General features: G+C 43.9%; 6 protein-coding genes and 4 long non-coding RNA genes across 20 annotated transcripts; 5 read left to right on the forward strand and 5 right to left on the reverse strand.

Annotated features, from left to right (window-relative positions):
* The first annotated feature begins 2,894 nt into the window (after window positions 1-2,894).
* On the forward strand, window positions 2,895-119,437 carry ARID5B (AT-rich interaction domain 5B). 3 transcript variants are annotated; one of them, XM_083843938.1, is made up of 10 exons: window positions 2,895-3,017; window positions 3,267-3,530; window positions 14,257-14,482; window positions 47,041-47,271; window positions 81,189-81,301; window positions 87,772-87,976; window positions 90,270-90,322; window positions 97,968-98,065; window positions 109,663-109,861; window positions 113,628-119,437. In XM_083843938.1, exons 1-10 carry the CDS (start codon window positions 2,997-2,999, stop codon window positions 115,776-115,778), a joined length of 3,561 nt encoding a protein of 1,186 aa, XP_083700064.1. In that variant the 5' UTR covers window positions 2,895-2,996; the 3' UTR covers window positions 115,779-119,437. The 3 variants fall into 3 exon arrangements, with proteins under 3 accessions (XP_083700064.1, XP_083700065.1, XP_083700063.1); XM_083843939.1 differs by lacking the exon at window positions 3,267-3,530 and having other exon boundaries at window positions 2,916-3,017; XM_083843937.1 differs by lacking the exon at window positions 2,895-3,017 and having other exon boundaries at window positions 3,176-3,530.
* An 18,735-nt stretch (window positions 119,438-138,172) lies between these two features.
* On the reverse strand, window positions 138,173-273,965 carry RTKN2 (rhotekin 2). Of its 8 annotated transcripts, XM_083843941.1 has the most exons (15): window positions 273,733-273,965; window positions 272,792-272,986; window positions 268,518-268,677; window positions 189,529-190,407; window positions 172,135-172,334; window positions 168,509-168,567; window positions 164,314-164,367; window positions 163,287-163,404; window positions 161,459-161,659; window positions 156,573-156,667; window positions 154,903-155,009; window positions 153,776-153,907; window positions 147,176-147,341; window positions 145,040-145,147; window positions 138,173-143,524 (listed from the first exon to the last, which is right to left on the reverse strand). In XM_083843941.1, exons 3-15 carry the CDS (start codon window positions 268,614-268,616, stop codon window positions 142,974-142,976), a joined length of 2,769 nt encoding a protein of 922 aa, XP_083700067.1. In that variant the 5' UTR covers window positions 268,617-268,677; window positions 272,792-272,986; window positions 273,733-273,965; the 3' UTR covers window positions 138,173-142,973. The 8 variants fall into 8 exon arrangements, with proteins under 8 accessions (XP_083700067.1, XP_083700068.1, XP_083700066.1 ...); XM_083843942.1 differs by lacking the exons at window positions 272,792-272,986; window positions 273,733-273,965 and adding an exon at window positions 269,820-270,154; XM_083843940.1 differs by lacking the exons at window positions 272,792-272,986; window positions 273,733-273,965 and adding an exon at window positions 269,423-270,154.
* LOC310902435 lies at window positions 214,710-219,352 on the forward strand. The gene is made up of 2 exons (XR_014586723.1): window positions 214,710-214,809; window positions 216,040-219,352. It is a non-coding gene; the product is annotated as an uncharacterized lncRNA (long non-coding RNA).
* A 31-nt stretch (window positions 273,966-273,996) lies between the features above and the next one.
* Window positions 273,997-338,079, reverse strand: LOC310902434. 2 transcript variants are annotated; one of them, XR_014586721.1, is made up of 14 exons: window positions 336,414-338,079; window positions 335,501-335,658; window positions 335,134-335,244; window positions 330,857-330,998; window positions 319,846-320,215; window positions 319,135-319,275; window positions 318,126-318,309; window positions 316,808-317,047; window positions 308,852-308,968; window positions 307,364-307,495; window positions 306,444-306,608; window positions 304,018-304,129; window positions 303,665-303,781; window positions 273,997-281,135 (listed from the first exon to the last, which is right to left on the reverse strand). It is a non-coding gene; the product is annotated as an uncharacterized lncRNA (long non-coding RNA). The 2 variants fall into 2 exon arrangements; XR_014586722.1 differs by lacking the exon at window positions 273,997-281,135 and adding an exon at window positions 284,743-299,273.
* Window positions 338,080-338,327: 248 nt separating this feature from the next.
* On the forward strand, window positions 338,328-341,607 carry ADO (2-aminoethanethiol dioxygenase). Its single transcript, XM_083843955.1, has one exon. The coding sequence runs from the start codon at window positions 338,437-338,439 to the stop codon at window positions 339,175-339,177; it is 741 nt and encodes a 246-aa protein (XP_083700081.1). The 5' UTR covers window positions 338,328-338,436; the 3' UTR covers window positions 339,178-341,607.
* Window positions 341,608-343,347: 1,740 nt separating this feature from the next.
* On the reverse strand, window positions 343,348-345,590 carry EGR2 (early growth response 2). Its single transcript, XM_083843948.1, is given in 5 exon segments — window positions 343,348-344,741; window positions 345,052-345,237; window positions 345,240-345,296; window positions 345,299-345,365; window positions 345,368-345,590. Coding segments are annotated over 5 exon segments (1,716 nt in total). The 5' UTR covers window positions 345,515-345,590; the 3' UTR covers window positions 343,348-343,482.
* LOC310902436 lies at window positions 343,665-349,044 on the forward strand. Its single transcript, XR_014586724.1, has 2 exons — window positions 343,665-343,801; window positions 346,470-349,044. It is a non-coding gene; the product is annotated as an uncharacterized lncRNA (long non-coding RNA).
* On the reverse strand, window positions 346,748-419,024 carry LOC310902433 (uncharacterized protein). Its single transcript, XM_083843957.1, has 8 exons — window positions 418,716-419,024; window positions 416,110-416,224; window positions 403,685-403,782; window positions 363,782-363,951; window positions 354,167-363,698; window positions 350,321-350,469; window positions 349,802-350,025; window positions 346,748-346,880 (listed from the first exon to the last, which is right to left on the reverse strand). Exons 5-8 carry the CDS (start codon window positions 354,262-354,264, stop codon window positions 346,848-346,850), a joined length of 504 nt encoding a protein of 167 aa, XP_083700083.1. The 5' UTR covers window positions 354,265-363,698; window positions 363,782-363,951; window positions 403,685-403,782; window positions 416,110-416,224; window positions 418,716-419,024; the 3' UTR covers window positions 346,748-346,847.
* Window positions 419,025-419,099: 75 nt separating this feature from the next.
* NRBF2 (nuclear receptor binding factor 2) lies at window positions 419,100-434,040 on the forward strand. The gene is made up of 4 exons (XM_083843952.1): window positions 419,100-419,266; window positions 430,077-430,161; window positions 431,749-431,789; window positions 432,502-434,040. Exons 1-4 carry the CDS (start codon window positions 419,213-419,215, stop codon window positions 433,216-433,218), a joined length of 897 nt encoding a protein of 298 aa, XP_083700078.1. The 5' UTR covers window positions 419,100-419,212; the 3' UTR covers window positions 433,219-434,040.
* LOC310902438 lies at window positions 419,273-434,709 on the reverse strand. The gene is made up of 3 exons (XR_014586726.1): window positions 434,101-434,709; window positions 431,347-431,476; window positions 419,273-429,286 (listed from the first exon to the last, which is right to left on the reverse strand). It is a non-coding gene; the product is annotated as an uncharacterized lncRNA (long non-coding RNA).
* Window positions 434,710-437,919: the final 3,210 nt, after the last annotated feature.

The raw sequence follows: 437,919 nt of genomic DNA on the forward strand, positions 1-437,919 counted from the left end.
GGCGAAGCTGGGCCACTGGCTCATGTTGGACACCAACCTGCCAGGTGATCTGTTAGGTGAGAAGAACCCAACCTGCTTAGGGACCTTTCTGACATTGCCCAGCTGGCTCTTGAAGCAAGCATCAGACGGTGCCACCATCTGAATTTCGGCTTTCAATGTAACCCCTTGAGGAGATAAACACGAGCACGGACTTTGGAGCTGAGCTGCCCCAGACCGCGGAGGTGCCATGGAGCCCTGCAGGAGCTGAGTGCACCGCGTGGTGGCTCAGCTCATCACGTGCCAAGCCCTGCCTGCTGGTGTGCTGCATGAACAAGGAGTCTCTGCTGAGGACCAAAACCATGCGTCCTTGCACCCGTGCACCCTACCTGGTCCTGTGCTCCCCAGCCTCGCCTTCGTGTGCCGTGCCGTGCTGCGGAGGGATGGATGCTCGCTTCCCGAGGCGCGAGGTCATGGCTGGCAGGAAAGATGGGGCAACCGGAGCTGGGGAGGATGCTTCCGTGCAGCGGGGGCAGCACCGAGGCTGCCAGGGCAGAAGCAGAGGAATTTGGGTGCGAAAGGAAACGGGAAGTTCTCTTTGCCACCTGAATATATGTTGTGGGAAAGGAGCAGCCCTACCTGCCTGAGATCAAGCAAATGAATAAACAAATAAAAACCTGTTTGTGCCCAATATATTGTAACAATCGTTTGAGGACGGCTTTATCTGCGTGAGAGTATAACCCTGATTAAACATGCCAAGGTCAGTGAAAACAAAGGTGAATTGCTGAAGAAATGCAAGTTATTCTGGCTGGGGGTGACAAGAAGCGGCGCTCCCGGTTCTGTGGGGATTTTTCAATGTGCAGGTCTCCTTGTGTCACCTCCCCATCCCCTTCCAAATACCCTTCCCCTGGCTAACTGAGCTCCCAGGCACAAAGCACTGGATTTTAGTGGCCAGAACAGCTCTCAGTGGCTCTCCTGAGCTGTGCGGCTTGTTTTGCCGACCCAGGCTGTGCAGGACCCTCAGCGTTGCCACTTGCTGGCTTCCCGCCGTCCCCGTGCCAGCCTCCCGCCTGCCCCAGTGCAGCGCCCACAGCTCAGGGGCTCACTCCCACAGGCGTAAGCCCGGGAAGGCACCACAGGGACCCCAACTGCCTCCACCTCTGGCATGGAAGCAAATTCCCCATCCCTTGTGCTGAAGATGATTTTCTTCCGTCCCGCTGTGTACAAGCCAAGAGGCTGTAGGGCCACGGACCAGATGGATGCTAGGGCACCACCGTAAAGGACCACAGGGCACAGAGGAGCAAGCCTTTTGCACGCTGGAACGAAAAGTTTGATTTTCCCTCCAGAGGAACCAGGAGAATCACAGCCGCCCCCAGGGAAGCACCGCCAACATTGCCAGCCAGCAAAACCCCGCTCACAAGGGCTCCCGGCAGCCCAGGCGGTGGCTTCACCCCACTAGCAGCCGGGGGGACCCCGCGGCCGCCCCACTCAGCACCGGGGTGCCCGGCTGTGCCCGCAGCGCTCACGCAGCCATGGCAGCGGGCACCGTGAGCTCCGTGTTACCCAAGCCGGCTCGGACACGTGCGCAGCACATGGATCTCCTTCGGGGCCCGGGGAAGCGCCCTCCTACACCCAGCGCAGCCGCGGAGGGCCCCCGGGGGCCGCCGCCCGGAGCCCCCCGGCCTTGGGGAGCCGCGGGGGGAGCCGTGCCCGGGCCCGGCCCCGCGGGGCAGCCCCGCACCGGGGGGGGCTCCGCCGCCGCTCCCGGGGCCGGGGGGGCCGGGCCGGGCGCCAGGGGTCGCCCCGGGAGCGGCGCCGCCGCCGCCCGCACTTGTTGCTGCCCCCCGCGCTGTGTCGTGGGGCACGCAGCGCTGACGTCACCGCTGGCGTCATTAGTGCGGACGTTATTTATTTATTTCCCCATTCATTTATTCATTTATTTATTCCCCCCCCGTCCCTCTGAGCCCCCCGCTGTCTCGCTGCGGGGGGGCCGGGGCTGCCTCGCTGGGGGCGGCTCCGCACCCCCCCCCCCCCCACATCCCCGGTCCCGGGGTGCGCGCACGGGGCGGCCGCGGGGCTGCGCGGGCGCGGAGCGGCAGCGCCCTGGGGGGGGGGGCGGGTGGGCAGCAGCGGAGCCCCCCCATGCCCCCCCCGGGCTCCGCGGGCGCGGAGGCGCCGCGGCGGAAACTTTCCCGGCCCCTGCGCGTGTGCGCAGCCCGTGACCCCCCCGGGGAGAGGGGGGAGCGTGGAGGCTCCGCGGGATGCGCAGAGCCCCCCCCCCCCCCCCCCCCCGGTGTTTCTTGTCTTCGCGCTTGTCCCTGGCGCACACGCGCATTAATATTGATACGTTTATATAATCGATAACCCACTTTCCTCCTTCCCCGGGAAAAACGAAAAAAAAAAGAGAAAAAAGGCACCGAGCCCCCCCGCGGCTGTCCCGGTCCGGGGGGGGGGGGGGGGTCCCGGCCCCGCTCCGCCCGGCGCCGCGCAGGGGGGGCTCTCCCGGCCGTGCGGTGCGGAGCGGTGCGGAGCGGGCGCGGTGCGGGGCCGAGCAGCGCCCCTCGCGCCGCAGGAAATGGGCTTTATATTAGACATATACACGCAGGTCCTGTCAGATCCGCAGCGCGCCCGCGCGCCCTTTCGGCCCCCCAAAAATCGCGGGGCGCCCCGCCGGGCCCCGCCGCCCCCCCGCCGGCCCCGCGCCGCCCCCCCGCGCCCCGCCGGCGCCCCCGGGCATTTTTGCGGGGCCGGGGCGGGCGTCGCGGGGCGTCGCGGCGCGCGGCGGCGGCGGCGGCGGGGCGCGGCGGGGCGGCGCGGGGGCGGCGGGGCGGGGGTCGCGCGGCGGGGGGGCGGCGGGGCCCGGCGGGGCGGGGGGCGGCGGCGGCGGCGGGGCGGCGCGGGGGCGGCGGCGGCGGGGGGCGGCGGGCGGCGGGGCCGGCTTCGCCCTGCCAGGACCTGCCGGGCTCCATTCACGCCAACAAGTTTGGGAGAATGTTGAGTTCAATCACGCCGGAGCCGCGATGGAGCGCAGCGCACTGCAGGTACCGCGCGGCCCCGCCGCCGCGCAGCGCCGCGCAGCCCCGCGCCCCCTCCCCTCCCTCGCTGCCTCCCTCCCTCCCTCCCCTCCCGCCGCCCTCCCTCTCCCCCCGCCGCCCTCCATCCCTCCCTCGCTCCCTCCCTCCCTCGCTCCCTCCCTCCCTCCCTCCGCCGCCCCCCCCGCCCTGCCCTGCGCGGCGCTGCGCGGCGCGGAGCCGGCGCTGATGCCGCCGCCGTGTTGTTGTTCCCCGCAGTGGGTCGGCGCCCCGTGCGGCTCGCACGGCCCCTACGTCTTCTACCGGGCGTTCCGCTTCCAGCGCCGCGGCGGCGGCGGCCGGGCGCGGGTCCTCTCCCTCGGCGACTTCTTCTTCGTGCGGTGCCGCGCGGAGGAGCCCGCCTGCATCGCGGAGCTGCAGCTGCTCTGGGAGGAGCGCACCAGCCGGCAACTTCTCTCCAGCGCCAAACTTTATTTTCTCCCCGAGGACACCCCCCAGGGCAGGACCAGTGACCATGGCGAGGTGGTAAACGCAGCTCCGGCCCCCCCCCCCCCCCCCCGCGCCCCCCCCCCCCGGTCCCCATCCCGTCCCCACCTGCATGCCTGGGCTCGGCCCCCCCCGTGTCCCCCCGGTGCCCGCGGAGGGGCCGCGCCGTCGGGGCGCTCCGGTGCGCGCTGCCCGGGAACTCGGGCGGGCGGGCGGGGGGCGGGCGCGGCGCCCCCGGCCCGGCAGCGGGGCACGAGTGCGGGGCTCGCCCCGACCCCCCGCTACGCCGCCGGGGCCCGGCCGGGCCGGGGACGCCGGGAGGGGCAGAGGAGAGGAGGGGGCGCGGGGGGGGCGCGCGGGCAGCGCTCGGGGCCGGTTCGGCGGCAGCCGGTGCGCCGGGGAGGGCGGAAATTACGAAATGGAGGCCGAGGGAGATCAAAAGGCACCGGGCTGGCGGGGACGCGCCGGGCGAGGTGAGCGGTGACAGGTAGGGGCGCGGGGGGCTCCGCGCCGCCTGCCGGAGCCGCCGGCTCGGCCGCGCAGCCCGGGCAGGGGCCGCGCAGGTTGCGCCCCCCCGCGCCCCGGCCCCGCTCCTCCCGCGCCCGGCCCCGGGGTCCCGCGTGGGAACTGGCGGGGGGGCCCCGCGGGCGCCGCCGGGGCGAGGAGGGAGCTCGCCGGGAGCCGCCGGGGTGACAGCGAGCGAGGGATGCTCGGGACCTGCCCGTGGCGGCTCTTTGAAACTGTGCCTGCGTGCGGCTCGTCCGGGGCGCCGTGTGTGCGTGCGCGTGTATCGCCGGCGATATTGGGAAGGGGGGTGGGGAAAGGGACACAAATCATTTTAATACGCCGTAATGATCGGCTCATGTTACTGTGGTAGGAACATCAGAGAAAATTAATCCTGCCATTACGAGCAGAACGCTGCTCCGGTACGAGAGTTCTCAGCTGCGTGCACCTTCCTAATAATATGCTCGATTTTATTTATTTTTACATGCAAACACCGCTAGTAATTAGCCGCGTGATTATCCTTGTGCGTTTCACCGGGGCTTTAACTGATGTCATTCCGCATTATTCAACCATATGAAAACAATTTTCAATTAAGATAATGGCACGCCTCGAAATTATGCAAATGCTCGTCGTATTGTGTAGAATAATTATGACAAATGTAAAGCAGGTAAAAAGTTTCCTAATGCAGTTGTGTTTTACACCCCGGTGATGTCATTTCCCCTCTGGCCTAAGTTAGTCATTCATTAGCAGAGTAGCAGCAGCAGCAGCAGCAGCAACAGCAACAGCTCTGAGTGATACTTCTCTGGCAGGGAGCCTACAGAAACCGGCACTGAGAGCCAGGGCCTAGAGAGGGCAACATAACACTCCCATTAAGACATGTACTTTGTTTTCACTTACTCCATTAACTTGTTTATAGACACCGGAACGATTTTTAGCATTGATTTTTAATAGTTCTCAAGGATGCGACTCCTGCTCAGCGGCGCGCAGCCGGCAGACAAAGGCCGGTGCTGGCTGGCGCCGTGCGGGAGGCGGACGGGGGGTCTCCGGCTCCCCCAGTGTTGTAGGTGGGCCACAGCCCCCCGTGTGGGTGACGTCCCCGGGCTCCGCGGCTCCCCACACGGCTCCCGCATGAGGGGACACACGCTGCTCCCAGCTGAGGGGAGAGGCAATTCGTGGGTGTCGGACACCTTCGCTTGGCGAAGGAGCGACGGTGGGCCGAAACGCCTGGTGCTGTACGTAGTAGGGCTGTGGGTGAGGCGAGCCAGCGCTGCGGCGTGTGCTGTCCGGAGGCTCCCACCAGTGTCAAAGGGCAGCGGAGGCGCTCACTGTGAATAAAAGCATCCGTCGGGGAGCGGCTGGTCGAATGGCAGGCCTGGGTCGAGCCCGCCAGAGGTTTAGGCACGGTGGCTGGCAGCTCTCTGCGCTAGCATCGTGGTTAATAGAGGCAGCTCGCCGCCGGCTTTTTTCTAACAGCAGCATTGACACTATGACGATACTCGGCTAGTGGCTGTGAGGAGAGAGAGTGAGCAAGGAGGTATGTAACGCTTCTGTTACTCAGAAATCTCTGATGGCGTATTTTATCTGATTGCCAAATGTTTGAGCTAATCAGCGATAAGTGTAAATACAAGTCTTTTTATAGCCAACTGAATTCATCACCCAGACTTAAATATAACCCTCAGCGCCGCTGAAGCCGGACGTCGCCGTGTGCCCAGGGCCAGGCCGCTGAGGGGCCGGAGCTGAGGCGCGTGCCCCCCGCTGCCGCCGCGGCTGGGCTCCAGCACCCCCGGCCTGGCAGGGAGACGCTGCTGCAGGCCACGAAGCCCACGGCCTCCCAGCACGAGGAGCCTGGCGAGCAGGGATGGCGCTGGGCTCAGGACGGGGGTCTTGCTGTGTGAGGGACAGCGACGCTGCCCTGGGGGACAGCGTTGGGTGCACCAGAAGAGTTCTGCTCTGCCCTGCTGAAAACTTTGCCGCTGCTTTTGAAGCACCGGGGCCCAGGAGCTGCAGCAGGTGTGGCGCTGAGGGGGATGAAGCGAGAAGGCCCAGCGGGGATGAAGAGCTCACCCCCTGCTCCCAGGAGGGCCTCAGTGAGACCTGCGCTGACGAAGGCACCGGCTGCGCATGGGGTCACCTCGTGCAGGAGGGGCGAGCGCCTCCTGTGGGCTCAGAGGAGGACATTTGGGGGCTGCTGGGCCCCGAGGGGGTGGCTGTGCAGTTGTGCTGCTGATGAAAGCCCCTGCCCAGCCCCTTGCCCGGTGCTTGGGACCTGCCGTGCTGGGGGCAGGGGCTGGCTGCGGCCTCCCAGCCCTGGGCAAGACCTCCTCAGGCTCAGACCCTCCTCTGTTCTGAGGGGTAGTGCAGGGCTGTGAAGGGGCTGACCCTGGCAGAAGCTGTTCCAGAGCAATGTGCTTATTAGTGCCTTGTATTTTCATGTTTTTAAAGGTGTTGGCATTAATTAGGCTGGGCTTAAAAATAGATATCAAAGCCGGTGCTCATTAAATCCAGGGACGGTTTGTGATGCGGTGTGTACAATTCCTAAAAAGCCTCAAACAAGCGACTGATTTATTTCACGTGGTATGACATTCTGTGCATCGCCCCGCATCATCATAAATGTTGTTTCTGCTTAGGCTGGACCGTCAGTAGGAATCTGCTTTTGGTTGATTCATCAGGATCTAAGTTTACTACGAACTCATGTTGATTTCATCTGCTCTCCCAAACTGGGGATCTGATGCAATGCTTTTCGCCTTGCAAATAATCCTTACTCATGCAAGTAATTTACATGAGTAAGCATTGCTCATACAGAGGAGAGGAGAGAGCTAGTTTCCTGTAATTATTTCCCTAGCAGTATTTTGCATTTTCAGACTAATTGAAAAAAAAAAAAAAAGTCATCACTCTATAAATGTATGTCATTTATAATTGCAGAGATTCTTCCAGAAAGCTAAGGCGTGCAGCGGGCTCGTTCTCTGACGCTTTGGGGACAGATGCCAGCAGCGTCCCTTGAGGGGCCTGGCTGGCGGCCGGGGGCTCGCTGGGCGGCCAGGTCCTGTCTGCGTGCGCGAGGACCGCGGCTCGTTGCCACCCCCCGGGCACGTGCTGCTCCCTCCGCACGGCTATGGGTTTCTGCCACGCGCAGGATCCTGTACGCTCTCACTTGAAACGCGAACGGCCCCGTTTTGGTCTCCGTGGTGCATGCCTTATGCTTGTATCTGTCAACACGGGTAATGGCAACACGTTTCGAACATGCAGATTACGATTATTAAAGGGTGCTTCAAAAATCATGCTAATAGCATCAATCTCCACCGTACACTTGCTCAGAGTAATTCAGCTTTGGAAATCGGGCGCACTGTAATAGCAGTGTTAGAGAAATGGCATTTGTCATAAAATATCATGGTTTTGGTAATTGCGTATCCACTCTGTATATTTTTATCTCTCTCGCCACCAGTAGCATATGCTGGCAAAGGAAGAAGAGGGCAGGGATATTACTCAGAGAAGCCACATGTTGCTAGCCATTAGCCAGCAATCTGGCGCGTCTGGTCACTCAAGGCAGATCCCTTTTTCTTTCACATTTTTGCATTTCTCCTTTTTCCCTCCCTTTCCCAGTGCATTCAGACTGTGAAAATACACCCACTGCTCTCCGGAGTTGCTGTTCCCAGTCTGATCAGTGGCACTAAACATTAAACTCTTGTCTTTGGAGAATAATAGGCTTCACATGGTACACCCTCAAGCATGTTGAGATACTGTGCAGGCTGGAAAATAAAAAAGTTCTAATTGTGTCTTTTAAATAAGCATAGGAGTGAATTAATTAGACTATATTTTGTCTTTAGTTGCTTAGTTACACAATAGTATTCCTAAGCACAAGTAAGATAAATTGGCTCTTTTTGTGCTGCTTGTCCCTTAATCATAATTACTGTATTGCTCAGGAGAGTAACACATACATAGATTTTGCATTTTTAATAATATTCAAACAATATGCGTGTGATATAGAAAGTATCTTCTGATTCACGCTCCTATATGCTTTTATTCAGGAAGAAGTTCTACTGTTATGGGAGCAATATTTGCATTAGTTGCTCAGAGATGTAGTTCTGGGAAATACATAATTGAAATATTCTTGCAATGCTTGTTCTGGCCCTTTCATTCGCATTCAAAATAACAATGCCTTAAGTCTCAGAACAGTCATCCACTCTTGATTTAAGAGCTTTTTTCCTTTGTGTGTATGTGTGTGTGTGTGTGCAGTGTGGGTTCACGCCCAGATTTAACCCTGCAGAGGCCAGACGCTTGCGTGATTCGTAGTGTCATATCAAGTTGAGCTTTTTATTTTGTAGCGAAAAAGCAGTCAGAAGGTCAGATGAACATCGGCATTTTATGGCATGAATCCAATGACCTTAGTGCTTGGCAGGCATCCATGTTTCTACGTGAAGGTGCCAGGGTAATATAGATAATAAAATAGTTTGTTTTCATTTTCTAGATATTTTAATCTTCCTTCGCAAACTGCGGCCTCGGTTTCGGGGGGGGGCTGGGGGTGCTCCTGGGGGCCGAAACTTTGATTTCTTTCTGGGTTGTTAGATGTTAGCTGCTAATGATGGGCAGATTGATACAGATACTGAACAATGGAAGATTCTGGCAAGAAACCCACTAGACATGCTCAGTGGATGTATGTGAAAATTGGCTCCATTGTTCTGCTGTATGAAAAGCAAGTAAATTATTTACAGATATTTGCTAATTAAAGCACATATTGTTTTACTAGCACAATAGAACACAATATAACAAAAGACAAAAGAATAAGCTTGCATAATTTAAACCTGCTAATGCAATGTACTCCTTGTTAAGAAAAATATAATTATGTAATCTACAAGGAAAGCTCTTCGTACTGTAACTGTAGTAGGCAAAATTAGGAATTAATTGCTTGTGAACTTGCCTAAACTAAAACAACTCTTCGAGATCTGTGAACAATCTGATGGGAAAACACTTTGACTGAAGCTTATTCTCGCTTTGGTCAGAACTTCTATCTGCAGTGACAGATAGAAATTCAGTTTGAACCTGTGCTCGGGGGCCAGAGGAAGAAAAGAAAAGAAAAGAAATGGAGAAAGAGGCTGGCAGTAGAAATGTCAGATCTGGCTGCTTGCAGCCGTCCCTCTGAGGGCTCCATCTCCATCCGTTTCTGGCCCAGATGGACCAGTATCCCACAAAGTACCCTACAACAGCGCGGTGCTGCCCTGCCCCGGGACGCACTGCATGTCTCGCTTTGGAAATACTGAGTTACGTAGAAATAGTTGTGTACAAACACAAAGGGAATTGCGACCTCAGGGGCTTCACCTGCGTCCTTAATTTTGCTGTCTTCTATTTGGTCTCAGATGCTGGTGGATGGGGAGAACTTGTTGGGATTCAGTGTTCACCATCAGCATGAGTTTAAGCCAGCCACGTAGGGCCTAGCACAGTCTGGGGAAATAGTGCAGGAGGCTGGGGAAATACCTGTCACCTGAATTTAACGAGATCATTATAGCCCTTTAAAGTAATTAGGGAAGGATTAACAGATGAAAGTTTCTGCCTTGGCCTCTTTAAAATTCTCCCATGTGCCCGGTGAATTCTTGGGCTGTGCACGTTTCCCTTTTCAAGGCTTTCCTTGGGGTTCATGGGTGCAGAGCGGTGGTCACCCTGGGTCCCTTCACACTGGTACCTTCTAGGCTGCCAGCCCCACTCCCCACATCCTGCAGGATGCCTCCGTCCATCCTGGGCAAGGGCCGTGCATGGATACACATCACCGTGTGAGGCATCCAAAGCAGGGAAAGGAGAAAGAAAGTTTCACCTGCCCGTGCCACATGTGGGAGCCTCCCGTGAGGCTTGCTGTGACTCTGTGATCCCTTCTGTAGAATGGGAGCAGCGGTTCCTGCCTGGCAGAGAACAGAGTGCCCGGTTCCTGGGGTGAGAGCAGCATTGTTGTGCAAATTATGCGAAGGGCATTTTCACCTAAATTGTGGAAAACTAAAAAAACCATGGGATATATTAAAAAAAAAAAAAAAGCCCTGAATAACAGGGGACTTTATGTCCCAGTGAAATATGCAGTTCTATTATCTGTGGTGAATACAGTGCGTAAGAGTCACAATGTATTTTTTGCTCCTGTGGATGAATGTGTTTTCATCGGCAGTGTACTGGGTTGTAAAATATGCATCTTCAGCTATCTGCTGTCCTAAAGGTTTCAGTAAAAAGGCTGAAGGTGTTTTCTAATGCAAGTCGGACTGATCAGATAAATGACACGAGGTGTCTCCTATAATTATTGGCAAGAGTTTTTACAGTGCGTCTCCCCTTTCTCTCCAGGCCACATATTTGATGTTAGGAGACAGCCAAGCAGGTGTTTGGATCGCTCTTGCCCTCCAGAATTCCTTAAGTGACCTCTGGAAGCGCTGGAGTGAAAACAGTCTCAGCACGTCAAAATTTTGAGATATCTCAGTTGCCGTAATTCTTTTAAAGCTGCCTTGGCGTCTCTAAAATATAAATCTTTCCTAGTTATTGGCAATGAGTGAGAAGTTGTGATGTAGCATACGCGGGTGTGGAGTCGAGATGTACGACCTCCCTGTGGTGCCCTGTGACTCCCTGCCTTGTAAGAGTTAATATTTCTTCTAAAAAATAATTATCCGCTTTAAACTATTCTAACTACCTGACCTCTTTCCTTGAATGTAAGTATTCCAGCCATCTGCTGAGTCAGGCAATACAGTGGTCTGTGCTTGCAGGAGGCCGTGATGGTTGCTTAGACAACAGTGACATAATATTTAAGCATAACGGCTCTCGAGAAGATACTGTCCCTTTCTCCCTGGATTTCTTCTCCAAAAATGCCAATCTGATTATGCTGTTCAGAAACAAGCGAGGGATGAGGACAGTTTGTATCATCGCCGTTTCTTAACCGTCTCCCCTTTTTCCACTCAATAGATGAAAGTATTCTGCTTCGTGCAGGAGTCTTTTAAGATGTGCTGAAATTACAGGCTGACTAGATACCCACTTTTATAGAAACAGAAGAAAAAGTGCCTCTTTATATAGTCAGTATCTATTTCAAGAATAAGACAACTATGTGGCTGGGAAAAATGTTCCCATTGGCCACCAGCATCCATAAAGGAGCACCTGAGATAAATCCCGCTCCTGAGCAGAGCTGAAATCGGCACTCACTGTTTCCTCCTGTAAATCTAGTTTTGGTGTAGCAGGAAAAAACCTGCAATTAAAGACTTACCAGGCAATGGAGACCTCATAAACGTATCACTTCAGAGCATAGCTAATACACTACAAGTTGATTTTTGTTTATATATATATATGTACTCTATGCGACGTGGGTGGTTTTCATGTTTACACAGAGATATAATTATGAATGACATGAAGGCTATACAGCAGATTTCTTTAATCTTCTAAAGGTTTGTTAGTCATGTGTCACTGCGTACCTGGTTTTTATTTATTCAACATCTGTATTCCTTTGTCATCTCGTTGAAAGGGTTCCTCTAGAAGGGCTGCAGAAGTGGGTGTGCAGTGGTTCATGTCAAATGGGGAAGGGGGCTGCCCTGGACATGTCGGGTGACCTCCGGTACCACTCCCAGTTCGGGTCTGACCACAATGCATGGGGAGGTTGCTTGAGGGTGTGTAAAAGGGTGGCAAGATACGTAGATAAGCAAAGGTGATGGAGCAGCTAGGTGACCACAGTTTGGGTGCCATGGGAGAAGATGACCTCTTGTGTTAGCAAAGGGCCAAGATCTGGGGAAAATGGCCTCCTCTGGAGCTGCCTGGGCTTCATGTGAGCTGGAGGACTACAACAGTGTCTCTTCAGCATCAGGAACAGCTCGGTTTTGGGGGTGCTGATGGTGGGGGAGCCACAGCTTTAAGAGGGTGCAGGGTAGGCCCTGATAGGCCGACAGGCATGAGGTGAGGGCCGCCATTACGCGGCAGCGCCTCCCTGGAGCCTGAGGCCCGGCCCAGCTGCCATGAGCATGAGGCCTGCAGTCAGCCACCCTCCTTGGGCGTCCCTGCCCGTTTTGTGCCCTTGGGGATGTGGCTGCCACAGGGTGACGGGGACCTGTCACCTCTGGGGACGTGGCTGCAGCAGGGTGACAGAGACAGCCACTCTGTGCTGCCTTCCTGGGCACCCCTCTGTGCCACTGCGGCTGTGCTCAGACACCCAGCGCCATTTTGTGAAGGCAGCTGCGCTGGCACCCATTCACTGTTGTTACAGTAGGGCTTCTTTTTTTTCCTCCTATGTACACATTGTGTGTGTGTGTGTGTGTGTGTGTGTGTGTGAAGGTTGTATTCTGGAAAACAAGTTTATTCATTGATGATGTAATAGTGATTGTACTTTTCGTTTGGTTAATAAATTGTCTGCTCAGCTTACTTTGTATGCCAGCCAAAATTAGTCATACCAGTTCTTGGAAAGGATATGAAGAAACTAGTAATTGAAATCATAATCATTTGATCATGAGAGCTATTTGGAAAATAATATTTCAACCAAAAACATGTCTGATCTCCAAGTCAGGTTTTTATTAAAGTGCTCTAGTGTTTAATATTAGAAATAGTACAGGGGTTGGTGATTGTGTGCAACATCCTGAAAGAAAACTTCATCCACAAACTGCTGATATATATATATTTTTTTTTTCATCTGACATTTATTAATCACCACATAATAGCTATGAAATAGATAGCAACTACAGCTTTTTTTTTATTATTATTTCAAGTGGATGGTGTAATGAAATTGGGTGAAACCATCCATTGAAATTGTACTTTGTAGTATGCAACACTTGTTTACAAAGTATTGACGTTTGTCATAAACAGAGGTTTAAAACATCACCGCTATTGTTTGTTGTTCGGTGGAAGCTCTTATGCTGTGCAATGATAAAAGGAAAAGATTTTATTACAAGCTTGCTTAGCATGCCTTTCATTTCTGACCAAATACATGTTACTGCACTAAATGTAATGAAGGTGCCTGCTTATGAAGCGATTTTTTATTATATGAGGGAGAGTGGAATATCAGATCTGCTTTTTTACCAGATATCCTTCAGGTTTTGTGTTGTGTGTAACTTATCACAATAGAGCTTTTTTTTTTTATTATTTTTTTCCTATTGAGCAGTATTTTATTTCCTGAGGAATGTGTTCAGTGGAAAAAAAAAAACACACAGAGAGAATCAATCATGCTTTTCTCTTTGTTTAATAACTCAAAGAATTTCTTTCCCTTTTGCAAATAGTTGTGTTTATTTGGAAGGAAAATTGGATTCTGGTTTATTTATTTCAAGAACCTGTAACCTTATTTAGTGCTAGAAATGTGCAGAGTGCAAGGTGTGGTGGGCAGCCAGCTCTCATTACAACATAAATTATTTCTGCTAAACATAAATTATTTCTGCTATTTTAACTAAAAAATCTGGAGTGTATCTTCCTGGATATTTATGTATGTTTGTATGTTTATTTTTTGAGGCTTTCTTGAGCCCTTGCTTACTACAGTCAGCTATAAAACATTCTGCTTATTCATCATGACTGAGAGGAGTTGATTGTTTCCTGGAAGGATAAAATTCAGCAATTAGAGCTGTTTAATTCAAGTATATGTTCTGGAGGCTAAACTAGGTTTAAGTGCTTTTCTTAGAATGTATGTTTAAGAAGGGAAAAAAATTACAGTTCTCTTCTGATCTTGAAAAGGGTTTTCAGAAACATGAGAATGTGCAAGTTTCTTTTGGTGGGAAGCACATAACATTTATGTAGTATTTCTTTTGGGATTACATCACAGTTTTATTTAATTTTTAGGACAAAAGTTAAATTCAATATTTGTGTATAAGCCAAGGGAAAATGTACCATAAACACAGGAATTTTCTGGTGAGTCAGAGTTCCAAGAATCTGAGATTTACTTAGTCCATTTATTTCAGGACTAGCTATAACCATTAGTCATCCAGCCATGAATTTTTACATTTGCAGCTAATTGCACCTAAAAAACAAACTTTCCCTCAAGGCTTTCGGTTATACAGAATGTGATTTGGCAACCTGTATTTCAAATGCCTTTTAGGATCATTGCCCTGGTCTTAGAAATTGTCTTTAGATTATGTGTAGTTGCTTCAAGTAAACAACTAATATTTCCACTTAGGTGGCAGGAGGAATAAATGAAGTATTAGGTATTCTGTATCACAGGAAAATTAATCTGCCAACAAGACAGGCTTTTCCAACTGCCTTTTGGGGGGTGGCGTTAAGAGTTTATCAGCCATTGTGGAGCCCTGCATGACATTTTGCATTCTCATCTGACTGTTCCTTGCAGGATGAAGTTATTGCTGTTTCAGAGAAAGTCACTGTGAAGCTTGAAGACTTGGCAAAATGGGCCCAGTCCGATTTCTCCAAGTGGAAGTGTGGTTTCCGGGCTGAGCCGGTTAAGCCAATGGATGTGGGGAAGAATGGACAGAAGGAAGCCTTGATGAGATATAGACAATCCACGCTCAACAGCGGCTTGAACTTCAAAGACATCCTAAAGGAGAAGGCTGACCTTGGTAAGTGTCCCTTGCTTTCTCCTGTGGGGAGCAGCTTGTGTTCAGCTGTGTTTTAGAGGCGGATGAGCCCAATCCTGCCAAACCGTTGCCGATTCCCAGGGTATATCTGTGCTTCGGGCAGAGGTGTGGTGATGAGATACTTGAGTGGGATGGGTGTTGGTGGTGAGCTCATTGCAGGCTTGCTTGCCCTGCATCTTGACTCCTTGGAGATTAATGTGGGGCAACTCTGTACTACCTGTCTACTCTGTAGAGGTATCACTGAGTTCTAAGGCTCAAATCTCAAATATGGGAACACAGTGAATTGTCAAGGGTTTTCCCTGGGATTGTGCAGGCCTTGGGGTCAGGTCAAAGCAGTGCAGCATGGCGAAAGAAATATGACACATCTCCTCTAGGCTTCCTACACAAGGAAGGAGAGACTGAAGGCCTTTCACTTCTTAAATCCCATCTTTTTGGAAGTGCAGGGTTGTTTCCACTTTTTAGTGTTTGTCCTGGCTCTGTACGATCAGCTTTGTGTTTTATTCAGTAGGGAGATGTCCACTATTTCCTCAGAGACTGCTCTGTAGCTCATGTGTTTTCTTGTGAGCCTGGTGTGTTTTCTTCTAATATTTATGTTATTACACAGCTTAGGCCTTCTGCGCGTGCTCCGCTGTTCTCTGGCTGTGGTTTGTACTCGACAGACGCGCTTTTTTTCCTGGCTGTTTTTAGGGAGGGATACGGTAGCTCTGCTACTTTGGATGGTTGCAAACAGGCTTGCAGCTCTGTGACTGCTTTCACACCTCTAAGACACTCAGATCTCTGAAATTGTGGTGGGTGGCCTCTCCAAGGGAGATGGGTCTCCTGCTGGTAAACATGCCTATTTGTGGTATTAGGACCTTGGATGCCTGATAGCTGTTATCCCAGGCACGTTTCTCTGTTGAACCAAACTTTTAACAAACGTTCTGAGTTTAAAGACAAATTTAAGACGTAAATGGTTGAAAGGTAAGAAAATAAAAGTTAAGGCCAATGCATGTGAACAAATGCTTTTGTACCTACGTGAGCAGGAGATACAGGGCCAAGTTTGGTTTCATAATGGCACAACTGTGTTGGCGTCGAAGCCAATTTACACTGTGCTGAAGATCTGTCTTAGAGGATTTATCTTCTGCATCTCGTTTTTCTGATCTTACCAAATGGTAAAGTGATTTTGTCAATCTTGCATTTCACCATTAGATATGTAGGTTGGAAGATTAAAGTACAATTGAAAGTTGATCTTATTTTTCATTACCTCTCCAGGAAAAAAAAAAAAAAAGACCCATGCAATTCTCTCTCTTTTCCTTTGCTTTTCCGTGTGGTTTCTTCTGGTTCATAATTACATGCAGTGATTTTCTCTGATATTGCCCTGGCATCTTCTTTGCATACTACATTTATTTGTGTTTGTTTCTTATGTCAAAAGAATCTTAATGTTTTTCAGATAGAACTTTGTGTGTTAATGTTTTCTTGGTTTTGTTTTTAACAAACAAGAAGGCCCTTGTGGTGAGTTATGAAATTGCTGTTACCTACCCTAGGAGCCAAAGAAAATAATGTTTAAGCCTAAAGCTTATATTTGCATGTTAAGCCCTTTGAAAGTAAGGGTTATACTGAAAATGCTTATGGAATTCAAACTATATGTTATAATTTTGATAACCCACATTCCAACGTTGCTTATTTTCTGTCAGTGGCTCTGGCTTTATGCTTGGTGTTTTTGTTTTGTTTTGTTTTGTTTTGTTTCAGTAGAAAAGGGTGTTTTGACTAATGTTTGATTACGATTGCTGTTTCTTCTTCATGACTGGTTGGTGGGAGTAAAACCAAGGGTTCAAGAAGACCTGCAGCTGACAGGCAAGAAGGTCTGAAGGGAACAAATCCCTTCTTGTGCTAGTCTGGCAGGCCATGCACAAGTCTGCTAGTGAGGCTCATATGTAACCCTGACTGTAGACGAGGAAGTTGCTGGAACGTGTGTTGAAAAGGCCTACATAAGCAAGGTGATCTCGTGGACCCCTTTTTTCCTATGAAATGGCATGTTTCCATTACAGAAAAACCCCATAAAAGTGATTAGAGTTTGAAATTTTTCCTACTAGGTGTTTTTGTACCAAGCTGCAGAAAGTAATAGGAAATTATATCCCTACTAAAGCCCTCAAAAAACTACAGAAGAAACAAAATCAGTTTTCACAAACTATCCAGAAGTGGTGGAGGGTGAAAGAACCCCGATGAAATGAAAACATGGCTGATACAGAACCACAGAAGTGGCACTGTGTGAATATACTTAATTAAACGTGTTATGTTGGGAGCAGGGTGGCTTTAAACAATAACCAGGCAAAGCGGGGCCTTGGTATATGAGCAGCTTACACGTTGTAGCATATGCTCTGTGGCATTTGCTTAGACAAAAATAAGGCCTGGTTAATGCACAACCCAGAGAAACTATGCACCTAGAATTGAAAGTTGACCCTAATTCAAATTATGTAGTTCTGTCTTCTTTTTGTTCTCCTTTTCTTTTTTCTTTCTTCTCTAGTCTTTTTTTTTCACGTCTTTTTCTCTTCTTTCTTTTCTCTTTTCCTTCATTGTTTTTTGCAGATTTTCTTTTTCTGTAAAATGGCATTGTTCTCATCACTAGTGAATTATGCAGAACTTTTCCTTAGGACTGTATTAAATAAAAGATCTAGCAATGGCTTTTTTTCTTTTTTTTTTTTCTTTTTTTTTTTGTGAGCTTCAAGATTTCAGCCTGAGAAATTATTTTTAAGAATTATTTCTTTCTGCATTTTGAGGTATTTATGTTATACATTCTGTCCCTTTCTACAAATATGTCAATATTGAATGCTAGCAGTTTATATCTTAAGACTATTCATAGCTTTCTGAATATTTCTTTCAAATGTTGAGAAAAACAAAGAATAACAACAATGCAGCATATAAAAATAGAGTTGCTCAGGAATGTATTATTCATAATGAACATGAGAACCTGTTTTTCCAGAAGAATTGGTCTGATTAAATCATTCACTACTAAGGCCGCTAGTTATTTATTTTTGTCTTTAGAATTATTTAGGGGATTTTTCTTTGTAATAAATGGACTTGTATACCCATATTTGGTAAACCAGTGGGAAGTCACCAAATGAGAAATTATTTCATTTTACAAAATTTTTAGCAACTAAGCAATGTAAACACTATCAGTTAAATATGGCAAAGTTGCATATTTGTATTCCTTGGGCTATAGTTCGACAAAAATTCAAATTATTTTATATAACACTGCTTCTTACAGACTTCCTTTAAGTGAAGTATGAAAGCTGCAGTGTAAGCTTTATTGGCCTATAAATATGTCATTATAGTTGGACTACATTTATATGCTTTGGATTGTTGTTTAAGCCAAGAAAATATGTCTCTACAGGTTGACTTTTTATTGAAACCCTTTGAGGCATACAACAGAATGTATTTTAGGCCAAGGTTATTAAAACAGCATTTTCATTTTTGCAGCAGACTCATTGTCAATTATGCTGCCACAAACTGTCTGTGGATAGGCAGTTATGAATGGTTTCATCTCTAAATGTGTCTTTAGAAAAAGAAATAAAAGATAGAGGAGTCAGAGCTGAAATTGAGAGAAGAGACGGAGGGGAAAATGACTGAATTCAGCACTCACAGGCTCTGCAGGTTTGGGTTCAGCTGGGCTGAGGTGCTGTCTGGGTGTAGCCGAGGAGCCAGCGCCCCGTGCCAGGCTCAGCGAGGTGGCAGAAGGCTGATCGTGGCGAGCCAGCAGTCGGCACCCCTGCAGCACACGAGGCCGTCATGACGATGCTCCGGGTTGGGTCCCCAGGCTGTCATCACCGCTCTTTTTATCCATCTTTCGTGAAGCATTATGATGCCAAAATGCGTGGTTGAAGTTGCCACACTGTGGGCTCTCCTGTTCCCATGCTGGTGGCATTACTGATGGATGACCCCATTTTGGGGCTTGCTAAAGGCTTTGCTGCGGTTTTTGCACCTTAGTTTGGATCCACTGAGGAAGAACTTGAAGAAAATTTAGAAATTATCCCTGTCCTGTCTTTCATTACCCACAGTCGTGTGTTTGGGGGTAGAATTAGGATCTTCTCAGTGAAATCCAGGAAAATCTAGTGCTACTTCATGGCTTACTGCCATGGTTTGGCAGTTGCCCTTCCCCAGTCCATAGTTGGTTTTCCAGTGGTTATTTCTGCTTCACTCTTTTGAACTTTGCTCTTTTGAACAGTAGAGCTTGCCGGGCAGGGGCAGTGCCACAGGACTGGCTCACCCTCTCAGCTCCTTCTCTTTACCAGTCTCATCGTTGGCACATCAGGGAGATCCTGGGTCCCCATTAGGAGATTATGTTTCCGTGTAAATTGGGTGATCCAGGGCAGATGGCAGTGAGTTTGGAAGGAGGAGCGGAGCAGGGCTGCTGCCCGGCCCCAGCAGGCACTGAGCTCACTTCTCAGGCAGGGGCGTTGCAGCAGGCATGACTTCTCCAGGTGAAGATTATCAGCTCATAACGTGTCAAACTGTAATACTATCAAAACTGATCATCTGCAGCTGTACTGCGTTCAGACACTTGTGGGGACTTCTGAACTGACGCCGACTCTCCTTTTTCATTGTTTGTCATGTGCTGCTGAATTCAGGCTCGCCTGGATTAGCCTGATGCAGTAATTTTCTGACCAGCTAATTGTTAGCCATTCAGAGTACAGCTACTTTGGATATTTTGTGCCCCATGCCTCTAACTCTCTTCCTTCTTCTGTCTGCACTTTGTGCCTCCTCTTTGTGCCTTCCTGTCCCCGTTGTCCTAACTGAATGCCATTTTGATCTTGATAAAACTCCTGTGAGTGTCCCATTATCCCATTTTCCCCTCTCTGCCCTTGTGCACTGTATGTTGTTTTTTTGTCTCGTGGGTCAGAGTGACCTCTCCAACTCATTTTAGCCAGCCCAATTGATAGAGCTCTTTTGCCGTAGATGAGGCTATTACATGGCTTGTCTGTTGTGCCCCACGGAGCCTGAAGGGAGGAGGACGGCTCCCTTGGGGAAGGGACTGTGGTGCTTTCTTCTGTGCCTGTGCAGCGCCCGGCACATGCTGGCAGCGCTGCAGCGGAGCGAGAGCACCTGTGGGCTGTGGGGCAGTGCTGGGACTGCTCTGCCGAGTGCTGCCGAGCAGGAAGGCTTCCTTTGGTCCTACATCCTTTGGTTTGTCTTTGGTGTTAACATGTTTGGTATCGGAGATAACCTGAAGTGCTGAGCAGACAGGCAACTTTGGCCTTGCATGAACAGGGCAAGGTAAATGGTCATTTTTTTGTTTGTTAACCAGTTGGTTTAAGGTAACTAGTAGTTGTTGGCTTCAATTGCTGGCTGCATTTTGAATGCTGAAGGGTGGTGCTGTTGTTAGGTGCAATGTAGCCCCGGTAATCCTGTGCTAACAGCTTACTTTCTCCTGGGGGTGACCCTGCACCCAGTAGCATCTTTGGGCTCCCCCTCCTCACTTGCCCCTCTCCCTTCAGCCCTGGCTGTTCCCCTCTGCACCCCCTCAGCCTCCCTCGGAGGAGGCTGGTGGGGTCCTCAGGGGTTGTCTGTAGCCACCTGGACCTTCCTGAGGCCACGTGTTTACCCAAACAATGCTGGGATGATTTAAGTGCTGTTAATTTCTTCCTTTCTCTGGTGACATCCTGCTTCATTACCGAGGAAGCGTATGGGGGTGACAAAAACGTTTTAATACGCAGCACTGGCTGTGGAAGCTTTTCTTTCACCACTGGATTGTGTTGAGCCTCATCTATTTGTGGCTCTTGAAAGGAGTTTTAACACCACACGTCTCGAACTTCAAGCGTGCCTTATCAAAGAGATAAAATTGGGATTTCTTTTCAAACTTTGACATGCCGTAAAGCCCTTATAGAAGGGGGTGGTGGTGTTGCCCCTGGGAATTGAGGAGGTGGGTATTTTGGTCTTTGAAACGCTGAAGTTCTGCCAAGAAATGCAAACAGGATCCCACAGAACTTCTCTTAGGGTAGCCCCTAAATCGCAGTGCCTTTCCCCGCCCCCCCTCTTCCTGCGGCAGGAGCAAGCTAACATGATTATCAGAACGGCGCTGATAGCAGTTGTCACTGTGTCAGCGTTTTCAATTATGTATTGGTATGACAGGGCACTTTGTCGGTGCCGTGGAGCACAGCCATTTGCAGTTGCGGTCCTGGTCTGCTCCAAAACATCAGGGGAGAAATCAGGGCTGCGGGGCAGGAGAGGGGGAAGAGTTAAATTTTAGTGCCTCGAGAAGCTGGAGGGAGCTGCCCCTCTTCTGCAGCTGAAGTTACCGCAGCTTGCACCATTAATAAGAGTTTTGTTGCAGCCTCTGGTTGGAGCAGGAGCAGCCTGCGTAATTGCAAAATAAGTAGATAAAAAATAACGACCATTCGCAGAGCGTGCAAGAGCGGCCAGTGTGGGACAGTGTCCCTTTAAAAATGTTTGACGGCTTTTTTTATTTTTGTCTGTTTTTAGCACCGAGATTGACCTTGCCAGGCTGTGTAATAACCCACATGTGTCTGCTCTCCAGGATTTTTTCCCTTCTAGTCACTGTTGGATCTTACATTTAATTCTTACTGACCATGAGGTTTTGTTCCAGTAACTGAAAACGTGTGCCTCCTGGTGCAGCGCTGCTGTGCTTTAAATCTGACTTTATCTCAATGTCTGCCTTTTTTTCCTTTTTATTTTTTTTTATTTTTCCACTTTTGATTTTAGAGGGTGCTGTTTTCCTCCCCAGCCTTCCCTCTCATTTCCGTCCCTGCCCATATTGTTTCTGGATCCCAGGGGACCCAGTTTGGGACTTGTTTTGTGCCCCTGAGCGTGCCTTGCCCAGCGCCACGATGGAGGCGATCAGTGTTGTCCTTCATGTGCCATGGCTGCTGGTCAGAGCTGCTGGTCCCCCACAGACCACCAGCGCCTTTTCCCTGTGTTGTATCCTTCCCACGCACCCAGCCCAACCCGGCTGAGCATGGAGATCCGTAAGCCGAGCACCTACATGACGCTGCGGTACGGCTGGGTGGGCCCCGAGGACGTCCTCTTTCTCCTGCCTGGCTCTTTTCCTGGGCTGTAATTCTGCGCTGCCAGAGCCCGGGACTGGGAGCCTTGCGGTCGCCTTTGACTTCGAGCGCTCCGTTAATCAAGTGGGAGCTGTCTTCATACAGCTCGTGAATCACCCCGCCTGCGACCTGCGTGGCCACGCTGGGATGCTCTGGCTCTTCTTGTGCCACGGCCGGTCCTGGGAGCCAGTTCCCTTGCTGGGGGGCGCAGGGGGGCCAGACCCAGCTTCCTCAGCACCTTCCTTCCACGGTGCTCTTCAGAGGTGCCTGCCCGTTGCTCCCATGCCCAGAAACACAGCTTGTCTGTTGTTTACAGCCTGCAACGTGCCCAGCCTGTCTGTCTTCCTAGGTACCTTAGTGTGGTTCTGACCACTCTGTTTCAGAAGGGCTGGTGCTTGTTCTACAAGATACACTATTCTTACAGCTGGCCCATCTCATGCCACAGGGGTTTATCAGGGAAAGTATCCTTTGTGCATCTGAAACTGAAGGAGACTTGCTTTTTCTCCCTGTTCTCCTCTTTTCGCAAAATCCTACTGCCTTGGACCTGCCCGGCACTGTGTGCTGCCCTTGTGAGCACCCATCTCTGTGGGCACAAAGGGGAAGGGGGGGTCTGGCATCCTTGCTCTTCTTAAACCAAGTTTTAAGGCTCTCAGTATTGATATTGTGGCTGCTTAATTTGGCTCGTGCTTGTCTTTGCAGGCTTGTGCTTGTCTTTGCAGGCTTGGTGATCCATGCAGGATGAGGCCATTGATAGATGAGGGTGTTGGGGAAGGGAGGGGTTAAACCTAGTAGGTGTATAAATTGGAGTGCAGTTTGTGGGTGACAGAGAAAGTGAATATTAAAAAAATGTAACAGCGTGACTTGTAACTGGATAGATTTTGTACAGGAGAGTGCTGTGGCATCACCTTTATTTACTTCATTTAGTGAAACCTGTACCATGTAAAATAAGTTCCTCCTTAATTTTATTGCTAATAATAATTTGCTTGTAAAAATGAATCCTTGGCGCTGTAAAGCTTGAGCTTGGTTCTCTCTTGCTCTCTTACATTATGAAGGACAAATACTTAACACCGTAAAGAAGCTTCTGCTAGTGATAGATAATATGTATTATTTTAGCAGGTTGTGAAAAATCAAGGTGGATTTTTACATCTGCACACTGCTGCATAATTGATAGATGTAGATGCTGAAATTCAAAATAAGCTTCTAGCAGAGCACACATTTGATTTTCCTAAACATTTAAATGTATGTATCACACCCTCATTTTAAGATGCTGGTTAATGACTTTATGAGCATGTTGGCAGCCAGAGCATTACATGTGGTTTGAGAAATGTGTCTGGATATGCTTGGTAAGCACTATTGTTCTGACAGTGTACTAAAGGCCATCTTCAATTTGACTGTGCTCTACTTTGTTATGCTGTGAAAGAAAAAGATAATTCAGCAGAGCATTGTGCTGTCGGCTGGAGACGCCACACTTCAGAATACAAATATTACTAAGGATAAATGAATCATTAAAAGAACAGTAGCATAAAATATCTGATGAATGAACTCCAGGAGTCTCTGCTGGAATAAATTTAGCATTCACGGACAGTACCATAATATGTGAAATAATAGTATCAGTTCTACATTCAGATGCCAAAAACATTTATGGACCCAGAATAATTGTGAATTACAAGGCTATAAATACATGGAGGGGATTTGGTGATATCATAATAAACCATGAGAAAGATGCTAGGCTGGTTTCTAATGTTACCAGAACCTCGAGATATATTTACAACCTCGTTCACACTCCTGCAGTTTTAGGGGGCAATTCTCCTCTCGCAACATGTTCGCCATTCCCGTTAGTGCCGGGGGGAGTTAGGCATGTGTGTCAGGAGTGGAATAGATCCCCATGTGTTGTACAATTCAAGGATCCTATAACAAATTGGAAATACAATTTAAAAAAAAAAGAGGGAAACATTCCCTCTTGGCCTCCTCCAGGTTCCCTCATGTCCTGTTCTGCTCCTGCGAATGAGGCTAGTGAGAGGAAAACAGGTAAAGTACGACAAGGTAGCTGGTGTGTTTCTGAACGTTTTGTCCACAGCTGCATCGTTCTTTCACTTTTTATTACTGAAGAAACAAAACAACCAAGGCCCAGATGTCTGGTCCCAGGTTTCTTGAAAGTGCAGGCTAATGCATTTTAAAAGCGAGCTGCAAATACCCAGGGAAGGTTGGGATTGTCAGCCTGTCTACCGAAAGGAGTCTTCGCTGTTGTGATACCAGATCTGTGCCTGATAAGAACAGTTAATTAGGAACTGGGGCCTGACCCTGACGCGATATTCAAGAGCATGTTCAGCTTTCAGCACGTCCCATGTCACCTGTTTGTAATTAAGCCTGGTGTCCCCTGCCTTCCTGGATCGGGGCGGTGGCAGTGTCTCCACAGGTACTTAGTGTCGGCTCACACATCCCGATATTAGACGGGCTGCAGCAGGACCCCTTCCCCTCCCACCGTCTTCCCCCAGACAGCTGTGCTGCGTTACTGGCCTCATCCTTCTTGTAAGTCATCGGCAAAATATGCATGTTCAACGCGGTGCAAAGCAAGTCTGCGCAGTAATTCCACATTCCTTAGTGTTGCAGGAGGTCTCCTGACTGACCAAGCTGCAGCCTTTCTGCTCATCCTTCTCACAGACTGACGTTCCTGGCTTTATGTCTGGACCTTCCTAGATGCTTTCCCAGGGCATTTGTGGTATTTGCAGTGGGAAGGGGCTCTGGCTTCATTGACATCCCTCCATGCAGTTCTTGTGTTACTTTCTGTGTCCTGGTGGACAAATCCCCCTGACAGTAAGAGGTGGATCAGGACCTTGAGATACGTCCTGGACTTTCTACCCTTGCCAGCTGATGAAGCGAAGAGAAGATAATTACAGGACCAAAAAAACAACAGTGAAGGGGTCAACAGCAAGAGGGGGTCCTTGTCAGCCTCGTGGGTGACTTGAAGGCTGTGGCATGTGTCAGCCATAGGTCCTCACCCAGCTAGTCTCTGAGCCTGCATTTGCTTCGATCTCCCCCAGTTTATTTCATTGTCTGGATTCATGCATGTTCTTGCTGTGGCAGGGTCATGGGATTATTGATTATTTGTTTTTTAGTTAATTACTGATGACTTTGACATGATATTATTAGCAGCGTCTGTGTGAGTTCTCTTGGCAAACCCAAGTACTGTTTGACTGTGCGTAATGCCATCTTAGTGCATGTTTTTCTCTTCAATTATTTTAAAACCACAGTTTCCACTTTTCTTTCACACCGAGTATTTCCAGATTAAAAGCTTTGTGGGATGAAAATTAAATGATAAGGTACTATAAAAATCTATTTCAAGAATCTCAGATGTTTCAGCTCCATCTTTATTTTTATTTTTCTTACTCCCTGAATGACCCTTACTTGTATGTCAGTATACACTCCTAGTTTTGTTGCACAGAGAAAATAGCTGAAAAAGTCCTTTTATGCCTGTGTTGTTAATCCTCTGTTCAGAAACTTACAAATGTGGCCCCATAAGTTCTGTGGTATCGTATAAAAAAACACAAAACACAACCAAATAATTTTGGCAGTTCAAATGCAGAAACTAAAAATAATTTAATCTGCAGTGTGAACATAGTTTCATATTTATACTAGCATCTGGCCTCAGGAATTGAATACTCCATTCTTTAAATAGCTTCACTCTGGCTCTTGAATGCTTTGTGACTAGAACATTACCCTACAGCCATACACCTTGTTTACATATTTCTGTTAAAAGGCAAAAGAACTTACAGTACTTCAAAACATCGGTACAAGCTTTCCCTTCCCCTCTCACCCTGGAAAAGTTTAAAAAAAAATAATGGAAGAGTGGTCTGAGAGTACATTTTAAATTTAGTTCTCTCAATTTGCTGCTGGGTACATCGTTTACAGTCATTTGTATCAAAAACTGGAAGAAATTTTTTGCAAAGAAAATGAATGCCATTCTAGCTGCCCAACAGTAGTCCAACACAAATTTCTGTACACTTTGTTTGTTTGTGTGCTCGGTTTTCATCCAGCAAATATCTTTGTCTTTAAAAACATTTTGCCGAGAGGCAGTGGATCCTTTTTTTTTTAACCCATATAGTAGAAATGAGGGGTAGGCTGCTACGAAGGAAACATTAAAATAATGTGACAAACAGGTAAACACTGTAAATGAGTGGCTAATGATTAGCTTCTCTCAGTCCACAGGGACAAAGTATCTTTTTATAGTTTTATGGTCCTTGCCCAGCCTGACTTTAGGAGGAATTGTATTTTCAGAATTACATATTTGAAACTTCAGCTAAGCTTTACAAATTTAGTAGATCCCTATTTAGTGTCTGCTGGTGAGTGTAAGTCCAACCTAATATTCTTGCTGCTATTTTTTCATTCACATGTCTTGAGGTGAACCTAGAAGCAGAAGAGAAAATATCCCGTTTTTAAACCTTAATCCAGAATCCATTCGTGTGAGTCACTAAAACAAAATCATAGTGGTTTGGCTAAAAAAGGCTTCATTTCCAAAGGGAGCGTTCCTTAAAACACTGGCGCCTTTCCCACCGTGTTTCTTGAATGTGTTTTGTTTGTTGTCTTTGTGCTATTTATTGTAAAACATCAAAGCTTGGGTCCGTAGCCTGTGCAGGGGGAGGCTCATGGCGCGTCGGGGGCCGGTCAGCTTGGCGGGGCTGGGGGCTCGCTCCCTTGGGCATTGCTGTGCCGCTGGAGCCCTGCCATCAGCTGCCAGGGCAGCCGTCCAGCTCAGGTAGGGAGGACGTGTGGGAGCATTTCTTGTCAATATTCAGGGCCAGACCTTGGGTTGAGGCTTGCTGCTGTGATGCTTGGTAGCAAACCTTTTAGCACTGTGCGTGGCAGGACAGTGTGAGCCCTCCTGAACATTGCTGAGAGAGGGAGGGATGCCTTGATTTTCCTACCCAGCTATTATACTCCTCAACAGGAAAAGAGCCCCTGGGACAACCGTCCCACTCAGTTTTGGAGTGGTCAGTGCCATTTTTCTTACTTTTCAGGCTGGCCTGGGACATGCGAGAGGCGCTGTACCCCACAAGGAGCTTCAGCTCTGCGCCACGTGGGGAGCAGGAGGGTGGCATGGCGCTGTGCTGGGAGCAGGGACGGGCGCTGCCTGGGCAGCACGGTGGGCGCCCCTCTGCCTTGCCACAGGGACACGGGTGGCTGTGAGCCTTCCCTGCAGGGAAGGTTTGGGGCTCATTTTTCACCTCACATTTTTAGACCTGGGCCCTCTGACTCGCACATAGCAGATGTGAATGGCCCAGGATTTTGCCTTCGGTGATTTCAGATACCACGCGATTCCAAGGCACAAAACATCTGATTTATTGGGCAAAGCCTATTTAATATCTTAAAAGCATAGGGTAGGAGATCAGACGGGGGCATAACAGCCTTAAAATATATTCCCTGACAACATACTTAAGAACATTTGGGTCTAAATGAAATTTACAGGAAATGAGGCCAATTTTGTCCCTGCTATTTTGATGGCAGGGTGCGCAGGAGGGAAGGAGAGAGTGTGGACAGGAATTTGTGTGTTTGATAACATGGGCCCAGCGTATTTGCACAAATGGAATAGGAACATTTTTCACCCTCTACAGCAGAAACTCTAGCGCTAGTTTCTCTGCCTTGTTGAGAGACTTTTAAGTGATCAGACGAATGGGCAAATCCACATAAATTAGTATGAAAAGCTGTTCCCCCGTTTCTGGCCAGTCGTGCAGGTTGTTTGTACAGCACAGTACCTCTTTGCTGCCTCTGTTGGCTTGGGGAAGCACAGGGAGCGGCTTCGTAACGGGAAGAGATGAAGAAAGGCTGCTCTTCTCTGTTAGACTCCTTTTCCCCTTGTCACCTTGCAGACAAAGTCAGCCCAACGGTAACAAATGTTTTACATCGCTTTTACCTGGAGAATACTTGTTGAGCATTGTCTCTAAAATAAGAGACCCTCACAAACGGTGAAGCAGAACAGCAGTTGCCAGAAGGGTCTGTAATGATTTCTAATCAAGCTAATGACTAACCATTGTCTTCTGCTGCACAAATGAAATTTTCTTTTTTCCCCAAGAATGTCAGACTGCTTAGTGTATGGCTGTTTTTCCTAAATAAGCAATTCACTTTCTACTTTTTAGGAAAACAATGCAATTAATTTTCTTATTTGAAGAGGAAGATAGTGACAATAGTGCTTAGAAATTATATTGTCCGGGCTCTGAAAACGGTTTGAGTACGTTTTTATAAAAGCGTCATTCATATGTTGCTGGGTAGATGGCAAATTTCTCACTTAAAATCATGAAGCATTTCTTGGGAAGCAGTTATTTCTAGTTGGGAAGGTAACAAAGGTTTTGCAGAGGTTTAGTTGGGCAAGTAGAAATTTTGGAAAATAAGCAAAATAAGCTGTGGTTTAGTCTTCTCTTGTTTTTACAGTGGTTTTGTCACTTGTGCTTTTTATGGTCATCGTATTTACAGCTGGAGCACAAGCTCACAAGAAACAAAAGTCCTTGGGCCCACGACGTACTGAGTGTCACAGGTAGTGTAAGGAAAGCTCCGAGCTCAACCCAGCTCACAGGGCACGCTGGCTGGAAGAGAAGAGCTTCAGCTACCTGTACCTGTATCTGAACTCATCTATACAGCTTTTGGTAAAAACTTGGTGGTGTTGAAACTTCACTCAAAATCTGTCTTCAGAATAGCTTCAGGCTTTTCTTTTAAAACAATCGTTTTACCTACCATCCTTTGGAAGGCACAGCTGCCATCAGGAGGCATGTAGCTAATTGCCAGAACCCTTTCCAGGATCAAAAAACTGAGATGACAGTCACTGCTAGGCAACCCAAATCTCACACCATCCTGCCACAGGACGTCTGTCAATGTATGTCCTGGTGTATCTTCAGGTGTTGCTGGCTAAATGTTGTATAATTCCCATGAGGCTTGGAGACCTGCCGTGGCAGAGGTGGGGTGATGTGCTCTTCCAGAATCGGGACTCCTCAGAGCAGCATGGAGGAGCAGCTTCTCTGCGATACCGTTCTGTGGACTTGGCTGCCAGGTCGGGTGGCAAGTCCAGGAGAGTGTTTTTGCAATCGCTGTTTAACTGGCAGAGATAAAGCTTCTCTGTCCTATCAAGTGGAAAGGTGTGGCACAGCGAGGTCCCTGCCGTGACACACTCTGGCTTGAGTGAGTCAAGAACGGTTATTTGCCCTTGCCCTACTAATGGTGACTTCTGCAGGCTTTACACTCTGACACCGTCCCTTTCTGTGTTTCAAAGCTCTCTCCTATTTCAGCCTTGAATTGCAGAGGAGCTGTAGTGTCCCCAGGCTGGTCCCAGTGCTGGAGCAGGAAAAGGCAGCATGTGGGCCAGCAACAAAATGCTTTGCCTAACCACAGAGATCCCATTCTCATCTCAATCTGGCATAAATGCACTCTGCAGTTCATTGAGCTGGTCATCGTGAGCGCAGTGGTCACTGGGTGACAAAGAACTACTCCCTGGCATGTTCTCGTCTTCCTGGGCGCTGTAGGAATTCCTGCTTAGGTTGTGTACTGACAAGAATGACTAGGGTAGAGTAAAATGTTGCGGGTCATTGAACAAACAAACAACCCCACCTTCATTTTATTGAAGCTACATACAAATCTCATCAGTTTTCTTCTTCACAGCTAGTTGACCTGAGGATCCGTGTGAAAGATCGGGTTGCCAGCCCAGGAAAGTTAGATTGCTTTAAGCAGCTGTGGGCTGGTTTTCTAACACTGCCAGCCTGTTTCGCTCCCAGAAAGTGAAAGTTTGAAGTAGGTCCTGAATCTGGTTTCTCACGTGCGAGGTCATTGTGCTACCCATGACCTAGAAACCAACAATGAATGTATAAATTGCAGGCAAGAAGAAAATTCTGAATTGACTGTAAGGTGAATGGAAGTTGAATAATTCCCTGAACTTCAACTGGGAAAAGGAGAAAAAGATCACTGAATTCTAAAACAGACTTCAATATAGAGAAAGAAAATGTTATTTTAGTATAGATTAAACTTATGACTAAGATATAGAGAGATTATTGTGTCTGTTTCAGATGTAATTTCATGCCTGAGAGTTTACATTGAAGGAAAACTGGTCTGGATCACATTAGCAAGGGCCCTGTTTTGCTGTCAGTTTAATTAAATGGAAACTGCTGGCAAGGAGACTGGAGTGGGTTTATAGAAGCAATACTATTTTGTATGTTGGAACAGGAAACTGTTAGGTCTTCCAGTTTGAAAGGGACACAAAAATGAAACCTGTGATTCATTCTTGTTTACAAACTCCCAGCTAGTGTACAATAACCTTAGTGATAAATTAACTGCAATTACACATTATATGTAGTGGGCTTTACAATAGCTGCAGACTTCATAGTTAAGAAAACCGTGACCTTTGACAGAGAGGTTAGAACATGAAGTTTTTCCAAACAGTGCACAGATCTTCAAAAGTATTCACTTTTCCTTTCCTATTTCATGTGAGTAGATTGACAAGATGTGTAGTGGGTGTTCTGTTTGCTCGCTGCAAGATTGTTGTCAGGCAGAAACCCCCCAAAACAAAAAAGCCCGCCCTTCGGGAACATTGATTTATCTGTTAACTGTGTCTGGCATGCTGCCTTTTGGCTTTGATTTCAGAGAGAACATATTTGGTTACTTTAATAGGCAAAAGCACTGAACCTGACTTGTAGGGGAAAAAATTGTTTTCTTTCCCTTTTTCAGCTCTGTTTATTGTATTCTGACATTCTGTATTGTAACTGTACAGCAATTCCAAGTTGGAGTAAAGAAAAGTAGAACGGGATCTCAGACTCCATCAGCCTCATTATTTGAGAGCCAGCTTTTCTGGGTGACTCAGTGGGACTGAAAGTGAATGTTTATGCCGTTTAATAGCCACTCTGTGACACCAGCTCTGATGATACCAAATGCTTTTTTGTTCTCGCAAAATGTTCACATCACTTATTTATCTCTCTTCTTTTTTAGTAACTTTTGCTGAGCTTATGAGTTGACTTACTTTCTCCCCCTGCCCCCAAATCTGTTTTTCCCCTTTTTTTTGCTTCTTTTAGATGCATTTAAAGAGAAAGGTTTTTTTCTTCCTCTTATTCTTTGACTGAGGAAATTCAAGTCTCACCTATTTTCAGCTGCTTCTCCAATTTATGATGTCCCAGTACACGAGAATGAAAGTTGACTGTTTGAGAAAGTAAGGTTTTTTATCACATTACAGTAACTGTATTGTGTTTATTGTGTATGTATATACGTGTAGTTATCTATGATGAAACTGTATGTGTGCATATGCACAAAACTGCATGTTGCTGAGCTCTAATAGCCATAAAGCACTTGGCCAAGAGAGTATATTTGTGAAAGACTTAACATTCTCCGCATAGGTATCAAAAGTAATAAGATGCATTGTTTGAGACCTTCAAAGATCAAAAGAGAAAGAAGGGGGGAAAAAAGAAGAAGAAAAAGAAAAAAAGAAAAAGAAAAACAAAAAAATGTGACAGCAGCAAGAAAAACAGAACAAGAAGGTTCTTGGAGATGTCCGTCCCTGCAAATTCAATGTTTTTTTTTCAGTGAAGCTGTAGGAGGAATCCATGTTTTAATATTAACTTCAGTCGTGCTGTAACCCAGTGCCTCCAGTGAGCATGAAATTCTGCATGGCTGGAAGGTAGGTGGAGATGAGATTTGGAGACCCGTTGCGTAATGGTAGGTAAGGGGAGGGAAGAAATGCTGAAGCCAGGTTCAGTGCTTTTGCCTCTTAAAGCGACAAGCTGTGCTCTGTCTGGAAGCACCCCAGGGTGTCAGTACATCGGGGAGTCTCCGCAGGACTCGTGCTCACCTTTGCTGGGCCCACTGCCTGAGCTGGCTGGGGTCTCCCCAGGGCCAGCTTCCACTGCCAGTTACTTGGCAGTAAGGAAAAAGAAACCAAACGGCAACAAACTTTCTTCAAAGCCAGGGGCTGTCCATCAAGGCGGTCCCTCTTGCTCTCATTTGTAAGTTCTGGGGATAAAAAAAAAATAAAAGCCAGAAGTGGTTGGTTAGTTGGTGTCACCGCAGCGAGGTGAGAAGTGCAGAGAGGTCAGGGAGGAGTTAGCAAATTATTTTGTGCAGGTGAGTAGCAAAATATTTCATGAGCTGGGAGAGGGAAGGCTCAGCTGCCTGTGCTCCCACCGCAAGGAGGGCCCTCAGCTGTCTCTCTGCGGGTCTTCCTGTGTGACCCATGGTGCTGCAGCGATGTATGGGGCAGGACCCAGGGCCCCCAGGCACCGGGCTGGCTGCGGGGAGTGGGATCCCTTATCTCCCCCTGCCTGGCTCCCCGTGCCCCTGCTCACTGGCTGCCGGGAGCCACGTCTGTCATGCCGCGGTGCTGCAGGGCTCCTCCACTGGCGTGTTGGAAAACTGTACAAAAGCGAGCATTCTGGAGGAGGTGCCTTTCGAGGCAACCTAGAAAGGAGAAAGACTTCCCCAGTTGCAGCAGTGGTGAGACTTAAAGCCAGTAAAAACTTTCAGTCTCTAGAAAGTAAAATGAGATTCTCTACCAGCTAGTTTATTTTAATTTTTCTTTTCCTGCTCTGCTTCATGACAGTGCTTCAAATAATTATGTTGATTTATGATTACAGGTATTTTAAAGCTGTAGTATGCTGTAACAAAGCAATGCCAGCTTATTGTTTCTGGCCCTATCCAATTATACAATTGAGTTTAGGCATGTAATAATGTTATAACTGAAATATCCATCATGATGGATTGAATTTCATGAAGTACAATGCAAGAATATTTATAGCTCCATTCTTAAAGCCATTTTGGGGTCAGAATATGCCTCCTTGGTACGGTCTTTAAAAACAGGAGAAAACCTGAAACTTTTCTCAGGCCAGCCCCAAAGCTACCACAACCCAGTGCCTACAAGGGGGGAGTGCGTGTGTAGGTTGATAGTAAACAGAATATGATAGAATAGAGTAATTATTTCCGCTAGAAAATGAGGATCCGGCATTATTTGTACAGTAACACAAAGTCATTATTTGGCTATGCCACTGTAATGAAACAATAAAGATCATGCTTAATGTAAGTATCGTTGTCTCCCAAGAGACTTCTTGTTCTCTTTCTAGCATTTTGGCTATTAAAACACATTTAAATTGCTGGTCTAGTATCCCACTGCTTTTCAGAAAGCGGAGTGGGCAAAGCCTCCCCTCCTCCCGGCCCTGTTTGAATGTAGACCTTTGGCATTCCAGAAATCTGACCTTGTTTGTAGGGAATGGCTCATTTTTCTATAATGTAATATGAAGCACTCTTGTGTTTTGATTCCATGAAGTAGAGAGTTTAATGTTCCAGCTTGCCATGATAAGGATATGATCTGACCAAGATAGAAACACTAAAGGAAATTAGCTATTGTACTATTCTTTAACATATTGTTTGTTTAGCAGTTTCATTTAGAATAATTTTGAATAATCTTGGAGTACCTTTTAAAAAGAGGGTTTTTTTTATTTCTTTTTTGGCCCGGATAAAAAGTGCGGCTTTAAGATATTTCTCCTAAAATAAATTTCAGGCCGCCTCATTTATAGTCAGCATGCCTTGATTACTTGCAGACATACTGGAAATTTACATGCGCTTTTCTCCATTATAAAACACTGATCTGTTCAGATCATTAGCTCCCTCATGACTAGCGCTTGGCAGCAAGCCAAGGCAGGCTAAATCTGGAGCTGTAAATCGTGAGTTGAAATAGCAGAAAGTGGATTTGTAACTTAAAAAGTGTAAACAGTTTGGAAAATGAAGTAATTTTAGAGTATGATTGATTGCCTTAAGATTGCACTTTAAATTAGCCTAGGGTCTCCAATGCAGATATATGCACTAACTGCTTATTATATATTTTCACTTTTCTTTGGAACAATAGCATTGTTGGTAGGCTTCTAAACAATGTATGCTTCTCCTAGAGTGACCTTTGAGGAAATGAATAGTTTTATTGTGTGTCCATTACTTTGCCTGAAACAACATTTTTGAGTTATTAATTTGCCGTGGTCTATAAATAAAGGAATCAAAATGCAAAGCAGCTGCATTACACTGCATATACTTCATCAGACTTGTACTTAAACATCACCATTTAAGATTGATAATGCACCGCATAAATAATTTTTTCCCCTCTGATAAATTAATAATGTTTTGCGTAGCTGATAGCTGCTGGAGATTGGTCCTCGAACACTGTAGAAGCAAAAATTAAGATTTTTTTAAGCACAAGCAGTGAGTGAGTGCTCTCAGCATCTGTCATGCTGCGTTCACTTTCCCAAGGACCCCAGTTCACTGAATTTGCGCGGATGGGAGCTTGGAGGTGGGTGCCTGCCGTAGGGAGCGAGGGACTCCTGCAGCCAGCACCTCGCTCCATGCAGCCCCGTGAGCTCTGCGTGGGGCCTCGGTGCTGATGCTCCCGGCACTCCTGGGGCAGGGGCAGGAGGTGTGAGATGATCCCGCTGCCTTGTGCAGATGAGATGAAGCTCCAGAGCCTGGGACCAGCAGTAGAACATCCCCGGTTGCTCCCAGGAGAACGAGCACCAAGTGCTGGTGGTGCAGGGGGGCACAGGAATGCCATGGGGCCATGGGCACGTTTTTGGGAGTCTGGCACATCCATACAGTGGGATGGGGCTGCGGGCTGAAAAGGAACGTGTCACTGGGAGGCACATCCAGTGACATGGGGACATATGTACTGTAGTGATCTCCAGCGTGGAACACAAGCTCAGCGTAACCCTGTGGGTGCGTGCCTGTAATTACAGGTAGGCACCGAGCGTGTGTGACAGGGCTGCTGTCTGCTGCCCAGGCACGGGCTCCAGCGCTCACGGCCATGCTGGAAGTTAAGAATCAAAAACTGTTTAACAGCCATTAATGGTGGTGACAAATCACAGTAAATAGCTGTGAGTGAATAGTGTATGTACCAAAAACTCCTACAGTTTTGTATCAGAGTATGTTTTTCATCTGTCCTTGCCCTAGATTTCATCTCTAGCGCTTGGCAGATACAAGGCTCTGTTTTGTCATCCTTCTGGAAGCTCCTTTCCCAGAGAGTATTTTTTCCCAGCGTTATCACCCCTCCTTGATCTTCCTTACTCTCTCACTCCATGTTTGAAGTGAAGATTTTGCACTTGCGTTGGTGAAAGAGGTATTGCTGAAGGTCTAGGCACAGGTCTGGGAGCCAGGACCTGCTGAGAGCAAAGCTCAGTGACTCATTCAGTGGCCTTAAGCAAGTCAGAACATCTCTGAGGAGGTTATTTCATATGTAAAACGGGAAATAATACTTATCTATCTACCTCCCTCATAGGAATGCCCTCAGGACTAATTAGCGTCCTTTAAGTGCTTTGAAATAGACAGTGCTATCTATTATTAGAGCATGCTCCAGACTGGTAGATAGTATGTTAGGATTGTTTTCTGCTCGGGAGCCTTCCTCTGCTGGAGGTCGGGCCCAGGCCCATCGGGAGCGGGGCTCAAGCCACTGTTCCCAGGCGCGTTGGCAGCCCTTCGCCGGGCCCTTCCTGGGCAGACTCGCTGGAGACTTATGCTCTCGCTGAAAACTTGGAAAGAGTCTGCCTAGAGAAAGGAGTGGGAGGATACTCGCTTGTTCTCCTCAGCTCATAGGCATAACTTGTCCTGAAATCCTTTCTCACCCTGCCTCCACCTGAGGCCTTTTCAGACAATTCAGGTGGCGCGGCTTCTCTTCTCCAGGAACCGCTTCCTGGTCCTGCAGGAGGGGAGAGAAATACCATTGTGGTTCTCAGGAGGAGCGTGGGGACGGCTGGCAGGTTCCCATCACAGGGAGCCCTTGCTTATTCAAAGGCTGTTCCTCTTTCTTGGAGAGCAAATGCTTCTGTTCCTTCCCTCCACCACTGCCTAACAGATTCCCCTGCAAAGTCCTCAGAAGGCAAAATCTGCTTTGAGGGGTAGGGTAGTAAACTGTGCAGGCATGTGTCTGCTGAAGTCTGGGAGTCTTTTCATCACTGTAACAAGGAGGGTTGTTGTCTGACCGGCAGCTCCTTTTGTTCCCTGGTGCGTCTTCTCTGACCAGAAACTTTTGTACCTCTCTTACAGGTGCCGCAATAACCTAGTTCAAAGGACCCAGCCCTGTTCTCACTGAAGCCCACAAGCCTGGTCGTTCTTCCAGTGAGACTAGGGCTTGGTCCAAGCTGACTCGAGAGAAGCTTTATTTCTGTCCGTTTGCTTCTCACACATCTCTCAGGCCATGAGTAATGTGCAATGAGACGGGAAAACCTGTGTGAAATTTTCCAAGGGAATTTTCTGTGTTTTAATAACATTAATGAAATTGCTTAACACTTCATCAGATTTTTCAGCTTAAGGTGTTGAGATTTTGATGCCTCCCTGTTTGGGTGCTCTGACTTCTCTTCAGCACCAGAAGGTGCTTCCCTTAGAAATGGGACTGGGAGCTCTGATGAGCATTTGGTCCAGTGATCGCAGCCTACCCTTGCAGAGACCTTTTTAGCACAAGTATCAGTAGACGCCATTCCTAGGCAGCTCTCTGTATGCTCTCTTTTGCCTGTGAGATAGGGACTGACCAGCCCACGAGCTCTTGCACACCTGTGACTGATTCCTTTTCTACTGAAATGCGGCTGTACCACAAAAAAAAGGTAGTACTACAAGCCTGGTCACACTGGCAGGCTCTGGCATTGCTCAACCTCAGCACAGTTGGTTTGTTCATCTTCTTCTACGTATCATTCATTTTTTTTTTTGTCCTCTTTGCCTAGGAGAGGGCACACGTTAGTTCCCGATTCCTTTACACCTTCTTCTTTATGCTCCTCTTCAGCCTGAGTCAGCCTTGTTGGGATGCAGGTTGGGATTAAATGAGCAACCACAGGCTCACTCGTGTACCCTTACCAGCCACTGCAGCTGCCTTTGGGTTGTTTTTCAGAGCAACAGTTTGTGGGCAATTGGATGTAATGCAAGACGTTCAGTTAGGAGGGGAGACGCCCCAAGATGCTGGGGGAGTGTGGTGCAGAGATGTTGGGTACCCGGTGGCCGGGAGTTTGGCGGTGCCCAGCTGCCCTTTCCTGGTGCTGTTCCTCCTGCTCATTTTCACCCGGTCGTAGGGAAGGAGGGGAGCTGGAGTAGGGTTGTCCTTGGGAGCACATACATCCTGTGCTGGGATGAGATAAAGGACAGTAAATTCTTGGAGAAAATACATTTTTGTAACTGCAGTTCTGTGTTGTTTTTTTTAAGAAACAGCATCATGCTAATTCTAATTCTGTGCCACTCCTGGATTTAAGCGTCATTACGCTGCAGATGATAACTCAAGTTTATCTGTAAAATTGTTTAACTGTGGTTTTTTGTTTCCCAGCTTGACTTCTTTTGCTCTTCCCGCCTTTGATTGGCTTCCAAAAAAGTTATTAACATGTTGCAAAACAAATACAAGGGGCTGCTGAAGCTTATTAAAAATGGTTTCTTTTGTTCATATCTGGCAGTTGACAAATTGTCTTGTGCTCTATCTTACCTGCTCCAGTGTGAAAGGTTACATGAGAAAATGGCTGCAAATAAATTGCCACTGAATGTTGTTGAAGACTAAGCATACTGCTTCTCTATTAAGGACCTCTTTTAAAGCTCTCTATTCAGGCTCCCCCCTGCATGTCTCTCTAACACTTGTCTGTTATATTATGTTTGGCACAGAAGGAAACATTAAATAGAAAAGAAACGTCTGACTGTGGTGTTTCTAGACCCTATTATCCCTCTGTCAAATGTCCACATGAGAAGGGTACAATTTTTGTCCACATTGATGATGATTTCTGAAGGTTTTACTAACCATCTTCAGTGAATTGCTAGAAACAAATGAAATTGAAAAGCATATTTTTGCAGCTTTGGAAATCTTACTTAAATCAGTGTAATGAGACGCACTCAGTAAAATGTAATTATTCTCACTTCTCCATGTGTCAAAGAAATCAGCAGTATGGTTAGGGAGCGGAGGGTTACAGTGAGCTTGTTATTTTTATACGGAGCCAGATACTGCTTGTGTGTAGTAAATGGTAAATAGTAGATAATGCAGTTTTTATGTGTACTAAATACCCGGCAAGAATTAACAGGGTTGTTACTTCATTAAGGGTTTCAAAGAGGGCATAAATGTCAAAAGCAGAGCTGAACTGTTTAAATCATCGGATCATTTCCACCCTCCACCCCTTGTGTCATGGCTCTGGGACCGGCAGCTTCTGCCGTTGCTATTTTGAGGAGGGCCAAGTTCCTCCGAATTTTCAGAATGATAGTGAAAGGCCCTGCGTGAAGCACGGAGATAAGGCTTTTGACTCATGCGTCTGGGGGTAATGGGAAATGAAGGCGACTGATTCTGCCATATGGCAGTGGTGGTGTAACAGTCCCTTATGAGTAAGGCTGCGTCGTACACTTCTCTCATTTGTGTGCGAATGGTGTGTGGACGAAAAGAGGAAAGAGATGACAGGAGACCCCGTTATGCTGATATTAAGCCCAGTAACTTAGTTTAACTCGCAGTGGCTTTCCATTGTTTCCAATTTTTCATTCCTTAACATTTTCCGAAGCAAGTATAGATCTGCCATGGTGCTCTTCACCTCTTCAGCACAGAAGGCAAGTAACAGAGCCCAAGTTTAAAAATGGTGGGACTGCAGAATATCTTCAAAGAGATTCAGTCTTCAGCACTGGGTTGGGGAACCTGCTACTGCCTTTGCTTCCTTGTTCTAGTGGTTAATTGTCATCCCCTTGAGTAAGTATGTGCCTCTCTTGCCAGTGGTTCCAGCTGCCTCTTTCTCTGCAAGAGTTTTCCACTCTCCATTATTTTATCTGCGCAGTGCTACACTTCAGAAGAAAGGAGCCTAAGACACATAATCATAGGAATAATAATAAAGATGAAGAGAAGGTGTTATAGGAAAAGTTACTGGATGTGACCCCACTCGTGGAAACTCTTTAGGGAGTGCATAGCGTCAGCCGTAGCAGCAATACCAGTACTTGTGTTTGTAGCGTTACTCCCGTGCTCAAGTATTTGCAGGATCAGGCTTTACATGTAAGTACTGAAGCGTAGTTCAGTGGTATGTTGGATGGTGTTCAGAGACTGCTGAAAATGGTGCATTAAATAGCACTTTGAATTGCAAAGTGCTGGTTCAGTTTTGTCTATGAGAATGATAACACTTATTATCTGATTGTTCCCTGTGCAAATCTCACCTCAGGAAAAATTAAATTATGTTTGAATTCAGCTAAAGCAAAGTATATCATTATTTCCTTTCGTTATTAAAAGGGTTTTTTACTGTTTGTTTGTTAAAACTGAAGCAGCTGCCATGTTTGAGCCTTACATGATTTAAAAGCAAATACAGAGGCAGAGCCATTTACAGTACAATTGGCTTGTTTAATGTGATTTAATTCTTCTTCTTGGCTTCGTCATATTACCAAATTATGTTTTCAGCCCCCCCTCCCCTTTTTAATTCTTTCTTCTTTTTGTTATCAGCAGAATTGAAGCTGCTTATCAGTAACCACGACAACCAGGATAAATACTTGTTTTAAAGCTGATGCACATTCAACCTGAATGGTCCGCATGACCCAGAACATTCAAGAGGATAGGCAGCATGTGCTCCCTTCTATAATCAATCTCCCCCTTCCCCCTGTCTCCATCTGCTTTAGAAAGCTAAGAGGGCAGTTTAAAAACCTTCTCTCTCAGAGCGGTTTTCTGTAGCGATCTGTGGCTGTTTGGCCATGGGCTAGCCCACTCCTGTGCCCTAAGGGATTAAATAGAAAAGGAAATTAGGGGAAGGAGAGGGGCAGGGAGAGGGTTTCACAGCCTGGCCCCAAACTTGGCCGCATCCGTGGCATCGGCTCACTTTTCTTGTGCTCCTGCAGCTGCTGCAGCGGCACTCACCTGCAGTAAGGCTTCCTGAGCCCCACGGAGGGGCCAGGCAGTCCCAGCCTGGCAGCGGAGGATGCTCGGTGGCATGAAGGAGTGTGGCTGGGATCGGGCAGGGCAGGGAAGGTGGCAGCGGTGGCAGAGAGACCTCAACACAGAGCCCTCGCCCCATCCTGGGGAGGCCTTTTGAGTTTCCCTTTTGTGGAAACCTAGGAAAACTGTGACTTACCCAGAAATCCCCACCAATGAGGATTTCTGGGCTGTTTGCTGTCTCCATTGCTCTCCAAGTTGCTTGATGTTGTGGAGTAAATCCTTTAAGCGCTCTCTGTCTCAGTTTCTCTCTCCGTGTAATGGGGATAATAATTTTTACTCATCTCCATAAAGCAGTCTGAGGGCTGTGGATGGAAGGGTTATATAAAAGCTGGAAATGGCGATTGTCAGTCACTCTTCTTTGGAGCCTGGAAACACCTCATAAACCTGCTTCCTATGGCACAGGAGGGTCCGGGGAGCACAGAGCAGGAGCTGCAGTTATGAGGAGCTGAGTATTGAATCAGGGTATGAAAAAGGATGTTGAATGTCTGTCTGGAAACTTTTTAGGCATTAAATTTCTTTTGTCTTCTTCAAAAAGCGAACTTAGGGTTTAAATTCAGCGATTTGATGGGGTAAATATTATGGTAGATTTGATTATATGGACCTGCTGCTTCAGCCATCGATGAACATAGTCGGTTTCATCCCCATTAAGTAGGACTAGAACAAATCCAATCCAACTCACTGACTGTAAAATGTTCTTCAACCGTGCGCGTTAAGTACGCATGAGAAGGTGCTGTCTTTTTTTTTTAATGACTATATTGCTGTTGGGTGGAACAGTAGTTTCAATCTCCAGTAGATTTTTAAGTCCTCTCTTTCTTTCAGATGTTACACTAATCTTAGGAATTCTCTGAACGACTGATGCTCTTCTGGCTCTGTGACAGAAAATGGAGAGCTGGGGAAGTGGCACAAAATTCTGAGAATTAGCTCTGACTCCTCCTTACAAGGGAAGAAATATCTGATACAGGCAGAAAGGCTGCACATGGTATTTTGTGTATTGGCAAAATAGCTTTTGCCTTTTGATCAATTTAAAAGCAAAATCAGGCAGGCAAACGTCCACATAAGAATTACAGGCAACTTGTTAACATCATCATTATCTGGAAAACATAAATGTAATCACTGTGTTCCATATCCTGCAACACGTTGCCTTTGTTCTTGATTGCATTAGCATTCAAATAGAGGGGGGTTCTCAAAGCGGGCGGGAGTAGTGTGGGTCCTGCCAACAAAGCAGTATCCCTGTTGTGTCAATAATTTACCCAAATTGTTTTAAACCCAAAAACCACAGATTTCCAGTCCCATGTCGCAGGGTTAAATCATTATTGTATTTGCATTTATCTGTGAGAGAAATATGATTCTTAGATTAATATTTTTAGATCCTGTAACTAATTAGCCAGCCAGGGCATACCAAGTGGCATTACTAGCATGAACAGAGACAGGGGAATGACAAGGCACGGGGGCCTGGAAGAGCTGCATTTGGTACATCTGACCTAATCCCTGGAGTGAGAGCGGCTTGGTGTGCTAGAGCATGCAGCAGTACTTTCATACCAGTGGTGCCCAAGCTCCTCAGCTGTTGATCCTAGGTCATGGCAGCCTGGTGCAAAGGGAGGTGGATTCCTGCCGGAGCTCTTAGCCTTGTGTGATGAGATGTGTGGGGTGGTCAAGCAAGGAGCCTGCCATAATTCTCCCTTGACGGCTGTTTCTGGGAGAACTGTCCTTTCTGTCATGGGAGTACCCGGAGGAGGAGGTGAGGGCTGGCGTTGCTTCTCGGCCAGCTGCAGCTACCTGGGTGATGAACTGGGAGTATATGGCAGGCTGTGACTGGGGGGCGATACGGGAAGGTGTTCTCATTTCAAGATTCCTCTTAAAGGTTTTTAGGTCATAAAGACCGAGTTTCTTCTTCCTCCTTCTAGTTACTTTTTCATTGTTCTGCTGTTTCTGTTGCTCTTGGAATTTTTGAGGTGGTCAGGTTTTTTAGGCAGTAGTGCCCTAAGTTCGTTCTGCCTGCTGGCAGGCTGTGCTGTGCCCCCGTGGGGTGTTACTGGACCAGGCAGGTTTTAGATGCGCCCGTCTGGCCTGCGGTTTTTGGCTTGGAGGGGTCAGCTGTGTGCATCTTCATCTCGTCTCCCCTTGTTCCCGTGCTGCGGAAAGTCCTGGCCAAAGGTGCAGAACGGGAAGGAAGGAGAATCGGGTCCTGTCTGAACAGCTGGAAGAGCCAAAGTCTGTTAACGCAGATGAGGGCAACCTTTTCATATCTTGATGGCGAGTGTATCTGCTGCGAGGCGATGATCTAGCATGGGTTTGGACCATTGCTTTGGCACAGGACAGACTGCGTTGGCACATCGTCGTAATTCATGTCACTCATTAGATCTGCAGGTTAAGCCCCGAAACTGAGCTAGTTGTCACTGGAGATGAGGCAGTAGCAACTCCAGAGAGTGAAGTGATCCACACCTTACAGAACAGCAGGTTGTAAGGAGATCTGTCTGACTAGAGAGGGATCTGCACATCTGTCGTCAACTAGAGCTGTGTTAGGAAATGAAACGAGTCCCATCGTGGGTGCACCACTGGGTTGCTGAGGCCCTGGCCTCTTTCCAGGTCTGGGGGAGCAACAGGACCTGACCACTGCTCTGCAATGGTCAAGGCACCCTCCTGGCCTGGGGGTCCTGCCTGTGCTCATGCATCTCCGCTACCCCTCGCCATCCCAGTCCCTCCGGACATCCAGATGCACCGTCCCTTCCCTCTGTGCCGGCTGCATATTGATGGTATGGCCAACGCCACGCATGCAGGCAGTGATAAACTAATTATGATCTGTGCATCCTCTGGGACGCCCCCTTAGTAACTGAGCGTAATGGAAGAAGGCAGAGCAGCTCCTACTGCGAGCAGGAGGGAAGCCTGATGGACACAGCACTGCTGCTTCCTTCATTTTTGCTATATATTCCAAATAACTCCCTTGCTCAATTTGCTACCCACACACCAAAGCATTGTCCCATTTTATCCGGTTCCCCTGATACTTCCATTGCTTATCTTATGAAGATCTGTGTTAACATTTATCAAAACAAATGGCAAGCCTGGGACCTTTTAAGTAGTTTTTTTAGTTAATAAAACCAATCTTCTACTTCTGTTATGTTAAAAGTACATTATCTTTTTATTACAAACTCTCTACAGCTCTGTCTGTTTTCCTTCTTGGCAATTTCATGACTGCTCCAGTTGATTGCTGTATGGAGAATTACAAAATCATTAAGGGTGGGGTTTTACCAGCTGACTTACAGTACAAGCCATTTCTCAAAATAACCACAACAGTGCAATACTGATGTGTAATTTACGTCACAGTATGTTTTTATGAAATAGTTTGTGGCTTATTCATTTAGATTTAGAACTGAATATCTCTTCTCTCGCTTTTTAATCAACCTTTCTTCTTTTTTTTTTCTTTTTTTACTTTTAATATTTTCCACTCCTAGGCTTGGCTTGCCTCCAACTTAACAACTACAGTGAGTAGAGAAAAAAAGAAAGATACATACATTTTCTCTTTCGCCTGCAGTTTAACTGCAAGTGTGTTTTCGTCTTTGATGTATACATTTGTGTTAACTGCCTTGGAAGAGATGGTAGATCTGTGGCAGAATATATTGCAGCAAGGTAGAATGGAGAATTGATGAAATAGATGCAAAAGTTTGGAATTTCAAACCACAGCAAGCAAATGACGCTATTTAGTCTCCTGTTCTAGTACATTTCCTTTTTAAAAATGACTTTCTGTATAATGTCTTGTAATTAGAACAGGAAATCATTGAGTAACTGGAAGAAGAATAAGAGCACTTAAACTGAAAAGAAAATTACCTTCCGAGAAATTATATTCACAATTTTTTTCCCTCTAAATTTTTTTTTCTTCACATTGCAGTGTTGGTAATGATAGTAACAGATGTACGTCCTCTTATCTGCATCATTGTTCTGCTTATGTTTTCTGGGGAAAAAAAATCATTTTCAGTAACACAAAAAATGAATGGACAGAAAATGGGAAATGCCTAATTACAAAAAATATTCTGTGTCACAACAGAGTAGCAATTAAATTGAAACTTCAATATAATTATCAATAACAGGCGAGCCTGGAGCTGTGCCAAGTGCGTAAAGTTGCTGCTCAGCCTTTATGTGGTTGCTAGGAGCACAGCGAAAAGTATAAAGCTTCGAGAAAGGAATGTCTAATGTAATAAAGTAACAGAAGGTAGCATAAATCATTGTGAGAGCAGTTCATATTGACATTATTTTACTTAAATTGGGTTGAAACTAGACATTTAGTCTTACAAGAGGCTCAAATTCATATTTCTTCTGAAGAAATAACTCTCTGCTTTCTGGGAAGAAGTGGAGCGTCTGCTTTTCTAGCACGAGCCGAATGCATATTTGGAGTCTTTTAAGCAAAAATCTCTAAATGTTTGTTTCTGTTGGCACCCAAATGCATTTGCACTAATACGATTAAAAGAACTAAAGGGCAAAATACTTGGCAGATTTTGCAGTTGAGGTAATTAGGTACAGGAAGGAACATGCATAGTTTTTCCATCAAGCTCTATAAAATCCTGGTGTGAAGGTCTTTTTAAAGAAAAAAATGCTTACTGATGTTGAGAGTAGATTATGGCGGTTAGCAATAACATTGTAGTCTGATGTTTCCGAAACAAGCAAACAAAAAGCTGAGTTACATTTTTGTATTTCTCTGTTCTCTCTGTAAATAGTTCTGGCTCTAGATGGATTTGTTAGGAATTCGTGCTTTTAGCAGGCTTTTCTTCTTTTGGGGCTTTTAATTGTCTTGCATTACATATTAAAAATGGTTGTGCTGATTTGAAAAGTCAGTTCTTGCATAGATTCATTGTGTTTGGCATTTCATGCATCTCTTACTTACAAAGACAACTTGAAGAACATGTAATCCAACATAAATGCCAGGCTGTGCCAAATCCCAGCTCTCTTTACCCCTCACAAAGGAAACTGTTGGATTACATCTGTGCATATATAGGCAATGTTCGTAACGCAGGGGCGGAACCTCGCATTGTAATTACAGCTACTCTGTTTTCAGCTCCGAAACATACAAGTAAATGAAAAATTGACATCGGAGGGGGTTATTAAAACAAGTAATTATGGTATAAGCATGGGATTAGAGTAATTTCAGTGGAATCTTACAAGCAGCATACTGTAGGTATTATCTTTTACCTTGTTCTCTCTACTGATGCTAGAATGAGATTCAGAAATACAGCATCATGGTTTTCTAAGACCTCAGTTAAGTGTTTTGAAAAATTACATTGCTTTTCTGGATTTTAATGGAATGCGATCGATGTTCAATCTCTCCTCCTCCTAAGAGTAAACTCCTTCTGATCACATGTATCAAAAATATTCAGCAGTATACACTAAGCCCACCATTAAATGACGTGTTAGATTTTGCTAGAAGAAAAATACTTCTTCTTTGGGCTTGCATTTTATTAGGGATTGGTCTACTTTGATTTTTCTTGTGTGGGTGTGGTTGAGAAAAAAAGTCTTTGTTCCAGGAACACTGTTTGTCTTTCACTAAGCAAATCTTAAGTTTATTCAGCCTTTATTCATTCTTAGAGATTTCTGTTGAACCTGGAGTGAATAAGGGAAGTAAAAAATTCATCATAAAGTACTCATTGGAGTTGCACAAGCATGTGTAAGAGTGATCCTGTAAAAAATGATGTGATTTTAATTTATGCCGTGGGTTTGAGTTAAGATGTTAGTTGTCAGGGATAGGAAGTTTGTATAATTCTGTGCAGGGACTTACAGCACATTTGTCTAGAAACTAATGGTTTACTACAAAGGCACGTGGGACGTGCATTTATATACACCCTGTTTAAAAAGCTGACCACATCCTGGCATGAGAGAAGTGCTGTCAGATCAACAGATTCAGCTCACCACTATCTACACGAAGGTATAAAGTAGTAATAACTGTCAGGCAGGCGTGTATGAAACTCTCAAAGGAGCTAAAGGATGGATCATGTGCTTGTTAATTCCTAGAACAGTTTTCCTGATCTGATTTTAGAGTTCCCTAATAAAGAAGAGACTGTCTTAATCCCAGGAGCAGTTCCTTCGGTCATGCTGCTTTGTAGGCTCATGGGATACTTGCTGAAAACAAAGCGTGGCCACAGCCTTATTGACCAAAAGGAGCATGGGAGCCGTCAATTTTATTTTCTCAGAAAAGTAATGTAGATGCTGTTTACCAAGCCGCGTTACTTTTACTTTTTTACACAAGTTGTTTGATCTCCCCACCTACCGCCGGGTGGTGGGCAAAGTTCTGAATTTTTAAAAGCGATGGCTTTCGGGAGCTGTGCTTGTGCAAGCAGGGCTTCCCGAGTCCCTCTGCTGTGCTGAATGCACTGCAGTCTGCGGCGGTGACATTCTAGGCGATCTATCTGCTTCCAGAGACTTCTGAAAATTCAGCCTTTTATGTGTCAACATTTCCATCGCCTCACACAAATCAAGATGCGCTGTGCCATCGTATTTAGCTGGGGAGAACTGATCTGACATTTCTTTCAATATCTGAAGAGATTTTTACTTTAAGGGGAAGAAGGATGATTTCAGTATTAGTAATGGGATTAAATATTAGACCTTTTGTCTCTGACAGAAGAAATAGCTGAGTTATTCAGTAATCAGAGTAGAGCAGAAAACATAAGCTGCATACTCTTGCTTTGTCTTCATTGGCATGCAGGGAAAGGCATGTTCAGTTACCCCACCTGAGGAGATAAATGAGCATAAAAAGAAGTGCTGTTAAGTACTGGCTGCATACCTGCAAATGAATAATTTCTCATGTTTGCATCTCTGTTTTTTTGCTGTTAGGTTTCCTGCTGGTTATCATATGATGAAACTTGATTGTGATAGTTCAGAATCTGCCACCTTTATGCCTAATATCATTTAAAACTCAGGGGAATGGAAAGGAGTGAGCTCGGGATTGCTTTGCATTTTGAGCCTACCTTTCAACAGTCTGAGCTGCTTGGAAATTCCTTTTGCTCATTGAGCTCCGTAGGTGTTTTATTGAGCCTTAACTGCATTTGCAATTAACGTGAGGAAAGTTACTTCCACCTGTTGGGGCAGCTTCGCATCACTGCCCAGGTCAGATCAGCCCACCTCCCCGGCCCGGGGCCCGCCATGGTTGCCAGTACCAGGCACTTCAAAGGAGCATTAGCAGCTGTGCTCTCTGGGGCTTGTTTGTTATTATTTTTAAAAGGTGCTAGGTGGTATAAACATGAGTTCAGTGGTGTTGTATAGAGACCTGAGTAAGAATGACAGATAATATTTCTATCAAAGCAGCCAAGTTGGCAAAGTATGGCGATTGCTTTGATCCCGGCCATTGGCCAGCTTGTGCAGAGTGGTGCTCCCTTACTTGATCAGGTAGAGTCCTGGTGGGTAAGCGTGGCAGAACTGGACAGAAAGCTAGAGAAGAAACTGTTTCAATAAACTTATTCTAAAATTTCTATTTTTAACCTTTGTTTTTTTTTAAATCACCGTGCTATGAAACACAGGTCTTGAGAAAAGAATGAATTAATGGGCCATGGGTTTTCTGAGCTGCTTGAGTAACAACCTTCTTTTGTATTTTTCTGACATAGTATTTTTTTTCCTTTTTCGTCTTCCAGGTGAAGATGATGAAGATTCAAACCTGCTAATTCTCAGCTACCCACAGTACTGTCGATATCGTTCCATGCTAAAGCGCATTCAGGACAAGCCTTCTTCAATACTAACAGATGAGTTTGTTCTAGCCCTGGGTGGCATTGCAGTAACAAGCAAGAACCCCCAAATCTTCTACTGTCGGGATACATTTGATCATCCAACTCTTATAGAAAATGAAAGCATATGTGATGAGTTTGGTAAGTCACTTTACATATATTTTCTTTTTCTCAGAAGTGAAGACGTTTTTCTTCTTAAGTGTCCACTGATTTCCAAGGGGAAAATGTGATTCCTTTAAAGTGAACCAGTGCTATTTATGTTTGAAATGTTAAGTCTAAATGTGCTCTTTCCTCTGAGACTGAAGGCTTCTAACTGCTAGTGATCTCAGTATTGCAACTTTAGTTTATCACAATCAAAGATAATGTTACAAGGGTAGAGCACAGTTACTCAGTGTAAGTGAAAGGATCCATTGTCTGGATTTGAAATCCATCTACCTTAACCATTAGCCTATAGCCTGTGTCTTTGCAAAAACTTTACAACGTGTATTGTTTTTTTAAAGTCATTGTTGGTGCAGTATGCTAACAAATGCAAAACAGGAGAGACTCCCTGCGTGTCCCACTGCTGCTGCACAGCGCTCATCAACTGCGCGTATGCTCCCAGGGCCCTGAGCAAATGTCAGCTATAGATTGTGTGTTTCTGGCCTTCCTGGAAGACGGGCTTTTTCAGTAGGGGTTTTGCCAGTGTTAGGAGCTTGATTTTCCGAGTGCAGAGGCACTTCTGGGAGGTGACCTCTTAATTCAAAGGGTGCAGAGAATAGTCTGCCGCTCCAGAGGAGTACACAGCCCCGCACAGCTGGGAGAGAGGGCTGCAAGATGTGCCTCCGATAGCTGCCAGGTGATTTAACACTTTTGTTTTGCTTTGTTAAGTCAACCCAAGTGCAGAGGGTGTGCTGCTGAGCATGTGGCAGAGTGCATATTCTGCACACACACAGGGCAGCTCCAGTAATGGGCTGGTGTAATTTCTTCAGCTATGTAGCTATGCTGTAAGAATCAAGTTTTATTACCAGTATCACCAGATGGATGAGCGCTGCAGCTAATGCTAGCAGCCTGCATGCGTGGCGGTGGGCTATGTCTTTGCTGTGTGAGATCCGTACATCTCCACAAGGAAGCTCTTGGGGGGCTTCCCGAGAGACCATTTTGGTTTATGCATTTAACATACGATAACATGAGTGAGAGGGAAGGGACTCAACAATGCCTGTGATGGGACAGTAATCTCCCCATCTTCCTGACCTTAGCAAGGTGGCTGCTAATTTATGCCCAGTCCGGGCCTTTGGTGTGTGTGCCAGAGAGAAACACCAGCCCAACAGGTGGAACTGAGGCATCTTCTGGGGCGGTGTGGGACTGATCTTCTGCTGCACCGTGCACTGATAAGCCTCCAGAAGGCAGGAGATCTGCCCTCCCGCAGTGTTGGTGCTGGAGCACATTGCTACTGTTAATAGTTTTAATTTTGTGGTGTCAAGCTTTTGCAGAATTGGGCCCAAATTGTCAAGTCCACTTACACAAAACATTACAGGCTTTGAATGAACTATGAATAAAAGTGTTGGTTCCTCTTAGGAGTGGGTGTGGTGGAAAAAAATGAATGAAGTGTCCTGGAAGTTTGGTCCAATAACACAATAGTATCGTGTTGATTTTTATTTACTCTGAGCTTCAGCACAGAATATAAAGTTCAGTTTTAATTGACTATCCTTCTCATATAGGAAAGGTTATTTTAGGCTTGAAGGCGTTTGATGAGCGTACCATCTGTTTTCCGCAGAGTATTTTATTCAGGGTCATTCCTTGATTACAGGTTTGTTGAAATAGTTGGATCCATAATGTAAGTGTATCATGGAATATTAGTAATAGATGAATCAAAGAGATGTGGAGTGATACAGAAACTACGCTTAGTGAACCATAGCAAGTGCTTTGTTCAGTCTCTGAAAGCTAACTATGCCATTCTGTTGACCTTTGCAAGGCAATTATCTCATTATCAAACCAGAGCCACAGAAATCTTTGCCATAGAAATTAATAATGTGTATTTAAAATTTAGTTTGGTTTAAGAAGCAGATTTTTTTCAATGCCTATAAAAACAAAAATGTACTACTCTTTAAAAGTATTTTTTATGAAAATAATGATGTGGTAAAATTTGCAAGCCCTGCTGTGCTAGGAAGGAAAAAACTGGCCAATGTATGGTTCTGCTTCTATATTGCAGAATGTATGGTGTCAATTATACTACCTTTGTTGAAGGCAACAGGCAAAGTGCTATTTTATCCTTTTCTTCGCTGGCAGGACAATAAAATGTACAACACTTCGTTATACAAACAGTTTACATTGATATCATGTAGATTGATGTCACGTGTAGGAAGTGATGACTGCTAGATCTAAACAGAGGCAGGGTGGTACAGTAGATAAATGGATTACTCTGAGGCACTGGTATTTATCAGTCAAATCTGAGGGGGAGACCAGATTACAGAAATGTGACTAAAATTCTTAAAAGGTGCTTATAAAGAGATCCAGACACATTTAATTTGCGGGGCTTGGCTATTTCTTACCTCGCAAATGAAAGAAGCGTGCAGAAGGAAAAAGATCTGACCACGTGTATTTCCCCATCACCTGAAATTCTCCAAACTCTAAAGCAAGAACAAAATTTGGGACAGTATGGCTTATGAAAGTCTTTGTGAGAACCTAAGACATCTGCTGTGGTTGCAGGGTTTCTCCAGGAGCGTTTCTGTATGGTAAGGTGCTGCACCTTCTCTGAGCATTGGCACACCATGCAGTAGATACAGCATGTAACAAGGGAGACGCCAGAAATACCTTTACAAAGAGCCCCATTCACCACAGCGTGTAAGCTGTTGTTCTTGTTAGGCAGTTCTAATAGAGAGAAATGTTTTTCCAGGAAGTATTATCCCCACTTTTATTATACCTTTATAACAAAAACATTTTGTTCTGCTCTGACTCCTTCTCGCTCCCCCCCCCTTTTTTTTCCCCATTCTGTGGAGGTTAACAAAAAACAAATAAAGCAGGAAATGAGGAATGAAAATCAAATTTTGTTGACAGTAGTTAAGGTGAAAAGTTCTGGGTTTTTGCTGTGGGAGTTTTCTCTTTTTTAAGTAGTGAAGATATGAAGAAGCTGCCTGTCAGCTCCCGCAGACATGGCTGGAAGAGATCTGTGAGCCACTTCAGGCCTTGATGCTTTGTGCAGTCCCATGTGGATGGCCTCTTTATTTCCACAGAGCTCCTTCCAAGGGTTAGGGCTGCAGGAAGCTTCACCTCTGGCTTCAGCACTGCCAAGGGTGCGGGAAACTTGGAGCATCTACCTGTGTCTGCATGTCTCCCGTGTGTCTGCTGCTGTATGGCATGTGCCTTAGTGGTTTGGACAGGAGTATTCGTGTCTGAGTTTCTCGTGTGTCCTTCTCTGCTTCTCCCGTGGCTTGGTTTCCAGCTGGATAACAAAACGCTGGTGTTGCAGGCTGGGAACAAGAGCTCTGATGTTCTGAACCCGCACAGAAGGTGGGAGCCAAGCTGTCCACAGTCAACAGGCGCAGGAAGGCTCGAGCCCTGGCTGGCAGTGCCACCAGTACGCGGTGGGCTGTGGGGAGCCCTGGCGCTCCATCCGGCGGTGACCAAACAGTGTCGGTGCTCTTGGTGGCCTCGTTTTATTTCCCTGTGCAGACTAGACTTCGTGTTCCTTTACCTAACTGCTCGTATTAATTGACATGTGAAAAAAATCAAACACTATTTCCTCATTCCCCTGCTCCCTTAAAATACCAAGAATATATAGCAGCTGAACAATTAGTTTCTCTTCAACTTGAGATCATCGTTAAAGACGTTTTTCAAAGTTCATTTGATTTATCAGCCACTGGGGTTACTGTTGTGGCATAACTTCTGTAAATGCATATAATTTACCAGCATTTGCCGTGTGGTCATACATGCTGCAAGAGCGAAGGAATGAAAAAATCGGGGTTCTAATAGTTTTGTTATAGTCCAAAGAGATGTAGCCGAAGGCAAAGCTGCCTGTATGGTGTCCAGAAGATGTACTTGAGGGCTCCTGGCCAGAAATCAGTGCGCAAAGTTGTTGCTAGAGCAGCACACGTCCTCTCTGTGTTTGTCTGTCCAAAAAAGGTGACTTGGCCTTCTGCCAGCCTTGTACCTGCACTGCTGCAGGGACTGACTTCCAGGGCACATCAGTGAGCGCGGCTTCTTCCACCCAGCTGTGGGCTGCGCCACCAAGTGTACCCCTGCAGCCAGTGAGCACACAGATTCGTCTGTCGGCAGGACTTCCACTTGCCCCCAGCCTGGGGGATGCATGGTCCTGCGAAAACAGACGTGCACCTTGGAAGCAGGATGGTCGTATGCTCAGGTGGTGGTGGATTTCTGCAGTTTCATCAGCCTCACCAGCTGAAAACCCAGCACAGAAAGATTTGTCATGGTGTTTTGCTGGATAAATATTATAAATCCTGCCTGCTAAAGATGAACCAGAAGCCTGTCTTTGGTTCTGTGAGCATGGGGTTGCGTGTTGTATAAACAGGGGTGTGAGGGAAAACTGAATACTTTATTTCTTCTCTTTTTTTTAAATATATTTGGTAATTTTTAAATCATCCTGGATTACTTTTATAGCAAGCTGGGTCCAATATGCCGTTAAAAAAGCTGTTTGGTCCCTGGGGTGCTGTAAACACTTGTTCACCCCCAAAAGAAGGTTAAAAGTTTTATTTTTGCCTATAAAGGCCAGTTTTTTTATAAAATATTTCATACCAAAAAGCGAGAGAACTGCAGCCTGCTGTGGTATTAATATCATTTTTTCCTCTGAAAAATGAAACTTCTTCATTTTGCCATAAGAAGAGCAATACAGAGAGAAACTTCTCATTGTGTTAATGATGTGTAAAGGCACAGCAGTTCCCACTTGCCTTCTCTCCCCCTTCCCCCTAGAAAAAAAAACGAACAGTATATTGCTTACATTGGGAAAAATCATCTCAATTTAAAAAATAAAAACAAACAAAAAATGCCACCACCACCTCAACAAAAACAGAACAAAACCTTCACCAGCTTGGATCTCTCTACAGAACAGTGCAGAAAACAGATTCTCTCACTGCCCAGGTGGGCAGGGAATGATTAGGAGTGAGCCATGATGTACCCAGCCTTTGGGGTTTCGGGGCTGATGATTTCAGGAATTACCTTCTTTCTTATCATTGACCAGGGAAACCATGGCAGGACAGGGCTACAAAGAAGAGGGGACTTTTTAGGGATAAGTGATGTGCCCCCCTCCCCCCAACTACTACATATAGAGTGGTACCCTTATTCTTGGTGTAGATGAAATTTTGTCTTTGCTCTCATTATACATCTTAGCTTACAGAATTTTGTGACTCCTAGATAAGATAAGCTGTTTAGGGGAAAAAACATAACAAAACAAAACCCTGGCAGGGTATGAAAGTTAAAAACAAAAAACAAAAAGGGGGGGGAGGAGGGGAGTGGAATGTTTCTAGTCTAATGAAATACAGTTTTCCTGTTGGTGACATTCTTTATTTGTGTGAGTCAAAGTTGGCGTTTGCTTTTAAACCAGCTCTAGTATAAAAATCATGCTTAAGACTGAAGGGCTGTTTTTTTATTTAATGTTTTTCAGCTGAGGTAAAGTGTCAGCATTTTCGCTATTGATTATTTTGGCTACCTGCAGGATAATTTATACCAATGAAATTCAGCAAAGCCAACAAGAGCTTCCTCTGATTCCAGGTTTTCTAATCTCAGGTCTTCTAATCTTCTCCTATCATGTTAGGTGATCACTTGTCCAGAAGGTTGGCATGGCAATATTCCTTCCTTTCAGGATTTCCTTAGTTTGTATCCATCTGCTGCCTCAAATCTCTGTCGGTGTTTTCATCAATGTAGCTCATGACTACGTTTTAATGATCAAGAATAGGTCACAAGTTAATTTAGCCAGAATTGGTATCAGTTTCACATGGCCAGCTTTCATTCTTTGGAAGAACAGAGCAGCTATACTGAGTCCAGCAAGCTCAACATTTAGTCTCCAAAAGTGGCTAGAAGATAATGTTTTATCACTTAAGTTTATGGTAATTTTTCAGGTCATGGGAATGTTTAATCAGCTAGCATTAGCTGTGATTAACTAGATTCCCATCAATGTGCCATGAGTCCTTCACCTTTTACCTTTTGAGATCAGCATCCAGCATGAGGTAACTCAACAGTGGAAGAGGTTTGTGTTTGTTTGTTAATGTGTTTCTAGGAACAAATCTTTGATAATGTACAAAACTGGGTGCATACTGGGAGAGGAGATATTCATGTTTCCGTGTTCATCAAAGGCTTGGGAAGAACGCCATGAGCTGGACACTGCTCTGAATCATGTCCTCTTTATGTTGCTGTGTGCTCATTCACAGGCAGCACCAGAGGTCTGGGTCTGGTGCGTTCACCTAAGAGCATGTTGCAGAAGTCTGTGTTTAATGTGGACAATAGATCTTGGCATGACTAGTACCAGTTCAGGGGTACGGTTCTGATGTCCCACACTTTCTTGCACCTTTGACCAGGACTGCGTGGGCAGGGCCCCCGTAGTGCTGTCCACAGGCTGGGGGCTTGGGCAGTGGACTCCTCATGCACGGGGGCCTCAGGGCCTCCTGCACCACACGTCTCCTGCACAGGGATGGGCACCTGGGGACAGCCGGGACGAGTTGCAGGGTTGGGCTGGTCTAACACCACGCCCGGCTAGATCTCGCCTTCCACGGCATCTACACTGACATAGCGGAGGTGGAAGCTTGCTTTTTCTCCAGGAAGAGGAAAAGGTATCCTGTAGACCTTTAAAACACACTCAGAAGCTGTGAACCCCCCTTTTTACCTCTACCCTTTCCTCAGTACCATTTTTTAAAGTTTCCAGAGAGATGCTTTCAGGGTACCTTAACAAAAATGTGATATTAGAGTGGGATTGCTGTTACTGCTCCTCTGCTAATACTAGAACATTTAAGCATTTAAAAATGTGATTGGAAGAGCATGGAGGCTTTTTATTAGTGTGGGTACTTGGGACCTCCTTAGATGGGTCTTTACGGTGGCATCTCCAACAGTCTGAAAAATATGCAAATCTTTTCCTAGGTCCTGGGTAGAGTGGCTTAGCTAAATATTTCAGATTTTAACTCTCAAAACAAAAACAGGACATAGCTGGAGGGGAAGTAATGATTAATGCATAATGGTGCTATATACAATGTAGATAGATAAACGTACATTTCCTCCTCCCTCACACCCCACCTCTGCAAACATAAGCTTTTAGCTTGAAAAAGAAAATCTGGAAATGTTCTGGATTCCAGTCAGATCTCTTTCTTATTTTGTTAATTCAACTGTAGAGTAAGATATTAATGATCCCCAGATGTTGTTTATAATGATTGATTTTTCGGTTGTGAAAAAATACTTGCAGTTTTTTTAAACAATTGATATTTTCTAGTGTGCTCTGCAGCATTTGAATAAAATGTCTGAAGGCAGAGCTGTTTATATGCCCAACATAATTGCTTCTGTTAAGTGATTTCTTCATTCTTAACATTTTTAGCTCTAATTGCTTTTTCCCCATACATCTAAAAATAAATATTTGCAAGTTTTGCATTCTGTCACTCATTGAAATGCATAAAATATTTGTATACTCAAAGCAAAAAGGCACTGATAAGGGGTCACATTCTGTCTCACTTACAGTGGCGTAAATCCAAAATAACTCTATGCGCTCCAGTGGCTGTTACTCAGGTTTTTCACCAGTTAACCCAGGGCAGAATCTCACCCAGCATTAACAGCAAGCTGCTAAGTGAACATAAGTAATGTGTGGTAAAATAAGATAAAATACCTTCCTGTCTGTAAGAACTTCAGTAGAAACAAATGCTGTTTTCTTTACGTTTTCACTAGCAACCGCAGCTGTAACCAGGGTAAATATTAAGATAGATTATTTCTCCCTCCATAAAACCCGCGTCAGAACTCCTTCACGGAGAGCATCGATACCACGGCTGGCCGTCCTCAGCGCTGTGTGCTCTTGTGGGGCAGGGGCTGGCAGCGAGGAGGCGGCCGCCCCTCGCTCCTGCCCTGCTCCTCAGCACTCGGCCGGGCCTGGGGCCTGGGGCCTGGGGCCTGGGGCCTGGGGCCGCGGGCTGGGCCAGGCAGGGCGGGAGGCTAGGCACACAGCTGGGCACCCGGCCCTGTGGCAGGCCTCGGGGCCGGAGATGGGGCCTCTGTGGCACAGCCATGCCAGCCCGGCACTTGTAACTGGAAGGCTCTTCTCCTCTTGTAAGTCTGGCCTGTGTGCTGGACATGGGGCTCGCGTGGTTCATTGGGCAGCGTTTGATGCCGGATCAGTGCGTTGCTCCAGCAGAAACGGGGTCAGCGAGCGTGCCGTTCCTCTGCACGTGATAGGTGCACCTTATGGCAGGGGCCTTGTCACCTATTACACGTGTGCCTTTCTCACTGGTGTCCAGCCGCTAACTGGTCCTGGAGGCGAATGACTAATTCCTCCTGTCAGATTTCCACTCTGTGGCCAGTTTTATGTTTCAGGCATCAAAATTGTTTTCTGCCATTTGGCGAAATGCAAGCCAAGCTGCTCTCATCACAGATGTGAGAGTGATGTCAGGGGTCCATGACGCCATTGCTGGAGCCACCGTTTCTCCATTATTACTGTCCTGACGAAGTGCTCCTCACGGTGTCCTGGCTGGAGCCTTCCCCTGCCCGCCAGCCCTGCCCGGGGCGAGCTGTGCAGGCAGGGCCAGCCCGCCTTCCAGCGCCCCTGCGATGGAAAAGAGAAGTGGTTTGTGTCAGAATACGGTCACATTCTTCTGATTAAACCCACTCAAAAAAGACAACATTGTAATATTTTCCAATGACTGTTTATCATGAATTACGTCAGCCTTGGTTTAAATTGCTATTATTTCTCCTTAATGCTTCTTGGTGCCTGCATAATTTACAGCATTGGCAGCTGCGGGACTATGAAATAACCTTTCACAACCACCATACAATAGTAAAGAACATGAAGTTTTTGTTGTTAATTATTATGGGACTCCTTTAACTTTTTTACAAAGTGACATAAAATATTGTTGAGGTATTTATGGTTAAAGCTACTTTTACATGGATCTATTTTGCTTCTGGCTAGTTCTTAACTAAAGCAGTCATTTGTGGTTATTATGCCTTGGGAGATATTATGTCAGAACTGGTTTAGGAGTATTATTATGTATCACATGTCATATATTACATGTCAGCACTTGAGGCTGTCTTTCAATAAAAACAAATGTAATTTTAGTTAATGGTCTTTTAGGTATAGGCCATTTGTAAACTTACCTGAGTTCATTTGAACATATACTAAAAAGCTTTGTTCTCGTGGAGTGCGCTTGAGTAATTTCATTTCGGCTTTGGATGGAATTTCCAAAATATTTGTCATTATTTCAATCAGAGGGTACTGCCTCTAAAAAGCAAATAGTTTCCCAATACCGAGGTTAATGTACACATTTTAAGGAGCTGTAACTGTTACTCATTACTTTGTTTACTTTCTTCCCCCTTTTGAGCTCCTGCTTCCCAGGTTCCCCACTGGCCCTGCTGATAGTAGTATCCCAGGCAACTAAACCACCTAATGATGATACTTCACTGTGTTGCTTAAATGAATAGCTTATATGTTCGAGATAATCCGTGGGTGAAGGGTGGTATAAATTAAAGCTTGTAGGCGAGTTTTAAGTTTCCTTGAAGTTGCATTTCAAATCTGGAAAATGCAAACTTACACAAAGCAAACTTTGAATTAATATGTCATTCCCCTTGGTTCCAAATACTATGCATATTTTCCAGTACTTATTTAAAGCAAGAAATGAAGCATATAGGGTGTGCCAGAAAGTTTACAAAGAATGAAAACACATGAATGACTCGTGAACTTTTTCTGATTTTTTTTCTTTAACATATATTTAGTTAATTACTGCTAGGCCAAAAAAAAACACACAAAAACAAAAACAAAAACAAAACAAAAAAAAAAAAAAAGACATGATTTCTCTCCCCCCAATCTATATTTGAGCACCATAAAAATGATCAAAGCCTCTATTTGTCTCCAGTTGCATTTTACTCCATGGGACTACTGGTTTTGGTGACTCCATTGTTGGGAATGGAAACCCTGCTGGGCAAAAAATCGGTCTCTATCCCTGCACAAATGGCCAGGCTGATGGTATGAGGATGCCAACCTGAAATAAAAAAAAAGAAAGAAAAGAACAGGCTGAGCGTTTCATGTGTTACTAAGTTGGATTTTAATAAGAGAAGCATAAAATGGAGAAGAATTTGCCTCGATACTGCAAGATTTTTTAATATTAGCCACCATGCTCGATTTCCCTGGAAATGAGTGAGCAATCTGAATTTAGAGTTGTTTGGCGGGGGGAGGGCGCATTTCTTTCTCTTTTTTAATCAAAGGCATTTCACAAGCTGATCGCAAGTGAAAAGGGGATCTATCATTACGTAAGAATGTAGCAAACTTGTCTGTTTAATGAATGAATATTAGGTATTTCTGAGGCAGATAAAAGATGGTAAAAGAGGGAGACAGAGCTGACGTCTTAGAGATTTTAATAAAGATTGAAGTTAGTAGTGAAAAGGTCAAAGTGCCATTTGTTGAGCCCCTGCTTCTGGCATGGTTTCAAAGCTTGCAATACTGACTGTGGGGCTGTGATGTGCGTTAATGAACAGTTGTGGCACTTAACTGAGATCATGGGTTGGTCACATGAATATATATAAAAGATATGAGCGAAGATTTTTCTCCCCCCTTTTTGCTGCAGTTTGGCTGCTGGAAGGACTAAACAATTAAAAGAAATGTTTAAAATGTTTGAACACCACATTAAGTCCCCTAGTCTGTAAGGAAAATGAGCTAGGAATAATAGAATACTGCTATAGTTAAATATAGTTATTCAAAATTGTTTTTAGCTACAGATGTTATGCCATTTTAGAAACTTAGACTAAATAATGTCAGATCTTGTTTGCTTTTTTAGTATGTTATTCATTTATTGGGAAATTCAAAATTTAAAACAGCTGGGAAAGGGTTTGGTGTTCACTAAGTAATCTTTAAAATGTGTACATTTCAGAGTTACTCTTATAGAGCTGTTTAGAAATGACTGAATTGTATATTATAGTTATAAAGTTCTGTAAACATGCTCTACCATGTAGATGACAGGGAAACATGAAATGGGAAAATGAGATAATTCTGGAGCCAAATTTTATGTATTACAGACTTGATAAAACAGCAAATGGGTTTCTCAATTTAAATAATTTGTAACTTTCCAGGAACATGCATGGATGTTATGAACATTATGTATAAAATAGCAGCAGAAAATAATGTTCATTCTCCTTTAATTCTGCCTTTGATGTTTATGTCAAAACGAAGGAGTTAATTTATCTAGGAGTTTCGCTGCATGAGTTGGACTGTACAAAACCAATCATGTAGAAATAATAGACTACCATTGGAAGTGCTGTACTATTGCAGTTTTAATAGCTCTTCAGTACTGCTCAACAATTAGTCCATACATTTTATAGCTGTGTCTTTAAGAAACTGGCACACTCAGCAAAATCACAGTAATTGGGAGATGATGCAATGTGGAGAGAAATCAGAGGAAGAAAATTAATTGAAAAATAGTGTTTTGTTTGGGTTTTGGTTTGTTTTCTTTTGAAATTTTAAACACTGCAGTAGTAATTACTGGTGGGTGAGATTTCTGCAGAATTTAAATTCCCCATGGCTGCAGTTTTGTGAATTTAGTTTTGTTTGTTTTCAAATTAAACCACAAAAGAGGCGAGATAGGGCATTAATAAAATTTTGCTATGGTTTTCTCTCTCTGAAATTGAGTGAGGGTGTTAAGGGTAATCTAGAGCATTTTTTGTTTTTTTTCCTCTACTGACTCTCATGCTTTTTGAGGAAGTTCTCATTACCTGTCAGCATCCTTGTATACCTGATTAGACAGATCATGGAGAATATGTGAATTAGTTTATCATTTACAGAATTACAGAGCTGAAGAGACCTCTGCAATCCCTCTGTGCTCATGTCCACTAGAAGAAGGTACTGATGTTGTCTAAAAGGGGTGTGAGCATCCATCTTCACAGTCATAGCCAATGGGTGCTGACAGACCTTGGGTTTATGCATAAATACTGAATAAGGAGGCAACTAAAAAAAAAAAAACAACCAGTATCTAGCTCAAAAACAAAAAGTGTTGATTATTTGTAGGTTTATCATCAGCAATTAGGACTTTGTAATGTTTTTTAATAGATTTATTGTCCATTACGGGCCAAAGGCCTGTGAGGCAGTAAGAGTCTACATTTCAACTGAAGTTTGGGCCTGCATATTATATATAGCTGTGTCTTGGTCTTTTAGTGATCAGACAAGCATTTCCTTGTGCGTCAGGGCTGCTGTGTTGGTCTTAATGCCATAAATTACTTGAGGATAATGACAGATAACCAATTGACTAGAGTAGGAGAGCAAACCTGATTCTTAGATGAATAGTGAGAAGAAATAGAGAGGTGTTGCTACTGCTGCATATAACACTAGAGGAAATCATTATCAAAACCCCTAAGAGCTAACATTTTGGTAAGTCAGTCAAATGATGATGGCTTTCTGTAAAAAAGGTGATACAATTTCATGGGATAACTGCACTGCTAATACTCAGGTGCATTATTCTGAACTACGGGCTGCAGAGGAACATGAAAGAGCAGAAAGAGTTTATTAGAGAGATTTTTCCTACCTTCAGCTTTGTGCCAGATTCTGATGGCCATGTTTTGCACGTTGTATTGAAGTACTGGCTAGGGTTAATGGAAGACTCAGAGAACAGCTCATGGCATGGGAACACCTTCAAGTGAAAGACCAGAGGATGGTGAGCCTTTTAGTGCATGGACGGGAAGGCTGTGAAGGGCCTGAGAGTTCCTCCATGAGCAGAAGACCCATGACTGCAGAGGCCTCTCTCATTTGGCAAATAGGCACATAGCAGGACCCAGTGCTTCAAAGTGGAAGCAGGTAAATTAGTGCTGAAACTAAGGCACAATTATCTAGCAGCGAAGGGTAATTAACCAGGGGAATAATTCAGCTAGAAGTAACATGGATTCTTTATTACTTGAACCTTTGAAATCAAGACTGCTTTCAAAAAGACATGATCCTTACTCAAACAAGAGATACAGTCTTCAGCCAGTAGTCACTCTGAAATTGTACAGACAGTGTGTGCAGAAAGTAAACAAGGCAATAATATCCTACTATTTTCTTCTGGCTTTAAAAACCATTACTGTATTAATGTCAAATCATTTGTAGCATCTGTGTCAGTAAAGGCTAGGTTGTGCTGGATCATTACACATTCATTATTACACAATAAAACAAACCTTCCTAAAATTTGCTCTTTGTTCTCCTCACCAGTCTGCATCCACCGTGAGCAGTGGCCGGTGTCAGAGCCTGACCTGGCAGAGTGCTCCTCTGCTGTGGTCTGCGTGGGCTCTGCCTGTTCTTTGGTGGGCAGCTCAGCTCAGGGAGGATGGGAACTGGTCCATTTTAGGCTACTTCAGTAATTTCTACAAAGGACTAGCTCCTCAGCTGAAATATAGCTGGAAATGTAACCCAATAGCATCCATTTAAAGAAGCTGTTAAACACTGCAAGATCATGTGCAGACTTAAGGTACCAACTTCATGAGCCTTCCTTGTTGGGTCCTTCAGATATCTCGTCACCTTTTTGTGCAATAGCCTTAAAGAGTGCGTTAATTAAAAAGCAGGTGTTAGCAACAAGTGAGTAATAGAAAAAGAGGAATTTAGTTGAAATCAGCAGTTTCAGTCCCCAGAAAGGGTAGGAGAATTTGTGAAAAGGCTAATAGTGACCATCCTGCTAACATGGGTGACATTCACAGAACTGCTGCTGCTTCAACAGAAAGGTACTGTGCATCCTTCTAGCTCTGTCATCACCCTCCTGTGCTTCATTTGGGATTTGCAACTGTAGTAAAAGAAGTTAACCTCCCAGTGAAAACAGTTCTTTGCCATGGGGTGGCATGTTTACTTTAAGTAGGTGTTGATGATTCTACTTCTCACTTCGTTGATTAAATAAGTCACTTCGTTTTCATCTTTCAAGCCTTTCTAACCTCAGCTGAATTTCAGGCGAGCCTGTGTCTCTTGACATACTTGCACAGAAGTAGAGCACAAGTTTGAAAAACAAAATATTATTCCCAGGGTATTTAGCACCTATTCATTCAGAATACCATGTTCAAAATCAGCAGTACAGTTGCCCTTATTCCTTTATACATCCTGATTTTGCGATGAACCACAGTCGTTTGACTGATTTGCCAAAAAAAAAAAAAGGATGGATCTTTAGGGTTTTTGGTGTTGGCCGTTTTGAAAGTCACCCTGTAATTAAGCTGGATATACGTACATTGTGAATGTTTAGTTATGATAGAGATGGGTTTGTTATTAAAAAAAAAAAAAAAAAAGGAAAAATTACCTAGCTGCAAATCCTTGCAATTGTTTAGTTTAGAAGTTTAAGTCAATTTATGGAAGTCTGTGTTTACTGTCTTCAGAGCTTGATCATGACATTGGAATGTATTTTGGAAAAAAAGACCCTATAAAATGAAATCCACATTTACGGGTAGGGAGCACAGAGCACTTAGGATCAGCAGTGAGACTGGAGTATCTCTTTGAAGTGTAGCAAAGAGGAAAACTTGCCAGTGCCATTTTGGGTTTGGAAGGTAGTGAATTGATACACTCAGTAAGTTCTAACACTGGAACAGCCAATAGACCCAACGCCGTTAATTTCATGGTGAAAACGTGGACCACGATATCCCAAGGACAGCAGTTGGAAGATAAAACTAGATCTGAAGCACGTCATTTAAAATAAAACTTTATTATAAAGTCAGGTCTCCTAAGATACTTCTTTTGTGCTGCGCTGTGAGTAATCGCCATGACTCATCTAGCCTCTGACATACTGCAGCCATCAACATTCCCAGCCACGAGTGTTGCCCTTTATAAAGGAAATATCCTATTTTTGGTATGGCAATGTCCTCAGTTTTAAAGAATTTTCCTCTTTTAAAGTGCTCAGACAATTAATGCCTCATGCATGTATTCAACAATAGTTGCCTAGCAACCATCAGAAATATTCGGGAGAGCAAAGGGAGCCGAGATGAATGAGCAGCCACGTCGGCGCCCATGTCAGGTGAGCTGGGAAGGTGCTAGGGTTGCGCTGCCTGCTGGGGTCTAAGCCTGAACGCCCGTGAGTGGGGGCAGCCCCAGTGCCACGCACACCAGCTCCAGCCCGCCCCTGAGGCAGGAGCAGAGGGGAGCTAAGGGGGGCAGTCCCGCGGCCAGATGCAGTTACGGGAGGGCTTCCACAGTTCCACAAGCCTAAACCAAAACAATACGGAGAAAGCAGCTAAAATAAATTATAGAAAATAAACAAACCCTGCTTAATTGCTGGGGAAATTTTGCCACCTTGTGTTCCATCCCACCTGCAACTAAAGGTCCCATTTTGCTGAGCGGAGATTTTCAGGCCCAGGTCTAACCACAACACGCCCAGCGTGACAGACTTGACACTGGCCCTTCTCTTGCACCACCGCCCGATTCCCAGTTTTTCTAGCATTTGAGTTGTGGCATAACTTACCTCACATGAGATTTTTCTCACTCTTCCAAGGCAGGTCCATTTCTTTGGACTGGAAGATGCCATTTGAATAAAATGGAAATCTTTCCCCCAGTAGCTCCCCACAGCCACTATGTTTCTGTTTTGGTTTTGGTCTTTTTTTGGTCTTTTTTATTTCTTTTTCTTTTTTCTTGTCCATCAAAACAGTTGAAGTGAAATCTTTGACGTAGGGCTGGAATGACTGAACCTATCAGGCCGAGCTGAAAGCCTCCTCTGGGGACCACTGGGCAGCAGGGTTTCAGGCGAGCACCGCAGCGATGCTGGCGTGCTGGTCCCTTCTGGCTGTGTGGCAGCAGCGGGGTGCTCAGCACATGGGGCGAGGCAAGCTGGGGTGCGGTTCAGAGGGATACAGGGTAATGTCAGAACGCTCCGAGACAAAGGTTTGATTTGTTGAGGTATTTTCAGTTGGTTTCATTCCATCAGGAATGTTAAAGCTGAGGAGCCTGATAGTTGCCTGTTAGTGTTGCTCAGAGCTCTTTTGACTGCCTGTCCCAATTAGGACAAAATGATCAAATTCTGGCATTTTCCTGTTGGATAGAAAATCGTATTTTTGACCATCTCAACTTCAAAGGTAAAGGTTAAGAGAAAGACTGTGATCTCCATTCCACTCATGTAAATCTGCAGGAGGCAATTATTCGGGATTGACAGTGATGTGATTTAGATCAGAATCTGTCGTTGAAGCTTTTGGGGGTTTGCTGCTACACCCCTTGACTTCTGTGCCACTTGGCTGCCGACTCTTTGCTTCTGGTATGTATTGTTGTTATTTGCATGTGGAAGTGCCTCAGGGGCCCCACATAAAACATTGGTTCACTAGCTTTAGTGTTTTTTTTAGATTAGACGTTAAAATGTTGAAATCAAAATATGTAGGGGGTGGTAGGGAAGTAGCAGATACACAATGGTAATCTGAATAATGTGATTTTTGAGGTTGATATCTTGTGACTTATAGCTGAAAAATATCACTTATGTATCTTGGAGGTCTGAGGCTTTTGCTCTTTGTGATAATAAAAGGCATTTATTTCTGGCCTTGATGGTGGATGAGATATCAAACTTAAAATATGCCATGATCCTATAGTCTGGTAGTTCTTTCTGGCACTGGTCAGTGACTAAATATAGCCAGTTTTGAACTGCTGTGATAAACCTGGAAATAATGTTCAGCAGAAAATTCTCAGACAATTCCATAGACAAATGCGGAATATGAAATGACTTTTCTGGATCGCATCTGGTTTGTACTGTGTATGCTTTTGTGCCCTCTCATGCCCATGTTTTCCAACTGCTATCTTACAAAATGTTCCGTGGTACAGCTAAACGTTAACTGAAGCATCTCAGTGGTTCATGTTCGTTCATGCTAAAGCAACGAGTAACATAAAGGGTTTTTAAACCCCAGCTATTTCACACATTCCTTCTGGCTTTGTAAACCCTTTTTGCCTTGTTTTTACAAAAAGAAGGTGCATTTAACACACACACACACACACACACACACACACACGTGTGTGTTTCCAAAATCACTGATTGTCTTCAAACAAACATAGTCCAGGAACATGCAGATTCTTGCATTGTATTATGGGATTAGTGGTATTCATCTGTCATGCATAATGTGAAGGTGATACTCAGACAGGGAAAAGAATCTAACATCTCCTTTTTGAAATGATTTTTTTTTCTTGAGATAGTCCCTTTCTTTTCTTTTTTTAATCTTATACGTACTTCTAACAGGCAATGTTTAATTTCAAGATGGTGTCTTTGCTAGAAAGATAATCAAATGTAATGTCTTCCACAACCTCTTCATATGCATGACTGCATAAAGCTTGTGTAACAGTTTATTATTATAAAATTAGTATAGCATAGCATAGAGCAAACCGGGCCCCTGGCCAGATGAACTAGACAATGAATAGTTATATAAGGTTTTGAAGCACATGTATTAGAACACAAGCGCCCTGTATTTTCTTCTCAATTGTCTGCTGTTTGTTAATGTTTCCCTTTCAACGTGATTGCATCTCAATTTAATAGCACTTGCCATTTCAGGGTTTACTGTGCCAGCACTCACATGGTTACATCCCCTCTGTGCTACAAAGCCTGCATGTGTATTAAAACTGAACTAGGCAAGGTTAGCTAATGGGTACTTCGAGGGATATGCACTTACAGAATTAAGTGATGTATGTAATTGTTAATTTTGTGTTAACAAGTTTGAAAAATGTGTTTCACCAATAATTGTAATGCTCCGTTCTGTGCAAAGTGTGACATTTTAATTCTTGTTGAACAGTTTCCTACCTCTACTCTGTGTTTTCATGGCAGGGTATTATTTTGCAATCAAGATAAAAGCATTATTTATTAAAGTTCAAAAATATTACATTACTGGAAATTTTAAGCTGCAGATCAATCTCCTGTTTCATAAAAGCATTTCATTGATTTTTTTTTTAATTGCTCTTTGAATTAAACTTAAGTTCCACATTATGGATTGCATATGATTCCAGAAGCAGAGGGATTTTTTTAGTGGAGACGTGATACTGTTTTTAAGGAAATAATGTACCTGTCACAGAGCTGTGGGAAAAGCTTGCATTTGGCATATGCATCGTTGGTACTGTCAGATCCCAGCCTGCTGCATTTTTGGCACAGGGAGACCATTGACTTGGGCTGTGGGAAACCTACATTCAGCACTATCAGTCCTTGTGTCTTTTTCTGTGCGTCCAAAAACTTGTTAGAGAGTTTGCATCCTTGGGAGTCGAGTAACAACAGCTCGGTGCTTTCAGGGGTGCAGGACAGCCTGTCCCAGCAAGAGGGTGCTTGTTGGCTCTGCTTGCAGCCGCTCAGGAGTCACCACCTGGGAGAGCTGCCACACGCACCTGGGCTGGCAGTGCTGCTTTTCGTGGCTTTCTGCGCATAGTCCAAGGAGCCCAAAAGCCTGGCTTCCCCTCTCCCCACTACTTCTGTCCTCCCGAGTCTCCCTTCCTCATTTCACCTCTTTCTCCCCATCGCCACCCGTCCTGTGTGTGCCACCGGCATAACTCCACTCCCTCTTGACAGCCGTTAGTGGTTCATCCACGACATTGCAGATGGGATGCCCACCTAATATTCCCTCTGGCAGAGATTAAATTAATTCCTTCATCCCTTGTAGGCCTAACTACAAAACTGCAGAAAGCAAGGCTCGTGCTTTCCACCCATCCAGCCCTTCTGGCTCGTCCCAGCAGCGGAGCTGGGCCCCGCGCACTTTCTGGTCGCCAAACAGCGAGGGAAGGCAGCTGAGGAGGGGAGACCGCAGCCGTCCCCCACCGAGCGAGGGGCGGCTGCGGCTGCCATTTGGCTCCCAGGAATAAAATTGTCTCATTTGCCAGTAAAGATAAAGAAAGGGCAGGGAGGGAGGAGCGTAATAGGCTCAAAACACAATAAAAATAGCAAAGGAAACAAACAGTTTCTGCCTAATTCGAAACCAACCGATCTCCATGGTGATTGCAACAAATGTGTGCTGTGTTTGGCTTTTAGTGGAGACAAAGGTTAGAAATAGGAGTTCACACACTGTGTTACGAGATTTGGTTGAACGGAGAAGTAAAAGGGTTGGTACCTTCACGGCCATTGGAGTGGCCATGTGAAGGTGCCCAGGGGAAACCGGGGAATAACCTCCTTGAAAATCCAATGGATTTGGGTGTCCTCTTTCCTCATGCATCTCCAGAAAAATTGGGCTTTATAAATTACCTTGAATTTTTGCTTTCAACAATTCTGTTCTGTGGAAAGAAGAGTCTGTCAGGCTGTGGCTTCAGACAAAAATAGCACGGTGGAAGAGCTTCAGAAAAGAGGCAGTAAATGTGAAACCTTAGATAAATAATAGGACTAATATACTTGCCACAGTAAATAATAGGACTGTAACTCCCCAAAGGTCTTGATTGACATTGTCTCAAAGTAACTCCTTATGTGAAATAGAAGCCTGAGATAAAATTTCAGCCTTAATTTACAGATATTTGAGACAGAGGGAGAAGGGAGTGCATTAATCCTTACCAAAGAAGAAATTCCTGTTCATGGTAGCCTGAAATACTGTCATGTGATGAGTCAGAAAATTTTTATTGTTCACGTCTTCAGAGGTCAGGGATACTGAGCTCTGGCATGCAGACTGGTCAGATAGCATTTGCAAACAGACACTTCTGCTTTTGCTGAGGCTGTGGGCACGGAAAGCTTCCTGTTTGCAATAGGTCTGCATCAGTTTTTCTTTTTAAAACAAGGATTTTAAAGGGAAAAAGATTGCACTTTTGAAATCCTCAGTCATAATGAAAAGATCTCCAGAGGCAGCTGATGAAGACATTCAGAGTGAGTGTTACGCAGCACCAAGATTTAGAGTTTCTTGAGTAAATATTGACCAGTTTGACCTTTGCTTCTCCTCAGTCAATATTTATCTCTTGGGACAATGAATCTTCATATTCACCTTAGCTGAAGTCCAGATCTACATAATAGTGTACTTGGAAATCTAGGAGAGGTGCTGGTTTGTCTTGGAGCTACTTTTATCTGTTTAAAATTAGATATACAGAAGCTTTGGCCATTCATGTCACTTTGTCAGGTTTCCTAAACAAAGCTAAATCGGGTCACGTCTGGTCGGGAGGCTTCTAGGAAAAACCTAGATCCTGCAGCAGTCGGCACAGGCGTATCTGGGAGCGGAGCAGTCCTTTTATTGGAAGTGAGATGAGGATTCCCATGCAGTGTGAAAGCCCTTCCAGATGCTATCAGGAGGAGGGGACTGACCAAGATTAGTCAATAAAATTCTTGCTGTGTATTTCATGAGGCAGAGAAAAGAAGTTTTCTGAACCTCCCACAGTCTTCCAGCAGCCTAATCCCACAAAACCCATCACGTATTGTGCGGAAAGGAAGAGAAGGCTCAGCCCAAGAGACCGGTGTGCAGGCAAGGTGGGTCCCACTGGTCCCCCAAGATGTGGCTCTTGCAGACAGGGCAATTGCTGGGCTCCTGGGCTGCGCCCTTGGGAGCAGGCAGGTGGAGGTGGCCTTCGGCCGGCACAGACAGGCAGCATGTTACACATACCTGGGTATGCACACCAAATGGTTTGTCTTCTCGAACGTTCTTTTTTTTTTTCCCCCGGTTATGCTTTTTGAATTGCCATATGCAGTTCTTGTGATATTTCAGTCTTGTCAAATTAGGCAGAGAAAACCTGACAATTAACTCAGGATACATAACAAATAAAGTAATGTTTGGCATTTTTACTGTGCAATCAGTCAGTAATATTACAGGTGGCCTGTAAGTTACAAAAAAAAACTAGCTTGTTTTTGTAATCCTCTAACTATCAGAGGTATTTGTTTGGGGAAAAGGCATTGAGAAAGAAAAGAATTTTAAAATTGCACAATTGCAGCTGAAAACAACAGAGCAGGCAACGTCACGCGTTTCTGAAGAGCACGCCGCTTAGTTTTATAGTAACAGTATTTTAAGAATGCTGACGGTACACAGGAAAGAAGTGAATAATTCCTATTGCAAAACCCTGGTGGTTTGGTATATTCAAACTGCTAAGGCTTAATCAGCCCTGGATTTCTGTTAGGAAAAACAGGACATTATAAAAAAAAAAAAAAAAAGCTTGCTGAAGCAGTAGTGATTTATCAAAGCAGCATTCAAATAAAATACAGGTTTGGCATCCTCACTTAGGATAGGCTGGAAAATGCATTTATGTTTTCAGGTACCTTTTTTTCCTGATTGACTTGTTTTAATACCGGTGTTATTTACATTTCAGGGATGGGCCTGTATTATGCAGGAAATTGTCCAAACCCCTACAGCTGTATTTTAAATTGAAATGATTTTTTTTTTTATGAAGTGATTGTGCAGACTTAATTTAGTAATCTATTATTAAATTTATAGTTCCAGGCTGCACAAAGCCTTTATATAGCACAAAAGCGGGCCCACGCGAAGACCTGCGCTATATATACACCTGGTTCCGAGCGGCAAATCCCCCACATGTGTTGCCCATTTCCAGAAACAAATAAACTGCCGCTTTGGAAAACTCGCCTTCTCTTCCTTATTAGGGAATCGTGCGGGGCTCGGTGCGAGCGCAGCCCGCTCCCCCGGCTCTCGCCCCCTATTTTTAGCCGTGAGGGGCTCGCCGGGGCCGGGCCCGGGGCCGCTGACGGGGCCGCGGCGGTGGCGGGCGGGCGGCGCCAGGGGGCGGCTGCGAGCCCCTCAGCGCGGCCCCCTCGGCCCGGGCCCACCGGCGGCAGGGAGCGGGCCCGGCGAAGCTGTGAGGGAAAAGGCTGGCCCGCGGGCGGCTTTTGCCCAAATAAGGATTTTTTTTGTAGGCCCGTCCGTTAGATGCTGATCGACTGGCAGTCGGTCATGAGTTAACGGCGCCGGGTGTGCCTGCCGGGCGGCACCACGCAGCTCGGCCGGAGAGGCGAGGCGGCTGTAATCAGCCACATGGAACACGGGGACGTGTGTAAAGTGTGCAGTGGGCCCTCCGCCGGGCTCACGCCGGTGGGTTCCTAAGAACCGGCACTGGCTACGAGGGAGCGTTGCACAACCGTCGTCGTGCTCCGTTCAAACCCTGCCCTGCTCCGATGGATTAACGAGCGCAGCCCCACTTCATTTGGGCTGCCCTGAGCGCTAAGGGCTGCGGCGGGGGCGTGGAGCGGAGATGGGCTCGCTCCGGGCTGTGTTCACATCTGGGACCGTTGCACCGAGTCCCCTGGGTTTGCGCACATTGAACCCTGGCCAGATGATGTTACCGGCAGGACCTTAAAACCACCGTCCTCCAGGTGTTTTGATGGACACAGAAATTCCCCTTTTACTAGTGCAAATTTTTGGAGTTACCACCGCTGCATTTTACTGGTGAAAAGCGCAGATTCCCTCCTGCTCAGCGTCCTGTCCCATCCCATCCCGTCCTGTCCCATCCCACCCCAGCGCTCTTCAGGTGGGTGTAGGACCCAGAGCACGCGGTGCAGAGCGACGGCTTTGTCTCAAGCTCCGTGTGGGAGCAGCGTTGCTTCTCATCCTCCTTCCCACTGCCCGCACTATGACAGGGTGTCCTCACAGGCAGCAGCTTTTGGACATTGCCAAACTGCTGCTGTTGGAGCTGGTGGCAACACGGAGATGTGAACGGGAGCAGGGCTTAGGCTATTGCTCCTGTTCTGCCTCCACCTGACTCCGTGTGTAGTCTCCACTGCAGTGGATGTTTCATGTAGGCATCAAGGAGGGAGCTGGCACAGATCCTGTGCGTCACTTTGCTTATATCTTCATGCGGGTTGGTTGCACCTAACAAGGAATGATTGCAGTACGGTACAATGATAAGGTGGGAAGAAAAGAGAAAAAAAATATAGAATACTTACACTAAGAAAAAAATTATATTGGTTTCTTACATAATCCACTACAAATCAGAAGTGCAAGAGATTTAAATAATGTATTTGCCATTTTAATGTTTTGTGCGTTTGGATGATCATAGCCTCCTACCTGCTGTTGTCATTCCCCAAAGCAAGATCTCAGGAAAGCATCCATTTTATGCGTTTCGTATGAATTTCTGCCTGTTTACGCAGTGTCCATCCTTTACCAGTCAATTAGACCATCTAATCTGACTATCTGCGCGGATAGCATCAGCTACATAGCTATTGTATTTCCGAGGTATGTAGGTCACGTCTCCATTGGGCACTGCTGACTCTGCTAGACAGCAATTTAACAAACACTCGCTTTTGCAGGAGAGAAAAGGAAATATTGCTAGGAAAGACGTCTTAACATTTGCTGTGTGCTCTTATTTGCCTTGTATTTTCGAACGTAGTCTAATGGGGAGTCTACCTTGTGTGTTCTGCAGAGTTGCGATGAGGTTGGCTGACTTGCATGGGTTTGCTGTGCGTTCTCCCTTGCTGCTGTGTTTGTACTGCTTTTGTCTTGGCTATTATATAATCTGTTTGTACCTGCTCGTTCTTCCTTCACTTTACTTTTTTTTTTTTTAACCCAGACTATCCTGGGAAATGAGACATGTGCTACTTGCGTGCTGCTGTTACCCTCCTGCAGAAACCAAGCCCCCTGTCTGCAGCCTCCCAGGGGTGGCCTCTGGGTGCGGAGGCCATGAAGGCTGGAGGCTGGCTGCAGGTTTCTGAGGGAAAGTGAAACCGGAGGAAACCGTGGCCAGTCCTGTGATGCTGCCCAAACGCGGTGTGTTTCATGATGAGATAGGACAATTTCTTTGTTCAGGGCTTGAATGCTCCTTCCCCTTAGTCACAAACAGAATCATGCTGGCTCGGTTCAGTTCGACACTTAACACTGGCTCAGCCTCAAAGATATGAATGGCCCCAGAAGTCATCAGAGGTCTGGGCATGCTCCAGGTCTTTACAAGTTAGACATGTACTTTGCTGAATCAAGACTGTGGCTCTTCAAGCTCCTTGTCCTGAATAGCACAGTACTTTACTGTATTTGTTCGTATAATCTTGGAGTTTCTCACCAAACAAACCCCTGAGTCATCCAGTCTGGTATGAACCAAGTAGTGGCTCATCAGCCAAAATTACCAGCAAGTGCTTTCATCCAGTTCACCACCTTTTTTCCGAAGGAGAAGGGAGACAGCTGTTTGAGCAAGGAGCAGGGCCAGACAGCTGGATGCCTGCCGAGGCTGTCCTGCAGCAGCCAGGATCTGGCCCTCGGCCTGCCTGAGGCAGGACACCCAGCTCTGGCCGGGTGTCTGTCAGAGACCCTCCAAGTGCGCGCATTTCTCCTGCGTGGTGCCCCCAGCATGCAGCTGGCTCAGGCTTTTCCTGGAAGGTCTTCCAGAAGCTGATGGTGCACGTGCCCCAGCATACTGGCATCAGCTCTCGTGCGTCGACTCCAGTGCCTCGGTGTGTGTCACTACACCTCCTGCTTTCTGAGTACCAGCTTTTTCTCCTCTTCAGGGCTCTCACATTACCTCACAAAGTCATTTCTCAGTCATTTTTGCTGAAACCCAGCACAGGTTGAGCTTTTTGGGTGTCCCCCCAGGGTGGCAGGCCCTTGTGCCACAGCATCTTCCCACCACAGTACATTGGGCTTCCAGTTTGAGGCAGCCCGTGAAATGCCACCCTTGGGTCTGTCAGTGTCACCTGGGGTCCTTGCTCACGGGTTTATGCTGGAGCAGTACTGGGGAGAGTTGGTTTTCTTTAGCCTCAGTGTCAGCATTGTGCCAGTCCTGGTGTCACGGAGAACATTACTGTCTGGGACCTTGTATTTATTTCACTGAAGAAAATGCTGAATATCATCAAGTCTAACAGCAACCCCTGCGGAATCCTACCAGAAATATTTTCATTTGATAGAAATTCCCTGCTGATGCCTGTGTTTAGATCTATCATTTAACCAGTTACTAATCTTTTTAATGTATGCTAGAGTAAAATTATGTGGTGTTATTTTTTAATCAAAGTGTTATCTAGTGTTAAATCAATTGCCTTGCCAAAATGCAGGTAAGTTCCCCGCGTGCTGCTAGCTTCTCTAATCAAGCTTGCAGTTTCAAAGTATAAAATAAGGTGCTTTGTTTGTTTTCTTTTTTTGTTGTTTTAAGATCTGGTTTATGTAAAACCAAGTCAATTGACTGACTTTAATTATATTCTTTTGCAAGCATATCATCTGGCTTCTTTGCAAATATGGAACAAATATTTACCAAACACCTCTGCCTCTTTTTGAATCATTAATAACAATTCTGTCATCTGTAGCCAGTAATAGGCGTACTCTGGATTATTTTTTTTTAATTATTATTATTTAGATTTGCTACGAGGACTACTTGAATGTCACATGTTTGTCAGGCATAGATTTTTTCTCTGAAGTCTTCATCTTCCCTTTTCATTTTGCCATACTTCACAATATTGAACATCTGCATAGATTTGTCAAAAAAAAAACAACACCCTTTTCCCTTTTTTTTTTTTTAACCCAAATTAGTCAGCAGGATGAAACAAAGCCCTTACAGCAGAAGTCTTAATTAACTTCCAGCCATGCTGAAATGAAGAAAATGAGACTCCAAGCCTTGTCCTGAATCTCGTCACAGTCTTCCATGGAAACTAAAAACATTCCGGTTTGGGCATAATTAGCCAACCTGGTATTTGCAATGCCTCTAACTTTACTGTTAAAAACAATACCGGTCTGACCCATAATCCATGAAAAATACCACCTTTTTGCTTTTTTCAGAGATTGTCTGGTCAGGAGGGGGGTCAAAACAACAGTCTGCAGCAAGTCATATGTCTCCACATTAATCCACACAAGGAAGTGTCTGTTTCAGTTATTTCCAAATGAGGAATGTTTTCTTTAGAGAGGTAGCAAATTGATTTTCCCCACATGGAGCATGGGATATCTCATTTCCAAAACAAAACTTTGAGAAATGGCTACACAAGTCCTCTTTCTCCACACGGGTTAGAGAGCGGTGTGGATCCTTAGCGTTGTGTTGTTTGTGACCGCACGGTACTCCAGGTCAGTTCTGACATGTTCAGTTATACATCCACGGAGCAGAGGAGTTGCAGAAAGGAATAAACAAGTGTTTGGATTTAGAAAAAAGTCTAGTAAAAACAGCTTTAATATTCAAATTGTTTTATGTGCAGCTTGTGTAGGCAAGAGGTGTGTGTTTGTGGAGGGGGTGGGTGACCTCCAGAGGTCAAGAACATTAATTCTTGGTAGGTGTTCATCTCTCACTACCGTGGGTGTTCTTGGGAGCCTGTAGAGAGTATCCCCCAACTCAGTCAATAGTTTTGTTCCCTAAACAAAGGGCTGGGGTATTTTAGCCTAGTCCGATCCTTTCCTTTATTTTCTAGCTACGTTAAAATTCTGACTCTTTGATGCAACACTACATTGGTTGCAACGTGCTTGTCCCCACCAGTGCTGCTCTGTGTGCCAGGGCTATGCATGCCCCAGGCCTTATGCACCGAATGCTGTTTCCAGGAGGCAGCAGCTTTTAAATAAACTTTAGGGGGTGAAAAGAAAACAAATGAAATAAAAGATCCTGAACTTGGGATTCAGAAAGGAGAATGAGGTGAAGGAAACAAAGAGGCAGAGGAGACGAGGAAATTAAGGAAGCAGCTGAGACTCCAGAACAGTATGCAAGATTAGCTAACCTTTGGACAGTTATTGAGACTGTACTTAAGTCTAGCAATATGCTTTTCTGAACTTTCAGATATTGCAGAATGCCAGAAGCCCCCTAGAGGGGTAAGTGTTAAAACCATTAAAACTGTTAACTTTCTATTCATTACATTTTAAAAGGTGCAACATGTAAGCATGTTTTTCAGCCAAGAGCTAACTTTTGCCAGGCTGTTCTAGGGATGTCCTCAGCAACCAGCTATTTGCCACCTGCCAGCAGGGATGGTTGGTTCATGGATGAGCTGGAGATCTGGGACTGTGCTTCTCACTGTGGCTTTGATGGCCAGGCACCTCCTATGCCACCTCCAGCTTTTGTTTGGCACCCAACTTATGAATAACTCTGTGATCTGACACGTCCTGCTGTTTCCACCTGCCTAAGCGGGAAAGTCTCCTAGTCTGCTCTGTGTCTGCAGCTGAGGGCCAAGCCTACTGGTATTGCAGTTTGTGTGTGTGTGCGTGTGTTTGTGTGAGGGAGAGAGAGAGAAAGCTGAAAAATATAAGAACTGGCACAGTGCAAAAGGATTCTGCAAGGAGATGTTCTGTGGGGTGCCTGACACCTCACAGAAGGAGAGGGGAGACTGTTGATGCACTTAGCAGGTGTGCTACAGCTTGTCTCATGGGAGCACAATTCTCTTGTGTAACCAGCACCCCAGTGCATCTCTGTTTATTAACTTCTCCTTGCACCCTCCAGTGCTCCACCCTAATTCCAGCATTGTGATTATCTCCCTCATGCTTAGGGCTGACCTGGCTGTATAGGCCCACCGTAGGTGTAGACCCGTATCTTCCCCTGGACCTTCTATACTGATGACCCTGGACAGTTTTACAAGCTTGAGCTTTTTTTGGTTTGTCATACTCTTGTAGTTGGCAAAAGTACTTTTACTCCTTCTCTTCATCTTTCCACGGGAGAGAAAAATGGTCACAAAACCACACTGCCAAGCAGATTCTGGCTGCAGTTAAGTTGTACGGCCATTAGCAATGCTGAGCAGCTATCCTGGTAAACGCCTCAGCAAAATACCATGGTGGCCTAGCTCACCTACTCCTTTCTCTTTTTCTCCTGCTTTTGGAATGTTTCTGAGAAATTGGAGTACCAGCAAACAAGAATCAGAAGTTGTATCTGGAAATACTTATGCAGGTCAGAGAGGCCTGGAAAAGGTGAGAACTTTGATCCTAGATGTTATGGTTGCTTAGATGTTCTCTGGAGTAAGTAATGCGGAATGAGCAAGGAAAAGGTACATGTTTTAGGCATGAGTACAGGGCTGTTTACTTACATTTGCTGAGCAGCCAACAAGGTCCAAGGTTATTTTGGACTCGGCATGAGTAAGTGATCCAGGTATGACAAATGAGGTAATGCATTCCAGGCTCATTAAAACCTCTTGGCTACACCACTGATTTTGACAAAGTGCCAACATAGCTTGACCTCAGCTGTGTGAAGGCCACTGTTTTTTTTAACACCCTCCCTATAACAACACATCTCTAGCATCAAAGCATGTGCATCTAGAGAACAATGTTATGAGAACAACTGAACTTCCAATGATAATCAGACTCCCTAAAAATAAACATATATACAGTTCCATTGTAACTAACCTGCCAGGTTACCCCAAAGCCATGGTCATTATTACTTGACTTGCTTGTGTACCCCAGGGTGCCTATGCATACATAACACTTTGCATTCTCAGGATGGACATGGCTCAAGTAAGACTGGCTAAATAACAGGGAAGATGATATCTCCACCTCTCTTATCTGCTTCCTGGGGATGCAGGTATTAAAAAAGGCTAATGGATTTACTGTCTTCTGATGGTGCTCTACACTCTTCCACCATATGTGGTGTTTAATCATGGCTGACGTGGGCATCTCCCATGGATCTCATTCTTTGCCTGCCCAGAACTTGGCATCTCCATGTTTAACCCAGAGCTGGGAGTTGCACTAGTCAGGGAGGCTTGGAAATGCTCCTGTTTCCCCCGTCCTACTGAGCAGACAGGATATCTAAAGGCTGGGGAGCTGAAGGCCTTGTGGCAGAAGAGCAGTGGCCACAACATTGCAGTTTTTCGGAGTGGGGCAGCGTTGGAGCTGTCTCCCTGTACTCACCTTCTGGCCCTCTCCCAGTCACCTACTGAATCCTGGTGCAGACACAGGCTGGTGAGAGTGCTCGAGGGGAGGATGTAATTTTTGAGCAGTGATGCTCTACGACGGCTTCATGAGCACAGAGAACCTCCAGCTTCTAGGAAACACATAGCAGGCCTGAGCAGCGTTAATCATGAGCTCCTGTCTTTCCCCTGTGGGTCTCTTGGTTTGTGCCTTCTACTGAGTTTATCTCCAACACTCAGACTTGACTTCTCTCCTGGGGGTGGCCCTGGGCTGCCTGTGTTTGGTTCTGGTGCTCTGCAGGCAGCTCACAAGAACAAGCTTTGGGCTTCTAGATTGCTGGGTCAGCATCTTCCTGGGGTAAATTTAGGTCAGCAAAGGTTTGCCAGTCTCCATCTACAGGTAATTTAATTCTCTGTGCTGTGCATAACATGGGGTTTGCATTTAACCTATCAGGTGTGTCAGTTTGTAATAAAAACGTGTGGGACGTGGCTGGTGTTTTGGTACTGCAGAGTTTAATCACAGTTTGGGGAGGAGGAGGCAAGGAACTACTACAGTTACATTATATCAGGTACAAAACTTTTTTTTCTTTTAAAGGCAGGCATATGCGTGAGAGTGAGGATTTGGCACGGAGGAGAAGGTGGCAGCTTACGAACCTCAGCTTTCCTTTCACTCCTGCCCTGTGAAGAGCAGGGCTGTGTGCTCTTACTTTTGCTCATGTGTGGGTAGAAAAGGAGTTTCTAGTCAGTCTCAAGGGGCATTTGGAAGGAGTTCAGCACAGCTGTAGCCCGAAAAAGTTGTTTCCCTTACTCTTGGCTTTTTCTATCTGGCTATTAGTCCTCCTCATCCTCTCGCTCCAGGGAGACCATGTGTAGGGGAATAAACGATACAATACAGGTAGGAGGGTTTGGCTGCCTCCTCCTGCAGCTTACCTGGGTACCTGGGAGGCTCGCCGCACATGGATGTGGCTGGATGTCACCCAGGTGGGCACAGGAGGAGAGTGATTTGAACCCAGAGCCTCCAGCCACGCAGTAAAGAGGAGCTGGCTGGTGGCACAGCTCCAGCATCGTCCCCTTCTCTCCCTCTCCTCTGGCACAGCCATAAGCTCTTCCCTCTTCTCTCTTTGCCTGTCCAGCCTCTGCATCCCACTCAGTCACAAGTTAACCTGACTGCAAGCAGCAGTTTGGGTGACTTGCGGTGGCTACCTGTTTCCAGACAACATCCAGGGACCGTTTCAGACATGCAAGAGGAAACAACATTACTGTCTCTGGGCAGGGCCCATTAAATAATTTTCATTTCCCTGGGAATTCACAGCTGATATGGCAATAAGACGTATTCCAGAATGGGAAGAGTTGTCAAGATATGGTTGTCATCGTGGCTTGTGTAAGTGTTGATATTCATGACATACACGTTTCACACACTTTCACTTAATCAGAAGCACAAGACTTTTACCGAGTAGTGGTTAGCTGAAAAACAAAGTCCACACCACAAGCATCCTACTTAATAATCAACCCTTTTGTTCTTTACTGTTAGAAACACTTGCGGTTGAATTAGGTCTTCATTCACCTTGAATTCTTATTTGATTCCATGTAAAAACCCGTGGCACGGCCCCAGCTTCCTCTGCAAGAAGTAGGCAGTGCTGCAGGTGGTGGTGGTTTCATTGTGGGGCCAGCCGGGTGATGGGCTCCGAGGAGCAGGTTTAAGTGGCACCAGCCTGATCCACTGTGCAGGGAAACAAAGCAGCAGTGCTGATACGAAACTGGCAGCAGGGGAGAGCTGAAGCAGTCCCTCAGAGCTCCTTGTGGCGGGTAAAGGTGGCTGGCTCACCAGTGACGTGTGTGAAGCTCACCAGCTCTTATGCTCCTCCGCCTCGCTCCTGTGCAGCACACGGAGCGCTCCTTCTAACGCTGGGCGTTTTGTGGCTGGGTGTGTTTCACCTGGTCATACCTGGAGGGTTTGCCAGGACTCAGCAGCTGAAGTCACTTTCCATGCTGTGCTCTTGATTGCTGTTGCATCAACAGATTTTGTAAGGAAGATAATTTCATGTGCATTGCCGTTTTCTGAGTGAACCTGCCTTCTGGGTTGACTGGCAACCTGGGAAGAAGGTCCTTGAGTCAGCAAGGATCCTTTGAATCATGCACTAAGTAGAGGCAAAAAAATTTCCCAGCAGCACAAGGGTCCTGGTGGACATTTCAGTAACCCAGTTTTCCCCTCTTTGAGAAACATCAGGAAGCACAAAGAAAGGAAAAAAGACACGAATTTGCAAAAGTGACCGTCAAACGTACAGGAAGAGAAGTCTGTTACTTGCACTGGTAGTGTATCATCCCTCTTGTGCTCCTGTTCAAGGCATTTTGCCTGAAGAGGTGGCAAATAAATGCAAATGTTTTTCTGCACTTATTTATTCAATTTTTTTACTTTAATTCACTTTGCTTTAATTCTCACCTTCTGGGAACATACGAGCTACCAGTTCTCACTGGCACAAATGCTTTCAGGAAATGAATTTGAAAGCCATATGCGCAAACATGTAAAAAAATTGAATTGTTTCAGATATTCTCAGGTATTGATGCCATAAGTCCCTCTCCAAACAGAAAGCAGAAAAAAACAAAGGATATTCCCTTTACTATCCAGTCCGTATTCAACATCCAATGTTATCAGGAAAGCTGACAGAGATTAAGCCACAACATGTTCATAAAATTGCTTTAAAATAATTATGAATAAGAAATTCAAGAAATCTGCAGTGTGCTCATGAATATGTCATAAATGAAACAAAAAAAAATAAAAAAAAATTAAAACGTGCCTTGTTGTAAATTATTTGTTCAGTCCTTGTCATGTTTTCTTGCTCAAGAGAACAAAATGGATCTAGCTGAAATATAAATAATCTTCGAATAATGCATTTATTTATAATGATTTAGGGAGCAAATGTTAATGGATTTGTTTCAAGTGCGACTGGAGCTATTTCAAATGTTTTCTTTTATGGAGTAGATATTAGAGGCAAGGGCCTTCTCTTTTGGTATTAACTCCAATGGCTGCTTTTTCGTTAATTGTGTGCCTGATGTGGAGCAGCCCAAAGCGACGCGCGGTGCTCCAAGCACTCCCTGCCGCAGTGCCTCGGCAACTGGGGGAGCACAAAAACCCGCCGTGGTAATGGTCTCGTGCCAGTTTGGCCGTCGAGGGCTCCAACGCAAACAGTGTTTGTATGCAAGCTCGATATACCTGGAATTTAGTAACAAATGCCTTTTTGCTTTTAAGGCTTTTAGCAAAACATTAGGAGTGCTTTATAGTGCGATACAAAGTACAGTGCCAAAACTCAGGATAACAAGTATGTTTGGAAAACATTGAGCCTTGAACTACTTTCTTTACTTAAAAAAAAAATAAAAATAAAGAAGAAAGTAATTCATGTTTGGTCCACATTGAACCACTCTCCCACTGCCGGTTGGGCTGTGTCAGGGACCCGTTCGAAGGCTGGGCGACATTTCCACACGTGCGCCAGGGTGCAGCACATGGAGGAACCATTGCTATCATTCGAGTGCCCTTCCAAGCAAGGTATGAGCGCTGCGACCGGCCGTCGGCAAGGCCGCACAGCTCATGTGTGGGCCATGTGCGAGCAGCCAGCCCCAGCATGGTGTCAGTGGCGGGGACAGCAACCTGGGCCCCGAGCCCTCAGTGCCTGCCCCGGCCCCAGAGCCGCTCGCCCGCTGGTGGGAGCGATGGAGCGGCCGGGGGCAAGCAGGGCGAGTGGCGGCGGTGCGCGGCCGGTGTCAGAGCAACACCCACGGCGCGCCGAGGCTCCCCGTGGCGGGGGGTGCAGTCGCATGCTGTAGCATTCATGAGTACAGATAGGAATCAGGCAGATGTTTGTCAGCTGGAATGGGTAATAATTTCTTTATCTCTTTGTTTGATTTTGCATGCTAGCCTCACATGACAATTTCAAAATTGCTTTCTGCAGTACTTTTCAATAAGCAGAATGAGCTTGGCTGGAGATAGATGGAGATGTTTCTGTTGGGAGATAAACATATTTTTATACATACACAAATAGGGACTCGCAGACGTACACGTACATATATTTACTCTGTGTCAGTGCTAGGGGAAGAAAGGATGAGTCTTCTGGACTTTTTGGTTTTAAACCCATGACTTTTATTTTTCTCAGAGCAGACCACATATGACACTGTTATTCAAACTATAAAATCAAATTAGCACCCTTTATTGTGTTGGCAAACTAATTAAAATGTAAAATGTCCTGAAACCACTGGCTTACTGTGTGACAAATGTAAGATTAGAAACAATTAGAAGGCACTCAAGAGGTTTGTGGTGTTCAGATTTCTGACATTGTTCTAATCATCCCTTTAAGTAATGAAAACAATGGTTACCTAGAAATTAAAGGTTTAAAGGAAATTATCTTCTTCAGTACAGTCATTAGTTAATGATTGTTTATCACTTTAAATGTTGCCATAGTAGTTGGAGGCTGATTTTTAAATTTGAAAGCAGGCAGGACACTTAATAATGAACAAACATCTGCTTCATCTCTTATTTCTATATGTGGTCATAATTTATATTGTAATATCATGATTGAAAGATGAATCTGATATTTTTTTATGATGATCCATATCCCATTCTTAGTGTGGCTCAGCATGGCCAGGATTTAGTCACTGTGTTATTTCAGAGCTGTTTTATCTTAAAAATTGGACAAAACTGAAAGTGATTCATGTTAATTTATACGTGTGGTATGTAACCCTTATGAAACAATCAATCACTTATTTCAGTACTTGTCAACTTCTAGAGCTAGTTGTTACGTTTTTTGATCCATTTCAGGACTCAGGGGTAATTTAAAAAAAAAAAAAAACTTTTTTAGAAGAACTTTGACAAGAATGACAGGGTATATAAACATTTCTTGGAGCTGTAAGGAATTTCAATATTTCAGAACATTTCCAAAAACAGATGTTTCCCAAAGTTGGAAATAGTAGTTAGTCCTCTTACTTAAAGATTGAAAATATTAAATGGAGCAGGCTGATTAATGCAAAGTTACCTATTAATATTCTATTTTCTTCTTTTTTGTACCATGGAGAAATATTCGTGCTTTCTCTCCCAGTCCCTCAGAGACCAGTGTTTGACTTTGTATTAATTAGTTACGTGAAAGTAGAATAGATTAGCCTTGGAGAATATGATATAGAAACGTATAGTGTGTCAAGATGTAACCCATGGAGGACGGGAATCTCGTAGTAAGCATTTACTGTAGACAGATGTGTACGTTTCTGTGACTGATTGTAGTGGAATTATTTATTATGCTTTCAGCTGTTAAGAATCCAGTATAAGACAATGTACTCAAATTGTTCTCCATTAATTTTCAGCGCCAAATCTTAAAGGCAGACCGCGCAAAAAGAAGCCTTGCCCACAAAGAAGAGATTCATTAAATGGCATTAAGGATTCCAACAATAATTCTGAAAGCAAAGCTGTTGCCAAGGTAAATCACTTAATAATATTCTTTTCAGTACATTCTCCTTTTTTTAGGTACAGCCTTGCCTTTGTTTCCCAGCACGCTGTTTTGAATTTAGAATGTAACTTATTTTCTTGGGGAGATAAATGTAATTTTTTTTCAACAGTTTTATTCTTCACGTTAAATCATGTCTGTGTTCAAAGTTACCAGTAACTATAATCGCCTAACAACCTAATGCTATCAGCGTGTTGGTAACTGGTAGTGCTTAAGCTTTCTTGGCATCCACTGTTAGTTTTCACATTCTGTGACACACAAACATAGTTTGTGACAGTATCTTCAAATTAAAAATAAACCAGGGAGCAGCTCACCCTGTTACAATGCACTTCTAAATATAAGTTTGAAGATAAACAGAGTATGAAACAAGAGCTGCTTAAATAATGGTTTCTAAGAAGCACATACAAATGAGATTACCCTGATGTTATGATCTTGACTTTTAAAAAAAAGGGGGGGGGGGGGGGCAGTACAAACGTTTAACAAAAGAAAAAAAGACTGTTTCTTTAATACTTGGTGCTGAGCTGCGTATTCATTCCAAGGTTCAGTGTACGGAGCCTTCTGTATTTACTGCAGTGCTTAGCCTATACTGCTGGTAAAAAATTGGATCGTTGGTTTGTGTTTATAGGCTTATCTCTTAGGTATTTGGGGGTTTGTGTCTTTTCCTTAAAGCTACTTTAAAAATTGAGCTTCTATAGTGTAATACACATCCTATTTTCTCTGTTGTTTGTGTGGTTTTAAATAAGAATTTGATTTTCTCTTAAAAAAAAGTAGCAAAAATGTCTTCTTTCAAGATGATTTAATTTGAAACTGGAAGATGCAAAGATGGAAAATTACTTAGAGCAATACTTTTAGATTTTTATCTATGACAGAACTTTGTCACTGTGATACTTTTGAGCCCTTGCTAAACATGTTTGCATAGACTGAATGTTTAGGCCAACTCCTCCTAAGTCCATTGTTTCACTAAATTAGATGGATGTGTATCTGGAAAATGCTTCCATTGTTGTGACCATCTCCGTAGGAAATACAGTGAATCTATAGATCCATTTACGTTCGTATTGTTATAGTCTGTGAATGTCCTGGGAGATTAGGAGGTTAAAGAGGTCAAGTGGAAGTGTTCTGCTCTGGGTTTCTCATAGGAAGGCAAATTAAATTCCACCTCCTCCTCCTCCCTAGGAGTTCAGTTAAAATTGTGCCTTCTGTTGATGACGATAAAAGAGGCTGAAGTTCATGATGAAGCTCTGCCCTTAAGTCACTGTTTCTCTTCTCTTTGTGCCCTATTGTGCTCAGTTGGAGGCTGTACTATCGTATTAGACAGGCGTGGTAAAAGGCGATGGAGCCTGGTGTGTTGAGTTGCAGGGTCCTGCCAGATACTATAGAGTTTGCCTGAATGTTTTTGCTCAGTGGAGGAATGTGCAAAAGCTGCAGTGTGAAAATGTCTCAATTTGCCTCAATTCCCCTGCCCCCCAGACATTTTTAATGTTAAAATATTACTAGGAAAATCCAGCATGAGCTGTGTTGCCAAAGCACCCTGGCCTGTGGCATGAGTTGTTCTGCCTCTTTAGCACCTGACGTATAGGTGTTAGATAATTAAAAACAACAGTAACACTTCATACCAAATTGTTTATCCTCTCTGTTTATATTTGGGTTCACCCTACTAGTCAAATGGGAGGATATTTCAGATAAGAAGTAATTCTGCCTATTTATCTAGTCATACTGTGCTCATCATTGTGCAGATATTAATAGCATTAATTATCTTGGCCAGCTTAATTTCATTATAAATAATAGACGTGCTCATGATATAATGTCCTTGCATGTAGTCAGACTGACTTCACTGTGGCTCTTTGCACCAATCTGTGTCTCAGAGCTACGGATATACTTTAATAAGAGGGGGGTAGTGAATCAGAGACCTTCCAAAGCAGATGGATTGCACTTTATGGAGGCCCTGCTAGTAGGTTTCAGGGGGAGCAGGGGAAGTGTGTTTGGGTGGTGGGGTGGAGACCCACCTACCGTCTTCTCATTTTGGGGAATAGCTGAGGTGTTGTCATCAGCTTAGGCTTCGTGTTGGGCTTCACCACCAGTTTTTCTCCTCTGTCCTTGCTCTACCTCTGACGAATGCTGGTAATGGGTTCGTGAAAAGCAGAGCTGAAAACTGCTAGATTAAATGGGACAAATCCACTTGTGTCAGATGCTGAAAAGTTTTGGCAATGGTCTTGGCCGTATTCCTGTTCCAGCTAAAATCCCTTTCAACCAGAAATTGTGCTGCTTTCATCCTCAGCTCATGGCACCCAGTGTCTGACAGCAGCCTAATTTCTAGGGTGGTGGGGAGAAGGCTCTGATGGAGACGCAGTGGCTGTAGGTTTTGGGTAGGGAAATGGCAGAAGTGGCATTCTGAAGACTGCGGTTTTGAGCCTGTCAAGACGAACACAAACCACATGGTTATAATGACTTGCTGCATTTTGTGTTCTCAGCTGCCAATGACTAGAAAGCTTTGTACATTCTTACAATTTAGTTTTCGTTAGGCATGTTTACCTTGAGCCACGAGCAGATCGTTTCGTAGGCTTTTACTGTTACTTGAAGCAGAAGAGCCTTTGGTTCGGTAGGAGGAGTTCTGAGCAGAGTCCAACATGTGTGGCTTGTTAGAGTAGAGCCGTAGCGGGACAGACAGTGCGGTCCTGGGCCTGCGGCTGCTGCCAGGGGAAGTGGCTCATGCGTGTACCACTTCTTGCTTTTGGTCTCTTTGCTGGTTGCTGTCTCCTTTTTTTACCTCCCTGGGAAGATCCCGGGGGAGATCCCTCCCAGGCTGGGCCATCAGCCCAGGCAGGATCAGCTCTGCTGGCGAGGCATATGTCGAACTCTTCTCTCTGGCATTCCTAGGAACCTGGAGCCTTTCATATCTCACATGTCAGCACCACTGGACAGGCTTCTGTGGCTTGCAAGCTCCAGCATAACCCTCGGTGTACCTGCAAACTCTTCTCACTTCATGCGCCCAAAGAGCGTTCCCATTCAAAGCGTGTAAAAGAGCACTGTAAGGCTTTTTACAACTGGCTGATATGACCATTTCGAAGAGCTGAAAGGATTAACTTGTTAAACATGGAGATTGTCCCCAAATGAATCTACTCATTACATCTCCTAGTGTAAATGCTAAAGTAAATCTCTCACTTCATTTATTTGGCAAGATCTGGGAAATTAGTTTAAAAGTTGCCAGGATTTGCTTTTTCTGTGGCCACAGGTGGCCTGGCACGCTCTCAGACCTGAAGATTTATTCTGAGAGCCTCAGAGATTATCTGATTGAAACTCTAAAATACATCTCTGTAGCGGTCTGCTGTGTGTGTGACCTCTGGCAGGAGAAAACAAACACACGGGTGTAGCCGTGATGCTCACCGAGCGTTTGACCACGGATCATGCACTCCTGATGGAACAAGCAGAAAGATGTGCTCAGATGTTTCCAGAGCCCGTCTCAGCACACACCCAGCCTCTCCACACTGCAGCTCTGGATTGCCTGTTGGGGCATTAGCCCTCGGTTTCATTTTGGATGTGTTACTTGCACCAAAGCTACAGCACAAGAGCTCTAGCTCCAGTGGAAATTGAGCTCTCCCTTTATAACGGAGTCGTTTCTGCTTTCTGAGCAGACCAGAGAAGAGAGCAGAGCCAAGCAAAACTCTGTGTTTGGGGCCTTCGTCCAGGTCTTTGCCTTCTAGGAAGACTCGAAACTGTGCTTTGAGAGAGAAGGTCGGTCTCTGTTCCCTGGTGCAAATCTGGCATAGCTCTAACTGACTTCAGTGCATTTATGCTGGATTTACACTGGTGTTATCCAGAATGGCATTTGGCCCTTTGGGTTGTCATTAATCACTGGTCACGGCATTCATTCATGTCTCCTGTCGCATGCAGGGGAAGTTCCAGAAACGAGGCGTGTGCCTCGAACATTTGTGGATGAAGCATTGCAGCCTTCATCAAAGCTTCATTGAACCTGACACTACTTGGAGGCCTTTCCTTGCATTTTGGCACCTTTGAGATCCACAGGCGCTTTGACCTCTCTTCTCTGTATGCTGTAGAGAAGGACATTATGTGTAACACGGGGATTTCTCACTCCCAGTGGCTTTTTTTATACATTACTTTCTTTGTTTCCTTTTGTCTCCTTAGGAGTAACATCCCTTACCATTAGTTTGCTTTCAGAGAAGTGAGCTTTGATTTGATTTAGCGTTTGTGCCCAGGCTGCCTTTGCGAGCATAGTTGAATTGCCCAGTTCAAAAAAAAGAAAAAAAAGAAAACACTAAAAAGGTGGAGATAGATAAATAGATATAGATTGGGTCTGCCAAGCAAGTGGGCTTCAAAACTAAAAAAATTGTTCCCAGGTCCAGTAAATTGATTCCAAATTTTACCTTGCAACACATTTGCAGCTCAAATTTAAAATCCTATATTTAATGAAATTATGGGTTTATATTGGGAGTGCTAACCCAGTCTTTAGTAATGCACTGAAAATTATGACAATATAATCTAAACTTTACAAGTGGAAGCTGTTAAACAATTTTGCAAGGAGCCAAAGTAAAAAAGTCAAGGGATTAAGTTCTGAACTGAAAAGTGGAGTGAGGAAATCCAAAGTTCATTTACTAGGAAAAGATTCCTATTAACTTCATCGAGTTTTGGATGAAACCCAGGATCTTTACAGAAGTTCAATCAGCGAGTGTGTCTATTACCAAAAGGCAAAGCATGGTGTCTTGTGCCATAGGAAGACAATATCTCTTTGTAACATGCAAGCAGAGAATATTGAGCAATACAGGAAGCATTCTTCAGGAGTAAGTGACCAAGAAAAACCCTGCAGGAAGTCCATTTTCCAGTCCCTACTGCATTTCCTGGGAGGACCAAGCCTGTACCCTGCGGTGTCCAACAGGGAGTTTTTAAGCAGCATCAAGTATCTTGGAAAATTGTGGCCACATCTCCCCTCCAGCATTGCCTCGTCCAATGCCTATGGAAAACTGTGGAGACAGCTAACCCTAAATCAGTGCTTTTTGCAAAATTAACACATTGGGGGAGTATAAAAGATTTTGCTTGCCCTGAGCCTGAGCACAGGGTAGCTTTATTGAGGTAAGCATACCAAAGACTTTCCAGTGGTATGTTTGCTGTTTGTTTACAGCATTTACATAATGCTCTTCATAGCACTTACCTCAAGAAAAGTCAGGAAGTACCCCCGAAGCACCTGGTATAGAAGAAGGGAGGACGAAGGGGAGTCAGTGGTTTACTTGACCAAGAGCCCCTGTCTTCCTATTCAGCGAGACACACTGCTGCCCTCCCAGGATGCCAAGTACTGCTCTTACGGTCTCCCTGCCCGCTCCCAGAGCCCCAAGGACAGCTCTAGGTTTGGATGTGGAGCTGCCATAAGGCTCCTCACAGCACTTGCAAGCACTGAAGGGAAAGTGCAAATCCAAAACACAGCCTGTAACCATCTCCGCTACCTGTCGGTAGATGACTTCCAGTATTTCACTGGAAATGCATTGATCCCATCTTGGATGTGGAGAGCTTGTAAACATCAGTTTGCAAGGTTCTGCTGTTTTGTTTTCGGTACACACAAATTATGGGAATGCTCAAACTGTAACTCACTTGATTCAATTGAGAGGATTATCTTCAGGAGGACTGCAGGATTAAGCCAGTCTCGCTGGATGTTTGTTCCCGTGTTTGAATACTGATGAGAAGTAAAGTGGTTCCAATTTGTTGGCTTCCTGACTGGCACACGTCAGCCGGGGAGGCCAGTGGGAGATGCAGAGCTTTGTGACTCACGTGCATTGGGGCTGCTGGTGCCTACCAGGAAAGGCTCCTGTTACCAGCCTCTTCCGTCTGCTAAATACCTAGGGCTGTGCTTAACTTCAAGCAGATGCTCAAACCCAGTAGGCTTTAGTCTGTGCTACGGCAGAACCTCCACTTGTGTGTGCCGAGGGGTCTGCCTAGCTAAGGCTTGCCAAGGTCTGCATCTATTTTGGTGGGCCAAAGGAGAGAAAAATGTGTCTTTCCTGAGCTGGCTGCTGAGCATTCCTGGAAGGGGCTGAGCACCCTCAGCTCCAAGGGTTGTCTACGAGAGTTGACAATGCTCAGTGTCAGTCCTGGAACGAAGGTTATTATTAGACTTGCTAATGGCAAGTGTATGTGAGAGATGGGAGCTGTCTGTGACATAGCAATGTATAGTCATAAAAATGCAGATCTGGAGAGCATTACCAATGGGTTATAATGATTTAAAGATGTGGCTATTTAAAAATGTTGTGACTAAGATTCAGAACAAGACATTTAGCTCTATAAATAGCTTCCTTTGTTTCCTCTCAAACACAGTTGCATGGTTTGGCCTTCGTTTTTTCAACAATCCATTCTGCTAGGAGAGGGTATTTATTCCTTAAGTGAAAATTAAAGGTTACCCAGATCTGATATGACATCTTTTTCTTTTTTTTTTTTTTTCCCAGGTAAAATGTGAGGCTAAGTCAGCTTTGCCCAAACCCAAGAGTAACAACAGCAACTGTAAAAAAGGCTCAAGTGAGGATAAATCAAAGATTGCCGTAGGTGAAGAATGCAGAGCTGATGAGCAGGCTTTCCTTGTGGCACTTTATAAATATATGAAAGAAAGGAAAACACCAATTGAACGAATACCCTATTTAGGTTTTAAGCAGAGTAAGTATCCTTTTTCTCAATTTCTTGTTGACATTTTAGAATGGTTTGGCTTCTCTGGAGAAAGCATTTGCACACGGAGCCTATTTTAAATCCTTACTGATAGGAGGACCATGTTTATATCTACACATTTTTCAGTCCAGGCATTTTACTGTCTTATGCCCAGATTTGCATCTCTTCCTTCTGGGGTAGTTGCTGCTGGATATTTATAGGTTTAAATCCGCTGATTATGACTAGAAATAGGCATGTTGAAAACTCTGTAGTTTTCTGTTTTGTAAATCTGCAGCGTCTGTAATGCCTTTCTTCTGAGTTAATAATATGACGTATGTTTATTGTGCCCAGATGTTCTTTATGAAAGGACAAATATTAAAGGAAGACATTTAAAGGTGGTCAAGAAAGGCACAAAAGGGATCAGATTTTTAAGCCCAAAAATGTGTTTATAGTTAATAAATTACTGACTTTGGAGAATATAAAACCAGACTGTATCTGTTTAATACAGAATACAATGTTTAAAATTGCTTTGGCATGTACAGTTTGTAGTGCCACAATCTGTAAAGCAATTGTAGGTGGAGAAGATACAGTTGTAACTAAATTTCACATAAATATTGCAGTGCAATGTAGATCTTTCAGAGTTTCCAACAAAAGCTGTAAATGGGGGTATTTTTTCTCCTTATCTATAGGTTGAATGATACTTTCTTTCCTTAAAGGGAGGACTTCATGGACTGAAATATTATTTACTCTAATTTATCTCCCAGATTAAAACCATGTGTTATTTTGATGAAGAATGTCAAACCTGTATGTTTTACATAACAATTTACATACCTAATAGCAATTGGCACTGATTGCAACAGGCCTCCAGCAGCCATTATAAACTTATATAACTCCGAATGATTACAGTGTTTGTCTGAAAACTGGCTGCTTGAAATGGAAGTAAAATTAATGTACTATGAACGGCTTCGTTGCATTATGCATTGATTCAGATTAAATCAAGGCCTAGGCAAAGCTCTTGATAGCTTTGAAGCAGTACAAGGTTCAATGAGGCTTTCAGAACGTTCTGTGTTGAGGAAAGAATTCACCTTCCCCCCCCCATCTTATTTTGCACTCCATCAAGCATGGGGATAGGGAGGCATGAAAGACGAGCTTAAGTATTATTTCTAAAATTCCCCATCTAAGGTAGGGCTCTCTGCTAACATTTAGATGAAATATGCTGAAAGTTGCCTGTCATTCATTAGAAATTAGGGGCCAGATCCAGCAAATACTTAAATGCCAAGAGTAAGTATGCTGAGAAGAGCAGAAATGTTTGCAGGACAGGGCTCTGTATTTGTCCACCAAGACCTGTGCAAACACTGCCAGTATAAATAGGTTAGTGGGAAGAAGCAGTATGTACACTGCAAACGAGCATGCTCCCCGTGGAGGAAGAGATCCTGTCTGCTGTACTGTGCAGCGTACTGCTGAGTCTGGCCTGCAGTGCTTGCAGTGTGTCTGTTGGGAGCCACTGCTTGTTGGTGGAACAGTGCGTAGACTTTTCATAAAGCTGAGACATCAAATTTTCTTCTATCAAAATAAAATAAAAAATAAAAACCAGCATGAAAAGCATGAGAGAGGGGAGGAATTATGCAGGAAGCAACAAGCATCTTCCAACATGCCTTTTGAAGGAGTTGCCTCTGTTCCTTCCACCCCACAGCCATGGGCACGGCACGACCACCCATACCATAATTATTATGGTAATTTGCATTTGGGCTCCCCCAGGTTCATTTACACAAGATCCATTTGAACACAGCTTACTGCTTATTGATTATGGAGGCCATTACCTGAGCTGCAGTAAATATTGGATATTGTTGTTTAATCAATAGGCTTTCTCTGGGAGCCAGTGTGTGGCTCATGCTTGCTTGCTAATGAAATCAGTATTAAACAAATAATTAAAAGCAACATTCTTCCCAATGAGTAATTTTTGTTATCAAAATTATGGAAATATGCTATAGTCTCATTATACTGTGCTTCTTATCAGCAAAGTCAAATGAGCCCAATACCTTTGTCTCAGTGTGTTTTTCCAGTCCTGTTAAGGAATCTAAGTGTGTTCTCTTATATGTAATTAAAAAAATATACATAGTATGGGCTAATATTTACTTTTCAGATTATGTAAATATCTCTTTGGAAAATGTTTCACAGGAGCTTTTTCAGGGGCTGTGAGCTTTCTTTTTTTCTGCTTTTTTAAAAAGAACTGTTTAATTTACATTTCTTTGAAATATGTTGGTTAATGCAATGCTTATCTAAATACTTATTGTCCCTCTAACAGTTAACCTTTGGACTATGTTTCAAGCTGCTCAAAAACTGGGAGGATATGAAACAGTAAGTGTTTAAGTAACTTAAATGAAATAATTGTGCAATCTGACTTTTCCCTGTTAGAAAAAAAAAAAAAAAAGTTAAAGCAAACAATCATTTGCTGCATTTTAGGCTAGCTGTACACATTGTGGGTTTATTGGACCATTTTTGGAAACAGTCCCAATTAGTTCCAGGTTTGGCAAAATTGTAAACTTGTCGTAAAAGCTACAAGTGGAAAACATATGTAACTCTTCCCTGTCAAGGAAATTAGTTGGGTCTGTAATTTTTTCCCATGTTGAGAAAGGGCTATTATTGTACAACAAGCCAAGATTGCATAAAAGAAATTTCACTTGGCAACATCCCTGACATCTGTTCATGTCTAATATGGGAAATGTATTAAAGGCTTTCAAAAGTAATCAGCATTGTCCATTAAGGAATAGTATGCTGCAGTATCTTCTCTTATTCCAAGTGTAAAAGATCTTTATTAGACAAGGGTCAGTACCACATAAACAGGAAGTTATCAAAGTAATTCAGAAAAGTCTCTGACACTTTTTATCAGCTAACCATATCTGACAAGAGCAGTTTATTTTTAGCTCACAGGAAAATTTGAAGGCCATGGATTTTACAGCATGTATTTTGAACCAATAAAATATTAGAGCAACAAACTTAGATTAAAATCTTGAAATGAGAAGAAAGAGCTGCATTAATATGGCACATAGAGATGACATCTGTAATAAAAACCAATTGACATAGGAAGATGTCGTCATTGGAAATATTTTCTTTGCACACAATGATCAGATTAAGTTGTTCAGTTCCTGCCGCAGTTGGATGAAAGAAATTATTTTTGCTTTGTTTACGAAGTAATCTGGGACATATCTGTGCTGTAGAGAACTGACAAGAAGAAATGCACTATCAAGAGACTGAAAGTTACTTGAACCAAAATACAAAACTCACCATTTTCGTACCATACAATAAAGCATATTGTTCTACAAATTAACAGCCCGGGTTTATTAGCATGGGTGTGGTTGGGATTTTGTGAAACACGGAATCTGACATTCTCAACAAAAATCTATGCTTGATTTGGCTTCTGTTATTTCTATATCTTTCATTAATCAGCACATACCATGCTTATGTACAGGAGTGTGTGTAGGTGTGCTCAGGGGTATATATGCATGCATAGCTAGCATAGATATATTGTTACAGAAACTATGAGCCAACAATAATTGCTGTGAGTGGCAAAGTACAGTGAAAATGAGGGCTAAATCTTGATCTTGATCCAGAGCACAAAGAGAAGGCCAGGAAGAAAGTTGAGAGGAGAGCGAGGTGTTCAGAGTGCTCAGGGAGGCAGCAATGTTTCAGACCTACTTGAAGGGACTGCAGCTAGAAGCAGGGGTGCCAAAATGGTGGCTTGCTGGAGAGAGCTGAGCTTTAGTGCCAGAATGAGAGAGCGCAGGAGGATTTAGAGATGGTGAAGAAGGTGAACCCCTGTGCCTGGAGGAGCAGGAATAGGAGGGTGAGTTTGTGAACAAGAGACTGGAGAGCCAGGACTACCAAGAGCAGCAGACGCTGTGAGAGGCAACGTGAGGATCAGAGGGAAAGGAGCACACACGTGAGAGTGTCATACAGAGTAGCATCGGTCCTTCCTTGTGTCAGAGCTCCTGTCCTTTTCTCAGTGACAGGTGTTCTTTGTTGGTTAGGGACACTTGCCTCATTTGATGAAAATGGCAATAATAGTTCAAGCTGTCTGACGTACCTGGGAGCCCACCTTTGATTTGGGAATGTCTCTGGCTGAAGTGATGGGCCTGATCCTGTTTTTTGGATGTGAGTGGCTTATGTGCTCTCTCCACAGAAGAGCTGAAGTAGGGAGGAGCACGTTGATGTGATTTGGGTTGTACATGGAATGTGAGGCTGCCTGACCTCATCCTCTGCTTTGAGCAGCCTCATCCTCAGTATAGATCTGCCTTTGCCTTATATTCCCTGAATGTTAAACCAATAGCTGTTGCAATACTTTGACCTGTGCACAGCCACTTTTTAAAATTATTTTATAACCTGTTTATATCGGTTAAGTTTGCCTAACTGTGTTTGTCTGTACATATTTCATTATGGTGAGCATTGGTGAGAGGCTTTTGTGTTTGATTTGGGTTTCATTTTTCAGCAAGGCATCAGATGACTGAGATGACGTGGACCTCAGTCTTAATTCCAGAATCTTAGAGAGGTCTGCTTAGTCCTGTATTTAAATTTCAAGTGAGTGCTGTAATTCAGCAGTGATTAAATTGCACCACTCACACGCACAATTGTGACTGTGACTCTTACGCACTGTTGTTGATGAGAAGTCGTGCAGAGCAAAGGCTTTCCCCAGTTTTAGGGTGGCAGGAGCCACCCTGATTAGCATACATTCATCTGTTTGGACCCTGTCATCAGGCTTGGATGAGCCATTAGTCTTTATAAGGGCTTCATCGTCTTTAACTTGTTTTTAAAATTTCACTCTTCTAGTTTATACATTGAGATAGAAGCAGGCCTTTTCTCTTGGAAGTACTGTGAAGAAAATAATACTTATATTTAATATGAATACTTAATATTTGGCTTCAGCATGTGACAGCCATTTTCTGAACAGGCAGCAAATTAAAGATTGGTTAAAATCACATTGTAATTTAGAGTGGTCAGGTGACAAATTTTTATAGGCAAGTGTAGAAACTTCCCCAGTTAAGGCTGTTGCAGTCTTTACATCCTTGTGTTTGACAAAACAATGATATTTGGCCAATTTTCAGTTGCAGCCCCTGCCCTGTCCACCTTGTACATGTACAGAAGCCTTTATAGGACTTTAAAAATGAGAAACAAGCAAAGATTATGTACAGTGTTTTTCAGCTTCTGCTCAAATTCACAGAACAGTGCATGTCCTCTGAGTCCAGTCCTATTTAAGAATCTAAATGTGAATGAAAACTGCCAGGGACTGGATTTGAAGGGCAGAGAACAACTTTCTTAACCATCTGTCTGTCTTTCCTTAATTGTCATGTACCAAGTACTGGAATGCATCCAGTGAGGTTTGGCAGAGACTATTACCTATACAGAACAGGATATTTAGTAGTGTCAAGTCATCATTGTGTGTCATGTTTTTACTTAAGGGCTCTCCAGTTACACTGCTTGTGAGAGTCATTTCTCATCTCTTATCTGTTTGATTACTAATTCTTAGTTGTTATCCGTAACTGTGTAATACCACACTCCCATGTAGTTCTTGTTGGACGTAATACAGTCTTAATAAAAATAGGAACCCATACAAATTGGTTTAACTCCTTAACAGATGAAGCTGTCTGTTTTGAATTGGTGGGATCACATTTCTCTTAAATGAAGATAGATGAAATAAGCATCTTTACTGCTAGTAATAAGAGAGTGCATTGGAAAGCACTCTGTATAGCAGACCTTCACAGTATGAATGATTTAAAATGTCCCCAAATCCTTGGATGAAATGTCACATTCCAGGGGGCTCAGCTGCAGTGACATTTAACAACCGTGGCCTGAAATTTTGTCAGTCACCTTAAGTCAAGTGAGTAAAAGATGCAGATGTTCATAGATGGGAAACTTCCAGGAATTATTTAAGAGCTGTCTTTGGCAAATCATGAAGTGGCATCTTTCCCTCTGAGCCAACACAGGAGGAATGCCTTGGCATAATTGTAGAAGACTGTGTGGTGCTGAATGGACTCTACCTGCAGATGTCTTACAAAGATAAAGGGTAAAAAGAAAAACAGGTGGGGCTTAACCTTCACTGTGCAGCAGCTTAAGTTTCGCTGAAGGTCAGTAGGATCCCATTTAGCTGCTGCCTCCTGGAAGCAACAATAAAGTGCTTTAGTTTTTAGAAATTAATGATTGATGCATACAAAAGTTCTGTGTCTGGGCAGGCCTGCAGGAACTGGTATCTCAGTGGAATGCAAAACTACCTGTGTTTGTTTCATAGAGAGCTAGTAGCCAGAGCTCTGTTTTGAAGAGCCTTATGTACATCACATACCATGACCAGAAAATCCCCCTTAGATTTACAGCAGGAAATAAGCAAGAAGCCTTTTCATGAGGAAGAGAGCTGGGCGCTGGGATTGGCAGTGCAGAAGACCTTAAATTTCACAAAGCAGAAGATCCATTAAAAGCATTTGTATAAACAGTCCTCTACTTTAATAGATAACATCATTGTTTTCATTTGGTTGCTTTTGAGTACCCGTTACTGCCTAATACTATGCTTATAGGAACGAGATCAGAATCTGCTGTCAGGTCCCTGGGCAGAGCAGTCTCTCATTTAACTCTAAATTCTCCTGATGGGAAAACATGGCATGGAGATTTTCAATGCTCCTGGCTCCCAGTGGGCCCAGGTCTAGGATTGTGGACCTGTAGGCTGGAGCAAATTGTGGGAGAGGTCTGCAAAACAGAAGACCACTTTAAATCTAAAGCCAGCATCAGAATGGAAAGCTCTCAGAGATGAGACTGGCCTTTGCAATTGTCTTGATTAATAGGTGAGCCTGGAGCATCCTATACCTGTAGAAATGTACAAGACACATGAGGGATGGTGGGTGTAGAGAAAAACAAATTGGAGAATTAAAGCAGCTAAGGAACTTGGTCCTCTGTATGTTGTCTACTGCAGCAGGCCAACTGAAGTCAGGAAACTGAAGCTGAATTTACCAAAAGTGTGCAGTGAAAGTGCTTAGGAAGTACTTGTTACAGCTTTTGCAGTGTCTTAGTTGTCTTACTCCACTGTAGCTCTATGCCCTTAAAAAAAAATGACACCTCTGAATGCTTATAGGAAATTCCCTGCTCAGCCAACTAAAACATTTGAACATTTTTGCACCTTCTGTTACCTGCCGTTCTGTTTTTCATGTGCCCCAGCCATGGGCATGTTACTTACCAGGATCACATATGAGCCCATTCCGAGTAGAAGACCCCTGTGCACCAAGCACAAAGCAACCAAGGCAGGCATTTTGGTACAAACAATAACCATAAGCAAAGCATTGCCAAGCAGTGCCCTTTTCTGGCTCCTCAAGAAGTTCATGGTCGCTGAAGGTGGCTGGGAGTGACTTCAATGAGGAAAGAAAGCAGTCCTTAATTTGAACATTGCCAGCATGAGCATCCAGCTTGAACAGTGCTGCCCTACATGACAATTGTGAGGTTTCCACAGTGCAGTGTTTTGCTCAGATTGTTTAAGGATGTAATTTATCACTTACTTTAGTCCTTTGAAGTTTATTAAGCATAAAACCTAAACTTTCCAGAGCAGGGGAAAACTCAACCCTAGGCTTTGTTAGAATAACAATTGTTTAAGGGAATGTCGAATTGAAACGTGGGAGGGCAGAACTGCTAATTGCCAAGGAGTTCTGATCCACTGCAGAGGCAGAATTGGATAAAGCTGGGCAAATATTTATGTAAATACTATTATTCCAAACAGCCTAGAGGAGATAGGCACAGAAAAATGTCCAGTGATTTCAGAGGGATTCCCCTTTCACCTTAAAGATGGATGTGTTTAGTGTTGTTCCAGCTGGAGTGTTGACTCTGGATTCAGCTCACAGTTGATGAGACTTGGGCTCTAAGGTTACCATGCTCCTTTTGAAAATGTCTGCTGTGCTTCTTAGTAACATGGGTGCATTTAAAAAAGGGGCTCGCAGTAGTCCTCATGTGGACGAATCCTTTGCTTTAATTTATATCTTCTGCACAGCATCACTGTACTCAGCCAAAGATGAGTCCTGGACAAAGCTTTGCCAGCCAGCCGGGCTGTGCTTACTATGGGTCAGAGCACAGTCCCCAGATTGGCTTTGAGCATCTTTGTCCCCTTAGCCTGTGAGGCTGCCAGATTGTATTTAATAGAAAGCTCCTTGCAACAGTCCACAGAGGATCCATGATTTTGAGGAACTAAGAAAAGGTAAGGGCTTCCTGGCCATGCCTTGTCCCTCTGCCTGTCCCAAGGACCTGTGACAAAGGTGTGGGAGGCAGGAGCAGATCTAGCTTTCCATCCAGACATTCCTCCACAGCAGGGGGCTTGGTCCAATGCTTTTTTGACCTTTCAGGTTGCAGAAGGAGCATACGTTCATATTCCTGGGAGGCAATGTTCTTTATGGCTCATTAGGACTTCAGTTCTTCAATCCCTTTAGTAAAAGTAATAGACCAAAGTGTGGGTAGCCTGGGGAAGTGACAGTGTAAGAACTTAAGTGAGAGAACTAAGACTTAAAGTGAGCCTTTTCCTCAGATGAATGTTTAGCTTTTATTTAAATAATTAATTTGTGGAGAATTTAGCCTTGAATCGCAGTCTTTCGCTTCCACCCATGTACTTTGGGTTTGTTACAGAAGACAGAAAATGAAACAGTTGAATACAGTCAGCCCGTTTTGCCTTGAATGAGCTTTAAGATAAAATACTCCCTTTTTTCCAAGTATTCAGAAGTCCAAAAAAAGGTACTAGTAGTGAGTTGGAGGAGGTGCTGATGTTTTCTGAGGAAATCTGTGCAAACAATGAACTTGGAATTGTAACATTATCAAGTGCTAAGTCTCCAGCCATCCTTTTGGCTTCAGAGAACGATTTCTGCAAAGCAAGGATGTTCCTTTTATATAGAGCAAAACAGAAATACCTCTTGCCCAGTAATATTTAACAACGGTAGCTATCTCCCCTTGTTTAGATTAAAATTACAGGCCTCAGATTGCAAGTTGTAATATTTGTTTTCTTCTGATTGCTGCCTTTAGCTCCTCTGTAAACGCCATTGACTGCTCTGTGGGTAACTCCAAAGAAGCCTCCGGGGCTGAATATATTAAAATCCACAGCATTCCACAGAAAATTACAAAATTCTCCCCAAATTGCCCCCACAATTTTCCACTGGCCTTCTTTATGAGCTGCAGGCAAAGGAGGGTGATCTGTTGTGCTTGTCCTATTCCTGTTTTTCTTCCTGTTTTAAATATAGCGGAATATATAAAATAATGAAGTGGTATTCAGAAACAATTCTTTTGCCAGGTCTTCCATCTGTTATTCTGTATAATCCTAATTTCTGTACAAAAAAACAGAGCCATGGTATGCAACTCAATATGTTACAAGATGTTTATTTTCATCAGCGTGGTCCAATAAAGTACATAGCTCAAATATTAACATTGGAGTATGTTAAGATTTCATTACTATTTGATCTATATATTTTACTGACATAAATGGATAAAAATAAACAGCTTGTAACATATAGAGTTACAGACTATGCTTTTATGGATTTATAGAATTCTGTGGTGGATTTGGGTTTTGCAGCAGATTTATTTTCTCTAATTTAGTTAAAATAACTATGTAATCATTATTTGTGCTGAGTATGGTTCTAGCTTCAGTTTCATAATTCACCGTGGGATTTGTCTGCAAAACTTCTGATGGTTAATGACCCTGTATTGATTGAGATTCTCTTTTGTGAGACCGGATTGCTTGTGACTTGATAATGAATCAGTCAGATCACTCCATTTTAGAGAGAGAGAAAATAGGCATAGTGTTAACTTACAAAAAAAAAAAAAAAAAAGGGAAAAAACGACACCCAAAGCTCTGCGCGCTCTATATATTCTGTAGGGGCTTTTATAGTGCTTGTAGTACATGCTGTTCTGAAAGTGTCACACATGCATTTGTTGTTGTGAACTCAAACGCTGTAGAATCTGTAAAGATGCAAGATTAAATTTTCCATTGCCATTTTTACAGATAACAGCCCGTCGACAATGGAAACATATTTATGATGAATTAGGTGGTAACCCTGGAAGCACAAGTGCTGCTACATGTACTCGCAGACATTATGAAAGGTAAGATAACAAATCTGAAATGCTTGTTTAATAATGAAAAAATTAATTTGGAGAGCCTTCAAAGCGTTTTATAAAGAATTAGAGAAAGAGAGAGAGAGAGAGGATTCTTAAAGATATAGTAAATATTCCCCCAACAGTTTAGTCAGATAATCCATTGTAATTTAAACCAGAGTGTGTGTCTTCAGTGACTAAACAAATAAAACAAGAATCTGATTTTTCTTTGGTACATATCTTAATTTTTACAACAGTTTTCTGAATAAAGAAGCCAAAAAATAGAGCAAAGCATACTCAAGGAAAAATGAGGAATGACAGCTAATTGATGCAAACACTTGTCTTTTGTCGTTTTTTAGGAATACCAATTAAGCAAATTGTGGTTGTGATCAAAATAACGGGGCAGCCCACAATGCAGGGTGCTGTTAATGTTGTAGGTCATGCAGAGCGTTGCATTCCTCTTCTTCACTGCATTCCTTCCCTCCTCCCTGCCTGCAAGCTGCTGCCAAGCACTCTTTCTCTGCAGCCATTGTTGCTGGTCAGAACTGTTGATTTCTTATTCTTCACATGTAGATAATAACTTCCAGGGCTTGTGAAGCCAACACGCATTGAATAAAATACTGGAGCTGGAATGTTGTTTTGGTTTGCTTTGGTTTTTAGAAACAACTCTTTTTTTTTTTCTTTTTTTTAAGACAAGCAAATGTTAATAAAAGCTCTGCAATTTCAGGCTCAGATAAGGAAAGTCCAATCTCTTGTTTCTGGGCATAAGAAAGTTACTGTACTGAGCTCAGGAAGAGGTTGTACTTGCCTGTGCAGAAGGTGGCACAGCAGAGCTGTGCGCATTGGGCAGTTTTTCACCCTCTTTTTGTGCCTTACATGTTGGCCACTCCGAGGGAGACCCTGCCCTCGTCGTGGAGGGGAGGTTCACAACCCTCATTTACAGGAGACATCTCCACCACAAGGGCTTGGGTGAACAAAGAAATTGCATCTAATGCACCATAACAGTTAGAGTTAGAAGCTTTTCAGAGATCAAGCCAAGCAGCAGAGCAAATTGTGCACGTTGCTGTACACGTCAGACGGGGTTTTCCCTGCCGTTGCATTGCTGACAAATGCTACAGATTGCTGTAATTGACTCATCAGATTGTGGGTATTCGGCTCTTCCCCTCCATTATTACAGCCCCGGTAGGCTCAAGGCTTCCTCTTGCACCCAAGCCAGCTGATTGGTTTGAAGCTGGTAGTCTGGGTCTTCCCTCGCCAGATGCGCTGTGCAAAATCCTGTTTACTTCTCAGAGGAGACCCAGGCACACGCGAGAGTTAGGGCTCTGCGGGTTTGGGTCACAACTGTTGCTGGGCTCTGTGATGAAATCCGAGATTCACTGAGAGAGCAACTCTCTTGTAGCGGTGGAAAAATAAATGAGCCATTCACAAATACTCCATGAACCCTTCTCTCTTTCTTCTGCTTTCATGCTAGTGGTTTATTATTTTACATGCAAAACCCTGGAATTGCACTCTTCTTTGATGCACACACTCCTCCATGTGACTTCGTTACTTAGGGATGTACTACAAAGTCCATTACACTCACTAGAAAAACTGAGCAGACTCACCATGCCTTGAGAATTCAACAGCCTTTCCCAGCTACCCAAAACCAATTCTGCTTGCCCCAAGCCAGTCTGAGGGAGGACACAACTATAGTCGACGGTTAGGATGGGTCTTAAGACACCAAAGAGCTCAAATGTGAGCCATTGGGTTCCAGAGCCACTGTGTAATTCTGGGTTCGGTCTGATACAAGGCAGGACCTATTTTTCAGTGCTTTGTGGCAGGCTGTCAGAAGATGGCATTTGGAGAAAAAGTGTTGTAGAATTTTTAGATCAGCCCTGAGGTAACCTAAAATATGCTTTACCAAATCTGGTCTGAAAAACGAAAACACGTATAGAAAGAAAAAACTCAGTGACTGGTCCAATCTCTAGATTTCTAGCGTTAGACACTTTTTTCCACCATGGGAAAGTTGTATTAAGCCTCAGACTTGGAAAAAAGTAAATTAAATTGTCATGGTTTGTTTCAGCTGGTAATTCTAACTACAGCACCTGTAAATGTAATGTTCATTTATAGCCGAAGTGCTCAGATGACATTTAATCTAAAACTAGAACTGCAGCACAGGAATACACATTCATGATTCAGGACACACGTACATTTTCTAACTTGAAGGTGAGCTGTAAAGCTAAACTGGAAATTGAATTAAGCTGGGAAGTAAATGCTGAATAAACCTCATGATTTTTCCTTTCTGAATCCCACGGGTCTTTCCTTGCTTACTGGAGGCAGAACACAAGGTTCCCTGGCGTCACTGGTACCGCTGCTGTTTGGCTTAGCCTTGCCATTTGTCTCTACAACTAGATGTCAGGGGCAGCCGTGTTGAGATAACTATCTTCTTTCCAACATGATGGAGAAGCTACCAGCTGTTTACACTGGCTTGAGCATACCATGGCTGCTTAGATGGCGCGACCTTTCAATGACATCGTTAGGATGCTGCGGAGCGAAATGGCACATGCCCTCCGCTGCTTATAACTTCTAAAAAGGCAGGATATGGCTGCAACCACCCCTTACCAAGGTGGCAAACACTAAAGCAGAGCCAAAAGCAGAGGAGTCACGGCATGGCCAAATCTATAGCGACTGCTCTGCTCCCCCTCCAGCACCCAGGCGGGGAGGAGAGGCTGGGTGCTGCAGGTGGGCAGAGCGCCTGGGTCAGCGAGGCGATGGCTTTGTTTCTCTCCTAAAGGGGAAAGATTTTGTGTGCAATGTCAGCTGATTCATTTCATGAAGTACAGTTTGGGTTTCCAGTAAGTGGTTTCATTTTAAAACAAGGCGAGGTTGCCAGTTTTTCAGTAAGCGTTGTTTGTATATTAGTTAGACAACTTTTGTTTTATTAATGAGTATAATAACGAAAGTGCAGGTTGCTGAGTGGAAGCAATGGGTGTTTTTATTTAAAGCATAGCAGGAATCACATAATGCCAATGAATGCGTTATTGTCACTGTAGGCATGGCTGGTCTGAACCTGCCTCCGATTGGGTTATTTCACATAGGCCAAGGCACTTCATAAAAATGTCTTTGTCAGCCTAGTTTCCCTTCCAAACCTATTCATCTCTGTCAGTTTTTAATATTAGTACCAGGCTCTTGGCTATAGTCCATTAGTACTGTACTTAATTGCTCATGTTACAGATGATTACCAATATAAAAAGCATTAATGTTTTCCCATCGTGGGGCTGTTGCTCTCTACATGATTCAGACCGTACGGAGCTTGTGAGTTGTTGTTGTTTTGGTCATTAACTTTCTTTGTTTGTGCTCCTCTCCGTGCAGTCACCTTGCCCAGTCGTGCAGCGTAGGGGCGTGAGTGGCTGGTGTTGGCTGGTTCAGGCCGAGCCTTTCCTGGGAAACGGAGAGCTCCTTGTTGGTGCCCCGCATCTCTCGGTTGTCAGGAAACCCTCAGAAACGGCTACTTTTCTGCGAAGCACCCTTCTCCCCGCTGCCTTCCCCTAATAATGCAGATGTGGTTTTCACATGCAGGGGCTGATGTTTCTTTCGCTTTTACACAAAGCACATGATCAGCAGCTTTACTTATCCTGTGTAAACGATAGGCTGTGTTTCTGCAATGCTGGTGACGTTGTCGTTAGGGATTTTTTATAAATATAACACCTCCACCCCCTAAAAAAAAAACAAGAAGAATCCACCACCGACTTGCTATTTCGCAAGGTATAAGAAGTTCCAAATAAAGCTCACTGAACAAAACAGAAATGTGAGCAGTGGCCTGTTGGGGCCTTTTTTGCCTCAAAGCCTGGCCGCCTTTCATCTTTGCTTCCTCCGAAGCAAGCCCCGCTCGCTCGGCAGCCCCAGGCAACCCGGCCGGGGCTGTGGATGCGGGGTGTGCCGCGGCGTGCGGTACTGCCCCGCAGCCACCCGGCGGGCAGTCGTGTCGCGTTGGAAGGGGCCACGCGCTCCCAGGATTTGGAAACGAGGAGGTATGGTCTCTTGTGCAGCTCAGAGCCCCTTCTGCCATTTTTCTGTCGTAACCGCTCACATAAATATTACACATTATCAGAAACACAAGGCAGGTCAAAGTCAGTCCCTTACATGGTTTCCTTGTAACAACCGTAAAAGTTTCTCTACCCTAAGGATATTGTGAAGTAATTCAATATGCAAGAGAGTCCTGCGTTCCACACAAATGCTGCTTGGTTTTGTTAAAGTGTTTGGATAATTTTGGTGGAGTGTAAGCATTTTGGTGGAGTTTTGTAGGAAATAGCAGCCAGTCTTTTAGAGGGGAGAAAAAATTAGATTCTGTTATAACGTATACATGGAAATGCTTACGGTTGTCTTTTAATACACATAATTAATAGAAGGTTTTGGTTTATAATGTTAAGTGTGAAAACATCCTCAGGCAAAAATTAATCAAGTGTTATGTCATCCTGTAAACTACAGCTAGCTCTTTGTTTGACCCAAAAAATTTTGCCAAGCAGTAGTTTTTTCATGTCATACTAACCTGATTGTTTTATTTTTGTCTTCACCCCACTTTCCTGCCCCCCTCCCACTTCAGCTAGTCACAGACTCCCAGAAAACTTTGCAAGTTTCAAATTGTCTCAATAGTTTTCCATCAAGCATGAATTTAAGCCTGAAGATAGATGAGGTGTCTGTCCTCTTTTCCTTCTTTTTCTTTTCCTGTTTTTTTTTTTTTGATAAATAACAAGAGGTTTTTACTTATGATTTTCTGCCCTCAGGGCTTTATCATTAAGATTAAATAACTGTACTCTCAAGCATACCACTGAACAAACATCTTTTCAATTATGTGAGTAACAGATGCTGTAACAAAGGAACTATTGAAAATTCAGAAAGCTTCCCCCCTCCCCAAAATTTAAAAAGTATCAGATGACAGAGGAATGTAATTGTTTACCATTAAAACAGATCCTTAACTGTCCATTCAAAACATCTGAGAACATGCTGTTTTTTCAGAATTTCATCAGGACTGGGTTTACAACCCAGGAGACTTACTGGCCAGCACTGGAGTCGTTGGGTGAGTGTGCTGGGCGACCAGGCGCTCCCTTCCAGTGACTGCACAGCAATGGTCTCTCTCCCTTGTCAAAATTGTTTCACAGCCTTCTTTCCACCCAGGATTTTGTCCAAGCAGGACTGGGGCATGCAGTGTGCTACCCAGGGCCCCGGGGTGGGTGTCAGCCAGGCAGAGAAGAGCTTCCTGTCTGTGCACCCCCTGCACTGGTGTGAATCGGCTCTCAGCAGGTGCTGTGGCTGTGCACATGCGGGGTCCCGGCACTCCTAGCATCTGAGCTGGGTGTGCATCTTTGGTCAGCATCAGGCCAAGCGTGTTGGTCCCTCTTGGTGACTCCACTTCGTGACATCCAGGAGTAGGGACAGGCTGTGCCCCCGGGGACACGGCCCGTTTCCTTGCTGGGAGCTGAGCTGTCCCAGGAGGGTGCTGCGCAATGGGAGATGTGCCACTCTCTTTTGCAGGAGCAGCACCAGGGCTGGGGAGTAAGTTGTTCCCTCTCACATGCCCCAAGTCTGCTGGGAATCTCCACCTTGTGTTTTGCTGCAGGGCTTTGCTAACATGGCAGGGGCTGCCTGTGGTTAGCCCAGCTTTATGCAGTGGAGATGTGGCTCCAAGCTCCCAGGCCGGGTCAGCAGGATTTCCCTCTAGGAGACCTGCACCCTGCCAGCAGTGCAAAATGACGTCTGTAAGTTTGTATTGAGCACAGGGGCTGGGCATTGCACAGTCTGTGCAGACCGTTTTGCACTATTGGGCAAAATGTATGACTGCCTGTAGATGGAAAATGGTGACTGTGGCTAAAACAGAGGCTTGTAGTGATTTTGGTAGGTGACTTGGGGAAGCATCACGGTCCCCATCACCCTTCCTTTGAATCTTTCCCATGCAGTAAATCTGGGATGGTTGTTCATTTCCCCCTGCTGAGCCATAGGTTGGAGAGTGTCTGAGCTTCCATCACCTGGCTGTGCAGCTAAATCAACAGCTGTGTTTGTAATGTCACTAATTTCCAGTTTACTTAAAACAAAGTGTCTTTGAATTCTCTTACAGCAATGCAGTTCCCACCTTTCAGCAGCGAGCCATTCTCATTACCCACCAGCACTCCCAGTGGGCTGTGAGGAAAGTTGTTGATGAAAGGATGAAAGAGCTATTTCTTTAAGGAAGGAAAGTTCTTCGGGAACAAAATTGAACTCAGACATATTTTGCCTTTGCTGATAAAATACATGCCAGTTTTGTACTTCAGACAAATGCAAATAATCCTATTGCTATTATATTCTGCACAAAAGCATGCAAGGCTTGCTTTCGTAACCCTGGATTGTACAATTCAGCACGGGGAAATCAGGCTGGAGGAACACACTGCTTGATTTCCTCATTGTGTTTTATATTCCCATTTCAGAAAATAGGCTGAGATCTTAGAGCTTGGGTTATTCCTCCCCCCTCTTCTCTGCGGCGGAATTGGTCGCTGGTGCCCAGGAGAGCTGCCTGACGCTCCTGTCCATCCCCACCAGCTGATTGCTGTTGAAGGTGACTTGTTTCCTATGCTTGCACCGACAGCATTGCCCCAAGATTTGTCCCTTTTAAAGAGCATCACTGTAAAAAAGATAAGCCTTCTCTCGGGATCAGAGCTAGGGCATTTCTGCTGGTCCCTTAAAACAACTGAATATTTTGCCACCGAGTTTCCAGGGAAAGAGAATGGGGCTTCTGTGACTTAGGTTATCAATCGGGGGCCCTCTACTCCGGGGGCAGCATGGGGCTGTCCCTGGAGCCGCCCCATCTCGGTGGCTGCTCATCCTGGTCTGTGCTCAGACCCACGGCTGCAGGCAGCTCTGCCCCGCTGCTCTCGAGGACCTAACAGACAGTTCCCGATCAAACTGGGCTGGCTCCAGCAATGCATTCAGAGGAAGGAAGGAGCAAGACACACAGTGGCATAACGTGCCCAGGAGGGAGGTGTTTTCTGAACTCCTACCAGTAAGGTGATTTGTTGCCTGTCCCTTCTGAGTGTTCCTGAAACTCTAAGCATTTAGTGTTCTCATGATTTACATTAGCATCTAATCCTTGCATAATCTCGCTAATCCCTTGGCCCCGAGGTACCCACTGGCAGTGAGTTCCACGGGTTAACTGGTGGCTGTATTCATTTGGTGGAGCAGATTTAAGTCTTTTTCCATTCCCATGGCAAACAGCTTCCTTAACCTTCTTGCCAAGAATGGAAACGGGGCAGCGTCTCCCGAGTAATGGGCTTTGGTATTTTACGTCCTTCCAAGATTATTCTTGTGGCTGAGAGGCTCCCTTGCGCACTGTTTTGTGTTGGGCTTGGAGCCCTTGAGAAAGCAAGATGATGTCAATGGGAGACATGCCGGAATATTTTATTCTGCCAGAAAGCAAACAAAAATAACCACTGAAACAAATAGTATAAAAATACTGTAGGGGTTGTGCTGAACAGCCTCCTGCCCTCCTTCCCCCTGTGCAGCCCATGGAGAGAGCGCTGTGTCCTGGGCATATGGTTCCTCCCTGGCCCGAGCGCCCCGCAATATCCACACACAGTGGGGAGAATTAGAGAGGAAACTGGCAGCCTTAACATTTAATTTCCTTCCTCTTTCTGGGTTGGTCAGATCCTTTGCATTATTGTAACTACTTTTTTTATCATGTCTATAAATAGAAGTGCTCTCATGTGTCCTGTGAAGCAGAGTTGGGCCAAAAAAGTCATTTGTTCTGCATAATCAATACATGAAGATGTAGTGGTTACTGGCTCAGATTAGACTTTGTATTGTTATTTCTATAGCTGGGAAAAAAATGTTGACTAATAAGGATTAAGGGCTTTTTTTTTTTCTTTTTATGAAATGCTAATGATGAAGACATGTTTGATATACTGTGAAATACATTTCTCTAATGTGAAGTTTCTGCTTTTTGTTGGGAAAGAGATTCAGTCCCTGGAGGATTTTAGAATTTGTAAATATAAAATTATCTGCTTCAGTGTTTTTTAAAAAAAGGTTGGCAGAAAGCCAGATTACTTACATTACTGTAATAGATTTGCTGACCTCTGACATCTGCTGCAGAGAAGTACATTGAATTTTTCATAATATCAGATGATGCAGATCTAAAAACTGAGTACACTCTGCACCATTATTTAATTCAGGACTTAGTAAAGCAAAATCTTTTTTTGAGTAGCAGTTTATACGTGATTAAACTTAATATTGCCGATTGTAATAAATCAGGATTAGTATAGTAGTGATTTGTTAATCTAACTTGTATTGATTTTAAGTTGTCTTTATTTAAAAAAAAAAAAAAAAAGGGACTCGCTTTTCACAGTGACTGAATTTAATAAGAAGCTCTGTGATAGCAAAGACTCCCCTACTGTTTCTGCTCTTGGCTGGAAAATGTTATTCTTGTATTATTCCAGGAAAAAAAAAAAAAAAACTCATGCTGCTAAAAATCTGCTGCCTGTGGAAAGATTTTTTAATACACTAGTGCTTACATATTCTATTTATGTTAATTGACTTATAAATAATACATTTTATTAATCTTAATATTGGAATCATGATCATGATAAAGACCCTTTTATTTGGTCTCCTCGCAGGCTTTACAAGTAAATATTCTTCAGCCCACAGAATACTCCCCCCCTTTTCCTTCTTTATGGGCACTTTGATGCCCCCCCGCAGGAGGCGGCTGTGGCTGAGGGTGGCGCGGGCATTGTGCCAAGCGGGGCACGTCCGAGGCGCTGGGGCACACGTTTGTGAGCGCCGTCTCTGCCCTTCCTTGCGCAAAGATTGATTAAATCTTACCTGTGCTGCACATATTTGACAAAACCCTTGTGTTCGTTTCAGACATGTCACATTCTGCTAAACTATTTGGATAATAGCGAATCGCATTCTTCCTGCGTTGGGCAATATTGACCTTAACTTGGCTGCGCAGCGAGCGGTAATGGCATGTGAGCTGGGGCTTTAACTGTTCCGAGAGCTGCGTTAGCTTTATTACCCTTGTGCTATAAAAACTTCTAATAATCAAATGATAAGATCATATCCTGTGGGTAATTGTGTTGTACCGTGACAGGATAACCGAAAAAACATTCAGTGAAAATTGTAACCAGCGGAAGTCTCGACGCGAAGCAGCAGTTGCTCGTGTGGTTGGCCTTCATGCGCACCTTCTCGCCGGGATTCCCCCGCCGCCCCCAGCAGCCCCCCAAAACGGTCTCTGCGGCGCGCGGGGCTCGCTGGAAGCGAGGAGGGAGAGCTCCTAGAACAAGCCATCCTTGTGTTTTGATTCAGTTTTACCTTAGTCATGCCTCCTTCCAGATACAAGAAACATTTAATTCCAGATTTCCTGCTGCTGGCTCCAGGCCTTTGACCGGCGATGTGAAATGTATTTTTACTGCTGTCGTACTGCCAACTGCTGAGCTCAGTGAAAAATAGCTAAAATGAAAATGTTGTACTCCCACGTGAACTCTTCGGATCAGAAAAGGAAATTTAAGGCACCGTCGCTAATTAGCGCCGAAGCTAATGAGTCCTGGTGAGGTGCACCACAAGGAGGAGGAGCCGCCGTGCCGCGGCACCCGATGAGGCTGGGCGGGAGGCCCGCCAGCCGCCTGCCGCCCATCGTCACGGCCGCGGGGCTCAGCACGCGGCCTCCTCACGGCGAGGGCCACCAGTGGGCCGTGGGCCGTGGGCCGGGGCGGCCTCCTCGCCTGCTGACGGGACGCGGGCGTTCGTAACGGGCGGCGCGTTCCCATGGAAACAAAACAGAGTCAAACAGTCCCCTCGTAGCGCTCGCAGTGATTGTCGTAAAACGTGCTTTTATTAAAAGAGGTTTTAAATATTTAACACGTGGCAAGGCGACATCGATGTAGCCCGGTGTGAAACCCGGCCTCGCCTCCAGTGAAGTCCGGAGCGCTCTGTGCAGCACGGGGAGGTATCCGGTGCTTTTACGAATATTTGTGCTTTGAGAGTGAAATTTAGCAGCCTCAAGTATGAACAAGATTACTTTTTTCTGATTCTGCTTAGTTATGCTTTTTATTATATAAACATTAACTGTAATATTACAGTGGGAAGCAGGTATTTGGCAACTACATATTATTTTGCTAAGTTTGCATAGAGGGAGCAGTTTCCAGTTTTAGCAGCTGTAACATGTTTAAACTCAGTTTGTAATGGGATCTGAAGATGAATATTCCCTGTGGGCTCTGCTTAGCTTCATTACTGGAGCCCTGCCAAATTCAGGGCTAGAAAGTATTATTCACGCCTCTTTGCACATACCATGTCAGAGCATGCTCAGTTAATGAATTTTGTTTCTAATATAGCATAAATTAGGTTTATATTTTAACATAATTTATGTTGTATTTTATTAAAATGTAAAATATTATGATCACGAGCAATCTAATTTCTGCTCTCTTAAGCCCAAACTGTGTTTGAACATCTAAGTATGTAAATCAAAATTGCATGCTTAGGAACTGATTCTAGGATAACAAACGAATATCTGAACCAAAGAGGTTTCTGCCTTGGAGTCTTAGATTAAAGATAATTACGGATTCCTGGTATTTGAACAGATTTATGTTGTTTATAAGCAAAGTACATTTTCTTCATAGAGTCAACTTGTCTTTTTTTTTTTAAACAAATTATGTTTGCTGTATTAAAGTTCATATTTTTAAAGTCTCAGTCTTGTATTAATCCCACAGTGAGTCATTAATCATACCAAATGCATTATAAAAACTTTAATCACTGAAGTTGAAACTGAGATTGTAATGCAATCCATCCCTTTTAATTATATCAGTTATTTTTCCTTTCAGATCAAGAATTGCAAAGGGAAAACAGATAGATTAAAACTCAAAGTGTTTGATGCTTTTGGGGGAGGATATTTTTTCTGTTTGTGTTTCTTTTTTAAAGCGATTTGGTATGCTTTGTGGAGGCAAGTTCCACGGCTCAAAATTCCTTCACTTTTAACTCTTTTTCTCCACCTTTCTTTCCTGTAAAAGACAAGACTCATTTGATAAGGCAGGGACCATGGTGACTCTCACTTTGCAGGTGTGTTTGGAAGGCTCCGGGTGGGCTGGTGCTGCACCACGCTGCGTGCTGTGCCTGCCATTGCAGGTTCTGCACTCTGATGTCTTCTACCCAGTTTCTGGCATTTACCCTTGCACTCAGGGGAACCTCCAGCCTGGGAACTGTGTAGCTGTTATCAGGTTGGCTGTGGCTTTGGAGGTGTTTTCCTGGGGTTTGCTGCATGCTTTTGAGGGTAGGGAAGGGAAATAAAAGTAAATGGTTGCTTTTTTTTTCTTTTTTTAAATCAGTCTAAAACATAGTTGCTCATATCCTCATCTTTACAAATTGGTGTAGCCGCATAAACCACTGCAGCCTTACTGACAACTGAGACATACCAACTCCATTGAATTTACGCCACATGATAATCTTGCCAAATAAATTGATTTATCATACTTGGATTTGTAGATGTAGAGTTTACAGTGTTGCTTTTATGCCATGGAAGAAAATAGATTTATTAAGTAAACTGCTCATAGTAGATCCATTTTGTTCTTTGCTAGAATGGCAAAACCTGGTCAATTATTTGTTCCTTAATCCCCTAGATTAATCCTGCCGTATGAAAGATTTATTAAAGGAGAGGAAGATAAGCCACTGCCTCCAGTGAAACCTCGAAAACAGGATAACAGTTCCCAGGAGGGTGAAGTGAAAACAAAAGTGTCTGGAACAAAACGCATCAAAAATGAAAACCAAAAGAGCAAGAAGGAAAAAGATAATGCACAGAAACCCCAAGATGCATCTGAGGTTGGTTGCTTTCCTGCTTTTCAACTTTTCAATTAAAAATGTGCAGCTTTAATCACTCAAAATACAGTGATAAAATAGGTAATTTAAACTGGAGGATTCCAACCAGCTGGCCTTTGAGTTTGTTCAGCAATGGAAATTCATTTATTGTGGTACTGTTTGTGTTGTGATTTCGCTGGGCTACAAACAGCCACCAGTTAGTTTCTTATTGCCTAAGAGTGATGGCAGAAGACCAAGCTCTGGATGTAACAAGTATCATTTCTGCTCATTGTATTATACAGTGGTCACCACGAAAAGATCAGCAGCTGCCAAAAGGAAACCACACAACTACCACAGTTATTTCCTAATCTAAGTATAGGGTACAGGAACCCTAATACTGCTGATAATGCTGTGGTAACTGTTGGATACAGCTGGTTTTTCTAGTGGTAACTCCTGGATCAGCGTTTCCATGCTTACAGATGTATGTACATGTCCACCAAAAGGATATCACTCCCCAGGATTTTTATCGTGTTATACTGAATCTCGCTTTAGACTCAAAGGTTGGATTTTGAGGGAAGCCTTAACTGAGACCGATGTCTCTCTCACATACCACAGCTGGTTTTCAGCTGAGATAGGTTCCTATGCTGTCACCTGCTTCACATGGGCAGGCCCTGGTTTCCAGATAGAGCCACATTGTGTGCACCCATAGGACAGCTCTCATAAAATAGTATTTGTGTTCACAGCCCATGATTAGATAGACCAGTGGGATTCATATTTGTCTGCAGGTAAGGGCAAGTTTCATATTTTGTTCAGTGATATAAAACCAGTGGGATTTTTGCTGCCATGTTTCTTAAGCACTTCTTTTGCCCATCCGAGCCACTTTGTCCTGTGCCCTCCATGCACCCATGTGTGAGTGAGGCAGTGAAGCTCCTTGCACACAACCCATGTGCAAGATTCTGCTTTCCCTGTCTCAGTCTGCCAGGTCACAGCAGCCTTCAAGGCGTTGCAGTGGAAGTATTTAAAGAATGTCTAGACACATGGTGTGCCCAGCAGACTACAGCTGCTCCTTTGCCTTCATTGTCATCTGGCAGGTACATAAGTCCTGTTTCTAAACCAGTTTGGAAATAAGTATTGAGTCAGCTACCAACAACCATCCTCCTTGTTGTTTAAAAAAAATCACAGAACCAGTAAACACAAATGCATCTGAGATTTGTGTTTCAAGAACAAAAAATTTTGATTTGCATGTCCCACTACCGCTTTAAGTTGTGCTTACGATGACAAATATCATCTCCTGTCCAAACCAGAATTTGTTTTAAATTGTCTTGATCAACAGCAGCTTTAATACTGAATATAAGAGCACTCCCCAGAGAGGGGTTTTTTTTGGTTTACTCTTGCACCGTAATTGTACATGAAGGAAACCTGTTGGGGTAGAACCCCTCAGCTCCTGATTGAAAATAACCTAGAGAGGAGAGTGCACACAAGCCTCTTTAAGTCACTGGAAGGTCGCAATACAAATCGCCCAAAGCAAGGAAATGTGGAATTAAGGCTTGTGCTCCCTTCCCCTGTCACTCCTTTGTGTCTGGTTGTTTACTGTGGCGTCTTGGATCAGCAAGATACCTCACGTACTGTTGGTACTGCCACAGCTAAGCACAGCGTAACAAGCCAGCAACAGAGCGTCAGACTTAACTTTGAATTTCCTTGCTTTTGTTGTTCCCTATCTCAAACTTCCTGCTGCTTAAACTGCAGTTATTTTCGTATGTGGATCGCAGGAAGAGTTCTTAAGCTGCGCTTATCGGAAGCATAAGGAGCCTAGGCGAGACAATGAAAATGTGCAATTGTGGCAGTTTCCCATTGTAAATTGGTACCTTCTACAGCAGAATTAATGTCTTCTCTCTGACTGAGATGAAAGATGCCGTCCTGCCCCCAGTTTAATCAGGGTGGGCAATTAAGGACCTCATCCTTCAATCAGGTCACAGTATGGGTGGTTACACAGAGACTGAGCAGGGAAGGGGCCCGCAGGAGTCGGCGCACCCCCCTGGGGTGGGAACAGAGCTGCAGCGCCCATTGGTGCTGCTCCACAGGAAGGCCTCCGTGCCCAGGGCCTCGCGTCCAGCCCCGCTGCCTGGAGCGAACTCCCGTGTAGGTGTGTAGGCATCGCCCCAGCCAAGGCACTGCTTAAACTGTTCCTGCACGTGGCCTCGGAGCTGGCTGTAGCAGTGGGCTGCAAAAGCATACCACGCTACAGATGTGCGGTCCTCTCCATTGCATGTTCAACTCATGCAGCATATGAAGTATGCGGGGAGATACTATAACTTTAATTTATTAGGGTTGCATTTGCTTTTGTGCTCTTCTCTGTTTTCCTGCCATCACAATGACATTGTCAGTGTAACAAGATACCAGACAAAATGCTATTAGCCTTAGACTGCACATTTCCTCACAATAGCTGAGACTTCAATCAAAATGTTGCTTAACAGAAACAAAGAGCAGAATGTACAGTTATTAAATATGATTTCTCTCTTTTTTTTCCGCCTTGCTTTGCTCATCTGTCTGGTATTTTCCTGTAATTTTATAAGCTCAAGAGACTAGTGATATTACTTTGTAAAGGACCTAATGATGGTATTTGGACTGCAAAAGGCTGCTATTAGTTTAAAAAGAAGAAGTTACGATGACTAACAGACACTGTAACTAATAGGCCAACCAAACACACAGGAATATTTAAAAGCAGCTGCAAAGAAATAAATCTCTGAGATGGTTAGATTTGTTAGGACCTTCTCCAGACCCTCGCTCCTATGACAGATCATGGAGCAGCATTTAGATAATAACTTTCTCGATGCATCTTATCTTTACAACTAAGAAAGAAAGAAAACAATAATAATAAAGGGCTCGCACAATGCTGCTGTTTTATGATTGTCTTATACCACGACATGTCAGAGGAGAATGACAGCAGTTTTGAAAAGGGCTGTCAGTCAGCTGGATTGCAGATGGGACGCTCTGATGACCTCTACGGGTCACAGTTCAGCCAGCGACATAATGGGATGAATAGTGTGAATTGTGCACACAATCTGTATTAATGGGGGAGCAGAAAGAGCTGCAGTCCCATTGACGATAACGTATAAAAGCTGTGTTTGTAATAGCGTGCACACACACTTACTGAATGTTGACAACTTCATTTTAATCCGTTAATAAAAAAATGTGTGTCCTAGTTAAGCTGCGGCAGTGATTTGCTGCCTACAATAGGGATTCCTAGTATGCCATTTCTATCATTTTCACACTTTAATGCAGAACTGGGTGTGAATGATCTCCTCTGTGATCACTGAATTTTAAGATAGCCTTTCTGGAGAGACTGCATTTTCATCTTTATGTAAGAAAAAACATAGGATCTTTGTGCAGTTTTCATAGGTGAAGTTGGCTAGCAAGAGAAACTTCTATAGCCTTATTGTTTGTGGTATGAAATCTGCTCTTCTGCATTTGCCTAATTAATTTCAAAAGAATATAACCTCAGTGTTTAGCTATCTCGTGAAGCCACTGGTGCCTCTAGTCAGGTTACAAACATCTGCTGTTTTGAAATGCCTTATTATGACATTGGCAGGGATGTTGTATTTCTTAATATTTCCAGGAGGTATGTTTCTTTGTTTGACTCTGATACCTGGTATTAGAGCTCTCACATTCCAACAAGGTGATTGACAAGTACATCTCTAGGAGTAGCAAATAGTGTACTGTGTATGATCTTATTAACAGCCTGCCAAAATGCACAGCATTCTTATTACTGTCTATTGTATCATTTTATTAGGTTTCATCAGAACAAGAGAAAGATCAAGAATCAGCAGACCAGAAAAATTTCCCGGAACATCCTACAGCAGGAGAGATGAAACAGCCCACGCAAGGCCCTCCATCTCTTTTACCAGAGGCAGCTCGGCCTCTACCTCTGGAAAAGACAGATTTGACAGAAAACAGCTCGAACAGTGAGAAAGCCAAGGAGGATGTTCCTCACTCGTCCTCTTTCTCAAGTATATCTGTGCCCCCAGAAGAAGATACTATGCTGGATGCCACTGTCACGAAACGAATGCACCCCTCAGCAGATGCCCTGGAAGACCCAAAGCTGGAACAAAGAATACACAAAGCTTTTAATGAGAGCTTAGAAAGCGAACCTTCAGAAATGCCCTTCACAGCTTTTCCAGTCCAGCTGCCCACTCAAAGTGACATGGAAGATGACAAATTGCCAGAGATGGCTGATTACATTGCAAACTGCACGGTGAAAGTGGATCAGCTGGGAAATGAAGATATCCACAACGCACTGAAGCAAACGCCCAAAGTACTGGTGGTCCAGAACTTCGACATGTTCAAAGAAAAGGAGCTGCCTGGGTCCATGAATGAAGACTCCACTTTTGGTTACACACCACTGCTCTACTCAAAGGGTAATCCAGGCATCATGTCACCCCTAGCAAAGAAAAAGCTGCTGTCACAGGTCAGTGGGGCAGCCTTGTCATGTAGTTATCCTTATGGTTCTCCTCCACCTTTGATTAGCAAAAAGAAATTGAGCAGCAGAGATGAACTGTCCTCAAGCATATCACAAGGTCCCCACATCCCGAATTCTGATCCCATAGCAATTAATAGGCCATCAGTCATACAACATGTACAGAGTTTTAAAACCAAGGAAGAAAGGAAATCAATTAATGACGTTTTTAAACATGACATGCTAAGTAAACCGGATCCTCAGCGCTGTGATTTTTCAAAACATCACCTCAGTTCTCTTGCTGAGTCGTACGTACCGAAGACAGATATCCAGGACTGCAAAGATAAAATGAGTGAGAAAAGGGCACTGCAGCACTCCCATGTGCCCACTTTCTTGGCAGATTTTTATTCATCACCTCATCTGCACAGCCTTTATAGGCACACAGAACACCACCTTAATAATGAACAGACATCAAAGTACCTCCCCCGGGACATGTTCAGAGAGTCTGAAAATATTTCTACTTTTACTCAACACAAACACCAAGAAAAACTAAATTTAAATTATCACCCATCTTTGCATCAGCAAGAAAAAAAGGCGTCAGTGGAAGCCTCTTCAGATGATCAGCCAACAGATTTGAGTCTTCCAAAGAGCATACACAAACAGACTGCAAAGGCTCCCGGCTCTGGCCTCTCTCATTCATCTATGGCCCAGCAAGAAGGCAAAGGTATCTCCCCGTTCCAGGCTGCAAGCAGCCAGGCAGTGAGCCTAGACTGTAACCCCAAAGCTTGCCGTGTGTCCCCCATGGCCATGACAGCCCCTAAAAAACACAGTGAGTTGCTCCACAGGTCTGGGAAGCAGCAGGCACAGAGACTGGAGAATCTGAGGAAGATGGAGGGGATGGTGCATCCTATCATCAGCCGCAGAACGAGCCCTCAAACCATAGGGGCTGCCCGGCCTTTGAAGCGGAGCCTGGAGGACTTGGACAAAGTCATTTCTGAAAAAAAAATCCGAGCTGTCTCTCCTCTACACTTACCAAAGGAGACCTCGGCGAAAGAAAAGGTTCCCGATGCAGAGGGGGAAGGCAGCAAGCCGCTGCACGGCCTGCATTCAGGCAGCGTGCTGGAGAGCCACAAATTTCCCCTCTCGGCCCCGATCTTCCCAGGCTTGTATCCAGGAACCCTGTGCACAGGGCTGAACAATCGCCTCCCGCCTGGGTATTCCCATCCTTTACAGTACTTGAAAAATCAGACCGTGCTCTCCCCACTAATGCAGCCTTTGGCTCTTCATTCCTTCATGGTGCAGAGACAGTTCCTCACGTCCCCTACAAATTCTCAGCAACTGTATAGACACTTAGCCGCAGCAACACCTGTAGGAAGTTCGTACGGTGACCTTTTGCATAACAGCATTTATCCTTTAGCTGCTATAAACCCTCAAGCTGCATTTCCACCTTCCCAGCTGTCCTCTGTACATCCCAGCACAAAACTGTAAACCCCCTCACTTGAAAAAAAAGTTTGAGAAAACAAGTTCAGTTAGCGACATTCCTTCCCCTGTGACGATGTCTTGCAGATTTAGCAATCTGTATTTTTGTCAACCAGGATGCAGTCGTATCCCACATAGCGGAAAGCTTCAGAGTGTGATCAAGACAGGACTGCTTCTTTAATTCTGGCTCCACGTCAGCCCCCTCTCCCCTCACCCCTGCCCTGGCAAAACAACAACACACAAACACACAAAAAAAGTCTTTGGATTTTGCATATGTGTTTTCAAAGGACTTGTGTATGGTAAGAGCAAATGTTCAAAGGGAGCCGTGGAAATGCAGGCCCAGTCCTGAGCTCATTGAAATGAGAGGTGACATTTACATTTGCTTTTCATTGAGCCAGGGACCAGAGGCTGAGCGTTGTTGCAAATGAGTCAAGGACTCGAGATGAACCTGGCAAGGAGAAGAGGGCCGAGAATCCACACAATCATTGGATGTGCTTTTTTGGGTAACTTTTCCTGACTTTTAAAGATTCAATCAATGCAATGTATAGTAAAACGGCAATAGATTTTTCATTTTAACACTATTAGAACAGAAGGGTAAACACTGTTTAATTTGACTGTACATATCCACTTCGTAAACTACCAGTGTCACATTTGGTCACAATAATTTATATAGTTTTGTTTGTCCAGTATATTCTGTGCTCTTTATGTTCATTTCTTGTTTTTGTTTTTCTTTTTTTTTAAATTAAACAGTATCATTTTATCTGCAACTTTTTTTAAAGGCTGTGGCTGTCCTAATTTTTTTTATGTGTTTGTAATTTTTCCAGTTTCTTCATACTTGGAGCAGCATTTTTGTTTTATTTTTGTGGTAACGTTTACTGTTTACAAACTGAAGCAACTGGTTCAGATTCATTTTAACGGATATAAACATACTGTAGGTAATATTATGGTGCAAGGACGCAAGCAAGGTTCCTTTCCCTATGGTCCAGTCCTGCAGGGTGCTGAGCACCTCCCGCTCTCCTCGTACTGTTGCGGTGGCTCACGCGCTGCTTTCCCCCTCCCACCGAGCTTTGCTTTCCCGTATCGTGGTCCGTGAATTTGTCAAGAGTCGCACTTACCTTACCTAGGCTGTGAAACCCTCCTGTGTACCAGATCTAGAAAACAAAACCTCACTGACACGAGCTGCTGGATGGCAGAGGGGTCCAGAAAACGGATTTGTGGTTTGCAAGAATGTCAAGAATTTCAGAAATTAGGACAGGAGCCCGTGCTGGTTTGAACCAGAGGTGGCCGGGTCCCGTGCCATGGGCCAAGCTCGGTGGGATGGGTTGGGGTTGTGTGCAGTGGTTGCCCCACCAGCCCCAGCCTCCCCACTGATGAGCGCAGCCAGCGCCCGCGGGCTGGGTCTCTGCTGGTGGCATCCAGCCCCTGAGGTGGCAACGGAGCTGGCGCCTGCTGGGACAGTCCTTCCACACCCCACGGGCACCGCAGCCCTCCTCGGGCATCCTCCGCAGAGCGGAAGCCAGGAGCAGAGGGGCTGGGTTTTGATAACGAAAGAGCTTTCCTGTGGATGCATGTTCACATTGAAGGACGTCACCACCATGCAGCTGAGCGTAGACATCGATAAAGAGAAGTGTGGCTTGGAGGCTTTTTACAATGTGAAAATTGGTTGTGATTCAAACCATCTCAGTTATTGTTCAAAGACAGCATAATCAATACGAAAACAAAAATGGAAACTACTAAGAAACACTTTGCATGCTAGGCATGTCATTAAATTTTCCCATGATATGAAGCCAAATACAATATATAATGTATCATAGTTAATATCCAAAGGTGGAAACCAGAATAATATACTCATCTACTGTTAAAGATCCAGCTTCTTCAATTAAATACTTTATATTCCTGTGGTAAAACTATATTTAATTGATCGATAAACAGACTAGTAGAACTTAGAACATGGATGTGCCAATGCAGAGCATCCTGCTGCTCCACAGATCATACAGGAACAAAACCGCAGGCTCAGCTGGGCAGAGGCCATAATGTTGAGGACATCTCTAGTAAAGTTGCACTAGATCTGAATCGTGAGAATCAGGGGTTTGGGGATGGGTGGGGGGAAGGAGGGTGGGGGGACAGAGAATATGAGAATCTACAGCAAACACAACTAGGAGCTTGTGTGTTTGGCAAAGCAAGCGTTTCTTGTTTAGGTTAAAACGTGTGTCCTGGATTTGTGCATTTGTTTACGCAAAGTGTCCGCTTTCCCTTTTGATTGTGTCGCGTTGGAGTTTGATCATAGCCTTTGTGAAGCAGAGTTAACACCATGCGGGGCAGGGGGAAGGTGAGCGGGGAGGGAGGCTCCTCACTTGCCCTAGGAGGACACTGGCCCCTTCAGTCTGGGGAGGCTCATCATATGATGGGCAAAACCTCAGGACAAATAAAAAGAAATGGTAGTGTAAACCCCCAACAGAAGTGGTGTGTTATTTGTTTAAAAACTCTTAAGAGAAATCTTGGAAATCTTTTGAAAGGCTATTGAATTCTCCATGGGCTGAAAAGTCTTTTTTTTTTTAATGTCTTAAATAGGGCATTGTTTGCATTGTTTGAGTTCAAGGGGCCTTATTATTGAATGAAATTGCACAAGCCTGTCTTTGTGCAATCAAACCATTGTTATTGCTAGGTTTGTAAAGGAAACTGTGGAATCTAATTGGCAATAGAGTCATAAATCTATTTACCAAGAGCCAGTTCCAAGAAATGTTGCAAGCTGAACACACTATGTCCAGGATTCAATAGGGATGCTAAAGGTTGTAACGGCTCAGCAGCAACGGCTCACGCGTGCCTTTTGGCTGCAGGCTGAGCCTGACTTCACGAAGCACATCAGCAGTAGCACTTGTCAGTGCAGTGCACTCCTAGCAAGGGCCGAGGTGTGCGAGGACGGCGTTTTTGCAAGTCTGTCTTGGCAACGTGAAGTGTTTGCCTGGTATACCCATGCATGGGAAGTAGTTTGTTCCAGTTCGGGACAAGGCGGCAGCACGTGGCAGCGGTGTCGGGAGCTTTTGGGGCACACCAGGATGCTCCTTGGCGCTGCAGTGGTCAACCAGGCAGCATCGGGGCCGATCGGACAGTTGTCACATTTTAGTGAGAATTCCTGGGAATTCCTGCGCTGGTGTGAGGCCCACGGCATTGGAACTGTTTCCATGAGCACTTACTATGGTGTTTGCTGTAAACGTGGTCGATACTTCACTTGTTCTCTTCCTCCTCCTCCCCTCCTTCCCTGGCCCCATAGTTTTAAATATGTTCTAATAATGGCAGCATAATCTACTAGCTGTTTATACTTTTTTAACTTTCTTTTGTTGTAAATATTGTATACTTTTTGTGATTCAAGTTATGTAGCCTATATGCTCTGTAAGGTGATGATTTGTATATATAAAAATGGCCCAGTAATATTATATAGTTTCCCATTTAAAAGGTTATTGAGTAACCTTTGCGTTAGTTTAAACACTACCAGAAATAAAGCTGAGCCAACTATAAACACTCAATTTTTGTATGTTTTCCAAATTGTACTTATTAATGCTTTTGATACTGTATTATGTGCCAATAGTTTCCCAATCACATAGCAGGCAAAAGATATTTTGTACTTTTTGATCCACTGTAATATTTAATAAAAAATGTTACTATCTGTTCCCTTTTGTGTTTGATTAATAATTCTGTAAACAGCCCTTATCACAATGGGTTACATATTATCCCATCCGACCTTTCAGCCCTCTTCTATTGGCTTTTCAAGAGAAAATATCCCCTCCTGCAAATGATTAGATTAAAGAAATGGAAGTTTGCAATTTCCAAGAGGAGGAAGAGACAAGATCTTCAGTGCCCCTCTATTTTCGCAGTGTGCTCACATTAAAGTGTGTCGTGGTTATGCTGACTGCAGTCACAGCTTTGGATGGGATGACATTCATGCTTGGCCAGTGGCTTTGCTAGCAAATTTGCTCCATTTGCGTCTTAGAGCAGGACTTCTTCCCGCTGGTATGGCAGGCTCAAACTGGGGCCTGAAAATGACCTTCTGTTCTTCCCACTACCACCAAGAGCAAGATTTTGGAGTCAGACGCTAACTGGTGATTTTGTTGATGACAGTAAGCAGCCATCAAGTAAAATTAATTCACATTCTGTTGGTTATTGGGTCCAACACCCCCCCTTAACTTGGCGGCCCTTTGAGAAAGCTGTGGTGCAGCAAGCATGGTCAGAGCACTGGTACGCTCCTGTCCTCTGTAGCCAGAAAAATAATTTCATTGGCAGTATTTCAGGAATGTGCCATTGCTGCCCCACGCACCTCAGCAGCAGGGGCAGATGTGCCCTGCAGTCCTAGGTTGTGGCTTAGCACTGTGGTCCTGGGGAGCGTGGGGGAGCCATCCCCTTCCTAGGGGTCTCGAGAGCTGTGCGCCTGCCATGGTGGTGCCAGAGGTGGCTGCTGCTTTGTGCTCCCACCTCTGGGTGAGGCCATTTGCAGCCCTAGTGAGAGCTGGCACTTGAGCAGCAATTTCCCACTCAACATCCCCAAGCCATGGGTTTTGTCTCGAATGCAGTTACGGTACGGGGTGCCCAGCCTGTGGGGATGTGCGTGGTGGGGGATGCTCCCCTAACTGTGCTTCAGGCGGGCAAGCAGAGAGCAGGCTGATGTCACCGTTAGATGAGGCTTCCAGATACGTGCTGTGGTTGAGGGAAAGTCACAAAAAAAGCAACTCTTGTGCATGTGGGGAAATGAGGGGAAATACCAGCTGGGAGAAAAGGCAGACTTTCAGCACACGTGAAGCACCGTAGTGCCATTGGGCACTGTGGAGCTACGTCAAGCATCATCTGGGTTTGCCCGGGGGACACCTGGGTGACGGCCACCCAGAGCCCTGCACCACGGCAGCGGGCAGCCCTGCACCGCCTCTCGGTGAAGGGACTGACCGGGCACCCATGGCCTGGCCCAGCTGCAGCGTCCCAGCCAGGTGCTGCCCAAGCCAGTGAGCAGTCAGCCTGTGTTTAATGCCCTTGGCAGATCTCCTCTCTCTTTTGATGTCTGACTCCTTGTTCAATCATTGTTCAGAGCAGGCTGTGCAGTGATGGCCATGGTTTCGGTATGCAGCGTGTGTGAGCCAGCAGAACAAACCTTTCTCTGGTTTAACGGATAATTTTCTGAGTTACTTGTTTTTTCACATTTTGTAACAAAGAGTAAATAGCCATGTCCTATGTGCCATCTCCACACCAACTGTGAAACTATGGGAAAAGATGGGACCCCCCCCCCCCCAGCAAACATCTTCTCCCCTCCACTTCTGTCTTTTCCAAGGTTAAACATTTTATTTTTCTCTAGCCACGTATGACTGAAGGAGGTGGGGGGAACACAGGCACGAAGTCTGCTGTAGCTTCAGAGGCATGTTCACGGTGGAAGCAGCCCTGTCCCCAGAGGGCAGCAGCTGAAGTCACACAGGTGATGGAGCTGAGGAAGAGGTCTGTGCTAACATCACATGCGGGGCTTGCAGGGGACATGGCACCTCCCCTTCATGTGCACCTGGAGCTGGGGTCACTTGAGTTTGGCAAGAGCAAGGCTGGGCAGTGCAGGGGGCAGAAGCTCAGAGGAGCTCTGCTCCCCGCTGTGCGGGGCCGAGGGGCTCTCCCAGCACCACTGCCCATGCAGCAGCTGTCTCCAGGACATGAGGCCTGCTAGTGGTGGCTTCGGCTGTGTTTTCAGTTAGCTTTTTCAATTTGTCCTTTACAGGATTATTTAAAAAAAAAAAAAAAAAGTATTAAAAATGTTACATGCTCCATCTAGTGTCTTACCTGAGGCATGAGCCGGAGCTGCCATGGGATGGGACATCCTCTGCTGGGGCACTGGGAACCGAGTGGGCCTCTCCCAGGCGCAGAGCTCAGCCCTAAGCCCTGTCTCTGCCGGGGCATCGGCAGCCCCGCTACGTGGGAGAGCCGGGAGACTGCAGCCCTGGGGCACAGCCCAAAGTGGCTGCCATGGGCTGCGGGGGCCATGGTGGCAGCTGGGGAGGGCAGGGAAGGCCCTGCCCAGGGACACTGAAGGCAAATACCAAGGGCTCAGGCCCTCAGCGGTGGCAGCAGGGAATCTGTCCCCTCACCACAGCACATACTGCCCTTTCTGCCAGACCCTGCTGGGGACACAGCAGTGGGGCAGTGGCACCGTCATGTCCTCTCAAGCCTCTGCTTCTGTGCCAAAAGAGGGTTACAAACCCAGCACTGTAATGCTAAGGCGTTGTACTGGGGGAAAATGCGCTTCAAGGACCTGGAAGAGTTTTTCTCACCACGAGCAGAAAATTAAAGAAAAAAAATCTTTCGTTGGAGGATTTACCACACCAAAAATCTTCCTCCTCCTCCTGAGGAGACAGAGCTGCTCCACAGCTGCTTTTTTTCTGTGATCAGCAACAAAACCCTTGGCAGACTCCTGGTGACCAGCGGCCACCTCACGGCGACGCCTCCCCCCTCCCCCCTCCCCTCAGCGAGGCGGCCAGGGGCTGAGGTACAAGGCACGTGGGGCTGTCCTCAACGGAGGATAAAAGGGAGGCAAAAACCTGCAATTTTCACTCATTTCACTCTGGAATTGACCTGCAGAAATAAAATCAACCCTCAGCGATGTCTCAGGATGTCCCTCAGACCAGGTATGTGGCAGGGGCTGTCCCCAAACCCCTCTGCGGCACCCTCAGTGCGGCTCCCTGGCTGAGGGGGTGGACGTGCCCCAGGCCACCCTGTGCCACCAGGCCATGCCGTGAGTGACAGCGTGCCGTGAGGTGATGCTGTGAGGTGACGTGATGCTGCAGGGCTGTGCCAGGCTGTGGAGCCATGCTGTGAGGTGACACAGTGCCATGAGGTGACGCCATGAGGTGACACAATGCCATGAGGTGACGCCATGAGGTGACACAATGCCATGAGGTGACGCCATGCTCTGAGGTGCTGCTGCAAAAATTTTCATCTTGCACGAGCCAGCAAGAGACGCTCTTTCACCATTTTGGCGCCAAAACTGTTTACTGTTTAAAACCTGCAGCCAGGTTGTCCCTTCCAAATATTTGCATATGCATCAAACCCAGTCAGACTTGGAGGCAGCAGAGGGGTGAACAATGGCCCCTGCCTATTTAGGGTCAACCATTTTGGGGCTCAGGAGCTGCAGGCTGTGTCCCCAAGGTTGGACATCTTGTTCCTCACACAAGGACAGCCAGAACCAGGTGCCATGGCAGGAGCTGAGCTCTGTCAACACCACAGGGAAAGAGCAGCTGCCAAGGGGTGAGCAGAAGGCAAAGGCAAAGGGAAACCCTCAGCTACAAGGTAAGTCTTTGGGGTCAGGTTGCAAACAATGTTAAAGGTGGTCTGACAGACTGTGTCTCATGCCAAGAGAAACACAGCATGGTGGGGAGTTGGGTGAGCAGGTGAAAGGATTGCTTAATTAACATGTAACAACATCAGAAGCTTCGCAGTGTGAATCTTGAGCAAAAAACCTCTCACCATGACAAACTGCAGTAAGGACTTAATACCTGCCAGGCTTCCTGCAGAGCAGGAAGCTAGTGGTGCTCATGAGCTTTGGTTTGGATGGTTGCACCCACAGGTCAAACTTAGGCCCCTTAACAGAGGGGAAAACACTTTCTGGAAACCGCTCTAGGTGCAAAGTACTCTCATCTGAGAAACTATTGCACTTTCATCAGGCTGTGGATGGTTCAAGGATACAACTAGATGTGCTGTAATTGAATTTGCAGGCAGTCCAGGTGTGTTTCAGCTGAGATGAAGGGAATATCTGCAGTGAATGGTGCTAACTGGTGTTGCTTAGAACAAAGTAAGAGCTTTTAATTTATAAATTACCTGTGCATCTAGTTGGGGCTTACCTACTGGAGGTCTGATATCCTGTGATGCTGTGTGTGTAAAAAAGTCTGAAATTCAATAGCAAGTATCTATGCCGCCATGTCAAGTGGGCATGCTATCAAAGTCATGTCCTGTTATCCCCGGTGCCTTCTGTGCCCCCTGTAACACTGCTCCTGCTGCGTGACACAGCCCTGCCCTGGGGGAGGCCATTAGTGAGGAGCTGCCCAGGAAGCCTCCTCAGTGAATGGTGCCCCAGCAGGGTGGCCCCACTGCCCCCCCGCCCTGGGTCTTGCAGCCCAGTGCACGTTTTGAGGTTCCCAAACCCTGCCAGGTCCTTGCCCCCATGGCCTCCCGCTGCCATTGCACGCCTTCCTGATGGCTGGGCTCCACCAGCTCAGCACCTCTGAGCAGAGCATTCCCCTCTTACCAAGTCTTTCCATGGTGGTGTTTGTGTTTGCAAGCTCCCCAAAAGACAGCCGGGTGAAGAAAGCTCCCCCCCCGCCCCCCTCCAGTGTCTGTGGAGCTCTCAAATGAGGAATAAAGCCATTTGTTTCTAATTATATTTGGCAGCCATTCAGAGAATTTAGGACTAAAGCACGCGAATTTTTTGCTCCTGATTAAAGCACTTGACCTCGTAAGCAAAAGGCAAAGATTTCAACACACACCCACAAGTAGGCTAGGAACAAACTGCAGAGAAAAGACCAAAAAAAAAATGCTTTGCTTAGATACACAAAATAATTCATTATGAAACAAAAGGCAGAATATTTAGTGCATAGCTTGAGCTTGCCTAGGGCTCATCTAACCACCCAATTACTGCTTTTAAAGCTGAGAGCATTTACTCTGAGCTAACACAAACACAACGAGGACCCACATGCTCCATTGAGTCTGCAGCACACACGTGACTGAGACCCAGTCACTGCCTGCAGGAAGAAAGCAGCTTTCACGGGGCGATGTGGGCTCCTGCAGCCCCAGCTCCAAGCCAGTGGGAGAGCTGGGATGGGACCCGGTGGCAGAGGGTACAGAAGCTGACTTTATTGTTACATATTTCCCCAGTTTCTTGGCTGAAATAGTTCATGCCCATCTGAACATGGGGGAAAAAATGGTGGGGTGTTTTTAGTTTTTTTTTTCTTTTTTTAATTGCATGGCAGTTTTGCAATTATTTGGGCCTCCTGAGCTCAGGCACTCATGAAAAGTGTCCGATTTCCCCAAGGCCCTCCCTGAAACCCTGTGTTTTGCTGTCTCCCGTCCAGCATCACAACACTAAGGCACAGGGCTGCTCATCCTGGTGGGTGAAGGCTTCTTCCCTTCCCTGCTGCCTTCTGTGGCCCTGCTGCCAGGTGCCGTGCCGCCAGCTCCACTTTCAGCTCCCGTGTTTACTATTTGCCCACTTTACTAGCAGCACAAGGATGTGTCGCAACTGCAGAATAGTCAGCTGGCACCCAACCAAGAGAAATAGCGATGATCTTGATGGCACTTTTTAAAATAGCAGAGAAACCAGCTCAAACAGAAATTAACTACCCTGCGAGGTTCTGTGGTCCATAAAATTCTTCCCCAGGCTCCATGGTTTTAAAATAACATGAAAGAAATACTTTCCATAAAAAGTAGTTAACTAGCATACAGGTTTTTTTTTTAAAGTCGTAATTCTGAGAGTCATACCCAAACAAAATAGTTATACAGGCATTAAATTATACATTAAAGAAGGCCGATAAAGACAGTGAATTACAGAGTTACCGTATTAGATTTCAGATATACAGATAGCAAGCGTTATTAACATTTTTATTGAAGGTGACCTACAAAAGAGGTACAAAAAAACTGTGCCACTTCTGATTTCTTGTAATGTGGGAAAACATGAATCTGAAACAGCTCCAGCCCAATTGCCAGCCAGTCCCAGTCAGGTCTCCGTCCCCTCCCCATCCTCTCCCCCAGAAAATTAATGAAGGAGAGCAGAGGATTGCTTTCTGCTGGGTCTGCAAATCCATTGTCTTGGCTGGGAAACTCCTTTGAAGAACATAAAGTAGATGTTTTTCTCAGTGCTCACCTGGAACAGTGAGACAGTGAGGTTTTGGTGGGGAAAGGCTTTTCTCCGTGCTTGTGGAGTTGTGAACAAGCAGGGCAGATTGCAGCAGGGCTATGTGGTCGCTTTCTGATGGGCTGGCTTCTCCTGGTGGGTTTTGTGCTGCCACTTCAGAAGGAGCAAGCTCCTCACCACCAGCCTGAGCTGAGCTGTGGGGGCATCCCCCGTGGGCTCGCTGGTGCCTGCAAGGGCTGCTCTTGCACTTCACCTCTCCCCGCAGTGGGTACAAGCTGTCTCCCCTCTCTGGCAGCCTGGCCATTTTCCTAATGCCCAAATGGGAACATGTTTACCTCTGAGCAGCTGCTCCCCCGCCCCTGGGGCTGGGATCGTTTACCAGGGTATTTCGGTATTGCTAGTTTTAAAATTTCTTTGGAAGAAACTGATGGACAAATCGAAATGCTCAGGCACACACAGAAGCACACCATGACTGCATAAGCAGCATTTCCTGAGGAAACCAAGCTTAGAAAATTCGTATGGCCAAGTGCTGCAGCGTATTTGCTTTGTCCTGCAGCTGCTGGGCTTTGCTGCCAGGGCGCTGCCACCCTCCCAGCCACGTCCCCCAGCTGCCTGTGGCATTCGAGGAACTGTAGCTAGATGAGAGCTGAATTTCTGATGGAGAAAGAAATCAATAGGGAGTGAAAAATATTGATTTATATACAGCACTCACATATAGAGAGAGTGTACGTGTGCTCAGTGCCGCTGCCGCACGTGTGGAAGGGGTCCTACACCTTGGCTCGTGCCAGATGGATGATGGGAAAAATCATTTTCTAAATGTCTCATAAGCAAGAAAGTGAGAGCAATACAAAATAATGCAGAAAAGAGAATATCTGTTAACCTCTCAAATACTGAGAACACAGCATCTGCCATGAGAGAAATGAGGTAAGAGGGCCCATTGCTATTTCTGCAGGCATGGCTTTCCACGAGGAGCTGGTGATGTTTTCTCGTGGTGACTGCGATTCAGAAATGAAGAATTCGACTCTATTCTTCCTGACTGAGTACAGTTATAGTGGGGCTAGGGTTGGGGAAAAAGCCATTGGTGATGTAGGCTGGGGAGTGAGAAGCTGAGGACAGGGGCAGGCGGCGGCAGCAGCGCACAGCTCAGGCTGCTGCAGGGCTGTGGGACAGAGTGGGGACACGCCAGGGCTGCAGGCAAAGCCGTGAGCAGGATCAGTCCTTCCCGTCTGCTGCTACAAACCGAGCACCTCTGTCCCACCAGAGGGAGGGGTAGTGGCTTTATTCCAGTTTCTTCATGCAGTGCCGAGTAGTTGGACTTGAGGTTATTAATACGCAGGGACTCCAGGCTTCCAGGTGCAGTCTGTCATTCTGTACCTCCAGTATCTGCTTGGCGGTGAGCAGCACATCACACGTATCATAATCATTAGTGTTTGCTTTCATCAGAATTTCCCAAATTCCATCATTCCCATATTGTCATCATAATCTCCCAAATACTTCTAATACCTAGATGGGCTCCTACAAGGATGGGCTCAACTATGGCTCGCTCAACTATGGCTCATTAGGGTACTTTCCTCTTCCCCAGGTTGTTCTATTTTACACCATGTGTGAAGGCTGCTGTCTATAGGCAGTCAGACAGCTCACAGTCTGCAGCAGGCAGCGTCCAGGCTGAAGATTTCAGCTGTGTCCCCGTGCCTTACAAAGGCTGGCCATGGCTGCTTCCTGAGCTTTTGTCTCAGCTGTAGACTGGAGGCGATCATTTTCATAAGGAAATGTCGAGTATCGCCATTCCTAGGAGCCCACTTAGGCCTGTATGCTGTGCTTGTGTGTTGTTCTTTTATCTTGCAGCATTTACTACTCAAAACAAAGCTTAAAAGAGATTTAAAAAAAAACAGCTCTATTGGGTTTTGAGTCAAGTAAGGTACCTGCAGAGGGGCAAACCTCTGTCTGGGTGTAGTTCTGATGAATGCAAATGCAACATGTGCCTGAAGCAGCCGTGGGTTGAGGCAGCCTGTGCGGAAAGTGAAACCTGAAGGTAAAAACTTTGTGTTCTCTCAAACACTTTGTCTCTTGATACTTGCAAGAAGTATCACCCATCAGCAGAAACCGGAATGTGTTGCTGAATCACGCTGGGGCTGAGCCTCCACCTGCTTTTTCATTACGAACTTCTTGTCTCAGGACTTTATCTCACAGTAAAGTTCTGTTCCCTGCTGAAGAATGAGAGAGGGGTGTATGGAAAAAAGTGCTGCACATTGCTTTTTTCCTTTATGGTAGGTTTTGAATCAGGCAAAGCAGATCGTTCATTCAGCTACAGTTCTGTCTGATATGAAAGCAAGGGATGGAGATGGTGGATTACATTTTTCCCACCTGCAGCTATATTGCAACCCAACCAAATATTAACCAATAAAATAAATTTGAAATAAATAAAACCTGACAATAAACCACCACATCATGAGTCTACCTCAATGAGATCAGCCAAATCCATGCCAGTGTGGACAGGCTTCAGAGCCGAACCAGACCTCTTACAAGGCTGCTATTGATGCCACTCCTTTCCAAGCTTGTATAAAACAGCTATAAAAAGCAAAAGAGAAGGGTCCGAACTGCAGCGGTAAAGAAACTGGCCCCTGAAGCAGGGGAAGGCAGGGACACTAAGTTAAAAAGATGTTATATATGCCAACGGCTAGGGGATTTTTTTTTTCCAGTAATGTAAAGTGTGGCATGAAACACATCCAGGTTTCAGCCCTCTGCGTACCGCCAGCACATGCAGAGGCAGACACCGACTCCCCTGCTTTCTGTTGTGCTTTTTGCTGGCTTCCTTTGAACGTGTGTTTGTTTGTTTATCCCACCCCGCTTGTAACAGAGGCGGGGTAGCTCTACTCAGGAGGAGCATCTGTTCCTCATTGAGAGCCAGCATTAAGCTACTTTTACAACAGGATTGATGGAGGCAGAAGGAGGTCAAATGATTTATCCAAGTTCAGGCGGAGGTCCACTAAATAGCTCGCCTATAGCACCTATTGATTATCCGTCCTGCTTGCTTCAGGGGTGCTTTTTGCAGGAAATGTGTGAATCAAAAGACTGAAATTGGCAAGACAGAGACCAGCGGTTCCCAACACTGTCCAGCTGTAGCTTTTCGGATGGGCCCCTCTAAGGCTGTGTAATAAACATCCCAAGGAGGGCAGCAGGAGGTGCAAGTTATTAGAATTAGGCTGAATCTCCATATGGAACAGATGCAATGGAATTACAGCTGCGCACTGAATACTTCAAATAAAGAAACAAGGTGACTTGGAGCCTCTCCAACACCCTGTGCCAGCTGGAGGAGCCGCGTTCCTGCTCTGCCCTCCTGCTACCAAGGATTGTACTGTGCCAGGGCTGTGCTGGCCCTGCTCTTCCAAGCCGCTCCTCAGTCTGAAGTAGCTGGCTTTGGATACATTATTGATTTTTATTGCCTCTTATTCTTTCCCAAAACAACGTGTTTTTTTTAATTACACAGCATTGCTGTATGCTCTGTTGCTTTGCTGCCTCATTGCACAGTGACTCAGACAAGCTGACAGAGCTGTGTGTGAGCTCTAGAGGAACATAGCAAGACCAGCAGCTTCCCAAAGTTACTAGCAATCTGAGTGGGCACAGCAAGATGCTGGTAGTCTCTGGATGCTGAGAAAGAGAGGGGAAACCAAGAGTACAGACAGCAAGGTCAAAGTAATAAATTGTGGTGAAATACTTCAGTGGAAAATAACTTGGCCTGGCTCCGCCAGCAGTGACAATTTCTTAGTAACGTCCACGAATTCCTCACACAGACACACACTTGTGAAGTTTATGGCCAATAGCAACAGGAACTATCTACTGCTTTTGTAGCTAAAGAGTCTCTTCCACCATTCTTTTTTTAAGGGATCAGTGGCCGATCTTTTTGTCCACCAAGAATACGTGCTCTCCAATCTTTCCTGTTCTGATGGCTTCCTTTTTCTCTCAGGAAGCCCTCTCTGTGTAGTAGGGTTGGCAGGGCAAGGCAGCCCCAAGACCTTGCCATCCTTCTGAGCTCAGTGCCACCAGGGGACCATCGTCCCCTAGCACAACAGAGCCATGACAACCCTTTTCTTCAGCTGCATCTCATTGTGGCAGTACGCTGCCCTCCGGTACAGCCAGCACCATCTGTAGGTGCTTCCACAGCTCTGAACCAGCTGTATGAACCAGAGAAGCTCCTGTATGGGCTGATTAGAGCTCCCAAAAGCAGGCTGTACTTGTCAAAGCAGAGCACCATACAGAGCAGAGCACCCAAGGCTGTGGTGTCCATGCCCATCGCCATGTCCCAGGCCATTTGGAGCCCAGCGGGGACCTCTTTGCAGCATGTATAGCAGGGCCCTCAGGTCGGCCAGTGCAGAGCATGCAGCCAGCAAATGAGCAAGCCCCTGGCCGGGGTGAGCATCCCTTCACCAACATGGTAGTCCTGGCCAGGTGAGCAGCCTCTGGGTTGTGCCACTGGCAGCACCTAGGTGGTCACAAGAATCGGCCTGTTTGCAAAGGGTGAGACATTTCTGTGCTCGGGTAACAGCTCTACCTGTTATCTACACTTCCACCTGTTATCCTGAAACACACCATGTAGGAGAGCTCACTAACCAAAAGTAGAAAGATAACTATGTAAGAGCTGTGCTGTGAACAACATGACTTCTCCCAGCTCGCACTACCAAACTAGCCAACTGCTAACACCCGCAGTGGCACAGAGAGTTTGGTGGAGAAGGCCAAGCACAAGGGGTCAGGGCAAAGTTGAGCTGCTAGACACCAGCAGAGGCTGGTCTCAGAGCACGCCTGTAAAAAGCCTGTGCTTGTCTGTTGAACTCAGATGGCGTTTTTGTTCTTCAAGCTCAAACAGCTGCTCCTGCCGCCATGGGGGTGCAGGGGTGTCATTCAAGGCCAGAATTTTGGATGGAGACTGTTCACTGCAAATGTCTCGCAGGTGACCTGGGCACTTGTCCTCCACTGGACTCTCTCCAGGAAAGAAGATGTGTTAAAGCAGATGTGCTCCAACAGGTTTTAATTTCAAGCAGACTGAGGGCACCTTTAATGCCTTGGCTTGTGCTTACTGCTGTGGGAGCATGGGAAGACTGAGTGTTGGCACAACATTTCACTGACCAACAGCATCAACGCTGTGACGAGAACAGGAGGAAAGCAACAGCCTGACAAAGCTCTTCTGGGCTACAGCGAACACTGCTGAAAGTGATCTATTCGGCTCTCCCAGGGAAACTTTGATTTATCCAGCTTGAGTGTGGTAAGAAAAGAGAATTTGTACTTAGCCATGGATTCGGTTGTGCCTTCATTTCACTCCCTGTGTGTCTAGCTGTCTGCACTTAAGCAGATATAAAGTCTGACCAGAGCAGGCTTCATTGGCTTGGCCTCTTTGGAAATGAGAGGCAGCTATGTGCATGAAGGAGACCTCACTTCCCTGGCATACTGCTCTACGGCTCACTTGCCGTGCAGCTGGAAAAAACAAAACAAAACAAAAAAACAGCTAACTTACCTGTGTGGTGAGCATCTTTCCTCTCATTTCCACCACTGGCAGCAGGCCCAGAGGGTCTCTTCATGCAGAATCGTGAAAAATCAGATATGCTTGTGGTGCCTTACTGCACGCTCCGCCTCTGCTCAGCGGTCCCGCGCTTCTGGGCCTGGGGCTGCTTGTCCTGGCAAACAGGCCTCCTGCACCGAGCATCCGGCATGCAGGCGGTGTCAGAGAATGCACAAACACGGCTGCTTTCATTAACAGGCATGCAGTGTGCTGAAATTTGTGTAGTCCTGGGTTGAATGAATGTGAGGAATTCATAGAACTCCTCATAAATCTTCATCGTTTCACTTTCACTGAGGTTTGTTATTATCCCTCTTTTAATTTTGTTTGCTTTTTTTTTCATTAACCATGCTCTTGTTTAGAAGTTTCCTCTCTCCAGTGAGGGAGAATTAAAACGCTCTGTTTGGCAGAGCTGGTGAACCGCACCAGCTGCATACTAACCAGCACGAGTGGGGCTTGCAAGCAGCGTGCAGGCACAGACGTGACCTAGGCCTTTGCTTCAGCAACTGGCCTTCAAGGAAAACCCTGGCACACACCCCTCGTGAACAATGCAGCTACCTGGAGGAGTGACCTGGTGCTAATCTTGGTTGCGCTGGCTTTGGGGATCTTATTGCAAGCCTTGTGACATTTGGCCACCTGCCTCATCTAAAACCAGCTGCTGGAGTCCTGCAGTTAGTATTTTTATATATGTGATCAGATGATGATATGATTTTATGCATTTATGCATGCTTATGCACACGATTATGTGATGATTTGGCTAATCTGCACACTTTTAAAAGGATCAGTACCTTGAAACACTCCCTGAGGTAACCAGTGTCCTTAGATACCACAGCTGACATAGAGGGAGGCACCGAGGTGGGGCTGAGAGGAATGAGGAACTCGAGGCTCTGTGAAGGGTAGCTGAGCATCAGGGACCTGAGGAAACGAGGCTAATGGTGGCTAACATGCCCACTGCTGGCATCTTCCCTCCCCTGAGGTAAAGGTGGGCCACAAGCTGTGATATGAGGCCACCAAAACGCCCATGTCCCTGGGAAGGTAGCTGCATCTCATCCTGGCAGCTCTTGGGGAGGTGAGCTCTTGCTGAGCTCATGACAGCTTTGCCTCCCCCAGCCTCCAAAAAGCAAACAAAAAAAGAGGAGGTTTTGGTCTACCAGCAGCAATGATCCCCACAGCCTCTGACTGTGCGTGTGCGTCACTGGGGAGGTGGCCTTGGCAGCTCCCTTGCCCAGTGTTATGTGCCTTGGTACCTGTTTTCTACTAGTAGGTAGGTGGCTAATTACTTGAAAGTTGCAAGCTGAAGTCTTATTTTTCATATGTGACTTAGTAATTAAATTCCCCCAGTTGCTATTACATAATGTAAGTAACAGCTAAATAATGTTAAACGAATAGTCCAATCTGACAGACAGTTTAAGGTAATTTCGCTTTATATCGGAGTCTAATGCTAAGAGAGTGCACAGAAAGCAGAAGGCAGCTGCCTTGAATAGTTTGAAATTAGCATGTGGTAACCAACAACTATTATTATTGTATTACTGCTTGTAATTCCCAAATGGAGAATTAAATTTCTATAATAGATACAGCTTTTAACCAAAAAAAAAAAAAAAGTGTTTTTTTTTTTTTTCTGGCAAGGAACTCTCTTTTAAGAAACGATATGGTTGAATGTACATTCCCCAAATGAGGTGGGGAAAAAAAAGACTTTGCAAGATTCCAAGATTCCTTGTCATGGGGCTTCAGTTTTCAGCAGATGCCACTGTAGGTTTGCTTGAGGTTTCTTCTAAGGGACTGGCAGAAAGGTAAATTCCATATTGAGAGATGAGAACAAGCAAATTAATTAGCATTTTGAGCTTTAATGCACATTCACTGTAACTGCATTTAGCTTGGAATTTAGTGGTTGCTTGCCAAAAATAAGAGGTTCCCTCTCTGCCACGAAATATCAGGCTGGAGTCCTCTGTTTTGCTGTGTCTTGCTTCTCAGCATGCATCTTACCAAGAATGATACGGAGAATTAACCGGGCTGATGACTAGCAACACAGGATCAAATTTCAGGCTCTTGGAGCTGAAGACTGGCCAGTAAATCTTGGCCTTAATTTTAACAGGCTTTTACTTCTGCGTATCGGTTTACATGGGAAGGCCAACTCAGGCACAGGGACCCGTGTGCTAACCTGATCTCCCAGCTCGACCTAAAAGTAACTCAAACAATCAATGCATCTTTAATTTGAAATGCTTGATGACTAATCTCTTGTTTTCTTTAATTAATGATCTATAGTTAATCATTATGAATGGTAAATAGTCTATTTCAGCATTGATAGCAAGATTTCCTATGGGAAAATCTTCTCCTATAGCTTTAATTTAAATATGCATTTTCACATAGCACTTACCAAATCCTTACCTTTAAGCTACTGCGTGATTACAGTTCCATTAACTAATCACATTTGACAAGTTGTTTATTGAGTAGAGCAACTATTTTACATCTCTTGCCTGGGAAAGAAAATACTCTAACAAACAATTATTCAGCAGCTGCAATCATGGAACACTGAATTAATTGCTTTGAAGATCACAGTCAAGAAGGTCTTGATAAAATCAAAGGAAATGCTGTTTGACAGAATGCATGAATGGGAATGCCAGAAGGAATCCGGCTTTGTCAGCCATGGTCCTGTTCCAGAGAGCACGAAATGAGCATCGTACCTTGAGATGCTGGACCAGGACAGAGACAAGAGGGTGTGGAAAAGCTTGTTTGCTTGGATGTTCTTTTCAGCTTTCATTTATCAAAACCAGAACTTCTATCTAATTTGATGTAGATAGTACAGGGACTAAACAAGCTCATTTCTGGATATTGTCACTACAAAAAGCTGAAAAAGTTGCTCAGTAAGTTGGAAGTCAGTGAAAATGTCAAATAGCTTATCTGAAAGCATAATGGGGTTTCTGTGGGCTGCATGCAACTCCTCATATAGTCATATAGTCATCGTTACAAAACTGCCATGTTCTTACATTAAAAATATTTGTCTTTGATTAATATCTGTAGAAATGAGGAGAACTTCAATTCTTTTCCCTTTTAAAGCTTTCCTCCACCCTTGGATCCCTTTTAAAATCTGAAGAGAGGCAGGGAAGAAAGTCAGAGGAAGCTTAACATGAGTTGCATGTGGAGCCTGGAGCTGCAGCAGCCGCCCCAACTTGGAAGCAGCGGTGGTAACAGCAGTCACATTACACTTAACCAACACGGCATCCCTCTACCACAGACTGCTTTGTGTTATTGCTTGCTCTTTTTCAAAGAAAGAATAAATTCACCTTTATTTATGTATTTATTTATTTATTTATTTTGGCTGAAGCAAGTAAAAAAACACAGGCCTGTTGAGGAAATGTGTGCATGACCAGTGTCTTTGGGAGGTGACTGTGGCATCAGCTGAACACAGCAGCATGATGAAGGCGTCCCAGGCCATGAGGGCTGAAGCTTCCAAACGCTGGGTAAGTGCTGTAGCAGGGAGCACTGGCATTCCAGCTGTGCTCCATCAAAACCTTGTTAACTTCAGGGTCTCCAGGGAAAAAGCAGCAGTGACAATGACGGTCCTGCCACAAGCCCGTCAGTCAGACAGCTGCTGCACGCTCCCAGTTTAGGAGAGTCTCTGTGGACAGCAGTATTTCAGTCATGGTCACAAAGCATCACATTGTTGTGCCAAATCTAGCACCACTAAGGAATAATACCTCAGAAAGTGTGATGGAAACTACCATCACTATCGTTCCCATTTAAAAGGCGAGGAGCTGAGAAGCCATGGCCTTGAATTGGCTCTTGTATGATATGAGCAAGCGCCTGAACTGAATGTATACACTTGTAAATGTACCCTGAGTAAACAGTGATGTATCAAACATACAAATGAACTCTTCTTAAAAATAATAAAAGTTACTGACCTTTCCAAGGCATGGCATAGTAAATCCAGGTTGAGCTGGAGCTGTGAAGTAATATTATTAGGATTTGTCCTTAATAAAAAGCTTTTCAGTTGTTCGATACAATTTAAATGTCTTCTAACATTGAGTGAAGCTTCTTGCATCTTTGAAGAGCCTGCCTGCCCTATGTCCATTCCAATTACCCATGCCATGAGGAAAAGCCATCCTGGTGAGAAGAGCAGACATCCTCTGCCTTCAGTCAGTAGGTCTGGATCCAGGAGAAAGAAATGGAAAGCTGCCATAGACCCAACAACTAGCTTTAAGCGAGAAGTGAGTGTATTAAAGTTACCTCAGCTGTGTCAGCAGGAACAAGATTAAACACATACCAAAAAGCTGGAGTCCAGCTCTGACCCCTCGTGTCAATGCAGCCTACTTCTGCCTGCTCTCGGAGCGAAGGTAAGGGACCCATGCCTGGCATCCCCCTGCCTGAAAACATCCTCAGTGGCTGAGGTTTCCCCAGGAAGGCAGCCTACGGGCACACTCAGCTTGCGTGCGAAGCTGCTGTACCTCCTCAGCAGCCAACAGGATGCAGAGGCTCCTACTGCAATGCTAACAGAGTGCATGGTGCTGCAGCCCGTGGCAGCTGCATTGCAACATGACTGATTTACAGCAGGAATAATCATGGCCCCAGCAAATGGCTCAACGGAAAAACATCAAAATATAACTTCATACAAAGGGTTCAATGCTCTCTTACTGTGTTATTCCTGTTTGAATTGCCCCTCCTGACTCCCTAGGGAAATCTGCTGTAATTAGATTCAGAGCAATGGGAGAAAAGATGTTAAGACCATGCTCATTCTCATGCCTTTCTTCTCCACCCGTTATGTACTTCCTTGGAGCAGTCAAGAGGAAACGCATTCCCACAGTATCATCAAAGGAGCTGCATCCAGCACCAGATTTTCCTACCAGCCAGCTAAACGGGCTACAAGTCTGGCAGCACTGTACTCCAGCTCTCGTGACTCCAGCTGATACATTCACATCATGAGAAGGTCCATTAAATTGCTTTCAGTTTATTTTAAAAACTCTCAACCCTTGCATACAGACATCAGGGACTAAAGAGTAATGATTGCTCGAAAACAAAGGAAGCATAGCAGCTGCTACCATCTGAAAAACAAATGTTGTGTGGACAAAGCATCTTACTTGTGCCAGCTTCACATCCACATTTTTTCCCCGCTATTGAGAAATTTGTAAGTCAGATGTTAAGTTCACTACAGCAGTGCTAGGATCCCTTTTCCTTTTCTTTTCTAAGGTCTTTATTTAAGAACAGATGATTCCAACCACAGATCAATGGAAACATTTGTTTTTCACTAATGCAGAATGAGCAGCTAAAATGTAGACAATACTATTTAAAATATTATGTTCTTGTAATTCAAGAGTACCCCTGAGCTAGAACTGTCTGTTCAGCTCTGGGCACTGATCTCAAAAAAGATATCATCAAAATACATGTGGGATTTTGAAAAAGACACTAATTAGAAAATGGAAAATATAATCCAAAATAAGACTAGGACCATTTGCCTTCAGGGTAGAAAAAAAAAAAAAAGTTATTGATATATTGGTACTACCATTATAGCCAGTGACAAAAAAAAAAATGTAGGCAATGAACTATTACTGATTTTTTCCCTCTTAGTGAAAGAAAATGTACAAATTTTAATATTCAGAAAGAAAATTTTCATGGCATATCACCAAACTGCAAGTTTAACAAGGCAAAAATTATGCCAAAATTTAATTTAAAAAATATAGACATTTTAACTTTTTACTGCTTCTACACATTTATCCAGACACATATATGCCATGAAACTTTGACAGGACGTAAGGCTTCCTGCGAATGCCTATAAGAGGCTGGAGTTACTAAGCTCTAGGGAGAACCTGTGTCTGAACAGCGACTCTACAACTTTCCTGTTTGGCACAGGTGATGTTGGACAATATCACTAAAAACCTCAAGTGAGACAGGCCATCATTTCCAAATGATTTTGTCACCACTGGGTAAGTTTATAGAAATCTGAAGAAAAGCTCTAACAGACTAAAATACACTTCACTAGTTATTGTAATTTTTCTCCCTTTGGGGAGATACATAAAGAACATTTAGAAAGCTATCTTGATATAAAAATGTTGAAAGATTGCTTTCTCCCCATGAAAAGCAATTTATTTTGATGTCTCACAAACAGATTTTTCTCTGAATATATAATACATGCATGGGAAGATTAAAATATAACCATTTGGCAATGGCTATGTGAAGAGATCATCATATCCTACTTTGCTAGGATCGCTTAAAGCAAACTACAACATTAGTTGTACCCTGATCTTCATTAAAACACTCAACTGCATTGGCTTGCCTTGCAATTATCAATCATACTTTGTTTCTTTCATGGACTCATAAATCAGTCAAATATTCTAAAATTAAAACATCTAACAACTCCCTCTATGTTTATTACGGTTCTTTTATGATAATTGGTGATAATTAGGCCCAAATTATAGTTTACTTGAGTGGTACAGTTAGCTTTAAACAAGCAGTTACGCTGAGCTCTGTCCTGGGGGAAAGGAGTCACCACAAGACTGCCCTATGCAAGAAAAGAGGAAAAAAAAAGGGGGGAGGGGTGTAAGTAGTGTCAGGGGCTCAATTTCTGCAACCACCTTACAAATCTGGCAACCTGGGACCAGAAGCCGACTGAATGATGCAAAAGATGCTTCATCACACTTCCTTATGTGACTAGGAGAGAAGTGAGACAGCAGCTAAAAGCAAACACTCAGGCGCATTTGTGCAAACAATGTGCACCTCAGATAATGTTCCTCACTTTAGATGTCTGCACACAAATATACTGGATACACCGGACTACTAGTTGAGTAATTAATGCTCACTGCCAAGTGTTTTTTCCTCTCTTCCTCCTGTTTACAAACCAAAGGGCAAGGTTGTTTGCTGCCATCAGAAATAGCCTAGAGGCCAAGTAGGATGTGAGCTCTTCAGAAGGTAGCCATAGGTTCTCTGATTTTACAACAGCCATGGTTTATAAACTGTAGCAAATCTTGATGTATTCTAGAAGTGAAGAAAATTATACCAAACACCTTTTAATATTTTTTAAAGAAATATTTTTAATTCCACTTGCACATTTTAATTGAAATACATTATGTTAGCAGCAAAAAAAAATTAGGACTCCTGTTCTAACATTTCACAATACATTAGGTTCCAAATCTGCACTTTTCTATTAACAGCAATCTACACTAATTACAGATCAACTCTGAATACTAGGACAGTATTTCTAGATATGTATAAAGCACTGTAAAATGACTATTAATATGGTTACCATAGGAAAAAAGTCACAAAACTAGTAAAAATGTAAACATTTCAAGCTAACGTCTTCAAAATAACAAAAGGTACCGCCTCCCATTGCAAGACCAAGTGAATAGCAAATGACACAAGGTACAACCTAAAAAGTTGCTAAACCACATTTTGTTCAGTCAGTATTTTAGAAGTTGTTCTTGTTCTGAAATTTACATTCCAGTTCAGACTAGCAATTGCTTTTAAGTTGTGCTTCCTGACAGAAAAGTTCAGGTTAACTACTTTCTCCACCCTACTTCAAGACTGCAGTCCCACTGCTTAATTGCTTTTAAGAAGAAATTAATTCATTCCAGCAGAGAACAAACAGGTACAATTTCCAGAATGGGCTTGACGTGTTCCTTAGAAAAGCACCTCTTCACATGTTGCTCAGCCACAGCAGATGAACAAGATGCACAAGTCTACTGATGTCTTCTCTGTGCTACACTCGGTAGTTTGAGCCACTCACGAGAGGTGCAATGTCTCTGAACACACACTGGTTTTCCACAGACTGCTGCAAGGCAGCAGCGCACTGACTTGCTTGCACAAACGTGAACGTTGGGTAATGAGGCTACAAGGGCTGGGAGAAGCCCCAGGCCTCTGCTGTCTTATAAGCCTCATCGCAGCAGGAGGCTGGCTAATATCACTTGTTCCTTTGTGACTTACTTCTGCATTGTTTAGAGATGTTAATCAAATGACTTTTGGTTATTGAATTCCTGTTTTGAACATTCATCCTTATTACGGTCTGTAAAACTTGAGGAAAAACAAAGGAGGAGGTCGAATTTCTGAACAAGTCTATGTAATAATAAGAAAGGGACCAGGAGCAGTAATGAAATACTTGTAATTTGTCACTATACAGAAAAGCCAAAAAAAAAACTTAAAGCTTCCTCACAGGTATATCTTGTAATTATACTCCTAAAATTTGCTGCATTTATTGCATTTATGTTCTCTTGAGTAGACAAAAGCTGAGTACAACCGTATTCCCTCAAATTGACTTTACTGTATTGCTAAGATCAACGTTTGCTGGTAGCATGCAGTTTTTAATCAGTGAAACCAGCCTGCTGCACAGAAGATTCGAAGGCACTAATAAAATGCAACATGTCAGGAAAAAAAAAAAAGATTAAGTCAGTACAATAAATATTGAAACCTGAAGTCAACTGATGCTTCATAATACGGATTGCAGAGTGAGTGGTTGCTTAAAATAACAGCAACTACATTCGGTAGCAGAAGCCTTTCCAGCAGTAGGAGCCTAAACATGTAATTAGTTTAATAAGTCTCACCACAGTCATGACATTTCAGAGGACTGCAAGAACAACATTGTTGTGCTGAAGAAGGATGATCAGGGTAATTAATGGCCTCGTTTGCTTAGTGGTGATCTGGGCAATACAATGAAATGGATATGAGACTAATTTAAGGATAGATGTGTAATGTCAATCAACACAGCTTCATGGAGAATAGGTCTTGAACAACATGCTGCATTTTTCCCTTTGATAGGGTAAGCCTGCAGAGACACCTGTACTGAGGTGTTATCCTCAGGAACCCTAAGGCACCTAGTGGAAAGCAGATGAACTTGTCATTTTCTTTAAGATACCCATGCTAGATAAAAATCAATATAGACTGTTGTATTGAAGACAGACGGGTAATTTCAAACTGCAGCATTAATAGGGAATCAGCAAGAAGCATACATGTTTGTCCTGGAATTTCCATCTTATTCAATTTTTTAAAGAGTCTGGGGAAAAAAAGCGACATGAACTCCATGGTGTGTCTGTTTGCTTTTCTCTATCCCCCTCGTCCATGTCACCAATCTAATAAGAACTTATCAGCTCTCTCTACAAACCTTGCCTTGCATTCAATTTTAAAAATCAATGATCCGGAAGAAACTGTAAAAATCACTTGCAATAAATTTGCAAAGGACTTGCAGACCACTGGAGTAGTAAAGAATGAAGACAGGTCACTTATACAGAGCAATCTGGATCACTTCATAAGCAGTATTTTAATGCTGGTAAAATACAGTGCACGCTTATAAGAAAAAATAAGGTAGGATAATAAGAGGATGATGTACCACATTCTCAAAAGATGCTGAAGAGGACTTGAGCCATAAAAGCTAACATCCCAGGTAACTCTTCCGCAGAAGAAAAAGGATAATATGATTTTTGAGGAAATAGGGTAGGTATATTAATAAGAGTAAGAGGATCACATCATGTCTCTGTATAGTCCTGATGGATCGCTATTGACATGTTGCATCTAATTCAGAGGTCACACAAAAATATTTCAATACATGAGAAGTACAGAGAAGAACGTGAAGACTAATTAGTCTTGAATAGCATTCATTGCTGTAAGAAAGTTAAGGAATTCAGTACATCTCATCAGAGAAAAGGTTAAAAGGGACATAATCACAATTTATAGCTACACACAAGCAATTAGAAAAGCTGATACTACAGAGATCAATATAAGCAATCAAAGGCATAAAAAGACCAAAATAACTTAGGGTGGAGCTAGAAATGCAAATTAAAAAAAAAATCAAGTGAAAAATGTACCTGGGGTAATTAACTATTGCAACAGGAGGTATGAGTAAATTCTCATCACCTGAAGACTTTAATATTAAATGCCTGTGTAAAATATGTATGTTGTAGTTCAAAACAAAGCTCCTGAATTTAATAGAGAAACCGCTCGTTGAAATTCAATAGCCTGTTGAATTTAAAAATGAATCCTCGTTATGCTGCCTTCTTGCCTTATATATTTAAGAGATTTATTTTGAAATATAGCAACTAAGTGGAAGGAGGTTACCAAGAAAAAGGTATTCTTTCTTTCCAGAGCACAGTAACATTTAAGGCTAGATTTAAAGTTAAATAAACTGCTGCTGCATCTTGGAAAATATGCACCACTCCCCCGTGTTTATTTTTCCTCTTTCTTGTTCAGAGTTGCACAGTCTACTTAGTTGACTGTGTCTAATTTACATAATCATGTAGTTATTCTTCAGTTTTTCTGTTCCTATTTATAAACCATTCACAAACCATCCACTTAAGTAACAGCATGATTTGTTGTAAGAATTATTATGGTTGTTTCAGGGGGAAAATGCAACATGATTAAATGAAGAAGGAACAAGGGCATTCTAGAAACAGAGGGCTCTAATCCTGCAAAGGGATTTGTAAATGAAACCTGCCCATCAAGTCCTACCCCAAATAGCCAATGAACTAAGGAGGAAATCCAGCAGATACCTTTACAACTGTATAGCCAAGAGCTTAGCAAAGACAAAAAATAGATAAACCAACCAACCATGCACACAGTATCTTCTGGAGAAATGGTAAAGCTCCCAAAGCCATCTGTACGTTAGAAAAAAATTAATGAACTGGATGTATACAGTTGCTGATATGACTCAACTCGGGTCTGAATACGAAGGCTCTAGAGGGAAATCTGCGAGTAGACCTTTGCTCCTGGATAAGTTCCAGCTTCTGATGGAAATGCATCAAGCAAGGAAAGGGCTGGATATTTAAACTGTGAATCCAGCAGAGAAGCCTTTTCTGTATGCAAAAGATGTTTTGCAGGTGCCATAGGAACTGTAACAACTCATGCTTCTAACAAAAATGGCAGTCTGATTTAAGAACATCAAAGTTCAGTATTTTCACCTGAAGTATTTATTCTCTGTTATTTCAGAAATGATGAGTGGGAGAACAAAAAACCTACATGTTTACTAGTAACGGTCATGTTTACAAGCCAGCTATCTACCAGGAGCAGCCGAGAGGTTCCATGAAGGAGAAGTGATGCTACAGAGCCCCATTCATCAGAAAAAACACACCATAAAAATGAAATCCCAAATGAGTGTTCATATGCAGTACTGCTTTTACATGTTTGCGTTACTCCAAAATAAGCCAAAGTGATGGATTCCATTTTTGCTCGTACACAGATAATCCTGGTCCATTCAGACAGTGCATGCACCAGGAAGCACCGAAGAGATTCCACGTTAAATTGATAGAACTGCTTCAGAAATTCGTATACAGCTATTCAAAAGCGCACAGTAACTGTTCACAGTACATTATCTTATAAGCAGCGGTTCCCAAACAGTGAGGGAGATATGAGAATATTTCAGGTGAAGCCAAGCATGGAGCCCAAGAAAATCATTTTTGTGAGCCTAGCGCTGAATGTGTGAAATTCCCAATTGAACTAGCTTGAGGAGCTGCAGATGGGATAAGCTGAGGGACTGGTAGAAAGCAACAGTAAAATCCCTGGTGCAGGGACACTGAGGTACCCTGAATACCGCCAACTTTTCAAGGCAAAAGTACCAAACCACTGTTTCAGAAGTGGCATCGTTATTTCATATAAACCGTTCCTGATTACCAGTGCAATTATTTGGATGTTAGCAATAATGAGTACAGCTGAGAATGCAGCTAGTAGTAACATCCTGGCTAAAAGACAGAAAACTAAACCAAAAAGACTTTAAACTCAATACTTACAAGCTGTATGGTAAGATCTATTTTCACTCAAAAGTTATAGTATTAAGACTGAGGAACTTAAAATTCCAGGGACTCTTTTAAGCTAATAATTATGTCTGTGGCTACAACCATGATCTAGGGTCTAGCATTTCTGTGATGCACTTCTGCCTAGGGGTTGGTACTGGTTTAGTTTCAGACTCTGTCTTGGCAACCAAAGAAATGGTATTTCCATGGTCAGATAAACTGTTTTTTCTACAAGGACCAATTTTGCGAGGAGCAGCAACAGGTGTCTGCATGTGTGTTACCATAGATAATTTTGAATCCAAAGAACTACTACAAGGTGTGCTGTCATGTTTCTCCCAGTTTTCCTTGCCAAGTTGCAAGGCAAGTTGCTGTGTGTCCACTTGTGTTTTTGTACTGTATGGTGACTTAGAGGGTGGTGGTGGAGCTCTTCTTTTCTTCCCTCTGCCATCACTGGGACTTGCAGTATCTCTTCTGGGGGCTGGATGCATGTTTTTCTGAACAACCATCTCATGAGATCCATCAAAGAGTGAGGCCCATAAGGAAGATGCAGACTCTTTCTGCTGGCAAAGCAGGAACTCGCCATCACTCTCTTCAATTTTTCTTTGTATGATATCAGCTAAGCCCTCGTATTTCACTGGAGAATCAATGCCTGTAATTTTAAGGGACAGCAATTAACTCAGATTAAAATGTTACCAATGATTTTACTCCTCCCTATTTCATTATTACTATTCAGAAGAGAAAACTATTAACTACGTCTCACGAAGCCTGGACTACTACTAAGAGTATTAATGGAAAAAAATGGAAATGATTACATATGCTCTCCTAGAGAAGGCTGAGGTGACGTGAGGGAACTGTTTGTGTGACAGCTGGAATTGAAAGAACAGGGTAGGCATTGGTATTTCTTACCAAGTAGAAAAAAACAAGGTACTATATACATATATACACACACAAGAAATTAGATATATTTTGCTGTATAGTATTTGTAAAATTTTGTTTCACAAAAGGCCCATGGAAACATCTATGACTAAATATTCTTGTGCCTCCAGCCTGCAGAAAATGGGACATCTTTACATTTACTATTTTTCTTTATGTGCTTTAAGACTGTCTTGCCCCATTTCTGATCTCTCATATTGAGTTTTGTTTGTTTGTTTTATGTACACTGCAGTAATGCTGGCCTCTAAAATAACAGCAGTATCTTTTCTATTTCAGGTCACACATTAAGGATTTTTAACACAATTTTAAACACAGGGTTTTACATATGAATACTGTAAATAAGCACAAAAACTCTGGCATATAAAGAATGAAACAGCATTTGTATTCTGCTCCACAGCAATATATTTGAGTATGAGCAGAATTATGCTACAGCATTACCTTTGTAAAACTTCAATATATTTGATTTACTCCCTTACTGTTCTGCGTTCATAGCTCAGAGAGGACTTTTTTGACTGTTCAGTGCTCTGATGCACAGTAACTCGGTGACCCACATGACATTTTGAGCATCTTCACAATTCCAATCTGAAGCAGCAAGCAGTCAGGCATTTAAAGTTGTACAGTGTTTTTTAGCCAATACTGCAATGGATTCATTAAAATAAAGTGACCTACTTTTTCTAGTCTGTAAATATTATTTCTGTAATGAAACTATTAAAGTAATCCTGCTGTGTACCATTTTGCTCTGCAAAAATAGTAGTTTCAAATACATGCTAGATAGATTTTCTGAGTGTGTTTTTCAACATCATTATGACAGACCAAATAATTAGGTAAGTTAAGTTAGCTAAGCCTTTAAATAGCTTTAAGAACACCAAATTAATTTCATGAAACTAAAGACATTATTGTTTGGGAGACTATTTTACCTTTACATTCTCTGAGCTTTACACTATTATCATGGTGAGCGTTTACTTCTAGTGATGGCTTTTTTGAATGTGTTCAGTGCTCCCTAGTTAGAGTTCAGATTGCAGATTTTTTGAGTCAAGGTAAAAAAGAAATTATTTGTGCTATTACAAATTCAGATTTAATGTGAACTCCTTGGCATGCAATTATGTTGATCTTTCATTGTCTGAATTGCCCTTGAAGAACTCAGTGTTTCAACATCAACACCAGAAGCCATCTGAATACAGACAATGTTGTTTCTGTTACCCTGCAACTTGAAAAGACAAATCCCACTTACTCATATCATGGTAGACGGAGGTCGCTTCTTTTGTCAAGAACAAAGGTGGTTTCCGTGGTGACATAATCTCAATTTTCATAAGTTCTTCACAACAATGTTTCCACTGGCCTGAGAGAAAAAAGAGAACAATGATTGGAACTTAAACAATTCAGCTTGAAAAAACTGAAGTCGTTAGGTTGTGTTAGGAAACTATCTCCAAAGAAATGCTAAACAGTAAGCATTTACTTTCGCTTAGCAGGAACACTCAGGATGCATTTTCAGTATTTTCAACTCTGATCTCATACCAACTCTCAGCATGCTAAGCTATACTATATATGGTATAGTAGCTTATATGTAAGGTACTACCTTTAATTGAAGCATCTCAGCAGTAGTTATACTATAAACATTAAATATGATAATTTGCCTTCAAATCTCCAACCCTAGTATAAATTCATCACTTTTTTTTTTATATCACCCTTTAACGTTAAGGAAGCTTATAAAGTTATCAGGGGATGAACACCAGTATACTCAACCTGGATATTATCCAACTGTTAAAGTAAAGGAACAGTTCTGTCTTTAATAGAGGATAACTTCCCTTTTATCTGTTAGCAGACAAGGAAACCTCTTTTTCTATTAATAGATTTTGACCTTAAGGAAAACAAGACACAGTAAAATTACTTTGTTCATACCAATCATTCTAAGTTTTCTGAGCACATTAATTTTAAGAGATTTTTAAAACCAGTGAAGAAAAAATGTATTTAAATGCCAAGTGACCCATTTTCTCTGAACCTAAGGAAAACGTCTTAAAAAAAATCCATGGGTATTCTATCTATAATGAATAAGTACTAGTTCTTTTTACCCCACTCCACAGCTAATTTAAAGAGGATGCCCTAGTTTTTGCTTGGTATGTTTCTTTAATTGATAGAGCCTCTTCTCATTGTAACTCAGAGCTAAAAAGTAGAAGAAATACAAAATAAAATACCAAGGTCCCACAACCTCAGTTCACTGATTTCATTGGTGTGGCCTCTGATTAAACACTGGTATTTCGTTAGTCTGCCTCATTCTGTTTTCTGCCCTGATGAAAAGGACTATAAGGAACCAACTGTACTTTGTCAATGACAGCATATCTGACTGTTGTTCTCTGCTCTTAAGAAATTTGTGAGTAAAACTACTAAAGCAGAGGAAAAAGATGAAGACAAGTTAAATATTAATTAAAGGAACTATATATGTTAGTGTTAAACAAGCAACACGATATACCACCTCACTAGCATTTCACTGTCATACCAAGAAGCAAAATTTCTTCTCATGTAAGAACAGTGTTGTTCCAGAGGTTAGCCAAAGTCAGTAAGATAGTTAATTTTTTTTTCAGGAAGCTAACCAGCAAAGATCCCCAAACATTGTAGCATTCAACACAGAAAAAAAAGTGATTGGAATATTTATTTCATTTATATCATTTTACAGAGCCTCAGGTACAGCTGTTGCCAGTTTCAAGTAAGCAGTACGTATTTGCATACTGTTCAGCTAGGTGTGCATACTCCCCTGTGGCAAGGGGTACCAAAACCTTAGAATTACCAACAGAATCAAGTAATCCCTAAAGCAGCAAACAGCAGTTTAATTAATCCATAATGCTGCTGGGCAAGGAACATACACGTTCCTACTTTCAAGGGCTGGCTGAATCTGCATCCTATCCAAAGCCCCAAATGAATCCTACACCCTCACCAATTCCCACTAAGACTTCCAGGCCTCATACATGCTGAATCCCACAAAACCAACACACCACACACCACTGACAGGATGCGCGGGTAGAGGTGGACCCTCCCAGCTACAGTGGAGAAAGACATGGTAAGAATTTAGCAGTCCTTAAAAATATCCAGAACGATGCTAAAAGAGGCCAAGTTCATTTGAGACTGGTGGACATGTTCTACTACTGGTTTCCTGCAAAAAGCCAGGCTGAGCATGTGGACACCAGTTTAGTTAAATATTTGTCTTCCAGTGGCTTAGACCAGCACCCAATATTATTCCAAAGAACATTTTTCTTCTCAATGTTGCAAACAAAGGATTATGAGGCAATTCCAATTCAAATTGTTCAAAGATTCCTTTGATGTTACATAACATCCCTTTGGAAGGGCATAGTGCCAGCGCTGCCTGCTTACTTACTCAGATCATAGAAGTGCTGCCAGAAAGCCTCCATCCAGTTATGAAGTTCTTCCCTACTGTCAGTAGCAAAAAGTTGAGTCGCAGCCTCTCCAGACACAGGGTTGATAACAGAAAAGTTATTAGTTCTTCTCTTGAAGTCCTTACCCACAGCTCGAATTCTGGTTTCCTACAAACGACAAACTGTGGTAATGAGTTATTGCTTCAGCTCACTCATATCAACTTATGGCCAATGACAGTGTAATGGGGGTGTAAGTTGGCTTTTTATTTAAAAAAAAAGAACTAAGTAAGGTCAGTAATCGCTTATGAAAATATTTTCTTATAAAACAATTCAAATGACACAATATATGAAAATAAGAGAATGGAGCAGAACTATTGCAGTCTGGGTCTAAATTACAGAACGTATGTTCTGTTTCCCCTCCCTCTGCCTTTACAAGCTCATCTCATCTTACTTCATAGCAGTTCGGTGAATAACCAGTAACAGCAATAGCCAGCTCCTTTTCTCCAAAATCTTCATCTGGACAATCGTATTTTTATGGTTAGATCTCCTAACATACTCCTGTGGGTCATTTTTTATGCAATGGATTCTAAACATACATCTATTTTACTTGCATTTCAGTGAATCAGGACGTTCAGTGCTAATGCTACAGTGACATGTAATTTAAAAAGAAACATACCTTGTCCACATTTAAAGTAGCATTTGTAGAAGTAATTCATACAGTTCTACTGAACAGATTTCCAATGAAAAAAATTTTTGGTCTAGTATCAAAAAAAATCCTATTTGTCATTTCAAAATTTAGTTTTGCCTTATTTAGAGAGAGCTAGATAGAAACAATTAAAAACATATAATAAGTCATTCAGAACTAACAAATCATTAGTTCTAACATTCAACTAATATCACAAACATCATGCAGCAGCACTGTTAAGAGATTTTCCCTTCTGTTCAGGTACATAGTTCAACTGATTTTTATCATCTAGACTAGATCCAGTGGTATTTTCATAGTATCTAGTTTCTTTGTTATGGCATTACTACAGTAAAAAATAGCACTTACCATTAACTCAGTGAAAAAACTGTTTATGTATTTTTCATGTGTAAGATACCGGAAGATTTTAATAGAAGTCTCACAGAGCACAACTGAAAAATTTTCCAGAAAGCACTGCTGTTCATCACAATGTGATGAACAAATGAAAATAATTAACACCACTTTATTTACAAAAGTAAAACCAGACCCCCTGAAATATCTTTGCACATACATTTCAACCAGACCAAATGAGCAATGGGCTGTTATAACACTAGCATAGCCCACGAGAGCAGCATGATCCCAAATCCCACGAGGATGATGAGTTTTGGCACCCTAGGGCCAGCCAGCCCCGAAGCCTCCTGCATGGTAAGGATGTGCAGCAGCTGGGTGCTACACAAGGGTGGCATGCAGAGCACCCTGTGTTTCGAAGGAAGCCGACTGCTACAGCCAGGATTGCATTCACTGTCTGGGTAGACAGCAAAACTGACCTCCAGGTGGCCTTGGGGCACTCCTCAAGGTACAGTGAGGACAGATCAGCCATGTTCCTTCTTACACAATTCAACCAAATGTCAAAAGTCTGCTACAGATGTCAAATATACACCTACAGAAATTAAGTTTACACACTGGATCCCATGGGGATATGCCTAGTTCCGATACTCAGAAAACCCAAAATTATTCTATAGAATATTCCCCAGATTTTCAACGCATTGCTGAAGTAAACGTTTGAAATAACTAACAGCTGCTTGTAGCATATCTGATGGATATGCTCATTTAAATTCTTCTGTCTAAAAATAGGAGATGAAGTAATTCATCCATAAGTGCTCTATATCCCATTAACTCAGGTAACCATAGATACCAGCAAAAAAATTAAATCAAATAGATTAACATTTGACAGGTAAGAACTTCAAGCATACCATACACATACAAGTTTATTTAATGATGTTTGCTGCAGGTTTTATTCCACAACTACGTTATTATTCAAAGGAGATAAATCCTCATGCAACAATCTGTACCTGATACTTGAATATTTAAAGAGTGATACAAGATGGCATTACAGTAATGGGCTGATGAATTGGGTGAATTACACCATGAGCCCAGTTTCACTTAAAAAAAAAAAAGTGACTTAAGGTACCATGTTATAAAACTGCCCAACCTTTCACAGTCTTATAGACAACTGAAGCAAGTCTGCTAACCAGCTGAGCTCTCCTGCTCTTGTAAAGACCAGAACAAGCAGCTGATTGCAGTAGGAAAACTGAGTTGAATCTTGAACTCAAATGACTCCTTTGGGGAGGCTGAGGCTAATCTTACATTCTATATACTTTTTTTCTTTTTTGAAGGTGGGGAAAAAGATGTTTATTTATTTATTGATTTATTTTTAAGCATAATGTAATAACAAGCCTTCCTCTATACCTTTCCCCTGCAAATAAAAAAGTTCTTTGCCTGAAAACACTTCTCTGGAAAGCTCATCGGTTAAGCAAAGTTAAACAAAAACAGAAGAAAGAAGCTTTTTATTGCTAAGGTGCAGCCGTTTCCTGCTAAGCCAATCCTGAAACACTGACGAGCAGAGTTTATAAAGATCACTTCAAGACATCAAAACAAATTACAGTTCTTGAGAAAAATATTGAATAGTCTAAAATCCAGTTCTGTGCATCTGCTCTAAGATTAAACAAACCGAAACGGATATAGCAAATTTCTTCTATGATTTTAATACCAAAAAACAAATCAAGAAATAAAAACACAACACTGGAAACAAAAAATAATCTGTTCATGTGTTGGTTTCTGCTGTAATGTTAACTTTAAAATTATGGTTTTCAAAAATAATAATGCATAAGACCAAATCTACCAGATTAGCTTTATTCCCTCCTTTCATCTTCATTGTTTTGTGAACTTGTATTACCGTAACATCCACGTTTCCACTAGATGGTAAGTACTATGGGGTAAGTATAAAATGGAAGAGCAATATTATGATATATTGCTATATTATTTTACCTATCGTCAGTGCAATGCAGCAGCCAAACACCAGGAGGAGGAGACATCATTATATGACCAGCCAGCACTCCATGGAGCACCAGGGAGCCATAAAGCATAGTTTCCTAACCACTTAATTTGAGCATGTGTGTTACAAGGTCCACTGTGTGGTATCTGGGTATTGTATCTGCTTCCCCTGCCACATCCAGTCATTTTCAAGCAATTGCAGAACTAAACTGAGTAATACAACACGAGATATTTGGGGGCATTTAACTAATCTGTGCTATATTTTCACATGTACAAAGGCTTGTCTAAGTCAGACAGCAGGACAGCAACATTAGTACACACAACATCGATAGTTTCAGGGATGCTCTTAATGCACCAGTGCTGGAATTGCCTGACATTCATAGTAAATATTGTCCTGACTCCCTAAATGCTCACATTGTTAAGAACTTGTATCAATACCCTTCTGTTCCAGTCCCATGGTGTATGTACTTTTTGGTTTCTTAAAAACACTACACGGTCCCCTTGAAGTTATACTGCTACAGCCATCACTACATTTTCCAACGCATTTCTCTACCTGACCTAACCCAGAACAGATGCTCCAACAAGAACTGTCATTCGCAGTAAGTCTACAGAAGCATCAGGTTGATTTTCTCCTTTCACTCTTACTATGCTGTTTAGCAATATATCTGTGAAACCTGAGCCAAAGGCTGAAAACATTTGTTCTTCACCCTACTCACCTCAACAGCTAGTACAAGCATGGAGATAGCTCTAGGCCTGCTGTACTGCACGGCACCAGATCAAAGAGGGCACTTGCAAAACATGCCAGGGAGGAAATCATGGGCCTGCGTTAATTTGAAGTGATGTCCTAGAATTCCTGAAGCTTTCACATCCATGTCACAAAAGAGTTTTATAATATATGAAGGAGCCACAACAGGATACTGAGCAACAAATGTGAACTGTTAGTACATGCACCTATTTGCTAAACTATCATGTGCAGGCAAAGCTTTTATTATTCATTTAAAACTAAAGAAAGCTACAGAATCTTAGGAACTGGACCATAAGGAACATTTCTTGTTCAACTTGGATTCCAGCAAATTTTCTTCGCCACAGAAAATGTCATTTCTCTTTTCCTACTTAGTTGTGCAATATAATGTTATAATTACATTTGGCTGGAACAATAATAGTAACACTTGCATAATGGGAACTGCAGAACCATTCTTGCTCAACAGTGGTAGCAGTGAAGTCATCCGAAGTTGAAGTAATGACTTTGGTGGTCTTAATAGCTTCAAGTCTCGATTCAAAGGGATGGGAAATAAGGTTATCAGTGTGAATATTTTCCAGAGAGTTTCTCATAAAACCAGATGACTTCATTGCTTTTCAGAAAGTATCTTGCAATTACATGTAAAGGACCAGCTTCATGTTACAGATGACAGTACCACATATGCAAATAGAAGACATTTAGTTAGGACATCTAGAGTTGATTTTCAATCTCAACTTTGGTTTTGAAATTGCTGTTTCAATAACAACATGTAGCAGACAAGCCCATATGATTAGCTTGTGTTCATTTAATCTGTAAGACAGTTTCATAATAAAAGAATCAAAAATCTACAGCCATTACATTATTTTCAAGAGAAACTGTTTAAGTACTGAAGTATCCAAATGTATTAAATTGCATTTTTTTCTGGCTTTAATATCAATAAGGATTCATAGTCTCCTTCTCCAGCAGCCTGACATTTCTGCAAAATGGTAAGAGATACATGATTTATGTACCTCGTACATGTTAGCTGTAAGGATACTCTGCCAACATACAAACATTCTCCCAGCAAAAACTTATTAAGCTGGATTTTAGATTCTAACTGTATTGGTAACTCAGAGGAGTAAAACGCCTTAGGAGAATATGGTTAGTTTAAAAGGAAAAGCAAAACAAGGATATAGACCAAAGCAGCAAACCCTAAGGAAAGATTAGAGATATCCTGACAGATAATTTAAAAAAAATATTCCTGTTACATTTTAAACTATGGAATTAGTCACACTATATTTTACTAAAGTTTACCATTTCCTAACTGATATTGTGAACAACTAGAAAATAGATAGAGTTATGACAAAGTTTGACTAGCATAATTAAAAGTGACTGAAGAAGTATGCAACTGAAACTGCTTGAATATGTACTGTGGTGTAAACATTTTTTTAATGAAGTGGAAGAAAACGATGGCTTTGTTAAAATATAAGGCACTAGCAGAAAGGTGTTTTTAATTAAGGAATCAATTTAAAACATAGCACATTAAAAAATCCTAACAAAAGCAGTTCATATTGTTATCCCTAGTTTAAATGTTTGGTATATATAGAGATTTTACTCTATGTAAGAATGCGATCCAGTTTCCAGGAACTTTAAAGCCACCAAGAGCTGATATTACTGTTGTAAGAAGCAGTTCTTTGTTACTTTATGTTCCTACACATTGCCAATCCTGCCCCAGCTCCTTCCGCGTACAAATGCTTGTGTGGTCATGTAGAGATCTGGATAAAAGAATGCATTAAAGAGAACCATGGTTGAAGCCAACCCTTCCCCCCAGCTGAGCTAATTTTAACCCACATCAGTTCCCTACTCCAATTCATCAGTCAGCTGCCCTACTGCCTGCCCAGCATACAGCAGCACAGCAGCCAGAACAAGACTGGGAAGGGGGAGAGCTTCTTTCAGAGTCACCATTGGCATCAAGTGGTCACACAAGTACAGCACCAGAATCCAGATCAACCCATGCCTAACACAGTTCCCAAATGTTTGTCTACTTAACGCAAGATGAATCCAGCTAAGCCAATTGCAATTTACATTAAATTCCTCTGCTCATCCTTATGTGATACTAACTCTTGATGACTGCACCAAAAACAGTTTTTGAAAGCATCTGTTAACTCTAATGCTCTCCATTCTAAAAGGTCCTTACAGTAACGTTCCTTAATTGAATATGTAAATAGTTATTTAAAATTAAATACTTAACATTTTTAGCCAAATAGAAACATTTTAAGTTTTAAATCCAGAGTTTGCCTATCAGGGTACAAAACTCAGTAATAATGCTGTAAAGAACGTTCAAAGTTATTGTACCCTGTACAAAAACAGTATTAAGAAAAGCAGCTTATTTTAAAGCACTAAAATATTTTGAACAATTTTCCAGTTCTCCCTCTAATTAAGACTGTGGCCAAATAACACAAAACAACAAAAAAGCTTTTGTTAAAATTCCACCTTGCTGAGGACAAAAGCCTCCCAGAACATTACTAAGTGACTGCAGACAATGGAACAGTCATATAACAAGTTATCACTTTTCCTAAGGAAAAACATCCTCCTTTTCACCCTTATGTTCAACAGTTTAGCGCAATAGAAGGAACTTATATCCACAGCTAAGACATTTAATGCCCTTGCAAAAAAACTCAGCGACTGCAAATTTCACTGAAGCATATCCTACTGACATCCTACCTATAAAGCTTTCTGCATACCAGCAGCTTAGAGCCAAAATGACTGTAGGTGTATGTCTTAAAACAAAAACCAATCTCTTCCAAAATAATAATTATACAAAAACACAGGCAAACAAAAAAAAGCCCCACATACAATCAGTTTTACCTTGTTGATGGAAACTGTCAATGCTGGCTCCAGTTTAGCCTCAATTTCTTCTGGTGAGTAATAACAAAAGAGCTTTCCACCTCTCAGTACGCAATACAGCCTCCTCCAGCTAGTTAAACTTCCTATCATTTGCTAAAGAGAAGAAGCAGAGAATTGCCAGCCATAAACTACAAATTAAGAGCATAGTATGAGGTACACACAGATTAGCCTGTGTGATCAAAAATACTTCTCTACACTGAATTAATTTTTTCTTAAAACAAAGGCCTTCTGTTGCAGAATCACCATTTTTTTTAAATGCTAGCAATAGTTTAAGTGTCTTTTGGTATTTTACAGTTTTCCCAGATAAATTGTCTTATGACACTCACAATACAGAATCTACTGGTTCACACAGACTGAAGCCTAGAATTGGTGTCTACAGTAAGAAAAAGATCACCTTTATTAGCTACATTATTAAACAACAGAAGAAACAAAAAGAGTATTTCACTTTGGAAGTATGCAGTATATTCAAAGATATTTGTCTAGGATCTTCACACTCTCAAATGATTTTTTGAACAGCTTTCATAGATGCATTATAATTTCATGACCAGTTTAGACCATATAATTTAGTACTCCTGACAGAAGAACCAGCCCCTCTGCTTATCACCATCTTGTTTGCCTAGTTGTGCAACTAACCAAAACAGAGAAGTAAACTGAGTTCACATGAATCATTTTTGGAGCGATGAGTTTAAATATCGTTCCCCAGTTGGATTCACCAACTACATGAGAGGTACATGCAAGGGTGGGAGCAACAGGACTATTAGGTCTGCTGCTGTCAAGTACCAGCCTAAAGGGATTCTGAAACAACTGTACTTGATCTGTATTTAATAGCCTAAATTGTTTTACTGATAAGCAAATGAAGTAAACATTTATTTCTTGACTATTAGCCACTGTTTGTAAATAGTGAACAAAAAGATGCTGTTTATAAACAGTGACTGTCAGGTAGAATCTCCTCCCTTGCTAGAGGCAGGACAGGTAGAAAAATAAGCTTCTCAAGAAACCACTCCAGGAAAAAACAAATGCTTTAACAGCGGAGTGTAAGTGACAGCTGTTAACAGAAGAGGATATAAACACAAACAAAATCTTATTACCTGCTGATTCAAAAATCCCGCCATCATGTCCCTAGTCATACAGGAAGGCTGTGCAACTAAACGGCAGCACATGTTTCCATACAGGGGGAGCCAAAAAGAAGATTCCTCTGGGAGAAAAGACCAGACCAAAAAAAAAAAAAAAAAAATCAAGCAAACAACAAAAACACACACACACAAAAAACAGTTCTGAATATTTCCCATAAATACACAGTTTAACTTTTTACACCCATTTTTACATAAATAAGCACTTTACATTCAAATAGACTTCATCCCTTAAGATTAGATTGAGACTGATCTTTAGTAAGTTTTTTTTTTAAATCATCAGAAGTTCTAAAAGAATTTCAAGTAAAAATGGAGATAGTGTTCTGCAAGAACAAGTTATTCTTACAAAAGAAATCTAGCTCTAAATCTAACTTCAGAGCTAGAAACACTTTGAAAGATAGAGCACACTGGCCACCTCATCCAAGTAGGATCCCTGAGCCCACCCCAACTGGGGCACGGCTTTTTATGTGAGCACTTTGCTCCAGATTGTTTAAGACTTGAATTTGTATCCACTTCTGTCTTCTGAACTAGGAAAGTATTCAGGATTCCAAGGAATTACCAATAAATTGCAGCCTCTCTCCTCACTCAGCTCTGCTATGCCAAAGGCATTCTCTTCTGTAATTAGAAGCAGGTAAAGCAACGTTCCATTGACATGACTCTGTCTTTAGTCATGTTTTAGAAATGCTTGTAATGAACCAAAATACCCAGCTATGTCATTTCTCACCAGAATAAGTTATGTAAATTAATGATAGAAAAAGAAATGTGAAGAAGAAAAAGTAGAAAAGAGTAATAAAGAAAGGCTTACAAATTAATATCAAAGATACATAGAATTTTTCATCTAAACCTTCAAGAAACAAATGTCCCATAAATCTTCAGATCTGTACTTATTCAGAATGAATGAAGGGTAAAGAATTAAATTCTCTTTCGGATCAAATCTACCCATGTAAAAGATGAAGTTCCCAGACGTGACAGTCAGCTACAAAGACCCGTGTCTTAGTTTAACAATTAGAGGGTGGATTACAGAAAGGGCTATACTTTAAGAAAATAACAGATGAAGTATGAAAAACTGTACTCTTGCTACTTAAAATATCACCTTCACTTGCAACATAATCACAGTACCTAAGTTAGCATCTTGCTTGACTGCTGCCACCGGCAATTTGTACTGTCCCAGAAGTGAAAGACAGCGACCACGGCAATTTGCAAGCACACGTGCTTATGTCCTGTGCTAAATCTAGGCCTGAAACAGCCTAGCTCAACTGAAGCTTATTTTATTTAAAAAAAATTTCATTCTGATGAGGAAAAAGCTGTTCTTCACTCTGATACCCCTCCCTAGTTGTGAGGAAGGGGAAAATAATTTGTATATGTCTACAGCTCACATACGATCAAGATGCAAATGACAGAAGAAACTCCCAAATGAATTAAATTTTCATCTGGACTTGAAATTTTATCAACTTACAGTTTATTCAGCTGTGTATAGATGCCTGTTTTAGAACAGTTAAATATTTTATTTAAAGTTTTTCTATATTAAATATCAAGAAAAATAGTCTCTTTAAACTCTTTAGTTTACAAAATAGAGAAATGCAGAATGTTTCTGTTTTATTTCCTTAAATGGTACCATATGTACTTACCATTTCCTGTAATGGTAAGGTTGTGGGTCCTGAAACCATCTTCAGCACTCTCCAGCCCCAAAGTGGTATATGCTAGCAAGTTGTACTTTGCTCCACTGTATGTGAAAGAAAAGGCACAATTAAGTCATTTCTGCTTTGCATGGCTCAGGCAGAAATTAAAGGGAGTCTAGAGGTGCCCAAGAACACATTTGATTACAGGGGCATGCTGAGATGCAAGGCAGCACCTGCTGGTGACCACAGGTTGCTATCCCCAAGCTTCTTCCCACAGAACTCCCACATCTCCAGTTTTCCTTGTAAATGAAAACTGTCCCACAGTCTGGTCAGCTGATTCCTGTATCCTTATCTCTGACCTTGCCTCCACCCCATTGTGGTGTTCTCCCCCTTCCCTTTCTGGGGGGGGAAGTCAGAGAGCAGTTGTGGTGGAGCTCAGCTGCCCACCTTAACAAAACCACCACACGCATGTGGTAGCCCGTTCCCTCCCACCCCATGATTTCCAGGCCAACACCACGAGGCCTCATCAGCTCAGTCCCCTCAGCAACTCCCATGCCCACCTCCCTGAGACCCACCACCCGGGAGGAGATGGCTCATGTAGCCACTGCCTCTGAGCTGGCTCAGGTGTACTGGTGCAGCAGTCGCTGCCAAACCCAGGCACAAGGGCTGTGCTTTCCATGCCTCCCGCACCTTGAGGCTGCTAGAAGCATCTCTCTTCTCTGGTCAGACACCAAACAACTTTTAATAGGTTTGCAGATTTTATTCCTAGGCCTAAACCAACCAAATTTGGTAGTAGGATCAAAAATTAGTATAACCAATAGAACAACTGATGACAAGCTTTTTAAAAAAACAGGTTTAAAAATTAAGAAGTTTTATACTGCTTTTCCATGTTACTCTGCTCTTTCACTTTGACAGTGTAGATTAAATATAAACAACTTTTATAAAGTATATATACACACACACACACTTAACAGTATCCAATAGTTTGAATCTTTGCATGCAGAAAATAAACCTGTGTAGAAATCCTACAACCAGTTTTGTAGCATGAAGGACTCTTTCACTTATTGTGCTTACAGGTTTCAGAATGCTACACCTTTGTTTTAGATTTTGCCTGGGGGGGGGGATTTTAAATATCATATTTGCAATTCAGCACAGTATGTGGAATGCAGTTCTTAGAATAAACCAGTATAAGTTTGGTACATGTTTAACCTTTTTCCCCAAATACTCTTCAGACAGAGTAACAGATTTACAGTCTAGCAATGCAGTAAGAATTCCACCTGGCTAATAGCAGTTTAAACAAAGTTCACAAGAAAACAAACCACTTAGAATCACTAACTACTCCCCCTAACAGGATCTAGCATTAAATCCCTAAAATATCTTCTGTATAGCATAAGATAGCTTAGAGCCAAAGGTGAGAACAGAGTACTGAACTGACATCACTAAAAAAATATATATGTGTTTTCCAAATGTTATCTTTCCTAATAGCAGAGTAAGCACATACTGTTTTAAAATCTTTGGCTCTCCAGAGGAACAAGGCAGATGCCTACCTAGCCCTAACCCCAGTGAAAGAAGAGGCAAAAATTATAAGACCGTTAGCAGGGAGGTCTGTTACACATCTAATTCAAGGCAATAAATAGAAAATTAAATAAGTTCACATTCTGGGGAAAGAACCACCGCTATGAAACATTTCAAGAGGGCAATCTGAACTCATCAGCATTTGAATATATTCCTTCCTAGACTGCTCCCTAACAAAAGATTCTCCATTTGTTATGTTTTGCCATCCAGTTAAGCTATACACTACCAGTCTACTTAAGCAGTACAAAAAGGTTCAGATTCTTCTCACAGATAAAACTTCTGTGCTGATTTTAGTTATTTTTTCTAAAGCATGACTAATTACCACAACAACCTTGCCAAAAAAAGTCAGCTACTTCACTTTTAAAATATGCTTCACAGTAACATTTTCTTTCTAAAACATAACAGTCATTCCTTTCAGCCAACTTCAATATAATTTGGAAGTTTTATCTGCAACTGTTTTTCAAATTTAACAGGCTAATCAGGATTATTGAGTGTGTTTTGCCTATACTTTTCACAGAAGTAGCTAACTGCCTTAAATGGCAGCTTCTTTGTACAGCAAAGAACAATCTGCCTGCTGCAGCTCATACACTATTTTGCATATCTGTAATATTTTTCCATTTAATAACTTCGCAAAAAAAATATCCCCAGCCTGCCTATGGCAAAGGCTCATTGTTAAACCTGTTTACTGATCAAGAGGCAGAGGCCCTGATGTTGCTAAGCAGACCCTGGCACAAGTTATAGATATATCACCCTATTATCAATGCATATTAATTAATACAGCTCAGATTCCAGAACCTGTTCTGGAATATTAATCTTACTGTTAAAAACCCCAGACTTATTTTACTCATCCAGATATACACAGTGGAAGATTTGCAAGTCGAAAAAATGCCTAAGATGTTCAACTTCCAATCACATCTTAAATAATAAAGGGTGAAAATAAATATAATCTTCAGGTCATAAAAAGCACCCAAATATAAAAATGTTGCAATTAGATCAGATTATGTTCTTCCAGCAAAATATCAACATGAATTTTCCAACTCAAAGATAGGACACTGAAGCCATGCCTCGAGCCCAAAGAAGGGCAATACATAATGGGCAGTAGCAACAAGCCCATGTGGAAGCCAGTTCTGCAAACGAATAAATTTGTGCTGCAAGGAGTCTCTCTGCTGACTTTGTCCAAGCGCAACTGCTAGAATTCAGTAATATAGCTGCACTAAGCATTTTTCTTCTACAACAAATGTAAATAATAATAATAAGAAATAACAAAAAAAATGAAGCAGGCAAAACCGCATAAAAATGAAAAGATAGATAACTAAAAACAGAGAGAATAATAATATAACTGATATTAACAAGCTGAAGCAACCATTCAAAGCATTTTGTCACCAAGCTTTTCCAAGAAGTAACAAGTCCAACAGTCTCCTCACTAAACAGGGAGCCTTCTAAGCCAAGGAGTTTGACACAGAGGGATCGCAGAATTTCTGGAAAAGGGACCACCTCATCCCACACGTGCTCTGAGAAGAAAAGGCCCATACAAATGGAATCTACAGAGAAAAGGTGCTCTTAAAATACAGAAATTTCCCTTTTTTGTTGTTGTGGTTTAATTTCACCTGCTGGACCAGTAAAATTCTCTGGGAACACTTGAAAGATGCAATCTCTCATACTCTTAAGTGCTACATACCAAGGCCTTAATAATAAAAATCCCAAGAGGAGGCTATCAAAAAAATTGACAACTTATTTTCTGCATTTACACTTTGCTTTCCGCGCATCTTTTTTAATCAGCTAGCAAAGCTATTATTAAACACATCATTACTCATTCGATTCTGTTAAGAAATAACAGTCACTGTTAGATGGTGATTTACAGTAAAAAAATCAAACTTAAAGATGGAGGAAAGAAAATATAATAAATTACAGTTGAGAAACCCAAAGCAAAACCCAAGGGAGGAGACAGCTGTTTAGACTGTCTACTGATGCTTCTTCCTCAACAGACAGATGATCTATAGTCAAGCGAGTATGGCCAGCAAATAAGCTTGTGGTTATATCTTAAACAAACTGTACCTAACGTCATCACCCAGCTGGAGCCTGTGGAAAGCACATCCACCTAAGATGATGCACGTTGAAATACACATCGTCATTAGGTGGAACACACTGGAAAGTTAGTGATAAAATTTGCCTTGCTCTATGGCTAAGATCTCTTGGATGTGTATTTTTCAATAAAACACTAATATCAGTACACAGTAATATCAGTTGGACAAAGACTATGCTTTAATGTTTCCTTTTATAATCCAGGCAAACAGATATATAAAGCAAGACTAAGACTTCAACACCTGGTAAGAATTAGACATTGATTCCCTACTGTTCAGCCACCAGAGTGGAAGAAGAAAGAAAAGGTAATACCTTGTAAAAATTACATTCTTAAAAATTAAAAAAAAATAAAAAACAATATTAGCAGTAGTTACAATTTAGGTACTTGGCCTGCTTAAATCACAATGAAATTAAAGTAGCCTGCAAATACTAGTAGGCAGTTAACTTCATTAAAAATGCATGAAAGACTTAAGATTTTTTTTTTTTAAAGGAAACATAGGTGAATTACTGGGAAAAGCACATATTTCTATGAACACGAGAAACCAGTAAGCGTTTTTAAAATGTTCCATGCTAAAGTCAATTAAGGACATTTCTGTTAAGCAGCTAGCAACTGTGAAATACCCTAGCCAGTCCGCAGTTTCACTGAAAAGCCAGCAAATGGAAAGGCCCCCATGTGCTCAGCAGCAGCCCAGGCACAGCAAACAGCCCTGTCAGCTTCATTAGGGGAAAGGGTGCAAGAAAGGTTTCTCCTGCCTACACACCACACTTTGACATTTCACAGAACCTGTAACTTGAAGACATGTCTACCATTCTGTAAAGAATGAGCAAAATTGCCTAGGTGCAAGAATGATATGCGGGAAGGAGTAAAGGGCAGGAATACAATAGGTAGACATACAATAGGTAGACACACAGAGGGACACAGGCAGACAGATCACACAATTTTGATTTCTTCCAGAGATCAAAATATTACTGAGTTTGCAAATAATAGTGGATTTACCAGGTGTACAGAAGAAAGATGAAGTCTACTTGCATGGTTAAAGATCAGAACCAGGCCCCAAGGCTGAGCTACATTGTTGGAATTCACACCTACTTTCTCATTTCCTATTTAATTTTTTTCCACCTGGTTGAGTACAGAAATAATCACTTTCTTGGCAATTTTCCAAATATTGACAATATATTTAGCCCATTTCTATTTTAGAAGTATGATAAAACTCAGAATATCCATATGTAGGTCTTACTGTATGACTGGGTCAGTGAGCAAGACGGACTCAGTGCTGTCTTCTTCCAGTACAGCTTTGAGTTTCTTCCCTGTAGCTTTGCTGAGGGATGTTTTAAGCTTCTTTGCTAGTTTCTTAGGAGTGTTTGTCACATATAAAGACTCCTCTGTACAGCAGCTATACACTTCAACCTTCACCTGGAAATCTGGTCCTGCTTCATCACTGAAGGAGGTGAGGAGTAAGTTTAAGAGTATTTGTTAATAAACTTAGTATTACACAGCCAAGGAATGCTGCTGCTACAATATATACATTAAATAACATATATTGCTAGTCAAGGGAAGGATTTATATCAGATTCAGACAAAGATATTCATTAAAATGTAATTCAAGACTAGAATACACATCAGTAACTTTCTGCTGAAGTCATGAGATGGATGTTTTAATTAAACCATAAACAATTGCAAACAGGAAATTCAATGTTTAGGTTAAAAACTGGAATAAAAACACAAAAATCATGTTATGGAAATAACACAGGCAAGACATGCAAACACACTTCAATCTGCCCTCTACTGTTGTGCAAAAATCACATGGCTGAAAACCTGTCATGCCTCTGATCCCAAATCAGATTGAACTGTTTTAGCGATATCATAGTTGCACCCTCGGCTCTTCACAGGATTTTTATTTTTAATAACATCTCACTCACAACCAGCACATTTGTCATTCATAGCATCAATTACCTGCTGCTGCGATCTGCCCACACCCTGTTGTCTGTTTTCAATTCTACCAATTCTCATATTCTCATGCCTAGTCAAACCAGAAGCCTAGCCTCATCTTTCAGGTACAAATCATTCATTACGTATCCATAAGGAAGTTATCCTAAAGGCTTTTGTAAGTTTTCCTTTATCTCTGGGCATACAAGGGAAGTTTGAATGACTTTTCCCACTGTATTTCACAGAAAATCATAGGGCTCATTTCTCCAAGAACAGTTGTATCTTTCAAGAATCAAATTTAAATCTTTGCCCCTACTCCTAACTTGAAGAAGTATTAAAGAGCAAGTCTGATTTATGGATACGTGCTCTCTCAACTACTCAGTTTTCAAGATCTTGATTTAAAGTTTTCAGTAGTTCTAGATTTCCAGTCAGTCTCCCTCAGGAGACTGAATCTAAATTGCTAATATAAAATATAAAGCAGCACACAAGAAAAAATAGAAAAAGAGAAATAGTTAAGTGTCTCTCAAGACTCTTTAAAATGTATAAAGTAACATAAAAGTAAATAAGAACACCTTTCTATTCCTTTCCAGGTTACCTTTAAAGATAAGTAATTTCCTGTCTAGTATTCTTCCACTATGAGGGCTGTAGATGTAACACATGCTCAAATAGGTATAACAGAACATGAGGTGTGGAAAGTAACATCCGATTTAAGAAAACTGTGACTTGGGGGAACATCAAAAGAGACCATAGCCTGCTGCACAGAATACCTAAAACACTGGCTGCAACATTCATGCCTACGGAAGTGTATTTTTATAGTGCTTTCCGTTCTTCATGTTTATATGATTTTGTCCATGAGTTACAAGTTTGTTTTATCTTTAAATAAAATGACTCAGCATGGGGAAAAAAAATAAAAGAAAAGAAACACAGTTCAAGTGGTATATCTACAGCCAGGATCATTCTCTACATAAAAAAACCTACCGGAGGTGGGGATCCACCACCCACTGAAATTAACAGAAACTACTGATTCCTTTGCTCACGGGAAAACTTAGTGGACCTCAGCCAACCATATTCAGTCATATCCCCTTCCAAAAGAAAACAGGGATATTTGTATTTTATTCAACAGAGATAAATTATACTCACAATATGGTTACATTTTCAAAACAGATATCTGTTATTGCTTTATCCACAATAGCCACCTCTGTATCAAAAACCTCAGCTCCCATTCGGAACAAACAAAACACTGCGTAGCGCTGTGATCCTGGGAAGAGTCAAATAAATGTTTTATTACACCTATAACACATCACAATACTAAATGCTTCCAGTAAACAACAAAGAAGAAATGGCAATTTGAACATCTAAGAAATTGCCCTCAAATTATTCCCACCGTAAGTTTTATATCATAGGATTTTATGATAATTGAACTTTCAAAGCTAATGTATAGGTACAACATTCACATACCTACCTCTGCTTAACTTTTTTTTGTCTGATATCTAGTGGCAGTTAATGCTAATAACATCAGAAATGTTAGTAGAAATTCCATTTTCTTTAATAAAATTCATTTAAGAAAAAAAAGAAAATTGTTACAGAGTCAGTATCATTTTATGAACGTACTATATAGGATTAGACTATTTTGCCATGCTTAGCCCCTCTGACCCTATTGAAAATCAAACTGAAATCAATGCCACGTGACAGCTGGAACGGATTTGCGGTTAATCTCCATAACACAGCAAAATGCATGTACTCGAAGGCTATCTAATAATCCACTGAAAACTAACAGACAACTTTCATTTAAATTTCTCACTGGAAACAACCGCCAATATACCCTTTCAAGTGCAGACAATGCATAGAACAATATGTTTAATTGGGAGTTTATTAGCTATCCAGTTAATAACATCACTATGCTTTGATTCCTCTGGAAAGTCTCCTCTGCAGGACTTTTTAAAAAACTAGGGTTTAATTGTACAGAACCATAGGACTTTGAACTGCCTCAGCTTGCTACAAACAACAACTTCAAGTTAAGAGCTACTATGCAACAAGCAGAGTAAAATATGGACCTACAGAAAGATCAAAAAAACAGGACTGAGATCAGTACGGACTTCCCCATGCAGTTTTAAGCAATTGCTTATGCCTGTAAATTTATCATAGCAGTTCATTATATCTTACATACTTTCTTTATTGCTGAAGTGATCAGAATCTTTCCACATTAATGGTATTCGGATATCTAAAGAGAGAAAAAAGACAAGGAAATTAAGGTCTAGGCAATACTGCAAAACTGTGTTCAAAATAAAATACAAAAAGTTTATTTTTTCTTTTCCTAGTGTTGTGGAGGTAACAGGACCTTTTACCCAATGAACAGTAGAACTATTTCAATTTTATTATCAACAAAAATAGATTAGTTCAATCTGAAGTGACATTTTCTTTCATAAATTATGCTAGCATAAAGACTATTTTAAACCTAATTTGAAAGTACCCTAAATAACATTTCAGAGTTGCTGTGTAACATAGTTTTGAGAGGTATTTTAGTCCATTATTATGCAAAGATGTAAACTGAAACTCTGCTTGCCTGGTGCTGGAAACCACTCCTCCAACTGCAAGAAGAAAAACTTCCAGGTTTAATGGAAAAATCGGGATACTGATATTGCAAGCATTTAAGTCTTGTTTTGCTAACCACAGAGAAAATACCACTTGTAATCACATATCCAGTTAGAATTGTCTTAGTTGGTATAAAAAGACTATAGAAATTTTTTTTAATAGAAAATATCCTTCTATACCAGGACCACAGCAGAGAGGCAATTACAGAAACATCATTTTAAATCATGCCTGTCATTTTAATATTAAGAAAGTATCTTCTTCGACAAGCTTTATAGTTTATCTACCCAATCCAATACAGCACTGAGTTATATTTTTCTCTAGTTTTGAGGGCACAAGTTTATTTCCAAACTTTCTCACTCGTCCCTTCTTACAAGCTAAATGCAGTGGGGGCTCAACTAATCCAAAGTTGGTTTCTTAAGTACAACATGATGTTGTTTAGAAGTATATGCAATATATTAAGTGACACAGGATGGCAGCAGTGAACAGCAATACCTCAGCTGTCTTTTGATAAAAATCTTCGATATTGTTATGCAGGAGCATTGCTGACTCCACTGTTCATATGAGGATAATGGAAAAATCCACATACGGTATGCTAGGATGCCAAACAGTAATGCTGTTTTTCCAACAGATTATTTGTCATGTATTCCCACAGGGAATTACACATTCAACTTCTCATTGATTTAAGTAAAGCTACATAAACATAGTCACTGTTTCAGAAGTTAAATTAAAGGAAAAATATTAATTTAAGCTAATTTTGATTATGTTACTATGGGACATCTCATTAAAGATGACATTTCCATTTTGAAACTTGCTAAGTCATCTAATTTTAAAAGTGTTCATGAAATCTAATGAACTTTCACAGTGAACTATCAGTATACAGCTTTAGACCACCACAACTTCCTAAAAATCAAAGCATCACCCTTTTCTGAAACTGCCTTTCATTTCTAAAGATGTATTTGCATAGTAAGCACTTTTTAAAGCCTTCAATTATTTTTAGAGTAAGGAAACAGATAAAAATAGGTTCCTTAAAACAGTTGCAGAAGTCTCTCAAACTCTACATATATATATAAATATTTCTATTAGAAACAAAGCACAGAACACTTCTTCCCTAAAAGGCAAAGGTCGTAAATTTGTATAAATATGTGAAAATAAAGAAATATAATAAAAGCCTTTTAGCATCTTTATCCATAGCATGGCTTGAATGACAATTTTAATGTGCTTGATATTTCTTGTTAACAGTTACAGTAATTGATTAAAGATTGGTTTTGTATGTCACTTTCAATAGCACACTAGCTGAAAAATTTACACCTTAGTCAGAAAATCATCAGGATATAAATTGTCAATTGCATGAACAAGTTTAACATGTTACTTGAAAATCAGTTTTCAACTCACCCGTGGATTGAAAAAGCTGCCATTTATCAAAAACAAAGATCTATTTTCACACATCTTAATTTCAGTTACAATTAGCTATAAATCCATGTGGATTCAGATTTGATACATTCAAGCACTACAGTTTATCAGGTTTTACGCTAATGATTCCTTCTGACATTTATTAGAACTTCACAGAATAACTAAATTATGATTATGCTTTTTGATCAACATTTAATGTGTTGTCTTTTGACAAAATAATTGATTGGTAAGACACAAATTACATAATTTACACAAGTGTGGGGAATAAAAGGACTATGAAAATTTATGTATTAAGGAATGCACTCCCCACTCAGTATCTGACATACAGTTGCTTTCTGTAGGAGTGCATTCCTCAGTACCCTTAAAAAGCTGTTCCTGAACTTTCAGTGTTGGCCACGTGATCACACTTTTTTTTTTTTAAATTATCTAAGCTTCTGATGCATACCAATCACGTTACACTAATATATTTATAAGTAGATGGATTAGTTTCCCCTAAAAAATCCATTCTGTATCCTCAATTCTTAAATTACATGCCCTTTCATATTACGTAGTTTACCATTGACCCTTCATCTCCAACCTCTCCCAGCCAATTCAGTCCTCGTATCTCCTGATTCCTGCTGCTTGTATTCACAACTGCCTTCTCAGCAAGGCAGGCGCATGCATATGCATGTCTGCCTTCCAAACATGCAGAGCAACCCCAGCTGCAAATCCACTGAGGGTCGGCATACAAGAGAGAAGAAATGTAGCATGCTCAATTTTCTACACAAGGAATGGGAAAGACAGGGAATGATGTATAATGGGACATCACAGATGTGAACATACTGCAGCTGTGGAAGCAGACAGGGCCTGATCTGGCATGCTAAATGGGCACAGGATGATGGGTCACAGGACGATGCAAGGAAGAACAGAGGGGGCGGGGTGTGTGTGTGTGTGGAACATGTATCAGCATCATGCCAGGATTCCCGATCAGGAATCTCACAGAGAGGCTCCTGCCCTTGTTAAGTATACATAATTACTTCCCATGTAACAGTTCTCTGCTTCTCAGACACACACAGTGGAAAATAAGGAGTTAACAGATGATCTCTACAAGGCATAAATCTCTAAGCAGAGGACAGTTAAGCTTTCCTGCTGTAAGTGGGACCTGGCCAGGCTCCCTGACATCTGAAGAGGCATGGCAGCATCCCAGCACGCACAGGCTTGAGTTCAGAATGAAGTAGTTGATACCTCTTATCCATGATCTACGCCACATTTCTGAGGATCGTAACCTCCAGTTTGAGAACCACTATAGCAGTAACACAACGAAATTGTTAAAAGATTGCACATCGGTGGTAATATTTCACCCTCATATCCTCTTGTCCCATCAAAACTAGCTTAGTATTTTACACCCTACACAACTTGATTTTTTTTTTAAACTAAAAAACCCTTATGCAATTCTGACGTTCTGAAGATAACAGAAGTATATATGATCTTTACAGCAGATAACTCTATAAATCCAATGACAGGTACAACCATAGCACAGACAGGCAAACAGATGCTTTCATCCAACTACCATAAGGAGGAAAGACAGATATACATCCTGCAAACAGCTGTGCTGGCAGAAAACATTACTGTACCATGTGATCACCACTCTTCTTCCAGTAGAAGTTACCTTTCTTAGAGACGTGTCAAAATATGCGGAATGAACTTAAACAGTTTAAGCAGAGATCCCTTCTACATTATTTTTTCAGTACAGCAGCTCAGGGAGCACTAACAGATCTGTTAGAAAAGCTAGCAGAGCAGCCATAATAAGCAACTACAGGCATGCTGAACGTAGCACAGATAAAGTGATAAATTCATAGTGATGAAATTTGAGACGAGGCAAGGAAACTGTTTATCAGCCTCCTGGAAATCACTAGTAAATATACTTGTTGCTAATTTGCATTGAAGCCATACCACTATACCTTTGCTCTAGTAGTTACCTGCACTATCTAAAGAACATTTATATCTGCATACTAGTTACAATTCCGCCTGCAGTTTGTTAGATCATATCAAAAGCTTGTTGGGAGGGGGAGGAGGAAGAGGATGTTTTCAGCACATTGAGTACATATACACTTACTTAGTTTTGAAAGGTATTCAGCGTTTAGTGACAGACAGAAAAAAAGCACTTCCCACTGTGAAAGTCCCTGAAAGGAAAATGTAAATGCTAGGTGGGATCTTTAAAACCAAGTGTGTGACTTAAAAGTACAAATCACCTTAAAGCACAAGAGGATTTATACCCCTGAACCACAAAAGCACTTGAAAAATATCTTGTTTGTATAATTTTGTATTACAAGCTACTGCCCTGCCAATTGGCTGCTACGGTTGACAACCCAGCCACTTACCTGATATAGCAACTTTTGCTCTGCATGCCACCCGGTCTTTTGTCCCAGTGCCTGATGACCTGCCAAAAAGAAGGAAAAAAATATGAGGTCTCCGATCTGCACATTTAGGTTTCTGTAACTCAACCCTTTAAGCATTTAAAAAACATCAGGGGATCCATATTATAGCTTATTTCAAAGTCTTTTCTTTAAAGTCAAATTCGGTCTCTCTGCTTTAAGATACAAGTCTTTAGATTCTTGAGGATAATATGGAAGGAAGGTACACCATCAATTTTCTTAATTCCCTAGAAGATCTTACTCCAAAGCTTATTTAACCTGAGTATTAAAAGAAAAGTAGATTCATCTTTCCTGTCTTTTCCAGCTCCAACAGAATCAAATACATTATCAACTTTACTCCTTCTGTACACATGAATGAACAACTTAATTTATCGATTCTATGGGTCTGGATGGGATTCATCCCAGGGTGCTTACAGAGCTGGCTGACATCATCGCGGGACCTCTCTCAATTATTTTTCAATAATCTTGGGAATCTGGAGAGGTCCCATTGGACTGGAAGCTGGCAAATGTTGTGCCAATTTTCAAGAAGGGCAAGAAAGAAGACCCTAGCAGTTACAGGCCTGTCAGTCTCATGTCAGTGCCTGGTAAAATTATGGAGAAGATGATCCTTGAAGTTATTGATGCGCACCTGGGGGATAATGCAGTCATTGGTCCCAGCCAACATGGCTTCATGAGGGGTAGGTCCTGCCTAACAAATTTGATTTCTTTTTATGATAAGATCACCCATCTAGTCGATCAAGGGAAACCAGCTGATGTGATCTTTTTGGACTTCAGCAAAGCTTTTGACACGGTTTCCCATAGGATCCTACTGGACAAAATGTCCAGCATACAACTTAACAAAGACATTGTACGATGGGTGAGCAATTGGCTGACGGGCAGGCCTCAAAGTGTTGTAAATGGGGCCACATCTGGCTGGCGGATGGTCGCTAGTGGGGTCCCTCAAGGCTCTATTTTAGGGCCAGTCCTCTTCAATGTTTTTATAAATGATTTGGATGTAGGACTAGAAGGTGTTCTGAGCAAAGTTGCCAACGACACCAAAATTGGAGGAGTTGTGGACTCAGATGAGGGTGGAAAGGCCTTGCAGAGAGATCTGGACAGATTGGAGAGCTGGGCAATCACCAACCACATGAAGTTTAACAAAAGCAAGTGCCAGGTCCTGCACCTGGGATGGGGCAACCCTGGCTATACGTACAGACTGGGTGACGAGATGCTGGAGAGCAGCCCCGCAGAGAGGGATCTGGGGGTTGTGGTTGACAGCAAGTTGAATATGAGCCAGCGGTGTGCCCTGGCAGCCAGGAGGGCCAACCGTAGCCTGGGGTGCATCAAGCACGGCATCGCTAGTCGGTCGAGGGAAGTGATTGTCCCTCTGCTCTGCGCTGGTGCGGCCTCACCTCAGGTACTGTGTGCAGTTCTGGGCACCACAGTACAAAAGGACATAAAACTGTTGGAGAGCGTCCAGAGGAGGGCGACGAAGATGGTGAAGGGCCTAGAGGGGAAGACGTATGAGGAGCAGCTGAGGTCACTGGGCCTGTTCAGCCTGGAGGAGAGGAGGCTGAGGGGGGACCTCATCGCGGTCTACAACTTCCTCGTGAGGGGGAGTGGAGGGGCAGGTGACGTATTCTCCGTTATCACCAGTGATAGGACCCATGGGAACGGTGTTAGGCTGAGGCAGGGGAAGTTTAGGCTGGACATCAGGAAGAGATTCTTCACCGAGAGGGTGGTTGCACACTGGAACAGGCTCCCCAGTGAAGTAGTCACTGCACCAAGCCTGTCTGAATTTAAGAAGCGATTGGACTGTGCACTTAGGCACATGGCCTAAACTTTTGGGTAGACCTGTGCAGTGCCAGGAGTTGGACTAGATGATCCGTATGGGTCCCTTCCAACTCGGGATATTCTATGATTCTATTCTTGGTTACAGAGAAGTGTCTCATCCTCTATTAACAGAGACCAATTACAATAAGGTGTTTTGTTAATATTGTGAAGCAGACAGTTTACTAAGTAGCTAGAGTGTAAACCTCAAGCTGAACCTTAAATTGCATCAAAAAAATCTATAGAGAAGAATTTTTGTTACTCGCTATATCTGCCACTGCTCCCAACACCTAACTAAATAGGGTAAAATGAAACTTCCTAATCACTATCAATATCTTGACTTCTATAGGCAGTTGGATTATCTTCAGAACTCACAGACTGCAGACACATGTAACAAGAAATAAGAATAAACTTCATTTGAAAACCCAAGTCACTTCTAGAATTTATTCTCAGCCATCATCATCTTACCTGGATTAAGCTTTAACAAAATTCCACTATCCACCATATACAAAAAAGAACTGTAAACACACTATTAACAATCAAAGGTAAGATCTAAATGGTAGATAAATTACCCTAGGGCATGAATCTCTTTCCAAATGACCTTTGTGACAATTCAAAGGACCCCTTAACACAGAGCTTTAAGCTGAGACCAGTCAAGTGAACAACACAGCTGACCATGACTTTAAGAAAACAATGCAGCTGTTCAGATACATCTCCAAGTATCTCTGCCCTGTTCCTGACATGTGCCATCACTATCCTGTGGTCACTGGCATCAAGGACTGAGAGTTGTGTAAATGTGTATTTGATATTATTCCATTATTAAATATATAAAAGATGAATCACTATAAAGATCATCACTTCATAGGAAAAAAGCAATACAACTGCAATAATTACACAATACCACAAGTTACAAGTGCTAGTTTTCAAAAAGCATCTTTCACAATAACTGTTGATGTAGTCAGAAAATACAGTTCTCTCCTTCAATAAATTTCTTCTGTAGAACTACATTTCTGAAAGCAAACAATAGCAGGATTATTCCTACAGATACAACTCACTGGAGCTAAGCACATATACTTGAAGAGTTTCTATGCTTAATTGCAATACAGTATTTCATTAATAACGTCTGCACTGCAATTCTTAACATCGCATCCAAAATCTATTCCATTAGGCAAAAAATAAAGTTATTCAAATAAATCATGTATACTTTAGCTCATTCAAGAAATATAACGTAAAAACATCATTAATTAAACTGCCTTTTCTTCATATTGATGAAGTTGTACTCCATCACTTTGATGTAGTTAACAAAGTGACCAGCAGAGGGTACCAATTAACCATGATGATTCCATCATTAAAGAGACCTTAGCAACAGTAGAAAGACAGAAAAGTAGAAATTCATGTATTTTGACTTGGATAATTTTGTTTTGTTCCCTCAGGCTAGGTTAGACACTTTTTTTTTTTGTCTGCTAAAGGTAATCAAGAAAATGTCTATTATGTTACCCAATATTCACATGCTGAACCTCTGTTCAATGTCAATGATAAAATCTATCCAAAAAAAGATGATCTGTATTTAGTTTTCTAAAATAAAAACGATGATATTGGACTGATCTTATAAAGTAATGATTTAAAGCAACAGTAAAGAATGTATGCATGGGGGAAGACAGAAGGAAGGGTTTAAATCCAGTTTCCTAGACAGGCTGCCTAACAATGCACACACACAAAAGGCCGCTTCATAATGCTCCATTAGAATTAGAGCTTTTACTCACCGTCCCTCAGTTCCACGTGAGACTGGCTCTCCAGGTTGGTTCTGTAGCTCTGCTTGGTATGCAAGTATACGAGCATTGCAAACCATAAGGTTTTTAACCGCTTGCAAAAGTTGGTCTTTCTGCGTGCTCACTGCAAGTAGTTTACAGATGCCTTCTCGCATGCGGATTTCAAAGTTAATCTTCTCTTGGATATCATATTCCTAGATGCGCAAAAAAAAAAAAAAAAAAATCCAACTGACATTACTCTGAATTTTAAGGAGCTCTATTTATTATACAGCTGGGATAGAAAGCCCTAGGCTTAATTATATGCAGCCATTAAAATTGTTACTAAATGTAAAATGATTATTCTCTCTTCAGACATAGACAAGAGTACTGTCAAACAAAGGAGGTAACAGATTTGTTATACATATTATGCATGCAAATTCCAAACCAGGTGCTAAAAGTAACTCACCATAGCATCTGAAATTTACTAAAAATGAATGTGCCTCAATGTGTCATTCACAAGATAATAGAATATGGTCCTCTCATATGGTTGTTGTGAGTCCTAACTGAACAAAGCTTATAAAATAACAGCCCACTTTTTATAGTGATCCCTAGTTAAATAGTCTCTAACCTCAGGACAATATCTGAAATACTTCAAATCTGAAATTCAATCTTCTTACGTCTTTGGCCATCTTGAAAAGGGTTGAAAAACATGATTTTTTACTTATAGGTGTTCCCTGAATTGTATGTCAACCAGAAGTGAAACCAGGAGGCTATCTCAATACCTGATTACTTCAGGCCATGAACCAGAAGTCAGATAGCTGTGGTAACTTCAACATTACAGAAGAACCATGCCTTGCCTCATTGCACAGTCACACAACCACTGATTTTTTCATTCCAAAGTATGAAATAAGACAAACTTGCCTGTCAGTCACTAGAATTCTGCATCAGGGTTTTTCTGAAGGCAATATATTTTTAATACATTGTTAAACCTTATGGAAAAATCAACTTTTTTCTATTTATTCTCAGCGAAATGGGGTATTTCTAAATTGCATTATTCCTCACTTGCCATTTCAAACAGGTCTATCCACACCGAGCCAGAAGATAATTAAGGTGAAGGATCACAGACTGCTCTCTGTCTCCCAAAGGTGTGCTAGATGCCACAGATGACCGTGATAACCATTTCCTCATTATGTGGCCATCCCTGACCAACCCCAGTATTTCTGACAGGTACAAACCAGCACGCTATCACTACATCACTAGGTTGCATTGCAAACACATTGCAAATCAGTGTTGAGGCTTTTTCAACACTGAGGAAGAGTGCCCCAGCAACCTCTGGAATTGTAAGCACTGTCAGTTTTCATTTGTATAGTACGTCTGAAGTCAAAACAAGTGCTCTGGGGATGGATCTATAAGCAATTGCCTGAAACCAGTACAATAAACTGAATTTACAAGTTCAGTATTTCAGCTGGTAGAAAAGTACCGGCAACTCCTTTGAGCCTCAAAACAGGGTAGAAATAGAAGGGAACTAATTTCCCCACAATTCAAGTACCAGAGAACACCAGAGCCCACGAATGGGGCAAGGCAGACGGTTTTCTTCTTGCCTGCGGACTCACTGTCTGTAGCTGCCTTTGACACGAGAAAGTGACCCTTTATAGCAGTCACAAGAGGCAGGTGGAAACTCACTGCACAGTCAGCACCCATTCCCTCCTATCATTGCAGGAGTGGGTTTTATTGTTTCTGAAGGCCTGATGCCATCATCTAAAGATATTTAATGTTTCAGCTGCTCCTCCATCTGCTCACAGAGCATTCCTCCTTCCAAACCACCCCCACTTGCTACCCCTAAAGAAAAAGCAGCTCCGGTCCGTAAGCCACATTCAGCACAGTGCAGCTCAAGCTGTAATGCTCTGCACTTCCAGCCGCTTCAGAATCTTTTTGCAGGTTAAGGCTCTTGTTTTATTTCCCAGCTCTTCTGTTACAGATAGCGTCTCATTCTTGTCAAAAATAGGGCCCAGTGCCACACAGAAGCTTCTTCTACCCCACATCAAAAGCCAGCAAGTCACTAAGCCCACGTACACAAACCCAGTTTCCCATTTTCCTCAGGCAACATATGAAGTGTTTGTTTTTGTTTTTCCCCTGAGATCATAAAGATCCCAGGCTTGTGTGATCAGGCAAAGTAGGACAAACCTAAGTTCTACTGAATTTGTCAGTGTTTAAGACAATTAAGTCACACAGTGAGAACAGAACAATGACTAGTCACCACCATAAAGGAGGATGTCACAGAAGAATAGAGGACTCTCCAAAATGAAGAGCTCTCCAGCTCAGGCCCGAGAGAAATGCTTGGGACGCGCACAGAAAACCATGACGGATGTCCTCTGGCACCAGTAGGCTGTCTGGTGGCAAACGCCTCCCAGAGCTAACACTGCAGGGTTTTGCTAGAAGCTCCACTGGTATTCCCCACAGCCGACGCATGGAGACCCAGAACAGCGCCAACAAACCACTCATTTTCCCCTCTGAGATTTGCTTCCCGAAGTTCCAACCACAGGCGGCGCAGGATAGAGCGGTGAGCCAACACCTCTGCCTCCCCTGCACCCATATCCACCCTTGTTCTCAGCTCTCATCCCAGAACAGTAAGCAAATAGCTTTTGCCAGTCTTCTTTCATTCCAAGTCAAATTTTACACAACTCAGAAAAGCTAAGCAAGACCCACAACTGCCCCTAAGAAAAAATTACACGTTCTTCGAGCCTAAGCTAATACATCAGCTGTTATAAAGCTGAAATTCATCCCAGAAGAGGGAGATAGTACCTGCCCCTGACATCTCCCAGGGAATGTGCTCCTGCACTGACCCAGCACGGAGCGTGGCTCCTCTCCAGATCCACCACCAGATACATAGCTGCGGTAAGCAAAGGAACCCTCCCGTTTGGGGCACCTGTATGCATCAGCACGGCAACTCTGGGAGCTACACGATGGATTTTGCCTGAGCCCCATCTCAGCCAGGCTCATGTGAAGTGTTCGGGGCCAGCAGTAAGTGGCTGCTGGGCCATAGCTTCAACAGCTGTGCCACTCCAACCCCATCCGAAGGCATGACTTCGCAGCCCGATTCAGAGAATATGAAGTTCTCCACATCCACCAAAAAACATTGCTCAGCTTTCCCCCGCCGCTTCTTTCTAACAATACGAGCGCACCACCTGGGCTGGGAGGAGTGACCCAGCACTGCTCTGCCGTATGCTGCCTGCAGCTGCCCTCGCAGCCTCCCCTCTCCCCCGGCAGGGCGGAGCAGGTGACGAACAGGTGCGAGACGCGCGGCCCCGTAGCAGGAGCTGCCCGAGGAACAGCCTCTGCCTTCCCCAGGGCACGGGCTGCGACCTCCAGACGCCAACCGGGAACCGGCCGGGCACCGGGACGGGCCTCCGGGGGACCGGCCGGTCCGGACAAGACCCAGCTCAGCCCCAGCTCGGTCCCTCCCGCCCGCCCCAATCCTCACCGGCTCCGCCCGCGCCGCCCCGTGCCGCTGCCGCCTCATGGTGCCCGGCGGCGCCGCCGTTCAAATCTCCCGCCCCCCGCAACGGCCGTTGCCGGCCGCGTCATGGCAGCCCCGCCCCTCGGCGCCTCTGTGAGGCGGGGACCGCTCGGCCCCCGCGGTCCCGCAAAGGCTGCTGCCTCCGCGTTTGGCTGCGACGTTAACAGAAAGTCAAAAATAAAACCACGCCAACACTGCTGCAAAGGACAAGCTACGCCCCGGCCTGCCTCAGGCAGCCACCCTCTCTAAAGCCCTTTTATTTTTTTTTTATTTTTTTTTCCCCGGTGGTGTCAACAGCTCGCTGGGATCTGTGGCAGCTTTCCAAGAGTTTTAGATGCTAATTAGAATGATTTTGCAGTACAGTCTGTTCAGCAAATCCTAGTCTTAATAAGTCCCCAAATGTGGCTGCTAGTAGCATGAAGAGCCCGTGCCTGCAGCCCTTGCACATCTCCAGTGACATTGACTTGAGCTGGAACCCCTAAGGAACCAGTGGGAGTTACACGGATAGGACTCAGCCCTAATTAACGTGAATAGCGCCTTCTCAAGGTGGCTGCGGATCTGCTCTTGAGCTGCTCCAAATGCCCAGTTTTCCACTATGTTAGAAACATGTTACTGCAAAGCCTGGCTTTTCACACTTGCACCTGCTTCTGCTTTGGTCCTCCCTTGCATTCACGTAGTACTTTTTTTTTCTTTATACCATCAAGCTTCGTGATTCATTTGATCTGTCAGATGCTTGATTAAAAAAATGAACGTTTCACCAAACTCCTAGTCCTTCCTCTTCAGGGAACACGAGACCGAGGTTTTAAACCGCCCTCCTGTCCTGCAGGAGCTGTATGGGCGAGACGTCCCCTCCGCGCTCCCACTCCAGCCAGGCTGCCCTGCCGTCACAGCACGCACGCTGACTCCAAGCGCAGATGGCTTAATGCCATCTCTATTATCCAGAGACTTGAGAGCCAGCTGGCAGCTGTTCTGCTCCCTAATTTAAGAGTAATCCCAGCAGACAGCAACAATAACAATGGAAGCATTGCCCCCGTGTTTTCTTCTCCAGGCCAGCCTCCGCTGAGGGGCACAGACAGCGGAGGCACAACCTGCCGAACAGGGAGAGCCCCGAGCAGCCTGCGCTGGGGCTACTGCGCTGGCACAGAGAAGCCAGGAGCAGGTGGGGTGAATTAAACAGGGGATCTATATCCTGCCTCCTGGGGTTGCTTAAGTGAAGCATTTTTTCAGATGAATCACACCTTCACACCATCCTTTTATTTGCCACTCTCTTTGCATTGCAAAGCATTTAGCTTCCTTCTAGTATTAGGGAAACTGGATAGCAGAGGAAAGATCATTGTCTGCCTAAATCACTGCTCTGCTTGAGTGTTACATCAGCATATTATTTTAAATGTTAGGCCCATCATTTTAGTTTAGCAGGTACAAAATGTCTACACCTACTCTTGACAGCACTGCAATATTTTTCTTAATTTCTTAGTTCCCACAGCTTGCTACACCTACTCCTTGAATATCATCAGAGTGTGCCAGTAGAAATCTATTCAATTCCTATTTAGATTTCTCCTAAATGGAAATACATGAAGATTTGTACTGGGCACATGGAAAAGAATCTGCAAGGCTTTCAATAACAGATTTCTACTTACTGCATTTTAAACTGAAAAGCAAACTGCTACCATTGACTGCCATCACACATGACCCTTGTAGTCTGGTTCAATGGACAGAAACTCTGGAATTTAGGGTGTTTACCTGAATTGAATTGAAGATAGGGCTAAGATAAAAGGCAAAACTGTTAGCCTTAACTCATTCCTTCATTTCAGCCTGCTGAGGTCACTTAGTCTTCCCACTGACTGAGCTGGATACAACATTTAGTCCTGCAAAACAAACTAAATAAAGTAACTGCTTTATTGTTTTGTGCATCTGCTGCAGCTTTGACTGGATGAGGTGAAAAGTAATAATCTAGACAACAACAAGGAGCTACTGCCTAACCCTGCCAAGGTGAAAACATTGGCAAGATAAAAGTTTGAAGGTTCTATTTTACCTGAGCACTCTAAAGTAGGCATCTTCTCTAAGGCAATCACGTAGCCAATGAAGATGTCCTAAAACATGCAAGTGCATAAATTAGTTAAGATGTATCATCTGTACTTTTCTTTGATAATTAGACACAGAGGCCAAAGCAGCGTAGTGTAAACACTTATTATTTCAGGTGTTCACAGATTAATTTTACCTTGAGAGTTTCTTTACCTTCTGCTCCATTTTTTTTTTTTAATATTTCACAGTCCTGCTGCTGCTGTAGTGCTCCGAATGGCACTGGGGGTCACCTCTCCGTACAATGTTTTCCTATAGTATTTATGGCACCATTAACAAGACATTTATGCCAGGTGCTTCAATGAACTATTCTGTTGATAGTTTTATATTCCTGTAGAATTTCTAAAATAAACAGTAAATGGCTGAAAAAACACAAGGAATCGTTTTTCCTTTTTCCACATAATAGTCCAGAAACTGGCTCTACCCAGTATTCCTTATGTCAATCCCATCTTGAAGTGCCTCCCGATAAAAATACTGTAGTCTCTTAAAAACACCGTACATGGTATAAATGCACCCCAAGTAAGTTTTGTAACAGAAATAATGAGTTGCAAAAAATCCATCACCACATGCATTTGGAAAACAATTTATGAGATCAAACCTGAAAACATTAAAAATCAATGACACTATGTGACTTCAAACCACAGTTTCATGATCCTCTATGTCTTAAAGCTGCTCACGCATAAATAAGTTATGAAGCATGGTTAGCTGAGGTAGACCGGTCACACATACTCCTCAGTTTCTGTGTGTGAGACCAGGGGCAGTGGTTTTGAAGTGAATTTAGATGTGGTCCCCACATAAGTGTAAAGCCATCCCCCTGAGAAGTATCCTCTTGGACAAGGATCCTCACAGGTGATTGTGAGCTTTACTAGCTTCACTCAATAGCTTCAATAGCTTCACTCAAAGCATTCCTCCAGCTGAGATGTCAGTGTGTATACATAGTGTCTAATAAAGCATGAGTTCTGCAGCCTTTCCTGACATTTAGAAATCTATATGGTCTCTCTTTTCTACGTGGCTTCTTATCTTCACAGCATTTGAAGGACCTAAATTAGTTGGTTGAAATTGGCCACTTGGATGCACTGCAAATAGGGGGACATTTACACACACATGCATACACAGAAATTACGGTCACACAAAAATTATAGTCCTATGTAAACCCAGAGAGGTCCTTTCTGCTGTTGAATATTGAAAGGATGTTCAGTATTAAAAGGATTTCTAAGAGGTTTTATGCACTGTCACTTCCATATCATATCTTTATACCAGGATTTCTTTGTTGGGTACAAAACCCTGCTTTGATTTCTGATACATTTACTGCAGGTGACATTTGGTGCATAAAATACCCAGTCTGAGACAGCTGCATCTGAACATCGGCTGGGCAGCCTGCTGGTGAAGTCGCTATTTTGTGCTACAGGAGAATCTCACCCAGCGTTTTATGTTCTGCTTTTCGCTTCAGGTCTGTTACGATTTTTCCTAATTGATCTTGTATGGGCAAGTGGAAAGTCACTGGACCATTTAAATGATTTGCCATATTGAATTTGAAACAGGGAATAAGTGCTCTGAGAATACTGCAAATCTAAAGATAAACTCCTATATGAGAAAAATGTGACAGAAATCCCTTTCCCTTTGTTATCCAGAGGCCAACCATCTATGTGTGGGAGAGCAGACATAAGCTGCTTCTGATAATAATCTCCCAATAAAAGGGAGAGATTCTCCAGCTAGCTCAACAATAGGGTTGCTGTCTGAAGGTGGATACAGGGTATTTGCAGATGGTCTTAATTTTTTATTTTTTTTCATACAATTTAGAGCATCTCTGCAGACCACAACTCTTGGCAAACGGTCTCAGCCTGAAATGAGTTTGCAGTTTGGGCTGTTTTCTTTCCAAGTACTGGTATACAGGCATCTAAGGAGTGAAAAGTGGCAGAGCTATATGGTCTCAAGGCTGAGCAACATTAGCTACCCTCTGGGCAGCCAGAGGCGCTCACGATCCCTCTGCATAGTATTGCTAAGGTAGTAAATAGTGACTGTCCCTTGGCAGGCACATTTCGAGCTGACAGCTGTCATCCCAAATAACTGAGGCACAGTAGGTCATGTCTGGTAGGCAAAGTAAGACCACAGTGAATCAAACGCTATTTCTTTGCACTTCACACACACGGATTGTTCTGATCCTATCTCAGGGAGGATATTCAAAGGGGCATGGGTAGGAATCTGTAGTTTCCTGCAAACTCTCACTTTGCCCTGAGAAAAGTTGCTCATCAGTATGCCATCGGTTTGTGTCAATAGTTTCTCAGTTATACTTAGGGCTATAACCGTCTGTAGTTTTGTAATTCTTCCTGCCTTGCCATAAAGCTATGATTTCTTCTGCATTTTTCTAAGTCTTGAGTTGGGTACTAGCTGTATTTGTCATGCAAGACAGACCAAGAAAGAGCCCGAACAGGAAGGATTAAGGGAAATTTCAGAGCAAGAAAACTCAGTTAAAACCAAATAATGTATCATTACTACCAGCATACTTTTTAAAAGGCACATAACAACCATTTGTAGGTGGAAATTTCTATCAGAAGTTTTAAGCCTCTGGTTCTCAAGGAAAACATCACTTATGTTTTAACATCAGCTGTGTCCTATTTCTCGCCAAAACAGATCACAAGAAACCATTGAGCAATCATCTGCTCAAGTGCTTATATTAAAGAAATACATCCATCGAGATTAAAAAAAAAAAAAGGATTTAACTTTTTAGAACTGCCAGTTTCCCATTGCAAGTGTTCCCGGTCCCCGTGTCTCCACCAAAACTTGCCCCAGCTCCCAGCTCTGCTGTTGCTTTGTCCTGCCACCCACAGTCTGAGCCAGACAGTGCTCTCCTGGTGATGCACTGAGGAGGCAGGAGGCCAGGTGGAGGGCAGGGGGCTGTGTGCTGGCTTTGTTTCGCTGTGGTTTGCTCCCTTGGTGCAGTCTGGAGAGCGTTTCCCTCTCCCCTCAGAGTGCCACAGAAGTGTGAAATAGCTTGCCTCCACGAAACCCCAAAAGAGACAAAATGAAAGAGGAAGGGTTTGTCACGGCACTGCAGATGCTGGGACCTGGTACAAGGACATAAGGCTGTTCTGGGAAACAAACCCGGATCAGAAACGGAGCCTTTTAGAGAGGTGATGATTTTTTTTTGTTGAATCACTCAACTGTTTGATCAAAATTGTCCATTTGCACATAAGAGGGACCAAAATATCTTTTTCCTGAGGTACAAAGATCTAAGGGCAGAAAGTTCCTGCAAAGCAAACCAGGTCCTGTGAATTCCTCACAGCCAAAGTGAAGGGCAAGACACGTTCCTAAAGCCCGCTACGATTTCACTGTAGGATGTGTCCAGCTATTTTTTCTGTTACTTCAGTTACCTTTGAAGTCAAAAGAAAGGAATGGAATGAAATTGGGCTATGCCTATGCTCTGTTCAATGTGAGAGGGAAACATTTCTGGCTACTAATAGCATTATGTGTTTAATAGGACAACCCATTTTTATTCACCACTATGAAAAAACAGGGGTTGAGTAGCAAATATAAGTAACTACATTTCACCTGAGGTTGGTTTGTCGGAGATTTCTATCATCCTTCTAACCATTTCATGGTCTGTTAAATGAGCTGAGACAACACTTCATGTCACTGTTAGCATTTTAAATTACAAATAATGGTAACAATAAATAGCACCTCGTGTTTTTACAGACAATTTAATCTGGAAGAATAAAAATAACTAGCTATGCCTGGATGCATGTATGAGTTATACACATGCATATATTTACTGCCTTATTTCAAAAACCAATTTGAGTTCTAGGAAGCTGTTTCTAGCACTTGATGCTATCTGTGTGTTTGTACAGTATCATTGAAGTGGAATCATGTTGTTTAAAGTGGAATCAACAAACAGCAAATAATTTTTTCATAACAGGTTCTTTAAGCAGCTAATGCAAAACCAGGCTGGAAGTTATCCAGGTGTGATCTGGGACACCGAGGATCACCTTTTTAAGGTAACTCACAGGTATGTTTGTGCAAACACCATTTGTGCAATAACATCCGCAATAAGCAGCTTTAACCAACAAATGAATTTATGCTTTCTCTTAGTCCTTCCCTATTTGGGAATGTCTTCCCTGACCCCATCCATCAGCAATCTCTGCAACTCTAACTCGTCCTACTTACATCTATATGCATTAGACTTTGTGGGGGAAAACACAAGCAAAAGCAAGCCATTATCTAACACAAAGACCACTTTCATTTGATTTTATTGTTAATACCTCGGGACAGTCGCACTACCTTCTCAATTTTTTTTAATTTACCGCTACTCTGCCATACAGCCTCTTCCAGACCTGTACAAATTTCCACCTGTAAAACGCCAGCCCAGGAGAGTTTCAAAAGGCACAAGGGGGCTTCAGCTCCTAGGCTGCCCTCTGTGCCTCTCCAAGTCTCTCCCCAGACACGCAGGAACAGCATGCCTCACTCCACACCTGTAGCAAGGGATACATTCCTTCACACACACGTGTGTTACATCTGCTGGCCACGCAGACAAGTAAATGCTCTTGCTGAGTTCATTTAAATAGGCGATTGGCACTGACAGTCATTGAAGCACCCAGAACTTTGGTGGCAGCCCTCGTGCAGCCAGCACACACATCGCCAATCTGATGAACAGGTTTTTCTCACCAGCACCGCAGTCGCACAAATTTTTCGACATTACTTCTAAAATATCTCACTAACTAGCATCACTACGTTGGTGGAGAACAAAAACATCTTTTACCATTTTAAGGGTAATAACTCCCACGTATAATTGGCACCATATTGGTTTATGTGCAGCTAACTGAATTTTACTGGCACTCATTTCCATCGTTGGCTGGAAAGCAAGCAGCCTTCTCCAGGCTACATCTCTGAGCATTCAGACTTTTGTGCCTGTATTAGAAGGGAAGAATCTTTCCATTGTTACTAACAGCTTCACCTCTGGGCATTTCTAAACTAAAATTACTGATCTAACTAAATAGCCTGTTTAGGATAAAATATTTCAACAGAGAATGGGAAGCTGAAAATGTGCCCTAGCTCAGATCTTGGGTAGAACGTCAGCGTTCAGGTAAGCCTTGAAGAGAAGCACGGGGGAATACTTCACCTTCTGGAAAGGCTCACGTGAGTTTAACATATGGATTAGCCCATTACTCAGGAGATGAGAACAAGCCCCATTTGGATGGGATCAATTTGGGTTTCATTCCTGCTCTGTGTGGGAGGGTCTGTGGCTACAAATTATGTAGCTAACCCCCATCTGGGTGCAAGAAATTTGAGGAAAAGACAAAATGCACCCCACCGCAATACTACTATTTTTTCCTTTGGTCAAGACACGTTCAGTTTCCAGTCTCACACTGAGCCAGAATCATCTAGTCACATAGCCTTCAGAACCTACTGCCTGAAGGAGAAGTTTATGTGAAAACATCTGTTTTCAGTAATCTTGTTATATATCAGCTGTCACGTATCCTTCAAATTACGTGTTCTCATGTTTTCATTGCCGGTGCGGCCATGGCAGTTCCCAGGGCTGCACCTTTTATTTATACAATTTTTCCAAGGATACTTATCTTGTATAATTGGCTAGAACACAGTGTTGCCTGTTTGCTACCTGCCCTATTTTTAGACCTCAGAAGTTCATTGCACTTTTTAGCCTTTATAAATGAGAATGTCATCGCCTTCAGAGCCTTCTTTTGAAAAGAATCTGCTTTGTGCATAAAACCATTAGCTGAACCTACTCACTTGCCCACAGTCCATGCCTTCAAAGTGGTAAGTATTAAAGGTAATGCTTCATGTTGCTCTGAGCACTGCGGCTTTAGGATCCACAAAAGGTAGTATTCATTATAACAAAAAAATGTCCTTTGAAAGACAATGAACTAATTTTGCATTACACAAGACTTTATTTTTACATATATCAGAAGTAAGAAAAGGCGCATTTCTGCAGCAAGCGAGAGCCCTAATGCTCCCACAATACATTCTGGCTGGATGAGAGCAGGGCTGCGATGAGAGACAAATGACACATGCCTTCATACTGGCCCCATGTGCCCTGGTGAATTTCACCCTGTGTGTCTAATAAATTTCTGTCAATAACATATGCAGTCTACTGTGGAAGTGGCAAAGCACTTCAAACCAGCCGTGCAGCCATGTTGCTCTTCTCGCCCACTTTGGGCTGTTGCTTGACTACAACACGAATACTGAACATTGCCAGCAAAGCTAACACACCAGAGAGAAGCACTCCCTTTTCATCTCACTCATGCTTAGGAACTAGTAAGCATTCTGTACTTTCCTTTTTCCTTTTAAGTCCACCCCTTTATTGTAGATCACGTCCTCCTTCTCTCCATCATATAGGAAGCCCGTTGGCTTAAACAAGCCCCTCTCCAGTTGCTTTGAAAGCCCCATGAAGTCCCCCCACTCAGTGTCCTGCCCAGGTGCAGGAACCTCCAGCCTACCCATCCTCCTGCCAGCAGGCCAATGGTAGGTCCCCCCAGACCTTTACATGGAATGCAAACTAGAAAATGAATTGCTTGTATAATATCCAAAAGGAGGAGAAAAGAGGAAAAAAGCTGTCCATAAGCATCCGATAAAATCAATATACTTTCCAATGATACTAAAGACACAGGTCTGAATTATCTTCTGCATTCCTATGTGATATTTGATGTCTATCTCTGCAGGGCCAGGTGGAAGCTTTGCGTGTTTGAATCAGTGTCAGTCGTCAGCTTGTTCTGCTCTGTTTTCATGATCTGTTGATTTAGGCTATACTTTAAAGACAGATCCCTGACAATTCTGATGTGAGCTGCCATCACATGACCTTTAATGGATCTTTTGTCCATAAAAGAGGTAAAACATAGTTCTACCACACTTTCTCCCTCCTGGAGAAATGTAATTTTCTCTTCCTCAGCATGTTCTCTATAGCGAGGGTATGTATCTGATACAGATGCACGAGCATAACATTGCCACCCACCAGGACAATTCTCTAGTTGGCATTTGTAAGCAGATAAAAACACCCCAGCATCACCTTCCACAGCACAAGGGGATCCTTAAACAAGTATGGGAAAGGAACCACCCCTAAACACAGGCACTTGCACTTCCTCTCTATGCCGATAAAGGAGAAGGGAATACCACTGCTTTAAAAGCAGCTGGCTCTCACCTCCTGGACAGCAGACATGGCTGCAGAAGGCAAAGAGCCCCCTCTGCCTGCAGTGCAGATGCCGGGGATGTGGCAGAACAGGGGAAAGAAAAGCACAGACCCACTGCTTCCTGCAGGGCTCAGGACTGCTCTCCCACGCGCTTGGATATGGCAGAGGACTGAATTTGCCACCGCAGCCTTTCAACGCTGTTCTTTTTATGTCTCTGCTTATGTAAATTAAAAACTTCTAAAATCCCAGCGCATAGGATTAGGCACCAGAGTGAGCTAATTAGGGATTAATGGCAATTCTCTGTCCTTCTTATGGCCTTTTTGGACACTTTTTTCAGCTGGGAAATCAATGTGATTTATTTCACGTGTAATTCCTCAAACGTGGAAGGCATTTGGTATGAACTTTTAAAAGCAGTGCTCCTTACCATCTGGTGTCCATTGCAGAAAGAACACCATCAGAATGAAATAGCTTGAAATTCCACTTTGATGCTGTGCTTTGTACTCTTCTTTGGAGAAAATGTCTATATTTTAATAAGTCCCAATGAGGGAAAGGCTTTGCTGTAGGGAGAAATCTTTCTTTAAAGATATCCTGGCATGTTTTTTGCTGTCTTTCACTCTCTTTTTTTGAGTGGGGCAGCTTCAACCAAAAAGGAATGACCCCCTTCCTGCAACAGATTGCCTCTCATTTCGAAAGAGCTCTAGGAACAGCAATTACTCTCTACCTCTTGGCTCTCTTCCATCAACTTTCAATGCATAAATCTGCTAGCTAATCCCACAATTAGTACCTGGACTATAATTCTCTTGCTGCTCAGAGCTGGCTTAAGCAAGCCCAGCGTGTTGTGGCCATATAAAACATCCTGTCCCAGCTGGAGAGCCATGTGAGGTTTGTCCCTCACTGCCACCAGGGATGTTCTGACCCTGTGCAGCTGCTGCTACTTGTGCCCGCGGACCAGACCTTGAGGTCTCCTGGTGCAGCTCGAGGTGCTGCTGCACTGCTGAGGATCTCAAAAGAGCACCAGCATGGGGAGCAGGGGAGAGGCAGCTTCGCTAAAAGGCTCAGCTCATTCTGGTACACATTGCAACTTACAGCTCAGACTTCCACCCCCCTAAGAAAAAGAGACGCAAACTGTGCCTGTTCCTGTCCTCGAGGGCCTCCTCCCCAGGGTTCAAGTGCCCCAGGACTTCTGCCTGCAGCAGGAGCAGCCTCCAGCACGGGGACAGGTTCAAGCATGGGGCTGCCATCAAAGAGCATGTGCTGCCCATTGGAGCATGTTTGGGACTGCTCATGCAGGATGTCCCCGTCTTCACATGGGAAAGAAGGCCCCAGCAGGGGAAGTATTTTGCAAAAAAACAAGCAGTACCTCAAGAACACAGCCAGGAACAGGCTCACAAGTTGGTGCTGCATCTATAGTTTGCCAGCTGTAGCTTTTGAGCCCATACAAATCTTCTGTGTTACAATGAGCATAGTACACAGTAACCCTGTTGGAAGGCAACCCAAACCACCATGACCTGACAACTCTGGGTACGGACAAAGCAGTGCAAATCAACACACAAGAGAACGCTTTGTTTCATTTTTTAACCAAAAAAGCATGAATCAGTATGGGTAGAGAAGAGCAAAGTGAAACAACTCTCAGCTCCAGCCAGGGGTGGCCTACGGAATCGCTAAGGAGTTCTGCAGAAAGGCTGGAAGCTGGTGCCAAGCGTGGCCTGACAACTGCTACCAGACCGAGAGCACCCTCACAGCATGTGGCCTCTTGTTGCCGTGACAGCAAAACTCATTTGGAAACACAGACTTTACTTTAAAAAAAAAATCAAAAGAAAGTAAACTGACTTTCAATGATCAGATCTAAGGCTTCCCTAACAAGGGGAAGGCAACGAACTGGCCAGCACTGAGCAGCCACACAAAACCACGTGTACATTCCCGTTCTCTTCCTTTCGGTTCACTTTTGCTGCAAGGGCTGTGCCCCCCAGTTCTTATGCTAGAAATGCACCACAGAAAGTCTTTTTCCTACTAGGTGGTATAAGTGTCTGTGGCAGTAACATAAACCTTGTTGTATGTTTGATACATCCTGAATTTATCTGCACACAAAGCTAATATGAATCCCAGTCCAAGGCACCACTACGGTAAAGGCCACTAAAATAATTCATACAAGTGTCGAAGGTCTTTCCTTAGACTAACTTTTTGTTTCCTTTCAACAAACAGAGAGAGGAGATAAATATTAAATGCAGATAAATTTCAGCATCTCAAAGTAACATGTGCATTTATAGTTCATGCTCAAACACCACGAAAAACACTGCACTTTCCAGCATACACATTAGCTGAACTGAAAAGGCATACCTATTTCAAGCACAGCTTTTACAGCAGAACAAGGGGACTGTGGTACTTGCCAGAGCCAAACTCAAAATCCCATCTGTATGCAGTGGTAACGGATGTGTGCTTGTGTGCGTGCATCTTTGCATACCTATGTATAGTTCAGTAAAACGTCCACAAGGAAACGCTGCCCAGATTCATGTCTCCTGCAAACCGGCTGGATCATGCCATAAAGACCAGAGAGGGGAGTGTGGGCATGCCGGGGAGAGACAAAAATTCTGACAACCCTTTTCAAAGCAAAGCTGTAAACAAACAAGGGAAAGCAGAGGCTGATGATTGTAGCCAGACTGATAGTAGTGAATCCAGCTCTACGCCACAAGAAAAAGCCCCCGCAAACATTTCAGCATTGTGAGCCTGAAGGGGAAAGTGGCTGCAAATAAAAACAAAACTGACTCACCTATTCTCCTCATCTAGGATGGGGAAAAAATCGGAAGATAAACAACCAGAGTAACTCTTGAAAAGCAAACTGTTTTTTTTCAGCCACCTTCACTGAAGTGGAATTACCAGCCAAACAAAATTTACTTCACCTTCCAAATATGATTTTTAACCTTGTGAGCACCCTCAAAATAGGAAGAGGTCAACTTATAATTTTCCAGCCAAAATCAGCAACTATGGGACCAGGCATGGCTGGTACAGATCACTACCTAAAAAAGCCGTATATTCTCAATACTCCCACCTTCCATGCAGCAAAAGGCAGGTTGTTACATGCTAGCTTTATTTAAATAACTTTTATCCCTATGGAAGACTTATTGAAAAGTGTTTAAAGGGATCTTGAAAGAAAGAGATGCATACAAATAAACTGGATAACGCTCCCCCAGCACTTGGCAAAGTTTCAGAGATGAGTCATACATTATGGCTGTGTAAATCTGGGCTTGTGTGAGTGATAGTGTTGGGTTCTACCCACTCCAGATTTAAATCACAGGGAATGAAGCTCAGACATGTAATGGATGATGCATGTCCCCCAGTGCAAAATGCACACTTGCTGATGCATCACAGGGAGATTGTTCCTTGACGAGTACTCAGAAAATGACTGCACCACACATCCAGATGGGAACATCACCTGGCTCCCTCAAAGCCATCAACATTTTCTATCCCCAGGACCATGATACAGTGATAGGACAAGGGGGAACAATTTTAAGCTAAAAGAGGGGAGATTCAGAATAGATATTAGGAGAAAATTCTTCACTTCGAGGATGGTGAGGCACCGGCACAGGCTGCCCAGAGAAGCTGTGGATGCCCCATCCCTGGGGGTGTTCAAGGCTAGGCTGGATAGGGCTTTGGGCAGCCTGGGCTGGTGGGAGGGGGCCCTGCCATGGCAAGGGGTTGGAGCTGGACAATTTTTAAGGTCCCCTCCAACCCAAACCATTCCGTGATTCTATGAGGGATCACATTATTGTCAGCTGGCAGGGAAAAATCAGCTCTTCTGGATGTGCATGGTGCCTCAGGTAGCAACCTACAAGGCACAATGAGAAAAGAAGGGGAAATGGCCACATTCAGACAAGGTTATACAGGACAAATAACTTGTGCAAAAAGTTGCAGCCTGGATGGTAGCCCACACACTTTAGAGATTAACTGAGGGTCTGAAATGCAATTCGAGTAACTTCCTTTGAGGTGCCATCTGGTGAATCATTTAGTGGGAATATCTTCATCACATCAAAGGCATCTATCAATTCAGTGGATTTTCTCAGTGTTTAGGACTCCTCCTGCACGCTGCACTCAAGGAACAGATACATCAGCACAGAATTAAAGTTTGCTGCCATGCTTTCTCCCACTGTAATAAAAAAAAGTCTGCAGCATGTTACCACTATGGCCTGAAGCACTAGATTTTAGCAGAGCGGTATTTCACTATTCCCTCAGAAAGGCTGTCACTCTACAGTCAGCCTTGCTCATGTTTATGGACATTTCTAAGAACAGGCACACATCGGTGGTACAGAAAAGTAAGCCGAGCAGCACGCACATCCCCCTGCTGCGGGGCAGCGTGCTCGGGCTGCCACCCACAGCAGCTCTTCGCTCTGGGCACGGAAAACCCGCCGGTAATGCACTGCCCTGAGTCGGGAGAGCGCCCCGGGGCAGCGTTAGACGCGAAACTCTTCCTGGCTGCTCAATTTGGCTTCAGAGCGCCGGCAGCGCCCCGCGCACGGCGCCGGCTGCCCAACGCGGGCGGGAGACCGGTCCGCGGGAGGGGGCGTCCCGGCTCCGTGGGGGTCTGTGGGTCTGCCCGGCGCTCTGTCCGTCTGTCTATCCGTCCGCCGTCCCGTCCCGCCCCGCCCCTCCCCGCCCCGCGGCGCGGCGCTCGGCCTGATTTACGGCTCTGCTGCAAACGGCTCCCGCAGCGGCTCCGCTCCCGGCTCCGGCTCCGGCTCCGGCCGGGGGAGCGCGGCCGCGGGCGGCCACCTCGCGGCCGGGGCCCGGCCCCGCAGGCCCGGGCGGCCCAGGCGAGCGGAGCCGGGGCCCCGCGGCGCCTCCGGAAGTTTCCCAAGTTCGCCCCGCCGGGGCTGGCCAGGGATGCACCAGGACGGCCCGGAGGAGGGCGGGTTCCCGTGGCCGGAGCCGCTGTCCGGTGGCAGCCCGTGCCTGCCGTTCCGCTGCCCGCGCTGCGGGGAGCGCAGCCGGTTCCGGAGCCTGTCCTCCCTGCGGGCGCACCTGCAGCACGGCCACGGCTACGAGGAGCGGCGAGCCCCGGGCAGGGGCAGCCTGCTCTTCCCGCTGGGGGACGCGGGGCCGGGCTCGCCGCCGGAGCCCTGCGCCCAGGGCAGCCCCCTGAGCCGCAAGGCGCCCTTCGCCGCCTTCTGCGACGCCTCGAGCGAGGGGCGGCTGGAGCCGGAGGCGGACAGGCCCGTCCCCTGCCTCGCCGGCTATGTGCCCGCCGGCTCGCCCGGAGAGCAGGCGTCCAAAGCCGGCCTCCCCGCCGCCGACCCCAAAGCCTCCTTCGAGGCGCACGTCAGGGAAAAGTTCAACAGGATGGTGGAAGCCGTGGACAAGACGATAGAGAAGCGAATCGACAAGCTTACCAAAGAGCTGGCCCAGAAAACGGCGGAGCTGCTGGAGGTGCGGGCGGCGTTCGTGCAGCTCTCCCAGAAGAAGCAGGAGGTGCAGCGGCGGGAGCGGGCGCTCAGCAGGCAGGTGGACGTGGCGGTGGAGATGATCGCGGCCTTGAAGCAGCGCCTCACCGAGTCCGAGGAGGAGCTGCACAGGAAAGAGGAGTAAGTGGAGAGCGAGAGCTGGTGGCTTGGCACGGGCCTGTCATGCTCCTGGGGCAGTGAAAGCCTCGGGGGGAGCAGAAAGGGGACGGTTCGGCCACTTGCTGATTGTAAATGGGCCTGGCGTCCACCCCCGGGTGGTGACTCCATTTCTAGAGACGTAGCCCCCGTGGCTGTGTCCCCAGCAGGTAAGGCACAGCTCCTCTGAGCAGTGGCTTTGGGGAGCAGCAGCTCTCTGGTCACTAACTTCTACATTTTCTTATGCCTGTGTTGCGACCCTGCTTTCGTGGGGTAGAAGCAAGTGTAAGCTATCATCAGCACGTAATCTGATTTACACTGACACCTCTAATCTCTTACCTTTTAAAGAAGGTTGGATAAGTGCTGGAGGAAATATGTAACAAAACTGAGCAGTGCCACTTCCCTGAAATCACCCTGCTGCGTGAGGGGGTGCCTGTGCAGGGAGATGGCCTTCTCCTGTGCTGCAGCAAAGCCCTGCTGGAGACGGTGCTAAAAGGCCACACTAAGTAGGTGCTTGAGGTAGACACAGCACTACGAACCTGGAGTCACTTAGAGGGCATGGGAACCAGTCGCCAGGGTCATTCTGACTAACCCAGCCCATCTTAAAAATATGCTCATGAGGCATCCATTAAAAATGTAGTGATAGCTAATATATTATTTATACACGAACTACTTAGTTTCTTCAGCACTTGCTGAAACCTTTCAGGCTTTTTGGAGCAGCACAACTTATTTTAGAGGAATGCAAATGAACAGCCTTGGTAATGGAGTGCCTCCAAACTAATTCACAAGCTTACAAAGGGAGATGCTAGTTGCCATGACGCTGATCTTAGAAGAAATAAGGAAGGTGGTGTAGGAGTTCAGTGTAGGAAGTTTGGAGGGCTTTCATCGTTCCTTCCTGCAGTCTAAGGACTAAAAAGAAAAGATGCTGATGGCTCCTCCATCAGTAGGAGTCATCTACAGTGAGACAGTGCAATTGATATCCAGGAGAGGGGATAGATATTCAGCACTTCTGATTTCTGAAATATTAGGTCAACTTCATGGACAAGAAGATTCAAGGATTCAAGATGAAGCTAAAGGTAATAGTGGAACTGAGAGAGAGATGCTGGAAGGAGGCTGTGAAGACACGTAACTTACAGTTTGAAGTAGTTTTGATATTCCCATCTAGCCAAACTCCCCCTATGGGCTCTGTCACAGCGTGATTCATCCTACTTCTTCTAGAAGAGTATCTGAGAGTGGGAGGAATTGCTCTGTGGAGGTCCTTCTTCCCTCTGCAGCCTAGGGAGTGACCTCAGGTAAGCAGATGTTGTAGGCAAGATGCTGAACTTGGGATATCTAAAATGAGGCACGAATTGTGTCCCACACAAAATCTCTGAGAATGCATGTGGGAGAGGAGTCGTGCAACACCAGTAACACCTCATTGTAGTGCCAGCTGGGGCTCATTCGCCCTCTCCCTGCCCTGCATCTGGAGCTGGGGTGAGACAAGGGTATAGAAGGGAGGGTGCCCTGACCTCTCGGCTCCTTGCGTTGCCATTTCAGTACAGAGCACTGTCAAGGCACTCTGAGGAGGCTGGGAGATCAGGCAGGGTGTGAGAACAGGTAGAGTTCACAGAAAAACTGATTTTTTCTTGTTCTAACGGCTTCTGCATTTCCCATCTTGGGGGATAGCAAGGGATACGGCCACAGAAAACTGTATGGTACGGCATCCTAATTCAAGCATCGTTGTATAATTAGGAAATTGAGAAGGAAGGTAGATATAAATAATGCTTTGTAAAAGCGGGACTGATATTTCTATGGGCAGCTTTTTGACTCTTGAGTCTCTAAAAATGTCCGTGACACTTAGTTTTGTGCCAATAGCAGGGAAGCTCTTCATGGTATGTAGCAGTAGAGGGGGGAAAAGAAAGGATCTTCATGGCTCTGGTAATGACAGTGTCACTTGTTTGGTTTTCTCTTGGACCACTGGTAAATTTTGAGACCTGTCTATATATTCATCTCTCTGTGTGTTCAGAAACTTACTTGGTGTGCTGAAATGACCTTCTCCTTCAAAAAGGAGGATCTCAGCTTTGGCTTTGATTTCTGGAAGAAGTCCAGATGATTAGAAAGCCAAACAAGACTGCTTAATGGAAATTGCAGAAGCAGGAGTTCTCACTGCAGATTGTGAAAAGTCAAAGGCAGCCCTTAGGGACTGCTTCGATACTCGCTGACCTTCAGAAACGAATGCTTTCACCAGTTTCTTTGAACTGTATTTTTTTTTTTTTTTTGCTATGAGCAACCTTGTGAATATGGATAACTTTTCCAGAAGTAGTATTGATATTGATCCGGTATAGCTGAAAACTTGCTCCTCTGTCCTCTCTGGAAGAGGAAAAAGAAAACACTTTCCTCCCAGAAACATCTTTGTCACCCTTTCTCGAAGGAAGTAAAGGAAACCAGTCTTCCTTTGGGTTCTGAATGGTTGTGCCTGCTATCAGACATCAGGAATAGGGTGCATGTGAAAACCAGAAAAGGGTTATTACCAATATGCACTTACAGATCTCAGAGACTGAGATAGGGCTACTTGAGATCAGTCTGTGGGTTTAAAAAAGAAATTTTGTAAAGAGGAAAGAAATTCTAGTCCAACTCTTAGATAAGGTCACAAAAACTCTTCTCTAGAGGCTTTTCTAGAGAAAAAGTTAGCAACTGATATGGAGATGAGTTGTGAAGGGTAGGACAGGTGGAGGTACCACACTACCTATAGTAATACATAGTTAAAGCAGTAGTACTCTAGGCACAGAAAAGTCCTAGAGCAGGTGCTGTTGTGTCACTTAGTTTCATCAAACTTAGAAAGTTGAATGGCCAAAGCTTTTTTTTTTTTATTATTATTATCTGGGGGGCAGAGGATGTCCTAGAGAAGCAAGCACAGCTACTAAAGACAAGTACCAGTTTACCAATCTGCCTTAGTTGGACCCTGAACAGTTTTGGTGAACGATGGCCACAGCGTCAAGCCTTCAGCAGAGCTGCTGAGCAAACAAATGATTTAATTAGAAAATGTGCCCTGAAAGGGATTATTCAATGTCTGATGAAGGAGAATGCAACTCAGTGTGAGCACTGTGATGTTAAAGCTAACACAGGAGCTTTCCCAAAGGGAATAAGATTGTGTTGAATAAGATAGCAAGAAAACCATTGAAAATAAAACCAGTTATGAACTCCTTCTAGAGGACACCTAGAGGCTTGTTTCTGGAAGCCATGTAAAAACAATGAAATGGCAGAGTTTGATATTTTTTTTTTTTTCTTCAGTAGGTCTAAACAGGGTATTTGAAGTTACAGTCTTCAGTGGTGACTTAATTTCACTTTGTCTCCTAATTATAGGGCAAGAGCATACATGTAGTAAGTTGTCATATCTCTGACAGTAATTTCTTTAACCAATCTATTACATTTGTTTTAAGACCGTCTGGTCATGCCTCTGCTCTGGCATAGCCTGCAATAAAAGGGTTATTTCAGAATAGCTGTTGTGGTGAGTGGTTATTTTTGCCACTGGCTTCACCTGAAATTTGCAATTATTGGAACTATTTGTTCAAATAACAGCTTGACAGTGGGATTAAGAGCTGGCTTTTAAAGATCACTGCAATTTGTGCTTCTTTAAAATAACAGCTTGCCTTTAAATATGAGTATCACTTGTACAACAAACCAGTTTTGCTTTTGATGACCACAACTAGATGTTGGTTTTCCACCCTTGATTTCTGGGGGTCCTGCTCCCTCTTCCCCATGTCCTTTCATCTTCCCACTCAAGCCATTGCTCCCCCTTCAGCCGCACTGGTACAAGTGTAGCATGACTAGCCCACAAAATGGGTATGGGAAGTAAAGCATTTTAATCCTCACAGTGCCACCCCAGTAAGCTCAGGGCTCAGATCTAGACCACAACCCAGCAAATGGGTGCAACTGATAGGACAGTAACTTTCTGAGAGGAGGAGGTGTGAACCTCTTAAATCAAACGTGCTGATAGTGGCGTAGGAATGTGAAACCACAGCCTAATGAGCAACAGATACCAGCCTTCAGGCAGAGAAGGCAAAGGGATGACAGATCAGGTCAGCAGCCTTAATACTTAATGAATGTTCATATTTTAATAGTTTCTCAAGTAAATGGAAACTTGCTTTGGTAGGAACTTCCCCGTCTTTAGGTAAAATAACAAAATAGTTTGTTTCTCTATCCATTTTAGGTGAAGTGCAATTCTGTGAAGGGATTTGATGCTTGGGTGCAGAGTCTGCCCAGAGCCTCATGCCTGTCTCCACCTACGGAGCAGTTGCAGGTGTCAAAGTTGCTGTAAATAGTCCTGGGACCAGCAATATGTATCTGTAGGAGGGTTTGGTTGCAATGTGTGAAACCATTATCCCTTGTCAGTTGTTAAGGAGCTGGAGCTGTCCCAACCTCTGCATCTACTCTGCGTATCACATGTTTATCTGCTGAAAGCCAGGGGAACACTAAGGGCATCCGCAGGGTCCACATGCCAGCAACTGCCCTGGTAAACAAGAACTGCAGCTCACTAGTTCTGCAGGGACCACCCTGTGATCTAGTGGTGAAGGCAAAAGAATAAATTTCACCTAGGCTGCTATGATTTACGACTTTATTTACCACATCTGACACTGCGTTTGGGAAGAGCTCTTCTCTGTCTGGCAGTCTGGGCACCTCCTGCTCCTCTCAGACATCTCCCTTGTCTGTTTGTCTTTCTCTCCAGTTTTTCCCCCCCGATGCCACAAACTGCTGCCAGTTAAATGTGCTCTCTGGGAAGGAGCAGTTGTCCCTCCTTCTAAAAGTTTCTGCCTGATGGAGGTTGCAGCACCCAAGACAGAGCTGCCCCTTCTCCCTGCTGCCCAGTCATAGCCCTTCAACAAACCATTATGCTATACAACGTATGTTAATATTAGTATTGCACACTGTAAGCAAACAGGATAAATCACTCTGCTGCCCATTACAGAAATTTACAGACGTCCGAGCTGCACTGAGCATCATCTAGTCCACGCAGAGGATGCGGTGCCAGGACCTACCGCTTATGGTGCTACAGCAAGGACCAGGGTGGCGCTGAATGAGAAGAGGCAGGAAGCTGCAGGCTGACAGAGCAGAGAGCAAACGGGAGCAGAGGAGAGTGGGAAAGAAGTGCTTCTGAGAGCAGAGGGGCTCCAGGGGAGCTAACAGCTCTGCATAACCTTTCCTTAATATAGCAGCAGCACTCCAGATGTAGAATGATCAGCATAGGGTAGCAGAGACCTTCAAACAGGAAGGGCAGTGCTTCCAATCTGAGCCAGGCTTTAATAAATGAGTCCTCTTTCAGGTGAGTGCTGCTGATGAGGCTGTTCTGTAAAGATACTGAGCCCAGCAGGCCTGTGTTGCTGTGCTCTCTGTTTTACACCTCCACCAAGTGGGCCCTGTAATACTCGCATGCCCACCTTCCCTCGACTTCATTAGGAGTCATTAGCTGACCTGCTGGGAACATCCATCTTCCCACAGTATCAGAGCACAAAGTAAAAGATGGAAATCATTGCCTAACATTCACCCAAAATTTGGCAGAGGCCTGGAGAAATAAATTGAAAGTAAATAAGATAAGCACAAAATCATCACATCTATTAAAAACTGATACTAGAAGTAGGACTGGAGAGAGAGAGGGTTATCACTATAGGTAGGAAATGTCTGTGCACACTACAAGACAATAAAGGCAATTAAACGGATAAGCAGTGGCTGCAGAGAAACTGCACAAGTTCTTTGAGCCATTTCCCTATTGTTCTTGGGGGGAGGAGGGTAAAAATTCTTCTGGGAGCTTCCTTCAGGTAACCAAGGCACAGCAGTGGCACAGAGTTAGCTCTCTGAGGAAGTGGTCGTGGAGCAAGTAGGCTTATTAGCAATTGCTTCTTGGGGCTTGGTGGTGTTCAGAGAGATTTGAATAAAGTGGAAACAAATAAAGTACCTGAACTAACAAAATTCTGCTTACCAGGACAAGGCGTGAGACTGAGCCCTAGTGGGTGGCTGTATTCTGGCTCCTGTCTTCACAGAAGGAATTTATGGAGTGGTTGTACAATTTCAGCACAAAGGAAAAGTTTTATATAGAAGTTATTAAAGGCAGATTCATAGATTGTATCGAGGCATCTGAACAAACAAAGAAAAACGATGGATACATTTTTCCTTTTTTTTTCTTGCTATCCTACGGGCAACAAAATGGTACTACTGCTGCTAGTAACAGTTCCTACAAACAGTGGCTTGTAGGATGCCAAGTTACCTTGAGTAGTCTAGAAAGCAAGGGGAATACTAGGGAATTTATTGAGTCTATGTGGCTGTTCTCCTGAGAGTGATCCAAGTCTTCCAGAAAAAAATCCCGTTTACCCCCATCTCCCTATGTGCAGCTCACTAACTACATGTTTGTAGGAAAGGAAAATTCATGGGTGATATATTCATGCCATGGAGCAGGAGATTAATGAATGCTTTTTAATTACCTTTACTGGCACCATCACAAATATTAGCATTCATGAAACTATCAGCCTTCTAAAAACAAATGCCAGGCCCTTAATGTGATGCTTGTGGCCTCCAGCTACAGCGGAGCACACGAGCTGGCTGCATGGCCATGGCAAGGACGTGCTGGTGGTGTCCCAGTCCGGCCAGTCCCTGCTTTGCCCCAGCGCTTCTGCTAGAAGGCTGCGTGCGGCTCACCTTCCTTCCCCAAAGGAGGGATTCAGAGCCAACCTGGTAAGTTGCTGTCCTTTGAGCTTCCTGTCCACTGCAAAAGAGTAACCTGTGGCAGTGCCATGGGCTTGGTAAATCCAGAGTAGCTTCATGAAATTAAAGGAGTTAGTGCTGTAAGTGATGTGAGAACAAAGCCCTCAGTGTGACCTTACTGAGTTTAGATTTGCTTCCTCCTCGGCATCCTTCAGTGGCTTTTTATTACCAAGTCACTCTGAGCAGTCACAGAAACTGCAAAGCCTTGAAATGGGGGGTTAACAAACAAGGTACCTCTCAGTTTCTTCAGCCAGACTTCGTGGGTAAGTTCATAGAAACTAACCTTCATGAATGTGCTCATCCAAGTAATACGTGCTGGTCTTTAGCTCATTCATGCCACTAGGATCAGCCATGTAAACAGCCTACTGATGCACTCTGCTATGGCTTAGAGCAGGCAGATGCAGCTTGAAGTTTAAGTGGCAGATTTCCATAGCTGACCACTTAGGCCTAACTTCGTAAGACAAAACCAGCTCACTTAAAATAATTATCTACAACTATGCTGAGTTAAAACAATCTTTGATGAAACGCAGAGAACATTTGGATTTGTTATAAACAAGCAAAGCTTTGAAAGGCTATTACTGCTACAAAATGTTTCCTAGTTTTGGCTTAAAATGCTTTTTTCTCAGGCGCTGTATTTCCACCGAACAATCATGCCCTGTTTCATTTGGCAAGCGTTGATTCCTCCAACTCCCACACCCTGAGTTTTGTACAGAGCAAAAATTAACATGGCTTCACTGGCAGAGCAGGAACTGTTAATCCAGGCATTTAGTAACTGGGGAAATCCTGCATGCTGAGATTTGCCATTTTCTGTAATACATGGCTGGCTGTATCCAAATGTTCCCTGCCCAGAACTCCTGAAATGAGGCGCCCAAATAGTGGCTCACTTACCACCACGAGTATGCAGAGCCCTTCAGAATGAGCTCCGTCTCCATACATAGCTGGGACCTTTCACAGTCAGCAGCGCTATTTGTTGCTTCAAATTGTGCTACCAGACAAGAAGCATTTCTAAACTCCTGACCTAAAACTTAGTCTTCCCACACACTTACTCCTTGCTCAACGATCTCTAGATTCTCCCTTAATCTCCTGTGCTCCCACTAGCTCCAGCTCATAGCGCTGCACTTTGAAGTACTTGCAGGATTGCAGCCAAAATGGAACTTAATGGCCACAGTAGCTCTTTTAAGTTAGGAACTACCACAGCAGCTATTTTAAACTACCATTGTAAGATTATGATGAACCAGGAAGATGATTTTGGGGTTTCATCCACTCCTCTCCATGTTTCAGGACTGATAGGCACATTTATAAATAGGAAAAGAGAAGGTGGATCTGTTTTCGGGTAAGTAGCTATGGCTGTGCCCAGGTACCTTGAGTGGAGAATGGTTGTGCTTAATGATAACAACGTTTCTGCCCTGTGGTCTGTGGACCAACGGGATCTATGGACTATTTCCAAGAGCTCTGAGTTGTGACAAAAAAAACAACAAAAAAAACAAACCCACTGCCCATAAACTTAAATTCAGCATTCAGGGCTCCAGATCTTTAGTCAGTGTCCACAAAAAGATTGAAATCCCTTAATGGAGGGGAAAGACAGTAATTAGCTACCATGGGATAGCACCATGAAGAAGAGAAGAAGCATCAGTATTTTTCTGACAGCAGTGAGACCAGGGCTCTCCCCATTATTTACATGTTGCCTCTCTGTGATATTTTTGTCTTACAGAGAAGTTGTTACTTTCAACCACTTCCTCGAAGAAGCGGCAGAAAAAGAAGTGCGGGGAAAAGCCAGGCTCCAGCACTTCATTGAGAACCTGTTGCAGCGCGTGGACCTGGCGGAAAGGCAGCTAGAGTATTACCAAAACCAGCAGATCGCCTGCAACCACACGGATGTCAGCGACCACGTGGTAAGCCAGCAAAGTCCTTTCGTTAATTCTCACCCACCATCAGAGGGAAAGTGATTGACTTTCAGTATGAATAGGCTCAGTGGGACAGGCTAATTGCTACTCCAGACAGATCTGGATTTATAAATGCTTCTTTAGACTTATATTTTATTTATGTTTTAAACTGCCACTTCTCATATTTGTCATGCCTCACACAGAGCGTGTGTTAAGTAGTAAAATGTGAGTTTCAAACAATTTTGAGTCTCATTATAGAAACCTGAAAAGTTCTGGGTCTCACTCACATGAATTTTATTTGCAGCTTAGAGCTCTCGATCCTCACTGTAATGGGTAGTGTGGAAAACAATCTGCAGTTGTAACCAAATCATAGGGTAACGAACAAAGGCAGCAGACAGATGAGAATTCCAGCTTTGTGCCCTTAAAGCTGCAGTCAGGTACCGCTGCCTTGGGGATGGGAAGAGCAGCGATGGCTGTAAACGTTGCTGGTACCCGAAGCCACACAAAACAAGGCTGGTGCTGTCTTCCTCCTTTGTGAGGATGCTGCAGCTGGCTGTTCATGGGCCCTGGCGACTGTACAGAAGGAAAAATGACCCTGGCAGGACAGCTAACCCAGCAAAGGAGGGAAAGGTAAAAGCAGATCCAAGGCACTGTGCCTTGTGGTAACCTCAGTGCTGTTGGTGACCAGACATACCCGTTCCTTGCGCTTGTCATGGCTTCCTGCAGAGCCAGCAGTGGAACTTCGACTAACGGGGTCAGACTGGAAGTGATAAACTGGGAATGAAAAGCAGGGTAGGTCTTGCACTGATTTGGGATGGCCAAATGGGTGGTCTTATTGGTCAGAGAACACTTTCTGGGCACCTCTGAGGTCTGCAGCAGCATGGAAAATGGTGTAGGAACAACATGTAGAAGCTCAGTTCATCCCATCTGGACTCCATTTGAGCCAGACTTTATCTCCTTTTGAACAAAGAAACAAAGCATGAGAGCAATAGTCAAAGATGGGAAAAGGAGAGCAGAAAATAATGAAATATTTGCCAGATTTTTTTTTTTTTCCAGCTTTGGCTATTGCTGATGTTACCTTTGCTGGAAACAGTTTCCCTTGTGTCATTTACTGACTTGGCAGTTTTCTGGAGATCCCTAAAGATTTTCAGAAAGGATGTGAATCCCTGTAACAGACATGTAAACCTGCTAGCAGGTTTCAGCTTGCTTTCTGTAGTTCCCTATCAGTAGACGTGTAGGAAGAGTGAATGGATTCCCACAGGCCTGTCAGACTAGACTCCACAGACTAGAATCCACTGCTGTCTGAACAACGCTTTTAAAAATAACATTATTTCTTTAAAAGCCCTCATTATTACTACTTAAACTCCCTACAAAGCATTACACTTATATGGCAAGTTTTATCCATGACTTCTTCAGAACATTTCAGTTTCAGTGAATACCCCATACTGCCTATGCTAAGTAATTGCTCATCCTCATGGAGGTGAGATGAGAGGCATTTGATCATGCACAGCACTAAAGAGGTCTGTAGTGGTAGAAAGCAAAGGTTTCCGTAGCCACGTGGAAGACAAAGACCTACAGGCAAGAACCAAATCAGTGTGGATGCACTGACATGTAGTGTAGGACACCTCAAACAGTGTCTGTGAGAACGCTGAGGGGGGTGTAAAGATGGGCCTTGGTATTAAATCTCCGATGCTCTCGATGTGTTTACCGGGGTCCCTGGCTCAGTACTGTCCCCTAGGGAAGGCAGTAGTTTTTGAGGCAGCTGCCCTGCTTTCTGAGTGACTTCAGCATTGCTCTAAGGTCACCCATCCAAATACTGACCAGCCTGACCTTCAGGGGGTAGTTACAGAAGAGCACAGCACGGGATGGCTCCAGACTCCCATCCAAGACGTATGACAAGCAAAGTCAGGCTGGGCAGAAGTCCATCTGCAAAGCACGGACAATACCAGGGACAGAGGGAACATTTGCTTGGCTCAGTGACTTCATTAAATGATATTCAAAGGCTCGGTCTAGTGACACTGATGGGAGATCAATACAAAGAAGCCTGTAGGTATCCAGACCGATGTAGGCTGGGCTGGCATCAAATGCCTCCTTTCCTGACCTCCACTACAAGAGGGATGAGACAAAGTGATTCCAAGCTGTCAATCAGGCAGTCATAATAAATGAAGTTGTGCAAAGTTCACGCTGCTGGCACTGAGGATACGTTATTCCTAGCTAGTCTTGAGATTTGGGGTGAGGAGGGAGAGAAACACTGGTGTTCCTGCCCTCCAGCCTTGAATGCTGCTGGAGGCAGAGACAAGAGCTGGTAGTGGAAGTTTTCTAGCTGCTCGTGTAAAGGAAACACATCACTGCAAAATTAAAGGCTCTGAGAGAAAACTAATTTAATACAGCTTATTCAGGCACTGTCCCTTATTAATTATCTTGAACACAATAATTACTTCTCATTGTACCATATTGTTTAATCTAAAGTGAAGCATCTCTGTTCAACCCACACTTCTTTAGCAATTTACTGTGATTATAATTATGACAAAAATAACAGGGAAAAGTCCAACGACTAACAACAAATTTTAAAAACTAAGTAAGTTAGAGGAATAACAATCTGAAAAAGGTTTTTTTTCCTTAGGTTTCTTTCATGAACATTTTTCTTGTACTAACAGCAGGTGAGAATGGAAATGTGACTTTGAAGACTGCATATATTTAATCTCCATACTTAAATTACTTGGTAATTTAATGTTAATATTTACCACCTGTTTCTTTTTTTCTTTGCAGTTTACAGACATTTCATCAAATAAGAAACCCAGATGCCTGTATGTATGTCTTTTTATTTTTCTCTTACTTAAAGATGTAACTTGACATGCTTAAATTGCTGCTTTTGCATTTCAAATTGATCCAAAAGCCTGAATCAGGTTGGGTTTGGATCAAGTTCTGTACCTTAGTGGGGTCTGTATTTATGAGACATAATAGAAGAAAAAGAGATTTCTGCTAAATCAAGATTTCTGCTCCACCAAAAGATTTCTGCTAAATCAAAAATAAAATGAGATATTCTTTAAAGGAAAATGAAGAATAATTTTGTGTAAAATAGATGATTCCTTTCTGATTGACTTTAATAGCCTATTGCAGTGCTACAGTTGTTGAACGTCTTTGGTAGATGCAGGTCAAGCTTCAGCTGAAAATATCTTTAACATTCTGTAAGTAGGGGAGAGACAGTTGTCATTTCCTAACTGACGCTAACACTGTCAACTTAAAAATCACATGTAAGCAAACAAGTGTCCTGAGAAAGTACGGCTGCTAGCAACATCTCAGGTTACTCAAGCAGCTGTTCTGGGAGTAGAACTAATATGGGCTGTTTTGTCAAGGTAAAGTCTTTGGCCTGAGTATAACACAGTTTGGTAAAATCCATTAGTTGCTGACAAATAGTGGGAGTTCAAAGGCATATGTAAAATTGTTTAGAGGTTTCTGTTTACCTATTGATACAGTTCTCCTTTAAAAGACACTGGCAAAACTAGCATTCAGTGGTAGCCTTTATTTGGAATTATCAGATTAAATATAGCCCAACCTGTCCTACGAAGCAGAGAGGATAGAGGAGAAGATGCTCAGCGGGGTCGGGAGGGTTTATTTTGCTCTGCCTGCTCTGGGTATGAAAGCAAATCTCAGACTGATGCAGTGGGAGGTGTCTCTGCCCATGGATGGGCTTTAAGTCCCTGCCAACCCACGCAACCCCGTGATTCAAAGTTCAGCATCTCGCAGTCACCTGTATTGAGGAGCTGCCACTCTCCATGAAGCAACATTGCCCACACCTAGAGCCAGCAGCATTGCATTTCAGCGTGTGATGGCCTGCATCTTCAGCCATCTTAAATACCTTCTTCACCCTGACTGCTAATTAGGGGCAGAAATTCATCTCCTCTGCCACAAACTGGTTTAATTTAAATACAGTTCAGCTCTTTTAGGCAATCCCCTCCTGTCATCTTAACCATGACCTGATCTGGTTTTAACAAAGCTGCCACCAGGTAAAGCCATTCTGTGGGTAAGGCTCAGTTCCTGTGCTGTCAGTTGGCTTTCACTGCCTCATACCAACAAGTGTAGAGGTTTTCATGACACCCTGCAGGTCTTTCAAAGAGCAGGCTTCAAACGAGGGCAGGTTTGGAGAGAGACACGTGAAGAGGAACACATTTTGCTGGTACCATGTGTGATTCAAACGGAAGGTCTCTGCAAGTCTGTGAGGAGGAGGAGAATGCACAAGTTATCAGGTAGCTTTAAAACAGTGCAACATTGATGGCTGTTGCTGTAAATCAGGACCAGCCGGAAGGCTGGCACAGGGAGAACAGAGGGAGGCTGCACATCCTGATGGGAGAGGGCTCCTGCTGTGGCACTTGCACAACTGCAGCTTTTTCCAAAAGTGGCCTTATCAGTGCACAATACCGTCCAACTCCCAGGACAGCAGCACAGATAGGTTTCCAGAAATGACGAGCTCTGGAAAATAGACCTGTGGGAGCCCTTAAGAGACTGACGCACAAGTACACACATCTGTTCTTCACTTCAGTCACAGCATCTGGGCAGACACAAGCTGGTGTCTGACATCCATTGTGCTGCTGTTACACTACATGTACCTGCCATAAAACATTCTGAGATGATGTTAAAAGGTATCTGACTTAGCTAAAATGTGGAACTGAGGTTTCAAAATAAAAGTCTCAGAGCAGAGGGCACAGCTCAGCCCGCACAGCACCATGCAGTAACTCCTCCTGAGCTCACCAATATCATCAAATCCTGCCAGGCCTGAACCATCGCACAGAGAACAAAGAATTCAGCTCACTTTGGCCTTTAAGATTTTGCTCCCTTCTTCACACCATTTTCTCTGTTCCCCTTTCCTCTTCTCCCTTTTCAAATTGCAGCCTAAAGCAAAGCCAAAGCGTCCCAGGTGGCCAGCACAGAGGCAGAGCCGAGTTTCCCGAGCTATTGGCCACTGGCAGCTGCGGTCCCCTAGCACTTGGCAGAGTCCCAGGCAGTGCTCAGATCCCACCAGAAGGCCCCACAGTTCCTGCACCCACTTTCTGCTGTCATTGGGACCATGTGGTCTTCCAAAGACATGGGGACAATTGTTCACTGCAGAAGGTTGCTGTGAATATGCATATCTTTAAAATCTCTTTAGATTAATAAGTTAACAAGGATATAGACCTGAGCAAGGTGACAGTGCTCTAAAATCAGCAGAATCATATCCTGAATTAAAATGTAGATGAATGTACACGAAGAGTCCATCAGTAACATGTGTAGTTCCTGTAGCGAGGGATGATTTTGATTATGGAGAAATGTAATTTATATTGCAACTGTTCTTAACTTTCAGCCTGGTTCTGTAAAGCAAGGCTATTCTGCCTGCAAAAATATATGGGTTTGGGACATTTGTGGGCAGCTTTCACTTTGCAAGACTGAATAATAATTATTAATAATCACTATTATTAATTTCAGGAGCCGAGGAAGTCAACATGCCTCATACAACATCCCCGACACAAAGCCTCATTCCTTTCAGAAAGGAAGAGTCTTGCTGAAAAAAACAAAGGAAGAAAAAAACAGTTTGCAGCCAGTCAGATGCTTCTACGAACCTGTTGATTGCCCAAGAGAAATATGGAGAGCCCAAAAGAAAGGTGAACCAGTCTGCTCTGCCAGGAAAGTGAGTGCAAAATCCAAGATGGGTAAAAAGAGCAAACAGCTATAGGAACAGCTAACAATATAAAGTAACACAGGAGCTTGGCTTCAACAGAACAAATACTGAATGAAGTTAATCATCCCACTTTTTCCTATCCATCTGGCCATGCCAAAACATAACAGATATAATATATAGAAATGTATACGATATGGAATCTTTATATTATTTAGCAACGCCATTCCCTCTTTGGGCACTATTAGAGAAATGACATTTTATTAAGTTTACACGGAGGGTTTTCTATCTATTTATTTATTTATAGAGCTTATTTAAAACGACTGCAGTTATCTTGCTGGGCAGTACTGTGGCTGTACGTTTAATTATTTTAGTGGCAGCATGTAGCTTGGTAATTTATTTTCCATCTATGCTGTTGCTGAAGTTCAAAAGAATCCATTTAATCGGCACCCAAGTAGTCACTCTTCCATCTTAGGTAGGTGTAAGATCAATAATTGACTGTTACCTGTGCAAGCATACTTGGATGCAAAAAGCCTACTCAAGCTGCTTGGAGGCTGCTATAGCAGTAGATTGCTACCCTGGATTTTCATCGGGAAGCCCAGTTGGGCACATCTCCACATTTCATTACCTCCGTTAAGCGGCCCAGTCCTGCCAGCAGCCACGGTCCCTGCTGGTGCAAGTTTGGGTTGCTGCAGTGTCTCAAGCACAGCTTTCACACCCCAGCAGCTTTCTCCTTTGGCACCGGCCTCTGGTGTCACTCAGCAGCGAGGGCAGAGTGTGTCAGACACCAGGAGGCAGCTCAGCAGTGAGCAGCAGCAGGCAGCCAGCAGCGGGGAGCAGCGCGCCACAGCGGGTGGCGCCCTGAGCAGTGCCTGCCCTTGGGTTGGTCGGGAAAGGCCTAAAAGGGCTGTGATCATAACCTAACCCCTTCAAATCTTCATCTCCATGAAGAGTCCTTTCAGGGGAGATGGATCCTCAAATTTCAACTAAAAGCCCAAGAGTAATGAAGACAGATGACCGCAGGATGGGAGTACGGGTGTTTACAGTGGTTTGTGCCAATTAAAAGGATCCTTAATTCATCAGAGTATTTATTAAGATGATTTTTCCGTGTGTACAGTTTTTTGGTAACCTGAATCCTCATGCCATGTTTACAAATACGAACATCTTGTTGATGTTACTGAAGAGATTTGTTTTCTCAAGCAACAGAGAGAATAGAGACAAGTCTGTGTAAATTATTTTTAAATGCTCATAGCAGATGTAAATTGTTTTTGTGGAAGGTGATTTTTACAGTATGTGTATAAAGATTTGTGAAAAATGTTTTTCATTTTTGTAACTATGACTGTAAGCAGAACAGAGTATTAAAAGACAGTGTATCACTATGATTACTGCTGCAATAAGCACCCGAGTTGCAATAGTTTTAAAGCAGAAGAGGACCAGTCAGTCAGCTCAGATCAGGTAATGACAGGTGTCATACATCTGCCGGTGCACAGAGCTCCCCGAAAGTAGCAGAGAGAAGAAAGAGTATTATTCCTCACTTTTATTTTAACTAGTAGATGTGGAACTATCAGATATATGTTTTAAGTTTCTCAACACTGTTTCGATAGGAAGTCACAATGTAAAGTCAGTTCGGGTATTTAGGTTGTACTGACATTTTAATATTTAACTCTGTCACAAGGCAACACTTGGCCTTACACTTGCCATTGTGTGGTGAAGAGGATTTGTCAATTGTGTTGCATGGGTTTTGGTCGGACCGTGTGTTACAAGAACTTGCCTAGGAAAACCATATCATAGAAACAACCTTTAGTTTTTTTCCATTTCCCACATCCTACAAACATGAAGAAATGATAAATGAAGGTGATCTTTAGAATGGAAGTAAATACATTAATATGTTCCTTTATCCACTTGACACTGAAAGAATATTTTTATTTTTAAATGTCTATCTACTCTATTAGTCACCAAAGTTAAGTGCAACTACTAGTTCACAGATGAGATGTTTATTTTATTATTTATTGCGCCAAAATCTTGACTGTATGTGGGGGAGGAAGAGAAAAAAAGAGTGAAAGACGCTGCATGTTCTTAAACTTCTCAATTTAAGTTACAGTTACTTGCTGAACAAATGCTGGGTTAGTTAATTAGAGAGAAATTGGTTCTGATTGTAACCCCAGATAAAAGTTTTTAGAATATAAACATTCTAATAATAAAGATATATTTCTCAGTTACTGTGTCATTTAACTTTGTGAAAATACAAACATTTAACTTTGTTAAAAAAGCCTACCCAACAGCAGAGAAAAAGACAATGAATAATAGCCCCATTTGGGCTTCTGTTTATTCCTCAGATAAAATGCCACTAATCTTTCAGAGCACTACAAATTAACCTGAGAGACACCTGCAGCATCCTGGCCCCACACAGCTCCCACGTCATGCCACCTGTCCCTCTTACTGGAATGGTGCTCGAAAATAATTCCTAAGGTAAGCCACATGGTCAGACAACCTGCCTGCGTCAGGGGTGGGGAGGGAAAGGGGCAGCCATGGAAAATTAAGGGCAGAAGGTCTACTGGGAAATGTAGGCAGCCTCAGTCATGTTTACGTGATATACTAGCCCATCTATAAGGTGGATGCCTGGTCATGCAAGGTGCATATCCCACCTACACGTCATGTCCCACTCAGAGAGGTGCAGCACCTCAGAGAAATGTGTCCAGGCACCAGACTGTAACTGGTGTTAGCTTGGGACGACTTTGGGAGCAGATAACGCTGGAATTGGAAAAAATCTGTTTAAAAGTATTTTAAAATCTGAAATCTGAAAGTGTTCTGACAAAGCTGACCACTCATCTTTGAAATTGAATTGAAGCACATTTTGCCCTTTGAGACACCTAGGTGGGTTGTATGCTCCCGTCAAAGTGAAATGCAGTAGGACCTGGCCGCCTAGTTCGCACACATTTTAAAATAACACCTTGTCTAAAACTAAAAACACCTCAGAGCACTATGTATGCAGGCTGGGACCTTACAGGTGACCTTTGCTTAAAACAAAATGTTCTGACTGACACGTAACGTTATCGGCCAGGAAAACAAGAGACTAATTGAAACCTAGACCTTTAATTAGACTACTTCATACAAAAAAACACAATTATTTTGAGATGCTCCTGCCAGCTGAAGAGAGCACATGTTTTTAAAGCACTTGATAGTATCTGACCCCCGTCTGCCTTGGCAGTAAAAACAACCTTCTCCTGCCAGAGGAGATTAAACACATTTGTTTTGTTTCCAGGAGAGTTACTGGAAATATTCAACTGGGTATTTGTATTCAACGGGATGGCCACCAATTAGACCAGGTACTAGGTCAAACAAATTACCACTTTTATCATCCCTAATAATTTCTTCCAAAGCCACCAGCTCTTTCAGTCTCCTTGAGTGATGTCCTGCTATTCTCTCTCTTTATTCTGCGTCACCAAATAGTTGCCTGTATTTGTTCTTACATCAGGCTAATGCTGATTATTTCCATACATCCTGTCTGAAGTGGTTGGAGTGGACTATTTTAGTGCTCTCTGCAGTAGGCATAGGCATTTATTTATTTATTTTTCAGAAAACAATCCCAGAAGTGATTTTATGACATGAAACATGCAACAAGCTCTTAAAAATAGATCCTGTTGTGACACGAACAAAATGTCCTTTCCCGTTTTGTTGCTAATGCTGCCACCCTCTAGCCAGCCACTTTTTGCAGTATGGTCTCTTGAATTGTCCTCTGCGTGTCCCTCCAAGGAGGCTCAAGCTGCACAGGTTAAGTGCAGTCACTGGTTGGAGAAGCCCTTTTCCCCTCATCTGTTCTAGCCACGCACACTGTGAACAGGTAAACGTTGGCTTGAAAGTTTCATAAAGGGTGAAAGAACAGACACAGGAGATTGCAGGTTCCTTACAACCTGTTACAAAAGAGGAAGAGGCTCTTCTGAGGTGAGAGAGGAAGGAAGACACAGAGGGATCCCCAGAAGCCTGGGAAGTTGCTGTGTTCTGGGGCAAGGCAAGGAGATCAGAGCCACATGGACAGCAGCAATGCAGGCATGGGGGCTTGTTACTGCTGGCTGTTTCCTACATCTTGTGCCCTGCAACCTACCAGAACGTATGTAACCTGGCACATTCACTCCTTAAATCATGCCTTAGACCTATGTTTTGAGGCCTAATTACTGATTTCAAAGTAATAGATTTTAGGATGAAGTTTTGCAAGAAACCCCTCTGATTGCATCCCTGGTATTCATTCAAGAAATAAGAGACAAGCAAAGAAACAAGCACAGCAGCACAACATTAATTGTTTCTGTGCCAGACTGCTTGGCCCACCAGCTGTCCGGAGGTGACCTCCTAAAAACGAGGTGGTTTAATTATCGCCCTCTGTGAAGGGTTGTGCAGGCACCTGTTGGACAGGAGCAGGTGACAGCACTGGTTCTGCCCGCAGCCAGGCTATCCCATGGCAGCCAAGCCACCCTACGGCAGGGCCACCCCTGGCCAGGGCCACTTTGCAGGGAGGAGCCTGGGGCAGAAGGGCCCATCAGCAGCTACAGCCTGGTGTCAGCACCCTAAATAACCCGGATTTTAAAGGAACTGAACTCATTTCTATGCAAAGAGCCAAACAGCTCCAGCTCCTCAGCACGCCTCTGGCTGCCACCACGGCTTCTGGCTTCCCATGGCTGCTCAGGCTCCCACCAGCCCTGCAAAAGATTTGGGGCAATGGGTTGCTCACAGGCACACTGAAAAACTCCACTGCATGCAGCAGCCCTGAAAACACGACTTACAGCCTTTTGGGTGCACGTGTGGGCTCCCCCTGCCCTTCGCCCGTCCCCCGAGGCAGAGGAAGTGTTTCAGCCCCACTGGGAGCTGAGGCCCTGAGGAAGGGCAGGGGGAGCCCGGTCTGCCAGTAGAGCCCCACGGACGTACTCCTACAGGCTTCAAGCATTTGCAAATAAAGAAACTAAAATCGTAATTAGAGCTATAATGAAGGAGCTGCAACTCCTCTATCAGTTCATTTAATTGCCATGGTGACCACACTGAACCATCAAGAACAGGTTTTATTGCTGAGCCCTGCTCCGCTGGAAGACAAATTTGTTAGCAGCCATCACCGGGGCTTCACCTGAAGCCTCCTCTCTGTGGAGGGCAACTGAGGGCAGCAAGCAAAAGGCAGAGCCCGGGTCCCAGAGAGGCTGGCAGGACACTTGCTGAAGGACAGGCACAAGTTCAAGTTTCCAGAACTGTAGGTGGGGAAAATGGAAAGGAAGATGCAACTGGTGCACTCAAAACAGATGAACACAGCATGTGCTAAAGAAGGGATCGGGGCACCAGTACAGCCTCTGTCCCCCTCTATTCTTTCACTGGGCTTCAGCAACTTTGTAGTTTTGGTTACAATTTGTCAACAAGGAAACAGGGGTGCCCACTGCACCCCCATCCCACACAACATTCCTACCCCATTTTCCAACCTACACCATTAAAGGACTCACAAGAACCAGCTTATTTTTTATTTTAGGGACAGGGGCTTCTCTTCCTTTTGCTCTAAGTAGATGAAAACCTACATTGTGGATCCCTGTCTTCCTGGATTTCAGGACTGGGGTTACATTACATGTAAATCTGGATGGTGGAAAAGGCCTGTTCACCTGAGCAAAAGTTAACAAAAGTTCTACTTTATCCATGTGTGCCATCGAGGTGCCTGAGAGGCAGCCCGTGGGATTCAGCTGCAACAAAGGACATTTCCCGTTGTCCTAAAAAATGCTCTGAGTTCAGAATCAGCCCATCAAATGTGAGCCCAGTCTGAAAATTCTCTTTTGGGGGGAGAAAAAAACTTGAAACAGACATCAGTTTGCAGATGAATCCAGACCGAGTCGTTTTGCCACTAGGTGGTGATGGCTGATAATGAATTGATGCAGCAACTCCGTGTCCCACGGCTCACGACCAGCTCACTCTACCCTGGGGCTTCGCATCCCCGTCGGGGTTTTGCGTTTGTTGCACTCCAGCAGGCTCTGCCCACACCAGAGACACTGCAGCACCTAGCCTCAGTCTGAGCTACAAACTGACGAGAGGACTTCACCAAACAGGCGCAAGTGCCATTTAATTAAAAAAGCCAGGGATGCTGAATGAGGAGGAGCCCAGTAAACGACGTGTTACTACTGGTCACATGCAATGCAGACAGCATCAGCTGTGCCAGTTTCACGACCACACGAACAGAACACAAATGACCAACGTTTCTTTTTTGGATAGAGCCAAAGCTGTACAATAGCAGCCACGGGCAAATAGCAGAGTTTTCCACAACGGCAGCCAAAGGCTGAGGTAGAGCACATTGGTGATGTGCTGGGATCTTAATGCATTAAGATAAAAGCACTGCTGCCAAAACAGGGCAAATGCTCCTCTCCTCCATGCAAACCGCCTCTGCAGCACCAGGTGCCCAGGACAAACTCCTTGGGCTGTGGGGTGCCCTCGCAGCTACCCCAGTACAGGACCATACCCTGCACCATGCCGCAGCCACAGCCAGCCCCAGCACCCCTTCCCCATCCTCTTGTGAGCCTGGCAGCTCCCACCCTTCCTGCCGAGTACATGAGTCTGCTTCTTCCTAACCCTAATTAAGGGGTTTTATTCTTATTATAGAAATTAAGTCTGCTTGGAACAAAACGGCAATTTTCTGTTATAAAACGATGACTTTCTGAAAGACATAAGAGGACTAATGCACTCAGCAACAGCTAATGACTACATGCCAAATGGCCCTTTGCTTTTAGCGCGCACCCACCTGCGTCTTCATGCTCTGCCACAGCCTGTGTGCCGGTCTGTGCTGAGGAACATCCCGGTCGGTCAGGAGGTGCCTCTGAAACGGGAGCTGCGGGGCACACGTCCCCTCTGCAGGGAGATGCCTCCACCCCAGAGCACAAGGACTTTGCTACGGGGCAGAAAGGTGAGGGTGAGGGCGAGGGCAGTGGCAGTGGTGGTGGCAGCTGCAGGAGGGGAACTTCCCTGCAGTCCCCTGCCTGGGGACTACTGCACAACTCCCAGCTGGGTGCAGAAAAACTCCAGCTAAGATGACCCACACCTGGGCGAGGCACAGACAGGAACTCAATGCACCTGTTATGCCCATCACTATGGCATTTACCAGTGCAATATGCATACGGTGCTGATGAACAACTGTTTGCTGCCCCAAGAAAGCTTCAGGGAGCTTGAAGATTGCAAATATGTATTAAAAAGGTTGTCGTTATGTTTTTTTTTTTTCCCAAAGAACATTAAGATGTCTTAAAAATGTTTCAACCCAGCTGGCACAGCTCCTCTTTCATGCCAGAAATGACTCCCCCTCTCTTCTCGAGCACTTCCCTGCTTCAGCAAGCAGTGCCCCAGGGGGGAGGCAAGCCCACCTGGCTGGGATGCCCAGCGGCACTCGAGGAGCGCCTCAGAGCAATGTGGCAGCACAAATGCAGGATTTGCCACTTTCAGAGCAATCCACATGCAGAAATCTGTTTTTATGAAACATTAGTCAGTTTAGATAACAACAAATCAGTACAAATCCAGTATTCAAATAAATTACCAGCTTTGAATAGCTGACCCACTTTATACATAATCTTGGCACACAATCTTGACTATGAAATTTGAGGCAGATTGGTTTCAGCTTGGTCAACTTGGAAAGAAAGAAATGAAGAACATGTTAAAACGGGGCTCTGAATTAAGGCTTCTTTCAAATTTAACTTCAGCTCAAGCTGCCTTGTTCTTACACTGATAGAGATTACAATCTTCCGCAAGCATCCTGTTTAGATTACCTGCTGGTCGGTTTCCCATGGAAGTATATTTGGTTGACAGACACAGCTTGAACCTGTCTTTTGACTACTGTGCTACAAGTGTGGCGAGCACCACTTGCCTTGCTACGACACACCAAAAAAGCATTGCAGACCACCAAGAGCCCTTCCCACCCCTGCAAACTGTACCGTGCACGGCACGTACAGGGCAGTGCACAGTTCCCGAAGGCAGCATTAAGGAGAATGGTAAACACCCCATGCTAGGATACATGCATCTTGTAACCCCAAAGCACTTCTTAAACCCCAAAGCACTTCTAATCTGAATTAACCTACAGAATCTCTGGGACTGCGAGTCCAGTGTTGCAGCTTACTGAGCGTGCGCAACTGTGGGGTGGTTGTGTGGGCTGTCCTACCTTTCCAAGGAGCTGCAGCCAACGTGGCTGTTGCTGGCTTCTTGCTATTGAGACACGCTCCTTGTAGGATTTGCAACTGGAGCCATAAGCCGCAGCTGAATCCCCCTTTTAAATATATGAGCTTTTTAAATAAAAGTGAAGGCCAACGAGAAAATTAAGTTACATGCTAGGGATGGTACAGATGAATCTAAACAGTAGATCTACATCACAAGTTGGCCAAGAATTCATCTGAGTACCTGAATGTGGTTGAAGCCAACAGCAGCTTGTATTAGCAAGTAAGACACTGTCTTCTGTAGATGAAATGGAGACTGAACTCTAGTCCATCATCCAATCCTTCTCTAAGTGGACACCAAGACCCAACCACCATGCCCCCTCTTGCCTCCAGCTTCAAAGAAATGCGCAAGGGAGCCGCAAGCTGTCAGCACACTTAACCTTCACCCTGGTACTATGGATTCAATTCAAAATCTACTACAAAGTTTTAATCAGCAACAGCACTCATGCTGCAGGTAGAAAAATGGATTTTTGCTAATGCACAAAAAGAGGACTGCGAGCAAAGCCATTGAGTCACTGTAACAGAACAGCACGGCTCTTCTACAAGTGTATAGTTTCTGGTTGGTAGAGATCTGAGGTGAGGGAATACAAGCAGACAACCGCCAGGTAACAATGAAGGAAAACTACACACAAGATACAGGTCTAATGTTCAGGATACCTGCGGACATGAACAATGTAATTCTGTCACTTAATCGTAGCTTGTAACGAAAAGTGGCAATGGGGTTCTTGGGAATTGGACAGACTCACATAGCTTGTTATTTTAAGTAAATACCACAATCAGCATGAAATCCCAGCAACTAAAATATGAGAAACAGTATGAACTACCAGTCTTTTATGGGATGGAAAGAATCCATAGCTATCCAAAGGCTAGTTTGGCTTTCATACACGTGTATATAAACCATGAGTCACTTTACATCGTCTTGACTCCAGCTCATAGCAAAGCATAGAGGCTTTGTTAGTGGTGTTTAAGTTAATTGCAGGTATTCTAGGTTTAGTTAGTGGGGGACGGAAAGAAATATTAGCCTTTTGCTTAAAAGGAGAAAAAATTCAAATTCATGTTGATACAAGAACAGGGTCAGGAAGAATATATAAGCAATTGTATTACAAAATTGCTAATACTAAATACTGCAAGGGAGAGCTATGGATATTTCTCTGCTTACGACAACAGAGAGAACCAGTCCCGAAACTGCAAGAAGACCGCAGTCAATCCCGCCTGCAATGCCCCGCTAAGCTTCGCAGGGAGCGAGGTGGTTCCCTAGGGCTGTAGGCTCACATGGACCTGGTGCATTTGGAGATGCATGTGAAGGCACCTGTCCCACCAGCGTGTCTCTAGTGGCTGCCTCGAGTGTGTGCCTCGCGCCCCAGGGAGCCCGGCTGCTGCCATGAGCCAGCTCCAACAGGTCACTTCAGTTCTCGGTTTCATTTACCCCACTCACAAACCCGGAGTAATGGGTCCTCCTTTGAACACTCTGAGCCCTTCTGATGGAGGTTGTTACAATTACAGCTACTATTGCTGGACATTAATAAGCCTCCCTGCTCTGTGGTGGAGTGCCCAGGTAAGCAATTTGCCCATTTTACGGATAAACTGAGATACTGAGACACTCATGTAGTAAATTAGCATCAGTGTGGAAAAAATAGGTGATCCATTTTCGGTTTCCTTCCTTAGCAGCTACCAAATGCTCAGGGTACTGTGGAGGGCCCATCCTGACAGCTGCCTTAGGTTTTAAGTGTGCTCACTCATTTTAAAGAAATGCATAATACCTCTCCGTTAAACCTCGTGTGCATTTTCAACTTCTAAAACTGATATCAATTCCAGGGTTCCGCAACAGCCTGCCAAGAGCTGGCAGCTAGCTGGCTGCTGCTTTGTCAAAGAGGATTTACTCTGAATAACGTTGGCTGGAGGTAGGAGACCTAATTCTATTTCTAGCTGCACTGGTATAAAACCGAAGAAACGTCTGCAAAAGGCAGATGCAAGGGTGTAAAAGGATTGCAGTGGGAGTGAACCTGGCTCAGAGGAATTGTTGGTATATTTTTTTCAACGACATACGCGTTTGGAAACTAATGGAAATGCTAAATTGGCTATAAAGATCTACAGTGGAAAAGTAACATTACTTTCAAGAATCTTAGCTGCTGTGAATAAATGTAATTAGGACACATTTAAATTTGTTTAATAGTTACCCAAAAAGGTTGTTTGCAATCTGCAAAGTAATATGCCCCTAAGTGTAATGGGTAGCATATGATTTCATTAGCAGCAAAACAGGCATAATATATTGCAAGCTGAAATTCCTATTTTCCTCTCTAACTAGAGCTCTCCCAAACCCTTACACCAGAGTCAATGCCGTAGGAAAAGGCCTCTCAGGGGTTTATTTGGATTTTGTTGGTTCTTTCCGCTTGTTTGTTTTTACAGAATGGGAGGTATTTCCCAGTCTGCTGCGCATCTCTTCTCCGTAAGCGCACAAAAGGACGCCCACCGTTAGCGGAGCAATGAGAAAGGTCACAGCGCAGGACCCCCCAAACGCCCGCTCTAGGTGCAAGCACTGCGCACAGTTCCCTGGCCCCAGTGCGACTGCTCGCAGAGCAGCTGAGCTGCCGGGGCCGCATCTCCATGCACCTCAGCCACCTCCTCAGCACCTCGCTGGGGCTTTTCAGGGAGCACGCTGCTTTTCTGCCCTGAATCTACCTACCAAGGTTTTACAGCCTCGCTTTGAGCTGTCTGGAGAAAGAATTTGTCTCCTGTGTGCCCTGGTGAGCTGGAGAAGCCAAACCACTGCCCAAGTGCTTCTCTGAGCTTCATCCTCTCCTAGGACAGGGTAAGGTGCCTACAACAGCGCTGGCTGCAGGGGTAAGATCAGGACCGCACGTGTGACCCCCGGGTTGCACGCTCAGGCTGTCTGCCAGCAGAGCAGCCTCACAGCTGGAGGGAAAGGGACTGCGCTTTGCTGCAGGGCTTGTGGCTGAGCAGCAGGACATCTCTCAGTAGCTGGGTTTTGGGGAAAAGCAGGAGGAGCTGAGTGTCAGAGACAGACCCAGAGAGGCAGAGCGACTCGCTTGTACACCAGCGAACGATTTGGCGGTACTTTAAAATCACCCTTCCCCACTGGTACACTACACTGAAACGCTTGCTTTCTGCAGCTTCTCCTCCCAGGGCAGTGGTGGGCTCAGGCAGGTGACGGATGGCACAGTGGGGATATGCAGGGACCTCATGTGAATGCAGCAGGGCAGTCCCACCACAGCTGTGCTGGCCCCAGCACCCCCAGTGACCACTACGAGGACAGAGCGGGAAGTGAGACCATCTTGTCCCCACCCCAAATGCTTCCAGTATCAGGAAATTAATAAAAATGAATACAATACAGGAATACACAAAAGACTACAAATATCCCCTTTGTCGTATCTGATTTGGACCTGGAGTGTGTCCCAGCTTCAGTCTAGCCACTCAATAATCTGAATGGGGAATGCTACATAAATTACTCATTATTCCCACCAGATGAGCTGTCAAAGGCTGCGGAAACAAGTTCATGTTCACTTCACCTCTCTCTGCTCACTCTACTCTTCCTTACTTTCCCCTCTAATAAGATCTGTTGTTAAACACTTCTGTCTTGAGATGCTGAGAGAGAGAAAGAAGGGAGGAAATACAGAAACCCTCTACCAAGCATCCTCAAGTTTTACTTTTGAACAAAAGAACAGAAGGACACCATAAAAGCCAAAGCAATTGTGCTTTCAGTGTGAGCTCATCATAAAGCAGCCTCCCCAGCCTCAATGCACACCCGGGGTTTCCACCGGCACAGATGCCCAGCCCAAGAACCGCAGAAGAAACAAGGATAAAACTCCCCTGTTGCCAGAGGAGATCCTTGTGAAGAGCAAAGGCAGATCTGGAGCAGAGCTTGTGCATTTCTCACGTTGCAGCTACTCGTATTTATTTTCAAAGCAAATCACAAATGTCAGAGTGTTGCGTAAACACTGCATCCAACTGCTGCACGGCAGCTGCCGCCCTGCACAGCGCACCCAGCAACTTCAGCCCCCCGGTCAGCCCGTCCAGAACTTCGCCACGACTAAAGCAACATCTCCCTTCTATTCTTCTGAACTAATCACCCATCTTCCACGCTTCCAATTAGTCCCTAGAACCTGTATTTCTGTCTGTCCATCTCCAGGGTTTCCCTTTTGTTGTTGGTTCCACGTTACGGCCAGCGCAAGTGGCAGAGAGCTATTGGTCTCCAAAAGGATGTTTTCACACATGGCTCTGCCCCAAACACCTGGAAGTACTTGTATCCCTGGAAAGGCAAGCCCAGATACTGGGTGGCCCTGGAAAGCCAAATGTCATTTCAAGTTTGCAAACGCTTCCTGTCATCACTTTTGGGCCAGACCAAAACCCTGGAGTGAGCCATCCCCGGGGTCAGGAGAGGCAAAGTTCAAAATCTGGCTGAAATGTGGTGCCTCGAGTCTCTCTCGTGCTCCAGCGACCTTTGAGGCGCTCCGCAGCGCGTAGCTGGCGCACACGGTGTGCCGACAAAGCCCTGGCCCCTTGGCAAAGGGTGCTTGGCACCGTCCTGCACTACAGCAGCCCCGGAGCCAGGAGGAGCCAGGGTTCCGGGGCCAGACAAGAGGCCTGCAGGCTGCGGGACCGACCTGGCACCACATTGCCCAGGGCAGCCACAGCACCGAGGGAATGCCCAACCCTGGAGGGAGCATCATATCTCTCCATCACGCCAGCACAACAGAAAGCCACCGAGTAACAGCTGGAGCGGCGCCACTCTGATTTTCTCAGCACAGAAGGTGCACAAAGCGCAGACATCGGCTTGCCCGGACTCCTCTGTGAGCTGGCTGGATGCGTGACAGCTCCAGACTACACAGACTTGAGGAAAAATAGGGATGGGAAGGCCCCATGGAGGTCATTTAGTGCAGCCCTCATCCTCAAGGCAGAATCAATTTTCCCCTCATCATTCTTGGCAGATAGGAATAGAGAGGAACCAAGAAATCGAACTTCAGGGAATTGGGGCAGGCTAAGTGTAACTATGAAAGCATGTCTGCTCAGGAGTAAGCGTGAATGCGCTTATTCTAGAAAGCCATGCCATAAAAACAGTATCAAGAACTTGACTTTACCTCTTTTTTAAAATAAACAAACAAATCTGGAAGCTTTAAAATCCAGGATATGGGTTGAGAGCTATTTCATAATTCTTAGTCACCTATACAGTCACCCAATGCGGAAACGCATCATATCACGCCCTAATATGCAGTAGGCAAATATTTTTGTAATCTAGTGCTAATGATACCAAATATTATTAATATCTCATTTGGCACACTATTGTAAAAATAATATTTAACAACGCATTAACTGTAGTTGTAGCAAGTGATGTATTTAGCTAATTGTATGCAATTAAGTTATAATTAAAATGGGGACGTTTCATTATCTTCCTTGCTTTTCGCTAAAAATCTAAGCAGGAAATTCAATAAATGAAAGCTTCTGGAAAATCATGTGAAGCATCAAGCGCTGGAAGATGAATATAGCACAAGGCATCATGTGTTGTTCATCTAACTTTATTAAAACCCCGCCAAGTTTAAATCTTTAGACCTTTCATACTGAGCTGAACTTCATTCCTTTTTCTTTCCTGTTTCTTCAGCCTGTCTATTATATCACCCAGGCTTTGAGCTACTGCATCATTATATCCTGAAATGCAAAGAAAAAATCACACGTGTGATGAAATGGCTGTGTCTGAATTGTGGAGGGAATACGGATGCAGTTCTGCATTTCATCTGGCATAACTTCTCTGCATCACAAGGGTGCTCCTTCCACTTTTGTCAAGACTGATAATACATGTGGGCAAAACATAAATGTTACAAATTGCAGCGTGCTTTCTGTTAGGGGGCTGTTCTTTGCTCAGCATGGGTGATTAACAGTCTGTGTGAACACAGAACGCCTGATGTGCACATGCTTTTGGAGAGGAGGAGTGGGAATTCACCCTCTCACCGATCCTCGTTGCAGCCAGTTATTTCCACGATTTCTTTGTCAGCATTGCTGCAACTTTGTGCTTGCAGTACTTGGAGCTCCATAACAAGGACTTGTGCGTACAAACTTGGCCACTTAGGAAACAAACCAAGGAGGTATCTGCACACATGCACACACACAGACTGAAAAACAGTCCCTGTGCAGGACCACGTCTTCATCTTCTCCTTTGCTTTGGGAACTGCACAGACCCCTCCGAACACTGGGACACAGGAATATCAGGCTTGTATCCCCCTTCCTCTCCCCAGGCCAGACCTGTCCAGCACCCACGACAGCCACACAAGCTACCAGTACTAGAAGGCGAGCTGGATCAGCCCGACACACCACACATTTTAGATTACATAGCTTCAGCGCAGAGCTTTGGCAACGTGTCAAGACTTTTTCCTGAAGACTCCAGCTGCTGTTTCTCCTGTTTCATTTAGCACTCATATAAATTAAAAGTTTTGGTAACACATTTTGACTGCTGTATGCATATCGCTCTTTTCATCCACGCTTTGGAGTGATCCACGCCCTCCCCTTACCACAGCCCAACGTGCTGAAGAAGCCGAGTTCGCTGGCATTTGGTACACACCAGCTGCGCCAGCAATTCCTCCCCAGACCTGAGGAGCAGGGAATGTTCATGGCAAACGAGCTGCTGGCCTGCTGGTGGCTTGGTATTTCCAGCCCAGACTGAAGACTTTTTCCAGGTAGATGCTCACTGCCTGCCAGAGGAGTGGGGTGTGATGGTGAGGTAGTGGGCAGTGGCAAATAAATGCCTGTCTCAGTCCACATCTGCTGAGGTAGGGTGCTCAGGCTTCTGCCTGTGGGACCTCACAATGCTCAGAAACAAATAAACCTGGGGACAACCTTTCTGTCAGGCTTCATCCCACACTGGAGAGAAAACTTACAGAGCACTCGCTTTAATTCAGCGTTCATAAAACCCCAATCCAGACATGACAGACCCCTTCTGCTCTCACAAGTCCCTCGCCAGCTTCAAGTTTTCTAGCCCAGCGGACACATGAAAGAGTGAAAGTCAAAGAACAGATTTCCTATTTCCTATAAGGGGATTTTGCTTTCCTATAAGGAAACTTTGCTTTCACGTGTGGCTGTGATTATCCACTGGGACCTGCTGCGAGGGAGGGAAGCTCCCGTTTGCCTTGCTGGTGCTGGCCGGGGGTCCCAGCGCTCAGCGCCTCCTGCGCCCCCCTGGCACATTCTTCAGCCCCCTTCCATCCAGCAGTGGCAACTCAGTGAAGCACTGCCACAATTTAAATAGTTATTTGCATTTCATTAACAATGACAACATTTATTTTAATGCAGTTAAATCAGAGTAGCATTTAATTTAATTTTAACAAGATAGTTATTAAGCTAACCAAATATCAATTGATTGCTGAAGAAACCACATTGTGAAACAAATACGTTGAGAAATAAATCTTGTTGCCAGGCCATTAATGTAAAATCACATAAATAATAAATGTCTAATTAGGTTCTCTCTAATGAAGAGCTCCAACTGTTCACTGACATTCTCCGGGAGGCCTGCTGCCTCCTGACATCGGCTGTTAGGGGAGATGGATCCAAGCGCTCGGAGGGCGACACAGGCTGACCAGAGCTGGGCAGGTGGCTCTCAAGAGGCCACTGGTGCCCACCTGATGTCTCGCCAGCCCTGCACGCCTCCTGGGGCTCTGCCCGGTGGTGCTGCTCAGAGACCCGAAGGTCTCAGGCCCCAGAGGGAGCCAGAAGCCAGGGGCACGGATCCGCTGCGCTGGCTCTGCCCCGTCCCCACCACGGGGCGCGAGGTTTGGGGTCACCCCCCCACGCTCGGCAGGAGCAGTGCGCAGTGCTTCCCTGTGAATTAACCCGTGTCTGGAGCAGCAGAAATGGTCAGTTGTAGCAGACACAAACATTTCCTTTTCCAGTATTGCTGAGGACGTGTAATTTTCATCCATTTGTATGTGTGGGTATCGTTTTCAAGGGTTTTGTTTGTTTGCTTATTTAAACACAGATCTCTTGCGGGGAGTTATTTTCATAGCTTTTCTGACCATCTGCTCCGTCCAGCTGCATAAAACAGACCAAAAAATCTCACCCAGGCAACTCTGAATCAAGTCTGCAACTTCTGCTTAAAGCATATTATATTACATGCAGTCTTGATTTAAAGACTTTAAGTGATGGAAAATCCACTAAATCCCTACACAAGTCGCCCTGATGGTTAGCTATGCCCACTGTGAAAAATGTTCACCTTCTCCCAAGCCCAAATTTGTCTGGCTTTAATGTTTATTCACTGACTGTTCCCGTGCCTTTTTCTGCCAGGTTAAAAAATCACCAGCAATCAGAAATAAATTACTTGGTCCTGAAGCTGCCGGAGGACTAAGGTATAAACAAATCGAGAGCAAGCCAAAGAGATTTGTCCGCGTGCAGACAAACTGCCACCGAGGGCTGCCTCCTGCCAGCACGGAGCTCAACAGCCCCCAACCTTGGCCACCCCTTGGTAACTGCTACGGGGGAGGATGAGGGCTCCGCTGCCCTCAACCAGCAAGATTTTTGGAGGGAAGCCACAGCAATTGCGAGGAAATGGGGTCAGAAAGCCAAGTTACTAAAACATGAGCATGTCTTCAGTGGAAATTTCCCTTTTTCGATAAGAACAATCCACACCTGATATACCTTGCACCCTCAAAAACAGGAGCACCTGAAAAGAAGCCCCCACACAGCCCACGTCCCCAGATAAGCCACCCAAAACTGCACTCCCCCCTTGCACTTCCCATTCAGGCATATATCACACTTTAGGACTGGATCACCAGAGGAGAGGGAGTTATTTTCTTCTTTGTTTTACAGTGGGCTGCACATACCATGTCGAGTGCCCCATGAGGAGCTCCTGTCTTTGGGAGAGACGAGGAGCCCCAGAGTGCTCCTGAGCCCCCAACAGGAGGTGCAGCTGACCCCGGAGGACCCCCAGCTCCCACAGGGGGCAGTTGGATGGGATGTAGAGACAGCTTGGCTTTCCCACCCCAGCACCCACATCCCGCTGCTCTGCAGCCACCGTGGGAGCTCTTCCAGGTGAAGCTCAACCCAAAGCAGCCCGTGACGGATTGGTCCTGCCCGTTAACCTGTACCTACACCATTGTGTTCTGGCAGCAAATGTAGCTGGGCTCCTAGCAAAGGCTTGTATAGCTGAAAGCACATTTCTACCGAGGACAGACAACCTCTCAAATGCTGATACGGAAATTGTGGGGCTTGTTTTGCACAACACTGCTTGGCTGTGTCGTGGCAGCGAAGCCCCCGCAGCCCAGAGCAGCCATGCCCCGGCCGTGCCTGCCCCGAGCCCGGCTGCACCCCAGCGCTGCTCGCAGGCTGAGCACCAGGCACATGCGCCCTTAATCGCAGTAAAAGCAGCAGCCGAGGCTTGGCAGGGTTAAGTTACACAGATCAGAAGCCGCGATTTCTACGAGGGAAGCAGGTGTTTGGGAATATGATCTATTTTTCCAGGAGGATGTGATAAATACTTTTGAGCTAATTATTTTGCACCAAACCATTCTGCTTTAAAGCAAATGGCCTCCAAGGAGGGCTCGTCAGCTCACAAGACAGGCAGGATTTTGCACAAAACTTTAGGCTCGACGATGACCCCGGGGCAGGATGGATGATGGCAGCAGGCACGCATCCTGCATCGGGTGAGCCTGCACCAGAGCTGCAGCTTCACGTACAGCCAACGTGTGGCCAACCACACTTTTTTTTCCCTTGCATCTTTCCATCACTCTTTTCCAAACGAAGCAACTTAAACACATCTGGGAAGAAAATTAAGCAAGTAATCAGAAAATGTGCTGGAGCTTGTGCAATACAAATGAAATAGCTGTTGAGCACTAGCTGCAATAGCAGGGGATGCACGGGGTCAGAGAGGTACTGCAGGCTGGGGAGAAAACCTGGTCAGCCGGGGCGCAGATGAATCCACATCAATCCCTTCCTGAGTAGAAAACGTGGTGTTGGCTAGGCCGAGGGTGCCCGTGACCTCTGAAATGACCAGCACCCAACGGGTTACAGCGGAGAGAGAGCCCGCAGTGCAAACATCACATCCCTCACTCACAAAAGAGTAAATTATTAACTTTCCCTAATTAGGCACCACTCCCATTCCACCTCTGTGTGTTTGGGATTTGGAAAGGGCCGAGTCGGCAGGCCTGCAGCTCTAACAATGCAATCTCCACTCCACACAACTAGGTGGGACCGTACCACCACCAGCCACCCACCCACCAGCCCTCTTGGTGGTGGCAGATGAAAAACTCACTTCCACTGTTTACCATCCTCTGATAAACTTCCAGTAAGGAACAACAGAGACTTCCCCCACCACCAGCCCATGACAGCATTCTGAAAAATCACTCGTAAATCCCTCCCCAGGCCCCTGCAACAGCCCCAAGAGCACCCTGCCAGTGCCCCTCAGCAAGGAGGGACCCATGGGAGGTGAGGAGGGCTCTGACCCTTGCTCTTCAATTGCCACAGGCGCAACATGGAGCTGCCATGCAAGAGCCAATCTCTTTCCTGTACAGAAACCCCAGGAAGACTCATCTCCATGCTTCCACTCGTCAAAGCTATCCTTTCTTTTTCCAGGGATGACCTCGAAGATCACGCAGCTGGAGCTCACCCTGCTCTGCAGCTCCCGGCTGTCCAGGAGGTGTCACGGCCGGCTCAGCTCTGCCTCCTGCTACTGCCTCCTGCTACCAGCACCCGCTTCCCCATTTAGCAGCTGATGGTTTGTGGTGCAAGAAGCCCTGTAAGCTGAGGGTGCTGCGTCAGGCCTTAATGGTCATCTTCTTTCCTGAGGTCTCCCCTGCCAGGGCTTACTGAAAGGTGCTTGGCACAGCATCTCATTTTCCAGGTACAAACAGTTTGGGGGAGAAAAAAAATAAGGGAAAAGCAAAGCAAAGCACAGCAAGTGTGCAACAATGTTATTGTGAGCTGAGAAGATGTTAAATGAATTAATTTGATTCATTCTTAAATTTAACTGGCAAGATGTAATGGTTCACATTGAAAGCATGAATAACTATTTTGTTCAGTGAATGACTACAGTTTAGTGACTCTTGATGTCAGTGTATTTTGCCCAGGGTAAAACTTGCTATATGAATTATTCACTGCTGGGTGGAATGAATGGGCCATGCTCATACACAGAATGCCAACTGTGGTTATTTGACATGACGGGGCACACTTGATGCTGACAAAGGACAATAGTTAATTTACAGTGTGGTACTGGGGCTCAGTCACTCTCCTTAAGATCTTTATAGAAAGCATGGCACTTTTTGTCATGTACTCCACATTAAGATGGATTCTGTGTGCCAAAAAACACTGAAGCATAGCTCACTTTTAAAAATGTTCACTAGTTTAAAGGCAAAAAAAAATCCACCTTCCTGTCTTGTTTGGCTGAAACATTGCTCCAAAGAAAATGTGTTTAAGAGCAACTTAAAAATAAATGGAGAAATGCATCTATATATCACTGGAGCATCTTGTCATAGATGCAATAGTTGATAGCTATGAGAATCTCTCCTTGATAGGAAAGGATCTGGCAGCCTCTCACACACCAGGATCTTGGACTGGAAATAATAGTGCTTTTACCTAAGCTTTTATTTCCAAAGCCGGGAGAGAAGAGACCGGGCAAAGTTTCTACACTAAAGTATTTACAATGAGCAATCGGAGTAGGACATTTTCCCAGCCTTCTTAAAAAGCTGTTGCTTTAATGCAAGCCATTTGTAATCTGGAAAGACAGAACGCAATTCAGCCTGATCTGACAAATGGGCCACAAAAGTTTACTTACGCATAATAATGATACATTCATCTTTACTTTACACTTCCCAACTGCATGCTTATTGCAAACATCTGTGTTGCTGAAACTGGCGTTACAACTCATTTATATGGTTAAAACCAGTGATAGATGAAAGGGGAGGGGGAGGGGCAGGGGGCTCTGCTTCCTCCCGAGTTTCACAAACAAATATTTGGTTTCATCTTTGAGCATTTTTCTGTGAATGGGCTGAGTCACTGCCCTGGCATGAGCAGAAATAACTGTATGGACAGCTTCCAAATCAGCAACCCAGCAAAAACCCTGGGTGTGCAAGTCCTGCAGTGACAACACACCTCACACTCAGAGAAAAGGCTGAAGGCAAGACCACCAAAAGGCAGCTTTCATTTCTCCACCACGTCACATGCGCCCCACCATGCAGTGACTGCAGAGGCATTCCCCTTCTGCTTCGTGGGCCAGCAGCTCCCCTCAACGCCAGCTCCGGGCCATGCTCCTCCATCCCCAGATCTCCCCTAGAGCAGCTCAACTCTTAACGCCATACCAAATTCGGGCATCCTCTTGCCTTATGACAAAATGATATGCTTTCCCTCAAACTACAGTGTGCTGGAGACGGCGCTTACCTCTGAAACAAGCCTGCCTGGATTGCCAGGCTTTCATCCCTCCTGACTCCGGATGATTTGGCACAAATCCTGCTACTCAGTGCTGTGCAAAACAACACAGCCAGAACTGAAATGCAGTTTGCATGGCTAACAGTGAAACGGGACACTTCTCTGTGGCTCCCAGATCTGCCAAGTATTACATGTATTTGTTTCTGTGGCTGTGACCAGGTCACGCTTCGGATTTACAGCAGCACACGAAGTATTGAATTTCTGCGCTCCCATTTGGCGAGCATACACCATCCCTGGGGATCCTGGATACACGTTAATGCACCAGTAAGGCTCCCAGGTAGTCTTAGATGGATTCTCTCCTCAGACACCTAAATATTGTTTGTTATTTGACTGCCTTCATTTACGACACGATATTGTGTATTCTTCATAGTCATGAAGAGCATCTCTGTAACCCTTCAGCCAGGCTGATGGGTGTGCACATTTGAAGCCCTGCACTCCCTATAACACGCACAGAGGACACTGAGATCACAAGCTATGCAATTTAAAAGAAAAATCTCTAAAAGCGTACAAATGTTTTCCATTCACACAATTCCCTGCCCCAAAAGCAGGGGTCAAGCCTTCCACATGTGAACCCTTTAGCGAGACGTCTCCTTTTGCTCAGGTATCTCTGTTTAATTGCTGCCGAGGAGTTGGCACCTCCCTGCCTGGCGGAGCGGTGCCCGGGGTCTCACTGGTGGTGCCAGCCACCCGCCAGCAGCACGCCTTCACCTGCAGGGCTGTGGAGGGGAAGGAGGGAAGCAGCTAACAGAATGAAGAGTCAATAGTAAGAATGCAAAGTAAAAAGAAAAAAAAAGTCCACTTCCTTTCACTGATTAATTTTGGTCTCTGCATTCATCAGAAAAGCCAGGAGGGTACAGCAAAGCAAGCCATGAGACTCCATTAGGAGGAACATCTGAATGAAATGCTGTCTCTCTGCTGCTTTCTTATGAATATGCTCTGCTAACACGGTCCACTTGTAAAAGAGCAGAGGGAGTGCAGCCCGCCATGGCACTTACATGACAGCGTGGCTGGAGGGTGCACGAGGAGAAGCGACTCCTCTTTAGCCCTTTCAGAAAGAAGAGCCTGCGCCTCTCTGAAGCCTACAATTGAGAAGCCATTATCTTAAGGTATGTTTTCCAGCCCCCGCTATTTTCAGGGTTGACTGCTGCAGACTGAAAAATACCTCCCAAATTTTTCTCTTTCTGTGCATTCTGGCTGTTTATTTTGTGTAGATACTTGTCCAATTTCAGATAATTTCATGTCTGGAATGTCTGCAGAACTCAGTGTGTGGGACTATCACAAGGCAAAAAGAAGCATTTTTGCAGGAAGTGCTTCTTAACACTGAGGACTTTTACAGAGAAGATCTGTGCCTTGGTGTATGCATGCTATCTACAGAGATTTACCACAAGCAACAGACCTGGATTTTGTTTGTTTGCTACAGTTTATATCAGGTGTACAAGCTGTCATGCACAGAAAATCCCTTTCATTAGGAAAAATGAGAGCTACAGAGCTCTTCACTGCTTTCTTTGTTGTCCCTCTGATTTCAGGTACGTTACTGGTGAATAATATCCCATCATAAAATACAAAGATTGCAGTAATTGGACATGTTAAATATTGGTGATGCAGTGGGCCTCTGGATCGCTAAGCAGTAATTCAACAGCACCCTCTTGAAGCAGAAGCACGCTGAACTATGCCATTCCCTGCTGCTTCCAACTCCTGCTGCTGCTGCTACAAAGCGCACTGTTAGATGAAACGGAAAGAAGGTAGAAGAGTGCACCTTGCCATCCATGCACACCCGAGCACCAATCAGCCAAAGGCCATCTGGGAACAGAAAGACACAGCCATTACCTTATTTCACAGCCCATACTGCCGCTGCTTGGGTTGGATTTTTTGAAAATGCACATGCAGTGTGCATCCTGTTACTTAACCTTTCTGTTTTCACTGAATTACACAGGAACATCATCCTTTCCATACACGGCTTTCATAGGTCTGTGTGGATTGAGACTCAAACCAGATTTCATATTTTTTTAATAAGTTTGCTGAACTGACTGACAGAGTGTGCTTGGAGATGTTTCCTGGCTGCTTCACCCCCAGCACAAAGCATCTGCAAGTAGCAGCACCAGCCACTCGCCCCACTGGCAAACCGCGGCACGGCGCTTCAGGCAGCAAGAGCTGTCTCCGGCTCAGGGATTACCCACTTGTTGGAAACCTGAGTCCAGCTACAATCCCTGCAATACTACCAGGCTTCAGGCCGGGATCAGACGAGATCTTTATTAGTTCCTCTAAGTAATAACGAACTGAATATCTAGCACGTGCTGTTTTACTCAATGGAAAAAACACAGGATGATTAAATTAAGAGCACAATACTCTGAGAATCCCTCCCTTTTGATCCCTGTGTGACATCCTCCTGTTAACTGCACTATTGCCCTCAAGGGAAAGACTTCAGAAGCCCCCAGGCTGAGCAGGAGCTGCACACCAGGGCTGGGCTCAGCGACCCGCAGCATCCCCTCGGGCTGCATGCACGGAGCAGCCTGGTTCTGGTTGTTCACAAGCAAAGCTCTCAGGGATGCACCTCGGCACTCGCTTACCCAGCACTGGGTATCGGTTTGGTTCAGACGAATCCAGGGGCTAGGGCTGTGATTTTGGGTGTCCTGGGCTTGCTGCTGGGCACCTTGAAAGTAATTCTTCTGTTCAGCTGCTTAAGAAGAGGGCAGGGAAGCTTGTGGCACTGCCAATGCAAATGTCCTGGGCCTGAGGTCCTATATATGCATACATGCACGCACATACAAATATGTATATTCCCGTCCCCCCACATTTGCTGATCCACTTGTCTTTCTAAGAAATGAGAGCACTGGGAGAGCTGACTTTCTTCTCACAAACACTGTGACTTTCCTTCCTTGTCCCCAGCTATCTCAGGCCCCTTGGACAGCTGTCACCCTCTCCTGCCTCCATCCCATCTCCCATGCATCTGCCTGGAGCATGAATGCCAAAACAAACACGGGAGATACAGTGGCATTTCTCAGACTATTACAGAACCTATTTTAACAGATGACTGATGTCTCTGGAGTAATGTGTGTGGGAAACAGAGATACACTTCACACTTTTAGGAAGCTTAGAAAATGTGATACTTCTAGGAATACAAATGACAGCGGTTTAAGTATGTTGAGTATCCACCCTCTTTCATTTTCTTGTGCCCAGATTTCAACAATAGCACCAACTTCTGCAGTAAGTACCATTTAAATGGCTAACTGAAAGAAATCTTCAATTATGTTCATGAATATGGATAGTCTCTGCTTGCTGATGTACAGGATTGTGTTTATACAGGAGAGGACAGCTTGTTGTTGTTCACATACACAGAAAATATTTCAGCTGTAAACACCAGTTGGTACAATTGTGCATCACACATTCAGTATGGTCTCTGGGTACAACGGCTATGTTTAAGCACCAGCAGTCTCCCTCAGATGAATCTCCCAGCTAGATTTCTGTTATTTTTTCTTTAACAGGAGGCAAGCCATCAGCTGTAGAAGGGACATTTGAAAGTGTGAAAGCAAATGAAACTGTGGGGGAGGAAGAAGGGAGGACAAAGAGTGCTTTACTGAAGATCTCGGCAAAATATAGTTACTAGATAGGATTTGTCCCAGCAGAAAGACTCAAACAGAAGGGACACATCTGGGAGCATGTGGACAGAGCTGTCATCTACAGAAGCAGAGCTCTACAATGATGTGGATTTGGGCTGTTTGCAAATACCATGCAACTGACTCTTCTAAAGATCACACACTATTTTTCAACAGACACCCACTCATCAAGATACTGTCTCAATTCAGTGAAATCTAATAATCTAGTTCTCGCTGTTTGTAACTATTGGAGTTCAGAAGCCTAAACAATATTTGGCTAAATAAGTGCTGTTTATTTCTACAAAAGCCCCTCTCCACTCTTGCCACTTGCAGAGCAAGATTCAAGGTCTGCGAGTACAGATGGATGATACAGAGCTCTGCTGTGCCTTACATCCATGGACAGAGCCTGCTGTTCTGAACAGCTACTGAAATACAAGGAGTGCACCTCTGGAGAAGCCTGCAAGAGGAAAAGCAGCCAGTGTTGCTCTCTCCTATAAAGAAGGGACACGACATATGAGAAATGGTTTATTGTCACATGGATTGACACTTGCAGAAGGTGGGAAAAACAATTCTGTAGAGGATATATTTTTGGAGCTGCTGTGGGAAATCTCAGAGCTTGCTGTGGGGGAAACTCGCGCCCTGCAGGGAGGGAGCACTGGCCCGCTCAGAGCCCAGGATAAACACTTGGCAAGAAAACAAGCTGTCAAGGATCTGCACCAGGACTGGGCACCTCAGTCGTGCAGAGACCAACACATACACTACGCTTTCTGCACTTGAGTATTCCCAATCTAACCCGTGGCTGTAAACATATGCATGTGCGCAGATTCAGGACCTTAGCACTCTTTTTCTCTGGATCACATTGAAATTGTCACAACTGCACTGCACACAAGGGATTTGAGGCATCGTTACCTGCACAGCCTTTCCTGCAGGCTGAGTGTTTGGAGAGCAGCCCATGCCCAGACACATGGCTGGTCCAGCCACAGCGGGCTTACTGCTGCGAGATTCACTGAACAGAAAGGCCTCTGATAAGCAGGAAACTACTGCTATTATTGTCTTTACTCTAATGTTTTGATTGCTGCTAACACTGCTTCTCATCTGCTTAATTGTACCTCTATATAATGGTGAATTAGTGTTCATCTAGACTCAACTACAGATTAGTTTGTAACAAAGGGGAGCCACTGAAAACTAATCTGAATAATTACTTATTTTGTTTTACTGAAGTTTTGTCCAAACTACTAAAATCGTTCACACTTTCAATGGAGCTTTTGCCTATGTATTCCTTACTAAGCCCAGTTCAGTCAAGATTTGATCAGATTTATGTCATTATCAGGACACTTAAGGTCAGTGGATTGTTACAGGTAGTAAGGACTTTTAATTTGCATTCTTCTGATTACAACACTAACTTTTTCAGTCTCATTTTTGTTACACCCCATCTGATCTGTTGCTGAGCTGCCAGAACTGGAATTTTGAAACAAAAATACTTAACAAGGTGTGGTCAGCTCTTCAAGCAATGATGGTTTCGATGTTCAGATCGAATGTTTGCTCATAGTTTACCAACAACTGCCCCTTATAGAAGGATAATCTACATGCTCTCCGACCAGTGTGTTGGTTGCAATCACAAACAGAGCTGTTTGATGTACAGCAGGAATTAGTCCTTCCAGGGTCTCAGCTGATTGCCTTAACCAAGACCGTTTCTCCTGTGTTGGGAAACTGAGGTCTCTTTGCCAATTACTGCTGCCTTTTTGTAATCAAAGAGAATAAAAGAGAACTGTGGGGCTTGGATTCTACCAATGATTCGATTGAGCCATGAGCAAATCAAAGGGGAAGATGAAAAGAATTCCTGGGGAAGTATTTATAAACCCACAGGACTGAATGACAGCATCCAAGATTGCTAACAGAGCTAATAGAGGCAAGCGCGATACCTTGAGCAGTGATTTTTGAAAGTTCATGGAGAACAGATGAGGTGCCAGAGGATTTCAGAGCAACAAAATACAGCACTCAACTGAGTTATAAAAAGGGGCATCCAGGAATTTACTAACCAATTCATTTAACTTCAATAGAGAGTAAACTATGTAAGGAGTCATAAAGGAGCCATTATGAGAACTTAGAGCAGCCCAGAATCATAAATAATTGGGTGGGAAAGGGCTTTAGGAGGTCATCTAGTCATCTCATCAGAAATCTCATAACTGTAAACATTCAGCAAAATATAGTACTCGGATATATACATTTCAGCTGGCCCTTCCTACACATCAGAGGAGAGAATCCAGCCTTTATTTTGGGAGGGGGAACATTCCTCGTGAAAAGCCCACTTTAAATGAGGGACTTTGTTACCTTTCCTGCATGGTTTTGTCTCACTATTCAGCTAAAATCCCCAGAGGTGACAGGAGAAATTACGGCAGCTGGCACAGAAAAGGAAAGCTGTTAAACTTGATGATCCTCTTTTTCAAATTAATATATCCTGGACAGAGAACCAGGTAACAGATCATCTAGGGGGTGAACTCTGATAGCATGAACAGGCTAGCGCAGGGACAGTGGGGCTGGGTGGGAAGAGAGCTCTAGCCAAGGAAAAATATAAAAGCAAGCTTCTCCTGCCAAATGCTTGTAGCACAGGGAATGAGGGCAAAAGATAGTTTTATTTAGGGCTTGAGGAAGCTTTTTACCCATTAACCGGAAACTTAAAACCCGTCATTTCAGCTCATGCTTCTGTGAATTTTTATATTTTACTGTCACGCCAAACACCATTCAGGTTTGGAGTCCTATCTTGGATGGGGCCAGGTGACCTCCTGAGGTCCCTCCCTACCTCAGCCCTGCTGTGTCTCTGTGACACTGAGCTAGTGAAATTCAGGAGACTCAGGGGAGTTCAGAGATTAGATTAGATTAGAAAACCAGGACGGGGCCTCAGGTGCTCACCCCAAAAGGCTGAATTGTAACCTGCCCTCCAGGAGAAGACCGCTAACCCTGAAGCACTGAGCTGCTGGTGCATTTTAGGAGCTTTACCTCTGAAGTGAAATCCCACTTCTTCCCTGCTCACATGCAGCTACTCACTGAAGCAAGGCAGACAATCTCTCTGAATCTTGAATAAAGTGCTCTGCAACTGCAAAACTTATCTAGGACTTTGGTCCAGCCAGATACATGTGTATTCTCCCTTTAAATGCAAAATGACATGAGGCCATTTTGAAAGGAATGAGAAAAAAGAACAGAAGTTTACTTGTCATTAGATATAGATAGTAATAACCAAAAGCAATAACCAACCCATGTGAGCAAATTGAATACAGACAAACCGCTATGCTAAATAAGAGAGGAACACCAATTATGTGCAGCAGAGCTCTTATTATATGGCATTCTGATTACCTTAAATTATATTTTTTAACAGACATCCGTTTTTATTTTTGCTTCTAAAACAGGTGAAGTTCCTTTCAAGTATTGACGTCAGCTAGCCTCATCAATTGTTCCTTTAATAGCTCAACTACCACTACAGCCACAAATGCTATGAAAGAGCTAAGTACTCCCTACACAAAGGGGACGCGGTTTTGTCATTGCCGCAGCGTGTATGCACGGCCTAGTCTTTTACAGCATCGTAATTGATATTGATTTTGTGTGGTAGAGGTCCCTCCTTCCATGCACCGGTCTTTATTTCCAAAAATGAAAGGAAGTTAAAGACATCATGATCCATCTTGAAAATAAATCTAATTTTTCCCCTCTTAAAAAAATGTAGTGAATTTAGTATTCCTCCAATGTGCTGGACTGAGTCCATGGCAGGGCTCCAGCATGGTCGGCAGGACAGCAAGTCTCCACGTGGGCCTGCCTACACCGCTTGGCCACGCTTTTGGGGGTGCCCCTTTGGGCCACCACGGTGGCACAACATCGGCTCCTCTTCAGCGTTACGGTCCCTGCCGATCCCAGCACGCAGAGGCCACGTGCTGAGAGCACCCCAATCCAATCCACCCCGGGGCAGAGGCCACCAGCTCTTTTGGCCACCAGCCAGCAACACAACTGCCGATGCAGCGTCCATGGTCCCATCCAGTCCCCACTGTGTCCCATCCCCACCGTTATTTCCTGTTTGGTCTTTCCTTTATGTTTTGACCCTTAGTTATTACTAGAGCTGCATCTTCCTCTCTCACAGGACTCCTGGATTGCACTATTTATTTATCATTGCTATTATTTTGGTTTTAAAAGATAGCCACAACTCAGGGATTCGTGGGGGGGAGAGTGCATGCTACCGAGAATGCCTGCTAACAGTTTAATGGAAAACCTCAGGCCGTGCCAGGTTAAACAAGGCAGGCCAAGAGAGCTACAAAGGCCAGCTGAGTCCACGGGAGCACTTGAATTCCTGGGGCAGGCAAGGGAAATCTGTGGAAAACACGGGAGTGACACTTCTGCTTCCTTCCTGTTTATCAGACGAACTCAACTGGGGATTTACTTCCAGGTGTGAAGAAGGTTTCTACCAACACGCAGTTTCACTTGGGACCATGAAGGAAGTGTTGGAGGCTAATAGCAAACTGGCCTCCGCTGGAGGCCCGAATGCCACCAGCATTACACACGAAGGCCTTGCAGCAGCTCGCATCCCAGCAGCTTCCCAAAGCTGTGCAGAAGTGCTTCCAGCCTACTGGGCATGGCTGCTGCTGAAATATTAACCCCTGTGCTTCAGTCTTCTTCTGCACCCTCAAATCTCACATTTACTGTAACACTTTCACTGCTCACAGATCCCAAGTGCCCTCTGGTACTTTTTTATTCTAGGTACAGTGCTCATTTATAACAAGTACCTTTCACATGCACAGACATACTTGTTTCAGCTGATAGACACACAATGTTTGAGACTTGGATGACAGCTAACTTTTACCCAAGCTTTATGGATAAAAACAAATATTGTTGAAGGCCTGCGGAAACGTGCTCTCCCATAAGATGTCCAGTACTTCTTGTTGCAGCCTGGGCTAAAAATATTACAAGTATAGCTCACAATTTTGTCATTCCCACTGCCCATGGGAGCAGGATGTGCAGAGGCGAGGTTCAGCGGACATGAAAAGTTCATTCAGGAGTCTGTGTTTTTTACATTTTTAAAGTGACCCCAGACACTGGGAGCCCTCCATTCGGCTTTGACCAGGTTTGACTTTTTCCTGACCCCTCCTTCAGGCCATCGGGAAGCAGGAGTCAGATCCTGACCATCACCTTGATCCAGCTTTTCTGCAATTCGGACAGCCCTTTTGGTTCCCGTGCCCACAAAGCATCAATGTCTCCCACAATTCAGCTGTGCCTTTCTAAAGCTTCTGCCTACCAAACTCAGCAGAAGGGCTGTGGCTGGCTGAGACCCATGCCAGCCCTCTCCCACCTCTCACTGATGCCCAGTCCTATTCCCAGCTGCACTTGGTGGAGCCGATACAGATTGTGGTCCATGATGGAAAACACAGGGCAAACCAAACCTACTGCATTTTCCCAGGATCTGTTCAGGTCAGGATATTAACCAAGCCTAGCTCCTCTGAAGAAGATACAAAGCAAGACTTTACACATGCTCCTTCCGCTCATTTTTCTCAATCTAATATTAAAAGTAATTCTTTCTGAAACCTGAAATCTTTCTGATAACCCTAGAGTCCTGACCCAAGCAACGGTGTGATTTGGAGTGAGGTGGTGACCATGTATATAAGATGGAGAAGATACAGAGATGTCATTTCCTACAGATTAATTCTCTACAAGCTGTGTAAACTTTCCTTAGTATAAACAAAGTCTTTACAGACAAAGATGCTAGGTTTTTTTTCCCCCCTTTGAATTATTTAGAGAAAAAATAGGAATGTAATTTGCTGTCTAGGCTTTTCAGCCGGGACTCAGCAAATTGAGAGTTGTTCTTGTTGCCTTCCGTGGCAACTTCCGCATGGTCCCGACTATGAAACAAATGTAAATAAACTTGCAAAGAAACAACCTTGCAAAGCCGGATATTACCGAGCAGTCTCAAGTTTCCAGAGTAGATTGACAACAGTTTATAGTTACACCCAGTACGAATCTCCTACTACAAATGGGCACCACAGCGTGAAGCCAGCACAGCTGCCCAGCGTCATCTTCACTCCCAGTGCTTTTTCCATGCCCTTCCTTTGGGGAGGCTCTAAAACTTGGCTCTAAAAAGGCATCAGGCAGTAACTCTGCAAAAGAGGGAATCCTCCACACAACCCATTTGGTGGCCTGGCTCTGGTCCACATTTGCTGTCTCCCGTGGGCGTTCAGCGTGTCCCAGCCTGCGGCAGAGACAGGGAGGGGAGCTGCCTACGCGCCTTGCCCTCCTGCAGCACCTGGGGTGCGATGGAGCCTCCTGAGAGGAGGCAGGGTCTCTCTCTCCCCAGGGAGCTTGGGGCACCCTTGGTTTGGAGATGGAGCACAAGAAGGGGCAGAGATGGCCAGATGACTGCAAATCCCCAGGGCTTGGTGTGCCCCGGGAGGAGCGGGGAGAATCCCCAAACCAGCCTCGGAGGTGATTGAGAGATGGAGGCTTGCCTGGGGGCATGGGGGAGTGGTCTAGGGCTGTAAAAACATGGGAGGTGCTGGGCTTGAAAACAAGAATGGAGGATGGACCTGTCCTCCGAGGACCCCGTGGGATGAGAAGAGCCTTTGATTTTAACCTGAGGTTTTTTTTTTCTGCTTCAAAAGGCACCCTGCTGGAATCTGGTTTCTGAGAAAACATAGAGCTGGGGAGCCCCTGGGAGTCTCCTTGTGCACTCACTTTCAGGAGAAATGTAGGGGGTCTACCGAAGGGCCTGACTCAGTCCCATTAGTAATGGCTTTGCCAAATAGACAAACAAGTCATTACAGACAAATATAAAAGTACCATCAGAAAGCAGCAGTATCATCCTTTAAAAATATTCCAGAGCACTTAATTCCCACTCATATTCAAATATACGTAGGACCAATTAGAAATGCTATTTGCTGTTATTTGTTTTCCTTCATTGTATTACTTCCAATCAGTACATTGCATATCATTTAAGAGGAAGAGTGCTTTCATAAATCAGAAAGACATTTTTGTCTCATTAATGCTCTAAGCCTAAAAATAAAACTACAAGATTTAACATGAACGTTTGTGATATTTACCTACCCTTCAGAAAGAGATCTCCATGCCTAAAGACATGATTTCCTAGAGACACAGTGGACACCTCCTCCAAGTGACACTATTTAGACCAAACAGAGCAGAAAAAAGTCACTGGTGCTCATGACCCCCCAATATTTTGGAAGACAAGACCTCATGGGGAGCGTTTGTGCCACATTGCCCAGAGCTGGGCGCTCAGGCTTGGTATAGGGAGCAGCAATGCTGTGTTGCTGCTGAGAGCCTGTGCCTTTGCATCTCCTGGAGCACTCAGGGATGCAATTTGGAGGGCAAACTTTCAGAGTGGCAACTTCTAGAGAAGATGGTTTGCACTGAGAATTAAATAACCAGGATGTATTTTGTCAGTACAAACACCTATGTTTCTCTGAAATTTCTTACTGGAAAATACCACAGCCACCCAGCTCTCTCCCTGTTGGTGATGTGTGTTCGTCACACATGACAGCCTCACCCAGCGGCAGGGTTACCTCTTCGGTATCACTGCTGCTTGCAGCCACTGCTGCTTAGGATAGCCACCGACAGTCCAGAGCTGGCTGTTCATAGTTGGCCTTTTTTTTTTTTTCTTCCATCTTCTCTCTCCCCAGTGGCTGCAATGGCTGCTTCTGACAGTACCTGTGGTTTGACTTTCCAGCTTTCACTGGGAAAAAAATACTAACAGTGAGAATAGATGTCTTAATACTGCTCCTTAAATTAATAAGGCCCAATATGTACTGGAATCTGATTTCTCAGTTTTCTTTATTAGATACTTTATCATTTGGTCTCCATTTTCCAACCTGATTTGTTACTACAAGAGAAAGCAATTATGTGCTCAAACATGATTGCAGTGTAAAACTCCAGCCTGTACAACCACAGGCCAATGACAGACACGGCTCTATGGGTGATACTGTGGCCAGTGAAACAGCTTTGGTACGGGTGACGCTTGAGGCAGGCAGGGACCAAGGCTTGTGCTACCCCTCCAGCCAGACAGCACAACACAGCCAAATGTTGTCAGTCTCACGGCCAGAGGTGCAAAAAACCTGGTGGCTTCGAAAGGAGGAAGCTCACAGCGACTTTGAGTTACATGGGTCCCCACCAAGGACATTCCATTTTGAATTTGAGGTTCAAAGTAGCCACAGACCTTCAAAGCAATTGTACCAGAAAAGGGAGAGGCTGGGACAAGTAATATCCCAAAATACTTCAAAATATCCATTTGTTCGGTGGTCTCTAAACTCAGTCCAAAGCCTTTGCGAGCTTTGAAGGAGCAGATTATTTTCTGGTTAAAACTCGATGAAATATTGCTACACTGAGCCCAGTAGCAGTGCCTCGGTGCTGATACTGGCCCATAGGTTCCTCACACTGCAGCCACTGTACTCACACTTACATTGCACCGGGGCCCCTTTGCCAAATACTCCTCCCTGCTACCAGCAGGGACGCACCATCCCAAGAAGCAAGCCCCAGGGAGCATCACACAGCTGCTCCTCATCTCACTTGGACACGACACATGCTACTGGCTAGCAGCTGCCCAGCCCTGGGTGCTCTCAGTGCCCTGGCTGCTGCCAAGCCGTGGGGAGGCTGGGGGCTCCTGGGCCATGGCCACCTCGCAGCCAGTCCTGCCTGCTGCAGGTTGCAGAGAGAAGCTCCTCGGCCCCAGTGCTGGGCCAGCCAGAAGACAGTGGCTGCCACTGGCCACTTGCCAGTGCAGACTGTGCTGCCGTGAGTATTACGTTCCTGCTACACGTCCTGTTCGGTAGGAAACAAACGTGCTGGAGGAAATGAACAGGATTTTGCTTTTAAAGGTATTGTGTCAGGTACATCAACAGCTCTACCATACATGTTACTCAGCCCTTCAGAGAGTGCTCGGGTTTCACTTCTGCTGCAATTGTATCAGCATCTTGCTTCAAGCCTCTCCGGCTTTCCTGCTCCTTAATTTATTTTCCTTTGCAGTCATGTGCTGAGCCATCCACTGTGCTCTGCTGGCTGCTGAGCCACTGGAAACACATCACGCCAAAGCCTTTTAGTGAGTCACCTATGGCTCTTGTTTGCAGCTTTCACTTGTGCAGCGAATGCCAGCTCCGTGTTTAAGACCTATTACTTTAATGATGACTCTCTTTTAGCCCTAGCAGTTGCTGAGCACAGACAGTAAAACTGAAGACTTATGAGGAGGAAAAGCAGCCATTTGTCAGGTTTTAACAAAACGTCTGGCACAGAGGTGGCTCACAGAAAGCAAGGAACTAGCAGTCATTAATCCAGTAACGGTGAGCATAAAACCAGCTGACATGCAGGAAGCAGCAAGTCATTAAGCAGGTGCTGCAGCAGGCCAGCGAGAGGTACAGGCCAGCTCCCCCGGCATCGGCACTGGGGTGAATGCTGTTCAGATATTTATCAGTGACATTATTTATTCTGTGTCATTTATGAGTGGAATATGCAAACTTGACCGTGACCTGTGAATGACAGGGAGCTAAGAGGTATATCGAATGCAGGAGCCAGACGTCATAAACACAGAGGAATTAAACAGCTCGGAGATCTGTCAGAGCAGCGGGACGGGAGCTGCAATGGGAGCGGGGTACAAAGGTGGTGTCAGAGCCTCCAGGTGGGGCAGGCTGGCTCACAGCATGGTCAGCCAGGCTCATGTGTTGGGAGCAGGAAGGAGAGACGGCTGCCACCTGTAGATGTGCCAGCTATGAGGGGACAGCTCTGGAGCCACACAATGCCAAGGCAAACTGAACTGTGCTGCCTCAGGGAAAAGGGCCACACAGCCACGTGGCTCCCAGCTGGGACTGCTGCTGCCCCGTGGAGCAGGATGTGGGTTTCGGGATGGTCTGTACCTTCCCCTGCCCACAGCCACTGCCACACGCACCTGGAGCCCATCTCCTGCGGCAGCAGCTCCTCTGGCTCTTCACAGCACTAGCACTGGCAAAGTGGGCCGTCAAACTCCAGCCTTCTAACTCGGGCACCACTCTGTATTTGCTAGTGCTTAAAACCAGGCAGAACCAGACTCTTAAGAGTAATTATTGATCCCACAGGCTCATTACAGCTGCCTTTACTCCCCCTGCAGTGATTATGAGCAGATAGCGTGTTTTAAACAGCAGGGTTGTGTCTACACGTCTGCTAAGTGACATTTAAATGAGTTAGCTAGTACCTGCAAAGAGATGCATTTTTCAGCACCGGCCTTTTTTCTCTTCGGCGCAGAGAAGGGGGGCAGGCAGAGCGAGTTGCTCCACCACAGGTGGGCTGGGAGAAGTCCCACGGCACCCTGTAGTCCCCCTACACCTCGCTCATCTCCCACCTCCTCCTGCTGCCGCCACACACTGCATAGAGGTCCACATGATGTGGGAAGGGAAAGCACTTTGCTTCAAGTCTAGAAGCAACTTTTCCTGGCCTGGGACAATGCTTACTTATACTTCAGGTACTTCAATATGCCACTGGCTAGGGCAGCCTGCACCAAAGATAGATTTAGCTTCATTTTAAGTGCCTCATAATTTGAGGGGGGAATTCATGTTTAAGCGTTCAGTTTAAAGAGAGTTGGGATGTGCAAGGCATGCTGTGATCCCTGGAGGAGGAACTCATGCCAAACTCCAAAATTCAGAACAACTTTAAGATATCTCAAGTCCGAAGGCCAAAACCAGCTACCTCAAAAACCAATAATCATCCTTTAAAATATATACTTAAACGGATCTTGGCTGAAGTTGGGGCAGCTGTCAGAAGCAGATCACAAGCACCCTCCATTTAACTGCTTGGAGAGTCCTGGGTGTCACGACTCAAAGATAAAAGACTCCCAGAAGCCAGGGTTGTGGCACAAAAACAGCTATCTTAGGGAGAGTGGGAAGAGTTATGAAAAGTTAACTGCTCCAGGGAGCTAGCAGATGTTAAATAGAGTAATTAGTTCAGTCTGAAATGGGAGAGCCCTGTCATCAGAGAGCTGCAGTCCATAAGCAGGGGATGGACAAGGCCTTATGAGGTGTCTGAGAAAATGCTTCTCATCAGGAAAGGATGCAGGAGAACTAAAGAACAGTCAGAACACCGCTCAGGAAAGAAGGCAGCCTCAAACTGAATTTGCAACCGTTTACAGAAGAAAATTGCTTCACTGGAGAGAGATAAATATAGTCCCAGCTGAAACAACTGCAAGGAGTCTAACACTGAGATTTTATGAGCAATATGAACCTGAAGAGCAGGCAGGATGGGAGCATCTCTAGGGCAATGATCTTGGGGCACCACAGGCTACTCCCAAGCGGCGCACAAAGGGAAGCCAAGGAGCAGGGTGACGGCACAGAGCTCTGCCCTCCCACCAGGATGTGGTCAGGAGGCACGACTCAGAAGATGCCCAGCGCAGAGGAGCTGGGGAGGGAAGGGGCACGGCTCCGGCCAGCTGCTAACGCCCAGCGTGGAGATGGGAACTCGCTGCTGCCTCACACCACAAACATCGCTGCTGTGACCCAGCCGCATGCAGCCACGTCCATGAGATGGGATCCGTGCCCTGCACTTACTGGCGCCAACCACGGGGTTGGCGGGTGGGAAAACACCCGCGGGTCTGCCCCAAAAAGCGGGTGGGGGAACATCTGGGAATGGACCCTTTGAGGGTTCGTGAGGGCAAATTCACATTAACAAAAGATCTCAAGAGGATCTTGTGGAAGAAATAAGGAGCCCCTCCCCCCTCAATTCTGGCAGTTTCCAGATGGGAAACTGAAATGAAACTCTTTTTTTGAAACGTTCAGAAACCTTTTGAACCTCATTAGTTTTCATTTCATGTGGCTCTGCACAGAAAAAGTATATAAACCTGCAGCTCTTTTAGATGAAATGATGCAACATTCAGATTATATCGATCGGAGCTGAGAGGGGAGCATTCGTCTCAGTAATATTTTAACAAAAGAAGTCATTTTATGCAGTCTTTACAATGCTTTCTTATTTCAGGGGTCATGGGAGCTGCATAACACCAGGTCTTCACAGCCTCAGAAACCAAATTACTTAATTTTGAGGAAACAATACCTGCATGCAATTAGGCTCTTAACTTGACTCATGTGAGTAGTCTGAATTAGTGCATGGAGAATACTTGCATGCATTCAATTGCACATGTGTAAGTTTTGGCAGGGTCTGGTTCTTAATCATGTTAATCTTGAAGCACTGCTTTCTTTGTTTTCAGCAGCAAACGTAGCAAAACTATAAGCACACCATCCACTTTGAAAATCCTGTAAAATCAATTTTGGAGACTTCAAGGAAATCAAAGGAAATGTGATAAAATTAAAATGCTCCCACTTAAATAAAATTTTATTTCCCTTCCAGTAACATACAATATTTAACTAAGAGTTTTAATACATTCAGTAAAATACGAGCATATTATTAACCTCTTCAAAATGACACAATTTACTGTAAAGTCATTACCATTCTGTTCACTCATGTCTGGCCTCTTTGTTTCAAGTCTGTTTTCCCAGCTTACAATATCAGGTCAACAGACTCTAACATAAATGAGTAATGTGTCTGGAATTTTTCCTTGCAACACCAAACCTCAGAGTGAGCACAGCTAGGAGGGCCATGCTGTGAATAGGACGGGAAGCAGCTTCAGCTGCACCTCTTCTCTCCATTCTCTGTCCTGTTCCCACTTTCCCTTGCAAGAGACTCATCCACAGGCTGGTGTCTGTCCCTGACTTCATTTCCTCCTCTTGCAGCTCTCAAACAGCAGCTGGACTTTTGGAAGTCCAGAAACATGCTTTCTCAGGGTCTAGCAGACAAAAACATTGCCATGCTTCCCACGTCCTCTTTCAAAACCTGCAATGATGACCCGGAAATTCTCAAGGCAAACTGGTTACTGCAAGGTGGGACAGGCAGATGGGATCTACTCAGATAAAAGTGTTTGTGGTGATTTCTCAGCTGCTGCCCCAAGGTTACTCAGTGCATCTAGGGTGTGCCTTGCTTCTTGCCGTCTGCTCCAGGTGGAAACGAAAGCCCAGCAACCAGCAAGCTTTACTGACCGTGCTGGAGGTGTCATGGAGTTAGAGAGCAATGTAGATCTCTTTCCTCAGTGCCTGAAATTTCTATAGTCGTCAGGTCTGGGGAAGCGGGCTGTCCTTCTGAAAGTTTCTGTCAATAAATCTAGTGTTTTATACGGATATTAGCAAATGAAAACCAAGTTGTGTGAAAAATGTCAGTTCTATTTTTGCCAACAAAAATATAACAGGAAATTGTATGCTTAACATATGTGGTAAATGCAAAACTGAACCACAGATACGTAACCACTATTATTAAGATTGGTAAATAAGTCTGTGGAGGTGAAATGGATTATGCTGCTGGATGTTTCCTTTAATATAAATTCCAGCTATGGTGTCACTTTGCATACGAAGGTAAATAGAAGATCCTTGCAACTTCAGGAAAGAAAAACGTGTTCTTACAATTTGATCGTATATTTCACTTTATCTAGTTGCTTAACACAGTGATGGGAAAACCGATGTACTGAGGTATCCAAGCTAAACAACTGGCTTCCTGAACACCTTAACTTCAGAAATGCACTGATAGCTTTGATAGGAAGGACTTGAAATGAGTGTCTTACACATAGACCAAAAACAGAAAAGAAAAATCAATAAAAGCTGCTAAGCCATGAGCTATTTTACTTGATATCTGGAATCAGCATGAGCAGAAGCAGGTCACACCCCAGATCTGAATCATACAAGCAGGTCTCATTTGGGATGCCCTGGAAGGCCCCACACAAGCTGTGGCTCTGCCAAGCAGTGAGTCTGCCGAGTGCTCTGCAGCAGGCACCTGGATCCCTGGGGCTGTTGCCACCGCACCGGAAAGGAAGGACGCCAGCCACCGCAAGCACGGCCACCTGTCCCCTCCTTGGTCATCCCAGCAACTACATGAGCAGGGAGGCTTCAGAACACGGTCACCAATATTTTTACTTATTGGAAGATAAGGGGGTTGGAGGTTTTCTGTTCGTTCTTAGAAAGCACTTGTTTCCCTACAGAAAAAGCCAGGCTTCTTTCTGCAACCCTGAGGCTCAGGCTAAATATTTTTCATACTAACTTCTTCCAGCAAATGGTGCAGTTACTCCGTCAGCCAAACCTCTCCTGTCCAGTCACGGGTCCTGCCCAGGGCAACGGAGGGGCTCCACCTGAGAGGGACAAGGCAATTGACCCCTCCACCACCCTTCTTAAATGAGGTGGAACAAATTAGTAGCAATATTTATTTGTACCTAATAGTTCAATCAACTCCATGATCCTAATGAAAGAAAGCACTCCCACTCTTAGATCCTCTACCAAAAGGATGTTGCATGACACAGAGGTGGATTTCCTGAAGAGCTACAATTTTCTAAGCAAAGAAATGCTTTATAACTCTTGGCCAAACCAGGGCTTCGGGCTGCATCCTTAAGGAGAAAAGGGAATGGAAGCTGTAGATGCCAACAGTCACCTATAAGGATTTTCCCTCCATACCCCTCTCACTGTACCCATCACACTGGGACAGAGCAAGGCTGAGCCATGGTGGGACACAGGTGGTGACCATGGTGAGGAACTGGTGACAGGCAGGCAGCTGCTCCTCATGACCAGCCTCCGATCTTTGTTATCTTGGGGTTATGCTCTCACTCAAGTTGCAGATTGCACAAGATAAGTTATTTCTGAGCAAAGCACCCAGCAACCCACCAGCCACCACAGTCATTCACGTGGCAACGGAAGACTTCAACGTGCACAAAGTGAAATAATTGATCAACTCGAGAGGATCCTAGCTGCCATACCTTGATGTTTACCACCACAAACCACACGCAAGCATTGCTGCCCCCAGTGATAAGTCCTGGTGAAGCCCATTGAATTTCTTAGAGGCGACTACCAGCACACTTGTGACCACGCCACAACTTTCTCCTGCCGATGACAACCTGGTAGCCAATTAGTCCCTAAGCCCCTGATGAGGGCATGGCTGCTTCAGTCTCCCCTCATCTCCAAGGCCACAGGTACCTGCGTGTGGCCAGGACAGGGCCCCTCTCCTCAAAACACATCTGGGCAGGCTCCAGGATACTCCAGGCTGAGGGCTACTCATCCGATTTCTTTTCAGACTGGTGATTTGTGACTCACAGGCAGGCAGCTATTTTTAGGGACAGCTTCAGCCAGCTCCAAACGGACACACAACAGACCGCCGCTTCCATCAGCCAGAGCAACTCTCACAGCCCAGCTCCCGACACGGGTCCGCGCACAGCTTCAGCCGCCGCGGCTTGGGCAGAGGCTGCTGCTCATTTCAACCTGGGGGCTCCCCATCGCACAGGTCATTGTCAACAATGCGAGAAGTGCCTCGGACAGGCCATGTTTTTCCCCTTCCTCTCCTCTCAAAAACTATCCCCAGAGCCTTTTCCAAGCCACCGTGTCAGCAAGCACAGCGCCGTCCAGCACAGACCGTCTGATGTCCTCTGAGTCAGCCACGTCCGACGAGCCGCAGCTGGCCTGGAACTGCTCCAAAGGCTTTTCCCTTAAGTTTTGTTGCACAATGTGATCTAAATAACCGGTCCCATCCAATTTGTTCCCTTCATGGGTTTAAGGAAACCGTATTTCACATCGTGAGGTCTCAAGTTAGGGAAACATCTTAAGGTCAGTGTCCAAAACCAATTCAGACAGCAACACAAATAAACACCGATTGGAAAGAGAGAGACACCGTCAGGAAAAAACCCTTTTGTGACTAGACTATCGCTTTCACTAGCATCATACTCTGGAATTTAAGTTTCATCTGTTTCTATGAAAAATACGAAGGAAGCAATGTATAACCAAGGAATGAATTCCTCCTCAGCCTTTTCCTTCCTATAAATTTGTCAAGACAGTCTTTTAGCAAAACTGGTTTAAAGAAATTCAAAGTTTCTAGAGTAAAACTGAGTCAGTAAACCTCCTAAGGTGAACATTGCTAACATGTTTGGAAGTCAGTCGTGGCAGAGACTGCTTTAAGAAGCAGCCCAGTATGTATTTTTGTCATTCCTTTTTATTTAATCATGACAACACTTCTTTGGAAAAGCTGGTGTATTTCAAGCATTTCTATCTTTCAACTTTAAAAAGCTGTAGCGTAGCCTAAACACGGCCCTGTTCATAATAACTTACAATTTCAATAATATATCCAATGACAAGAAGTTTTACATAAAAAAATCAGCTCTACCCAAGAGAAAACAAAACTTTAAGAGGCTAAATTAATCTTCTTGTTGATTCAAAATTTTGAGACAAAAGATTTTCTTTAAAGCATGCATGTATACACACATGTATTTTCCAGTATTTTACTTATATTCTAGCAAAGTCTTATATTTTAGGGGACAATATATAAATTATTTTTAGTAATGAATTATATTAGAAAGAAGGATCTATTGTGTGACTCTGGTAATAGAATACACAACCCACATTGTTTTAAATTGCTTCTGTGCTTGCAAAAATTCCTAAAATCGAGCCCAAGTACAAGGTGGAAAATGAGCGAATTGTTCTGGCTGTGCCACACACAGCCCACTATGCTCCTCTCCCAGGCAGCGGAAACTCCTGTCCGCCTGCCAAAGCAGAGAAACCAGGGCCTGCTGCCATCACACCTGACAGCCCAAACACAAGTAAAGGCCAGGGCAGTATCAATGTTTCTTGAGGTTTTCTGGAGTATTTTCCTCCGGCTTTTGGCTCCTCGGCCTGGCCCAGGAGCACACCACTTCTCACCCGCAGGCATGGAGCCACTGCCCACCAGAGGCAGCGTGCAGGCAGCCCCGCTCACAGCATCCTGGGCCACAGAGCTGCTCCTCTGCAGGGGACCTGAGTGGCTTTCATCTAATACTGCTTTACTGGGGTATGTTATGCCCCCTTTTAAGACACCCTCTGGCAACTCTGGTCATCAACGGACAGATTTTGGCCCTAACAGTGCTCTAGGGAAGACTGCACTAAAGGAAGAAGATGCTCTACTGGCACAGAGCCGGACTGGCTCCCTCTGCAAAACCCTTCTGATGCAAGACCATAGCCAGAGCACACCTTCCACATCTTCAACGGCCTCCTGTGACCCACACGCAGTCAGTGTGAGCCACTGCCACTTTGCGAAGACTGTTTTATGTTATGTGGAGGTGAGAGCCCAGGCTGGCGCAAGCTGCCTGCCTGCCTCCCTCTTCCTCTGCTAACTCACATGGAAGCTCTCGTGTTGGCTGCCTTGGAGGAGCAGGTACCATCCCTTCTCCACGATCACAACCTCGCTGCACCCCAGCCACCATGGTATGAGGTTTTCATCCAACACAGAGCTTCCACTGGTGACCAGGAAGGGAAGAAAGGCTAACAGCAAATCTTCCTACCTGGGAGTTTGAGAAAGCAGCAGATTCCACACCAGGGTGGAGAGTTAGTTTTCAGTCTGAGTGCTCCTCTTATTTGTTTGTTTAAAGGCTACTCCGACAGAGAACATGAAGGAAAGAAGTCCTTCCCTGGGCAGGAGCACGCTGCCAAATGCCACAGACTGCAGCACAGCTCACAAACATTGCCTGGCTCGCTCCATCCCCAAACACAAGCAAGAAGCCTATTCAATACCTCACAGCAAACACCAAGATCGTTCATACCTCAAAGGCATAATTTGAGTAAGAGAAACAAACTTACCTTTTCATTGAAAATTCTACTTTGCATACAGCCAACTGAATATATTTCCACATAAGTTGGCGATAAATGGAGAGGAGGAACTTGCAAAGAAAGAGAAGTGCTAATTTGCCTGTGCCTGAATCAAAGCAGCCGCTACTTGCAGCCATCGGGGCAGCAGCACACATGGAAGCACATTGTTCAGATGGAGTTTGTATCAAAAAAATAAAAGCTTGCACATGGTGAAAATGAGGTACAAGATCTTACATTCTCGTCCTTATTAGCACAGTGGGACAATAATATCTGAGGTGTTAACTGGCAGGTGTGTTTGCTGATAACCACTCGTGCCTGTTATGCAGTGCAGTGGAGAGAACAGAATTCAGATTTAAAAAGCTATCGGGCACCAGGTTGCTTTTCTCTGAGGTTGAGTCCTATGGCCATCATGTATTAATGTGGATAATACAAGTTGTTCAATAGCTCTGTAAAGCTTTCCTCATGGATTTTAACTCTTGCAGAAGCTCAATATGATTTCTACAGGCCAAGTTCACTCCTTAGCCTAAGGGGCAAGGCTGACAAAGTTGCAACCACTTAAAGCATCGTGTTTGCTGTACTCCGGAGCAGTCGGAATGTGCAGGTAGCTTTGGCTCATACCCTCAGGGCTTCCCAACACACCAGCATCCCCAGAGAGCTCTGAAAGCATTGGAGTGCACTGCCAGAGCTGGGACCTCAAGTCCCAACACCAGTAACCAGTGAGAAACAGTTTCTAAAAGGTTCTTGGAGACACTTCCAAGAAATGCAGGTTTTTAAAACCTTAGCATCCAAAAGCTCCAACAGATCTAGGAGGATCCACGGCTGTCAATGGAAATGACCATGGTGATCTCTTGGCAAGCTGTCTCAAGGGCTGACCCATGTGTTTTCCCTCTGGATGAATCACTTTTCAGACAGATAGACACAAATCTAACTTGTTTACATATACAAGTCTAGAAGTTAATTTGCAAAAATAAAAAATTAACATGTCCAGTGATCAGCCCCAGTAGTAATCAATTACACTGACTGTGGCTTTTCCTCCATCAACCATTTGTGGCTAAAATGTGACTCCTCAGAGTAGTAAACAGCAGCCTGGTATATGCAGCCATGGCCAGACTCATTATAAACTATTTGCTTCATAACAAAACCCTTTCATCCTTTGTTTCTTTCTTAAATTGTTTTTGTCTTTAAACATGAAATAATCTATAGTGTCGCTCGAAGAACTGAGCTCTTTCAGGGCTCCTTTAACATATGTGTGCTCACCATGGCTCCTTTACCTACATGTGCTCACCGTGGCATGGGTAAGGTGCTTCACCTACGAGTCCTTTTACTTTTCTTCTTGTTTCCTTTTTTCTTGCAGCAGACCTGTGCTATAAGACAGGATGTACAGAATGCCTCTCAGCAGTCACAATGAACCAGACCTTCAGATGGTGTAAGGAGAGGAAATTGTTGTTGAATTGATAAGTCCCTGCACCAGTGTCAGAACAGAATCTGACTCCAGAGCTTTTGATTTCATACTTTAAAAAAAAAAAAGAAAAGGGTGGGGTGGGGGCATGGACAGACAGCCTGGATTCCTAAACACCAGGGTCAGACTGATTTGCTGCAGCAGGCTGCTGACACCCACTCTCAGCCACTCTTGCCCTGGCTAAGACTGGTCACTGCTCTCAACGGGAGCTGAACCGGATCCTTTGCTCTCTCCTCCACATTTTGGCTGAAGGAGGAATGTTTTCAATCAGGGTGGGATGGGAAAAATTAAGAGCCTTTTAGGAATGGCATATCCTGAGTTTCCAGAAGCTGTCTAGGTCAGCCCAAAGTCTAGCCGGCTTGTGCACTCATCCTCAGTATTTACACTGACAATGGAAACAAGACTAGAACAGCTGCAAACGATTACGTCTCTGACCCTCTCACAGCAAAGCCCTGTAATGAAGGATACTTCCATTCATGCTGCACATTGCAGCAGCTGACGTTCACTTCCGTATAAAAACATCCCCACTAAACTTATTTCATTATGGCTAATTGGTATCCAATTGAATTCTTTAAAAAGGTGTGCTTTGCGATATCTGTCATCTGAAAGCTTCCCTTATGAGGAGGAAACACCTGTCTTCTCTGCAGTGGGTTGAGGGTACAAGTTTTCTGTCTCCACATGATATACATCCCAGAGAGAACGATGTTAAAACAAGGGTCAAACGTAGGTGCCCTGCTGCTGCCCATGGCCTGGGTGCCACCGCTGAGGACTCCCACTCACCGTCAGGGTCATCTCCTGCCTTCCCAAGCGAGGGCCCTAAGCATGTGTCCACCCCCTGCAGCCTCTGCCCAAACCACGACTCCAGCCCCAGCCGCATCCCACAGCAGGGCCTCTGCCTCCTTCCAGTCCTCTCCGCCACGTCTCTGCTCTGCAGGACCCACCCGCCGTGCTCCCTAGAGCGGGACCCCTGCGTGCTCTAGGCAGAGCCTGCCTGTCCAGCGCCCAGCTCCGTGCCTGCACCCCAGGCCAGGCAGCCCACAGGCAGCCGCTATGGTTTGTCACAACCGAACTACACCTTACATGTAGGCACCACTGGAGTAAAACCCACTAAGGGCCAGGCCTGGCATCCACCCGCTCTCTCCCCCCGCTCCATTCCTCTAGCGGTGTAAAGCAAGGAAATGACGGTCATGAATTCCCTCAGCATGAGTGGATCCCGGGCTGACATGGAAACGATTGCTAGCTCCTCAAAATAATCCTGGCATGGGGTGTGCACAGCAAGGTGTTTTAGGAACAGAAACATTAAGAGGAAAACAGAAACCAGCAACCCCACTGGCATGACAGAAGGCATCGAATGCCAAGTCTTTTCATATTTACAGACTCATGCAGTTTATGGGCTTAACCCAATGCTTCACTGAGAGAATAAGAATAAATAGTGGACTCTTTAATTTATAATCCTTGAGACTAATGGAAAGAATGATTGGGCCATGACAGCAAAGCCAAGCTCTAGTCTTGCTGGCCTCAAGTTTAGGGTCTTTCCCTCCTCTTGCTTACAGTCTTTTAAAGCAACATTTAGAGCTAACCTCTCTCACACAGAGTAAAAGCTGAAACACAAGCAGATAAAAATAAACAGCGGTAAACATGGCAATAGCCCTGGACTTTGAGTGAGCAGCTGGACAACCCACATTTTGCTGTATTCCTTGACGGGTTGGGGCCAGACAGTCTTACAGGTGCTGTTATTCTTTGCCCTTTTGTGATACAGACTTGAGTAATGAAAATGGAAACAGCACATAAACCAACTCTGGTTATTCTAATGACTGAATTGAAAAGTTTTCCTCCAAGGGATCTGATAATTGAGAAAGCAGATTAGAAAAAAGTGGCATAAAATATTACTGTGATCTCTCTGAGACTAGAAAATGTATTACATTGACTAATAAGCAACAGGAAGAGACTTTACACTTCCCTTCACACTTACATTTCCAGTCATTCATTTACAAAGAAATGATTAGGAGGTTATTTTATTTCTGGAACCTCAATGGAGAAGACAGAAACCAGAAGAATGTGGAGAGCTTGAACCCAAGCATAAAATATAGGCTTTGCTACGGAAAAGATGTCAGCTTGCAAGTGGCAAAAAGAAAGACCAAGATCATTGATCACTGGTGCGCATCGCCTGCTAGAAGCTCACTGTAAATTGTTACTCCCCTTCAAGGATGTTGTTTGTGAAGTTACCAGCAGACAGGCATGGTTTGTGAAACATCAATGAGCAAGAGAGCTGCGTAACGCACAGGTTACGCCTGCCAGGCTCTTGCTTTGACCTTAGACTCTCTGAATCATCCCTCTGAGTCTTTGCAAGGACTAGGACCAGTGCTTGATATTGTTCAGAAATACAGATCTCCTCTTAAAACACCGTATATGTTACCAAAATATCACTGGAACAATGACTAGAAAGTGCCCCAGCAAAGCAGTTCATTCTGGGAGCGCACGGTACCAAAATAGCAAAATGCAAAACCACAAAAGCACTCATTCAACCAGGGAAAAATACTATCATGAGAGCTTGGAAGTCTGAGTCGCTCCTGGTGCTTATTGGAGCTGCAACTACTCCCAGTGAAATGTTCACCACCAAACTCCAGTGGATACAGCGTGAAGCCCGCAGTAAGTGGGCAAGCAGTGTATGGTGTGTCACAGACAGGGAGTGCTGTGCTGGCTCCTTCCAGCCCAGCTTGCGTGCTCAGCATGAATCCCTTTCGTGCAGTACATGGCAGGCTTTCCCTGAGCCCGCCAGGAGCAGGGGAAAGAGGAAAAAGCTAGCCTGTGATTAACTTTTAAAATAAATTGTATTAATTCCATGCACTAGACTGAAAAGAATAAATGTCAGAGTGCCACATGTTGGTGAAGTGAAAACAGCTTCTCTAGACTGCCTGTTTGAATCAAAAACACACATATCTAGTTTCGGTATTAGTGAAAGGGACAACTGATTTTCACTCAGTAGACTATTCTGGTGTTTTACTATTGATACTGTGATTTTGTGTGTCAGTTCTGTACTATTCAGGTCCTGCTACTACTCATGAGGTTTGGGCTTTTGGATGCATTATGTGGGAGACTGCTGAGTCCTGATTGTTTCCAGCCATTACTTGCCAAAATAAATGGTAGCTAGATCAATGTTATTTGGCTTGATGCCGTCATAAGCAAATTAGGGAAGCGCAGCCAAAGAAAATACAGAAGAATGAAAAACTGATCAGAAAAGCAGAGGCTGAGAACTGTTAGCAGCAGTGCACAGCTGAGAAGGAAGAACACACTGTGTGATACTCGGCTCTGCAGCAGAGCTGCCTGCCTCTGTCCAGGCTTTGCATTAAGGATTGGCAGATAGGTTTGGACATCAAAACTTTTTTTGAGAACTTGCAGGGATGCTCAGGGAAAAAGAAATTCAATTCTACGTGGAAAACTGGAAGATGTTTCTGCCATGCAGGAATTATCAGCTTCACAACTACGGGAAGAGAAGAAGTTGTCCAGGCAGCAGCTCTCCAGAGAGAGATCTGATCAAAAGTGAAACAGGAGTCAGTTGCACCACAGCACTGAGGGGAAACTGACATGAAGAGGCCGAGCTAGGAGCCTGCATTACTCCTGAAGTCACCCCTCCAATGCACACCATGCTGCTCCCGGCTCCCACCTTTTCCATTCTCATTTCCAGAGCCGCGCACTGCACCTGACAAAATATGGGAAGGATTGGACAGAATCCAGGGAATAAGAAGGCTGGATCTTGTTTTAGGGTCAGTTACTCAGGGCCCACTGACCGCTTCTGTGTAACAGCAGCACAAACTCTCACTACCCTCACCAACCTGAGAGCAACTCCTGTAGAGTTGTTAGGAGGCTATCACATAGAACAAGGACATCATTCCAGACTAAGGTAAGGAACTAGTGCCGTTACTGGCAGAGGTGGTACTCACTCGCACAGTCGACGAGCCGCTCGTTACTCTGAGTTGTCTGGCCTAGATGCTGTACATCAGAGTGCATCGCGTTGCTTTGACCTCCAGTCCCAACAGCTTACCTCCTGGGAGAACCTGGCAGCCTGGAGCTACCTGGGAGCTGTGCAGCAGCTGGATGCGCACAGCACGGCTCATCCCACCCCAACACAGTCGGGCAGTGCTCCTCCTGCCCCTCAGCAGGAACATTAACAGAGCCAGGATGTCAGTGGCTCAAGCAGGTGGGATGTGTCCTCTGCCAAGAGATGCAACCACTCGTCTGGGTATTTTCTGGGCATAAAGAAAATCCCCATGTTGGGGAGTGTTTTTAAAAGTTGCCATACCAAGAGCTATACATGTAAATGCAATGCCACTTGCTTTTTGACACAGGGACATAGTAAAGAACTACATAAGAACCCACAAAAAACAAAAGTGGTGATTCACCACTGTTAGAGAAGGAATAAGAAAGTTTTAGAACGATTTCTCATTGGCACATAAGTCGTCAGGCACCTTTGTGGATCCTTGCCTTAAAATATAAAGGCACCCTGTTAACTTTTGGTAGGATGCACAGATTAGGTGCAGAGCCCAAATGAGACCCAACATCAGCACTCACTCCAGGAGATGCCACTCAGCTCTCAGAATTGCCTTTTCTCTGAATATCTGCCCAGAAAGTTGGTTTTGATTCAGAGGTGTTCAGATTTTTCTCATGTAGTTCACTTTTGTGTATTTTAAATACACCCTAAGCTTGTACATGCCAAAAGAATTAATATGTCCTTGTTTTCACTCACATTTTAGTTCTGTAGCGTTTATTCCAGAATTATTTGTATAATGATTTATCAAGAGATAAATGTAGGTAATATGAAAAATGCTGAAGACGGTAAATGTGCATGGTATTGTCTTGCATAGAGCCATTTACCTTAGAAAATTTCAGTTATGTTGGAAAAAGTAGAAGCTGAATCAAAACCTATTACAGCATTATTTCCTACATACTCATCACTTACGGCCCCTAAACACTTCATTTTCTTACTGTGTGAGCTCAGAGAGAACTGACTGAACTACTACTGCTGTGCCATCAAGGTTGCTGGAAGGGGGACAGCCGGTGACACTGGAGGCTGGCAGCACTCCTGGATCTGCTGCTATACAGCAGGTTTACTGACCGTCTCCCTCGGTATGTTACACCAACGGCAACCTGTAACAGGCTGTACACTCTATGGAGTACCCAGTACACAGAAAAGAATATTTAGATAGAGCCACAAGACAGAGCCACCCATGATACTTTGGCCACTTTGAGTGACATGGATCCTTTTTAAAAAAGTTACCTCAAGCGTATCAGCAACACCATAAGGTGCAGCCAGCTGAAAGGGGCAGGCGCAGCGCCTTGGGTTGGTTAACTCAGTTTGTCCGTCCAGAAACGGTTCCATCTACAGTACACGTGGTCTTAGATTTAAGTCTTTATTTTAAGCACAAACATTTTGTATTTGAAAAATAAATAAGTAACATAACGAAGCTGTGTTAATATTAAAAGGAGTTGTGCATCAGCGGTTCACATTGAATGGATATCGGCATTATGTTCACTGGTGCTAGGATACCATGGTGATGGGTCCTGAAGAATTACCAAAAATAGATTAAATGCATGTGGCAAGTGATAATAAGCACAAAATGTTTTCCATACAGTAAAAATGCTGCAGGAAAGCAGAATAATACATTCCATAAATCAGCTCAGCAGATCAACAACTTCCATGCAGAATACTCAGGGATCTGAACACATAGTCAAAGCTGAACTCCTAAGCCCAGAATTGCCAAGAAACCAAAATTGGCACTACTGTCTGCACCTCAAGAAATTCAGACCTAGGAGACTGGCAGAGGATCTGCTGTTGCTAGCAAAAATGTATGAAAGGAGCTGAGAGGTTTGGATTTAAAGTAAGAGACATTAATCACTGGGTAACACCTACCACAATAACTGCGCCTTTCCAAGCTGCTGGAGTCTCATCCCTTTTTGTACTGAGTCAATCAAAATATTAAAAATGTCATTCTTTGAAGCTGTGCTGAGCCAGGCTGCTTGTTCAGTGCTGTAGAAAACAAATCACTCGAAAGTCTCACTGAAGCTGCCCACCATTCTGCAGGATGCTCACACACAGAATTAAAGACACGTGCAAGAGCCTGCAGCTCTTGTCTAGGAATGACAGGAGGCAGCGTACCCCGCTTTCTCATTAACCACCACCGTGCTGCATTACCACAAAGCGCGTGACATCAAAGGGGCATAAAATGTCTGATATAGCACCGCTACTTGCTCACAGCTGTCAGCAGCGCTTTCTCAGACCATCCCTTATGGAGAAACATGCAGAGCAAAACAATTTGTTTACAAAAACAATAGCTACCTAAAGCCACACTGAAAATTCATTAACCAGGATGATTTACCACCACCACCGTGACTCGCTGTACATATAAATATTTAGTTTGCTACTCCAGATGTTGAGCCACTGTCAACCCGATGTCTGGAGTTTCAGACGCAAAATTTCTTGGGCTTCACAGGTTTGTGGGAGCTCCCAATGCCAGATGGGTCATGGAGAGGGGTACCAGACCCTCGCAGAAAGCTGCAGGGAAGGATGGGCTTTCCCAGTGGCACATCCGACCACACAGCAATGCACCAGAGAGGTTCAGAAGGCAGCACACTGAGCTGCCTGACAAATGCTAGAAGAAAAGATGACGAGTGTTAGAGCTTGGGGAGGAGACATGCCCCAGATTTCCATGGCTTTGGAACTGGAGTCAGTACAAAACATGCTGGGTCTATCAGCCAGAGCAGCTCCTTGAAGAGAGAAACATGGGTGGTGGAGTCCTCACAAGGCCAGTGGGATTTTTTAACTTGTAAGAGCAACAGAGAGATCTAATTGCAAAGCCTGTTACTAGGTGACACACTAAGTCCTGACAAACTGTACTGGATGATATTTTGATATATCATCGGTCTATGCAGCAAACTGTGCCAAAAATTCACCTTCTATCACCTCCACTCCTCTGCTTCCTTGAATTGTTGAGAAATAAGGCCTGGAGAGCACATAAGCTGACAGAAATCCTCTCAACACCAACAGGTTAAGGACTCCCAATCTTCTGGTCCAGTCAGTCTTTTCTGTAGGAAACAAAGAAACAGCCCAAAACTGCAGAGATGTTTTCTCCAAAATTATTTCCACCTCTGATTGTGAACAGGCCAGAATGAAGGATGTGTAGGAAAAAGAAAAAAAAAAAAAAAACTTGCAAAAAAAAGCCAGTATATCAGGCTCTCCAGCTGGATGTGGGGCTTGGTGGCTGCCTTTTCTATCAGCACTGCCTCCTCGTTGGGCTGAAAGGGCTTTGGGAGTCTCTCACTTCTCCAGGGCCAGCTTCTGCACTCTAGCAACCTTGTACAATTCCACTTTAATTAACAGATTTTTTTTTTCCTTTTTTCTGCATGGTCAGAGAGCAAAGAGAAGCTCACAGGCTCCATAACCTCTAATAAGAGCCTTGGGTTTAACTGAGGTGTGAAGTTGCGCTGCCAGTTGCTTCTTCCTCAGGCACCACCATCTCTTTAGACCGTGACCACAGCAGAGTTACAGCAATGCCTGGACATGTTGGCAGTAAGATCCAAAGGGAATGCTTGACCTGCTTTGAAATGCCCCAGCATTCGGACCTAATACGCTCACTGAGGTGTTTGTCGGAGCAAAGGCCTGCTACTTTTGTTATTACAACATGCTGCTCTGAAATGAGAGGACTTGGTTTCACTTTCTCAGTCTCCAGAGGCATAAGACATTTCACATAAGTTCTGGTATTCAACATTAAAATTTGAATTTGGAAACAGCAGTGTGAGGAAAAGATTTTCGGAAATTAACACAAATAATACTCCCAACCACACACTATTAAAAAATTAGCAAACCCAAAACTTCAAGCTAGGCGGAAGAGCGGTTTGCAGTAGAGAATTTAGATCACGGGTTATTGTTATTATTCAGCCAGACCTGAGCTGCTCACTCTCAAAACCTGGCGTCCCCGGGGAGCTCTCTAGGACAGTCCCTCAACCGGTCTGTCTTTTCACGAGTTTGAGAGCTTCTGTGTGTTGATAAATTCCTACCTCATTAGCAAAAGCAAAGCTCTCTGCTGACAGGGCTTGGTTCTGAAGAAGTAACCGGGGAAAAGAACTGTCAAGCGAAGGATTTGGAAGGGAAATCCCGCTACCTACTTCCCAGCAGCTGCCTGCCTCCGTTGAGCAGCGCAACTTAACCAAGACCTAAAATTTAAGGTGGCTTCTCCTCCTTCTAGCACACCAGATCCCCTAAAAGCTGGGGATCCAGAAGTACCGAGCCTTCAGGCAGAGCCGCTGTGCGCACCGGCAGGGGACAGATGTCACCCTTCAGGCGCTGCCGAGGATTTTATGCAGGTCCTGGCCTTCCCCGGCCGCGGGGATCGCGCACCGCCGGCTTCAGCCGGCAGCCCCGGCCGCGGGGAGCCGAGAGAGGGCGCCGGTGGCTCGGCGAGCCGCGGCCGGGGCCGCCCGGGGGCGGGGCGGGGACACGGCGGGAGCGGCCGGGAGCGCGCCGCTGGCGGCAGGTGGCGGGGGGCCGTGCGGGCGTGCTGCGCGCTTGGGGGGCGGCTGCGTGCACGGCGGCACTTCGGCGCCTGGGAGGGCTGCGTTCTCATCCGGAATGGCACGGTTTGAAAATAAAAATAAAATAGAGGTAAGTAAACGGCCAAGCTAAGAAAAGCCAACAGAAAAGCACGTTTCAAAGCACAGGACTTCGCCATGCACTTACATCTAGTCTGCAGGCGCTGAAACGACTTCCAAAGCCACCAGCCGAGTGGCACAACACGTCCCAAGTGGCACACCTGTACGTCCACAGCCAGAAAGGGGAGACCCCACTCCAGGAAAGCTAATTTCGAGCAGAGTTTATGAGAAACTCTGCTTTGCTGACAGGTCGGCCTCTTCAGTTTCGTGTGAAGCAAATTCAACTAGTTTCTGCTTAACACAGTCCTGAAAAGTGTTCTTCCTCTTTCACCCAAACAATTGCAAGTTTCTTTGCATTTAGCTAAAAACCTGATTTTATAAGTCCTACAAGCTAAAGAGAAATCTGGTCCCCATACACTAAAACTACTAGTTAATATTCTATATGAAAAGCATCTTTTTTTTTTTTTTTCCCCTGTTCTGCTGTCTTATTTTGCAGGTAAGGGCTCTCCTAAACTTATGTCACAGAGGCAAAACTGTATCTCCGCGCTAGCAAGTACTGCACAGCTAAGCTGAGAGCTGATTTCACTAGCTTGCTTTCTCGTTTTTTTTGTTTTTGTTGTTTTTTTTTTTTTTTTCAAAAAGCATCTTTAGACCACAGCCTAAACAAAAGCTTGTGATGACTTCCAAGTATGGCCTGAAATGTATTGCTAACGCAGTATCCAGAGCAGAGCCTGGTTTATAACTTGGTTTCAAATATCAGGGTTCAGTAAGGCTTCTGTCCCCAGAACGGGAGCTGCAGAACCAAAATCACGTGTCTCCCAACTCCGTCACGTTCCTAGTTTGATTCCAGATTAGGGCCAGTGCTAGAGGTCTCTGGAGGAGAACCAGAGCTGTTAGCAGATTTTCCATGGCCTGCTGGAGAAGTGGCAGACTGGCATCAGCAGACCGTCCCTCAAATTTTTGGCCTGAAACACGTTTTTACTTCATTAACTACGTTAGCAGGAGGATTCCCAAAAACAGATGCTGCGAGAGCTGTGACCAACTTTGACAACTGTTATCAGTAAATTCAAGTATCCTGAGCTTCATTTTGGCCTCCACATCTACTGGAAGAAGACTCGAGTGCCCTGCAGCAAGTGGTGGACAAGCTGTATGTCTGAAGTTGTTCCTGAGCCTCACATGCCCTCAAGAGGGAACCTCGGAGAAACACCAGCCAACTCCACACACCAGTGGCTTCAAGGGAGCCCACAGACTTACTGTGTTAGGTAGAAGTTAAGGGATCATAGGAAGCTCAAGATGGCCTTCAGTAGACTAAAACATTTTCCACTTAATTTTGGCCTGAATTTGACTCCCATCTGTTGTCAGCCTCCCAAATACACACCTCCTGCATACATGCAGCAAAGCCATGATTATAACTTACTCCAGGACCCCAGAAGCAAGCTAAAATTTTTTCAGTAAAGCAGGCTCCTAATCCAATGGCTACACAAGGATTAAGTTCAACAGAAAAGAAATAAATTATGAAATAAATTTGACATTCTAGAAGATATGGTCACAAGCCAAATTTGCAAATTCAAGAAACTCCTTAACTGAGTGGCATGAAGCAAGTTTGCAGGGTGCTGCTCATAGGTGTAGGACTAGGTGTCTCCAGAAGGGAACCTGCAGAGCCAGGATTTTACACAGCATCAGAAAATCTGGGTGCCTTGCATTGGTATCAATGCACAGACTCTGCAAGGCTTTGTTTTGTTTTTAAATGTTGACAAGAGGGGCACTTTGCTCTGTTGTCCAGACTAAAAGTAGGTTTAGAAGGCACAGCCAGGACTATAAGTAGCTATCTATACCCTCTGTAGGGACAGTGAAAGGCTGCCCCTCCGGATGCAGTGAAGCATCCTTCTTGTTCCTAGCAGCCCTAAGCCTGAGCCAGGGCTTCTTCAGGCTGGGTCAGACACCTCCAGGCTGGAGGCTGCAGAAGCAGGAGGGTTTTACGCCAGGCTCCTGGGAAGGTCTCAGGGCTTGGTGACAACTGACAGGAATAAACATAACTTGCTGCTTCTTAGCCTTGGACCAGGGGAAGCCTGTGACAGCAAGGCCACAGGGCAGAATTGAGACCATTTCCACGTGAGCGAGGTTTGCTGTTGTCTTACTCCATCACTTGTTATTCCAGTTGCGTAGGACCCACAGGTGAAGCAGTGCCTTCACAGCCCAGGCTGCCCCCAGTCCTACAGCCAGCTTGTACTCTATCCTCAGCCATACACCATACCCAGCCCAGACCATAGAAAACCCATCAATCTCTGCTGGTAGCAGAGTTTATTATAGCAGTGCAGGCTCGGCAAGATAACTGCAGAGGAAAGGAGGATGTGAAGAAGTTTGATCAGGATAGCAGAAGAGAGAAGTACCAGCGACGGGAAAAAGCTAGGGCAGGAATGAGCTCAGTATTTCCCCGGCATTATCAGCAGGCCTAGGCACCACCAGTAGGAATGAAAAGGAAAGTACGATTTGCTCAGGGACTATGTGAAAGGGAAGTCTGATGGATAAAAGGGCAGAAAAGCAGGAGCAGGTTGATTTGTAAAATTAAAAGGTGCAAGAGGAAGGGCAAGAACCAGGACTATATCTGTCATTCGCCTCTCTCCGCCCACTCAGAAAAGCTTCAAAAGAGATTTGGAAAGAGAGAGGAAAAAAAGACTGACAGATATTACTGTTCCAGCCACTGAGTCATGGCAGGAAACTACTGATACTGTAAACTAGTACTGTAATGTCAGAGACTATTTGAGTTTTACCAATGCTTGCTGCAAGGGGAACAAATATTCAGTGGTGGGGATTTGTCCCTTTCACAATTATTGGTGTTACCGTAGAACTGTTTCACCAAGCATGTTCGAAAAAAAGACACGTTTATTTTAAAACGCTTCAGATGTTCTCTTCTTCCTCTTCCTGCATCTTTATTTTTATTGCAATAAATGCTTAAGAGAAAGATTTGAAAAAAAAAGTAGAAAAAGCCTCCAGTCTTCAGGGTGTTACTGGGTGCTTGGGCTACTCCAACTCTTGTAAGCGCTGTGCCACAGGAAAATTGTTTTATTATGATCTTCTTATCCTTCCATCAAATGAGTCACTGGCAGTTGTCACCATCTATGTGGCCTTTTCAGACAGTCAACATCAGTTTTGTCAGCGTAGTACACATGCAATGGGTGGAATTACTTGACACAGCCATCCTAATTCCCCCAGGAACACAGCAAAGAAGTGAAACAGAGGTTTGCTGACAGATACAGCACATGCTGAGTGCAAAGGGCTCCAAAGCCTCCTCTCAGCCCTGAGTGGAGCCCAAGCTCCACTACGCTCCCTGCTCTGTCCAGACACAGCAGGCCCAGGCGGACAGGCTCAGCCAAGGCTGTTTGCATTTTTATTCCCCACCAAAAGCCAAGCACCTCAAGCCCCACAGGATTCCCAGCTGCCAGCCGAAGGCAGGTGCTGGCCATAAGGACAAATTACAAATTTTGAGCTGACAAGCTCTGCCAGAAGGGTGAGGAGCCACCTAGCCCCACTGTGCTGAGGACAGGAAAACAGCAGGCACTGGGGGTTCAGAGGTGATACAGGAAGGAGCAACACAGCACGGGACATGGATACATGGAACTTCTAGCTGCATCCTACTATTTGCTAATTAAAGTTTTTAATGACCCACTTCCATTTTGTTCCTTTTGCTTGGGCACAGCCACTACTGCTTTGCCACTGCCCATCACAGTGGACTCTGCCAGGAGGCTCATCCCACTGCAGGGCTTAAGATGTAACAGGATGACTGCAAACATCTGCTGCAGTAACCCACTATGCTAGCAACTTTCCATCTCAGTCATCTTAAGCTAATTGCTTCCATAAGTCCCAAGGGTCTCTCTCCAGCTCATCTGAGTCACAGCACCAAGCCCGAACCAGCCTCAGCTGAGTACAGTTCAGCAGAAGGACACATTCTCCAGAATAGCCCCATGCTCATAATGCCGGCAGAGGTTCAGGAAGGAAGTCAGTCATACCAGTGAAAGACACTGGTGACCCTTGGAGCCTGTCCCCTTCTTCCTCTGTCAGGAACACAAAGCAAAACCAAATTTGCCACACGAACCAGGTGGCTAGAGCATTTAATCCAGCGATACACAGAGCAAGGGGATGCAGGGAAGTTGTAGGGCTGAAACCAATGCATACACCTCGTGTCAAGCACAGAGGCAACTGGTGTCAAAGTACTGAAGAGCTAAAGTGTAGAATCCCTCCACCTTTTCCTCGCAGCAGCTTTAAAGGCTGCTGAAGAGCTTTTCTGTTTTAAGAGTTAAAATTTGTGACATTACAGAAACAAGTCAGATGCTATGTGCACTGTACCACCATAGCATGGCTGAGCTTCAAAGCATTCCTGTCAGAGATCACTATCCAAAATAATAAAAAAAAAATTATTCCCTTCTCATCTGGGCTTACAGGTACTGACGATGAAGATGACATGATGATTTCCAGCAGGGGAGCAATATTTGTGTCAGTTTCCACACCAAAAGCAGCCATGGAAAAGGGCAAAGAATATAATGACTCAGTATCACAGGGCGGAGACTAATTAGCAGCAGATCAGGAGCAAGCAGTGGTCTCTGGAAGAAGGTGCTTTCATGAGCGAGCACGATCTTACTCATCTCCTGTCTTGATCAACTGCAGAGGTTTCCACAAAACCAATGCTAACCAAGGCTGCCTCACTGTCACACACAAACTGAAAAAAAAATTGTTTTTGTTTCTTTTAAGAGAAGTGCCTCTTTGGGACCTTCCCTATTCTTTACTTCCAGCATCTAGTTTAGCCTGGCAAGGAGAAAGCCTCCACAGTAACCAAAATCTCACCGTACAGCATGAGCACTTCTCAGTCAGATCCTTAGTCAGCTCTCAGTTCAGTGAGGACTGATAAATTAAGAACGAGGACAGCACTGTCCTTTCCCTCAATGCAAATAAGTTCCAGGGTCAGTCCAGCTATTGCTTCTTTCAAGACATGATGCAGCACTCAGTGATTTTGGACAGCCAGGGAACTGACAGCACCCACCTGTCCCTTCAGAAAGGCTAAGAAAACGTTTTACCTAATTAGTTACCACAGTACCCCAGCAGCAAGGTGAATTTTATTCCTGCTGTAACAAACCTGTCATCACTCTGGGTTTATCAGAAAAGTACACTGACTACACTGAAAGATTATTCTTGTCTTATAAATGATTTAGCTGATTTTTCCAGGAATATATTGGGAAATGCTGACAAATCTAAGATTTGAATCTGGGCCTCCTAGGGCTCCTGCCTATTCTTAATGTGACTTACTGGATTGCCTCCTAGTAAAATTTTTTTCTTCTGAAAAATCTATTCCTTACTTAGGGAAAGTTTAAATTCTCAAAAGCACAAGAACTGATTTGTTTGTTTTTAACTAAAACAGCAAGCGCATTTTTCAGGGGCTGATGTTTGCCCGTTCATACTGAGAGAGGCTTCTGCCATTAGCATTTATCTTTCATTTTGCAGGGCTGAGGGAAGGCACTGCCTGTATGAACTGCAAAGCCTCCATTCCTCAGGATAAATCCAAAGGTGGGCAGGGGAGTGGGTCTCCTCCCTGCCATACACTGCTCCTTGGTGTCCCTCAGGTTTTCCTCATTTTGTCCTGCCCAGGAGCAGCACCAAAACAAGACGCACGCTTTTTGCTCTAGGACACTATCAATAATTTAAATGCCAAAAACGCAGAACACCTTTAGCCCTCAAACACTGGCAGTTTATAGATCTACAACGCAAGAGTTTCTCTATAAAGAAAAGTGAGGAAAAGGATCAGAGAGCAGGTGTGCCTGGGAAGGAGGGCAGCAAGCATCCAAGAGGCCATCTGATCCTCCTCTGTGAGCGTACAGCCAGGAGCTAGGAGGTCTTGAGCTGGCCCCAGGTTAGGTTGGACTGCAGCAGGGTCAGTCTGGATGCTGCACAGCCCACAGGAAACGGGTTGCCTGGCAAGCACCAACCTCCTGGCTAGTGCAGTTGCCTCTGCACAGCACCACAGCTCCCCGACTGCACGCAGGTTGGGAGGCACATCCCATGGTAACACCCTGCCTGAGCACCACTGATCTGCAAAAATAAAATGAACATGGGTGAGCACAGGCTCTGTAAAATATTTTGAAGGGTTTTAACAACCACCTCGTTATTTGGTGACCAGAAGTTTGACAAGCAAAGGCAATAGATGCCACCCACTCACCCCAGCTGAGGTCTGAACCATGCCATCAGCATGACACAATGATGAGGCCCTCCGGCTCTCTCTTGCCTTACTGCCCTGTCATTACAGCATTTCCCCAAGGCAGCAGGAACACTGGCATCCCATAAATCCTCCTCTCCTAGGCAACAAGCTGACTGACTCTTCATTTCCTACATTTTTGTTTTTTCATTCATTCTTGACTGCATAACAGGTAGTTCCATCCACAAGGGTTTCTACTTTTGCAGCTTACGATTGTTTGAAGCAGCCAAAGTGATCTGGGAGCTTAAATCAGTGTCGGCCTATGCTGATCACACACCATCTCCCTGCAGCTGTGGCTAGGCAGACTTTTGTCAAAGCCAGTCAGACCAGGGAAGGCACAGAGAGCACTTGCTCTGACACAGCATGGTCTGGGCGACCCCCAGGAGTGCTCACACAAGCTGAGGTCTGCAGCAGTTGGTGGTGGGATGGAAGAGTGATGAGTGGGGACAGATCCCTCAATTTATTTTGAAAATACCATTCACAGTGCATTAAACTTCCTGGGTGGCCTGGCCACTCATGGGAACAGGACCTTGATTTTGTATCCCTCCACAGCTTGAAAGGAGACATCAGCACCTGAGCAGTGGCACAAGCAAAGCGGTGTAGTCCCTTACATAGGGCATGGTTCACCAAATAGCCCTTGCCTCTTTCCTCAGAGGGCACAACTGGTGAGAAGTACACAAGAGCTGCCCACACTGCGTGATCAGACCTATCTCCTCCAGACAGGCCTGCCAGAACTGCACACCACATGAAGCACTTTGCAGAAACGGCTGCGCAAACGTCGTCCCCACTGGTGCTTCAGCCTGCTATCTGGGGCATGAAATCTGCCAGCTAACTCCCAAAGGTCACCTCAGCTAGTGGACACATCCCCACGGTCTCAAATCTCGTTCCACTCTTGTGAACCGTGGCTGCAGAAATGATGATGGGAAAAAACAGACCAGTACTGAGAAAGTACCACAATGTATGTGAGAGACACTTTCTCTCTATATGGTTCATCACTGGATGAAATGAACAGAGACACAAGAGACCATGCACTTTGTTGGCTGTTGTGGTGACATCCCACAGACCACCACAGCTGGCCACACTGCAGCCCACACTCCTCTGAACTCCTCACTGATCATCTGCATGACAGCTTCAAAAATCTCAAACCAATGGGTACAGTTGACTTACATATATTAATTTCAATTATGTATAAAAAGACTCCGTTACAGCTCAAAGCATGGCAGTTACAACAAAGTTTTCATGCTTTTCCCTGTCTTCTGCTGGCAAGACAGGTTTTTCCCATACATATGAGGAAATCTTCCCAAATGGTATCAGGAAAAAGACATCTCTCTTGAAAGCTGCCCAAATCACTAAGCTTGCAATGAGTGATGCAGTAGCTGGGGAGTAACTAAGAGGATTGAGCCTGTGCCTGCTCAGTGGGAGAGACGAGGAGCTCCTTCCAAGGTGTCAGCAGATGGCTGTGCACTGAAGGTATTTCACCTGTGGGAGACAGCTGGCAGAAACCTGGAATGAGTCAGCTGCCTGACCAAACTGTCAAACACAATTCAGCCACCCGAGGGCACCTGCAACATCTGCATGGGGCCAAGACTGACCCAGGACTTTTGGGAGACCACTGCTCCTCACCTCACATGACACTAGTTCACCACATTTACATACCTCGATCACTTCTCTAGAAACTGAGCTAAAAGCAATTGGAAAAGCTGGCAATCGCAAGAACTCAAGTTACAGCCCTCCTGGCTTCAGTGTTACAGTTACAGTTTAGGGTCTGATGTGAATATCATGATCTGATAACAATTACCAGGAAAACAGCAACCTAAAGGGTAATGACACACTCTCCCTGCTCCATTTACAAATGTCACGGTCATATGAGATACTAGTCAATCACATCAGCAGACTAGAAATAAACCACAACAGGGTATGTTGATAAATATTGATTTCAAAACACTATAGCATTTTACATGACTAATGTTAATGTGATTTCAGACAGAAGAAAACAACCAATGTTGGTTGCATGTTAACCACATTTGGAGGAGTGAAACAGGTAACTACCACCAGCCCTGGCTTTTTATTCTCCAATTAAAAAATGTGACTGGGTCTAATAGTCAATGCCATTATTATCTCTAATATACCAATGACTACTAATGCAGGACAACTGTAATGCCTACAGGTATCATCTTGAAAGAAGACCAGCAAATAACAGGGTTCATCTTTTCAGGGCACTGTAGGCTGGTTTCATACACCAGCAAACAAAGCCCACATCATCTAGGGGTTGGAAAATGTCTGCGTGGCCCTTTAAGATAATTGTATTCCAAGTTAAATCACCATCAAACAATTTTCACAACAGCATCTGCTACTGAACAGTTGTTAATTAGTCAGCGCCCCCCCACCCCCTTCAGTGAGGGAGGAAGAAGTGACTGCAAAGATGGAATTCTTAAAAAAGGAAAAGCCCCAAAAGCCCCGATAAGGATTGCAGCACTTTGTGGCCTACACCATGCTTGTCACAGGGCAGGGAGAGGGAACCTGCCTATCAGAGCGTGTTGCAATCGCTGCGGAAATGTCTTGCTCTTCTTGCTTCCTCTCCACCCTTGTTTGGGGAGTTAAGGTAAGATGGGAAAGCAGCTGCAGCATTTAGGACATCCTGGCTGGGGACCCAGGACAACACTGACAACGCTCCCTCAGCTTGCTCTTCGGTTACTTTAATGTTTTCTCCAAGTATCACTTCTCTAACTGTTGCAAGCAGAATAAAGAAGCTTCATGGAAGATCTTGAACTGTTTTGATAATTGTAAGAGGGCCACCCAACAGACAACACCATCAAAGAGCTATTGAAACAAATGGTTCTACGTTGGGGGAGAGAGAATTTGGAGATGTGACTTGACCTGGGGAGAAGGTGCATCTAACATTCACAGCCCTAGGGAAGACTATGGGACAGCTGTTCTGACACAACCTCAGTTTTCCATTCTGTACACCACAACCTCCAAGCAAGGCAGCCCGATGACTACTAACAGACTGAAAGGCCCATAGGGAGAAACAAAAGCCCCAGGACTGCTGGAGTTCGCATTTGGCTCTTTGGTCTCCTCCCCGTGCCTGGACAGGCAGCCCCCAATTACCTAAGCACATAAGCGGCTTTACTGGAAAGGCTATACATCTGGCTCAGAAGGGCAGGTGCTCCATCTCCTCTCTTTTACCTCCTCCCAAACAGAGCAGGGCCACAGTGCTAAAAGGGACTGCTACTTGTTGCAATAACCCACACATTCTCATAGCCTCACCTATCTGAACACCCACAGAGAATTACTTAGGCTCCAAGCCCATTACAGCATCTACCCACTCCTTAAATCGCAAGGGCCTCCTAGAAACACCAAGCATGCCAGTCTAAAAGTAATTTTTATTGTCACAAATTGCAATGACACCAGCATCACGCGCACCCTCCCAGATGCACTCAGCTCAGCAGCTTACCAAACATACTTGGAATCTGAAGGGCCAACAGGGAAAGAGTCTCAATGCTGACAGCCTGAATTTTAGCTGTCAGTGATAAAAGGAGAGTTACAGAAAGCGCAGCATTTCAGTTCTACTGGTCTGTTGTGAATCTGCCTAACTTGCAATAATCTGCAAGTTTCCTCTACAACTGGTCATTTTCATGAAAAATATATTTCTGGTGAAAGATATACACAGCCCAGCACTGTGTGCATCATTCAAGCAAAATGGGAAAACATTCAGTGCAGTGGGAAAGGGTCATTTCTGAATGCTGCAGAACCCAAATGCAGGTAAGGTACATTCAGTTCCTAAGTATACGAAACGCACATAGACAGAAGACCTCCCACCAAGATGGCAGAAAGGTCAAACTAAAGGGGAAAGGACAGTCATGGATACTCATGGACTTATTGCTTGGGAGCTGTTCAAGCAGGTGTAATTTCTAACATATCCCCCACACCTGGAGTTTGCCATATTCACAAATAAATTTCTCATTCTTTGACAACACCATACACTTCAGAAAGTCTGATGGGCAGCTAGCAACATGAGCACCAGGACAGCGTGATAGCCCCGTGTCCTGCTAACTTTCGATTACTAGGGAATGTTCTCATGTACAGTAAGATAAATTCAACCAAAACCAGCAGCAGCCTTTCAGAAAGGGATGTTCTTTCCAAGTACATTTTTACTCCATTAGTAATTACACAAGTTCAGAAACTAACATGGTGAAGTGTTACCTCAAGAAATACTCATACCTTGGCACTTGCATTGTGTTTGTATAGAGCACTGCTGAAAGCTCATGGACTTTCTGAAATGTGCTAGCAATTCTACAGCGTAAAGCTGTGCTTCAGTCTTGTTCCATTCTCTGCATGGGAAACTAAACCAAAGACTTAGCGCTCTATAGGACTGGATATATGATAATCAGCAAGTGGAAACGCAATGTTCAGGAATCCAAGACATCTCCCTTCCTTTCAAAGGCAACATTTGCTTGATCTGTCCAGCCATGGGATGACAAATATATCTATGATTTCAACTTGTCAACCAGTCAATATGAGATGCAAATAAACTCTTCTTTTTCCCCTTATTCCTCACAAGTCTCTTATAACCTTTCCCTTCCACACACAAATACTTGAAAATCACAAGCTTTCTGTGCTACTGGATTGTTTAGTTTTTGAAATGATCTCTAGTGTGAAAATGCTTCATAATATTCTAAAACAAATGAATAGTTTTAGGCAGCACCCTTCAGTATGTACACTTATTTTCCTCATATCAATGACATTCATTGAAAAAAGACAATAAAACAGGAGAAAGTATTTCCTAGTAAGGTGTTAAAAAGCTGGTAGAAACATGCAATTACCAAAGCATATTAATTTTTAATGACATTCTGTATGTGGTCATTTCAGACATGCTGGAAACAAAGGAATTATTAAATATATTACTTTAGCAAATATATTCCAGCAAATGCATTTACTATAATATTCCAGAGACACTGTCACACATTTATACTGTGGAATAGAAGTCGTCAGTTAAAAGGAAGGCAGTAGACGCTAACCCATGTGGTGGAAGAGCTATTTCAAAATGTAAGCTCAACCACGTCCTCTTCAGTATATACTTGCCAATGTTCAATATAGCCTTCCTGAATCTGTAGAACGCCTGAAACAACAGCTCCAAGAAACATATAGTACACACTTCATCTTAAAAGAAAGGCTTGCTCTGAAAACCAGCTATAATAGCTTAAACATTAACGCTGACAGCTATGTCCATGTTCAGCCCTGGAACAGATTTGTGCTCACTCAGAGCTGTCAGACAGTGCAAAGGCTGGAGGACAACAATTATTTGGAACAGAACACAGCAGGAATTAATAATCCAGGCTCCTAGACTTGAGGTCCTAGACTTCAAGTCCCACCTTCACAGGAACACAGGAGAAAGGGAAGACACACTGAAATCTTCCTTTTGCTTCAGCATCTCACAATCAGAATCTATATCCAGTAGTTTCCAGGGTGGCAGATCTGCCTAATTCTATCTATCACACCTGCCCATCCAGCCTTATCACATCACTAAAAGTTTGTTTCCTGCAGGGAACCTGCGGAACCCTTAGTCAATTAGAAACACTGTATCTGAGCACAGCCTAAAAGTGAACCTACTGCCAAGTAAGTCAACACAAGGAACTACCTGCCTCTCAGCTCTGTGTTTTCCGCAGTAACATCGATACGCAACAGAATTTTTTAAGCTTATCTGTAGCTGCCACACATCTTGGAGTTCACTGTGCATTCAAAGTTGTCCTCATGCTTCCACCACACAGGTTACATGTTTGAACGTTGTCCACTTCTTTCTGGAGGCAAGCAAAAGACAGAAAGATAAGTATTTATTGAACACACATTTGCATCATCTCATTAAAGACCAGGGGAACAGAGCAGGAAAAGGGGAAACGAAGTCAGTTTCAAATCAGTTCAATGATCCTCAGGCCCATCTGTCCACATATTTGCATGTCTAAGAGCTGCATAATGCTGTCATGCTGATAGTGGTGACCAAAATCAGCAAACGGTCTATACATCCACATGGACAAACGGTCAAGTAACTGGGCTGCCTGCCCCAAATGTTTTGCTGCACTGCTAAAACAGCTGACACTCAAGAAGACATGGAAAACACCTGATCTAATTCTGATTTAGCAATAAGACTTTATCACCAACACAGTAGGACATAAAACTCCCATAATTTAGTGAGCAACAAAGCAAATTTCTGCTTTATTTTTTTTACTAGTTTCCTTAAGAAGCAGCAGCCCAGAAATGGGTGCTGTAAGCATCGTACATGATTTGGTTTAGCTTTCAGATTTTTGTGTGCTAAAAGCAATGTGCCTCATCCACTCTAGCTCCCACTTGGATGCTACACAGGCAGCTGAGCAGCTAACAACACCAGGGCTTTGCAAGGCTCAGCACAGAGCTTAAGGCTCCATGCATGGGGCAGTGAGGGAGGAAAAAGATTGCAAACACCACCACTGACGTAGTAATAAAACGTTCACCAACCTAACTCTCACCAAGCCTACAGGTTACCTGCCATTAGTACATGTTCTCACTCACCTCCAACAGGAGAGGATTTCCAGAGGCTACCACAGTCTTTCTGAGCCAGAAACTCCACAAATTCTGCTATGTGCAAGCTTGGAAGTCCTTTTCCTCCCCTCAGTGAAGGGCCTTGCATTCAAAAACACAGCTTACACGGCTGTTTAGTTTTAAACCTTTGAATTTTAGCTCTGTCCAACCTAACAGCTCCCCAGCACACTCCCTGCAACAAGCAGGGCCGGTAACAGCAGCAAAGAGCCGCAGAACGTGAGGTGGTCAGGCTGGGGGCTCACACCTTCTTCACAGGATGACCAAAGACACCTTTAGAGAACTGAATTTAAATCTTGGCGAGGTTTTATAGCAAATATTCCCAGAAGGTGTGTGGGGGAGAGCCCCAAACGCGTACACACAGCCGTACCTCGGGCCGTGCCTGCGCCAGCCCGCCCTGAGGCGACGGCACGCCAACAGCACCGCCACACACACCAACGGCAGCGCCTCACGCATAGAACGCCTGCCTGCCCCCCCGCCCTTTATAGCAGAGGCCCCTCCCACTGGGACGAGCTGACCAATCGCGTTGGAGAGCGGGAAAGGCGGTGTCCTATGGCTGCGGGGCTGAGGCCCAGAGCCCGCCCACCGTGGAGCTGCCCCTCCACGGTCGTCGAAGCGACGAGGCGGGGGGTGGGAGGGTTCCCTCACAGCCCAGTGGTGGCAGCCAGTGTTGGGGGAAACAATGCCCCTGCGGGTACTGCGGGAGGGCTGCTCTACCCTCATAGACAGGGGACCCCATTGGGAACATCTAAACTCCAACTAAACACTGACAGGGAAAAAATAAATGTAAACAATGAAAAAGGGGGGTGCAGAAATGTGAGGGTCTGGTGCCACACCGGGCGTCCTGCTGGCGGGCGCTGCTGCCTGCAGAAGTGTCAGGAAGACCTCGTGAAAAAAAATAGCTCTGTTTAAGATAAATGGACATGCTGAGGCCATCCAGTCATTGCTGGTAAGAAGCTTGGTGGTGTAGCCGAAAACAGCAGTGGAAAAGGGGAACTGAAAACCTTCAAGGAGCTGTGGAAGGTCGCCTTTCCCACAGCCTGGCAGCCAGCCAGCAGCCCTTGTGCAACCGCTCTCCACAGCGTAAAACAACCAGAAATGGCGACCCAACAGACAGGGGCCAGTGGGACACAGGTGTGCAATGGCACCAGGTCAAGGGGGACCCTGGACACGTCCCCTTGTCCGCAGCCCCCTGGGACATGGTGGTCCCTGCCTAAACCCCATCCTACCTGCTGGTGCTGAGCCACACCTCAGAGAATCCTCTAAAGATGTCCGCCAGGTGTGCTATGGGTGGTGGGACCATGCCTGAGCCCAGGCGTGCTCCAGCAGGCAACACGTCCATGACAGGAACACCGGCTCTGGGTCAGGAGGTGCTACAGCCCCATGCAGGGCCAGGCAGAGAGGTCAGGGACCAGCCTGGCCATTGCTGAGGCAGCAGCGCTGGAGCCACCAACGGATGGGTGGCATTTTTGGGGAGAGTGTTGGCTAATGGAGCTAAGGAGCGAAGAAAAATCCTAGTGACATCCCTATCCCTAAGTAAGTTTTCACCATGGAGACCATCTTTCATTCATTTCTCCTCTCAGGAGAAGCAATTCTATAGGGTTCCAACTCCTGTCTGTTTGCTCAAGCCAAAAGGAATTACTGTAAACTAAGAATAAATACTAATTAACCTGAATCTTTCTTTGTATCATGATTTGAACCATACGTTGTATCTATCTTTAACTTTACACTGCTCTGAGATGCACTCTCTATCCACAGCAGGCAAAAATGAGATCCCTTCCTTTGACAGAGTTAATTGTACGCCTCAGCAAGACAGCATTTATTGGCAATACCGTGCTGTTATCTTTAAATAATTTAACAGTATATAAGGATTTGAAAAGACATGCATTTTGAGTGCCTCCAATACAACTGGTTTCGTGATCAAGGATAATTTAATCCTGTAACTTTCCCATGTCCTGCTGGAGAAAGAGGTGAGGTGAAGGTGAGTTACTCCTTGCAGCAAGAGCAGCTTTGTCAGTGCACACAAGCGTTGTATTGAGGCTTTCCCATAAAACCTAGCCAAAGGCTGCCAAGATTTATCCCCCCGAAGCTGGGGACAGCAGGGTGGAAGCTCTAAATTATCTTATGGTGAGTTGGTTGAAATCAATAGTGCTTTATAAAGATTTTAGTACCAGAGAGAGAATAATAGAACAGGGTTAAAATGAAGATTTGTTTTCCTGAGTATATCAACATTTTGAAAGCTGTTCTGTTTTTAAAATTTCTTTTGTTGTAAGTAGCTCCAATATTTTCTAAATTACAGATAACCATTGAAATCTTGTGTAACAAAACTGTTTTTCATTATGACTGTAATTATGCAGGCAACATGTATCCAGAGGGGGAACTATATGGACTTCATATACTGTAAAAGCCAAGACCTTCCATAAATGTAGCTACATTCTCTTGTAGAAAAAATAACTTATTTGGGGAAAAATATTTTCAGATTTCAAAAAGCAGCTACAGGGATATTTAGCAATTCTTAGCAAGAACCATGCAAAATCAAATTCTGCCCACTTCCACCTCTCAGGCACCTTCTGGCACAACATAGTCTTGCACCAGACGCAGTCTGGCTACCATAGGTTGGTAGCCAACATTTGCAATATAATCTTCACATCACTTCAGCTGGACCTTACTGTAACTCTGCAGGACTTTACAGAAGTAAATGGGGAGAGAGAATATGCCCAATGATGTTGGTACAGAAGTTTTAACAAGCTTGCAGGTGAAGTTGTGAAATAAAGCTTCTACTATTTTAAAGTTGCATAAGTGCTACTTCAATGGTTTAATAGTGTGATTTGTTTGTACAGCATGAACATTATCTGTATCTAGCAGCCCAGTGAGTCCAAACTGTGTCCAGCGATGCCCTTTACCCAGGTGATGGCACACCTTTCTGAGCCCAAACCCTCTGCTGCAGAACAAAAATTTCACTTGTGAGGCCCAGACATTGCCCACCCCCTCGTCACATGGCCATGTGAGGAACTGCTTAGGTATGTCAGTGCACCTGCTTTGCAACTGGGTCCTCTGAAACAGAGGCTACTGGTTGCTCTGTGTAACTGACTGCAAGTAGCACATCTACCAACACCTACTACTGCCCCTTGAGAAGGGCAGCAAGGCAAAGAAGATGGGCTGTGCATATCCTAGAAATCACCTCTTCAGCTGCCAAGGGAAAGGTAGAGGAAAGAATGCTCTTCCCACACAGTTAGAAAGCCTCAGAGGGCTAATCCCTAATAATTTCAGTTTATTAGCTCTTGCTTGGAAATGAGAGGAAACTGTACAGCTGTGAAGAGCTGGGCCAACGATAATAGTTACCTTTGCCCTCCTGGAGAAAAGACCACAAGTCTATCCTGGAGGAAGGCACTGCAGCTCCATCCCTGGGAAAAGCTAGAGCAGATATTCGGTAGCTAAAACAATGATGAAATACTGTTCCACCCTCTTGGTGAGTCCAACCACCATCTTCCTCCTCTCTGTCTTGCAAAGTGGCTGTTGTTCTAGGGACGTATAGCACTAAACAGGTGGAGCAAAGAACAAGAGACAAACAGAAGTAGCATCATTCCTTCAAAAAGGTATGGAAATAATATATCTAATGCTTTTGAGAACCCCACTAAATTCAGTGCCTGAACTGCTCTTAAGCCCTTCTATTTAGGATATTGGATAGATGATTGTCAAGTAGGAAACACTGACCAGAATTTAGGCTACCTAAATAGGGTTCCAGGTGCTCGTGTGTATTTTAGGCACATAAAGCACCTCTCTGGTCGAGTCCTTTCCTTGAACTGCAGATTCATGTTCTTAGGTGAGTCCCATAACTAAAACTGCCATCATAACAAATGCACAGGCATCTCCTTTCCTGGATGTGGGTGGTTTCAACTCCTGGATTAGTTATAAGAAGCAACGTCCTGGAGAACACAGAGCTTAGGAAGATGAGTAATATCTGAAGTGTGGAGGCAGTAAGAGATGATCCACATATTATGTTCTTTTATTTAATAATTTATAAATAAATATCAGCTTTCCCCAAACTGTCCCTCAGCCTAGCAATTATATGTTGGCTGATTTCTTGTTAGTGCTGTTCTTTTATAATAACAAACTGTTCCCAAAGCCTCACATACAGAGAGTTAGACAATCAAAGCACTGTGTGCGATTTTCCACTTAATTCATTCAGTTAGCTGCAATTAAAACAATACAATTCAGAGCCTTGTGTGTTTCCCTGCAAAAATACAAAACTTTAGTTGTTACTATTAATATATACAACCTACAAGAAAGAGTTAACAGAGCCCCTGTTGTAGTAGAGTAATTTTCTTATCCTTTTCTGTAGATGTCCCACCAGTCATCAGTATTTCTTTCAGTCACTGTTCTTCAAAAGACACATGCTTTTCATTCAACTGCAGAGAAAGAAAAGGAATTCAGTGGGCCAGATTCCCTCTTTGGTCAGGTCCATTCACTGCAGCCACCCAGGGAAAAATCTAGTTGAAGGTGCAGGGGTATCATCGAGAGGAAAACTGAACTTACCTAGAAGGGAAGAGGTCACCATTTTATCAGGTAGCAAACAAAATTCTGTTCAGATTTTACCTAGACATTTTACCTAAATGTTTCTGGAAAAGCACTGCCTTCATGAACGCTGATCTCTACCCAGACATTCAATATAAGTGACATACAAAGTTTTCACACCGCTGTAGAGCCAATCCTTTTTTGTTTTATGGGGCTTCACTAATGAAACCTGATGACAATCTAATGTTACACCAGTTTCAGAGGTGCAAAAAAGAACAGAGGCCGAATCTTGCCCCATGACAGTGTTAAATTATTCTAATTGAGCATCTGTGATTGTCTCCTGTACCACCAAGCTCCCGAAATACTGGACAGATTTCCACCAGCGAAGAACAGACTCTGAGCGCACAGTGCTCAAAGAATGGTAACATCCCTACAGTTTGAGGTTGCACTATGTTTGACCAAGACTCACAATGTTTCCAGAGCTTCCACGAGCAAGATACATCTTAACATTGTCCAGAGTAGAAAGCTATACTCCTGATGCACTATTATTTGGCATGTTAATTCAGTATTTCATCTCTAATTTTTGACAGAGGTTTTCATTCAGCCTACTCCTGCAATGAAATGGCAAACCACTGATTTGAGTCTATAAACTTAATTATTATCCTACCAACATAAATGAGCATTTAATTTCATCTCAGTTCATGAAGAAAGAAGTATTTGTGTCTACTTTGATAACATGGTATGAAATTTATTCAAATGTTTACCAAACTATGTGAAATCTTATTGGAAGAATATGTTCTGAGAGTTTGTGAATAAAGCCCCCCAGGAAAAAGTAACACCAAAACGTCAGAACAGATTCCCAAACTCTGATCCAAAAAGAATTCACAGCTTATTCAGTGTTCACCTTTATTCTTTTGTTCCAGTATACAACAGCACTAAAATGGGATGGCAAAGCAAAGAAGAAAAACTAGCGTTTCTTTTCCAGAAAGGTAAAACTGCCAAACCGAGCTCCAATTACAGAAACACTTCCAGTATCTTCTTTCCTTCCCGTTACTGCAGTTCTACAAAGATGTTACACAGTGATGAATGACAAGGAAGGCGATCCACTAAATAAGAAACCTATTCCAAAGTTATCCCTATTAAAAGAAACGCTAATATTGTACTTCTGGCACACGACTGTAGGCTTGAAAATTATTGAAATCTGCACATAATTTGGGTGCAAGTAGTCTAGTTGAAAGACCACATCTCCAAATGTCGATGAACGTTTCCAGCAACAGTCTCAGAAAAAAAATAAAAATCTCTGTTTGGCACAGTTTTTTCCAAATGTGTTCTCATAACTTAGGTTGCTGTAACAGTTAACACTAGGCAGATAGCAACTGGATGTGTTCTGTAATAAGCATACTTTTCATAAGGCATTTCAAGGCAATTATATTACTAACAAACTTTAAAAGTTAAACTATGTAGTCCAAGGATCATGTTATTGCAGTAAGTTATATACAGTAAGGCACTGTCCATAAAATCAAAGAGGTATTCATATCACTTTACATATCACACTGACATTATTGACTGACCTATATATCCTGATAACATTTTCATTGTCATCTACACTTAACCTTTTTTATCCTTTCAAGTGCCCTTATGTCCAATACCTGAAACCAGGCAATTCAGGTCCACAGAGTAACTCCAAAAATCACATCAAGGAAGTCCTTTATTGGTTTCTCTCAATGACTTCCAGATTAAATCTGCTCATTCTATAAATGCAGTAAAGGGTTTTGGTAAGTGTCTAGCCTAAAAACACACGGTTGAACTTAGTAGTCTTTTCAATCCAGCAACAAAGGACCCTGCAACTAGAACAAAGTTAATACCTGCTGATGACACACATACCGGAACAACAACAACAACAAAAAAAACAGTGCCTCACCCCTTAGTATCAGAAGAAAAAAAAACGTGCTTAAGAACTGGAAGAAGATTATGGAGCTCACAGAAGGAATAGGTTTGTGTATGAAACTAACCTTTTACCTACTCACCTTTCAGATATTTGGCTTCATTAAACTCCAAGTATCAGTGCAAGAATGAGCATAAATGCCAGAATGCCAAGGTAAGGAACAGGCAGACTTTGTAAATCTGTTCACAGTAGTGTTCCAGATTGCTGCTAAAATAAGAGTTATGAGCTACATTCACTTCAAGTAAATATAAGAATATCTATAACTCAGCTCAGGCCTTCTTTAGTCATCATCTATTTGGGAAGAAAGGAAGGAATTATAGCTTCTGTAAAACAGTGTTCATTTTTCTTAGTGACAGAAAGTGAAAGTGAACAAACTCTGGCCCTTCTCCAGTTCAAGTCAAGGAGAGTTATATGTCTGAGTCTCTGAAGCTGAGATCTATTCAGCCCTCATATGGCTGCACTTACCTACGCTGTAAGCTCCCAGGTCAAAAGCAGTTGACTTGAGCCTCCAGAACATGAAAGGTTTTGCACAAAAAAATATTTTTCCAAATAGAGGTCGGTGGCACCAACTCACCATCTCTCCTTGTAACAAAAGATTTCTTCCTTAAAGTTTGCAAGAAGATGTGATCTATACCAGTCACACCAGGAGAGTAACACAAACTTACAGTGACCTGTCAGTCCCATGCACCTTGAATCATTTCTGTTATGAACAGGTAAGTGTTCTTCGGGCCCACTATGACAGGGAAAGGAAGAACAGCAAAAGAAACCCTGGAGTCCTCCAGAACCTCAGCACAGAATCATAGAATGGTTTGGGTTGGAAGGGACCTTCAAAGACCATCTGGTCCAACGCCCCTGTCATAGACAGGGACATCTTTCACTAGATCAAGTTGTCCAAAGCCCCTTCCAACCTGTCCTTGAACACCTCCAGGGATGGGGCATCCACAGCTTCTCTGGGCACCCTGTTCCAGTGCCTCACCACCTTCATATTAAAGAATTTCTTCTTTATATCTAATATAATTCTACTCTCTTTTAGTTTAAAACCATTACCCCTTGTCTTATCGCTACTTGCCCTCATAAAAAGTCTCTCTCCATCTTTCTTATAAGCCCCCTTCAGGTATAGAAAAGCTGCAGTGAAGTCTCCCCGGAGCCTCTGCTTCCCCAGGTTGAACAACTCCAGCTCTCTCAGCCTTTATTCATAGAGACGAGCTACAGCCCTCTGATCATTTTTGTGGCTCTAACAGGTCCTAGTATTTCCTGTGCTGGGGGCCCCAGAGCTGGATGCAGTACTCCAGGTGGGGTCTCACAAGGGCAGGGCAGATGGGGAGAAAACATCTCCATCTAGCTTTCCATTCAGGTATTTCTACCCTTGGTTATCGATACTAAACAAGCCCACAGATGCACTGAATAGTAACAAATCAGCAGCAGCTAATAAAATTAAACTAAGCAAGACAATATTGCTATGTTGAACAAAACAGATTCTTCCTTCAAACAGCAATGGCAACCGCATACAAAAGCAGCAGATGTGTGGTGACACAGACCTTCAGCTGGGAAGGCAAATTGGCAGGCCTTGGCAGGAGTTGTGTAAACTCTGTGGTTTGGTCCTGGAGGTTGTGGCTTCAGCCCCAGGTCCCAATTCCTTACCACAAACCACCGGAGACCTCTCTGAGTAAATGCAAGGCCAGCTTCTTCTCAGCAAGGCTCCATCAAATTTAAATATCATCCATGCAAAGGGGTCTCTGGCTTAAACAAACATCCTGCTATAGGTTTGGTTATTGAACACAACAATAGGTAGGCATGAGTGGTCTCAGCATGGATGGCAGAGACCTGGTTCATCTTGACAACCAGAGAGAACGTCCCCACCACCTCGCATCCCACATGCAGCCTGTCTTTGTTGGACAGCCCCCTGGGAACACAACTCAGGTGCTTGCTCTGAATCCGACGCAGAGGACTGCAGATTACTCAGTATTGCCTGGATCCCAGGAGCACCCTGGGGACCTTAATCACAGCCCAAAGCCATGCTCCGCTAGGCACTTTCCATGCACTGAGCAAAACGCCTACGCGTCAGGAAGGCCTGCCCACTTGCAGTGGTACCAGCAGAGGCAGGTCCTTTTGAACCACTCCATGCTCTGTGATGCGATTTCCAGCATCCAAACATTGCTAACGCAGCCTCTGTTTCTGAACACTGGGAATAAGGGAAACCTGCATGAGCACGAATGGTCAAAGCCACCCAACCCGTTGACACTGGAGCTAGGCAGATGAAAGTCACACATGGGGCAGCCCCTGCTTTGCATTTTGGTGCAGATGTACACAGAGAAAGGAGTGGAGGCAGAGCTGAGACAGTGGGAAGCTTGGCGAGAAGGAGGGCGTCTGTTACTTGAAATCACTCTAAAGCACATTACAAATCTGTTAAATCATTGTGGGTTACCCTGTATTTCAGAGTAAATTAGTAACTTTTCAGAGGGAGTGAAGAAACTACCACTCCACTTTTAAATAATGAAAATGCTAAAAAACCTACACTTAACAGCTCTAAAACTGCAGCAAGTCACCCACCAACACCCACTCCTCTTGTCAGCAGGCTTTTTTCAGCTTTGCCTATTATTTGTGTCAAGCCAGAGATGTTTAATGTTTGCTGCCCTTATCTGCTTAACTTTAAGAAGCCCCAAATGTTACAATATGTACCTATGCCACTGACCTTTCTTCCCCCCAGCATTTTGATCTAAATAAGTAACAAACACAGAGTTTCCAAAATCATTTGGATTCACTGGCTCTGAGTGCATAGCTGTAAAAAATCTGCTTTAAGATTAACATCCAATTTTATTCATGCCTGAGGCTTCACCACAGCATCTATTTTTGTAAGATTAACAGCAAGATCCCAGTTCTCCAGAAATGTAAAGAGTAACAGCCAATTGTAAAAGGAGGCTGATATTTCCTAACTTGCCCTGCTCACATCCAGGAAGGTACATTTTCCTAGCCCTTCCAGCAGTGGGTGTAATTTCTGCTTGCATTTTTGTACCCACAACACACAGCTCGTGTATTAGTCCTTCTGCCTCCCATTAGCTGAAATGCATTTCTGATGAAACTGTGGGTGCCAAAGAATACTAACATAAATCTCACATGTGCTAAGTGTCCCCTGAAAGACAGCTTTTACTCTGGAGGAGTTAAGAAACAGCCATCTTCCTGTACCTTGCACAAGAGCATTTTGGATCATCTAACTTGAAAATACAAGCATATAAAATGAGCACTTGATATTTCAGCTAATCCATTTTAAATGAATATACATGCAAACACTTCTTTTTGAACATGGCAATCGGGGACAAATTGAAGGCGATTTTTAACTTTAACAGAAGAAAAGTTGCTTTAAATAGTGCCTTTGGTATCTGTCAATTAGAGCTATTGCATTGCTGTCAACTTGCACTCCTTCTTTAGTTCCAGCTTTGCTCCATCCTACACAGATCCGTACAAATCAATTGTCTCTTCCAAACATGCACTAACCACTGGAAAGTGAAATTAATAAAGTGCGAGAGAAGCTGATTCATAAAGCTGACATTCCTGTGCCCAACAACTCTGGGTTTCTCCCCTCCAGCTAGCTGTTTGAGATAGGCAGGCAAAGTGGTAAAAGATTATCAAATTGCAACTGTCACTCCTGACAAAATGCATCTGAATGCTGGAAGGAATTTTAGGTTTTAAGCTAAAACACTGCCCCAAAGGGTTCCTCAGAGGCTGTCAATATCTGTACCTTGGATGGAAAGCTACCACTGAGCGCAGTGTGTCCAACATATAGAACCTGCCACGAAATGAAGTTCTTCATAAGAAAGCTCATCTCAGTCTTGGTTGGTAACAATAACAAGGAGACAAGATGAGACCATCAGTCTCAATTGTGAAGACAATGTTTTCCTCCCATATTATTCTGTCTGTCATGTTCCCTTCAGGTTCTAAAGGAATCCCTGTCTCATACATCATTATTTCCCACAAAGCTTGAAAGCCTTCAGGGGGGGTTTCTTCCTGCCCACTGTACCAGCCTTCATGTCTGAGTACCTTCAGAACAGTGACAGAGGCCTCTGCCAGCAATAAAGGGGAACATCTGCATACCAATTAAACTGCTGAGCTCTGAAGAGTTAAAAAAAAAAAAGCGGGGGGGGGGGGGGGAAGCCTTGAAAGTAAATCTGAGCCAAGTTCTAATTAATGCCCTAGGCCCCGATTCACCACAGCACTTACGCATGTAGTTAACTTTAAGCACATATTTAGTTCCATTGAAGTCAAAAGACAGCATCGAAGAGGCAAACTACATTAGCACAATTTAATACTCTTTGGGCTAATTAATTGGACGTAAAAATTAACTATGAGAATGGTATTCCTTATTTTCCTTGCTGTGATATTTTCAGATACGAATACTTGGATGCGGCTGGAATAAGCAAAAAGCACTACCTTGGCTGGCTGCCATGGGCTGCTGAGTCCTACAGCTGTGAAGGCCAGTCCCAAGGAGCATCTACAGGAACTGAGCTCTCTGCTCCCTGCAGGCTCAAGTCTGTATCCCCCACCTGGTGGAGGTGCACAGGCACAAAAGACACAGTCCTTGTCCTGAGGAGCAGTAATCTAAGAAATGAAAAGAACCGGCAACAGATCAGCAAATCCATCAGGCAACGGATGGCACATCAGAGACAGCTTTCCTTTTCTCTATAAAGAAGTATTTATTCACTGCTGTGCATCGATGTTATTTGTGATTAGAGATGGCAAGGAAGGGCAGCAAACAGGGCTGGGTAAACCACGTAGGCTGAGGGTAGAAGAGAGTTTGGAGACAGAGCTGGTGAGGTTACCAAGAGAGGCACTGTCAGGCAGGGTTGTGGGGAAAGCAGCAGTGTTTACATCTAACAGGTAGGCAGACTGGAGCTAGCCCCAAATGTGGACAAGGGCTTAACTTTCCTCAATTTCACTGGAGCAGGACTGAACCCTGCAAAAAGGGAGCCCACAGTGCAGTCTCCAAATAGCCAAACAGTCCCAGGTACACCCAACCCTTTTCTCCATATGGTAAGCACAGAATGGTGAATTGCTGCCAAAACTACACCAAAAACGTGCAGATTAGCTTTGGTCTGAATGTAGTCTCCAAGCTCAGTACAACCAACTTTTGAGCTCCAGCTGACTTCACAAAGGCAGGTGTATAACCAACCATTCTGTAACGCAGGATGCAAGGAGAAAACGTGGTCAATAAGGGTCTTCTTGATGGAACTTCTGCAAAAATGAAACCACAGAAAGTTAGCTAAAGTATCACTAAGGTTGTACATGGACCTATAAAAGCTAGGAAATTGAGAGCAGGGAACATAAACTCCTGGCTTACAATACTTCTTTATCTCGTCCATTAGGAAAACAAAAAGAATAAAAACAAACCCCAAAAACTAGAATGCCATGAGCATAAAACAAAGTACCAGCGTGGCTTTTCAGATTAACTTTGAATTTCCTTGCTTTCATTGGTTTAAGAGCTCTATTGTTACTCTCTTGTTTCTTTAATCGCAGACACTAAAAATTCTTTTATCTTTCAAAGTCCTTAAAGTCTGTTATATAAATACGTAATTAAAGCCTCTTTCAACTGGGTATAATTTACTCTATAGTTTACAACAGCTGCACTAGAGCTATTACAGTTTATCATTTAAAAGCCTAATTAGGGGCTTCTTAATTAGCGGATCCTTCAGTCACTAGACTGTGACTGTGTAAAAGATGCTTGGCAGCTATCGCATGTTACAAATCTGCATGAAATGTTTGCCTGAAAACAGGGTATGTGCAAGTCCAGAACCACATTAACTGCCCCATTAGGTCAGCCCATCTCAGCATGCAAACCTCCCCGCTAAATCCACCCTCTTATCTCTAAGCACACAGCTTGTCTGCAGACATCCTTTCCCCTCGTGCACATGTTGTGGGGAACCACCTGAATACAGAGCCACACAGGCCAGACGAGACGTAGCTGAGGTCCGGAAGAGTGACTAGCAGGGGCAAAGGACAAACTGCTCAGAGCAGCTCCGTGCCTCCCCTGCACATCACACACCTGAGCACAATTCCTTCTGCTGCTAACTTCCAGCCCAAGTTGAAAGCTGAAGTCTGGACTCCTCATATAACCAACCTCCTGAATGCAGGACAGTCAATCCTAGAAGACCACTCTACTCTCCACCTGTTTCCTGCAGCCTTTCCCAGAGCACCCCTAGGCCAGCTACCAGCCTAGCTGAGCTGAGCTGCTGTGCCAGTCCTTTGATGTGGTGACTCTCATGTTCAAACACAACCAGAAGAGAAGATGGGCCTGTGCCCGCTGACTGCTCAGGCTGGTTTCACATGGCTTGTCAAGTGCTTTCTCCAGTGAACGCAGCTCCTCGCTGCTGCTGCCCTCTGCCCAGGAGCTGTGCCACTGTGCTGAGTTCAGCGGGCAGCTCCTCCGCGGTGCCCAAAGCACCCACATCACTAGGAGGAGGAAGAGGATCCAGTTACTGCCCCTCGTTATAATTTCCAACACAGATTTCTCATTAATCAGTACCAAATTAGCAGTCAGACACCGAGATTTTAATTGCAATCTTTGTCTAGGGTGGGCTGTAACTGACAGGACTATAACTCCTTCATCCTTTGCCCCTGGGTGGCATGGTGTGGGGGAAGCAGTCAGCGGAGCTGAAGCTCATCTTGAGAGGCATCGCTCACTGAAACGAGCTCGCACTAGCTCAGGGCTCTCTGACCCACCACTCAGGGAGCAAAGGGCTGGTCCAGATCGTCCTCTGGAGGACTGGTGGGTTTTTGTTAAGTTTTCATCCACTCATAACACAGCAGCTGTGTTACAGAGGGTCAGATTTGGGGCCTGCAGCATTTGAGAGCATTGCTTTAAACCATTCAGTGACAAAAATCAGGAGATTTTATTGACTGCAGGATAATATAAATCAGCTATTGAAAACCTGTATCATTAGCGCTATTGCTTTCCAGTGGTAGATAGCTGCAGTAATGGATTGGCCTCTCCATCTTATCCTCCCACTAGAAAACAACATACACAGGGCTGATCAATAACCTGATCTAAGTTACTTGTAAACGTGTCAGGTGCAAATATCTCCCTTTATCAAAGGTTTTAGAAACCAGATACTTTTCCAAAATTTAGGCCAGGAAACAAATTGCTTTGGATAAATTGTTGTTATGGTGGAGAACAGCATAGCCAGATCCACCCACATTGTTACAAGGAATTTTTAAATAGACAGGGAATAACTTTATTAGATGCATGTATTACTTTGTGGGGTCAATAGCTCAAGACGTTCATTTGCAATAGGAAAAAAATTCCATTTGAAAAGCATTTTTGTAACATCCATGTTGCTGAGAAGCCTCTATTTGATAGCTGGATTATTTCATCAGGGGCGTTGGCCACTAATTTCTACAGACAAAATCCCTAAAACACCTTCAAAATCAATACCAAGTTCCACTGCCATTACTAGGGCCAGGATTTCATCCTATTGTACCACAACATATTACCACTTACTATAGTGTTGCCAACTCTGAAGTCAGTGGAAACTCCACAGGTCACAGCCTCATTTCCCCACAGATAAGTGGAGAGGTTACAGAGGTGTTAAGGGCCTTCCCTATATAAAGGTGGTACCACTTTTACTCCATCAGTGTGATTAAAGCATGTACACATATTTCTTCCCCTTATGCTGCTCTAGCTCAATTGCACATGCAGAGAGGGGATGTATTTAAGATTATAAGGCAGGTCAGAGGCGGGCTGAAGCACAGTAACATTACAGCCTGCAGGGACCTCCATGGACACCCAAAGAAGCAGCCATATGCTACGTCCTGCCGCAGCACTCTGACACCAAGGCAGCCCCTTGGGGGTGACCAAATGCTAGCCAGGGCTTTCTGAAAGGGGAGATATCACCTTCAGAAAGCCCCTGGGGCAAGCAGCGTACAGAATCAATGGAGAACTTTACGGGGACAACGTATTTCTTTGAGGTGGCGTTCCTGGAAAACTTTGCACTCCAAGTTCCTGGAAATCCTTGCACCCTAAATCAAACACCCTTTTAAACTGGTCCTTGCTGTACAGCCTTACATAGCCCACACGATACTGCTGCCCACTTTCTTCAGTTTGGAGGTTAAGTGGCATCCAAAGTGATACCATGGAAAAGATTTTATCTGAATTCATTTTCCACTGACTTTTGTGACACGAGAGCACAGGTGGCCTTGCAGAAGAGGAAGAGGCCACAGTAATGTAGAGGCTGAGTACAGGTTGCCACAGCCATAAAGTGGAGATGAAGGCTGGAGAGAATCTTTGCCACGAAGACTGAAGACAGAGAAAATAACATTGTGCTGATGTGTTTTATTTCAATTACTTCCTCCCAATGTGTCTGCTGGCCCCAAGCGACTACTGTGAACCACCAAGCACCTGTGCTCAGCCAACCACCCTCCCAGCCTCAAGGCTGGTGGCTTACTTGCCCCAGCCCCAGAGCCGTTGCCTGAACCCTCAGGTGTTACAGCCCTCCAGGACTGAAGAGGGGAGATTTCACAGTATCACAGTATCACAGATTTCTAGGTTGGAAGAGACCTCAAGATCATCGAGTCCAATCTCCAACCTAACACTAAGTACTCCACTAAACCATATCGCTAAGCTCTACATCTAAACGTCTTTTAAAGACCTCCAGGGATGGTGACTCCACCACCTCCCTGGGCAGCCCGTTCCAACGCTTAATAACCCTTTCGGTAAAGAAGTACTTCCTAACATCCAACCTAAACCTCCCCTGTCGCAACTTTCGCCCATTCCCCCTCGTCCTGTCACCAGGCATGCAGGAGAACAGACAGACCCCCACCTCTCTACAGCCTCCTTTAAGGTAACTGTAGAGAGCGATGAGGTCGCCCCTGAGCCTCCTCTTCTCCAGGCTGAACAAGCCCAGCTCCCTCAGCCGCTCCTCGTAAGACTTGTTCTCCAGACCCCTCACCAGCTTGGTCGCCCTTCTCTGGACTCGCTCGAGCACGTCCATGTCCTTCCTGTAGCGAGGGGCCCAAAACTGAACACAGTAGTCAAGGTGCGGCCTCACCAGAGCCGAGTACAGGGGCACAATCACTTCCCTCAACCTGCTGGCCACACTGCTTCTTATGCAGGCCAGGATGCTGTTGGCCTTCTTGGCCACCTGGGCACACTGCTGGCTCACATTCAGCCGACTATCAACCAATACTCCCAGGTCCTTCTCAGCCAGGCAGCTTTCCAACCACTCATCTCCCAGCCTGTAGCGCTGCTTGGGGTTGTTGCGCCCCAGGTGCAGGACCCGGCACTTGGCCGTGTTGAACTTCATACAGTTGACCTCAGCCCATCGCTCCAGCCTATCCAGATCCTCCTGCAGAGCCTTCCTTCCCTCGAGCAGATCGACACACGCACCTAACTTGGTGTCATCTGCAAACTTACTGAGGGTGCACTGGACGCCCTCATCCAGATCATCGATAAAGATATTAAAGAGGACCGGCCCCAGTACCGAGCCCTGGGGGACACCACTAGTGACCAGGAATACCATTTATACCATTCTATATTCATTTTGCATGGAAGCAGCCCACACACCCTTCATTCCTTATGGATTTGAAAGATCCAGTGAACCAGGGACAGATTTGACCTCGCCTAGGTCATACGCACCTTAAGATGTATTCAAATGGGGAGACCCCCAAAAGAAGAAGAAATGGATCCCTTCGGTAATTAAGAGATCCCTTTTTAATGGGGCAAGATCACAGATTGCCATTTTGTACAGTTGTCTGTTGTTCTACTCCCCTTTTTTATGTTTTTGATAAATGAAAACACACCAGAAGAGTTCAGCATCTTCTTTCAAAACTTCTCTATTTCACTAACTTGTTCCAACCTCCATCACAGCTCTTCCCTTGTCAGCAACTGTACCACCACGATATACCTCTGCCCACGCACAAATGCACTGGTTGAAGGTATGAACTGGAATCTCTCCGTTAAAGGAACAAGCAGGCATCCCAGAGACTGACACAGCTGCTATTTGCATGTAAAAGAGCAAAAAAGGTGCATGACTGAGCTCAAATTAGCATGAGCAAAGCCTCCCACCACATTTGCAAACTACAGCTTGCACAGTGGTGCTAATAGAGGTGCACATTTTCCTCACAAAGAAGAATTTCTACCTCAGTGATAAGGAAACTTGTCTAACAGTGGTTCACAGAATTTAACATCTCATGAACTTTCAAATCCCCTTTTTTCATATAATTTACAGAGTGCTTGGAAAAGCGAAACATAGTGGATGCAGAGTGAGCTGGATATGCCCAGGTTCAGTTTTGTCTTCACTTCCAGCTTAATTCCTGAAGCTAGCTACATCAATGAGCCACATTTTCTAAGGCCTCCATCACTTTTGTGCTGTGGGAGATCATTTATGTCCGCATAATCTTGCTGAAGGCGTGCCACTTCATAAACTATAAGATCTCTGGATTTTAACACAGTCTTTGTCTCTCTGTGGCCATGAACACACATACACAATGTGCACACACCTACTGAGTCATAAAAAGATCAGTTGCTTCAGCAGGCTGTTTAAACAGTGTACTTGTATTAACTGTCCCCCACACCAAACTGCATATCGAGCCCTTGTTGCAGAGAAGTTACAGACTTTTTTTACTTTATTGTCATACTTCTACGGAAGCTGTTGGAACAATTCGGTGCCTCCACTATTGACACAGTAGCTTTGGCTCATCTGGGAGACTAGAAGGAACAGCAAATGCAGGCATTAATGGTAATAAAAATCAAAGCTAAGCTCTACATGAAGAGGAACAAATTCCAAAATGAAAAATTCGATTACACAGTACCTGTCTCCTGGCTTGCCTTCCTCATTATACGTAGAAATTAACCCTGTCATTAAGTACTTTGATCAGGCTGTAAATAAACAGCTTATAATGGCATGAAATCTACCACAGCAAGCAGGCAAATGAACAAGGGGAGAAATACTGACATTTGGGGCTGCTGTCAGACATCAAGTGCTCCTACTCCCTCGGGGCCAAACTGCTAGAGTAAATGGGGTTATGCCAACGATGAATTGCTCCCTCCTGGTTTGTGCTACTTCTAGAAAGTTTCAGTAACAATATCTAAGAGGCTGTCATCTGGAGATCAGTAGCATTGGTTCGAGATCTTTGAGAGATGTTTAAATTGGCTTGTTTTAACTGCTTTTAGGTTAAAACTCAGCATGGAAATTCCCAGCCCATGATGGAGCTGAAGCAGTTACGTGGTCAAATTGGTCCAGGTTTCCATTGCTCAGAAATAAAGTATGGCACCCTTTCATGTACTCCAGCTCCAAACATTTGTCAATTGAATTTGGACTGCTTCCGGGCACTAGTACATATCATAAGCAAGATTTCTGGGCAATTGAGTGTTGTCCTTTGTGTTTCTTTTTTTCATTTGTTTGTTTGTTTGTCGTGATTTTGGAGTAGAATTTGCTTTCTTCTGGGATGTATTTAAGTCTGTGTAACTCTACTTACTTGCCATGCTATCTAAATTCCCTGCACAACTAGATTGCTACACAACCAGAGGTGGCCAGGCCAACAGCTCTGCCCCTGGCCTGCCACGAGTCCCTTACCATTCCTGAGACCTGGTTTCAAGCAGCTGTGTTTCCCCGTTGGCTTTTCGCACCTCTTTGCTCAGGAGACCCTCAGTGTCTTCAGATGGACTGCGGTTGGCCAGGTGCAACCTCTGCCCCCGAGCACCACCTGGGGGCACTCCATTTTGTTTAGAAAGTACAGCTTAGGTGCTCGCTCCTCTGTTCTCCTAACTGAGCTGCAATGGGATTTCTGGTGATTTGCCAAGCACAACAGACACAGATGTACGGGAGAAATCCTGACCCAAGCAAGGCAAAGGCAATTTCCCGCTGTCTTCAAGGTAGCCAAGATTCTACCTTTAACATCCTAATAAAAGCTTGGAAAAACACTAAGCAACCCCACAGATTATTTGATTATTTTTTTCTTTATGCATTGCTAAACATACTGCAGAACAGGCATTTTATTATTCCTAAAAGCACTGAAGACCAGCATCTCCCCTCCTTCTCACAATTCATTCCTTTATCCCATTGCTGCAATCAGTTCCAGGACATTATAGCAAGCCATTGTTCAAAATTGCTATCACCACAATTTAGAAAACACTCAGTCCTAGATCAAGACAGCTCAGATAAAACATCTCAGGTGCTGTGTAGCTTCCAAGCATACTGTTCTCACTCTATAAAACTGCATCTCTGCTCTTACTTACACTCCATATACCAGCCGTGTATACAAAAATGGTCCTTTCCAGATCCACAAATACTCACATGCTCTTTTTTGTACAAAGTCATACAAAAAATAAAACACAACCCCAGTATCAGCACACACAAGGCAAATAATACTATGGTTTTGGATACACACAGAGGTTTTGACCCCAGCTGCAGTGGGGGTGGGCACTTTGAAGTAAAGGTCTGTAAAGGTGAGAGGATGAGCAGACCCACTGTCTGGGCAAAGGTGGGAGGGCTCGTAGGAGGTGGGGCAGCAGGGAGGAAAGGCACTCACAGAAGGCAGCTGGCAGGGGATGGAGCTAGCTGGAGGCAGCATTTTTACATCTGGCTCTAATGAACTTGACCAAACTCTTTCAGTGCATATGTAGTCCCTGATAATAAATCAAATCAAGTATTTCTTTTGAATTTGCAGTTCCTGTTCAAATTCAGTAATTTAAGTACTGGCAGGTATTTTGCCTGCACTGAAAGTTGCAGGAAGGGTGTACCTGAAATTTCTGGCAAACCTAGAAGAGCCTAACAATCTAGGCTGCAAATGCACATTACATATACTAACTACCATATCATTATTATTTGACACTTTTACAATATGTCAGCTTCCCTTCTAAAAATAATTCACTATTAATAGCAATTTTATGTAACTAGCAGTATGCCAGGGATCTCTCACAGATCCCATCCCTGAACAGGGCATTCACATATCCCCAGATTCAGCAAGGCAATCAAATCTCAACTGCAGTATCTTCCAGTGATTACTCTTTCATTCACTTACTCAGTAGTCAGGTTTGATCATGCTCCTGCTGAACCCAGTAACCAATCCAGCCTTCACTGGAAAACTACAACGTGCAGAACAAATTAAGGACTCTAGTCCTGATCAAGCAAGACATTTTAAAGTGTGACTCACCTGTAAGCATATGCACTGCTTTAGTAATCGATGGCATCACCTAAGTGCACAGTCAAGCACACGCTGCAAACACCCCCCTGACAGCTAGTTCCATAACCTGGGAAAACTCCCTGGTGCAGCTCTGGAGCTGCTCTAGAGTAATTCATGAGTAACGTGCACTGAAACGTGTCAGTCTGGAAAAGTGTAAACAAGAGGGGCAGAAACAGGTAGAGTGGAACTGCTTTTCAAAACACACTTAATGGCTGTCGGGAGGCAAGGCTGGAACCATGTTTCAGGCTTAGAAGTGAACTTGGGAAGGAAGGCAGCTGCTCAGGGACCCAGGATGAGTCACAGGAGCTCTCTAAGGGTATGTGAAGAAGCTGGCCTACCTGAGTGGCTTTCAGGGAATGGTAAGAATTGTAGTCAAGATACATGAAGTTTTATTAAAGGTTTGTTTTCACTAAACCTTTGTTCCTGCTGTTAAAATGGCTTTAAAGCAGTGTGATACTTTATTCTACTAGTAAAAAAACCAGCCAAGGAGAACAGCTTGTCTCCAAATGCGGCTGGATCTGCCAGGTAGGGATGTCTGGGAGGGAAGCACAGCATGCCCCCAGGTGGGGGGTGGCAGGAGGTGAGGCCTGGGGCCAAACTGAGGCTTTCACATAGAACCATGGTACGCAGCACCTGCAGCTGCCATTGATGCTAATGGGAACTGTTGGTACTCAGCACCACTGAGGCTCTGTCTCTAGCAGAACAATTTATGATTTCTTGATCGTGAGCTCATTGATTACGTGATCAGGAGCCTGCACCAGAGACATACCCTTGCAAGGAACTTGTTTTCAGTCCTCCCACTTGGAGTGGGGGCACATGTATGGGCTTCCCTGTATGAGATGAAGTACCAACCCCAGCCACACATCTGAGAAGCTAGTATCTCAGTACACCCCCAGCATTCCCTTCAGGGAAAACTCCTCCAGACATCTGCATATTTAACACAGGTCGCACATCCAGAAAACACTGCTTTCATAGGTCCTAGCTTTCCTGACAGCAAGCTAGGGCTTGTGGCTAGAGGAATACAGGCCTACAGAAAAGCATGCTAAATGTCAATAAATGCAGGCAATGTCAATAAATGGAGGTAATAAATGTCAGGAGAGCAGTACATAAAGCATTTCATACCTGATTCAGAGAACAAAAGTATGAAGCTTCTTGGAACAAGGTCTAACTCTCTTTCATATCTGCAGACCTCAAAGATGCTGTCAGGTAAAGAGCATGAGTCATGGGTACCTACAACATCCTTTCCCAGTAGCCTTTGTCTTATCACTCAGCCACTGCTCCTCTGCTAAATAACCAGAAATTTGTGGAGAAATATTTCTTCCCTGTCTTATCTGTACATGCTCTCCAAAGATTGAACAGTAAAAAAAGCAGAAAGAAAAATACTACCACTTTCAGAGGTGTCCCCATTACAGAAGTCCTCACTTCATGAAAAGCATCGTGGTGTAGCTGCTGCAACTACTTCCATGCAGAGACATCCCTGCTGAGGTGCCTACTCAAAGATGCAGGAATCCTTTGGAAATGGGGTCTGGCTGCCCTCTCATTTTCCCTGCAGTCTGTATTTGCATTTAGATTTTGTGTCTGCTGATTGCTGGCTAGGAAGAGTTGATAATGACATGACACAGGCTTCTATCAAAATAAGACAATTTTGCCTTTTACAAGTATCTCCCTGTTCTCTTCTGCACCAAAGAGACTTCACTGCTGGTAACATGGGGCAGTAACTGAACAGTGCACTGTTGACTTTCTTGAAGTGGCAGTGATTTACACCACCCAAAGATCCTGCACACCATTCCAGCCATTTCTTTGTATATTGTACACTCTCTACTTTAACAAGATTAGGTATCATGACTTAGAGAACAGAGTCACTAAGAACCAAGATGGTATTAAACCAGGCGTGTTTGCTTCAAAGGTGTGAAAATGATTCCTTGCTTGGGCACTTGGTTTTCAAGTAAACAGCCTCAGGAGGCCAAGAACGGGTGAAAAGCAGAAACTGGTAATTCCTTTCTGCAGAATGGGATAAGAAAAAGCTGTGCCTCTAGAAAGGGATCACTTGATAACACTCTAACTTCATTTCCAGCTGCTTAATAAGTTGAACAGTTCAAAATCAAACAGAAAAAACAAAAACAAAAAACATCAACAACAACAACAAAAAAACAAACAGAAACTGTTCTAAAGGAACTGTTCTTGAAATCTTCTTGGATTACTTGAGAAGCACATATTAGTAAGTTGTCTCATATTGAAGGGATGCAAGACACGGACTCCTGATGGCTCTTGAACAGGAGACGTTTATTGCCCTTTTTCACTACTACATATACTTTCCCTGTAGCCCCACACGCTGTCCACGCACCCGAATCTGTCTTACAATTGGTTAGAGACCCTCAGACACGTGCCTTGAGCCAGCCAGCAATTGGCCACTGCCCAAAGATCATCTTTAACACTGTAGCCAATTTACTTTATCTCAACCTTGCTCAAGTTTTTGGTTCTACCGCTGTTTTCCTCATTATCTGTAACTCAGGGACGTGTGAAACAGCACAAAGCTCCCTGCGAATTCCCTTCCCACATCAAATGACTATGATTGTGGTCTTTTCTTACTAACTGTTTTTGTTTCCCAAAATCACAACCACAAAAGAGTGGAATAATGGCAGTAACACATTGAAGTACTGAAGATAACACTGGAACAATTACTGTTGGCTGCCAACAGCCTCAGTCAAATAAGTAAGCCTACAGCACGAGCCTTTCCTTCCTGTCCAGTCACTGCTACTGTCAGCATCAGCTCCTACAGAGCATCACATTACTGTAGTAGACAACTCTTCCCTCATCTGCCATTTAAATCCAGCTATAGACACAGGAACCTAAATGAATCATTAAGAAAGTGTAGCTGCATGTGCCATGACCACTAGTGGTCACTTTGATGAGGTTTTTTGTTTGCAATATTTCCTCTGTATCAGGAGTCTGAACATCCCATCACTACATCTGTAGAGTCTGTTTCCCAGCAGAGAGGAAGCTTGTCTCTGCTCCCCAGAAACAGTTATAAGGCTGGTGGTATAAATAGAACAACTGTCCCGCTTACTCTGTAGTATTGAACTGGTAATTAATGCATAGGAGAGTAAGTCTTGAAACAACTCCACCCTTCCCTGCTTTATCGTCATCACTGATTAAAAACACATTCAGGTAATTTTTGTCATTGATTCCAAGTTAGAAGAGAAATTAAAATATTTGCTGACCTCAAATTGCTAACACTTGGCTTTTAAAAAGTTCTCTGGAAGGCACGGGACATGCAAACTTGAAGAAAATTTCTTTTTGTGAAATCAGAGGAATGGTTTTCAAGTAGCTGGTGGTACAGAGGTGCACATGATTCTCCTGGGAAGAAGGTGAAAATGAATCAAACAGTTCCAGGAGTGGCAGACCATTGCAGCCATGTCCCTTATTCATCTGTGTCCAAAGGTTGGATTCCTTGGTACAAAGAAGGCACAAGCTGTGGCTGACATTTCCCTGTATTTCAGACTGTTGTGACATCTCCCTCCCAAGTGCCTCTCCTCTCCTGGGCCTATCTGCATTTTCTTTCCTACCTCCATGCACCTATTGCATTGATTTTGGTTAAAAAGGTATTTCCATGTGTTTTCATGTTTTCCAAATGTTGATGAAACTAGTTGGGATAACCAAAGTTACACAGGAGGAAGGGCACACTTCCTCTATTGGCCAGATTTCAGCTGTACAATTTGAAGTCCCCCAGACTGTTCAGCACCTGCTTTGCCCTGTACCTGAAGAAGTACTTCACCACACCTCCACAGTCCCCAGTGTTTTGGGGTAGCACCCCACAAAAAGGAGCAGTTTCCTGCAAATCCTGTGCCCTAGAGGCTGCCTCAGCTCCAGCCAAGCACTCCAGAGGCAGCTACTTCAAGCAGTCTTGTAGAAACCAGCATCCCCTGCTAACTGAGGTTCATTGAAGTGCAGCAACAGGTCAAAAGTAAGACAAACACTTACATATGGACAAAGGCAGGGATGGCATTCCCATCCATCCTTCTTATGCAATATGCAAAACCCAACGAGCTGAGCTTCCCTAGTATGGCCAGCACATAAAATGAGATTTTAATGTGGGCAAGCAGGAGGCCATACACAAGTCTGGAAGTAAGGGGGTTTATTTCTTACTGACCAGCTTGATAGCAGAAGTGCCATGGTCATTCTTTCTAATTTCAGGGGCCTTTTAAATAAAGTTCCACTCCAGAAGCCAAGCATGAAAGGAGAGGAATGAAAACTCTGTGATAGATAAGATATTACAAGACACTGTCAGAATCTTGGTAGGAGAATGAAATAACACTCTGGATACTGTCATTGAAAACAATAATGAAAGAGTACACCATTTTCTTAACTGAAGTACTATCAAATCTATGTTACTGCCACACAACATATTTTTCCTCCAAAGGTGCCAATTTCAAGCTATGACTATTGATCTCTATCTAACACTCAAAATTAACTGCACTACAAAGGGAAAGTGGCACCAAATCGTTTGAGAACATCAAACAGTAAAAAGCCAATGGGGTCAAATCAAGGTCAGAATTTGATGAGTAGGGTGTCAGAAATTTAATCCATTTTGTCTAAGATAATGTATAGAGCCACTATTGTTTTTCCCCCTTTCTTTTCTGTAATATTTTAAGCCAGCTTCTCTGAAAAATATCACAAAACCAGACCTCAACTTTTTCATGAACTTTTTTCCATGACTGGAGAGAGAGAAGATTAAACGGACTGAAACACAGATGGCAATTATGCCTCTGTTTATTTCCTAATGAGTCACACGATTATTTTTTGCCTTCTGCCACATCATTTCAGAATACAAGAAAACCTTATCTTGAAGGAGACATGAAGAGACAGAATAACACTGTTAAAAGTCCCAGTCCAACAAGATACTTAAGTGCATGAAAAAAAAACCAAACTTTTGACCATGAGTGAAGTTCCATTCACTTAAATTCACATCATCAGCAGCAGGTAAATCTGTACCATCAGCTGGTGAATGTGGCATCTATCAGATTCAGCAGTGGTCTCAAGACAAAATACTCAAAAGCTCTTATAGTGATGTTACATTTACATTTCAGCATTTGGAGAAAATTAAGGTCAGAACTATGGTCAGAAAAGGCTTCCCCTTTGCCTCCCCACCACAGCCCCTCTAGCCACCCCCATTTCTGTTCGTATCGCCTCCTGCATGCCCAGGATATTCCCCAGCCTCGGAAACTTGACCAAACTCACACCCAGACTGAAATCTGGATCCATAAAGCCTGGCTACCTCCCACTGTAGAGGCAACACAGCTATGAGCACACTGACCCACTGTTTGGGCTTTCAAACTTGGCTGTGGCCACTTTCTTTTAAAACCCAGGCTGAGTAACTGCTTTGATAGTGGTAACACCTTCTGCTTCTCGTATCACAGTCTAGTAATTAGTATGCTTGTGAAAGGAATCAGAGGATATGTATTCATCAGTTCAAATTCACGTCTCTCACCTCCCCAGGAGGTACCTTAACCACAGGGCTTTGGATAGGGGATTCCCCTCTTATCCTACTGAAATCAGGCAAGAAATATTCAGGCTTTGATCCTAAAAGAGCTGAAACTTCAGCCCAGTGAATTGGACACGTGACTGGAAGAGGACTCTTCATATGTTTTAGCCAGTAACTGGGGGTGAATAATAAGGAACTGGATTTTGTCAGGAAGATTCTGAGTGTGACCTCCCACTTCCTAGCAGAACACACAATATGCAAAACAGGATCCATTTTAAAGGGAGAGCAAGACACATACTCCTCTCTAAAACCAGCACAACCTCTGTGCTGGAACACACTGGCTTTCTGCAGTAGTACTCATCTCTCCTCAGGACATGAGTAGTGCTTCAGAAACACCCTTGCCTTCAGGTTATTTCTGTTTCCTCCTCTAAAGAGTTCCCTGTTCAGCATCTGGGGATTCCTGCAGGCACTGGAGAGGCTTATCTATCCCAAGGAACTTCAAAGATACACACAACTGGTATGGCCAACATAGGGCACAGATAGGTTGAATAATTCGTTATAGGTTGAATTATTTGTTACCTAAGAAGGCTTCTGACAAATGGCAAGGCTGTTCTGGAACACTATGAATAGAACAGATTTTGGGATGGGGTGCTGAAGAGAACTGGTTTTAGTGAAACATTGGATTTTTACCAAAATGACCTTTTTCATTCCAACCGCCTGCTTTGCATAGAAAATTGCACAGAAATTTCCAAAATTTGAAAAGAAATTCAACATCTCAGTGACTTATCAGAGTTATCGTCTGGATGTTATTTTCTTTTGTGGACCATTTCCTGCAACTGGACTTAATTTCCAACATGCATCATTGCCAGATGTTCCCGTGATGTATTGCAACAGCACAAGAAGATAGAAAACCATCATTCACATTAAAAAAGACCTGAGTTTAAGGAAGAATTATGGAACGGCTTGGGTTGGAAGGGACCTTAAAGATTCCCTACTTCCAATCCTCCTGCCATGGGCAGGAACACCTTCCAGTAGACTGGGAAAAGAATATGGGTTCTTTGCCTTGAAAACTTGCAAGTTCCTGAATGGGAAGTGGGAACTGGTCACTTCTACTTTGCTCCCCCCCCCCCAAAAAAAAAAAAGCAGTTTTCCACAGCAAATAAAACATTCCCAATCCATTCTATTTAACAAGGTATTCTCAGGCTATGTTCGTCATGAAATGAGGATTAGTTGTTGGCACTATGTGTCCATTTATCGGTCTAGTGGTCATTTCTGCATCCCTTCCCTTCCTGACTCATCAACACATTTAAAAAGTACCCAGCAGACAGGGAAGGGGAAGGATCTGTGGGTGCTGGGTGGGAAGAGTAGATATAAAAATTCTTAGTTCTGTTTTGATACTTTGCAACCATGGTACAGATCTACATGGCAGATCAGCAAGTCTCTGAGGTTTGAGGGAAAACTCTGCCAAAAGATGGTGTTTCTTTTCCTTTAAAAAAAAAAAATCTTGAAACAGGTTATTACTAGCTGTTGTACTGCATCTGAAACTTTCAGTTTCATTACTTACTTATGTGACGTATATACCAAGTGGAGCGGGATCTTACTAAAACCTTCCAGGATGAAAACTGTCATGCTAGCCTGTCTGGACATTTTTTAGCAAACACAAAAATGGAATTAGATGTTGCTGCTATTCTGACTCAAATAAACAGAAACAAATTAATTAAAACAACTACATGGAAAAAAAAAAACAACAAACACAAAACAGGTGAACATTAGATTAAAACAAGGTTATTTTGAGATGGTGAAATAATACAATACAGCTTATTGAGGTAAATCCATTAAAATTCCAAGCACTTTTAAACACATATTTAAAGCATGTATTAAAGTATATATTTGTTTGTCTTAGAATTATGTAGAAACTTCTTTTTAAGTAAGAACCTAAGTTAGCTTTCTAAATTAAAATGGAAACTAATCTCATAGACATAGTACAACAGCCATAGTACTGAGTTTTCTGCATATTAACTATTAGGTTAAGACTTACTGAATTTTTGGTGTCTACTTAATTACTTAGCTTGCCTTAGGCTCCTTTTGTAAACAGTTTCACTCAAGTGAGTTGAAAATTGCTGATTTCTGACACTTTATTGCATAGCTAGGAAAGTTATTTTATACACATCTGTCTGCCCAAGAAAAGATTTTCTACTTGTTTTGGCAAGGGCTTTTAAATAGATACAGATATAGATATAGATATAGATATATAGAGTCCTTTTTCCTGATTCCTAGTAGTTCTCCTAGCTTAGTTTCAACAGACATATTCCACAGAAAAAGTAAAGGTTACCAGTGTATTAATATTACTTCTGTACACTACTGTATGTTTTCAATTAGGCTCACTCCCACAACGATTTCCATATCTAGCAACTTGTTCTTCTTATTTCTTGATAAGTGATGGCCCCTATCAGGAAGTCGGGGGCGAGTCTGCTACTGCTTTGAGTAAACAGCCTAAAGGTCATTTTAGATGTTGGCTTTTGACACTCTTGGTTCAATAGCCACCCACCACAGTTGTCACCAGTAAGCTTAAGTTAACCTCATGGAAAAATAGCCTTTCAGTGGGTCCTGTTGTCTCTTCAACAGAACAACTCACCAGTGGTCACTTAATAGTGGAACGAAGAAAATCCTATTAAGTTCCCCTCACAGAATTTGACAGAGGCGTTTGGTCTGGGGTCATGATCCAAGTGCTCTAGGCTTTCCCTGAGGTCTGCTAAGGTTATGGGAAAGTCTTTGAGTTAATGGGGTCTTTGAGTGGCAGTGTGTCCACACGGGTGCCACGGTTCTCCTAGCAAGTGCCCAAGGACCTCTTTAATGAGATTTCTCCTAGCAGAAACAAAATGCAGAACAGATTCCAGCTACACACACACAACCGACTTCTGCAGGCACGGCTATGTACACCAGAATGTGAAGGCATAAAACCCACAGCTAACACTGCACCCCTACCTTGAATGTCCACCAGCACAGCTACTACACGTACAATACTGTCCCCCCCAGCCAAACCCAGGCTCCTGCAGATCTTGTTTCTTTCCTATTGCTCCTGCAAGATTAATCAGTAGCAGGCACAACTTTGCCAAAATAGATGTAACTGCTGGAGTGTGTTGCCAGTACACACTACCAGTGAGCCTCCATCAGGAAAAGGTCATTACACCACTGACACAACCAGCCACCTCTTCCCACACACCTCTTCAGCATGAAAGCAGGAAGAACCCAGCAGCCAGACCTAAAGATACTATCATCCTGCAAAAGGAGAAGTGTTGCATGACTACATCTAAGATTCAGAGCAAAGGCCAAAGTACACACAGGGCTGATACAGCAAATATGCTTTGCACTGACACCCTCCTTCTGCAGACTGAACAAGGGACACCACCATCAAAGATAAAATCCAAATTTCATTCCAAAATAATACCTAAGACATTTCCAAGAAATTTCCCATAAAGAAAGACTAATGTATTCTCAAAATCAGGTAGCTCAGGCTTGTAGGCTCTCATTTTAGGCACCTGAAAATAAGCATTTCAGAAGCAATGAAACAAAACTTAGTGGCAAGGCATCTCAAGACACTCTTCATATTCTCCAGCTTGAAAACAGTAACTCCTGCAACTGAGGCACTGTTGGGTCTTGCAGTGTCAAACTGTGTACACCCTGCTGGAAGACATGCTCTGTATATACTTTACAAAAGTGGGGAAAAAAAACAGCACAGCCCAAACCTCCTTGTCCAGTTAGAGATTGGTCTGAGACTCTCCATACACCATGTTGATTGTTAGTAAAAAAGGGATTCATACAAGTAAGGGGCCAGCTTGTGCTGATAAACTATCTTCACTTTTTTATTAAGAGAGGTACAGGCTAGAACATGTGTTCCTAAATTTCTACATGAAGTGCATCTTGTACCATCTTTGTTTCACATCTGTGTAGCTCAAAAAAAACACTCCAGAGCCATGAAGAACAGATGAGGGAAGAAAGCAAAACTAAGAATATTCTCCAAAGATGCTGATCTCTTTTCAGAGCCAAACACCCAGCCTACTGCATCCACCAGCCCCTGTGCTTCATGACACACACAAAACAGTAGCTACCAGCACATCCTGTTCATTTCCATCGTGCTTTGTGGGATTCAGCTGTAGTCACTGTGACCTCCAGCACCTCCCGCTCATCCAGCATGGGATGTTCTGCTGCCCCTACAGAGGAAATTTCTGTTTTTCACAAGTCATTCCTAGCACAACAGTTCACTCAGGGTGGCATTACCATGTAGGTGCTAAGAGATAATAAACACTGAGGACACATCCCGTTGATTCTGTTCTCTTTCCCTCCCTCTACTCCACAGCAAACAGAGCTCAAGGCTTCAGAGGCCTCCACAAAAGCAGTCAAACCCAATTTCCACTGACTCCTACATGATATTGTATAGCCACAGTCATAGCTGTTTTCTCTGGACACAGGGCTCCATTTTCCAGCACATAATTTTCACTGCGCACAAAACAGACAACAGAGTGCAGAAACTCCCTTTTTTGCATTTGACATTATCATACTTACAAGAAAACCATCTGCAGTTTTCAGCTTCAGCTTTTGCTCCAAGTTGGGATCTTTCAGTTACTTTCCCAATATGCTTTCCAGCCCAGACTCTAGTTCAGTCTGCTCCTTACTCCAGCCACTCTCCCGCCTCTGTAAGCAACATTTGCTTTCTAGCACAAAAACGTTAGAGTGTTTAAAATCACAGGATGGCGTACCACAAAGCAGGCTCCTTGAGTCCAGTATTTACCCAAAAACAGTAAGTGCATGATGGCTGCAGGGCCACAGCACTGCACCCTCCTGAAGGGTAGAACAGTACAGCTGGGACTTCACTACAGTCGAATACCACAACCTGTCATATCTTTCTAGCTAAAGGAGTCTGGGTAGAGAAAATACAGGATGTATTTAAGCAATAATACCTTATGGGAATGTTTAGCAATGGCAAGTGTTCTGAGGAAGGGGTTGTGCCTCTGGTCCTTACCCTCACAAGTCAACAACTCCTAAGCTCACTGGAGTTAAAATAGCTGACTTAAAAGTCATAATTGCTATTCTAAGCAGTAAAACACAAAAATGTTTTTTTTAATGTACCTTTTAACATGCTGCAAAGTTAAACATGGCTTGCATGTTACCATGGATATAATTTCATGTTTATAAGACTGGTCTTTCCTGGCAGCTAAATGCCTGTACAGGAACAAATAGCAGAGCAGAATTTTGTTTGGCATTTTGCTCAGTTTATGATAACAGCTAACTACTCTTTTTCTATTAACAAGCTTTTGATTTTACTGGAGTTTCTGTAGGAACAGAGTTCTTGTCGTTGGCACTAAACACGCTGTGACTGATCCTAGCGTGAGCAGAACCCTGAACTCAGTGGCAGCATTCATGAGAATCAGGGCCATAGGTTCAAGTCCCAGCATGTTTACGTATTTGCCATGGCTGCCATCAGCCAGTATACAGTACGTGCTTCATCTCTGCCTGATGAAGGGTCCACTCCAAAACCAGAGTGCAGAGGCTGAGCTAGAACTTTTACCAAAAACATGAGAAATTCTTACTAAACTCAGGCACAGTCAAGTTAGCTTTTCACCTGAGGACAGGGACAATTTTATTCACCTAGGTCCCAGAAAAAATTACCCAGGGAAAATCTCCAAAATGGAATTGCTACTTTCATATTAACTTGAAATCAGCTGCATTCAAGAAGAAAGGCTAATTGAGTATGAACAAAATACAGATTGATAGAAAGGTAAATGTGGCCAGTTCAGAACAAGTCTAAATGCTTCCCTCACTTCCAAACTTAATTGTTTGTGCCCATACCTATTTCAAAAAGCCTGTGTGTATTCCTAGCCGTACCGAACAATTTCTGTGGCAAAAGTTGCCTTGTCTTCAGTAGGACAAAATTTCACCCTTCAGTGAATAAAACCAGGAATAGCTTTTGGCTGCTGGTTTGCAATGTGTAGGATTGTAACAACTCAGCTGCTATTGCTAGATTTGAAGAGAAGATGGAATTGCACAGACCAGTCTGGGGATTACACCACGTTATGTCCCTCCAAATCACGCAGCCAGAGTGTTTACCTGTGTCTATGTGTTGCTGTCATAAGAAGTTCAGTACCTATTTCAGTATCAGATACGTATCAGTTAAACTTGGCTTCAGCTTTTGAAGTGGGCGGAGAGCATCACCACCCCTTTCCTGTACTGAAGTCTGCAACAAAATTGCATTTTACTCACAAACATATCTGTAGTTCTGTTGTGTTGACTTTTTTAACAAATAATCTCATTGGACAGACAGCACCAGCAAGTTTCTCCACTCGGTGGAGTGTCTTCACAGCCCTCCCACACAGTGAAAATGACTCAGACAAAACTACTAAATTTAGGGCATTGGTATTCTATGTGTTACGCTGGTGTTCATACAAGTAATGCCTTAAACAGTAAATTTCTGAATTAAGCATTCAAGCAATCTTTTCTGTGCTGCATCTGCCACTGAAACAGAACGGCAATGAAGGTGGGCTGAGGAGGAGGTTATTTGGATCGTGATTTGGGTTGTGTTTTGGCTAGAGCTAAATGTGAATTTGAGTGAGGTCTGCATGCACTTTTAGAAATACCTATTGACCTGACACTGTGATGTTTGATCTCAATTGATAAGATCGTGCAAGATTAGCTGCCCTTGGGAGATTCCCTTCATCTTGGGCAAGAGACTGCAGGTTTGACTCACACACGGGGATGATTTCTCTTAGGATGACTAGACCGATTCCCACTTCTCAACATTCACCTCACCCATCTGCCTGAGGCTCCCCTACTGCAAGTGTGGCTCATGAAGCAGCTGCTGAAGTGCTGATTGCAACTACATGCAGCCAATTAAACTGGCACTTCTATAATTCAATATTAAATTACAAAGGATTGTCACAATTTTATAATTTGCAAGTCATCCCCTGCTTCACAAGCAAATGAGCCATCCCTGTAGCAAGGGCAAGATCCTCTGGAAGAAAGCAGAGGTGGACAAATAAAGGTGAGAGGTCTTATGGCTGTCACTCGAGACATGGCTCTGCAGTGACACTTGCCATGTGTTCACCATCCAGGAAAAGGGACAGCAAGTCCCTGGCCACAGGGGCAGCAGGAGAAGCAAGGAGAGGGAAGGGAGGAGAAGAGAGAAAGAGGAGGAGGGCTAAAGCACCTATTCAGTTAAGGCAGTCTTTCCTCTCTACTTGCTTAAAATTGCCAGTGAATTCAGGAGACCAAAGTCAGGCCTGAGCAGGACCAAGAGACAACACCCTCTTCAGGCTGACCACAAAACCTGCTGAGGCCAGCAACAAATGTACATGGGTACCTCTGGGAAGGACATAGAAGCACTGACTCGCATTGACGAACTTTGGCTCTTTTTCTGTTTGTCAGTTGCCTCCAGAAGGGCATGGTTTTCTTATATATTTTTGGGTTTGAAACCGCTGAATAATCATTACAAATATAGTTCATGATCTGTTACCCAATTAAAACCATGCAATTCCTAGGAGCAACCTGAACTGTTTACATTGCACACTTCCATCACATGCCCTTTCTTCATTCCTCACCATTGGAACATAACTCTTAAAGAAAATTAGTTTGTATAAAAACACTTGCAGATCGTGTGCCACAGCCTCTAGAAATGCTTATGCTGGTCTGATGTGCAGTATTTCAATGCGGGGAGCTGGGCATCCCTGTCTAAAGTTCTGCAGACTAGATAAAGAATATTTCTTTTCCCCAAACCTGCGCTTACATGTAACACCCGCCCTGAGGCAAATTTCCGTAGTTCAGGGCTTATGCTTGCCCTGACTCCACCTGAGAAGCAGGAGTCTTAAAAATCCCCCCAAAGTGCTTACTTAAGAGATGCTTAAAAATCCAGCCCCAGAGGAGATTTGGGGCAATTATTAAATTTTTTCCCTTGCTCTAAGGCAGAATAAGTAACTTAGACCATCTCTGAAAAATACTAGTCATGCTTGTTCTTCTAAAAATTCAGTCAAAAAGATTCCACTTTAACCCTAAGTAATCTGTGCTGTGGTTTTACTACTTGTACAACTAGAATATTTTTCCTAATGCTTGAGCCTTGTCTTTTTACCCAATCCTCTTGTTAGGATATTTTTCCAACCAGGCAACTTTGACTGGGTAAAATTACCCAGTCTTACTACTCAGATTTCGATTGGTAATCTAGTCAGAGAATATAATGAAGATCAAAAGTCGAGATCAAAAAAATACCTATATGATATCTACTGCTCATTCTTTTTATCCTTGGCTAGCTGCCCTATGAACTGGGAAATTACATTAGTTTAACATTAATTACTTTTGACAATTATATTTTGTTATCACTTTACAATCTAATTCTGTACAGACTGTCTGACAGTCTGTTCCACTATCTGTCCAGGAATCCAAACCTCTCAAGTAGATTTTCAGTTTCGTTATTATTCCCTTCTTTAGATGCACAGGCAAGCCATCCTTCTTACTAAGACTTAAGACTAAAATACCTTTCTAAGAATTTCTACCCTATGAAACAGAATTGCCCCCAACATATTCCGAGACGGTGATGCACTGAGGTTTTTGCCATGCTGCCTTTCCAAGAAGTATCCAGGTAAAGTGCCCATTGCCACCTAGGCTTTGCTACAAAGTACTTCCAAGAACTGCTCAAAAACTTTTCGCTCCTTCCAGTGGAGTGGCTTACACTACACCCTCCCATCACAGAGGCTGTGCTCTTCCTCTCTTTCTAACTTAAACAAGTTAACTTAACTTAGACAAGTCTGTCCCTCATTTATTCCACAAAATCAGAACAAGCACGGATAACCTTCAACTATACTACCAACACTTAATTTCTCCAAGCCCATCCTTCCAGAATGAGTTGTGCTAATACCCCAGCCCTATGACTTACCCCAGCAAATTTCTAATACACCAATTAAGTATTTAACTTGGTTCTATGCTACAACCTCAGATCCTTTCCATTTTTTCCCTGTTTGTATTCACATTGTCCTCTTAACCTTCCAAGGATCCTACTGTAGTGTTCTCTCTGCTGACTTTCAAATGTTTTTCTTCTACGTGTAGTGTAATTTTCACTTACCTAGCTAACTTTTGCACTGTCCTCTTTCAAAATGAGCACAAAGCCTTCTTCTCGCTAGGCTGGTGAATGGTGTGGAGTATTTCTTCATCACCTGAGTGCCACCTCTCCCCATCAGGCCTGTGTTAAGAACATCTGCTGTTATGTGGTACAGAGGAATCTCCTGTCAATATCACTTGAAAAATTCACACCCTTACCTTCAAAATCTGACATTAGCAAGTGCCAAATATTTTATTTCCACAGTTTTGATGAAAAATTAAATGTTTTGGTATTTCTGAATTGAAATATTTAATTTCAATGAGTTGACCCAAAGCAAAATATTTTTTTGACCCAATTTGACAAACAGATTGTCTTACCCGTCCAGAATGAGGCTCTCTGAGCAAGCTTTTTCCCATGATCCACCACTACAGTAGGTAAGAACAGCAATTGCAATGCACCCTCGGTTAGGCAATGGAGAGCTGGGGATGGCTGTAAGAAATAATCAGGATACAATGTCACCTGTCCCAGAAATACCACAGCAGTTCAGGCAGATGGCTTAGGCTTAATATTAAGCAATAAGCTGCAATCTAGCTCAACAAACTGTTTTGAAATGGATCAAACTGACTCAAAGCAAAATATTTCAGTTATACCTTCCTGGTGAGTCCTTCTTAAATCACAACTTCATATAAACTTTGCATAAAAGTCACTTTAACACCAAGTGTTTTTTAACATAATAAAATTAGCAACTGTAGAAATAGATCAGTCATCATGAGTTGCTGCACAGGAAGATCAGAGTACTGATTCAGACATACTTCATATACATTGAATTGCTTCAGGAACTCAATACTTTTACATCTTGTTCATACCATGACAGTTCAAAAGATGGTCTTTGCTCTCCGATGGCTTGCACATGATGGGAAGTGATGCCAATCATGAGAACAACCAGAAGATTCTTTTGAGCCAATTAGATGGCACCAGTCACAACGACATTAGTCACCCACTCCTCAATCTGAGAAGGAACCAAAATTATCATTCATCAACTCCAGAGGCTGCAAAAGACATGAGGGAAGTATACTATTTCCCATTCTTATTGCAGTCATCATCATACAAAGTGACGCAAGCTGCTATTTTCTGCTCCTCTTCTAGGAGAGTGGTGGTTACTCTCTGTACAGTTTTCAAAAGAGAAATTTTGATCTCATTTAATTCCTCCAAAGTCCTTCTCCTGTCCTTGTGTGACCAAGAAAGGAAATGGGACTAGAAAATGCTATACAGTAAGAATATATACAGCTTGATGCCATCAGCCTCTGCAGCTGAGACAGAGGATAGTGTTCTGGTATATGGTGACAAGTCTCCACACACTAATGGGAGCAACAAGAAAAGAACTGATACCTGATGTGTGAAAGCACATACACAAGAAAAAGTCTTCAAAAAAAATGATAGTGAAGCATCAGGAGTGGTTAACTGCAGAGGGTTCAGAGTGGAGGTCGTTAAGAGCAGATCCATAGAAACAGACTGTGCTGGAGTGGCCAGTTTAACAAACCGCAGAGTCTTTACACTGCTGAGATCAATGAGTTATGTACCACGTACGTCAGTGAGCTGAAGAGTACAGGAAATCCAGGAGGAATTGATAGGCTGGAGAGACTGACCAGACCCCGTTTCTCCTCAGCAAGATGGTTTGAGCATCTCAGAGCTGCTGGTGTAGCAATCCTTGCTAGCTCACTGCCACCCACAGCTAGGAGACCAGACAACCTAGCAGCTCTGGTAAGGACAAACACCTTTGTACATGATACTGTCCCAACCCAACGTGAGAGACACCCTTGGAATAATGCTCAACAGCTGCACACATCTCCAAGGCACAGGTTGGCCAGCTCTGGATAGATAAGCTTGTGAAGTCCCTTCCAACACTTTGCTTTTGGAAGACACAAGCAGTGAAAAAGAAGATGAAAATTCAAAAACATCAACACTTCTGATAGAGGGGAAAACAGATGAAATTAATGGCAAAGTAATACTCTGCAGAACAGAATAGCAATGTTCTATTCTGTGGCTTGGGAAAACAACAGGCCTCCAACACATCTGGGGAAACACCAGTAAGTGTTTTCATGGCAATTGCTCCTCTGGGGTGACATTTGGTTTGCTGCCCAATCAGAGCCTGCCCTTGAAGGATTTCCTGGGATAGATTCTCAGCTGGAGTAAACAGTGTCACTGCTTTCTGGAAGCATGGCAGTTCTGAGCAGGAGAGGATTTTGCTGCAGATATTCGACTGGCAGGGAGGCTTTCTCAAGGGAGCTACATCTGACAGCTTCACAACGAAGGGAGATGTTATCCACAGCATGAAAATCCAACTAACAAACAAATTTGATACTGACATTAGAAGTCATGTTAACAGATGGTACCAAATCCATGTGTCAAAGATCACAGTTGCTTCTTTACATTTCCCATTTTGTCTTTTTTTTTTTTTTTAACTTCAACCTCAGAGAAACAGATTCTGACTCAAGATGAAGAGCTAATTAACCTATAATATACTAAAAGGAGATTTGGCTGTGCTGAGAAATCTGGAGTTTGGTACAGCAAGACACTCCTCTGTAAACAGTCAGATACCTCCCAAGGATTTTTCATAACTATGAAATAATTCAGATCATCTCCAGAATTAGTCTTAGATCTGCATTACAACACTACAGATAATGAACTAAAGCACAAGTTAGATAAATCAGATAATCTAAGACAATATTTATACATGTATAAAAAGATGAGGAACAGAGACTCTTGAAATAATACCTGTGTTGCAGTTGTTGTTAGACATTACCTTACTATAGACAGCTGTACTGAATCTAGTTTCATTCTCTTCAAAAGATGATATCTAAAACTTCCAGACTTGTCTTTCACATTATACACTGCGAATAACTTGATCGTGGTGGAAGAGGACTCACAGTAGCTCTCTTTTATCCAGAGAAAAGATATCTTTCATAAACTGTAAAGATACATTTGTAATTATGTTCCAGTGCTTATTTACAACAAATGCCTGTTTGCACCATGCTATCTAGCAGCATAAATGGTCTCTTTAGCTCTGATGCCGCCCCTGCTTTACCTTGTATGAACAAAGCGACAGTGATCTAAAAGGTGCAGGTATGTCCCACAGGAAGGGGAACAAACTTTCATTTCAGAGCATCTTCATACCAGTATGCTTTTATTTCCAAAAGGAAAAGTGCTTCAGGAAGGAGAAATTCCAGCCTCTAACTGACCTAGATAAGCTGCTGGCATAAGGAATCCAGGAGTGAGGCTTCTGACAGAAACTCAGTCCCCCTGATGGTACTAGACTGAAGTATTTCCACACTAGCTAAGTACATCCTGCCAGAACTTACAGCTGCATTTGCAGTCTTGGTGAAAGAGAACCTCTGTCCATGCCTCATCATGCAAGTGATGCTCAGAGAAGACATGGAAGAGGAGCTTTGGGCATATACACTTTACTTAAACATCTGCAGGACATCAATCTGTCTGTGGACAATTGCTGCCTTTACAGACTTCGGACACTCCAGGCTCTCTTTATGCTCATTTTCATCTAAACTTTGCTAATCGGAAACTAAACTCACACTTCCCTGGCTCTGAGCAAGAAAAGCATGTCCATCTTAGCCTAAAGTTAATGCCTAGCCTAGGCTGGTCATCCATACTCCCTTCTTCACCAGTGCAGAAGGACGGTATCACTAGATGATTCACTGCCTTACGCACCTGATGAATCCTTGTTTACTGATGAGGGAAAGAGAGCCCATACACTTCGCTTGGACTGGATCGCTAGCCTTCTGACAGCTCAAGTAGGATGAGATATATCCTATCAGGATGGTCGTCTTCTTTTGAATGTGTCTAATGGTGAAGAGAAATGAAAAAAGAATTCAAACTGTGGCTTCTTGACACAATAACTGTATAAAACTAAGATAAAAGCAGTAATGAAACAACACTGATATTAATGACAATAACACAAAAAGCCAAAAGCTGTTCTACATGATACTCAAACGTGCCACAGCTTCCCTGTGTGTAAACGTGTATCTCATCTATGCCCAATGCAAAGGCAACTGCCAGGTCACATCCTATGTACATTTTCAAACAGAGAGGAAGAAAAGGAATCATTGGACCAATGGCTTGGAAACCAAGCGATTTCTTCTGTGTTGTCTTGGTACGCTTTGTGAAATTTTCTGTCTAGAATAACACCTGTAACCCTGTCCTTTCAATGTGGCTTTGATTTATTTCCTTGGCTTGGCTTCTGCAGTGCTTTAACCCTTCTGTAAAGAGTCTGATTGGACCCAAGCTGCACAGATGGGGAAGTGGCAGGGAAGAACACAGCTCCGCCAGTGTCAAAGCAGCCAGACTCCCTTCTGCTGGCTTCAGAATTCTTGGAAGGGGCACAGCACAAAAGAGAGGCTGCTGATGTTCTCTCAGCAATAGCAGCACTGTCAGGAAGCTGAAATGATGCAAGAGAGCCACAATGTCCTGCAGAGGTACAAGATTTGCACACAGTGACCTTGTGCTCCAGTGGTCTTGCCCATTTTGCACTGAGGGTTTCTGCCGTGCCCATGAGAGGGGCAGTTCAAGCCACAGTGAAACAGGCCCAGGGACTGGATCAAGTTTGACTGGCTCTGAAACACCCAGCTGTGTGGTGTGACATGGCCCTTTATCTCCTTGGAGGGAATGGGATTTTGTGCATTTTCATTCCGAACACACAAAGCAGGTAGCTAGATGAAATATGGCACAGTCAGCCTCTGAAAAGGCTTATTGTAGGTCTGAAGACTGCAAGAGACACACATCACTCTTCATTTAACACTTTGTTGATCACTGACTTGTGGATTGTTCTCCCTCTGAAACAATTCTAACTACTCTTTTTAAATGGGAATTTTGACCAGAGCGACCAGGATGTCTTTAAACATACAGTTGGCATGGACACTGCAATGGCAGTGAGATACCAATCTGGCTGGACTCATACCTACTCTGTGGCTGAAGCAGAACAGTAAATGCCTCCCTCAGCTACAGTTGGAAAGAAAAAGTGTTTCCATTTGAGTCAGATCAGCGCCAGGCACTGGCTGCTCCACTAGGCTCCCCATGCTTAGGAGAATATCCCTCACCAAACAGCTTTTACAAGAAGATCAGCCACATTCAAGTGTATGCCACCAACTGAAATAAGCTTATTATGTAAGATAAAGTGAATACTTTGAGAGCACTACTTACAGTGGTTTATCCTGTACAACTCCTTGTAGGATCCTGATTCCGGGACTTATAAATTAGCCAGGCTGTCTACAGATAGATGAACCACAGAGCAAGAGCAGCAAGAGGACAGTCTCTTCCCTACAAGTATTACATAAATAGTAAAAGTCAGTATGTGAAAGATGGGAGAAGAATGCCGGGTGCATGCAATGTTTGTAACTTACACCTAGCACAAATGTGTGCACACATCAACTGACTTTCTTTTCGCTTGGTCCACATTGGACCTTGCAATATTCATTCATGGAACAGACCAGCTTCAACTACAAAGCCTTCTTTCCAGTAAAATTTTTCGATTGATAATATGATCCCACATTTAAATTAACCAAATTTGTAATTACTTTTTAACCAAGCTTTTTAATATGCAGAACTATGTAAATGTAGTACCAGAATGGTAGGGAAAATAAAACATTACTTATTTGGCATAATCACAGATTTTAATAATTGACAACACATGTCAAAGTCCACAAATCACAGCTTAGGCAATGAAATGTGGTGTGTCTTTTTCATTCCACGTTACTGGTTTCTTAATTTAGCAAACAGGGAATTTTGAGTGCATTTAAAGAGGAAATCAGCAAACAATACTAAATTTTCTGTAGAAAGAGGAAGCATAAGATTACACAAGTTACCACAAAAACAAATCGAAGCAAACTGGTGCCACAGGTCAAGTAATTAGGCACAAAGAAGAATTAAATCTCTTCAAAATTTATTGATTTATGATACCACGTCAAGTTTGGGACATAAATATTTATTATCTTAGAGCTCCTATTCCTTCTACGCTTAGATTAATTTTATTCATGTCTTTGTAATAACAGGGAATTCAGCTAAGTCCAAGCAGCTAACAGTAAGACAATACGCTGTTACATTTGTCTCTCCCCTGAGAAGCAGGGAGCACATTTTACATGTCAAATTATTCCGTACACAGAGAACACTGCAATATTGGGTACATGCAACTGCACCACAGATACCAGATTAGACTCCTCTGTATACCCTGGAGCAGTCTAATATATTTAAATCAAATTGCCATATAGTAGACAGGGACAGTGTTTTTTACACTTGCTGTAGACTGCAGCAAGGAATGTTTCATTATCTTGTAGAGATGGACAGTTACATTTTAGTTCTTTTTAACCAGATAATAAACCTCACCTTTCAAGCAGCTGGCACCAAGCATGCAAACAACTATCCATATGTAACTCAAAAGAACAGTACTACTGCTACCAATGCCTGCTAATTACACTTAACCTTTTGAATTATCTGGACTACTGACATATAAAGAATGAGATGGATGCTTAACAGACCCCACAAAGAACAGTCAAAGGCCAAATAGCATTCATTAAACATGTGACATGCATTAGTACTAGGATAGTGGTGATTACATGTGTGTTAGTTTGATAATGTTCTCTATAGAAATTACATTACTCCAATGAATAGAAACATGTCATTCAAGAGAAGAATGAATAATAGATAGTATGAATCCACAGGACTTGGTGGTTATTGTGGGTATTAGAATTTTACAGTGTATGAAATTTCATTTTTTGAAATATATTTGCAATACTTGAACTCCAAGAAATATGGAGAAAAAAACCAAACAAACATAAAACTCAATACAGTAATAGCACAGTAGTAGTTCAACATGGCATCTCTAGAGAAATCCTGACTCCAGTTCACTGGTGAAAAAGATTTTCACTGGACATACACTCGAATGAAAAAATAACCTAAAAATCGCTTGTGCAGAACTCCCCCAATGAACAAAGAAGGCCCAACACAGAGGGATTTCCAGACACACTGTGGCTGCGTGCAGGACTGAATTTCCACAGAGGGCACCATATCACAGGGCAGCAATCTGCCAGAAGGGTTTCAATGCCATGGACTGCTGTTACAGTCAAGTTGGGCAACCAGGTAAGCTTTTGTAAACACTGAAAAACGATAAGCAAAAGAGGAGGGAATAAAAGCGTCCCATCAGCTTTTCATGTACCTTACTACATACAGGTTTGGCTCAGAGCTTTGGAGAGGCGAAGCAGGGAGTATTTGCTCTGATGCGATCCTTCAGAGCTGAGGTTCTTTATCTCTGCACTATGTAACTGCCTCATCACTGAGTTCTTCCTGACGAGAAGCAAGTTTTCCTAAATACCAGAAGCAGACAAGTAACTTTGAAGGTTTAGACCTTTTTGCTCTTTTATCTAGACATCAGCAATGACCAATTTCAATAATGCACAGTGCAAATATTTGGTGTTTTCACTGCAGGATTACAATCTAATCTAACCCAAAACTCAAGTCAAATCTGCTAAGGAAGAGAGAAAGAAGAAATACAATGTCTTCTCTTTTTTTCCTTCTCTATGCAGAATATTACCAAACTGGCATTTAGTGTTAGTTCAGCTCACAGAAATAATTCTTGAAAGCCCATTGGTGGAGTTTGTTTCCTTCTCCTTTCAGGTTGAAAAGGAAACTTTCTGTGAGTTTACTGTAATGGAGTGTTTGTCTGTATCAGAAGCAGCCTGACCTCTCCAGCCACAAGATGAAATACCAGCAGCCCACTCTGTCACTAGTTCACTACTAGGAAATTACATGGGAGGAAAAACACAACACAAAATTCACAGAAAAAAAAAAAAGAAAGAAAAAAAAAGACATCAGCAGTGGTGGGAGTGAATGAACAACTCAATAATGAAGCCAGTAAAAAGGAAAATATCCTCCAGCCAATTGATAATAAAAGGTTACTTGAGGCAAAGGGTCAGATCCTGAGCACTGTGAAGTGGCCCAGCTCTCCAACCTCAGCAAAGCTACAGTGATTTACACTGGCTGCAGAAAAACCCAAGAGACAGAAAAACCCAGCTATAAAAAAGGAATTGGAGGCCCACATTTTGAGAAGATTCCACTCACTTTTAGCACCAGACTGAGGTACAGAGGTGACTCTGAGGGTTTGTTTCTGCGGGGGAGTTCCTGTGAAGTAAGCTGAAGTGTGAATTTACACTGCGTTTTCTGATGGGTCTTTAAGTAGGCTGTAAATTCATACCCTAGCCTATTTTGCAGGGATTTCCCCAAGTAGATAAGCCCTAAATTGGCCTCCTAATCATGGAGGCAGACAAAATAAATAGATGTTTTCAAAACTGCAGACCCACACAGGATCTCTCTATTGCAGGCGCAAGTGAGTACCAGATAGTATATACTGTACTTCTGCAAGTACATGGTGTCCTTCTTTCCTCCATTCACTCCCAAGCCCCACTCCCATCATCTTTCAGCATCCCTCCACTCTAAGACACTACCTTCAATCCTCCTGCCCTTATCCAGCTTCATGCCAGATTTCTGTACCTTGCCGCCTGGCTCTTCCCTTCCCCACTCTAGTTCCACATCTAGAAGTCCAGGTCTTCCTTACCTACTTTCCCCTGACCCTCAGGGGAATGGTAAAATGGTCCTGGTACAAAGCTGGCTTCTCCTACCAGTTCCTCGCCTCTGACCCAAGCCAGTCATGTCCCGCCCATTCACACCTCACCCATTCCTCAAAGGCTGCAAGGCACCGAACCCTTGGGCAACTGGATGCCCTCTGAAGCCACCTTCAGAACCACAAGGTTAAATCTATGCAGACAAATGCCATGAAGCTGTGCGAGATTACTCACACTTTTTTGATTGTAAGATATTTCTACACGCTGCTGAATGGGAGGCCCGAGGCCTTCAGCAGGAGGCAGAGGACGCAGTTAGTATGGCCACAGCTTCACCACAGTCCTCAGGCTGGGTGGTTTGGCCATCAACACAGGCTGCACCACATGAGGTCTGGGCTGTTTCCCTGGGAGCCGCAGTGAGGCCGTAACAGAGCAAAGCATTTAAGCCTCGGCTAATCTGGGGCCTTGTACTGCTTTAACTGCTGCCTGTGCTGTTCTGCCCTGCTGGCTCAGGCACTCACTGCACCAGTGACAACTAAGCCCCACCTGTGGCTGTACTGCTAACAGGCGATGACAGTATCATATCCTGAAGGATCCTTTTCAAGAAGACAGTTTAGTAACGTGCTGTCTCTGGTACAAATGCCAGATTTCTCATGAGCAGCACAGAACACACCCACTTCAATGCAACCCCTGACTTCGCAATGCATGAAGAAGAAATTCAGTTAATGCTTTGAAGTCTGAGCTTTTAGATCAATGAGGGAAGCAAAAAGGTACTAGCCACCTTTTGATAGCAGCAGAAGGAACCAGCTGCAGTGAACAGCCATCACATACAGTACAGTATCCCACACCGTCCTTATCAGCTCCAGCAGGTAGCAGCAGTCTGAAGAACACGAACATCTTGCTAGCAGGTACAAGACTGAAAAAGCTATCTGAGAGATGCAGATTGTAAACCAGTGACTCTTCCAGCACTTGACTAAGTAAAAGTTTCACCTCTGATGTGTATGAAGATCCTACACAATAAGAATCTCCAGGTACAGAAAGAGCTCGACACACTTTAAGAGCCAAAGTCTGTGCTGCAGACCTTTTCCTGCATTTCATTACCTTAAGTATTCTGTGCACACCTTTTCTGTGTACCATCCACAAACATTTGTGTAATTCAGTTTTAACAGCAAAAGTACTTAAAAGAAGCCAGCATCTGAGCTTCACAGAACGGTCTTCAGGGAAAGTGAAGTTTACATTCTCTCAGGAGCATTTGTTTTGGAAGTGTTCAGGCTTTCATGCAAACAAAAAACACCAAGAGCAGCCAAACCCTATCAAGCTAACAATGGCTCACAGAACAGTGTTTCACAGCGTTTGTTTTGTTTTGTTTTTAATAATAATATGAAAGGTACATAAATATCAGAGAACAGCAAGCACATCATCAATATGATGCAAACAGAGAAGGTTAGGTACTCTGGAAAAATTCTTGTGTGTGAATTATTCACTTAGCTGAAATAATTTCTCTTTCTTTTCCATCTTACCCTGTTCAGGAAGAAAATCAAGGCTATATAAGGCTTCACATTCAAAGGGAGGAATATGCTAAAGATTCAAGTTTGATGAAAATAATTAAATCATTTGTTTTGCCTAAGATAACTGAAAAATCCCTCGGGAGTAGTCTGCAAGAAGCTAGTAATTCCCATGCAAACTATCAAAGTTTTGAGAATAGCATCTTGCTGTTAAACATTTTTTTTCAAAAGAACAAAGCAGATGATACTTTATAACTTGCAAATCACAAAACATGAACGTAAAAACTTACACATTTCTTACCAAGAATAAACTGATCCTCACTTTACAACAAAACATTGTATAGCATTTTGAGAGTATTAAGAGGACTCAAGGGATTTTATGGAAAATTTATGGGATACTCAAAGGTCAAAAACTGAATAGTTTCATCCACGTATGGTATAGCACTTGCTTCCCACTCCAGGACAAGATACTCACACTGGACCAGACGCACTTGAAAATGATGTGCAGAAAGGTGGTTGTCCTTCACATTTTGTAATGTGAAATTCTGAGGTTTCACAGGTAATTACAGATGTTAATTTGATTTTATATCACTGACTTCAGCAATGCAATCTATTACCAACGATTCCAAAGCCACAGCAGCAAGGACGTTTACCTGCTCCCCTATGGGCTACACATGCAATATGTGCAATGTGACTAGACATAGACTCATCCAAGGCCAAGATGACATGATATTCAGTGCCATGTGGAGGTGGATACAGAGCCACATTTCAAGTCACAACACAAGCAGCAATGGCTGTACCAGCTCCCTACTGATGTCTCTATTCAAAGACTGTGCTAGAAGGTAAAAACAAACAAACAAACAAACCAACCAACCCTACACGATTATGTTACGAAACCTTGTCTCAGTGCACATCCACTAAAAAAAAAAGCTGAATTTTCACTGAGAAGACAACCTTAGTACGGACACTTTTGTGACCTGACTATTTGTTAATCAGCAGCAATGTTATTAGCAAACTCATACATCTATCCATATCATACACATCATTTTAGATGACCTGTACCATTTAAAAAGTACTGACATTTGAAAAGAAGGATAGCCTCACTCAACTAGCTTGTCTCAGCCCACAGCCAAAGGCAGCCATGTAGAATCAGAGACAGACAATGAATTACTGGAGAATGGGGAAAAATATATATAGAGATGGGAGAGTAGTGTGAAAAACAAAGCAGACAACGGGGGTCAACGCACAAAGGGGCCTCTGAAACAAACCTGGACATACCTATATTCTTGTCTGTTGAATAACAAGAGGATGCAGGGAAGGAAATAATGAAGGAACTGAAGGAAATAATGCTGTGTTTTCACAGAGGTGAACTGTAATCTGCATCTTAGGTCTCAAAACTATTATAGCAGTATTTTATTACTCATGATGTACCATTTGGGATAATGTATCTATATAAATGTATTAACTTTTGAAAGAACATTTTATGTTTTTAACTTTCAGAGCGTAATTTCTTTTATTTGTAGCTTTCCTAGGCTATAGATTTCCTGTCTGGCATCTCTCTCTCACCCCAGAGCCAAGCTACTCTAGGTCCTTACTGAACCTACAACTTACATAGTAACTGGGATAACCACCAGCATAGTCCTTAAAAAGGGTGCCCCAAAGAATTCAGTCATCAGAAAACATCCAACAAGGCAAAGGAACAAGGCCGTCCACATTAATTTAACAACCTATTATCCTCTGAAATTGTCATCAACACTATTTATCTAGCAACTAAACAAATGTATATGAGCTTCCTATGTAATAACACACTGATTAAACCTTAGAACATTTCAGGCAGGGCATATTCCTCAAATAAAAATCAGACCTCTTATTAAACCTCAAAGGGAATTCCACATAAACACACAGCATCAAAAAGCCAAGACCACATAAGGATTTAGTCTTAGTTTTAGTCAAAATTCAGTGATTCTTTTTAATTGCTTCAGTTGCAATGTTTTCAGAAGCACAGAGAACCATCCTCTGAGAAAGCTAACCAGTAAAAAGAGCACAGATCTCCTTCTTACTCCATCACATACTAGGGAGGCCTTTATGCCCTGCTAAATGTAAAATATTTTAGAAAAATAAAACCAGGAAACAAAATGGGATTTGGTCAAGAGTTCATGCTGGCTGAATCACTGTGGTATGGAAACCACCAGCTCTAAAGATGGAAAGTCCGGAGCCATTCATTCCCTCAAAAAAAAAGAAAAAGAAAAGGCATTAAAGAACCATTTGGCTTGAGGTTTTGCTGGTAAGCTCCCCCAACATTGGAAGCATGGGAAAGGCTACCTATGGATTTGGTGCCTTGACCTTTTTTCTCCTAATCTTTCTCTAGGACGACCAGCAATTTGACATGCATCATAGTTTTTCATATTGGGTGCAATGAGAATTGTTTAAATGTCACTCTGTGACTCAACATGCAGCAATGCTACAGGGTCATGGCACTGCTTCTTCCCTCCACATCCTGCACCTATTGCCCTCTTCTGCCTTTCCCCAGGAAAAAAAAAATCTACATACTTTACAGATTGAACATTGCCAGTTTCTAAGTAGAGATTCTTTCAGATTTCTCTGTGTTGCCTTTTATCTGAGAGCTTCCAAGGAAATATTGCTCAGAAGCAATTAAGGCCAACTGTTCTTAGACAAAGGCACACAGCAATCAGCGTATTTAGCAAGGCAGCACAGTCATTTTGAAAGAGGCCTGGAAAATCCTAACATTGTTAAAAATTATCTTCACAATTGCTGACAAGATCTAGTAAAGATATTTGTGTTCTGCTTGTGCATTTCATCATCTTTCATAAGCCAAAATCTTATTAGCAAATAATTTTAGCAAAGTTCAAAAGCCAAACTGTTGTACATGCCTATTGCTTCAAGCAAGAATAATAGCTCTTTTGAACAAAGTATTTTCAAAGTACTGGCATACATAAACACGTTATACTTTGGTATGTAACACATTTATTTGTCTCAGCTATTCATCACATTATTTGATATAATCCTGTCACGTTCAGACTCACCTGATCGCTGTATCTGTGGCAGCCTCCTTGGCTGTGCTGGATGGGATGACCAAGATCCACAGCCACAAAGGAATGTAACTGTGCTGCGGAGCACGAGGAGAGCCAGTCCAGTGGCTAAACATCGGAAGCTGAGAAAACCCAAGATCAGTTCTGTAACATATTTCCTTACGCAGACTTATGCACATCATTAATTCTCTCTGTGTCTGTGCTCTGTAAAATGGTACTTCTGTATGACAGGCTCTGTGAGAATAAACACAGTATGAAGTGGCATACTGACAGGGAACATGGAAATGAGTCTTTGATAACTCCCCATTACCAATCATTCATTTTTAACACTCAAAATTAATGATCCAAGATAATGTTACAGTGAAAAGTGCTCGTAAAAGACTCAAGAATCAACAGTTTACTGAACTGAATTTAGTTTTGTGAGTATAGGCTTAAAAAGATTCCTTTAGCATAGTGATTGGATTCATTTACCATAGTGATAGCCATTTGGAAAGCAGCCTTTGAAAATCAGAAGCAGCTTACTACAGAGCAAACCACCAGCTAGCAGCAATGATATTTCATTGCACTGGTCACAATGACCAACGAAGCCTTTCAACTCACCAAAGTACATGCCAGGATGTCTTGAGAAAAAGATCTATAAAAACAGCACATCCCAAACCTGGGACTGTTGTGTGTTAGTTTGGCACAATTTTTAATGGTGCTGATGTTGCAACATGCAGCTAGTCCCTTCAAAATTTCATGACCAATATGACAGGACAGAATCCATACTGCAGTACTGAATTACGGTAACCTTAGGGCAGGCACTAACTTTCCTGAGCAATTCATTATCCTGAGTCTACAACAGACACTGCAGAACTTTAGCTAACTTTACTGTTACCTTGCCTAAATCTAAAAAGTTTTGTTTTTTTTTTTTTTTTTTTTTCCCTTCTGGTGTGAATGTGCTCACTGGACAGCATTGTTTCATCAGATAAAACCACCCCCAAATCCTCCTTCTAAGATGTGTGTTAAGGGGTTGGTATCTTTTTTGTTTTATTCCTAACACACCTACCCAGATTTGTATCAATCATTCTCCCTTCCTCTTTCCCAGAGTGATTACCCTGCAGTACTGATCACTGCAGTCTCTTCACCTGCTGTATTCCTTATGGCTGTCACTGCTCTCAGCTCTACACGCTGCCAGCACCTGTAACACGGACTAGTGGATTCTGAGTATCCCCTGCCCTGTCACCACTCCTGCCCTCAAGTTTCACAGGGTGTGTTCATGTTCAGAGCTGGAGCATGCTTTTGAAGACAGCCCCTCTACTGCCCCACTTACCGTGCTGCACTTTGCATCACAGAGCAGGCCCCAGTTGCGCAGCCTGGATTCCTTTTGGACAAAACAGAACTGGAAGAGCTACCTCAGAAGCACAGGTGAAGAATGCCAACTGCACGCAGCATGCAGTCCAGGGGCCCCTACTAAAGCTACAGCCCTCCAGGTCCGTTCCCAGTGGCTGCAATGGCTGTGGAGAAACAGACATCCATTCTCATTCAGCAAATCTTAAACCCCTTCTACACACCACCCAAAACTCACGCTGCTCACCCATCCCCACCAAAATGAAAAATAAACACCAAAACAAGCAGCATGATATCTTTCTTTTCAGATATTCTCCCAGAGAGCATCTCCAGTGGATCATAACATTTGACTTGTTAACATTTGGAGTAATCTTTGTTAAACCTGTCTTTTCATTTAGGCCCTTGCTCACCTCCCTGTCACCTATCACTCACCCTTTTCCTTTCACCAATTTCTACTCCTCCTTTCTTTCTTTTGGACCCTCTTATTCTATTTCATTATTTCAGTTATGAATAAAGCTTGAGCTCACTGCTACACAAAATTCATCTAACATAACTCCTACATCTTTGATTTTCCATAACTGAATTTCTATGCAAGTTCTACCAGCGCAATCTGGAACTTCAAGATATCTATAAAAATTTCCTTTCCTCTTATTTCTCAGCTAGATGCAGCACGGTCTTTCTCTTTGTGGGCCAACCCAGGACGCATGGAACTGAATGGAAGGACCTCAGCTGACTGCAACACGCAGTCCCCTAACTTCATGTAATGAAGTCATTCAAACAACTGATACTATTTATGTTAAACTTCATGGCTATATGACATTCAGAGATAACCATGTATGTTTTGTGTCTTTTGCAAATACATTTTATCCTATTATGCAACCTGAAAAAATACTCGTTTTGTTCTAATGTAATTGTAAGAATCAAATTTATATACAAGACCTTTAGAAAACAGAGACCCACCTCTAAATGCAAAGAACAAACATTTGCATTACCTATTTATATTAAAATATGCAGAAATTTCCAAAGTATTCAGTCAACTTATAAATTTTTATAACTTCTTCAAATTGTTAACATTTTTTTAACACACAGCGTTATTTCAGCTTTGTGGAAAGCTCAATAACAATCTTTCTGGTCTGGAAAAAAGGAAAGAACATTATAATAAGGAATGCAGAATAAATAAAAACAAAACAGTACAAGCCGTACATCCACGCATACAAAGACAACTTTCATGGTGAGCTATAAGCAATTATAATAACACAATGTGCTGCATGTTGATTTCACCAGTGAAAAGAATTTCTCCAGTTATTGAAGACTTTCCTGGCAGAATCTCAGAAAAAAAATTCTGACATTCTCCCAATCTGACTTCTGTGCAATGCAAGTCATGCACATTTTAAACACCGATGAATAATACTGCCTTTCTTCTAGGAACTGTTAGCAGCTGTAGAAACTATTACAGCCTGCTTAAAACCATGTCTCTGTAGTCAATACTCTCCAGACACTTAGCAATACTAAAGCTATTCCTGGGGCTAAACTAGAATTGCTATGTGAATACAAAGTTTGATTTATGTTGAAATGAAACAACAAACATCTGATCTTTCCTTTTTTAAATGGCCATTCACATAAACACGAGTATCAGCTGCATAACTAGAAAGTGATGTACCGAATTTACAGAAATTAGACAAAGGAAGACCACCCACAGTTACCTTCAAGAAGAAAAGATTTGTCAGAGGGTGAAAGATTGCTGGTGAAGGTATTTTGTACAGATATGGCTGCCCTAATGTCCTCATGGTGAGACTGTGGCTTATGAGAGTGATGCTTCATGAATCTAATTTTTCAAGTCTTTTGAAAGATGCAAAATTGATCAGCAGCCCAGTACCGTATCCTCGCGCTGCTCATCATCAGCTGCTTTCAGACTGATCACAGGCTCAGTGCATTGCCTAATAAAATGGTCCAGATGCAGCCAAGAGGAAGTGGAGGCCTCTATGTGCTAATGTTATTCTTTCGCATCCCAGAGCATGGGTGGGAGCAGGAGAACACTCAGCCGTGGTTCCTCCAACATTTTCAAAATGATAACTGGGAAGAGAGAGGAAAAGACACACGTGGAACAAAAGCAAACCTGAAAGTACATACAGAATTTCAGATATGTTGTACAGACTCATGTACTTCGCTAAACTTTTACAGAAACTTGCTGTACTGAAAATCTGTTTGTGATTCCTCACTGCAACAAACTGCCATCAAAGTTCATTTATTTTTTTAATGCATCTTCACCTTTCAATGGATAAAAACATGTAAGAAAATACAATCAGATTTGTGGAGGGTTTGTGATCTCTCACAGAGATAACAATTAACTTGACCAGTAATGATAATAAAGTGAAGGTTAACATAATTTGAAGAAAGGCACTCTTCCCCTAGGAGAATATCATAAACCAATCAGGAAGAGTGTAATGGCCTCAAATCAATGCTTTAACCTCTTCTAGACTAATTTTAAATTGTAGATGAATCTGTAGCTGTTTGAGTATCTAGAAAGGTAAAAGATAAGCTAATTGTTCAGCTCATTATTAGTTTTGCCTCTATTTGTGAGTTACTTTTTTTTTAAAGCATCACATTTACATCTTCTAATCAGTGGTCTTTTTAATAAAAGTTTCAGCATGCACCAGTATTTCCACATGTAGCAGAGGAACACCTCCGCCTTCTCCAGCACCAGAATAGCCTGCCTGTCCTTCAGCTGCCCCAGATTTTTATCAAACAGAGCTCTGCAGACACAGTGTCAGTGCACAGACAGGGAAAAATGCTACCTGGTCATATCTATGGCACGTTCAGTGTTGCTTTCCTAAAAGCCACTGAAAATCACTGTGCATGGCTATTCCTGTGAGGTTTGGAAGAGGATACATCTCTTAGGAGAACTGAACAGCTGCTAGCTCCACCAGCCTACCTTCACCCTGGGGACAGCCTTTACTAAAACTGCACGTGACCAGCGCAGCTGTTCAAGGATAGGAACTTAGCCTGAAACCTCCGTTGCTCACAACTGCTCTGATGGAACTGTGCAAGATCAAGGAGTCCAGAGGTAAAACAAAGCTTGAAACTCCAAATACCAACCTAACACACAGCAGAATTGCTGTAATTCACCCTGCTTTCTGATTGAATTCCAACTCTTAAGCTGGCCTTAAGACCACTGATACTTTTGGGGAAAACTCTATTTGATTGTGCTCAAGACCCCCATTCACTTTTACAAAGCCCTATCCCATGCTGCTCCCACTTCCCCCTCTCCTTTTTCTCCTCCCTACTCACACACTCACTCCATCTACTTTTCTTGTTCTTTCAGTCCGTGTTTCTCGCACGTCTCCTTTTCTTGTCCGTGCTTTGAGCCTTATCCCATGCTGCCCTCTGGGCTAAGCTTTCTCCCTGAGAAGGCTTTGGATGTCACACCTCAGTAATTTTGGGATAACATGCAGATTCAATGGGAGCAAAGCTGACCCTTATTGTTGGGTCTTTCTTACCAAGTATCCTCCATCCTCTGCTCCAAATCCTTCCTCCTGCCTTTTTGAATAATCTCATCCTGTCTTTATTTAGCATCTGTAACTTCACTCCCCTTTTCTCCTTAGCTGATGGACTACATATTACATTTGCAAAAATTGCCAAACTTTGACTGACGCTCCTACAGGCAGAGTATGAGATTGTTGGGTTTTTCCTTCCTTTGTCTATTAAATGGCGCATTATTTGAAAGTTTTCAAATATGTTCAGTTAACAACATTAAACATACAGAAGGAGAAAGTGAGCAAATGAGGGGGAAGAGGACTCATTATTTTCTTAAATTATAATAGGTTTTTAAAAAATAGCATTTTTTTTTCAAAAGCACTGAACTTATACAATGCAAAAAGACTTAGACATTGCTGGATATTGTTTAGAGAAAAAAGCATAAAAAAGTAGCCATCACATCTCTTGGTCTGGGAATTTCAGCTCGGCTCTGTTTCTTAATTCAGCACAGTCACAAGGCAACACTGCAATTAGAATCCTCCAGGGACTGCAGATGAAAAAAGGTTGCATTCAAATACTGATTTCCACGGTCATGTATTTTGAGGGAACCAAGCAGCCTTACAAAACTTACCAAATAAGTACAAATTATGCAACTATGAAATACTCACAGGTATTCTCCTAACATTAACTTGACTTGTTAAACTTTACTCATCAGTAGTCCATTGAACGGAGTAAGAAAAATCAGGCTGTGGTCACAAGGGCGGATAATTTACAATGGGAGGCTGACACCAGACCACATGGAAAATTAAGCAGCTTGAACTGCAGGCAAGCTTAGAGAAAGGGTGAAGCAATGGCTATTTTGTTAATCCCTATTGGGCACAAAATGGCATTCTGCTACAGAGTGCTAATAACACACGTGAAACACACTAACAGCTGCAATGCAGGCAGCAAAAGCCAAATAACCTTTTGGTATAAAAAACAGATTTCAAGTGACTTCATCCATCACAAATGATAAATGAAACAGAAAAATCTCCAGCACACAGGCACACTATGAATGTGGGAACAGATCTTCCTAGCGATGGGGTCAGAAAGATCTGATCCTTGGCACTAATTCTGGAGTGAGCAATCTTTCAGCCAGGTTCCCTCCTTATCTGCCTATGTGTAGAAAAGTCACTGATAACTGAAAAACTCTTAAGCAATATTCTGAGCTGCTTTTATGTTACAATAATTACATGTGGGCTGCTCAGCACTGAATGGTATCTGGTACCATTATCCTAACACATGTAACTATCCATGCAGACATTTATAACGCGTCCAGAATAGCAGGGAAGGACTACGAACGCAAACACATACAGCGACCAACACCGTTGATGCTTCCCACTTTGGCTGGTAATGCTGTGCTAGTGCAGTCTGCAGGCAGGTGCTGTGGTTTCTGACAAGCCTGCTGGGTAACAGTGACAGGAATCTGTCAGATGCTGCCCACACGCAGGCCGTGTCCCACATGGCATGCTGACCTCCACAGAGGAATTTTCATTTTAAAATTCTGCTGGGGAATGTTACAAATACCAGCTGACAACGTGTAATGTATTACAGAGAAATGGCAAATCACAATGGTCAAGGCAAAACAGTGGGAAAACACCCTCCGAAGGCAGCAGCGGAGTTGCCAGAGCACGCTGTGCTGGATCAGAGAGATCAGTTAGGTCTTTGCGTCTGAGGCATGCTTGCCCCATCACATGAGGCAATGGGCAGAGGCTCCTCCAAGCTGCCTGTGCAGTTCCCTGGCCTTGTGGTTGCCAAAATATTAGTGGTGTCATAAGGACTACTTAAAGCAGCCTCAGGCTGTGCCGAGAATAAACCTTTACCCTTACAACATTACGTTCACACCACACACAACTCCTTTTCCCCTAGAAAAAAGCCCTGTGCCAATGCATTACAAGACGGGTGTCAAAGACCACTGACGTTCCCTCGACAGAACCACACAGCCTGTTCTTCCCTTAGACAAAGGAATTTGTGGGACCTGCTTCCTCCAGCTTCCGGCCTACTTTACACCACAAAGTTGATGGAGAAGATGAACAATCAGTTACACTGCCTAGGTAGGCAATAAAATATAGGAGGCTCTTGACCAAGTGTCGAGCAGAAGAGCCTTAGCACACCTACCCGTGGCAGTTCAGAGTGCTTCTGCTCCCGTGCAGAGGTTATCAGACCCATGGCAGAGCAATAAAACTGAGCAAGTACCTCGGATTTAAGCACTCTAGTGAAAAGTCCAGCCATTTAAGTGAGGAGGGAAGGTAGCTTTAAACCAAGTATCAGGCTTGCCACCTGAGCCTCTGAGACAAACATATATGCTCCCTCCCCCTGCTCTGCTGTGAGCAGTCCTGTCTCTGCAGGGGTGGAAAGCAACGGGACGGGTGGCAATAACTTCAGCTGCAGGAACAGATTTGGGAGAGCTCTTTTGCAGCATGCTGGGAGCTTGGGCTTGCTAAGTCAGGCAATGAGATAAGCCCAGTATTGTCTCTTTAACAAAAAGTAGGAGGTCTCTGCAATGATGAATTTTGCCTTTGGAAACTATATTAAGACCAGTGCAGAAACTGGTAGCGAAGAAGTGATTCATGAACACCAACAAAGTGATTCACCAACCCCTTGCTAGGAAGTGATATCATCGCAACACATCTCCAATGGAATGGCAGAAGAGAGGCATTGTTTCACAGGACAGGAAAATGCTGCATTCTCCAAAAGAGATGTATTAAATCTGCAGGTGTATATGACAAACGAGAGGGGACAAATTGTCAGTGCTCTGGGTAGCGAGTTGGACAGCCAACACCGTGACTGTCAGATGCTTGTAAGCACTGCTGAAGAATATTTAACATTTCCAATCTGGTCCGGGATAAATTGCAAACTCTGGGTATGTTTTAAGATTACCGCAGCCCAGCCAGATTCTCCTCTACCTTCCCAAGCTGAGCCATCACTCTTTGCCCCATCCCTCAAGCCACAAACAGTAAAACCCTTTCTTGCTCTCCACTAAGTGGCCCTATGAGTGTGTTCTTGCATTCTCTTACCTAACTCAGTCCTGCAATCTCTCCGACTCACAATATTGCCTCCACATCCTCACATGGGCTCTGCCTTGCCAGGGATCTACATGCCTTAGCAGTATCTCTCTCCAGCCCGCTGCTCTACCCAGCACAGTTAGGCCATTCCCAGATGCCTGGGGCTGAACACGTGTATGCAGCTGCTGCGGAGGCAGAAAGCAAGGCAGTGTTAGGTTTCGGTACGTATGCTGCATGTTGTCTTCAAGGGTGGCAGGCTGTGACTTTTTCAGTTTGTAAAACTGTATCTCGTGTGGGCCATGACCATGCTCTCCGCCTTTATTCTGGGTGGCATCAGCTTGTCAGCACCTCAAAGCCCTAAGCATGCCACACTCTGCCGTGCCTTGTAATGAATGACCTGCCCCTTGAGAAGCACACAGCAGCAGGCTTGCAGCTATTTAACTACTGAACTCACAATGACAAGCTGACATTGCCCAGACTAAGAAGATTTTTTGTTCTGTCAATCATTCCTTCTCCTCAGCCTGTCCTGTGTGCTAAGATGGCAAAGTGCTAGCCCCTAGTTCACCTGATAGCAATGATTCTCCCTCACCCACAACCCTCTTCTCATAGAACTTTTGCTTACAGCACCTAACATCAGCAGCCCCAAGCACGTGAAACACAGTAACACCAGTGCTGCTTTCCTCCCTAACCTGCTGCCCAGCTGTCCCAGACACCAGGGCCCGTTCAAATCAAGACGATTCTGTGATTCTGTGATTCTGTGATTCTGAAATTCAGGGAATCACCAGAGAATAAAGTGGTGGATTTCCGGAATCACTCAATTTCTCCGAAAACTGCTTTAATTCCCTGCAGGAAGACTGGTGGGCCTGCTGCTACACAGACCTGCTGGCCAGCAACCCACAAGAGGCTAACGTCAAATGAAGGCTTTAGGATGAAATCAAAGCAGCACTGGAGAAGGGAATCATTGCATCACAGAATATCCCAAGATGGAAGGGAACCACAAGGATCACCAGGTACAACTCATGGCACCAAAGGAAGAACAAATCCAGCACAACGCAACATGAAAGCAAGTTGTAAGTATTTATTCTGCCATTGCTCCTAACCCCCCGCCAGGGACTGGCGTGGTAATTCAACTTGTATCCTCCAGTGTCGTAGCCCCAGCTCCCTGGAGACCAGTGCTGTGTATGTGTGCAGACAGGGCTCAGATCTGAGCAGCTCTGGGATTTCTGATGTATCCAGTCACGCTCAGTGCCAGGCAGAATGAAGCAGAACTCCTCACGCAGCCCACCCGCTTCACTGGCTTCCCCTAGAGAAGTAAGCAAGCCACCCACCAGCCTTCTAACTCAGCCCTCGAAGAAACGCCCAAGGAGCAGACTGCAACGAGAGCTGGCTCTCTCCAGTACAGCAGCGCTCACAGCCTCGCGCGCGGTGGCAGACAGCTCTGTCCCAGAGAGCCCAAATCTAGAAGGACGAAGCAGGCAAAGGGAGGAGACAGGAAATATGCTTCTCCTCACACACTCAAATGGGGAACTTGATTGCGTGATTTTTCTGTGTGGTAGGGCACGAGGGAGAATACATTCTTGATACAGTTTCAGTGTTCCTGTATGTTAGATAAGATCATAGGGGAACTCAATCAGCGATGGAAAATGGAAATGCCCCTTCCTTTTGCCAAACACAGAAAAAAGCATTGGGCCTGATTTTCCACTGGTGACACTCATTTAACATCAATGCAGTCCCACCATACTCACAGTAACTTTTGGTATACTTAAGTAAGAAGAAAACTTAATTTCCAGTTTGGCTTAGGAAAATAGGTACTGTGTTTGGAGCAGACAAGTGTAAGTAACCTGTTAGCAAGCACTTTACAGAACATTTCACTTTATTGAACATAATCCTTCAAGTTATTACTATGATCTAAATAAGCAGCAATTATGGTGCTCATCTTTTTAAAAATTATCAAGTATCATCAATTAATCACTCCTGTACTAGGGTTTCCATTCCAATAGTCTCCTTGTTGCACATACACAGCACTTTCTTAAAGTCATGGAGGGATACCCCAGACAGAGCAGGCAGAAATTGATCAGAGATAACCATTTTACCTCAGTTACCCAGAAAAGTGAATGGTTCAATCTTCTGTGTAATATCAAACCTCATGCACCACAGGAACAGAAGCCTAAAGGCCACATAGTACTTTCACTTTGCATGTGCATCTTCCAGTGATGTCAACTGGATGCAAGTTTCTGATTCTCAGACAGTACAACTTCTGCCAGGAAGTATTTCCATAAATACCCCATTCACTCTGGGCTCACATTCATGTCCCAACAAAATTCAACATCTCTCCACATCATCTGGATTTAAACCAGCTGTCAGTTTGACATGATAGAAAGACCAAAAAAAAAGGAAGGAAGGGAAAAAAAGCTTGCACAAATAAAATTAACTTCATCAAATTCTGGAGGCTCTTTGAAAGCTGAAAGCATTTTTAAATGTTGGCCTCAGGAAATATGTTCTCTGCTTACAGAGAATGGGATGAACACAATTCTAGGCACAAGGACAGCTGATAACTTGCGGTGAGATTACCACAGTTGTAGAATTTAACAACACGAAGATGGAATAAGCTAACAGGTATCATTTCACCGCAGGACGTGACAGCAGAGTCCCTATAACTGGTTCCTAAAGCTTAGTTGAGGAGTGACAAAGTGTTAAGCTACAGAAACATGATTGCTTGCAATATTCTTTTATGTTCTAGGATCCAAACTGTCCCTGTTCCAAGGGCAAAATACTGCAAGAAACAAAGGGCATAGAGTGGAACAGAAGAAAGGTCATTTTCAACTTGTGCTTCTCATGAAGTTTTCAGATTCTGCACACAGATTTAACCAATTCTATCATTTTGGTTACATTACCGCCAATTTGTTCTTATCAAACCTTTCTTTCATTCTAGTCATATGCCACCCTTGAAGTAAAATAGCTCAGGTTCACACATAAAGATCGGGATAAGATAGTGGAAACAAGAGATAATGAATCAACTGGTTCTGTACACAAAATAAAAATCTGCAATTACAAAGCAGCTAATGCACTGACTCTGCCTTACATTAGTTACATTACAGACTGGCCCCTTGGATCCCAGGACTTAAAATCACCTTTGCTCTCTCATGGGTCAAGTACAGCTCAGCCAAACCCGAAGATTTGTGCCAAACAGTTTGTATTTCTAACAATTAAATAATGAATTTGCCTTTTATAAGTCACTTAGGAGTCACACTTACACAATTATTTGCACACACAGCCACTTTATTCTTAATCCCTCCTTTCAGTCTCAAACACAAAAAGCTATTATCAGTTGGCCAGGCTCTGCTCTCCTTTGCCCTAGTGCTAAACCACAACGCTTGCACTGCGAGCAGCGAGCTGCCGAGCTCTGTACCGCACACGGGAGGGCAGAACTCGATCAGGCTGCTTCTTCACAGAGCTAACTGCCCTCAGCAGCGACTTGCCCTGTCTGCAGCGCGGGTGGACTGGAGATTTTGTGCTCTGTGGCACACGCTGTCTCCTTGCTCAGCCCTTCTAACTCCTGGGGAGTTGCACGAGTCCCTCCGAGGCCCTTATTTTAGATGCTTCTTGTTTCCCATACAGACCAGAGCAGACTACTTATTCCCCTTACTTCATTTGATTTACAAGAAACACACCAGCTGGGTAACACTGAACAAAAGACAAAATTGTTTCTACAGTGTATTTACAGACAATAAAATGAACCTATCCAGCAAACAAACTGTACATAACGTGCCCTATTATTAACTGAAACCAGAAGAAACACTCTTCAGTACTTCCAGTGCTTGTAAATATATGCTTATGTCCTGAGTAACCTAGAGCTTCCAGCAATTACTTAGTCCTCAAAGCTTTGAGCCAAGTTTTCTCCACGACATGCACTCACTGGGGCTCACAGGAGGTAACAGATAACTGGTCTCTGACCCCATTTCTTCACAGCCTCACTGCTGAAGGCACCCTGACTGACCAGATCACCCAGCTTAGTTCTCCTGCACTATATTCACTTACTACACACGTCATGATCACTGCCACACTCCCAGGTGTGGTGGCGTGCCCTGTGCAACACCTGCTAGCAAAGGACAGGTGGCTCGGTGCAGAGGCACTCCAGGAAGATCCCACCAAGCAGCAAGAGCCCTGCTGCCAGTAAGGAGGCAAACACAATGTGCACAAGAGCACGCACAGCAACAGTCTGAAGAACAGAAATCCTAACAGCACTCCCCTGTGTGCCCACGGCAGCTGGGGCAAGAGTTATTGTTCTGCTCCTTTACAGGTACAGTGTTTACGAATTCATACCCATTACTCGGTGCCCTTATTTCTCTCTGGTACCGTAATAAAGCAATTCCCAGCTATAAAGACATGAGACTGTTGATGACTGGGATGAGGTGTGTCAAGAGTTGCAGCCCTCAGTGCACAAAACATAGCCAATGCTGGTCAAATGAAACCACCAATGCTGGTCAAATGAAACACAGACAATGCTGGCCAAACAAGCCCTTGTTCCTCCTGGCACCCCGCCTGACCTCAGGGGGATTCAGAGGCCACCCCACGCAGCAGCACCCAGCAGGACTGTCCTTCTGCAGGTGAACATTTTCTGCCACCTTGCATAACCATATCAACAGCCACGTAGTTCAAGAGGCAAACTCCCCCAAATGCTTCCCGTTGTATAAAGGGAAAAGTAAGCTATTATACACTGTGAGACCCTAAATCACCCCAACTTGGTTACTGATGCCTGTCAAAAAAAAACACCAAGGGTCCTCTTCTGCCACCCTTCCACTAAATGATAATCTAATTAAGGAGAAAAACTTGATACGTCACAGCATGATACTCCCGATGCAAATTCATATGTCTTTTTTCTTCCCCTACTATAATTCATGGAAGTGGAAGAATGTCACATTTTTCAAGTGGGAGATGTTAAGATCTGTGTTTTAGCTCTCGGGTAAACCTGGAAAACAAGGTAAGGGCTTCTCTGTGCATGAACCCCAAGTGACTCAACTGAAGTGAGTGTAGATGAGGTGAGAACCAGGAGAATTGGATAATTACGTTCCAACTCTGTACAGACAGATTCGTAAACAGAGAAACTGGCCGCTATTTTTGAAGTGGAGAATTGTCATCTCAGTACAGCAGCAGCATGGCTCTGAATTCAACATTGTAATTCTCAGACAAAGCTAGGGTAAAAGCACATCAAACTTACAAAAACAACTCTTATCTGCTTGGAAAGGACAGGCATCAGGCTGCTTGGCCAACCTCGGTTGTACCTGCTTGTATAAAGAATCAGCACCTTGACACTGTAACACACCATTTCCCTACAGCATGCGATCAGCTTCAGATCCTTCTGTTCTGCCTCAAATATCCATACGCAGACGTGCCATATATATGGTTTACACACATGCTCTATCCAGCACAAAAAAAGAAATTGCCCCGCATTTAGCATTCAGTTTTAACAGTATGCATATACACGCACAAACGTGGATGCAGTTGACCTTGAGAAATCAGGTATGTATGTAAAATGAGATTTTTAATACACCCTCAAATATGTCTCACCATTAATGGAATTCCTTCCCAGTGTTGCTTTTCTGCCTTCAGGCAGGAGCAGCAGGATAGAAGACACTCTGTGCTGAGCCCCCCCCTTGGAGCGTTAGTAGAAGCTAAGTCCAAAAGGTATGTGAATGAGGCCCCTATTACCCCTGCACACCAGGAGTAACTCACCCTAACATTCTATAATAAGGCCAAAGCTTTTAGCTTTAACTTGGGAGTCACAAGAACTACAACCTACCACAGGAAGACAGAAGAGATCAAGGGCATCCTCAAAGACTTTGTTAGGTGAAAAAAGTAAAGTGCACGGTTACTCAACTTTTTGTGGGCTTATGGCTCTGTTTGCATCCTCATACAGTCATAAATTTTAGTGTATACATAAAAATACAAATACAGTTACAACTCTGCCTTGAGTTCCACGCAAACAGCTCTCTATAAGCAATGTCAACTCCTGGTATGTGCAAGGCCTTGCCTATACAGGGCTCTTTGCAGGATTAGGACTGTAAACTATGTACATAAATGCTGGTAAAGTGTGTTTACATAATATGTAAATAGATAAAGAAAAGTACATTCACACCAACTACTGGGGAAAGAAAACAAATCATTTTTCTACTGCTAAAAGTACTGAATCACTTACCATCTGGTTTGGGAGAAAAAGGACTCGGTCCAATTCAGCTATGAAGAAAATCCTGTCTAAAAAGAGTAATCACATGCTAGATCCCCCTACGTTCAATTTCCAGTCATGTTAACATGGAGACACGAGAGAGAGTTTTGTTTTCCTGGAAGAGAAAGAAAGAAAAAAAAAAAAGAACCGTAAGAAAGATGTGAGGCTTGGTAGGCCCTGATCCTGCAAACTCCAAACACTTAGCTATGGGGAACAGTGACAGCTATTTTTCAGGAGAAGCTACGTCTATGCATCAGTTTCTGCTGGAATGCATCCTGATTTTCTAAGAAAAATCTGACACACATTTGCTACCATGCTGTGAAATGCAAAAGTGAAATCTAGATACTAAATATCTGAACTAATTTCCCTTTATGCACTGGCAACATTTTTTTCCCTCAGTCACATGAAGATACACAAATGCTATGGCAGCACAGAGCAGAAGTGGTATGTAACCGACAGGCATAAAGCTAAAGTGAAAACTGACTGATTAATCTAAACACACCAAAATCCTAAAAAACATTGAAAGAAATTTCCCTATCCCACTAAATACCTTACCTACTACAATTTACGACTCATCTCTTTTTCTACTGAACACTAAGGCTTTCCATGAAAAAAATATACTTATTATTTATTTAAAATAGAAAAATGTTCCTTGGCTATTCCCCAAATGTGACTTATTCTTTCCTTCTTAAATTTAGCACAATTGATTAACCCTGTAGAGATCTTCACTGGGATAGATTTGATCCTGAAATCACGTAAGAAACAAAAAATTTCCCTCTCACACTGAGAAGAGACTCAAAGTAGTGTGTTACAGACCAGATGTACAAGCAAGGGCGATCAAGTTACTGTGGCTTCATGCGTTACTGCTTATCACCTGCGTGATGACCGTACCCAGTCCTCACCCTGTGATTGTGAAATAGAAGGGCTTAGCTTAAAGATAGTCTGTGCTAAAGCATTTTTGGCAGGGAGGGAAGGCTATGGTTGAGCACCAAACAGGTTACAGTGACTCAGCTGCACAGCAGTAACTCTTTAAGCCACAGAAATAGGAAAACTTTAGTCCTTGCTATAACCGTGCCTAAAAGTTGGCCTGTGATCACTACATCAGGTATCACAAGCAATGGCAGACCCACACCTAGTACCCTCCGGGACCCCAGAGTTGGTAAATTATCTACTTCAAACTCAGTCTCCAACAGCACAGAATCACACCCTGCACTAATACAAAAGTGCTTAAATAATGCACATTATCTCAAAGCAGGCAAAAGTAAACATGGCACTGCAGTAAGTGATAATGGGAGGAACAGACACGGACTGAGGAACACAAGGCTTTCCTTGCAAAGAAGCTTTCCTCGTTACTGCCGGATGACAAGACTGCAGCGTCTCTGTCCGCGGAATGGGCCTTTCCCCTGGGTCATATGAACAAAACCTTCTCTTGCCATTTGAAAGTCAGCTGCTGAGGGGAGGGCTGAAGGCCAAGGGAGCTGGTTCCAAACAGAGATGACCTTGCAAGCTTTCTCCCACCCTCCGCTCTCTGACTGAGCAACCAAAAAGGACCCTCGGGATTCTCCAAAAAAGTCACAGAGAGAAAAAACGAAGTGGAGTTTGGCACTGATGTAACAACGGCCGGGGGGGCCTTATGGGTCTGGCAGCCGGTGATGGTGAAAGAATTCAATGGATCTACAGGATGTGGTTTCAGAAATGGTGGAGAAGCCCTGCTCCGAGCTGTGGAACTGTACAGGGCTGGTGGCAGCGAGCACCGCGCGGTTCCTCCCTCCCCGGTGTGCCTGGAGCAGCACTCAGGTGTGACGCAGGACCCCACGCTCGCTACCTGCCACAACAGGGCGCATGCTGGTGCTCCGCTTCTCTGTGAGCAATACAACCACGCTTCACGGCCCAAACTCAAGATCAGGATCTTCCAGATAGGATAAGTCCCTCATGCTAATGAAGTGTCAGGACTACAGCTAAGTATGACTTTCATTCTGTATCAAATATCTCAGGAAAACAGATTTCAACTTTCCCAACAAGTTTAAACAGCATTTAAATTAACTTTTATCAATAAAACGATACATAACCCATGCATTTTGCATTAGTCAAAAGACTAAAAGTGATAGTCCAAATTACGGTGTTCTCTACGTTTTTAGTTTAACCAATACAATATAAAATTTTAAGTGATTCCCATTTGTTTCTAATTACATTCTTCATAACCTAGTATCTATGCATCTTCTGTCAATATTTTGTTTTGAATGTTATGCAAGTAATAAAAACGATGATACAGCTCCTTCTGGACTCAGAATTACACCTGCAAATTGAGCCGTGGGTTTCTTTAATCTAAGTAACTATCAAAAAAAGTCTTTTTACATTCCTGCCCATTCCTGAGCACCCAGTATCGTGGACACTTCAACAATATTCTTTGGATATATTTTTAAGTTTTAGACTTAGAAGTCATATTTATCCCAAGTTATATGATTAGATTATCTTTAAAGAACATTAAAGATGCATTGTGGTGGTTTTACTCGAGTGGGTAGCCGAGCTCCACCACAACCGCTCTCACTCCCCCCCCTCAAAGAGGAAGGGGGAGAAAATACAACACAAAGAGCTCGAGATTTGAGATGAGAATGATTTAATTAAAGGGAAAGGGAATGGAAAAAAAAAAAAGGCAACGCGGAAGCACAGAGAGAAAGGAAAAAAAAAGTTATTCTCTACTTCCCATCAACGAGCGATGTTCGGCCACGTCCTGGGAAGCAGGGCCTCAAAATGCATAACGGTTGTTCGGGAGGACAGCCCCCTTCCCCACGAGAGCCCTTTTATTGCTGAGTGTGACATCAGGTGTTATGGAATATCCCTTTGGTTGGTTTAGGTCAGCTGCCCTGGCGATGTCCCCCCCCCCCCATCACTTGCCCACCCCCAGCCTGCTGGCTCTTGGGGGCTTGGAGGGAGTCCTGATGCTGTGCCAGCACTATGCAGCAACAGACACAACACTGGAGTGATACCAGTGCTGCTCCAGCTACGAGTGCAGAGCACAGCACTGCGTGGGCTGCTGCAGGGAAAGGTGACTCCATCCCAGACAGACCCAACACATGCATGGAACTTAGAAATGGCATATGATAACTCTTCCCACAGCCACTGGTTGATTTTCCCCCTCTCTCTGTTGTCACGGCTGCATACAACTGGCAAAAGTATCCTGCAGCTCCACAGCTGCAGCGGGTCAGTGCCACCACACAAGCAGCTCTGGCCAGAGATGTCTTCATGCAAACTAAATGGCAACAAGAGAGCACCTGAAGGGAAAACAGTTTCTAACTACACTGGTAAATGTCTCCTTCCTCATACGCGGGATTGGTCCTAGACAGTCAGAGAGTTCAGAAGGAATAAGGCCATGACTAACTCACAGTACCCATCGCCACAATCTAACCTGGGTGTAGTCAGAGACACCAGCACAGATCTGATTTGCACCAGTGAAAACAACAAAATCAGTGGAGCTAAGCTCAGAAGAGCAGGATGAGTTTCATTATCTCTGCAAATTCATGCACGGGGAGTTGTATGCTGCACAGCCTTTCCTACTCTGAGTCACTCCAACTCCTGCTCTAGGCTGTTCAGTAGCAAACTGTCAATAAAACTCGTTAATGATGTGCTTTATATAGAAGTAGTGCATTTAACTGAGAGGCTGCAACAAATGAAGAGTTGCAACAAAGGGTGAATTACATGGTTAATGGAATACAGGATATGTGTCAGTAAAGAAATGGTAAAGGTGGGTGGGAGTCTTAATGTTACATAGATCTGCTTGAAGTTTGGTATATATATGAACCTAATTCCCCTTTTGATTTCAGTACAGTTATATCTAGCACTCCTCTGTGTTTCTACTGATATATAAAAATTCTCTGATGAATAATTGATAACCAACTTTCTTTTACGTAAGCCATTACTGAAGAGACAGCAAATATTACAGACGTGTTTGTCTTCTTTCTTTTTAGCCTTGTTCTCACCTGAATCACGTTTGGCTAGCATTGGTATCTCTCTTTTTGATTGGTGGTAGCTATAAAAGTAAAGAAACACATACCTTTGCAGAACTGGTGGCATCAACAGTGCAAAAAGATGTTCTTTGACACAGTCTTATTTTTCGTTCTATGTAAATACACCTCTGCAGAGGCAGGCAACATTATAACAGAAGATGGTTTCTGCACTGCCTGTCCAAGTTCTACACCTTGTGAAATAATGCAGCATCATGGCACAACATTAAATTACAGCTAACAACTGACCTTCTAAGTAGGCGGTCGTCATTGTTGTCCGTTCAAGACTGTTGGTTTACCCAATGATTACAGGCATTTCTAAATTCTCAAAACAAATTAAGAGGATCTGGGAAGCAACCCCTAGAAGAAAGTGAAAATGAGCTTGGGGTATTTTACAAACTTCGGGAAAAACTGTAATACATAAAAGTAACAGAGAAGCAAGAAGCTAAAAAATTGTCAGTTCCACAGAAGAGTTCAGGTAGAAAGAAGCAGAGGAACTTAGTAGTGGAGAGGGGATGGAAAGAAAATAGCTGTAAACAGTTCTCAACACACTCTGTGTGAGGGGAAAAAAAACAACAAATGCAGCAAGAGACCAAAACTGTAGCCTGACTCTGACCTCACTCATACTGGTTTTATCGCAACATCACTGGGCTGAACTTTGGTCATTGCATCACCGACACAAAGCAGTCTCAAAGCCCAGACAAGCCGACTACACTGTTGTTTTTTCCTTCCCATACATTCAAGATGGTTGATAGATGTTGGTTAAGGATATACCTGTCCAAAAAAAAAAAAAAAAGAAAGAAAGAAAGAAAAAAAATGTCAATTTAATTAATTGTTAGTTGGTTGGACAGCTTGCTTTTAAGTGTGTTTTTTTTTTCTTATATACATTACTGCACTTAAAAATGTGGGTGTGATATAACATTTAACTGGAACATTAAGTGCCAAGGACATATTTTTGTCTGTATCTGTTAGAAATGGAAACCAATACAGTAGTTAAAAACATTGGGGACTGTAAGGTGATCAGTTATGCAAAACATAAAGCTCATCACCAATGTAAAATGGCACTGGGGATGTTCACATAAAGATGTTCTTAAGATCTTTTTAAATTTAATAAATAACCTTGTACACAGGACGTGGGATTCACAGTTTACAGAGCAGTAAGTACTAAAGGGTCAAGTAATTCACCTAGTATAACCCAGCAAGTTAAGATCAGGCTGAGATCAGAACTGGTCCATGCTGGTCTTGCTTACAATGGCATGTTACAAAAGCACACAATATCCTACCAACACCAAGCGTTTCTGTTTCCACGAACGGTTTACTTTTGTGCTGCACAGGAAAAGAACCAGTGCGTTCAAAAGTAAGCATTCTAGCAATCAGAAATAATTTATCGTTACCCTAATAACTGCAAAAAATTCCAATCCATGCCTCCATACTGAAATTGACTGGCCCTGCAGAGAGGGCTCAACTAGAATGGCAGACTAAACATGGAGACTTCCAAATCTCTTGGTTTCTGTCATAATTCCACTTGCCAATGAATGCAGCAGTGGTGAGGCTGTCACCATCCTCAGCAGTTCACTCCCATACAGTCACATGCCACGGAAGCCCGGCTCTGCCTCTCACTTCAAGATGCAGATGTCTGCCCCCTTATCCCAAATATCCTGCCAGGTATAGAAATATTCTCCTGATCTTCATCCTGTGCTTCCAACGCTGGCATTGGGGGGTTGAAATTATTTAAAAATACCTTTGTCTGAACATGAAACAGCTGAATATCACAATGTTTATAGATTCGGGTGGAACTCAAAACTAGCAACTCAAATGAGCATCCTCCTCTATGAAGAGGAACCAATTATGCCATGACCTAAATTTGCAATCTGTGCACCAAACATTTATAGAAGACACAAAGTAAGTTAGGGAAGAGGGTCTCAAATCACTGATCTATGTTTAAAGTATCATTATTTCATCTTTTGCTAGGCCATCAGAAGCCTGCATTATATGCAAGAACATTCCATATGCATCTTTCTTAAGTTTAATGCACATCTTAAGACTTTAGTTTGCCTTTAACCAAGAAAATACACTGGTTTACCTCATCTTTACATGAAATTATTGAACTTGGTGGTCTGCAGCCACTGGAGTCCTACCCAATGCGGAATCATCATTCAGCTCTTTTTCAGAGTCATAACCAGCTGGGCCCAGACTACAAGAGTACTTAAGTGCTGAACACCTGCATAAATAACTGAACTCAAGGTGGTATAAGCCTGTATATTCTTGTGATGAGAGACTAATTTTGTTTAATAAATCCCAATATTAATGGGTTAATTTCTGACTTCAAGAATCACTGTATTTTCTGGGCATGATCTGCTACATGTAGTCATGTGAATAGTTAAGAAGGTAATACAAGCGTTGCCAGCCACTGATACACAAGCAGAAAATAAAAGGTTGTGTGTAATGCCCCAGCAGAACAAATGCTGTACCCTTTTTGTACATCGGCCTGAAACTACCACACGCAGATTCCACCGTGCTGGAACTCAGTCAAAATATCATCCATCCTTTCTGTCACACGTGGATTCTCTGAGGATCAGCATTTGGAACTCCATGTGCTTGCTCGATGTTCATCTGTGGTTAAAGACAATTTAATTCAGATACAGCCAAACGCAAAAGCGACGATCAGAAAACGCACCGCTTGCTGTTCTGGAAGACACTGAGCCGAGACTCTAGGAGGAGCGGCGCTGTCAGAAAGTTAGTTCAGATCAGATGAATTTGACAGGACGGCTTGGCTGTGACAGGCACTTGCTGGTCCAAAGCAACTATCAACACGCAACTATCAACAAAGCACGGCCCGTTATGTGGTCGTGGCGCTTAACGCGTGCCACCGCGCTCGGTGCTTAATTACAGACCAGCCCCAGCTCCTCGCGGCACCTTCTCACGGCCCCACGGGGGACAACCCCCCCACGGGGGACAGCTCTTTTTATTAACAGCCTCCTCCACGCCGCCGGCGGGCAGGGCACGGCGCCAGCCAGCGGTGCACGGAGGTGCCGGGAGCTCCCGCGGCCCTGCCCGGCCGGCCCGGGACGAGGACGAGGCCGTCGGGGCCGCTCCCCCTCAGCGGAGCCCCCTCAGCGCCCTAAGATGGCGGCCGCGGGCGGTCCCGCCGCCGGCCCTGCCCGGCCCCGCCGCCCCTCGCCCCTCGGCGCGCAGCCCCCAGCGGCGGCCGCTCACCTCTGCCGGGGGCCGCCGGGAGTCGTAGTCCTGCTCCCCGCGCCGCCGCCCGCCGGGCCCAGCTCCTCGCCGCCGCCCGCCCCGCCGCCGGCCCCGGGCGGGTCCCCGCGGCACGCTGAGGAGCGGCGGGGTCGCGGGGCGCGGCGGGGCGGCGCGGGGCGGCGCGGGGGGAGCGGGGCGGCGCGGGCAGGACTACGAGCCCCGTGGTGCACGGCGGCGGGGGCGCGCCTGCGCGGCGGGGCGGCCGCGGGAGGAAGCGACGGGGCCCGCCCGCCGCGGCCGGGCGCGGCGGGGACAGGGACGGGGACGAGGCCGGGGTCGGGGCCGGGCGCCGCCATGCCCCGGGACAACATGGCCTCCCTGATCCAGCGGGTGGCGCGGCAGGCGCGCATCACGTTCCGCAGCCCGGCGGGGCCGGCCTTCGGGGAGAACCTGCACCGGCTGCAGCAGCTGCTGGACGAGGTGCGCGCCGAGGACTTGCACTTGGCCCCGCGGGGGCCGGCGCCGGTGGCGGGCGCGGCGGGCGCGGGGTGCCCGCGTGCCGGCGTGGTGCCGCCCGTCAGCTACATGCACATCTGCGAGACGGAGAGCTTCAGCATGGGCGTGTTCCTGCTGCGGAGCGGCGCCTGCATCCCGCTGCACGACCACCCGGGGATGAACGGCATGCTCAAGGTGCTCTACGGCACGCTGCGCATCGCCTGCATGGACGCGATGCCCCCCGCCGCCGCCGCCGCCCCCTCGCCGCCGCCCGCCGCCGCCGCCGGCCCGGGGCCGTGCCTGCGCGCCCTGCTGCGCTCCCGGCAGCACTACACGCCCGCCTCGCCGCCCTGCCTGCTGTCGCCGCACAGCGACAACCTGCACCAGATCGACGCGGTGGAGGGGCCCGCCGCCTTCCTCGACATCCTGGCGCCGCCCTACGACCCCGAGCACGGCCGGGACTGCCACTACTACCGCCTGCTGGAGGGGCCGCCGCCCGGCACCGAGCTGCCGCGGGAGGTCTGGCTGCTCGAGACGCCGCCGGCCGCCGACTTCTGGTGCGGGGGCGAGCCCTACCCGGGGCCCCGCGTCTGCCCCTGAGGCGGCCGCGCCGGCCCCCGGGACCCCCGGGGCCGTTGGGACGGTTGGGACCGTTAGGAGCGTGGGGACCGTTGGCGCCGCCCCCCGGCGCAGCGCGGGCCGGGCCCTGAGGGGACCCCGCGGCCGCCCCCCCTGCGGCCGGCCCGCGGGCACCGCGCTGAGGCCCGAGGGCGCCGAGCCCCTCGCGGGTCCCTCCCGAGCGGGTGCGGCACGGGGGGGCTGCGGGGCGAAGAGCCGCGTCGCCTCATCGCCTCACGGCCCTGCCCCGCTCACCTCGGGGGCAGGAAGGCGGCGCAGCCTGTTTATTTCCCTGCGACTGATGTGAAGTGATGGAAGAGTCGCGCGGGCACGTTCCTGCTCGACTGAGTGGTTGGGGAGAAATAGTCCAGCGCCCCGTGTAAACAGCTGGGGCCACGCTTCAGTAAAAGGGGGAGCGGACTCCGGCGGGGAGTAAATGCAATAGGAGTCCTTCTCGGAGCCGCCCCGGCGTCCCCGCGGGCCTGCTGCCCACAGGTGGCGGGGCTGCTCGCTGCTCAGCTGTTGGGGACTCCAGAATGAGTTTCAGTAAGAGTTGGACTGAACTAGCAAAAAAAAAAAAAAAACAGACAAACCAGAACAACTCTTGAGGCAGGAAATGCTCCCTGAACACCAGTGGTTCCAGGGGTTGTGGTTAAGTGTCCCTCCTAAGGGACAATGTCAGGTTCAGAATTACTTTTTAGCAGTTCGTTAAAGTGTTATGTGTAAGATCCATCTGTTACAACTGAAATTACGGAGCATTTCTATGCATATTTTCTTCAGCCAGGAGGAGACTAGTCAGCTGCTAATTAACCTTGCTTGGAAGTTCTCATACGGCAGTGGCCGAGGGTAGCGGAAACTATGGGCATCTTTAGAAAAAACAGACTATCCACTGTTGCCTCATGGAACACGTGCTTCATGGAACACTAGAGACATTACTTTTTTGCAAATAACCTACATATCCAGCAGTATGCGTACCCTAGGTTGAGATAAGATTTGACCTGATAACTTCTCTCTAAAATGTGGTCTGTGTTTTTATATGGACAAGTGAACACTTTGGGCTTTGGAAGCCTTGCGGTTTCTGTCTTTATACTATTTATAAAGATTACTTTTTCATAAGGCTTTTAAATAAACATAGCGTAGAAGACACACGGTGAATTTTGCCTTGCTATGGTGTAAGCAGCCTTGAGATCCAGTTTGTCCTCGACAGGCGATGCGATCTTTCTAACGGGAGAAACTTTTTCTATAGGTGACATACTCCGTTTATACTGCAGGGAATGGTCTTGTGCCTGTTTATCCTAAAGCACGCTTCGTACCACAAAGCCCAGCTGGGGCAGCCTTCACCCTCGCGGTCACGATGTGGGAATTTGAATAAAAAACCACGACTTAACCAACTTCCTAAGTGATGTACCAACCTGCTCCAGAAACTGTTCCACAACTGGCTTTCATTTTTCTTTGTGTATTTATAAAAGCAGACTTGTTTTTCCTGTGCAGTTGCTTGTATGTGTGAATTTTTAAGTAATGGCATTGGTTTTTTAACTTTTTTTGGGGGGAAGGGGAGCGGGACTGCTGAAGAATGAACATAAAATGCAGTCAGCATTATGCATGCACATATTAATTCTTTTGCAAGCAGAAATTGGTGGAAATTATTTCAGGCAATTTCCATTTATTCTTACAGCACTTTAAAGTGTCTGATATTTCTGCAGCTGGCTTACCTGTTTTTCCTGGAATTCCCCTGCATCTTAGCATTAGTTAATGTGCAACAATTCGCTATCGAACGTAGTCATTAACTATAATGCAGTGTCTCGCTATGGCACAGCCTGTGTTCCTCACTCGCTCCAATGCTACTGAAGACCATCATCCCTTTTCAGAAGCCCACAAAGAAGATAGCGTGCTGCATGCAAACAGCTGTACTGGAAAAACAAACTGCGACAGACTATTTCGATTTTGGATCTTGTCTGCTTTATCCTCCCCCTTAGGTCTCTCTTTTTTTTTTTTTTTAAAAAAAAAAGTCTTTTCCATGTGTAAAATCTAGCCAAGATGTTTAATGGGATAGGACTTTAATGCATCTTTCCATAGAGGACAGCATGGTCCCTTACATTGCAGAGTGCTGTTAACAGTCGTGGCAAATTCTTTTTTTTTTTTTTTTAATAAAGGTGTTAGCATCAAAGTATTAAAGTCATAGTGCCAGGGAAAATAGCAAAGAAAACCTGAGATGCATTAAAGAAAAGCCTCTGTGTAACTTCTGGCTTACTCAGTGATTGAAACTTACTTTGTATGTTCTGGATATCTGTAAGCAGAAGGTTTGAGTCTGTAACACTGTTCCTTCTCTCTGCAATCTGATTACTGTGTTTTCACAACAGCAAAATCACTGTTATTGCTGAATTACAGAATAAATACAGGATATCTCACCACTGACCAGTCATTACTTTCCTTCACAAGTATGACAGTCTTGAACCAAATGTGGTGAAGAGCGCAACTTTCTTCTGCAGAACAGTCCAGACAGCGCGTTTGGCCTCTCTTCGAAAGGCAGTGCCTAAACCTGAGTGCTCGGCCCAGATCTCCCACCGCCGCCCCGCAGACAAATCCACGCGGTGTTGCGAAGCTAGTTGTTCCGGAGAGCGGAGGCAGGGGTTCAGCACCATCCCACGGCGCGCGGTTTGCTTGCTGTAGCCGGTTGCTGGCGGATTCCTTTCTCATCTCGCGTCCGAGCTGGGTGTTCTGCTGCCGACCGGGGCTTAGCCTCGCAGCACGGCTGCCGTCGGTCGGTCGGAGCCTCGCACCGTGCGCGGGGCACCCGGGAGCCCGGCGTTGCTGCGGCCGCGGCCCGGCTGCGCCCAGCCGGGGGCCCGGCATCCCCGGCCGACCCCCGGTACCGCGGCCCGCTGGTGCCGGTGCCCACCGAGGAGGCCGCGTCTCCCGCAGGGAGCTGGCCCCGCTCCTTAGCTCCTCCGGGCCGCGCCGTGCCCGGCCCCCTTCGCTTCAGCCTCTGCCACGCTCCAAGAGCCAGCGCCGGCTCCGGGGGCTTCGGGCAGAGCAGGAGGGCGCCGCCGGGCCGGGGCTGGGGGCGGCCGGGACGTCGGTGCCGAGCCCCGGGCGGGCCAGCACCTTCAACGAGAACTTACAGAAAGGTTAAGGAGCAAACAGGGAAAAAAAGGCAAGACGAAAACGCGCACGAAACGCGGCCGGGCCGCTGCCCGAGGAAAAGCCCGGCCCCGCGGGGGCGAGCAACGCCTCCCCCGGCCCCGCCGCGCAGCCCCGCGCCGCCGGGAGCCGCCGCTCCCTCGGGGAGCCCGCCCCGGGCTGGTGGCAGCCGCGGAACAAAACAGAGAGTGAGTCAAAAAAACCCACCCCGCTCCCCGGTTAATATTAGCCCGGCTCGCGTCTCGCAGGGAAATCCCCGCGGCAGGCAGCGCTTGTTTGCGCGCCGGGGCCGGAGCCTCCGCTTTTCCGAGAGGAGGCGGAGCGCACGGCGGCGCCCCGACGGCCCCGCAGCCCCACAGCATCGCGGCCCCGCAGCCCCCCGGCAGCCCCGGCCCGCAGGAGTCCGGCGGGACCCGGGCACCGGGGAGCTACGGAAAGAAAGGTGTCAAGTTAGCATAATTAAGAGATTTATTTGTCTTCTCTTAGAAACGTTGTAAGCACCGACCCTCCTGTCGAAAAGTTTATTTACAGAGCGGCCGGGGAGAGCCCCCCTCTCCCGCGAGCTCCCGTTAGTGGTTGTGCATCACTCGTGTTAGCTGCCGCGCTCCGCAGCCCGGACGCCGGGCGGCGGCTCCAGCGCGAGTATTTACATCCCGTGCGGAGTCCTACTACAAACGGAACACTTTTAAGTCACCGAAAAGAAAAAAAAAAAACAAAACAAAAGAAAAACAAACCAGTGCGTACAAAAATATAGTCTCTAAAAAAAAAAAAATCCCAATATTAATAGGCAGAAATGTACAGCCATACTAAAACCAGGGAGGGAAAACTTTCCGGTCTCGGCGTCGCCGCTGTCGTCGGAGCGGCTCGGTAAGGCACCCCGCCGCATGCAGCCGGGGGACCGGGCTCTACACCACACAAGGCACCAAGGACACCTCACCACGACGGCACTGCATGCATCCATCCTCCCGCCGCAGCCCCTATGTACACCCCCCGGCCCGGCCCGGCCCGACGCGGCCCGGCTCGGCTCGGCCCGGCCCGGGGAGCCCCCCGCGGCGCCGCCGGGTGCTCGCCGCGTCCCGCCGGGCCCCGCGCCCCGCCGCGCTGGGCGGCGGCGGCTCCGCGCTGGCTCCTGCGCGCCCCGCGCCCTCAGGGCGTCCGCGTCCGCGCCGCGCAGGGGGCCAGGGCGGCCCCGCTCCCGCCGCCGGGCTGCGGGCACCCGGCCCCGGCCCCGGCCCCGGCCCCGGCGGCTCCCGCTCCCTTGCGCTCCTTCTGGCGCAGGTGGATCTTGGTGTGCCGCTTCCTCTCGTCGGAGCGGGCGAACTTCCTGCCGCAGAAGTCGCAGGCGAAGGGCTTCTCGCCGGTGTGCGTGCGGATGTGGGTGGTGAGGTGGTCGCTGCGGCTGAAGTTGCGCATGCAGATGCGGCACTGGAAGGGCTTGTGGCCCGTGTGGATGCGGATGTGGCGGGTGAGCTCGTCGGAGCGGGAGAAGCGGCGGTCGCAGCCCTCGGCGGGGCAGGGGTAGGGCCGCTCGTGCACCGGCGTCTTGCTGGGCCGGTTGGGGTACTTGCGGGGTCGCAGGATGGGCCGCAGCGGCAGGTGGTGCGGGCTGTAGGCGCCGCCGGGCAGCCGGGCGCCCTCCGCTCCCCCGCCGGGGCCGGGGCCGCCGCCGCCGGGGCCGGGGGCGCCGCCGGGGGCGCTGCCGGGGGCGGCGCCCGCCGGGGGCGCCCCCATGGTGAAGTTGCGGATGGTGGAGAGCGGCGTGAGGGGCGGCGGGACGCGGAGCGAGTCGAGCGGGCAGGGGAAGGGCTTGCGGTCGGGGCCGGCGTGCAGCTCCCGCTGGCACTGGGGCGGCGGGAAGAAGCCGCCGTACTCGGGGATCATGGTGAAGAGCCCGCCGTCGGCCGCCGCCGCCTTCGGGGAGGGGTAGGAGGGCGGCGGGGGGAACGGCAGCGCCCCGCCGCCGGCGGCGGGCAGGAAGGCCGAGGAGGGGTCCTGCGGGTACAGCTCGCCGCAGCCCGAGTAGGGCGGCGGCGGCGGCGAGTAGAGGTGCTCCAGGTCGGCCGGCTGGCCCTGCGCCATGGTGCAGCCCAGGGCCCCGGCCAGCGGGTTGGGGGAGGCGGAGGCGGCGGAGGCGGCGGTGGCCGAGGAGGAGGCGGAGGAGGCGGCGGAGGAGGCGGAGGAGGCGGCGGAGGAGGGCGCGCTGACCCCCTGCAGGATGCCCGCGCTCACGATGTTGATGATGCCCTCGGGGTAGCAGCCGGCGCCGGGGTACTGCGGGTCGATGGAGAATTTGCCCATGTAGGTGAAGGTCTGGTTGCGGGAGGCCGGGGCGCCGGGCGCGAAGCCGCCGCCGTAGGGCAGGTCCAGGGCCCTCTTGTCGCCCATGTCCACGTTGATCATGCCGTCTAGGGGGGCAAGGCGCCGGTCAGCCCCGCGCCCCGCCGCCCGCCCCGGCCGGCTAGGGGCTGCGGGGCTGCGGGGCCGCGTCGCGCACATGTCGCGCTCCGGCTGCGGGGGCTGCGCCCCGTCGGCCCCGACTTCGCCCCCGAGCCGGGCGCGGAGGCGGCGCGGTCGCGAGGGGCGCCGGGCGAGCCCCGGGGGGCCGCGGCCGCCGGCCCGGTCCGGCCCCCGCCCGCCGCCGACGCCTCCCCGGGCTCCCGGGGCCCGCCGCCCCCCTCGGGCGGCCCGGCCCGCACCTGCGCGGGCCCCGCTTACCTGCAGCCACCCCGCTCATCTGGTCGAACGGCCCCGCCAGGTCGGCATTGGGGAAGATCGCGACCGAAGTTGGCAGCGCGGCGGAGATGTCATCCGCGGGGTAAATGCCCTCGGGGAGCTGGTGCACGAACCCGCCGAGGGTCACCGGGATCTTGTCCGCCGCCTTGGCGGTCATCATGGGGGCGGCGGGCGGCGCGGGGAGCGGCGCTCCCGGCCGGCGGCGGGCGCTCGGGGCGGGGACGGGGGGCGCCGGGGGGCCGGGGCTCTCCCCTGCCTCCCGCTACCGGCGCGGGGGAACGGCGCGGAGCCGGCGCGGTGCGGGCATGTGCGGGCGGGCGGGCGGCCGCCCCGTCGCGGCGGTGCCCCGGGAGAGCCGCGCTCCCGCCGCCGCTCGCGCTGGAGGACAAGTCTGGCGGTAACTATTTATGGGGGCCCCCTCAATGCCCGGGACGTCACTGCCCATATAAGGACTGGGGAACGGGGCCCGGCGGTCACGTGGGCGCCCGCGTGCGGCCCCGCCACCCCGCGCCCGCCCCGGCCCCGCCGCGCCCCGCGCGCCCCGCGGGGGCGGCCCCGGCCCCGGCTCCGCTCGGCCCCGCTCGGCCCCCCGGGGGCCGCCGCCAGCGCCCCGCCGCCCGCCGCCGCCCAGGGGGGGGATTCCGGTGGCGGGGCCCTTGGCCTAAAAAGGCGAGGATCCGGCCCCGCCCCGCCTGCCCTAAAAAGGCCTCGTTCCGGTACGCCCGGGGCTCGGAAAGCCGCGGAGGGAGGGCCCGGGGCCGCCCCGCCGGACCCCGCTCACTTTCTCGGCAGCCCGCGACCGCAGCTCGCTCGTGGCTTTTTATACACACACACACACACACACACACACCGGTTGTTTTCTCGGGTACGGGTGGAAAGTGCCTGCGCTATAAATACCGCCGCGACAACGGAGCCGAGACGGGGGGGGCTCTGCCGGCTGCCACCGGGCGCTCGGCAGCCCGGGGCCGGGGCGGGCCGGGGGCGGCGGGGGGCACGGCCGTGCCCCCCGCCGCCCCCGGCCCGCCCCGGCCCCGGGCTGCCGAGCGCGGCCTCCGCTGCCCCATCCCGCTGCCTTCACAGCCCCGTTTGGCTTTTCTTCGCACGCCACCTCTTTTTCCCGCTGATCTCTCCCAGAACAAGGGGATCGAAGCAAAGAGTGCTTAAATTCGAGCTTTCTTTTTCCAAGCGCTAAAAATAACCTCCCCTGTGCCTCCCTTCCCAGGAGAAGCCAATCTTCCCTGCACTGTTCCCAAGCTCGGAGCTTGCAGCCCCTACATCTTCCTGCTGATGGGGGTGTCACATGTAATTATGGTTGAAAGCTGGATCCCATGTTATGTTTTTGTCACTAATCTCATTACTTTGGAATATTTCATCTGATGACTGTTTATTCCTGCTTTTAGGAAAGCAACTCTCACACGATCTGTAGTGCGCAAGGCCCCTGTTCAGTGGCATACAGGGGGAAAGAAAAATCGACAACCCAAGCAGCAGCAAGACACGGCGACATCTGAGAGATGCTACAAAAGCACACTCCTGCTCCAAAGCAACAAACCAGCATACACAGGAAGGCTACAAAATCCTCATCGTTCAGTTTTAACTCTAGATATCAACATTTACAGGTTTTAGGACATTAGGGCACGTGCCACGTGGACTTACCTCTGTGTTGGGTCCCAAATGCTGTCAGGTCGCGTCTCGCAGGCTCCCCTCCACCCGTGCAACACCTTACACCAGCTGAGAAAGGCTCTCCCAATTGCTCAGTTTTTGTTTCACTGCTCCTCCAGTCAGCACAGAACCCAGGCTAGACAAGAGCATACCTAAAAAAGTAAAAGCGTCAGGGGCATTTGTCATGCTTTCTAAGGAACAGTAGGCATAAATCTAGATATTTTCCCTTACGGGTGATCTGGGAAGCGCGCACAGTAATTAGGAAATTATATATATAATATATACACTTAGTGTTTTTTAACATATAGTAAGATTTTTTTTTTTTTTTACCAATTCTTTCTAGCACTTAATGTACAGCCAATACAGTTTGGCAGGTGAGACTGAGTTGAAAGAAAGCTCGTGTTCAATTTCAGTAGGATCCTAGATATTTTGGTTTAAAAAAAAACAATCTCAATTTAAAAGTTAAATTGTGACAGAGAGACAGAGAGAGAGAGACAGGTTCTGGGAAATTTGACTGAGAAGTAGGAGCAATTGTATTGTACCTTTCCATTACAGCAGAGCTATAATTGGTCTCATCACTACTATGAAAGAACAAAATATTGGAATCTGTTGTGCGGTGGGGCAAGTTACTTTACATGAATTTGAGAAACAGGTAACTCTAAGAGTATCCTCCTTACTAAAAAACGTCGTGCACGTGTCGGATACGGGTTTAATTGATATTCGACAGCATCTTCTTATATTATTTTAAAATACCACGTGCCCACTGATGACACTAAATCATAAAGCACACGAAAGGGAGAAGAACCAGAGTTTCACATCCCCATATCTCAACTCCACCTTTGAACCAACTCGGCAAATTTAACACTCTTCTGCTGTGGCAAAGGATTCCATGAAAGACTGACACGAATACAATTTAACAGACATCCTGGCTAACTTCACATAAGGAATACTGCTGTTATTTGACTTTGTTGGTTCATTTTAAAAGCCTTCTTAAGGATGGGGTAAATTGTGCCTGATTTCCAGCCTCTACGCAGACAACCAAGTCACACTCAATGGGAGCTTTGTCTGAAGGGCGGCAGGATCTGGTGCAGGGCAAGATGGAAACATAGTTAATGCTTGGTCTTCAGGAAGACGTTGACAGATGAAACTTGAATGGTTCTGGTCCCTTTTCAGATATTCGTGCTGTAGAGCTCTGCATGTGTTTTGTGCCTTTGATCCTCATTTGGCTGATTAAACTAGCATCCAGGGTTAGACCGTCCAACTCGTACTGACGTCAATGAGCCTTACACGCAAAAAATCCTACTGATTCCTGTGGTTCCTATAAACCACGTGGTTTCATATGACGGACAGATTGTTGGTGTAAATTGCCAAAGCCCCACTCACACCAAGAGAGGAGCTGTGCTTCAGTGGCCCTGTATGCGTGCAAGTATCTGGCTTCTCCCTGGACTCTGCAGCTTCCAAAGGCAAAACTACCCAATTTGCAACCCACCCTGAACCCACTCAGGGTATTTTCACTGACTGATTTCAGATCATTCAGTAGTGAATTGGAAATGAACGCAGAAATGCATGCTAACTTTGTACTGGGTACCTTGCACGTTGGGATTCTCCCAAGAAGATTTATACTTACACGGAGCGGTCCTGCCTTCTCCCCTTACCGGTGTGACATGTCTGACCGGATATAGCGCTGCCTGAGTGCAGAGGTCAGAGCTGAACGGCTGAACTTCTCTTTCACTCCCAATTTCTTTGAACATTCCCCCCCCCAGATTTATTGTACTTGTGTACTTGCTCTTTTAACAAGGTGCTAGCTGGTGCTGCACTGGGTGTATTTTCCTGCGGTCATTCTCTACTGTGAGCACCTGAGATAGAAGCTGCAGAAGTAAAATTGCACCTGAATTTAAGAGGGCTAAGGAAGAAAAGGCAACTCATCATCTGCAGGAGCTGGCAGCACCATTTAACCAGCTTAACACCACACTTCCGAGTTGCTCCAGGGGGGTTACTATGCTTTCACAGCAAAACTCGACCGACCTCATGTGCTAACAGCAGTGATACCAGTAGGTCTGCTTGGGAAACACACCCTCACGCTTCCACTGTGCACCTCGCTGCTTTTGGGGATATTAGCGTGACCCCAGCTCAGCTGGGAGCTGGGTCTTGCTCCTGGATCAGAGGAAAGTGACCCTGTCTTCTGATGACAGCAAGGAAAGTTGGTCCTAAGCCCGTGCTAGATTCAGGGTGTGGTTTGTGGGTGCTTTTTGTTGCGGGGGATTGGGGTTTGTTTGTTTACACATTTCACATAAAAGAGAAGTTCTTGTCTCCGAAGCCGTATTTCAGAGTTTCATAAATTTGCCCTTTTTCATTGAAAGTAGAGAGATCTGGCATGTCCTCACAAGAAGAAATACTTGTTTACTAATGCCTTGTGTTTTGCCAGGGGTGTCTGCTGGATTCCCAGGCTGCAGTCAAAAGCCACTTCCCTTAAATCTAACCTACCATTCCCTCACAGACCTGCCACAGGGTCTCAGCCTTTACTGGCTGGTCACTGAAAGCCAGTGCCCAGCCAGGGAAACCTGGTGTAAACACGAACCTACAGGAAACAGCTGCCTGACTGCTCGAGTGCTAAGGGAAGGGGGGTGGTTAGAGAGTAGAGGAGAAGGCATCCCAGTCTGCCCTTAATTATGGTACCTTAAAACCACACTCTGCGGTTTTCAACCAAGGCTTCTTGTTGTCTTAGCGTGAATGCCTGTAAATTTGAAATAAGTAAATGACTGTATTGTGAGGAGTTGGCTCAGGAGAGCTGTAGCAGCATCCTGAGGGGTTCTTTAAATGTCAATAACATTTTCTAATTCAGGCTATAGAAGTTAAGCCTGTGCAGAATCAGCAAGTTACTGGTATAAATGTGTGTGGCCATAAACAAATACATATAACAGAGAAAACTTCCAGTCAGTTAAAAGCAACAACAAACTCGGTCACCCCAAATCTATTTTTGTTTACAGACAACTCATTCTCGTTATTAAATGCGCGGAACACTTGGATATTCCTGTACACGGTTCCTAGCATACGTATCAATCTGTACTCCTACCTCTGCTGCCCCGTTCCTCTCCTTGCCCAGCAGCCGGGGGAGCCGGCCTTCCCGCCGGCCGCAGCACGGGAGCGTGTGCGGCTCCACTGCCCTCTCCTGGGAGCAGGCGCTCGGGAGCCGGAGAGGACTCGGCCTGCAGAGCAGAAAGCTGCGCGCTGGGCTGGGTGCTCCTGGTGTTTCAGCGCACGGCATCTCTCCGAAGCTTTGCGCTGCGGATGTGCTACCTGTAGAGACACAAATGCAGAGCCTCGGTGGGTCCCAGATCCCGGGCCAGGGCAGCAAGGTTGCCCGATGGCTGCAATCCCACAGGCTGCGATGACGCCCCTCTCCCCAGAGCATTAAGGTTAGACACCACGTAACGCAGAGAGGCACTGGGAACAAGCCATAAAGGAGGCATCCCAGCCAAAAGGCCCTCCAGCACCCTCTCGCATGGGGCTGGGAGCCTCAGGCAGCCCGGCCAGGCGCTCCCGCTCACTGCCACCCGCCGGGTCTCTCGCTGCCCAGGAGCCCAGCACCAACCTGGCCCCGCGGCCAGCCACGCCACCCGATCCGGCCCAGAAGTGTCCCAGGTGGCCTGCAAACTGCACACAGCTCTGTGACCAAAGTCAGCGGCTCCTCCACACGTGTATAAGCTGACTGGGTAAAATATCAGCTCTGCGTGATGCTTGCTGGAAAAGAAAAAAAAATGTATCTCACAACAGGGAGAGTAACTCAGATATAACTCATACATATACCACCCATGTGACAAGACTCTCAAAATAATGACTTTGTTTCTGAATAGTGATAGTCTGACTGCTCAGCTTTACTTTGCAGCCCTTCCTTCCAAAAGCAGCTTCGCTTAACTTTATATTTCCTGCTCTAATGCGTCTCCCGCACTTTGTGTAAATAACTTCTTGTCCAAAAGCTGCACTGGTCCTCTAGCCCAGAGTGAGACTGATTGAACACATCCTTTAACAATGCAAATGGCCTTCTTCTTTGAAGGACTGAAATAAAAGCATAGCAAGTGTCACACTTTCAGTAATGTTGGTTCCATTACCTAGTGCCTGAGTACTTAGAAAGCTTGTCCAGAAGGCTATCCAGATGTGCTCAGTTCAGAGGAAACACCACCTTCAGGACTGGGTAAGGCTTTTTATCCTCAGCTGGAGAGTAAGGTCACATATCGCATCTCTTCAGCAGACCAGGAGCGAAAGCAGAACCCTAGCACCATTTTCCAACCAGTCTTCTGAGATGAGAAGCAGAAGAGCTCCAGGGGGTATTTCTCAGAAGCTTCCCACCCCTCCAGGGAAGTTGGAGCCGTTCGTGGGATTTCTGGATTGCCAAGGACTCATCTGTGTTTGCCATGTCTGTGTGCGATTTTTCACAACCTGTTTCCATTTACGTCTCATTTCTCCGTGCCTTGGTCTTAAACCAGTCTGTCCTGAGCCTTGAAACCCCTCAGCTCTTTGCTCTGGGTAAGTCAGTCTGAGGGTGGTTCTGACTTTTCCTTATTTCTTATCATCATTTGTTTTCTGCTCCCAAGGGCATGGCTAGATGCTCAAGTCTCACCAGAAGACCAGAATACTGCGAACTCCTGAGAAGGGTGCTGAGGTTCAGTGCCAGCAATTTTACCCACTGGATGGTTTTCCGTCTGAAACTGCCAATAAAGTTTATTGGAGCAGACAATTTTTAAAAAAAATCCCACGAGAGATTAAAATAAGCAACATGTTTTGCTTTAAAATTTCTAGGACCAGATCTTCAAGCAGTGTAAATTAGCATAAGTTTTCTGATGCTCTAACCCTTACAATCTGAGTGCAAGTCAAAATTGGGCTTGATTTTATTTAAGGTTTGGTTACTTTTCAAGGCTAAAACTCAAACTGCTCCTGAGGGTGGGCATGGTGCTTTTTTATTCTGTATTTGGGCTGCTTCCACCTCTTTTGCAGGAGTTTATTTCTATCTTTATTTTCTCTGCTGAGATGTATTTTCCTTATTCTTTCACCTCCCCTCTCATTCATCTGTCTCTCTTTACTCTCTATTGTCCAACCTTTTCAGCTCTTTTCTCTCTTCCCCCTCCTGTCTTCCCTCTTCCTTGGTAGTTCCTTTTCCTTCCCCCTTATCTCTCAGCAATCGCTGCCAACAGCTATATTTGGAATAGAGTGGGAACAAGCTATTCTTGTGACTTTACTTTGAAATAACTGAGAGGAGCAGATGATTTGCTTTGAACAAATAGAGGATACATCGAGGAGAAGGCAGGCTAGTCATGTCAAAATGACATTGTTAGGGAATACCTGCCCAGCAGGTTTGTCTTTCCCAACTCTCAGGATAACCTAACTAGCTGTGAGTTTCTTTTTGCTCTGTTTTAGCTTTAAATCCTCCTTTTGTGCAAAATTCCTCTTTCCAGGTTAGTAGCACGAGGTCCTAACAAGGCCTAGTTCATCTTCACAGTGTCTGGGCACTCGTACATCAAGGGGAATGACTGCCACCTAAAATCTCAGATGCTAGAATTAGCTGAAACAGGATATATACTTGTTTAGCACTTGAACTCAGTGCAGTTGTATCTTCTGGTATAGTCACAGGATACTGTTACAGAGTCCCACTTGAATGGACTAGGACAGCAATATGCTGGGAGGAACAACTTCCTATCGAGCAACATGATTTCTCTGTGTCCTCTCACATTAACTCCTCATCACCACCTGTTCCTCATCACCACGGCCCTTTAAACTGTTGCAAGCAATGTATTAGCATAGCCAGTGAGAACCAGAGCTACGCGAACAGGACAAAACAGAACGTATTTCCCCCTGTCCTCTGTATTTCTGTGTTTATACGATTAACTCCCACATTGGCAAACCAAACAAGAATTGAGGCCAAATGAGAAATTCAGCATTAGAGCTTTGCATTTTGTGCCTGTGCCAAAAGACGACCCAAGTCTATTTGTCTGCTCTCAAACGAAGCAGGTTCTATTAAAACCGTACTGCTGTACACGTGGTCGTGTGTGAAACTGCTTCATACAAAGAAAGATGCGTGAAATTATATGCAGAAAGATGTAGGGAAAAGATCTTTAGTTGCAAGTTAAAAAAAATCAAAAGCAGGAAGGCTGCTAAAGCTAAAAGGAAATGATTCTTCCATCCATTAAGGACTTCCCGGGACTTTATAAACCAGTTAACACAAAACATAATGTGGGGCTAATGTGGGGCTTTCATAGTTGTCTCTGCAATAATTGTTAATACATTCATTTTGCCAACAGAATATGCATCAATACCAATGTCTTAGGAGGGCAGGCTTGGCTGAGTTGTAATGTTTTTCTACCAGATCATCTAATATAAAAACATCTCAGTCTTTGAGCAAACAGGCCCTTTGCCAGCTCCACACGTACTACTACCACCACATTACAAATCTTGTATGTGCCATACCAAATGGAGGCAAAGCAAGGAGAAGAAGGAAGGATCCAGGATAAGAAGTGACATTTACTTTCAGCACTACTCTAATTCCCAGAGACTGCCAAGTGTCTCTTTGGGCTTCTCTCCCTTAAAACTGAGCACAGAAAAATTTGGTGTATGCTGCAGACGTAAGAATATATCAACATCTCATACTCAATTAAATGAAAGTGCAGTGGCTAAGTGTTATTTCGTCAGTAGATGAGTTTTTGCAATTTTGTGCTGCCATGGAAAGCAAATTTGTGTTCCCAACTCCAGGTTTACAGACACAAGTGAACTTTCAGGTATTTAGAGAACACTGCTAAGTCCATGGTGAACTCAGAGAGGATTTAGCCTTCTCCTGTTACCTTCTCATGGGCTGTCCCATCCTCACCATACTGACAGCTTGCAGCTTTCCTCTCAGCCTCCTCAACTCTACATGCTCAGCACTGCTGAGTAAGACAACTTGAAAGAGCCTCTGGAAAATAATATTGACTTTTAGGGCTCCCAGTGCACTATATGGGCTGCAGACCTGGCCAGCCTGCTGAAGAAGAAGCTAGCCCACAGCTACACGGATCTCACTGGACCAGGCAACAGAAACTTTTTCCAGCACTCTCAGCAGTGTCAAAGTACCTTTGCTTTTTATTACTGAGCAGATGCAGATGGGAGTAAGGATTGTCAGCACCTAAGCCATGACTGAACCTCACTGAGATTTGCAGCGTAGGCTTTCTCCAACATACTTGGTCTAGACCAGCTGAGAAGATAAACATTTTCTGAACCTTTCTACCACCACTCAGAATGGAGGGATTTTTTTTCTACCTGTAGTTAGTTACCCTTACCCACAGTGTGTGACATTGTGGATTCAGTCCGCTTTTCTGCCTGACTGCATCTGAGCCCATCTCTTCCATCTCACAGAATGGCACTGGCCATCTTACGGGAGCAGGACTGGCTCCACAGGGAAGGTCAGAGCACCTACCCAGAGAAGAGCCAAGGTCCAGTAGGAATATGCAGCTGGTGTCCCAATTTCCACACTCTAGCTCCGAGCAGGTCGTGAGAAGCTGACAGGCTGTGCATTTGGGGAGAACAGTTACAACCACCACTGGCAAATACTTCACAGGCATCCTAGAAGGGACAATCACTGTTGCCATAACCCTTGAAGAACCTGGGAAGAAAAGGTGTGAAGAAAGAACAGCAATGAACAGATGTTGATTTTTACTTTTATCTACAAGAAATATCAAAGAACAGGAAGTATTCCCCTGTGATGTACAACGGACCTTCCTTACAGCTAAGCTGAAAAATCATCATATTAAGAAACCCATCCCACAACTCAGGATAGTCCTTGTGTTAGTGCACCACTAAAACCACCAGGACTGCAGCCCTGGAGGAGCTGACCAGGGCTGTTCTGGACTTCGCAGGCTTTCTGGAAAGCACACCTATTGTAACACAATTTAAAGTTGAGAACATGTCTAAAAAACACACACAATGTCAGAGAAGGAATTAAATGGTGCTTCTCTCCCCCCCACCCCTCCAACCTCATTACAGGCTAAGGAAAAATAATGTATGGAGAATAATACTTCACCATCTAAAGAGTTTTTCTGGTTTCTAAATCTAGTGAAGAGTCATTGTATATTTTGACAGAAAAATGAATCAAAATAATAAAGTGAATACAAAATTATATTGCTGTCAATAATTTAATTTACACAAAATAGCACTGTGACATGGTAATTGTTATATATGATGCAGCATTCAGTATAATATTTGGAGAATGCATTATAGAAAGTCAACATTTAACTACTAAAATCAACTTACATAATCAAAGCTGTCAGGGAATCTTTACAGTTTTATATTAATTTGAATGTAATTTACTATAGAGGTGTCATTCTTAGAGGTGCTTACAATAGTTAATGATCTCTGCTTTTCCATTATAAAATCCTATTTTCAAAGGCTTATAACTTGGTCTTAAGAACTCTCAGCCCTCCGGCACATTTTCCTCTTCCTCACAAAACTATGTTAGACATTTTAAACTTCTCTCTCAGAGCAGAAAGTGTGGTTACTTTCAAAATTCGTTTTGAGGATTTTCTAATTTGCTGCTTGCTACCCAAGGATATGAGAAAAAGAAAGGTTCATCACAGCACCAGAAGACAATGTTATAGTTACGTTCTTTTCTTCCACTTTCCTGAATATTTTGCCTCTCAGACCATTTTTCTTGATGAAGAATCTAAGCATCTTCCAGTATTGCATCCTTCCTTCTCTCCCCACCACGTGAACAACTAAGGTGAACCAGAAAGTGCCAAGGAATCTTATGTTTCAGCTCACATCTCTTAAAGGCTAACCCTTCACACAGAACAACAGTAAAACTAGTATCACCTCCCGCCTCATCAGCCTTCTTACTTCTTCCCGAGCAGCATTTATCCTCCATGGTGAAAACATTCCTAAACATTTCTGATGCGAATCCCTCTAAGCCCTTCCATTGAATCCCATGCTGTTAAAGGCCTGCTGATCTTTGGTGCCTCCTCACACAGATGATCTTTTGTCTATGCTCCCATCACCTGTGTTTCAGTTACTACAGCATGCTCTTCCCTAGCCTGGAGAATTAAGCCTTGCCTGCGACTGCTTTGCCTGCGTCTCCTTCCTGTTGCCACCCTCCTTCATCCTCCCTCTGTAACACGTGCTGCTTTCAGATGCAAGGTGTGCACAGTCTCATTCCTCTCTCATCGCTTGCTGTGACAGAATAATCCGCTGCCTCTGCCTGGCCACTGATGCCAACTTTCATCTTGTTCTTATGCAGCATCAAAACACTGCTTCACGCTGCCTCCCATAGTGGTAGAAGTCCCCTGAAATGATATGTAAGACAAGTTTATCGTCTTTCTGGAAACCTTGCTGGAAAGTCTATGTAAAGAAACACGCCATCTGCGGCAACAGGGTGGGTGAAGGCCACTGCCCTTCATCCTGATCAACACTGCCTCATTGTGCCCTTGCCCTTCACTGCCAGCCTACCTTTGTTACCCCCACAGTTCCATGGATGGATCCCTCTTCAAGTAGCAACCACGTACGCACTGTGCTTATACAGCCTCTAGCAGCTGTGTCCTGGGACTATGACTGTTTCTGACTCCTGGCCGTCAGTGCGTTACCACAGCTCTCTGAGGCTCTGGATTTCAAGTCTGAGCATTGGAGGGAAAGGAAAGGCAAGGAGTTGGCAGCATTTAGTTGCTTCAATCTTTTTTGCCCCAGAGATAGGACACTGAAGACCAATTGTCCACAAACACTTTTTACCACTGAGGCCACACTGTTACAGGTCATATCCAAGCCAAGAATCTGAAAGGCAAATTGTCAGCACAAAGATATTATCTGTAATAAAAGCAAAGCCAATTATTAGCTTGTTTGCTTTGATAGACCTGCTCCAGTTCAGGGGTCTAGTTTTCCCAAATTCTGCTCAGATTCACTTTTTGCATCCATGCCTGCTAGCTGTCGTTTTGTATCTCCTACCCTCTAGCTTTCTCTAACCTCAGTGTTATCTGACCAGACATGCTTGAGCCAATGTGCAAAACTACATCCAAAACCGAAACCATCGTCACCATGTAATCCTCTAGTTTTACATGGAAGCAGCTGTCACTTGTGCAGCATCCCTTTGTTTCCCATGCAAGAAGAGCTTTTTAAAGTATTTGTGATACTCTGCTCTCCCCAATCCATCTTTTTACGGCCACTTCCTTTGTTCAGTGCCACCACTTAAACAAAATACTTCCTTTTTTGCATCATTGCCCATTCTCCTTGTTCAACAAAATGAAAGTATCACTTTCTAATAACATGTCACAAAAAATGGGAATCTTCTAATAACATGTCACAAAAAATGGGAATCTTCTTTCCCTTATGTACTCTGACAACTGTGTGGTTCTGTAGTTTCAGACAAAAAGAAAATCTGCTGCTTATGTTTCATATATTGAAACTGAAAAAAAAACTCTTTCAGAGGCATGATGCTCCGATGATGGACTTCATTCAAGAAAAATGTGATCATATTTAGACTGGATAGAGCTGGTAACTGACTCAGTAGTACCAAGGTTGCGAGATGGCGTAACTCTCATCTGGGGCTGATTACAAGAAGAAAGATAACATTGAAAAAAAATTGTTTCATCCTCCAGATTCATAAATGAGTGGTAAAAAGGAACTCTAGAGATGACTTTTTTCCCCAGTGGACATTCAACTGGACATAAGCAGGATGAGTGTCTGGATGAACTATATTCTATAAAAAACATTTGACACGCTTCAGATCTTTATTCTGTTTTTGTAAAAAAAAGGAAAAAAAAAAAAGCACTAAAAGCCTGGCTGTAAAGAGGACTACAGGGTGAAAGTTTCTGGATGTTATTTCCTCATTCTGTGTGTTGAGAAGCCAGAACTAAAAGATGAAACTTACAAGTCAGAGTAGTCAAGGACTGCATGTATCTCATTTTCTGCGGAATGAATGGGACACGACAGGCACAGGACCTTAGGGGATGTTCTTCCAGACTGGATCATGATTCTTGCATTTTTACTCTTCCTCACAGGAAAAAAAAAAAAATCCATCAAACCGGTTTATCTCCATTCAATATTTTTACTCCTTGAGTCTCAATGAAGAGGTTTTTCTCTGATGTAGGTAGCGCTGCCCGCTCTCCCGAGGTTGACGCCCACTTCATTCAAGTATTCCTAGTGCAGCCAGGGATGTTAGTGGCTACTGGCTCACAGCCAACATCCCACACATTTCCTCCGCAGCAAAAATGCCTTAATTCTGACCCACTGTCTTTCAAGTAGATAGTGAAAAAATCAGTCACAGAGCTTTGCTTTTATCTGTATTTCTCCTTCAGAGAGATCTGCAAAAAATAAAGAAATTAGACATTGTCCTTTTCTTTTTCAAGGTCTGTGGTCAGCAAGGGTGAGGCTTGGTGCTGCTGTTAGTGCTAGAGCCCAAAGAGAAGCCGAAGGCATTCAGACAGTGGTGCTTACAAATTTGGGCAAAAGGAGTTTGCAAGCAGGGTAACTGTGTGCGTGTGTGTGTGTGGGGAGGGGTGGACGGACCGACCACACTGTTTGTCATCACACCAGCAGCAGCACCCAGCACCTCTCCTACTCAGCAACTCTTCTGCACACCGCTCCTTCTGAACCAGGTCATTCATCATCTGTTGTAAGAGCTTGTGTTTTTCAGGCAGGACATTCAAAAAGATCAGAAGGGACAGAAACTTTTGACTGCCAGCTGAAGTTTTCCATCCTCAGCACAGATACGAAGAACACTGCTGATGTTACCTGATAAGCGCAGGGCAGCATGTTCCAAGCCCAGCATCTGAATGGGCAAGAAGAGCGTGTACATGCTTATGAACTGGGCACATTACAGGCCTGGCTCTGCCACCGCTAATGGCTTCGAGCTGTGACAAATTATGCAACACATGCATTCTTACACCCACAAAAGCCAAACACATGCATGTTTTAAGACCAGTGCATGGAAAAAAAAAGGCACTGTGGAACAAAGCTGTCCAATTCATAACTCCATTGCACAGAACCTTAAAGGAAAACAGTACAGGCAAACAGGTCTTGTATTTGTTAAACCAGCTGAGCAGAGGTGAGAAGAGATACAGGGATGTTTACAGGGGAACTTGGAGCCCAGTATTACAATCTGACATACAAGGAGGTCTATCCGGAGGGCCAAAACCAGACGCCAATGGGAAGAAAACGGCTGGCAAACAATTTAGTTGATTTCCAGCAGTGTATGGTGCTGTCAGGATGAAAGAAAAATAAACTACCCTCTGAGGTAACCAGTTATGGAGTCATAAATATTTGATAGAACAGGTTAAGAGAGTAAATATAAAACAAAAAAAGTATAGGGAAAGAAAACCCCAGAGAGAATGACAACCTTGGAAAAATGAGCAAGTGCAAGGAAGATGACCCAATCTTGTGATAAACACACAAAGATAACTACTTTATTCAGTAGAATAAAAAAGAAACAAGGAAGATATCTAAAATGGAAAGAAAGGAATTAATTAAAAGAAACCAACACACTGACCTTTCACAAATAAAATTTCAAAGATTGCACACATGCAAATCTGAGAAGCAGGTTGGCTAGAAGTTCGGAGACAATTAAAAAAAATGCTTTTCTTGATATCAGAAATAAACATTTAATTATAATAGTGATTATATGTACTTAGTAGTGGTCAGGATGATTATGATCTTAGAAAAACTACATGGAAAGCAATGTTGCATATAGTGACTTTAAGGAGAACTGCAAAATGTACAGCTAAACTCGAGGAATAAAACTAAAACAGTAAGAAGAACATAGGTTAAAATACAAGCTGCAGAAAAATGACAGCAGGAATTATTTCAGAAAACGAGTTTGGATAAATTGGATAAAACACAGGAAAAGGCTGATACCCATCACTGCTATGACACTTGCATTACATCTCACTTCCAAGTGCGGAGTCCAATTTGGAAGAAGGCAAGAAGCAGAATATTCTCTTTATGGTGAAAAAAGGCTTCTTTCTTTTGCAAGTTCCTGTGTCAGTAGCCATTTTATGTGGCTGCCAATCATGGCAAATCAACTGAAAAGCCAGATCATTTTCTAAAGCATCTACCTTCCTAGAGAAAGATTTTAAAGTTGTCTGTGTACAATCCAGCTGCCGCTTTTAATCTTTCCCTGACAACAGTAGTTGTTTTATTACTTTGACAGTCATTTTTAGCCCATGAATAGTACCACAGTCCTTGTAAGATACGGAAATTCTTTTGATCTACAATTTCATAAGGTTTAGCAATGGACAAAGGATTTTTCCGGTACACTTGATCACACACTTGCTGAAGTTTAGGCTTAGAGCTACTAAAAAGGCACTGAGCTACCCATTTGGAGAAACACACAAAAAAATCTTTTTGATGAATAATGATTGCCAGAAAAAATAATTTATAAAAATTCTACCTATTAATAGGAAATTAAGAACAAGGTTATTCTGAAATAACCTTGATACATTGCCAAAATCACTTTTAACTTTCACAGTTTTAATGTAGTATGATCTAGAGGATAGAAAGTATGGATGCAAGATAGGCATTGTATGTAGGTACAAAAAAAGGAAGGCATTTCTAGCTGTCTGTAGTAACTAAGAGAATATGGGAGAAGACTCAAGCAGACATAGTTTTCTAGCTTAATGGCTTGTTCTATTTGCTCTACAAATAAGAATTGCATGCTTTGTGCAGTCTCAAATACTGTATAAGCTGTAATATAAAATGTATTTCCAAGCAAGAATAGAAAGCCATTCATCAACCATTTTGAATGAGAAAGTGATTGAAAATTATCAAATCTGCAATTTTTATTAACACAAGCTGCAGTACTTTCAGCACTTACATGTTTAACTTCACACACATGTGCATCCCATTTTCTTATCCTATTCACATGGGAACCAATTCTATTTTTCTTTATGTATAAGGAACTAAACAGAAGGCCTTTGTGATACAAGTGTAAGGATGTTTCTGGGACAGTTATCAATTTCGCAGTTAGCCAACTATTAGATTCTAATTTTTTGAGTCCTCCTTTCTAAAATAAAAGTGCAATGGAGGGTATACATATATGTACATATACATATATTTACCCATGTAAAACCCAGCATATCTGCACGCTCTTTTAGTAACTGAATTGATGAACTCTGGCTTGATTTCCTTTGAAAATTGTATGTCCACTAGCACTGCCACTTTGCATAAGGACATTTATTTCTAAAACCCATAACAAGTTTTTAATTTAAAGTAAAAAGAAACAATTCTCTCTTTTGCTGGGTGCAGTTAGAAATCAGTCGTCTTGATTCTCAGATGAGTTTGGTCAGAAAGAGATTATAGGAAGATTAAAGGAAGGACAGGAATTCCTCTCCCACTCCCTGCGTTGGAATTATTCACACATCTGTAGTATTTCTCAAATGAGACTATTTCAGAAGACAAGAACATTGAATATCATACCTTTTGCCAGACAGCTTCAGTTTATAATCTCTTGAAATTTCCACAGAATTCCCCGAAGTCACATCTTCTGGCAAAACTCCAGCCTGACCCCTACAGTCTAACATTCACAACACAAATATTTCGTCCCAGTATTTTTTTTTTTTAACCAGACAAACCACTGCCCTATGGTTTTATTACATTCTTCTGACAAAACACTGAGATTTCTGTGTGCAATTATTAAAAAGCAAAAACAAAACAGACAAACAAGCAAACAACAACAATAGTCTCCCACAATCAGTCAAAACTGACCCTGGTATCACTGACCTTGAGAAATCAGCTCTCAGTGCAAACAGAGATCTTCACCTCTGTTTCTCTGTTTTTCCAGATCTCTAAATGAAAGACTTTTTAAAGGCCCAGCCTTGTTCTAGACACTTAAAACTATGTTTGCAACCGCGCTGTTTTGGGGTAACACAAAACTCTGAGCTCTGTATATGCAAGATTTTTCTTTCCATTCTTTCTTCCAAATTAGGAAGACTAAGAGAAAATAATTTAGAATCATAGAATATCCCGAGTTGGAAGGGACCCATAAGGATCATCAATTTAGCCTCTGTTGTTTGCTAATTATGTTCAGAAGTTCCTACAGAACATCAGCTTCTTGTATCAGACTGTTCCTGCATTCATTATGTGCCCAAGCATTTACCCATTCAGCTCTATTAACTGAGTTATTCCCTATCCTTTTCAACTGTTGGAATTTCCTTTTGAGACCTCAGTCCACCAAAGAGGGAAAGATGCACTTAGTGCGGGAAACACAGCCCTGTGTTTTTGCCTCCCTCCTGCCAACACTTGCAGTGCTTAAGATAGTACATTCTGCAATAAAAATGAATGAAAATTTGAAATCATAAGTGGAGTTGTACTGTCATAATCCACTCAAACTGCATCTCTTGTAGGTGTCATCTTTTCTGAGTACTGGAAATAATGAAAGAGAGGTCTGGCTATGAACCCTGCCAAAGCCAGGAGCAACTGCCCCACACAAAGCAAGTTGCAGCTTCCAACTGTTTCCAGCACAGCAAGGACTGGGGACTTCTTGCTAAACCAAAGTGCCACCAGCTGCCACTACACGGCTGACAAGGAGATCATTGCATGTACAAGTCAGCAGCTCCAGAAGGCCTGCAGGATCTTTGTGGGAAGGGGACTAGTTAAATCTCAGGATGTAGAGGCTGCTCCCCAACAGTCACGCTTATTTAGCTGATGATTTACGTCTACAAAAGCATCAACTTCTCAACAAATTATTCATCAAAAGATTAGCTTCACTCTTTCTGATTCACAACACTGACTTTCAGGACATTCAATCTAATAATTCTGAAGTAGATATGAATAAACAAACATGGCATTATGCTAAATTCATTAATTATGCACCAAGTTACACAGTGCGAAAATCACACACAACACTGGGAGCTTGCAGAAGATGTGTCTGCAAAAGATAAAGTATTATCTACATGATCAGAAACATCATTTCACTTTTAGCTTTACCTGTTTTGGATGTTTCGGCTAAAATGTGTTATTAATTTTCAAGTTGTGATTGACTGATCTAACATATGATATCTCTATCTGATGTTTGAATGTTCTACACACTGCACATAAGAGCAATCTGCCTAGTCTGATGTTCTGTCTCTTACAATAAGCAGCCACTGACAATTTTTTTTACAGAGATGCATACAAAACTGTGCATGTTTAGGGCCATCCTTCCCTTGTGTACTCATTGGCCTGCTTCAGCTTCAAGGATTCTTTATTTGGAAGGTGCACCTAGATCATATTTGACAGCGCCTGACAAAATCTCCTTTCTCCCTGGAGACACCCTTTGGTCACATTAGCTGAGTATGTTTTCATAGCATCCTCAATACACCACATATCACAAATGTTGTGGTATATGATCTGTTGTTAAAATAACCATTTACTTTAGTGTTTCTCTGATCCCACACAGAACAATGGAGGAATAGCTATATCTTACAACTGAAACTCTTAAGAGCTTTCCATCTTCGAAGGGGAAGAAAAGAGAAGAAAAAAAGAGTTCCCTTCTCATCAGGAAGGGCCCAATCTTTTGACATCAATAGACTCAGATCATCTCTTGCAGGAGACAAACGTTCTTTTAGGAATTACAGTCCCAGCTGAAGCTTTTCAATGTATCTGAGCAAATCATAAACTTGATTATCAGATAAAGCTTTTCCAGGGACAAAATAGTGACTGTGAAATCACTTGCTTCCTAGACACCCAGAGTTACAGCCAAGGGAGGGGCCAAGAGAACTAGCATTAAGCTGTGCTCATAAGGACCTTCCAGCAAAACTTCTTCCAAGCACTCACAGGTGAGTATCTGCTTTTGTTCAGACTCAGAACCCATGCAACTCCTCACCTTCCTCCTCCATGTGACAGTCCCATTCTCCCATCTCCTCCTGGGGATGAAGGATTCTTGTTTCCTCCCAGCTTCACTTACCTTGTCTGAGGTATCAGCCTATATTCAGTACTGCTGGACCAGGGGGCCTGTTTCAAAATGCAGTTCAGTGTTCTCTCAGTGTCATGGTAACCTAAAAAAGGAATTATACTGACATTATAATAAAAAAGCTTGAACAACAAAGAAAGACTCCCTTGGCCAGTAATACTCTCATACCTCACTTCTCTGTTGTTCTTCCAGCAGTCAGTCCTGGCTGGGGTGTTGCAGCATCACTCCAACAGCTGGCAGGAGCACCGTCAACTTCCCTTTCCTCCCAGTTTCCATCTTCTCACTCAAATCAGAAACTACTTTGTATTATCGGAGACAAGGAGCCATACTTCTGAATACTGTGTGTATATAAGAAAAAGGATGCTATAAGAAAAAGGGTCAAAATAGGTCTGTAGAATTTGTATAGATTTTATATATATTGTATGAATTTACCTGTTATCCAAAATTTCTTAAACTTAACTAAGAAAGCATTTGGTTTGAGTTTTGGGGTTTCTTCTGAGAGGCGGTTTCCTATACAAACACATGAGGCTGCATTACAGCTATATGTTTCTTTTAAACACACAGTGCTGTAGCAATATGAAAATATCTGTGCAAACCTTGTAAGGGTGATGTTGTTAAGCCCCGCATTAGCATATTGATGTTTCTAAACCCAGCAGATTCAGGTACCATCATCCCCCATTAAAACTCTCTCATAAATTTTCTACAAACAGTTTTATAAACAGAGAAAATGTCTGTATCCCTGACAAACTTAGTATCAGTAAGAAATCAAAAAAACTGTTCAGGAAATTTTCAATAAACGAGGTAATATTGTGATACATATTAAGATACATGTTAAGACAACACATTGCTTACAAGTTTCTGAAGTTGAATATGTAGGGCTGCTGGATTTCTTTTCAGCAACAAATGGTGGAGGAAATTGCAGAATTGCTGGTGCTCTTGCCCCTTTGCACTTGTTTGCTGTGAGACTTCTCCACAGTCTATTACAATTTAATTTCATAAATATCCCTTGAAAATAGGGGTTTAAAAACAAAAAAAAAACACAAAATGGCCTGCATCCCCAGTACTGAAAAGTGAAGCAGGCTATATTTAGAACCACCTTTGCAGAAAGGGGACACCTCAATAAATGCTCTGTGTGGCCATTTGTGAGGGTTATGTGTCTGCCGATGCAATCTACATTTTTTACGCTAATAGTACAAGTCAGAATAAATATCATCTCCTCTCATGTGACAGCCCTTTGATAAAGTAGAATTGGCCTGGTTGATTAGGAATACGTGTCAAACACAGATAATGGGGGAATCCCTTTCAGCAGTGTCACACAACCTCAGCAACCATAATGAGACCAATTTAATGAGCCTTCTGTTTTACAAGAGATATTAATTGCAGTCCTGTCACATAAGGTACAATTCAAGATAAAATACGTAAAAAGGAAGGGGATGGGATTTCATTCCATTTTTGTCAAGATTATAAATTTTCTTGCAGGATCATGAATCTCCGGACTGCTGATCTAAATACTCCAGGTGGCTGACAACACCATAGAACAATGCGTATTGTTACGAAGGCTGTTGAACACTAGAAGAATGCCAGGCTTTTTGTTCATATTTCTGCCACTGTGATTTTTATTCTACTCTAGGCAGTTTTCTCTTTTTTATTTTTTTTTTTAAATTCTATTTCCATCTTTTTGTTTGTTTCTTTGTTTGTTGTTGTATTAGTAAGAATGCAATGGGAATCTGCCTACAAAAAGAAAGCACCATTCCCATATATTCATCCATGATGGTGCTTGCCTTTTCTCACTGGTATGGTCATCATCTTAAAAATGTTTTTGCAAGTGTTCCATTTGATGCTTCTTCAGCAAGGCTCAGAGACTTGCAATTAAGCATACATCTAAGTGTTGTGTTGGATTGGAGTACAAATTATATTTATGCATGTAAATCAAAACTCTCAGTTCAGGATTTCAAAAGATATATCCGCATCCAATTACTCTTTATAACAGAACATGTGCTCTCCGTTTGTGTATCACACCAACTTCGCATTGCCAAAGCATGTGCTCCCAGCCAGGGCTCCTGTGATCGAGGGAGAGGAAGGACCTGCTAGGTGACAGATGCTCGTGGCTGTGGCATGGCAGCGGGGACGCTCCCCACTCTGCAGCCTCACCTGCAAGTCAAAGCAGCTGCAGGCTGATCCCCTGCACATGGCAGATGCTGAGCAGCGGGTGCTGCCTGCACATGCATCGCGGGATTGAACAGGTCTTGGGCACTGCTTGCACATCTGCTTGCGTTGGGGATTAATTTAAAATTAATTCTAATAAACACATTGTCACGTCAGCAGGTGCAATGTGCTTCCTAACCAGGTCTAGGCTTTCTTTTAGCAATGGGTACACCTGCAATGAAACAGTGGCTGCAAAGCCCTGACTGCAATATATTCAGCTCCAAACATTCCCAACCATATCAAAGCGGTAGAAACTTAGAGAAACTTAGTTCTCATTCCTAATCCAGTCATCAGGTTAGAAGAATTCGGTTGCTGTGAGATCCTGCAACAGCAGCTTTGCAGAGAGCATTGCTGCTTAACAGCTGAACCTTAAAGCTGTTCCCACTCCTAACCCTTTTGTTCTGGCAATGCCAAGAACTGCAAAAACAGCTCTGCTGTACTGTACTCCCACTTTGTTGGTCATTAAAAAGTTGACTATCTCCTGACTGAGAAGGTGATAGATGAACAAAAGCAAGGATGGGCTAATTTTTCTACAAAATACGTTAATAGAGTTGTAGGAATATTTACCACCTAGGTAGGGCTTTACACACTAGCTCGAGATGCTATGCCAGACATCTTAGGACATCATAACAACAGTCTAGAGCTGCTTGCTGTGAGGTAGCTTCTAAGAAACTTTCCTTCCATACATTGGTGCCACAAGTTAAATCTGTTATTTTTTGTAAGAAGCCTACATATTCAGGAAATGTAGTGCTGAAATTCAGTCAGCCATACACGTACTGCAGAATTCAAAGTATGGTGCAAAGTCGGTCAGGCAAATGAAACAAAACACTGAAATACACACTTTCTCTCAAGTTTAGCCTTACACAGCAAAATATACACATGCTTCAGGACATCTCTCTGAGCAAAAGAGGGTCCTAAATCCCATCCTCAAGAAGTTACTCAGGGTCAGATTTGGCCCAAAAATGCAAATATATACTAACTTCCTCAGATGTATCTTGGAGTCCTAACTCTTATTAAAATAAATAAATAAATAAATAAATAACCTAGCTAGAGTTTGGGTACCTCAGTAACTTCACAATTCCTGTCCAAGGAGTTTAATTTGCTTTTGAAAAGAGATGCTTTAAAAATCATAAATATGTAATTCACAGTAATAAGACCTTAGCACTTGCTCCCATACTTGCTGGACCAGAAAGCAAGTTTGACATTGGAAAGAATAGCTCTTTACTGCTCATATGAAAATGCTGGGGTCATTCCAGGTGACCCTGTGCAGAGATAAAAGGACCAACAGAGTTGTTGTGAGCAGTATTTTCTGATTATAAGAAAAAAAAAAAAAAAAAACAAAACGCACAGATGTGGGCACATTCTCTAGAATAATTATTGATTTATCGTGTCATGATTGTTTTATCATTTTTTTATTTTTATTTTTTAACATTTTCTTTAATGTAAAATAATGATATGGCAGGATAATGTAATGCACTATTTCATACTGTGCATCTCACAATATCCTTTTCTGAGATTTTTCATCTTATTTTTCTGAAAAGTATCATGTATATATAAGCTACTAGCAGTCCCCTTCGACATTCTGACCATGAAAGAGTACACTAGAATATTGATAACCCAATGCAACATTCTAATGTTGGAAAATATATTACTTTTCAGTAATTAAAATGACTCAACAAGAAAAACATGAATGAATATATCAACTCATTTTCAGTCTTTTACACTGTCACATCGTGAACAAATAAGAACCTCAGGTATGTAGAAGCAGCATTTGCTCTCTCCTGCAAGGAGATCACTTACCACTGAGCTGGGACAGACCCTTTTCTGTGACCTCTGTGAAAGCTGCCCCCTGGCTCCCCTGCAGTTAACGCGTTCTGACGATCATCCTTTGTCTCAGTCACATACTGGCAAAGGACTCTGCTTCACTGAAATCAATCAAACAAACTGCTCCAAGCTTTAATCTTTTACGCAACAGCCAGAGCAACAGAGTGCCATCTCACGAGTCCCATATTTGTAAGCATTCAGTAGAAGACGTGACATATTGCCTTCTCTGTGATCAATATGACAATTGATATTTTCACCTTGTTCTGTGAAAGCTGCTTCCTAAACCAAGCACCTGTGAGTACATATTAGCAAAGGCAGATTGGTCCTTGTATATTAAAATTCAACGACCATGATAAAACCTGGGAGCGCCCAGAAAACAAGCTTCCCAGTTTACAAGAAAAGGCAATTTCCCAACCATCACAGACCTGCCAGAAGAGCATCTAGACTTCACAGGATCAGTATTAAAATGCCACTGAAGTGGTGCTCCCTAGCTCCATAGCCCAGGCAGGGAACAGAGGAGAGTGTCAAATGCCTCCTAGCATTTTTGTATGGCTTTTCCAAGACATCTGAAATACCTCAGGGGAGCAGATACCTAACACCCTCTGGACCCTTCAGTTTGCCCATCCTGCATGACAGCGACTGCTCAGCTCTGGGGTTCTGAGAACAGCAAAAGCACCCCGAAGCCCTTGATTCAAGGTGGCAGCTGCCACAGCTGAAGACCTCTAGCTACTGATTTAAACACCTTAGCCTTCCAGCAAACATCCCAAAGCTGCAGTTCAGGCCAAACCCTTCCTCCTTTACTGAAGTAAAAGTAATGGTTAACGTCCAGGTTAGCTGTGCAGAACAGGTCTGGTACCCTGGGGTACGAGATTTCGCAGGAGCTGGGGAGTGTGTGTGAGAAGTGTTGCTAGCTGGTCCCCTCTCGGCTACCGTTAAAAAAAAGGTGCTTGTTATTCCAGAGGAAATTAGAATACTTTATGCTCACGAAGTATTTAAAATGCAACTACTTCAAAAAGACAGGCTACAACTGAAGTTTTCAACAGCCGCTTTCAGAGCCCCACCCTCAGCAAAGCAGAAAGAAAAGAAACAGGAGCTCAGCATTTCTCACAAAATAGGGCTGTGTAAAACCCCCAGGCCAAAAATACTCTTCAGACATCCTTGGAGAGCATAAAAGATCAAAACTTCAGTCTCAGCCCTGTGTATCTGAATTGCTAATAGATGCTCAGTACTGTCTCCATCTGCAGTGTCACACAATGAGGATTAGAGGTAATCGTGTTTTTAAGGAAAGGGAGTGTTTCACATTGCCAGAAGCATCTTCAAGACTCAGACTCAAATTTATGATTTAGCATTTTCTGGTTTGCCCTGGACTAGCTTTTCCAATCCTCCGTTTATGAACAGCTGCACCAATACCACACTGCTCTCATGTGCTACATAACAATGGGACATTGCAAAACTACAAAGGCTCGTCCTGTCCATTTAGCTGGCGTGTCACAGGGAGACAAAGCATAATGCAGCCCAGTGAAAAGTCCACCCACAAACTTCATTTCACACTATGAAATGAGGCACTTGAGTTCTCTGCCTTCCTGCTCTCAAACGAGTTCACACGACAACAACTTCAGCATTTTGGGGACAGCAGCATGCAGCCTTCCATAAAGTCACCTGTTTAAAAGAATCATAATTTAAAATACTTCATTCCATTTTGTTTATTCTTTCTTTAAAACTGTTGTGTTCAATCCAATTTAAAATGTAAATGAGTACTGAACAATGAAAAAGAGCTGTTGCCATTGAAGAGAAAAGCCATGTCATCTTATTAAAAACCTAACACTCCTGAATTTGAGTCCACAGCACACTGAAGTGAATATAAAAAGCTATTCCTAAAAATACACTTTCTTTTTTTCACTACCAAAACACACTGCCTTGACATTTCCAGATAAAGTTTAAAAAACATCGTGGCATTGGTTATCAAATGGGCAATATTTATTCTATCAATTTAACTCGCAGCAAAATGTCCATTACGCTGACATGGTGGAACCAAAGAGCTGGACCTCCTCTGCACACACACACACGTGCAAACACACACTCATCTTACCAAAAGCTGGGAGAACAGCCACATGGCTCCAAGAGGAGGAGCAACAAAACCAAACATTAAATGTCAGCAAAAGACATCCTCAGCACAGCTGTATTTGGAAAGCAGTGTTTTGCTGCTACTGGGGTGTGTTGATGGGACTGTACAACAAATGTAGTGTCACAGCAAAAAGAAAGCAAAAGGAAGGGACAGCAAAGAAGGCTAAAAACTACTGTTTTAGAAGTGCATTTTCCCCAAGCAGAGTGGTAGAAATAGGTGAGGACTTATTCAAGCAAAAAAATATTCCTAATATTAATCTGTTTTTATCAGTAATTGCATCCTTCCTATCTGGTTTTATTCAGATTTCATAAGCCCACAAATAACTGTTTTAAGCATCTAATTTTATCATTAATTAATTCTCTGCACAAGGAAGAATGACAAACTTGGAACAATTTTCCTAAATGAGAAGGAGACAGCTGATGGCTCAGGTTTCCCAACACTGCTGATCTTTGACCTTTCTGAAAATCCACAGGCAAATCTCCCCACCAACCTTCTCCTGCAGCTGAGTCTCAGCACTGTAAACTGTCAGCACTTGCATTTATTACAGTCGTGATAAAATGTTGGATATCCTTCTGCAAACAAAAGGAGGTTGACGGCTTTATCAATTTTATGGGGTTGGAACTAGATGATCTTTAATGTCCCTTCCAACACGAGCCAGTCTATGATTCTATGATTTATGATAACATGGCATGAAAAAAACAGGTCAGACCCTACAATATCCTGAACATTTTCCTCTGCCACAAACTCGAGGTGCCATCAGGGTAGATCCAAGGACACAGTTTGCAGAACTTTTGCCTGAACGCGCTTCTGGCTGTTATTCCAACAATAGTTATACACAGAAATTTTAGCAAACAGAATCAGTACAAAAATGGTGTCTCCAAACATGGTCTGAAGACAGCTAACATCAGCTTGATCCTGCAGTCCTTCTAAGTCACCCTCATTGATGATAAGGGCCTGTTTTGGTCATTTAGTTTAAGCACAGGCACTGCTCCTTTGACTTGACAAGGGTATTTGCCATATTAAGGATTGCAGGAGTCAGCAGACACGCTGTTCCTCACATTCAGGAGAAAGAACCCATTTAAATATCCTTATGATTAAGTGAGGGCATTAAAAAACAACTCTCTGACACGCAGGTGAGCACAATGAAATTATGGTAACAAACCTTGTGCAGACACAGCTGGAGCAGGATACGGCCCTCAGAGCCAGCTGAAAGCTCCAGGGAGCCGGGCGAGAGATCCTCAGATGGCACAATCACACCCTCCTCTCAAGAAAAGAAACAAAAATTTTGAAGGTCTGTGCCAGTCTTCCTCACTTAAGTCACTGAACAAAATTGAAGGAATGAAAAACAGCTTTCCTAGGAACTTCTGAAAAATTTAGCTAAAGGATTGTGATGGGAGCTGGATAAATGCTATTTCTGTTGCCTTCTCAGGAATTCCTTTGAAAAAACAGCATTAAAATAAATGAACAAATTAATCACCACAGACTTTTCCTTGTGATTACATGACCTAAGCAGTTCCAGAGGGGAAAGTGCTCCTCTGTAACCAGGCTATTAAGAAACTACCCTGCAAATAAGAACTTTCTCTCTTTATTATAATGGGTCTTGACATTGACATTGTCATGTTAATTTGCCAATTCAATCACAGTATTTGCTTGAATTGAGGCAGCAAAGGCATATGAACATCAGCCACCAGCTAAGTCCATGAAAGACAAAAGCTGCCCTTTTATGGTCAGTGGTACTTCATGTTGTTTTCTTCCTCTTACCAAAATTAATGGTCAGATCCAGGAAAAATACAGACTGGCTAAATTGTAATAGTTGTCGTCTTGTTTTAGGAAAAAAGAGGAACCTCGGGGGGGGGGGGGGGGGGGGGGGGAGATGGGACAGGACAAAATTCAATGAATCATTCGCCAGATCATGTTTCTCAAAGAAAGTGAGCTAAAATTCTATCACAGCTGAAGTAAACTGGCAGAGAATTTGGCTGTAACAAAGACAACCCTCCAAGCACGAAGCTTACCATTTTGCGAGTTCAGGGATATACCTGCCATTGCCTGGCCCCCGCTTGGGAAAGGGCTTGAGGCAGAGGAGCAGAAAAACTGAGTGCAACTCATAAATGGGAGCCAACATGAACGAAAGGACCATGTGCTGCATACTAGTATCTACAGAAGATGCATGGAACCAGACTGAGTAGGTACAAAGACACACCTGCCAACCTAAGAAGTGAAGAAATGGAGAAATGTTAAAATACAATGTCAGATTTTGTGTACTTTTTACAAGCACCTTGCCGACACAGGCCTCAAACATGGAAAAAGACTGATTGCTGTCTCACTTTTTAAACAGAAATTTTTGTACCTTTGGAAGATTCTGGAGTTGTCCAAAAAGCTTATGGAGGGCTTTCAGCAATCTTGTTTTACCTCCATCTTTCTCATATGTACCTTCAGTCTCATGCTGGGTTTCAGCCAGATGCTTATGTGTGGTGCTTGATTAGACGTTTAAGAAAACAGGACTTTGTTCCAAACACAGGAGGAGACAGATGTGAAACTGCAAGAGCAAGTTGCAGGGAACGAATGGGAGATACTCTGTGCTGGCTCACTTCGTCTTGTGGACCACACTTTCTCTCAGAGGCTGAGCCCTGCTTTTTATTCCTACAGCTCAGGGGGCTGGTCTCCAGCAGAAGTGTGGCATCAGGCTGGTGCTCTAAGCCATCAGCAGTCCCAAACTGTTGTTTCCAAGAACACCATTGCTGCCTCACTTCCCTTCCTGTCTCTAGCCTTTGCTAGAGACAGATTGATTACTAAGAACTTGAGAGCTGAACAGTATATACATTTACATAAATTGCACATTGTGTGAATACAAAGCTTTGGTTCAATCAAAAGCAGCAGCCTCAGAGAGAACCAGATGGGAACATGAATAGGTCGAAATTAATGACTTGCAGAGATATGGGAGAATTCAGCATCAAGTTGTGTCTCTGGTTAAGTTCACAAACCAGTGTCTCAAGAAGGTAACAAGTGTTTAAACTGAAAACATAAGCATCACAGCAGTGGGCAAGAAACTTAATTGTAACTTGTAAATCAAACCTCAAAGGTCTTACAAGGTCACTGATCTGCAGGTGGATATCCAATAGAAACGTGATACTGTAGACCTGACATAAAAGAGCTCTCTTAATCTCTTCTTTCACATGCATAAGTAACTCATACTGCATGCACATGTCATATCTGTAGTAAACAATTCATTTAAAATCATTTATGGACAGCAGAAAATGTATTTTAATAGTATTTTTCTAAAGGTCAGATAATGCAAAGGAAAATAGATAAAAAAGAAACCAAAGCTTAGCCAAGTGATATTTTGAGTATTTTGAGGTTTTCTAATCTCATTAATTATGAGATAACATAATGTTGTTAAAAAATAATACATTATAGAATTGAGAAGGAATAAGTTGCACAGCAGGCTCAAGATTAAGACTAAGGAAAGTCCCATTAAGGCAGTCTGTCCCAAGTTTACTCTTGCCTACAACAGCATAAGAGAGCATACTCTTGGATACAACAGTATGCAAGTACATTAAACAATTATAATATAAAAGTATAATGTTCTCTTTCCAGTAGAGGTGTACCAAACCATAGGAATCCCTATGACTCCTACTCATAGGACATTTGACTCCCCCCACACTTTGGGGAAGGCCACATCCTAAGTTTTTACCAGATCATTTTGGGGCATAAAATAAAAACCAGTTACGCAATTCACTTTCCATAACCCACAGTCCCCAGTAGTCATGCGTACTCTGAACTGAGAGGGCTACCTCCATTCTCCAGCTCGCCAGACAAACCTTACTTCAAAAGTTGCTATCAGGGTCCTTCTGACTTATAGGTAACAGTGCCTGCTGTCACATTTACATTTATGCCTTAAATGGGCCACACTTTCAGAAAGTCTGCTTGCACATTCCCTTCACACCTACACAGCACAAGCAAATGCACACACATGCACACCAGGGCAAATTCTGCTTAGCAACTGCAGCTAACTATGAAGAGTAGTTAGTATTTGCAAGCCCCTAATAGCAAAAATATCAGCACCCAGCCTTCCTAATGCCGTGTTGGTGCACACACATGCATACACATCCTGAGGAGCTTAGAATAATGCTAAGGCATATTTTGCCTCTACTTTCTATTTGTCAGTGTGCTTCTGACCTACAAGCTGGAGCTGTTAATTCTAACAATCCAAGATGTTCTCCCCTTTGGGAGAAAACAGCAAAATATGCTAAATACAGTGTATACTTACTAGCTGGGTAGTGGCTTCTCTAACAGCAATAACCATAATAAAGTTGTCAGATCTTCCTTCTTACTTCTCATTTGACACTGTAACTGTGTCTACCATCTTAAGCTATTGTGGTGGTAAGAGTCACATCAAATTGCTCCTGTAATTATCAGTATGCTTATGCATCCCCAAATACAGCTATCCCCCGGATTTCCAAGAATATTACCAAAGAGCTGAGTCTGAAAAACAAATACAATGTTTTAAACTGTGAAAGAATACTAGTTGTCTGCTTGCTGCAGGCTAAAAAGAGCAGAAGATTTTGCATCCCTGCCTTACAGTTCCTCAAGCAACGGGCTTGGACATGCACCTGACAGCAGGAGCAGAAGGTTTCTACTTCCCTAGCTCTGAGACGGCATCAGCCTCCTGCAAGGGTAGGGTCAGTCTCACCTGGTAACATCCTTCTTATGTCACTTGAGCTGACATTGTGCAGACAGTGCAGAATCTCACTGAGTCATCACCAGCAGCTGTGTGTCAGAAACCTTCTTAGAGATCTTTAGAGGAAGACACCAATACTTATTTACTGTACCACACTGCCTAAATAGCCAGGGCCATGCACTGCTGGCTGCGCTGGATCTACTTCACATGTATAGGAGACTTTCCTTAATGATGTTAGCAGGGCTATGCCAAACACCAGAGAGTTAGAACATTTTGTGTAGGCATTTCTGTACCAGAGGCACTGGCTGCTCATACATTGCGCTTTTGACTTACCCTGCCTTAGCAGGTGGAGGGAGTACAGTCAGTCACTTGTGAGGCTAGGCTGGATTTGTTAATTGTTCAGTGGCAGGCCAACTCTTATTCAGTCAAAGCCTTTTCCACCCACAGAAGTCAGAAATGGAGAATGTTGATCAAGGTCTCTCCCAGCTAGCTCAGCTCCCTGCCATGTCAGAGTTGTTCCTTACTGTAGATTTGCACACTTAGATATCGGTCAGATTTTAAATCTCCTCACAACGTTCAGGGGGACATCATTGACAAATGCTTTCACAGTGAGTGTCATTACAAATTCAACAGCTGAAATACCAATCTGTATCTATTATTCTGTTTGCAGGGTTTTAAAGATGCATCATGGTCCACAGTTGTCATTCACCTGGCGCACACATTTTAATGTCTTGAGTTTGCCAAGTGAGCCAAGCCCATGGGCCAGTTAGTTCCCACTAATGTGGTCTGCCACACAAAGAAGCAGAAGAGAAGTTTCTGGGGGGCCACATGCAAAGTAGCATCTCAGCAGACAGTTTTATCACACACCCTCTCACCTTGCAATGCGTCTCCAGACAACAGTGGTGTGAGACAGGCAATGCCTCTTGAGAGGGATGTAAGACATAGGTTAGTTGGGCTTGGACCTGGTTATGAAAGATCCTTCTGAGCCTGGTAGTGGCTCGCAGCAACCTGAGGAACAACTTGACAAAGTCATGTCCCTGTCCATGTCAGAGATGGTGCAGATACATGGTGTGGCAAAATAATGTTGCAAGCTTCCCACCTTACAAACTGTGAGTAGCTGAACTACTCAAGTTGCCCCTTCCAGCCTTCAGATCAGTCAGTCCCATGAAGGACTTATAAACAAAGTTTTTTTGTCCACGAAAGAAAACTGGAGAGGACCATGGGAGTCAGAAAGGAATTTCCCCCAGGGCAAACTGCTTCCTCACACACACCCCAACCCCCTTTATCGCTAACTGCTGCCACTGCAGTGACCACACAGGACATTCCTGTGGCACTTTCTAATTTTGTGGCTTTTGATCTTTTGCACTAATGGTCTGAGTTTTATTAGAGGGTGCTAGGAAGTTTCATCACTTTGGATGAATGTTTTGTGGACCAGTCTGAAATGTAAGTACTTGGCAAGTCTGTTAGCCTAACCTAATACAAAATGGTATCATTTTTAATGATTTTTCAAATGTTACGCTGAAGGAGAAAACATACTTACTGCCAAAGAGCAGTCTCAGATACTGCAGGGAGAGAAAGGCTAATCAAGTATACAGTCAAGGAGAAAAGCAATGATCCCCCCCAAAATTTGAGTAGATTTACTCCCAGGATCAGGCATGCAAACTGGTTCCTCAACTCCATATTTGTGGGTTACAAGCATAATGCCCAGGAAAGACAGCAGTTAGAATATTATTACCCAAAAGTCTCCTACATCAAAGCAGTCAATGATCGTAGTTATCTAGATAAGCTTTAAAACTACATCGAGCTCTTAAAAAATATAGTGATTGTTTTCAACAAAAGAATTATAAGAAGACCAAAAATTAAAGGCGGCAGCAGGCTCCAGCTTACCTATAACTCCAGCTGAAAAATCTTTTCCTTTTAGAATGAATTTATGTTACAAAATACGTTTTGTTTGGTATGCTATTACACAGCTTTATGTTCTTTAATTTTTCTATTCACTCACCTTCTGGAGAAAGAAAAATGAAATTAAAAACAAAAGCTGATAGTAAACATACATTATGAAATATGAAGAATCATGGGACCAACTGACCACTGCAGTGATTATGAAAACTGTAAACTATTTAAAGAGAGTACTTTTCACTGCTCTTCATTAGGGTCTGATTACCTCAGCCATTAACATTTGGCTCTTATTATTATGATTGTGAAATACTGTTCACACTAATGGACAAAGAAAGTTGACGTGGCTATCTTGATTAACTCATCAATAATCATTTGGAATAATTTTTCTTCATTCACTGGATGAATCATTCACATGTCCTTTAATAATGCACATTGTTGTATAGTAAATTAGCATTAAGATTACTCACCTCTGGGAGCTACACTCTATTTCAAAGCATTGCTCAAAAGATATTTGAAATGTGAATTTTACTTCCAAAAAAAAAAAAAAAAAGGATTATCAGAAAACAATTACTTCTTTGTAACTTTTCAGTACACCAAGATGTAGCCCTTGGGTTACGCAACCGAGCTCAACCTTTAAGCCATTAGATAATCAAGAACATATAAATACCCCATATTCCCAACTATTTTAATTCTTTTTAGGAAAGTAAAACAAAACTCTCATTCCTCCTAACACAAATATAAAATTGAATAATGAATTGAAGTAACCTTTACGTGGATAAAGAACATAACAAAAGCACACCAGTTGGTTGTGGATCTGACCTTGCAAACACCTCCACTCAAATGAGGTTTCATAGCTGGTGTGACTGCACAATCTTTACATGTAGAAGTGAGTCCTGAGAGCTCAGTCCTGACCCTGTGGAAAGCCCCAACAAGTCAGCTTCTTGCTGAGGTTCACCTACAAAGACAGGAGGTGGTGAACTTCTGGTTCTCAAGTCATGCTGTGGTCACTGTGGCAGATAATAACTTCTTATCAGCTCTTCCCAGCAGCCCTGCTCACGTCCCAGATATTATTTTCTGTGAAACAGCAGTGGCATGGCATTTCACCCACCTCTTCCCTGCAAAAGCCAATGCTAACAGCCAAGGCAATTCCCGAGATAATCAAGAGTCTTGGCTTTTCCCATCTCGGTATACACTGCTCAATTTTTTCCCCCACAAACACTACATACTACCTCTCTGAAAGTGCATCAAACAGCTGTTTTACCATTTGCCCCTTTACTACCCATTGTAACCAGACCTTCATAGCTCTGAGGAGGAGCAAGCTACTTTTACCTGTCTGCTGGCCTCCCGCACGTGAAAAGTAACAACCACCAGAAGTCAGGCCACCAAGACACTGTCCTGTGTCCCAGCTGCAGCCAATGGCAGGTTGTCAAAAAGAAGACAAAACAGGAGAGATGCATAGCGCTATTTTTCTAATTACTTTTCAAACCACATAAGCCTGTGGTGGAGACATCCAGAGTTTGACTGCATAGCATGGGGACAAATAACTTCTTTTGCTTGTTTTCAGCCTGTAATCTGATAATTTCTTTTGGTGGTTGTTGTATAGGAAAGACAAGGAATAGTAAATTCCCTAGGAACTTTTTTCATGGCTGTCAGGATTTTACAGCTTTCCATAAACTCTTCATCTCTCTTCCACACGAAGAATTGCTAGCTTTTCAACTGCAATGACCAAACTGTTATTTATTTTCTATTCCCTCCTCTTTTCCTGTTTCTTTGTTGTTCTCCCCCAACTACTAAGCATTAACTGTTTCTGAAATCTGTGCTAACACCACTGACAGTGTTCAGCTGACACTGATCAGTTCAGAGCCCAGTACTGTGCATGCAGTGTCAGGTGTGTTTTCTCCCCTCGTGCCTGTTAATTTGCTTTAATCTGTAGAAAATTTCATGTCTTTTTATTTCCTAGACACTTTGTAGCATGAAACTGCTCTGTAAACTTTTTTAAGCCTTTATTGTTTAGGTATTTTTCTTTACCTGCCCTAAATAATGTCACAGCAGTGAACGCACTCACTTTGCCATCACCCGCTTTACAAGCAATTATCTGTGAAGATGTAAAGCAGCCCAGGACCAGCACTGGTTCCCAAAGGACTCTCCTGTGACATCCCTCCATTAAGCAACCCAAATATGTATTTATTAAAAAACAACTCATTTATCCCTGTGAAGAACTTCCTTATTTTAAGTTCTTTCATCTTCTTTCACAGTTTGGTCTCTTTAGGAAGCTTTGGGGAGGGGCCACATTAAAAGTAGTCCAAAACTGGGGGTAAGAAGAAGGGAGAAAGAACACATCGCTTCCATTTCTTTATCTCCCATTTTCCTTCATTCAGACATACCCATCTCAGGTATAGTTTACCATGAAAATAATCTTTCTGAAGACTACTGCGTTTTCTCTTTTTGTAAATGGTCTTTCTGAAACAGCATGGTTGCCAGTTGTTGTTACGCAGTTATTCTTACAACAGCAACAAAATCACCAAGAACCACATTATTAATTCATCCAGAGAAAAACTGTTTCACAAGGAGGAAGTTACTGTTGGGGATAGAGAAGGAGAATAACATTTGTTCGATAGTTAGGATTAATTGGAAAATACACTGTGTAATGGATGCTTGTGGAGGAATAAATAACATAATGGAATAGTCGGGGTATTTTCCTATCTTTATGTACGAGTCATCTATATCAATCCCCACTCACAGAGCTGGAAATAAATACTACATAAATATTAAAAAAAACTTTTTATAGTTACAATGGGAAACAAATCTTCCTGTGCTTTACAGCTGAAATAGCGCTTGTCTGCTCTTTTCTCTCCATGCTTTATGTAGCAGCTATTTCAGCACACTGAACCTGCCTGCCGAGCGAGGAGGGCAGCTGTTCATCTGGTGCACATTTCCACTGCAACGGCTCCGGCAGGAACATTTGCACCTCCAGCCAACGCTATTGGCATCAATGGTGCCAGCGGGATCTACAAGATTTCCGCTCTTTCATACACCTATCATATAACAACACTTGAATTGTGTAGGTTTGTCATTTCAGGAGACCCGACTCGAGAGCTCTTGAGCGTATTCTCAAAGCTCAGAAAGAATACAAACAAAGGAAATGACATGTGGTTTTATGATCACTGCTATAAAACATTTTATCAGCTGAGGGACAGTACCCCAAACTGCAATGCATATTCATACAAATGATCCTCAGTTAATCCGATAATTCTCTTAATTTTGCTACTTTGTACTTATTCTAGCTTCTTAACTGTTGCAAGCCAACTGCTGTGTGTGTTGGGTTTGTGGAGGGATCTGGCCTAGCAACTGGGCATTTGAGCCTATGGTAGCAAGAACATTTTTCCATCAACTGCTACAATTTGCAGAATGAGAAATAATTTCATTTTTTCCCTCCTGCTGCCCTGTAATTTTTCTTAAATCTGATAAGATAGGTGCCTTAAAAAGTCACTACAGAGAAAACAACAGCAAAAGACAAGGAAAAAGGTGAAATTAAGACTTAGATCAATGGTTTTGTTTATAGGATCTGAGACACCAGAATTCTTACATTCAGTAAGGATTTTTTTCCATCAAAAATGACTCTGTTTTCCCAAGGAGAAAATTTTGAACAAATTTCTACTTTTCAGTGGGATATAGTTGTGGCTAAGAAGCTTTCACCAGGTTTAGTAGGGTAGAAAGGAGATGCCATTCAGTGTCTGGTTCCCCTTTCATCATTATAGGAAGAAGTATTTCTATAGAAATAGTCTACATACAGTTAGTTCAAAGTCTTCCATGTTCTCAGTTCAGTACAATTCCTGTGTTGTTTTTTTGTTTGTTTGTTTTTTTGACAATGAGCGCATTTGCAATTTTTTTCCTTGGTGCATCTTTTTGTACAAACAAAATAAATATTTGTCTGTTTCACTGTTCTTCTGTTCCCAGAAAACTGTCCCCTTAACTGTCCTTAATTAAGAAACCTTTGTACTTTTGGACCATATTCATGTTTTCCTTAATAATTCATGTATCATAAAGTCATCAGTGCTTAGTGAATCAATTGTTTTTCTTTGTCATTTTATGTGAGAAACCAAAAGTTGTCCTTTCACTTATCACCCAAGAATCAAAATTGCATCAACAGGGGAGAACATGGAAGCAGAAACTTTCAGAACAGTAAGCAGTGAGTGTGAAAATGAACAAAGACAACTGACATTACTTTCCTGCTCCTGCACCCAAACATGGTCTGTCTACTACAAACCACGGAAGCTATTTATGTACTGATGAACCTGATGCACGTTAAGTTCACTTGAGGATTTATTCAGTACCCTTATACAATCCTAAAAGACCCTGTTGGAAACAATGAACAAAAACTGGTAAAAAGAGATCTTTTCAGTAGGTAAAATATTAATAGATGAAATTCTCCAATACATTAGGATGCTCTTATTTGTGAAAAATTCAGTGTCATTAACAATGTGCAGTTTGGCATAGAAGCGGTGAGAGAACTGGATCACTAGGTACAAAGATGAAGATTCTCAACTCTTCAATAAAATACCTGCACTGCTGACCCACTGCCACATAAAATCAACTTACCACCCCATGAGGTCTGAGTGGTCAAAACCAATTAAATCGTGTTTCCAGAAAGATCCTGTTTCCAAAGAACACACCCGTATAGGACAAGTACAAAATAACGAACACAAAAAATCTATCATTCCGTTATGTATACATATTTCCTTTGATCACGATTAAAAATAGCGGCACCAGGATCATTGGCTTTTCTGCCATTTTGAAGCATGAGACTCCTTTAATATTCCACTATTCTTCAGACATGGATTACATGTGACCAGAACAGTTCAGATTTCATCTGAGTGAAGTCTTGGGCTCTGCTCTATAGGAGATATGTAAATGCTAAAAATAGCTGCTTGTTCTAGAGTTAATCACAGCATCATGCCCTGTTCCCAAAATGGCTCCTGCGAACAGGAGGTTTGAGGAAAAGCATCTAAGAGTTTTGAAGGTGCTGGATTTATTTATGTAAAAATAGGACACCATGTCACCTGCAGCTGTACGTTAATTTAGTATGGTCTTTAAATTGATGTGGCTGTGCTATTAACAACAGGGTAGAGCTCACGGTACAACCCCAGGCATATTATCAGCATTAATCAATTAACAAAAGCAATCACCTCCTGAAATCCCTCAGTATGTACAGATTTTCTGGTATAAACCAGAATATAACTAGTTTCTTTAATATATTTAATGTAACAATGTTTTGCTGTTTTTAAAATTAGTATCTGCTGTCTGTAGTCAGCTTGCTTCATTGATCTCCCCTTCTCTGTTGCCTTGTTTTTGTTTTCAAGTGTTTTTCTTTTAAATCTATCCTTTAAAAATTCTTCACAATAACATAATTAAAAGAAAAAACAAAATGAAACAAAAATTCTTGGCAAATTAGGTGCCTTTTAGGGACAACATACCAGCTCTGTTTCCATGCTTTAAAAATTAACCTACCTTTCACCGAAAACATAAAGCTTGCATACAAAGTCCACCAGATTTTGTAACTTGGTTAAAAAAACAATAACCCCAGTGCTGAAGACATATTAACCTAGTTTTATGAAGCACTAAATAGAGCTTGAGTAAACAAAAATAATCACGAAGGGACAATTTTAATGTTGAAAAGTTCTGAGCATCCAATAGAAAAGCAATACTGAATTGCTGTGGTTCCCCTGGCTCCTAAGCCTGCAGGAACTGCCTGGCCCCAGGCCAGAGGGACCGCTGATGGCCCTGGGGGAGCCACCTCTGCACCAACAGAGGACAGAAGAAGCAAACTCACCCCATGCTGACAAGCTGTGCTGACCTCAACAGCTAGGATGTCTTTTGGGTACACTCCTGGAGCCTTCTGCTTTGTGGGAAGAAAGAGAGGATGCCCGCTGCTCCAAAGGGGAAAGGTCTCTTGTGTCCCAGGAGCCTCGAGCCCCTGCCATTTGCTGACTGCTGCTCCTCCATGCTGGCTGTGGGATGACAAGGGAGGGGAAGCACCAGGAGGGCAGGGGGCTTTGTGATAGCCTCACAGTGCCACCATCTTTGCCATTTTCTTATGTTTCATGACAAACAAATTGCAGCCAACCTTGGGAACTTTATCAGAAGCACCCACATGAGCCCTAAAAACGTGATCCAACTCTTTCCCATAGCACTTTGTTCTGAACAAGTCCCTATAAAGCTCAGTTACTATCTAGGCCTTTTCATCAGTTTTTTAATATACATCAATAAACAAGTAGTTGCAAAAGGTTTTGAAACAGCTGTGACATAGCATGAGTCAGATATCAATTGGCAAAACACGAATGCTGTGAGCGACAAGCATTTCACAGCCAGGTTTTTCTTGTAATGCAAGAAAGTGAGGAGAAGGGCCAAGACCAGAACTGCCTTGGGAGGCTCCTTCTTTGGTGTGTCCCAGGCAACTCCTGGAAGAAAAGCCTTGCTGATTGGAAAGACCTGTCCCTCAGTGCTCTCTCTTGCCACACTTTCAGCCCAAGCCTCCCATTTTGGACTGTACGATCACGCAGGTTTGCAAAAGCCAAAAGCTCCTGTTTGCACATGCACATCCCCGTCTGTGCAGGTACACTGCAAGACAAGAAAGTGTGCTGCTGCATGGACACAAACCATGAGAGGGCTTTGCCTACGCACCCAGGTGAGCCAGCCCTCTCAAAGTGGCAGGTAGCGCTACTACCAGCTTTTGAGATGTTACTGAAAGCTGGGGGGGGTTGGTTCTTTCCCTCAAGGTGCTGCTTCCTCTTGGAGGTTTGTGGTCAAGGAAAATTCCGTGTTCATTGTTTTAAATGCTGCTGGACAGCAAATTCGGCTTGTGAGAAACATTAGGCAGATACCTACCAGGAGCTCCGAGGAGCCTGGACAAATAAACCCTCAAACAACTTGTTTTCAGAATCTTCTGATTTTTAAGCAAATTCCCTTTCTTTTTTTCTCTCTCTTTTTTTTTTCCCTTTCATTTGACTCCCGATTTCTCCAGAATTGAAGAGAGGCTGGTGCAGCTTACAACAGCAGTTGTTAGCACACTACCACCCATGCTTGCATTCTTGGTGCGGACACGGGCCCGCGTACAGTCTCATACATGCAACTGGTGGCCTGTCTTATCTCTCTCCCTCCCCCGAAATGTCCCAGCTTAGGCCTTGGGACAATAAAGGGCATGCAGGCTACTTTTTTACTCTTTGAAACACCCCCGGAGAATCATTCCCAGGCAGAGGAATGCTCACTATGGCTGTACCCAGTCGCACTAGAATAGCAGGTCTGCATGATGAAACCCTGCTTAAAGCTATCTCATTCACCACCACTATTTGCTTGCCTTGGATTTCTTGCCTTTCACTTCCTGACTGTGGAGAAGATGTGGAGGAGAGACCTTGTGAATCAGGGTGAAAAGCACCAAAGAGAAGAGCCTTTTGCACAAAAATTGAGAAATGCTTTCAGCTAAACATGCAAGCACCTAAGCCCCTGGCTGCATCTTCTTCAGGTTTCAGTACATCTAGCTGTGCCGCTCTTCGAGCCGTTTCCACCCACAGTTACCCACCCAACCACCCTTTCTTACGCATATAATAAAACAAACATAAGTAAGCATGCAAAAAAAGTAGCTTTTCACCATGTCACTCAGAGTTACCCCATCACATTCATGAGCCTGCCTGTCAGAATACAGCTGCTACCAGTTTACCTGAATGCTCAGAGTTTGTCATTTCGTGACTGGAGGCTGTGAATTGCGAATAATGCAAGTACTAAAATCATAGCCCAGTGCCAGCTGCCCTGTGGGAGGGACTATAAACTCTGCAGCCAGAGTAAACAGCAGGATACTTTGAGTGACCACTGCTTCATCCTCCCACACACATCTTATTCATCTTGTCTCCTTTTGATGACATTAAAAGCTGCTGCAGCATAAAAAGAAATATTAATCTGCAAGAGAAATATGAACAGCAATTTAATACTCAGGCAAGCTAACAGATCTGGAAGCATGGCATAGCTGTTACTGTCATCAACCAGCTTTCTAGCTGAACATAAGTTTTGGTAAGTTATGCTTGTCAAAAAATACAGAAGTAGAGACAATATGTGGAATATTTAACTCTATTAGATATTGAAGAAGTTGCATTCAAGCTGTTGAGCAGAAGATGTAAGCAAAGCTTAGAAGAGTTCCCTTGTTTTCCACAAGTTTAGAATATTATCATTCCCCTTTTCTCAGAGCATTATTTTTACTTCATCAAATAGCTGGTGGAAACACAAAGGAGAAATGAGATACTGAACTTCTGGGTAACATTTTTTTTCTTTTGTGCATCAAGCATCCAGGCAGGTGTTTCTAAATAAGCAATGTAAAGCTCTGCTGCTAAACCCATAAGAGGGTTAGTCTGGACAGGTAAAAAGGCACTCCTTAAAAACACCCTCCACCAACCTTTGCAAAAGAGACGATTCCTCTGTTACACTGGCACAAATCTGCTGAGCTTAACAGGTCTAATTTTCAGCATATACCAGTAGGATGCCCGAGGCAGGCCCACAGTTACCAGCCCAGTTAAATTCTGGTAAGGAAAAAGCCCGTGCAACCTTCAGAAGGAGCCCAAACAAAGGCTCAGCAGCCAGCCATTGTGCCTTTAACTAATCAGAGAGAAACCACCTGCAGGAATACCCCCTTTTCTGTTTTCTCCCAGCAGAACCTTCCAAATGATGATTAATCACTGAATAAACTGAACAACTGACAATGACATAATGACAAAGGGAAGGCAGAGAGGGGCACCGGCACTGGTGGATGTGGCTCGAGCATGGGTGGGTGGAACGGCCAAAGAAGATGGATGGCCTGAAAACTCTTGACACTTAAGTATCTCCTGTGTAGCAGGAGAACGGCTATGCTAAAGCAAGCTGCCAACTTCAAGCAAATAATGCTCTGCGCAGCAAGCTGACACACTTCCTTCAGCTGTCAGCAGCAACAGAGAGGGGCAGCTTCCTCAGGAATGAACTAATGAGGCTTTTAATTGGGATGTGAGCCCAGATAATAACAGAAATAAGTGATACTGTACATGACAGGATAATCCATTACAGTGGAAAGCATTGTGAATGTTTTACTGATTATATCCACAGATTATCTTACCTATGTCCCTACTAATTTGAAAAATGATGAATCATAGGGTTCAAACAGGACTCAGATGAGTCAATTAGACTAAATAGTGATATCAAAAGCTCATATTTTCTACACTTAGGAATCAAGCATGTTTTCCCTAACAACAAACAAAAATGAGCTATGTTTCACACTCTCAGTTGACCAAGTCATTAGCAACATGGAAGAGTACTTCTTTAAGTTTTCCACATTTTCAGATGTTCTTGTCCCCATGGAGTCCTTTCTGGCAGATGTTTATTAACGGGAAAAACATTTGCAGGAAATGAAATATTGTCTTGCAGCATTCTGCTGATTCCACTTCTAATTCTGTCAGTTCAGGGTTACTTTAGGTGTTTCACTGAATATCAATGTAACGAGAAAACTTGGACTGCTATTAGCCAAGCTCTGTACATCCAGTACTCAGACCAAAACTGAGCTCCAGTGTACAAGTGGGGCATCACTTCTCTCCTTATGCACATAATGCTCTACCTGAAGTTGAAATGCAAGTGGTATAAGGTTAAGTCTTATGGACAAATTCACCATACATCATGGCTTGGGCAGTAATTACACTAATGCAGAATGATTAGGTAAATCTTCACACCTGCTTGAAGATACATGGGCATTAAACACTTTACTGTCTTTGAAAACACTGCTAAAAGATCACCTGATTTGAAAGGTGCTTTCTACTGAACAAAGAAAGGTGGTCTGGCTCAGTCTGGTGCCAGTTTTGCACCCGATGAAACAATCAGCAAAGTCCAAATAATGTTAATAGGAATAAATCCTCTGCTACTATTTTTGTTATGCTTCTGTTTCATCTTAGGAATGTAGTACAGGTACAAAAGAGGATTTGATGTTTTGGTTTTCTGATTAATTTTTTTTCCTCTCTCCTCTCCCCATAAGGAAAAAAAGAGAGAAAGGAAAGAACTGGGGTGAATCAAACCCCAGATGCTTTTATTTTAGCTTCAGGTTCAGTTAGAGCATTTTTCATTTTGAATTACAACACTGAAAGCAGGAGTATCTCCATGTATCTGAAAACTGCTGTGAATATTTTCTACATCTCAAAAGGCATTTTTATACAGAAAAACATTCACAAACCACTTCATCTACTTAGAATATAAATTAAGTCCAATCTCATTCCAATTATGACAATTTGCATTTTCTCACTGATTTAACAGAAAAGTTAAACAGACAATTAAGACAAGAAATACTGCAACGATGCATCTGCACTTCCAGACTTTAGCCTATGTCACTATTTGTATGGTGTACTTCATTGGCCAATGGTTTAGTAAAATTTAGCTTTACCTACCATTTTCTGTAAAAGATCTGTCACCAAATGCAGCCTTAGAAATATCTTAGCTTTGAAAAAAAAAATAAATAGAAATAGACATTTGAGGACTGAGAGATTTATATGAACCCCAAGTAATTTCTTGGGGGCAGAAAACAATTGTTCAGGAGCATTTATCACTACGAAACCAGAATCTTGTCAAAGTGCCCAGAAAAGTTCTTCTGTAGCAAGCAATGTAAAGACTATTCCTTCTGTACGATTCTCCTTCTCAGCATAGGAGGTGTGTAGTGTAGCATGCAGTCTGCCCACTTCTGTGCAAGTAGCTTGCAGATGCCACATGCACAAAAGCTGTATTTGGCTCCATCCAAGATGCTTGCCTCCCCTACCTCCACAGCACCTCAAAGCACCTCCTCAGCAGTAAAGGCACTTTCCGACGTTCCCATTTCAGTTGCTCTACAAGACAGGGCCACAGAAAAGTGAAAATGAGCACGAATGGTAGCATGGCACTTAGAGAAAGGCTTGGAGCCTGCTCATTGCTTAAAGACCAGTTGGATCTTCTGCACAAAACATCCTGCTTTCAGCTCAGACACTGCTGATCCTTCTGTGGCCTAAACAATCTTTGAAGCCAGGGCTCAGTTCCCAGCATCACTCGTGAACTCTCAGAAATGTTGCCTGTCTTTAATTACAACACTACAGGACTGCCAGTATTTCCTAGGAACATACCCTACATACCCTGAAATGGCTCCTGAGTGTGCAAACATTTTCAATCTTTTTACTTTCATGCTAATATTTGTTCCATTTCTCCACCATATCAAACAGTTCCTCATGACAGCTCTCCTGCACATAACCACCAGCTGCCCATACGTCCATCTTTATGTTTCATGTTAACTGCTTTCATTCCTTAAAAATCACATCACTCACAATAGATGGTCAGAATCCTCCATTCAAAACCTACCCAAAACTGTTCCAACTCTTTCATTTGTACAGTCAATGTTAATCCTCATCAAGGCTCTCCTACATCAACCCCTGTAGGCACTCTTCCTAAATCTTCCAAACTCTCCAGCTACTTTAAGGAATCTTGACTCTTCAATCAAGAATCAAGCCTCTTATCCAACTGGTTTAAAGTCTTGGGCCTATATTGTATATTCCAACCGTTTTATACTGTCCTTTGTCCAAGGACAACAGAAAATCTAAGGTGGTTGTTTAATGGTAAAGATACAACCTTTCCTACAGAAAGGAAAAATTCATTTTCAGCTCTGCCCAGACACCAGTAGCTACTGCCATATTTGCTAAATGTTTTTCTCTACACTGACGCCTTTTTATTACAGCACAGACTTTTCCACTGATTTTTGGAATCCCTTTCTGTGATCTCCGCTGTCCTCTCAGAGATGCTCATTATTCACAACCACACTATCTGGAGCTTCTCAATGCTATTTTTCCTACACATTCATGCTTCTACATCTGTATTTTTGGTCAACCCCACAGTTCTTTTTCGATGTCTATTACCAACAAATATTTTACTTATTTCCTTTAGGTTTTCCATAGGTATTTCTTTTGAAAGATCCAGGCGGGATCAGAAGATGAAGATAAAATGCTTTGAGGAAAAGCTCTCTCTCTGTTTTTCTTCTTGCTTCATATTTAGCAGAGCTACCTTCACTGGCTCTTCAGAAAGAAGTTCTGGTAACCTTTGAAATGTACAGATATGAGTTTTAAATGGTTCAGCAACAGACAAGGCTAGAAAATTTGTGAATGGGCAGGGAAGAACTTACTCCTTCATTTTCTTTAGAAGCTTCTTTTCTGAATTCTTACAAAAACATACATCCCAGTGAGTGAGGAAATAGAAGAGAAATACGAAAGTACAGACAGTGCATTTTCCCTTCAAAATGTTTAAAACATCTTGTGCTGTTTCTTTGCAACAGTGAAGATTGATGCCTTTTTTAGGATAATGCTTCAAGGAACTACATTACAAAAAATACCAGCTTCCTTTCAGCTAGTTCTCTGCATGTGGCAGGATATTGGTGAAAATCAGCAAATTTGGCATGTTAATGTTCAACCAGGTACAGTGAAGGGTGCAAAGCACTTAAAGACAGATCAGCTTGACAGACACTGCACTCCAGCCTATTTAGCCAGGCATGTACTTTAGTTGTAAGTTGCCTTGTTTAATTAGCTGCTGAGGTGTTCCATCTTCATCCCTAGTGCCTCATGCCTCATAGGACGCAGAAGCAATCACTGCTCAGGACGATGACAGAGCAGGGCTTGATTGTTCTACAAGATGTCCCATGGATGAGGACCAGACACTGTTGATTAATCATTAACTTTGAAATTCTTAACATCATTTTTTTTTCTTTTAGTGATGCTAAGACAGACACTTTGGAAAGATCTGAAATGCTCTGTAGAAGACGACAGATTGCTTTGTGTGTATTTTAAAAAGGGCTGATTACAGCAGGCTCTACCACCACACCAATTTAAGAATGGGAAAAACATAGGAAGGGATGGTGGAATTTCTAAGAGAAATAAAAAAAGGCAACTAAAACCACATTCACACAAACGTGCATTTGAAATGTATATAGAGATGTCTCTATTGAATGTAATTCTAATACAATATATATAGGATTAAATCATACTTTGCTGAAAACTACAAAAAACATTTTCTAGCAATCAGCAAAATTCCTCAGTCCACAGGCTTACGTTGCTTGTACAGAGGAAAGAAGAGAGACTCATGGAAGGAAAAAGTACAGGTAGACTGGACCAAATAGCAGAGAACTGACTCCAGAAACTACCCTAAAGTAAGTGCTCTTAAAAATGGATTTCCAGGTACTGTGTTCACTGTAAAAATCTACTTGAAATCTTTTGTAACATCGATTCTGATACACCCTGATACATCCTGATACACCACCACAGTTTAATTCTCAGATGCTGCAAAAGGATTTCTAGGAGCTCTGCTGCAGAGCATTTCATTTTCTTTATGAGGTTAGGTTATGCATTTAGGTTATTTTGCATTATTAGTTAGGTAATAGCCTAGACATTCATACCTTCCACTTGCTCCTGACTCCAAATGGCTATATAAGTAAGAAATTTTCAAGAGTTCTTACAAAAACAACTTTAGTCCAGTGCTGGCCAATACAGTATTCCCAATATGCATCAGTTTTAACTGTTCAAATCAGTAAGCCCATTCTCCTACCCTTTGAGCTTTCTCTTTCCATCCCTTCAAGAGGTGTTGCAGAGTAGGGCATAGCAATCAAGCCTTGATGTTACTGTATAGCCATCACATTTCTTTGGCCATTTCAATTTGTTGTTGGATCCACTGAGTCCACAGAAGTGCACATACTCCCACTTGCATTGGCCACAGAAATCAAATGACAGTACTGAAAGAAACACTCATCTATCGAAGGAGAGTCAGCTTAACTTTCTTAACTTCGTATCTCCCCTTCCCTTTTTTAGGTAGGTAAGGTTATCCCCTTGTTCCTCCCGGATGCATCAATAAATCAACATACAGCAGCGATCTCCAGCTAGCCATCCCGTGCCTTTGGAAGCTCCGTCTTCTGGCTAAGGCACGTGGTACTTGCCATGCAAGCACTTCCCACCCTTTGCATGGCACACACAGCCCCATAACTGCATAAGAATCTAAGGTCACAGACTGTCGGCAGTGGTGAGGAGACCCAATTCCCTTAGCTCTTCCCTCATGCCTTCCTAGTCAACCATAGCTCAAGTGCACTGAGCTTCAGGAGACACCGAGGAACCCAGCCCGTCTCTAACTCATCAGACAGGCAATTTTTAAGGAGGTTCTTCAAAGTTTTTGCAAGGCACAGTTATTTTTTGCATTTTTTCCCCAAGTCCTTTAATTGACACAGAGTAAAAGTTGTGTGATTTACATGCGCCTGGAAAGGATGGAAACAGCTATTTTTAACTGTATCACTTGCTTGTAATTCCATCATTCAATTAGACATATATTTTAGCTTCAGGAAACTTTCTTTTCAAGAGGTGAAATGCCAGCACAGTACACTAGCAGAACCATTAGCTGTCAAAATAAAACAGGCTTCATATTCACAGAACAACAAGATCAACTACACACGACAGAAATAAGATGGCAGCGCACTTTTACTTTTCAGCAGCTAGTGCAGTGTTTTCTGTATTAAATTTAATAGGCATTTTACATAGGATGTCAGATATTTTTGTCTCTGCAAATAGGGACCTTTCCTTAAAAATAAATAAATAAATAAATAAATAGAGGTTTCCTGCTGCTTATACAGGGAAATCATTGAGGAACAGAACAGAACTGCAGCCTTACACTAGCAATGACTAGGTAGTCATCATTTTTAAAAACAATGTCACAAAAGCTATTTCTACACTGTCACTCTTAAGAATAATTAGTTTCCATCAAAGCAACAGATTATCTGTTCATGTTGTCCACTGGGTCATTACAATGGGCAACCAATACAGATAAATGGTATCTAATCTTTTCTGCTCTTCTATTGGATTGATTGATGGTTATAACATCTCCAATATTATAAGGCAGAAAAATTATGCTGACATTTAGAAGCAAAAGCACAGAAAGATAAAACTAAGTACAAAGCACAACCAGCACCATAAAGAAAAGAAAAAAAAAAAAGCTAAAGACAAATAGAATAGAAAAACAAATGACAATTAAGCCAAAGGAGAGTTATAGAGGGGAACAGCTATACGTTGTGGGTGGCAAGGAGCTCAATTAATTATAGAACATGAAGGGAAATCCAGGCATTTCCATGAGATGTTATTAAAAGACATATTGACTGAGCTTTCTTTGCATGTTTTGCCTTAGCAGAAGACAAAAGGATTTCCCTGGTATTGATTTGTTCCTGGAATTGGTCGACTTTAAGCCATGAAGAATAACATAATAAGAGGTGGCTGGGTAGCAAACAAGAAAGAACGAATCGCTGCCACTGACACTCACGTTTGTGAGCTTCCATATATTATTGCCTTTTTCAATTTAGCATTTGTTCATATTGCTTGTCAGACAGCAATAAGCCACAAAATATTCCCTAAACTAAAAATGGCTAGCCTATCAGTTATCCTACTGTACAAATAATCACCATTTTCAGCTGACCTGCTCAGGAATACTAGCAATGTTCCTGAGAGGTACTAAATGTCCTGAACTGCTCCCAAAGAGGAGGGATGTACTCAGCCCTTTCCCCCAGCACTGAGGGCACTCATCCCACATTCATCTGTTGCATCCTCTGCTGCAGTAGTTTTGCAGTCGTCGAGGATGACCACAAAACCAGTCCTCCAGCTGAAGTAGCAAGATGAGGATTACATTGGCTGGCTGTGTGACAGCCTGTTGGCTGAAGGTCTTTAAACATCATCTTACCCATGGAGATAACAAAAGGGTCTGCTTCGCCATGATGGCCCACTCTGCAGGCAATGGCCAAAAGAAATTCAAAGAAAGTATTTTTCACCAGAATTAAATATATTAATATGAGAAAAATAAGCAGCTCTGTGCTAATAATTAGTACTGCACTAAAGTTGGCTTCTTTCCATGAGAGCACAGGCTTACAAACGTAAATATCTTCCCTTATGCGCTTAACAATTGTCCTCACAGTTATGATTCTTCAAGCAGCTTTGTATAGTATTAACAGATGGACTACAAAATAATTTTCTATGATGAAGAATATATGTATAGCAGGCAACCACCCCCCCTCAATGTATATATCCACGGTCAGATAGCTACCTCCAAAATTACGCTACTAAAATTATATTTCTTCTCATTCCCTGGTATTTAGCTTTTTGATTTATCAGAAACTATCCCCAGTTTTCACCTGTGAAATTTTGGCTATCAGCTGATTTTGTCCTTTCTCTGGGACTCACGTGATATTGATTCCCAGGCATCAGAATACTTCAGGTATGCAATCTTTATTTGGAGAACCAGCTTTCAAAATATCAAGGGCACCAATGGATGCAGTATGCCTTAAGCAGGCATGGACCAAAAAGCGCCTCCACGACACTGATGTTCAGAGATGAATATCTGGATAAAGAACTGCCTTTACGTTTGCTGTCATTGATATCTTTTAAGTATTCACTCTTACTCATCCACCGGGTCACTGTTTCTGGAAAGAATAAATCACAGAGCTACTCTTACTGCATTTATAATTCCAACCCAGAATGAAATGTTTTCTCCGTAAGATCTCTAAAGAGCTCCCATCTCAAATGCAAGGAAAATGCCAAAGTCTTGACCCATTTTCTGAATGAAAAAATACAAAGTTTCCATCACACCATTTGTAATATTCCATTAATTTCTAAAAACAGCAATATTTTATTGTTTTATTTTTACTTCATACTTGGTTTGGAATTGAATCTTTTTGTTTTGAGCAGCACAGATGAATTTTTCGTTCCATAAGAGTATTCTAATTTCAGAACACTAAAACATATTAATTAAAAATGAGAAATGTGTTCAAGCCAACCTATCATACAAATTCCATTTCACTTATCTTGGTTTTGAAAGGGAAATATTTTATTTAAAACTTCATAGCTGTCTCTTCTAATTATCTATTCAGATCTTTTGAAATGATTGGAAAAGTTGCTCCTATCATATGTATCAGCCCTGAGGGACAACTACAGTACATATAACACCTGAAATCATGCTATTTCAAATATTAGATTATGAATGTCAACTTAATATTGATACCTGCAAATAAATAGCATGATATAACATAAATGTTCTGAACAAATTACAAAAATATATGCACAAGCTCCAAAACCTATGTTTCAAACTGTCTATATCCAGCAATATCTTGAGAACAGAATTCTCCACTGCAAGAGTTCTGCTTAAAGTCAGTGAGGTGCAACAGACTTTGGCAGTGACCCAATCCATTTCTTCAACTGTATCCCAAGACATTACGATACACTACAGTCTGGTTCATTTTTATTTTAAATTAAATTTTTCATATCAAAGCCTTTGACACAGAAAAATGTATCATGTTATTTCTCCAATTGTACAATAATTTGGCACTAACCTTTTTAGTTATAAGGAATTTGCTACTAGTATTAATTTATAAAAGGCAAGGAGTGAAATCTGAAGCTTTAGTGCTATTGTCAAAGTTTTCTAAATGTTATGCTCCAATATGTATTTTTTTCTTAGTTGCATTTTTTTGTTTGTTTGTTTTCAAATTTAGGCTACCAGATAACTTCACAGTTGGGCTAACTATGATTGAGATTCAGCAAGTTGATCAGTCTTTCATTTAACTAGTAGAAAACAATAAAACATATCTCACTTCAAAGCAAATGCTTCTCTGAAATTTGGAGCTAATCTGGGAAGCAAAAGGAAGCACCTCTAAAAAAAGTGAAAAGTTAAGCCCATGCTGTCTGAAAGGGGCTTGTACTTACGAATAAGGAAATTGTCTTTTAATTCTTTGAGTTCTTCTTTTGTCGGGGAACATTTTTTTACTCTTACTCCTATGAACTTGAACTTGTGCAAAATCCTATTTTTGCTACCTGTTCAAGTAAATAGGGTAATATAACTTCAACTCTGAGGTATTAGCTCTTCCTCTCAATGGCTCATATTATAATACTTAAGTTTCTTCAATATGTCCTCTATTTTTAGAAAATAATGGATTCAGAATAAAAAGATGAAACTTTCCACAAATGGAGACCCAGAAACAATACAGATTAAGTCAATCAAAATCCTTCAAGATTTTTTAAACATTCCACTTTGATTTTTTTTTAAATCAATTTAAATTCCTAAGTGAAAAGTCAGTTGGACTAAAAATGAAACTTTTCATTAAAAAAAAAAAGAAACATTTCCATAGTTTCAAAGCTTTTCTTCCATATTTTTTAAACAAATACTGTGTTAAAAATCATCATCCTCCTCCCTCCCCCTAAGAAACAGCTTTTATTTCATAGTCTCATTTTCTGGGGAAAAATATTGAAGTAATATTGACTACCTCTACTCCCAAACTTTGGGACCTTTAACCCTGTGATAGTTGCTGGGAGGAAGGTAATCTCTCTCCTCAGGATCTCTGAGTTTGTACAATTGTACAAAGTAGCGGACATCATCTACTTATCACTCTCCTTATGATAAGTAATTTTCAAGAAATGGTAGTGTTCTGATATTACATGTGATATAGCTGAGTGAATGAATGTAAAGTAGGAGGATAAGAAACTGTTTTATCTAGTTTTTTCCTCCCTTCTGTTGTCTGTTTATGCTGTGACATTTTCTTGTTTTAGCTCTCTTATGCTTCTTTGGAAATTAAATGAGATCCAGTATCTCAGAGACTACTGGCACTTATGGATTAGTGAGGCTAACATAATAGCAATTAGCTGAGAAAAAGAAGAAACTAATTGCCTGAATTTAACTTAAAAAAAAAATCCTACATCAAAAATCAGGAGGAAAGGTGAGGCTTGATAAAGAAAGTCAAGTTTTGGAAATACAAGGTAAAAGAATGTGCAGGCAAAGCACCTCTCTTCAATTACAGGAGTGAGAAAAATGGATGAAGGAATTGTGGGGCTGCAACGACACTGAAAGAATGGCAGCCTCATGTATTCAGCCTCACCAGCAATCTGCCAGCTGGCACTAACATTTTCTAAACATATCCAGGATACTCAGAACATGATGTTTAAGCGATCTATTCTACTCAGTTTATACCAGGGAACCACAGGCATATTCCACCTGATTGCCAGAACAGTTAAGTTTCACAGTTTCATATGTTGTGCATGGGAAGACAGTGTTTGAAAACCCATCCTGACAACTACATTTCTTTTGAGTTCCTGAGTGCCTGAACTCAACTTTTTATCAGTTTGAACTAGAATGGATCTACCTAACCCTCAAAGAAAGAAAAAAGATATTTGTGGAGTCAGCAACTATTCATGTTTATCACATGGGTAGATAGACTGCAAAATCTGAGATCCTATCAAAGAAAATAACTACAGGTATGGGTGCATACTTTCCTATGCAAGTTGTTAAACTAAATTGAAGCTCTAAGCTGTGACCTACTTTCAAAACAGATCTATTTACATCTCTGATTTACTATTGACTTTGATCAAACATTTTCTTAGCCTAGCTTGTACTCAGAAGGCATTATTCCACACCATATTCTGTTCAAGTTAGAAAGGCCATTTTGCATTTTTATTTAAAGGGGCACAAATAAGTAACTTTTAAAAGCACATCAGGACAAACCCACAAAAAGCTTCTCTTTCTTTTCTATGCTTTTGGATTGCTAAACCTAGACTCACCACTATGTCATATGAAACTCTCTAGCCTGATCACAAAGTCTGCTGACAAAATGTTGTGTAGGAAATTACAGGCAAAATTTCACTTCTTTGCATCTTGTAAGATGGTGAACAAAATAGCATTATGCAAACAGTACTTCTGGCAACAGTGTACCTGGGACAGATAGAGATGCAGGGCAGCAGACTTGGCAAGTCTCAGTCCTGTTGCTCCCTGGCAGAGCTGATGAAAGACAACACAGCACATTTGTCTGCGAGTATCCCTGAAGTGGATCATCTAGCCAGTCTTACCTACAAGCTCAACAACTATTAGATTCCTATCATCCAGGTTTTCAGGTTCGTACACAAAATACAGAGCGGAAAGGCTATTGAGATGCATAGAGACTGTCTAATTTTAAGCATCTGACTTAAGAGCTGTAAATCATATCCTGAGGGCATCCTTCTTCTGCAATGAACATGCACAGAGCTTGTCTGATCTGCCTGGGCTCAAACCTGGGCAGTTAGTGGTGTGCGTGTTCCTCAGTGTACTGCTAAAGAAAGAAAATGTTCTACTTACACCTGATTGCACGGCCAGAGCCCCAACCTCTCTTCTTCCTTGAGACTCAGCCAGGACAATGGATCTCAGCAGGATCCCAGACTCACCCAAGCAGGCAAGGTACAAGGACCACAGAGTGTGAGCCCTTCCCTCTCCCACAAGCACTGGCTCCAGGTCCTTCACATGAAGACCTTTAATGGTCCAGATTTCTCTCAAACTCAAATACCTCACAAGCACATAGACACCCAGACTGCGCAGCTGAAGCTCAGGGTGGCCTGATGTGGCTTCAGCTGTAAGTGCTCTGAAACGCAGGGAAATTGAGTGCCTGCAGCAGATGGTATGGGTATAGTAACCCGGACTGATTTTTTCACCTGTCAGAATAATGCAAGACTTGCAATGAGTTTAACTTCACCAACTCTGGCAGGTCAGTTTACAGGGTAGATGGTTCAGACATAGAGTACCAGTACCTCACTCTCTGAGCTTGCTGAAGGCCATAGCTGGGCAGAGGGCATAAAGAGCCAGTTCTGTGATTTCCTTCTAACTTTGTGAACAAACAGCCCTCTCAAGATCACCATTCCTGCTAGCACTGAATGTACTGCCATTTATAAAAGGTCAAACTGGATTCACCTGTGATTAATTCAATGGGTAGTTTGATTTTTACATTTGCTGCCACACTTCAAAGCAAGAACTAAGAACACACTGTAAACATAACTCTTATCATTAAATTCCGTAACTTATGGTTACGGAAAAATTAAAGTTCCTTGTTTGAAACCAGATGCATTTTCAAGAGCTCTTTTACCTGATTTTGTGCCCACACACTTCAGTGGTATCTGTGTGTTACATGCTGAGAATAGCTTACATGTTCCAGTCATAGGGGAGAGAGTTCTTCGGCTCTGAGCAAAGCTTGACTTTTCAGTTATGAAGGATATAAATATTTCTAGGATAGGAAACTAAGTGCTTGACTATAAGAGCCACATGAGGAAAAAGGCTGATTCATTAGTAAAAGGAAATCTAAATTTACATAACAGTATCTAGACGTAGACATTTTTGAGAAATACATACACTTTGCTTTAAAGTGGCCCATTTGAAAGGAAATTTTTTTTTGATCAACCTTTGTAAGTTTAAGATAAAGGCCTCCAAAAGGACTGCTAAATCAGAGAGGTTAGATATTTCAACAGCCAAGGAACTTTCTTTGACCGACCAAAAACAATTCAGGGAAACAAATGTTCAAATCAGGATTGACATGAGAAGAAAAATGAAAATATTTGTTATTTGTATCTTCTACTACACTGTGACTTTTCTTCACTGATCCAAATATCTGTCCTTGCAAGCTAAACTGTCAGCCATGCAGCGTTCTACCCTAGCAATACTTGTGTTGGTAAGAGACCTGTGTTCTTTACCTGGAACCCATCCAGTTCTACTGTGCCTCTAAGTGCAACTTACAAACCCATTAGACTCTGGGATATTGAAAATACAATGGAAGAATGAGAAGAGTAGCAATAAAAGACTGCAGCAAAATCCAGGTCTAATATTTTAGCATTGAGTCAGTAGTTCCTAGACCTCTTGAAGAGGTTTTGTTGTTCTGTGGTTGACAGACAGACACCAACTGGAACATCTTGGTGTGTATATGTGAAATGTTTCACAAATTGCCACTTAACCACAGATATGGCATTACGCAGTATTCCAAAGTGAGATCTGTATCCTTGTATTTCAATAACTAAAATCCTCCCTACTTAGTAAATCTGAACATGACAGAAGTCATTAAGTTCCTTGGGAGTCATTAGTGTTCTCCAACTAGATGTTATAAGGGCTTTTAGTAATAATTTTTGCAGTGCTATCACTGGAACTTCACAGACAAGAGACACAACCAACCTATGTAACAGCTTAGTTAAAACAAGCTGTAACATGTTCAAGTGCAATCTACACAGAAAAGACAAAAGGCAATGTCAAAACATTTCATCATTGTTCCTGCAAGTAACAATATAATTTGGTATGTCCCAGAGCATGTTTGTAACAATACATCTACACGGAGAGTTTAGCCCACGCTCAATCTCAAACTTTTCTTCACACACCCTGCATAAAAGCCTTAAGACTTAAGTTACAGAGCTTGCTTTCTTGCCTGCTGGGAACATTGAACCAAAATCCATGACTGGGGCCCGTTGGTGTTCCACTTATGGCAGGCGAATGCAGAAAGTAGCCAGACTTGAATCCTGAGCAGGAACTTCTGCTCCTATTTGCTCATTTGAAAGTCAGTCCTAAAAGCAAGACCTACATAAGTGAACAATTCTGCCTCCCATCCTCTTTCCGTAACTGACCCAAACTTCAGCTTTTCCTTTGAGAGGTTCTCCAGAGTTCAGTGGATTGCCTCCCTCTTCACATTAACAGACAGTTACTTCTTTTTCATCTGCTTATTCCAAGTAAAAGCTGTAAGTACAAAATTACATGCTTCTAAAGCTTTGCAGATGGATGCGTAAGCTTTTCAGTGATGAACATTAACTCTTTGCACTGGCACATAAATCTGCTGATGGTGGTCTGGGAAACCAAGTGTTGGCTGTTTCCAAGCCTCTAGGATACTCAGCAACACAGCATATTTTGTAAGAGCTGTGTATCACTACTAATCTCTGAAGATGCTTAAAAAAAAAAAAAGTGCATACAACAAGGAATAGAAAAAAATATTTACTGTAAATCTAGTAAAAATAACATTCAGCTCCAGTTGCTTTGAGGTAATCAGAAAAAATGAAGCAGTAAAACAGCTCTGAAGACATTTTTTCCTGCTTTTGAGTGAAGACAGTTGTGTTCAATGGGGCTTAGTATGGGGTAGTGCACACCAAGCAGGCATAAAATTGTTCTTAGCACCTGTCATGTGGATAAGCTTTGCCATAATAAGGTGTGGTACAGACAGTAAGACACAGTAAGACAGAAACTTAGAGAACTGGAAAACAGAAAGTCTGCTCAAGAGTTGTGGAGAATGTCTATTCAGACATCCATTTATTGCAAGACAGGTAAAAGACAGCAGAAGTGCAGACTGACACATAGTGGGTTATAATTGATAGTCAATGGAGAATCTCACAATTAAGTAAGAGAAACACTCAGGAAGAAGCAGAGTTTGACAATAGTCATTTTTGTCAAAGCATCATATTTGAAGTAGTGGAAAAGACAGTGTCCTTGGCCCTGGGAAATTCTGCCCTTTCTGCCAAGAGGAAATTGTAATTTTCCTATCCTACAACTGAAATTCTGCAGTTACCTCCACTGACCAGTCAGTCAAAAGAGCTGATTATCCTGCTACAGTTAGCATTGGTGCGGCCTCACCCTGAATATTGTGTGCAGCTCTGGTCTCTAAAATGTAAAAAGGGTATTAAGGTAGTCAAAAGTATCCAGAGGAGGGCAACAAATCTGGTAAAAGGGCTGGAAAGCATGTCCTGTGAGGAGAGGACACTCGGGTTGTCTAGCCTGGAGAAATGGAGGCCAAGAGGCGACCTTGTTGCTCTCTGCAACTTCTCAAGGAGGGGAAGCGCAGAAGGAGGTGCTGGTCTCTGCTCCCTGGTAACTGATAGCAGGACGCAGGGGAACAGCACAGAGCTGTGCCAGGGGAGGCTCAGGCTGGATGTTAAGAAAATTTCTTTACCACCAGCGAGGTGGTTGGTACCTCATGCCTGTCAGTGTTCAAGAGGCACTTGGACAATGCCCTCATTAATGCTTTAACTTTTGGTTAGCCCTGAAGAGGTCAGGGAGCTGGACTCAATGATCTTTGAAGGCCCCTTCCAGCTGAACTATTCTATTCTAATAGGGCAGGGAGGACAACTCCATCCTGTAAAGCACCAGGACACCTCTGTGACTGCTCTGCCACTACACTGCCCTGATTTCTGGAGGCAGGGGCTGCAGGAGAAGCCCTGGTGATGTGGGAGCCGCTGTGGCTACCTGCAACCTTTTGTAACAGGACATGCTCAAGTTCCTGGAAAGACATTCTGCAGCCATGTCCCCTGTCCCATAGCACTGAATTCTCCCTACCCATGGAGGATGAACAAGCAGTATGCTTCAGGTCTTTTGAAAGGGCCTCAGTCTTGCAGAGAAAAGGTAGGAGAAAGGCAGGTCTATGCTATCTGCTACAGTGGGCTTTCTTCAGTTGTCCCATACATAAGAAAGAAACAGTCAGGAGTACAAGATTTCCCTCTGTGATTTTAATTATATACCCAAGTGATAGTTGTGCCTCTGTCAGCTCACTGCAGTCTCTGAGTACACGGCAAAATAGATGGGACTTTCTGAACACAAAATATGAGCAAAATGCAGCTCCAGATACATGTGGACACATGGACTGTAACAACATCTTTGCTCTCACCATTTCTTGCAAAGCAACAGGAGCATTAAGTCACATAGGCCAAACAAAAGTGCTACTATAAATGAAGCCAGCACCTAACCTGAGTTTGGAACAAGGTGTTGAACATCATTCAGCAGACCCTGCTTTTCGCCAGCTTACATCAAATGCATTTTTAAAGGAATATTTGCTCCTAGCAGTCAGGAGTGTACACATACAGCAACATCAGAACAAATATGATGCTCACAAATTACTAACTAGTTTAAAACCCTGCAGTTTCTCCTGATGGAAGCCTAGCATCCTGTAATGGGTTGAACTGCTGTTAGGGGAAAATATCTACTACTTTATAGTAATTCAAGTTCCAGTGAAGGGTATTTTTCACTCTAGTCTCTTTAACACTCTCTATACAAAGTGCCACAGCTTGTCTTAAACCTGCTATTTACTGAAGTAAAAAGATTTCCAGGTATGAGGAAAATGTAATATTATCTGTTATAGATCAAAAAATAATAAAGCTTGTGATGATTTTTTATTTTTCACATATTTAAGTCTATATATTGTCTAGTATTGTTTCACCATTGTCTCATCATCAAGATTAACATTAAATCAAACAATGAATTATTCATGAGGTGTGAATAAATGGAATTAGCCTTTCTAGCGTTCACTCTGTAAATCGCATCTTCTGGATAAATGCCTTTTTTTTCCTCTCTCTCTCTTTTTTTTTTTTAATGTCTGAACACTAGAAATAATGACCTGGCTTGCAGCCTTGCTAGATTAGTTCTTGTTAGGGTGATATTTTTAGATGAACATAGGTCTCATCAACCAAGAGATGTCAGGTCTGCTATCATTCCTGTCAGCTTCCTAACTTCCAATGATTTCCCTCTCCAACCCTAAACTCTACCTTCACCCCTAGTAGCCATGGTACCTGGAGCTCAGATGATTTGTTGAGATTGACTCATTATCTACTGTGTTGTAACAGCAGTTAGAAACTGAATGACATTCAATTAAAATGATATTAGCAGCTCAGGAGTGATTTTGTTTAATTTACTCCTACTCAGATGTAAAAACATTAGTGACTTTTTTAATTGGACCTCATAATGTCTAACTCCTACTCAAATGCAATGAAATTAAAGACTTTGGTGGCTAAATACCGCTTAATTTACTCCTACCCATCTATAATGACATTAAAGATGCTTTAGGGTAGATATTGTTTCCAATCATTTATATTCAAAAGAAATCTGAGCTTATAGGTACTATTATTGAGCATATAATAAAATCATGCAAGAAATGTATCTATACGGTAGGGGATAGTTGGTTACAAGTAATATTAAAAAGTAATCATTCATTTTTAATGCAGGGATATTAAAAAGTAATGTTAAACACAAGAATCTGTGAAGTTTTCTGTTCTTCACAGCCTCTTCAAGGACACAATCCTTTCTTTTTTATATTTAGTGTGCGGTTTTACATGAAGCATTTTTATTAAATTGCACATAGTTTTAAAATCTTTCTTATGTGGCATTTATACGATAAATCCAATGCTGACTTGTGTCATTACAGGGATAGACAGCAAAGCATACATTTCAGTAATGGGGTTCATTTTGCTCCGTAACTGTTTGTAATACAGCTTAATGCACTCTTCTAAAGTTCAAACATTTTAGAGGACTATGTGGTTCTCTATCACATTTACACTACATTGCCTCCTTTTTAAAGATGACTTCTCCTGTACTGAGTTGATGCTGTTTGCTTCTAAAATACAAGTACCTGCTCGATGTTTTGAAACAATCATCTGGCTGGACCATCAAATCTTTCATGCCTCTCTTACACAAAAATCCCTTTGATTTGGCCTTCAGCATATTCTTTTCTTCCCCTTTCCAAGTTTAAAAAACAAAATCATTATTAAAAATGTCTTCCCTTGCTTAGCTAAACTTCTAATTCCTAAAATAAAAAGCATTTATAAAATTTCACTTTTGCTTGTATTACGAAGACAAGTGATGCAGATGACAGATTTGCCATTGAGAAGGCAGAACAAGATTTCTTCTTTAATCATCTGCTCTCAACTAGCATGTGGCTACTGAAATGTTCAAATGGAAACACCTTTCCACGTAAGTAGTATGAACCATTGCCAAGGGAGAGAGGAGATTCTTCTCCTCTTCCTTCCTGTTGGTGACACCCAGCCAGCATCCTTGTCCTGCTGACTGGTGGATGGTTCAATGATTGTCTTTTGCCCTGTTTTTCAAGTGAAAGTGCCTACCAACTTCTTCCCATTCCATTTGGAACAGTCCCTTGAGCTCCTGAACAGCAAAGTCTGTCAGAAACCAGGATCCTTGTTTCATTTTCTGATTCTGAAACACTAGTCAATGTGTTATTTCGGGATTCCTAGTGTTGCAAGCTAAAGTAATTTATTAGAGTTTATAATAATTACTTCATAATTTTAAGATTTCATTGTATAAACAAAGTAACAAAACTATTTTAATTCTAGAAAACATTTGTATGCAATTTTGTAATCCATTCCACTTAAATCTGGAACTTGGACATGGAAGAGGATTTGGAATAAATTTCTCCCTCAGCATGGGCTTGCAAGGGGCAAAACAGCATGGGCTTGAAATACCAAAGAGCTTCAACACTGTTTTGGAGTACTCATAGCAATATTAATAACTACATAAGCACCAGCTAACACAGACCATTTATACACCTTCTGCTCTTACCTTCAGCAGGTCATCTGTCAGGTGACACAATAAGAGGGACCACATTAAAACACTGAATTAGTACCTTGACCTGGCACGGGTGTGAGCATCCAGGGCCAGACAGGTTTTGACACTCTCCAGGGATCACTGGTAGTTGGGCTGAGTGTGCTATAATGTCCCGTATTCAGCCACATACCTGTGAGCATCTATGTGTTTATTTCTGGGTCACAGCTACTCCTGTTCTTCCCTTGCTGACAGGATTATCCAAAACCTCTACGGGTTGGCACAGTGGTACTGTGGAAAGAAAAGGGGCACCCTAGTTACAACAGAAGAGTAACAAGGACATTACCATATATTTGGATATGGCTCAGCTGTCGACAGATAACCAATTTTCTAAAATTAACCTACTACTGATATTTAGCATGTTTACTGTAGGTATGATCAACGTAGCTGTCTCTATCTAAAGTGGTCAGCAGGGACCACTGTGCATTTTAATTTCCGTTGATACTACATCTTTTTCTCACTACGTTTTTTCTGACATCTCCCTCCCTAAAGCAGTCTCTGAATAACTTATTTCCAATTGGTACAATACAACAGAGAGGAATCACAGTTACAATATGGTGAGTAAACATTGGTGAACAATTTCTGCAACAGGGAACACCACTAAAACATTTTAGAGAAGGAGGAAGACATTAAAAGCAGTTATTGCTTTCCTGAGTCACAGAAATCTGAAACAGATACAAAGAAATATACAAGGACTTCTAATTGTCTTCCACATCTCGGAAATTAAAGGAATCATTAATAGAATACAGTTCTAAATGTCTTGCACATACAGTGAAAATAATCCAGTATCATCAATTCATGTATGAAATGACAAGATACGCAGCTGAGTACGTATTTGGCTGCACTGGAAGACTCACAATGCAGCACAGTAAAGCACAAGACCCAGATTTGATTGTAGGTTTTGTGTACTCCCTCTGAAGCCAGAAGCATTTTTAAGGCTAAAGCTACTGTGACCAAGATGAAGTCCTTTAATGGACTGAGACTTCAATGCCTACACTGTGCAGAGATGCTTTATATTAACAAGGCCTTTTATAATAATAAAGAACCAGAGAGAATGTACACCTTCAGTAGAAAAAGAGAGAAAAATCTCTATAATTGCCCTTTTCTAAGATGGGTGTTTAAGAGCCAAATTTAAACTGACAGTTCACCTTGATTTGGTTCCCCTGCTTGAGTAACACGGGCTACAAGCAGACCGCTTCCCATCGAGTGCAGTCCTTGACGGCCAAAGGAAAGGGCAGTCCCACTGGGGCCATGGAACACCAGCTCCTTGTCACCACACTGCTGACCAGGCAACCCAGTTTAATCTTCATGGTGTAATCGCAGCCACTTTACAAGGCACCCTGATTTTCAGTATTGGTTCATGACTCATTACATAGAACATCCAAACAGCCTATATCCTCTCCTATCTACCCTCATTGTATAAAGCCATTATTTAATACATGCAATAGCAAACCTCATGCTGATATATTTTCCAGCTTTCTGTATAAAAAAAAAAAAAGGAGAAAAGAAAAAAGAAAGTTTTCTTTGTTTGCTGTATCTCAACCAAATAAAATGTTTTTGTTGCAATTAGTTCATAATTGTTTCGGGAAAGAGGAAGATACTCTGTAATTTCCATGGTGGAAATTTTAATAAACAGCACCCTCAAGAGGATTAGAACTCACTTCCTTCACTGTTTGGAAAAAAAAAATCAGTTGCTATGCTACCACTTTTAAATACAGCCAGAATCATTTCCAAGGGTTATTTAAGGTGTTTAACTACAGAACAAATACTGTGCGGGAATCCATGTATGCACAAATACTCCCAGTCATAAGTGTTGCTGCGGTGGCCCTGAGGCACCTGTGTGGTTTCCTGTGAAACTGAGGCTTGCCGAGATCAAACAGGCAATCAGTCCCCATTATGAGCTGATCCTTTAAGGAGGTGACTTTGGAAAGGGATCAGGGAATAGGCTTCTTTGAGGCTCTTTGCTGCACTCCAGGTTTGGGAAAGCCTTTCTGAGAAAGGCTAATCTAATCAAGAGATCTCTGATGTCTTGCTGTGAGGGTAATGAGTCCCATGGCCATCCTGGCTTTCTGGCCGAAGGCTTGAGAGCATGCCTGGGCTGGTTCCTTACACTGCACAGGGAGAAGATCTGGACACACACTGTGGGTATTTAGGAAAGAAGCACAGCAGCTATACCCCAAGCTGGGTAACGGGAGGGCTGACTGGCACTAGAGGCATGCTGAAGGTGCCCATGTTCCCCTGGATGGACAGGACATCATTAGCTGGAGGCAGCTGCAAGGACGATTGTAGCCTCCATCCCTGCAAATCTCAGCCTGAGCCAACTCATCTTCGGAGTCCTGGAGGACAGTGATTTGTGTGATGGTAATGAAGAGATCTCTAAATCATGTCTCAGAACAGAAATTAGGTAGGCTGGGGAAAAAAACACATGATTTTCAGAGTATCAGAAAAGTCACTGTGGTGCTTCATTCTACCATTTGGATGCTTCTCTCCCATGTGTTGGCAATGCTCAAAGAAAATCAGACCTTCAGTTTAAGAAGAAGCTTGCAAAAAATAAATTAAACTTTGAGAATGAAAAGTCAATTAAATAATTCAGAGTAATTATTTTACATTTAATTTAGTGAACTTATTTTCAAAGATAGTATGTTGGCTTCTCATTGATGCAAAAATTGCACTCAAAATCTGTCCTATGTGCAAAATGCTGCTATTTGGATTTTTCGTTTGTTTGTTTTAATTATGAGCATTTTCACTATGCTGATCAATTTTTATGGATTAAAAAGATAACCTTACCATTTAAGACATTACTGATCCAAGGAGGCCTAAGCCAGGACAGCCTTCTGGAGAGCAGCCAGATTCTTGCCTAATGTTATTTCAGAAGAGCGTGAATTCCTGCGGATGGGACTCCTAGATACAGATGTGAATGGGACTGTCAGAGCCCATTTAATGCACCAAGGAAGCTGCTTTGTCAACTCAGACCTGACAATTCAGAACTGTTTTCACAGTTACACTTTGATACGAAGAACTATTTTTAAACTACTTTAAAAAGTATTACTTTTTTTTTAGAAGCCTTTATTGAAGCCAGAAATGAGCTGATACCTGTATGATGAAGAAAATTTAGGCAGAAATAACTCATATCTGATAATTATTCCCTGGAACAACAATAAACAGCTGCTTATCTGCAATCACGCTAGTTGGCTGTAGCATTAACTTAGATATCACAACTTTAAAGCTTCACATTAATGTAAACTCCTCAAATTATCTGCTGTTTACTCATGAATGGCTCTGGTCCCATTATTCTGAGGTAATTCATTTCCTCTTCTTCTCCCTAGCTTTACCACTCTTTCTAAGCATGTCTGGCAAATTTTCTGGCATGAAAGCCTTACTAAAACATACTGATTGCTTACTTTACTTGCCATTTACAGTAATTTTGGTTAATTATTTAAAAATCCATATATATATATATATTCTATATATAGCCTCCACATGAATAAGAGAGGCTAATATGTAGTAATTACCTCTGTCTTCTAATTGCTTTACTCATTTTATTTGAGATAAAAATGAGCAGGAATTTTTTGCATAACTGTTAATAAAGTTTTCTTTCTTTCTTTTTTTTTTTTTTTTTTTTCCCTTCCAGAGTAGTATAATGTACTGGGGTGGAAATACAGCTTAACCTACATTTCAGACTCAGCCATATTCCTTTTCATGCTGTAGGTAACAAAAGGTGCTCATGAATCAGCTGAAAATCTCAATTCATAGTTGGATGACACTTTTCTTCAACTAACAATCCTCAACTACAAATGCCAAACAGGAAGAGCACATCTGTGAAAAACAAGCCTCTTAAACTGAACAAATGAATAACAATAATGTGTGGGTTGTGCTTTCTATGCAGCAAACTCTGGGAAGACCTTTCTGTGAACAGCTATCTGATAACAATTGAAGACGCTTTGGTGTTCCTACTCGCCTCCCACAGCCCTTTGTATCAGCAGCTCAGCAGAGAGAGTCTGACAGCAAGATTCCTTTGTCATTTGAAATTTCAGGTACTGTAACTCAGCTCAGTGTTGCACAAAGGGACCCTCTTCTGAGTAGCTGTGTGTTTGTACAGAGAGAAATTTCTCAATGGCCAGCTCAGAGTGTGCTGCGCGAATTCTTATCTATGAGTTGTCCCAACTAAATCGCCTTCTGCTAAGTAGCATTTCATCACCTTGCTCTCCCTGACTTACACAAAGCAGTGCCCTCATTTCCAAATGAACAAACTGAAGCCTGACAACACCTGCCTGAAGCCCTACCTGTGCTGCGCACAAGAACCCATGCTGCATGCAGCTTCTCTCCCACTTTGCGAGGGTGAAGAGAAAAGCCACCTGTGTGTAAAGCACCCTTAGGTTCCCAAACAAAAACATAAAACTCTGTAAAAATGGAAGGGAGTTGAACAGAATAAAATTCATCTTCATATCCAAAGCTGAGTGTAAGTGGCATTTCCCCATCATTCTCAAAGGCCCACCAGAGAGACATCGCATCTGAATATAAAAATTAAGAAGTATGAACATGAGCAAATCATTCTCGACTTGCAAGCAGCAGTCTGCCATAAGCAACCCCCCTCCTATTGTGTTTGCATTTATAGTATTAAAGAATAACCACAATAATTCGCAAAAGTTCATTCACCATATCAGAGAAGAGGGACAAGAACACTGGATAATTCATATTGCTCTTCTCTCTCAAGTCCTGCGCCAATATTTACATACTCCAGCAACCTAAGAACAAGGAACTGTCAACTTTGACCTTCAGAGTTCATCCCAGAAAGCAAGCCCCTTTGACTGCAACAGGGTAGACCTCCCCCACCTATCCAGAACAGCAAATAGAAGCAGTATGAAGCTTCTGACATCAAAATAAATAAATAAATAGATAGATAAATAAATAAATAAATAAATAAGCCACACATTTCAAGTGAATGTAACATTTTTAATTTTGCAGAAAGTTCCCTTCCATCTCACCAGAAAGCCAGGTCTTAAAAATACTTCAATAATATGAGAAACAGGCTCAGATCTGCTCACTTTCCTTCTTGCCAAAACAGGCTACAATTTTCCAAGTACATTAGAACATTTTTTCCCAACCATTTAAAATCCCAGTCACTGGAATCAGAGGCTGACAGCCGTTAATTTATTTGGACTCCTTCTCCCTCATCGACATGCTAGAGCTCCAGGCTGCAGCATAATCCCAGTGTTTTTCACTCCTCAAAAGAACAGATGCTACTAAGAGGAAATAACTTCAAGTGCATTCCCAAAGACAACCACTTCTCATCCCTTCCATCAGAAAATGACCAAGACACCTGTAGTTTCTTAGGAGTTCCTACCCATGACTTCCATGCCTGGTCTTGACACCAGTTGTCCAACTACAACTGAAGATGAAACACTGTTTAGAGACACCAAATCCCTGAAGGGTTTTCTTCTAGCCCAGATATGTGACTATAAAGGAAACGAGCATGCATTACGGAAAAGAATGGAACTATGTCACGTGAAATTTGATTTCACAGTGATGAACTGTGTTGCCTAGAAGTTAAAACACAGGTCTCTGATGTACAACCCACTGCTCTGCTCCTGCTAGTTGTACAATGGACACTTGTATGTAGTGCCCACCTGCAAAAACATGAACAAAAAACTGCTTAAGAGATGTTTCAACACTCATTGCTTCAGCATTTGCAAGCCATTTCAGGTCCTAGGCTAGAAAGCACTCACAAAAGCTGGAAGTAATATTAGCTTAGATCATATTTTCTGCATTTTTCTCCTCTCGTTCTTAATTTTGAAGGACAACTGCAATTGCAGTTCATCCGTTTAGGCTTATCCTAAAGTCATTATTTGTTATGATGCTGTTCCTGCCTTCAGCTACAAAGAAAATGACTATCCCTACCCCCTCACAGGCAGGATTAACAGCCACAGAAAATGAGTTATGGTTAGTCTAACTGACAGGAGCTCAGAAGCAAATTCATTTTCAGAAGTCCACCTAGAGCCCAGGAAAGAATTCTGCACATTGTGTCTCCTTAACGCTTCCTCACAGTTACATAAAGAAAGTCCACAATGTTTTTCTTCATTATCAGTCTGCACACCCAAGATGCATGCTGAGACCTACGGGTGCTGAAGGTAGCATGTGATGTACATGATGTGGAGTAAGTGGGGCAACACCTAAACAGAGCGTCTGCACTTGCACTTAGTATTTTCTAACGTAAAGAATGTATTAAAAATATTGTCAGCATGGCTGTGTCATTTTATTTAGAGGTGAAATGATAGGTATTTTACTTATGTCTGTCAATTGCAAAAAAGGAGGCTACAGAAGGGAAGATTGGCTAGAGTGTGCAGATTGTTTACAAATACATTCATACCAAATAGGTAGTAACTGGCTTCATTATTTTTAATTCAATCCATAATTTCACCTTCTTAACAGCGCAAGTGCCAGGTGGAGCTGCATGGGCTTAAGTCAGCTGAATGTAGCTTAGAAGATTCACAGATCCTGGCTTGACTGTTCTTAATGCCCTCTATCAGTAGATTGACGAGTATGCTCATCCACCTTGCTCAAAACGAAGCTGTTATCCAAGTAGCCTATGGCTGCTACCAGCTTTTAACCACTAGACACCACCAAAGAAACAGAGTCCCTGAATGAGCTGAAGAAAGACGCTTTGGGATAAAGCTATCGACTGGATGCTGATACATTGCTCTGTGCTTCTACAGATGAACACCACACAACGATAGCCAAGCAGCCTTCCAAAGTGGTAATACTTCAGTTTAGAGACCAGTTTACAGCTACCAACCAACCAGTCTAACATCACAGACAGCTTAAAAGAGTATGATAAACACATGGAATCTGTGTTCTGAAAAATAACTTGAAGAGATCCGGTTTTTGAAGTTATTGTAGTGTAAAAATGTACATATCTACCTGCAATTGCAGCAAAAAAAAAAAAAAAAATCACAGGATTCTGCATGATTCATAATAATCAAGAAATGAAAACCTGATAAAAGAAAATCTCACAAAAAAAAAAAGTGGAAAAAAAAGGTATGAGGCAAATAACAGGCTTAAGAACAGCTGCAGCTTATCAACATGGGATTCCAGAACACATGGTAAGCATACTTCATGCCATATGACAAGTGACATGTACCACAAGTCAGTGGGAACATTCTGCATGTTAAACACACATGGCTGAAGATCCACATGTGCACTCCTGCTGCTACAAACAGCTCCACAGATGATCCAGATTGCAAAAAAGGGATTTCCTACACAGACCCAGGACAAGGACCTTAGTTTCTTTTCGGCACAAAGGTCAGGAAAACAGGGACACATCTCTCAGAGTTTACCTGGAGAAGACGTTCTTAACTTGCTTCATGAGTAGAAGCCTTAGGATTTAAAGGTTTTTTAAAAAATCTGGAAATTCTTCATATGTTTAACAAAATATGTACAATCATGAATTCTAGTCTTACTGTCTTCAGCACCTTCTCTACCAAACAAGCGTAGATGCTCTACTAGATCAGGTCGTATGTTACCTTTGCATATTAAAAAAGTAGATGGAAATATTGCCTTACATTCATTTAAATACAAATGTGTAATTTGAGGTTTATAGAGCCATGCATAAAGTATTTGTTATTGCACCTATAAGAAAACTGATCCATTAACACTGACAATATTTTTAGTTCATATTTTGTTACAAAAGCATTAAGACATGTTATGAATCATTCTGGCATTATGAGAGTTAATAGAATACTACATATTTTTCAGGATTATTAATATTTAGTGTCGTTCAGTAAATTAAAAAATCAAGTTTAACTAAGGTTAAAAATATCTGATGATACAGTACGTAGATAATTGTAAATGTATATTAATGACGCTTTACACAATTGACTGGATATCTTTTCGTTAATCACTCACAAAACCATGCCAAACATATATCAAAGACTTCAGCTCTTTTTTCATCCAATCTTCCGACATTTCATTATTATGGTTACCTGATTAATGGATGCAATAATATATGTGGCATGATATGATATGTTCACATTAAATTTTAATCAAATATTACTAAATTCAGAAAACATTAAGTAAATCATGACTGATGAGGCAATATTGCTGTACTGTCATATTGATGGTTACAGAAACTCACTATGAAGAGTTACAGATTAAGGAGGAGAAGTAAATCTTATGAGGAAATAGAAGTATTTCAAGTTTAACTAGTTGGTTCTTTTAAAATTGCCTTCCAGCCAAAGCTTGAATATTAGATCCATCAAAAGTATTCCACTGTCTGTAACTGATACGAATGTTTTGTTTCCTTCTACTGCAAGTTGTCTTGTTCTTTCAAAAGCATGGATTAACATAGACTTTGCAGAAGGGCCTTTCCCAAAAGATGATGGCCTATGTAGTGAAAAATAACATTATTCTTCACTGCAGTTGGGAAAAAAATAGGCCAAATTATGTAAAAAACTTGCTATGATCTGAGATGCAGGGTGTCTGGCATGTGGAATACACTTGGTCTGTTCATTTTTACGCAAATAATGCTTTTACTGCTTTGTAGAACGTGGACAGGGAGATAGATGGGGGTTAGTGCTCATAGACTACATATGCAAATGTAAGATGGTTTCATCCTGGGAAACCAGAGAGTATGTCTCTACTGCTACAGACAGCAGCTTTCCTTTTACCTTTAAGCCAGTACAGAATCTGTTTATTAAACTTCCAGTGTTATAATCCATGATTATGTTTGTACAGATTTAATCACACGGTACATACTAAATAGCTCTCTTCTTTCACTTGTTTGTACCTTAAAAAGTAAAAATGAAAACATGCTTGTCATATGACCATTTTTTGGATAGATTCTGACGCCAAGCTGTCAGACACCACTGGATCCTATTTTGTGTACGTAAGCCCTGTATAACTGTTCAACTGATTGTATTACAAAATGTAGTGTATTGCACAGTACTTGCTAGCAGAGCTTTCCAAAGTCTGTTTGCCTCTTCATGTCCTGGTTTCACTTTCATAATTCTTTTTGTCTTGAAAGATTATAAAGGGTGTAGGACTATCGTGTATTATATGTATGTGCATGCCAACAAGGGAAGTCTCAGTACAGGTACTCTGCAAATAAATACTAGGCAATTCTGCAGCTACACCCCGAGTATTAAGAGCAATAAATATGTAACGTGTTTAGCTGGAATGTTTTTTGGACCACTCGGCTTTTGCTAAAAGTCATTCCATTTAAAGTATTTTAAGGGAAAGCATACAGATGATAAATGGAGAGAAAGAAGGAAATTATAATGCTAAAATGGATGCAGTGAAAGTAACAACCAAGTAGAATCAGCCAGGAAGGAGCTCTGATAGATGCATCTTGGTAGCTGTACTGAGCTACTGGTTTCATACTGGTTAAAGTTATGGTGCAAGGACTTCAGTTAAATACCTTCTTGTTGTAAGAACTGGCTTCAGAATTTTTTAAGTGTGACTAGCTCATAGAACATAATGTGAACAGTTATGAGAATAATTACAGGAAAGCACTAAGTTATCTTCCTTCATAGCCAGATAAGTTTTGTACAGTTACAAGATTAAAAAGCACAAAATTCCTGTGTGTGTAAGACCTAATAAAAATGGAAGAATATATCCAAACCCACAGCTCTTACCGCAGGCAAACTCCCACTGGTGTTGGCACCTCATACGATGCAGAGAAGAGTGCAGACACTTCAAACAAAATTGCCTGGAAAGGTTTGATTCACTCTCACTTGATTAATTGAATGAGTATATTATAAGTCAGTCTTGCAGCTCTTGCTTTTCTCAGGAGTGGAAATATACCAGAAAAAAAGAGGTAATTCAAGGTCCTCAGTAAAGTTTAGATCCAGAACATGATGTTATGGTTCAGGCCTCCAAAAAACTGCTGGCATCCTCTAGAACCCTCTGTTAACATCAAGGTCCAGCTTTTAAAGATCTCACACAGCCTTGTAGTCTATAGGGCTGTATCAAGCATTGTAGTCTACAGGGTTGTGTCAAATACCAGACCTCTTATCAGAAAGTCAACTTGAAACGGGCCTTGCATTTCAAAAATGGGCCCTTGCATTTCAGCCTGAGAGAGGAAAAACAGAACAAACTCAAAAGATTCTGAGAAGTCAGGATGGGTGATGTTCACTGGATTTAAAAAAATAAATAAAATGCAGCTTTATTTTGCTAAGGGATAAACAACTTACTTTTGTTCAACATTTTTAACCTCAGAAGGCAGTGCTGAAGAGTTTTTTATTTTTGTGGATAGGGTCAGCTGAAAGAAGCGTTATTCTGCTGCCTGTAGCAGCATTTAGTTAGGCAGTAACAAAAGCAGGGGGGCAGCACTAGTACTTTCAAAGATGGGGATAAACGGAGCAGCAGATCTGAGCTGGGGAAACAGGGGCAGGCCTGTGGGTTATAGGTGAGAGAGGATTTGTGGCAAGGAATGGAAAGTGATGAAAGGGAGGGTGGTGGCTTTACAGCAAAGCTGTAGGAGGGGATATGTGTTATGAAATGTTAGGAATAAAGCTTGGGGCAATGGAGCACGAGTGAAAAACATGGACATCCTCACATCCCCAAGCTTGAATCCTCATCCCCACTTTAAAACACCCAGCATATGATGCCTACTTTTGCTGCCTGTCAGCCCTCACCAAGACAAAGGAAAGAGTTGTCACTGTTCATCATCATGCTCTCACACCACACAGAAAATAGTTGAGTTTCTGCTCAGCTAAATACTGAGCGTTTATGAATACAAACACAATTTTGTTGGTATCTTGCACCTGGACAAAGTGATGCAACGGCATACTACTTAGCCTTTTACCATTCCCACCAACTCCTTTACCTAAATTAGTTGTACTGAGCAAAGAAATCACACTATAAATATAATTAGTTACTTGGAACCTGATCTAAAGCCTAATGAAATAAGTAGAAAGCTGACAGAGAGAATGAGCTATAAAGAAAATATTAGTTTGATTGCTGTGGGCAAAACTACTTTCAGATCTAAGCAGAGTATTTAGCTATTTTATTCTGCAAGCAATGAGAAAAAATCTTCTTGATTCTAAAACTGAAATAAGAGACCTAATTAATTCTAGAGCACCTCAGTCGTATACATTACTTCTTAGCATGCAGGATTTCAGTAGTTTCTTTTTTAAGCAGTAATATTTAAAAAAGCATTTAATTTAAATGGTTGTGGTTCCTCTTTTCAGTAAACACATGTGAAGGCATACATTGTGTTTAAATATAATAAATACAGCTAAAATCATGCATCTGGGTCAATCCTCTGCATGTAATCAGGATTATGAAAATTTAGTTTTTCTTTTCTTATCTTTCTCAATAAATGGTCTATGTACAGATGACTGGAAATTTATTCAGACATGGTCTTGGTTGTGTTCTTGTTTTTTAACTCACCAGTTCTTCCTTCCTGGCAAATCTGGCTAGGTGTCTAATTCTCTCAGTTGCTCTGGTGGCTAAGAACATTGCCAAATTATGGTTGCTGATTTCTAAGCTGTGCTGAAGTTCTTCTGAAAATAAAACTTCTCATGTCTGGGCACTCCAGTTGCAAGTTTTCTGCCCATTCTAATGGCTCGCTGTTTTGGGGTTTGGTTCTGACTGCTGACTGCATGTAACTATGAGGGAAAAAGTTACTGAGAACCTTGAACAGCCAAAATACAAAGAGACGTGGAAGAAGGAGAAAAGGTGGCAGGAAAAGGCTTTCATTTAGCTCACACCTTCTCCAAAATTTCACTCTCTGAAAGAGACATCTCCCAGCTCTCTGAAAGAGTTTCCTTCAGCCACAGTTGTCAAAGCCCTTCTTCATGCAGTGCCTTGCCCACAACCCCTCGGAGGCATTCCCCAGAGGCAACCTGAAGAGACACGCCATGTCGAGGGGGTGATCCTGAAATCTGGTAATTCTGAGAAATCTGACAAATGGAATTAGGTCCATCAGTCCGATGGCTCTGTGTATGTGTGGTGGGAAATAAATTGTCAGAGACATAGGGGAATCCCTTTTGTTTCAAAAGTGCTTCTTCAAAGAAAGAGACATCCCCATCTCTCTTTGAGGAAGGCACTGTGTGGGAGGCTCTGTGGGCCCTCCTACAATGCCATGACTGAGAAGCCTGTCTTTAACTGGAGCTTAACTGAAAATGCACAGTCCAGATAAAATGCAAAGGCACAAAGAGTAAATAAAGAAGTAGTCAATGCTAAGCAAAGTGTGGGCTGAGGAATTCTGCCTCCTAAGGAGGTGACAGTCAAATGAAGCTGGCTCATCATGTGTGTCAAAAGCAGCATCAGACAGGTAAATAGCAATTCTACACTTCCCTCCTACTCTAAAATTCCACTCTTAAAACACAGGGTATTTTAGGAAGCTTCCTGCTGACAGGCACATCCTGCCCAGAATCACATTTTAATAGTTCTTCTTTTAGACAAACATTTAATTTATACTTATACAGTCAGCATGATATTCCCAGGCAGCCTCCAGGGAGGAGCAAAACATGCAAAACACAGAAAAGATGGTAATGAAAAGAAATAATCACCCTGTTTTCATTGATGAGTTTACAGATAATGGAGTAAACTACTTACTATGGTTCTGTTTTCTCTGGAGGGCAACTTCATATCTTTCAGAACAACTCTGTAGACATTGGCAAAGAATGGTAGCCATTTTCAGCCCGGCACAAATCAGGTTAGCAGAGACAATCTGGAATGAACATGAAACATCTGGTAGTCTAGGATCTTGGAATTTTGGATAAAAACCTATAAAGTGTTCCAAAATTATCCTCTGAGCTAAGGAGAACTTCCACACAAATTTAGATTTTGAACTAGTAATAATTAGAACTATTTCCCATTACAACTACTATTACACAGATGATTGTCAAGGCTTTACTTGCCTTCCACAGCAGCTTCAGAAACTGGCAACATGATGCTTCTTGAAGGATGAGGGCACAAAGATACTTTCATTTTGCCAAAGCCAAAAAGTACTAGCTATTCATCAGGAAAAAGAAGAAAAAAAAAGGCAAGAAACTAATTACATTGAATATAGCATTGCAAACACCAACATTGATGGTTCTGAAGCAGACTGCATATTACTGGCAGCTTTTAAAACATAAGAAAAACATAAGATTTCAAAAAACAAACATGTCAGGGTTCTTTTTATTATCTGCCTTCATTTTTTTGATCTAAAACCACCACAGATATATAGAAAAAAAAAAAAGAAACACCACAGATGCCAAGGAAAATGCCCAATTTACACCTCTGCCAACAGCCCCCAGCTGAGAAGAGGCCTTACTGGGTCCCCTGAGGGGCTTCCAGTCACTGCCTGCTTCACTGGACGTACAGTAATGACCACTGCTGGCTACCTGAACACCAGGCACACTGTGACATGCTGGCTTGCCGCAGCAATATGGCTCCTAAAACCTTTATCCTATTGAAAGAATTTTCCCCACTACTTTAGCTCCCATTCCACAAGTGGTAAATTGGCTCAGCGTCTTACTCCATTTTTCCACCAAAGATAATGTTCCTTGAAATGGACATCGACTGTCTCTTAAAACCCAGTAAATCAAAATGTCTTTCCTGAGCCAGCAGCAGGAGTAATGGAAAACATTTCTCAGAACTAGTTTGTTTTATTTCTAAGAAAGTGTTTGACCTAATGATCTATTTTGGCAAATTGGTATGATTTATGGAGAACTGATGAGCACACAGTAAAAAACAGCCATGCAGCTACCTGTCATGAGTCAAACTTTTTAAGCAAAATTCAAAAATATACACAAACAGATCTGTGATAGATTTTAACAACAAACAAAAAAAATGTGCTGTTCAGTCAGCAAAGATGAGAAAAAGAGTTCATAGAGTGGCTAGAAATAACAGCTTGACAGTACGCAATTTAACTGCCAGTGTATATAAAATCTCATCCCACATAGTATTTAGCAGGATCATCAAAATTTGCTGCTGGATTAATGCAGCATTGAAAAGGACGATCAGCCAGCTAAGTGTGTAGATCTCACATACACACGTAAGAAAATCAGTAAACTGTGACACATTAACGGAGTGCAACTTCATTAACAATCGAAAAACCAAGTCATCCGCTCAGATGTAAAGACCTTTGGCAGACTTTTTCTTATTGTAGCACTACTGGCAAGAGAGAGAAAAAGGCAAGGCAGCACGGGAGTAAGGGATAGGGAAGGGCTTGTCATTACAAAGAGGAACAGTGAGCAAATGGGATGATCAAGATGGGATTTGTACTCCTACAGATGACAGATAAACGTTACCTCTTCCTGAGTGTACGTATGTGTGCATGTCTGCATGTGTACACGAGCTAACAGGAAGAAGGGAACCACGAGCGTTTGGTACAAGAAAAACAAGTATGTTGTATCATCTCGTGTGTCCAAGTGCCACCAGTGAAGCACCATGTAGCCTTTTTTCTCCTGCTGACCTACCTCTGATGACTGCTACCGACCAACTCCACCTATCTACTACTCAGTAAGAGGGCTCCAGGTCAAAACCACTTTGGACTACAGAGGATCTGACTTGGTGATATATAATTAAACCAAGTGATAGATAAATTATTGCAAATGAGAACAGGAACTAACAAAGTATCTTCCAGAAGCTCCTTGCCTGAAGAGACTGTCTTGTCTAACCACATACGTGTAGGGAACGCTCCCCACAGGCATCGCCATGTTGCAACGCCAGTCCCCATGGCGCAGGGCAAGGCTATGAGCTACAGCCCATCGGGCCCACGTAGCTCCCTCGGAGACCACAGACGCCAGCCATGTCTGAGAATCACGTCTACAAAGGGAACAAAGGGAGCCCTGGACTTCTTTTACCTGTTGCTAATTAGCTTTTTCACATCTTGTTTTCTAGGTGCCTCACTCTCCCCCTCTATCTTCTATTTTCTCTCCCGTTTTCTTCCCCTCATGACCCTTGTGGTGTTTTACAGCTGTGTCCCCATGTACTTGGGCCACCCTCAGTTCCACCCAAGTTCCACCCAAACCCTTTGTGGCAGTTTTCTTCCCTAGTCTTCATATTTCTTCCCTAGTCTTCATACAAAGCGGTGTTGTACAGGTAGGGACAATCACAGCCCTCAGTAACTCAGCTGGTCGGCTTGTGGGCTGTTCAGTGCTCTTCACCTCAACGCCTCCCTCCAGGGCTCTTGGTTATCGTACGGTTAACACGGCTGCCTTGCCACCACATACCTGCCAGGCGGCACTTTTGTTACCACCGCCACCTGCTCTCACACAGGGCAACCGAGACCCACGGCGGCTGCGCCGCCTCAGCAGCACGGCTCCCCGCCCCGGAGGGGCTGCAGCAGCCGCCCTGGGGGCTCCCCTCGCAGCGGGGGCTCGGTGCGGGCACCGCTCCCTGACGGGAGGAGAAGGGGCCGGAGGGGGAGCTCGGGGCGCCGCCAGCGGCTGACACCCGCCGGCCGCCGGGCTCCCCTCACAGAGTGCGGCCGCTGAGGCGCTTGCGGCCGCCCTCGCCCGGCGCGGCGCCTCCCCCGCCTTCCCCCGTCTCGCGCGCTGTCGCGAGATGTCGGCCGGCGAGGCGGCGGCGGCGCCGCGCTGACGGGCGGCGGGGCGGGGCCGGGGCCGGGGGCGGAGCGGCGCCGGCGGCCGGGCAGGGCCGGGCCGGGCAGGGCCGGGCGGTGGGGGCCGGCGGCACCGGGAGCGGCGATCAGGCCGCCTCCGCGCCCATGTGCCCGCAGCCCCCGCCGTCCATGGAAGTGATGGAGGGGCCCCTCAACCTGGTGAGTGCTGGGCGGGGAGCGGGGCCCGCCCGCAGCCCCTGCTCCGGGAACGGCACCGGGCCCGGCCTGGCTGCGGGGCCCGGCTGCAGCGGGCCGGGGGTGGGGGAGGCCGGGCAGGGGACGCGGGCCCGCGGCGGGCGGCTCTGAGGCGCTGGAGAGGCTGCCGGGGTGCGCTCTGGGGAGGGGAAGCGCCCCGCCGTCCTCAAGTCAGCATAACTCTGCCCGGGCTGAGCCCCTGGGGCGCCCCGGCGGAACGGAACCCCCTCAGGGACCCTTTCGCCAAAAACAACCGGGCCGTGAGCAGCCCGAGCTGCCGGCCGCTGCCCCGTGACCGGCTCCCGGCGGTCAGTCGGTGCCCGGCTGCCTTGCGTGTCTCACCCAAGGTCGTGTGCTGGCCGCGCCTCGGGCGCAGCGGTGCTCGCAGCGCTCCCCAGCAGCTGCCCTGGTCCCCAGCCCCGGGCAGCACCCAGCAGCACGGCTGTGCCGCCCTCGGGAGCGGCTGCCGGCCCGGGGGGGTTAGTCACGGCCATGCTCGCCGTGGGGATCTGCATCAGTTCTGTTTTTAAATCAACGTTTATTTGCGCCAGCCTGCCAGCAGCCCTGCCAGACCCTTCACTGCCCCAGACGGAGCCAGCCAGGTATTTGTGGTTGCTCCCTAGTTTCAGAAAGTCTTGGAAAATGGGCGTTGTAGACCACCTGTGGAGGTAGGACTAGCAGCATGGCAGGAAGGTGGTCTTGTTCAGAGCTGAACTGAAGGTGTGGAGCCATGACAGTGTCTGTATCATGCTGTCTCAGACTTCTTACTCTCTGTAACAGAAAAATGCCCGAAACAAGGAGCAGCAGGAAGGAGATAGTTCTTGTAACAGCAATGTGAAATGTACAAAGTCAGGCAAACTTGCAGTACAGTGATGCAGGAAGAATAAACTACTGCTGTTCATAGACATTTTAGAAAACCTTTTAGAAGTAGGTCTGGTGTATGGGCTTTTAAGGAGAAAATGGTAACTGATATTTACTAGGTAGTGTCTGTAAGCAGCAGCTTTGTGGCAGTGCAGATATCACCAATTAGCAGGGTTTCTTACTGAGACCATGCACTAGGGATTATGAGTGACAAGAGTATGACTAAAGCTTGGCTTCTGCCCGAAAAGATGATGCTTTGACCACAACAGTAGAGTGCAATTACCACACCTGTCTAGCACCAGGCTAAAAATAAGATCAAGACACTTTGACATAACGGATGATACAGGAAAAGGTTGCTTTATATAGTCCTATACAGAAAGCTACAAAGTTGTCAGCACATATGTCCCTACTCCATTTTAAGAAGTGTCCTGAAACACTCAAACTTTTCCTGAAACTGCTACAGAATGCAGTCATGGATCTTCTTATGTGGAAAAACTCGCTGTCTTCAGGCTGTATCAAGTAACTTATTTTTCCCCAAGCTCTTGTATTCACCATCCCTCTCTGCAGATGAATTTCATATTTGTAACAACATTCAGGGGAGGTGCCAATTCTCCAGTGTAAGAATATTCATTTTAGTTACTGATAATGTTCAATGTCATGTACTTCTCTTGCTTCTCCTCAAAATCTCTTCTAGCTCACGTGGATCAGAAGAGCATAACTTTTTCCAGAGATGCCAAACCATTTGAACAGGAGAGAGGAAAAAAATCCTAAGCTATTAACTGGTTTAGTCTACGCTAACAGTTAGGCTTATTTATCTGATAACAATGACTTTTGTCTTAAGTACAAGATATTTTCCTTCTTTCGGTGCATTGGTGGTTGCTAATTTTAGTGAAATGGCTTTTTCTAGAGTTAAAAATTTTCATTAGAACTTGCTATAATTCTTGGATGCTGCTCACTTTGTCCTTTGAAGCTCGCATCTGGTCTTAGATACTTAGAAGCAGGGGTACTGTCCCGATTTTCCTAGGGATCTGAACTGACAAGAAATCCCTAGTAGTTTCGCAGTGTCTTAATGTCTCCATTTCTGTCAACATGTAGCACACCCACTGCACTTAATCACTTACGTTAGTGACTTTCAGTTACGTATTTCACTATTTGCTTAGCTTTCCTAATTACAGGTGGCGTGCCATACCTCATCTATTCTGCTGACTTCGGTTACATTATCTATATTTCAGAGAATAGAAATCTAACGTATTTGGATTAAAGTATCTGGCCTTAATTAAAGCCTTAAGATGTTTCTTTTTCTTAAGTTTAATTAGATTTTTGTTTCCATAATTTGCTGATTTCCTTCTGTAGGTGGCACTTGACAAACACTGATTTGCTTTCCAGAGTTGTTTTTAATATCTATAACTTAACAATGTTTGTTTTATTTAACTGAGTTTTGATAGATGACCCTCAAGTCTAATGACTTCAGTGAGAAATGTACCTGTCTTCTTAGAGTTTGGACTTCAGTTCATAGACTTAACTTATTTTTATGGTTTGCCATTGTTGCATGCTTAACAGATAATTATGCAGTCTAACCCCATCTTTCCTTCTCTTAACCTTTCCAGGGCTTGTGCTACAGTACTAACTGCCAATTTGATTTTCCACTGAGTTGTCCTCAAGGTATCCATTGTATCCAGTGATACTTCATTTAGGAATAAATTGAGACAACTCTTCCCAAGTCTGTTGTGATCCCAGTTATTAGCGCCGTAGGAAAGTGTTTTGGGGAAGCTTTGATACCCGATCATTTATTTGGGCTCTTCCTCTTGCCCTCTTCCTTCCTTCCTTCTTCTGCCCGCCTCCTGCCTCCACAGTGTGCTGTATGCTTTGCACACAAATGTCATCTAACTGCAAAAGAACGGGTTAAAGCCCTGATCCTTTTGCTAAGAAGGAAGCCAGTTCCTCAGCCCTGCAAGTACAGTATTACACCAAGTTACACCATGGAACTTCACACTGCTATGGGCTAAGTGCAGTCCCTGCACCTGCAGGCAATCATATAGTGGTTATCTAGTCCAGCTGAACACTTGTTTTCAGTGCTGTAAACTAAGGCATGTCAGCATTCCTTAACAAATTTTAAAACTTTTACAGAAGAAAAAAAATGAAGATAAGTCTCACAAGAGAAGAGGCCCTGTAGAAGCTCTTACCTTCATCTTTTATGTGCTACCTACTGTAGGGGCAATTCCTTCTGCCATCTGGTTTAGGCAAAGAATTCTGGTTTCAAACCCAGTGACTATTTTAGCCTTAGGTATAGGAGAAAAAGGGGTCAGCCAAACACCTTTGAAGAATTTTCCATACTTCAGAATCATAACAGCACACAGGTGACCACCAGAAGCTTGAAAGTAACACAGTAAAAACATGAGGCAAATATTAACAACCTCAAGAAGTTAAAAAGGAAACTTGTTCATTGAATGGAGTCCAGCATCCAAAACCTCATAACTCCGTGGACTTTAATACCTCTGTGTAGGTATTCAGCTTTCCTGTAGGACACGTGCTAAGGAGCCATACCACATCTATCTACCTTGTATTTCTCCTACAAGATCACAGCATTTCGTATGGCATATAGTAAGATACAGTTTGAGATGTGGTGAATACTATTTTCTGTAAGTTTCTTGAAGTATAAGGGTAGCTGGAAAAGCTGTTTTGCTGAAAACTAGAAAGCACAGACTGGTGGCTGGAGTGAAAATAATACAACAATGTATGTACTGCCAGACTCATATGTAATGAAAGTTTTTAAACATTAATGCTGTGAGACATTGGTAGCAATTATTCCAGTGCAAGCCAGTCAATGGTCTACATTAACAAATGGTTTGTAACTGAAGCGAATACCACATCCAGATGAGGGTAAAATAGCAGGCAGAATATGGCATATGGAAAGGGCAGGGGGGTGGGGGGTGGGGAAGAAGGCATCTCTGAAAGTTTATCAGAGACCAAAGAATTGAGACCACGTGGACCAATGTGTTTGAGATTTAATGCCACTCTGTACCTCTGTTGTTTTGGCTGGGGGGAACAAAAAAAAAAGTCATGTTCATCTATAGAAACATGCACTGAATCCTGTTTTTTGTTGATTTTTATTTTTTAAATAAAGCATAACCTGAAAACTGCTATGCTTGCTCTTTCAATGTAAAATGAAAGAGAGAAAGGCATATACACTCAATTCTGAACTCAGACTAGAGGAAACAAGCTTTTAGGTAGTGAAAGTGGAAGAGTCTCATATAGACATGCCTAGCAAAGTCTGTTTTTACCATGGTAATAGCAGCATTGTCTTGGCTTTCCCTTTATACGTGATACATATGTGGGTATCTTTTCAGTGAAGGGAAATGTAAGGTGTGAACCACAGAAGCAGCAGCACATCTGAGGAAAGTGAGTGGAGGTACTGAGGTGATGCCGGGGATGCTCAGCTGCACACCCTGCTCACTACTAGCCTGCCTGGCTCAGCAACGTGGTATTCAGGTCATTCAACGTTGCGTTCATGTCATTACTCCTCAAGCACAACACGAGCCTGTTCTGCGTAGCAGGTCTAACACCTTGCAGGAGCTCCCAGTCAGGAACATAACTGACTAAGCTACAGGTGGCTGACAGAAGGAAGCATCATTTCCTCCCTGCTCTCCGTGCTGTTTGGGTAGCTACCAGCAGTTCCTTTCTGCTGTGTCACACTGGCATCACAGGCAGGGTACATGTGTATCACTGAGCCACGTGGTTCAGCTCTGAGTAAGCGCGCTTAACACGAGTCTGAAAGGCCAAAATGAAGCAGTCTGCCAGAGGCCTGGTGAAGCAGCAGGCTGAAGCCTTTCTGCCCGACCTCTTGGAAGCTGTTGCCCAGAGATGGCCTCTTTACCATTAAACACTTGTGGTGCTGGTTCAGTTGTCCCTAGTGAGGGTAGCTCAGTTGCCGTGTCATCTGAACCATGTAGTTTAGGGCTGTAAGTGTGCAAACAGGAACCCAGATCGCTTTTACTGTCAGGGCAGTGGGACCGTTCTCCTTTAGCTTATAACCTCCAGTTACCAAGACCTGCGTATACCTACTGCAGCACTATCTAGAGGGGAAAAGCATTACAAAAAGCAGCTGGGAGCTGTAGGGATGCGAAACAGCTTTGAAAACCAACTTAAAGTATATAGTGCTTTTATCATATTAAATGGACCAAATGGAAGAGAATGAGGTTGACCTGAGTATTCATTAAGAGAAAGGATACCACAGCTTACTGAAGTTGCAGGTGATCGGGGAAATAACTGCAGCTATGCCTGCATGGGGTTTGGAGACTCCACCTAGCCTGAGCACTGTGTGCAAGCTGGTTTTGTGCCAGATCTCTTAAATGCATTTACATGGTGAGGAACTCAGACTAACCTATTTTATTTTAGATTTGGGATAGGTTGGGAACACACGCACAGTCAGTTAGGGCTATTCAGTGAATTAACGTTGGTTGGCGAAATGACAATAAGTTGGTTGTTTGTCTGCCCATATATTTAAATTCTAATACTACTGCTTACAATAGAGTTGAACTCCAACATCTTTACAGTTCAATAAAAAGTGACTGAGGAGTCTGTTAATATTGAGAGTACATTCTCATGAGTTTCACATACTTATTTTGCTCTATAGTCACAGTAACTTGTAATTTACAGTTGAGTCACTGTTCTGTCAACCTTGCTAAATACAGGCTTTAAAATACAAAATTGAGCTAGCATGTGGCTAGTGGTATTGGTTGAGCAGCCACAATGGGTTGTGCCATTGTTTGTTTCTCCTTTAGTCAACTCTGTCTTTCTCCAAAGCATACGAGGAGTATTTTTAAGGGGGCTTGCTTCTGTTGATAAAGCTACATGTTGCCCTTTCTTTAGGTTTAGTGGCAAATATATTCCCATTGTTTAGCATAAGTTATAGGACAAGATTTTTAAAGTTATTCTTGCTTTTAGTGTAACTGCCTGGAAATACAAGCATTTTCTGACTTGTTTGTGTGTGTGTATTGAGGAGTGGAATGGAATAAAGAGAGAACACTAGTATAAAACTTGACCTGACTGGTCCAAGAATAAACTATAGCCATCTACTAAAAAAAAAAATAATAATAATAGAAGAAGCATGATAAACACTTCCAAGTTCACTGGTTCCAGGTGAAAATGGGTTTGAAAGACACTTGTGTGTGCGTGGAGGAAGCGATGAGGCACTACTTCATCCCACCCTTCGTGGTCTGCTGCTGTGCAGTTCTACACAGAAGATATTCAGCACACTGGTACAATACTGAAGCAATGATGAGGTGCATTTTCTTATTCTTCCTTTCCCCTAAATACATTCTTAGGAAGACAGCCCTGTATCCTTAAGGAAACAAACCACTGGACAGATCGCCCATCTCTCAGAAAAATACCTTTGTTATTGCTTTCAGCATTAAGCGAGCATAGGTATTGATCCTTTCTGGCAAAGATGACTAGTATCCACAGTTCATAGCATAGAATAGATGGTATTAGTGGCAAACTTTGGTTGCAACTTGAAACATTTACAGACTGTTATACTGCAGATAACTTTCTTTGCAGTCCAATTTGCTCACGCCCCTTTACTTTAGTAGCTGGGTTTTCCTGCCTTTGTAACTTCATAGTAAGTAAACCACTGTAACCTGCAATTCATAATCGTATTATAATATATTAGTTGCTAAATAGTCCCTTAAAATTAAGGGAGAAGGCTGCAAGGTTAACAGTTTATGCAAGACTTTGTCCAGTGCAGAACAGTTCCCCTTCTGAGAACAAAGGACAACAAAACACACACAATACTGTTTCAACTACATGGGGACTGTTGCGAATTACTGCTCTAAGGAGAGGGTGGTGGACTTCCCTATTTGAAAGCCAGTAGCACTACCTCTACCCTTTAGAAGTACTGCAGGATGGAGCATGCTTTTGCACTGTTACCCTCAGCTCTGTAAGAGCTAGCAATCGACTGGAATCACACGGGAAAGGCAGCCTTCTTCTGCACCCTCAGCCTAAGCTGGGATCCTATGGCGGTAATCCTTTAAGTCATAGTGGTTCATCTTCCCTAGAAAGAAAGTTACTGCATTTGTTTCTTTTTGAAGTTTGAGAGTAGTACAAAATCTGGCAAGCGGGCCTTGTGACTTTGTTTCACATGGCCTGCAGGTGCATCATTGTCTAGTTTATATTGGAAAGTATTAATTTTAAGGCTGCTAAGGAAAGCTTTAAGCAAAGAAATACCTATACTGCTGCTTTAGAGTGGGATTTGATTATTTTTTGATTCTGTTGCTCAGAGGTTACCTAGGCAGTGGTTTGGGTTAGTTGGGTGGAGAATCAAAGGGGAGCACTGCTCTGGAACATCAGCACTGACTTACAAACGTCCCTCAGCATCTCAGCTACAGCTGGGAAGCGAGGAAAGCTGTCTGCCTTACCTGCTTCTGCAGTTCATCCAGGGGGCTTGAAGTGACTAAGTACGGCACACACCGATCCCTTCAGAAGCAAATACTTTGGAGTAACTCGAGGAAGCTTTTTAGCTTGGTCATCTGTCATTCACACCTGTTTCCTCTTAGGAGAGTCAAGTTGTTACACCTGTCCATTTGCCTACTGGGAATTCCTGCTCGTCTGGATGGGGAGGGACATCTGGAAGTAGTTGCTGAACTGCTTCCCCCCTCCAAATCCATAGCTTGTTAAGAAATTATAATTATTCTTACACCACATCCTACATATATTTCCAACACTGCAACTGGGAGAGGAAGGAGAAATCAGATACGTAAACCCACTGCGGTTGTGCAGCGGCTGTTTCTGCAGTCATCACAGCAGCAGTACCAACATCAAAGCAGTCCTGTTGAATCTGTTAGGGGCCAGCAGAGCAGCTTCAGTATCATTGGTGTAAACACCTTCCTTTAGCATGACATCAGGCTGGGGAGAGACTCGAGAGTCGTTTTTCCCACTGTATGATACAGGGCCCATTCTTCCATTGCCAGTTTTATAACGGGATACAGACCACTGAGTTCAAAATAGCTTTGCTAACAATGGTTGGATGCTGTGTCTAAGTGTAACTGAGTGCTAAGAATAAACCAGCAGACTAGACAAGATGTAGAAGCTTACCCATGATATGTGGCATATTAAGCAAGTGCTTCTGTTGCAGATTCATCACTTGCTGCTAGGAAACAGCACCACAACTTTCTTCAGACTGCTGCTTTTGAATGTTCTGCCATGAAAATGGGAGAAATTCCTTGGTCCTTGCACAATCAACTAACTGGAACAAGCATTCGCAAGGTGGAATAACTAACAAATTTTTCCTTGTCAAGCTGGCAGGAAAACATACAAAATGAGGAATTTCTTTCCCCGTGACTGGCTGAGAACACCTAGCTTTCTTACAGGAGGCTGCGCTGAATCACTGGATTTCCTCTGATCCTGTTCCTAATGGGGAAGGCTGGTAGATGGGGGAAGGCAGCAGGATGAGATGTCCTGACATCTAGATATTTTGATGTAACAGCAAGAAAAGTATTTTGACCTCGCAGTCAAAGAATCCTCTTTTCTTTTTGCTAGCACCTCTGATCTGTGTGTTTTTTTTTTTCCAAATTGTTTATTCATGGTCTAGCCCAGCTTCTTCAGACTCCCTTGAACTTCACTGGGAGTTAACTGAAAATGGAAATAATTTAATTGCCACACCAAATAACAACTCACTGTCCTCAAATGATCTGCACGTGCTTAAGTGATTTGAATATGACCATTCCCCAATTGTTTAAAACATATGAAAATAACCTTTGAAAACAATCCATTTTTGTATGTGGAAACTAACAAATAGAACCAGTCCCTTGGCTTTTTGACTTGCTTTCTTCATTCTTTTGTCTCTAGCTGTTTCCTTTTGCCCTTTCTTTTAGACCCACCTGTGCAGTTTGCAGAAGAAGCTGTACCAATATCAATTTATTGAAAAAATTGTTTTGCAAGGAACTAGCTCAGGTGTTTTTATGTGCATGACATAGCTAATTTGTAACTGAATGACCTGCCATGAGTAACCGAGGAGCTGGCTCTATATGAGCTGTTACTCATTTGTTCTTACCCAGGGGAAATAAGCTTCTCTTTCTGGCATATGTCATTTGTAGGAGTCCATAGAAAACAACCATAAAATAGATGATTTTCCAATAGAAAAACACTTCATCTGCTGAGATTATTTAACCTCAGGGCAGAGGAAATAAAGAATGCTGGCAGTGCTATGAGGATTGAATGAAGATGAGGAAGAGGAGTATGACTGAAGTATTTGTTGTGGAGAATCAAGGAGGTTTTTGGTGTTTTTTTAAATACTCACCATATTAGCATAGAAAATCAGTTTTAGAAAAGCTGAATGTCTAAATGCAGTGATATAGCTGCTAGGGATTGCTTAAGAACAGTTGTTTCCCAAAAGAGGGTTTTCTGCAGAAGTCATTCTCTTCTGTGGTGTCAGAGCTGCTAAAATTCTGGTAGAAAATTGAACTTACTGTAACAATTTGGGTGTTAAGTCAATTTGGAGGACAAAAGTGACAAAGAAATTGATCTGCATTTTGGAACTTTTTTTAAATGGTTATTAGTACAAGTATCATGTTAGACTTGATAGAATCACGTCACTGTCTTGTTTGGATTATCTTACATTTGATGTTTCTACCAAAATTGCAGGAGCAGAGAAAAGTGTAATTCCTGTTAGGAACCAGTTGTTCTCACTTTTTGGGACAGGGACAAATGCTGTCATTTTTATATTGCTCCTGGAACGTGCTTCAAGGGAGTCAGTGATTTACATGCACCAAACGTCTAAAGCCTGATGTGATTTATGCCTTTGGGTGAAAAGAGGAAATAGAGAATTTCTACTGGGCAGAGATGGAATTAGAGAGGCGGACTGCAGGCCTTCAGTTCCGTTACCCCTACAAGTTTCCTCAGTATGGATTTGGTAAAGGCTGTCTTGAGAGACTACAGTCTTTTAAGATGTAGAATCAGACAAACACTTTGGTTTCTTAACTGTCTCGTGTTGTTTCACAGAGCTGGTGCCTGGTACTTAACATCTATTTTCTTCAAACTCAGCATGGAGTGAAGCAGCCATGCATCCCGTGCGTTACTGACGGTTGTGCCAGCTGAGTGCTTGTAGCTGTTCATATCACAAAGCTTCTCCTGGAGAAAGGGCCACAAAGTTCCTATCTTACAGTAACGACAAAAAGATGTGCTTTCATGAATGCTGCAGTGCTCATTATGCAATATTCTTTCTCAGTAAGCATATGCAAATACTTGCACCAATTGCTTGCTTTCAGCAACACTAGTCTACCCTAGTGGTTTGCATTAGTAGCTTACAAATGCCGGTATAGACTTAACTGTTGTACAGCAAGGACGTGACTTCGATACCTTCAGCTATGGCTGTACTGATTCCATTAATTGATGTAAGCTGCAAACAACCAAGGTCTTTTGTACTTTCTTCGACTGAGAAGCAAAGCTTGCTGGGGATGGGACAGCAGAAAATGGCAAACCAGGGATAAGCTGTAACATTTCATTTTCCAGCTCTGTAGTTCAAACATCTTGCATTCTGCTGCCTAAATTGGTCCTAAACACTTTCAGCTTTTTGTAGTTTCTGTGGCCTCTTGGTCTTTTTACACAGCTACAGTGAACGGTCGCCTATGAAGGAGAGGATATACTTTTGGAGGAGAGCTTCAAAAGGCTTTTATTGTGTACACACTGTCTTTGCTGCATTAACGAACTCCAGTTCCTACCTGTACAGTACAAACCCTTGTAAGGCAGTATTAAAAAAAGAAACCAAATAATACATTTCAGAAGGGACTGGGAGATCTGAGCGTAAAGGCCTGAGAACTGGAATCAGTGTAAGACTTTTAGATATACCAATTACTTCAAAAACAGATCTAACTATTTGTTGGTTAACCCTCATTGATGTAACACTCTTTTTAATTTTAAGGCTCACCAGCAGAGCAGAAAAGCAGACCGCTTGTTGGCAGCAGGGAAATATGAAGAAGCAATTTCTTGTCACAAAAAAGCTGCTGGTGAGTAGATATTTCTCACATTCCAGTTTTTAAAATCAGTTTCCAGATTTGCGTGTTTCATGGGAGCATCTCGTTACTTGCAAAATATTATTTTTATTCTTTGCTTGTGAATTTGTTTTTCAGTCCAGATCAACGATCTTTTTAGAAACATTTTCTCAAATATGACCAGCTGAAGTCAGACATTTCCAAAGTTGATTTTGCTGGGGGTGGTTATCACTGCTAAGGCAGTTCTTGATTCAAGTCGAAGCCAACACCTTGTGTCGTGTACAAAGTGCAGTTGGGGACCTACTGTAAGCTGGTTTTGCTTTACACTTCCTTTTTCCTTCACTTCTTTCATGGCTGAAGTAATGTGCTTTCTATTGATAAAGAAAATACGCAAACTTTTTATGACAAAAGTTTATTTACTTCCCTTTCCTAATATGTAAGTCAAGACAGCTAATAGCAAGTAATGAGCTCGGCTTCCCTAGAAGTTGAGCAGGACAGCAGAGCACATCACAGGCCTTGATGCGGTGACTGACAGCGTCTCCGAAGTGAGACTTTGTGCAGCTACCTGTTCATTTAACTAGTCATGCTTAATTATTTGTGGTGGAGTCCCTCAGCTGGCTGACAGTGTGGCAACTGCTTGGCAGAAGAAGAAAGAGGAAATCTTAACTGGTGCAATAAGTAGGACATTTCCAGTGACAGGGCTTGTGTGTAGAAAAAATAAGTGGCTACTCTGAAGATCGTAGCCTAGATACCAGGCATTCTTGCTTTCCATTCATAAATACTAGAAAACCCCATAGAATGAGAAACTGAAAATTGGTATTTATGAGTAGGAAGAGCAATGAGGGATAGCACATATCCTGATATGCAGACTTTTCTTTTTGGTTTCCTTCACTTCCTATACCAAAGCAAAACCAAATAAGGTATTGAATGTTTCTTGTTTTTCTTCAGTTGATGATTCTGTGTCATTATCTTACAACCCGAATTTGGTTAAGAATTTCTTATGTCTTGTCATTTTCAGCACTAGTAAGATACGGTCAAAGTCCGAAGTGCTGCTCTGCGTCTAAGCCAGCACATTTTTTGGTCTGAAGGGGAAGTTAACGAAAAAAATGGGGAACTACAGACTGTACCTCCTAATCAAGAATATAATTAAAGCATGACTTAATAACACAGGTGCATCATGAGAGAGAGGATTTTACTTACCACATTTTGTTTTAAAATGCATGTATGTTAAGAGTCCAGTCCTTGTCTGTGTTTCTTCCCTTCGTGGTAAAAGTTGTTGTTCTGCGACTTTCTGGAAATGGCTGCCATGATACTAAGCTCCTGTCCTTCTCTGAAAAACAAATTGTTAGCAATCTCAGCCAACAGGATGCCATGGCAAGGGTGTAGCATAGACTACGTGATCTTACAGTAAATTTTTTTCTGATTTTTGAGAAACAGCAGGTGTTTCCAGCCTCTGTAGTTTGGTAAATACTTTGCATTTTGACTACTTCTTTTATGTGGGAATTCAGAATATGAACAGCCTGAAGCCTTTTCTTAACTTTTAAGGAAACATTCATGTCTTATAACCTTGCCTAACACATTTATCAATTTTCTCTTTTGCAGCATACCTTACAGAAGCTATGAAGCTGACCCAGTCAGAGCAGGTGAGACCCAAGTGCAGTGGACACCAGAACTCTGTTGTGTATCTGTGTTATATCGTGCCCTCGCTGATCGTATCCCTCTAGTACTCCATATTGTTTTCTGAGATCCACAGCAACTACACTGGGAGGTTTGGAAGTGCAGAGATGCTAGTCTTCCTTGAGAGTTTTTGCAAGTTTATGTGGAGCAGGGATAGGAGAGCTACTAACCCATCCAGGGGTTCCCTGGCAATGGTTTCTAGCCTGTAAGGTGCCTTCAAGTAGGTGATAAAACTAGTTTCATGGGTAACTTTTGCTCTGAAGCACTTAGGCCATTTTGCTGAGACACAGGAGCTGAGTATTTCATGTACAGTGTGCCAAATGAACCTGTTCTTTCTTGGTGTTGGTTACAGATCAGTTAAACTTCTCGTGCGTCTGCTCAGGGGTATTATCACTGTCTGGCTAGTGATTTACACACCCAAAAAAGACTAAATGTTAACTCCTGAACAATACCAGCAGTTGTATTAAATGTGAGTGATATATCTGAATCTCTTGCATTGCACAAGCAGAGAGCACTTCTGGTTGGATTTACTGTCTGAATAACAAAGGCTCCTCCTCTCCCTGGGGCATGCTATGATGCTGTTTATGTAAATATTTACAGGCATGTAACTTTACTTGCATGAATATTCAGGTGGATTAAGGATCACCAATGAAATTGTTTAATCTTGTTTTTACTCAGGCTCAGCTATCACTGGAATTACAAAGGGATAGTCACATGAAACAGTTACTGCTCATCCAGGAGAGGTGGAAAAGGGCAAAGAGAGAGGAAAAGCTGAAAGCCCAGCAGAACGCTGACAAAGAAGCAGCTGCACACCTTCAGACTTCTTTTAAGCCACCTGCTGAAGAATCTGATGATCAGAATGTCTTGGTTCCTGTTACTCAGAAATACAGCCCTTCCACAGAGAAACACCTACATGATATTCAGGGTGTCTTTGACAGAGACCCGGATACACTATTATTTCTGCTTCAGAAAAAAAATGAGCCAGTGGAAGCGTGTATTGGCAGTAAAGCTCCTAAAGACGACAAAACAATAATAGAAGAGCAGGCAACCAAAATTGCAGATTTGAAACGGCATGTAGAATTTCTTGCAGCTGAAAATGAGAGATTAAGGAGAGAGAATAAGCAGTTAAAAGCAGAAAGAGCTAGACTCCAAAAATCTCCAGTAGAGAAGGAGTTGGATGTAGATGCTGACTTTGTAGAGAAGTCAGAGTTGTGGAGCCTGCAGCAACACTCGGAAACTACTTCTTCAGCTGCAACTTGGCAAAAGTTTGCAACAACTGCGGGGAAGGCAAAGGACATTCCAATACCCAACCTTCCCCCCCTGGACATCCCATCCCCTGAACTCCCTCTGCTGGAACTCTCTGAAGATATACTGAAAGGACTGATGAATAGTTAAAAACCAGGAAATAAGTGCTCAATGTAGTTACCTAAACTAAGAAAAGGGAAAACCACCAGGACAATGATAACCTGAGGGCAGAAACATCTAACACAATCCTACTGTTGGAGAAAAGGCATTAAGCAACTTTGTTACTGTGAAATACACATCATATCTGATCTACTTCATAAAACTTAAAGGTACCATAATCGGTATAAGATGGCAAGCTCTTTAGTCTTTCTCCCAATGTTTCAAACCAAATGACTGCCTGGAGAATGTTTCATGTAACACAATCCTTCAGGGGTTTAAAGTATACTATATGTAATAGTTATCTATAATGCCATAAATGATGGTGCAGAACTTAACTGTTATGGTTGCCAGTTGGCTGCCACTTCATATTGAAAAATGCTTTCTAGCATGAATTTAAACTGTGCATTTCATTATGCATAACTTTGTTAATTCAGATACAGTGCAATTTTTACACCTCCTAGATGGATTTATGTGCCACACTCTATACTCCTGACTAAGTTAACCTCAAATCAGGAGAGATTTAAATTTCCATTCTATGAAGGAACCAACTTATTAGTTCTGTTGATGAGTTTTTTTTTTGGTTATCTGTTTACATAACTAATCAGGGTGCATCAAATCTAGCTATTGGTTTCTGTATAAAGTGACATTGTTTTAAAAAAATCTATACTTAAGGAAAAATACCCTTTTTGTTTTCAGTGATGCATGAATGGAAGTAATTCTAGCTGGCAGTATTTGATTGAACAAGAAATTGTTTACAGCTTAACCTGATTCAAAAAGGATATGAAAATAAAATCCAAGGTGTTTTGACACTAAGTGCGTGTTAAATCTGTACAAACAAATTTAGATCTAATGGTGTTAGCACACAACACTCACCTGAAGTTCTGTGTTCAGCCGTCAGCAGATACTGGAAAGCTAGGATAAATTCAGAGGGCCTTATGTGTACATAAAGTGACTTTGCTAATAGCTTGCTTAAATACCTAGAGAGAGGTGAAGTGTCAGAGGAAGCAGCACCGTGCGCTTGCCCAGAGACAGGCTCCCCTGGGCTGAAGGAATCGTGCTGCGAGAGCTGTGCACACCCATGTGGGCTGTTGGTTTCTGCGCCAGGCGCTGCTGCTCAGCTCCTTCCAGCAGGGCTCCGGCAGTGCCCAGCCCCGGAGCAGCGTCACCCGAACCCAGGCTTTCCTGCCGCAGGGCGTGAGGGTGGCGGCGTGTCCTGGGGGCAGGCGTTAGCTCTAGCTGTTACTGATTAATGGAAGGTGTTGAGTGTTGCAAGCTACCCCATTCCAAGTTATTCTTGAGTGTTACAAGGTAAGCTTGCTCTTTCTAAGGGTACTTTTTTTTTTCCAGAATAGCCTGGAAGTACAGCAAGGACACCTCACTGCTGTGCAAATTCTCCCCATGCCTCTGTATGCCTGGTCTGTCTCCTGTGCTTGCTTGAAGGGAAGTAGGGACTGCAGGCTAGAAAAAGCTATGGAAGCAAAGGTAAGATGAGTTCATTAGAGGAGGTCCCTTGTGCTGAATTGTAGCAGGAAACTAGTCTTTTTTTTGGGGGGGGGGGGGGGGGAGTTTTTTTTTTCCTGTTGGAGCAGTTTAGCACGTGGTCCCACGGTACAGCTGTGGTGAGGTAACCTGTTCCAGGTCAGCCCCAGCCCGCTGCTCTCAGTAAAGTGCGAGTTACGTTCTCCGTTGTCATCTGCCTGGCTGGCTGTTACAGGTAGTAAGTCAGGAGAGCACAGTGTTTCTATTCTTGTAAGTAACGCAAAGAAAATGGCGTGTGCTCACGGGAAGGAAATCAAATTATTTAAGCACCTATCTCATGTCACTGCCAGGGCTGTTAGCTACAGACAGACTGGCAGCTGTCTCTGCAAACAGTAGCCGTAGGAGAAAAGGAAGCAATTTTAAGCCTGGCTACCTACTTCTAAGAATCAGGAGTCTAAGCAGGGGGCAGGGGAATAGCAGGTGCCACCTCTGGTTCTTTTAGCCACAGCTGTTTGTCCTTTCACATCGCTGCATAAACAAAACACCAGATCTGAAGAAGGAAGCTACTTCTCCGTAGGAATATCACCAAGTAGAGGCAAACTTTATGCTGCCACTTTGAAAGTGCCGTTGAAAATTTTCTCTCTTGCAATTCAAACATTTGTTTACTCTGTTCTTGCAGTCTGCCCACTAAACGCATGAATGCTGCTGAAAACAAACTTAAGGCAGCATGGTTTAACACTACTCCCATCAGTGGTGCAGAAACAAGAATGAACATAATGTTCTCTTTAATAGGATAGGAGCTCCTACACTGTGGTTTAAAGTACTGCTAGCATTACATGAGCCATGGGGAAAGCTATTTCTTGTACAGTGCACAGCCCATCCTAGAGGTGGAGCAGGTGATACCACTCAGGAGTCAGACCATGGCCTAGCGAACAGCTCACGTGCTCCTGGTGATGAAAGAGCCCTCCCTAGCACTGCCAGCCCCTTCCTCCCTCCCTTCCACGCAGCAGTGTGGTCAGCCAGCCACAAAGCCTCCCAGGAGAAAGATGTGGGAGCAGATGGGATCATCCTTCCTGGCACCATGGGACGTTTGAAAAAAAAACATCTTACAGCTGAGAACCCGTTGAATAATGACTTTTTACAAAGTGCTTTAAATTCTGGGCAAAAAGCCAAGTGTATGGAATAAGCACAGAATATCAACTTTTCTAAGAAAGGTATGTTTTGATATGTTTAGAGCTAAGCAGTCACATGGGTCATTTAAATAATGACAAGTTATATAGAGAATACTATGACAGAACAAGTTTTAAGGATACATGGCAGTAGATCTAAGGAAATTCTGTTCAAGGTCTATCAGCAACTAGTTTATGCCCCAACAATTTAGAACTGTTTTAAATAATGACCGCCTTTCAGCTTGTTTGGGTTGCATTGTGAAATGACAAAAAGCAGCACCCAATTTTCCTTCCCTGCGCCGCTGGGTTAGTTTGCATTGCTGTTTACACACCCTCCTCCCAGGGACAGCTGTCTTTTCCTACCACCTCACCAAAAGATGGGGTTTTGAGACCTGTGCTTGGAGGAGCCGCCGTTCAGCTGCAGGATGTTCTCTCCTCCAGCCTCTGCCTGCTTTTGGACGCTGCTCCGCTTGCTGGGCATTTTGTTGCCACCGACTGCCACCTGGCGGCCGCGCGGCGCCTTGCTCGGCTCCTATTAAGCCACAGAGACCCTTCTCGTCTCTTGCAGGGTCTTTTCCTTGCTATTACCCTTCCCCATTCTTGCTAATTCCCCAGGTCCTTCAAGAGTGACGAAAAGATGCAGTATGTGAGTACTATACAGAAAGTAAGCAAAGCAATTTTCATGAACTGTAGCAGCAGCAGCAAAGTGGTAAGTTATAAATGGGCATACGCTGTAACCAAAGCCTCTCGCAGTAAGTGGAAAGGTTCCCATGGGCTTTAAATCTGATCTGCATTGTTTTATAGGACATACATAACAAAAAATGCTGCGGTCCATTATTTCAAAGTGTCTCACCAAGAACCAATTTTAACATGTGTCCAGACACTGACTTCTATTCATAGACTTTGCTTTACCACAGAAACCTCTCTTGTCTTGGAACACAGAAATATTATCCCTGTTGAATATAGCCAACATATGCTTTGCAAAAAAGAAATTGTAATTACCTGGTCTCTGACTATATCCCCACAGAACAGGAAACCAAAGAAAGGCAGCTGGGAAGCAATGTAGCGTCTCCTGGGAATAAAATCTGCAGACTGCACCACCAGTTGATACTTAAAATGACAGCTAAAACCAAAATATAGAAGTGTTGGGTTTTACATTTCAGACTTACATAAAGGGAAAATTGGATCTTGTGACCTCTTCCTCTCGAGAGCGTTTTCATTTTCAGGAACTCTTTGGCCATGAACTCCTTCCTACTTTCATGTCAATAGCAGCTCTTCAGCCATCTGCAATTCCTTTTGACCTGTTTTCAGTGAGTGACAGAGACTGCCCTATCAGAAACCCATACCTGATCTGAGTCATCTAGAAAATTGGTGGCAGCCATATAAATACAACATCTCTTCCAGGCATAGCTTGGAATAAACCCAGATTTATTTCACATCTATCCTCCCTGTTTTAAGAGAAAAACATTGAAGGCGAGTTCTTTAAAGATATGAAAATGAAAACAGGCTAGAAAAATAGATGACAAAATCCCTTGTTTATTAAGACTAAAAATACTGTAGAAAACAAACAGTAGAACTGTCTAAAAGTAACCAGAGTGGTAATGTGCTACCACAAATCAGGTAAAGCCAGACGATGTTTACCAAAACTTTCTGCCTGAATGCGATATGAAGTTTAACTGTATAAAAAAATTCATTGCTTTCATAAGGCTCAGAGCTACAGCCATCTTTTCCCACACCTCCTTTCTCTCCCATGTTTGTTTTACAATCCAGAAGTAACCTAGACTTACCCAGGCTTTTTGTCCTGTAATCATTTGAAATGTTCCCCCTGGCCTATTTGTTGCAGGAGTCAAGGTATTATTGAGATCAAACAACATAAAATCCTTAGAGCTGTAAAAATACAGGATTTCCTGCCTTAAAGCTACTAAACCCTCCTCTTTAATTCCACTAAGGAAGCACAGAACTATGATAAAACCACATGCCCTGGGAATGGAAAAAGCAACGGGCATCTGTGTCAAGAATACAGTGTATGGTACGGTTGGAAGGT

Source organism: Anser anser (genome assembly GCF_964211835.1).
Source record: "Anser anser genome assembly, chromosome: 7".
Classification (NCBI taxonomy): Eukaryota; Metazoa; Chordata; class Aves; order Anseriformes; family Anatidae; genus Anser; species Anser anser.

Excerpts from the sequence above, each read along its gene's own strand:
- NRBF2 (XM_083843952.1), top strand. The coding sequence starts at position 419,213 with ATGTGCCCGCAGCCCCCGCCGTCCATGGAAGTGATGGAGGGGCCCCTC. Across the intron at positions 419,267-430,076 it reads TGGAGGGGCCCCTCAACCTG|GCTCACCAGCAGAGCAGAAA; the intron begins GTGAGTGCTGGG and ends TTTAATTTTAAG. Across the intron at positions 430,162-431,748 it reads TTGTCACAAAAAAGCTGCTG|CATACCTTACAGAAGCTATG; the intron begins GTGAGTAGATAT and ends TCTCTTTTGCAG.
- ARID5B (XM_083843937.1), top strand. The coding sequence starts at position 3,237 with ATGCCGCCGCCGTGTTGTTGTTCCCCGCAGTGGGTCGGCGCCCCGTGC. Across the intron at positions 81,302-87,771 it reads AAAGCAAAGCTGTTGCCAAG|GTAAAATGTGAGGCTAAGTC; the intron begins GTAAATCACTTA and ends TTTTTTTCCCAG. Across the intron at positions 98,066-109,662 it reads ACTCGCAGACATTATGAAAG|ATTAATCCTGCCGTATGAAA; the intron begins GTAAGATAACAA and ends TTAATCCCCTAG.
- RTKN2 (XM_083843941.1), bottom strand. The coding sequence starts at position 268,616 with ATGCACAGTGAACTCCAAGATGTGTGGCAGCTACAGATAAGCTTAAAA. Across the intron at positions 155,010-156,572 it reads CCTTACCATTACAGGAAATG|AGGAATCTTCTTTTTGGCTC; the intron begins GTAAGTACATAT and ends CTTTTCTCCCAG. Across the intron at positions 143,525-145,039 it reads CTCCGTCTACCATGATATGA|GCATTGATTCTCCAGTGAAA; the intron begins GTAAGTGGGATT and ends TTAAAATTACAG.
- LOC310902433 (XM_083843957.1), bottom strand. The coding sequence starts at position 354,264 with ATGCACAGCCTGTCAGCTTCTCACGACCTGCTCGGAGCTAGAGTGTGG. Across the intron at positions 350,026-350,320 it reads GTGGCTGGCCGCGGGGCCAG|GTAGCACATCCGCAGCGCAA; the intron begins GTTGGTGCTGGG and ends GTGTCTCTACAG. Across the intron at positions 346,881-349,801 it reads AGAGGAACGGGGCAGCAGAG|GTATGCTCTTGTCTAGCCTG; the intron begins GTAGGAGTACAG and ends TTACTTTTTTAG.
- ADO (XM_083843955.1), top strand. The coding sequence starts at position 338,437 with ATGCCCCGGGACAACATGGCCTCCCTGATCCAGCGGGTGGCGCGGCAG.